Here is a 497,194-nt window from a genome sequence, read left to right as displayed (position 1 = left end):
TAAGTTTCCTAGTGTAATTTCTAATGTGGTAAATATCAGTAGGCACGATGGACTCACAAAAACATCTTTGAAGTCCTCAATAATTTTAAGTATGTAAAAGGGTCTTGAGACAAGAGTTTGAGAATCACCAATCAATCCAATTGCCAAGGAAACTTCCTACTCTTATCCTATCCCAAAAATTGTGCACGTGGATTTTTACTTAACGATTTTACTCGTTTTAATGACCTCAACTCCATTTCTAGTTCATGTGGCCCATGCCTCCTTCCTCTCCCCCACCTTCTAGATTCACTGCTAAATCAATTACCTTGGATCCTGAATTTTAGAGTCCTGAATACTTGTAGCAATTTGGTGACCTGAGAGGCAAATTCCTTGATAAGGTATGAGGAGATAAGAGTACAAAGAGTAAGCTTCAAAGACCTGAAGTTTTGTAACTGGTAACAGTTCTCCTGTAACTCCTGCATTCATGTAACCAGGACAACAAGAACTGACCAGGGCTAGAACCTTAGCATCTATGGGTGGTCTATAATACGTCAGACATTCTATTAGCTACTTTGTCTTTTGTTTTTAATCCTTACCGTTTAGAGCTATGCATAACTGACTTATTCATGGGTGAGGACCCGTGGGTTTGGAAATGATTTGTTCAAGACAAAGTTTGTAGAGTTGGGATTCCTGGCCCAGCCTCATTAGTGCACAGGCCAGGACTTTCAATTCTTTTTGTGATGTGTCTCCTTACATTTTACACTGAGGGAGGTCTGGACCATAATAGTCATTTAATAAATACATTTTTGTAGAATGGAGTAATGAATTTGACCCCACCTAAGAGTTAGGTTCTGCTTAGCAGTTTTAGGATTCCTTCTCTTTTCTCTCAGATCATTTCAGCTCTCTGATCAGAATCAGAAATTCTAAATGTTCCCTCTGCTCATCAAAGCATTGTAATCAGAGATCTTTTAGCAGCACGGAGAGTCACTGACCTTTCAAAGGCTGAAAAAATTAATGAATAAAGATGGGCCTGTTTCTTCCAGAATGTAAATTGGAATTAGTCTGAAAGGAGCTTAAAAATAAATTGCCACCGGGGTCTGAAGAGCTATTAGAAATAAAGACCCCTTCCCGCCCAAAAAAAGACTAAATGTCAAGTAGGACTTTTTTTTTACATAACATGTAATATCTATCTTGAAATATTTTCCCACACCCCCTCCTTTAAAGAAATTCTATCTTGTTTTCACTGTCTGTCTAGAACAGTTTGGTTGGTTCAATTCTGCTTTAACAATCGGCTTAAAGTACATGAACAGTTTCATGTCATTAACTTTCATCTCTATTTGCCATTATAACTTGAAATCTTAAAAAGTAATAGTTATGCTTCAAGAAAGTACTTTGTGTGACTTTCCTATATCTGAAAGATCACAAGGGAGAGAGTGAATAGTTCACAAAAATCCAAACTGATATATTTTACCTATCTACTTATTCACTTTATTTTCAACAGGATAGGACTTCAATTTAAACCAGTTACATCAATAGTAGCAGGTGAGTAACACCAGCCATGCTGCTCTAAAGAGTTTTGGCTGATTCAAAGTAAAAATTATTAAGATGGCATATGAAAATAAGTTAGGAGAAATCTAACTAAGAAAATTACTTTAAAATTAGCTTTTAGGATGCCTGGGCAGCTCAGTCAGTTAAGCATCTGCCTTCGTCTCAGGTCATGATCTCAGGGTCCTGAGATTGAACACCACCTCCAGCAGGGATTCTGCTTCTCCCTCTCCCTCTTCCCGCCATTCTCCCTGCTTGTGTGCACTCTTTCTCTCCATCAGATAAATAAATAAAATCTTTAAAAAAAAGAAAATAGCTTTTAAAATTATTTCTCTGATTTAATGCCAATTCCTTATTTATTTCCTTATTCAGAAATATTTTTATAGCTTTTATAATTATGAAAAATAAGACAATGAGTATCTATTTCCTCTGACCTCATCTTTAATTCTTTGCACATATTTTATGACATGCGTCACACTTAACCTCCTGTGCACATTTCCTCTCCCTCACTACAGTGCAAGCTCGAAAGACCAGAGAACCTACCGTTCATCTTTGCATCTCTCACTAAAAGCAGTATGGTATTTTGCATATTGTATACATCCAATAAATATTCATATGAATAAATTATTACTCATCACACGTGCTAATGTATCTCTCACATTAATTCTATATTGGATTCTTTAGAGAAACCTAGACTCTAGAGCCCCAAATTTAATTGAGTTTTGCTTAGATTTTGTTTATTTCTTTGTAGTCTTTAAGTGAGTGTTAACATAAAATGCAAGAATCTCCTAAGCAGTAATTGAAATTGGTCTTATTAGAATTGTCTTGGCCAGTTGCCCTTGCTGGAATAAAAGTTCTGTTCTTTGATCACACCCTGGAGATTGCATCTCCTTTGTCATATCTTTGACGGTGGCCTAGAATCACAAGACAGTGCAAGTGAACAGGTAATCTCAGACCAGTCTAGTACTGTTTGTCTTTTGGGCACAGGTTTAAAAGATAAGCACGCTTTCACTTTTAGAATGAAATAAGATATAACTAAAACTGGGCCGAGAGTGAACACAGTACTAGTGTCAGGAGAGACGTATTTCCTTTAATGAAAACTAATGAGGGTATGTATTCCATGGATAACTTTTTTTTTTTTTTTTTACTGGGAAAATTCTCCAGAACTAATTTGCCACATGTTGTATTTTGGAGACCGCTAAGTCATGAGAGTGAAGGTATCCCCTCAGCGCAGCCAACCTGAGTTAGCCACTAATTTTTGTTCTCGGGAAATGTGACTTCCTATAAAAGAACTTGTGTTGTTAAGAAGAGTGATAGGATGGTGATAAAGAAAAGTAGTTTTCCTCATGAGAAGAGAGAGTTGGAGAATAAAGTCTTGTCCCCCCTCCCCTTTTTAAGGAGAAACATGGAGCCAGCAGGACCAGCAGCCTGAGCACCATGATCAAGAGCAAGATCACAGGAGAACGAGACAGACTCCGATTTGAATCCCAGCCGTGCCCTTTCAATTAACAAAGCAATTAACCCCTTTCTTCCTCATCTGTGAAATAGTCATGTTTTGAGGATGATAAAAGGCCATGTTTTCAAAAAGCATGGTACATAATAAACATTTACGGATGTTAACAAAGGAAAAAAAAAACGTTCTTTCTACAGAAACATTCTTACAGCAGAGAGTGGTATTTCATCATGCTATTTTAGCTTAGTGGAAATATCTCGTAAGAGCCTATCACAGTCATCAAAAAGCACTCTGAGTAACCTCCTATGTTCTCTTGCTTTTTTGAAGATGAATTAACTCACCAGATAGCAAATATGATGCAATATAAAATCATACATCTGTATTCTTGATTTTAAATCAGTTACTTGTAAAAAAAAAAAAAACACTAGGACTTTATTATCCCCTCAGGGGACTGATAAGATCAATGTTCAGAAACTAAAAAAAAAAGTAAGAAAAATTCAGTTCTGAAATTTGGTATATTTACCAAAAGGCAGTACCTTGGCGGTGGTGGTGGTGGGGGCAGTGGTTTGCTGAAACAATCAGCAGATCATACTAATTTCCTTACGGGGAAAAGAAAGTGTGAATTGTCACCTGATGTGCAGAGTGGATAGTACAGAGTTTTTTCTGGTAGTGTTAGTTATCCTGCTGAATCCAATTCCTAGCCTGGTTTCCCTGGTGAAGGTTCAGGGTAAGAGCTGGAGCCTGAATATCCCCACTTACCCCTCTGTCCTCGAGTTATAACTAAAAAAGAATAATCGCAGACATTTGACTCAAGCAGGGATCAAGACAGCGACATTATTATTGATAAAGGGCTACACCAAGGATAGACATACAGCCTTTAATCCTTAAGAATAACTGAAATACCTTCCTGCCTGGTCCTCCTGTTGGTTGGTAAGTATTGCCGAGTGTCTGAAGAGGTTCCTTGGGAAGTAGAGGTCTCAGGGCCAAACACACTGTGTTCTCATGTTCTCCCACATGATATATTTAGAGATGAAATCAGCTTGAAATGAACAGTAAGAACAGCCTTAAAGGGGAGATGAAGTCATAGCCCAGCAGTTTTATCTCTTTGCTTTGGTAATGGGGTAGGTTATGTGCTCACTGTGTGCAAATGTCTCTTGGCTTTAAAAGGAAACATATTTTTACAGGATAAGCATAGACATAAAAAGGAATAGAGAAAGAAAAATTGTTCATCTATCCCCTGCCCCATTATGATGACACCCTTCTGGGTATCATTTAGTTTTTACAAATCTGTAAAAGTTTTGAAAAAAATTTTATTCTGTTCTTTCTGCTCGAGAATATAAATATAAATATAAATGTTAGTGTCATAGCATAATCCTTATAAATATATTTAATGATAGTGTAGTGTATAAATATTTCACTAAGTGGATTCAACATAAGTTATTTAACGAGTCACTTTAAGGTTATTTTCAGTTTTTAAACTTGTTTCCAGATTTCCCTTTGCTAATATAAAGAATGCTGGTGTATCACTCTGCATAAAACCTTTGCTGTTCTAGATTTTTTTTTACCTTACAATAGATTCTCAAGAGTTAGATTTTAAGGTCCTGGGTATATTTAGAGTATAGTGCCACAAGACATTCTTAGTAGGGGACAAAGGATCACTTTCTCCTAATAAAAATCCAATTAGATCTCTAAAACTTGGTGCCTGAAGGTTGTTCAGAGAAGCTGTATTTTGGGAATGGCATCAGGACGTACACGACAGGTATGTGAGAATTGCATTCTGTCTCAGATGATAACCACTTAGCAGCACTGTTTCTAGGAGGAAAAGCTGCCTTTGCCACTCTTCTGATGCATTAGAGTACTTTAACAGAAAATAACATATTTTCAACTTGATAAATTCTTTAAGCAGAAGAAGAGAAACTCGTATTTGTTGAGTGCCTACTTGGCTCCAAGCACAGTATTTCCATTTTCACATTTATTATTGTTGGAGCTACACAGTAGGGTTTGTTCCCTCAATTGTACCCTTCTTTTTTTCCCTCCACGGTTCTGGTCAACAGAGCATCAAAGACCTGAGTGTAATAGGACTCAAGATTTCAGTCATGTTACTGGTAAAGCTGGATTAAAAGGTGTGAAACACCTCCAAGTTCCTTCCAAACCTGGACTTTGGAATCCATACGTCTGTCATTTATTTACTTGCTGACAGGTGAGAAGCTGGAGTGGAGAAAGCAGGCCCTCTTGGTCTGCCTATTATGTAAAGATTAAAAGCACAGGTGCCCACTGGGTAAGAGAGCAGGACTCTGGAGGACAAGAGGCAGTCTCCAGTCTGAATGGTGATGTCGTCTTGCCTTTTGGTTATAACTGACCAACGAAGAGCTGCCTTCCTGTAAACCAATCAGATTACCCACTCCTCCCGTCCTGATGAGGGAGGGGTGTAGAAAAGACCTGCTCTCGTGGAAACATGGCTGAAGGAGGGTCTGGATCCCTTACTTTCCCAAATTATCACAAATAGTCTTCAAAAGAATACCATAAAGATTAGAATCCTATTTGTAGGTAAGGAGCCTGACGTTCAGATATGTTAAGCAATTCCTAAGTTCACATAGGTAGCAAGTGAGCCAACATTCAAACCGAGATGCGTCAGACTCCAAGGCCTGCAATCCTTTCATTGGACTGATGAGTACCATTGCCTTCACGACCCTCACCAACCACCGTCCCTCCATTCTTATTTTAATAGAGGCTTTTTAGAGACACAATCACTTACAGTGTAGGAGTGACTCTCATAGTGGGAATTTCAGGCATCTTGGTAGTCCAGAGGGATTGAGGTTTAGGGCAGTTTGACCTTTGACATTCTCAAATGACGAATCTCTCTGTAACTTTTGGAACAGCTATAGCAACACAACTCTATGTAAGACTTCCCCTTGTCTAGAGATGTCTCTCATCGTTTAGACCCAGACTGTAAGACCCTGATTGCTTACAGGGCACATTTCACCTGGCACATTTGCCAGGATTGTTTACATCAAATAGGTGAGACGATGAGATACGCTCTCCTCTGGACGAAGAGCAGACTTGCTCACTGCTTGCTGTAAAGGCTGTGTGTTCCCTGAACTAAGTGTCCTCCGAACACAACACAAGCCCACTACATGCACAGCATCCGTTTGAGCCCATTGTATCATTAAGATTTTTTTAAAAAATATTTTATTTATTTATTCATGAGAGACAGAGAGAGAGAGGCAGAGACACAGGCAGAGGGAGAAGCAGGCTCCATGCAGGGAGCCCGACGTGGGACTCGATCCCGGGTCTCCAGGATCACACCCCGGGCTGCAGGCGGCACTTAAACCGCTGAGCCACCAGGGCTGCCTGTATCATTAAGATTGTGTGACTACTGATTTTCAGGGTTGCTAGACAGTTTAACATTTGGAAATCTATTAATATAAATCCTTATTTTAGCAGATTAAAGAAGAAACACCAGGTCATTTTATTAATTGATGTTTTTCTCTTTCGGGTATTGTTGGCATATTTGGAGGGTGTATTTTAGGTCAGTTCTCACCTCAGTTTGCAGATACCTTCTGGAGTACTCAGCGAATTTTCCAGTCCATACACATGTATAGAGAAGAGCAAGGAAAGGAGGAGTATGGGGAATCTTTTATAGTTCCTCTAGAAAATCAGGTTGCTAAGGCCAGTTAAATCAGGTTCAGATCGGTTCAAATCAAGCTCATTATCTAGTACAGAATCATTATATGATATATGATGATTCAGATTGCTCCAGTGACTAATGGAATAGATTTTGTGTCTCATTAAAATGCAAATTGTCTTGGCAGGGGCAATATATTCAGCTTCATTTGTCAATTACAACAGAGGAGACGGTTAGGGAAGCGGAGAGGAGGAAAAATAAATTGGATACTTAGGATGGGGAGAAAAATGTACCATCAAGAAGGCAAAAGTACCTCAGGAGATCAATTTTACTGATGTAATACTTTGGCTTAGGTGAGTCCTGAGAGTGTAGGCCCTAAACACAGAGGCCTCCGTGAGAAAGGGAAGGGTAGATTCAGAGGATGGGCAGACGGGACACGGAGATTAGCATTCAAGAAGCGCCTTCCACGGTCCCGGCTTTTAACAGGCCTTTTAATAATAGCAAGCGCTATGATTGTTAACAATTTATAGATGAGGAGGCTGAAATCTGGGGACGTTATCATGCACAAGGTGACCCAGCTCTTAACACGTTAAGCCAAATTTTAATTCCAAGTTTGTCTCTAAAGTCAGTTTTGTTTCCATTGAAATAATTAAGGAAAGAAGAGTCCATGGAGGAATTGTCTTCAATAATGAGAACAGGAGAGGAGTATTACATAAGCATATTATACAAAGCATGTAAGTATCTCCTTGGCTGATTTACTAAAAACTTCAGTGAAATTCAGAAGCAAAAACTGTCCTTTTTGTCAAACACAAAGCAACAAAATCGTCAGTAGGGATTATTTTATTTCTCTAATATATGTCTCAGTAAACACTGAAACCTCTCTTTTTGATAGCCAAGGTTTTACAAAGTTAGTTTCTGGATATATATTCTCTCTCTCTCTCTGAGTTTTATGTGTACATAGGTGACACAGATATATCCTTTCTGATATGTCATTTAACAAATCATTATTTTAATATTTATATGGCTGATCAAAAATGACATGCTTTGCATTTTAAAAAATTAGAAAGATCCCTGCTTCAGGAAAGCCATCCTTGAAGTCCTTGACCTGATTACTTACATAAGAGTTTCCAGGTTGGGTTTGTAGTCTACTTTATTTTATTTTTATTTTTTAAAGATTGTATTTCTTTATTCATGAGTGACACAGCGAAAGGCAGAGACACAGACAGAGGGAGAAGCAAGATCCCTGTGGGGAGCCCGACGCGGGACTCAATTCCAGGACTCTGGGATCATGCCCTGAGCCGGAGGCAGACGCTCAACCACTGAGCCACCCAGGTGCCCCTGTAGTCTACTTTAAAGCAGAATAAAAAATAATGAGTTTTTCCTAGTTAGAATTGTTTAGCTTAAATCTCTAGATAGTTTATTTTTCTCATATATTTAATTAGTCTATATTGGTCAGAAAATAAAATATATAATATTTAATATGTAACATATATATTGCATATGAGTATATCAAACCATTTGCCTTAGTTTTTTGCCAGTTTATCTTTGTTTTTTTTTTTTGTTTTTTTTAAATTAATTTTTATTGGTGTTCATTTACCAACATACAGAAAAACACCCAGTGCTCATCCCATCAAGTGTCCACCTCAGTGCCCGTCACCCATTCCCCTCCAACACCCGCCCTCCTCCCCTTCCACCACTCCTAGTTCGTTTCTCCGAGTTAGGAGTCTTTATGTTCTGTTGCCAGTTTATCTTTGGAATGCAGTTTTAGAAATAGTTTTGGTTTGTCATATATGTGTGTGTCTGTGTGTGTGTGTGTGTGTATAAAACTTTTAAAAATATTGTAAATTGATTCTCTGTTGTACCATTTTGCATTGTCATCAGCCATTTGCTCATAGCCTTGCCAGTAGAAGGTGTTGTTATACTTTGGTCGCCAATCTGAGAGTTAGAGGTGGTGTCTTAATTGCATTTTTCTTGTTATGAATCAGGTCCAGCATATTCTTATATATTTAAGGGCCATTTGTGTTTCGTTCAGTTCACTTTTTCTATGCTGATTGTGTCTTTTGTCTGTTTTTTTATTTGGTTGTTTCTCTCTCTCTCTTTTTTTTTTTTTTTGGTTCTTCAGGTCTTTATCTAGAAAGTAGGTAAGCCCTTGGTCAGTGAAAAGTTGCAAGCCTTTTTCCCACTTTATTTTTTTTCATGGACTTAATTTTTGAGTCACAATTAAAAATTTGGATAACATAAGGGGTGTCTGGCTGGCTCAGTCTGCAGAGGATGCGACTTGACCTCTGAGCTGTGAGTTCAAGTCCCATGTTGGATGTAGGGCTTATTTTAAAAATTTGAATAATGTCAAACTTGTCAATTTTATTTTGTTTATTGTTTCTGGATTTTGAGTTAGTGTTATTAGAAAACTTCTCCACTCCTAGGATATATAGAAATTCTTCTGGTTTTTTACTTGTCTTCTTTGCGAAATTGTATAGTTCCATTTTTTTAACAGTAAGATGTTTGATCTATTTGGAGTTTATCTTTGTGGACTCAGTTTTTATTTATCCATATTTGGAAAGTGCAGCCAGTTCTACTGTAGCGCTTGTTTTGAAGACACAAGTTGTTCCAATGTAATTGATATATTAGGGAACGCTGTAAACAGCGTTTAACAGTAATTTTTAACAGTAATTTTTACATTTGCTAATGAACAGTTCTGTGTGCGGGCAATACTAAATGCATCTGGAAAATTACCTAGATGATCTGAACTACACTATTAAGGAATACATAATATGCATGTATACACACATACCCCTCAACTGTCTACCAGCTACCTCAGTTCACCACATTTTACCCTACAAGGTTGTGTTTTGGTACTACTTCACACATTTGTAAACTTTCTGTGTTACAAAAAAAACCAGAACCATTCATTCTACATCCCAAACATGTCTAAGCATCCCGGTTCCAAAATGTCAAGCAGTGTATAGAAGAGGAAAGCTATAAAACCTGAAATAGTAAAGATTTTCAAAGAAATGAGAAAGCATGTCATTCCTTCCAAGCAAAAGACATGAAGGAATTTACATTTCAGACAATCAGAGACTCTACAAACATAAAAGAAACACCTATGACCTGAACAACGTCAAGTGCTGTGAGGTCAATAACAATAACAGTTTAAAGAAATGGAAACAATGCAAAGACTATGGAATACAGATTGAAGACTAAACTGTGTTGCCGACAACTTTTCTCACAATCAAAGAAAAAAAGCATCATCTACAAATGAGGCCTTATGCAGACATTTCCAAATCCTGAAGAACTGATTTCTTCTTATTTAGGACTGCTAGTTTGGTGATTTGAAACATCACTACAGTTTCAAAGTCTTTTGCTGTCTGGCAAAGCCAAGGGTACAAAAAGGAAAGCCACAAAAGAATTTCCAGCAATGAAGCAGATATTAGCTGAAAGTAGGCTGTACGATGCATCACATTGCAGTTTTGATGAAACAGGTACCTATTAAAAATGCATGCCCATCTCAAAGGCAGAAAAAACAGGCTATTTAAGTATTTAAGGCTGTGAAATGGTACTACTATCATTGTCTATCTATTTCATAGTGGCTTATAGATGGCACCCCTTCCTACAACCCAACTCCAGGTCATTTTCAAGGTTGAGTGCCATTTTCATTACAGTATTTATATACTTCTTAACCATTAAGCATGTACAAAATTGTGCTATACTTTTAAAAATTAAATTCCTGTCTTTTTTATGTCACTGATGAAGTTTTTTGAGTGTTGAATTCTGTCATATTTTTTATTGTGTGATTTTGCATAATGGGGAGATTTTTAGGAACATGTACTTTCTGTTACAGCAGAACTGCTTACATATATTTTCTGATTATATGAAATACTGCCTTTTGATTTATTTTTATTTATTATTATTATTTTTTAAAAATATTTTATTTATTTATTCATGAGAGACACAGAGAGACAGAGAGAGAGAGAGAGAGAGAGAGAGAGAAAGGCAGAGACACAGGCAGAAGGAGAAACAGGTTCCATGCGCGGAGCAGGATGTGGGACTCGATCCCGGGTCTCCAGGATCATGCCCTGAGCCAAAGGCAGACGTTCAACTACTGAGCCACCCAGGCAACCCAAAATGCTTTATTTTTTTAAAAAATAAAATTTTATTTATTTATTTGAGAGAGAGAGAGAGAGAATGAACAGGGGAAGGGGCAGAGGAAAGGGACAAGCAGACTCCCTGCCAAGGGAGGAGCCCAACGCAGGGTTCAATGTGGGGCTTGATCCCAGGACCCTGAGATGATGACCTGAATGGAAGGCAGATACTTAACTGACCAAGCCATCAAGATGCACCTTGAAATGCTGCTTTTATGTTTAAATTTCTATGTGTACTTTTTCTATTTCTGGACATTCAATTCTGTTTCATGGTCAGTCTGACTATTCATATGCCAATACCATGTTATTTTAATTTTTGAGGCTTGATAATATTTTAAATCTAGTAGAGTTAGCTAGTCTTCATCCTTCTGCCCGCCTGCCCTGCCATAGGACCTATATTTTAGGATTTTCCTGTCCTATTTTTGCTTGCTTATTTTTTCATGTGGACTTTTGAATGAATTTCATGAGCTATAGGAAGAGAGATGTTGATCATTTAAATGGAATTAAATTCATGAATCAACACAGAAAAAACTGACATCTTTCTGATATTGAGTCTTCCTCTTCATGAAATATCTCCAGAACATGCCTTCCCTTTGTTCAAGTCTGTATTTGTTTATTTTGGAAGTGTTTTGATAATTTTTTCTTTATAGAGGCTTTTATATTTCTTAAGTATATTTCTACTACTTTATATTTTTAGTTGCTATGCTAAATGGGATTTTACTTTCCATTATGTTATTTAAATGGTGGTTGTTTTAATAAAGTCAATTGATTTCTGCGTGTTAATTGTATATTGTGTTACCTTACTAAGTTATCTTACTGTTTGTGCTTGTTTTCCCATTGATTTTCTTGGGATTTTCAGGTGTACATCATAAACATTGTGTAATACTTATGTTAGTAAGCAAGAGAAAGCATTGAGAAAATTTTCCAATTCATATGCCATAAGTGCCTTTTTTTTTTCTTAATGGAATTAACATTAATACTTCCAATAAGTTGTAAAATAGTAGTGATGGTGTTTATCCTCGTCTCATTAGCAATGGCCCCATATTTTCCTATTGTATGAGGTCCTGGCTTTTGGACTGTGATAGATTGAGCAAGTTTCTACTACCACCATTATAATTAGTGTTTTGTTGTTGTTGTTGTTTTGCAAGGAGAAGGAAATTTCTGGGCCTGAGCATCATTTGATAAAATAGGCTGTCAAGAATGCACAGAAGTAACACGGTAAGTAGAAAGTAGGCTTCTTGAGTTTTTTATATATCATTGTGAAAATAATACTTCTTTGAATATATGCCTTTGAATGTACCACTAAATTTGCTTCATGTTTCACTATGACGTGAAGTGGTAGTTCTGAATAGACTATGGACAAGTCTGTATGTGGGACTGGGTGGATGGGATATATATATATATATATACATATATATAACTTAATTATATATATAATATATATAAAACTTGATGATTAATAAATGTGATTAGATCCAGAACTGCATGTCAATTTTTATTTTGCCCTAGGCTCTGCATCCTAAGATTTCACATTAATAGAGATGATACTGGCTTTTTACTTGCCAATTCTACACACAGCTACCAGATTATTATAAATTAAGGTTAAGAGCATAGATTAAAGTAATAAGAATTTCAAAGGGATAATTAGGGGATGATTTATTGGATACCGGTACCCTGTTTCATTGTGTTTGTCTATATTTGTATAAAGAGATGAATCTGGGGGCAAATTTGAAAACAATACAATTGCATTTGTATTTCACAGTGGTTTAGTATACAAAGTAACATACTGTTTTAGTATATACTATTTAGTATGTTTGGTGGCAGACATTGTGGGTTTAATTCCTTGGCTATACCACTTACTAAGTCTGTGATTATGGTCAAATTCCATGTCTTAGCTTTCTTATTCGTAAATACAAGATAATAGTGTCTACCTCACAGGTTGTTGGTAGGTTTAAATCAGTTTGTATATAGAGAATTCAAAATATTGCCTAGCACATAATAAGTACTCTGTATTTTTATTGGATGGCAAATTTTAGCATTAGTAAGGCTAACTGCTCCTATTCATGAGTACTTTTTTTAGAGTGACAAATCTCGAAAATACAGGTCATTTGTTTTATTAACCAAGAAATTAGGATGTTTTTCTTATAGGATGTTTTTATTACAGTTAAGTTTTCTTATTATAATATTCTCAGTTTTTATTATATCAGAGAATGTGTCCTAGGGATTTGGGTTGAATAAGCAGCATATTTAAGGAAACGAAATCTAAAGAAGCCTGTGATTAATTGTCATATATAAAATGGAGTGCGTAAAACAAAATGAAAAACTAAATCTCAAATAGAATTAAATTTCAACATATTTACAAATTATTTATTTAAAATATTTAATAAAACTATATAGAAATGCTTCCCCATTGTGCTATTAAGATGAAATAATAGATAATTCCTAAAGAAAAAGTATTTTTTTAAGTGACACATTTTTCGACAAACTATTCTCATGATTTTTTGTCTAACTTTTCTTTGCATGCTCTAGTCTAGATCTAGATCTAGAGAAGGTACATCATGGTAAAAAGAAGTGGGGTCATATTATGTCTTTGGGCTTCATTACCTTTTCCTAAAAGTAGAAATTTATATTAGATATCTTTTATATCTTGCCCAATTCTAAAATTTCATGAATTTCTTATGAAGGAAATCTTTACCTTTAAAGTATATGGATATAGAAAAGGACTGAAATTTATTGATCATTTTAAGGTTGGCTATTTAGGTAAATAGCATGTGCGCACACTGTGTCTCTAAAGTAAATAAATAGATCTTAAAAGAAGTACTTTAAGGAAAAGCCTGCTTTCATTACAAATGACATATTTGGTAGCAACTGGTGGTGTGACTCCCCCTCTAGAAAAACGTAAATGATTCATTGTAACCTGGAATCCATATAGCAACTTCAACAGACTATTTCTTATTCTCAAGAAATTTTAAGGATTTGAAATTTCAGAAAATACAGGACTCCTAGATTCAAGATAAAGGACCACTTATTAGCCACAGCAATAGTGGTAGCCAGAAGATCGGCATTTTTAAGATAGGTTTCTTGAGCCACTATTCCCACAATATTATGTGGATAGGACTAGGTAATACCTGTTTACATAGAAGGCTGGTTTATAGGAGAGAAACCCTGAACTTAGGGAAATCACCACCTCTTATAATGGACAATAAGATACTTACCATTTGCAAGTGAGACATTATCTCTATTTACCACAGCTGTTCACTCTCCAAAATCCCTGACAAGATAGTCTGAACAATAGATATTCAGTGCTTCTGCTCACAAGAAGTGCAGAAATATGAGAGACCCTTAGAGAATGCTTAACACCTCTTGATAATAACTTTTACATTTTCTGACTTGTTTTTAGGTAACTCTTAAATGTTCAGATGAAGACATGTCAAAACTTGAAATTTTAAACTCAAATACATTTTCAATGTCATCAGTTTGGGATAATCAGAATTACAGAAGTTTCCATATTGGGTTAGACAATGATGTGTCTAAACTGGCATGGCTAATTATAAAATGATGTATCTTCATTAATATTTGGCAGCAACTGAATTCTGCTAACATTATGTGCATCGTTATAATTCTTTTCTGTCCTATTGTCATTCTTTTCAGTCTGGGGAAATTACTTTGATATTTTCTAAAAGTCAATCCTGGAGTGAAGTGAGTAGCAGAATGACAACTCCCCAAGTCAGCTGACTACTTGATATACACATAAGAAGATGAAATAGATGATGCTTTAGAATGAGGCTCCCAACCTGGGGCAGCAAGACGAGGGGCCATATAGTTATTACTACAAATCAGAATGAAGATCACAAGTTGCTTATAGAATTGAGAAATTTCTGAGGGGGCAAATGGTACAAGTTTAGCTTAAAGTAGGTATGTTTCTTTTTTAAAGATTCTATCTATCTATCTATCTATCTATCTATCTATCTATCTATCTTTCTATCTATCTATCATCTATCTATTTATTTAGAAAATGTGAGCAGGGGTAAGGTGCAGTGGGAGAAGAAGAGAATCCCAAGCAGACACTGAGCTGAGCACGGAGCCGAGCATAGAGCCTGATGTGGGCTTGATCTCATGATCCTGAATTCAGGACCACAGCTGAAATCAGGAGCTGGAGGCTCAATCGACTGAGCCACCCAGGCACCCCTAAAGTGGTCATGTTAACAGAACTCTGGCAGGCATCACAGAATAGTCTGTCATGAATACTGCTCAGCTAAACTCCTAAGGTCTCTCAAAGAACACAGAAGTCATTAGAATAGGTTTTACTAATGACTAATCAACCATACCCAGGGCAGGCAATTGATACCTGGTTGGTTCCTCTTCCACCACCCCTCAGGTGATCACCATAGCCTGCCTTCAGCAAAAATCCTGTTAGGTGGGTTTAGCCAGAATCCTCCTCTAGTCCTAATGTTTCCTTTCAGAAATCTTCCATCCACTGACCCCACTGACCCCCACCCTACTCTTTGACTAAAAATCCCATTTTCCCATGCTGTATATGGAGTTGAGCCCCACCTCTCTCCCCCACTGCCATTTTCCATCTCATGTCCTTATCTGGACTTTGAATAATATCTTCCTTATTGAGCTTTAGGGTGTCCTTGAATATTATTTTTTCTTTAAGATTACTCCAAGGGTGGCGCAGAGACCAGCAGCCTAGCCATTACCTGAGAGTGTATTAAAAATAGAGAATCCTCACACCAGACCCTGGATTAAACCTGCACTTTTAGAGGATTTCTCAGGTGATTCACATGCACATTAGAAACAGAGACACGTTCCTCTGTGACTGGTTTGCAATGCTTGTCACTAAACCAGGACCACTTTGGCTAGGTAAGAATGCGAGGAAACCTTTTTTAACATAGAAATTCTTAGCACCCTCCACCAGAGATTCTAATTCAGTAAATCTGAAGTCCAGGAACAAGCTCCCACAGCCTGTTTGATTGTGATACACCGTTGCCCTAGGCCTAGGACAGTACCTCCCAACTTTGGCTTGATCTGGTCCCAGATCATTGATTCTCAAACTTGACTGCACAATAGAGTCACTTGGGAAGCTCTTAAAAGAGATTGAAAGCTGAGCCCTACTCTGAGGGTCTTGATTTACCTGTTATTGTGAGACCGAGGAATGTGTATGTTTTTAAAGCTCCTCAGGTGATTTTAATGTGTGAGCCAGAATTTAGAAATACTAGTTCTTATAATTTAGTTAAATTATAAGAGTTAATACGAGAGGGACCTTTCAGAAAGATTATTTTCATGGTGGTATAAAAAATGGATTAAAATGAGAGAGAAAGAGTGCGAAAACCACCTGTAATGGTGCAGTTGGGAGCTGTTCTACAGAAGCCTGACAGTAAAAATTGAAAGAGAAATTTTGAAAAAAATATTTAGAATGAAGAATTATCAGGTCTTTGAGATGAACTCTTAATAAGGAGAGTGTTCAACAACATAACACTCTGTAGAGAGGTCAAAGTTGGATTGAATAGCGAGGAAGTTATGGAGATTTTTTGAGAGTATTATTCCAGGAAAGGGTGAGAAACACAATTTAAAATGCAAGGGATTGTAGAGAAATTAATGATGAAAAAATAGGGAATTAATGATGAACAAAATATGGTTCATACTTAACCGAGAAGATAAGAAAGACATAACATGCTTACTAATGAAAGGATAAAATAGCTTAGTGAAGGTGGTGGTTGTTTTAATAAATTGTGAGATCTACACAGAAGATGAAGTCAGAGGTTGAAAAAAGAAAGCAAAACAAAATAAATCTCTACTTTTTTTGTACAAACTATGGGAAAAAATTCAACAAATTTTACTTGACTGATGGGAATATTTGTCAGAAGGTGCTATAGGTTAAAAAAAAATAAAACCTTGAGAACACTCTTAGGTTTTGTCAAAACAAAGAATTCTCATCACTTTAATCCATGAAATAGCAATACCTGAGCCTACTGGGCCATTCATGCCTTACGGACACAACTGCCAGAAACAAATAATGTCCTTTCATTTTGAGAACTGATCTTTCCCTGGAATACTTGGAATGGTGGTGCTGGGGTGAGCTGAAGATCACCACACTTAATCGTGTCTAATATTAAAGACCATTTTCTGCCTATCAGAGCCTCTTTTGGGGAAATAGTCAACGAATTCAAAATTTAAACTTCCTAAAAGGCTCTTTTTCTTTCCTCTCTCAAAAGTCTCTCCTCTCTTTCCTCTATTTTAAGATTAGAGGTCTGTGTGTGGTGGCCGTAGCTTACATTTACTCATGACGACCTCTTGATTAGCCTGAGTTTTGCCCCTTCTTTGTCTCATACTGGTCTCCAACAAAATGAGGTGGTCCCATCTGATCTCCTCCCGCAGAGGCACGCTTATTTACCTATGTCTGATCTTTGTTATTTTCTTCCTTCTCCTAACTTTGGGCCTAGTTTGTTCCTCTTCTTCTTCTAGTTCCTTGAGGTGTAAAGTTAGGTTGGTTATTTGAGGTCTTTCCTTTCCAGAATTGTCTTTTATTGCTAGAAACTTCCCACTCTGCATTGCTTTTACTGTATCCCATAGGTTCTGGTTTGTTGTGTTTCTACTTTGATTTGCTTCAAGATACTCTGCTATTTTCCTTTTGATTTCTTCTTTGATCCATTTGGTCATTCTAGAGTATGTGGCTAAATTTCCATTATTTGTAAATTTTTCAATTTTCCTTCTGTCACTGATTTCTAGTTTTATACCATTATGGTCAGAAAAGATACTGGATATGATTTCCAAAGATCTGCTTTGTGGCCTTACATATAATCTATGTGGACAATGTTCTATATGTACTTGAGAAGGACGTGTATCCTGCTGATGTTGATGGGATGCTCTGTATATGTTTCTTTAGTCCATCTAGTGCATAGTGCTATTCCTGTCATACTGATTTTATGTCTGGATGATTTGGAGCCAAGTTCAGGATTCACAATCAGACCAAGGTTGTACCTGTGAGGGTAAAGATGGATATATCTCCTGCTGGGTCCCTATCTGAGGGTACTACTCCTGAACCACAGTGTGAGGGGCTGGAGCCAGGTCATGGCCTGCTTTCACAGTCCACAGCTGTGGCTGAGGTTGGGGGGGGGTCTGTTATCTAAGGCATGAGACAGTGTGACTTCTCCCAGGCTCTTTGGCAGATGGTGCTAGTGGCAGGAGCAAGACCAAGAAGGTTATAGCTAAGTCCACGGAGGGTGGGGCAGTTTCTGGGTCTGCAGTCAGGGTCATAGTGCCACGGGTGTGTGGCCCCACTGTCACAAATTGGCCCTTTTTAGTCTTGGGGTCCGCTGGAGTTTTGCAAACCCCTACCTGGATCCGAAAGCTCCCACAAAGTCTCTTTCTGGCAAATGGCTATCAAACTGTTGTTGCTATAGAGGGATATGAACAGTGGACCTTTTATTTTTCCATCTGACTCTGTCCATTTAAAAAAAAAAAAAGTGTAGTTATCTTTACTCCATTAAGCCAGATGTAAGGGTGCTGATTTATAGAAGTACGTAGGGTTTTTATGAAAAGAAAACTTAAACCTCTAAACCATAATATAATTAGTTATTATCATAATTATAATAATTATTTTGGAAAAAATAAGTTAAAGTGAAAATGGCAAAAGTTCATTGTAATAGTCTAACAATTTTTCTGAATGTTTGAAATTTTCATAATAAATAAATTGGGAAAAGAAAAAAGATTTGATTTGATTAAAATTTGTCAAGAAAGCAGTTTATATACTTCAAAAGATGTCTTGTAAGGAACAATTAACCTTACTAACAACTACTTTGTATTTTGAGTTTACCATTTCTTAGAAAAACTATAGTGCCATAAGCCATTATTAAAAGACTTTGTGGACCTAAAATATGCATTGTCTTAGCCTGAGAATGAAAAAGAAATGCAATCCACTGATTTATGTATCTCATTAGAATAATGTCAAAGAGTAAATTCACCCTGACATTATGAAGCATACAATATTGATTCAGAAGTTCCACTGATCCAAATGCATGAATTAATTAGAACTAATTTTAAGGTAGAGTTATTTCTTTCTGTCAGACACTAGGATATTTGGATAGGCAGTGGTGTCCTTATCTTAAATGTTGAATTCAATCATGTGTCCTCCTCCCTTTCTCTTCAAACCAAAAGATACATTTTTTTTGTATGTGATGTTTATCATTTCATGCATAATGAATTATATTTGTATTGAATACAAAACTACATTTGTGATCATCCCTAAACAATATATTGATGTTTCAAAACTATATAAATGTTAGGCTTTAGCTATCTTATTTTTCCATTTTAATGCATGTAGCTCTGTCATTCATTTTATAGCCATGTTTTTTTTTTTTTACAAATTATGAATATACTATAATTTACATATGATTCTAGCATACATGGGCACTTAGATTGTATTCAATTTTTTTTGCTCTTATAAGTAAGGCTTGTGTATGACTCCTTGGGCATATTTCAAAAAATTCTTCAGTAGTGGAACTACTGTGTTTATAGAGAATGTGTGTTTCTTCTGTAAATGGCCTGTTCAAAACTTTTGCCCATTAGTCTATGGGGCTGCTTTTCTTTTTCTCATAAGTTTTTCTTTATGTACTTGATATGCTAATCCTTTAACACTTATAAAAGTTGCAGAAAAATTTTCTCAGTCTATCTCTGGTCTTTTCACTTTTAAAAAGGGAACTTCAAATGCTCAAAAGTTTTAATATTTAATGCCTCATTTCCCTTAGAGTTTATCTTATTTTAGGAAAATCTTGCTTAAGAAGTTTTAAATTTTCTTGAGTTCTATATTTTCTTCTAAAAATGTTTAAATTTTAATTTTAATATGTAGGCTTTCAATTACCTTGAATTCATTTTTTTCTACCTTCCAGCATTAGTTTTTTTTGGCTGCTCTAACCTTTCCTCACTACGAAATATTTTTTTCCAATACATAATATGTTCCTCAGTTCTTTGTTCCATTATCTACTTTTGAGCTCATGTTATATCATCTAACTACACCTATATACTACATCTTTTTTTTTATATATATATACTACATTTTGATATTAGGTAGAGTAAGCCCTCCCCATATTTTTCATTTTTTTTTTCAAAAATGGTCTTGGGTATTTGTGGCTCTTTGGTTGTTCATATCAATTATTTTTAGAATCAGATTATCAAATTCACATATTTTGATTTTTGGTTGGAATTGTATAAGTATTACAAATTAAATTGAGAGAAGTCTCTGTCCTTATATTACTTATTTTTCTTTGGTGTCTTTTTATAAAGTTTATAAATGTAACATATCTTTTGCTACATTTATTCCTAGGTACCTTATGTTATTGTTGCATTACAAAAAATATCCTCAAAATGCTAGGTTTCAGTTATTTATTCATTGTTATAGGAATATATATGATACCATATATCCAATTAATTGTAATAATTTGTCAGCAGTTTCTTTTTTTTTTTTCCCTAAGAGTTATTTATGTATTTGAGAAAGAATGTGAGAGAATATGTGTGTAAGCTGGAGGAAGGACAGAGGGACTGGGAGAGGGGGAAGCAGACTCCCTGCTGAGTGTGGAGCCCACCAGAGGACTTGATCTCATAATGCTGAGATCATGACCTTAGCAGAAGTCAAGAGTTGATTGCTTAACCAACTGAGCCACCCACGTGCCCAATCAGTAGTTTCTTACAGGCCCCTTTGTAGACAGTAATGTTGTCTAATAATAACAATAATATCACCTTCCCCTACTTTCCCCAATACTTCCACCTTTTTAAAATCTTCTTGTCTTTCTTCAGAGGTAAGGACAAACTCTAGTACTATATCAAATAATGTAGTGATAGCCAGCATCCTTGTATCCAAGTTTAGTGGCAATTAACAATTCACCATTAACCATGAAGTCCCTGAATGCATGTTTGTAAATAATGGTTGGGAAAGTCTTTAATTCTAGTCCCTAACTTTGCCTCTGGTACACAATAGATACTTATTAAATAATTGTTGATTTAAATTTCTTATTCTTTCTAGTGTATGGACATATATTATGTAAGAGCATTTCTGTCAGGCATAAAAATCCTAGAAAATTATATGCTTAAGTGTAAAGTGATTATAGCTTACAATCTGGTAACATCTTAAATTACCCAGAGTAGGTGTCAACTTGAATATTTATAAGAAGCTTTCTAATCTCTGTGATAAACAGGAGGGAATTACTCTGGGACTAGAGAGAATTGATTTATGATAAAACTGCTGTTTTTAAACATCTGTTATTACCAACTCACCAGGCATAAACATTCAAATGTTAAAGATGTCATTCAGAAGCTATGTTTTTGTGCTTGCCTTCTTTTTAAAATTTTTTTTAAAGATTTTATTTATCTTCTCATGAGAGACACAGAGAGAGGCAGAGACACAGGCAGAGGGAGAAGCAGGCTCCCCACAAGGAGCCTGATGCAGGACTCAATCCCAGGACTCTGGGGCGTCCTGTGCTGGCCTTCTTTATAAACCAATAGTAAGCATTAGGGGAGAGAAAGCAGTTCTGCTGTTCTGCTACTGAATTAGTTTCTATTGTTTTGTAATGAATTATTAGAAATTTGGCAGCTTAAAACAACACTAATTTTATTATCTCAGGTTTCTGTGGGTCAGGAGTATGGGCATAGGTTAACTGGATTCTCTCTTCAGATCTTATAGGGCTGCAATCAAGATGCCAGCTATGTTATAGTTTTCTTCTAGGGTTTGGGTCTTCTCCTAAGTTCATTTAGGTCATTGGCAGAAATTCAGTTCCTTGCTGCTTTAGGACTGAAGTCCTTGTGTTCATGCTAGTTGTTGGATGGGAACCACTCTAAGCAACTAAAAGCTAATTCTGTAATCAATTCACAATATGGCAATTTGCTTTTTTTCTCCTAAGTCAACCAGAGAAAATTCTTGCTTCTATGGACTCACCTGATTAGAACATTTTCTTTTCATGGTATCATTGTAATAAGGTCTCAACAAAACTTTCTCTTTTCCAAACATTTGCACATGCCTTAAACTGCTATGTGCTTTAAGTTGATAGTTTGGTTTTAGCCTTATTTCTTAGGTAGGCCTAGGGATGCTTCATGTGACACTTAGTAGTTGGATAATTGATAGATTTTAATCTGGGAGTATGTCTGTGCTTCATTGGTTTTTAAGCTGCTATTTCAGCTACATTCAAAGCCACATGGACGGACACACACACACACACACACACACACACATACACACTTATGCATGAGAAGCCATATTTATAATATTTCTGATAATTTATCTGGAATTTTAATATTGTCTTGCTGTTAGTCAATAATTGGCCCTGGTATAATTTTATTCTCTTCCAGTTTGAATAGAGAATGTTTTAAAAATTATGAAAGCATTAGAGAATCCTAAAATGACAGAAAAAAAATATTGTTATGGCATTTTGTTTACTTTTGAGAGATGTGTACTTTATTAGCAGTACCTACATTTTAGCAGCATTTTAAGTTTACAAGATGCCATATCACATTTTATGTTATTATGCCCAGTAGCACTGTTATAGGAAGGAAAGTAAGGCCTAGGTCAACGATTTCCCTAAATACACACGCATGATTGGGTAGGATAGGGAATTTAACCCAGAACTTTTAATTTCAACCATAAACCTTTTTCATACATCTGCCTCATTACCTCATGAGTAGAGAGTTTATAAATATGCCTCTTATATTTGTATTAAATAATGGAGACAGAATTTTCTAAAATTGAAGGGGTATTCTTTTGTATAATCTTATTTTGTGTAACTCTGAACTGGTTTTGAGCGATGAATCTTTACTTTTCCTATAATTTATGTGCAATTCTTTTTGAATTGGTTTTATTTTATATTATGCTCTATCATTTATAATTTGGCATATGTTTCTTGTCTGCTTTATGCTCTCCTTGTATTTTTATGAGGTTGTATATCTTCTTTAAAAGAGGGAACAAATGGAAAACATGACTGTTAGATTTATTCAAGGACTTCCCAGCACTTCATACTTATGCTATTCCTTATCATCCACATTTCATTGTCTGATGGCAACTTTTCTAACTAAAGAAAGATAATAATATCCAGAATGGAGCTATTCATGAGGTGTGGAGATTTATGAGGAAATTCTACAATGCCACTGGCTTTTGTTAAGTAGATAAAACTTACAAATATGATTAAAGATGGTATAAATTCATAGATATTGGTGACTTTTTAAATTATATTCCTTTGTATATAATATAGACACATAATAAATGCAAATAGATTAAAAGAATGTGTGGTGAGAAGTGAATTTTTCTCCTGATCCCATGTTCCAGTCCTTGTCAGTAGTTTGGTGGCTTGTTGGGAGTCTCTGGTTAATACTTCCTCAAAATGGGAAAAAGGATTTGCTAATGTTTAAAAGTATAGAGGAATTTAACAATGAATGAAAAATGGCAGTAAAACACATTTGTATGTATAAGGGAGAAAACCTCTGGGTATGCAATTTCCAAAAGGATGTTGTCCTTAAAGTGACACACAGTTGAATGGTGGAGAGAACACACCACTATTTGTGCATGGTTCTGAATTCACTTATTTAGCTGCTTCTACCATTTTCTGGCTAAGCTTGTTAATAGGATCCATTCCTTCAGTTATCTTCTCTTGGACTAATCTCTTGGTTATGGTATGGAAGAAAGGGATGTTGTGGGTTGAATTGTGTACCTCAAAAAGATATGAAGTCCTAAACTATGATACCTGTAGTTGTGGACTCATTTGGAAGTAAGGTCTTTGCAGATAATCAGGTTAAGATGTGGTTACATTGGATTAGGGTAGGGTCTAAATCCAGTAACACGTGTCCTTATTAGAAAGCTGTGAGCAGATGCAGACACACACAGGGAGCTGTGAGCAGATGCAGACACACACAGGGAGCATACCACACGATGGTGGAAGCAGAGACTGGAGTGATTCAGTGGTGAGCTAAGGAATGGCAAGGTTTGCTGGCATCACCAGAATCTAGGAGAGAAGCATGGAACAGGGTGTCCTTCAGAACCTCCAGAAGTAACTAACCTTGGTGACACGTTGATTTTGGACTTCTCGCCTTCATAAGTGTAAGAGAATAAATTTTGTAGTCTTAAGTTGCCCAACTTTTTATGGCAACTCTATGAAACTAACACAGGAGAGAAGGCAGAAAGAACTTTTTCTTTAATGAGAAACTACTGACATGCTAATACCATTGCAATAAACACATTATCTCATTACTATTCTCCTCATAACAGCATTGCAAGGTAGATATTCTCTCCATTTTAAGGATGCAAAGACTCAGGCTCAGAAGTCTTAAGTAACTTTTCCAGAGTCACTTGGTCTCTGTCTGATAAAGAAGCCATTACAGCACACTCTTATTGATGATCACCCATTTATAAAGGGACAGCTAAACTTAGAAATGGTTTTATTCATCTAGGGCTGCCCCACATGGTCTGATTACAGGAGGATTGGAAGCAAAAATTACCTCTCCTACTGATGCCTGAAATTTCACTACTTTTAATAATTAATACTTCTTTTTAAAATGTAAATATTCCAGAAAGATTAACATATTATGCCAATGAAAATATAAATATGTAAGAATATTTTTTCTTTCTTGATATCATAGAAGACCTATTAGCTTAAGAATATTGTTTGCTGGGAAAAAAAAGAATATTGTTTGCTGGAAGTTGGAATATGGTAGCAGAGGAGGAGGATCCTAGGCTCACCTTGTCTCATGAATACAACTATATAGCTATCAAATCATCCTAAATACCTGGAAAATGACCAAAATACTGACAGAACAAACTCCACAACTAAAGGTAGAGAACACATTGAAGAAAGTAGGAAGTGCAGAAGTTGAAGTTTGGGAGAGAAAGGGATCATGGCCACTGTGGTAGGGAGGGAGCTGTGGTCACGCAGAAGAGTGAGAGACACAGTAGCACTCAGGAGAGTGCACAGGGCAAATGAATGTCCATAACAATTGGTTTGGGAAATGAGAGGTCCTGAATTTTGTATTCTTGTAACCAGCAGAGCTCAACGCCTAGAGCATTAAAGTTCGGTGGATTTGTCTGGGATAGAGCCCACATGGCATCCTGCTGCTCTTGGAAAAAGTTTTTGTGGGAAAACAAGCTGTGACATACAGCTTGGAAACAATGATCTGAAGAGCACCCAGGGCGCACAGTGGGAGGTTATCAGAGAATGTGCCAGAGAGATAGCATTCATAGAGACCCCTCGGAAAACAAAGCAACTCGCAGAACCATTTTCCTCCTCCTGCGCTCAGCATAAACACAGTACCACCTGCAAGAGCCAGCATGATGCCAACACTGGTTGGCACTTAACCTGCTTACGCCAAGCTGTAGTCCCCAAAGCTCCAGTGCAATTGCCTTTCCCAGTCACACTTGCCTCAGTCCCAGAGTGGTGGGTCCCCTTCCCCAGAAGACTGGCTGAAACCCCTTCTCACATCATCTCTCCCCATGTCAGTTTTGTGGAACCTTGGTTCCTGTGGCAATGGCAACAGGGCCTCCTTCCACAAGCAGACAAGAGCACACCTAAATGCATCACATTCAGGCCAGGGACCAAACACTACCCACAACAAGCAAAGAGAACCTCTGAAGATGACTGGCCTAAAGCATAAAGTAGCCAGGACACAACAGCAGAGCACACACAGCATACACTGGAGACACTCCAGAAGTACCAGGCCATAGGGAACAGAGGACTCCACACAGCAGGGCACTTTAGGATTTCTCCTCCATTAGGCCATTACCCTTAAAAACAGGAGACATAGCTTCTTTTCTAACACGGAGAAATAGGCACAGAGACTTAGACAAAATAAGAAGAGAGAGAAATTTATCTAAAATGAAAGAACAGGACAGGCCATGCCTGGAGATCTACACAAAACAGATGTAAGAACATGCCTGATAGAGAATTTAAAGTGATGATCCTAAGGATACTGCATGGACTTGCTAAAAGAGTGAAAAACATGAGTGGGGCCTTTAACATAGATAGAAGGTAAAACAGCAGAGATAATGTGCTCTATAAATGAAATGAGAAACACTTGATGGAATGAACAGCAGGCTGGAAGCAGCAGAGGCAAAATATAGTGATAAAGAAAAAAATCTTAAAAGCAGCAAGGCAAAAGAAGACAGTAACTTACAAGGCAAACCCATAAGGCTAGCAGGGGATTTCTTAGCAGAAACTTTCCAAGGCAGAAGGAAGTGGCAAATTATATTCAAAGTGCTGAATGGGAAAAACCTGCAGTGAAGAATACTCTATCCAGCAAAGTTATCTTTAAGAGTAAAAGGAGAGATAGTTTCCCAATACAGAACAAACTGATGGTGACCAGAAAGGAGAGGGGTAGGGGGATAGTTTAAATAGGTGATGGGGATTAAGAAGGGTACCTGTTGTGATGAGAACAGGGTGATGTATGGAAGTGTTGAATCACAATATTATACACCTGAAGCTAATATAACACTGTATGTTAACTACCTGGGATTAAAATAAAAGCTTTTAATTAATTAAAAAAAGAATTTCCCAGACAAATAAAAACTAAAGCAGTTCATGACCACTGAACCAGCCTGAAGAAATATTAAAGGGGACTCTGAGTGGAAAGGAGAGATTAAAGTAACAATATAAATATAGGAAACACACAAGTAGTAAAAATGAATATTTCTGTAAAAAAATCAGTCAAGGAACACATAAAATTAAAGGATGTGAAATATAACAACATACACATAAATGTGAGTAGAAGACTAGTAAATAGTGGGTTCAAACTTAAATGATCATCAACTTAATATAGACTGCTATAATGGAAGAGGCTATATACAAACCTAATGGTGATCACAAATCAAAAACCAGCAATATACAAAGAATAATGGGAAAAATAAATCCAAATATATCACTGAAGAAAATCAGCAAAATCACAAAAAAAGAGAAAGATTAAAAAAAAAGGAACAGAGAAAATTTCAGCAACAACCACAAAACAAGTAATAAAATGGCAATAAATATATATCTATCAATAATTACTTTGAATGTGAATGGACCAAATAATTCAATCAAAAGACTTAGAGTGACAGAATGGATAAAAAAACAAGACTCATCTGTATACTGCCTATATGGGACTCATTTCAGACCAAAAGACACCTGCAGATTGGAAGTAAAGGGACGGAGAAATAGCTATCATGCAAATGGATGTCAAAAGAAAGCCAAAGTAGCAATATTTATATTGGACAAAGTAGATATTAAAACAGATTATAACAGGAGACAAGGAAGGACCTATATAATGATAAGAGGGCAATCCAGTGAGAAGATACAACAGTTATAAAGATATGCACCCAACATAAGAGCACCCAAATACATAAAACAGTTAATAACAAACATAAAGGAACTAATTGATAATAATACAATAATAGTAGGTGACTTTAATACCCCACTCATATCAATGGACAGATCATCAAAACAGAACTCAGCAAAGAAACAATGGCTTTGAATGACACACTGGAATAGATGTATTTACAGATATATTCAGACTATTCCATCCTAAAACAGCAGAATACACATTCCTTTCAAGTTCTCATGGAAAATTATCCAAAAGTAGATCACATATGAGGTCAGAAACAGACCTCTACAAATACAAAAACTACAACTACAAATACTATGCAACTTTTCCGACCACAAAGGTATGAAACTAGAAGTCACCCAGAAGAAAAAATCTGGAAAGACCACAAACACATTGAGGTTAAGTAACATGCTACTAAACAAAGAATGGGTCAATAAGGAAACAAAATAAGAAATAAAAAAGTACATAGAAAACAAATGAAAATGAAAACATAATAGCCAAAACCTTTGGGATGCAACAAAAGCAGTTCTATGAAGGAGGTTTATAGCATTATAGGTCTTCCTCAAGAAGCTAGAAAAATCTCAAATAACCTAACCTTCCACCTACAGGACTGAGGAAAATAACAAACAAAATCTAAAACGAGCAGGAGGAAGGAAATAATAAAGATTACAGCAGAAATAAATGATGTAGAAACAAAAAAAGCCCCAATATAACAGATCAATGAAACCAATCAATAAGTGAAAAAAAAATCAATAAAATTGATAACTTTCTAAGCCAGATTCATCAAGAAAAAAGAAAAAGGACTCAAATAAATAAAATCAGAAATGAGAGAGGAGAAATAATAATCAGCACCACTGAAATACAAGAGAATATTATGTAAAACTATATGTTAACAAACTGGGCAACCTAGAAGAAATAGATAAATTCCTGGAAACATATAAACGATCGAAATTGAAACAGGAAGAAATAGGAAATTTCAACAGACTGATAACCAGCAAAGAAATTGAAACAGTAATAAAAAAACTCTCAACAAGTCAAAATCCAGGGCCAGATGGTTTCACAGGCAAATTCTAGCAAACATTTAAAGAGGAGTTAATACTTATTCTTCTTTATTCCAAAAATTAGAAAAAGAAGAAAAACTTCCAAATGCATTTTATGAGAATAAAAAAGAGAACCACAGGCCAATATCCCTGATGAACATAGATGCAAAAATTCTCAACAAAAACTAGTAAACTGAATCCAACAATACATTTTAAAAAAACCAAGATCTGGATTGCAAGAGTAGTTCAATATTCACAAATCAATCAATGTGATATATCACATCAATAAGAGTAAGGAGAAGAACTATAAGATCATCTCAATAGATGCAGAAAAAGGATTTAACAAAGTACAATATCCATTCATGATAAAAACCCTCAACAAAGTAGGTTTAGAGGTTCACATAATAGAGACCATATGTGAAAAGCCCACAGAAAACATCATCTTCAGTGGGAAAAACTGAGAGCCTTTCCCCCAAGGTCAGGAACAAGACAGGATGTCCACTCTCACCACTTTTATTCAACACGGTACTGGAAGTCCTAGCCACAGCAATCAGAAAACAAAAAGAAATAAAAGGCATCCAAAATGCTAAGGAAGGAATAAAACTTTCAGTACTTGCAGATGCAGATGATACTGTACACAGAAAACCCTAAAGACTCCCCTAAAAAACTGCTAGAACTGATAAATGAATTTGGTAGAGTCACAGGATACAGAATCAACACACAGAAATCTGTTGTATTTTTATACACCAATTATGAAGCAACAGAAAGAGAAATTTTAAAAAAATCTCATTTATAATTGTACCAAAAAGAATTAGATACTTAGGAATACACCTTCTAAGAGGTGAAGGACTTCTACTCTGAAAGCCATAAAACACTGATGAAAAAAATTGACAACATAAAGCAATGGAAAGATATTCCATGCTCATAGATTGGAACAACAAATACTGTTAAAATGTCTATACTATCCAAAGCACTGAACACATTTAATGCAATCTCTATCACAATATCAACATTTTTCACAGAACTAGAACAAACGATCCTAAAATTTGTATGGAACCATAAAGACCCAGTCTTGATAAAGAAAAGCGAAGCTGGAGACATCACAATTCCAAACTTCAAGTTACATTGCAAGGTTGTAGTGCTTAAAACAATATGGTACTGGCACAGAAATAGACATTAGATCAATAGAACAGAACAGAAAACCCAGAAATGAATCCACAACGATGTGGTGAATTAATCTTCGAAAAAGCAGGAAAGAATATTCAATGGAAAAAAATCTCTTCAACAAATGGTGTTGGGAATACTGTGCAGCAGATGCAGAAGAATGAAACTGGACCACTTTCTTACACCAGACACAAAAAGAAACTCAAAATGGATTAAGGTCCTAAATCTGGACATGAAACCACAAAAATCCCAGAAGAGAACACAGGCAGTAGCTTCTGTGACATCAGCCATAGCAACTTTTTTCTAGATATGTCTCCTGAAGCAAGGAAACAGAAGCAAATATAAACTATTGGAACTATACCAAAATAGAAAGCTTCTGTGTAGTGAAAGAAATAATCAACAAACCTAAAGGCAACCTTCAGAATGGGAGGAGATATTTGCCAATGACATGTCTGCTAAAGGGTTAGTATCCAAAATATATAACAATTTATCAAACTCAACACCCCCAAAAACAAATAATCTAATTAAAAGTGGGCAGAAGACATGATTAGACATTTTTCCAAAGGAGACATCCAGATGGCCAACAGACACATGAAAAGATGCTCCACATCACTCATCGTCAGGGAAATGCAAATCAAAACTGAGATATCACTGCACACCTGTCAGAATGGCTAAAACCAAAAACACAAGGATCAACAAGTGTTGGCAAGGATGTGGAGAAAAAGAAGCTCTTGTGTACTGTTGGTGAGAATGCAAACTGATGCAGCCGCTGTGGAAAATGGTATGGAGTTTCCTCAAAAAGTTAAAAATACAACTACTTTATCATCCAGCAATCACATGACTGGGTATTAACCCAAAAAACACAAAAACGCTAATTGAAAAACATGCATGCACCCCCAGATTTATAGCAGCATTGTTTTCAATAGCCAAGATATGTGGAAGCAGCCCAAGTGTCCATCAACTGATGAATGGATAAAGAAGATGTGGTATATTTATCTTTATGTTTCTATATATGGAATATTAGTGATAAAAATAATGAGATCTTGCCATTTTCAAAGACAAGGATGGAGCTAGAGAGTATTATGCTAAGTTAAATCAGTCAGAAATACAAATACCATATGATTTCTCTCACATGTGGAATTTTAGAAACAAAACAAGTGAACAAAGGGAGGGAAAGATGGAAGGACAGAGAGGGAGAGAGGGATAAACCAAGTAACAGATGCTTAAATATAGAGAAAAATCTTATGATTACTAGAGGGGAGAAAGGTGAGGGGATGGGTGAAATAGGTGAGGGGATTAAGGAGTGCACCTGTGATGAGCCCTAAGTGATATTTGGAATTGTTGGATCACTATGTTGTACACTTGAAATGAATATAATAGGGTTTGTTAACTAACTGGAATTTAAAATGTAAAAAAATTAATTAAAGAAGTTTTATGTTCAAATTAAAAAGATGAATATTGTTAGCCTGGTGATAAGGAGGAGAGTGGCATAGCGAACAGAGTACAGAAGGACTAAACAGAAGAGCAGCATAAATACATCTGTTCACTTTGGGATTTTGCTGAGTTCTGGCAAATTTTCTTACATATTTTCATCCTTGTTTTTTTTTTTTTTTTTTTTTTTTTTGCTGGGGATGACACTGTTTTTACTAAAGATTTATAGTTGTAAATGTGTGAAATATGAGGACTAAGTGGGAATATTTGGCCAAGATAGGATAGCAGAATACATATGATACATTACCTGTCTCAAGCAACTGTTTGACATCCTAAATCTAATCACAAAGTTTTTCATGTAATATAATTTTTTTTACGACACAGAATACATTTTTACTGTGAAAAATAAAAAGACCCCCACATATACAAGAGGAAAGAAGATAATGACAGTGATCCATAATCATAACATCCTAAGTCTAGCAATGCTATCTTTTGCTATATTTCCAGGACTTAATTGTATAAATATTTTTAAAATTATATGGATTGATACTAATACATATTTTTGAACTGTTTGCAATTTTTAAAAATAGAGTACGAATATTTAATGTAGGAATAGATGCAAAAAATCATTTGGGATCCCTAATACAGTCAAGAGATTATTTGAATTTCTATTCATAGACTAAGTATAAGGACATTTTAAAGATGCATTTTCATTTTCCACAGAAGTTAAAATATCAGCCAAGAACACAAAGAAGAGCCCGACTCACTTCATTTGCTGTGAATTTATTACCTTGATAAAGGCTGAACCCTGAATGGATAAATAATGATTTTATTGTGTTTTTCCCAGCTCAATTCCATTAAAATAGTTTCAAAGTGAAATTATCATAGAATTTGCCTGATAGATAAACCACAGGCTGGCTTATCTGACAAAAGCAAGATAAAGTAAAATAATTTGAAATTATTTGAATTATATGAAGATCAATTTTCAGGGGTTTTGAGTGTACTGGAGGTTGTTTTGTAAAATAGATATCATTTCTAGCTTAGCACTTAATATATCTCAGAGGTTTTTTGTTTGTTTGCTTGCTTGATTGTTTAGAAGAGAAGTAATGTGGTTAAGTAGAATGATGACTTCTGGGGAGATGTGTTCTCATGATGGCCAATAACCTTACCTGGGATGGATGTGATATGCAATAGCTAAGACGAGATAAAGGATAGTTCTACTAGTTGAATGATGCGGGGTGGGGGGGGGGTGGGGGTGGGTAATAAGGACTATATACTTGTCTGGCCTGCTTTGGAAGCCTTGAAGAAGAACCAGAGGCTCAGGGCAGCCAGTTATCAACTCAGGATGCACTGAAAGCCAGGAGGCAGTGCTTAAAGTGTCTCTTATCTCTTGCAGTCAGAGACTGGACTGGGACTGGAACTGAATTGTGAGGGTGGTCAAGCTACCGAGGAGATGGAGAGAGTAGCCTTGACAAGTCTCCTAAGTCAGCAGCAGGGCCCTGATAGTGGAAAATTGATAAATAGGATGAGGAAATGTGGTGGATGTGCCAGAGAAGTTGGAAGAATTCCCTGGGCTGGCAGAGGTAACCCTTACCTTTATGTTAGGGAAGAGCAGCGTCTTCTTGCCTGGGAATGAAAGACCCCGCATGAAAGACCTCCACAGGGCCAAATGCCCTGCGAAACAACGCTTGACTTCCTTAAGATATCCTCCTTCCTTCCCTCATTGCCTATAAAGCAGAAACAGGAGTCAAAGCAGCATAGCTTGAGAGGAAAAGCCTGGGGCCGGTGGGGTGGGGTGGCTCCTTACTTTCCAAAGAAATGCAGGAGCTGGACGAGGTATAGCAGCTGGAACTTGGGAATATGTGTGGGAATAAGTCTTGAGTACATTGGCCTGGGGCTTGTGCAGAAAGCAAGGCTGGGAAGTTGAGAGTTTATAGACTTGGGTTTATATGCCCACGATGTAAGATTTAAAGTGCTAGGGAGGACACCTGGAGCCGGTTTTAATACCCTGCTGACCTAGTAATACCTCTTTGAAGCTAGGAAGGGAAGCCAGAACTTCCTTGTCAGAATAGTGAGGAATGGAGCTAGAAGCTCAGGAGGTGGGCATGTTAGAATGGACTTATTATGTGAGTCTGGAGAACCCATCCCTGCCTCTCTTCCCTGGAAGAGCCCAGATGACACTTCCTACACTAGAGCAATAAGGAATGCACCATTGACAGAGAAATTGGCATATGTGAGAAGTTCTATAGGAGCTGTCCTCTATAGGCTACAGTTCACAGTTGGAGATTGCCTTATGTGGTTGCCTAGAGAAAATGGGAAATGATAGGATTTTAGAATATCTGAGGCCAAATGGTTGCACTTTTTAAAACAATATTTTATTTATTGGGGATCTGGATGGCTCAGTGGTTGAGCATCTGCCTTTAGCTCAGGTAGTGATCCTGAGGTCCTGGGATGAGTCTCACATTGAACTCCCCGCAGGGAACCTGCTTCTCCCTCTGTGTGTCTCTGCCTCTCTCTGTGTGTCTCTCATGAATAAATACATAAAATCTTTAAAAAATATTTTATTTATTTATTTGAGAGACAGAGAGAAAGAGGGAGAGAGAGAAAGGTAGCAGCAGAGAGCATAAGTGGGGAGGAGAGGGAGAAGCAGGCTCCCACTAAGCAGGGAGCCCCATGTGGGGCTCTATCCCAGGACAGTGGGATCATGACCTGAGCCAAAGGCAGAAGCTTAACTGACCAATCCACCCAGGTACCCCCAAATGGTTGCACTTTGGACATAATTACTATTATGTCCAACAAGGCCAGAGTGGCAACCAGGAAGCCTTGGCCCACTGGAATCTGTGCTAAGGGTTCATATATCATGCTGCTCAGAAAAAGAGAGATGGAATGCGCATCAGCGTATACCTTGTTAACTTCAATATGTGGAAAAATCAATTGTGGAGAGAAGATTGACATTAGAAGGAACAATGGAAAATGGATTCCAGAGCTGAGCTAGTTATCAGAGTGATCTGAGCAAGTTCACAGATGCAGAGCCCATTGATTGAAGGGAAGCCTGGGTTCCTTTGAGAAAGAGTCTTGAGAGGCTACTTCAAGTATATGCAATATCTATTTCTTCAATACTTACTCAAAAGGACTTATAGCCACTTATCAGGTAGTGGTTCATTGGGGAAAGACCTTTCAGGAGGTTTTGGATAAACAATCTGAGCTGGAACTCATGACAAAGGACCAGAAGTGTTATCATGAGCCTTGGTCAGGGTGAGACTTTGGGAGAGCAGGTGCTAAGCAGAGTCCTGGCCTAAATATGTCTTTTTTTCTTTTTTAGATATAATTATCTATTTGAGAGAGAGAGAAAGCACGAGCTGAGGGAGGAGTAGAGGGGGAGAGGGACAGACTCCCCACTGAGCATGGAGCCTGATGATATAAGGCTCAATCCTAGGACCCTGAGATCATGACCTGAACCAAGGCAGATGCTTAACTGATGGAGCCACCCAGGCGCCCCCTAAATCTTATAGTGAGTCAAACTCCCAGAACCAAGAAAAAAAAATCATAAATAAAACTGAAAACTAGGAGAAACTGCAGAGGTTAGTGTCATCCTCACAGTCTTAAAGGACACAGGTTTATTTCCAATGTATTTCCTTTCAATTCACCTCTGACTCATGTAACGACCATATATATTTTGGCAGATAACAGTAGACTACCACATACTTAACCAAATAGTGGACCCAATCACAGCCGTGCCAAATATTTTATCTCCCCTGGAACAAATCAATATTGCCTCTAGTACTTGGTATTGATCTAGCAAATGAGTTCTTTTCAATCCTTGTGAATCAAGAGTGTTTCAAAGTCAATTTACCTTTACGTTAGATGGACAGCGGTACACATTTACTATCTTGTCCCAGGACATGATTAATGCTACTTCTCTCTATAAAAATAAAGTCTGTAGAGAATTTGATTATCTTAACATTTAACAGATCATTACACTGTTCCACTATATTGATGCCACCTTGTTAACTGGATCTAATGTGTAAAAAGAAATTATACTAGTTGCCCATTCATGTCAGATGGGGGGAAAAAACTCTTTTAAGCTTTAGGGGGCTGCTTTATTGTCAATGTTTTTAGAGGTTCAATGACCTTAAATATTCTAGGACATTCTCTCCATGGTAAGGGCCAAGTTATTACATCTTATGCCCAGTACAACTAAGAAAACAGGCAGAGTACTAAGTGGGCTTCTTTGGATTTTGAAGGCGGCATTCTGGCAATTAAAAATACTGCAATTAAAATGATTGCTTTGACTCATTAATAGGGTGACTTTGATTGTTGCCAGTTTCAAGTTGGGCCCATAGCAAAAGAAGGCTGTGGTCCAGGCGAGCTGTTCTGTATCTCAGGTGGAGCCAACTATGCAAGAACCAGATAAGGATTCCATTTGGTGTATCTGGAAGCCCCAACAAGAAAATTGCAGCATCTAGGATTTTAACGCAAGATTATGTCTTCTGCAGAAGAGAATTATCTGGTGCACCGCTGAGCACTAGTAGACACTGAATACCTGCCCATTAGCTAGCTGCCTACCACAACCTGGATAGATCATGGAGTTGAAAAGTTTGGATAAGCATGGTGACAATTCATTATAAAATGATGCTGTGGGTCTGAATGTTTATGCCTCTCCTCCCCATTTATATGTTGAAATATAGCTCCCAAGGTGATAATATTAGGAGGTGAGGTCTTTGGGAAGTGATTAGGTGATGAGGGCAGAGCTTTCATGAATGGAATTAGTGCCCTTACAAAAGTGGCCCTAAAAAGCTCCCTTGCCTCTTCTGCCATGTAAGATTACCATAAAGAAGCTAGCCATCTATGAAGAAACAGATTCTCAACAGACGCTAAGTCTGCTGGCACCATGATCTTGGACTTCCCAGCCACCAGAATTGTGGGAAATAAATGTCTGTTGCTTATACGCCATCCAGTTTATGGTATTTTTGTTCCAGAATCCAAATGGACTAAGATAAATGGAAATCGTACTTTTGGGATTAGGCCCAAGTAGGTCACGAGGACAAATAAATTATATTAACAGGTGACCTAAATTCTGTTTTCCTATCTCTGTTATACTGACAGAGTTGTATCTCCCTCTCCTCACATATTGGCTCTAGTTCACACATAGGTTGACTCCATCTGTGGAACCAAATATGAGCTGTTCCCTCACTCTTGTGCTACTCAGGGGTGGTCCTAAAGGACAATTGGACACATCATGCTTTGTATAAAGGGCAAGTAGTCTGAGGTAAAGATATACCTCTGAAGAAGGTAGTGAATGACTTGGCTTGGTCAGGGGACTGGAATGGGCAAGATTAGATTAAGGACAAAAAGGTCTGAGTTAGAGGCATGAGCTGGCATGTGTGCGTCTCTTCTTCTCTGATGATATTATCCACTAGAATGCATCCAACACACAAGAAAGACTAAACAGCTGGGCGGTCAGAGTGACCCTTCTGGTGGATGTTGGTCAGCTTCTGCCTTGAGTCACCTCAATATTTGCACAATGGGCTCATAAACAGAATATCGCTGGTGGCAGAGAGGAGATTATATGTTGGCTCAATACCATGGCTACAAAAAAAAAAAAAAAAATACCATGGCTACTCTAGCTACTGCTGCTACTGAATGCTGGATTTCAGTGATAAGCTCCTGATACTTTATCATCCCTCAAGGAGATAAACCGCTTGCTTGATGGCAAGTTGATTACACCAATCCCTTTCCACCCTCAGGATGCCAGTGATTCTTCATTAATTGAATTGATATCTTCTCTAAATATGGATTTCCTTACCTGCTAGTGGTGCTTCTGCAACACCAGAATCACTCACACAGTGTATGACTTACTAAGGCAATACCATATAACATCCTCTCAGATCAAGGGACTCATTTCATATAGAAAGAGATGTAAAAGTGGGTACATAGCCAAGAGGTCCCCTGGTCCTACCACATACCAAATCAACCAAAAACAACCAGATGATTAAAATTACAGAGTGGTTCAGCCAACACCCTTCAAGACTGCCTTGAATTACTGGTTGATCTAAAATGAGGTGTCCTCATGGCTAAAATACACAGGTCCAGGGAGTAGGATGTGGAAATTGAACCGGTCCTTCTCAGCATCACCCCCTAATGTCTATTTGTTGAATTTGCAGTTCCTTTCCCTGATAATTCAGCTCTGCTAGTTTAGGGAAACACTTTCGCTGAGTAATAATACAGTGTGTTCACTGAACCTGAAGTTGTGACCTCACTTCAAAAGAGTGAAAGTAATTCCTGTCTTATTATGGGCTCCTCATGGCAGTGGACCAGCAGATAAGAAAGGAATTATTATATTCATGGGGGAAATGAGCCTCAGGATCTTGAAGAGCTAGGATTGCTACTGAATAGTGGAACTCAGGATAGGCATCGGTGTTTCTATGTCTGGTAACAAAGATGAGCCAGCAGTTGCAGTGATGATAGCACGGTAAGAACAAAGCAAGTAAGAACTCAGACTCTCAGGCTGAAGAGCTGTGTCACTCCACTAGGCGAGCAACTTAGATAAGTAGGGGGACTGATCAACCTGGAAGATGGAAGGAAGAAGAAAATATATAAAGAATGATAGACAAGTGAGATGATGGGCATAAATTTTGGTTTGGGTATCAGTGGCAGCATCTGTAGTTTGTGCCTCTAACCTTTGTGCATTAAGCTTTTGGGTACCTTAAACAATGATGGACTGCATTTAATGTAGGGCACAGGTGGGTCTGAATAGTCCCAGGGCTGGACAATATCAAGGTGCCTCTGGTGCCCTCCCATCCTCTTGGCCATTTCTCTGAGTCCAGCTGTGACTGGGGAGGACAGTTCTAAATATGTTTTGACTCATTTTTCACTGACAGCATCTTATCTCAAACATACTGCATGCATGTCTTTGATTTCAGCCCCAGGGCTTATCTAACGCTGTAGATGAAGGAGGTATAAAGTAGGCAGTTGGCCTGTAGATCTAGATGTTAGGAAGTAGACCTGTAGAGGCAAATTGAAGTGTTTCCAGACTGTAGGAAGTATTTGAAGGCATTGGAGGGAAAGAGATTCTCTAGAAGAATTTCAAGGGAAAAGTCATGGGAAAGATTCACAAAGAATATATAAAACATTTATATGTGAGGAACAGTTAAAATATGTGCAAAAAGGAAAAATTTGCAAAAAAAAAAAAAAAAAAAAAAAGCTTGAAGAGTGGCCAGGGATAATACCAGAGTGCGTAACATTTTTATTTAAGGATGACCTCATTTAGCCAAATTTAGCTAATCCTCTCAATTTTATATATAAAACAAATAATACCACCCATACACTTTTTTGTGGTTTATAAAGTCCTTCTATATGTTTTCACATTTGATACATAAAAAAATGACAAGCTCAGATGTCAAAATTATCCCTGTTCTAGAGATAAGGAAATTGGATCTTCGACTTTATTGGTAAAGAGCATCATGATAGCTAGGTATTAAAGCAAAGTCGACCTTCTGTTAAACTGCAGGAAGTAACTGTTCATCTTTCTAGACTTTGAATTTTAGTTTCTGATTCAAGGATGGAGCTTCAAAAAAAAAAAAAAAAAAAGAAAAAAAAAAAAAGGATGGAGCTTCAGACTTCACATATCATATAAACCTGTTCCTGTTAAGTGTATTGTTAGAGCCTAGGCCTGATCCATGTGTCTTAAACGTGGCAAATACTTATCTAGTTATGCCTTTATTTTAATCACCGTATGTTGATTTATCTGCTTGTAAAAGTATTTATGAATTACTCTTATGTGTGATCTCAGTTTAAGGCAGGAGCCTGATATGTTAGATTAACAAATATTGTTCCTCTTTTGGGGGAATTATAGACTTCGATGAAAGCAAAACATAAACAGATAACATGAACACATAAAAGACGAAAATAGCCTTACTGGTATTCGATTTGTTTCAAATATATAGGCTATAGAAAGAAAGTAAAATAAAAATGTAATATATATTAAATACAATCTAGTCTTTTTGGGTTCTGTTCAAAGAACAAATGTTCAAGATATTTCTCTTGGGGGAGAGAGAATTATACTAAATTTTTAAGAGACATACATTTTTGTAGCAGCAATAGAAAAATTTACCACATTTCTAAATTTTAATGAGCATGGCCAGCAAATGATTAAAATGAGATTTTCCCCTCAATTTGGCATTTAAAATATGTGTAGGACTCTAGAGGGCACTCTACTCCTGTTGTTTTCAGGAGGTGGTGAAATTCTTTTAAACGCAGGTATTTAAAATTCATCATGAGTACTTACAAAAAGGTTAGAGTTTTTTTTTTTAAAGATTTTATTTATTTATTCATGAAAGACACACAGAAAGAGAGAGAGAGAGAGGCAGAGACACAGGCAGAGGGAGAAGCAGGCTCCACACCAGGAGCCTGATGTGGGACTCAATCCCAGGACTCCAGGATCACACCCCGGGACAAAGGCAGGCACCAAACCACTGAGCCACCCAGGGATCCCAAGGTTAGGGTTCTTATGCAAGATCTTGAAGTCAGTGTGGATTAATGGGACTTTTGTGTTTTGTGTTACATGCCTTCACTTGGAATAGTTTATGTTCTTTAATGCCTGGGATGGTAATTAAGTTCTCAAGAGAACATACTTACATTATTTACAAGGTTAAATGTTCTAAAATGTGTAGGTCTAATAGTTTTCTTGGCATTACTCAATTATATTTTACTTTATTTCCTTATGTGATTCTTATTGTTAGCAACAAAATTATTATTACTATTACTCTTAAAACCCTTTACTCAGAGTTTTGAGATGTTTCACGGGAGTGGGATGATCATAACTTGGATTTTCCCCTAATTATATGCACGTTAAATATGTGTGGGAGGGCCTCATTCTGGTGCCTGGATTACAGTAGGTGTTAATTGAATGTTCCTCAAGTCTGAGTCCAAAGATTCAGAAAACTTTTAATATTAGTGAAGATACCACATTATCTGTATCTGTGCCCTCTTTCCTTGTCCCTTCATGGGCTAGGTGATGGTAAGAACCTGGTCCCTTGGTGTTTGATTTAGCCAAGAGACCATTTTTGTTTGTTAGTAGGTCTTTAAAAAATCAGAATCAGGCTGCATTTAAGCTATTGCTAAATTTGAACAATGCTCACATTCCCCTATTGTCCCATGTCCCATGCCTGCTGCATAAAATAAGCTTATGTGCACTTAAAACCTCTGGATACACCCAGGATCTTTTGCTGGCAGCAGATGTCTCTCTTGAACACCATTTTGTGCTTGAATAAACATTGTCTCAGTAATTTGGTTTATCGGCTTTTGTGCAAAAACCTCTTTCGTTCTCTGAATCTCCCCATTCTTTACAGCTAGGGTTTTATTTCCACTTGTAGGCTCAACTTTGCCAGACTTGACCAAGGGGAATTGGAAGCCTTAGGAATAGCTCACTCCTGCTTTTCCTTGTTGATTTTGCTTTCAGGGCTAATACCGTGTGTTACACAAAGCTCTCATCATGTACCCCATTTCCACGAAGTGGGCACTGAGTTTTCTCCCATAGGTCTGACTTGTATCTTGGTGACTTTTCAGCTACCCAATTCCTCCCCAAGTAATTTGAATCCTGTTTTTACTTCCCAGGTCCGGAGATGGCAATTGCAGGGAACTATTAGCCACTAGAGGGGACTAGGTTTCCTGCTGCCATTTAGCCACGTTCTCTCTATTACATTCTCTGTGTTCCCACTGCAGTTTCTCACACCTTGCTGGACTCTCCCGACACTAATGGTTGCCCTCATAGTCTTCACCTGGTAGGCATAATCCACTTGTGTGGACTTGTAAACACATTACTTAATTTACTTATCATACCAGCTCCGATAATAAAGCATTTATGAATTGGGTATCATCATTTCTTTCATATAGATAATAGAAATGTGACTGAAAACGTCAGGATTTGCAGCCATGTCTTCATATTGCAGCCATCCGTGTGCTTTTTGTTTGCTTGTTTAAAATAACTGCAACTGGTAATATGCTCGAGCTGCCTTCCCCGGACTTGTTATGACTATGTCTGGCTGAAGCTCTTTTCCCGCATTGTGAGGCCTTGTGATTTTTGTTCTGCTCATTTGAATTTGAGCTTCTATTCTGACTCCGACAAGTGGATTATCGTCTTATTAGGGATGAGATGCACTATTCCCAAGGCTCAGAATACCACAATAAGCACACGGAGGCATCTTCTCAGGTAACAACTTGACATTCTCTTTTCAAACAGTGCATCGCAAACTTATCCAGGAAGAGTCACCCGAGGCCCTGTTACAGGCACAGATTATCAGGTTACCAGGTTTTATCCCTGAGCTCACTGTGGTTTAGTGGGTCTGGGCTGAGATCTGAGAGTTTTTATTTATTCATAAGAGACACATAGAGAAAGAGGCAGACACAGAGGCAGAGGGAGAAGCAGGCTCCATGCAGGGAGCCTGATGCAGGACTCAATCCTGGGACCCCAGGATCATGCCTTGAGCTGAAGGCAGATGCTCAACTGCTGAGCCACTCAGTCGTCCTGAGATCGGAGAATTTTTTATTTTTTGTTATTTTATTTTATTTTAAAGATTTTATTTATTTATTCAAGAGAGAGAGAGGCAGGCAGAGACATAGGCAGAGGGAGAAGCAGGGCTTCCCTCCATGCAGGGAGCCCGATGTGGGACTCGATCTGGGGACGGTGGGATCATGCCCTGAGCCGAAGGCAGCTGCTCAACCGCTGAGCCACCCAGGCATCCCCAGAGAATTTTTTAAAAAGGGTTGTAGACAGTTCTTATCTTCAAGCAAATTTGAAAATCAACTTCCTAGAGCACAGTGTCTTAGAACAGTGTGAAATTAACCTGTTGCTCCTACTTATTTCCATTTCTATATCTTTTTTCTTGGTAGATGAATGCAACATCTTTCTTTCCTCTTGCCCTCCTCCACTGCCAAACTCCTGTAAATAACAGAATTTCATTTTGACAGCCTATCAGCTCACTGTATGATTTGGGTTTGGAAAGCCATTTGATCTACAGGTGCTCTTGGTGGTAAATTGAATTGGAGAGAATGATTCTGAAATTATATCGACCCAAGATGACTTATGCCATAGCATTTCTAAAAGTCACAGCTTAATGAAAGAGCTTTAGAACCAGATGGTGTTGGACCCTAAATCCTTTTCATATATTCTCAGAAGAAGGTGACATGTCTTTCCCTAAATGATCCCATTCTTTTCCTGCAGGAATAGCCAGATTATCTCAATAACTTTGAAGTTAAATCCTCAGCACATTACAAAAACTATGCCCACTTATAAATATTTCACAAGAAAAATGACAGATTATGGAATGGTTATTTGCGTCAAGAAATAGGATGTTCTGGAAAGACATGCAATCTAATGTAACCATCTGCCATTGGAAAGGGATTGGAAGTAAATACACATCTTGAAAGCTGATAAGCTATCCATTAATGATTCTGTATTGTTATGTTCTCACATAACTGTAACAGAGCGTGTGGAAAGTCACTAGGCCAAGAATGAAATTATACAGCTGCTGTCTCCCAGAGAAGATGCTCCTGGAGTGGAGGTACTTTGAAGGATTTGCTGTGGTCCTTAGCTGGATAGGCTTAAAATCCTCATTCAATCAGTTCCAGAGTGGTTCAATTTAAGAAAAGCAAAAACTCTTAAATCTAATGTTTAATACCAGAGTGCCAATTTATTACTTTGCCATCACATCTGTGATAGAAACTCCTATCAACATGGCCACAATCTGCTTTTTCTCGATGTAAAACTACGTGGAAATGAATTTTATTACCAGAAAAACTGATGGCTAAATTTCCTATATTTTTTCTTGACACAATCTGGATAGGCACTGCAATGTTTGAAAAAGATTATCTTACAATGTTGTAGCTGATCAATCTTTCCTTCTGACTAATACATACTTTCTTCAGCTATATCACAGCTTTTAATTGAGTTATACTTATTTTTCAATGACCTGGGAATTACACTTTTTTAGGTGACTTTAACTATTACTGTAATTATTCATGACCCATATGACTTATATTCTTATCAAACTAATTACACAGAGGAATAGGCTGAGGGTTTTTTTTTTTTTGAATACTACCTCTTTCATTTATGTATCTTTTAAATCCTTAAGTAACCTATCAGAAGTTATTTTTAACCAAAATATGATATTTTATTCCCCAAATAGGGAAGATATGAATCACTGATTTGGATATTTAAAAAGAAAGAAAATTCATTTTAGGCAAATGCTTTACTTCTGGATGACATTAAGATGAACAATAATTTAGCTTGTTAGGAGGATGATCATATTCGAAACATGGATTTCTTTTAACTATGGAATAAGAAGCAAACATAATGTTAACTATTTTACTGTCACATTATTGATTCTGATTACATTGTCCTTGGATTTAGCATATTTTTGTTCAGTACTGGCCACATACTATTTTTTTTTTCTTTTTCATTAGGAATTAAAGACTTACATAGGGTAATTTAAAAAAAAATCCATGTTTTATTTACTTTAGATAGCCATTGTTTTTGCCTTTTTTTCCCCCCTGAGCATAATGATTTTGATAAACATTGTTCCACTATTATTTGAATATCTGACAGGCTCTCCATTAACATTCTAAAAAGCAAAACAGTTGACTTTAGTTTGACAGAAAAAGATAAGTGTACCCTGGCCTCCAACATTATTGATGTGTTTTGAATAAGAAATACCAACCATGTTTGTGTAGCTTTACACAGATGTAGAAATTGTCAAAAGAAATAAATCAGCAGTGATGAATTCATGATAAGTGACAATTTTATTAGAAAAAGATCCCAAAGAAATAATATTTCATAAGGCAAAAGGAATATTTACATTAAAACAACAATCCACAACAGAAAGTATTTGCAAAAATGTAGCAGATGTGGCCATGCCTGAGGATGTAGGAAATCATTTATGCTATTTTGAGTTACTATGCTTTTGAAAATTGGAATAATTTAATGCTATTATTTTATCTTTCAAATTTATGTGTTCGTATACTTTTTCCTATTTTAGAATCCGTTTATATTCAAACATTTTGAAGAGTTTCACTGCCTTGCTTATATCTTAAATAGGATTGGGAAAGAAGAGGAAACCACGTACTAGTCACTCTGCTACTTATGCTCCCTCCCTTGTCACAGCTAATCCTCACCACAATCCTCTGAAGCAGGTTCTATCCTTCCCACTCAGAGACTTGAAAACGAGTCTCAGAGAGATTAAGTCATGCTGAAGATCACAGATGGAGTAATGCCAGCAAAACTGGTATTAGAGCTTCAATCTTTTGATTCAGTAACTCATTCCATACTATGTAGTATATTTTGTAAACTAAAAAACAATCTGCGCTTGTAAGAGTTATAATGATTACCTCATAGGGTAGAGTTTTGATAAGAGTCTTTTGCTGTACAGAAAGGCACTGCCTTTGATTCCAAGTCAGATGTATGTTTGAATTCAATTTGGCTTTGGTTTTTTCCCGAGGACATCAATGGATGTGCCAAGTGCTTTCTGTGCATTATATCATCAAACCCTCACATCCTCCCATTGTAGTAAATAACATTCATGTTACAAACGAGGAAACAGGTTCAAGGGGTTTAAGTAGCTTACTTAATGGTTAGTGTGGAGCCCATGTCCTTTCCTCTGAACCATGTCTTGTGTATCCATGATATGGCCCATTGTCAGTCAGTGGGCTGAATTTCTTATAAAGAATTACACATGCAGCTTTACATGGAGTCCAACTCCTTATTTCCTTAATCGTGATTTAGGCTTTCCCACAATCCATTACTCAATCAGGTTTTGATCCATTAGTTCTGGAAACCACTATTCCAAACTCCATGGTTTGGATCTAATAACAACTTTGGGTTTCACAGATGGTTATATATATATATGCAGAGAGAGAAAGAGAGAGAGAGAGATATTTAAGGTGACATAATAGGAGATATTTAAGGAGATACATTTACATAAGGATATACGTAAGAGCATATTTATAAGGACATACATATATCCTTATCATTCCAACCTTCAGAAATTAGGAGGAAAAGCCCACATGTAGGGATGATTATTTGGTGGTTAGTAAGTCCTCAGGTACAGAAGCTTGTTACAAGATTTTGTGTGTGTGTGTGTGTAATCACTGATTAGAGAAAAGGTATCTCTGACTTAACATAAATTAAATATGACCACTAGGTTTTTGAAGAGCATTGACTTACTCTCGGCAAGCTGTATGCTTCTGAGGAGTCAGATGAAAGGGAAAAATTGTAACATATCAGTCATCAGCATTTATTTATCATCCATTATGAGCTAACAAGGGAATTTCTGGGAGTATATGTCAACAGGAGTTGGCTAAATTCCAGTCACATTTAACAAGCAATCAACATAAGCAGCTTAAATATATAGCAAATAAGTTGTAATATCTTATTTTCCTATAGTTTCTCAGATGTGCCAAGGCAAGTACCCTTCATATCAACTCTATTTTTTAAACTATCTGCCCTTTACTGTAGTATCCCCTTGAACTGTCGCTATTGTTTCTGGGCTGCCATTTTCAAACCTTTTCTTCCCTTCCGTGAGATTGAGGAGGAATGCTGATGATTCTGAAGAGAGAGCTGTCTCTTTCACATTAATCATTTTTCTACTTCAACATTAATTGCTTAAAAAAAAACCCAAACCAAAAAACTTCACTACCAAAATAGTTTTGTTTGCTTTAGAACAAAAATATTGGGAAGAAAGTTAGGCGATGTATGAGGACTGAGGAAGAGTGTGTGGGTACAGGGGGGAAAAGCACATGACCTAGGCAGAAGACCTAGCTCAAAACTTTCCTGGGTCAGTCTGGGCAATTAATTAATTAATATCTCTGAGCAACAATTTTTAATCTCTATGAAAAATATACCCACTTCAGTGTGGATGGAATGTGTTCTAACTGTAATTACCATGTGAAATCTTTGGATGGAGCTGGAAAGGCAGCAACAAGTAGTCAGAAATTGAGGAGGACTTGGAATCTTGGATGGCCAGGACCCAGCAGTAGCCTACTTGCAGCTATGACAAAGAACAAGACTGTCTGGCCTGTGGGGCTGCAGGGAAAGGTGCATTCTCTAAGAGGAGGGTATGAGCAGAAAGAAATCTCAGAAAACAGCCCTCTTGAGACTTTTTGACCTTCCATGTTTGAGCATGTGCTTGTTCCTAGGACTGTGTTTAAGGTTTGCCAATCTGTATCATTTGATTCTGCTTATAGAAGTGGAAAGCGTTAGAGGGAGTAATGAATGCCATGATGAAGTCTAAAGTGCCATTTTAAGACCCAATTCCGGGAATTGAAATCAGATGATGTTCCCCTAAAATAACTCAGGGCTCTAACATTTGGATATGAAAGGCTTCAGAGAAACCATTTCAGAACTTCTAAAACTCATTCCCCTGGGCTGGATATTTTAGCATCAGATTAAGTAAGAAGAAAAATACATAGATAAACATCTTCAGCACTCTCTTTTAGGGAGCCACACCTTCTCCCATGTCATAAAGATTATGTAGGCCTGGCCAAGTCTTATGCTGCCTAATTCCTCTTCACTCACGGGCCAGGTCCAGGCCTGACCACTCAGGGCGTTGTATCTCCCTGACCTCAGTGGTTGTCATGGGGCTGGCCATGTAACTCAGACTGGGCGATTCAGAACTCTCCAGGTTTCTGACATTTATAATCCTTATGGTTTTCAGAATACTTGCAGCCATGCTGCTGTCACACAGATAAATCCTGTCTGATTTGAAGCAAAGCAGAAGCAAGCAAAACCAGTCAAGTAGGCAAGAAAACCATCCTAATGACATTGTTTAAACAGCTGGATTCAACAAGGGATGTACCTTTTGGCTTCTTGCTCACATTTTTCTGTCATTTGATCTTGAAAAGTGCACTGGCTTTGTACAGTTCCATAGTGTTAAGACACAAATATTTCTCATAGTGTTATATATTTTATAATTTGGCCAAGCAAAAATAAAAGAAATATGTTTTGGCTAAAAATAATTTAATACTGTAGGATTCCTTATCATATGTAGGCCCCGCTGAACTGTTTGCTATTGTTTTAGAAATAACAGATTCGTTTGCCCCATAAAGCCTATTAATATGAAAACTTTTCTCATATAGGTCTTTGTCTTTATCTGATTAAATTATTCAATTGCTTAGGAAAGAAGTAGTTTCTATAGTGATTTCAAACAATTGATCTCAGATGATTTTAGGAAGTATCTCATAGCAAATTAGGAAAATGGGTAGATATTCTTTCCTGGATACATCATTTGACAACTGAAGATAGTTTAAAATGTCAACTAGAAGATATATTATCTCATGTACCTTGAATAGTAGGTTACTAAAGTGCTAAAATTAAATTAAATTAAAATTAAAGTGATTATCATATCTAAGAAGAGTAAAATAAAAATGTTACTTGAAAACAAGAAAATTGTTTTCTTACTTCAGAAAAACTTTGCAAAGGTCTTTAGTCAGAGTAATAGAATTAAGTCATTATATGAGAATGTGAAAGAAGACTAATGGTATTCTCAGAATATAAAACTATAATAAATTGTGAGTTATAAATTCATATCTTCTACTTGTTCATCATAATGATTAACTTTTAAAATCTGGGATGAATAAGCCCAATTAACTCATTTTGATTAGGATTTTGCTCTTGGTTAAAATATTTCAATTCATATCTGCCTTCTTGGGAAAATATTGAGATGCCCAAAGTTTGTGGAACTATCTAATAAATAATCATTTAAATTTTATATTTTTTATAAAATATTGGCAATAGCTTAACTATGACAACAGAGAGAAAAATGGGCCCAGTTTTTAATAATTGAATATATTTTTATATTATATTTTATTTCATTTTTTTGATTAGGTAAACTTAAAATTATATTAACTAATTTTCTAAATTAAATTAATTAAATTTCTAAAAATACAGTGAAAAGTCTACACCATCTTGTTGCCCCATATATCCATTATCTGCCCTATATTCTCCCTCACATCACTACCCTCACATAGACACCACCTCTTCTGGTTTCTTATCTATCCTTTCAGAGTTTCTTTAGGCATATATAAGGAAACAAGTATATAAAGAATCTCAATGTTCCTCTATTTATTACATGTGTTTGAAAACTTTTACCATGCTGTTATTTTTGCTTTTGAAAAATGCCTTCTGTATAATTAAAATATCTTCTGGATAATTAAAAATGTCTTTTGGATAATTAAAAAAACTTTTGTCACCTAGTGATTGCCTTTATGAATATAACTGTATATTATACCATTAGCCCTACAGTATGAATCCTATTAAGAGAAAATAACAAAATAAGAATGTTTTCTCTTCTATCCTGTTGCCTTCTATTCTTCCACCATCTGATATTAGTATTTATCTTCACACTGTTAAAAATGTACATATTTCTATTAATTGATTTGTCAGCTTTAAATGTTACTGACTCCCAGCTATTAGAGACAAGATGATCAACAAATTTATTTACTCTCTATCTTTTTCTTTTATGCTTTCCTTGTTTGAATTAGTTGATCATTTGTACATTTTCAGAGCATATAATATTCACACTCTGACTGTTCACCTTTATCCTTACTTAGATTCAGTGTCACTTCTACAGGTGAATGTATCTCATCATTTCCAGCCTGATTTGGTATTTAATTAATGTTCCATTTTACTTCCAAAATTTTATATTGCATACCACATTACATTTAGTTTTTATTTCTCCTACATTTCCTCCAGTTTGTGACAATTATTTGATCCTTTCCTTTCTTTTATAATCTTGACATTTCAGAAGAATACTGATTATTTTGTAGAATGATCTTATTTTTATTAGTACAATGTTTACTTATGACTAAAATGAAGTTATATATCTCTGGCAAGAAAATTCAGACTCTTCTGCTAAAAGTTCACTTTTTCTATTTGGCATTTTTATACATTAGCCACTGCTATGGGAATGCCTTTTTCTTGATCAAATGGGTTCTTCAAGTTTCCATTTTATTAGTTTTTTTTGTTTTTCTTTTTTAGAATTTGAGGAATATTTGAAAATTTAGGAAAATTTGAAAATTATGCTAAGATTCTAACCTTCCTCATATTTGGCATTTGTATGTATCAGTCACTAATCAAATTAATTCTTCAAATTTCAGTTTCATTAACTTGTTTTCAAATGCGGGTTTTCTTATTTGCCAAATTATACTAGCTAATCAAAAGAACTGTGTCTTTGGTGAAATTTATCTTGTTGTGTCTCAGATGAAGGTAAATGCTGGACATATTTGGATCTGTTGGAAGAATAAAATATCTTTTGAAACTTCCATGCCCAAATACCAGATCTAAGAAGATACTGTATTAATGATAAAAGGAACTTTGCAGTTGTGATTAAGGTTACTGACCTTAAAACTAGGGAGATCATCATTGTAGACTCATGTGGTTAGACTGGGGAGCTCTTATGACCTGTAGCTCTCATTAAGGATCATATAGTTGTTAATGTCATGGACTCCAATAGCCTGAGTTGAGACAGAGTCACAAAACACTCCCACACTTGACACCCTGCACTACTACACCTAGTGATAAAGACCTTTCTTTACTGAAGTCAGTTGATAAAGTCTGGAAATGGGTCACTACTTCTTCAAATATGCAGACATCTATGCAACTCAGAAGAGATCATGAAGAATGAGGGAAATATGACATCACCAAAGAAAAATAATAAACTTCTAGTAAATGATACAAAGAAATGGAGGTACATAAAGTAACCAAGAATTCAAAATAGTTGTTCTAAAGATGCTCAGAGAACTCCAAGGAAAGATAGATAAAAAAATTTAAGGACTTTGGGAAAACAATACAAGAATGAAATGATAATTTCAAATACAACACAAAAAGACATTAAAAAAAAAAAAGGAAGCTTGAGAGCTGAAGAATACAATGACTAAACTAAGGAATAACAGAGAACTTCAACAGGAGACTTGACCAAGCAGAAGAAAGAATGTCAATTCAAATACAGATAATTTGAAATTATTCAGTCAGAGGAGCAAAAATAGATAAGGAATAAAAAGGAATGAAGAAATCCTATGGAGCTTCTAGGATACCCTTAAGAAAAACAATCTCCACATTACTGAGTCCTGAAAGGAGAAGAGAGAAAGGGGAAGGCAGATATTTAAAAAAATTATAGCTGGGAACTTCCTAAATCTATGGAGATATTTTGTTTTTTTGTTTTTCAGGTTTTTTTAAAAGCTAGTTAAGTGAAGCATGGGAGTGTAGATGGAACAAAAAAAGAATCTGTAACTGGCTGTGATCAATTAATTGTAAATACCACTAAAGTTGGACTAGCCACCGGGGGGAGATTTGGACAACCACGATCATAAGGTCATAGGTCCCCAAACAAATTCAACTTGATCTCCCAGATACATCATAATAAAGTTTCAAAAATCAAAGACAAAGTGAGAATCTTTAAACAAGCAAGGGAAAAGCTTTATCTCTTAGAAAGGAACTCCCATAAGGTTCTTACCAGATTTCTCAGCAAAAACTTCAGAGGCCATGAGGGAGTGGGATGATATATTCAAAATGCTACAAGAAAAAGAAGACCTGCCAACCAAAAATACTATATCCAACAAAGTTGTCCTTGATAAATGAAGGAGTGATAAGGACTTTCCCAGATACACAAAGCCTGAGGAAGTTCATCATTACTTGCCTTACAAGAAATGCTAAAAGGAGTTCTAGAAGCTGAAATAAAAGGACACTAATCAGTAACATAAAAACGTGAAAATATAAAACCCTGGAAGAGATATGCATATCATCAAATTCAGAATTCTCCAACGTTGTAATATGGTGATATATTTTTTTAAAGATTTATTTATTTATTTATTCATGATAGACAGAGAGAGAGAGAGAGAGAGGCAGACACACAGGCAGAGGGAGAAACAGGCTCTATGCCAGGAGCCTGACGTGGGACTCGATCCTGGGACTCCAGGATCGCACCCTGGGCCAAAGGCAGGCGCCAAACTGCTGAGCCACCCAGGGATCCCCTAATATGGTGATATTTTAAATACCCATACCCAACTCTAAAGGTTAAAGAACAGAAGTATTATAATGGCTATGGCTACAATAATTTGTTAGTGAATACACAATATAAAAATATGTAAATTGTGACATCAAAAACAAAATGTGGGGGCAGGGAGAAGTAAAAGAGTTTTTGTATGCAATCAAAGTTAAGATGTTATCAGCTTAAAATAGCCTGTAATAAGTTTTTTATGTAAGCATCAGGGTAACCACAGAACAAAAACTTCAAGTAGATTCACACAAGATAAAGAGAAAAGAATCAAAGTATACCACTATGGAAAATCATTAAGTCACAAAGAAGACAGCAAGAGAGGAAGAAAACAACAAAGGAGCTTGAAAATAGCAGAAAAAAATGTCATTAATAAGTCATGATCGATCAATAATTACTTTAAATGTAAATTGATTAAATTCTCTAATCAAAAGATATAGAGTGGCTAAACAGATTTAAAACAACAACAACAACAACAGCAAGACCCAATTATACGCTGCCTACAAAAGACTCACTGCAACTTTAAGGGCACCCAGGGGCTCATAGTGAAGGGATGGAAAAATATATTCCATGCAAATGGAAACCAGAAATGAACAGAATTAACTATACTTACATCAAATAAAATATACTTTAAGTCAAAAACTGTAAGAAGAGAAAAAGGAAGACATTATATATTGAAAAAGGGGTCAATTTATTAAGAAGAGATAACTGTAAATATATATGTACACAACATGCACCTAAATATATTAAGCAAATACTAAAAGATCTGAAGGGAGAGATAGACAACAATGCAATTAAAATAAGGGACCTTAATACTCCACCTATACCAATGGATAGATGACCAAGACAGAAAATCAATAAGTACACATTGAACTTGAACTATACTTTAGACCAAATAGACCTAACACATATATAGAACATCCTATCTAACAGGAGCAGAACACACATTTTTCTCAAGTGCATGTGGAACATCCTCCAGGATAGATAATATGTTAAGTAACAAAACAAGCCTTAGTGAATGTAAGAAGTCTGAAATTACACCATGGATCTTTTTTGACCACAATGAAATGAAACTAGAAGTCAATTACAGGAGGAAAACCAGAGATATTCACAAATACATGGAAATTGAACAGCACATACCTGAACAATCAATGAGACAAAGAAGGAATTAAAAGGGAAATAAAAAAAGAAATAAAAGGCATCCAAATGGGAAAGGAAAAAGTAAAATTATCTGTATTTGCAGATGACATAATATTATATATGGAAAACTATAATGACTCCACCAAGAAACTGTTAGAACTAATAAACAATTCTGTAAAGTTTCAGCATACAAAATTGATGTATGAAAATCAATAGTGTTTCTATACACTAACACTATCTGAAAACAAAAAATAAAGAAAACAATCTCATTTATAATAGCATAAAAAATACTTAGGAATAAATGTAACCAGGGAGCAAAAGATCTAAACTCTGAAAACTATAAGAAATTTATGAAAAAACTGAAGAAGACACAAATAAATGGGAAAATGTTCTATGTTCCTGGATCAGAAAAATTAATATTGTTAAAATATCCATACGATCCAAAGTGATCTGCAGATTCAATGCAATCCCTACCAAAACTGCAATGGTATTTTCAAAAAAAAAAAAAAATCCCAAGATTGTATTAGACTACAAAGGACTCCAAATAGCCAGAGCAATCTTGAGAAAGAACAAGACCACAGGTATCACACTTCCAGATTTCAAACTATATCACAAAGCTAAAGTGATCAAACAGTATGGTACTGGCATAAAAATAGACACATAGACCAATGGGTTAGAATCGAGAAACCCACACATATATGGTAAACTAATATTTGACATGGGAGCCAAGAATTTACAATGGGGAAGGGATAGTCACTTTAAATAATTTTATTAAAAATGGAAATTCACATATAAGAGTATGAAATTGAAACACTCACAAAAGTTGACTTGACATGGATTAAGGACTTAAACATAATACTTGAAACCATGAATTCCTAGAAGAAAACAGGGAAAAAATCTTTGGTCTTAACAGACCTTTGGTCTTAACAGGTCTTTTGGTCTTAACAGTAATTTTTTGGATATAACACCAAAAATACAAGAAACAAAACCAAAAATCAATAAGTGGGATTATATCAAACTAGTCTCTACACAAAGGAAATAATCAATAAAAGGAAAAGGCAACCTTTATAATATTTGTAAACCATCTCTCTGATAAGGAGTTAATGTACAAAATATACAAGGAATTCATACAACTCAAGAACAAAAAATCTAATAATATAATTGAAAAATAAGTAAAGGAAAACCAATATTATTAAAATGTCCATACTTCCCAAAGCAATCTACAGATTTATTGCAGTCCCTATTGAAACACCAACAGCACTTTAACAGAACTAGAAAAAGTAATACTAAAACTTGTATGGGACAACAAAAGATCCCCAATAGCCACAGCAATCTTGGGAAAGAAAAACAAAGCTGGAGATATCACAATCCCAGATTTCAAGATATACTATAAAACAGTACGGTACTGACAAAAATAGACACATAGTATCAATGAAACAGAATAGAAAGCCCAGCAATAAATCCATCCTTAAATGGTCAGTTAATGTTACAACAAAGAAGACAAGAACATACAATGAGAAAAGAGTCTTTACAACAAATGGTGCTGGGAGAACTGGTCAGCTACATGAAAAAGAATGAAACTGGACCACTTTCTTAAACCATACACAAAAATAAACTCAAAATGGATTAAAAATTTAAATGTGAGATCTGAAACCACAAAACTCCTAGAAGAGAACATAGGCATTTGTATATGTTTTCTCATGCAAGGAAAACAAGAGCAAAAATAAACTATTAAGATTACACCAAAATTAAAAGCTTTTTCCCAGCAAAGGAAGCCATCAACAAAATGAAAAGGCAATCTAGTGAGCGGGAGAAGATATTTTCAAATGATTTATCTGATAAGGGGCTAATACCTAAAATATATGAAAAACTTATACAACTCAACGCCTCCCCCCCCCCCCCAAAAAAAATCTGGTTAAAAATGGGCAGAGGACCTGAACAGACATCTTTCCAAAGAGGACATTACAGATGGCCAACAGACAAATGAAAAGATGCTCAACATCACTATTTGTCAGGGAAAAGTAAATCAATATCACAATGAGATATCTACCTTACACCTTTCAGAATAGCTAGAATCAAAAAGGCAAGAGATAACAAGTATTGGTGAGGATGAGGAGAAAAACAAACTTTTGGGTGCTGTTGGTGGGAATGCAAACTTGTGCAATTACTGTGGAGGTTTCTCAAAAAATTGAAAATAGAACTATCTCATGATCCAATAGCTCCAATCCTGAGTATTTACCTAAAGAAAACAAAAATATTAATTCAAAAAGATGTATGTGCTCCTATGTTTATAGCAGCATTGTTTACAATAGCCAAGATATGGAAGCAATTTTGGTGTCCATTGATAGATGAGTGGATAAAGAAGATGTGATCTATCTATCTATCTATCTATCATCTATCTAATGAAATACTCCACAGTCATGATAAAAATGAGATCTTGCCACTTGAAACAACATGGATGGACCTAGAAGGTACAAAACTAAGTGAAATAAGTCAGAGTAAGGCAAACACGGTATGATCTTACTTATATACAGAATCTAAAAAAACTTCAGTCATAGAAACAAAGAGGAGAATGATGGTTGCCAGGGCTAGGGCTTGGAAAACGAAGATATGTTGGTTAAAGGATAGAAACTTCCAATTATAAGATGAATAATCGGGTGGATCTAACCTACAGTATGGTGACTATAGCTGACGATACTGTATTGTATACTTTAAAGTTGCTACGAGACTAGCTCTTAAATGTTTCACCATAACACCACCACCACCAACATTAACAACAACAGAACAACAGCAACGAAATGGCAATTGTGGGAGGTGAAAGATGCATTAACTAACTTTATTGTGGTAAACATTTTACACTACATATGACATCATATTGTCCTGTTTAAATTTATAAAATATTTTATGTCAATTGTATCTTCATTAATCTGGAAAGAAAATGAACTGGCATTACATCAGTTTAAATGCTTATTTGACTAAAGGAAGAAAGGTCACTCAAACTTATTGACACACAAAACTTAGAAAACATTAATGCAGATCAGATGAAAACTGAGAAAAAACATTCTGCCATGAATTTGAAAACAAAGGCTTCGTAAGGCAACCACTTCTTTAAAGGAAAACCAAAAAGCAGAAACAAAAAAGTAAGGAAGATGGCAAGGTAAAATAAGATGGCCAGAAGAACTTAAGAAAAAGCAGAAATGAAAAACAAAGCCATCACAGAAATGCAAAGAACAGGAACAAGGGAAAATAGACATATGGTTTAGATGCATACAATTTAGAAATAACAAAACTGATCTAAAGAATTAGAGAAAGATGGTAATATTGAAGTGAGGCAAATAAAAATGTAACATTGCATAATTAGACTCCCAAGGAATAAAGATATAACTCAAGAAAATCTTGGTGAAATAAAAGATTTGAATCCATATAATGAAAGAAAACATTGTGTGCCAGGGGAAAGTAATCCAGATGGGACTTTATGGACAAAGAATGAATCTTTTGGATATCTAGTCAAAATGGTTAAGTTATATATATAAGGGAGAAAAATCAGGTTGACCTCAGATTTCTCAGGAAATTCAATTTTAGAAGGTAGTGGAACAAATCTTACAAGATCCTCAAATAATGTGTGACCCAATAATTTTCTTTTTCTTTCTTTTTTTTTTTTAATGATAGGAACACAGTGAGAGAGAGAGGCAGAGACACAGGCAGAGGGAGAGGCAGGCTCCATGCACCGGGAGCCCGACGTGGAATTGGATCCCGGATCTCCAGGATCGCGCCCTGGGCCAAAGGCAGGTGCCAAACCGCTGCACCACCCAGGGATCCCATGACCCAATAATTTTCTAACCAACAAAACTGTTCTTTAAGATTAAAGGCTAGAATGAACTGTTTTGAACATGAAAGAATTCCGAGTATATTTTTCTATCTACCCTCCTTTTTTTTTCTTTTTAAAATTTTCTTTAAATAAATTAATTTTTATTGGTGTTCAATTTACCAACATACAGAATAACACCCAGTGCTCATCCCGTCAAGTGTCCCCCTCAGTGCCCGTCATCCATTTCTCCCCATCCCCCGCCCTCCTCCCCTTCCACCACCCCTAGTTCGTTTCCCAGAGTTAGGAGTCTTTATGTTCTGTCTCCCTTCCTGATATTTCCCACACATTTCTTCTCCCTTCCTGCAGGAATCTACTAGGGAATAAATAAAAACATTGTTTGAAGACCATATGAATGTATAAAAAATACTATCAGTTGAAAACCTACCACATAAAAGAATATTCAGTAAAGGGGTGGGACGTAGAATTAATACAGAGAAATCAACAGTTTTTATTATACAAGAAACAACTATGAAATAATAGAACAAATCACTCCAGATATTATTTTAATACCCAGGAATAAACACATCAAGAAATATAAAACATATATTCAGAAAACTTCAGAATGCTTTTGAAGGTTATAAAAGAAGAACTGAAATAATGGAAAGTCACACCAAGGTTTTGACAGGAAAATTCAAAATCATAAAGTTATCAATTCTTCATAAATTATAAAGTAAAGCAATGTAAATTTCTTCAATTCTTCATGATGTAAATTTAAAATGATCCAATAAGAATACCAAGTGTTTTTAAACTATTGAAAAATTGATTAAAATGTTTATATAGAAAAAGTATACAAACAGGAATATTGAGAAAAACTGACAAAAGGAGCAATACTGGTAGCAGCTAGATTTCCTGGTAGTAAAACACTTTATGTCTCAATAACTCAAGAATGTATATGTCAAGGGGCACCTGGGTAGCTCAGTTGGTTGTGTGAGCCTTCAGCTCAGGTCATGATCCCAGACCCATATTGGGTTCCTTGCTCAGTGGGGAGCCTACTTCTCCCTCTCCCTCTGCCTGCCACTCCTCCTGCTTGTGCTCTCTCTCTGTCAAATAAATAAATAAAATATTTTTAAAAAAGGAATGTGTATATCAGTAAGTAAACAGCTATAAATAAATGATACTAAAATCTAGTGTGTTACAAAGGGCTCTCTCAAAACAGGAGGGTAAAAGTGGATTGCTTAATAAGTGGTCTTGGGACAACAGGTTGCTTTCTGGTACATATTATGATATATTCCAAATGCATCAAGAACTACCTATAAAAAAAGGACGCCCTTAAATTCCAGATGAAAATTCAGTTTTTAATAGGAAGGCTTTTCTAAGTTGGAATCAGAATCCAGAATTTACAATAAAAAAGATTAGTAAATTTAGAAACATAAGAAGAAAAAGAATTCTTCATGACAAAAAAAAAAACACACACACAGTAAATCAAAAGACAAATTGCAAACTTGGAAAAATTCTGCAATCCTTTATTACGAGCAATGAGTTAATCTCACCATGATACAGAAAACTCATGGAGCTCAGCAAAAGACTGATAATCCAAAATATAAGAAGCCAAAAAATATTAACAGATAGCTCACACTTAACAAAATACAAATAATTTAAAAACATATAAAAAAGTAGTAACTTCACTGAATATTAGAGACATGGATATAAAAACTACTCTAGGGCCATTTCTTCTGTCATACTGGCAAAGTTTTGAGCTTTATGTTATCTATTGGTAACAGGAAACAAGCACTACTATTCATTGCTCTTAGGGATATGGATAACTTTATATAAAGGGCAATTTGACAGCATTTGTCAAAATTATAAACATACATTTCCTTTTGAACCAGTAACTTTATTTCTCACAGATGAATCCTTACAGATGTGAAATGACAGATGTAGAAATCTGTAGGGTATATTGGTTAAATGTATGTGGTACATCCATAGAATGGAATATTTCTCATTTGTTAAAAACAGACAAGAAAGTGCTCTGTGTATTGACTTAGAAAGTTTTTAAAGAAATAGTGTTAACTGAAAAAGTAAGGTATGTTACTATTTGTGTAAATTGAGAAAATGAATATATGTATTCATTATATAAAACAGTTGTTACTGGGAAGGAAACAACTGGGAACTGAGTGGATGGAGATAATCTTGAAAGGAGTCTTCACTGTATATCTTTCAAACTGTAATTTTTTGATTATGTGAATTATCTATCATATATTTAAAAGTCCAAATTAAAAGAAATATTGATATAAAGTTCTCTTTTAAAAAACCCACAACATGATTTCATTCAATCTGAAATCATGCAGAAATGCAAATTTTTCACTAAGGTGAAAGCAATAGCAAAGACCACAGCTCCATCTCTTGTGAAAACTTCTCTCTGCCATCTCAAACTTCAACCATATTTCCCATCCCAAACCATTCTTTCTTAGCTTTTTCACATGTAAGCTGAAAGCAGCCTCTTTTACCAATCCGTGGGAAGTATCAAGAATGAAGCTAGGAAGCCACAAAGTCTCAGCTGGAGCTAAGAATCAATGAGGAAATACTGAAATTGTCTAGAAATACACATTCTGTGAAAAGTTGGTACAAAAGGAGAATGTGCTTTGTTGGGGTTTTGCTGGTTCAGTGATATTTGGTTTGGGAAGGCAGGTACACACGTAGTGCTAAGTATCATTGAGTCCCACGGTGAGAAGCTTGTGTTGAAGACCCTTTTCAGGTCTCTTTTAATTTTAGTTACATCAATGAGAAAGTCTTGGTTTGGTGTTAATGCATCTCTTATATTAGCCTTATAGCCTGTGATTTTTCTATAATTGTTTATTAATTCCAGGAGTGACTTTTTTGATTCTTTGGGATTTTCTATACAATCATGGCTCTGTGAACAAAGATTTCTTTCTTTCTTCCCAATCTGTATACATTTTATTTCCTTTTCTTGTCTTATTGCATTAGCTAGGACTTCAGAACAGTGTTGAGCAGGAGTAGTGAGAGGGGACATTCTTGGCTTATTTCTGACCTTAGAGGGGAAATTTCTAGTTTCTCACAATTACGCATGATGTTAGCTGGAGGTCTTTTGTAGATGTTCTTTGTGAAGTTAAGGAGGTTCTATTGTAGTTACCACTATATTCCTAGTTTGCTGAGATTGTGTGTGCGTGTATGTGTGTGTGTGTGTGTGTGTGTGTGTATGTTTTAGTCATAAATGGGTGTTGGATTTGGTCAAGTGCTTTTTTTGTGCATGTATTAATATGATCATATGATTTTTATTCTTGTTGATGTGATAGATTACATTAATTGATTTTTGAAGGTTGCAAACCTGGGATAAACTCCACTTGGGCATGGTATAGAAGATAAAAAATTCTAAAAAGAACAAAGGAATTTACTACTGATGAAATGAAAAAGTCTGTCTTTTTTTTTTTTTTCATTCAAGATGTTGTTATGTATCCCCTTCTCTTCTCCTCACAATCAGAATATGAGAACATGTTTTCAGAATGAAGGGTATCTATTTGATTTATTCTTCTAAATTTTTTTTTCTTCTAAATTTTAAAATTTAGATTATGCTATTAATGTCCTTTAAGTTCCATGGTTTGGTGCTACTTATAATAATTGTAACTGCCATTTACTTTCACATAGAGTGACATTTTATGCTTTTTTATTTTGCACCTGTTTTAAATATTTCTGGAACAGGTTCAAATCATATGATGAATGTAGTAATTAAGGGTGTACTAAAGATGAATCATCATCCATATATGCTACATGAATTTTGATCACTCTAATATGTCACTGCTGTTAAAACAATTCATTTCACTTCGTCAAGTATTTTGTAGACTTTTATTTTCTTTTAGTTCTCAGATTAGAAAGTTGTTTTTTTCTCCTCTGAATACCACAAAACATCACCCATGTGAGATGAGGATTTTACATGATAATGGTGACACCTGCAATTCTTAGTATCACAGAAAATGGTAATAGGATTACTTTCATGGCTATAAAAGTGACAGTTGAAAACCTCTTTCAGCAAAGCAGGGCTCTTCTGTTACTGCTTGATTTGTTTCAGTTGTTTATGCTCTTCAATCTACCCTGTTCCTGGAGTAATTTTCATTTCCTCCAATACTTATTATCTTAGTATTATGAACATATTGGAGATGGTCATAGTACATCCTCTGTTTTTGATCTCTTCTGCAGAGAAAGTCTCCTGAGAGAACTCTTTGGGATAACTGGATTTTCCTATGTCTGGTTCAAGCTTCATTGGAGTTATGTTGGTATGAGGTCACACTGTACCCAAATAGAGGCTCTGTACCTCAATTTATCTTCCATTTATCTAACTTGCCAGTTATACTTGTACTCTACATTCCCTCTGCAAAATAGAACCATGCTCAGAGCAAGCCGAATGTGGATAGCTGAGGATTGCGCAGTCATGCTCTGCTTCTCCTTGGATAGTCAAATACTTACCTTAAGTCAGGGAGCTTGTCCCCACATTTTACTTAGGACAGCTTTTTTGGTAACCACAATAACATAATTTTATTTAATTATCCCATAAGCTGACAAGAGTGAAAGGAAAGTGATGTCTCCATGACAACTAAACTGAATGCTTTGGAAAGACTCAGTTAAAAAGGTTACTTCAAAATCTTGTTAGGTTAAGTATTGGCAAGACAACAGTAAAAACATTAGAAAATAATTATACAATATTAAATGATTTCCTATTGAGATTATTCTGAAAGACTGCATTTCTGAGATTTCTCTTCATATTAAAAAAATAAAAATTGGAAATCCTAGACTGCATTAGGAGTGTGGTTCATGCAGGACATCATGCAAAACTACAGTCACTAGAGTGCCAGGTGGTGGATTTAGAGTTACAGAAGTTTGGGCTCTACATGAAAAATCTAGAAAATGAATGTATGTTTGTATATTTTAAATTCAGGTAAAATGTCTATAGTACATACATAATACTTTTTGATAATTCACTCTTTACATCAACTGGTTTTGATTAACTGACCAGCTACAAATGCTGACAGGTCAGATAAGATTTTTTTTTTTAACATTTTATTTATTCATGAGAGACACACAGAGAGAGGCAGAGACACAGGCAGAGGGAGAAGCAGGCTCCCTGCAGGGAGCCTGATGTGGGACTCGATCCCAGGACCCTGGGGTCATGCTGTGAGCCAAAGGCAGAGGCTCAACCACTGAGCCACCCAGGTGCCCCTGTCAGATAAGATTTTTACTGAACTTGAACTTGAATGGCTGTCTTTTTAATCCTTCCATGTGGACCTAAGGTTTTCGAGATAGGTAAATGTGTGTCTCTGGAATCAATATTTTGTTAATATTCAGGCAAACAGATTAGAAAGATTTAAGAGATAGCTACAATAAGGGCAGAATGGCATAGGAGTGGGAACAAAGTGAGAAAACCATGGATCTAGCAGTCCTGTTCTTCCTATTCCCTCCGGAAGAAATCCACGACTCAAGTCCAAAGTTAATAGTCTCCTCTTTCCTCCATAATGTCCTTTAATAAGGGACAAAGACTTTCATGTTAATATTAAGGATTTTCCAAATGCAAAGTACTAGACATCACATCAGATGTTTTTATTTTACCATGAATGAGTTTTTAGGTTTTGTATAGATGACTGACAGTGGTGGGGGGTCCAGGAAGTAAAGCACAAACATGAGGCTGGAGTAGGGTGGGACAGAGTGTACCTTCTTTTTTTTTTTTTCTTCAGAGTGTACCTTCTTAATCCAGTATGAGGTGAGGAAAATCTCCTTGACTACATGGATAAAGGTATTATTTTCAAAACTGTCCATGTAATCAATTGCATATTGTTGGCCTGAGCCACGAAAATCTTACTCATGTTGTAATATCTATCCATTTCATGCCGACCTGCTATCACACTGACATTTCAGTCTTAACTATGTTTGAGTAAGTCTATTCATCATGCCATTTTAATTTTAAGTTGTTTTGGTTGTAGCAAATGGAGCCAACATGACATTTATTTTTATTTGTAAGCTAGCATGATTGGAAAGTAAGTGGATACTAAGTGGAATACTTAGTAAGTGGAATACTACCAAGTCGCATGGTTTGATTTTACCATGATGTCATAAAATTATTTTCCTTTTTCTTTAGTTTCTGGAGAAAAAAATATGTCTTTTATTTAATAAAGTAAGAAATTTAGAAAGAAACAAAGCAGTATTGGTACTATATAGTAGTCATAATTTGAGATAGTTCTATATCATAAAATTGATCCTTTTACTTAAAATTGAGGGGACCTATGTAAACTTGTGTGTTTATAAGAGTAATACTCTTTTAAAGTGAAATTTGAATGGCTATAAACAATTTTTTGTTGTATTCTATTTGCTTTCAGTTATAGAGATACTTGAAAAAATTATTTAACTTTGCAAAACTGGGAAATTACTAAGTCAGTCTACAATCCAGTTGGGCAAAAGAGCTGTGGAAGAAAGAAGGCATAATTTTTCAAGGTAAAAGAATATTGCTTTTTGTGCTTTTTTTTTTTAACAGAGCTATCCTATCGCTAGAAGGAGAAAAAAGGCAACTAGAGCAACAGGGGCATAATTACAAATTAAAAGGGAAAAATAATTATGGTGATCTTTAAATTTGTTGTCAATTATTTAAAATGAAAGCTTTAAGCTTGAAGTTATTCTTCTATTAACTCAGGTGAATCATAAATCTTGCAAAGTTCATAGTAAAAATCTCAGATTTTGTATACTTGGCTCCTAGGATAAAAGTGGTCTGGTTAAAATATATTGGCAATTTAAAATTTTATTTTCAATGATGGTACAGTTGAAGAAAGCCAACTGTGTTTTTCTTTGACTTTAAGCCTGATAAAATATTTGTCTGGAAAAAAATACACCTGATTGTGTGTGCGCATGTTTGTGTGTGTGCATGCATTTCTGTGTTACCCTGAAGACTTTCTTCCTTTTCCTCACAACCCAGTCAACCCTCTCTCACATCTTATATACTTCAGTCTGGGAATGAACAAAATCCTCTGAAGGTTGTTTACAATTCGCATAGAACAGAAAAAAAGAAAGCAACAACCATAATTTAGTATCAATATATCTGATTCCACTGATTTGATTGATAATGCTTCCTATTTATGGGAATTACAAAAGCAAATGGTAACTCATGTCATTTCTCTTACACGCTTGAATTCAACTTATATATATATGTATATGTATATGTGTATGTGTGTGTGTGTGTGTGTGTGTGTGTGTCTTTTTAAAGATTTATTTCTTTATCTTAGAGAGAGAGAGCTTGAGCACAGGGTTGGGAAGGGCAGAGGGAGAAGAAGAGAGAATCTTAAGCAGAGCTGGTGCTGAGCTGGGAGCTCGGTATGGGGTTTAATTTCATGACCCTTGAGATTATGAATTAAGCTTTTACATAAAATTTGCTTTTACTAAGTTAACTTCTGTTTAAGCTAATCCCCAAATATATAGTACCTAATCACGTTTAAGTGTTTTGCAATTGTAAAGACCCAAATTCTCATTAAATGAATAAACACCAAAAAGAAAAGGGAAAGGAGGGAGAAAGGAGAAAAGAAGAAAATTTGCTGAGCTTATGATGTCTATGTTTTAGTGATTCCCTGGATCCTGGGAGAGTCCCAAGGAGAGAACTGATGCTGGACAAATCTTTATGTAGAAAACTACAGAGTTGTATGAAAGAACATAATGTGAGATGTAAATAAAGGGCTGGAATACGTTTTTGGATGAAAAGAACTAATAGCATTAAAATGTGAATCTTCTAAATGTCAATATAAAAATGAAACTCATTTTTAAAATTAGAACTCCCAACAAACTATTTTTTTTTCAGTTGGATGAAGTGTTTTAAAATTTTTGATGAAGGAATAAATGCTTAAGAGATGGTAAGATATTTTTGAAAAGAGAACTAGAGAAAGAGAACTTGCCTTACAGATGAGAACATGCTGTAATTTACTGTATTTAAATCAATATGGCATTGGATCAGACCAGACCAGTGGAAAAGAATAAAAAATCTGAAAATAGATCCTGGTGAGGATGAGAATTTAACATATGGCCAAGGTGGTATTTTAACTCATTGGGAAAATGATGGTTTTTGCACCATATGGTGCTAGCCTAACTGGCTACCCATTAGGAAATAAATAAGATAGTACCAGTACCTCATGCCATATAGACAAATTTTGGATGGATTAAAAATTAAATTTGACAAAAACAAAGTAACAAACACCTACAAGAAAATCTGGAAGAAGAACAGGGGTATAAACTGGAGGATGGGGGAGGATAACTTTTATTTTTCAAATTAGAAAAAATAATACATTTAGAAAATATATTTGCATGCAGAACACAGAATACTAATATCTATAATCTACAAAGAGTTCTTACAAGTGAACAATAAGATAATCCAAGAGAAGAATATGCAAAGGCTAAAAGTAGGCAAATCATAGAACAATGATTCAAACTCCTCATAGGCAGGCAAAAGTAGATTAAATTAACACCTTGTAACTCTCAGACTGGCCAAAATTAAAAAGAGAAAAAAATACCACTTTCTTCCCAAGAATGGAGAGGTGAGTGTATTTTCAGATTTCTGTAACAAAAATGTAAATTGTTGCATCCTTTTTGGAAAGTAATGTAGTACCCTCTATTAAAAGCAACAAATGCATAGTTGACTTTGATCTAGCAGTCTCTCTCTTAGGAATCTAGCCAGTAGAAATAATAGCACCCATGAAGATTGTATACAGAATATTGGTTGTAACATTATTCATAGTGGCAAAGAATTGGAAACAAAGTGAATGCCCATCATAGCATATTTATACCATGGACTATTTTGTAGCCATTAAAAAAAACTGTATAGAACCATATTAGGAAACTTGGAAGGATTTCCATGAGGTATTGTTGAGTGAGAAAAGCAAGGTGCTGCTGATATTGCATAATATCCAAGTTTTAAAGTAGAAGTAAGATTCCCCACGCTAAAAATATATATGTAGTTTGTAAATACTTATAATTTTATAATGTAAGAGTCTTTGTCACCTGGGTTACCTAGGTGGTGATGGTGGCAGTGATGCTGTGGGTAGACAGGAGAAAGAGAAAGGAGAAGGGTAGCATGTTAGTTTTCTGTGGTTGTGTTACAAGGTAACACAAATTTAGAAGCTTAAAACAACATACATGTATTTTCTCATAGTTTTTGTGGGTCAGGGGTCAGACCTGCTCAGCTGAATCCCCTGCTAAGCATCTATCTAGTAAGGCTGCAGTTAAAGTGTTGACAGGACTGAATTCCCTTCTGAAGCTCATGATGTTTTTCCAAGCTCACATGACTGCGGTGGTATTCATTTCTTCATGACTATATGGATGAGGGCCTTGTCACTCCAATGTCCTGGAGCCCACCCGCAGTTCCTTGTCACATGTCTTTTTCCATAGATAGTTCACAACATGGCTGTTTGCTTCTTCCAGGCCAGCAAGAGAGTGTCCTGTTGCTAAATCAGCTAAGACGGAGTCTTATAGAAAAGAATGCAACCAGAAGAGTGACATCCGATCCCGTCATCTTTGCTATATTCTATTGGTTAGGAGAAAGGTACCACCAAACACCCAAGGGCAAGGAATTATTACAAGGACATGGAGCACTGGAGGGGGTCAACATTAGAGTGCGTCCATAATACAGAGCCAAACAAACAATGAAAAGAAATAATAATTCAAAAAGACCAAAATAATAGAAAAGAGAAACTATTAATACTCTATGTAACTATGCATGTATATGAAATAATTTTTTACAAGAAAGACATTTTAAAAAAAGAAAATGACTGCCATGTCCACAGTATTGTGCATTCCCTTAGGTTATTCACAGACCATTAATAGGATATGCCGTACCATGCTACTTCTTTGGGTTCTTCATGAAGAATATGTCCTGTTGTTTTCTTCCATATTTCATCCATTCTGGTGTGCCCTCAGTTGTCAGAGGCCCACTGTTTTGTGCACCATAATGAAAGAAAATAGAATCCTAGTTAAACTAGGTTTTTCTAGCACTATTAATTAGGAGACACGTCAATATAAAAGATGTGAATATCTTAGATTCGATGAAAATTACTTGAAGGCATTTTCTCCTTGGGAAGGCTCTCTTTAGCTTCCTGTTGGAGGCCCTTAGAGCCCAATGGGTTGCCTCCTTCCTCTCAGATATTGCTTGCTGAGAGCCACTGCTTGCCTCCCATCCTTCTATTTTCTTAATGCAAATTAGGAATAACAATAATCAGATTTAGGCTAGGCAACGATAAATAAGATTCTTTTATAAGTACAAATTCCTCTGAAGTCATTCAATGGGTCTAGGGCACTGGGATTCCATTTCTGGGCAACTAATGCAAACTCTCTAAGGTTTTTTCTTTTTTTCCTAAAGTATATTTTTCTTTTTTGTAGAAAGAAGCACTATTAAGGTGAAAATAATATAAGAAAAATTTGAGGGCAGCCTGGGTGGCTCAGTGGTTTAGCGCCACCTTAAGGCCAGGGCGTGATCCTGGAGGCGCGGGATTGAGTCCCACGTCAGGCTCCTTGCATGGAGCCTGCTTCTCCCTCTGCCTGTGTCTGTGCTGCGCTCTTTCACACACACTCTCTCTCTCTCTCATTAATTAATAAATAAAATCTTTAAAAAAGAAAAAAGAAAAATTAGAATTAATTTTTAATTATCAGATGCAGATGTCTGGAAAATATTTCAGCTAAGCATGGCAAATAGAGGTAATTATGATATTGTGTATGAACAATGTTTTTCCTTAGATAAAATACATGCTAATCAAACTTGAAAAGCAATTTAAATGAACTATCTCTTAAAGCAATTTCAAATGTACTGAAAGTGACTTGTTTTGCTTGAAAGAGATTATAATTTTCAAAATGAAGGTGATTCACTCTTTGGCCATTTCTTGGCTCCAAGTCTCCTGTATATTAGAACACATTTTTCTTATGAGATCTACAGGTTGCTGCTAAATTTGTATATGATATCTATAGCATCCTCCAGAATGACCTCTATCATGATTTTTCCACGTCAGCACAAGGATTAATATTACAAGCTCTAAAATTAGTTTAATATATTTAAGAGGTCTTTGAAATTATTAGAATTTTCAAAAGGAACAGCCTAAATCCCTACCGTTAAAAAATTATAGATAGCATTATATTTATATTCTTAGGTTTTGAAAAAAGTGCAAGCATCCTTATTTCCGTTAAATATTTTGTAGATCTCAAAGCTTTTCTCTAAAGTCCTTCTGAAATTGAATTTCATGGTGTTATTCTAGTTTTCATCAATAAAAAGCCTTAACTAGAATGCCAGGAATTTATTTACATTTTCTGTTTCATAGTGACCTGAAGCTATCCGCTGTTGAAGTTTGCTTTTTTTTCCCAGAAATCAGTGACAACATATCAACTAAAGCTTCAAGCTGGAGTCTAATTTTCAGTCACCTTACATGTCTTCCCGATGAGGATACCTACCCTACAGATTTCAAAAGGCAATGGCAAGCATCAGGTGAGCAAGATTAGATCCCCTATTCATGCTTTGTCAGTATTACTATCTACCATTTTAAGAAGTAATTTTTCTTTCTGTCTTTGTCTCCGATCTCAGCCATTGCTTGAATTCTATCCTCAGTAAATCTTCCTAATTCCCTGTCTTCCCTTTGGCTTGTCTCACACATAAGTAACAACTGATGCCAGCACTATGGCACATGTTACCGAACATGAGGAAGAATGTTTTTATTAGTAAACATAAATGCTTGGATTTCTTTTCTTTCTTTCTTTCTTTTTTTCTTTTTGAGCTAGAAATACATGATGGCTTGACTTTTAGCCCTGGGCCCTTCAAAATTATATCTTGGGTTTATGATATTGTGTGGTATTGGTAAGTTAAAAGCAATGTAAGCTGGTCTCACATTTTCATGTCTTTCTGTTAAGTGTTTTCAGATGAAAGCTGGAAGACTCAGACCCTCCTAGAACTGGTGAGATGGCCCTGTCTCCAGCCAACCAGCCAGCCAAGAGTTATTTCTCAAACCCACTGTAAATTGGGGTCATCTAAATTCTGCTCCCTAAAACTGAGATCTCTTTTCATGGTGGTGTTCCCACATTTAGGCAGGTGCCTCAAACTCAATCTGACCTGTTAAAAGTCCAGAGGAGGTAACATATTTTGGAAGGAATAGTAAAAGAGAGTCAAGTTAACTACTTAATTCTCCAATCTCTGTACTTCCCTCAAGTCAGAGCATCAGAACATGTACTCCCAAAGAGCTACTTCACTTTGCCTTCATTTCATGGTATTTCTAAGATTTTGTCTAAGCCCCAGTTGCCATAATACCATCGACTAGATGGGTTAAACAACAAAAGTTTACTTCTCATGGTTCTGGAGGCTGGAAGTCTGAGATCAGGGTACCAGTATGATCGGGTTCTGGGGAGGACCCTCTTCCCGGCTTGCTAACATGTGCCTTCTTGCTGTATCCCTTTATGGTGAAGAGAGGGAGATCTGAAGTCTCTTTCCCTTCTCATAAGGGCATGAATCCCATCATGGAGGATCTACCCTCATGACCTCATGTAAAAGTAATTACCTCCCAGAGGCCCCATCTCCTCAGACAGTTGCTTTGAAGGTTAGTGCTTTAACATATGAATTTTTATGGAAACACAAATGTTCAGTCCATAACAGATTTAAAGAGTTCTGTTCTTTCATTTTTTTTTGTATTTTTTTTTTTTTAATCTCAGAACAGAAAAAACTGACACTGGATAGATGAGATAGGTTAAAGCTATGGCTCTTTGTTACTTAATGCTCCAAATGAGAAAAAGTTGTCACTCAGGGACATACAGGAGTGTATCCAAGGACAGGGCAACAGCAAGCTGGAACTGTAGGAGGCAACTTATGTATGGGATGCTCCCAAACATGTCTTTCCATATAGTATCTGATACCATAACATTGGGTTAGACAGGAATATGGTCACTGTGCTGTCACCTCCATCCTCATGTCTTCCTCTCACTAGATTCTCAGCTCAGTGCATGCACATGCCTACATACTCACATCTTCTCCTCCTTCTTCTTCTCAGACCCCAGAACTTTTTATGGATATCAATTCAAGCATATAGATAATGCCAGAGTTGCCCTATATAAAGAACATTTGTTTTTTCTTACATTGTGGATTACTGCAAGTCTTGTAACAACTAGGTTCAGGATAGTTTAATTTTATTCATTTGGGAAACTATCACTGTATAGTTTTCCTTCTCATGTTCAGCTGTCTCTGACTTAATAATATAGAACAGTGGTGCTCAGTCCTGGCTGCCCATTTTAAGTCATCTTGGATTTTTTTTTTTAAATGTCTCACTTGAGATCAGTTGAATCAGAATCTCTACAAATGGATATAAAACATAGGCACTTAAAAAAATCTCTCTCAGGTGTTTTTAATATGCAGTTAGGATTGAGAACCAACAGTGGTAGAAGAAGCTTTCAAAATAATCACTTGCTTTCTAATTTTAAATTGTAGTTCTATCTTATACTAATTATTCTCCTCTCCACCCCTCATCAATTCCTTTTAAAAATAGAAGTATTCAAAATATACTACCCCTTAATTCTTGCCTAAGATAGAACATTTACATATCTGGAAATGGGTTAACCATTCTGTAATATTTAATGGTTTATAAACTGAACCATTAATTAGATTTTCAAATCTCATCCTCCAAGGTCTTGAAAATATGCAATACTCTCCTGAGGCTATTTCCATTATTAAGTAAATGTGTTATAAATTAGCAAACCAAAAGAATATGCATGGAACTGTAATTCACATCTTGTAAATTTCACACTAAATCACAAACCTCATTTTTCTTCAGGATGTACTGCTATACTTTTCTTGTCTACCATCCTGAACTTATTTATCTAGAATTAAATACTTTGAAATCCTCCAGAATTTTAAAATGTTGGAAAAAACAACAAACATTTTGCTGTATTCACATAAAAATAAAACTTTTAAAATTCTTGTTGGAGATCTAAAAGCCTCACAACACACTCAAAGGAAGGGAGAAACAATGGATTATCTGTAAAACGACAATCAAAGATTGAAAGAAAAGTTGTCTTAAATGGTTGAAAATACTTGAAGGGTTTAGAAAATAACAATACTATTTTTTTTAAATTGATGTTTCTTCCTGATATTTCCCCTGAGGAGAGTGGTGTTTGGTGTTTGTAGGTTGGAGTGTAAAAGATTGGGGTCTCCAGCTATTGGGCTATTGTGTTTCAAAAGGCACACCAAACAGTGGAGATTACATTAGGTACTCTCTGAAGCAAAAACATCTGATAGAAAAAGAAGAGATTCTTCTACTCTCAAAACAAGATGAAGGGTGGAAGTTTCAAGTGGAGATAGCCAAATATTCTCCCAGAAGTGACAGAACTGGTGGTGTTTGGTCAATGAGAGGGGGATGTGTACCCCTGCATCTGAGATAGAATCTTCAATTTTCACACTTAGAGTTTTCCAATGTGGCAAAACTTCGGAGAGGGCATGACTGCTTGGTGCACTGGTGCAGAAAGAACAGAGAGCCCTATAGAGACGATTCCTGGGTCCTAAGTACTATCAACTGAATGTTCATATCTACCTTCTCCCAATTTATACGTTGAGACTTAATCCACATAATGATGACATTTGGAGGTGGGGCCGTTGATCGCTCACTAAGTCATACCGGTGGAGCCCTTATAAGTGGCTTTATAAAGCCACTATAAAGGGCCTTTATAAAGGGCCAGGCCTTTATAAAAGAGCCCCAGAGATGACTCAGCATGTGAGGTTCCTTCTGCCTCATGAGGATCCAGTGCAAAGTGAGCAACCTATAATGTGGAAGGGGGCCTCACCAGAACTTGACCATGCTGGCATTCTGATCTCAGACTTTCAGCTTCCAGAACTGTGAGAAATAAATGTCTGTAGTTTATAAGCCACCTAGTCTACAGTATTTTTGTTTAGCAGCCCTGAAGTCAAAACCACTGGGATTAATATCAAGGCAGTGGAGAGAACTTCTGGACCTGAACCCAGGCAAGAATGAAGATTGTTCTCAGAGTGTCATGTGAGGGCCAATAATTGGATGGGATGATAAACATCCTACTGAATGTCTAACGGAATCCTATCAGTTAAGGTCCAAATGTGCCCTACCCCATCCTCTGGCAGTCTGTAAACACCCAGGATTTAGAGCCCTAGAAAAATAAAAATTGGGAGCTCTAATTAGCTAAGATTAAGGTTTTTCATCCTGATGAGATAGATGTTCAAAATAGAAATGGAGTTTCAGGCAAGTAAAGAAAATTATATTTTTGTATATAAGTCTGTGAAACGAAATTCTTTAGGGATGTGAAAAAGATGAATGTTTATTACCATTCACATTCTTTTAATTGCATTAAACAATCCTGTAACTGTAAAAGGTTTCAATTTTATAGTGTGCTAGCCTCTATTTCCTGTTTTAAGAGCCTTGTAAATATTATTTAATAATTTTTAAATCCTTGATCTATTTATTCTGGTATAGGGGGTAAAAATAGAAGACAACTTTGCCACAAGAGAAGGTTACAATTTTACAATATTTTTGACAGAATAAGTTTCCATATACATCTTAATAAATTTATGGATGCTGTGATCAAAATTAAAAAATTGTGTGAAAAAATGGATTTCAATTAGATGTTTCAAACAATAAATGAAAATGAATATCTATTTGAAAAATCAAAAATAAAATAAAATTAATACTAATATAAAAACACATTAATAGTTGTATTCCCAGAGACTCGAATAGACTAATTTAATCACTATTATCATTGAATAAAAATATACATTAAAAAATTATATTTTATGGGACCCTGCATTTGGCTTAAATGCCACTAAAAATCCCAGCAAATCTCTGACAGCCCAGCGGCATTAAGTTCTCCTGAATTTACATGTGCTGTAACTCTAATACATCTGAAGGAAAATCTGATGAAAGGAACAAAAATATTTTTCATAACAGATTATTTACAGTGATGTAAAATCTTAGAATGTCAGTGTTTCACAAAGGATATTTCCCAATGTCAAAAACTTCTCTGAGGATTTTTTTTTTTTTCATGCAGGGATCATGTAGCCACTCTGTGTGTGACTCTGACGAAGTCTGCAGCATTTCCCTCTGTTGCTGTGGTTTGCTCACATGACTCTGCTCTTCTGGTCACTGGGGAGCATAACTGGCTGCCCATTTCTCTGTTTGTTTGAGTCACACAGTGTCTTCTCAGAGATTATTCATTCTCATTTTCTGAGGCATCTATAATACTTTCTGAACACATTTAGACTTTTGAACTTCACATATCAGTGGTACTTCCCTCAATTTTTGAGAATTATCGTAGTGTTTTGATTTTACTATTCAGCCAAATATGTTAATATTATGAACCAATTACTACTCATTTTTATTACAGTGGATAAATGAATGTTTTTGTAAGGGAAATAGGGAATTATAATGGCAGAAATTAAGAATGTAGAATTAATTTAGCTTTAGGTTAAATGTATTATTGTATTTTTTTTTTTTTTTTGGTAGAAAAATCAGTGACAACTTAATCACTGACTGGTGCTGGACAAAGGCCTAGAATGTGGGAGTCATTGCCCTAGATAATTCCCCCTTGTTATGGACAATTTCAATGGCACCCATAATTCTAACATGGTGTCAGAACAGGGGCTGTCTTTCTCTAAGGTTTATCTTCTCTTTGTAGGGCCTTCATTTATTTAACAAACACAATCCAGGCCTGTGCTTTGTGCCAGGGACATAGAGATAAAAGTCCTTCCTCCTGAAACTCACAGTCTGTTAATAGAAATTTTTTAGTTCACTCACGTTCCTGGAAATCGCCATGTTTACTGAAAATACATAAAAGAGAAATGTAATACGTATAGTCTTTTAAAGCAGTAAACTACTGCCAATATGCAGGAAAAAATTTTCAATTCTTTCTATCTTTATTAAATTTTCGTTTATGACTACTCATTTTTTTGTAAATGACCATCATTTTTATGATGATTTTTACTGTAAATTCTTTGGCTCCATCACTTTTTGACTATCATTATATTGTTTTCCTTATTCACCAAACTCTTCACCTGCCTCTACTTTTACTCAGAACTAGTAAGATATTTTGCAGTCTTTTTCTCTTTTCTAATTCCTTCTGTTGGTTGTACTTATTTTTATTTTTCCAGTGGTTTCTCACAAATAAAAAGCTCAAGCATAATAACACAATGTCCATGACCTTAAGACATTGAGCAGAGAGGACTGAAGAAATGAGAAAGAGAGTAAGATGGATATGAAATACTGAAGTTTCTCTGATATTAAAATTGGAGCTTGGTCAAAGTTCTATCAAAGATATATGAACTTGGAAGAAATCAAAAATACCAAGCTTCAGACATGTGTGTTACAATTTGATAAGTATATGCTAGATGTGAGTACAAGGTTCTATGAGAACATGAAGGGCTAACATGTAATCCAGATGGCTTGTGGAGATTTCTGGAAGCAAGTGACGAGACAATTTATGACAAATGAGAAGTGAGTCAGTGATGAAGATAAGTAAAGCCATTCTCACACAGGGAAAAGCTGATACAAAGACACGAAGATGTGAGAGGATTCCGCTGCCAAGGGAGAATGACACAGCATGGGTTGTTGGAGTCTTCACAGAGATCATCTGAGCTGAGTGAACTGGATAGGCCACACACAAAGTACAGGAAATTCCCAAGACCACTGCTGTTTCTGACATCTGTTGCAACTTTGAGTGTCCCCAAGACCATCCTCAGGTTCAGTAACTCACTAGGAGGACTCACAGCACTCAGCAAAACCATTATACTCATGGTGACAGTTCATTACAGCACAGGTTATAGATTAAAATGAAACAAAGGAAGATACGTGTGGCGTAGGGAGGATCCAAGAGGGTTCCAGGCACAAGCTTCCAGATATCCCTTCCCAGTGGAATTTTGAGGACAGTACTCACTTTTCCCAGCAACAATGTGTGACAACATTTGCAGAATATTGTCAAGCAGGAAAGTTTACTTGATGCTCAGAGTTTTTACTGGGGCTTGGGCATATGGACATGTTTGACCACCCACATGGCTGATCTCTGTCTCTAGCTCCCCCAAGAGGTCAAGCTGACACTCTGTGGCTCAACACTCCTCAACCATAAATGACATGGTTAGCACAGACTATCTGGCATGGCCCATTGTTTCCAAGAAAACAAATAAACAAAAATACTCTTATTAGGCAAGACATTCTAAGGGCATGACCTGAGAGGTTAGCTCTCAGGGCCTGAGGGCAAAGGCCAATCTCTTTGGGCAAGGTTAATACTTTATGTAATTAATTAATTAATTTAAGATATATTTATTTACTTGCGAGAGAGCCTGCACGTGCTCATGGGTGTGTGGGGAGAGGCAGAGGCGGAGAAGGGGACAAAAGGGACAGATTCTGTGCACTGAGCAGGGAGCCCAATGTGGCCCTTGATGTCATGAAACCAAGAGTCTGCTGCTTAAATGACCGAGCCACCCAGGTGCCCCATGGGCAAGATTGATACATTATTGCATACCAGAAAACTCTGAAATTCCAGCCATATTTCCTTCAGAGGATATCTTATATAAGGCAGCCTCAAAGGACCAGGGGTCAGCTCCTGGCTCAAAGGATTCACTGACCTCAGCCCTGGCTATACATTGGGTTCACTTACATACACTTAATATTGCTGATTCAAGTCTACATCCCCTGAACCCAGAGATTCAAATTTAATTTGTCTGGGCCAGATCCAGGATTGGTATGTTTTTAAAGTTCTCCAGGTGATTCTAATTTATGGGAACCACCCCATGAAATAGCTGGGAGAATTCAGCCTAGTAAAGATACTCTCGGGAGCATGATGCTCTCTATCACAACTCTGGCAGTGGATGTACACAAGGATGCAGCTTCAGGAGACACATAAGCAAAGACGCTGAATCAAGAGAATGATTTTCAACTGGAATTGCTGAGGAATCCAGAGTGACATGCCAGTTCTCACGAGGCCTTACTCTACTACTGCTGAGTTGGTTTCCTGTATGTACCTTACCTTTAGGGCAGACATCTATCATCAGAGGTAACCTATTTTGTGCGGGGCAATCTGAATGAATTTACCTAGTATGATAGCTGCTGCTCCTCACCTTCTGGCACAGGTTAGTTAATCTTTTGAGTCTCAGCTACCTCATTGATACAAAGGAGATAGTAGTGGATACCCCATAAGTTGTCCTAGGATTAAATAATGGAAACCTTATTCCAGCCATTGTGCCAAATTGTTTAGTTTAACACATAACACATAAATTAACTCATTTAATTTTTATAATATCCCTGTGAAGTAAGTGCCATTACAATTTTCGTTTGATAGCTGAGAAACTAAGACTTATTAAAGTTAAATAATATGTTCATAGCTTTTTCATTAATAATGTTATCAGGGATTCCTGGGTGGCTCAGTGGTTGAGCATCTGCCTTTGGCTCAGGGTGTGATCCCGATCTGGGGATGGAGTTCCGCATCAGGCTCCCTGTGAGGAGCTTGCTTCTCTCTCTGCCTGTGTCTCTGCTTCTTTCTCTGTGTCTCTCATGAAAAAATAAATAAAAATTATTAAAGAAAATAATGCTACCAGTTCACATTTTGTTTGCCTCCCTTACTGTTCTTGGAGGATGAGGGGAATTGATCCTGTCATTTTAGAGGGAACAAAATTGATACCTAGGGATATCAAATAATAGAAGTTACTCATTGAAAGGGGAGGAGAACCTCAATCTATTGGCTTTTGCTTAGAACGCTTTTACTGGGCCTTATTCCTGTGGAAATGGGTAAATAAATTTATTTAATAATTTATCACACTCTTGGGGAAGCCTGGGTGGCTCAGTGGTTTAGCGCTGCCTTCAGCCCAGGGCGTGATCCTGGAGACCCAGGATCAAGTCCCACGTCGGGCTCCCTGCATGGAGCCTGCTTCTCCCTCTGCCTGTGTCTCTGCCTCTCTCTCTCTGTGTCTCTCATGAATAAATAAATAAAATCTTTAGAAAAAAATAATAATAATTTATCACACTCTCAAATCATTTGTCTTAGCTACATGATTACAGGAAATAATGACAATGATCGAATTTGAACTCAATTACTAGTGAAATTTCAGGAAAACAGAGAATTCTAGTATATCAAATATTCTGCTTAACCAAGACTTTCTACATTTGTCATATAGGAATGATCTATTTTAAAAATCCCCTCCATATTAAAACTCTATGGGACATATTGTACTTGGTTTGCTAATTCATAAAACAGTTTCTTCCTATGGCCTAGAATCAGAATACCATCTCTTCGGGTATAACTGAATAGATAAACTAAATAATTTTAAATATTATACATTAAAGTGATACTTCAATAAAATATTCACATAATAATATTGCAAAAATCAAAAACTCAATGAGTCATTCAGGAGATTGGAGAATGAAAATTTGTAGAGTTTCTATGGTTATTCCTTTAGATACTTTTATATGCATTATGTAGTCTAACTTTCACAAATAAAATTAGTTTTATATTCATTTTACAGATAAAGAAAATACAGCTCAGAGGGATTAAGTCAGAGGTTCTTCAACTTCTTCAGTTCATAGTATCTTAACTCTTGTCTTTTAGTAATTATATACAAATTGAAAAAATATTTGAAAACCTTTATGTTTTTCTTTTCTCTTTCCATACTTGGATATGATCTGGCTGAAAATACGCAGGTTCCAGTTACATAGCCTAGGGTGCTCAAAATCTAAATAATTCTCATTGATACATTTGTGTATGGAAACACAAATATGTGGGATTTATGAGAGTTAAGTATTAAAGCTTGTTCATTTTTCACTTCAACTCTGTTTCTGAATAGTCTATAAAAAGTTATTTCAATCCATAAAATTCCTTCTCTGATATTTTCCTGTCCTGAATACCTATGAAATTGATGTTTCTGTGAAAGCGACCTGGTAACACAATTTATAAGGACTAAATTATTAAATATTAGCCATGTTCATTAAGAATATAGAATTCCTATAAGTGAGATTATTTTGACATTAATTTATAGCTTGTTCTGAACATTAAAATACTGCACATATTTCTTTAGGGGAAAATTAGTACTGGGTTGCAATCCTCCAGGAAGCAAAGTATTTTGAGTTGACTCTTTGTCATCTCATTATGAGAACCTGGAGAATATGGAGCTGTTGGTTTGACACAGAGGTCAGTGTTAAGGTTGAGATTTTTGTCAGTAGGGCATGCAAAGTGTCTGAGCAGCCTGACTAGCTATTTCTTGTTTTGAGTAAAGTAGTGGTTTGGCAAATACCATCATTCTTTAATGTTTAACTTTGTTAACTGAAGTCAATCATCAGTTTCAAATATTATAATTCGTAATATTTAGTTATTTTTGTACTTTGCAATTCTTTTGCTTTCACGTAGACCTGATTTTTTCCTCATTCTCTTCCCAATATATATTTCTTGATAGTATAAATTGTTAAATTTAAAAGTAATTACTAAGGGAAGCTAAAATATCACCATCTTTGTAAATTTTAATAGTAGGGTAGATTTTTCTGGGTTTTTTTAAGGCTGGAGTTTAAGGCCAAGGAATAAACGTACATATTTTCAGTGTCTACTGGCCCTACAGTTCTGGAATCCACTGCTATTTCAAGCAAAATGTTTGAAAATAAATGGAAATTTTAATTTGCTGACTGTTGATACTAGTTGAGAAGATTAGATTGATGAAAAGTGTAACAAAGGAATACTGTGCCTTGGGATTACTTTGTTTATGTCAAATCTATCGTTTGGCATATATATTTGAGACACATTTTTTGGGGGGAAGATGTTTCTTCTCTTTGAATCACTTTAATCTAGTGCTATTTTGAGAACTATTTTTCCTAGTTTCTGCCCACTTCTCAGCCCTCTCCCTCACACTCACATTGTAGGTGGTGAATAGTTTAGAATTCTGAGTGGCTTAGGTGATGAATAATTCTATGTTATATAGCACCCAGAATGGCAATACATGGAATTGGCAGTGGGCTAACTCAGTTAATTGTGTACTTCAAGTATAGAAGTCAGGGAGTTGGAGGTACAGGGAGACACAGGTTAGAGCCACATTTACTGCTTGAATTTTGCATGTCCCCTGGATGGAGTAAGGAAAGGAGTGACAGACAAGACAAAGGTCATCTCTGATAACCTCAGCTTTTGCTACTAATCTAAAGACTTTACTTGGAAATCTTTTCAAAGTGATGTGTATCTTCAGATGACAAGTAAATGGTCAAAAATAAAACAAAACAAAATAAAACCCTTGAGGGCAGCCCAGGTGGCTCAGCGGTTTGGTACCATCTTCAGCCCAGGGTGTGATCCTGGAGATCCAGGATCGAGTCCCACATGGGGCTCCCTGCATGGAGCCTGCTTCTCCCTCTGCCTGTGTCTCTGCCTTTCTCTCTCTCTCTCCCTCTCTGTGTGTGTCTCTCATGAATAAATAAATAAAATCTTAAAAAGAAAGAGTATATCTTTGCCTTCTACTTGTTTTTTAGATACTTCATTTTACTTTCACTTTTCAATTTCTCTTTTTGCTCTTTTTAAAGTAAGAATTTTATGATTTTCTTAGAATATATTTTAATCTAACAATATTAAATTTTGAACTGTTGGTGTTGTCTTAACATTTAAAAAAATTAGAACAATTTTTAAGTGGTTTTAGGTTCACAGGAAAATTGAAGGGAAGGTACAGAGATTTCCCATAAACTCCTTGCCCTGACACATGCATAGTCTTTCCTGTTATCAACATCACCCACCAGAATTGACCTAGGGAGGCTTTTGTGCTCCTGTAGAGAAGATAGGCAGATAGCCCAGGGGCAGAAGGCATGATCTGAGGATCTCCCAGGACTCACTGGGAGAGATGGTTCCCCCTACTTGGAGCACATCTGAGAGAGGTGGCATTGCCTCTCCTCCATCCCTCTGCATGGCACAGAGACACCTGCTAAGGACTGTTAACCTGGACACTGGCTCTTTACTGTGCTTTACCCCAAATCACATGCTACTGTGCTTTGGTGTAACTGCCCTTCTTGGTCGAACCTGCATCAATCCCAGCTCCACAAGACCCTCTCCCAGTGCAAGTCCCTGCCATACTAGGTCACTAACGTTTGGAGTTTTAAAACTCAGCTGGCCTGACTGGGATAGAACCCAAAGTGTACTGCTTTGATCCAGGCAGGCAAGCAACTCAGACACAGTGTGAAGGCAGTGATCTGAAGGACACCTGAGCTGCATGAGGGAAAACTGTTTGCTCTTCTGGGAGGGTTTCCCTGAAAGCAGCAAGCGTGAACTCCCCTCTCTGGGATGAAGGAGCTGACAAGTTCCATTTCCCTACCCTACCCCTCAGCATAAACTAACTTTAGTAAATAGCACAGTGCCAACACTGGCGGCCTAAGTTGTTTACACCAAGCCCTACTACCCAGCACACTGCTGCTGCTACTTTTCTTAGACAAGTGTGCCTGAGAACCAGAGCATCTGGCCCTTCCCCCAGAAGACCAGAACAAAGCCCTGCTTGCACCACATCTCCTGACCATAGAGTTCTGCAAAGCATAAGCTCTAGTGAAAATAGCATCAGGTCTCTTTTAACAAGCAGAACAGAGCACACCTAGCTAAAATTCACCACACTCCGGCCAAGGTCCAAACAACATCCACTGCAGGCAAGTAGAAACTCTGCAGAGGACTGACCTGAGAGATAGAGTAGCCAAAAGACAGTATTAGAGTGTATGCAGCATACACTAGAGCTATTTCCTGAGGCCCTAAAGGGTATATGACCTCTTTTTTCATAAAGCCATTACTCTCAAGGGCAGGAAACAACATGCTTTCAGAGGACAGAGACATAGGCAAAAAGCCAAGATGGGGGAATTCATCCCAAAATTAAGAACAAGAAAAGGTCATGGCCAGGGATCTAATTGAAATATATATAAATAATATGCCTGATCCAGAATTCAAAGCAATAGTCATAAGGATACTAGTCGGACTTGAGAAAAGCATAGAAGACACAAGGGAGTTCCTTACTGCAGAGATAAAGGAGCTAAGAGCTAATCAGGATTAAATGAAAAATGCAATAACTGAGACTCGAAACCAACTGGATGTAATGACCATAAAGATGGAAGAAGCAGAGGAATGAAAAATTTTTGCACATCCATTATTTATGGAAAATAATGAGGCTGCACAAAAGAGGGAAAGAAAATCTTGGATCATGAAAGTAGACTTACAACCCAGTCATTCCAAAAAACATAATAACATTCATATTATTGGAGTCCCAGAAAAAGAGGAGAGAGAAAAGGGTGCAGAAGACTAACTGAAAGAAAACTTCCCTAATCTGGGTATGAAGCAGATATCCATATCCAGGAGGTACAGAGAACTCTCATCAAAATCAACAAAAGCAGGCCAACACCAAATATACTGTAGTTAAATTTGCAGAAAATAGAAATAAAGAAAAAAATTCTAAAAGCAACAAGACAAATGAAGTCCCTAACTTACAAGAGAAGACAAATAAGGGTAGCAGCAGATCTATCCTCAGAAACTTTATAGGCAAGGAGAAATTGGCTGAATGGGGAAAATACGCAGCCAAGAATATGCTATCCAGCAAGGCTATCACTCAGAATAGAAAGAGAGATTGAGAGTTTCCCAGACACAGAAACTAAAGGAACTTATGACCACTAAAACCAACCTGCAAGAAATATTAAGGAGACTCTTTGAATAGAAAGACCCAAAGTGACAAAGACTAGAAAGGAACAGATAAAATCTCCAGAAACGACAAAACAAGGAATAAAATGGCACTGAATTAATATCTATCAATAATTACTTTGAATGTAAATGGACTAACTGCTCCAGTCAAGACATAAGGTGCCAGAATGGATACAAAATGTAGCAATATTTATATCAGACAGACAAGATTTTAAAGCAAAAATTGCAATAAGAGATGAAGGCACTACATCATAATAAAGGGATCTCTCCAACGAGATGATCTAATAATTATAAATATGCCCCCAAATTGGGAGCACCCAAATATATAAAACAATTAATAAAAATCATAAGGGAATTCATTTTTAAAAGATTTTATTTATTTACTGGACAGACAAAGAGAAAGAGCACAAGTAGGGGGAGAAGCAGGCAGAGGCAGAGGGAGAAGCAGGCTCCCCACTGAGCAGGTTGCTGGATGTGGGGCTCAATCCTAGGGCCCCAGGGTCATGACCTGAACTGAAGGAAGACACTTACCCGACTGAGCCACCCAAGCACCCCAAGGGAACTCATTGATAATAATACAATAATAGTAGGGAACTTTAACACCCCACTTATAGTAATGGACAGATGACCTAAGCAGAAAATCAACAAGGAAATAATGGCTTTGAATGACACATGGGACCAGATGGACTTAACAGATATATTCAGAACATTCCACCCCAAAGCAGCAGAACACACATTCTTTTCAAGTGCACATGGGACATGCTTCAGAATAGATCACATACTAAGTAACAAATCAGGCCTGAAAAAGCACAAAAAGAATGAGATCCTACCATGCATATTTTCTTACCACAACACTATGAAACTTGAAGTAAATCACAGGAAAAAACTTTGAAAGACCACAAATACATGGAAGATGAAGAGCATCCTACTACAGAATGAATGGGTCAACCAGGAAATTAAAGAAGAAAAAAATGTTAAATGTCTGTACTTCCCAAAGTAATCTGCATGTTTAATGCAATCCCAATCAAAATACCACCAGCATTTTTCACAGACCTAGAACAAACAATCTTAAAATTTGTATGGAACCAAAAAGACCTCAAATAGCCAAAGCAACTCTGAAAAAAAACAAACCAAAGCTGGAGGCATCACGATTCCAGACTTCAAGTTATACTACAAAGCTGTAGCATCAAGACAGTATGCTACTGGCACAAAAACAGACACATAGATCAATGGAACAAAATAGAAAACACAGAATGGACCCACAACTATATGTCAACTAATATTTAACAAAGCAGGAAAGAATATCCAATGGAAAAGAGACAGTCACTTCAGTAAATGGTAATGGGAAAATTGGATAGCATCATTCAAAAGATGGAAATGGGGCCCTTTCTTACACCATACACAAAAATAAACTCAGAATGGATTAAGGACCCAAATGTGAGACCTGAAACCATAAAAATCCTAGAATAAAACACAGGTGGGAGCTTCTTTGAAACTGACTGTAGAAACTTCTTTCTAGGGATCCCTGGGTGGTGCAGCGGTCTCGCGCCTGCCTTTGGCCCGGGGCACGATCCTGGAGACCCAGGATCGAATCCCACATCGGGCTCCCAGTGCATGGAGCCTACTTCTCCCTCTGCCTATGTCTCTGCCTCTCTCTCTCTCTCTCTGTGTGTGTGATTATCATAAACAAATAAAAATTTAAAAAAAATTTAAAAAAAAGAAACTTCTTTCTAGATATATCTCCTCAGGCAAGGGAAACAAAAATAAATGATTGGGACTTCATGGAGATAAATAGCATCTGCACAGCAAAGGGAATAACAAGACTAAAAGGCAAACTTCAGAATGGGAGGAAGTATTTGTAAATGACATTTCTGATAAAGGCTTGGTATCCAAAATATATAGAGAACTTATCAAACTCAACATCCAAAAATCAGTTAAAAAATGGGCAGAAGACATGAATAGATATTTTTCTAAAGAAGACGAACAGAAGGCTAACAGACACATGAAAAGATGCTCAACATCACTCATCATCAGGGAAATACAAATCAAAACTATAATGAGATGTCACCTCACACCTGTCAGATTGGCTGAAATTAACAACACCTGAAACGACAAGTATTGGTGAGGATGTGGAGAAAGGGGAACCCTCACACACTGTTGGTAGGAATGCAAGCTCTCGAGAACAGTATGGAGGTTTCTCAAAAAGTTAAAAGTAGAACTACTCTATGATCCAGCAATTGTGCTACTAGGTATTTACTCAAAATATACAAAAATACTAATTTGAAGGGATACATACACCCCAATGTTTATAGCAGCATTATCAATAATAACCAAATTATGGAAAGAGCCCATATGTCCGTCAGCAAATGAATGGTGAAAGAAGATGTAGTATATATACACAATGGAGTATTATTTAGCCATCATAAAGAATGAAATCTCAACATTTGCAATGACATGGATGGAGCTAGAGAGTATATTATGCTCAGCAAAATCAGAGAAAGACAAATGCCATATGATTTCACTCATATGTGGAATTTAAGAAACAAAACAGATGAACATCAGAGAAAAAAAGAAAGAAGCAAATCATAAAACAGACTTTGAACTATAGAGAACAAACAGGTTTGCTGAGGGGAGGTGGGTGGGGAATGGGTTAAATGGGTGATGGGGATCAAGGAGGGTACTTGTTGCTATGAGCACTGGGAGTTGTATGTAAGGGATGGATCCCTAAATACCTGAAACTAAAATTACACTGTATGTTAACTAATTGGAATTTAAATAAAAACTTGAAACTACAAATAAAAAAATAGGCTGGACTTCATTCATTAAAATTAAAAATCTCTGCTCTGTGAAAGACAATATCAAGGGAATGAGAAGAGAAGCCACAAGCTGCAAGGAAATATTTGCAAAAGACACATCTGATAGAGAACTGTTAGTCAAAATGTACCAAGAACACTTAAGACTTGACAATAAGAAAACAAGTAATCATATTTAAAAATAGGCCAAAGACTTTAGAAACACCTCACCAAAGAAGATGTCTAGATGGTAAATAAGCATATGAAAATATAACGCACATCATATGCCACCAGGAAAATGCAAATTAAAATGAGATACTGTGACACACACCTATTAGAATGTCCAAAATCCAGAACACTGACAACAATGAATGGTGCTGATGACATGGAAAAACAAAAACTCTCATATACTGCTAGTGAGAATGCAAAAAGGAACAGACATTTTGGAAAATCATGTGATGGTCTCTTACAAAATTAAACATACTTTTACCATATGATTCAGCAATCCCATTCTTTGGTATTTACCCAAAGGTGTTGAAAAGTTATGTTTACACAAAAACTATATGTGGATGTTTCTAGCAACTTTATTCATAATCACTAAACCTTGGAAGCAACCAAGATGTCCTTCAGTAGGTGAACGGATAAATAACTGTGATACATCCAGACACTGGAAGATTATTCAGTGCTCCAAGCAACTGAGCTATCCAGCCATGAAAACACACAGAGGAGGCTTACATGCATATGACTCAGTGCGAGAAGCCCATCTGACGAGGCTGCACACTATATGATCGCAACTATAAGAAATTCTGGATAATGCACAACTATGGAGACATAAGAAGATCAGTGGTTGCCAGGCATGAAGGGAGTGAAAAGGATGAATCAGTAGAGCACAGAGGATTTTTAGGGCAGTGAAAATACTCCGTGTGATTCTCTAATGTTGGATGTGTGTCATTATACATTTGTCCAAATCCATAGAATGTACAACACCACAGTTAATCCTAATGTGAGCTACGGGCTCTGGGGATAGACGTTCAGTGTGGGTCCATCAAATGCACCAAACACACCACTCTGATAGGGGTTGTTGATAACAGGGGAGGCTATGCAGGAGTGGAGGCAAGTGGTTATATAGGAAATCTCTGCATCTTCCCCCCAAGTCTGCCGTGAACCCAAAACTGTTCTAAAAAAAATAAAGTTAAATAAAACTTGGTTTTTAAAACCTACAACTTCTCTCATTGATTCTTTTTTCGTTAAAGTCCCCCTGGGTTCTCCATATTCTTGAGTTGAGCAAATGATTACTTTTGTCATTTTAAATGGTTCTTCATAGGAAATGCTTTTTTTCCCCTTTCCCCTGAATATAATGTTGTCTTCTCTGATAATTATGATGATTGACAGCATGTTTAAAATAAAGATCATTCAGTTAGTATTCTGGGAAATTTTCAAGAATTAGCAAATTTCCTCTTGAAGTTTCTTGGGTAATATCTTAAATTTGCTATTGCTAGTTTAGTAATGGCTTAAAAAGCTGATAACACTTTGAAATAATTAGACTAGTTATCCAAACACTGCTACATGTAAGCAGGATATCTACTGTAATGCATTGACACCACAGGTTAACCAAAAAGTATTTCAAATAAAAAATTAAGATAGATTTTGCTTATATTTCATTATGATTATTTTCAAATATGAATCTTCAATTTTTTTTCTGTAGTTTTCTTCCAAATTCTCCACAGTTTATAGGCACTTTATGTATAGTTCTAGTCATGTATTGTTTAGAAAAGGTGTGCCAAATATTTTATTTATGAAAACTATATTTTTAGGAATAATATGTAATTTATTCTAAAACATATCTAAAAAAACTGGTTTGCTTTTAACTCAATCAAGTATTAGTGGTTTGAAATATTTCAGAATGAAATGGGAATGTAGACATCACTTTGAAATTATAGAGGTTTAAGACGTGAGCAGAAGGCAGATGTTTAACTGGCTGAGCCACCCAGGTGTCCTCAATATTAACTTTAAATATTATTAATATTCTCTCTTTCTTGGTATAGAATTTACATTTCTTTTGGATAATGATTCTTGTTAACCTGAGTCTTGTCTTTAAAAACGAATTTAACGGAAGGCCACATCTTGTTGAACAAAATAAATCTTCAATGACTTACTTAATACAGACAAATTAACTCTTGATTGTGCTACTCTTGCAGTCTGCATTCTACCTAAGCATCTTACCTGCATTCTATAACTATTAACAAACTTCAACTCACCCCTCCTAGTTGGCCCTCCTTGGTTACCAGTGTGGTCAGAGTGAATACCATTTGCACAGAGTGAATATCAGCAAACTCAATGATAAATTCTTAAACAAATATTTACTGACAAAAAAGGTAAAAGAACTTCTAGAAGCAAGAAAAGACATCATGCATGTCAGTTACCGCCACGGATATAGTTGATCTTTAGTCTTGACCAGGTTGCCTTTCAAATTAATATCAAAGCTGAGTAGACAAAGAGAAAGTATTTTAGCTTCCTCATCATGTCTTTTTTTTTTTTTTTAAATATAACACCGTGTAAACATTAGATGCTCAATATGTCTACTGGGTTATCCTGTATTCTTTATCAATTTCTTGACTCCACCTTCTAATCCAGTGGCCTTTTTTATAGCTTCAGTTTCATGAAAGTGAGTTATTACTGGTATGAATTCTTGATCTTATTTTATCCTCTTTGTCTATCGTACTATTTAGTTTCTGCCTTATATTAATTCTTTCCCATACCATGTTGTCCAATTATTCTGTCTCTCACTATTGCCCAATTTTATTCTGCTTCCAAATTATCAACATAGTCTCTAAAAAATTTTTATTGGATATTTAGGACAAAAAAATATCACAGGAGAGCATACCATTTAAAATCAGATTATAGATATTTATATGCGAAAGATTTTGTTCCATGACAAATTGCCACAAAACTTTAAGATTTTATGTTTGAGTCTGGGGGCCGGGTGTTCTAGGATGGCCTTTCCCATCTACTGGGTAGTTGATGTTGGTTATTGACTGTGATCATGGGGATGACTGGACCCTGTGTTTTTATCATCCAGCAGACTAGCCTTGATTTTTAACATGATGGCAGCAACAGGATTCTGAAGAGTAGCAAGAGATAAGCCTTTAACGAAAAAGCACTTTCCAAATCTCTGCTTATATCAGGTTTGCCACTGACCAAAGCAAGATTTATAGCCAAGCCCAGAATTGGTGTGGGAGAGGAATACTCAAGGGCAAGGAAACAAGAAGGAGGATTATTAAGCCAATTTCTAAACAGCCTATGAAACATTGTTTAACTTCTATTTCTTTTTAAATTGGTCATCTTGTCTCAAAGGGCACATATATTTCATTGTACTGCTGGGCTAACTTCTCTTCCTATGACTTTCCCTGCCTCAGTAACTCAATCTTGCCCATGCCCTGTATCTTTATGTTACACCAAGTGCTTTCTCTTTTTTTAAACTCTTCCTGTGTCATTTATTTTGATTATTTTATTTTATTTTAATTCCAGTATAGTTAACATACAGTGTTATATTAGCTTCCAGTACACAATATGGTGATCTTCCTATGTCATCTAAATCTGACCTCCAAAGAACCTAATTTTTATTTTTATTATTTATTTTTTATTTTTTATTTTTTATTTTTTTTAAGAACCTAATTTTTATAAACAAACTTACTGATTACATATGTTTATTAATAAAATAGCTTTCTTCATGATAGGAGTTCAGTAGACAACTCTAATCTTTTTCTCGCAGCTAAACAAATATGAAGATGAAAATGTGAAATTTTAACAAAATACTCATAGCACTTTTATGTATTCAGTGTATAAATAAGGCTTAAGATTTATAAACAAGATAATTTTGGAGCCCCACTAAGGGTCCTCTATTGTTGAAAATTTTATAGTGCATTTGGAAAAAAAACTCAGGAAATGAATATTCTAAAACAGAAGAAAGACAATTGTTTGATGATGAGGAAAGCATGAACATTCTGAAATAGTGTTATTTTTTTTAGAACAAACTCTATATGAGTGGCCAATTTTATTTTAGAAACTTTTCTTTTTTTTAAGATTTTATTTATTTATTCATGAGAGAGAAAGAGACAGAGACACAGGCAGAGGGAGAAGCAGCCTCCATGCAAGGAGCCTGATGTGGTACTTGATCCCGGGTCTGCAGGATCAGGTCCTAGACTAAAGGTGGTGCTAAACCGCTGAGCCACCCGGGCTGCCCTTATTTTAGAAACTTAAGAGAACTCTGTTGTAGAGTTTTCAAATCTAATTTCCAGTTTCCAGTGATGACAACTCTAAAAAAAAAAAAAATCTGAAAAATTTTACTTAATGATTTATTTTATTCATGGATGTAAAGTGGGGTTGTGTACCCAGATCAGGCTGTGGGGGATTTCCCTGTAATGTGCTGATATAACAACCTGAAGATCTGGGTGTAGAAAGTGTGGTTTCACTTTATGATTCCCGTATAAGGAGTATGACTCCTATACAGGGATCTAGTGATCTGGTACATGTTGTTATTCAACAATGTAATCAAATATAATATTTGGATCAATAACAGGTATAACTGAGCCTCTCTGATACCCATGGCACTGAGGTATGCTTGAGTAGGATTATCTGATGAAATAAGAGACTATGCAGTTTAATTTGAATTTCAGATAAGCAACAAATAATTTTTTAGTATAAGTATGTCCTAAATATTGAAGATATCTACCTACATTAAAAAATTATTCACTTGAAATTCAAATTTAATGGGGAATTCCATATGATTTTAAAAGATTTATTTGAGAAAGAGAGACACAAGCTGTGTCTATCATGGCTTGATCCCATACTCATGGACCCATGAGATCATGCCCTAAGCCAAAACCAAGAGTCAGAGGCTCAACCAACCAAGCCACTTAGGCTCCCTGGGGAATTCCATATTTTTACTCGCTATTTCTGGCAACCCTATCAGCTTAGAACAAAATGAAGCCAGGACAGGTATATATATAAAGTAATAATGTAAAGAAATGCATTGTAGCAATTTAAAAACATAAACCCACAAATTATTTGGCACTCCATTGAGAGGTGGAGTATATATATCCCTTCCTTTGAATCTGATTATATTTAGGGATTTGCTTGTGACCAAGAAGATGCAGAGGAAATGCTACTGTGTGACTACAGAGGCTGGGACATGAAATGCACTGCAGTTCCTGCCTTGCTCACTATTAAAGCATGGAGTCTCCAGGGAGAAGACCACTGCTACCCCTAGGCTATCATGCTGTGAGGGAGCCTAGACCACACGGAGAGGGTCACGTTGGTGCTCCAGTTGACAGCCCCTGTTTAAGTCCCACAGAGGTAGCCACTGAGCCAATAGCAACCACCAGGCACGTGAGTGAAATCACCACCAGATGATTGTAACCCCCAGCCATTAAGTAACTCCCTGCTAAAATGCTGATGCTGCGGAACAGAGGTGAGCCATTCCCACTGTGGTATCTGAATTCTTGACTTTCACAGTCCTAGACCGTAACAAAGAGGTTGTTCTAAGCCAGTAAAGTTTGGGGTAATGTTGTTGTTATTGTTACGTAGTAATAGTAAGTGCTATACACACATGTTGAGAGCAAAGCAAATGTTTAACATAATCTGTGGTATAGGAGTTTTTTTTTTTTTTTTTTTTTTTTTGGTATAGGAGTTTAGAGGAGGAAGCAGTCACCAAAGTTTGGATAGAGGCGGGCTATCTTTTCTGCTCCCTTCCCTGTACTTTAAAAGCAGAGCTTGAAAGGCAATACAGGACATGGACAATGAGAAAGGAAAAACATGAATGCAGAGTTAACGGCAAAGATTCTTGTTCTATTTTCTTCAAAATTCTTTTTTAAAATAATCACAATTAAAAATAAATCAGCTTATAAAGCACTGACATAAAGAATAAGAGCTGGAGAAGAAATAAATTAAACTCCCATCTTAATTTCTGGGATGCACCTCCGAGCATTTAAAGATGAAGCTACTGTGGTTGTGCATAGTACTTAATGGTCTTCAGGGAGACTGATAAACTGAGAAACAGACTGCAATGATTTTGGATCGGTGATGCACCAGGATGACTTAGTTACTTACATTTCATATCTCTTTAAAATTATGAAGCAAGGGCATCCTAACACGTTCTTTTAGAAGAAAAGTTTCATGGGAGAACAAAGCAATTTGGTGAAAAGAGACTTCTTTATGCTTTAATGCCTCTGGAGAAGTCTCAAAACTAGCAAACAACTAAAAGCAAAAGAGAATATTTGGCCTTTATTTTGTGAAAGAATTTTTTTTGAGAGACACCAGGTGTAGATATTGTAGGGAAAGATATTGATGGTTGAATCCTTGAGGACTTTACAATGTCAGGAGATGTTTGCACTGTACAGGATGTTTGTGCGATACTCAAAGCTAAAATCTAGAGTATCTGTTTACATATACAGCAGCATACTATATACTTTCTATTTTAGAAGGGGCTACTGAAACAGCTTCCCTCCTCTCCTTCCTGTATGCTTTCTTCTCTTCCCTTCCCTTGCACCTCTTGGACCTCACCTGGACCCTTCAGTCCTCACGTTGTGTTTGGGTCTATCAGTTCCTCTTCCTCTGCTCCAGCACTGGCCTCTGAGTTTCCTTCAAGCTCTTCATTGAACCTACTGATGGCTCCTTCACGTCCAAATGTACTTCCCTTTAGTGAGGCATGGCAACCACATCTACTGGATTTTCCAAGACAGGCAGTATACAAACAATTTCGTTATCTTTGTGTATTTAAATTTTTCACAAGTCCCAAGATTTTGATATTTAACTACATCTCTCAGAACTTTATCCAAGTCTGAAAGGGACACCAATTCCCAGATCATATATTTAGATTCCTTATATGAAAAATTCTTACCCTCCATCCCTCAATTGCCTATTAATATTATTATTTAATTAGCTTTCTAGTTACACCGCAGTTTTCATTGCGACCTTTTTGCTTTTACTCTGTCTTTGCCCAAATGCTGGCATTTCCTCAGCTATCCATCCATCTGTCCATCCATCCATCCATCCATCCATCCATCCATCCATCCATCCAGTTATTATTCACGTGAATAGGTCATATTATAGGATAGCCTCATACTCACTTGTGGTTCTCAAGTTTTATATTTTTCTTTTCATTTTAGTTCCCTGGCATGTAGTGAACATTATGTTAAAGAAATAATACTTAAAATGCATATCAATTGTTAAAAAGTATCATCAGACTTTGGTAACAGATGGGATCATGTATCTACTACTAATAGCTCAAATTTCACTGTCCCTTGCTCTCCCCTTACCTTTAGAACTCCCTGAATGGGGTGCTGTCATATTTGTGCCTCAGAAAAGTATGCCAGGGTATTGTTTACCCTGTTTTGTTTTGTTTTTTTCTGTCACTCTGTGAGCTTCTCAATCCTCTTTGCCTGAGTGGCTATCAGTGTTCTATCTGCAGGTATCTGCAGTGAAAACATCCATGTCCATACCAAATGTTCACTTTCTCTGAACTTCCATAGCTGCCAAATCCCAAGGCAGGAAAGAATGCAGCCTACTTGATTAGACTTTTGTCTATGAGACTTAAATAACACCCCCTATATATTGTTGGTGAGAAGATGAAATGTTTAAGAAGACGAATGTTTAAGAAGATATGCATTCTTGTGTATGAATATATAAGAAGTGATCCTATAAAAAACCCAAGATTTTTTAGAAATTAATTTTGGAAATCTGTTTGGGGTCCATTTAATATTTTGTTTATATATGACTAAGAAAAGTCATGCTGTATAGAAACTAAATCTTAGGTTAGTCAAAAAGAACTTGAGGAATGCCTTAACAGAGCTTCAGCTTGCAACTAGGATGGTTCTTAAAATATATTGAAAGAAGGAAGCCAGCTGCTAACACAAAGGAGTACTACTCAATAGTCAGTGTGTAGGAGTTGTTATGAGGGCTAGAAAGGAGACAGTACAGATATTCAACAATTGCTTAAATCTTTACCAAGAAATACTTTGGGGAATGTGCCATACTTAAACTCTATCTAGAGATGATCCACGTTGTAAGTTTAGAGAGTTATAAGCGGATGGTATTCTCTGCATAATCTGGTAACCTCGAAATGAATAAATTACTTGGGTCTCAGATTTAATGTACATAAGTATTGAAAGTAAATGAAAAATGAATTTAAGACTAGGTTGTTTAAAAAACATAAGCTCAGGATGCCTTGGTGGCTCAATGGTTGAGCATCTCCCCTCGGCCCAGGACGCGATCCCGGAGTCCTGGGATCCCACATTGGGGTCCCTACATGGAGCCTGCTTCTCCCTCTGCCTGTGTCTCTGCCTCTCACTGTGTCTCTCATGAATACATAAATAAAATCTTTAAAAAATAAAAAAAAGGAAACATAAGCCACTTTGGAAATCAATCATAACATAACCTTTGAGAAGAATAACCCCACCTTACTATTTTCACAGATATTTTTATTTGTAACCTGAGAAGACTCTATGATGACACTGTATTTACAGATTCAAAGATGCTTTGATAAGTTTAATTTTTTAAAAGATTTCATTTGTTTATTTATTTAGAGGGCACACACATGCAGGGGTGGCACAGAGGGAGAGGGAGAAAGAGAATCTCAAGTGGACTCTGCGCTGAGCATGGAATCTGATACAGGGCTCTATCTCATGGCCCAGAAATCATGACCTGAGCTGAAATCAAGAGCTGGACACTTAACTGATTGAGCCACCAAGATGCGTCAAGTTTAATTTTAATAAACAGAAAAAAATAGGCAACAAGAGGTACAGAAGAAGGGTAGTTTTGGGTAGAAAGAGTGCTTCTCATGCGCTTTTAAGGCCGTTTCATTTAAAGTTACACAAACACCTGGAAGCACATGGGAATACTCAAATTTGCTGAAGCCATTCGTTTTTCTAAGTGAAGGCTCATCTACCTATTCAGCACTCAAAAAAATTTTATTGGATACTTAACATATTCCAGACATTGTATTAGATGACAGAGATGAAGGGATGAAGGCAATTGTGTCCCAAAGGGCACAGTCCAAAAGATGGAGACAAATTAGGTAAATATATAACACCTGTAATATAACATCTAAGAGATCTGCAGAAATGAATTAGTCACTCTATATAATTATATATCTTTTTAGTATAAGATGCTGCTTGGCAGAAACTCTAAAAGAGTTTTCAAACCCAACACAGAGTCTCTCCCACGAATGTGACTCATCCGGAGGGATTATTCTGTCCTGTGTTAAGTGGAACCATATCGTGCTGTTTTAGAGCCCAAATTCCTTGAGTACATGGTTGGTAAAACAGTACAGCGGTGGGCATTCTATTTGGTCTCTGTCAATCCCTCCCATTTTTCTGGTCTGGCTACAATGCTCTTCCGTTCACATTCCTGGGACAAGTAATATCTGCCTTCTGATCTTTTACTAATGAAAGGAACTTCAGCCATAATTTGATTCAAGTGCACACTTGCCCAGTTTAATTCCCAGATTTGATCCCAAGTTCCACCAGCAGGTGGTAGGGAAGTCAAACAGAGTTAGCCTGTTTATAGTTGTTTTGGGCTGAGACCACAAGCAGAGTAATCACTGCGATACTTCTGAGTAAATAACAAACCTTCTACATTTATAACAACACCTGTAGATATTGTTCTCACTTACTTTATTGTCTTATAAAATCTGTATATTTTTTGAGTCATGTTTTTAGTTTCCTAGATTTTCAAGCATTGGTGGTGTTATTATTGTTAAAAAATACCGTTTGTGAATGTGTACATGTGTGATTTGCCTTACTTGAAGCTTAACTAACGTAAACATATTCTTTATATCCAGAAAGAGTATGATTTAAAGGACTGGAAGCACAATTCATATGTGCGAATACTAATATGTAAGATTTTCTTTCTAGAATAAAAAAGTCTGAGAATGTAAGTAACGCATTTTCTATTTCATTTCTTATTCTGCAAATGAATCAAAAGGGATAGGGATTTATTGACCATTGTGATCGGCATATCCTTGGAGACATTCAACTGCTTTTGGTATCCATCACCCCAGGATCCCTGAGGTCCTTTAGCATCCTCTGTGACATGGAAACAAGTGAACAAACATCAGACACCTATGTTTTTTCCTCCATTCTTTATCCACATAATTTTACACAAGTCCCTCCATGTACAAGTTTAAGGTAATGGAAGCAAAGGTTAATTAGAAGCAGAAGATCAAGCTAATTTTCCTTAACTGGCAAACTTTGTATGGGCTGGTAAGACTACATTATTTTAAAAAGATTTATGTATTTATTAGAGACAGACAAGAGAGAAAGAAAACACAAGCAGGGTAGGGGTGGAGGGAGAGGGAGACAAGCAGACTCCCCGCTGAGCAGTGAGTCTGACTCGTTGCTCAATCCCAGGACCCTGGGATCATGACCTGAGCCAAAACCAAGAGTCAGACACTCAACTGACTTAGCCACCCAGGAGCCCCCATAAGACTACATTTTAAATATACTTTGTGGCAAATATCTCCATGAATTATTCTAAAAGGAAATTAATTTAATGAAGCACGTTTGTTTTAGAAGTTCTTTGTTTTTTAAGGAAGCATTTTGAGATAATGCATCGCTTTAAGTATATTTCTTAGTCAAGGAAAGTGTTGCTTTTCTTTTTGTTTCCTGGTTTTTTTGTTTGTTTGTTTGTTTTTTGTTTTTTTTTGTTTTGTACAACAAATATTTTCTTGACTTCAGTGGCAACTCTATTTCAAAGAAGTAAATGATCATGACAACTAATTCTTCTTGATAATGTTTTTAACTATCATAGGAATAAATGTCTGGCAAATAGAATGAGAAGTCACTTTTCTTTCTATAACATTTTAACACTAAAAAATTTAATGTTAGAAGCATATGGGTGGCTCAGTCAGTTAAGCATCTGCCTTTGCCTCAGGTCATGATCTCAGGGTCCTGGAATCAAGCCCCGCATCGAGCTCCCTGCACAGTGGGAAGTCTGCTTCTCCCCCTGACCTCTGCCTCTGTTCTCCACTCATGCTTGCTTTCTCTCTTTTTCTCAAATAAATAAAATCTTTAAAAAAATAAAAATTTAATGTTAGGAAATAAAGTTAACTTGCCTATACGTATTGCAATTAGTAGATCTGATACATGGACTAATGCCTATTGGCATTAGGCATGTAGTGTTAACTTGAAGTCTGAAATAATATTTCCTTTTTGAACTCTGATGATATGTCATCATAAATTATGTTGTTGAAAAATCATTTGATGGGAAGACAGAGATAGCTTTTAGATCTTCCCAATTCCCCACACAGAAATAACACAGTGACTAGACAGCAAAACCCAAAATATTCATGGACAACTTTTATAATAAAATTAGGTGGCATTTTGATCTCTCAAATTCCAAAAGTACAAATAGGTACAAACCATCAAGAGCAACAATACAAAAGATACTGCCTTATGTTCAGGAGAAAGCAGAGGAAAATAATGGTTAATCTGAAGGAACTGAGAACAGGAGATCCTAAAATAACCAACTAATCTTCACTGGCAAGTGTAGTGGGGGCAATCTGAGAACTGCAGCTGATACTAGGAGTGGGTTTTGCCTACTGTCAAGAGTGCAGGGGCCTTCAGTAAGGCCTGAAAGTGTTGGAGAAGTCTACGGCCCTTAGATTCTTAAAATTGATCAGCTAGGATTCCTTTCAAGACAGAATTCCACACCAAGGAGAAACTGTCTAGAGTGAATTAAAAACCTAGCCAACAGAGAGACAACCAGAGGACCAAAGAGCAATGTTTAGATAAGACTCCAGGAGGAGACAGAGACAGGAAACTCAGCAAGCTGCCTTATTACCTAGCACTATACAAACAGCAACCGAACATGAAAATTAAAAGAATAGCTGAATTCTAAAAACTTGCGAAAACCGTTTTACATAAAATACCTAGAAACTATTGAGGTTAAGTCCCAAAAAACTGTTACAAAAATAAAAGAGAATAAAAAAGAATAGGATGTTTACAGATGATATAAGCCTGCTAAAAAGACATGTCCATAAGAGGTGAAAGTCATAACCTACTAATTATAAATAAATTAATAGAGATTAAGAAAATGGCCCAAGTTATGAAAAATAACATAAGTAAGATTAGAAATTCTAAGAAGTGACAGAAAGCAAGAAAGAATTGGAAATTGAAGAAAAATCATTTTAGAAATGAAGATTAAATTGAAGTACTATAAGACTAAATAAACATAACAAATAATGCTCTAAGACAAATATAAGGCAAAAAAAGAGAAAAGAATTTTAAAATCAAAAAGAAATTCAAAATAAAAGATTTGAGAAAAAATGACAGATATTGAAGATAGACAAACAAAATCTAGTATAAGGATAATAGCAGTCCATTAAGAAAATTCAAAAGAAAGAAAAGAATAAATACCAAAATATGAAATTTAAGAAAAATTTCCTAAAATTACAAAATATATATTTGAAAGTAATTTTTTTTTTTTTTTAAAAAGACACATTTATTCAGCGTCATGATCAGACTATTACATTTAGCAATCAACAGCATGGGTGCAAAAAAAAAAAATCTACATTAAAACCCTTTGTTGGAATGCTTTACACTTTCCACAGAACAGAAACTAAAATAACCTGTTATACAATTAGTCACAAATACAGTCCTCAAGTTTTTTGCCCATACACATGAGTATTGTCTAAAACATGTCTTCTTTGTAGCAGGTAGGCCCTGCCACCACTGTGCTTGGCTGAGTTCACAAATCTGTTGTAACCTGTAGCTTCCCTGTCACTTCTCTGGCTCTCCTCTCCTGCTAAGCTTTGTTTCCTGGCAGTAATTAAAACCTTCTGCCACTGCCATAGCTGCTGCTGCTGCTGGAACCGCCATAGCCACCTTGGTTTCGTGGTTTGGCAAAGTATTGGCCTCCACCACCATAGGGGCCAGAGCTTCTGCCTCCAAAATTTCCTCCTTTCATGGGTCCAAAATTTGAGGATTGATTGTTGTAATTGCCAAAATCGTTATAGCTTCCGCCACCTCCAAAGTTGCTTCCACTACCACTGCCATAGCCGCCTCCGCCTCCTGCGTTGTTATAGCTGTCATAGCTGCCACTCCCGCCATAGCCACTGCCCTGGTTTCCATAACCCTGTCCACCACTTCCATAGCCTCTGCTTCCTCCAGAGTAACCAGGGCCGCCTCCTCCATAACCACCATCATTACCAAATCCGTTATAGCCATCCCCACTGCCACCATATCCACCACCACCTCGACTGCCACGGAAGCCCCCTCGACCACTGAAGTTCCCTCCATGACCAAAGTTGTCATTCCCACCAAAACCACCTCCACGACCACCACCAAAGTTTCCAGAACCACTTCGGCCTCTTTGGCTGGACCAAGCACTAGCCATCTCTTGCTTGGATAGGGCTTTCCTTACTTCACAGTTGTGGCCATTCACAGGATGGTATTTCTGAATGACAATCTTGTCTACAGAGTCGTGGTCGTCAAAGGTCACAAAAGCAAAACCTCTCTTTTTGCCACTGCCTCGGTCAGTCATGATCTCAATCACTTCAATTTTCCCACACTGTTCAAAATAATCTCTTAGATGATGTTCTTCAGTGTCTTCTTTAATGCCACCGACAAAAATCTTTTTCATAGTTAAGTGGGCACCGGGTCTTTGAGAATCCTCTCGGGAGACAGCCCTCTGGTTCCAGGACTCTTCCGTCCACCTCGTGCGGCCCAGCGTTCAGGGCCGCATCCACCTCCTCCACGGTGGCCTACGTGACCAACCCAAAGCCTCTGGAGCGCTTGGTGTTGGGGTCTCTCATTACCACACAGTCCGTAAGCGTCCCCCATTGCTCAGAATGGCTCCTCAGACTCTCATCGGTGGTTTCGAAGCTCAAACCTCCGATGAAGAGCTTCCGCAGCTGCTCGGGCTCTTTGGGAGACTCTGACTTAGACAGGACGGCGGTGGGAGGGGAGACTTTCACGATGCTTACTCGGCGGCGTCCAGGGGCAGAAAGCTGAAAGTAAATTTTGAAAGAGCTTAACAGGTACCTGAGAATATTGACCCAAATGACTGCCACTAAGACAAATCCTAGTTAAATTATTGAAAGAAGAGGAAATCCTGTATTTTCTAACTAACTGAACATTAGAAGCCAAGGAATGATACAATTTTTGTTTGATTGATCAAACTTACATTTGAACAAATAGAAGTATGTAAAGGTGTGAACGTGACAAATTAGTTTTTTTTTTTTTTAAAAGACTGCATTTATTTGAGAGACAGAGGATGAGAGACCGAGACAGCATGGGGGAGGTACAAAGGGAGAAGAGCTGCTGAGCAAGGAGCCCAATGCAGAGCTCAATCCCAGGACCTAGGGATAATGACCTGAGATGAAGGCAGACACTTAACCTACTGAGCCACCAGACACCTGAAGAACTTGTTCCTGAAGCTGAATCCAAAAACAGGAATGTTCCATTTATCTATCACTGCATAGCAGCATACCAAGCCACACCAAAACTTAGTGACTAAAAACATCAACTTCATTTATTTTGCTCATGGATCTGCAAATTTGTTGGGGCTGAGTTGGGTTGGCTCATCTTTATTCTACTTAGCATCACTTGGACAGCTAAAAGCAAAGGAATTGAAATCATTGAAGACTTGGTTGTTCATTCTTATGTCTTGGTAGTTGGTGCTGGCTGATTGTCCAAACAACTACACATCCTCTTTTCACGTGGCCTGGACTTCCTTCCAACATGGTGGTTGGGATTCTAAGAGTCACATTCCAAAAGGGAGAGATCCAGGTGGCAGCCCATTGTCTATTATGGTCCAGCCCTGGGCATCCTGCAGCATCATTTCTACTACCTTTGTATTTACAGAAGCATTCACAAAGGGAGTTCACCCAAGTTCACCCAGTTCTCAGAGTGAAACTGACTCTCCATCTTTTGGTGGGAAAGTGTCAAGGTGCTGGATATTTTTGTGTCCCTACAGATATTTTTGAGCTTTGTTTTACAATGTGGTAAAGTTACTTGAAACGAGTTTGCTTCTTTCTAATCCTACTTTTAAGATATGTTAACAGTACTCAGTCTAAGGCTATTCATTCTTTAATACTGAGGGAAGATCTTTTTGAATACTCTACCCAACGTCCTGTGAAACATGGAGTCTTCCACTCTGGCTGGTGGGAGCCAGCAATACTTCTGGTCCTGTGTGAATTTTGGACATAGGAACAACTCTTGGTAATTCTTTTCTTAGTCCCAGGTAGTTTCCTTACATTTCTGGTTGGTTGGTACTCGGGCAAATGCTGGACAGGGAGCCTCTCTTGTTTTCTAGAGTTCTTTCTCTTTATAACTCTTTTCCCTATGAAACTCTGCCCTTCAAAGCTGCCTTGGTCACCAGGGAGTCTGAGTTCTGCCTTCTCAAGTCAGTAAATCAGCTGGGCTCCTCCTGGATCTCCCCTCCTGTGCCTGGAAATCCTCAAAAGGTAGTAAGCTGAAGCAACAGTGTTTCCTAGCTCTTGGCATCCTTACTCTGACCCATCATTGTCTAATGTTCTGTGTCTTGAAGACCAGTATTTCATATATCTTGCCCATTTTTTGGGTATTTTAGGCAAGAGAATAAGTTATATTCCTGTCTCCATCTTGACTAGAAATGGAAGTCCTGCTTGGCTGCCTTTTAGTTATGCCTTAGTTTATCTTGCCTCCTGCAAAGACTTTTAAATCCATAAATATTTAGAGAATGTTTCTCAAAGCACAGTAAACACCTGTGTGCCTACCTAGTGTTTCCCTGATATTAAACCATTCATGCTTTGAGTGTCAAGTCACTAAATTGTCTCTTTTACTTTTTATTTCTGTTTCAAGATTTAAGGAATGTTAAATTATATTTCTACTGCTGCTGTAATACATTACTACAAACTTTGCAGCTTAAAACAACTCAAATTTATTCTCTTGCAGTCTATAGGCCAAAGGCCTGTTCTCCCAGAATGACTTGGCTGTTTCCTTTATTCCAAGTCTCACAAGGCTGAAATCAAAGTGTCAGCAGGCCTGTGTTCCCAGCTGAAGGCTCTGGGGGGAGAATCTGCTCCCAGGCTTATTTGCATTTTTGGCAGAATTCAACTCTATGGGCCAACCTGGGTATTCCAGAAAAATCTCCCTATTTTAAGGTTCATAATCTTAATTGTGTCTACAAAGTCCCTTTTGCCATGTAGCATAACGTATTTACACATTCTGGGGAGTAAGATGTGGGTATCTTAGAGGATGGACATTTTTATGCCACCACAGAAATAAGTTGTAATTGTTTTTATTATGGGTTCTAGTTCCCTAAAGTTTTAAAATTAGAAGTCACTCTACATATTTTTGGATGAGGATTTCCCTTGGAGGTCAGTTTGCTTTCTGAAGACTTGGGTCTCTTCCTCTGCCAGATTCTTAGGCCTCAGTCATGCTTTCTGATCTGGTAATAACTAATCATCTTTCCCTTTAGACATCTCCTCTTTGAGAGCAACTAGACCTGGGTCCATCACCTTTTCCCATTTACATACACTCGATATGATTTCTAAAATCTCCTTTTACTCCTAGGTCAATCTCTTGCTTGCTTCTTGTTCTTTCATTGTCATGCTTCTGTCTAAGCATATTTTTACCATCAATTCAATCTCTTCTTTTTCTGAGCAAATATGATTCTAGAGACAGATTGTTCCAGGAACAGTACTTTTAAATTGCCTACATAGCTCTTGTATTTCCGATAATTTTCTTGAGTTATTTATATATACCAACTGAGGAAGATGGCATATTTCCTATATAGTAAAGTCTCACAGTTCTGGATTATATAATTAATAAATTAGAGCCAATTTAAAACTATTATGTTGTATGGGTGCAAGTGTGTTTGTGTGTATTTGTGTGTGTGTGTATGGTGACTTCTAAGCTGTTGACAACCATAATGACCATAAGAGTTTAGCCTTTCATCTGTGGGTAAAGCTATAAAAAGCTGTTTGGACCCTACAATGTCAGAATCCCAACTCTTTTAAACTATTAAACTTTAGAGCCACCTACCCTGATCACATCAGGAACCTCAATATTCAAGTGTTGTTTTTGTCTTCATATACAAGTCCTTGTTCCTATTTCTCAAGGTTTCTTGTGTTTTTCTTACAGATGATTTGGCAAATATTTATTATTCTATTATTTTTCTGAATCTAGAGCTAACTTGAGGCATAGATCAGGGAGCAGACAGAAATGAAGATATCAGCTTCATAACAGGTGAAAATTGAAGATGGTAGTGTAGACGTACTACCATGATTTGTTTCTTAACGCATCACTCCTGACTTAACCATTCAGGAAGTGATGCATCTAGACAAAGGTAACTTAGCACCTAGGTTTCCCATAGGGTTGAGAGCAGCCCAGAGTGTTTTCTCTCTATTGGTAGGAAGGTTTTTTTTTTTTTTTTTTAATTTTTATTTATTTATGATAGTCACAGAGAGAGAGGCAGAGACACAGGCAGAGGGAGAAGCAGGCTCCACGCACCGGGAGCCCAACGCGGGATTCGATCCCGGGTCTCCAGGATCGCGCCCTGGGCCAAAGGCAGGCGCTAAACCCCTGCGCCACCCAGGGATCCCCTGGTAGGAAGGTTCTAAAGAGGAACAACCAAACATGCTAAGTCAAGCAAACTTTTTTTTTTCCCCAGATGCATTAATTAGGTAAGTCATTCCTCTTTTTACAGGGAGGAGGAGTGAGTAATGAGGGAATTGAAAGAGTCAGGAAAACATGAGATGAAATGAATAAGGTTTCACCCTCACCCCACCACTTTATATGGGTGTTTATCATACCCCCTCCACCATGTAAGTCAGTGAAAGTAGATACAGTGTCTTGTGTATAAGCCTAACTATTTGGTAGAATTTGCTCCAGTTTTTCTTAAGATGTTCAACTGGATCTCTTTCCAGGTGGGTGTTGTCCTTTGTGTTCATGGACTATTATATTCTCAGAGACAAGGCCTCTGGGTCACCTAGATCTTTAAATGCTTTTAGTTCTTCCCAGGTGGATCAGCAGGTCCAGGTGCTGTCCAGAGATGGAGAACAGTGTGTGTGAAAAGGGCATGTACCGTGACAAATGGATCAATTGTCCTCTTTTCCTTCTCTGACACATTTTCTGATTCTCCTTTTCTTTTTCTCAATGGGTCAGGCATGAAATCTCTGCTACCCTGCCTAGGGGCATAATTTATCTAAAATACCTCCATTGGACTGTGATTATTTAATTGGATTCACTTGATTTGGCCTGTCCTATTTTTGCCTGTATTTTGTACACAGAAAAGTGGGGACTGGCTGTCTTTTGTCAGCATCATCATCATTTTACTCAGCCCTGACTTACAACAAACACCAAAATTGAAATAACCTAAACTACATTACCTCCTAATTTTGACTCATTGAATCTGATGATGGGAAGATATTTATCAGTCCTTGGGTATGAAGATAGGCATCCTATCTACAGATACTTCTCACTATTCAAATCTCATTATCCAAACATTTACTCTATATCCTTGCAAGAATATTACCCACACTTCATTCTTTGAACTGAAAACCTGCTATAATGAGTATGTTTGTGCATCAGCAAAATCATTTTAATTGGGCAGGACTCAGGGAGAGAAGATGTAAAACACGCTACATCTCAGCTGTTCTCCCAACAGGATTACAGCATGTGTACTTGTGTTGTTCAATGCATTTGCACTATTGCTATCAACTTCATTACTTTTTCCTTCAGAGTTCAGCCTTTATGTTTTCCAGTGGTTGCCTCTGTAAAGTGCCTGTAAGTACTACCAATATGGGGTCTAAATTAGATACCAAGTGTTAATTTTATTTGAAGTCAGAGGAATGGTTAGTTAGCATTTGAAATACTTTAATCAGGCATACACTCAGACAGGCAGTTAGCATTTGAAAGAATCTAATCAGGAGAACATTCTCCAGAGGCACCTGCTACTAGGACTCCCATTATCTAGATCTGGATCAGTACTAGTAGGTGTCCTAATTACAACATATGGAACATTGAAATGAGTTTTCACTGGTGAATTGAGTGTTCAAGATATAGAGGTTGGTTAGAAATATTGTGTAGGAACCTGTGACTTACATAAAAAGAGACAGTGTTCAGTGGACCAAGCAGCCTAGACCAGTGGTTCTTGATTAGGGAGTGACTTTGCAATTTGGCAATGTCAACATTTTTGGTTTTCTCAATTGCTACTGCTACTGACATCTAGAGGATAGGTGCTAGGGATGTTGCTGAAAATTCTACAATGCGCAGAAACTTCCCATCCCTTAGCTAGCCCCCAACAAAGAATTATTGGCCCAAAATATTAGTAAATGTCAACATTAGAAACATAGCCTACACTCTTTAGAGTGGTGCCCTAGGTCTAGGATTCTATTTGTTTCTATGCATAGCCATTAACAGGTGAGTCTGTCTTCTGCCTCGGACTAGAAATTTAGTTGACACCTGCTACTAAAATATTGATGCAATTCCCTCCAGTGAACCTTTCATGGAAGGTGCTAGTTGGAGTTCCTATGAGATCAGAGAACTGGAACTTAACTATTTTTGTGCCTGCTTGGTAATGTATGTTTGAATGTTGTAGAATTCAGTCTGAGACCTGCTTTCATTGTAATAGAATTCCTGATGGATTGAGAGATCTTTAGAGCAAAGATCTATAGTGTTTACCAACCTCTTGTTATTAGATACTATTTATATTTATCAAAATAGGCTAATGATTGTGCATAACTAATTTTTCTTAGATTTGTTCCCAAAGGCAAGGTATATCTTCAACCTTCTGTGGCACTGACTACCCAGGATCTTGAGGAGATTTTACTATGCTTAAATATTTGTGCATACACCGAATAGGTTATATTGGGCATCTTTTATATACCAGGCATTGTTATAGTTCCTATGGATGTAATGGTAAACAAAATAGACATAGTGCTTGCTTTCCTGTGGATTATATTAGAAATATGTCTGAGTTCCAGTTGGGAACACAAATAAGTTCTTTTGCTAGAAGGCAAGTTATTTCCAAAGCAAACTGATAGATACAAATAAACATAAGAGTGAAGGTCACATGCTACTGCCAATTTTTCCAATATAAATTTTCCCCCAGAACAAGGTTTTCCCTAAATTCTAGTGAAAATCTTTGCTTATAAAATATCTAGGATAATTATTTATGTCAGAGAATCTACAAAATCTGCAAATTATTGGTACATGAGATGGAAAATGCAATAGAATATTTGATAAAGTCTCTTGGTTCTCCAGTTACTTCAATTTCACTTCTACATACTACCATCGTAGTGTTTTCACAGTCCATCACATTAATGCACATTTCTGTCTCATCTGCCAGGTTGTGCACTGTTTCAATGTTGGAATGGTCCATTTCCAGTACTTACCAAAGAACCTGACACAAAGAGGGAATTATGCTTAAAAGATGAATGAACTGGTATCATCACTTATTCCTTTAAAAAAATTTTTTTTTCATCACTTATTCCTACATCTAGAAAGGGCACATATTATTTGTATTTATGGTTTCTACAGATTGTTTAATGTCCAGAGTAAAAGGGTGAATGTTAGTTTTAGAAATTGCAAGTGGAAAGAACAAATAGCCAATATAATGGTCAAGGTGTCCACTTGAGAAAGACTGTCTGATTGCTGGCCAAGAGGACTCACAGGTGGCATTTATTATCTTGGTAAGTATATAATCTTAAATCTTACACAGTTAACTCTGAGAGTGGATGTTCTAATCACTGGTGTGATGAATTTCTATTAACAAGACTCATGAGATTGATATATGCATACGATTGTTATTATAACAATATTCACAAGTATTGGCATGATCAGAGTATTTTGACCTGTAGGCACATCCATTTGTAATCGAAATCAGAGCAGTGAGATTTAGATACAATTTTTTTTAGTCTGATGTATCCTTCTCCCTGAAAGGGAGGACATTTTTCATAGGGTTGTAGTATTCTAAGTGTAATTGGTTAGGATGCTTTCTTCCTTGGATGAAGCTTGTCTGGGCACCCCCAGGTTTTGCTCTTTCAATTTTCATTTCTAAGAATTTCATGACAGTACACTCCTGCTTTTCCATATCCTCCACCAATTTATGATGGAAACTTTCTTTCTTTAAGGAATATTATATTCACTCAGATTGAATTTTATCTTTTTGGCCAAGAATCTCTGCATTCATGCATTATTCATGGACTCTAAATCTCAGTGGAGATTGTCACACTGTAGCTTTTATGAATTACGACATAAACCATATTACCCTCCCTTTTTCTCTCATGTCCTCCCTCTCTCCCTCCCTTCCTTCCATTTTTCTTCCTTCTTTCCCTTCTCTCTTTCTTCTTACTATTGTATCCTTTCAATTTTTCTCTTTTTAAAAATCAAGTCCAATCCTGCTAAATTAAAAAAATTATAGTCGTGACAAAGATCATTTATATTTACTATTTTAAATTGTAACTTAACTTTTGTTGAATACCATTGAAAATTTAAATAAAGTTAGGAACAAAGAATTAAGTTCCAATCTTCCTCTGGTAGGTTTTATAATCTTAACTAGGTATTTAGATATAGCTACGTAGAAAGGATATGATCCTTTCTAAAACCCAGACAACAGATAGTATCATAAAAGGGTCATATGGATGTTCATTTTTTAAGGACTCTGCTGTGATACTTAAATTCATTTTTTAAAAAAGATTTTATTTATTTATTCAGGAGAGACACAGAGACATAGGTAGAGGGAGAAGCAGACTCCCTGATGCGGTACTCGATCCCAGGACCCCAGGATCATGACCTGAGCCAAAGACAAACGTTCAACTCCTGAGCCACCCAGGTGTCCCTTTAAATTCATTTCTTAAGAGAAAACTGGACAGAAATAAGAGTCTCAAGGAAGGTAAGGTTTCTAGCACTTGAAATGCTTTCTAAACATTTAGAATTAACAATGTAAGAGAAAGAATTTATGGGAAATTAAAACTTTAGGAACATTTTTTACCTCTGAGGGAAAAATCAATTGACAGGAATTGCTTTGAAGTATGGTAAGGTTCAAAGGTAGAGGTCGCTGACCCATGTCTCTACAAATAAAGGTGGTTCAAAAATAAATAAGTAAATAAATAAAAATTAAAAAAAAATAAAAAAAAGAAAGAAAGAAAGGTGGTTCCTTACAGAACTGGAAGGAAAGTTAATCCCTGCTGCATATTCCCCAGAGCTTTCTTTTCCCTGTTTTATGCTGTAGTGAACAGATGATAAGGAGGAAATGAATTCAAACTTATTTACTTGCAAATAGACATATTCTACAAAGCTTTGCTTTGAGTAAGAATACTAAATAGCAAAGCAACCCTACCATTTTTCATCTTTCAAATTCCAAACTGATTCTATCAAAAACAGATTCTGTTAAAACACAGTTGGTAAAAAAATAAATTCTCCCAATATGTTGAGCATTCATTTGACTTTCTTTATGTGACTCAGATATTACTCAAAGTTGCATCAAGTTGTTTTCTCATGCTAAATGTCTTCTTTAGTTGTGTGGTATATTGAACAAACATCACCTGCCTATTTAATGTTTTTAATTCACACAAAGAACAAATCTAGTGTTTATGTAATAGATACATTACATACTTAATGTAAAAAAGTCTTTATAATTCAGAAATTCCCAACTAAATTCTAGACAAATCTAGATAAACAAAACAAGATAAAATAACCTCAAGCCTTGGAGAGGAGGAAGTCGGTAGGCTTTGTCCAAACCTGACATGCCACTGATTTGCTTTTTTCTTAGTTTTGCATATAAATGGTAAGTTAACTATGCACTTGCTTTATCTTCTTAAGGAGCTTTTTTTCTGAGCACTAATTTAATTAGTACACAGAAAATTTGATACTCTGGTTCAAACACATGCAAACTTTAGAAATTAGAGTTATTTTTGTAATAGTGAAAAATTAAGGATAGCTTAGCTTTAATTAGAGAGATAATTTTACATTTTTTTAATGGACAGACTGGGAAGATTGATGGTTTGTTTTGTTCCTGGTAAAAGGTAGAGAAATTGGAGAAGTTTTGGGTTGGTGTACATGTACTCAAGACTGACTTATATTGGAAGAATTTATCTGAAGTTACAAAAGTCATCCAACCAGACTCACTGTCCTGAAGAGCAAGAGCATAGCTCACCACTATCCTTAGAATAAGGTCAAAATTCCTTAATATGAAACATAAAACCTCATATAACTCGGCCCTTGCTTATAGTTCTCAGTGCCTCAGTAATGTTGACCTGCTTTCTCACCTATAGGCTGTCACTTAATTGTTCCAACTTAATTGCCTGCAACACTCTTCCCCTTTTTAATTTTTCACTGAACTAATTCCCACTTATCTTCTTGGTGTCAGCTTAAGTGCCTCTTCTTTTGTGAAAAGCTGGACCTCCCCCCAACCACGACCCGCCAACTTGGTTAGGTGCCTTAGAAGTACTAGTGTTTTGTTCTTTATGCTCCAGTAGTACTTTGTTCCTACCTCTGTGATAATTTTTTTAAAAAAGATTTTATTTATTCATGAGAGACACAGAGAGAGAGGCAGAGACACAGAAGGAGAAGCAGGCTCCATGCAGGGAGCCCGATGTGGGACTCGATCCCTGGACCACGGGATCACGACACCAGCCAAAGGCAGATGCTCAACCACTGAGCCACCCAGGCGACCTTGTGATAATGTTTTATATACTAAGTTGTACTTAACAGTTTACTCATCCACACTTATAACTAGACTTCAGGAGAGGGCAAACACTACCACTTTCTTAACTGTTGTAGTCCAGTACTTCACACAAAGCATGCATCTGACAGACTTTTATTGAATGGATCAATCTGTAAATAAACAAATGTCAAATGGGAGTGACTGACTTTGCCTACTAGTGAATATCTGGCAATGTCTGGAGACATTTTGATTGACAAGATTTGGAATGAGTGGTGTTAATGGCATCTAGTGGGTAGAGGCCAGAGATGCTGCTAAAAATCATACAGCACACAGGGTCAGCACCCCCATAATAAAGTGTTATGTGGTCCAAAATGTCAAAAGTGTCAAGACTGAGAAACTCTGGTGTAAATAATGCTGTGTTTATTGTAACAGGTCATACAAAAGTATCCTCAGGGGAAAGTAGTGGGAAAAACACAAATACAAATGCAAATAACTGGGATGTTTGGAAGCAGTTCAAAGTGAAATACAAGGAGAGTGGTTCAGAACCAAGGTCATGGAGAGCAATGGGAGCCAATCTTCCTCTGTTGGTGGTGTGTGCTGGCGGAGTGAAGGAGTTCAAGAGGTTCAGGCTTAGATGTGCTCTCCAGCATATTTATTATTCTCTTCTTATTCCTTCTAGTAACTGCTCTTTAGTGTCACCTCAACGTGCTTCTACTGCCCATAAAATAATTGTCACTCAATTGTGGAGCTTAAATAAATATATTGTCTTTAATATACGCCGAGGAGGAAAACTGAAAATGAATAGCCCAAAATTTGCAAGAGAAAGATGGCGAGACAGAACGTGAAGTGATTCTAAAACAGGGATAGACAAAAACATCGTCTTTCTGGCCTGTCTTTTTAGAAACAGGAACACATTATTTCATATAATCTGTATCCATCTTTCTTTGATCATGTTTTATCTATTGTCAAGCATAGAAAGACCATTGTTTCTATATAAACATCTGAAATGCATCTAAATTTAAATCAAATTGGCTTTTAAAATCACATACAGTATTAAAAAATGGAACCAATTAGTAAATAAAATGTTTGGAGTATTAAGTAAGGACAGATGATATTTAACTGGCTTTGTAAATTATGGTCTATCATTCTGATTAATAATCAGATGTACTGTATCTATGGAAACGAAGAGAAAAATTATTTCTGCTTCCAACAAATGTACAAAGATGAGAAATATTGTGCTTCTCTGAATAATCAGCACAGATGTTGCCCTCCTTGTTAACCTTGTGCTATTATCTGTTTTACCATGAGAAGAGCCAAGTCATGTGGGTGGCAATCAAAAGGTGTAAAATTAAAAAAAAAACGGACGGATGTTGCCTTAAGGAAAGTTGTATGCTATCAACTGATTTGGAATTCTGAATTGTTTTTTGAATTAGGAAATAAAAATGTTCAAACTCACATGATTTCTAAGTAAATTCTGCAATTTGACTCATGAATATGGCCACTTTCTCAATTTTATAGGCAAAGTTTAATGGAAAATCTTTAAGATTAAGAACACAGAAGAAAAAAAGTTAACCAGGGGTGCCTGGGTGGTTTAGTTGGTTAAGTATCTGATTCTTGATTTGGGCTCAGATGATGATCTCTGGGTTGTGAGATTAAGCCCTGCAATGGGCTCTAGGCTGGGCTTCGTGCTGAGCATGGAGCCTACTTAAGATTCTTTTTCTCTCCCTCCCTCTGTGCCTCCCTCATCCCCCCTCACTCTTTTGCTCTCTCTACTCTCTCTTAAAAAAAAAAAAAACGAATAAAAATTAACCAAACACGGAAGAGACTCCTAAAATACATTTCATAAACATAATACATCATTAATTTTAAATGGGATGTCCTAAGGGCTATGTTGATATGAATTTGGTTTTCATCAGGATAACCTATAGCTATGTAGCTTGATGCGATTTCTTGGAAGATATCATTACTTTCCAGGTGATTTTCACCAGATATTAAGGACGAAATGGGACTTATATGAGAAATAGGGCTGAAATGCAATTCCTATTACCCTCATATCTGTCTTTTTACCCTTCACTGAAATTAAAAGATTGTTGTGTTCCTCTGTTTAGGTTTGGAAGTTTTAGAATCTATTTTATAGTTTTTCAAAAAATTAAGTTGAAGAAACTTCCTGTTTAGTTTTTTTTTTGTTTGATTTTGTTTTGTCTGTTTTTGTAGAACCAGCTAAAAAGGCAAAGCCTTTCTCATTTTACCATTTCCAGTAGACTGAATTTGTTCTGTTTGTGTAGTTAATGATTGGGCTTGGCTCTCCTCCTGTGCTCAAGAGGGTTTGAAGCATGCGTTCTCCTGGGTAGAAAGAGAGGAGAGCCAATACCAGCTACTGTTAGGCAGGTGCCCCAACCTGGCTCTTTGCTGAAAGGTGAACCTCAACTACAACCACCAACAGGATGCTGGCACAAGACTTCCATCCCTCTAGGCAGGCAGGGAGGTGATGAGGGAGGAGTTCACTATGGAGAAGTCTGACTCTGCCCTGGCACACCCTTTTAGAAGCATTGCACAGCTACCTAGGACATCGGTGGCTTGAGAAGTGGTAAAAGCCACCATTTGCCTCTCTAATACACATTTTCTCACACACAATTCACAATTCACCAGCTAAGCGAGTATTCTTATCTTCTTTTTTAAAGACAAGGAAGCAATTTGCCCAAAGTCACACAGATCATCAGTGATGAAGCTACAATTCAAACTGAAGTCTCTCCAACACCAACACTGCTGTGTTCTCTCTGGAAACTCCTTGTGGCTCCTGCAAGTTCTCTGAAGTTGCCTTCCTAACTAAAAGAAGAAGTGGCAACAATGCGCTTTCCTCACTGGATCACTTAGTACCTTTGTTTAATAACTCAAACAGAGGTTAAAGGATATAGTAATATTCTAGAATCTCTTAATTCAAATCTTGGCCCCATTCTATTGTTAACTTTAAAGTCTAAACATTTTTTTTTTAAGATTTTATTTATTTATTCATGAGAGACACACAGAGAGAGGCAGAGACACAGGCAGAGGGAGAAGCAGGCTCCATGCAGGGAGCCCGATGCAGGACTGATCCCCACTGAACTCAACTTTAAGGAAACAAAGGCCTAGAGAATTTGTAAGAACTGGGATGGGGGAAATCATAGACCATCTATCTGTATCAGTCAATTGGCCTAACCCAAAGGAAAAGTCAACTTTCTCCTATCTTCAAGACAGGAGGACGTTTTACAAGTTGGAGCAAGGCATCCATTGAAGTTAGGCTCCAACCCTTCCCCAGAAACTGGGAGACAGGGATGCTATCTTCCTTGATGAACACATCTGCATTATTGCACAAGCTGTTCCCCTGCCAAGATGGTATCATCTCATCTCTTTTGTCTGTGTATGCAACTCATCCTTGATCACTACTTAGTGTTCAGACCCCTGCAAAGTTGATTACTTTCCTGTTTCTGTAGTACTTTCAGTATTATTTTAAAATTTCATTCTTACTATGTTATTATTTGGTTCTGTATCTATCCCCTTTGTTAGACATGAGTTCCTTGGAGGCAGGATGACCAACTATATTTTGGATAGTAAAAAGCATGTAGCATGGGGATCCCTGGTGGCTCAGCAGTTTAGCGCCTGCCTTTGGCCCAGGGGGCAATCCTGGAGACCCGGGATCGAGTCCCACGTCGGGCTCCTGGCATGGAGCCTGCTTCTCCCTCCTATGTCTCTGCCCCTCTCTCTCTCTCTCTCTCTCTCTATCATAAATAAATAAATAAATAAATAAATCTTTTTTTAAAAAAGCAGGTACTCAGTAGCTTTTCTTTAAGTGATATTGACTGATATTCACATCCTTTTGAAGAGGGTACTCACATTTCCATGACAACTGACATAACTTTGAAGACTCTTGCCTAGTTCCTTGTTTTATATTTTTGACTCTGTAAAAAAGTCCATCTAACTGGACATTTGGATCTTTGCCACTAGGAAAGCCTATAAAGTGAAATCCTGGGGTGTGGATTTTTGGTTTGATTGAGTTGGCAGGGACAATCAGGTAATTTGATTTATTTTAATATTAGGCTAAACATCTTACAAATATTACTATTCACTTTGATACATAACTCAATATTTCCTCACTGTCATTTTTGGTTTTATGTGGAGCAACTGAAGAGCTTGCTTTAATATTGTTTTTAGAAAATAAATAGAATTAATACTCTTCTTAGCATCTCAAATCAGATAACACAACTTTCATCCTGCTTCTCCCAGGTGATCTAAAATGGGATGTAATATGGAAAGCACCGTGCACTGGATTCAGGAGACCTCGTTACAGTTATGGGTTAGCCTTGAGTTATCCCTAAAACCTCCCGACATGTTATTTCACTGCCCTGGGCCTCTTTTTCCTCATCTGGTTCTTTACAGATGAAACAGGCTAAGGTTCTCTAAGTATAGATATATTTTTCTGGATGTCCTATGTGGACTTGGTTCTGACTTCTCAATCTGGCCTTTTTAAAGATTTCTACATAATTGAAAACACTGAGCTCTCACAATGTGAGACACAGAGTTTTATAAGATAGAAGTATAGATTGGGTGAAGAAATGGTCACTACTTTAGGTAAAAAGAAAAAGTTTGCTGGAGATGTTCATACATAATGAAATTCCTATACAAAGGCTCTTCAGTTACACAACATGTTTGCTTAGTCAGCGCTGTCTACCTTTTGAACCCACAGAATCCTTCTGAGTACTAACTATATCTGTAGATGCTTTCCTTAGGAAGGGAGAGTTTCCATGAAGCTATGTGAGGTTTTCATCCCATTCTGTTCTTATCTGAGTCTACTATGTAAAAACTAAAACTTATGAGAATACTGTAACAATCCTTATTTTTCCTTTACCAGGTCTTTCTGGGGAGGATAGAATGGTCCTCATTCACTGAGTTTGTGTAACAACTGTTAAAATAAGTATTTTGCTCCAGGTCTAAAATTTGCTTCAATATAATTAATACTAGCTAGTGTGTACAGCTTTAAGTTACTGTGTTTTCTCTAATAATTTCTTTTTATTGTCATAAGACTCAATTTGTGAAGGAAAATGTGACTGCAAGTGTGGTCAACAGACATGGTTATCTTTTGGATATCATCTGACATTGTAAGCAATACTGAAAGCAGTAGGAACAGTAAGACCCTAGACTGGGAGAGTAAGATTGACAAAATATAGAGGTGATACATATAAATGTTATAATTGGGGGATTTTTTTTTTCCAAGGCATACACTTTACACAGAACAATGGGGAAAAAACAAGTTTAAATACTCTCTGAATAAATTCACTGAATGTTTAATTATTCCAAAAAGAGATAAACAGTGAAGTTATATAAGACTAAGGCTTTTGTTAAGCGGGTGTCAGGCAAAGAGTGTTTATAAAGGCTGCCAAAAAAGAAGTTTGCCTTTGTTATAGATCTCTTGGCTTATAGTAGTGACCGTTTACTAAAAATCTCACTATACATTATTCCTGGTGGTTACAATGGCACTACGTATACTGAAAACGAGTTGGCTGACAGCACGGTCTTTCATTACAGTTAGAGTAAAATCTTGTTTTTGATCTTGTTATGGGCTGCATTGTATCTCTCCACCTCCCCACCACCAAGCACATTAATATATTAAAGTCATAACACTTGGTACCATAGCATTTGACTGTATTTGTGAGAGGGTCTTTAAAGAGGTAATTAAGTTACATGAAGTAATTATGATGGGCCCTAGTCCAATAAGACTGGCATCCTCGTAAGAGGAAATCTGAACACAGACAGGCACAGGGGGAAGACCACAAGAAGGCCTACAGAGAAGATGGCCATCTGCAAGCCAAGAAGAAACCAAGCCTCAGAAGCAGCTAAGCCCATCAACACCTTGATCTCAGATTTCTTGCCTCCAGAACTTTGAGAACATAAATTCTGCTGTTCAAGCCATCCACCTAAAGTGTTATATCCAGAACGAAAATGGAATGTGTAGTTGTTTCATAGGTTTGCTGTAACAAGTAATAAACTGCAGCGTTAAACACCAGAAATCAATCATCTCATGGCTCTGGAGGCTGCAAGTCTAAAATTAAGGTGTCAGCAGGGCCATTCTCCCTCTGAAATCAATAGGGAAATCCTCCTTTACCTCTTCCTAGCTTCTGGTGGTTGGCTGGGAATCTCTGGAATCTTCTGGTTCCTTGACTTGAAGCAGCTGCCTAACTGCAGTCTCTGCCTCCCTCATCATATGGTGTTCTCCCTGTGTCTTTGTTTCTCCTCCTCTTGTAAAGACACCAGACATATTGGATTAAGGGTTGATCCTACTCAAAAAGGACCTTATTTTAACTTAATCAATTACATTTGTTATAACTCTATTTCTAAATAAGAACATATTTTGAGGTACTGGGAGTTAGCATGTCAATATACCTTTTTGGGCAATACAATTCAACCCATAAGGGATTCTTTGGAATATAGTGAATTCCTTGTCATCGGATGGGCAAACTTAGGAAATTCAAATGGTTGATATGTTTATTTATTGTTAGCAATTAAGGGAGTAGTCATAGTTGATTGGTTTCACAAATATTGTCACCCTGAATGGACTACACATAGGGCCTGGATATTTATCTGCATTTAATAAAATCATATTGCTTATAGTCAGCCATTAATGAAATAAAGTGCTGATGGCATCAGTAGGAATAAAAAGTTTTGCCAGACATTTCCTCATTACTTGATATTCTCATGGAATTAATGCCCAAAGTCACCTTCTTGTTATTCAAATCATACCAGTTTATATCAGTTTATTATAAAAATTTATGTGAAAGTAATTAAAAACTCTTTCCAAGTTCTAAAAAATTTTATTTGAATTCCAGTAGTTACCATTATAGTGTTATATTAGTTTCAGGTGTGCAATATAGTGATTCAGCAATTCTATACATTACTCAGGGCTTGTCACAAAAAGTGTACCTAATTCCCCTTATCTTTACCTCCCATCCCCCTAACCACCTCCCTTCTGGTAACCACTATTGTTCTCTATAGTTAAGAGTCTAATTTTGGTTTGCCTCTTTTTAGTTTGTTCCTTTATTTTGTTTCTTATATTCCACATATGAGAGAAATCATGTTGTATTTGTCTTTCTCTCACTTATTTCACTTAGCTTTATATCCCCTAGATTTATCCATGTTGTTGTAAATGATAAGATTTCATTTTTTTATGGCTGAGTAATATTCCACAGAATATAAACCACTTCTTTATCCATTCATCTATTGATGGACACTTGGATTGCTTCCACAATTTGGTTATTGCAAATAATGCTACAATAAGTATAGGGGTGCAAATATCTTTTCATATTAGTGTTTTGTATTCTTTGGGTAAATACCCAGTCGTGTGATTACTGGATTATATGGAATTTCTATTTTTAATTTTTTTGAGGAACCTCCCTACTGTTTTCCACAGTTGCTGTACCAATTTGCAATCCCACCAACAGAGCATGAGGCTTCCTTTTCCTCTACATCCTCACTGATACTTGTTTCTTGTGTTTTTGATTTTAGCCATTCTGACAGACATGAGGTGATATCTCATTTTAGTTTTGATTTGCATTTACTTGATAATGAGTGATTTTTTAAAGATTTATTTATTTATTTGAGAGAGACAGAGAAAGTGCACATGAGTGAGGGGAGGGGCAGGAGAGAATCTTCAAGCAGACTCCCCACTGAGCATGGAGCCTGACTTGGGGCTTGATCCCATGACCCATGAAATCATGATCTGAGCCAAAAGCAAGAGTCATACACTTAATCAACTGAGCCACGCAGGCACCCCAATGATGAGTGATGTTGAGCATCTTTTCATTTGTCTGTTGGCCATCTGTATTCCTTCTTTGGAGAAACGTCTGTTCATGTCTTCTGCCCATTTTTTAATTGGATTATCTGTGTTTTGGGCATTGAGTTCTGTAAGTTCTTTATATATCTTGGATACTAACCCTTTATTTGATATGTCATTTGCAAATATGTTTACTCATTCATTAGGTTCTGTTTTAGTTTTTTTTATTGCTTCCTCTCCTGTGCAGAAGCTTTTTACTTTATGTAGTCTCAATAGCTTATTTTTGCTTTTATTTCCTTGTCTTGGAAGACATATCTAGAAAAATGTTGCTATGGCTAATGTCACAGAAATTACTGCTATATTCTAGATTTTTATGGTTTTAGGTCTTACATTTAGGTCCTTAATCCATTTTGAGTTTATTTTTCTGTATGGTGTAAGAAAGTGGTCCTGTTCCATTCTTATGCATGTAGCTGTCCAGTTTTCCCAACACTATTTGTTGAAGGGATTGTCTTCTTCTCATTGCATATTCTTCCCAGTTTTGTTGGAGATTAATTGATCATATAATTGTATTATAACAAACTGGGATCTCTATTTTCTTCCATTGATCTATGTATCTGTTTTTGTGCCAGGAGCATACTGTTTTGATTATTTCAGTTTTGTAGTATAACTTGAAGTCTGGGATTGCGATACTTCCATTTTGTTATTTTTCCTGATTGTTTTAGCTATTTGGAGTCTTTTGTGATTCCCTATACATTTTAGGATTGCTTGTTCTAGTTCTGTGAAAAATGCTGTTGGTATTTTGATAGGGATTGCATTAAATCTGTAGATTGCTTTGAGTATTACCAACATTTTAATAGTATTTGCTCTTCCAATCCATGAGCATGGAGTATCTTTCCCTTTGTATTGTCTTCAATTTTTTTTCATCAAAGTTTTATAGTTTTCAGAGGACATGTCTTTTACCTCCTTGGTTAAGTTCATTCCTAAGTATTTTATTATTTTTAATGCAATTGTGAATGAGATTGTTTTCTTAATTTCTCTATTACTTCATTATTAGTGCATAGAAATGCAACAGATTTCTCTATTTTGATTTTTGTATCCTGAGACCTTACTGAATTCATTTCCAGTAATTTTTTTGGGGGGGGGCGTGTCTTGAGAGTTTTCTATATTTAATATCATGATAGTGAAAGTTTTACATCTACCTTACCAATGTGGATGCCTTATTTATTTATTTAGTCTGATGGCTGTGGCTAGGACTTCCAGTACTATGTTGAATAAAGGTAGTGAGAGTGGATGTCCTTATCTTGTTCCTGACCTTAGGGTCAGGTTTTTTGGATTTTTTTCTCAGATGGTGGTGAATGAATTTTTTAATGTTGTTGGATTTGGTTTGCTAATATTTTGTTGAGGATATTTGCGTCTATGTTCATCAGGGACTTTGCCCTGTAGTTCTTGTTTTTGGTAGTGTCTTTATCTGGTTTTATTATCAGGGTAATACTGGCTTCATAGAATGAATTTGGAAGTTTTTCTTTCTCTTCTAGGTTTTGGAATAGTTTGAAATAATAAGTATTAACTCTTTAAATGTTTGGTGAACACCTGTGAAGCTGTCTGGTCCTGGACTTTGTTGAGAGTTTTTTGATTACTGATTCAATATCATTGCTGGTAATCAGTCTGTTCAAATTTTCTATTTCTTCCTGATTCAGTTTTGGGAGATTATGTTTCCAGGAATTTATTAATTTTTTCTACATTGTCCAAATTGTTGACCTATAATTTTTCATAATATTTTCTTACAGTCCTTTGTATTTCTGTGGTGTTGGTTGCTATTTCTCCTCTTTCATTTCTGATTTTGAGTCCTCTCTCCCTCTCCCTTTCCTTCCCTTCTCTCTCTCTCTCTCTTTTGATAAGTCTGGCTAGAGGTTTATCAATATTGTTGATCTTTCAAATAATCGGCTCCTGGTTTCATAGATCTGTCCTGTTGGTATTTTTTGTTTTTGTGTTTTAGTTTCTATTTAATTTATTTATTTTTATTTTCATTTACTTCTGTTCTAATCTTTATGATTTCCTTCCTTCTACTGGTTTTGGGTTTTATTTGTTCTTTTATAGCTCCATTAGGTGTAAGGTTAGGTTGTTTGAGATTTTTCTTGCTTCTTGGAGTAGGCCTGTATTGCTGTAAACTTCCCTCTTAGAACAGCTTTTGCTGCATCCCAAGGATTTTAAACTATTGTGTTTTCATTTATACTTGTCTCCATGTACTTTTTGATTTCCTATTTAATTTATTGGCTAACTTATTGTTTAGTAGCATGTTATTTAACCTCCATATGTTTTCTTATGCTTGATTTCTAGTTTCATATTGTGGTCAGAAAAGATGTATGGTATGACTTCAATCTTTTAAAATTTGTTGAGACTTGTTTTGTGGCTTACCATATGATCTATTCTGGAGAATGTTCCATGTGCGTGTGTAAAGAATGTGTATTCTGCTATTTTAGGATGAAATGTTCTGAGTATATGTATTAAATATATCTGGTCCAGAGTGTCATTCAAAGCCACTGTTTCCTTATTGATAATCTGTGTAGATGATCTTTCTACTGATGTAACTGAAGTGTTCAAGTCCTCTACTATCAATTACTTCTGTGATGTTTGGTAAAAGCTGCTTTATAAATTTGGGTGCTCCCATATTAGGTGCATATATATTTACAATTATATCTTCTTATTGGATGTTCCCTTTATGATTATGCAGTATCTTTCTTTGTCTCTTATTATAGTCTTTGTTTTATAGTCTATTTTGTCTGATATAAGTATTGCTATCCTGGCTTTCTTTTCACTTCTATTTGCATGGTAAATGTTTTTCCTTCTCTCCACTTTATTTATTTATTTATTTATTTATTTATTTATTTATTTATAGATTCTTTTTATTTATTCATGAGAGAGAGAGAGAGAGAGAGAGAGAGAGAGAGAGAGAGAGGCAGAGACACAGGCAGAGGGAGAAGCAGGCTCCATGCAGGGAGCCCCACGTGGGATTCGATCCCAGGTGTCCAGGATACCCCTTGGGCTGCAGGCGGTGCTAAACCACTGCGCCACAGGGGCTGCCCCCTTCTCTTCACTTTCAATTTGCATATGTCTTTAGGTCTGGAATGGATCTTTTGTAGGCAGCATACAGATGGGTCTTACTTTTTTATCCATTCTGTCATCCTATGTCTTTTGTTTGGAGCCTTTAGTCCATTTACATTCAAAGTAATTATTGATAGGTATGTACTGTTTGCCATTTTGTTACTTGTCTTGTGGTTATTTCTGAGTTCTTCTCTATTACTTCTTTTGCTCTCTTTCCTCACAGTTTGCTGGCTTTCTTTAGTGATGTACTTGGATTCCTTTTGTTTTTTGCATCTCTATTAACTTTTTTTTTTTTTTTTGTGGTTACCATTGGTTTATACATAACATCTTATGGGTATAACAGTCTATATTAAGTTGATGTTGGGGGCTAAAAGTTTGCATCCATTCTTTATTCCTCTCTTCCCCATATTTTTTGAATATCTTGACTAATTTTTATAGATGTACTTAATGTTACCGCTTTTGTGATTTTTACTTTTCTTACTCCCATTTATGGTATTTAAAGAGTCTCTTTTGTCATTTCTTGTAGGGCTGGTTTACTGGTCATGAGTTTCTGTAACTTTTGTTTGTTTGGGAAACTCTATTTCTCCTTTAATTTTAATTGATAGCCTTGCTGGATACAGTTTTCTTGGTTGCAGGTTATTTTTCTTTCAGCACTTCAGATATATCATGCCAGTGCCTTTTGGTTTCTGCTAAAAAAATCAACTAATAGCCTTATGAGGTTTCCATTGTATATAACTATTTTCTCTTGCTGCTTTTAAAATTCCTTCTCTATCACTATTTTTTGCCATTTTAATTACTACATGTCTTGGTTTGGACCTCCTTGGGTTGATTTTGTTGGGTGCTCTCTGTGCCTTCTGGCTCTGGATTTCTGTTTCCTTCTCCCGTTTCAGGAAATTTTCAGTGATTATTTTTTCAAATAAATGTTCTGCCCACTTTTCTCTCTCTTCTTCTGGGCCCCCTATGATGCAAATGTTATTATGCTTGTTGGTGTCGCTAGAGTTTCTTTAATCTATATTCATTTATTATTATTTTTTTCTCTCTCCTATTCAGCTTGATTACTTTCCATTATTTTGTCTTCCAGGTTGCTAATCTATCTTCTGCTTCCTCTCATCTACAATTTGTTTCCTCTAGAGTATTATTAACTTCAATTATTGAGTTCTTCATCCACAATTAGCTCTTTTTATGTTTTAGGTCTCTTTGTTGAGGGTCTCACTGAGGTCTCTCATAGTTCTCTTGCTGTGATTTTGTCCTGTTATTTCATTTGGGACATATTTCTCTGCCTCCTCACTTTGTCTAACTCTATGAGTGTTTCTATATGTTTAGAAAGTCAGCTATGTCTTCTGCTCTTGAAAGCACTGGCCTTATGAGGAAAAGGTCCTGTACTGCCCTGCAGTGCAATGTGTCCTGTTCACCAGAAGTTGGTGCTTCATGAATGTTTCCTATAAGTGTGGTATTTGCCCTACTGTTGTGGCTCAGAAGTTTTTGCTTTCAGTCCAGTTGTCTGCAATGGCTCTCTTTGTTGTATGCAGGGTTTGGTCCCTGTACTGTTTTTTAGTGGGCCAGTCTGGGGTTTGAGTTGAGTCAGACCAGGCATTTGCCATAGATGCAGTAGCACTAAACTGCGGAGTGCTTTCCCTATGTTGTCCACCAAGAAGCTTTCATTGGTGGGCAAAGCCCACAGTCAGATCAGATATCTGCTCCAGCCCACTGCTGGGTCTGCAATCAATCAAGTTGCATGTGTCTTCTCCTGTCCCTGGGGCAGGAGTAACTTTATAGAGTAATGCTGGTCCCTGTTGGGGCTGCTTGCACACTGCCAAGCCTATGGCACTATTTTGGACGGGCTTCAGCCAAAGGCATATTAAAGGGGGCAAGGTATGTGGGGCCAGCAAAGTCCATGTTGCTCTGCTGCAGGACAGGACCTGCAGCTACTTGAGAAAACTCTTGGTGAGGCCTGCCAGGTTGGAGGGGGCAGGTCCACAGAAGAATGTGGGGTGGGGCACAGCATTAACAAGCTAGGTAGAGTGTTGGTACTGCACAGGTTCCTGCAGGTGTCTGTGTATCTAGGCTGGGAAGCAGGGACAGCAAATAGCACCTGCCAGCTCTTTTGTTCTTAGAGAAGTCTCCCAAAGAATCCTGTCCCTCCAGCACATGTTCTGAGATTAGTAAATAAATCTCCTTCCTATATACCCCAGGTATTTTTCAAACTGCTCCTTCTATGTTATATCTCAGTGAAGCTATTTGTTATTCTGCCTCTTTGAGGGCAGGGAATTGGTTTTCTCTCACCCTCCTGGCTCAGAGTTGAGTCTGATGATTTTAAGTTTCAGGTATTAATCCCCACTGATCATAAAAACTAGCAAAGTTAGGCCTTTCTGGTTTTGAAAGCCAAATGTTCTGGGGATTCATCTTCCCCATGCCTGGGATGCCTGGGGCATCTCTCCTCTCTATGCTCATCATGTCTTTCCTTCCTGTGGACAGTTCTGTGTGTCAATTTGACTCCAGACCAGGTCTCCACCCCTCCTACCCTCTTCAATGTGGCTCTTCTCTACATCTAGCTGTGGAGAGTCTGTTCTTCCTGTTTTGGGGTCATTTTCTGAGTTATTTACACTGATGTGGGTGTTATCTGGTTGTATCAGTGGGACAAACTGAGCTTAGGATCTTCCTACTCTGTCATCTGCTCAAGAAACCTCCCATTTCAACTTTTTAAAAAATATATGCTTGTTTCCAGGTATGAAAGAAAAGGGTCATCTTTTTCTTCTCAGATTTGCTCTCCTTTCAGACATATTCTAGCAATGACGTTCTAAGTAACTATATACATTGACAGTCCTTACCTGATCTCTAAGCTGCTACAAACCATGTCACTTGAGGGACAATTAAAAATGTTTGTGATCCTTTGCAAAGGAATCTTCATTAGCTAAGTTATTTGCTAATTTTTAGAACTTTGTCTCCCTGCCTCACTAAGATCTTCTTGAGGGCAATGACTGAATCCTATAGTAGAGTGACTAACTCATTTACTGAAAAATCATTATGTGCCTGGCACTATTCTAAGGGAATTATATCTCATTTTACAGATGAGAAGATGGAGGCTTATACAGAAGTTAAAGAGTCAAATATCCACATCAAGTGAGTGGCAGGTAGGATTTGAATACAGGCAGTGTGATCACAGGGTTGATGCTCCATTCAGAAGCTCCCTCTTCCTACATAGATGGCCAACCAAAAAACATTTATTAAATCCATGGTAGGATGTTTATTTTAATATACATTAGGCTCACCTGTTTCCATCTCATACTCAATCAATTTAGAATTAAGTGTCCATGATCTTGTAAAATGGTTTTCAGGTTATTTAGTTCATTCAAAGTAAAAAATTTCCCCCTTTTGTGTGATTAGATAACTAAATGCCTTTTAGGAAAAGGGAAATAATTCCATTGCCTAGAATTTGATTTTAGGAATTGTATTTTTTTTTTTTTGAGCCTGAGCCGAATTTTACATTCTTTTCTTTACTATATACAAAATTACAAAGTAGTATTTAGTTGCTGCAACAAAATGGCAATATGAAATTTAAAGACACTGGTCTTATCTCCTTCAACTCTTTCTCCAGTCCCAAAGTAACCCTTGTTAACATGCCACTGTCTATACCCTTCCTTTCTGAGCTCACAATAGGGTCAAAACATATACATTTCTATAATTTTCTGTTTTCATTGAACAGAAATATAATTTATTCAATTATACATACATACATAAAGATCTAATTTGCTTTTAAAATAGCAGTATAATTTTCCATTGTATAAATGCACTGATTCAAGTGTTCCCTTACTGATGAACATTAAGATTGTTTACAGCTCCTCTGGCCTCTTTGCTATTAAGTAATAAGCTTATGAAAAGTAAATCTGCTGGTCAAAGTACATGTATATTTTAAAATAGATTTGCCAGATCCTAATACCAAAATTATAGCTAAAACTGCAAATGTAGACTTTTCTTTTTGAATTCAGACAATACTGTCTTTCTGAGGTTGAAGTGTTTAAGTCTCCACTTAAATATTTTCTCTGTCTCCTATAATCATAATAAAATTCATAAGAAACTCAGATGATAAGCTTGATAGAAATGTAGGGTATAAAAGAGGATCCTTAAACTTGCTTTCACTTTCATTCCAAAGAGAAACGAGTTTAGAAGAAAATAGATCCAGGTTATGCTGTGTTATGAGGGGTTTGTGACAGGTTAGCTTATGATCCTCAGGCTCCTTCTAGACTAAAGCTCATGGCTCAGAAAATAGGGCAAAAAAAGTTTTCTTTATGGCCCTTGTGCAAAGATACTTTTTATTTTAACTAAATTATTCCTCACTCTTATCTACTGAGGTGAATACCCAACTCTCTTTAGCAATTCTATACATTGTTGTGTATGTTTTGAGACTATATCACACAATGGACCTGTTGTCACATTCAGACAATCCTTGTCATAATGCCTGATCCCTTGAACTCTCATCTTAGTTATTCCAAAAACTGTCTGCCAGAAGTCTTGTGTGACTATTTATCTTTTTCTGATTCTAAGTACTTCCCATGTCAAAGAAATAATATATGAGACATTTGGCTGTCCAAGCTCTGCCATCTGGGGAAGAGTTTCTCTTAATTTAACCAGACTCTATGTTTGTAGAACTGACAAATCTGCACATTCAGGATGGGACAGAAAGTTTATTCTAATTAATTCTTAATCTTGTAAAAATATAAATATTGAAACCAGTACTGCAGAATGGTGATATACAGAACTGAATTTGAAACTCAGCTTCTCCTTGTAGTAGTTGGCGGACTTGGCCAGGTTAATTGATTCCTCCAAGCTTTAGTTTATTCATGTATAACATTTGGCTATAATACCCATCTCTCAGAGTGATGAAAAACAGATCAGGTTGCAAAAAAAGAAAAAATAGATAAATTAAACTATATTAAAATTAAGAACTGTGCATCAAACTGCACAGTCAATAGTGTGAAAAAGCAACCTACAGATTGGAGAAAATATTTGCAAATCATATACCTGACAGAGAATTAATTACCAGAATATATAAAGAACTCTTATAACTCAACAATAAGACAATGCAATTAAAAATGAGCAAAGTACTTGAATAGACATTGCTTCAAAGAAGATATACAAATTGCCAACAGACACATGAAAAGGTCCTCATCACTAATCATTACAGAAATGCAAATCAAAACCACAAAACCACTGATGCCATCTCATACTTGTTAGGATGGCCAGTATGAAAAAAAAACCCCAGAAAATAGAAGATGTTGGTAAGAAAATGGAAAAATTGGAACCCTTGTGCACTATTTGTGGGAACTTAAAATGGTACGTATGCAATGAAAAAAAGTATAACAGTTCCTCGAAAAAATGTAAATTAGATGTACCATATGATTCAGCAACTATGCTCCTGGGTATATATTAAAAAGAGGTGAAAGCAGGATCTTGAGGAGATAATTCTTACACCCATATTCATAGTAACATTATTCATAATAGCCAAAAGGTGAAAATGATACAAGCATCCATCAATAGACGGATCAACAAATAAAATTTGGTATATATACACAATGGAATATTATTCAGCCTTGAAAAGGAAGGAAATTTTGACCCATGCTACAACATGGATGAATCTTGAAGAGATTTTGCTAAGTGAAGTTAGTTGGTCACAAAAAGACAAATACTATGTGATTCCACTTTATGAGGTATCTAGAGTAGTCAAATTCATATAAAATGTAGACTGGTGACAGTCAGGGGCTGGGGAAGAGGGAAAGGAAAGGAAGTTATTGTTTAATGGGTATAGGGTTTCCGTTTTCTGAAATGAAAAGAATTCTGTAGATGGACGGTGGTTAATTGTTACACAACAACATGAATGTACCTAATGCCACTTAACTGTACACATGAAATGGTTAAGATAGTAAATTTTGTGTTATGCATATTTTCCACAATTAAGAAAACACTTAAAAAAAGTATTTTACCACAATTATAAAAAAATGAATAATGTATATATCGCAACTAGTGTGGTTTCTAGTTATAGTAAATGATCAATAAATAGTTATTACTAACAACAGCGTTTAATCTCACTGGGTTTCTACTTTCCTCTAGCTTATTTTATCTTTAATTCATAAAAAATAAAAAACATTTTGTGTATGTCAGCTTTCAAACATACAGAAAAGGTGAAATAGTGCCACAGACATCTGTATATCCTTAACCAGGATTCAGTGAAATTAACATTTTCCCACATTTGATATGTGATGTGTGTGTGTGTGTGTGTGTGTGTGATGAGAAAATTTAATTAAGATCTAGCAAATTTAGTAAATTTCAAGTATGTAAGATGAAACATTTTTGGCGGGAATATTTCGCCAGTGTTGACTTTATATTAGCTCCCAAAAGGCACATAAGGCAGGTTGTCCTTCCAAGAGTTTGCTCAGAAAGCATAGTCAAATGTTTGTGCTGTAAAGGATATAACATAATTGCCAAGCAAACTGGAATAGCATCCGGGACAGAGCCTGCTCCTGACCAGCCTTAGTCCAAATGGCTTTAACATTATTTTATCTTTGACTAAATCAGTATTTCATTGGGAATTTAAAAATAGAGATGAATTAGACTTCCTCCAAAGAGGCAAGTTAGATATTTATCAATTTTCAGAGTGAAGATTGGATGTAGTTGTCTCCTCCCGTGGTGGCATATGAGATTTGTTATTCACTTCTAAAATAACATATAGAGTATATAAATGTTTAGCAATGATTTTAAAATGAAGTGAATTTCTTCGCAGATCCAAGGTTGATATCTTGCTATATTTTTCTAAATTGGGTTACAGTGATTACAATTTAAGGTAACAAAGTCTGAACCTGAAGAAAAGGAGGCTGGCTATTTAAACCAAGAGAGGTGTAAACCACCTTCTTCTCTTGCTTTTCTCCCTTACCAGATCCCTCCAGAGCTACAGGACTCAAGTATTCTCCTTGGCTGGAAGAACACCAAAGATGATTGTGTGAATCTCTCCTTCACTCTTTAGGGAATTCTCTTTCTTCCCCATTTCTTCCATCTCACCTGTCTGGACAAAGAGGGCTTCTTATAAGCACCTAAACATTCCTGGGAACACATCTTGCTGGTTGACGTTCTTTCAACAATAAAGAATTACTCACAGTTGCTGAACATCAGGCATAGTGTCGAGTCCTGAATCTATAGATAGATAAAAATACTGTTTCTGCCTTTCAGGAGCTTCTGGCACATTCCAAAATTATCTTTCCAAGAAGAGTCAGATAACAGCTCAGGTATAAGAAAAATGATGATCTGTGGATGATCATGAGGTCTTACTAAGACAACAATCAGCTTTTCTTAAGAAGTGAACATAGATAAAGGTCAATTTAAAAAAGGACCTTTTCTGGATAATGAGATAGGGTTGAGCTGTTGCTAGATTGTGGATTTAGAATTCTGCTGGCATAATGGAACCTGACTCCCTTCCCAATAAGTTGCTATTACATTGGAGACCTGAAGATTGCTCAAGCTTTAATGATACTCTCAAAATCAATTTTACTGAAATTTAAAACATTTTCTATGATATTACTTTAAAAAATATATATTTAAAATATATTTTATGTATATATATATATATATATATATATATATATATACTTTTATTGTACATTCTTTTGCTGTAACATAACAGGGAAGTATCATTGTATATTACCTTTGATCCCCTAATAAGCATTTCTTGCATTTTACTAGGATTTTCATTTTAACAATGACAGTGATTATCCTCCTTAAAGCTCATGACATTTGCCTTCACAGTTCCACATTCACTTTAGATGAAGAAATTGAAATAAGAGGCTAAATGAGTCCCTAATATCTCATAGTTCATAGATGACTATATGCCATTTTCTTAAGCTTTTCTTTGTCCTGTCATACCATCTCTTCTATGATTTGATATATTGGAAATGATATGTGCATTTTTAAAAAAGACTTTATTTATTTATTCACGAGAGACATAGGCAGAGGGAGAAGCAGGCTCCATGCAGGGAGACTGACGTGGGACTCCATCCCGGGATCCCAGGATCACTCACTGAGCCAAAGGCAGATGCTCAACTGCTGAGCTACCTAGGCGCCCCTGATATGTGCATTTTTGTTTTTTCATTCACTCTCACTTAGTAAGACTTCACTGACCCAGATTTTAAAAGAAAACACGTGAAAAACATGATCTGAAAATTGTGAATTACAAAGTAAAAGTTTCATCCATGTTAATACCTCTTGCCATCAGGAAGAAATGAACGAATGACTTGTGGTCATCCACTGAAATAAAAGCCCTGGTCTGCCTTCTCAATTTTTATGTAAATATTTCAACATTACTATCTACTTAAAATGAATGAACAACCACTTTTATAGCAGTTAGTATGTGCCAGCTCTTGTTCTAACAACATTATTAATACTACCATTGTAATGCTCGCATCAGCTCAATGAACTAGGGACTATTACTGTTCTCATTTTTTTATAGATAAATGAAAGCAAAGACAACTTAAGTGACTTGCCCAGTGTTCTACAGTCAATAAGAGGCAGAGCCTGTGTGCTTGTATCTTGTGTCATTTCCTCACACAGCTTCACACGTCAAATACGTGGCTGTCTATACTCTTGAACTCTCCACCATCTGGCCTAACTCAGAAGTGAGGTTGAGAGAGAATTAGGTGTTAGTGACAGTTTGAAATATATGCATTGCTCTAATTATTTTTATTCTTAGACCGAATTTCACACAAAAAAATGACTACTGAAAAAAAATTACTACTGAATCCTGACTCTATAAAATAACCTTCACTATTGTGTTTGATATCATGCCCATTATTTTTTTTAAAACATTTTATTTATTTATTTATTCATGATAGACAGAATGAGAGAGAGGCAGAGACACAGGCAGAGGGAGAAGCAGGCTCCATGCAGGAAGCCCGATGTAGGATCCGATCCCAGGTCTCCAGGATCAGGCCTGGGGTGAAGGTGGTGCTAAACCACTGAGTCACCCAGGTTGCCCTATCATGCCCATTATTGATGAGTGCTATAAGAAACAGCCTCATAGGGGCACCTGTGGGGCTCAGTGCTTGAGCCTCTGCCTTTGGCTTAGGTTGTAACCCTGGGGTCCTGGGATTGAGTCCCATATCGGACTACTCCCCGCAGGGAGCCTGCTGCTCCCTCTGCCTGTGTCTCTGCCTGTCTCTCTGTATCTCTCATGGATAAGTAAAAAAAAAAAAAAATCTTAAAAAAAAAAAAGAAAGAGCCTCATAAATCCATTATTGTATTTGACATGCAAATGCTACTAGGAACATCCTCCACTTGTATTTCTTAGTCCTGCCTTGTAAAATATGGAGTGAAAAATTTCTTTTAAAAGAAATGGATTTGCTTCCACTGAAAAAAATTTCCCATTTCAACAGTAATTTACAATTGGCCATATCTCTCTTTTCATTCATTCTGGTTACCAGGAATGGCATACATACCCTAGTCAAATATATATCTTAGAGTCAAATATATTGCTTAATGCTAAAAAATTTAAAAATAAATTCTTACAATCTGTATTTTTCTATTTTTTAACTTGTACTTCTCTCCTTGTTATGTGTGGCTTCCTAGTTCAGTTTATCCTTTCTGTACTCCAGAGTTTTATTGACACTTTACCACCCTTTTGGATGTTGTAGGTAAGCTACCTCAAATCTCTCACAGAATGAGACGGATAAAATCTCATGTCCTCCAAACTCCAGGGATGCAAAGAAACAAAGGGCATGGTGTCTGATCTCGTGAAGCTCAGACATGGCTGGGAATGTAGCACACACACAGGAACAAATTAGTAATGAAACTGAGCACACTGTGAGTTCCAAACAGGTGGTATAGATTGAAAATAAAATACTATTTTAGATTTGAACGAAGTCTCGGGCAGTTGGAAAAAATAAGAAGAAACAAACTAAATTGGACATTGAAGAAAGGATAGAACTTCCGTAAAAGTAGTATAGGAAGGGAGTAAGACTTTTAGGGAAGGCAAGGGTCCTGAACTGAGATATGGAAATGGAAATCTGGTTTATCCAAATGACAATGGACAGAAAAACATGGCAGGATATTGTCAATTGCCTGCTCTAACATCCATGTTCCTGCCCCATCTCAATTGCTGAACCCTAATTTTTATACCAGAGCAACGATATATTCCAGATAAAAATGGTTTTCTGTCTCCTCTCTTGAAACCAGGTTTATCTAAGTAATAAGTTGTTGGCAGTGACATGCAAGCAGAAGTGTTGTGTCAGAAGCTTTCAGAAAGCTTCAAAGAGAGGCAGTATGCCTTTTCTACTGCCTGGAAGGCCATAGGACAGATGGAGTGTGAGTGAGGACTGTAGACTCTGAGGACAAAGATCACACACAGGAATAGTGGAGCAGAGGGCAGCGAGTAGCCTGGGTCTCCAAGGCCTTTGTGTAGCTGCCCAACAGCCCTAGACAGAGACCATCTCCAGATTCCTTCACATGAGAGACCAAAACCTGGTGAGTTTAAAGGGCTATTTTCCATGTTGCTCTGACTCACATCTAAAAGTAGTTCCTCCTGGATAAAACCATTTGGCTCAATTAGAGAATTCTGAATTCTCTATTATGAATAATGGAAAACCGTGGATTAGATGATGTCCCATTGGACAGCACATTTTTTTATACCTACATGGAGAGATCACTGTGGTGTTCTCCATGTCTGCTAGCCATGTAGGTAAGAATAGGTCACTTTTAATTTAAATGACTTCTTGTACCATCTTGCCTAATGGACTAGATTGGACTATATCAACATTGATCTACTCTACTTTTTATGCCTTCCATTGTGAGGACGTCAAACACAGTGAGAGCCTTCAGTCATGCTTATGGGATTTAACTGTGTATCCTTGTTACTGTGTCATTTGTGGGGTACACTCCCTTTTTAAAATTAAATACAACTCATTCTTACTGTGGCTTGTAGCATTCCTCCTCTTCTGGCCTCCTAGACTCTTCAGCTTCATCTCTTTTACCCGTGCCCCCTCCACCCAGTCTTGGTGGTGGTATATTAAAAAAAGAAAGAATGAAAGCATGCAAAATGAGTCAGTTTGGGGTCAGTGGTAAAGGGGGTTTATGTTGCAAACACATGTTATAATAACAGTTGGCTGTAGTCACCTCTTGATGTGTCTGGCACCGAAAAATAAGGGAAAAAATACTACTACTGAATAAAAGTGACAAAGAATGGAAAAGAAAAACAAAAAGAAAAACCGTGGGTTAGAGCTAATACCCAGCAAACAAATATGGGCTTTGATTTATTACTAAATGAAATAAATTTGATTGTATATGAACTTTCAAGCAAAAGTTTCTAAGCTGTTATTTTTAGTTAACACTGGCATGAACTAGTTTTCTGAGTGAAATTACATTTTATACCAGTTACAAATGTAGAAATATATACCTCGTCTGTGTTTACTGTTACTATAAAAACACTTGATGAAAGGAGAGAAGACACATTTAGAATGATTTTTAAATGTGTTCAGTTTGGGTGTCTGGGGAGCTGTGTCAATTAGGCAGCAGACTCTTGATTTTGGCTCAGGTCATGATCTCAGGGTCCTGGGATCCAGCCTGTGTCAGGCTCCACCCTCAGCAGGGAGTCTGTTTCTCCCTCTCCTTCTGCCCACCTCCCTTACACCCCATTCATGTTCTCTCTCTCTCTCAAATAAATAAAATCATTAAAAAAATAGTATTAAATCTTGAATTGAAAAATCTAAATAAAGGTAATTATATCATCCTGCTATACAAAAAGTTGTTTATGAAACATAAGCATTACAATTTGTAACATATAAGGTACTGAAAACTCACAGGAAAATCTAGATTTTCTTTTAAACCAAGAATGTAAACTATATCTAGATAAATGTTATTTTTCCCTTTTCCAATTTTGCAAGCTGAGATTTATAATTAGTGTCTTAAAGCATTTTTTCTGGTCTCTGCATGCTTCAAACCTGTGAAAATTAAAGAATCACTTTATTAGGTTTAGAAACCCTATTAAAACAATTGTATTTACTGTGAAATGCTGGGAAGATGAGAAGATACATGCTTTTGAAATCTTCCAGTTTGGTGGTGTTTCATGTTTAAATGAATTAAAGATTTTATTTTTCAGAACTATTTGACCCTTAGTTTGAAAGGCAAGTTTATCACATCCCAGGTTTCTAATGCAGGCACCACAAAAGTAAAAGGATAGTACTCCTGCTGTAAAATTCCTTTCCCTTCTGGAAAATTACCCTAGAGCATCAGGTCACCAGCTGGCAGAGATATCAAGCACAAATATGTATTGGCTGCCAAGAAAATGAAATTTCTTAGTCATCCAATCAGATGATTCCAATTGGAACCAAACCAAATCTTTTGTGATAACCAGGTAAACTTGTCACTAATTTCATTTTTTTTTTTTAAGAGAGAGAGAGAGAGAACAAGAGAGAACACACGCGCAGGAGCACAAGCAGGGAAGGGAGGGGCAGAGGGCGAGGGAGAGACAGACTCTTAAGCAGGCTCCACATCCAGTGCAGAACCTGACCTAGGGCTAGATCTCACAACCCTGAGTTCATGAGCTGAGCCGAAATCAAGAGCTGGACATTTAACCAACTGAGCCACCCAGGCACCCCTCTAATTCCTAATTCTTGACTTCTCATGGTAACATTGCAGCAAATTGTTATGAAATGGCTTCAGTGGGAGTGATTCAGAATATCACGTAGCTAAATTTGGTTATGGTAGAAAAGAATGTTTCAGCATTTAAAAGAGAATAACTAATTACTAATTAATTAATTAACAAAGCTAGACTCCTCTTTAGCCCATCAAATTTATCCATTCTGAATTATGATTATGTAAAAAACAAACTGTATAAGGTTATGGTGGATTATCCATATATACTGCAAAGCAAGAATAAATGCTGAGTCAAATCTAGGGGCTCACAAAAAAGTACAAAACTTCGGTTGCTTGCCTGGTTGTGCAAAGGTCAAGCTCATAAAATATATTTACAAAGCAGTATTGTTATTTAGAGAAAATGGAAAGCAAAGTCATAACTGGTAGATGGTCTTAGACTGCTAGGAAGGAACGATTTGGCACATTTAGTATCAATCACTATAATCAGCTTCCCAGGTTCATAGACATTTCTGTTCAGACACAAACTTCAGAACTGAAACTGCTTAAAAGTATAAAGTTGAACAAAAATAAAAATGGCTGCACGAATGCTTTAGGGAAGCTCAATTTTAAAGCAACCTTTTCTCTCTCTTCCGCAAACCTCCCCTCCTCCCTTCTTAGCCTTCTGTTTTAGGAACCTGGTCCCACTCTAAAGAAATGAGGAAGGAGGCTGGCAGCACAGACTCAATTCCTGTCAAAACTGGCTAGCTCCTGAAAACCCCCAAAACTCCTTGCCCCCACCCCTCTCCTCCAGCCCCTTCCTCTGGGCCAGCTTGCAGGTTTGAAGATCATAGGTTGTTGCAAACTCCTCCGCCCTGCAAGGTAATAAAGCTATTGCTCCTCTTGATCCCAAACTCTGTCTTCCTATTATATTTTGGTTCCAAAGCACAGTGGTTGGTTTTTGACAAATAAAACTTTAAAGACATATTATCAAGATAAGGACCCACACTTGTCCAGTTCCATACTAGAATCATACCTTGAGGAACTAGAAAGGAATATTCAAAGTGTAATGCCCACAATTCACCTCTTCTATCCTATATCATTGCATTTACACATAGCATATAGCATACATACAACACATAGCATATATTATTATACAAAACAATGTATATTTAGAATGCAAGATAAAGTCTTTCTTGTTCTTTCTCCCTCCGTTATTTCCTATCTGGCTTCCTTCTTTTCTTTTTGATCTTGCGTTTAGAAGACGACCAGGAAGTTTCCTAGTTCCACATGAAATATAACTTCAAAATTTACATTATTAGAAGGTATAAGGGACAAAGTTGTGGTAGACATATCACTATAGGAAATGAATTGATATAAAACAGGAGAAATTTAACAAAAAGGTTCTGACCAAGATTTGTTATGGTTCAACGAAGGGAAAATGTAGGAGTGGGATATGAAGGAAAGTTTGTGGATGGGAGAGAATGAATGACTTGTCTGAAAAAAAGTCAATGTTTATAAACTTTAAGAATGTCAACAGATGATCTGGAAGTTACCTTGAACCATCCTTATAATGCTGTTGCAGCTCACTCAAATTATTGTACTCGCAGTTCCACATTTTGTGTAACCTGCTTTGGCAGGGCTGACCCAACTTTCTCCTACTTTCTTCCTTAAAGAGAATAACCAGAATAACAAGTCAGATTCTGACTATTATAAATAAAATTTAAACCATTAGGTTGTTTCAACAAAAAATTAGTCTTCTTGGGTGCCCGAATGGCTCAGTTACATCTCCTTTTGCTCCCGTCAAGGTCCCAGGGTCCTTGGATCGAGCCCTGGGTCAGGCTCCCTGCTCAGGGCAGCCTGTTTCTCCTTCTCCCTCTGCCATTCCCCCTTCTTGTGCTCTCTGGCTCTCTCTCTCCCTCTGTCAAATAAATAAATAAATAAATATTTTTAAAAACCATAATTTTTTTAAATTAAAAAAATCTTTTAAAATTAAAAATATTTTTAAAATCTTTTTTAAAAAACCATAAAAACTCATAATTTATAAAAGTCATAATAATTTTATAAATTATGAGTTTCTCATCCCCAGGAGTGGTTACGCTAGACATTCAGAAAGTAGACTGTACATTGTACTAAGGCAGACAGCTACTATGTATGAGTCTTCAACACTGTGCTTTTATGTATGTATCACCAGTCAATATAAGAATCTCATCATTTCTTCATCATTCCTCTTTGCCACCAAGCTGTGGTCTCAGTGCTAAACTGTTTACTACTTTTCTCCCCCTACATATTACCGTCCAGTCCTGATCACCCCCTACAAGCAGCAAGAGTAACCGCTATTCTATCCTTTAAAAATAATAGATTAGGGATCCCTGGGTGGCGCAGCGGTTTGGTGCCTGCCTTTGGCCCAGGGCGCGATCTTGGAGACCTGGGATCGAATCCCATGTTGGGCTTCCGGTGCATGGAGCCTGCTTCTCCCTCTGCCTATGTCTCTGCCTCTCTCTCTCTCTGTGACTATCATAAATAAAAAAATTAAAAAAATAAAAATAAAATAAAAATAATAGATTAGCTTTAACTTTTTTTTTTTTTTTTGCAACGTCTAATTGGAATTACTCAATATGTACTCTCTTGTCTGGCTTTTGCCCAATGATATCTGTGAGATTCATTCATATTGTTTTGTGCAGTTGTAGATTACTCATTTCTAATTGCTACATAGGGTTTCATTGTATGAATGCCCTGAGCCAAGGGCAGACGTTCAACCGCTGAGCCCCCCAGGCATCCCATGAATGCATTTCTATTGCAAATACACCTAGGGGTAGCTTACTGGGCCATGGATCATACATGTGTTCAATTTACCAAACACTATAAAATATTTTTCCAAAGTGCTTGTATTCACTTTACGTTCTCCCCAGCAATGTCTGAGAATTCTAGTTGCTTCGTATCTTTGCCAACATTTACTAGTCAGTACTTGTAATTTTAACGATATTATGGTTGTTTTATAGTCATAGTGACCTTTCAAAAAATATAAATAAGATTACCTCTCTCCCTTCCTAAACAGCCCTCCAATAGCTTCTAATTTCATCTAAAATAAAATCCAAAATTCTTAGATTTTATTTATTTACTCATGAGGGACACACACACACACACACACACACACAGAGGCAGAGACACAGGCAGAGGGAGAAGCAGGCTCCATGCAGGGAGCCCAACGTGGGACTTGATCCTGGGTCTCCAGGATCACACCCTGGGCTGAAGGCGGCACTAAACCACTGAGCCACCTGGGCCACCCAATCCAAACTTTTTATAATGGCTTACGGACCTCTGCATTGTCTAGCCTAGCCTCTCTCTGATGTCATTTTATATCACCATCTTCCCTATTCTCTAGATTCTAGTTCCATGGTCTTTATTTCTATCTTTTGAAAACTACAAACCCTTTCTCACTTCAGAAATTTTATACTAGGTTTTTTTAGATCTCAGATTATTCAGCTTATTGAGATTTTAATTCTAATATTATAATGCTTTTGTAAAAAGCTGATCATTTAGGTAGTAATAAGGAGACAAGACATGACTTGAAAGCTCATCTTGATTGGTATAAGCATCAAAGTTTAGAAACAGTGAGACTTAAAATCACTATTTTGTTTTCCCTCTGGATTTGGGTTAGGCTTTGCTTTTGGCAAAAAATCACTGAAAGCGTATTGCCCAAGCAAGGAGGAGAGAAAACTCTCTTCAATAGCCTTTTGGAGTTGACTCAAGTCCAATTTCTGATCTGCAGAAATTTCTTTTCCAATCAGACTGAGGAGGAAGAGTGCCTTTTTCTTTGTGGAAGATGCATAGTTTGAGCACTAACAGTTTAAATACTGTACATTGTGATTTATTGAGAAATGAAAAGCACATTTATCATTTTTGGAAATCCTTTCTCTTCAGCGTGGTTTTTATAAATCATTCTTGTCACACACTATGAAGGAACAATTGCTGTTTCGCTTTCACTATTTGTTTTGTCAGCGTTATAACATTTTAGATGATTATATATTTATTGATAGGAAAAGACTGACTGACATATCTGGTACTTTTCACTTCTTATAACTGTCCTGATTTTACATGGATTCAGTATAATTATGACTGCAATATTATTTCTTATGCCAGAATATAATAACTAATGATGATTATAAAAGTTTTGACTTTTGTTATTTTGTGTTATTAGAATTGGTAAAGAGTTAAATAGAAAAATAGAGTGGCAGGCCATGTAAATATCAAAGAAGCATGTTAGGTAGACAAATTTGAAAAGATCCATATATTCTTTTTGAGGTAATAATTAATATATATAATTTTTTTTTAATATATATAATTTTAATTTTATTTATTTATTCATGAGAGACACACAGAGAGGCAGAGACATAGGCAGAGGGAGAAGCAGGCTCTCTACGGGGAGCCCGATGCAGGACTCGATCCCAGGGCCCTGGGATCATGACCTGAGCCAAAGGCTCAGGTTCAACCACTAAGCCTCTCAGGTGCCTCAAGGCAATAAATATTAACAAAATCTAAATCATAAAACAATAATAGATATTAGATTATATAATTCTATTATTTGTAGATTCATTTGGTGTATTTGTTTCATAAAAAAAATAGTTGCCATACTGTTTCATGTTTCTTTGAAAATTCTTCACATCTGGTGAGAATAGATTAACAGAAAGATACCCACCTTGTCCCTTTGAAATTTATGAGGAAGAAAAATCCTACAAAATTATATAAACACCTATGACAAATGATTTTCAAGTCAAACATAAAAAGGAACATAAAAATATAATGAAGAGTGTTACATAAAAATAAGGTATCCAGAGCACATTTTGTACTCACTAATCAAACTTCAAAACACAGATTTTATAACACCAATTCTAAAAAGAAAAGCTTCTAAAATTTTGTGCCTATGGCAGTTAAGAATTTTCAATAGAATCTTGTTGAAGTGATTTCTACAGACTGCCAGCCATTTTCAGTACTTGATAATGAGGGCTTTTTAAGATTAGCTTAAGCTATGGATGTTGGTATAAAATTCTCCCTGAGAAATAGGCTGCTAGAAAACTGTTTCCAGAATTATATTCTTCAATGCATAGAAGAGTTTAGACATATTATTAAGTGGACCAGTTAAAGTAAGAATTTATGTCTAGTGCCTGCAGAACAATTTAGAGATGATAGTGCTGAGAGAGATGATTATTCTCAGGCAATAATAAAAAAACTTAAAAAGGCAGTTACTAGAATCTTTAATAATCTGAAGTAATATATGTTTTTGATAAAATTTTGTTTATTCTTATATACCAGATGTTATTTCCATGATGGTGATATTTGGCTTTGAGTGAATACTAATTCTAATGCTCAGCTCAGTGAAAATGTATATTTACTGCATCACTAGTATTTATTTATTCATTAGTATACCCGTGTACTAACAGTCCTAGCATTTTAAATATAAGGCAGACTACATTAAGTACTTAGTAAATTAAGTATATTACAAAATGAACAGAAAAAATGGAAATTGGAAAAGGCTGAAATAAAGATGATATAAACAATACTTTAAAATGTCAGGTCGCTAATTATCATGACTTCCTAAAACCATTAGATAATATTTTAAGAAGTAAAATTAGGGCAATGCATTCATCATAAGTGAAAGTTAATGTAAATCCATTTTATAAATATTCTTTATAATCTTAAATTTTTCAAAGGCCTAATTAGATTGTCATTGTCTTTCTAGCTGTGAAAACCAAGAGTACTTCCTGATGGAAGAAGTGTAAGCTTCCTCTATTTCCTGTTGTATGTTTGTGCTTGGCATTATTATTACACTGTCTTTAATCTTTAATTTATTTACAGGAATATTTTTAAGCCACTTGTGCATCTTCTGAGGATAAATTTAGTTAAAACTATATAGAATAATCTACAAATCAATTTAACTACTTGCAAGCGAACTGTGAGGAACCACAACATCCTGGCTGCTTGAGGCTCTTTTCATCTCAACACCCGACAGCCAGATTATCTTTTAGACCTCAGCCTAGAACATTGCCATGTTTTTTCTGGCTGGTCTTTGGCAGGAAACTTTAATACAGTTTAAATTGATATTTCTTTCCAGAAGTTCCTCTTAGCGTCATGTGTGTAGCTACCATCTCAAATAATTTTAATGCAGTCAGCTCTGATTTTCTTTTATTTTTATTCATATTTTATTTAAACTATAAAGAAATAACAACTTTATAGTTTGGAAAGGATTTTAGAGCTAACGTATGTCAATCCTCCTATTTTTATTGTTAATTTCTTTCCAATAAGTTAACTTTTTCCCCGCCATCAACTTAACCATTCTTTTGTCTTCCAGTTGTAGACTGCCTTATTTTTAAGTCAAAACAATGCTATAATCAAAGAATATTACTTAAAAACGATTCCTGATAACTAATAATGATGTATCAGACATTTTTCTCAGAATATATTTTGACAAAGATTTTCTCAGTGCAAAGTATATGCATTCTCAATACATGTTCTTAAATGGTGAAGAAAGGGTTAAATGATTTTTACGACAATTTTTTCCACTGTACTATAACACAGAAAACATGATTTTAAAGAACTGGATAATTTGCATGAAAAAAGTTCATTTACATGTATCAGAATTTACTAGTTATGCCAAGTGTCATCCCCATGAATTAGAAATAATTTTGTTTTTTGCAGTTCTTGAAATTTTGATCCTATTATCTTACTTCTACTATCAAACACTCCAAACTTCCTGACAAAAGCATTCACCAGCAACACCTTTGAATGATGTAATGAACTCAGGTAGCATGGCAATTTGTTTTCTGTGAATTTTTAAGAGAAGCTTCACAGAAAGCTTCTTTTGGAAAGGTTCTGTTTATTATCTGGAGTACCTTATGTCAACCAAGAGCTCTAAAGTCAGGGGAATGATTACTGTGAGCGCTACTGAAATTAAATTTGCCCTATGAGTCATTGCCCAGTTGTGATGTCAGGTAACAGATTATGTTTGTTCACATCTCTTCATTTTACATGAGTGTTATGAGCCACATAGCATTGACAAAGCTTTAAAGATTTAATATTTCAAGGGTTTCTCTGTTTATATTTTTGAAAAGATATCTTGAAATCTTAACAGGGTATTTTGTAAGATTATGCACACTTTTTGGAAGGAATTTAATTCAGGTTTTATGATGACTTATGGCTAATGGGATACTGACTTTATTTTGCCAAATTATATTCTGAAACCAGCTTTTTCTGCAAAGTGGCACACAGGAGAAAAGTCTAAGGTAGCTATCCAACATTAAAGATGATGCCTTGGAAAGTAATAATAAATAACAACTCAATAAAAATAATAAGGATAGTATTATTAAAATTTTTTGAGGTCTTCATTATATGTGGGACATTGTGCTGAGTGAGACCCATGTATTGTTTCATTTGTAGAACTCTGAGTTAGGAAGCGATATTATCTCTATTTTACAGATGAAAATTCTGAAGCTCTGAGAAAAGTTAACTTGCCAAAGTTCACATGAGTGTAAGTGATAGAATAGGAATTCAAATCTAGGTCTGCTTAATTCTTGAGCCCACGCTCTTACCCACCTCACTAGATACATCATCCATGGAGATGTTCAAGCCTAGTTCAGAAGATGGGTTGGCAAGAATATGCAAGAAAGACTTCCAAAATCAGCTGGATGGTTGAACCAAGTGAATTAAAACTTTCAAACCCCGAGAATCTGTGATTCTATGTTTATATCAGTAAGAAATGTATTTTTATGTACCTTTAGACTTTAGAAGGAGAATCGTGACTAGAGTTTCATCAAAGATGGATTTAAAATCAGTTTTAATTTAAAACACTAAAAAGGAATATGAAATAGTTTAGAAAATTTGGTTCCAAAACAAATGTTCTCTTCATATTGTGGGTTAAATTTAGTCAGAGAAAATGGTGCAACTTCTTTGAGAGATGCCTTGCTTCGGGCCCTTGTATCTCATCTAAATATTGAAATACCTCCTCCACGGATCTCCCTGCCTGAGACTCATCTCAATATGCCATTTGTCCCAGTTCTTGTCCGTCACCATATAAAGCCCCAGGTTTCTTGGCAACTTCATCATCAACAAAATCCTGATTATCTTTGACCTTCTGAATGGTCCCTCTACCTTCTTGCTCTTGTGGAACTGGCCTCTCCCACGAGGTCATTCCTTCCCTGCACCCTTCTCAGGTGGTGGCTGCTTTTTATTCTATAGCTTTTTTATAGCCAGACCTGAAGGTGGGGGCGGACATTTTCTTGTCCCTCACTGCTGCTTTCAGATAATTCATTTTCTATCCTCTCTAAAACCTTGAATTCCCCGCCAAATTTCCCACGACTTCTCCTGATTGCTGTAATCAACTCACTCAGGGGACACCCTCAACTCCTGTTTCTCTATGATTTTAGCTCCTGGCTCACCATCACTTTCTCTAACATCATGCTATTACTGGTAAAGATGAAGCCTTTGATAATTGGCCTCCAATTTTTCAGATCTTCTCTTCCACCATGATCTACGTCACGGTGGAAGGCTTCTCTTCCTCCATTCTACGTCAGTCACCTACAGCCATTGTCAAAAGACTCTTCTTCCTCTTACCCTGCTCTGTAATTTCTTTCCCCTTCCATACCACCTCCAGCTGCAACTGTGTTATCACTCTATAATAGAGTGATAGATATTTATCACTCTATAATAGACTGTATAATTTATAATTTATTATGCTTGCTGTAAATTGTTTGTTTCCCCCAGATAGGGTGCAAATTCCTCAAGATCAGAGATCTGTTTGTTTACTGATTATAGGACATGTTGGTTAGTTACTTTTCCAATCTGTTTCGTTCTTCCCTGTGCACCCAGGTGTCCTATATTTCCCAGATACCCTTACTGTTTGGTGTATCCTTGTGACTTCTTTCTGGCCAATGGAAGGTGCATGCTGTGACGTGCACCATTTTGAGGCCTGGCCTCAATGTTCTCTTTTTTCCCCGCTTCTGCTATACGGACACAAAAGACCCAACCATTGACTGATGCTCTGTAGGATAATGGAACCACAAGATAGAAACAACCTGGGCTCCTGAATCACCTCCTGATGGCTGCCCACCAAACATACTCATTAATCTCTTACCTGATACAGAAGTAAAATTCTGTTGGGTTAAGCCTTGAAAATTGTTATTGCAGTTAGCCCATCCTAAATCATATAAAGATGTATCCTGAGCCCTTGAACTGCAGCTGAAACATGATAATTGCTTCTTAACAGATATGTTTTTCCTTTTCTCTTCAATATGATGGAATAAAAGACTTTAAAATCACCAGTACCTGCTTAACCAGTATTTCAGAACTAGTAATAGATTAAGGCTAATAGAGAATATGGCCTGGCTTGAATTTCCCTGAATTCTTATCATCTATGCCAGAAAAGTAGTTTCTCAGAGCCTGATTTCTCTGGAGAACAGGGTCCTATTCTAGCTATAACAATAGAATAGAAAGGCTAATGAAATACTCTGTGAATTGATCTATTCCAGATTAAGACCACAAATTAGTTTGTTATTTAACTTCATGATGTTTAAAACTTCTGTATAGAACTCAGGAAATTTTTGCTGGACTGGGAACAGACAAAGTGAATTGGATATTTATAATTCTCTTATTTCTTTATTTATAGTAAGAGTTCTATAATAGGTGGGACAGAGGTAAAGCCCTTATTTTAGTATTTATTATTAACTTGAATATTTGAGGTCAGAAATATACTTTTTGTCTAGGAATCCTCAAGATTTACCAACATTTATCAAAAATGTTTATTTTTTCAGCTCAGTGGTTGAGCAACTACCTTTGGCTCAGGTCATGATCTGGGGTCCAGGGATCGTGTCTCTGCCTGTGTCTCTGCCTCTCTCTGTGTGTTTCTCATGAATAAATAAGATCTTTAAAAATTTTTATTTTTCTTCATAGATGGATTAAAAAAATCTAATGACTTTGACTATGAATGTACAAATAATAAATTTCCCTGGAAAAGCTAAGTAAGATATAAAGATGATACCTAAATTCAGAATAATCAGGCTTTCTGTTTGGTTTCATGTGTATATCAGTTTTCCTTAACCGAATGTTCTATTTGCACAAATGAAATTATGTAACACAGACAGCACAAAGTACTTAATGATTCTGTATATAAGTAGCATGAATACACATACAAATATGACAAGAAACACTACACTATCTTATTTAAAGAACCCTAATAATTTGGTGAAGGAAGGAAAATACTATATGCTAGGAACACTGCTGTTGCTGCCCTTTCCTGTATTATATGTCTATTTAGATTGGAACAGAATTCTTCAGTTTTGCCCTTACCTACAGTGAATGATTGGTAGCAATAATATAATGTAGACTGAAAAAGGCATTTGTTTTTCTATTTAAACAATTTGATCACATTTAGAGACATTTGCCAGAGATCTGCAAATCATATTTTGATTTCCTAATTCACTCTTTTCTTCTGCCACATGCTATACATTCTATGTATAATGTAATACCATGTTGTGATTATATTACCAGTGTAACATGGTATTGTAATTATATTACCATTAATTCCTGATTTATGTGTAACACATGACTTTTCAATGCCCTGTGTTCTTTCAGAATTAATTAGTTTTGTGTCTCTTTGCATTATTAGTAATATGTGTAACTTTAAAGAGGCAAAATCTGGGCAGCCCGGGTGGCTCAGAGGTTTAGTGCCGCCTTCAGCCCAGGGCCTGATCCTGGAGACTCGGGATCGATCCCACGTCAGGCTCCCTGCGTGGAGCCTGCTTCTCCCTCTGCCTGTGTCTCTGCCTCTCTCTGTCTCTCTCTCTCTCTCTTTCTCTCTGTGTCTCTCATGAATAAATAAATAAAATCTTTAAAAAAAAATAAAGAGGCAAATCTGAGTTAATAGAAACATAGTTCTGGCTTGCAAATTAAAGTTGAAGATTGTCCTAAGAAAAGCTTCAATAAGAATTTATTGTGTTTGATGTTTGTTACATTTTCTTAAAGATTTTTTTTTTGAAAAGGCTATTCAAATATACTTCTAACACTTTTTGAAATACTTTTTCCATAAGGATAGCTTTTTCAAAGTATTCTGAAACCTTGATGATTTAAAGAGTCAATGCTTCTATAATCCAAAGTTTTACTATATTTGAGAACTTCAAAGTAGTTTATAAATATTTTTATAATGTAATCTAGTATACAGGTATCCTCACTTCATGTATATGTTGTATAAACTGGGTTTAAAATCTTAAACACATTCTCTGTTTCCTGTTAGCCTTATAAATAGTGATTTCAGGAAATGTTTAGTTGGCTATCCGTATGGAACCTTCTTCCAGGAGTGGTCTGCAAACATTTAGAGAATATGTACTGGTCAGTTTTTCCACCGTAGAGTTGCTGTTTGACCTTAGCGTGACCTGAGGGAACCCAGAACCACAAATGAAATCTGGTTCCAAATGGGGAAAATATATTAGTGTTGCATGATCAAGGTCTAACCCTACCACAGATGGAAGTTTAGTCACTGGGAGAAAGAACATCATCCACACAGGACGGAGGAAATCCTTAATTTCAGGGAAACATTCTAGCATGACTTATTAAAAAAAAAAAAATCCCTCAAGTCCAAGAAGCAGCATCTGCCTCCTTGGTCGGTATGTGTGTTTGAATCAACTCCCAAGTGTATCTTTGACCTCAGCAGTTTATTGAGAGCAGTTGGCAGGCACAGATTTGGGCCCACATTCCCCTAATCTGCCTTCCAAATTCCTTCTTGCATTTTGCTTAGTTGTATCCTGTGTATTTCCACTTGGCATTTCGGCATTTGTCACCGATCCTATTTTTAAAAATCAAGCTTGTCGTTGTTTTGGCTCAGGTGGTTTAAAAACAACAGTTAAAGGGCGAAGAACTATTCAGAAGGTCTTGGCAAAGAAGGCAATGCCAGCTATTTCCTGTTAATAAGAGTTGAATCTGGAATATAGGTTTCTTCAGCTCTGGTCTTGACTTCTGTCCACGACTCTTCTTCTGGTGTCTCAGCAAATATACATCAATTGATTCAAGATGAGAATCAAAGCCAATTCTTTTTCCAAATTTCAGCGAAGTTCTTTGGGAAAAACATGAAGCTGGGAAAGGAGATGTTTTTGTAAACTTGTGATGGTAATGAAATGGTATGGCAGCCTGATCCTCAGAGAAGTTTTGGCAAGTGTTTTAGGGCAAGCCATTCCCATTTCTACATCCCTCTCTTAATTCCTACTTCCCTGACTCTCAGAGACTGCTGCAATAAGCGTTGTTAACTTTCTTGAAGATCCCTCTTCTTCAGAACTTACTTGTCTGATGCACTCACCACTCAGAGAACTAGAACTCATTAGTTGGTTAACTATGTCATGTGAAGGTGTTGAAGAATAACTAACGAATACATTAGCTTTTAAATATAAGTAGGTGTCCTCTAAATGCCTTTATTCCAATCATAGAAATTTCTGGTTTTGTGATAGGACATTTCTTAGGGTTTATCTGGGTCAGAGTGGGCCTTCTAGTAGCTGCCAAAGCATATCACCTAGGGAAGAGCTTAATCTACTTACATGCAAATGAATGTAGTTTTTTTGTCCCCCTGGATGTTTCTCTATGTACACGTCCCATGCAATCTGAGGAATATGCCAAATGCCTGTAGGGACTAAGCATTTTAACTAGCATTTGGTGGATACTATTGGTTAAGTAGGCCTGATTGATAAAAAAGAGTTTATGTGAAAAAAACTGATGTTCTGGATTAGTTCTTGCCTGGAATCCTTTCATTAAGCAGATATCCTATGCTCATCGTTAAAGGCAGGAAGGCAAAAGATCTAGGGTTAAATCACATCAACCTCAGTTGGTTTCCCGTGGCTTTGCTTTTCTCCTTTTTTTTTTTTTTTTTTTTAGAAGAGAGATTCATTTTAGGAGATGAAATCCTACTAGGCAGACATGAACAGCAAGAAGGTGACAGCTTCAATTCCAGGGTATGCTGGAATTATAAAACGGGAGCTCTACAGTGGGATGGAAACACAACTCAGGAAGTACAAATGTCTCTGTATTTTGTAAATGCAATAACTGACCAGGGCTGTCTATAAGGACTTTTTTTTTTTGTTAAATTCTATTTTATATCTATTTACACCTAATAATCACTGGTAATACAATTTCAGTTTATTTTTTGTTCTTGTTGTTGTTTTTTGGTTTACAATGTGAGTTCATCTACAGAAGCGGCCCTGGGGGCAGTTCGTTGGAGTCAGTTTCCTGGTTAAGATAGAATCACAAAAATAATTTGAAAATAACCATATTGGTGAAATTTCAGCCTGGGGGTAAAAACATGAAATGGATTAAATTTTCAATACTTTTACTACTCCTTCAGTAGCAGTTCTTTGAAGTTACCCATCTTTCCTGCTCAGTGGTGGGCTTCCTTAATATCAGTTAAATTACGTAGTATTTCATCATTTATAGTTAAAAAAAAAAAAACGCATCGTTTTGGTTACTGACACTCCTTTCTTCTCCACACTTGTTCCTGTGGCATTGGTTTTGCAAGTGGGGAAAGAACAAGATTTTTCCTGCTTCTTCTCTATACCCTAGCTGGATCAGGCATTTTGCTTATCAGGTGCTTAGTCACTTTCAGATAAGAGAGAATTACTAGCTCTTGCTTTAGTAGCAAGGGGAGACAGTTTGGATAATACTTTCTTGTTGGGAGGATGGAGCCAGAGGACCAATTCAAATGATTTTCCTCAGCCACAGGAAGGATGAGGGGAAGAATGGTTGCTCTCTATGGACTCTGTGGTGCTCTAAAATGTCACTCCTGATTTGCTTCCAGTCCTTCTCTTAAATCTCTCTATGGTACAAGTCATCAAACCAATTTGGCTCTGTTACTCACTAATTATGTAAACACACAAACAACTGGCACAGACAGGTCTTGGAATAAATACAACCAACTCCTGGTTGTATTGGAGTGTGGGTAGAGAAGTGTAGACCCCTGGCCAGAGGACCGCCAGCTGTGAACTTTCACTGTGACATGGACATCAGTATGTTTTATGAAGGAATGGAGAGTTGTTACGGAACTGACAAGTCTATTATTGGAGGTCAACTTTCACTGTAAACTATGATATTTGAACCATAAAGCAATTTTATGAACCCAAGGTTGAAAGACCTGACCCAGACTTTCCAGCTAATTAGTCACACTTAGGACATGAAATCAGGTCTTCTGATTTTATTTATGGGGCTCTTCCCACTATATACTTTTTGTATCCATCAGTCAGGAAAATTGAAACTATTCAACATATCAAGGGGAATAGATATATTAGAAAGAACTAGCTACATTAGTCATGGAAGAACACTGACAGCGTAGAAGGAAGAGTGAACACCGCTCGGAAGATACCGACTGCAGGGAGCTGCTATCACTCCTGGGTTAACACTCCTGGGTTATCCTGAGGATAACACTCCTCAGTGTTATCACCGGAGCCCATAAGTTGAGGGCTGGCACCAAGGTAAGAGCTGTTGGCATAGATCGTGATGACAGAGGTTGGGGTTTTCTGGCAACAGGAAGAAATATCTGGCTTCTTCCTTCATCCTGTGCCCTTGTTTCCCCCCAAGAAAACTTATATATACTTTACAATTGGAAGTTTGTACCCTTTGGTACATTCTTGTACCTGTGCCTTTCTTCCCTTTTCCAATTCTTACTTTTGGGGAATAGATATGAAGTAATCCCTACAGTATTACTTAGGGAAATATGTAGCTGTGGACTAGGGAACAACATGCCATGTCTAATAACTTAGCTCAAAAAGGAGCATATTTGAAGGATAAAAAGAAGCAATCTCCCAGTAATATGGTACTTAATTATTATAAAAATAATAAACATTACATTTTTCACAATAGCCAAGACATGGAAACAGCCTGAGTCTCAATGGATGAATGGGTAATGTGGTGTGGGTGTGTGTGTATGAAGGGATAACGTGGTGTCTGTATATATATAAATCTATATATATGGTGACTGTGTATGGGTGGATAACGTGGTGTATGTGTGCGTATATATAAATATACATGGACTATTATTCAACCATAAAAGGAAGAAAATTCCTCCATTTGTGACAATATGGATGGACCTTGAGGATATTATGCTAAGTGAGATAAGTCAAACAGGAAGATAAATATAGTATGGGATCACTTACATATGGAATCTAAAAAAGCTCAACTCCTAGAAAGAGAAACTAGAGTAGTGGTTGACAGGGGCTGGGGAATGAGGGAAATAAGGAGATGTTTGCCAAAGGGTACAAACTTTTAAGCGTAAAATATATAGGAATTCTGGGGAGAAAACAAATATTACACAAATAGCAAACGATAAAATTAAACATGGCCATTTTATCACTTATTCCTATCTTCATCATACCTTTTACTATCCTTACATCCCTTTCTCGTTCCCCATCACAGGAAAAGAAGAAAGGTAAAGAATAATTAGAAAGATGAGAAGAGCGGGTGGGGGTTGTCAGGGAAACAAAATGTGGAGAGAATCAAAAGAATCAATAACTGCAATTATAAATCAAGACGTTGAGACAATATTATGTATTCAGAATGTTAATGGACGTTCTCCCCATTTAAGTAAAGCGAAGGAGGAGAAGGATTAGGAAGGTGAATAGGGAAGATTACACCAAACAAATCCTCCCCCTACTGCATTATTTTCCCTTAGGCTCATTTTGATGTCTTGCCACCAGAACAGGTGCTACAGATGTTTAATCCTCTGAGTTGGTGGTATGTCCCCAATCTCATATTTTTATGATTATTTTTAACTTCTTTCTTATGATTTAAGTGTATTTAGACTCAAGGGTTTACATGTAGACAGCAGAAGGAAGCATAAACAGAAAAAGGAAGCATCTATTTTCTTACAGAAGAGAATTTTTTAAAAAAGAGAAAAAAAAGAAGAGAATACTTAAAACTTGCCCACAGACAGGGGAGAGAAACCAGACAACTGTGTTGTGCTTCAATTCTCTTTCTCTTGGGCATGCACTTTTTTTTTTTTTCACCTAGCACCTGTCGGGGCTAGTATAATTGCTGCTCTGAGTAATTAGCTGCGCCTTAATTTTGTCAATGTCTGTCCATCACCTAGCCCTGGTCTCTAATTGTGGTCAGATAATTGTTTGTCACCTCTTATCCCCCTTTGAAAAAGTTTATACATTGATAGTCCTGTAACTTGAAAGAGGTCACTGATTTTTTTATAAAGTTATAGTTCTTTTTTGTCTTCTGCTTGTCACGGTTAAAAGAAATTCATTGAGAATCACAGAAACCACCATGTAAGTGATTTATATCAAAGGCACCCAACATCATGACAGGATCCAGGATGTGCTGGGAGACTGGCAGGTGGGGAAGGGAAGACAGAGAGGAGTAGTTGGCAAGACCCGTGTGTATCATTTTCTTAGTTTAGAAGCACATATGGTGCTTCATAATGCTCTGCTCAATTGCTATATACTTTTAGTCTACATCCTATTAAAAATAAGCTCTATTAAGAAGACTATTTCAGAGAAGTCATGAATCTCATACTATAATTCACGGAATTTTTCAGGAGGAGTGTTTGAGTTTAATACAGACTAACCCTGAAAGATAAATTGAGGCATCCAAACTTTTTTAATGAAAAAATATACTTATTTCTAAAAGATGTTTCCACTTTTTAAAAATTACTAATGGAACATTACAAATTACATGCCTTTGACTGAAGTAAAATTTTAATGTGAACAGTAGAAAATAAAAGAAAATATAGCAAATGCCTCCCTACCCTCGCCCAACCCCCCAAAGCCACCCATCATCCATAATAAGTCATGTCCCCTTCCTTTTGTAGCTTCATGTATACAGGTCTAAATCCTAATTCTAAACCCTGAGGAGGAACTACCCAAAAGAAATCACAAGCCCCGACCTTCAGAATCTTGTCATCTGAATTATATGGTGAGATAGAAGAGCAAGTTGTAATGACTTACTACAGTGTTTATTGATATCCTAGGGACTAATCTTACAGTTAGACTAGTGTGCTATTGGGAATTAATCATACCTATCTGTAAGTTCTATTTAGGTTCAGGATGATTTTTGGAAAATGTAAATAAATAAAGGAGTCTAGAGTTTCTTTCTATAATTGCATGAATATATCAATATCTGAGCTATTTATACACTCAACGTTTCATATTATAGTTTTGTCACAAAGTATGATTGAAGTGGTCTTCAATATTGACACTGTCAGTGTTAAGGGGCCACCCTCTCTGCTGATAGCTATCCTCCCTAATGCCCACTGCTTCCTGGATTTTCAGCTTAAAAGAAACAGAGCGGCTTTTTTCTTAAGACAACCAGACTCACTCAGAGCACACTCACAAGAACAGACTCCTACCAAGGGCAAAGGGAAAAAGAGATATGGGAGCAAAGCATATCAGTGATAATCCTCACAAATGTACTCACCCTCTGATTTCTTTTATCATTGCCCTGTAAGTTCTGGCTTTTGGATCTGGAGACATATGCTTATTTCCATTAACATGATTTCCCCTGGAAGATAAATATATGACTTTGGCAGAGAATTCAAAACAAATGTGAAAATTGAGAAACATCCAAGTTATTATCTTGACAATTGGCTTTTATACACTAGTTAGACATCTTCAAGAAACAAAGATTTATCATCCATTGACGTAAATCCATGGTGTGGAAATTCTAAAGATGTGCCATGAAACCAAGAGATTTCTATTCCCAAAATAGGTATTAGTATTTTATCGCCTAGTAGACAGATAGAACATGCTATATAGGATAAAAGTATGAAAATCTTACATTCTAAAAATCCAAATAATAAAATAATTAATCGAGACATTTAGAATATATCAGACGTATATGTAATTTAGTTCATCCTGTTTGAGCAAAATAACAAAATGAAACTGACAAATCAAATATTCTAGTTAATTGATAGTAAGAATAGCACATTATCTTAGCAGTCTTTTAATGAGGTCATCACTATAAGCAAACAAGTTACAAAATTTGAAAAAACTGGCATATAACAAATAAACTATATTTAGTTTTTCCTTTCTGACTCCAGAGTTATGTCAGTGTCATTATTTGGACCATAAATTAGTTCCATCTAGCAACTAACTAGCATGGCTCTCAGTAAACATGTATTAAAGAATAAGTAAGTACAAACACATACTAATATGATTCTGGTTGACAGAGTAAACGGCCAACATTACATAATATACGTAACATTTACATTGACCTTAAAAAAGTTTAACCTACACAGAATGTTATTTTCATACATTGCCAATGCTTTTTTTTTTTTTAAACTCCAAATATACCCGGTAAATCTACTTTGTTCAGAAAGTTTGGCATTTTCCTTAGTGTTATACACTAGATACATCTGTCGAATAAAAGACCAAAAGGTTAAAAAAAAAAAAGAGAGACCAAAAGGTATCCATATTTTGGTTAAATTGAGCATAGTTTTAAAAAGAATAGCAGAATATATGTTAACATATTTTGAAAATTTTTTTTAATTTTTTATTTATTTATGATAGTCACAGAGAGAGAGAGAGAGGCAGAGACACAGGCGGAGGGAGAAGCAGGCTCCATGCACCGGGAGCCCGACGTGGGATTCGATCCCGGGTCTCCAGGATCGCGCCCTGGGCCAAAGGCAGGCGCCAAACCGCTGCGCCACCCAGGGATCCCGTTAACATATTTTGAAATATTCAAGGTTGGGTTTTTAACTTAAATGACATACTTCTCCTGAAGCCACACATAGGCTTAGATGTTATAAAATGATAAAGGAATTTGGAAAGGCATGCTTGATTTAAAAATGATCTAATAAAAGCAACATATTTTATTTATTCATTTATTTTTTAAAAGATTTTATTTATTCATGAGAGACACAGAGAGAGGCAGAGACACAAGCAGAGGGAGAAGCAGGCTCTCTGTGGGGAGGCCGATGTGGGACTTGATCCCAGAACCCTGAGATCACACCCTGGGCTGAAGGCATAAGCTCAACTGCTGAGCCACCCAGGTGCCCCCAAAGCAATATATTTTATAACTACATGAAATTATTAAAGTAAGTTAGGAAATTTTTGGCAAATGTTTATAAATTCCTGACATAAAACTCAAATTGATTTTAATTTTTTTGTGTGTTTTGGACTTGTAATTGATAGGTTTATTAGTGGGAGAAGGAATTTTAATATCTAGGCATAGCCTTAAGCCAGTGATTTCCTGCTCTTAGTCACATAAAGCTTCATTTCCAATCGTTGATTTGGGATTCTAAAACCCAATTAATATTTCCTTTTCTAACATGTGAAGGTAATTAAATCAGAAGCAGATTTGCCTATCAATATTAGTCATGACTAAGTAACAAAACACTGCAATTTTCTTCTGTGTTCATTGCATTAATACTCCATTATCAGTTAAATTAATTAAATATGTGCAAATGTATATCTAATGGTGAACCTGGAATAGTTTTAAAAATAATTTAGATGTGTAATAGTTTTTCATAAACATTATTAGAAGTTGAACTTCCCAAGAACAGTCTATTTAGGCTGGTAGGGCAGCTTTTATTACACTCCTTCAATAGTGTAATGATAGCTCCCCTTTATCAATGTGTCTTTCAACCAAGGATCCTGGTGACTAAGTTACATGCGTTCATTATCTCTCTGAAACTTCATGACAACCCAGTGAAGTAAGTTCTATGATTAGTGATACTTTATGGCTGAGGAATCTAGAAATATTGGTTTCCCCAGGGTCTCTGAGTTGGTAAGTGGTGAGGCTGGGAATGGATCCAGGCTTATCTTTACCTCTTTTGTCTTCTTATGTTCAGATGAAGAAACTGAAATAGAAAAAGCTCATGTTTAAGATCACTAGCAAGGAGCAGAGCCAGAAGCTGAACCAGTTACCATGAATACAAATCTAGCACTTGTTCTACTCTACCACCATGCTCTGCCAATTTTTTGTAGTCTTTATAAAACTAATTTGTCCTTTTAAATCATGTGAGGATAGGGGTGCCTGGGTGGCTCAGTCAATTAAGTGTCTGCCTTCCGCTCATGTCATGCCCCTAAGGTCCTGGGATCAAGCCCTGCATCAGACTCCCTGCTCAGCGAAGAGTCAGCTTCTCCCTCCACCCCTACCCCTTCTCATGCTCTCTCTCAAATAAATAAGTAAAATCTTTCAAAATCAATCAATCATGTGAGGTTAGCAATGGCTTTCAGTAGGTCTAGATGACATGTTTATATACTTTGAACTGTATTTCTACCCTTAGACATAAATATATCTTATTTCTGCAATTTCTATTACAGTCAATTGGCCTTTCTTGCCTTCCTTACTTTTCCTTTTTATTAATTAGATGATTACTATAATTATATTAGGGGTTTTGGGTAATGGTAACAAGGAAAACAGTTGGGCTTTCTTGCATAAACTAATCATAAATATGTAATTAGATAATGAATATTAAGTATTTTATACAGCTTATGGGAGGAAAGAGGTCTTGTGCATGTATATTAACACAGTACTGCAAGTATGTAGTCATGTATTTTTTGTTGATGTGAATTAAGAACAACACAAGTATATATATATGCACATTCATTATGTTTTGCAATGACTTAAGTGGATAAAGAATCCTATACTTTGACAAAAATCTGCACACATGTGAAAAAATGTAAATCTGTAGATTACATTTCATTATTTTTGAATATTAAGAACATGACCTTTTTAAGAATATATATTTTTAATTTTAAAAATACAGAGAATGTGGTTAACCCAGAGACTTTAAAAAAAAATTATTTATTATACAGCAGTGTGGCCAATTTAATTTGGCAAGGTTTTGAAGTAAGAGAAATTAGTCCTTTGGGAAAGAACCTTCCTTTTCTGTGGTTATTTCATCTTCTTCATGTACCAAAGCCCTCATGCTCTCTTCTCTTTGGCTTTTTAAGAAATGATTTGATGTCAGTAATTTATGTCTTTGTGGACCTTTGGGTCAATGTCTTACTTTTCCAAGAGTTATTTGCATGTTATTTTTTTAAAAATTTTTATTTATTTATTTGAGAGAGAGAGAGAGAGAAAGACCCAACATGGGGTGGGCAGGGGGAGAAGCAGACTCCCCCCTGAGCAGGGAACCCGATGCAGGGCCCCATCCGAGGACCCTGGAATCATGACCTGAGCTGAAGGCAGACGTTTAAATGACTGAGCCACCAGGCACCCCTGATGTTAACATTTTAAAGTAATGCCACAATAAAGTCTTTCTTCTCAACATAGTTTTAGGGATTATCTGGAACATGAGGTGACATATTTGGAGGGAGGGAAATTACTTCTTGAACAAAGCTAGGGGACTTTCTACTCCACCTCTACATAAAACTGATGATGAAACCAACAGATCATTTGATAGATATTTTCACATGTGTTTATTAAAAATGCATGTCAGTGTCATTAAATGTCCATTGCATTGTAACTATAGTTAGGCTATTGATGTTACACTGTATGATAAACTCAGCACTTTAGGTCAATGTGATCAATGTGTTCATAATGTGCTCAATAATGGAGTAACAAAATGTCTTTATTTTTCTTAACAAATAATCAAATATTCTCATAGATAGCTTGATCTTAAGTGGAAAAAATATTTGTTTTTATTTTATTGCTTTAGGAGCTAGCAGAATTATGCTAAACAAATGTTTCTTTTGGAGTAGAAATGCTCAGAACGTTGGTCTGAAACTCTTGGAGGGCTCCCCTAAGCTCACTGCTCCAGGAACTCAAAATAAAAGTAATATAAGTATATTGTTTGACCTAGCATTTTGCAAAAGGAGGGAGAAAATCTTGAAAGCTCCTAAATACTTGTGATGGCTCTGGAGACTCTTCTGCTTCTATTGTTATGGGATGTAATATATGTTACATATGTAACATAACATAGATTTTAAATTTGATCCAGATAACTCAGTAATTCACCATGAGTAAAATCAATCCCTTTTGTGGGACCTATCTTTGTTCAGTGATCTTGCTAATGAGATCCTATAAAAATGGTGCAGATACTCTGGCCATTCCTAATACTATAGATTGCTTTCAACATTACTTTAGGTATAGGATTAGAGTAGAGATGACTGGAGACATGAATGTTGGGTTTATCCATGACTCACTACTACTGCAGGCTTAGATCTTAGCTTATATAATGTTAATGTTTGATTTTACTGAATTACTTTTTACTACTTAAAAGTAGTTTTATAAAATTCAATCCCACATAAACTTGATTCAACCAGATTTAACAAACTTTGTAAGTAGTACAGGAGTACTAGACCTAAACTATTGTCAGAGGTATTTAGATTGTAAAATTTCTTTTCACACTTACAGAAATTTTTCTCTTATCCGGATAACTATTGGATTAATTCTGAATTAAAAGCAAAACACCTTGGGGCCCCTGAGTGGCTCAGTCAGTTGAGTGTCCAACTCTTGATTTCAGCTCAAGTCATGATCTCAGACTCGTGTGATTGAGCATCTTGTCAGGTTTTATGTTCAGTAGAGAGACTACTTGAGATTCTCTCTCCCTCTGCCCTCCCCCTACACTTGCTCATACATACCTTCTTTCTCTATAAAATAAATAAATCTTAAAAAAAATAAAATTAGAGCGAAACACTTCAAAGGAGCCAAATCTGAAGATATTCTCCTTACACTGCATGAAGCAAGTAAGAATAGAGATGGAGTTTAGTTAAAAAGAAGTGAAAAATATTGGGAAAGAAAAAAAAATTTAACTTTCTAAATTAACAATTCATAAACAAACTGCATGCCAATATCTTTTCCTACATTTTATGTCTTAGTCTTTATAATATCTATAGAAGATATGATTGTTTACACATTTATTTAACAAATATTGGTGGAACACTTATTTTATTTCAAGCACTGTTCGAGGTGCTGTGGATATATCAGTAAAGCAAGAGCGACATGGCCCCTGTTCTCACAGAGCTTACATATGAGACACAAACACACACACAGGGTGATATGATTGGAAGTGTCACTTGAATTAGACTGGTATTTTTGGTTGGATGGACACACCAAGTATCCTGGCAGCAACATACAATGAGGATATGAAGAGAAGGTGCTGAAGGAGGATACGAATCTCAAAGGTCCTAAGTCAGGAAAGGCTTCTGTATGTTTAAAGAATAGAAAAAAGTGCAATATGGCTGGAGTAAAATCAGTGAGAGAGAATATCGGGGGAAAAACTAACCCAGAGGGTGATTTTAATATATAAATCAGAGCCCATCACTCTTACTCAAAATGCTCTACAAGCTTCTCATTACACATAGAATAAAACCCCCAAACTTGTAAGGGGCTTCCAGGTTTTTACACAGATATGAATCCTGCCATCTATCTACCCACATGTCCTCTAGTTTACATCCCACTGGCAGCACTCCTCCTTGCTGACTGGTCAGTATGCTAAGCATCCCCAACCTCAGGATGCTTTTGTTTGCTGTCCCCACTGCATGAAATTCTCTTTCTGTAGATAAGTGTATCACCTCCCCATTTTTTTCATTCATTTCATTTTCATTCTCAGCTCAAATGTTACAATCTTAAAGAAGCTTTCTCTGAATATCCTTGTAAAATCTCACCTCCTCTTATCCCTTTCTTTTCCTTTACCCTGTTCTTGCAGTTCCTATGGATGCATAAATAATTACATCAAAACTTAGTTCCTTAAAACAGCAAGAATCATTTACTATCTCTCATCATTTCTGTGGTCAGGAGTTTGAGAGTGGTTCAGCTGTGCATTTTTGGCTTGGGGTCTTTTATGAGGTTGTAGTCAGACGGTGGCCTGTGACAGAGGTCATCTCCCAGGCTTCATTCACAGATCTGTCACCTGGTCTGGGAAGACTCAAAGAACTGGAGACTAGAATAGCTAGGGCTCCTTGATCACCTTTCTTTTTCTCTACTGGGTCTCTGCAGCATGGTGGCTTAAGAGTAGTAAGAATTCATACATGTGGCTCAAGGATGGAAAGATCCAGGCAGAAGCCATATCATCATTTATGATCTAGCCTTGGAAAGTCAGGCAATGTTACTTCTGCTGCATTCTACTGGGGTTGAGACCATTGCAAAAGTTTACCCAGTTTCAAGGGAGAAGGGGGGATGTAGGCATTGCTTCTTGAAGGAGAAATGCTGGTACAATATTACGTTATAAGAACATGTTGGGATGGTATATGTGTAAATAATATATATATTCTCCAATGCTTGGAAAATAAAATGTCACACTGCTTTCTTTATTCTTTCTCCAAAGCAGTTTCTATTCTGATTATTCCCTGTCTCCCTCACTAGAATATAAGCCCTATAATGGTAGGACTCTTGTCTTTCTCCTTTCCCGCTGGTCAATCTTCTTTACTATTGGAATCAATGATTAGCATAGAGTAGGCACTCGACATTTTCTGTTCTTGAACGAATAAACAATTCCTGAATCAACTACCTATGAAGCAATGGGAGTATCATGAAAATCATCATTTTAGAGATGGAAGAAAATTTTATAATATTCTATAAGTGGTCTCAGAAATCTACCAGGATCATGGAATATACTAAAATTATCTTAAAAGTGAGCTGGTTTTCACAATGTGTGCCTAAAAAGAAAAAGAAAAAAAAATGTGTCTTCTAATATTTTGGAAAAACTATGACTCTTTTTTTTTTTTAAACTATGACTCTTTTTATGACATTATATTAACTAAATTCTCAGTGGCTTAAATTGTAAGAGATGAGGGGTGGCAAGCCTAGTTCATAATCTGCTCTCACACAGAGATTATAACTTTGCAAGTAGGCACATCAATCTTCCAGTCGCAGCTACACAAATGCAGTCAGTCGTTCAGCTCATAACCATATCCACCAAGATGAGCTGTATGCTACAGGGGCTTTCACTCCCTGTTTTTGATTGCTTACTTTGTCATTTTCAATGGGCCTCCATTTTTGCTTCTTTTAAGGCGGATTGTTGACACACAGAGGGAAACTATTGCTTGGATTTTTACTGTCGCCAAGAGATGGTCTTTTGAAACTCATTCTCCGAAACGGTGAATGTCGTGGTTTGTGACACAAACATGGGAATGAGCCTTGAAGTTGTCCTCTTAAAAATAAGCCTCAAGGGCTTAAGAATTCATTGCACCGACAGGCAAAAGGGGTGATTTTTCATGCGAACTGGAAAACAACCTAAACGCTCACAAAAAACAGCTGAGAAATTAATGACATACCAGCGAAGGTACAAGCACTTAGAAAGGTGTTGCAAAAGAGAGAAGGCAAAAAATAATTTTTCATAGCTAACAGGAATACCTAAAAACTCCAAGACGATTAACTAAAAAATCAGAAATGATATAAAATTGCACAAGCTATCTGGACAGAACATATTATGAAGACATCAATAGTTTTCATATAAAACCGCTGCGAGGAGAAGACCCCAATGGTCAAGTAAAGAAGCATGATGCCAACAAAACACAAAACATTTAGCATTGGTGACAAGATAGGAAGGAAAGGACTAAACTGAGAAATGATGTGGTAAAGAATTCAAGGAGCAAGACCCAAACCAGCTCCCCCGACGTCTTGGCAGGCTGGCGGAATGGGTCTGCAAACTTTAAGTAACCAAGTTGTCCCGGTGCAAAAGTACAGAACATCGTGGCTTCTGTTTTTCTAGAACTTACCAGAAGGTCATCTGTTCTTTGTTGCAGAGAGAAAATGTGTCACCCAAGGCGTGAAGGTGGCTTTTCAGTCACTTTTGTGGGATCCAGGGCAGCGCAGGATTTCGAGTCCCAGCAGGAACAACAAACCTGAGGCTTGTTTTGCTCTGGCTGACACCCTTGGGTTAAAAATTCTCCCCCAATCTGGGGAACACCTGGGTGGCTCAGGGGTGGAGCACCTGCCTTCGGCCCAGGGTGTGACCCTGGAGACCCGGGGTCGAGTCCCCCGTCGGGCTCCCTGCATGGAGCCTGCTTCTCCCTCTGCCTGTGTCTCTGCTTCTCTCTCTGTCTCATGAATAAATAAAATCCTTAAAAAAAAATTCTCCCCAAATCTGGCTCCAGGAAGAGAACCAAGAGTCCACCAAGGAAGCGGGTGTCAATGAGCAGTGGAGTTCCCCTCCGGGGGCCTGAAGCCGGCCTCCCCAGGGAGGTGCCCGGAGAGTCGGGCGTGGGCTCCTGGCCTGGCCTGGGCTCCTCGACCTCCCCGCTCGGACGCCGCAGGGCATCTGCAGGAGGAGGGATGCGTGCTTCCCGCCCCTGAGACCAAGGCCTCCCGGACCGCTTCAGGGACCGCGCCCCAAGCCGGCGGCGCTCGAGGCCACGGGAGGCAGAGGGCGCCCCATGCTCCTGGCTGCCCCGCCCCCCGCGAGCCCGTGCACCTGGGCCGTGCACCTGCCAGGCACCTGGGCCCAGCAGCTCCCTCCTGCAGCCGCGCCTTCCGGGTCCTGAGAACGCTGCCCAGATGGACGGCGAGGCCGGAGAGCGCCCCCAGGAGGCGCGTGAGGGTCCTACTGCGCCGCCCCGGGTTGGGGGTTTAAAACGCGGGCGACCAGAGCCACCCGGGCTCGCAGCAACTCGCAGGCTGCAGGAGTGGAGGGGAGGCCCCAGAATGCCCCGGGCGCTAAGCAGCCCAGCGCAGGCGCAGTCCCTCCCGCCCTCCGGCCCCTGTGCGTGTGCGTGGGGGGCGGATGGCCCTTGCCACTCTTGGGCCTCTGTGCGCGTGCGCAAGGGGGGGGTCCTTGCAGCGGTCGCTCCCGCCCTCGGACCCCTGCATGTGCGCGTGCGCGGCGTGTGGGGGGAGCGCCTGCAGCGGCCCCTCCCGCCCTCGGGCCCCTGCATGTGCGCGTGCGCGATGGGGGGGCATCCAGCAGCCCCTCCCGCCCTTGGGTCCCTGTGCGCGTGCGCAGTGTGTGGGGGGAGCGCCTGCAGCGGCCCCTCCCGCTCTCAGACCCCTGCGTGTGCGTGTGCGCGTGCGCGGTGGGGGGGGTGCCTGGAGCGGCCCCTTCCGCGCTCATATCAGGAGCCGGGCCTGAGGCAGCGGGTCTCGGCGCCCGAGGTCCGCCCTGTCCGGAAGCGCCGTCCTCAGAGCCCCCGCCCCCACGCGGGCGCGGAAACCATCAGCACCCACGAAGCAGGTGCGCGGTGGTCGGGGAGCCCCCGCGGCCGCCTTCGGAGCTGCGCCTGCCGCGGCCTCGGGTCGGGCCCGTGCCCTCGGGCCGGGAGGTGCCTGGTGGCCCCGGTTCCCATCATGGACGCGCCGCGGCACAACCAGAGGAGCCTGGCTCGGCCCTGGAAGGGTCCAGAGGGACAAGCTGTTGGTGAGGAGCAGGTATGAGAGCTGTCCGCAAAGAAGCTGCGGCTAGAGAGGGTCGGGGACGGACCTGGCGGGTGGTGTGCGGGTGGTGGAGGCGGCTCGGGCACAGGCCAGCTTGCTGCAGGCCTGGGCTCCCTCGGAAGGGAAGTCTCTGACCTCCTCTGACCTCCTCCTGGCGCCCGAGGGCTGCCCCACGAAGACCCGGACTGCACGAGAAAGAACTGAAAAGGAAGGCCAGAGAGAGCGAGCCCTGAAGACTCCCGTGGGAGAGACCCTGAAGCCGCCAAACGAGATCAGCCAGGTCTGGGGCAAGCCCAGGTGGAGGCCGCGGCCATCCACGTGAGCTCGAGCAAGGAGCGGATGTGGAGAAGACCGCTGCGCCGAAGACTGCAGCAAATGACGAGCGCATCGTCATCGGAATCCATGACCTCATTTCCAAGATAGAAAACAGTAAATGACGAGCGCATCGTCATCAGAATCCATGACCTCATTTCCAAGATAGAAAACAGTAAATGAGGAGCGCATCGTCATCAGAATCCATGACCTCAGTTCCAAGATAGAAAAAGTAAATGAGGAGCGCATCGTCATCAGAATCCATGACCTCATTTCCAAGATAGAAAAATGTAAATGACGAGCTCATCATCAGCAGAATCCATGACCTCATTTCTAAGATAGAAAAATGTAAATGACGAGCTCATCGTCATCAGAATCCATGACCTCATTTCCAAGATAGAAAACAGTAAATGACGAGCTCATCGTCATCAGAATCCATGACCTCATTTCCAAGATAGAAAAATGTAAATGACGAGCTCATCGTCGTCAGAATCCATGACCTCATTTCCAAGATAGAAAAATGTAAATGACGAGCTCATCGTCATCAGAATCCATGACCTCATTTCCAAGATAGAAAACAGTAAATGACGAGCTCATCGGCATCAGAATCCATAACCTCAGTTCCAAGATAGAAAAGATCTGATCTGACGTGGAAGTTCCTGACAAATGTCTGTCTCCCTTGTCTGTCTGTCTATGACTATTCAAAGGTCTCATGCTCTTGATTCTTTAACTTGTTTTTAAACTGGGTTGCTTTGAAAAGAAAACTACATAGTTTTCCTTTAGTCAATAAGAAGAAGAAGAAGAAGGAAGAGGAGGAGGAGGAGGAAGAAAAAGAAAAGAAAAAGAAGAGGAGGAAGGAGAGAAGAGGATAATTTTATAGTACAGGCTTTGGAATGACACAAATGATTTAAATGTAGGTTTACATTCTGATTGTGTCGTGTACTAACTGGTAGCCTTAATCTCGTTGAGTTCAATTTCCTTATCTATAAAATGGTTGCAATAATTGAAATACTGGTGTGAGATTAACAATGTATGCCTGGAAAAAGCACTTGAGAATAATATCTATTAAACAATTGAAAGTCCATCAAAATATTATTAGTAAAACTGTGGGACTTACGTAATAGACAGATGGAGCAATAAGAGCACAGATGCTTCAGGGACACATACTAGTATATATAAAAATATACTGGTTGATAAAGGCCACAATACAAATCCACGAGGGCAGAAGAAAAATTTCAATAAATAGTTCTGAACTCTGGGTGAAATCTTTGGAAAGAATATAGTTAGATGTGTAGTTTTCACATGAACAGATAAATTCCAAAAAAGTTACAGCACTAAAGAAAATGAAACTTTTATTTCATTTTATTTATGATTTCATTCTATATCAATTAGAATAAAATCAAAGTCAGGAAATACTGGATATTGACATAGAGAATAAACTTCAAAGGCAAAAAAGCAATAGCAGAATCACAGAGAAGAGGTGGACAGATTTGACTATATGGAAAATTAGATCTTGGGAGTGCCAGGGTGGCTCAGTTGATGGAGCATCCAACTCTTGATCTCTGGGTTGTGAGTTCGAACACACAGTGTAGAGGTTACTTAAAAAAGTTTTTTTTTTTTTTTTAATCTTAAAAAAAGTTAGGTCTAAATGACACCAAAAAAAGTAACGAAGTATTTCAATCACTTATGATAGGCCAAAGGTTAGTACAAATATCTAAAGAACATTTACAAATCAATAATAAAAATGTAAACCCAATTAGAGAAAAGTGAACAAAAGGTAGAGCAAGATATTAAGCGGTACAAAGATCCCCCGAAAATTAATACAAGAAATTTCAATAACAAACTTAAATTCACTTTTTTTTTTACCTATCATATTGGTAACTTATTTTAAAGAAAAATACATAAGATACATTATTAGTGTTCCCTGAGTTTAGAACATTCATGTATTGCAGAAAGGGAATAAATTGGAGTAAATGTTAAGGAAATTATACTAGATTTATAATTCTTGACACAATATTTCTCCTATATAAATTTGTCCATAAAAACTAGAGATGCAGAAATCACTTATGTGCAAAAATATATTTATTAGAGGATTATTTACCATAAAGGAAAATTGGAAAAAATAGGGATGGATAAATAATGGCACAATCAAATGATAGTATACTACGCAGTAGCTAGATGAACAATTTTGAAGTTAAGGGAATGGAAAAATGTTCATAGTAAAATTTTAAAAGGATGAAGGAATATGCAATTTTATAAACCTCTGCAGGTTTTTAGTGGATGTTTTCTCTCATTTTTAGTGGTTGTTTTCTCTCAGGGAAAATAGGTAACTTCCATTTTTTACTTTGCATTTTGCAGTATTATTTCAAATTCTCTATAATAATTATATATATCTTAATACTCAGGAAATGTGCAAAATGCTGCTCTTCACATTGTATTAAGTACACCAAACTATAAAATGCATATGCAGATGGTCTCAACTATATAAATACAAGTGTTTATTTTTAAATCACTTTAAAGTTTTTTGGAAAAGCCTGAGGAAAAGGGGTTTTATGTCGATTTGGCAAGCAGTGGACAACCCAAGCAAGTTCACGGGCAGGGCACCATGTGATCAGAGCAGCAGTTAGGAGGAATCGCCTAGGAGGGTGCTAACAGCTGGTGCGGAAAGGTGACTCAGATCAGGCTGTGGTAGACAGAAGGACAAGAAGGGGTTGATACTGAGCTACAACCGGGAGCAGAACTGAAAGTACTTGGAGCCTGGGAGTGGGACATGAAGGACAAACAGGAGCCAAGAACTTAAAAAAGGCATACAATTATTGTAAAAAAAAATTTGAAACGATAAAGGAAAATACCAGATAAAGCAAGATAAAAATAAAAGTGCCATTTTATAGAAACAAGGAAATTTGGAGGAGAAGCTGGTTTGAAAAAGATAAGTGAATTTTTAAACCTGTGAGAAGTTTGTGGCTAGTAAGAGAATATCAAAGACGTATTTAAATATCTCCCTTAGTTTTTATTATGTAAATATAAACAGTAAAAAAAAATCAAACAGGAGAGAAAGGAACACATTAATATCAAATCTCCTACTGAATTTCCTACAATTACCCACAGGCCTACTCTTCGCCATAACTGCTTTCAATTATTTTCATTTTTATTTCCTCTGGTGATCAATTTCATATCTGCTCAGACTTCAATATCTTATCTATCACCACCAAACATCCTTTGATCAATGTCTCCATACTCTGAAAGATGAGGAACTTCTCTGTTCCTAATTTTTTTAAGATAAATTATTATTTTGGCATTCCTTTGGTAACTGTTGTACCAAATTACACTTCTGTAAGAAGTTTAGGCTTAAACTTTTTATATCTTGATCAATCAACTTCAAACAGTGTATCATTGAATTCCCCACAATATAAACGGAGAATACCAGTGATTATAAACTTCTTCCACCTCTTATCCCCCCGTTTTTCTCCCAATATCTGGCAGCTATATAATCACTTTCATTAAAAAGTTCGGGACATTTGTATTTTTTTCTGTAACTATAATAAAATAACTCATGTTATATCTCGTGGTTGAATTCTAAAAACTGAAAACATATATACACAACATTTGATAATATAATTATGTAAATACTATTGATGTAGAAAATACTGCTTATCTGGGGACCTGCTGAGAAAGAAATGGAATTCTTTTTTTTTTCTGTGTTTTTTAAACAACTTTATTGAGTGTAATTTATACACTACACAATTCATCCCTTTTAAGTAGACAATTCCAAGGTTTTTAGCAAACTTACCAAGTGGTGCAATCTTCACCATAATCCAGCTTTAGAACATTTCATCACTCCAATAAAATACCTCATGTCCATTTACAGTCAATTCCCTTTCCTACCCCCAGCCCCAGGTAGCCACTAATTTACTTTCTGATTCTATAGATTTGCCTGTTCTGGTTTCTTCCACTCAGGAAAACAGTTTTAAGATTTATATATGTTGTAGCATGTGTCAGTATTTCATGCCTCTTTACTGTAGATGGGGTTCCATTGTTTTGATTTACATCTTGTTCATCATTCATCAGTTGATGGACATTTGAGTTGTTTTCACTTTTTGTCTATTATAGATAATTCTGCTATGGACATTTGTGTGCAAATCTTTGTGTGGACTTATGCTTTTTATTACTCTTGGATAGATACCTAGGAAATTTAATTCTATATTTTCCTAACCAGTCTACTCAAAGAAAAATGTCCCAATTATCAAGAGCATCTGGAATTTATTTTTCTTATATGTCATCAATTACTTTAAATCATTCCATATTTTAGTTTGGTTTGCAATCTGACCGCGGCTTTTATGCTTATATTTTTCACCCTAGAGATTTAAAACAATTTTTAAATTACGTATTTCATAAATACTAAAAGGTATAAAGGTATTATCTGTCAAACTATATATTCACATCCTATTTAAGAAATAAAACACTTGTAAGTGCTCCTGGGTGGCTCAGTCGGTTAAATGTCTGCCTTCAGCTCAGGTCACGATCTCAGGGTCCTGGGATTGGGCCCACATTGGATTCCCTGCTCAGAAAGGAGTCTGTTTCTCCCTCCCTCTCCCTCTGTCCCTTCCAGCCCCCTGCTTTTGTGTTCACTCCTCTCTCTCTCTCTTTCTCGAATAAAGAAATTTTTAAAAATCTTAAAAAAAAAAAAAGAAAACGCCTCTAAAACAGTTGAAGAGGCTTATATGGAGTTCACTTCGAAGCATCCTCCTCTCTCTTTCCAGAGATTATCTAGAGTTTAGTGTTTATCATTCCTATGCATTTCTTTAAACATTTACTAATTATATATGTATTTACTAATTAGCAAAAAATAAAATTATGCTGTCTAAATTCTTACTGGACTTCGTCTTTGTTCTCAATATTATTTTCATGAAATTTATCCTCGTGTATAGTTTTTACTCCAAGATATACATTTTCACAACCATATTATATTCCATTTTGTGAATATGTCAACATTTATACATTTTTCCAGTTAATGGGAAGTTAACTGATTTTAAAAAAAACTTTTTTTTTGCTACTAGAAACATTCTTGTATACGTCTCCTTCAACCCACTGAGTCCCCCAAACTTCGTATGTTGAGACCTAATCCCGAATGCAAGTATTAAGAAGTGGGGCATTTGAGGGGATGATTAGGTCATGACAGTGGAGCCCTCATGAATGGGATTAGTGCTTTTATGAAAGAAACTCCAGAGAGTTCCCATGTTCCTCCTCCCTCGTGAGAACACAGCTAGGGAGAGGGCTGTCAACAAACCAGGAGGTAGGCTCTCATCAGACACCAAATCTGCAAGCATCTTGCTCTGGGACTCCCCTGCTTCCAGACTAGTGAAATAAATTTCTGTTGTTCATGAGCCACCCAATCTCTGGTATTTTTTAATAGTAGCCTGAATGGGCTAAAATGTCTCCTTTATGCATGTAGGAAAGTATTTTAGAGTACATCCATTTTCAACCTTTCTAGACATTGGCATATTGCTTTCCAAAATGATTTTGCTAATACTTACACCAACAAAACATGAAGTTCCTCTATTGCTACACATCCTTCCCAATATCTGGTGTGGCCAGATAGTTCTTCTCTCAAATTATTGAGTGTGCAAAGGTATATATCTATGTAGCCACTTCTGTTTCACTGAATACAGTAATTTTTAACGCCTTCTATTATGCCTATTGTGCATTTATGTTTCTGCTTCAGTGACTTTCTTGCTCCTATTTTTATATATTTTTTTAAAATACTAACTTGCTTGTGCTTATATTATGGCTTTCCAGAAATTATTTGTGTGTTTTTGGTATGAGACTTTTGTTGGTTATATTATATGCACCACAAATAATTTCTGAATCTTCTTTTGGAGATTTTAGTACTCTCTGGAGTAAATGACAGGTAAATTTACCATTCAGTTTAATAAAGATAATCAGGTTTCCTTCTGGAGAAATGGTTTGGCATGTTTACTGCCCGCTGTAAAAGATCCAAAGTCTCTAAGTCTCTTACAGTGTCAGTCACTGTGTGTGCAGGTATCATCTGGCCGTCTTCATGCCACCTTGTGGGAATCAGAGCTCAGATAACCTGTACCAAAATGCCAATACTGTGGCCACTACTTCTGGTGTGAAGAGTGAATACAATTCTTTGTTCCTGACCCAAGGATAGGCTGGTAGACTGATCTGATAGCTTGTGTGAATGGTAAAATTTCAGAATCTTCACAGTTCTTGACATCTTTTTCTATCTATTAATAAAATAAGGTATATCAATTTTATTGATGTTTTCAAAGAGACAACTTTTTATTTTGTTGATTATTATTTTTTTCTGATTATTGTTTTATTTCATTGATTTCTGCTCTGATATTTATTTATTTATTTATTTATTTTTACCTGTTTCACTTGACCTTTTAAGATTCTTAGTGTGGAGGCATCCGGGTAGCTCAGTTAAGTAAGTGTCTGACTCTTGATTTTGGCTCAGGTCGTGATCTTAGGGTCGTGGGATCCAGTCTGCTTATCATTACTCTGCTTCTCCTCTTCCCCTCTGCCCCGCCCCCAGCATTCTCTCTTTCTGTTTCTCATTCTCAAATAAAATAAATACATAAATAACATTAAAAAATTTCTTACTGTGGATCCTGAGATCATTGATTTGAGATCTTTTTCCATTTCTAATAGAGCTATATGGTGCAACAAATTTCTCCCTAGTTACTGCTTCAGCTGTATTTCACAGATTTTGGTATATTATGTGTTTCACCCTTATTCGGTTCAAAAATACATTCTAATTTACTTTCCAATTTCTTGTTTGGCCCATAGGTTATTTAAAAGTGTATTATTTAGTTTGCAAATATTGGGAGTTTTCCAAAGATATTTCTGTTACTGATTTCTAATTTAATTCCACTGGGGTCAGAGAATATACTTCGTATTGTTTGACTCCTTTTAAATTATGGAGACTCGTTTTATCATCCAGAATGTGATTTCTTTTGGTAAATATTCAATGCCTGCACTTTAAAATAATGAGTATTTTGCTGTTTTTGAGTGGAGCGTACTATAAATGTCAATTAGTTCATGTCTCTTACATACTTACTGGATTTCTCTCTACTTATCAATTTTTATAGTGAGGAGTATAAAATATCTGACTATATGACTATAATTATAAATGTGTCTACTCCTCCTTAGAGTTGTATTATTTTTGCTTTCATGTATTTTGAAGCTCTGTTATTATGTGCATCTACATTTTGACACCTTCACTTTTTAGAAGCCCATCTGTGCATTCAAAAGTATGTTTATTATAATTTTTCCGATATTTGTAGATGCTTTTTGGCCTAGAAATTTTTGGAATATCTAGTCTGCTATACCATTAAAACTTCACAAATTTCTGGGGGTCTTTTCTTATCAATAAAGAAGTAATGTGCTCTCATTTAATCAAGAAAATCATCTTTTTAGTTTAAGATTGTTTTAAAATTTAATCCATTTTTTTCTTGAAGCCATCTTTTGGATCCCCTTAGTTTTTTTTTTCTATTTTGAACTAATTTTCTCCTAACATTTCTTCACAGAAATAAATCTGGGATTTTGTTTTTAATCTCCATGGCTAGTTAGGTACATGTCTCTGATTTTAGTCACTGATTACTTTTTTGTTTTTCGGGTATACTGACTCATGTAATTATTTTATTTATTGCTTAAATATAATTATTTTAGAAGAATATTTGAGTGGTATGCTTTCCAAATTTGATGCCTCTGAATGTTATCATTTATCTTTGTCATTTGCTGGGTGTGGACTCATAACTCTAAAACTATTTTCCCTTTAATTTACTACATGGTGCTAGTATAACCTTATTATGATAATAAAATTAGTGTCGCAATTATTTCGAACATTTCACACGTGAGCAAGGATGTAAGGTTTCTAAACTGAACACTGGCAATGCATAAAAACAATAATGTTCTATGACAAATTATTTGGGAAATAGTTCATGATGAGTAAACCTACTGAGATAAATGATTACACTACAATCCAAAGGAGAAAAGTCATGCAATAATATCAATAATAATAAATACTAACAATTTAATAGAGCAGTTACTATGTACCTAATACTGTTTTAATTTTTTTTGTATATTAAATCATTTAGTCCTTACATCAACTGTATGAGAAGGATGATATTATTATGTTTCTTTATACATGAGGAAACAGACATGTGGTAGTAACTTGCAAAGTTACCACATAATTCTTTAAGTGAAAGAACAGGGATTCAAACTCAGGTAGTCTGGATCCAGTCTATGCTGGGGATCAGTAGATCCCGAAAAATCACTGTATAAATTTTAGTCAACATTCCAGTAAAATATTAGGTAATAAGAATGAAGGAACTACGAGCTACTTATTATAATAATTTACCTGAACATAGAACTAAAGCAAAAGAGATGGAACATATAAGAGATAAGAGACAAATTAGGTCAATTTTTACTCTATGTTTAAGAGTATTTTCTCAGCTTCTTCCCAGAACTTGTATAGAACATCTTGTTTTAGCAAGCGTATTTTAATTTCTTAGAATACTTTCATGTTATCTTATTTCTTTGTCTTATGTCAGAATTTTTTTTGGCTTAGTTTAATTTCATGAATGCAACATCTCAAATTTTTCTCAACAGATTAATTAGGGAAAAAAAAGTTGAATGCTGTTCCCCTAAGTTCTATTCTATTCTCTCCAATGTGATTTATTTTATTTTTACTCTATTAATACATCTTGGAGACGTTAGTTATAAACTAGAAAAGAAAAATGCTTTGAATTCTCTACATTAACAGAAATAGCTTCTTGATGGTGCCTAACTCTGAAGATTACATTGGTCAAGGATTTAAGTAACAAGCTGTTCTGCATAGCTTATTGTTCACATTTGAATTTTATTTTATGAAACATTTAATGCAATAATTAAACCTTTTTGTGTACTGAGTGTGTAATCAGTATACTGTGAGATCTTACATATCAATACATGACAGAAGTGAGATCATGAAAAGGCAAATAAATTTTAATGACAAAATTCACCCACGATGGGGTAAGAGTCCTCATTTTTTTTACATTGCAATATTATTGGTAAGGTAGCCAGTGTGAGGGCTTGAAATATCTTGGCATAATTAGAAAATCATCTGTGACTCGAAACCTCAATTACTGTGCGGTTTGACTCACAAAATAGTGATGGTGGAGTACTTGTATTTTAGAGAGTTTTTTACTGTGATTCATCTTTGTGGGCAGAATTCAGATACTGGCTATCGCATTAAAGGAAAATCAGGTAAGTGCTTATTAAATGAATATCTCCAGAAGGATAAACGAAGGCGCAGGGAAGGTAAAATCAGTATTTTCAGAGCAAGACTAACTTATCTCTGACAATTCCGGTAAGTGCTCGCAGGGGTCAGCGGCGATTACGTGGAGCTCCCTGCGCGCTAGAGGCCTTCCCTGCAGCTGGAGGTCAGGAACAGAAGTGAAGCTGCACTTCATTTAACTTCTTTTTTGGAAACTTTATTTTCGGCCAGTCTTTCCATCTCCTGCTCCCCAGCGTGCGGGAGCGCGGGGAGGCGGGGTGGGGGCCCCAGGCTGCAGGCGGGAGCCTCTGAGCAGGCGCACAGCGCCCCTGCACCTGCGGCTCCCCGAGCTTCCCTGCTGGGAAGGAGGCCCTGGCCTGGCTGGGCTGCGGGGCGGGGGGGGGGGTGGCGGGCTCGGGGCCTGCCCCCTCGGCCGCCCCCCCACGGGAGACCCCGGGGCGAGCCCCCTCACCGGTGCTCGGGGTGGCAGGGCCCCCGGGGTGCAGACCCGGGTTCGTGGGGAGCAAGAGGGACCTCAGGGAGAGGTTGCTGGTCGGCCCCGGGTCAGGACCCGGGCCGGTTGCAGCTCCCACCAGGCTGCCTCCGTCTGCTCAGAGAAGGTTCCAGAGCCGAGAGGCCTGCGGCCTGCGGCCTGCGTGCAATAGGAGTGGCTGCAGGGCCGCAGCAAACTTCAGCTCAGCTCGCTGCCCACAGCTCTGGAGAGGCGGGTGCTGGGGTCTGCAGGGGTTCCGGGGAGGTGCTGGGTTCTGCGGGGGCTGGGGGGGGGTGCTGGGGGCTGCGGGGGCTCCGGGGAGGTGCTGGGGTCTGTGGGGGCTCCGGGGGGGAGTGCTGGGGTCTGTGGGGGCCCCGGGGAGGGTGCTGGGGGCTGCGGGGGCTCCGGGGAGGGGGTGCTGGGGGGCCCTGGGCTCTGGGGAGGGGGTGCTGAGGGCTGCGGGGGCTCCAGGGGGTTGTTGGGGGCTGGGGGCCTCCGGGGATGGGGTGCTGGGGGGTGTAGGGACTCCGGGGAAGGGTGCAAGGGGCCACTGGGCTCGGGGGAGGGTGCTGGGGGTGCGGGGCTCCGGGGAGGGGGTAGGGGGCGCTGCTGGGCTCCAGGAAGGGGGTGCTGGGGACCAATGGGCTCCGGGGACGGGGTGCTGGGGGGTGCGGGGGCTCCGGGGAGGGGTGCTGGGGGCCAGTGGGCTCCGGGGAGGGGTGCTGGAGGCCAATGGGCTCCGGGGAGGGGGTGCTGGCAGCGTCGTGGGCTCGACGGCAACGAGGGCTCGAGCCGCCCAAAGAACCCACGCCCCCTCAGACTGGGGAGGTCATGACGTCCCTTCTGCTCTTCTGTGGCTCTTGCACCTGCAGTCAAGGTTGGCCCGCGTGGGTGCAGGTGGGTTCCTGCTGCAAGGACTTGGGGGGCGTCCTGCTCCTTTATTCGCCGACGCGGGGGAGTGGCCTGTCATGACGGGAGGCTCTGCCCCAGTCGTGCAGCAAAGCTCACCTCTTCTCATTCGTGAATCAGAAGGCACTTTCTATAAAATTTGGCAGACCCGCTCTTTACATACTACGATGATTTTACTCCTTGGTGCATTGGGTGCCTAGATACACATGGTAACTTTGTGTTGGGAGACGGTCGGTCAAATCCTAGCGCCCATTGGAAAGGACCGGCTCTGGGGGCCCCTGGGTGGCTCCGTTGGTTGAGCCTCCGATTCTGATGTCTGCTCAGGTCCTGATCTCAGGGTCACGGGCTCAAGCCCAACAATCTCTGCTTGAGGTTCTCGCTCTTCCTCTCTCTCTGCCCCTCTCCCACCCCATTCACTGTCTCTCTCTGTCTCTCAAACAAACACATAACCCTAAACACACACACACACACACACACACAAATGAAGGACTGGCTTTAAATCTGGGAAATACCTTTCTCGGTTTCTTCAGCTGTTAAATGGGAATATTGCCTACGTCATAGTCTTTCTGTAAGAATTTTTAAAAGGTACCCTGTTAAGTACTGGCAGCAGTGTCTGACATATGATAAGTACCTAATAAATTCAAGACATCACCATCGCTCTACTACCCCTGAATATCCCTACCTTGAACTTCAAGGTAACAGGCAAGGTTTCTCGCAGGGAGGATAAAACTACACCTGGGTTTTCAAACAAACAAGAAGAGAGATTGCTTTTAAGTGTATTTTTCTTAGCAGCTTGCGGATAGTGATCGCTGCTGTGGAGCTCATACTCAGGGTCTGTGCTTGTTTCAAAGAAAGCTCACCATGTGTTGTGAGCTTGGCAGATGACTCAGTTCTGATTCCTTTTATGTTCACTTTCTCTCATTTTTCTTCTCAAATGCACAAACAGCACAGCATCACTTTCTCTCCCTCTCTCCCTTTCTTCCCACCCCCCACCTTCACACACTCCCTTTCCTTCAACACACAGATACACACACACACACACACACACACACACACAAGCATCCACACTAGTTTCATTTTATTTATCTTTTAATCCCCAAAGGATTCACGGAGCAGGCTGTGTGCAGCTGCCGTGTTTTCTTCTGGGTAAATTGGCGGTTACCTACTGTGTGGAGTTGCTAGGAGAAGGTGAATAAGCATGATTACAGCATCATTGATGTACATAGTCTCTCAACAACAACCTGTGGAGCTCTGTGGTCTGTCTTCTGTATGGCTCTATGTGTTATCTCCTCATTGTTGTCATTAATATCTGTTGCATTTATTGCTGGAGCATGCTACATCTTTTCACTGTTGGTTCCAGATCAATTAAGAGACAAAAACCTTGGCATTTAAAACAGGCACTTTTTTCTCAGGGTGGTGCTGCTGACACTGGTTCCTACCATCTGCTTCCTTATTACATCCCGCCCTCCTTCCATTGGTAGAGAGGAATTCAGCTTCTTCTGATGCGCTAAAGTCATTCACGTTTCTCTTGTGCATAATAGATCTTGTAAACTGTAGGAATTCTGATGTGCTTCAGTGCACGGAGCAGTAACAAATGAGCTGCTTTTGGGGAGAGCTGGAGCGCTCAGTCGGTCAGTAGTACAGTAGCAGGCTCACATGTGCCGATTGTTCCTGTGAGGTCAGAGGATCTGCTTATACTGCTGTCTGCTTGGGGGGGGGGGGGTGAGGAGCAGTGGATATGCCTGTCAAAGTCAATAGCAATTCTGCCAGAGGCTGCCCTTAGCTTTGTAAATCTGCAGTATTTTGATAGATGAGAGATGCTACTGTCTAACTGTTTGAGATTTGTAGTGGACTGAGGAATGCTTGTTCTAGCTGCTGAGACTGACTGTAACTATATTGCCCTAGGAGTATCATCATGGGGTCAACTGCTACAGAAATTGAAGAATTGGAAAACACCACTTTTAAGTATCTCATAGGAGAACACACTGAAAAAATGTGGCAACGCCTGAAAGGAATGTGAGTAAGCTCTTTGCTTGGTTCTGTGTTTGATTTCCCCCCACCCCACCCAGAATTTGACTATTAACATGACTAATTTTTCCTATTATCTGACTTGGTGGACCAGTGTTTCCTTTAGAAAGATTTTTCTCTTAGAAAATAACATGTGTCAGCCTCAGATCAACTTGCTTGATTTATTATCTTTTTTGCACCTGTATGTTTAACGTAAAGTAACTCCCTGAGAATTCACTTCACTGTAATAACACATGGCTTCTTCTATACATTCTCTGTGTATTCTTTAGATACGTCATTTAGATACACAGAAAAGTAGCTAGGAATGCTGCTTGCCAAGATACTTGCAAAAATAAAATTTCCTTCAGAAAAACGGAAAGGTTACTACTGGTACTTATTTCTCTGTGATTAGATTTTGAAAAAGCAAGGGCGAATTTAATGTGGTACTGAATATATATATACTCCGTTGTGCTTATTCTTTGTCTTAGTTGATATTTCTTTAAGAAAAAATGTGGTGAAAACACTAGTGGGATTCCAAACTTATTGGAGAGTTTTGGCTTGAAATTAACCAATTCACTTCTTCTGAGAGTACAGAATAGCTCATGGTATAAAATAGACCTTACTAAGGTGGGTCAAGAGATGTGCTTATGTCAAACATGAACTGTAAGTACCTGAGTCAAACTTTAATTGCATTGCTATTCACTCTGCTATTGAAACAACATTTAAGTTTTTTCTTGTGTATGCTGCTAAATTCTGTTTAGTTCTCCAGAACACTGTATTTATGTGCTTTATTTTAATTATGTCATAATTTATTTTTTTTTATTTTTTTTCTTCTTTTTTTTTAAATTATGTCATAATTTAAAAATTGGCTTTAACATTTCAATAAAAATGTGCAATATGAATATTTACAGGCCATTGCAATTGCTTAGCATGTCTGCAGATCTCAAATGAAAATATATTTTCTTTTCTATAATGATAGCTGAAGGAATACTATACTAGGCAAAATAGAGATTTTCTAGGATTCCTATTTCTAATGATTCATTTACATATTATTATATAAAATGCAATATCTAAGTAAATTTAATGTTATTGTTTTGATATCTATGATTTTTTAAAAGAAAAATTATGTCAAACTTTGTTTAGAGGACAATTCCCTTCTACTTTCCTCTATTTGAATGCATTTAATGATGTTTATATATTTAAATAGCATTGTCTGTGTGTTTTCTTACACTTGAAGTAATACACGGCTTTGCAGTAGGCTAGTATAAGAGCACACTAATAATGCAAACAGCATTTAACAGAGAATAACTTTTTAAAAAGGAAGCCATCTTACAGTATTTGAATGAATTAGAGAAATATGTTTTTAAGATCCATTGAAGATTTAAGATTATAGTTTTTTGATGAATTTGTTCTCTAGGGAAACAAATAATCCTGTAAAAGCAAATAACAGCTCACAAAATTAATTAGCATAGATGAAAATTAAACATTGGCAGTCATCAGATGATTTGTGTCCTAACCTAATTAGTAAGTGAACATCTGTACCGGAAAAATTTTAGATCATATTATAACCTATTTTAGAATTTCTTCCCTTTATCAGGAGAGGATGTTTTTGCTTGTTGGTTTTGTTTGTATTTGTTTTATTTTTCTGTAGTTACTTAAATGTATGAATATATGTAGTTATTTAAATGTATGTATGTATGGTAGTGAATTTGTGCATAGGTCTTTAAGAAATTTGGAAAGAGACTTTGTGTTTACCTAACATTTTAGAGCAAAGTTATCTGGCTTCTTCTTTATCAGTTGATCTCAAAGATCAATCTCATTTTATTTCAGTAGAGAGTGATAGAGTCATTCAACAGTAGACTTTTGTGATTTGATATTCCGTGTTGAGGTAGGATATAATCGTACATGTATGTACTAAGTAAATATGGTGTGTGTCCGCATAGAGCCACTGAATGACCATTTAGGGAAAAAAATTACTGAAACTAGTTTTTTAAAAAAAAAGAATCATTATTACTGAACTGATTGAAATGACTGATTGCCTTTGCATCAAAAAAAGAAGGAATTTGCCTTTTGGTACTACTACTTTAACTTGTACTTTGAGTTAAGACATTTCCAGTATTCTAGGTTTAGAATCGTCAAAACAAGAAGCTCTAAATCTAAAATCTGCATGACTAATGACAGCCAAATTGTTTAATTATGGTCTTTTGTGTAGTCTGCATTCATAGCGGTGATATGAGGGTCTCTTTATTCCATTGCTGGAATTGTCTTGCCTATTTAAAATGTAATATTGACTCAAACAGAAATTTTAGCTTATCAAAATCTCTACTGCTAGAATTTCACTATTTAAGTGGTGCCAAATAAAATTATGCTACTCACAAAAACTATCAAACAATTTTGTAATAGTTTTCTTGGTTTGTTAAAGAAGACTCAAAGAAGACCTTTCGATATTTGGAAAGTAATTTTTTTTACTTTTACTGTATCTAACTCCAGGAATACATTGATTTATTTCAACAGGACATTCTGTTTTTTTAGTAGGTTTATAATACATACACTTTTGAGGTTAGATAAAAATAGAGACAAGGGTTAAAATAAATTAACACTTATTCAACTATCTTTAAATATGGAAACATGAACTATTACAGGTAGATATTTTATTTTTTATTTATTTTTTAGGTAGATATTTTATAAGGAATATCATATAAAATAATATTATAAATCACTTTTTTAGCACACAGAAATAGTTATTAAATTTTGTAACACGTGTGAAAACATCGGTAAGCTAAATTAAATTATCAGTCATTCTCTACCATTTTGTTGATTTTTTTCTTTGAGTTCCTTTTAAATCTCCTTCATATAATATTTAATTGAGACACCATGTTCAGTGATGTGTCAAGAAATCTCTTATTTCTTTGTGGAAACAAGGGTAAAATACTTTCCTCTTCTGATTCCTGATGTAGATTTGCATGATTATTCTATTAATTTTATTTTACAGTTATGGCTTTTTTCTTTGGCTTTCTTTGTCTATCACTTCTTCCATCAATCCATCTTCTCCCATTAACCTGTCTCTCAATATGACAATTTGGATTCTACACTGTGACTCATCATCCATGATGGGGGAAATGTTAGCAAGTGAGTATGACATCATGCCCTTCATAAATGACATTTTGAAAGAATCATATACTTGTTCATAAGGTATCTGTTGTTTAGGACCTGGAAAACACTTCCTATTTCTTCCGTCACCTCAACACCTGATGAAATTTCTGGTTCAGAAGTTTTCTGTGACTCTGGGACCTATACTACTTCCTACATACTAAGGAGATTTTTCTGACTCTAATCTTTGCTAGATCATTAAGTTTATCGGCTCCCATGAGGAGAGTTGATTTGAAGATTTTGTATGTGTTTTCGTGTATGCAGGGGTTTTTTCCCCAAATTTTAGAAATAATTCTTTTTTCTGTGTCATGGTACTGTTTTGTTTATTTTTATTAAGATTTTTATTTATTTATTCATGAGAGACCCAGAGAGAGAGGCAGAGACACAGGCAGAGGGAGAAGCAGGCTCCTTGCAGGGAGCTCAATGTGGGTCTTGATCCCAGGACCCTGGGATCACAACCTGAGTGAGCCACCGTGGCTCCCCCTTTTTTCTTTTTTAAATGTAAAAATTGCTCCACAGCTGTGGATTAAAAAAATTAACATATTTTAAAACATCGGTGCTGCTCTTTCCAGTCAATACCCCTGTTCTAAGAGTTTGAACTAAGGGGTGACAGCATTTCCAGAAAAGTGTGGTCAAGTAGGAATTGCAGTGAACATGGCATTATAGCAAAAACTAAATCAGAGTGTTATCTTATTCAGTTGTTCAATAGAAGGGAGGAAAATTTAAGCTATAAACTATAGACAAAAATCTGAGACGTGTACTTTATAGTAGTTACTTATTGCCAATTCTTTCAGTTTTTATTAATGTAGAACTAGAACCTATGAGAACCTATGAGAATTTTACAGATACCAACTTAATTATATGAAAATTGATTTTGCACATACAGATGCTTACCTCCTTATCTCTTCATATCTAGACAAACATCTAATGTCTGGATATGAAGACCTAGAATTGGGAATGCAACAGTTGAAAGACGTAAGCTCCTTTTTTTCTTTTTTTCTCTGACTGGTGGTGAACATGATCATCAGTAATGGAAGAATAAAATATAGAGAAGCAGAAAGTGAAGGAGAAAGGAAGAAGTGTTTAATTACTATATGACAAATTTAAAGTAACTGTTGCTGAAGAGGGTGGTGTGTTGAGCAGCTCTCAGATGGAGTTTCCCAAACCCTCATCACCAAGAAGATGTAGCAGAAATACATATTTTGAACACGAATGGGCAAAAACCGGTAAAATGACAGGAGCTATTAGCACATATTCCCAAACTGACATTGTACTTCAGAAGGAAGCAGCATCACAGATTAGCAAATCTGATCCTTTTACTGTCCTGCCCTCTACCCTCCCTTCAAGGTTCAGCGTCCTGCACAGGATGAGGGTGTCCCTATACATTTGAAACCTCCTCTCATGCCTCTCCGGCTTGTGGCCCCCTCTCAGTTAGGCACAAGATTGCCCCAAAGAAATGCTGCTTACTGCCCATCTGCCTTTGCTCATTTTGTTCTCTCTTCCCAAGGGAACCACTCCTTCGTCCTCTCTCAGCCAGGGCTGCTCGTGTTCCCTGTGATGCTTTTAGAGATATGTGGGGATGTTTCTGGTTATTGCAGTGCCTGAGGGTGTTTCTGTACTCAGTGGGCAGCAGGGTCCAGGCATGATAAATGTCCTCCAGAGCTTGGGAGATTCCTTTGTCAGGAAGAATTGTCCTACTCAAAATGCTAATAGGGACTCACTATTAAGTAATGTTCAAAGATCTCATTAAATTTCACTTGCAAAGGAAATCCTTCTTGACCTTCCATATTAGGTTAGTTTCCTATATTTGGCTCATAAAGTAACCTGGACTTCCCTTTTCATAACGAAATCTACCTTCACTGCTGGGCCACAAGTTCCTGAGGGTAAGAATCATGTTCATTGCGTTTGTTTTTGGATCCCCAGCACCTAGCACAATACCTGGCACATAGAAGATCATGCAATAAATCTTTTTCAATCAGTTAATGAGTAAATAAAATTTAGTGGTGGTAACTTCAGAATTAGAGAATCAGTTAGGCTACCAAAGTAGGGCCTAAAGCCAGGTTGGAGGAATGGAGATAGATGCACAGATAGAGTAGGAATGGAGAAGATGGAAAGAAGTAATATTTGCTTATCATCTACTGGTTGTCAGAACTTTCCAAATATAACATATCTGTATTCTTGTTTACTTTTCCAATGATTTAAAAAAGTAAGTATCCTAAGTTCATTAAATAGCTATTATCTGGTGAAACTTGCATTTAAATACAGATCTACCTACCTCTAAAGCTCTTTTTCTTTTTTAAATGATTTTATTCATTTATTAGAAAGAGAGAGGGAGCATGAGCAGGAGTGGGGTGGGAAGAGCAGAGGGAGAAGGAGAAACAGATTCTTCATTGAGGGAGGAGCTTGATCCCAGGACCTTGAGATCAGGACCTGAGCTGAAGTCACATGTTAACTGACTGAGCCACCCGGGTGCCATCTAAAGCTCTTATTCATCTTACTTTCAAAACAAGAAAAGAAAACATTCTCAGAATGGTTACCCGGAATGATCACAGAAAAGGATGAAGATCTTTAAAACTTAGTCAATGGGCATTGTGGTGGGCAGACTAATTGCCTCCCAAACATGTCCATATCCTAATCCCTAGAATCTCTGATGACATTTACCCTACATGTCAAAGGGGAATTAAGGTAGCAGATGGAATTAAGGTTGCTAATCAGCAGACTTTGAATTGTGAAGATCAGTCTGGATTTTCCAAGGGGGCCCATTGTAATCACACAGGTTCTTAAAAGTGAAAGAGTGAGGCAGAAGAAGAGGTCACAGTGCTGGATGTGAGAAAGAAAGGCTCAATTTGTCTTTGTCAATGTTGAAGACGGAGGAAACAGGCTGGGAGGCAAGGTATGTGGGTCACCTCTAGAAGCTTGCAAAGGCAAGAAGCAGATACTTCTCTAAAGTCTCCAAAAAAAATGCAGCCCTGCCAAAACCTTGATTTTAGCGCCATGAAACTTGCATCAAATTTTTGACCTACAGAACTAGCAATAATCCATTTATGTTGTTTCAAGCTACTAAGTTTGTGGTAGATTTGATGCAGCAGCACTAAGAAACTAATACATTCCTCCCATAACAGAATAACTTCATCAACATGACTATTTTTATATTCTTACCCTTTCCGCCCCCCCCCCCCCCACTGCTCCCCAGCACACGTTTTCTCGTACAGATAGGACGCCTAGGGGTGGAGCCAGTCTTGGCTGCTCCATGGAGAAGTAGAGTAGATACCCTTTATCTTTAGCCATAAAATAACCCACTGTCTTCCATCTAAACCTGGTTTACGTGCCTAGACCAATTTTCTTATCAAGCTGTGATATTGAGAGCTTATAGTGGATTCATTTCAAATGCCAAGGAAGAATGTTAATGCTCTTTTTTTTTGGAATTGTTGATACATCTCAGTCTTTATTCTCACATTGTTGAGTATATGATGGTTTTGATGGATTGATCAGAAAAATCAGTTTAAAAACTATCCTTTCAAAAAAAAATAAAAAATAAAAATAAAAATAAAAACTATCCTTTCATCATAAAACTAAAGAAAACCACTTCACAAAATCTGTTCTGGCATATAAATACAATCTTAAAGTAGGTCTTAGTCCTTATATAACATTATGTTTTGTTTGTAGAATACACATGGTTAAAATAAAGTACCCTATAAGATTAGAGACCTGAACTCTGAAATCAGCCAGGTATTTTCTAATATCATCTGTCCTTTAGCTCTGTGATCATGGAAGATCTATTAACTTTTCTAAACTTCACTTTCTTTATTTGTAAAATCCAATTATTTTATTCATCATTCATTCACTCATTTAGTAAATACCATTGGTCATGTGCTATATAAGGCATAAATTTAGGCACGGGAACTCAAGTTTTAGCAGAGGAAACAAATATCAACAACAATAAAGAAATAAAGTTAATATAGAGCAAGAAGTGACCTGAAGAAAATGCACTGGGTGATGTGACCAAGAGCTGCTTGGGAAGTATCCAAGAGTACTTCAGATAGGAATGACTTATTTCAGCTGAGGCAGACAAAAATTGATACTTACCTCATGAGATCTTGGGCACTCCAAGTTCAGAAGTAAACGAGGGATAGATTTAGGAGTCCAAGTTCAGGATTAAGTGTGGCATAGATTTAGAGTCCAGCTGATGAAGATCATTATGTCAGCTTTATTGCAGACTAAATTTCTGTTGGAGGATAAGATTTTGCAGCTAAATAAGCCAGAACACCCTTGAATTCAATTTTTCCACCCAAAAGGCAGACCTCCCCAGCAGGAGCAAAGTCTCACCTCCTAAATGTGCCTCGTGACCTCTAACAGATGAGACTACACTTTCTACAAGCAAAATATCCTTTCCTCACTCCCTGAAAAGGATATTTTACACCCTAGGTGTAATTCTTTTTCCACATTCCCCAACCAAATGTTGCTCCTCCTCCTCTGTGAAAGAATATGAAAAGTGGCAAAGGGCAGCCTGGGAGGCTTTTCCAGTCGAAAATCCTTCCACTTAAAAGGGAAGGATTAGGATCAAAGAATTGCAATAGTGCCCAAATCAAGGTAGTGAAAATTAAATAAAATAATGTATATAAGAAATACAGCATAGTATCTGGCATACAGTAATCTCTTAAAATACTGTAATTATTAATATTTCTGTAATTTTATCTATTCTTATGTTTATATCAACTCTATTTAACAAGCTATATAATCTTCTCCAAGTTGCTGATTTTTTGATATCTTAGGTTTTTTTATCTGTAAAATGGAATGATATCATTACCTATCTCCTAGATACTGAGAAGATTAAATAAGTCTTGTGAACTTCTTAGAACAGTGTCCAGAATTCAAACAATTCTAGCCGTGATCATTATTATTGCTAATATTATATGCAAATGCAGAATTCTGTTTTTTTCAAGTAATTTTCTTATCAGAATCAGTGGAGAGAGTTGTCAAGATGAGAAAGGAAGCTCTGTTAGGTCAGTGGAAGTGCTGTCACGGAGATTCCCAGATTTTTATATCAAGGATTTACATTTCCTTGGGGCAGGAGTGATGGGCATGTAAATAAGGAGAGAGCTGAGGAAGAGAAGTGGGCTGACCTTGAATTTCACTGGTAAGAATTTCCTTGACGAATTTAGCACCCTTAATTCAGCATCTTGTGGTGGCCGTAGAGTGGATTTGAGGGCTCTGTAATCATGTGTAACCCAGGGCTAGTCTGATTTCTTGAGTCACTCTGACTTGAACATCATTCTTAGGTCTTTCCTTATCCCAGTCTAGGTCTGGTTCACAATGGAATTGACTTCCAAGAAATTACTGTCTTGTCCCGTAGTCCTTCCTTTTGCTGATTCATTTTAGAAAATACCAAATTACCATTATATTATTAGATTTTGTCCCTTATTCTAACATATTTCAATCAGCTAATCAAATGTAAATATTTGAGCAAGTCTGATTCCCCTCTGAAAGGTCTGTGCTGTAAGCCCTTTGGATATGAAAGGAACTGTTCACTAACATCATTAAACAGATGATAATGTTAAAGGCTCATGAGAATCACAGTATTCCAAATATCTGGTCTGAGCTAGTATTAGGCATGAATAACCATCTATTGTTAAGGAAGGACATAAAAGTGGTAATAGGTCATGAGAGGCATATAAATGAAATGTTATATCCCTTCTGGTTTCTTCTTTTAAAGCTACACTTTCTTGAAATTGTTTAAAGAGATTGTATTTTATGAAATGTTTAAAAACACATTTTTATTAACTAGGCCCAGAAAATGCTGGATGCAGGTAATTTCTGCTAGGTAAAATTTTGATGTTTATAGCTACTCAAACACACTTCTAATTAGTCCTGAAGAAAATAGTAAAGTCCTAAGTACAGTGTCCAAAGGGCAAGGAAACAGAGGTCAACCTTAATTAAGCTCTGCATAAGAATGAATGGAAGATCAAAGGATTCTTGGAATTTTGTACATGAATTAAGTACTTGATGACTTAGAAGAAAATAAAAACAGACTTCTTAATAGAAAAGTAATAGTATGCTGACTCTTAAAAGTGGACTTTCTAAGACTTGTTTCAAAATAAACAGCATTTGGAGCAAGGTAGGAAAACACTGAACAACTTGTGCATCAATCCTATTTTTAGTTAGCTTAAACTTATAAATGAATCATAGTAGAAATCATATTTTATAATTTTTTGTGCTTTATAATTTCTAAAAGATTTTTGTTTTGATCTGTGTGGTTCAGCCCCATTATCCCATTTTTCTGAAAACTGAGCCTCAAAGACATTAACTGACTTGACCAATGTTTCCTAGGTAGTAAGTGGAAGGCCAGATTCATAGGCTCATATCTTTCTTTTCCAATCAACACTGACTTAGATAATTCTATTTAATACTCACTTTAAAGACTCACTGTAAAACCTGACACTTTAGGAATTAAAAACTATTCTCTTGTTTTGATTTTTCTACAATCCTGCCATCTGTTTGCCTAGTTTTGCATACTCCAAGGGGAGTTATCACTTGGCAAATGCTTTAGATGTCAGAAACTCCCTGGTTCTATTTCTCCCCTTCTCCTAGATTTGCACTACCATTACCCCTTTAATCAACTTATTTTAACAGTGATCCTAGCAGTATTTTCAAAGGTGCTTGGCTTTTCCTAACCCCTCTCACCTCTTCGGAGTTTGGATTCTTACAAAATTATTTTAATTTATTTGGCCTTTAGTATCCCAAACAAAATGAGAAAAAAAAATACCTCAAACTCTGCACGGTAGAGACATCTGGGTGTCTGTCCCTGAAGATTTTATTTACCAGTAAGAATAAAGACAGGTGTTCTATTGATTAAAACTAGGTATTTTCTTCCTGCTATGCTGCTGCTTCTTGTTATAAAGGATTTTATGCATGCAGTAAAGTTCTTTCCTGAAGTAGAGTGAGAAGAATCTTTTCTCTTTTTGTTTTAGGAAAATCATTTAAATGGAGTTTATTCTGCTTTATTTCCCACAGAGAACATAAACTATGTAAAGGTACACAGCGTTTTTCTCATCCATTTTTAGACTGCGTTTGGAGGTGGTTATTAGATGAGTTAAGGAGTTCCTTTCGAACTTTTAGAGCTCACAAAATCTGCAGTACCTCCTACTGGTACCAACTGAAAACAGTGTCTTTGTTAAGTGTGACCCTCTTGACATTTTATCCTCCAGCAAATCTCTGCCTTAATATCTCAGGTTTGCCAAAGAGCTCTCTGTTTCCCAGAAATTCTTTCATGCTGTTGTTCACTGTTGCAATATGGCCCAATTTGTGGTTTCCAATATCCACTCTTGGGTAATCCCTCCCAGGTTGACTCTGAGCTTGGCAATGCAACTTGCTTTGGCCAATGGGCTCTTAGCAAATGGGACACAAGTGAAGGGTTGGAAAGGGCTTATACATTGTAGTTTACTCTCTCCTGCTGCTCTTTGTAACTCTCATACCAGCATGGGAAGAAGCCTGGTCAAACCTACTGAAGGAGGAGCATGTGAAGCAGATATAAACCATTCCAGCTGAGTCCCCTTTAGACCAGCCAAACCATTAACCACCAGATATGTGAGTGAAGTCATCTGGGACTATCTAACTTCCTCAAAGTCATAAGGAAATAATAAGTGTTTATTGTTTTTGGCCACTAGTTGCAAGATGGTTTGTTGCACACAAAAAAGTCAACAATATACACTCAAAATCAGTCTGTTAGCTTCTAACATTTTCAGATAATTCTTCTCTGGCTTTCAAGGTTTTTTTTTCCTACTACCACTCTTCTTTTTTCCCCCTCTCACCATCATCTTTCATTTTCTTCTTTGATCCAGTCAAACAATTATTAAAATAAAGAGCAATTTTCAGAAAATCAGTAAGATTCTCTTCCACTTATTTCCACTAGCAACTGTATCAACTGCATGTCCCTACTTACAATATTTTTTTCAATATGTGATTTCTCAAAGGGCTTTGTGTTGAAGTGTGCCACTCTTAGGTTTCTGTGAAAAAATATAATTTCCCACCAAATAGAAGAGAAACATAAAATAAGGCAGGGAAACTGCATGGTTGCATAAGGAAAGATGGTTCATATCCTGTTACCCTGGCAACAGGCACTGGGAAGGCCAGGGCTCCCCACACATCCTGTTGCCCTGACAACAGGTCATGCAGGGCATGGGAAGGCCCAGTTTCCACTCTTCTAGGCCTCTTCTTTGCAACCACAAAGAAAAAGGAGAAAGTGATTTTCTATCTTGTTCCTCCTTACCTACATATTTCTTCTATTATCTGAGTCACCCCAGTATAAGTTATCACTACCAGATGTAGGAGAGGGTAAGAAAAACGTGACCTCAATTTTTACATTCATAAGCTTTGAAACTTTTGCTAATTTTTGATGGGGTAAAAGGAGTGAGTGATCGGAAAAAATAAGAGAGGAAGGGTATCAAAGCAGTAGGGGGAATAAATTGTGGAAACCAAATAAGTGGTATATGAATAATGTAGCAGCCAAGAGCTGATTTGGGATATGTATCAATTAGCTTCATTGCATAGGCTTAGCTAATTTTTAGGGTGTTTATCTGAAATAGTCACATATATGAAATAGTTATTTATTTTGTTACTCCTACTGTGAACAGACATTGTATAACCAAATGTCATATTATGTTACAAAATTTTTTGTAAACTTAACTTGCAATTCTGTATACATTTTCTCCTTTTAGTTTTCATGCAGCTTTTCTTTCATTACTTATCCTTTTTTGCCACATAGAGTTGATAAGGAAGCAATCTGGTCAAATTCTTTTTTTCCTTCCTTCTCCCTTTGTTCCTTCAGCAATTGTTTTGGTTATATTAAAGAAAAACCCTATACATTTATTTTTGGAGCTCTATCTTGCTTTGTCTTCACAATTTATGGTTTATATAAAGTAGTTGTCTATTCAAAACTGACATACACCATTAGTTCTGCTATTACCAATCTCTATCAGTTTTTCTGTGATCTAAAATAAAATTTTAGCTGACTCTTTTGCTTTTAAAGATGGAATAACAACATTAAGTGCTGTAAAACAGAAGTCTTTAATTTTCGCAACCCAGAGTCTTCTTGGTGAAGACAAAGTTGTCTGGAAAAATCTTCTCTTAAAAAACTGGACAAAGGGATTTGTGGAGAAAAGATTTTTAAGTTAAACGGAGTGAAAAAGGAAGTACAGGCTGGTGAAAAGGCAGTGTCTTCGTGAGACCACAAGCATGTTGAAATGGAATTTCTGAAAGACCAGGTGGGAAAGTTGGGGCCTAATCAGAATATCATAACAGTCAGAGAAAAATCACTCATGATTATCTGAGACTAAGTTAGGTGACCCTTCTAGGTACTCTGTTTGCACTTCATGTATTATTATTACTGACAACCTGATTGTTCTGCATTTTAGGCAGTCCTTCTCTTTGTCTTCTGAAGATAACAAGAGGAAAGAAGTGGAATCCATCTCATTATTATTGTATCGTCAGTGCCCCACATAGCACATTGCAAGAAGTGAAAACTTAAAAATGTTTCAGTATAAAAAACAAAAACAAAAACACAGTAGGCCATATGCAACAACCTTACATTTGAAAGATGTAGCTAGTAAATATTGAAATTTGAAAGATATAGCTAGTAAATATTGTCCAGCAGCAACATTAACTCAATCTGGAAGACCAAGAAACTTTTTTTGGAGGGTGTTTAAAAAGCTTCTAAGAAAGGAAGAGAATGAGGTGTCAGGACCTGACCAGGGGAAATTGTTGAGGATGTGACTGTGTCACAAACACAAACAAAAATGACAAAAGATAAACCTTATAATATGGAACTTAGACTCTCAGAGCATTGTTGTGGGGGATGAAAATAATGCAAGGTGTACAGACCCTGCAGAAGCATCTACAAATGGTAGCGGTTATTGTAAATTACTTATGTGGTTCAACTATGTATGAGACACTATGTTTGTTTTTGCCTATTCCTCTGCCAAATACGAGATTAAAGTTGACTCTGGGTAACTATATGGTGGGTGGAAGGCAGAGGAGATTCAAACACTGAATAACTGAATGACTACTCCAAGACTATGATTTCCTAAGATCTATATACTACTAGCATCCTAGTAAAACTCAAATTTCTGTTCGATTATGTAATTGAATAGCTAGGATTATGCTGAGAATATCTTTTAGTCATCAGTGAATATTTTGGCCTCACGTGATCTTGTAGCCCAGGGAATTCATGGTGAGTGAAGACGGCTGTGTATCGTGTGAGAGTTATTGCCTGCTGAAGTTTTCCTAACTGTAGTGAGTCAAGCAGAAGGAGAGAAGCTGACCAACTTGGAGGCCATCAGGCTAAAAACTTTATATTTGCCTCCAGGCTCCAGTTACTTGTCCACAACTGAGTTGAAGACTAACTAATCCTCTTTTTGCACAGTCTTTACAGAGACACATACAAAGAAAGATAGTCTTGAGATTTCACAATGTGATTGTACAGTTTTCATGATTCTTGAGTTTTATTTTTACCAGAAATCAACTCCAAGGTGTTTGATGAAGTTTGAACTAAAGTCATAATTTTCAAACCGTCATTTAATAACTTTGTTCTGATGTCATCCTATCATGTGAATCATATTTTGATTAGAGAGAAATATTTGCAAAATGTGTATCAAAAGATGCCTCTGTAAAGAGAACCCATCTATCCATAATGAAGTCATGGGTTAAGGAGAGATCACATATGCTTATAGACTGAGAATGTTGTGGAATGAAATTTACAACCAAAATAATTAATATCTAGTTTAAAGATAGATATTTTTGGCATTAGTCCCCAAGTGACTTTATTATATAGACTTTCCCTCAATTTTATGAAGGCATTCTTTACCACAAATTGTTTTATTTTTTCTAAAAAAGAACCAAATGCAGTGCTAAAAAGTATTTACCTTTATTCTTATATTTCTTTGATTTCTTTTTTTAAAATTTCTGATTCTATACTAAAATAACTGATGTCTACTATGTGTTATTAGACGGCTTGGTTAATTTACTGATAGCTACAGCACCTGAAAGATAAGATATGATGGAATGAATTTAGAACACTTTGGAATTACAAGCATGTTACCAAATAATCTTAAATTCCCTAGAAAGGGGAAGTGTTTAGGTTCAGAAATAAGAAAATAAAAACAAAATACTCTCCTTAATAAGTTCAGTGTTTAAGAATATGTCTTATTAGTATAAAAGTAAACATTATAGTGTGAGTCAAATAAAAAGGATGTAAATGAGGTTAAAACTATTTAAAAATGAGAGTCTTTCAGAAATAAAGTTGTAGTTTAAGTTTAATACAGACACTTGTTAAAATATTGAGGTACTTTGGAAAGTAGGACTAATATTATTTGATTTACCCAATTCAGCTGACTTATTAATACAATATAATTTGTTCATTCAATGAATATTCATCACTTAGGGAGCTCCAGCATTATTCCGTGCACCAGGGATACAATGATAAGCAGTATGGTCATGATCCCTACCTTCCCAGAGTTACATTTTGATGGAGAGGATGGGTAATAAAGAAACAAATAAATATGCAATGTAATTTTAATAAAAGCAAACAAGGTAAGACAGCAAAGTGTCTGGGAGATTCAGAAGTGGCTATTTTAGAAGAGTTGTCAGGCAAGGGCTTTCTATGATAGCAACCGGTAGAGAAGGACATTAATGAAGTGAGGTCTGACCTATGCCACGGCCTGAAGCAATGTCATCCCAGACGGGGGCAAGAGGAGCACAGCCCTGTGAGGCAGGTGCATGTGACATATTTGAGGAAGATAAGACCAGGAAGGGCTGGAGCACAGTGGGTGAAGGAAAGAGTGAAAGAACTGAAGGTGGAAAGAAAAGCAAAAGTCATATCATCTAAGATCGATAGACTGTGATAAGAAATTAGGATTTTATTTTCAGCCTGGTAGGAAGCCTTTGGAGCTTTGGAACAGCACAGTGGAGGATCCGGCTTATGTTTTAACAAGGCTTTTCTGAATAGAGTAGAATGATGCTTACCAGGGATTGCGGAGTGGGGGAAATGTGGAGATGTTGGTCAAAGGACACAAAATTCCAGTTATGAGATTAAGAAGTTTTGGGACCTAATGCACAGCATGGTAATTATGGCTAATAATACTGTATCGTATACTTGAATGGTGCTAAGAGAGTAGATCTTAAATGTTCTCACTACAAAATGAGATGGTAACTATGTGAAGAAATGGAGGTGGTGGCTAATACTGTGGTGGTAATCATTTATACATAATTTATTTTTTTAAGATTTTATTTATTTATTCATGAGAGACACAGAGAAAGGCAGAGACAAAGGTAGAGGGAGAAGCAGGCTCCATGCTGGGAACCCGATGTGGGACTCGATCCCAGGACTCCAGGATCATGTCCTGGGCTGAAGGCAGGTGCTAAACTGCTGAGCCACCCAGGGATCCCCATTTATACATAATTTAAAATTTATAATTATAAATGCATTTTATAAATGTATCAAATCAATAGGTTGTATACCTTAAACTTATAAAAAGAAGGCTTCTCTGCTTATTTTGTGGAAGCTAACACAGACAAGGGGGGAAGCAGGGAAGGATAAGATAGGAGGAAATAGGAAGATGTATTAGAGGGCTATGGCAGTTGTCCGTGGCAACATGGGTCCTTACGAAGATGATAAATATTCAGGTTTAGGACATATTTAAAATTAAATCTGTAAGACTCACTCATGAATTGAATGTGGGAATGTAAGGATTGAAATGAGGTGTAATGTCTTGTTTTAGTGTGTGTGTGTGTGTGTATGTGTCTGTGTGTGTGTGTGTGTGTGAGAGAGAGAGACAGACAGACAGAGAGAGAGGCAGAGACTAAGAGAGAGAGACATCCTGAACAAATGGGTCATGTATAGTCCCTTCTCTGAAGTCCTTCGGTTAAAATGTGACCCAAATTCATAATTTTCAGATTTCAGAAAGGTAATGAGGTGCCTATCCTCCAAATCAATAAATGTTCCCAGTGGGGTCTGGAGTGGCTCCCAATGGATATTTCTGCGACAGAACGTGTTAGTATTTACTTAAATAGGGACAATAAATGGCTTGTACTAATTCAAGTCAGGTTTTGGTGCCAAATGAGTTCAGGTCAAATCAGATTTTATTGAGAAATAAAAATGTTTGGTGTTTAGATCTTTCAGATTTTCATAGCTGTGGATAAGGGATTATTATAATACCCTTACCATTTCCTGAAATGGGGAAGATGGCACTAAAAACAAAAAAGCTCTTTTGGATCTATGGGTTTTGAGAAGCCTCTTAGATATTCAAGTGGCCTTACAAATAAATAGACAGCTGGACATATGAGAGGTCAAGGCAGAAGACAGAAATTTGTGAGTTATCAATATGCAAATATATTTAAAATCATGGAACTAGATGAGATCCTCTGGGGAGTTAAAAGGTATAAATTAGAAGAGAGTCAGGGCTGAGCCCTCAAATACCCCAACATTTAGTGCTTGGGAGGAGGAGTCTGGAAAGGAGAAGAGTGGCTGGTGCGCTGAGGCATCCTGGAAGCCAAAGAGGACTACTTTTCAAGAACAGCAAATATCAAGGGTCAGATGTTGCTGAGAGGTCATGTACAGGGATCGTGCATTGACCATTGGTCTTTGCACTATGGAGGCCTTCAGCAATCTTGGCTAAATACTCCCAAAGAAGTAATGGGACAGAAATCCACACGGGAAGTGGATAGAAGAGAGGACTAATGTAAAGAAGTGGGAGCAGTATGCACAGCTAGCTCTTTAAATAAGTCTCTATAAAGGAGATCATAGAGAGACAGTGATAGCTCCGTTACGCTCTGAGAGTAAATGTGGGGACATCACAGGAGAGGTCTGATGGGGACGATGGTAAGGATGATTCGTGGGGAGTGAAAAAAATCAATGCAGAGAGTGACAGAGAGAGAGAGAGAGAGAGATGGAAAAAGAGAGAGGAAGATGTCCATCTCCTTCAATAGGTGAGAGGTCAGGACTGCTGAAGTGCAGAGATTGGATCCAGGAGCAAGGGTGGCTCACCCACGGTAGCAGGAGGGACGCAGACTATTTGGGAACATGTGCAAGTAGGTAGGTGAAAACTTGGTGATGGTCCCCTCTGGTTACTTTTATGTTCTCAGTGAAATAAGAGGCTATTTGTAGAGAGTGAGCAGGGGAGAGAGGGAGTGGAGATTTGAGGAGAAGGCGTGAAACAGTCAGCTCAGCAAGGAGTGTGACTAAGGAAATGCGCTGGAACGGGTGGGCAGTGCTGAGCATGCACCTCGACCACAGATTTCAAGTGTGATCGGTTTGCACGCCCTGGGATTTTATTCCCTGTTACATTTGGCTCAGCTGCTTCCGTGCAGGCTCAGAGCAGAGCAGAACTGGGTGCATGGGGTTCACATTTTTTCCAGAAAATACAAGTGCCATGGATGAAGGAGGGCTGAGGGCTGAGGGAAGAGGTGAGAATAGGAGGGAATGAGGGACAGGGAAAAAGTGGATAAAGACAACAGATTAAAAAAAGAAAAGCAACAGATTCGAGGTAGAGGAGGAAATAATGAACTTCTGGGATGAGATACCAGGATTTAGTGATCTTTTTTGTTCTTTTCAAAGGCACGGAATGAAAATATAGATATGTATTATGTGTAGACGAACTTACACAAGAAATATAATTTGGTGAAAACAATAAATGGTGGGTAATTTTATTCTTCCCCTGTTTATAGAAGCCCCCTGTGAAAGCTTTACCTTTCACTACTAGGCTCTCTCTTCAAAACAGAAGAGGCTGTTAGGAGTGTGGCCACTCCTGCAAAGAAAACAAAGCTGGCCGATCTAATTTTAGGATGCTTTTCCTTGACAACAGCCTTTTAAATATTGCCTGTACAGTAATAAAAATTGGCTTCAGAAAATAATGACACTGTGTTTCGTTAACAAAATGCAGTCACTTCTTACACCTGAGCCTTGCGAAGTGTCATGAGGACACATATGAGGGCTTTTCCTTCACCTTTCATCAGTGAGTGAAATGTTACCCATTTGTAGTATTTATGGCAAATTTCCATGCATTTCATCAGTTGCAACAGGCCAAGCGTGTAACAGGGACTGCTGTGAAATATGGTTTTAAGCACAAGGATATGGAAAGTATTTTACTACGTAAAGAGTTGTTGTTTCTCTGTTTACGAGTAGCTTTAGTTGGGATGCCGGGGTGGCTCAGTGGTTGAGCGTCTGCCTTCAGCCCAGGGCCTGCCTGATCCTAGAGACCTGGGGTCGAGTCCCACATCGGGCTCCCTGCATGGAGCCTGCTTCTCCCCCTGCCTGTGTCTCTGCCTCTCTCTCTCTCTGTGTCTGTCATGAATAAATAAATAAAATCTTAAAAAAAAAAAGTAGCTTTAGTTGATCTAAATAATGTAGGTTTTCAGTTCCTTCTTGAGAGCCAAACCATTGTATAAGTTTGCACACACTAAGCAAGCAATTATTCCTTTCTTTGACGATGATTTTAATGCAAGGAGTGAAGTTTGCCTTGGTTGAAATTTTATAAAACAGTCACACACACACACACACACACACACACACATACATACACTCACATTCACATTCACACAAAATAATGGTACTTAGTCATGCGCTTTGACATACCTGCAGCTGCCATTCAGTAACTATATATAATATGGTGCTGATGAGGCATAAAGAGAACAAAAAGTCATTGTTTCCTTTGATTTTTATCACAGTGTTATTATACATAGAATTTCATGGGTCATAATATTAAAGAATTATGAAACTTCAATGTAAAGGTCACTTATAGATAGATTTTATATCTACTTTTTCCAGGAAATTGAACCTTCTGTTTTGTGCAATAAACTAATTTGGGGATAGTTATATATGAGTTATGTGAATATTTAAAAATTACTCTTCTGACATGTTTGTTGAATTTCCTATTTAGCATTGCATGGTTAATCTTATTTGAAGTTGGTACTAGGTTGTTTACTCCCAAATACTCTTTGCATCTTTAGATCCTTGGTGGGATGTTTCCTGGGTAATGCTGTGCATTTTATTGTTGGCAAATTGGATTTCCTTTCTAGCTCCTAGAGATGTCTCTTGATTTCCCTTCTTTTTTTTTTTTTTTTTCTGTTATTTCCCTTCTTTTAAGGATTGGCCTGAATATGATGTGAGGCTGCATGATTCCTGTTTATTCTATCATCAAAGATATACTTGAATGTTGGAGACCGCCAGTTATCTGCCTTGACTGGCTCTTTAAAGAAATATAAATTTGGCTTCCCATGCATTGTTATAACACTTTTACTTTCAAAAATTAATTCTTATTTTTATGAAAGTGATAAAATAGCATAAGAATGCCAATAGCTCCCCACCCCCCTCCTCGGTACTGCCTAGGTCTGCTTCCTGAGACCTCAACTTTCATCTTTTAGTTCTTCCTTCCTGTAAATTATCTGTATTTCAGAATAACAACTCTGTGTAGTTGTTTCTTGATTTATTTATGTTAAGCATGTCTATTGCTTTCATAGAGCCCCTGCTGAAAATTTAGCACGTAGACCAAGCTCTACCGATGGCCCTCTTGCGTTACCCTCCCCCGTTCTCCCAATGTAGGTCTATTACCTTTCCTGCACATCCATATTTGGTGTTTAGAGTCTCACCACTAAATTGTCTTCACTTCTGAGCCAAGAAATAAAATAAAATGTGGATGCTTCCTGTAGAGTACAACCCCCTTGTTTTTACTGGAATTAACAAATGTCTCATTTTAATTGTTAGCTTTGATTACTGTGCATACATATCACTAATTCTTTCCAAATTCAGAAAAAGAATTGTAGAACACTCTTTAACATTATCCCCACATTTCCAAGCACATCGTGTGCTTTTTCTATCTTACTCTTTTCCTTGGAGACCTTGCCCTTCCAGTGTCTGTCCCCAGCTCCTTCTGGGGTTCACCAAGCCGGAGACACAGCTGAGATTGGGGGTTGCCCTTTGCTTTCATCCTGGGAAATCCCTTCAACTTCCTCAGGAGTTGGGTGTGTTGTTTCCTGGATCCTGTGCTTTCTCCGTTTACTCTTGTTTAGGGGATGAGCTTCTCTAATAGCTTCCTGAAATAGGGCACTTGAGAAATACATTCATTTACAGTACATTTAAATATGAAAATACATTTATTCTATTTTGATAATAGCTTGAGAGGCTCTGAAATCATAAGTAAAATAATTTTTTTTTCTCAGAATTAAAAAAAAAATCCTGCTTTATTGACTCTTAACATTAGTACTGCTACCGAGAGGTTTGGTGCCAGGTAGCCCTGATCTTGGGATGTGTTCTTCCCAACACTCATGAGTCAGGAATTTCTCCTGATACCTCTTTCCTCTGAAATTTTGTGATAATGGCATTGGCGTGAGAATTTTGTACTGAGAAGTTCGTTGGTCCTTTTAATCTAGAAATGCATGCCTCCTTTTTTTTTTTTTTTTTTTGGAAAACCTCTCCATTTTTTAATTTGATAATTTTCTTCCTTCCATTTTCTTCATCTATTCTTTCTAGGATTTTTATGTTGCTCTTTCTAGATTGAGTCAAATTTTATTACTTTCCCACTCCTCTCATCTATTTTTACTCAAAAAAAAAAAACACACACACAAAAAAAACTTGAATATCTATTTATCAACCCCTCCAATACTTTTCAAGATCTGACCTCATGCTTGTTTTGGTTGATTCGTCTTTGTAGCACTCTATTCTTTCATGGTGCATGCAACACTTTTTATAGCTCTGAAGCTCATTTTTGTTAATTAACAAATTTTTCTTCTACTTGAATAAGCTCTTTCTACTGAGTTACTGTTTTCTCTGTGTTTGTTTCAATTTGTCTGTTAAAAACTTTCCTCAAGGGGGCTATCTGCTCACTTTTAAAAGAGAAAACACTAAAAAAGCTAATTGATGTCAGTGTGTATGGATAATGTTCCTTGACTTGTGGGTTTCATAATATGGTGGGAGGTACTCAACCCATCCAATTAGGTACAAGTGTTAGTATCTGAAGGTTCTCTGGAACCATTTATTTTCTATTGGAAAATGACCTAACCTCTTGTCTAGGATCATAAAACTTTGTTGCTTCCATTCTAGAACTGAGTGAGGAAAGGAGTTGGGGCCATACCATTTATTATGTAGTTTTCTTTTTCAACTTAGTTCACTGTTTTTTAAATACAGAAACCCACATTTCTCATCTCTGTGTCTTAATTTCACTGGAAAATAAATATCTAGTTTTCCATAATGATGTGGGAGCAGTAGTTGCTTAGCACTTCTCTATATATTGACTTTCAAATAAAATCATACTTTGAGTCCCACTTTGATTCTCTGAATTCTGCAACACTGGGTGCCTCTAATTTCTGCATCTTTCATGGTTCTTCAGGGTGAAGCTTCTATTTCTAGCTGGCATTCTTCACTAAGATTTCTACTCCTCCATCTATTTTTCAAACTTCTGAAATATGATTATTCTCTTGTGCCATGTTATATTTTTTCCAATTCAGTTTGTTTTTCCAGGGGATTTATAATATCTTTATATCTTTACTATCATGTTAGGCGATAACAATGATAAATACATGTTCAGTTAGCCATGATTAAAAAATCATGCACTTAAATTTTCCAACATTTTAAAAAATTAATTCAAATTTTATTTTGTGCTTTAATTTTCTTGAAAACCTTGAACAGTAAAACCATGTACTAACTGCATTATCATATAAGGAAGCAAAAAAGATAATTTTCTTTTCTTTTTTTGCAGATTTATTTATTTATTGATATTAGCGAGAGAGAAAGCGAGTGAAGATGGTGTGTAAATATGCATGTGCAAGCAGTGGGAGGGGCCCAGGGCGAGAGACTCCCCCAGCAAACTCCTCAGTGAGCGTGGAGCCCTTTGCAGGAGCTCAATCCTAGGACCCTGAGATCATGACCTGAGCCTAAATCAAGAGTCAGCCGCTCAATCGACTGAGCCACCCAGGTGCCCCATAAAGAGATGCTTTTCTTAAAGTAATTATATCATTCAGTTCAATGCAGAAAACAGGAACCAGGCTGTTATTTGTTGTTTTTTTTTTTAATTTTTTTTTAAATTTATTTATGATAGTCACAGAGAGAGAGAGAGAGAGAGAGGCAGAGACACAGGCAGAGGGAGAAGCAGGCTCCATGCACCGGGAGCCCGATGTGGGATTCGATCCCGGGTCTCCAGGATCGCGCCCTGGGCCAAAGGCAGGCGCCAAACCGCTGCCCAACCCAGGGATCCCCAGGCTGTTATTTGAAACAAAAAGGGATTCAATATGGATTCAATAGATGTTTGTAGGAGCTGGAAATCAGGGGCCACCACTAAACTGGCAAGTTAAAAGATCAACACTACAGCTGTGATTCAGAAGCAGGAAGCAGCTGGGCTGCCATCACTAGTGCTACTACCCCAATGCCAACAGCTATCCATTGGAGCCAGTGGCTGGATATGAAAAGGTGGAATCCAGCCAACACCACCGGCTCATGGCCTTGTTTGTCAGCCAAAACGGCTTCTCCTAACTTTGCCTTCCAAATATTCCAAACACTTTGAGACTGCTTATCATTGGTATCACCTAATTCGTATCTAGAGCCTTAGCTAAAATGGTCTGATTATAGATTTTAGCTTTCAGATCTCTTCAAATAGAATGTGTCAGTCTGAAGCATCTGCGATAGTAATACAGGTGGTTTGGACAGAGTTACAATTGGACCCCAGTTTTTGTGACTTTGAGCATTTTCCTTTGTACTGTTTCATTTTAAAAATACAAAATAATAGAAAAGAATATAATAAAATAGAATATTTAAATATTAGAGAATATAAAAATCACATTAAAATTTGTCAAGCCTTACTGGTCAGGTGGAGGACTAGCATGGCCTGCCTTAGGAATTGTAGTCAGAAGACCCCAGAGAGAAGATTTCCAAACATCCTGTGTTTGGCCTAGAGAAAAGGCCAACATCTAGAAGGAACCAACACAGGAAAGCAATCATATATGCTGCACCCTTCCCCCTAATTCCCTTTCTTCCCTGGCCTCATAAATTACAGAGGAGAGGGAAGGAAACTCTAAACTGAAGCAGGTCCCAACCCTAGGAGTTGGGAGAGTGAGGCTGGAAAATGCTTCACTTTGGAAGAATATGGAGTGCTAATTATTACATTGGGTGTTGGCATTTTGACTTCTGAAACGAAAGTCACACTATGACTGAAAGGGTCCAGAACATCAGAAACAAAGAAATCAAGAGGATGGGTATGGAAGAGCGATGAGGGAAAAAAGTAAGACCCTTCTTGACTGCAGTATGTTCCTTAAACATGTGTCTACAAGACACGTGTCTATAAGCCAAAACTGTGTGTTCTCCATTTGCAATCTCTGGGATAGGGAAAGATGGTTGGGGGTGGGGGAGTATGGGTGAGCACTGGATGGATAAAGCATGGTCAGGAACACTAAGTAATGAAAGATATACAACTTTCTCTACAAATAGTCTGCTTTCTGTTTTGCCTTTTAATTTCTTCACTGTAGAATCCGGATGACCTCGTAAGGCCTTTACTACACATTTAGATGAATTAACAAAACGGATGGTGCTAAGGCTTTTAAACATGTACATGGGAAAAGGTTACCCTGGCTTAGGAAATAGCCCCATAAAGACCATTAAACTTTCTTCAAATGGGAATACATGACACATTGACGACTCAGTAAATAATTTTGTAGGCTCCTTGGAAGCCCACTGCAATTGATTTCTTTAAATGTACTTTTCTCTGGCAGCCCCAGTGGCCCAGCAGTTTAGCGCCGCCTTCAGCCCAGGGTGTGATCCTGGAGTCCTGGGATCGAGTCTCACGTCGGGCTCCCTGCATGGAGCCTGCTTCTGCCTCTGCCTGTGTCTCTGCCTCTCTCTCTCTCTCTTTCTGTCTGTCATGAATAAATAAATAAAATCTTAAAAAAAAATAAATGCATTTTTCTCAAGGATTTAAGAAAATCACCAAATTAAGGGACATTATGATTCCCTGATTACGTAAGTACTACAGTGCTGTCATCTGGAATTTGGAATTTGTTCACATACTGGTGTAGAATGGGTTGCAAAAGTTAGTCCAGGAAGTCCTCCTGCTGATTGAAAGTTTATAAGTTAAGGGAGAATTTTTGTAATATATGGCAAGGAATGCTTTGGCCAGTTGTTAAGGTTTTTGTTCTCTGAATTCCTGGCAGTGTTCGGTTGTTTGGGGCTCTTGTAGCTGCTGCAGTGATTAGGATGAAGTTAGCACAGAGTAGATGTTTTGCACGATACAATAAGCATGGCTGAAAAGGCTGCTGGTCCTCTGCCCAGTTGCTGTCACCCTAATAGAACCCGTGGGCATTGCACTGTCTGACACTCATTCTGAGCCTGGAAATCGTTTGTGTAATTCCCACACCGTTAAGTTTGTGGGTAACAAAGGCAGCACTAATGACTTTTTGGCTTGTGGATATCTCTTGTCATAGAATCTCTTTGAAAATCAGACTTTCTCTAAAAACATGTTCTACCAGATCAAAAATAAAATTCATTTACCATTGTTTTGACGTATAACAATAAACAATCATTTGTAGTTCACTGAGGGATAGGAAAATTGATTCTCCTTAAGTGAAACTAATTCACAAGGTGAATATTTTTCTCTTGATCCATGGTCGATTTTAAGATCATATATAGATAAGGTCTCTAAATTATGTGATGGTTTTGTAACCTTAAACCATTCACATTAATAGATCAGACAGGTAAACTCAGAATTCCAGGAAGTTTGATAGAATCTTGGAATTAGACATTGTATGTGAAGTTTAGATATGAGAATCAAAGAGTAGACACAGATCTTCATTATCCATTCGTCATCCCTCCATCCATTCGCTCACGAAGTCACTCACTCAATAAAATGTACTGAACTTCTCCCATGTGTAGAGCTTGATGCTTGCTTTTTAGATGGATAAAAAGAATACTCGTAAACCTTAGTAAGTGGGACACTTAAAAGCTAGCAAGAAAGACATTGGCACAAATAACCACATAAATAATTAGATATATCTATATATTTGAACAAATGTTACATATTTATGTATGTAAACACATAAATATGTGTATGTGTATATATGTCTGGACCCATAATCATTGGATGCGTACAACTTGGTATCTGATTTCTTTGTTTTGTTACATTTTATTAATTGCTGCTCTATTTTCTTTATATATTATGTTTTACATGGTAACATGGAGTTTACCTCAGTGTTTCTATCACTGAACAATTATGTTGCTTCTAATTTATGGTGGTCATATTGATAACACTAGGAAACGTCTTTCTCATAATCTATATTTGTCCTTTGGACAGATTTCCAGAAGTCAGTTTGCTGGGGTAAATCTAAAGTCTGAATGACCAAATTTCCAGTCACCTGTTTTTTTTTGTTTTTGTTTTTGTTTTTGTTTTTTTATCTTCAAGTCCATTCCTTCTAGCACCTCACCTCTGGGACTTTTTCCATCCTACTGGGACCTCCAACTTCTTATCCCTTTACACTGTCTCTCTCATTTCCCTTTGTTCCCCTCAGGTGCTCATATTCCCTCAACATGCTTCAGATACAATGGTCCATTATTATACCCCTTGCTGGTATGCTTATTAATGCCCCTGTTCCTCTCATGTATATATTTCCAGAAAATTCCTACTCCTGGTTAAAACATGCTCTCAGATCATTTCATGCCTGCACTCATGCGAGCTGAACGTGTCTGGAGAAAACCGCACCCCTGTGCTGACTGCTTTTACTTTAAATGCATGACTAGGAACCTCAGGTTCACCCTGTTGTGCACAAACCCACTGCATTCCTTACAACCATGAATGGCTATTCTAGGCCTCTCTTGTCTCCCCAAGCCTCAAATGCTTCTTTTCCTCTTGCTTCCTACTTCATTGAGCAGAGGGACCCCTCAAAGAGCCTTCCCCATCCATGTCTACAACCCCACAGGTTTCTCCACACCTATACTTTGCCTTCCCTTCTGTTACAGTGAATGAATGGTCAGGGCTCCTAAGGCCACCTCCCTACTTGTGCTTTAAGTGTGCCACTCAACAATATATTCCTACAATTAAGCCTGCTGTAGCTTGCATTTTATTTCTTTCAGCTGTATAATTCTGATCAGCATAGAAGTGTATCATAGTATTTCCAACTTAAATAAATAAAACTCTTTGAAACTTATGTCATCCTCCCTGTAAGTCAAATAAATAAATAAATAAATAAAACTCTTTTAAACTTGTGTCATCCTCCCTGTAAGTCAAATTTCCCCATTATCCTATGGTAAAACTTCTCAAAGAGTTGGCTACATATATTGTTTCCACTTGCCCCCCTTCCATTTGTTCTTGAATCCAATAATAATTTTTTATATCTCCCTTTTCCAATAAAATTGCTCTTGTTAAAAATCATTAGTGGCCTCCATATCACTAAATCAACTGTTTATGCTCAGTCTTCAAATCTCTTGGTCCATTAGCATGTATTACATTTGGTTTAATGTTCCTATTTGAAACACTCTTCGCTGCTCCTAGAAAAATACTCTCTCGATTTTCTTTGCTGGATTTCTCCTCATTTTCCAGTATTTGAATTTTGGGGTACCCTTGGATTCAGTTCTCAGCTTAGTTGTCTTCTCTATGTTTCCATTCTATTGATAACATCCAGTGTCATGGTGTAACAGTCTATTACCAATTGGTGCCAAATGTATGTCCCCAAACCTGACCTCATCAAACTTTAAAACCCATATTCTACCCAATATCTCTTGTTGTTCAGACTTAACATTTCCAAAACCAAATTTGGTTCTCTACTTGTATCTCCCTATAAAACTGTCTGTTTCCATAAACTTATGGAAGACATAAAAAATAAGTAAAAGATTTACTTATGAGAAATGACAAATACAAATAGTAGTGTATTCAGATCTTGACATATGAATTGAATAATTGATATCTTTTCTGATGTTAATTTTGGGAAACCCCTTTGAGCATATTATTCGTGAGACTTTCTGATACAGAATCTTTTCATTATAAACTTTCTTAAGAAGTCAGCTTCAAATAAAAGTTTTTGGTTTAATACAGATAGCTTTGAACAGTCTTATTTAGGTATAATTTACATATCATAAAACTCATCCATTTTAAGTATACAATTCAATGATTTTTAAAGCAAATTTATAGCATTATGCAGCCCTCACCATGATCCAGTTCTAAAACATTTCCATTGCTTCAAAAAAATTTCCTTGGTCAGTTTGGGGTCATTCTCCACTCCCACCTACTCCCAGCCCCAGGCAAAGGTTGCTTTATTTTCTCTCTATAGATTTACTCTTTTTTTGAAATGTCGTGTAAATAGAATCATGCAATATATAGTCTTTAATATTTTTATAGTGGATATCAAAAGTCCATTCCTTTTTCTTGCTGAATAGCATTTAATTTTATGGATATGCCACATTTTGTTTATTCATCCACCAATTGATGGACAGGTTTGGCTATCACAAATGATGTTGCTGTAACATCCCTGAACAAGACTTGGTGCAAACATGAGTTTTTGATTCTCTTGCAATTGTTAGATCCAATGTTAAGTCTACTTTTAATCCTTTAATAAACTGCGAAACTTCCAAAGTGGCTGTATGAAATTCCCACCAGCAGAGTTTAAGAGTTAAAGCCTCTCCACATTTTCTCTAGCACCTGGTACGGCAGGCAGTGTTTTTGATTAGAATTACTCTGGTGGGAGTGTAATTGTATTTCATTGTGGTATTAATTTGCATTTCTCTAAGGACTGATGATGGTGAACATCTTTTCATGTGCTTATTAGTCATTTGTATAGCTTCTTTGATAGAATGTCTATTCAAGTCTTTTGCCTATTTTTAAAAAGGTTTAACTTCTTATTTTAAATTTTAAGAGTTCTTTATTGATTCTGGTTACAAGTTATTTATCAGAGTTATGACCTACAAATACTTTTTTTCTCTGTTGCTTATCTTTCATTTTCTTAAAGGTGTCTTTTGAAGAGCAAATTTTCTAATTTTATGGAATTCCAATTTATCATTTAAGTGTCATATCTAAGAAAATTTTGCCTAATATAAAGTCACAGGATTTGCTCATTTTCTACCAGAAGTTTTTGTAGTTTTCATCTTTACATTTAGGTCTATCTCTTTAAGTAAATTTCTGTATGTGGGTTGAAATAAGCATCTCAGTTCATGTTTTTGCATATGGATAACCAAATGACCAGGCAACATTTATTGAAAAGCCCACCTGGTACCTTTATTAAAAATAAATTGTTAAAAATGTAAGGATTTATTTCTGGCCTTTCTATGCTTTTTATCTATATGTCAATTTATAATAATATCAACTATCTTGATTACTATAGCTTTAGAGTTAAGTTCAAAATCACATGGTGTAAATCTTTCAACTTTGATCTTTTTAAAAAAAAATGTTTTGGCTATTCTATATTCTTTGTAATTCCATATTAATTTTAGAATCAGTTTTCCAATTGTGACCAAAAAAGCCTGGTGGGATTTTTGATAGGGATATTATTGAAGCTGTAGATCCATCCAAGTAATTACCATGTTACAATATCAAGTCATCAGCTCATGAACGTGGAAAGTCCCATTTATTTTAATCTTTTTAATTTCTCTTAGTAATATTTTTATAATTATCAATGTATAAGTCTTATACTCATTTTATTAAATTTATTCCTGAGTATTTTGTTCTTTTTTTTTCAATGGAAGTTATTTTTATTTTATTTTATTTTATTTTTTTAAAGAGTTTTTTTTTTTTTAATTTTTATTTATTTATGATAGTCACAGAGAGAGAGAGAGAGAGAGGCAGAGACACAGGCAGAGGGAGAAGCAGGCTCCATGCACCGGGAGCCCGATGTGGGATTCGATCCCGGGTCTCCAGGATCGCGCCCTGGGCCAAAGGCAGGCGCCAAACCGCTGCGCCACCCAGGGATCCCGTTATTTTTATATTTTATTTCAAATTGTTAGTTGCTGTTATAAAGAAATACAGTTGAATGTTAACTAAACTTATGGTGTAATCATTCCATAATACATGTACATGAAGTTACTATGTTGTACACCTTAAGCTTATGCAGTACTCTATGTTGATTATATATCAATAAAATTAGAAAAAAGAATTTGTATTACAAAATGTAGAACAATTAGAAATGGAAAGTTACAATAAAAGATAAATAAAACTTAAAAAAATACAAGTGAAATTTTTATATTGATCATATATCCCCCCCAAACTGGCTAAACTCATTTATTACCTTCTGGCAAATTTTTCTCTTATAGATTTTTTTAGAATTTTATACATACATGAGTCGTATGAGTTGTATATTACTCATGTAATTTCTTTACTTGTTATAGATCTTTTCAGAATTTCTATTTCTTCATTAGTCAGTTCTAGCTATTAATATCTTTCTATGAATTTGTCCATTTTACCCATTTTATCTAATTTTTTGGCATAGAATTGTTAAAAATATTCCTCTGCAATCCTTTAATTTCTGAAGTGTTGACAGTAGTCTATGCTTTCATTATTTTATTGTTGATATTTTCAAAGAGTGAATTTTTGGTTTCATTGATGTTCTTATAGTTTTATGTTATCTGTATCACTGATTTCTGAATCTTTAATCTTCCTGTGCTTGCTTAGGATATAGGTTGCTTTTTCTTTTCTAGCCTGTTATAGTGGAAGCTTGGACTATTTATTTGAAATCTTTCCTTTTTTTTTTTGATAGAAGAATTAAAAGCTATATATTTACTTTTAAACAATGCTTTAGGTGCATCTGATACTCTTTGATGTGTCGTATTTTCATTTTTATAAAGTTCAAAATATGTGCCCTGACTTCTAGTATAGTTATATCTATCCATGACTTATTTAGAGTATATTATTTTCTGTATTTGTGGATTTTTCTAATTTCTTTCTGTTGTTAACTTCTAATTTAATATAGTCGTGGTTGGTGGGAGACCATACTTGAATGATTCCAATCATTTTAAATTTATTGAGAATTATGGGTTAACAAGTGGTCAATTTTGGAGAATATTGTTTGTGCACTTCAAAAGGATGTATAACCTGTTGTTGTCAGTTAGAATATTCTCTAAATGTCAGGTCTAATTGATTGATTGTGTTGTTGAAGTCTTCTGTATCCCTCTATATTTTCTGTCCAGTTTATCAATCATTGAAAGTATACTGAAATCCACAACTATAATTGCTTAATTTTCCATTTCATCTTTCAGTTTGGTCATTTTTTGTTTCAGATTTGTGGGACCTCTGGTAGGTATACATTTATAATAGTTACATCTTCCAGTTGTATTGACCCTTTTATCATTATGATTGTTCTCTGTCTATAGTTACATTTATTGTCTAAAAGTTTATTTTATATGACATTAATATGGCCACTTTAGCTCTCTTAAGATTGTATGGCTTCTTTTCCTATCCTCTTATTTTCAAACTATTTATATCTTTGTATTATAGTGTGTCTCTTATAGACATATATGGTTGGGTCTTGCCTTTTTGTTTAGTCCAACAATCTCTAGCTTTTGATTGGAATGTCTAATCAAATCCATTTATTGTAATTATTGATCTGGTCAGATTTACATCTGTCATTTTCCTGTTTATTTTGTCCATGTCATATGCTTTCTGACCTCTATACTCTGCTCCAGATCAAGTCAGCCACTTCTAGCAATGAAGTTCCTGGTTTCAAAGGCCAGACTCACTGTGATAAAACTATCATTTTGACCTAGCTGGAATGGTGGATGGGGGTAGCTCCAGGTCAGAATACCATAGATTTCCATTGCTAACTGATGTTTAGTAGTTTCTGGTCAATATATGCTTTTCAATTTGTAGTTTGCCTTTAGTTAATGTCTGGAGCGTATTTGATCATTTTTGTCTGGTTGTATCACTGGTTTTTGATGAAGAATATTGTTTCAAGTTTCTATTTTAATTCCAGTTAGATAATACAGTGTAGATAACATTCAGGTGTATAACATAGTGATTCAGCGATTCCATATGTCACCCAGTGCTTATTACAAGTGCATTCCTTGATCCCCATTATCTATTTAACCCATCCCTCCCATTCACCTACCCTCTGGTAACCATTAGTTTGTTCTCTATAGTTAAGAGTTTGTTTCTTGGTTTGACTCTCTCTCTCTCTCTCTCTCTCTTTCTTTCTCTCCTTCTGCTGGTGGTTCTGCTTCTTAAATCCCACATATAAGTGAAGTCATATGGTATTTGTCTTCCTCTGGTTGTCTTATTTATCTTAGCATTATACTCTGTAGCTCCATCCATGTTGTTGCAAATGGCAAGATCTCCTTCCTTTTTTTTTGGCTGAGTAGCAGTCCATTTTATTTTATTTTTTATTTTTATTTTTTTAAAGATTTTATTTATTCACGAGAGACACAGAGAGAGAGAGAGAGACAGAGACAGAGACATAGGGAGAGAGAGAAGCAGCAGGGAGCCTGATGTGGGACTTGATCCCAGGACCCCAGGATCATGACCTGAGCCAAAGGCAGACCCTCAACCACTGAGCCACCCAGTTGCCCTTACATTCCATTTTATATATATCACTTCTTTATCTATTCATCAATCATTGGAGACTTGGGCTGCTTCCATATCTTGAATATTGTAAATAATGCTGCTATAAATATAGAGATGCATATATTCTTTTGAGCTAGTGTTTTTGTATTTTGGGGGGTAAATACCCAGTAGTATGATTGCTAGATTGTAGGATAGTTCTATTTTTTTTTTTGGATAGTTCTATTTTTTAACTTTTTGAGGAACCTCCATACTCTTTCCCACAGTAGCTGCACCATGTGAAGAATATTTTTAATTTTTTTACTACTCCATAGCCAGAAATCCCCAACATTTTGGATTTGATGAAACATTTTGATGAAACATGTGAGCTTTATTTTTTCCAATAAATGAAAATGGTAACTTTAAAAACCTACATTTAAACTATTTAAACTTTTTTTTTTTTTTTAACAATTAGATTATATTGGTCAAATTGAGATAAAGTTCTTTGGAATTAAAAGCTCTCCTCAGTACCGATCTATGGTTTGATCTTACAGCAGACTAAAGAGCAGATATTGACCTAAAAGTTATGTGAATTTTATAAACCCTAAGGGTTTATTTTTTAAATCTATACTTTTAGCTTTCTGCAGTTAGTAGAGTGACTATTTTGTTATTGTACCTTGTTGGTTTTGCCAGACTGGAAGTTGTAGTTAATGGTATAGAGTGTTAATAAGAAAATGTAGTAACTGTGTGTAAATTCCACTTTATTGTGAATAGGTAGGGAAGGCAAGCAAGACAGAGACTATTTCTTGGATTTTAGGGGGCCTCAGGATAGAAAGATCCTACATCTCTTGGGGGGCCTCAGGATCGAAAAATCCTACATTTCTAGTTCTGTAGCGGAGATAGGAATGCCTAATTGAGCATCTCTATCATCCAACTTCTGCTTAAATACCTCACATTTGTGAGGAGCTCACTAGCATCCTGATGGAGTCCATTTTGTTTTGGTAGCTCTAATATTTGACTCTCAAATCTGAAATGAACTAGATAAAAAAGAAACCTAAATGCCGAAGAGTGAAAAAAAAAAAAAAGGAAAACACCTCCCAAATGCTGAAAATGTTTCATTCTAACTATAGAAAAAAAGGAAAGAATTTTCACTAACTCAAAATGGTTAAACACTTATTTGATCATTGTGGAGAAACACAGAGGAATTTATGGTACAGAAATTTTCATCCTTGCAAAGGAAGGGCCTGACTCAAAGCAAGCACCACAGATTGTGGAAATAGCTAGTGTCTGAGGGGGATCCTAAAACACAGGAGATGTATGTGGGAGAAGTCACGGAAAAGCACTCACATTGCCTATTGATCCAATCCCTTCTCTATTCTTTTAGATCTTGCCCCCACAGCAGGTAGCACATGGCCCCAATGTGTGCTTTGGTAAGTGAGGGTGAATCAGAACGAAAAAAATCGCATACTCCTGGCCAGAGGGATCCATTTGGTGTCTAAGAGCATGGACTTTAGGATCAGATGGACCTGAGTGTGAAGCATGCTACCCCTTGATGGAACTAAGTGGCCAAGAAAAGATAATTTATCCCTGGTCTTCGTTTCCTTATCTATTAAATGGGGCTAATGATAACAGCATTTTTTACAAGCAATAAAAAAAACAGCATATGACAAGTGCTTAAAAAACTACTTTGACAATTACTGAATATTTGAACAAATGGTGGTTATATTTATTTATCAAATTAATCGAATAGGTATTTACTGACTACCTACTACATGCCAGATACTGCACTAGATGCTGAGAATATAAACAGTAACACACATAAAAAGACATTTGAATCTGTAAACACACAAATTTTGGCTTTCATGGATCTTATATTCTAGTGGAAAAAGTTTAGATGGATAGATGTACATATATAACTAAACATATGAGAGACCATGATATTATTATTTATTATTATAATTTTAGTAATAAAGGAACATGTATTTCTTGAGGTCTAAACAGAACATTTTGTTCTATTATTAGAATATTATATTATTATAATTATATTATTAACACCTCTTTTTTCACTCAAGGTTATGGCCCCTTCTCAAAATATTAGCCTCATTTCAAAATTTCTCAGTCACTCTGGTGATTGAATTAATATTTTTGTGTTTTTTAAGATGTGATCTTGTGTATTTAAAATTGTTAGTCTTATATTCAATTTAAAAGTATTTTCCCTCAACTCCAAGGGCACAAGTTAGAAGGAATGACTGTTTCTACTTAAGCAACTGCTCACCCCATCTCCCTAACTGACATCAAATGCTCTGGTGTTGAATCTTGGGGAAAGGACAGGACAGGACAGTTGTCCCCAAGTTACTGCAAAGTACAGGTGATGGCTGTTATCAGGGAAAGAAAAGAAGGCATATCCTCTCCATGAATACAGATTTCCCTAAAAAGTGACTTCCTTCTTCCCATCAACCATTTTTTTATATTAGGAAATGTGCGTGGGCTTGCACCCGCGAGAGAAAGTATTTCTGGTTCTGCTAACTGACTCTTTTTCAGGAGGCCCTACATGAAGGTGGCTAGCTCTAATAGGTCTTTTGCTTTTGCTCTCGGGCTGTGGACTTGAATTGCCATGTGCAGCTTCAAGGTGCAGCAACTGGCACCATTCTGTCTTATGTGTTGAATAGAATAACTATTGCTCAACCTCACACGTTATAGTAGATTTTTGCTGTTGCAGTGGGGATGTGTGCGTGGATATGATATTAGATTCTCTTTGATGGAAAGTTATTAGTTTTTTGATGAACTTTTCTTTGCCTTAGCTGTCATACATGTAAATGCTATTGATGGTCAAGCCAGTAGAGGTCTTTTTTTGTTTTCTAGTTATTATTCTTCAGCATAATGGTGCTGAATGTTTAATTGCAATAGTTCCTTGTAACTGAGAGGGAAAAATAATTTATACTCTGATTTTTAAGAAGTTATGGTCTCTGTATGAAACAGATGTAATAGAATCATTTTAGCCAGCTTACCAATGACAATAGGACAGAATTCATATTTAGGCAACACTGTTAATTTTATATAGAAGGTTACATTGCCTTTCTTCCCTAAGTACATAAAGAAATCAAAAGACGTGGCTCAGCGGTTTAGTGCCTGCCTTCAGCCCGGGGCATGATCCTGGAGGCCCGGGATCGAGTCCCACATCAGGCTCCCTGCATGGAGCCTGCTTCTCTCTCTGCCTGTGTCTCTGCCTCTTTCTCTCTGTGTCTCTCATGAATGAATAAATAAAATCCTTAAAAAAAAAGACTTCTGTGATAAAAGCTTATTTCAAGGACCTCTGATGGTGTAATAAATACAAACAAGAAATAATGCTGCAAAATATTATATATATATATCACAACAATGATTATTTCTAGCTTATTATGTGTGCAATGAATATTTATTTAAAAATTCAAAGTATGATAAACACTGAAATGCAACGTATATTTATCTTTTCTTTGTATTCTTTTCAGTCTCTAGTGTTCTGCCAGTCTGTAAAGTTGTGCCAGGATGTACATTTCATCCTTTGAGGACAGATCTAAATCAGTCATATGTCCTAAGTCGGTCTGTCTTCTTTCTTTCTTTCTTTCTTTCTTTCTTTCTTTCTTTCTTTCTTTCTTTCTTTCTTCTTTCTTTCTTTCTTTCTTTCTTTCTTCTCTCTTTCTTTCTTTATTGTTCCTTTTTATGAAGAAAAGTGTAAAATTACATCTGCAAATTTGACACTAATGATTCTGTCAATTAGGCTGTCAATTAGAGCTTTCACATTTCAATATCACTTGTAAAGCCCAAATTTATCTAAGAATTGTTATGATTGCTAGCGTGGTAAGCTGTCAACATAACTACCTTTTGGATAAATGTTCAAGTAGGAGTAATGTAAAGACAGGAATATTGCTTTCGTGCATCCTTTAAATTGCCTACAATTGCTAATTTTTTTTTTTTTTTTTACAAAAGTGGAGTTCACCCTTCATGCTTTGAGTTTGTCTAAGAAAATTCTAACACTTCCTCTATAGACTATCCTGTAAACATCTGAAAGGATTATCCTTTACTAGAATTAACACTGACATCTTTTTGAGTTTGAAGTACTTAAGGCTTTCATTTTTCATCCTCTTTCCTAACTAAAAGGCATCAGTAGGAAGTAATAAATATGTGTGGATTCAGTAACTTCAAGTTAAAGGAAGCCTCATCAGTCAAAACCGCTGTGTTTTGGAGTAAGATGGCACATATTCTCTGTTATAAAATAACACAACAGGAAAGGAGTCGTTTATCAGACATTGTGACATTGTAATTTTAGTTTGAACAAGAAAATGTTGTGGTAGTCAAGTTGGCAAAGGCCAGACCCGGGGCCAATAACTTTTGAAAAGTGCTAAGCTAAATTCATGGCTCCTTTATTTCTTGTAGGAGGAGAGATGTGATGTGTTCGCTTTAGTAGCCTCTACATGAGAACCAAGACATGAGACGTTATGTAGGAAAAGGCCAACTTTTCCAAACTAAGAAAAGGCCGAGGAATTGCACTAATTTTTCCAAACAGTGCGACAAGTGCACTAGCAATTGCATCCAGACATAATGAGTCCAGGTACCATATTTGGACCTGTGTTGTGATTTTCCCATTTTCACTTGGTTTTGAGAAAAAGGAATTTGTAGAGATAAATGACTTGGGGTAATAACAGGACACACAGGAATGCCCCTGAAATGGGAGTTGTATACATGTCGCATGCACAGAGACTTTCTCTTTCTCACCGCATTTCAGACGTCGTTAATCTGTCCTATCACCCTTTCCCACTGAGGCTGGGCATGATCTGTACTGCTCCAGGCATCCACTGCCAATCTGTCATAATTAGACGAACTTGTTTGTGTGTGTGTGTGTGTGTGTGTGTGAAAGGAGAGTAATTAACCCAGTGCTTGACTCATAGTAGTACCCAATGGATATTTGTTTCATTAATGAATTGAACAAGTTTGTCCAGAATTTATAAAATGCCCTTGATGTTTTGCGAATTGTAGCAAGTATAGACCAACAAGGAAATTTCTCTTTAAAGTTGTTTGTTTTATTTTCTAGAAGTCAAAAGAAACAGGAATTTAGTAAAGAATTATTTTTAGGCTTCACTTATATTGGTTTGAACAGCTTCTTTTTGAGATTAATTTCAACCCTGCTGGCAGGTGTTCTTTAGTCCTCCACGTTGAAGGGAAGCTGTCCTTTGTCATGGCAAAAATATGAGTCAAGCTCCATGGCTTCTGCAACAAAACCTCATCTTTTCCTTCTATGTACCTGGTACTTAGAGAAGAGAGACTTTACTTCACCACAGAGGACACGTGCATTGACTGGATGATTTTTTTTGTGACTGGAGTTTGAACTATGCCGTATAGCTTCTGTCAAAAGCATGGATGGGCTTTGGATTTCTAAGTCTTGAATAAGTCTTTATTCATTTCACAGTAAATATGCAACCTTGGGCTTTATGGGGCTATGATTCTCTTATCTGTAAATTGGACATTACTCTAATAGTGCTCTCTACTTCTAGGAGTAGTTCTGTGAAATGAAACTACATGTTTGAAATGCCCATAAAGTTTTAAGCAAGTGTTAGTTAATGTTCAGCCCTGTGCACTGTCTTCTAGAATGTGGCAATTACCAGATGGGGAGGCAGGATGATGTGGGTTGAATGGTCTTTGAAATGAAAAACATTGGGATTCATATCTCAATTTCACTATTTACTGTGAGTCAAGGTATATCCCTTGACCCTTTTGAGTCTTATTTTCTCAACTGTCTGGAGGAAAATGGATTTTATGAGAATTAAATTGTCACATATTTAAAGCAGCTGGCCCTGTCACTGGTGCCCAGCAGTCAATTAATGACAGCTATTATAATCAATAAATGCTAGTGGATATAATAAAAATTACAATCGGAGAAATGCTAACCGCTTTACATTTTTTATCCTCAATCCTCGGCATGTGTCAGATTATCAGAAAGCTACACATATGAATCGGTTTGAATTATCCTGAAGTGCAATTACTACTACAGAATCTCAACATTCTATGATTTGCTTTTTATTGATGTTCTTTTAAAGTGATGGAAATAGATTCATGCCTTTGAATTATTATGCCATTTATTTTGTTCTTTGCTGTCTTTATATAATAACCCATGTGACAAATTCCTAACAGAATTTAAATATGTATCTCCTTTTATGAGATGAAATGAGTTGTGCAAAATGCATAATATCTCCCTCTTTACCTCAGCTGGAAGCTTAGAGCTATGTTTTGTTCACAAAGCTTTAGCCATATTAGGAATTGAAACTTCCCTATGTAATCCCTACTTCTTGATCATTTTTATTATTGGCATTCTCATTTTCATGTTAAAATATTCTGATCCTAGATCTTCATTCTTTTGGTAAGTTGGCCCAAGTCTCTTTTGAAATAATTGGATCGCTGAAAATTAGAAAAATATAAGCTACTCAGTTCTGGTGTTTCATTTCACCTTTGCTACGTTGCAATATTCTGAATTAATTTTATTAAATTAGGGTTAACTTTGAAACTTAGTAAAATAAGATGCCCTAGTCAGCATAACAGTGTGCTACGTATTAGTCAAAATAATGTACACCTTATGAATGCAGCCTTAAAATGGGTAACACTAATTGTAACAAATATAATTCATGCTAATTAATAGTTCATCAACCTGTAGATATAGAACTTACACGTTTGTTGTCCAATATTTTGCCTTTAAAAGAAAATTTGTCACAATATTAGAATAGCCTATTCAATATTAGTGTTTCTGTTGAGCTCATGAATGAAATTTAACTTTTACTGTGCTCTTTTGATGACAAAATAAGAAAATTGGTTCTTTTATCTTGCGACCTTAAATACACCAAGTGGTAGAGCATCCTACCTCTTTAGTACTTTTACATGTTATCTAAAGTGAATTAACACTGTTAAAACTGAATTAACAGAAATATTATTATATAACATTTTAGGAAGCAACCATTTAAGAATTTGAAAAAGCGTTACTTCCATTCATAATACTCTTTACTAAATATATAGTCTGAGGAAGCTCATAAAACACTTTTAGTAAGTTAAACAAAATGGAATTTTACCCTAACTTCATTAAGTTAAGAAAAGGATCTAGTACATTTGGGAAAGCATTTTGTGGTACTTGTAAAATAATAGAAGAAAAAGTGACTAGCCAGTATTTTTTTTCTAAAGGATATAAAATAATTTCAGCCACAAAAAACATGTAACTTTAGCTTTCCTAGGATGTGTTGGTAATACAAAATATCCAAGTTATCATGGAAATGATAAAACAATATAGCCTGACCCCAATTTCCAGCCCTTTGGAGTTTCTTGGTTTACAAATCCCGTCTCAGTTTACATGTTCTCCTGCCCTGTCTTGTCTTGCTCAGTGGTACTAATCAAGGTTCAGGCACCTAATGGCCTCCATCTACATTTTTTGCTGCTTATCTTGATCTTTTTTCTGGGATGTCACCTTGGCATTGATGATGTGGAAGTCATTCCATTCCTGGAACCAACTGTCATGCTTATTGAAGTAGGAGAAGGTTCTATATTCTCATTTGGCTTCTTCTTCTTCTTCTTCTTCTTTTTAAAGATTTCCTTCTTAAATAATCTCTACACTCGATGTAGGGCTCCAATCCCAAAATCAAGAGTCACATGCTCTACTAACTGAGTCAGCGAGGCAACCCTCTTTTAGCTTCTTAAAGAATCTAAACTTTCAGTTTCCCTTTTGAGAAGCTATAGACAAGTCCTTGGGGCTGGAGAAGAAGCCATCCGAGGGCTGTTTTAAGAGTACTCCAGAGTGATGGCCACCAATACTGACCCTTTTCTATAAGATATTGTCCATTTCTAGTTGGACATGGGAGAAATTGCAGAGGTACATATCTTCCCCTTTATGAGGGAATCTATTTCTGTATGCCTGAACCCAGTTGTCCACATCACTGTCTTTTATTTTTCTCTTGGAATTCCATGTTGTCATCATGTAAATAAGACACAATAGCATCACTTTGGGCAATTCCTGGTCATCCTCTTCCATTTTTTTTTAATAATAAGCAAACCAAAGAATCTCATTACGGTATATGTATATGTAATTGTTCTCATATTCTGTAATTTCCTTTTTCTGTCTTATTGAGGAAAAGCAGTAACTTTATACATCCTTCCTATGTCACCAAAAGAACTAACCTAATGAAGCAACTGCTTTGTGCTTCATAATAATCTCATTGAATTTTCATAAGATCCTTCAAAAGAGGATGTACATTTTATAAATAATAAGGCCAGGATTCAGAAAGTTAAGTAGCTTGCTTAAGATCAAATGATTAATTATGAATGGAATAAAAATTCAATTCTAGTGCATTTTGTTGGACCCCAAAGTCTGGGCACTATCATGTCTAGGGCAACATTTGGCTCCTTCAGCAAATTACTTTCCCAACCTTTAGAGAATTGAGTAAGTTACCTTGCTGTGTACATTATGTGAAACATTCCTATTGGTCCTTTTCTTTGATAGAAATGTTTACAAAGACATTTTTCCCCATTCAGGAAAGAGCCTCTCCTAAGCAAAGTGAAAGAATAAAATTTTCATGATAGTAAAATATATAGATCCAAGTAAATATATGTCTATATTCTTATTTATCACTTTGCACAAAATAGGTATACAATATTAATGCATTAATCAATTGCTTGCATTGAGGAAGCTTATAGATCTGGATACTAAAGATAAGTTTTTATGTTAAAGAAGTCTTTCTAAGTTCTAAAATAGATTTTAAGATAAGTTTGAGAAGAGTGTCTCATGAAACTCTTTTTGCAATCACATTGCTGAGCCATTGACTTTCTTATTGATATTCACTAAAGAGTTGGAACACTGAACAGTGTGATAATTTCTTTCCTGTTGAAAAAATTTTTCAACAAAAAAAGTATTCTTAAAAAAGAAGCAAATGGCAACTTAAAAAGTTCTTTTCTCAGAGTACAGTACAACTTAGTAGGGAACAGTACATAACATCTTTATGTGTATGAAGAATTAGGTTGGCATATCTTGGAGAAGAAAACACTTTCTATCCTATACTCAAAGGCTAGTCTCATTTTAGTCCAGATCTGAAAAGTCACGATTCAGATTAAAGGGAGCTCTTTCTTTTGTTTTATTTCAGTTCTTCTTCCTGGATAACAGCCAATAATTATACTGTGGAATTAAAAGAGTTCTGGGGACTTCTGATGGTTCTAGGACTAGATGAGGTCATTTCTGTAAGCTTAGACAAAGTTTCTTGCTCATGTTTTCTCATCTGCCTGACATGTATTACCTTTGTGGCATGTTATCTCTTTTCTTCAGTGAATAATTACTGAAAGGCATTTCTTCATTATAATTTTTATCATTGTTCCAAACCCCATGACTGTGGATTATAGCTGGTGGTTTTAGAGAATATTTTTGCTCTGAATCCAAATGTATTGGTCTAGAAAGCAAGTTGATTTCCATGAAACCGCTTAGAAAATTTAGTTCACTAAATTGTGAAGATTGTCATTTGCCTACCTTCTGTTTTTTAGATAAGTGTATATATAATTTTAACTGAAATGTTATTCCACCTACATGCAGCACTCAAGAACAAAAATCACTTGGAAATCAGACAAGGTAATTCATGAAAAACAAATCGCTGTATCAAAATAGTCATAGTATCTCTATAAAAATGTGCAGTCAAATGTCATCTTCCACTGGATTGAGCCTAATCTGCCATGTGCAAAAACCTTTTATTCTAAGTGCTTTATAACACAATAGAGACTCTCTTCACTTCGTGAATGTATCTATCTATATTTCCTACTTGCTGTTTTGTGGACACTTTTCTCTTTCACTAAACTTTTAAGTTTCCAGAAAGAAGGACTGTCTTCTTGTTAATTGTTAAATAGCTATTCCTGTAATAACCCCAGACAGAGAGTAACTAACTGTTCAATGATATGTGGAGAATTGAGTTAAACTGAACATTGAAAATTAGGTATTGAGAGAATTATTACTGTGACACAGTCCTCACATTCAGAATCTTTGGGGGAAAAAAAGTATAAGTGGGTAAGGTCTTGAAAGAGTCTTGTAAGACCCATTTAAATTGTGTAGAGAATGGATGGGGGGGTCCCTGCCTTTTTATTCCTGGTATGTATAAATGGCACTTCCTTGTGGAGAAGAGAGGCCATGACTGGGACCTGTGACACAATATAGTGATATTTGCCTTAGTATAGAGACTTTTTCCTCTGTTTTGTTTACTTATAATAAATTCCACCAATTTTAAGTGTATAGTTTGTTGAAATTTTGTAATGTCTCCAATTATGAAATCACCATGACATCAAGATGTACCAATAGTTCTCTCAACTTAAAAAATTTTCTTGTGCCTTGTTACACTTGAACAGGGCCAACAAACTTGTTCTCTCTCCACCCTGGCCACAGGTAAAATCAGATCTGCTTTCTGTTCTTACCATTTTTCATTTTCTAGAACCTTATGTAAATGGAATTATGCAGTACGTAGTCTCCTGATTTTACTTCTTTTACTAAGCAAATGTTTTTAAATTCATCCATGTTGCATGTATTCATATTTGATTCTTTTTTATTGGTGTGTGTATGTCATGCTATGTGTATAAGAAACTTTTCTTATCCATCCAGAAGTTGACAGACATTTGGATTGCTTCCACTTTTTAGCTATTATGAATAATACTTCTGTAACATTTGCATATAGCTTGTGTGTGGACACATGTCTTCATTTTCCTTGAGTAAAAACCTAGGAGTAAAATTACTAGGTTGCATGGTTAATATTTATCCAGCTTTATAAGAAACCGATATATAGCTTTCCAAAGTGGCTGTATGATTTTATATTTCTATTAGCAATGCGTGAGAGTTCCACTTACTCCGTATTTTTGTTACACTTATTTCAACCTTTTCAATTTTAACCATTCTGGTGGGTATGTAGTAGTATCACATTGTGGTTTTAATTTATGCTTTCCTAATGACTAGTGATCATTCAACATCTTTTCATATGCTTATTAGCCATTCATATGTTTTCTTTTGTGAAGTGCCTGTTTAAATATTTTCTCCAGTTTTGATTATTTTTTATTATTATTACAAAATTGTAAGAATTCTTTATGCAGTCTGGATAAAAGCTGTTAGTTAGATACGTGGATTCCGGAATAAAATTTTTTGTAGTTGTGGCTAGCTTTTTGTTTTATAAACTGTCTTTTAAGAAACAGAAGTTTCTGCTCTTGATGAAATCTATTTTACCAATTGTTTTCTTTTATAGTTTGTGTTTTGGGACTCACCCAATATCACAAAATTTTTCTCTTAATTTTTAAGTAGAAGTTTAATAGTTTTAGCTCTTATGTTTAGGAACAGTTACCTGAGCTTTCTTGTGTGCAATGTGAGGTAATGATTGGTATTTATTCCTCCCCCCACCCCCATATAGTCAGTTTTCCCATCACCTTTTCTTGAAAAGACAGTCATTTTCCTATTAAATTATCTTGGTAACTTTGCCAAAGCCAATTAAAGTATGAGTTTGTCTCTGAAGTTTCTATTCTGCTCCATTAACCTATGCATCTATCTTTATGTCAGTATCTCACTGTCTTGATTATTGTAGCTTTATACTAAAATTTGAAAGGAAGTAGTTTAAGTACTATAATTTTATTCTTTTTTCAGGATTGCTTTAGCTATTCTAGTCCTTTGAATTTTGATATAAATATTTAATTTATATTGTTAGTTTTCTTTAAAAGTCCTAGTTAGGATTATGATTAGGATTGTATTAAATCTAGAGATTAATTTGGAGAGAATTGGTATCTTAACAGTTTTGAGAAGAATGGTGTAACTCTTCATTTATTTAGGTCTAGCTTAATTTCTTTCAATAGTATTTTGTAAATTTTAGTGTAAAATCTTAACAATTGTCTTCACCAAAATTTTTCCCATATTTATTTTTATGCTTTTTGAATGTGGCTTTTTCTAAATTTCATTTCACATTTTTATTCCCCCCAAAACTGAAATACACTTGATTTTTTAATAATGACCTTAGTTATTGGAAACCTGCTGGATTCACTTATTAGTTTTCATAGTTTTCTTATGGATTTCTTAGGATTTTCTACATACACTATCTTGTCTATAATTAAAGTATCTCTACTTCTTGTGTATTCTATATACTTTTTATTTTTTTTCCTTACCTTATTGCACTGGTTTGGATTTAAAGTGTAATGTTAAATAAAATAATGAAAGCACAGATCCTTTTCTCTGATCTTATCTAGGAAGCATTGAGACTTTTATTACTGAGTTTGATATTAAATGGAGTTTTCCATAGGAGCTCTTAATTGGGTTAAGGACATTCTCTTTTAGTTCTAGTTTTCTGGGAGCTTTTAATCATGAAATAGTGATCAATTTTGTCAAATACTTTCACTGTATGTACTAAAATAATCATATGCTTTTTTCCCTTTATTAAATTAATATGGTCAATTATGTTGACTGATTTTCAGATATTAAATCAACCTTGCCTTCCTGGGATAAACACCTGTTAATTATTATATATTATCTTTTTTTTTTACATAATGCTCAATTTGATTGATAATATTTTAACATAATTTTTGTGTCTATATTTGTGAGAGGTATTTGTCTACATTTCTCTTTGCTTGTGTTATCTTTGCCTCATTTTGGAATCAAGGTAATTTTGTCTTAATAAAATAAATTGGGAAATTTTTTCTTTGAAATAGTTTGTGAGAGATAACTACTAGTTTTTCCTTAAATGTCTGATAGAATTCATCATTAAAGTCATCTGGATTCAGAGTTATCTTTTGGAGGAGGTTTTTATTTACAAAGTAAGCTTATTAATTAATAATGGTTGTGAATTTTTTTTAAATGTGGGTTTTTTTTTTTTTAGGATTTTTCCTCTTTCACTTAGGTTGCCAAATTTATGAGCACAAATGTGTTCATAATATCCCCCTTATTGTTTTTGTTTTGCAATTCCCCTATTATCCTTTTAGTGTTTGTAGAATCTGTAGAGTCCTCTTTTTCATATTTGATATTGGTAACTTTCCTTCTATCTCTCCCCATCCTTCACTTTTCCTTCTTCCTTTTCTTTTCCTTCGCCTCTCCCTCTCAGTTTAATCTCTAGCTGCCCTTTTAGCCTGGTGAGCCTAACAGTTGAATAGACAAACCCTGAGAAGTCTTCTTTTGTAGAGTCAGGGCATGGTTCAAAAATAAGGATTCTCATGAGCAGAAAGAAGAAACCAGGGTAGAGTCTGGGCATGGTTCAAAAATAGGATTCTCATGAGCAGAAAGAAGAAACTAGTTAGGAGGAAGAATAGTACTTCAGTTTATGACAGAGTAGAGTCAGGGCATGGTTCTGGCCAGGGTAGAGTCAGGGCATGGTTCAAAATAAGGATTCTCATGAGCAGAAAGAAGAAACTAGTTAGGAGGAAGAATAGTACTTCAATTTATGACAGAAAAAGCTATAAAACCTTATGGAGGATATATAGCATGGGAATAAGTAGCAAAATCAGCTTCTTACTTCTAAAGAATTTTGCGGATCCATGGCAGGACTTCTGAGACCTGTGCATAGGAGACCCAATGTGAAACCTTTATCCAATTGTGTCCTCCCTTTTTCCTTTCTCATTTTGAAGTTAGATTTACAACTCTAAATAAATAATAAATAAATGACAGTACATAAATTGATTACATAACAAAATTAAATTTAAAAATTAACTGATTTGTCTACAACTCATAAATTGACTTGATTTACAACTCTAAACATTGTACCTCCTGTACCAATTGTGCATACTTTTCAGATGCTTTATTCTAGAACTCCTTCCTGAAAATTGAATAATAGCACTTACCTCTTCCTCAAAAATATTCAGTGACTTCCTACCGTTTGATAAAACGAAGTGCATAGCTATCTGTGTAATATTTTAAGCCTTCTTTCTCATTTTTCCAAGTTTCCAACTTCCCATTGTGTTGCATTTTCATCCTTACCTCTCCCACCAATCAAGATGGTTCACTGATTATTTTGCTGACGCACTTGGTAGATTTCCAACTTTTGTGCTTTCACTGTTGTAGGACTGACTTGTTCCTTAATATCTCTCAGTTGTCTGTGAGAACTGAGGTTTAGAGAAGTGGCATAAATTTATCAATGTCAAACACTTTACTTAGGAGAGAATGGAAATAAGAACTCAGATCAGAATTTATCTATCTTAATATGAAGGATTTGGATTTTATCTGTTAAGAAATGGGGAGCCTTTTTGGTTTCTAGGAAGGTAACTCTTGAGAAATGTGTTCTAAGAAAGATAAACTTGACATCTTTAAGTAGAAGGGAGGAAGACAAAACTGTGACAGGTATAAAATCTAAGAGGCTGAGGTATCCCTGAGGACACAGGTCAGGCCAGAGATTATAGGACAAACAGAAAGTTAGTGATTTAATGCTACTATGAAGAAAACAGTGACAATACATTTCAAGACCATGGAAAGAAGGAATTGTCAGGATACAAAAGAAATAAGGTTTGGAAAACACCTTAAAACTCTTTCTTTAGCTAACCATAAACCTCATCATAAATTCTTCGGTACAATAGATATTTATGCTACTTTTATTTATTTTATAATTTTCCAAATTGCTTTTGCCATATGCTTTTTCTAAGCATTGTTCTAGACACTGGAGACACAAGAGTGAACCACTGAATGAATGAATGAATATAATCTCACTATCAAAATGCGTATGCCAAGTGGGTGGGGGTGGGGATGACTGGGTGATGGGCACTGAGGTGGGCACTTGATGGGATGAGCACTGGGTGTTATTCTATATGTTGGCAAATTGAACACCAATAAAAAATAAATTTACCAAAAACAACAATAACAACAACAACAACAAAAACAAAATGCATATGCCAAAATGTTATTAGGGCCATTGAAAAAATTTTGATTCTACAAATTTATTGTTTATTTATTTATTTTTTAAGTTTTAATATTTTTTTTGAGGGAGATAGTGTGAGAGATGGGGGAGTGACAGACGAGGAGGGAGAAGGAAAGAACCTCAAGCAGACTCCCCACTGAGTACAGAGCCTGGCATGGGCTTGATCTCATAACCCTGAGATCAGACCTGAGCTGAAATCATGAGTAGTACAGTTAACTGACTGAGCTACTCAGGGCCCTAAATTTACTTTTTTTTAAAGAGAATAATAATCTTAATTTTGGGAATAGTTAGGAATAGCTTCTGTATTTGCCTGTGGATAACACCATTCAGGAAACATGAAACCAGAATATATGTATGTGTTTAATGAGGATAAAAATTATTGTTTTAAATTGCATAAAACTGGTTTTAAGGTTAATGTTCATGAAGTAATTTAGGTGATGCTATTCCCAACCATCATACTGACAAAAGATAGAATGAAAGAAATGCTTTCTCAACTGAAGAGGATCTATTTTCAACTTTAAAAAAAATACTTGTAATTCCTGTGATTTCTTAGGAATTACACACCTTCTCAATGTATCATATAAGCAATTAAAAGTTTTAAATGTTATTTATTTATTTGAGAGAGAGAGCTAGAGCAAGCCAGAGAACACAAGTGGGGGAAATTGCAGAGGGAGCTGGAGAAGCTGACTCCCCTCTGAGCAGGGAGCCTGATGTGGGGCTTGATCCTGGCACTCCAGGATCATGACCTGAGCTGAAGGCAGGTACTTAACTGACTGAGCCACCCAAGCACCCCAAAAGTTTTTGAGACCCTGCTTCAAATTTTTAAATCAAAATATACTTTAGTTACTCGAATTCCAATTCTATAGCATTTTATTGGAAAGGAAAGATGAAAAGATTCTTAGATACAGACATTTACAGTGTATTTGGCTAAATGCAAAACTGGTCACTCTACTAGGATTTGATGAATAAACTTTAGGCTAAATTTGAAATATCTGATGGGGCCAAGTTCCTGATAACTTATTACTAGTGGAATCTTTATGAACTAAAGGCACTATCCCTTCCTGTAGCTATCATTTATTATTACTGTCTTAAATTAATCCAAAGAAACTGAGGTCATGCCAAATTAAGCAATCCAAGGTAATTCTCAAAGAAAAATGAAACAAAAATAAGAAGTAGAATCAAAGTACACACATTTACTATTTTTTTTTTTTTTTAGTAATCCTTCAGTCTCACTCTTTAATTAAAGATTTAGTCATGGTATTTTCCAAGTGCTCTCCCGTATCAGTTTTTGTGCTTAGTAGGAGGAATGCACAGGTGAAGGCAGAAGGTTCCATGTAAAATGGTGCTTTCTTTCTGGTTGGTGAAGAGAGGTATTAGAAAACTAGCAAGTAATCAGAATGATTCCCTAAAACGGTAAGTGACTTGAAGGAAATAAAGAATAGAATGGGAAATACCTATAAGATAGGAAGTAAGCTGATGGGTCTGCTTTACATAAAATGGCCAAAAAAAGGCCCTACTGAGAGATATTACTTCAGGTGTTGAAGAATTAGAATTTAACTGGTTCACAACACTGGATGCAGGAGAAAGAACTTGGCCTTATAGCTTCCTCAAAATAAATTAACCTTTTCTGAAAGCCTAGGATATGAAAGCAAATAGCTTTTCCTTTATATCCAGAATGCCATTTCAGTTCTTTCAGTACCTGTATGAAGATTCAAAAGACAATAACAAACTAGAAAAATGGAGAAGAGCTTGATATTTTTGGAGGTTAATAAAGTTTGGTCTTTACATTGTTTTCCTTTTAAGTGTCATTTTTACGAAAAAAAAAACTTGTTATACTCTGAATGCGAAGAGTGATTCTGAATATGGTATTTCTGTATCATTAAATTATTTTTAAGTTTAGCTTTAAAAATAATTGGCTCCTTTTGCTTCATATCCTACCTAGTTGTTTTGAACATTGTGCATCTTTTGAACTGAATGGAAATTTGTTGTTTCTTTAATAACTGACTATGACTCGAAGGAAGTCATATCTGTGGAAAATAGGAGTATTCACCTTTACAAGCATCTTTGCTATTTGATTAAAAGGGAAGTGAGCAAACTCAAAAGTATTCTTAAATACTTAATGGATTTAAAAGCTCAAGTGGCTTCACAATAACTAAGTGATTTGTCACAACTTTCTCCTTCCTCCCAACTCTCTCTCTCCAGAATTTCTTAGATTCTCTCTGTTCAAGGAAGCCCTATAAGTCTTCTACTAAATACAATCTTCAGTCTCAATACTGTTCTTAAACTGTTCCAGGTAGAGGCTCATTGTCTTCTGTTTTTTTTCTTTTAAATCACTGAAAATGAAAATGATAGGTTCTCCTCTAATGGTGCATTTCTAACACGAGAGCCTTTCTTTGTAAAAGCAAATAGAAAATTTAGTTTTATAACTTTAGTTTTGGAATAACCACTCAAAGTTCAAAGGGGTGAGAAATTCTTTCAGTATCTGTGATCCCAGCAGCCTTAAGAAAACCCTAACAAGTCTTGGGAGTTCTGGCTTTTGTTGGTCTTGTGTGGTATAGGTAGATCAGGAATGGAGAAGGAACTTTGGTAGAGGCAGCCTAGCCATCACCATGGCTCTGAACTCCTATTCACATACCAAACAGATAAAGTGAGAGGTTGGGCTGGCATAGAAGCAGTTCTTTCCTCGTCATCACTAGCTTGGTGTCCTTGCCACGGGTTTCCTTGCCAGGAGATAGCTCAGTTACCATGAGCTCCTTGAAGTGTTCCTTGGCAGTCCTGAGTGAATCTGAAGTGTGATTTCATGCCTTTGCTTTTCTTCAGCTTGTGCTTGGCTGTGATTTTGAAAATTAACTATGAATTTTTAATAGATTGTTCATATTTTGCATATTATTTGAACTCTATAGGGACTAGGACATTATCTTTTACATATTCCTTAATATTAACAAAACAAAATTTTTGCCTTATGAAATGTACTTTTTCTTCCTTATATAGAGCAGTATGTGAGTGGGAAGATGCTTGAATTGTTCCTGCTTCTCCTTGCCAGAAGAAAATAAAAGTATGTCTTCTACAATCCCTTTCTTATGTTATTTGAGGCTATCAAAATGCCAGCTGGTGGCTTCTTTTCTTGTTGAATACAATGCAACCTAAATATCCTCTTCTTTCACAAAAAGGAGCTAAATCAGAGTGGATTTGGTTCTTGTATCTAAAGGTTAAAGGCCAAGGGATAAAATGTGCATAGCATTTTGTGTGTGTGTGCTGTGACTGCTAGAGGATTTATAGGGATGAAATATAGGTTAGTTTTATAATTTCCTTTTTTTAAATGAATATTTTTTGAGATACTGAGATTATTAGATTTTGGGTTATTGTATTAATAAGATCCAGAAAATTAGTTATAGGAAAAACATACTTAACAACTTATTTGAAGCTCACAGATATTAAATATATTGTAGAAAAATGGTTGAATGGATAAAGCGTAGTACATCCAAATAATGAAATATTGTTCATCCCTAAAAAGATATGAGCTATTAAGCCATGAAAAAACATGGAGAAATCTCATATGCCTATTACAAAATGAAAGAAACCCATATGAAAGGCCGAATACTCTATTATTCCAATTATATGACATTCTAGAAAAAGTAAAACTATGGGAAAAGTAGAAAGATCAGTGGTTGTTAGAAGTTGAGAGGGAGGGATGGGTAGGCAGAGAATAGAGGACTTTTGTGGCAGTGAAAATACTGTTATCAGACCTTAAGGATGGATACAAATTATACATTTAGCCAAACCCATAGGATGAACAACACCAAGAGTGAACCCTAATGTAAACTATGGTTCATCAATTATAAGAAAATCATCCGGGGATCCCTGGGGGGCTCAGCGGTTTGGCGCCTGCCTTTGGCCCAGGGCGCTATCCTGGAGTACTGGGATCAAGTCCCACATCCGGCTTCTGGCATGGAGTCTGCTTCTCCCTCTGCCTCTGTCTCTGCTTCTCTCTCTCTGTGTATCATAAATAAATAAATAAATAAATAAATAAATAAATAAATCTTTAAAAAAAAAAGAAAATGACCCACTTTAGTGGGGGATATTGACAATGGGGGAGGCCGTGTATACATAGGTGCAGGGAATATTTGGGAAATATCTGTGCCTTCTAAATTTTACTTGAATTTAAAATTGAATTTTAAATTGCTATAAAATATAAAGTCTTGATTAAAGAAAACATGATAATCTATTATTCTTTTTATCTAAAAATTTTAACAAATTAAAAATATTTCAAAATCCTGGTATTTTAATTTTTAATTTAAAAAAATCAGAGAAAAATAATCCAAAAATTTTGTGCTGGGAAGGGTAAATGTTTGTCCCACTCTCCACTCCTGCCTGTACAACTCCCTGTCTCTTTTCCCTCCTCCTCCCCCTAGATTAGTCAGTGTCTGGGAAAATTTGGCAGAAGTACTAATCCTAAAAGGTAAGAGCTATGCCCTACTACCCCTTGTTCTCCTCCTCATGCACAGATTGATTAGGTTAAGTCTGGCTGAGGGCACTTCTTGTCAATTGTCACTCTCCATATTCAAGCCTAACCCTGATAGAATGCTAAACCCCAAGATTTTGGGTTTCAAGTTGCCAGAGTGCAATTTCTTTCTTTTAATAAGAGGCGCAAATTTCTTTTGAAAGCCGCCCTCCTCCATTATCATTGGTTGATGGAACTGATCTTATTCCCAACATTGGACAGCGAGGTAAGGGGAGCCTCTATGGGCTTAATCCAATAAATAGTCTACCTTTCCAGTCACGGGACTGGTTCAGAGATGGGCATGTGACCCAGTTAGAAGTATAAGATACAAGAGACTATTTTTGGAGCTTCTGGGAAAAACTAGATGGGGTCTTCCTTCTGCTGAATGTGGGAGTGCAAAAACAAAGGGTCAGAGCCATGCTGCCTTTTTGCTAGCCAAGAGATCCACCCTGAGGAAGAAGTTTACTCCCAGAGGAAAGCACAGCTGAGACACGCAGAGAAACCAACTCTTGATGACATTATTTCAATAACTGCATCCAATCACAGCTGAAGGAAGCACTAGCACTGAATCTTCATGTTATTGGCCTGCACATTTCCTATTTTTCTCTAAGTCATTTGAGCCCAGTTTTGTTCCTTGCAACACACAGTGTACTGAAGGTCTGTGGAGCCCTTGTAGCTAATAGCTAATCTCTGGCTCGTCCAGTGCCCTCTGCTCCCACCATTTGAACAGTATGCTTGCCAAGAATCTGCTGTGATTCTTCCCAAACTTGTTTAAGGCAGTTGTAATTTTATGTAGTAATTACACAAGCTAATTAAATATTAAATAAACCAATAAAATATGAGTATGAAAAGAAAGTTATCATATATACAAAAACTAAGTTTAATATTTTGAGAAGCCTCATAAAAAGTCATATAAAAAAGGTATCTAATTTAAAATGAATAAGAACAAGAGTTTGTAAGAAAACTAAATGAAACTAGTAAGATTTTGAGCTTAGTTTGTTTTGCAGATGTCTTAAATTCTCATTCCATGTCAAAGAATCACAGACAGCCTATAAAGGTGAACCCACTGGGGCTGGCTGGGGGAAAGGAGGAAGCTTGCTCCTCAGAAGAGTTCCTCAGAAAGAACTGTCTGAGGGATCATAAGAGATTTCTAAATGTGGGAAAAGGGAATAAATCATTTGGTGAAGTCAAGTGTACATACTTCTTTGTAGGTCTAAAGAAAGAACAAAGCTTTTATATAACAGGAATCCAGTTCTTCAGGGATATCAAAAGAAAATTTTTATTTATTTATTTTAAAAGGAATTTTTTTGAAGGCTTTTATTTATTCATGAGAGACTTGGGGGGGAGGGGCGGCAGAGACAGGCAGAGAGCGGGGAAGAAGCAGGCTCCATGCAGGGACCCTGATGCGGGACTCAATCCCAGAACTCCAGGATTACACCGTGGGCCGAAGGCAGGCACTAAACTGCTGAGCCACCCAGGGATCCCCCCAAAAGGAAATTTTTAAGTCATTTTTGGTGCAACCTAGCTGGAAATTAGCATGTAATTGTTTGAGCCTTGCTGAATAAAAGTTTAACCTTCAAAAAAAAAAAAAAAAAGAATCACAGAGAGGCATTTTGAATTTGGTTAGTTCTAGAAAGGTGAATTGAAGCTCCTCCAATCAGCAGACTCCTATGTAAAGAAAAAGCTTTGTTCCTACATCAACTGCTTGGCCAATGAATGCATTTTCATAAACTTTAAGTTAAAAAGTTAATTATTACTTAATGCTTTCATACTTTAGCCAGTATTTTTGGCTAATTGACTACTACAGGTTTTAAAATTCTATGAGATCAGAGGAATTTTACTGTTCTTAAGTGGAAGATGAGACAGGGTGTGTATGGGAAAGTGACATTAATTAAGAAAGTGAAGCTTAGGGCAGCCCTGGTGGTTTAGGGGTTTAGAGCAGCCTGCAGCCTGGAGTGCGATCCTGGAGACCCGGGATCGAGTCCCACATTGGGCTCCCTGCATGGAGCCTGCTTCTCCCTCTGCCTGTGTCTATGCATCTCTCTCTCTCTGTGTCTCATAAATAATAAATAAAATCTTTAAAAAAAATAAAGTGAAGCTTAAACTCAGGAGATGAATGTGCACATGTCACAGGCAAGGCCGATGGGATTGTGGGAAGGAAGAGCTGTGAGTTAAAACATCAAGTGTGAGATATCATCTTGTGTCTTTGATATAGGCAATCTTTAGTAGTTAGTAGCTATTTATGATGGATTTTAGGCAGATTTTTATTTTAGGAAGATCACTCTGGTGGTAGGTTGGGAGATGGACTGGAATGGGGAGGAAGAATGTTAAAGGAAAACATGTCAATGGATGTGGTCACCAACTAAATAATCAGAGTGAAGAAGAAGAAGGAATAAAAGATGACTTGGTACTTGTCAGTGAATGGAGAATGAGGAGACTTAGCATTTAGTTCTTTGACATTAAAGTTGAAGAGTGTGCTGAGACCAAGTATTTATTGAGCACTTTTTGTGTCACATATGGTTCTAGGCACAATGGGGAAGACTTGTTCTCTAGAAGCTCAGAGTTTTGAGCAAAAATATATGCTACAGTAGGTATTTGCTAGGATTTATAAAGTTTTTAATTGTTCTGCTTACATCCAACCTCTTTTGTAGAATTTCCCATAGAATTTTAGTAAAAGAGTTGTATCTCCCATTATGCAAGCCAAAGTTAGCCAAACAGTCTATCTCTCTTCTCCCCAAAAGCATTATTTCTTTAGGGACCCAAGATGAGCCAAATGGATATTTTTGGCCAAGTTCAATTTTTGGAGTTTTTGACAGTATTGGATAGTTAGAGATGAGTTGTAGGGTGAGTCCAGCTACCTAGGATCCTTCTAGTAAATTCCTTTTCTGATCAAATTTGACTTGACATAAATAAACAGGAAATATAAGACAAAACAAAAAAAAAAAACATGATTTGATAGAATAAGAAGGGGAGAGACCTTTAGAGTGTGCCATCGGTAACGAAGGAAATTTTCATGGTCTACCTTCCTTCCAATGTGCACTGGGAAGTATCTTTCCAAGGGGAAATGATTATAACATTCCCTTCTCTGAGAGATTATCTTACAGAGGATCTTTCAGCTCTTTTCTTAGGAAGTTAAGGATTTAGTATAGTACTAGGACTTTTGTCCTTGGTTTTGTGATTTCAAACTTCCATTAACTATATATTGAGAATTTACATAGGTAACCTCCACATGTTTGTTGGGGTTAATTTAATAGCAAATATAAGTGAAATAAGCCAGATGGGAAAGACAAATGCTGCATGGTATCACTCATTTATAGAAGTAAAAAAAAAATCAAATTCTTAGAAACAGAGTAGAAAAATGGTTTCCAGGATCTGGAGGGTAAGGGCGGGAGGGAAAAATAGGGAGAGGTTGGTAAAAGGTTATAAATTTTCAGTTATATGCTGAATAAGGTCTGAGGATCTAATGTATAACTTGGTGACCATAGAGAGAAACATTACGTATTATAATTAAAATTTTGTAAGAGAGGAGAACTTAAATATTTTCACCACCTCTCCCCATCAAAAGGTAAAACATATGACGTGATAAATGTGGTAATTGACTTGATAGGAGGAATGCTTTCATAGTATATACATATATCAAATCATTGCATTGCAAACTTTAAATATCTTACAATTTTACTTGCCAACTATGCCTCGATAAAGCTGGGAAAAATAATTTAATAGCAAATAATAGGTATATGTATTGTTCAATTTACGGATGAATAAAAATATTGAAAAACCAAATGTATTAAAAACAAAAGAGTTCAGGGAAAAGATTGCAAACATATTTATGTTTATGTGAAGTGTTTTTTTACTAGATTGTATAAAAGCAGAAAAAGAGGGAAGATATCAAGTGTAAAGAGTGATCTTTAGAATATGATAGCTCAGACTTTGGACCATGACTGAATAGGAAAGTGGGCTAGCACACTTGTCTGTGCGATGAGAACACTTAGCATCATTTTAATTAGTGCAAATTTATGATGTTGTTTTTGCTTTCTAGTGTTTTTAGAAAGTGCTTGCCTACACTTCAGTTCTGGCTTCCCCCACATTTGCTTTGTTAAGAAAAGCTCTTTAAGCATAATTTCTCAGGATTGGAGTCGGATGGGGAAATAAAATGAGTACAAAACTGAGTTGGGAATTTTAAGACTTTTCCTGAATTTATTACTTCCTGTTATTCTCTCTGAGCCTAAATTTTCTCATTTTAATGTAAGACTCTGAACCCCCTTTATTTGTTTAGAGCGCACTTATAAAGGTTAAATTAGTGTCAGATATAAAATACCACCCATCACTCTATCGCCTTATACTGCTGCTTTATTTTTACGATTCTTATTTTATACCTGTTGTGTAATATTCAGGGTACGCACTGAATAAAATTTGGTTGACTAAACGAAGTGAATAAAAATATTCCTATTTTTAATTGTTGAAAGCCTTTCTTGGGAAGCTTGCCTCTAACTGGGGGATTAGACCCAAAATCTTTGATTCAGCGAAGTCTTTCCATACTTGATTGATGATCTTGTCTGTTCATCTTCCATTGTACCAGTACTACTACACATTATTTCAAGGTAAGATAGACAGCATCCCCCTTAGGTTTTCATGCAAGCCATTTGTTGTAACTAGTATTTAAAAAAATATCAAAATCACGTACTCCTAGGTTGTGTTTATTTGTTAATACTGGTGCTTTATAGATGAGTGTTTTCTTTATCAGTAGGGAAATGTATGAGAATTTTGGCTTGAACTTAATGGAGCCTAAATTTTACTTTGCCCAACCAAATCATAAATAAATTTTTAAATAGAAATATCACATTTTTAGAATCACACTTGCTAGAAGTTAACCTGGAGAATCATTAAAAAAAAATAACACCACAAAACTCCAAGAACATATGCAAAAGAGGCAGGAATTTAATCTTTGTAAGGGCTGATATGTCTTTGTAATTAGGGCCCAGCAGAGGTTCTAGCTCACAGTTGGCACTGAATGTTGAATGAGAGAAAGAGAAATACTTGAAGGAAAGCAGTACAGAGGACAAGTAGTAAGGATGATAAGGCAATGAAGAGGTCAGGAGAGAGTAAATATTCTGCGTGTGGTTAAAAAAAATAATAAGGTAGCTTTGAGGGGGCAGTGGAGACAGCAGCACCACATTACTCTATTATCCTTGATCTCTTTCTGTATTTTTTGTACTATCAGGAGTTTAAGCAACCAGAGGATAGACTCTATACTGAGTTCACATTGTCAGGTGACCTCAGTCCTTGATCATGTCTTGAAAGAAGAGCAAAATGCCCACTAATGATTCCTTTTGTAAGGCGAAGAGTGCACAATACATTTCAGAATGATTTTTTTTTAAATGGTTAAACATTTTTAAGGAATCAAGCCTCAGTGACTTGAAGAAATAAGGTATACTCTTCTCTGATGGTGCCAGTTAATAACAAAAATATATTTGGGAAGAGTATGTATTTATGCCTTTGCACATACATATTTCTGTATATATGCTAATATATTTCTCTATATTTCTAAATTTAAAATACTTTTTATAAAGAGAAAAAGATCTTTCGAGCACATATTTATATAATATTGATCGTTTGAATGTGATTAGGGATCCAACTTTTATTAACTTCAGTGTGAATTACAGAATACAAGCATAAGTTATTTGTGAATAATTTGTCAGAGCAAAAGCACTAGCATATGGTAATTCTTATACTTTTGACATTCTCTATTGTTTTCAGAAACTGGTACATGAAACAGTGCCAGCTGCAGATATCTATTTTTCCTCCTTTTATAGTTAAGATGCAGAAGTTTTTACAAATGTAAGCAATTTTTATTTTTTGTGTTTTGCATTTTTTATACATAATGAAAAGCTATTGGTTCACATACTGTAATGTTAATGTAACATCTCTTTGATGAATAAATTATAATTTCCGAAGTGAGGATCCTTGGAAATTTGAAAAACAAAACAATAGCCTTAAAAGGAATGAGCCTGAATTGATCTTAACCAGTTTTTGATTTAATCATAGTGCAGGGGATTTTCATGTCCCTAGTAATGTTGTTTATTTTATTTTAAAACATTTTTTTGAGAGCTAACCTGATGTCATTGGTATATTGTTTCATGCCATGAGCCAGTATCTTCACTTATGTGGGTAAATGCTCTGGTTTTGGCCCCTAATAGAGGCATAGGAACTGAGGTGGAGTCATAAATTGGCCAGTCTTGAATTCCATTCAAGGAAGATTTCCTAGCTTGTTTCTCCAACTGGAAACTTTCTGATCCAGTTTCTCACTTTATGTCCCCATTTCTGCTATTTTTTTCCTTTGTCCATTCCATCATTTTCTCTAGTTACTAAATTTTTGTGAGTGCCACTGTCTTTTGAAGACATGATATCTGCTTGAGGATGTTCTCATTTCCTTTGATGGGGGAAAAGAGAAGAGAAGGCAGTTGGCAGTAGGAGTAATTAAAAGTAATGTCAATGATAATAATAAGGATGCTAATGGAAAGCCACTATTTATTGAGGTCTTATTATGTGCCAGGTAACTGTGCTCAGAAATTTGTATATTTATATTATCTTATTAATCTTGACAACAGCCCTATGAGGTAAACAGAATTTTAGCTAACATGTTTTATTTGGGAATTCGTATTATAAATGCTTTAAATGGATCATCTAAATTGGTTTACTTTAGAGTTATTTAATGGCTGAAATGTAAACATTTTTAAAAACCGTAAATGTGGGGGATCCCTGGGTGGCGCAGTGGTTTGGCGCCTGCCTTTGGCCCAGGGCGCGATCCTGGAGACCCGGGATCGAATCCCACATCGGGCTCCCGGTGCATGGAGCCTGCTTCTCCCTCTGCCTGTGTCTCTGCCTCTCTCTCTCTCTCTCTCTCTGTGACTATCATAAAAACAAAACAAAACAAAAAAAAAAAAACCAAAAAACGTAAATGCTACATATACTATAGAGTTGTCAATATCTACTATGATTCCACTTACTAGGACAATCCCATAAAGGAGTTATTATTCTGAAGTCTCTTTTATACATGTGGAAACTGAAGCATAGAGATAAGAAGATTATCCAAGATCAAATAGCTAACAAGTGGCAAAACCATATTCAAACCCAGGTCTTCTTCACATTAGATTTTATGAATATTTGTGCTTTATGATTCTGCTTAGGAATAGAGATGAAGATTTCAAAGAGTGAGTTTTGAGTGCCCCTAAGCGAGTGTAGAAAACAAATCTGGATGGTATAAAACTAGAACAGGTACACTTTCTTTTTTCAACTTACATTACTGTTGGCAATATTTAAACCTTAAAGACCCTTCTTTGCTGAAGGGAGTAAAGTAGACATAATACAAGGAGGAAGGTGTTCTTTTTTTTCCTATTCTCTTCACTATTAATGGTATTGAATGCATTTTTCATTTAATTTGTGTGTGTGGTGGGGCTAAAGTTAAGTTGATGATCTTTTATTTGCTTTTTTTTTTTTTTTTTTTTTTTGGTTAAGGGTTATGTTTTTTCTGACTCAACCTAAATATTTGGCAAGGGCGCTTCCTTTTTTGGGTATATTGTCACAGAGTGACACTTTTTATCCACAGTTTTATTATAAGGGCTGACGATGCTAGTATCTTAAGAAGATCTTAAAATTCCTGGTGTGTGTGTGTATGTATGTATGTATGTGTGTGTGTGTGTATTCCTATGGATAGTATAATCTATCAACCTCCAAATGTTATTTATTTTATTTTATTTTAGAAAATATTTTGTTTATTTGAGAGAAGGAGCAGGTAGAGGGGCAGAAGGAGAGGGAGAAGACCCCCAGTTCAGGAGGGAGCCTAACATGGTGCTTGATCCCTGGACCCCAGAATCATGACCTGAGCAGAAGGCAGACTCTTAACGAACTGAGCCACCAAGGAGCCCCGATAGTTATTTATTTTAAATTTTAAAGTATATGTAAAAATACAGAGAAAAATTAACTTCAGATTTGTGGATGAGAGGGAAAGAGTACTATTTTATTCAGTTTTGTGGCCTCAGTTTCCCCAGACGAAAATACAGGGTCTGACCTAGATGATCTCTAAAGTACCTTTCCATACTACCACCGTAATTCATGTTTGTACCTGCCATTGAATGGAATCAGAGTAGATTATGCAACTCTGTAGGGCAAACTGCTTCCAAGTAAAAAAGTCATTTTGACTTCAGCCATTAAACCACACTAAATTAGACTTAGAACTCTGTTGAAAGGAACTGTAAGTGAATACATTTGCTGGTAGATGAAAATTGGCTGGCATGCACAGTCATTAGCAGTGGGTGATAGTTTTTTTGGATGTTATGTGAAAAGAACAGAGAGCTGTTTTGGAATGCCTTTGAAGTTTTTTCTTTCAGTTCTAAATATCTGAGATTCTTTACAATTTTCACAGCAGAATGGTCCATAATTTTTGCTGGGTCTTAAAAAGTCACATGTGCTTAACAATTGTAGAGTTTCAGGGTGCCTATAAATCAGACTTCAATGAGGGAAATTCTTAAGTTGGAAAGAATAATTCGAAGGTAACTCTAAATTTTCTGTCTTAAATGAAAACAATCTAAATGATAGAATTAGAGAAATCATGTAGTTTTATAATTTTTATTTGAAACATATGTTCCAACATGGTTCAAATGGTTTAAAATAAGAAAGGAAGGAAGAATATCAAAAGTTACTGGGCATACCCAATGTGCCAAGCATGAGTGTTAGGAGCTTGAAATGTTAGGAAAGCAAAGGATTTGCATAATTAGAAGAGTCACTGAGCTCTTACTCTAGTGTGAAAATGCTAAAATGCAACTTCAGGTCATATGGTGGTATGCCTGGGATCTTGGAAAACAGCAGTGACAACCAGGGACATGGAACAAGAGCTTCATAGCAAAGGAGATAAAGCCAGAACTCCAAGACAAGCTTGTGTTCTAGCCCCATAATATCAAAAATTGTCCAGTGTCAATGCCTCATCAGCAAACGTCTTTATAATGGAATATGGACAAAGATCCGAAGCACAAGGTAGTCTAGCAGTTTAGACCTGATTCAAAGGTTGATCATTGATATTCATTCATTTATTTATCCATCTATTCATCAACCACTTATTATCAACAATCCACAAAAGTCTGGTAGGGAAGATCTCATGACCTTAAGAACTATGATACGTAGTAGTTAGTCATGCCATAAGAAAGTATAGGTAAGGTATGTGGTAAGTATGAGGCACCAGGGAAAACATCATTGAACAGATGGCCTATAAGCTGACCCTTACAGGGTAGGTTTTGGGTGCCTCATAGAATCTGTCCTTTAGTCTCAGGCCTGCACAGATTACTAGTCTTTGGGAAGTATGAGAACACTTATGTGGTGATGGTCTTCAGCATGCATCTTCTCTTCTTCTCTGCTTGTGGTATACACTTCTATTAATAAAGAGGACTTTTTGTGAACTGAACTGGGGCTAAGGAGGGTCGGTGAGAGTTGTGGAATCTGATGGGAACAAGAAGAAGCCTGTGGCGGGGGTGGGGTGGAAGGTGGGAGTAGGGAGGCAGGTGTATGTCTGCAGTCTCTAAAAGGTCCAGGCTGAATCTGATAGTCTCCTTAGATGGCTATGTCTCTCTTTCACTCACTTGGAAATTATCACTCGTAGGTGACATGAGATATTAGGACATCAAACCTAAGTGCAACATTATTTAGGAATATTTGGTAATGAAGAATACTAAAATTTATGAGGGGGAGGCACCTTGTAATAAAAAGCGATACATAAAATATGAACAAAGCATATCCATGTGTATGTACTGTAGGGGCAGAAAGACACCTTCTACCCTCCTAGGTTCCATAGCTGGGTCTCTGAAATAAACTCACAGCAAGCAGATTAATAGGAGAAAAGATATATAACTTCATTAATTTTTATTACTTGTGTAGGGGGAAAAAAGCAATGCTCAATAAAGCAGTGGATGTGAGGGCTTGATGAGGGGTGGCGTATGCACGTGTGCACAGGTGTATCCATGAAAATCATGATTCATTCAGCAATTAGGAGCTACAGTGAAAAATCCTTAAGGTAGTAAGCATTTTTCCAAAGGTTGTCCTGAACCTAACCAATTATAAGTGTAATCCTAAAGGTTAGTGTGCAGATTAAAGTTAAAAACAAAATATTTGGGGTGCCTGGGTGGCTCAGTTGGTCAAGCGTTTGCCTTATGCTCAGGTCATGATCTCAAGGTCCTGGGATCCAGGCTCCCTACTGAGTGGGGAGTCTGCTCCTTCCTCTCCCTCTCCCTCTTCCCCTGCTCATGCTCTCTCTCTCAAATATATAAAAATCTTAAAACAAAACAAAACAAAACAAAACATTTTGCGCAGATTTACCATGAATCAGGTATTTGTCTGAATGTTCTCTATATATTGCCTCATTTAAAAAACACAAAAATTACATGAATTGGTCATAACTATTAGCCCTTCTTTACAGATGAGGAAATTGGAGCCTAAATATTTTAAGTAACTTTCCAAAGACCACACTCCTTGTTAGAAGAGGAACTAGCTTTCTAACCAGATTCGGCCATTTCAGAGATTTCATGCTCTTTGATACCAAAGAAGGTTATGATTTAAGGATACATAGAAGTAATATTTAATTATCTGAACTAAACATTTCACAGGTATTATGTAGACCAGTGAATACCCAAATGACAAAATGAGTAAATTTTAAAATTCTCATTTTCTCTTACTTTTCCATTTGCAAAGTGAATTGTCAATCTGAATAATTACTCTGCATTGCAGCAAATAATCTGTCGTCAGTTCTTAAATCTGATGTTTCAGACTTACTAGTCTCATTTAAGGTATGTTGTAGTAACCATACCTGACCCAAACAGGCGACTGGGCTTAATTTCATAAATGCTTGATGACAATAACATTTCCCTCCACCCTCCGACTTGATTTCATTGTATTAAACAGCATGCCTTTGTGTGATCAATGGCTAAGACAAATTCATCTTTGTCCTGTGTGAATTGAATCTTGAGTTTTCACTTCACTGGTACACTGTTTAACCCAGTGGGATGGTCCACATCTTCCTCCAGGCAGGGTTAGGAACATGCCTTTCACTCAGTATGTTAAGATACCATAAAATATTCCTGAGAAATCATTGCTATTTTACTTTTTAATGAATTTATTCTATCATATTTAAAATATTTATCATATTTAAAATAAAATATTAAATATTCTATCATATTTAAAATATAGTAAAAAAAAGCTGAGATGATGTAAACATGATGCCATAACTATCATTTAAACTGAAATGGATTGAAAAAAATATTTGTACTTTTATCTAGCATATTAGCATTTTAAGTAGGGTCACACTTGTACTTTTATCTTGCATATTAGCATTTTAAATGGTGATAAATATTGAATATTCATGTCCCAGCATGCTATCATTTCCATCATAACTAATTTCCTAATAAGGTTCCATGAAATTTGTTTTGATGCTAGAGGCCCTTGACCATATTGAATTTTAAAATACTAAGTCATGATTGAGGGTTAAAGAAAATATTCTTAAAAGGCATGTGCAGTTTCATGCCAACACACTAATCTTTAAAACAGCCCAAGTATTTTTGAGCTGCAATAATGGAAAAAACAACAATACTGGGCAGGAATGAAACAGGAAATGTTTAAATTGTTATTGCCTTAGGCAGAAACTGATCTAAGTAATGGTATTAAGAGCTATACAATATTTAGGATCTTAATATTGACTACAGGATTGAAATATATTCTTGTGCTATAGATTTTCCTCTTTTGTATAGCTTTTCCTCTTTTGTATAGCTTTCACATTGAAGCTAATTTGATTCTTATTGGCATAAAATATTTTCCCTTAAACTCCAAGATCAGCTTCCTAAAACAATATTTATAGGTTTCATCTCTCCTGAAGGGAATCACCAACATTCATGGATCCTAGAAAAAATAATCCTGTTTAGAAGCAAAACAATGTCATTTGATTCTTTGTCAGATGGGAAATGGAATGTTTGTTTTGAGGAGATAGCTCAAGGCATAAACTATTTACTCTAAGAGATTTCCTTTACTGTTGTTTTTATACCAATAAAAAGCTGACTTTAGCCCATTCTGTGAATCCTGTTGAGATCTTAATACTTATATTTAGAAGTAGGCTTCTTTATTTTTCCTCATTGTCTTTGGCAAATATCTATATCTTCTATATCTTCAGTAAATGGTCTTAAATTAACTGCATTGTCATTTGTCTGCATTAGCTTTAAGTGCTGAAAAAAATACAACACTTTCCAGCACGCACAGTCTTTTAATCATGCTGAATGCTCCCCATCACATTATGCATTTCCAAACACAATTATAGTATGGCCCAACATAGTCTAAAATTCCATCTTCCACGGCCAATAAAAACAATTTTTTGGTCCAGATCCAAAGTATGCCAACTTTAACTTGTGTATCTCAGAACTTTTTTAGCACACTAAACCCCAAAGGGTTAGGTATCTTTTCCATTCTTTTTCCCTTGTTTTATTCAAGAAAGAGGCTGAGTGTTAAGTACTGAAAACATTCTCTAGGAAAAAATTAGTTATATAATTGCATGAGCGTGCATGGATACATGATGGATTAAATAAATTCCTTTTAGTAGAGAATGGTATATAGAAGCCAAGATCTTGATGCTAGGTTTGCCCACTTCAAATGAATTGTCATTGCTTGCAGGCTTTCTCAGTGGACAGAAGGAGGAAATAGATTTCTCCTCAAACTTGAAATCCATAGGTAGCATTTTGCAAAAGTATAATATAGATAGGCATTTAATCACTGCCAATCTAATTTATGCATGGTAATATTAAAGAAATGTATGGAATACAATGATGAGTTATTTCCTCAACACAAATAAAGCAAAAAAAAAAGTTAGAGTTAGTGGTGGTCCAAAAGAAGTACAAGAATTATTGCAATTATGCTGTAACAAATAAAGCAAAAAAAAAAAAAAAAGTTAGAGTTAATGGTGGTCCAAAAGAAGTACAAGAATTATTGCAATTATGCCTTAGTAGTGAAAGGAAGGATGTTCGACAGCTAGACAAGGGACATCTATTTCAGACTCAGTTTCCAACAAAGGCTTCCAGAAGCAAAACATACTCACGCTGATTGGATAGTAAGCCGGAAATAGAGGGGGGAAGAATTTGAAGGAAGTATTTCTAGGCAGAAGCACTTAGAAACTATAAATTTCTGGAGAAAGAAAATAATAGCAGGTTTTATATGTCCCAGGAAAGTTAGAGAAACAGTGGTATAAGAATTAAGAGTTGGAAGATTATTTCTACTCAAATAGCTGAGAGAAATTTGTCTGAAGGGAAACATTTTGATTGGGCTTAAAACTCATTCGGGGTTATAGATTACTCATTTTATTTAATACTGGTGTTTTGTCTTTAAATCACTATGAACATAAAAAATATGCAGTTGTTATCCTCCAAAAGTTTTTTTACCTTACTTCTGAAAAATGATTTGAGGTTTTGATGTAGCAAATTATATTATAAAGTTTATTGTAAGATATAAAGTTTAAAGGCAATGTGGGTTATATTTTATAATTAAAAGCCAATTATACGTTGACTTTTCAATGTCTAAGATTTCAATACAATGTAAAAGTTACAGTTTGAACTGTAATTTTAAAAAAATATTTCATATAATTTTGAAGTTGCAGTAATAGTGCAAGGAACTCCATGAACAATTATTTATTTTGTTCCATTTATTATTCTCTCACTCTTTCTATACATATATATGATTAAATATGCATATAAATATTAAGTTTTATTATGTAAGTACAGTAGTGAAATGTGTATTGTATAATGCACACACTTTTTAATCTGTCACTTGCACATCTACAGTACTATTATTAAAATCAAGAAATTTAATATTGATAAAATATTAATCTAATCCTCAGTTCATATTCAAATTTTGGCCTTGTTCTGATAATGTCTTTGAAAGTTATATTATTCCTAGTCCAGGATCAAATCTAAAATGACATATTGTGTGTAGTCATCCTGTCTCCTTAGTCTTTTCATCTGAAACAGTTCTTTAACCTTTCCATGTGCTTTTTGACCTTGACACTTTTAGAGCACAGGCCAATTATTTTGTAAACCCTCCCTCAGTTTGGTTATGTGTAATATTTCCTCATGAGTAGATTCATACAGGAACAGGACATAAGTGGTGTTGTGTCAAGAGAGACATGCTGCTGGTTTATCTTAATATGGATGAAGTAATAGTAAAGTGCTTAGACTTTATCTTTAAATTAATAAGCAATTTGTTGAAAGATACTTTGAGACAATATAAATACCCTGCCCTATCTTTTTCTTTAAAAACAAGTTTATTGAGGTGTATGTATTTTTATATGAAAAAAACTGCATGTATTTAATGTATAAAATGTGATGAATTTGGGTATATGCATACATCCATGAACCTATCATCAAAATCGAGGTAATAAACTTACGTACCACCTTCACAAGTTTCCTCTTGTCCTGTTGTGTGTGTGTATGTGATAATATTTAACAGGAGATCCATTCTCTTAACCAAATTTTTAAGTGCACGATACTGTATTGTTAACTATAATTATAATTTTGTGCAACATTCATTTTGGAAAACTAAAACTTATCCAACTTGCATAACTGAAACTTTGCACTCACTGAAAATAACTCCCCATTACCCTCTCCCTCCAGTCCCTGGCAACCACCATCATACTCTCTGATTCCGAGCCTGACTATTTTAGATACCTCATGTAAGTGGAATCATGCAGTATTCGTCCTATGACAGGCTTATGTCATTTAGCTTAACATCATCCAGGTGTGTCCATGTTGTTACATATAGCAGAATTTCCCTCTTTTTAAAGGCTGAGTACTATTCCATTATGTGTTTACCACATTGTTTTCATCCATTCATCCATTGGTGGAGATTTAGGTCCTTTCCATGTCTTGGCTGTTGTGAATAGTGCTGCAGTGAACACAGGATTGCAGATACTGTTTCAAGATTCTGATTTCAATTCTTTTGGATATGTACCCAGAAGTGGGGATTATTGAATTGTATGGTGTTTCCAGTTTTAATTTTTAAAGAAGCCTCCATAGAGTTTTCCATAGTGGCCAAACCATTTTATATTCCTACTGACAGTGCACAAGGATTCCAATGTCTTTACATCCTTGCTAATACTTGTTAATCTTTTGTTTTTTTGATGATTGTCATCCTTACAGATATGAGGTAATATCTCATCGTGGGTTTGATTCACATTTCCCTAATGATTAGTGATATTGAGTACCCTTTTATATACCTAGTGGCTATTTGTATGTCTTTGGAAAAATGTCTATTCTTTTTTTTTTTTTTTTTTAAGTAGGCTTTATGCCCAGCATGGAGCCCAGTGCAGGGCTCGAACTCATGACCGTGAGATCAAGACCTGAGCTGACATCGGGATCTGGACCCTCAACTGACTGAGTCCCTAAGGCACCCATATTCATTTTTTTTTAATTGGGCTATTTATTTTTTGCTATTGAGTTAAAAGAATTCTTTGTGTATTTGGAGATTAACCCCCTTATCAGATATTTGGTTTGCTAATATTTTCTCTCATTTTTTTAGGTTACTTTTTAATTTTGTTGGTTGTCTCCTTTTTGGTAAAGAAGCTTTCTAGTTTGATATAGTACCAATTGTTTATTTTTTCTTTTGCTGTGCTGCTTTGATGTCATATCTAATAAATCATCGTTAAGAACAGTGTGTCAAAGAGTTTTTTCCTAATATTTTGTTCTAGGAGTTTTACAGTTTTAGGTCTCCCATGGTCAATTAAGTCTTTAAACCATTTTGAATTGATTTTGCTGTGTAGTGTAAGATAAGGATCCAATTTCATTCTTTTGCATATAGATATTCAGTTTTCCTGACACCATTTGTTGAAGATTATCCTTTTCCTGTTGTATATTTTTGGCACCCCTGTCAAAGAACAATTGAGTTATATGTGTGGACTTATATTTGGACTTCCTGTTTTTGTTCCATTGTTCTGCATGTCTGTCTTCATGTCAGCACCATACTGTTTTATTTTTTTTTTTAATTTTTTTTCACCATACTGTTTTAATTACTGCAGCTTTGTAAGATATTTTATAATCAGAAAGTGTGGTAGTTCCAGCTTTGTTCTTCTTTCTCAAGATTGCTTTGGCTATTTGAGGACTTTTGTAGTTCAGCATGGATTTTAGGATTGTTTTTTCTATTTCTGTGAAAAGTGTCATGAGGATTCTTAAAGCCAAAAACCACTGGTGAATGAATTAAATAAAACACAAATAAATAGATATCCTTTTTTTTTTAAATGAAAGTGAAAGACTTTATTCACTACTATTGCAACAGGGGAGAGAGAATCCAGCAGAAACAGCTGGGCTGCTGCCAGGAAGCAGAGTGGGGTCCGTGGACGGGAAGTCACTAGGGGTAGACACTGAGGAGGGAATATCCTTGCTAACACTGGGTGAGGCCCCGTGGAGCAGCCTGGCTGCCACTGGGTCAAGAAGGTGCCCTATGTCTGCATTTGGAGATGAGGGGCTCCATGGGGGCCAGAGCAGAGCGTGCGGACCAGACTGGGGCAGGCAGAGGCCGTGGGGACCTGACATTCTCCGAGGAGGGAAGGAGGCTCACTGGGAGTAGAACCAGTCCTTGTGGCATGTCGGGAAGATAGCAAAATTAAATAAAACACAAGTAAATAGATATCCTATGTTTAAGACTTAATATTTAAAAAATGTCCATACTGCCTAAAGTCATCTGGATTCAACACAATCTTTATCAGTATCCTGTTTCTTTTTCATTATACTTTTACCCACTGTTTTAATATTCATTGATTAAAAAAAAAATTCATTGATTTTATAACTCCATCATTCTTTTGATATTTATTAGTTAATATTTTACTCTAAGGAAGAGCTTTCTTCCCAATTTATTCAGTCAATTTTTATATGAATAATGATTCAGTGATTTTTATTTTATTTAATGAGTAGCAATATGTGATCATCAGTATTTAATTTAATGCTCAAATTGTCCCACATTTGACCAATAGAGCCTCTTTAGGCTGTATTTTTTTTTGATATGTTCCCATCATTCTTTGAATGCTTCCTTATTTTTTATCATAAGAGTCTAGGTTGATCTTGTACTTTCCCTCCTCAATCCTGAATCAACCTATTTTATAAGGAATACTGATTTTTTTTAATTTTTAAAATTTTTTATAATTTTTTAATTTTGAGTGGTATATAGAGACCAAAATTTGGGTGTTTGGTGTACTAATTACTATTGGTGTCTCATTGCTTCTCGGCTTCTCAATGGACATAGCTAGAATTATATATAGTATACACATAAACTATAGTTTATATCAGTACCACCAAGTCCAAAGGATATATTCTAGTCTTACTCTTTTCCATACGTGGAATTCCCTTCTCCAATCATGAGAAATCTGGCTCCTGTTATCCCTAATGATCCTTTGCTCAAGATCATAGACTTTTTATATTCGACAAAATGATTGTGTAGAAGAATAAATTTTTGCAGAAGAGTAACTATGCACTAGTATGGAAAAAAATTTATTGGGAGGAGAACTAAACTGAGGGAAGTCTATTTAAACATTATCCAGGGATCCCTGGGTGGTGCAGCGGTTTGGCGCCTGCCTTTGGCCCGGGGCGTGATCCTGGAGACCCGGGATCGAATCCCACATCGGGCTCCCGGTGCATGGAGCCTGCTTCTCCCTCTGCCTGTGTCTCTGCCTCTCTCTCTCTCTGTGACTATCATAAGTAAATAAAAAAATAAAATTAAATTAAAAAAAATAAAAAAAAACATTATCCAATGTTTTAGTATACTAAAAGGTATAATAACTAAACCAGTGTGGTATTTGTATAGAAAAATGAGCAGAATAGAAGAGAGACCAAGCCAAATAAACGTGAAAGTTAAATGTATGTATGATAAAAGTGGCATTTTAAACTAAAGAGGAAAATAAGATGTTTTGAAGAAATAATGTTGGGATAATAGGCAGTTTGAGTAATTTGGAAAAATTAAATTACGTCATATTGAGAGTAAATCTTAAATTTTAGATACCATTAATTCATTTCCCAAAAGAGCACTATTTCTATTATCTTTTTAAAATGATACAGAAAATATGTAAAGTGTTTATTATTTTTTTTGCACAAATGAAGACACAATAGGCATTTATTAGAATTGGATGTGAATATATGCCTGTGTATAATTAGGAAGAACCAATAGCTGACTATGTGGTATTATTTTAAAGGTACCTAAAACTGAATAGCATCCAATCTACCATAATTCCTTAACTTTAGAATTCTTGATTATTATGTTCTGGAATGTGATAGCAGGTTTTTATCATCTGCTAATACATTGGCAGATACTTTTTGTTGTTGTTGTTGTTAGATCATCTGGTTTACATTTGAGAGAGCAAAACACAGAACACAGTTAAGTTTTTATAGAAATCTAGATGAGAAAAAAATACATAGAATATTGATTCTAGATGGTTGCTGTAGGTCAAGACTTAAACACCCAGGATCAAAATAGGAGCAGTGGGATCCTGGAAGTAAATCCTGAAAGACAAAGAGACATAGGAGACTGACTGTGGCTACTTAAATTGTATGCCAAGGACCAGCAGAGTCACTCTTTCTTTCTGTAAAATAACCACACGCGAGCACACACGCACACAGATACACACAGACAGAGGTTATCTGAGGGAATGTCAAGCTGAAGAAGACACAGGGCAACTTTGTCCTGATCTTTTCTTGGATCCATATCTCTTGTTGAGTTAGTACACATGTCCTCCCAAAAGAAAACAATACTTGGAGATTTAAAATGAAGGATTAAAGTAGAAAAAAAAAAAAGAAAGAAACCTAAAAACACTTTCTTGAAGCAAACTGTTATCATGCAAACAGATGGTCATATTTCTTTATTCTTAATGCCAAATATTTGTAAAGTTAGCTCATATCTTTTTTTCATGTTTATTTCCATAAGCAGCATTAATTGAAGTAAGTTTGATATATACCCAGTTAGAAAAATCCCCCAACTTTCACGATTTTCTTGGTTTCAGAACTTTTGTCTTACTGAATATATGATTGTTCCAGCACAGATATTGCTTTCATTAAAGCGCACTGGTGGCTTCCTTATTGCCAACTATAATGAAAACATTTCTATTCTTTCTCTTTTTATTTGCTCTGCACCTTTGATGCCAGTAACATCTTTCTTCCACTTGAAGCTCCTTCCACTTTTATTGTAGGAAAAACTTTCTCTCCTGACTTTTCAGTCTTTTTTTTTTTTTTAATCTTATTTATTTATTTATGAGAGACAGAGAAAGAGTGAGAAGCAGACACAGGCAGAGGAAGAAGAGAGACTGATGCAGGACTCGATCCCGGGAATCCAGGATCCTGCCCTGGGCAGAAGGCAGGTGCTAAACCGCTGAGCCACCCAGGGATCCCCTTCAGTCTTTCTAACATCACCTGAATACTCTTCACTGGCCATCCCTTCAGTTGGTGCAGTTTTATTCTTGGGCGTTTACTTCTCAAACCTATGTGTTCCCTCTGAGCAATACCATCCACATTCATCGTTTTATATATATGTAGCAATACCTCCACCTCCCCCCCACACACACATTTTCCCTCTGTAACTGACTCCTTTACTCCTTCGATAATTTCAGTACATAGTCACCCCTGAAACATCACTTTGGCCATCCCTTAATGTTGCAATTCACTGTGTCCCACCGATAAACTCTGATCGTACTTCTTGCTTTGTATTTCATCATCATTCTTTTTATGATCTGAGTCTTCCTATACCATCCACTCAAATTAACAAACCAGAAATGAATGTACTGCCTTAGAATCCTTTTCTTTCTCATTCAGCATACCCAATTATTCACTAAGCCCTATGCTTTACATCCTGTTAGTATCTTAGAGTCTCTCTTGTCCAATGGCTTTGCCTCACTTTATACCACTACCATCTTTGATCTTTCGCCAAGACTCTAGTAGACTATTTACTGATATCCCTGCATTTAGACTCATTCTTTTCAAAAGTATTTTCCATATTTGAATCAGTGAGATCTTTTAAAGCTGCAAAACTGAAGGTGCCATTTTCCCTGACTAGCCAATCAGTGGCTACTCATTGCTCATTGCCTACTCTATATAGTCTAAGCTCCCCATATGGCACATATGATTTGGCCTCTGTCTAATCTTCCAACTTTATCTCCTGCCACTCCCCATCATACTTTTACCCTTGCTCATACCAAGATAACTATCAGGTCCTGAATACTATGGTTTTTCATGCTGCTTTGTTATTTTCACCTTCCTTTTACTTGACTTTCTCCATTTTATCCTTCTAGTAAACAGTTCTGCCGTCGTGAATTTCTAATCGCTGGCTAACCCTTAATAAAACAGAATAATTTCCCCTATGAGGCTTTCTTTCTCTCCCTTCTGAGCTTCTTTTGTCTGTTTTATGAACCCACTCACCGAATTGTTGCGGAACTACCTTTAAACGTGGGTATTTTTTTCCTTTTTATCTTTAGCTCTTGAGGACAATGCCCATGTTTTAGTAATCATTGTTCTCCTAACGCCTGGTAAATCTTTGTCACATTAGCCAGTGAAGTTAAGCCATGTTATTTATTATTATTATTATATTGTTATTTTAGATTTTTGTTTTTTTTTTTTTTGAGAGAGAGAGAGAGAAAGCACGTGCACAAGTAGGGGTGAGAGGGATAAGCAGACTACCCTGCTAAGCAGGGAGCCCTGAGATCATGATCTGAGCTGAAGGCAGACTATTAACCAACTGAACCACCCAGGTACCCCTAAGCTGTTTTATTTTTAAAGGTGAGGTTTAAAGCAAAAATCAACCTAAAATTAAAATTTACCATTTCAATTGCTACATTGGAAACCAAATACCTACCATCCCTTGGTAGGACCAACCCAGCTAGTTTTCTCTTCATTGCTGGAAAAGGTGGTTATTTCTTTGATTGTATACAAGGTAAAGAAGTTAGTCTAAAAAAAGCCGCTATCTTTACACATAAGTAACATTGAACAAGATGAAATACTTAGGTTGTAAAATGTTTTTGGAATGGAGATCAAGGGAATAATGTATTCACTTCTTCTACCGCAGGGGCACTTGGGAGTAAGCCCTCTCTGAAAGGAAAAGCAAGAGAAATTCTGCAATGGTTGAGAGGGTGAATAACTTGACCTTGAAGGTCCTCTTAGATTCAAGGGGCCTACTCTTCTATTTATAGCAAATAACTCATTAACTCAAGGTAAAAAAAAAAAAAATCAATGTCCACGAGCTTCTATACTGAAACAATGTGTACATCCAAAACAGCAGCAGTGTTTTTTATTTACAGAACAATTGAGAAAAGTGAGTACAGAATTCCCACAAATTTAAGAAAGTTAGAATCAATAATGATACTTGCAGCTTGTATCTGCAAAGAAAAGAAAATTGTTAATTCACCAGGAGCAGAAGAAGAGAGTGAGGATAAAAATGCAAAATGGGGGGGGGGGGGGCGGTACCTGGGTGGCTCAGTGGTTGTGTGTCTGCCTTTGGCTCAGGTCATGTTCCCGGAGTCCCGGGATCAAGTCCCACGTCGGGCTCCCTGCGTGGAGCCTGCTTCTCCCTCTGCTGTCTCTGCCTCTCTCTCTCCCTGTGTCTCTCATGAAAAAGTAAATAAAATTTCAAAAAAGAAAAGAAAAGCAAAATGGCTGTGAGGAGCAGAGCAAGGGAATCAAAGCAAATCATATTAGATGGCCACATTCAGGGTGCATACTAGTAGGTAATGCATTAACTAGGGAAGAAAGGTGTCCTGAGCTCAAATACCTGCTTTGCCAGTCCCATTTGTACAATATTACCTCTAAAATAGGGACACTAATTCCTATCCCAGGAGAATTCAGTGTTTATAGGGTTTGTAGAACACTCAGCAGAGCTGGGTACATAATATATGTTCAATAAATGGCAGCAGTGATCCATATTTTCCTTGTGGAATATAGGGTCTAGGCAATCTCAGGCAACTCTGAGCTTTACAAGTCTACAAATGGAGCCCATCCAGCTTCTTCTTCTTCTTCTTCTTCTTCTTTTTCTTCTTCATCTTCTTCTTCTTCTTCTTCTTCTTCTTCTTCTTCTTCTTCTTCTTCTTCTTTTGTGCAGGTGAAATATCTAATAATGTGATTTTGAAAGAAGATAGAGAATTTAATTAATGAATTAATTTTTTTAATGATACCAGATCAGTTGCTAAGAGCATGATTTTAGAAAGAACTTCATTACACGCACCTCAGTATTGGAGAGCCAGTCTGTATGTTGAGAGTAGAACCACAACTTCATTTATCTATTTACTCCAGCTTGCTTTATTTTCTGGGGTTTCTCAGTGATGCTTGACTGAACATTTATCCACTTTTGTTCAGGAAGATTATACACCAAACATATGCTAAAATTTAAACTTTAAAATTTAAACTGCATATGTAGTCTTCTGGTTTTTTTTTATTTTTTTATTCATTTTTTTTGTTCACTGATCCATATATATGTGAGAATCCATATATAGCATTCATATATATTGTGAAAATGATGCAAACCAAAATAATGTGTCTCTAAATCATGTCTGAGTCATTGTTGGGGTTCAGTCTCATTAAAATGATTAAAGAATTATATTTTTAAGGTATGGTTAGCCAAAGGGTCTCGGGGTGGCTCAGGGTGTTAAGGGTCTGCCTTCCGTTTGGGTCGTGGTCCCAAGGTCCTGGGATGGAGCCCTGCTTCCGGCTCCCTGCTATGTGAGGAGCCTGCTTCTGCCTCTCCCTCTTCCTGCCACTCTCCTTGCTTGTGCTCTCTCTGTCAAATAGATAAATAAAAACCTTTATATATATATAAAAAAAGATATGGTCGGCCCAGATGCCTTTTTCTTTAAGGATACTATTGAAACTAAGAATGTGATTATTGAGAGGCAGGGTTAGTAAGAACAAAGCTGTTGGCATCAGATAGAACTGGATTCAAATCTTATTACTGTAACATATAAATTCTATAGCATTTGGCAAATAATGTAACTTTTCTAAACTCTGTTTCCTTGGATGTGACTTCAAGATAAGAGAATCTATCTTCTAGGTGTGTTATGTAGAATTAACTGAAATGGTGTATAGAAAAGTATTGTGTAAATGACTAAAAGATAGGTCAACTCACTTGCTCCCATGCTTTCTGTTGGGCCAGGTGGAGAAAAAGAGCAGATGAAGGAAGATTGACATTTTGAGGGACCACAGAGCAAAACGAAGCTTCATAATTAAAAAAAAAAAAAAAAAGATGCAGAATTTCTAAAATAGACTTGATTTCCAATATTTTGTCAGGTATTGGGGTTTGATGTTCACTGACTAGTTTAAACCCTATGGAATTTAAGTTTAGAAATTAATTAAATGAATGTACAAATAAGTTATATCATAGAAAAATTGATAGAAATAATACATTGATAAGAGAAGATAGCAATTCCAGAGATGAGATTTGCTAGGATGGATCATTCCAAAGAATATTACATGAGGGAAAGTGAGTAGAAATGGAGCAAAAATCTAAAGCTGGAATGAGTTTTTTTGAGAAGGGAATGGATGTGAGGGTACAAATATATGTGGTCTGTATTCTCTCTGCGAACTATTTTTGTTTTAAAAAGTTAATAGGGGTTAGTGACCTATTTCTATACATTTGAGTTATTTTCATAGAACCTACCACATAACTATTAAAATCTTGGCAAATTGAGTGGCTGCTTCTATTCAAAGTCAGTGTGAGTCACGATTATCTCTCCTGCTGTCTAATTCTAAAAGCTTGGAGAGTCAATAGGTTAGCATTTAGGAATTTTCCATTTACTGACATTGACTCAATTCATTCTTGGTGGTAGTTCTGCATATTTATTCATAGGCATTACTGGAAGCTTAAGATGGACTTAAAATACAACCACCACCAACTACGAATTGAATCTAAAGTCATATTGAAACCAAACTTAAAATATGGAGGAAACCTGGTAATGATGACTCAGTACTGAAGCTAAGTCAATGATTTCGTGATGGGTTTCAGAGCTGCAGAGAAACAGAACATGTCTCAGCATGCAAGTACCTTTGGACAATTTTCCACTGCCTGAAGAACTGCAGATAACAACATTTTTGGCATGTTTGGGGAGTAATGGAAACTTCTGAATCACATGCTTTTAAACTGTGATATCACATTGATTATTTTTCTCATTACAACTCTGCTCTTACGTGATGGCGTGAGCCTCTTGAACTCTGCAGGCCACATTAGCCTGAACCACAGCGTGCTGCTGCAGCCACAACCTGTCCTCCCAATCAACTGTTGTTGCCTAGTGCTAGTGGCTGATGAAACACTTTGCTTGCCCTTCATCTTAGCCTGGTTACTGAATATCTATTCCTCATTCAAGCCCCTGTTCAATCATCTCTTTCTTAGTCCTCTGACTCAAAAGGAATTTTATATTAAGGAGGCCTCTTTCTCTAATGTTTATTTAACTACCCGCTATGCATAAGTCATTTCCTTTTACAGTGAATTACATAGTGAGCTGTGGGTGGGTGGTTGGCTATGAGATTCTGCTTTAAATGATTTCCTTTGTTGTTGTTGTTGTTGATGTTTTCACAGAATGTCACACTCATTTAAAAGAAGTTGTCCTACCGCCAGCACTAAGGCTGTCAGAACTTGTGGGAGTGCTAATTGGAGCCAATCAAACTCTAACTGACCTGCTTCCACACTTAAATGACAAAGGAGTTTTTCATCCTTTGTGAAGTAGGAGGGCTCCACTCTGATACCTGGCCAAAGAGTCAGCCAAATCAGGGAACAGTTTTTCCTTGCCCCTTGAAGCTATGTACTTGGGCTTCCTTATTAATTCATTGAAGAAAATAACAATTCTGATCTATTTTATTATTGAATAAGTGGCTAATAAGCTCATTCTGACTGACAAGTCAGGAGCATTGAGTTTAAAACAATTAATGGGGTAGAGTCTGCTCTTTGCCCAATAAGGTAGAAAATAGTTTTGGTGAAATTGAGAACCATTTCCAAAGTGATTCATCAGCTGCACTGTCAGTTTTAATATTCAATGCATTTATTCTCAGATAGGTAGAGTTCCTCATGTGAAGAAGTGTAACAACAAATTTTTCAAGATGAAATACATACACGTATTAGTGTTTTGAAGCATTGCAAGAGATCAGTAAGAGTCTACTTATATACATAGAGGTGGAAACGTTTTCTCCTTTTCTACGTTCTTTGGCTGATCTAATAATTAAATTGATGTAAGATAGATGGACAGGAGAAAAGTAAACAAAATTTGGTAACATGGATACGTGGGAGAGACCCAGAAAAACTTAAGTAACTCCCAAATGGCCAACGTCATCAACTTAAACATGGTTTTCAGCTAAAGACAGATGTTGGGGGTGGGAAGTCAGGAAAAGCATAGTAAACAAAAGTAAGGCTGTTTTTCAGGTTTAAGTCAAAGGTTTCTCTGATAGGTGTCTAGAGATTTAGATATCCTCCTCTTCCCAGTACAGCCAGGGAGACAACCTTAGAATTGCAGATTTCCCTAACAAATGTGTTTCTTACAAAAGGGTAACTTCTACTCAGTTTTCTGAGCCTCATCAGGGTCTTCGTTTCTTAAAAATAATGAGCTTAGGATAATCAATGTGCCAAAGCGATATATTTTGGAGTTGTTTTGATCCCCTTCAAAGACATGTATATAAGAAAAAATATGTATTTTTGTATAACTTGACTAGGTTTATGTTTAAGGTAGTTAGGAACAGTTAGATGTTCTGATTTTTCCCTTACTTTCTGTATCCTGAAGAGTGGGTTTATTCATCACTTAAACAGATGAATTTGTGAATAAATAATTAACATGACATACACAGATTATGAAGCGTGCTAATAAGGGGACAAAGACAGGACTGCAGGTATATAAATTCAGATAGGGTTGTCAGAAGAGTCACCTCTTGGAGGTGAAAGTGCAGCTGAAATCTGAGCAGTGGACAGAAGGAACAGCATCCTAGACCGCAGGGACACTACATTCAAAGAGTCCGAAAGAGTGTGGAGTGTTCAAGGAACAAAATGCCGGCGTGGTAGTGAGCAAAGAGCAAATGAGATGGGGATAGATAGGTCAGGGCAGTGTTAACATTGTGCTATAATTTACTCACTATGCACCCCCTGAAATGAATAAGAAAGCCGCATAAAATAATGCGAATAATGTGTTTCTCTCTCTTCCACTTAATAAATATGATCTTATCTTCTTCCAGTTAGCCAGAGGCACCAATGCAGTGTGGGGAGTGGGATTATTTTTATCACAGATGAAAGTAAAAACAAGTAAGAAGCCAGACTTTAATATACCTTGGAGTTATTTCGAGTTCTGTTCCAGAATACTGCAATAAAGTGAATATTCTATTAAAGCAAGTCAAATTAATATTTTGGTTTCTCAGTGCATAATCAAGTTATATTTATACTATTCTATATAATTAAGTATGCAATAGCATTGTGTCTAAAAACACAATGTACATACCTTAATTAAAATATACTTTATTGCTAAAGAAGCTAAACTTTTTTTTTTTTTTAGCAATTTAAACTTTTTAAGCATCACCTAAACTTTCAGCAAGTTGTTAAGAAACAAAATTTAACGGGTAAATTTGAAGATCTAATTAGCTTTATAAGGGATTCATGCATGAGGCATCATCCCTTCAAGCACGTAGAGGGGAGCTCTAAGGAGTTGTACAAAATGAAAGTTTTTTGGATATTGAGTTTGTTAACTCCTTTATAGATTTTGGGTAAGTTGGGTGATGGGCATTGAGGAAGGCACTTGATGTAATGAGCACTGGATGTTATATGCAACTGATGAATCACTAAATTTTACCTCAGAAACTAATTTAAAAAAAAAAATGGAAGGTTTTTGTAGGAAGGAGAGTGGGGTAAAGAAGTTATTAGCAAAACAAAAGAAAGGATTGTTTCAGGAACTTTCCCTTAAGGGAAAGAGCAGGGGTTCTTTATCCTGCAGATTACCTCATCTTCCTTGGGGCATAGAGAAGAACCCCGTGACAGATTGCCTCCTTTGTGCTGATAAGAAAGTTTCTGATCAATCTGTTAAGACTACATTTCTGGGGGCTTTTGAAGCTGTAATTAGGTTAGGTATTAAACCCTGTTTTGAAAACCAAAAACCAAAACCCCTGTTTTGATGGCTTGTATAGAATAAGTGACTCCATCTCAGGCCTGTGGTGAGAGAGTAGTAATTTTTCTGCTGATGGAGGGTCTTGCCTTGGTGTTGATGGCTTCTGATGGATTACATGGTGGCAGTTCAGCTAAAGTTTTGGGGTAGCTGTGGCAATTTCTTAAAATAGGACAACAATGAAGTTTGCTGCATTGATTGACTCTTCCTTTTGCAAATGTTTTCTCTGTAGCATGTGACGCTATTTGATAGCATTTTACCCAAGGTAGATCTTTCAGAATTGGAGTCAATCTGTCACTGTTTTATCATCCAAGTTTACCTAATGTTTAAAATCCTCTGTTGTCATTTCAACAATGTACAGCATTCTCACCAGGAGTAGGTTGTATCTCACGAAGCTGCTTTCTTGATTCATCCTTAAGAAGCAACTGCTCATTTATTAAAGTTTTATCATGAAATGATGACAATTCAGTCACATCCTCAGGCTCTACTTTTAATTCTTGTTCTCAAGGAATATGGAGGCAGAAGGAGAGGGACAGAGTAAGGGGAATGGCCAGTCAGTGGAGCACTCAAAACACACACGACATTTATCGATTAAGCTTAGAGTGTGGAGCATGAGCGCTTAGAGTGAAAGCTTACAGCAGGGAATTTTCCCATGTCTTGGTGAGTTTAGCTACAACAGAATAAAGATGGTGGAATGGCTTGTCCAATTCCAAGCCTTCCCTCTGGGTGGGATGAAGGGCCCAGGAAGTCCTGCTGTGCTGAGAAGAGTTTATCTATGCTATGAGCCTGCCATGCCCATTTAAGAGGTCAGGGAATCCTACACAGAAACCAAAGGATTAAGAACTTCATCAGGGATCCAGATGAAGGATATAATGTACATTTGAGGGTCCTGTACCACCAGCGAAGGGTGAGATTGGGTTTAAGGAGAAAGGAATGGCCATAGTGCCCAGACTGAGCCTACTGAACAAAACAGCCATAGATTTCAGCAATAGATGTCTTCAGGGAGCCAAGTGACCAGACAGAAAAGGGATATGGTTCCAGAGACCAGAGAAAACAGAGAGGTTCAGGGACTTGCAGGTTTGCATTTGAGGCCACCTTTTTTCTGACAGTACAGGGTCATAGAAACCCATGTCCCTCTAAGGTCAGATGCCTCCTTGAAGGAAAACAGTGGGTTGGAGGAAATATGAAAGTCTGAACATTTACCGGATATGACTAAGTTTTTAGGAAAAGAATATACAAAAAGATGATGAGATAGTACTAATAGTCACTTTGTTCATGTGATCATTCATTCAGTAAATAGCCACTGAATGTATTAGGAACAAGACAGACACTAATCCCTGTCTTCCTCTAGTTTACATTCCAGTCATGGTAGTTCCAAAGTGAAGCTATAGGAAAAAAAAAAAAGGAAAAAAAGAAAACCGCTTAAATAGAAAAAAAAACTAGAGATACTACAATTTATTTTCACATTTGAATAGCAATGTATTATATTTTTCAATCCACAACAATGGGGATGAAAAGTATTCTGGTGGTATGCATAGACTCGTTGTGGTTAAGAAAAGCTAAAAATAAATACAGAGCTTATTCTTGTTTGGACACCAAGTTTAAATAACTTGACATGTTATCACAGGGTCAGTCATGGAGTCACAAAAATTTGGAGCTGGAAAGGCTCTTCGAGGTCACGAGGCCTGACTTCTTAGTTTGACTGCTAAGGAAACAGATGTGTAGGGAGTTGAGAAAATCACTGCTAGAGCTGGGATTTAAAAATACGGGCCTTGACATTAGTCCAGGGCTCTTTATAATAGAACACAGCTTCCATTTGAATCATAGGAGAACATACTCATTGATTATTTCGCCTTGATATCAGTAGGCCTTCTCTGGGGCTGGCTCTTGTACGTAATGCGAACACAATGAACAATGCAATGATCTTGCAGTAGGGTAGAGGATTAAGAAAGTAGACACTCATCAGAGTGATTAATTTCTCCTTCTCTTTCTCCATAGAGTGAGAAATATAGCCCAGAAAGAACACAGGCAACCTCAGTGTCAGAGTCTCCACAAAGGTGACAATTTAACTCAGTAGGGGTAAAAGCCTGGGCTCAAGAATAAGACATTTGAATTTAAATCCCAGCTCTACTACTTATGAACTAGCTTTGTAGCCAGTCAAGAGACATGTAGTAGGAAATTTGTCATGAAATATGGATGAAATGCTGAAGAGATTGCAAATGACTTACCTTGAAAGGGTACATTAGATTCAGAGTTATCTGTAAACGAAGCCAGTCTCATGCACTTATAGGCAGTAGCTTTTTGCTCAGTGGTACAGGGGCTGTGTGTGATTGGTACATTAGTCATAGTTTACACCCTTCTATTTATCTCAAGGTAGCAAATGGTGCTCCACTTTACTGATGCCATATTTATACATCAAATGAAAATTATGGCAGTGCTTGTATTTTATTTTTCTTGGTTTTATCAAAATATAGGCACTTTTCTGGGAGAGTATCATATATGTGTTTTTCTTTCACATATGTTGTATCAAAAAAAATAAGATTGAGCACTCTGGAACTGGAGATTAGGTATAGGAGACACTCTAATCATACACAAGACTAGCACTAACCTTGATGGAAAGTAGAGAGGCAAGAGGGAAAGAAATTTTTTAAAAATTTTTATTTATTTAAAAAAATAATTTATTTATTTAAGAGGGAGAGAGATTGAGAGAGCACAAGCAGAGGGAGGAGCAGAGGGAGAGAGAGAAGCAGGCTCCCCACTGAGCAGCAAGTCCAATGTAGGGCTGCATCCCAGGACCCTGAGATCATGACCTGAGCCAGAGGCAGATGTTTAACCAACTGAGCCACCCAGGTGCCCCAAAACGTGTTTTTTAATTGAAATATCATATGTATATAGTAGTAAAACCTAAAATGCCATTTGTTCTTCTCTTTCTTGCATTTCCTTCCCATTTCTCTACTAAGTTTAAAACTCATTTAAATACATAACTTGTGACCTTGTGTTTAATTAGACTTTGTGAAAAAAACAATTTTTGTCTCAGGCTGATATTTGACTAGACTTACCTGGTAAAGTGATACTTTATAGATAAGTTCATAACCCAGTTCTTGGGCTGTCATTGCATGATTTTTCATCCATTGCATACTTTTTGGCACTTATGCATAACAGAGCTATAGAACAAAGTATTTCAATAGAAAAAAAAGAAAGAAAAGAAAAATAAGAGAAAGTAAAGCTCACCTCTTTTCCAAGATGCTAAAAACAAAACACCATGACACGCCTAGTCTCCACTTGGTTGGGAATGTTATGGAGCTAATCTATGTTTTTTGTCACACACCATGAGTTATGTTGGATACATTGGTGTGTTTCAGCTGAGTATTTTAACAAATTAATTTAAGGAATATTTATTAAGCACCCGTTTTGGCAGTCTCTAACAATGCTGAGTGGGGGGAAGGTGTGTGTGTGTGTGTGTGTGTGTGTATGTGAGAGAGAGAGAGAGAGAGAGAGAGAGAGAGGGACAGAGTAAGCACATGCCATGAGCAGGGGTTGCTGGTGAAAGTGTTAGACAAGGTCTACTGAAAGAGAGTTTACCATAACAGAAAAAATATAAACACCATTTCTGATTCCCACTCCCAGGAAGAAACTATGCATAATAAATTGTATTTGGTTTATTTTATAGGAGAGTTGGCCTGGTTGGTTATTTATACAATATATTTTAGTTCTTTACACAGTACAATTGTGTTAATTTAAGGAATATATTTTTGTAATTTAAGCAACAATAGTGGAGTCCTTTTATCTTATTGAATAATTCTGCAATAAGTTGAGTAAGTTAATAAAGGAAACTTTCTTCCGAATGTTACATAGAAATACTTTTTGATAAAAAGTTTTACGAAAACATTTAAGAAATACATATTTTCCTTTGTGCCAGATGAATAAATTTAACTTATTGGTATTTTCTCATGGCTTTTTAGGCTTTAAGATTGGGTTTAAATATGGTGCTTGAAATAAATGGGAATCTAAGCTTTCTACCCTAACTAAAGAACACAAAGAATATAAAATTAATCACGACAAAAATATTATTTTTCTATAATTAATTTAACAAGTTTAAGATTCTGCAGTTGATAGTCAAGTCTTCGAGCTTCAAGTTAGATTTTATACTTGACTTGCCATTTGAGCTGTACCTTGGCTAGAAGTTTACTAGTATTTATGTTGAGTTCCTTCCATCCTGTAAATGAAGAAATCATCTCACCTTTCTAATTCAAAAGTAGACAAAATGAAAGTTAATTTTTAAAAGTTGATGAGCTTATTCTCTAGGGTTATCTCTCAGGAGTATTTGTGCTAAATTAATAGTAATATAGATGAACCATGAGTACAGAAATTGACTGCCACCCATAAATGCCAAAATCCTTCCAGAAGACCTGTATATCATGGTATTTCTTATGTGCCTTCCTATACAAAGAAACAGAATATGATAATTAGTTTAAATTAAAACAAATTATTTGACTCATTAGATTATGATTAAAGTAATAATTAGGGATCCCTAGGTGGCTCAGCGGTTTAGTGCCTGCCTTTGGTCTGGGGCATGATCCTGGAAGCCCTGGGATCAAGTCCCACATCCAGCTCCCTGGATGGATGCCTGCTCCTCCCTCTGCCTGTGTCTCTGCCTCTCTCTCTCTATGTCTCTCATGAATAAATAAATAAATTCTTAAAGTCATAATTAGCCAAAGCATATGGTTACAATAATGCATTTATTCCAAAGGTCTGCATATCAGTTTGCATGTAGATGGTCTCCAGATTTAACTGCAGTGTCGCACACGTGTCAGGTTGTGATTGGATGCCTATTGATGGTGACGAGAACACTGATTTAGATGTCATTAAGTAGATATGTAATATCTACAGAGATACATACAATATAAAATTTCTTTTTATTTATTATTTTTAAAATTTCTTTTTATTTATGACTTCTTTACTTAAAGCTTACATAATAAATGTGTATTTTTGGAGTATTGGGCCTCATAACTTCTATGCTAGTTCCTTTGCAAGAAGCAAAGTAATCATATTGAGAAATAGCATGATAGTACCATTAAAACTGGAAGAGAACATAGAATTCAATTGATGTTATTACTTCATTTTATAAATACAAGAACAGGGGCTCAGATAGGTCAAGAATTTTCCAATAGTGGCCCTGCATTTTCATGATAGACCTAGGACTAGAACCCATTTATTATTTTTAGTTCAATCCTGTCTCAGAATGATTAAAAAAATAAGGTATGGATTAGAACCATGCTCTACAAAATCAGTGATTTCTCTGAAATTCTCTTCTTCTTTGTCTTTCCACTAAGAGGAAAATAAAAGGGTGTAATTGCTCCCGTGGAGGTATTTGGAGAGTGCTAAGAACTACAGATTGCAACCATGTAGGTCATATCCTCCTCTGTGTCATTTGACCCTTGTTTGATCATTCGGGAGCATCTCAATTTCCCTGGCCTTTATTTCACGTATATTTTTAAAACATTTTAATCATGCTTTGAAATGGTTTATTTTATTGCATACCAAACTTCTGGCCTGGAATCTCATGCCACTATTGATTGAGTAGGAATTTTGTTAGTGATTCAGATAGAAGAATGTCTCCAAAATATGTTACATTAAAATGTGAGGGTTCACCTTATCTCTATCTAGAACTAGAGCTCCTGCAGTGTGAGTCTAAGTCTTCCAAGTAAAACAGTTTTTAATGTCATTTATTTTCAGCTGTTTACAACTTCCCTCAAATATCTACATTTCTTTCTTTTTATTTTTGAAATTCAAATTTGATCATATAAAATATAAAAACCTTAGGTTCCAAGGAAGTTTGGGGAACTTAAAAAAAAAAAGTGTGTGTCTATGTATATGTGTGTTTCCATAGCATTTTTTTTTCCCCAGTCTCCAGGTAGTTGGAAAGTCACTCTGGGTACAGACATCTGGGCACAATGTCACACTGATAGAATTGAGCAATTTTTGTTTTTCTAACTTTTGTAGCTCTGGCCAGCTTCACATGGGCTTCTAAAGGTTGAAATGATATCTTTGACTTTAACCAAGTGTAGGTTATTGAGTTATGAGTGCCAAAAACCATGAGTGGCCTCCACAGTCCATCCAGTGTGAATAAAAGCAATATTGTAAAATAATTATAATCTTTTGAAGCAGAGCCAGGCATGCAGCCTGAGCCCATCTTCCTTCGTTAATCTGTATACAGCTCTTCTTTTAAGGGAACAAACTTTCAGAGGGTACTCACATGGGACTGCTGAACCAGCTGTACAACTTTTATTTTGAAGAAAAAAAGTTGAGCCTCAGAACAGGCTGTTTTAAAGACAGGGAGGGACTTAGCTTTTCAGAGCTTGACCAGCATGTGGAAGGAGTGCTCTCATGGCTGCAATAACTCAGGGAGCTCCTACCTGGGTGCCACTAGGGTAGGAAGTTTTCTGTTTGTTTTGTTCTGTTTCCGAGGGTCCTGTGCACTTCTCTTGCCTGTATCAACGTGACTGTTGGTGGTTTTTGCACACCCTGCTCTGTGGGGGAGTGCCCCAACGTGCCTGTCTTATGTGGCCTCTATGGACACACTGTTCAGCTGGCAGAGAGCAGGGAAGTTTTCTCCCAGCACCCAAAAAGAGAAAGAGGAAACTACTTTTTCCTTCTGGGCTCCTTGCAGCACGATAGACCAGGATAAGCTTCTACATTCTCTCCCTGGATTTCTGGAGTGGTTTCCAGGAAGAAGTTAAACTTTTACCTTTAAATGGATGACCATGTCACAATCAGGAAGAAACATCTCCAAAGACCCATCTTTAGGTAAGTAATGCTACATCCCAGTTGGCTCCAGGGCTCTCAGGAAAAATCACTTCTTACCCTTAACTTGGGAATTTTGGCACTAAGCTACAGCAAAGCAGTAGAGTGTGTCTCAAGTTTAGCTTCATGCATACCTAAGGAGTCCTTTTATTTTCTATTTTCTGAAACTCTGTGCACAAGCTCTTATCAACTCCTCAAAAGATATTTTAAAAGCAAATTAGCTATTCAAGCACATGAATGACACAGCACTGGAAAAACTTCTAAAACATTATGCAATCCCTCGCTGTTTGCAATGGTTGCACAGCCCTCTAAATTGGAAATACTGTGCTTGGTTATTTCAACTGATTATACTCAGAGATAATGTTTCGGTGCAGCAAATGCTATACCTTTTTGCAGTAATGTGTGAAAAGACAAATGTGAACTTGATGGCTGTACGGTAAAGTATATACCTCTACAGCTCGTTCAGGGGTATCTTTCTGCAGTTTAGGAAACAACAGGGCAACAGTAAAATTAAGTTTTTGTGGTGAAATCTATGGCCAGAAAAAATGTAGATACAGTATAATAAATTGAGCTAAGATTTTATTTTCTATGTGTGTGGGGGGGCTTACCCTTTCTCTAGAGAACAGCAATTTCTTCATTGACTCTTTAACCCTTGATTCTTAAGTCACTTATGTACTTTAGAATTCAGAATTAGGAATTTAACATTTTAAAGAGGCTAGAAAGTCAACACGATTTCTGCCTTGTAAGACAGAAGATTTTTTTTTTTGACAGAAGATTTTTTAAAAAGAAGCTGATTACATATAAATTTTGGGCTTCCCCCAAAATAATGTCCTAAACAAAGCCGAGATATTACATGTTAGCAAAATGAGACATTAAAGTCAAGTTGCAGTCACAGTTGTTGATCTAGGGTTAACTACAGGATAGTAGAAGTTTATGGATGGAATTCCTGGCATTTTGTGATTGTCACATAATGAATAAGAGTGGGCCTCAAGGCATATGTTTTATGTATTGATTAAGCGTTATTATAGTGTTATTAGTAGCTACTAATATATATTTTTGTAATGCTTAAAATGCTAGCTTAAATATGTTTCACAACCTTTTTAAAAATAAATCGTATTGGGGCGCCTGGGTGGTTCAGTTGGCTAAGTGTCTGCCTTCAGCGCAGGTCATCATCCCAGGGTGCTGGGATGAAGCTCCGAGCCTGGCATTGGGCTCCCTGCTGAGCGGGGAGCCTGCTTCTCCCTCTCCTTCTGACCCCCCACACCTGCTTGTGCTCTGTCTCCCTCTCAAATAAATAAATAAATAAATAATCTTAAAAAAATCATATTTACATCTACACATGTGGATTTAATATCATAACCTCTGCCTACATTTTATGCAGTAATGGCAATAAATAACCAAAAATCCAAAATGACCGTAGAATGTGTATTCACCTGCCATAATTCCTGTGTAACTAATTTGTATTTTCCCCCAAGTGCATGTATGACTTCAAGAAGATGTGACAGTAGCACAGATGATTCCAAACTCAATCCCATTGAGAGCACCATGAGAAGAGGGCATCTGCGGAAATTCAAGAAGGCGAGATTGTGTTGGATAAAGTCAGATCCACTTAGCCAGTAGCATTAGCGTGTTACCCCGTTGGGAAGCTGTTGGATTGAAGCGGGTGGTCTTTCACCACTGCTTTATGGTGAATCCATATCCCCTTCTGCTGCATTGTGTGCTGAAGTGCCACTCACGGGGAAATTGAGACTCATCTGTGCTTCAGTTCTTTTTCATGTAAAGTAACTGAGATGCTTTGCCCCCAAAATAGAATACAATTTGGCAAATTCGAATGATTGCCTCATGATCCTAGTGACCTAGGAGAGAAAACATAGCTGCCAAGGAGAACATACTTTCACTTAGGCAACTGTTTCGAGCAAGTGTACAAATAAATGGTCCCTGGCTAAAAACAGGTTATTAAGGCTAGATTTTGGGGTTGGGATTGATTGGTCAATTGGCATGTTGACAGATGGCTTTGCTTTTATCAGGATATGATTGTCATGAGGAAAAAGGGAGGTGGAGAGTATCTTAATAAAGCATACAAATGAGTAGAAAATTTTGGGTGATTTTTCAGTAAAACACAGCACTGGCTTTCTGGTACCTAGTTGTACTTTTGGGCAAGTTAGGAAGTGGTTTCAGACTGCTTTTGGTATCTTATGCCCTTATTCCATGCCTCACTTCATTTTCTTTTTTGGTCTCCTTTCTCTGGTCCCTTGTCTTCTTGGGCTAGTATTGGACTGTCCACCTCTCACATTGGAACATCTTTCTCAAGCCTGCCTTTCTGGGTCAGAGACCCATGTACCACACCTTTCCTTCTCAATATGTACTTGTTCACAACCTATTTCCTAAAGGGTTTGCAATACTAGTTCTCAATCCACTTGGTGAGCAAATTAATGCTAGACTGTTTGTGTGTGTCAGTCACAAATTTGACAGGAGTTTTGTGAAAATAGTATTTTAACTGTTTATAAATAATTCACTTAAAATATTAGTCATTAAGAGAGGTCAGTCCAGGATTTTGGGGAAAATATCTGACATATTGGCACCATTCAAATTTTTATACACAGACTACTTTCTCCTGCAGATGAACCCACAGGTTAAATTCAGTTCACCTGGCCTTGTCTGATTGATTATAAGTCTCCAGAATCTGGGCTACTGCATTGAAGAGGTCAGACATGATAAAGAAAAACACATCTTTTTTTTTTTTTTTTTTTTAAGAAAAACACATCTTATCTGCCTTCACATGGCATATCGTCTAGTATATACCTAGATAACTATGGCACAGGAACCTGATGGGTGCCAAAAAGGAGGTGACAAAGTCCTGGGAAATTATAATGAGACAGATTTCAATGATGACTAATTCTGACACCTAAGTGAATTGAGAGAGATGAGCAAGATTTTATTTTTTTAACTTAATTTTTGAAACTGAATAAGCATCAATTTTTAATTAGCATAATCTCCCTAATTTCAGGCAAAAAAAGTCATCCATCAAGTGCAAAAAGTTAGTTGAGAGGCTTTAGAGCAGACAGTAGATGTTGAAATTCCATATCCATGGCTGGGTGTGATTCTGGGAACACTGTGAGAAATCTTACGTATTCTTTAGATTTTGCCTCTAAGAATGTCTGTGTCTCCTATGATGGTGATTCTTGAATCATCTCACATAGTAAGGTTAGCAAGTCTATGTTTTAAAAGTCTTTTGTAGGGACACTTGGGGGGCTCAGTGGTTGAGTGTCTGCTTTGGGCTCAAGTCGAGATCCCGGGGTCCTGGGATCAAGTCCCATGTCAGGCTCCCCGCATGGAGCCTGCTTCTCCCTCTGCCTGTGTCTCTGCCTCTCTCTGTGTGTCTCTCATGAATAAATACATAAAATCTTTAAAAAAGGTCTTTTGTGAATATTTCAGGTACATATTCTCACACCAGGTCTATGAGGCAAGGAAAAGGCAAAGTTTTTTTTTTTTTTTTTTTTTTTTATGGCCAAGGTGGAAGTTTATATGGTCTCTATTATGCATATCATGTGGAACTTGGATCAGTGAGTCTGGCCAGTCAGCCCTGAGAATATATAAACGATGCATCTCAAACATACCTCGTCGTTCTGACTGTAGGCATCAGTGCAGCTCAGAATTGTATATAAAAATGATGATTCTCTCTTTATTCAAGAGAAATTCTTTAGGTTTTATAATTTTCCAGGAAGGAAACACTATCACAATATGTATATTAATATATTTTAAATTAATAACACTAAGTTTGCTCCTCAACACATAGAAAATAAAATTACATAGAACCTTAAAATCCAAGATGTGAATAAACACTTGATATTAAAGATTTCCCATAGAAAAGGGAACATTTTTTTCTTTTAGACTTTTAAAAACTTCTTTTTCTGTGTTACCAGAGTTTTATCTCTGGTAATCCTAATCGATCACTTGATAGAAATAGGTTCATCAATTTATTATCCGTTTCAAATGAATTACCTTTCTATGACTCCAGTAAAACTGTTGGTGAAGATACTTCCATCTTCTTGCATACTCATATTGTTTAGTGAACTTTTCTATATTCTCATGGGATTAAATAAACATTTAACTTTGATATCAAGAAAAATCTGTTTCTCCTAACAAAGCTACATCAGCGGGAATATTTCTTATCCAAATTTCATTGCGATGAAGTTTAAGTCTGGGTTTCTGTTTTGTTTTTTTTTTTTAAGGATTTTATTTATTTATTCATGAGAGACACAGAGACACAGGCAGAAGCATAGGCAGAGGGAGAAGCAGGCTCCGTACGGGGAGCCCGATGCGGGACCTGATCCCAGGACCCCGGAATCATGATCTGAGCCAAGTCAGACCCTCAACCACTGAGCCACAAACGAAATCATGCAAATAGTTGTTCATCAGCCCCAGATTTGAGAACTGGTCTATGCATCCAGAATCTGAGACATTAAAGTGCAAGTCAGATCGCTGCCAGGCCCTAAGACTAATGAAAATCATGTTGAGATCTTCACAGCATTTAGAACATGCTGTTTCTTCCCTTTATGCCTTTTCAAAAGTCTTATTTTTACAAGTATCTGTTAGCAGAGGAATTCTGAGTGTGCTTTTGGCAGGCACATTCTCTTCACATGGAGATGGAGAAAGCAGGCGGATGAAATAAGAAAGCACAGCAAAAGAAAGGCAGATCCTAATTTTCTTTGTGGACCTAATAGGCATGGTTAGTAACCTATTGCTGTGACTGGTTTTTAAATTTCAAGGATGTGATCTATGCTTTATAGAAGAATCACATAAAATATCTGTTACATATTTAAAATCATACACCTTTTGGAATGTAATCATTTTTACTTATTTCCACATTTAAGCTCAGTGTATGAACATCAGTGTTACAGCTAATACAGAAGTTGCTGGTATGCAGGGGCCCGCACTGCATTTCAGAGTATTACACGTTAATAAGGGAACACCTGACCGACTGCTTATTTATGGTAGTTTTCTAGGTAAAATGTCTAGATAGTATTCAGTTATTCAGATATTTCAAACCCATATCCTTCAGTGTTTTGGGAACAACAAAAAGCCTGAACAAATACAAAATACAAAGTCACTTCAGAATTTAAAGAAATTGTAATACATTTGTGGACATTGGGATTTTTGTCTTGTAAATATTTAAGTATTTATGATATTCTGTGATTTGATCCACTTTTTAACACCTCCCTCTCACCAGAAACACATATTGTAGACAGGAATACATTTAGCACAAGTCATCAGAGTGAAAAGTAATTACATAGAAAAAAACTAAGTGTGAGCTGATGAAGTAGTATAATATGTAAAATATCATTTTTATGTGATGAATTTCCTCATAGGAAAAAGCTCCATGTAAATGGAATATAATAAAATTCTGTATTTATGAAAATGTTTTAACAGTTTTTGGCTCTAAGACAAAAGTAATTATGAATTTTTTTTTTTTTTAAAGAATTTTCCTGCAGTGGTTACATAGTTACATACTGGAATTTTAGTTTCATTGTTTTTTTTTTTTTTTAAATAAATGATGATGTTTATGTGACAGTTAATTGACTGAACAAAACAGTTGTGTTTAAGTTATTTTCTCCTCGCTATGAAAGTGAAAAATACTTCTGGAAAATAGGCATAGTGAAATGAATTTAATGTTTATGATGCTATCAGGCGCAATGTTAGTTAATAGACGAACAATTATATTTTATAACAGACGTGTCCATTAAAAATTAGTTTTTCGGGATCCCTGGGTGGCGCAGCGGTTTGGCGCCTGCCTTTGGCCCAGGGCGCGATCCTGGAGACCCGGGATCGAGTCCCACGTTGGGCTCCCGGTGCATTGAGCCTGCTTCTCCTCCCTCTGCCTGTGTCTCTGCCTCTCTCTCTCTCTATCATAAATAAATTAAAATAAAAAAATTCTTTAAAAAAATTAGTTTTTCATCATTTAGGCCAGGATGTTATTGCTGCTGGTCAGAGGTCTTTGTATGACTTATAAGGGAAGGAACAGACTCAAACTGATCTTTAAAATGTACTACAAAGATCAAAGCAAAATACAAACACCTATGAATGTAAGACATAGGGTGATGTTTATCATGCAAAAGTTATCAGACATAACTGTGCCTTTTTTTTCCAGCTGTGATAAAAGTAACTAATTTTTAAGTGGTCATCACAAATATATAAGCTGTAATTTGTCATACACTTTAAAGTCAAGCAGTAAGTAATTTACTCCTGGTGGTATTATTTCATCCACAAATAAACAAATTTATTTCCAATAAACTTACCATCACCAGCAGCAGTAAGTAGCAGCAGTAGGTAGTAATGCTAATATTAAGAGCTGCTGCTTACTGAATTCCTAATTGTATTTTTCATCATTTACAAGCATATAAGTCCTTAAATTAGTAATAAATCCACAATTAATAATTCTGAGTATAGATCCAGGAATAGATGGTAGATTAAAACAAAAGGAAATGTCTCTCTCTCAGGCATTACACAAATCTTGTTTTCTAAGCCAGAGAAGCTTGGTGATGATTGTGTTTATCTTGGACATTGGCATGAAGTAGAAATGGCTTTTGTAGTGTTTGAAATGAGGAAAATCAAGGTAATGAAGGTAAAATGATTTATTGGATAATTTAATGGTTTTATACCATTTGGAAACTTATATATTTGGAATGATCAGTCTGTTACATATAGTGTTTAGGTAAAAAGCAATGAAAAAGAGTAAGATTAAGGTGATCCCTAGGTTTGTAGAGATTGAATGAGTTTAAGGAGGCCTGCAGTACTTATAAACCCTATCTCTCCAGTTCTGTGACTGGATATGACATAATTTTGATAGTTCTCATGGGAAAGCTTCTGTTTATTTATGTATTTGATTAAAGCCACTTGGACATGAGCTCTAATTGAGGAAAATCCAACATTTCCTGAATTGGAGCTGCTGCAAGTGAATAGGGCAAGTCACGGTGCATTTGAAGAAAGGAAAATAAAATTTTCAAATTTGTTATCTTCACAATATCCCAAGCCTGCTCTATTAAAGCTATATTTTTTATTATGGAGAAACACTAATTTTGAGTCAAATTGGTGACCATTTTTAGTGTTTTGGACACTTCCAGCCTTTAACATGTCATTTTTAGAAGAGTTGTTTGTTTAAAGAGCTATTTAAATATTAATTCTAAATGTATTAATCAGTTGTTTATAGGCATTGAATGTCAATGGCCTTTATAATGAAAATCACCACTTCAACTTTAAAAATATTAATATTTAATTTGACATTTTCAAAGATCAAAGAGCTTGGAACAAATTGTAGAGACCAACGTAATGAAAAACAGCATGTCTGTAGCTTTAACATACAAACGTGGCAATTTTTGAGTCCTAATTGAGGAAGAAAAGGAAAATCCCATTAGATCAAAGTCATTTTAATTAATTAATTATATCATTAAATTAAAATTTGGGTGAAAGCAGGGATCTGTGACAATCTGCGGCCACCTGTTTGTTAGCTATCTCCTTCCTCTAATGAAGATTCCAAATGCTTAACGCTCTTCCAGTGGTGATGTCGTTGTGAAATAACATGAAACAGAAAAAAAGAGACTCTTGCCAGTTCTGTGCCCACTAATTAAGCATGTGCTGCTCAGTTCAGCTACATCTAATTTTTTCTTGACTCTGAGATCCTATGTCATTTTATCTGGATTTCTTTTACTGCACATATCACTTCAGTCTATTATAATTACTCGAGTAAGATCAACCCTTCTAAAATTTTTTTAAGATTTCTGAGGCTGAATCAATATTGAATACACTTGTGTATTTCCCATAACTTTTGATAGAATGTGTGACACAAGTAAGTACTTACATAGTCTTCAAGAAGAGACTAAGTCAGTATTGTAAATACTGTAAATAGGAGGTATTGGGAACTATGTAGATGGGAAATGAAACCATTTAGTTTCACATTATTAAAAACAGTGCACGACTGGGAGGCCTGGGTGGCTCAATTGGTTGGATGTCACTCCAGGTTTTGACTTAGGTCGTGATCTTATGGGTCGTGGGATGGGCCCCAAGAGGCCTGAGATTGGCTCCACACTTAGCCAGCAGTGAGTCTGCTTGAAAGATTCCCTCCCTCTGCCTCTCCTCCCACTCAGGCATGCCACACGCGCTCTCTCTCCCTTTCTCTAAAATCAATCAATCAATAAATATTTATTTAAAAAAAAGTAGTGAAGGACTAAACAAAATCCAGCTACAGACTGCTAGCTGGTGACCCTTGAAATGAATGAATGATAGGTGGATTAATTTGTTTAGTTAGGTATACATAATGGTAATCCATTTGCAGAGTGAATGGTGGCCAGTAAGTCTTGGGTTAAAATTTTGGCAGCCATATCACAGAGGATTACTAGAGGGATGGGTATTTTTTTCTTGTTTCCACTACCAGTTAAGATGAGAAAACCAAACTCTACAACACACTTGTACTGATTATATACAGATTATATACTGATATATACAGATACTGTGTATACGGATTATATAATTTTGTAGCATTAAAGGAAAAGAGTAAGAAACATATTTGTTGAACGAATAAAATGCATTCCTGTTAGCCCCAACTTGAATTATTCCAGAATCGGTGAATTCACTGCCTTTAGCCCATTCCTCCTTTGAACAACCGTGACTTGTTAGAAAGTACTTTCTTAAATGGAAATCTGTTTTTCAATCAATACAAACTTTTTTTCTTTCTTAGCAGAACTAAGAATGAGAAGGATCCAAACTGTCTTTCACAGGACAGCCTTTCAAATGCTGAAGACAATTGTATTAGCAATTGCTGTTTATAAATTTCCTTAAAACATAGTTATTGCTGTTTACAAATCTCCCTAAAACATAGTGGCTTAAAACAATGAGTCTACAGATCAGCTGCCTGTTTCTGTCGTCCCAGTGGACTTTCTCATGCATCTGTGGCCAGATCATAGGTTTGTGGTGAACTGGCTGGCTAGGAAGACCTTGGTTACATGACTTGAGTTTCTTCCATGTGTCTCTCATATCCCTCCAGCAGGCCAGCCTGGATATTTTCTCACGGTAATCGCAGGAATCCATTGAGGAAGCAGAAACTCACAAATATTTTTTTCAAGGCTCTGACTGAGTCTGAAATGAGTCAAGTTCCTTCTATCCCATTGGAAAAATCAAAAAGTCACATGGCCAAACCCAGAATTGGCAAATGTGGCAAATATAATTGAGTCAATTAATGGAATTAATGCTCTCTAAAAACTCTTATGCTTTTTCTGATTCTTCTTTCCTTTATTCCATCCATAGTCCATCTTCATTCAGCCAATGAAGAGATAGCATATAATCTGAATTTTTATTTCATGTTTTGAAGTTTTCTGAGACCAGTGAGGATAGGAAAGCAAAATAGTGAAGTCCTATTGACTCTCATGTGACTAATGAGTCAAATATTGCTCACCTGACTCCAGAGTTACAGCGTGCCTGAGATTCCTGGTTAAAAAAAGTTTTAAAAAGTTAAACATTAAAGAAATTTCACTAATTTCTTAAAACATGAGCTATTAAGCCCATAATGATGGCCTATCTTTTCTCAGTTCCTTTTCAAGAATTGATTTTTACTAAGTGTCATGCTAACAGGCTTGAGACAATTCATTGTTTTAATACAAACTGAATATAATTAATTTTCAGCAATTCAATACCAATTCCACTAAAATGTGGCATGGAAAGGAGGCATTGTAAATCCTGAAATTAAAAAAATAAATAAATCCTGAAATAAAATAATGCCGCCTTATGCATTTTGAACCATATGTGAATCTCATCCATAATGTGTATTCTCTAGGTATTTATGATTGTTATTTTAAAAAATTATTTATTCTTTATAGTGTAGATTTATGACACTATTTTCTATTAATGAACCCTTCTGAATACCACTATAACAAGTAGATGTTTTCACAAAAGCCAAATTACATAGTTCTTCTTTTAAATCAGTGATTCAGAAAATAAATGCGTTTGCTATTGACATTAGAATTGTAGCTTACAAAACAGAACAAAACAAAAACAAAACAAACTTCTGAAGCTCTTAGATATGCTTTGGTGGGTCAGGGAATAGAAAGCTTTGATATATGTATTTCCACATGCTCCCAGTTTATGTTGATTCATAGCTAGATTTGGGAGCCACTTAATGATATAATTTACATGAATAGGAATGGAAAAACAGAGTAGTTTGGAAGACTTTTTTTTTGTTTTTATTTTTGTTTTAAGATTTTATTTATTCATGGGAGACACAGAGAGAGAATGGCAGAGACATAGGCAGAGGGAGAAGCAGGCTCTATGCAGGAAGCCTGCTGCAGGACTTGATCCCAGGACTCCAGGATCACACCCTGAGCCAAAGGCAGATGCTCAACCGCTGAGCCACCCAGGCATCCCTGGAAAACATTTTGATAAGATTAGCATCATTATTGGAAATAGAAGCCAAAGTTTTCTTTTAGTGTTGTTTTTTTTTTTAAGATTTATTTTTATTTATTTATTTGAGAGAGAAAGAGCATTGGTTGGGGTTTGGGGGTCAGAGGGAGAGGGAAAGAGAAACCCAAGCAGACTTTGTATTCAACGTAGAGCCAGTCCTAGGGCTTGATCTTATGACTCCGAGATCATACTTGAGCCGAAACCAAGAGTCTGATGCTTAACCAACTGGGTCACCCAGGCACCCCTTTTCTTTTAGTGTTTTATTAAAAAATGTCTATGGGTACAAGCGACCTATGAAAATGAAGGGTGTTATGCTGCTTCTCTAAAAATCTTAAACCATTTTTTAGAATGTAGGTTTAAAAAGTACGGAGACAAACTACCATGAACTCCAAATCAATGGTTTTCAACGTTGCCTGTATCTTAACAATCACTGAGAAATTTTCTAATTCAAACACCCAAGTTGTATCTCAGACCTATGTATCTCCTGGATGAGACCCAGGAATCAGTGTTTTTAAAAAACTCTTTAGATATCTCTAATATGCAGCCAAGTTTGAGAACTACTGTCCTAAAGTGAAGCACATTTGAAGTACTGAGACGGAGAAACATTGAAGGTTGAACATTGAAGATTCGTTCGATTTCGATGGGCAAGTAGAAGAAGAGAAGGATATCAAGAAGGTCGTATAACTTGAGTAGAGGCATGGGACTGCACAAGTGCTTGACGTGTTTGGGAGAGTTTTGGCCATACGGAGAATTCCTCATTAGCCAGCATAGAGCTGAGCTTTGGCACAGGGAGCAATACACGGCTTTAAGTGGTTAGGGCTAGTGAGTCAAGGTCCATACGCCATTTATTTTGTGAATATGTGCTGCCCCCCCATCTGGTTCGTTGTTAAAACTGACAAATCTGATGAACTGAACTCCTAAACTTCTGAGCTCAGTGTTTCCAAAATGCTGTTTCGTCATAGAACACCATTCCCTGAAAATACTCTGAACAAAAGCATGGAATATGTTTGAGAAATACTGCCTGTCACACTCTCCTCTTAGAAATTTATAAGGCCTATTAGATTTTTTTTGCAGTAAAATTTAAGTTTCTTTACTCCATTATTTTCCCAAATATATTCTATTGATATATAAGGCTTATTAGTAGGTCCAGATATTAGTGTTCTAAGGTACACATTTCTGTTTCTCTAAGTTTTCCCAAAATATTCCTCCCTTTATTTTTCTGTGATTCACTTTACTTCAGCTAGTCCTTTTTCTTCCTTTACTGCTTTCCTTGCTTATGTTTTCCAGAAGATAGTCTGATCCCAAGAACCTTCCCCATAGTTAATATTTTTCATCTACTTTTAGAGAAGCTAGGGAAACAAAGTTGCCTACTTGAGAGAATAGTTAATGTTCAATTACATAACTGCAATGGTGTGAGTTTAAAAATGGAAGAAGAAATATTTTGAAAAGATTGAAAAATGATGAACAATATCACATTATTGAAACAGCTGAGGGTAAATTAAGAAATAACAGATGGGAGTTATCTGTGGATTATCACACCCAGGTATCATGTACACACAAGTTTGGCAGCATTTTACCTAGCCTTGTGCCTTTTTCCTCATTTCTTCCTGAAGAGAGTTTTTTTAAAAGCATTGCTTTTAAATTCACACTTAGCAAAAAGCAGATGATACAAAATCTGCAAATAATACCATTTTGAATAATGATGGCTTATGTTTGTATAGAATCCCATAATAAGAATTTTGAAAAACATTTTTTAACATCTTTTATAGTAATTTGTCCATACAATATCCTTATGAGGTAGAAAGGAAACTACGTAGATCTACATTTTATTGGTGAAGAAACTGAAGCTCAAGGAGTCACAACCGACTAGATGGGGAAACACTGAAGAGTACTGATACTAAGAACAAACAGATTGAGTGTGGCTTGCCATTACACATGGTATCTTCGAAACAGCGTTAGGAGGCCTTCATGAGTATGCCAGGTTGGCCAAACAATCCTTCGGTGAGGTATAACCCATTCTCGCTAGCCAAGGAAATGATTTGAATCCCCTTCAAAAATTATTTTGAGCTACTCAGAATTATTTAAGAGTCATTATATTCATGAAAATTTTCTGTTCCAGAGGTGGAGCAAGAAAAATACAAGGAGCAAGAGTACATTATCATATGTTCTCTGGATCATATGATTTATGGTGATGATTATACAAACACAAACACAGATTTAGAGACGCGTCACATACGAGGCACTTACTGGAACTTTAGGACATGAAATACTGTCTCCAGGAGGAGTAAAGAAAGAGGAGGGAAAAGGAAGATAAAGTTCAGGCATTTGCTTTGAAAGTATATCTCTGCAGAAGGGATTTGTTGCTACATAATGTAAACAGCATTTTCTTAGGCAGTGGAAGGACCCTTTTAGGACCCTTTTAGCCACTGAAGGACGTGGCTTCTAGGTTGTGCAAGACTAGAGCGAGATTTCATTATGACTTCATTATGATTTCGTTAATAGACATGAATAAAATATAATTTGACAGCCGCCATCCTATTAATCTCTTTTTTTTTTAGGCTTTGCTTTTTGTAAATTTCCTCATACTCAAATTGCTTGAAATTTACTGTTCAGATGCTATTTTGTTTTAATGTACTTTAGACCATTCTAGAGTGACATAAAACTTCCATATTTTGTTATTTTAAAATATTTTACTTGTAATTTTTTCTGAAATATCATAGTAAGAATCTGTTTTTTTAAAATATTTTATTTATTCATGAGACACACACACACACACACACACACACACACACACACAGAGGCAGAGACACAGGCAGAGGGAGAAGCAGGCTCCATGCAGGGAGCCCGATGTGGGACTTGATCCTGGCCTCCAGGATCAGGCCCTGGGCTGAAGGCGGTGGTGCCCAAGAATCTATTTTCTAAAGGGAAACTAAATCCTATGTTTTGTTAGGCAAAACAATATAATAACCTTAAGAATGCTATTTTTTCTCTCTCAAGAATCAAATATTTAAAAAATATTTACTAAAGTATATATTTGTGGTACAGGGTAGCAAAGACAATTTATTTAAAATACATTTCATTCCTAGAGTAGATCCATTATTTCTTGATCTTTGCTCATTTAAAAAATGGAAAATCCTTTCTGACTACATTCTGAGGAGCCAAACAGCTATACCAAATGACCATTGACCTAAATTTTATATAAAAGTTCTTAATTCTGTATACCAGCTTTTAGACAAACCCATGTGGAAGTTGAGGAGCTAAAGTTGAATAATTTTGATCAGTATATAAAATCTGGATCATCTATTCTGCTTTATGCTTCTCTTTACCTAACAACACATTGTTTCCCCCTCTCTTAGTAGCTCAGCTGACAAGTTAGCCTCATTTATCTATTTAATGGAGGCTATGCCAACTTTGTGCTGGTAAAGGACCTTAACTTTCATCTAGTTTTTAAAATCTTTACGGATATCTAGATAAAAATATGATTTTTGCTCCTTCCCACTCCCTGCTTTTTTCTTTCTCTCTCCTCTCCTGACAGACCCCAGAGTGCTTAGCTTAGTTACCTGTGTGAGAAGAACTGGCCCCATTCTCAGAAAACCAGTGGCCATGCCAATTAGTGTGTTATCCTAAGGAGTTCAGTCTACAAGTGTAAACATTAGAACACCGAAGGCCACTTAGAACTATGAGTTTAAATCTCAACTGACACAGGTCTTATGACTTCCAGCCTTTTTGTTCTGGGTTTTCCCATAAGATTGATTGGGATGCCAAGGGAATGGTCTAGGATTCCACATTTCAGACTTGTCTTAGATTAAAATGCTTAGGTGATATCTCTCTATATAACTCATTAACTTGGAGATGCTCACTCTGAAATAATTTTCTCTTAGGTTTTCTACTCTGCAAGTTAACAATTTAATCTCCCTCCCTTCTATTTATTATATTTCAAAATGTAGATTTTCTACAGCTTCCACATCCTCTCATTAACTTCTCCAGTCCTTTGCAAAACCACCTCTTCTCATAATCTCGACGACCTTCTCTGTTAGGTGAGGTCTACATTTATATTTGCAGATCTCATCTCTGTCCTGAGTGACAATTTGCATCTCTTTCTATCTCTTAAGCATGTCTACCTGCATGACTTCCTGATGCCTGGTATTGATCCATTCCAAAGAGATTTATTATAACACCTACTTTCTCTGTAAGAGTAAGTTCAGGAGAATACGTATGCTCATCTCTCTAAACTTTGTCCTTTGCAGCACTAGTGTCCTGTGAGATTTAATATTTTACACACACACACACACACACACACATACACACACACATTACTACACAATTTCCTGGAACTTTATTATGTTTATGTTAAATATAAATATTTAAAAGGAAGATAAGATATTTAGTGTGTCCTAAATTGACAGTGAAACCCTCTTTGTGTTGAATATTTATAAACATATCAAAGTCTCCAGTAAACAGTTGTTTGAAAAATATTGCTTAGACGAATGGCCTAAGCTGTTTGTTGATAGCTACGAAAGAAAGCATAAAATGTACTTCCACTCCCCTATGTCATTTCAGCTGAAATCTATTATTTTTGATGCCTCTTTAACTTACTGTCTTCCATAACAAAATGAATATCAAATCCTTTCTGTTCTGTTTTCAAAAATTTACTTATTTCTCTCCGCTTTGTGCCTTTTCACTTCAAAACCTTTTCCCTTTTTAATCTAAAATTTTATATTTTTCAGATTAATCTTCTAATCTTCAGCCCTCCTTTCACAGTTCCTTGTTTCTAGAGTAATTAGATCAGTCTTTAGAGCTTTGTCATGGTTATGTCCCTCCCTTCTCCCTGTAATTTGTAATGACCCTTCATTTTCGACTAAGTAAAATACTGACTCTTCTGTCATTTGAAGGACTTTATACCCACTTTCCACTTACCTCACCTCCTTCCTCCTTTCCCAGATCCTATGCTACGCTCATTCTGGATGCCTCCTTGTCCTCCAGGACCTGTCCCATGCCTCCCTTCCTGAGCCTATGTCCATTCTGCTTCCTCTGCTTCAATGCTTCCCCTCTACTTCCTATTTAAACTTCCTGTTTTTGTTCATGCTTCAAATCCTAATTCCAGCACTACTACTGTCTTCATGAAGTGTTCCCTGATTCATTCAGTGAAAATAAGCTTCTCTTCTCTTGGGCATTAGTGGTGGTAGGTTTTTTGGTTGTTTTGTTGTCTGTTAATTTTATGTAACACTATGTTCCTGAGTATATTTGCCTGAGTACGTACCAGAGTAGCTACCAGAAATTGGTATGATCATTTATTATTTTTATTTTTTAAAAAAGATTTTATTTATTTATTCATGATAGACACAGAGAGAGGAGAGAGAGAGAGAAAGAGAGAGAGAGAGAGGCAGAGACCCAGGCAGAGGGAGAAGCAGGCTCCATGCAGGGAGCCTGACGTGGGACTCATCCTGGGTCTCCAAGATCACACCCTGGGCTGAAGGCAGGCGCTTAAACCGCTGAGCCACCCGGGCTGCCCATGATCATTTATTATTTAGTGCATATTCTATCTTCCCTCCTTCTTTAAAAAATATTTTATTTATTTGACAGAGAGAGAGAAAGAGAGAGAGCAATCACAAGCAGGGGGGATGGCAGAGGGAGAGGGAGAAGCAAGCTCCCTGCTGAGCAGGGAGGCTGATGTGTGCTCCATCTCAGGACCTGGGATCATGACCTGAACAGAAGGTACACAGGACGTTCATTATCTCCTGTCCTCGCTGTACACACTTAACTGACTGTGCCACCCAGGTGCCCCTATATTTCCTTCTTAGTATGAACTTATTGATGATTGTCAAATAAATAAATAAATGTAGAGGACAATGAGTAGCTGATGAGTGTACATTTAACTTTTAAATTCTCTGTGTTTGCCACATACCTTTCATGTTTTATTATTCTACTTTGTTAATGAGAGTGATTATACATCTTCATGAAGTAAAGTTTGAGAAATGGAAATGCTTTACACAGAATGATATAGGCCATGTGAGCCCAGCTATATTATTGTATTATTGAGCCGTGTATTAGTTGTATTACAATTTTTATATATTCATTAGAGGGTATTCCCACATTCATATTTACACTGCTAATCATCATTGTTATAGTTGGAAACAATTCATATCAATATATAGGCTTTCTAAAAAAAAAAAATATATATATATATATGCTTTCTTTAGGGCTCCTGGGTGACTCAGTTAAGTGTCTGACACTTGATTTTGGCTCAGGTCATGATCTCAGGGTCATGAGATTGAGTCTTGCATTGAGCTCCATGCTCAGTGTGGAGCCTGCTTAAAATTCTCTCTCCTTCTCCCTCTTCAAAAAGAAAAAAGAAAAAAGAAAAAAAGAAAAAAAGATATAGGCTTTCTTTAAAGTAAATTACACTCTAACAAAGGTTTATTCATAGTCTTAAACTGTGGGCATATTTTAAAATAGTAAATTAGTTCAATTGTTCATTATAAAATTTTGATTTTTTTTCACGAACTTATTCTTCTAAAGTATAAATTTAGAACCCGTTCATTAGGAGATACCTTATGGAATATCTACTCTGAAAATGGGAGAAAGCAGAAAAACATATTCGTTATTTTGAACTCCTTATAATGAATACTATTATTATTTTTTATTGTGTTTTGACTTTTTAACAACCTGATTCAAAAGTGTCTATCATGAAGAGACACCATATTTAATTTATATTAATATTTTTACTGGCAGGCCATATGGCACATACAAGGTAAAGAATTCTGACCACAAAAAAAAAAAAAAAAAAAAAAAAAGAAGAATTCTGACCACAGCAGTTAAATAAGATCAGGAAGTCTGGAGGTTCATCAATATAAAGAGATTTTTACTTCTCCTATCCCCATGATATACACAGCAATCCTCCTATTAATTCTGTCGTCATGAATGGAAGGATAAATGAAGATGCTTCCATAGACCTATTAAGAAATGAGAACAAAGGATTATTTCCTAGCGCCTGTAACTTCCATTGGAAATATTTATCACGGTTTATGTATACACTTACATTTATGATTTGCTTTGTGTCTGTCTCTTCCATTGGAATGGAAGAGAATGAGACCTAGACACAGACTCCAGAGACCCTGCTCTGGAGCAGAGCTAGGCAGTAAAAGGCAAACATGGGAAAGGCTCAGGTTTTGCACTGGGGGATCCTGGAAAATTTTAGGTTGGCACCTGCCCCCAGGCTTGGCTACTGTTCTAGGTGTCCCAGCATGTCTGCTCGAAGTCTGTTGCATGTGAGCCCAGGATCCCTTTGCCATGAGGACCTGTCACCAGGCTCCATGTCCTGCTTTTGGGTAGTGTAACGAAGGCCAGAACTGTAGCCATCGTGGACGCAATAGGATTGTAGTTCATGCTGGCTCCAGCAGTCAGATCATTGCCTTTGGTGTAAACAGCCATGAACTTCAGCTCCTTCAGATATTCCAGGATGATGATGTCATTGAAGCCTTTTTCATACCCCATGGACCTGGCAGGCTAGGGGCACCATGTGACCTGTCTGAATGGAGGGGGTTTTATGGTACTCAGGCCCTGTGGCCTCCTAACTCTGCCCTGGACTTGCCACCCTGGAATGTATGTTCTGAGTCTACTAAATTGGGATTGAGTTTGTACACGTCACGTCTCCAGTGCCAGCACAGTGCCTCCTACATAAAAGATGTGAGAAAAGTATTTGCCCAATGAATGAACAATGTCAGAGAATTCTTTTTTTTTTAAGACCTCTGGGCTTATCTTACTGGTTATCTAATTAAGCTTAACCCCAGTATTTTTTTTTAAGATTTTATTTATTTATTCATAGAGATGCAGAGAGAGAGAGAGAGAGAGAGAGAGAGAGAGGCAGAGACACAGGCAGAGGGAGAAGCAGGCTTCATGCAGGGAGCCTGATGTGGGACTCGATCCAGGGTCTCCAGATCACGCCCTGGGCTGCAGGCGGCACTAAAACGCTGCGCCACCGGGGCTGCCCTTAACCCCATATTTGAGATTAATCATTAAAGGTAGAAATTAATCATTCCAGGTGGGAATTTCTAGCAGATTATTCATAATCTAGGAAAGAACCTGGAGCTAGATTTAGGAGATACTTTAAGAAAGGTGCTAGTTGAAGGAGGAGAAAAATATTAGATTTCAAGAAAGGGAAGGTACAAAGTTAAGGGAAGAGGGCTGAAGAAAGAAATTAGAGAAATGGCCCATGTTAGGAGAGAGAATTAGAGAAGAATTAGGAGGAAGTCAACACAGAGTTGCAGAATGGCAGCTGATCAGGATCCAAGATGGAGCTAGGAAGCAGCAGAGCCAAGATTCAAGCTCACATCTGTCAAACTACAAAATCCATACAAAGTTTAGTTTCAATGTATTGTCTCAAATACCTGGGAGTAATAATGTGGGGGAATAAAAGATGGCAGGAGGATTTGTTTGTTTAACAGAACACCACGTAGATATACTTTTTGTTTTCCTTTATACAAACAAAAGAAATTAATTTAAAAAATCCCTTGCCTTTTCAATTTTTAGAAATATATTTAATGTTTATTTTATTATTTATGTTTTTATACTGGCATACCAGCACAAGTTCAGCTAGATAAAATGTTTACTATTTTTCTTTTCTAGCCATTATTATTATTTGTCTCATTGCATGAATATATCTGAGAACAATTTTTTCATACGTATGAGAGAAGTGTTAAAAATGATCCACGCTTTGTGTCCAACATGCTAGGTATGCCACCAGCTAAAACTCAGGGTTATTTTAAAAATTCTTCTTGGATGATTGTGGGAAATAGCTTTTCATTTTTTTGTATCCACCAGAGTTCTGAGCAGTTGATAATACATACTTATTGAATGAAAAGACACATGATAAATGAATAATAAACAACTGCTTAAAATAAGCCATGTTTGGTCTTCTAGCATTACTGGAAATCTACATTTTTACTGTGAGCCTAAGAACCTAAAAATAATCTGACTGCGAATCAAAACTTCTTCTTTAGGTTTTGGCTGAAAGATGAAAACTACTAAATAAATGCAGTGAACTTTAGGATGTTTAAAGCCTGATCCCCTAAAAATATTCCGTAAAGGATTTTGGGATTTCAGGCCCAGCTTGACTTTTTGTTTTTTCTTATAAAATGGGGATAATAATACTAGAACCATATAGGGTTGAAGTGACAGTGAAATGAGGTAACATATACAAAGTACTTAACAGTGCTCAAAATCATCTAAACATTTGATAAATGATAACTATTGTGATCATATAGAAATTTGAATTTTTTGGATACAATTACTTTGATCTCATATGGGTCCATAAATCTTTCCATTTGGGGATTACATATTTGTAGGCTAATTTTTTTTTCCTTTAAAAAAATTTAGGACACAAAGGCTTTGGTGCCTTTAGCTTTTGACAGAAATAAGTGAAAGCAGAAAATGGAATAAAAAAACAGCGAGAGGAGATCCCTGGGTGGCTCAGTGGCTTAGCGTCTGCCTTTGGCCCAGGGTGTGATCCTGGAGTCCCGGGATTGAGTCCCATGTCAGGCTCCCTGCATGGAGCCTGCTTCTCCCTCTGCCTGTGTCTCTGCCTCTCTCTCTCTCTCTCTCTCTCTCTCTGTCTCTCTCTGTGTGTGTGTCTATCATGAATAAATAGATAAAATCTTAAAAAAAAACAGCAAGAGAAAAGAATCAAGTCTCTCAGAGGGCATATTCATGATTTCCTACAAGCCAAGCTTATGTCAGGACCACTTGACAAAATCCTATCTAGAACTCAGGCTCATGAAATATCAGATTTCATTGACCCTAGTTGCATCATGTAGTCAAGCAGCAATAGGCTCCCTTTCAATATCAGCTATGTATTCTTGGTCTCTTTGTATAAATGATATCAGAGCAGCAGAAGGGTAACAGTTCATTTACGTGTTTCATTTCATGTGTACTCCTCATTCTATCCTAGGGAAGGGCTGTACCAGTGAATTTTATATATATACATATTTATATTATATATATTTATATTTATATAAATATATATTTATATATATTTATAAATTTATATATATATATATATTCATGTACTTTTAAATCTCTTTTCTCTGTCATGTTGATGCTATCACCCAACATGGCTATGGTGTGCCTTGACTATGACCAAGTATACACCAGTTTTGTGTGATTCAGTCTGTTGTCATTTGGATAATAAACAACTGCTTATTTAGTAAAAACAATGGTCCTCTCTCACATTTTTAGTTTGGGCTATAATAGAAATAATAAACCTAATAACCTAGGATATTTCTATACATTCTTCTTCTATTGTTTTAAATTTAAATCTGACACGAATCCTGAGGAAGGGGCAGCATGTATTATTATTCCTACACATATTGAAATGAGACAGTTATCTAAGTACAGAGTCATGGGGTTACATGGTAAGTCATGAAGTCCTACCTCTTTTGTCTGTCTAGAGCACTTTCTACTTTATGATAAAAGTTTGTGGTGAAAATGCTGTTCATAGCTAAGAAAGCATTGGATTGAGAAGTTGTTATATACAATTGATAAAAGTTAACTAGAAATTTGCATTTCATTTTGAGACTAAGCCTGGATTTCCATATTTGCCTTTTCAAAATTCCTGTTGAACAAATAATCATGTTAAGGGTGTAGTTTTTATTGTTGTTATGATAGTGATTCCAGAAGTGGTTAGTAAGCAACTCTGAAAGAACAATCTTGTGGTACACGTTTTCCAGATATATTTTAATTTGGGGGATAAGGGATGAGTTGGCCAGTAAAGCAGCAATCAGTAGTGACTTAGGCCCCAAACTAGATCTTGACAACCAGTCTTCTGTTATTTCCATTAATAAACATTGTGAGACTAAACAATTCACTTTCTCTTGGCACTTCTGTCCCTGACCACTCACATAAACTTCTTATAATGCTCCTTTATTATGTGATGCATGCAATCCAAACTTCCCTACTGCTTGCTACTGATGGGACCTCATTTATTTTCTTAAAAAGAGCTAGATGGAGTGGTGTACTGGTAGATCGCCTTTATGAAAAGACATTAAAATGCCTTGATTTGTAGAATTGACCAATTTCCCTAGTATAAATATTTCCATCATGGACTTGGAGTTGGAAAGACCATGAGCACAATGAGCTCTCAAGAGCTGGCAGGAGCTGGCTCCATCCAGCACAGTACTGGGGAGGGGATCCAATATCACCACACTGTGACCTCTAGAGTCACAGAGGAGAAAAGTGAGGCCCAATCCAAAGCAAATATGCAGCTTTTCTAGCTTTTGCTCTAACTGCGGGTACTTAATTTAGTACTTTACCATGTCAGCTACCTGAGGAGTGAGTGATTTATCCACAAGCGGAGGTAGTGATGAGCAGAGGGCAGAATGTTACTATAAAGTATCTGTGGGAGATGAGATAAAGTGAACATGTGTTGATATTCAGAAGCCAAAACAGATTAACAGGAGAATGCTATTCCTACCTACACACGTTATGCTATAACCAAGACAGTTTAGAGAGACGATTTAAAAATCATTGTGCATTGGACTGGAGAGATAATCTGTAGCTTCCAAGAGTCTGTTACAATTCAATTTTTTATTTTCCTATCTTAATAAAAAGCAAAGTCACAGAGTGATCTTCCTAATGGTCCAATTAGATGCTGGCCCAGAAGTTTCTGGTCAAGAAATTCACCTTTCTGGAAGTAAACACAATATATAAAAGAGAGTATCTTCTATTATTAATCAGTAAAAAGTAATCTGATTGCCAGATTTTTTTTTTCATTTTCTCACTTTCTTTTCAAATTTAATCATGCAATTTATATACTCCGTTAATTGTAGTAATTATATTTTCTGGATTTGAATTAAACACCAGTCATCAATTTTTACCACCTAAATTTAAATTCCCTAAGTTAATTAGATTCCATTATAAAATGCTAATGCCAAGGTTTTTTTTTTGCCTGTGGAGAAACAGTCATGAAATGGAAAGTGCAAATGGTATTGTAATCTTATGTTTAAAAATAGGAATGATTAGTTGAGTAACTGAATCGTATTTGAAATTGCGGTATATAATCAGATTTATTATATTTTAGACTTAGAAAACATGCTAGATGTTCAGTAGTATTCATTCTCTTAATTATATTATGCTTAAGTGATACTTCGGTGAGGGTGACTCAAATAGAATCTAAAAGAAGAATTTAAAGGCTAACGGTGTTTTGTACCATATTCTCATACCTGTTTGCCAGCTTCAATTCATTATGTAAATGGTGTTGCTTTATAGTAGTCAAAGGCCATGTGGCCAGTCTCTTATAATACCAAGAATAATAAATCTTTAATTTTTCTCAAGATACAGTAGATACTAGATTAAGATACCAGATTGAGATAAGTTAGAGAACCTTTTAAATTTTTACATGTTTCTAGCTACAAATCTAGTTACACACAGAACATTAAAAAACACTTGAACTTACAAATTGAAACAGATTTATTCGTATTGATTGTTCTTCATGTTTTAGCTAAGCTGTCTGGCTGTGACCTGTGCACAACTTCATATATTTTAATGAACACCTTAATTGTATTTGCAGACAGATTTCCAGGCTTCAGTAAGGCTTTAGTTCTATTATATTAGTCTCGTGAATGGATTGCATAGAATCCAGACACTGTATGAAGAAACCATTCTCAAGCAGCATGACTATGCTATCTCCTAAAGATAGTCTGAACCTATCTAAATCCTCAAATAATAAGAATAATACAAGATACCAAGATGGGAAGCATCACAAATTAATAGGTGACTCTTGACCAATAAGTGATACTGGAAGATTCCTGTGAATTTATTGGGGGATAAAGGACTGAGTGGAAGAGTCAAGGAAGGCTTCGTGGTGGGGGTGGAAAGTACCTGCACTCCGGAGGAGGACAGGAGCCGGGAGGTGGAGGGGAAGGCAGTTGGGCTTCTCAGAGGCAAGAAACAGCAGGCAGTTTATGGAGAACAGACCCGGAGTTTTTCAGGATGGTGAGCTGGCTGTTGTGGCTGAAGCTACAGGTTGGTTTGATGGGACTACAGTAGTGTTTCTCAGGTGGTCGTTGGCAGCAGTTCACCCGGAGACCTCAATACAAGGCGGATTCGGAACCAGCAGGTCTGGGTGAGGCGCCAGGTGGTGCAGGGCCAAGGGTCTGAAGCGCTCCTGTTGCTGCTGCCCTCCACCCCCGCCCCGACCCACACTGGCCTGACTGGCCTGTTCCATTTGATCTCTGTCTCTCCCCCCTCACTTGGCATTTTCACTTGGAGAAGTTAATTAGAACTTATGCATAGATGAGACTTCATGGATTTCATCTACTTGTACCTGTAATGACTGGGCTGAAGTGACTTGGAAGTAGTTCATCTCCTTCTAGAAGTTTTCCTGGTTTCAGAATGTTCTGGTCCTGGTTTCTGTCAGCTTGCGTCTCTAATGCAGTTTCTGGCATCGGTCAGGCTTGATTTCATCCTCTCACTCCCTGTTTGTTTCTCCCTACTGGTTTTGGAATCACTTCTAGACTAGTCTGTGCCTCCTATGGGATTGCCCACCTTTTAGCGCTCTCACTCTGTCTTCCCGATGCCTTCCAGGAATATCCACCTGTTACCTCTCCTTTAGCACCTCACCTTGAATCTCCTCATCTCTGCTCCACCTCAGGTCTCCCTCATCCACCATGTCCATGTGGAACTGGCCAGAACAAAAGGTCAAAAAGCAAAGGCACTAACTTTTTTGTCTGATAACTTGGCTTATTGTTAATTATAATTTTATGAATGATTGATATTAATTTAATTAAGACCTCGAAAACCTAATGATTTTAAGCCAGACTGAACAACGGCAATCAAAAATGATGTGTTCCATCCCATAGTTGAATTTTTTCTTGATATAGGGAACTCAAAAAACTCACTATAAAGTGAGTTGAAAAATTAAAGTTGTCAGGTGAGAGAAAAAGTTGAGCTTCTTCTTTTTGATATAGAAGGATTTTTCTAGGGATATCATTTTGTGAGCCAAAGAATGAGTCATCTCTCTTAAAACTTGATCTATGGAATATAAAAAATTTCATGCATTTCTCACAGCGATTTCCCTTCCGCTTTTCTCATGGGCCATTAGGCAAAAAGTATCCAAGAGAGAAAAAGGTGGGGCTATCAGATTTGGGGGTTGGATGAACTTCTCGTCTATCTGCAGCATGAAACTTCTTTTTGGCTTATTTTGTATTTACCAGGGTCATTTTCAGAGCATACGTTTATTGGATTTTTTAAAAATGTTATAATTATTATTAAAAAAATTACATGTAACACCCAGAATTAAAACTGTCCTTTGTCTCACTCTGTGGACAAAGGTCTTGGAGGATATACAGGGTTTTTTTTTTAGTTTTAGTTTTATTTCCTTTTTAATTTTAATTCAATATAGTTAACATACAGTGTAATATTCAAGTATGCGATACAGAAAGTGGTTCAACAATTCCATACATCACCCAGTAATCATCACAAGTGTATTCCTTAATCCCCATCGTATTTCACCCATCCTCCCATCCACCATCTCCTGGTAGCCATCAGTTTGTTCTCTGTAGTTGAGAGTCTGTTTCTTGATTTTTCTCTTTTTCCCCTTTGATTTCGTGTTTTTGTATTTTGGGGGCAGAGAGCCAATAGTAAGATTACTGGATCATACAGTAGTTCTATTTTTAACCTTTTGAGGAACCTCCATGCTGCTTTCCACAGTGGCTGCACAAGTTTGCATTCCCACCAACAGAACACCAGGGTTCCTTTTTCTCTATAATCCTCTAAAACACTTGTTGTTTCTTGTGTAGTTGACTTTAGCCTTTCTCAGGGTGTGAAGTGATACCTCATTGTGGTTTTGATTTGCATTTTCCTGATAATGTGTGATGTTGAGCATCTTTTCATGTGTCTGTTGGCCATCTGGATATGTTTTGTGGAGAAATGTCTGTTCACATCTTTGGTCCACTTTTGATCGGATTATTTGCTTTTTGGGTGTTGAGTTGTAAGCTCTTTAAATATTTTGGATATTAATCCTTTATCAGAGATATCATTTGCAAGTATCTTCTCCCATTTAGTAGGTTGCCTTTGAGTTTTGCTGATTATTTGCCTCATTGTGCAGAAGCTTTTTATTTTGATGTAGTCCCAATAATTTATTTTTTCTTTTATTTCCCTTCCCTCAGGAGATATGTCTAGAAAATTCTCAGAGACATTACTGCCTGTGCTCTCTTCTAGGATTTTTATGGTTTCATGTCTCACATTTAGGTCTTTAATCCATTTTGGGTTTATAAGTTTTTTAAAAATATACATTTATGATTCACAAGTAAGGACTTATAGCAAAAACTGAACACTGATGGAATAGTAAAAACTCCCCTCTGGTAGAAGTTATTAATGTTTTGCACTGGACTGGTAGGTCACAGATGCTCTGACATTTTTGGCAAAGGTGGTATTGTCTACTAGGCTTTGTGAAAAAAACAGAGAAAGAAAAAGAACTTTGTGACAGGTTTAGAGCAGATCAATTAAGATAATGCCCACTATTATTCACCCCAGCAAGTGGTCCTTCTCCTGCTTGCTGTTTTGGCCTCAATTTCCTAGACTTTTCCCTCACCGGTCTTTCTCTCCATTGTAGTTAAACTCAAGATATAATTTCACTTTCTCCTCTTGCCAAAATAGAATGATTCTTTTGAATAAAGACATTGCTATACTTAGTTCTTTAGTGGCTTAATTGGAAATCTGCCCTCAGGGTTGCTGTTGAGACTCATCTGGGTGGCTAATTAAGGCTACAGAATCTAAAGAGACGTTGAGAGACTCCTGTGAGCAAAGCTGTAAATAGGAAGGAGATAACGAACATATTTGTGTGCCGGAAGCTCTTTCTGCTGCCATAAACAAAGGCACATCATCTTGGAGCATTATTCCTAAAGGGTTTGTGTAGAAATTAGCAAATGTTTCTCACTTTGTAGAAGTATAGTCTAAAATGTGCAAATCTCTTGCCACCGTGTCAGAGAGGTTGCTAACTTGAGACGATGCTTGGGAAAGAAAAAAGAAAAAAAAAAAAACTAGTTTGCTCAGTATCTGCTGTATGTCAAGGACACAGTCTCCATTTAGTCATGGGAAAAGCACAAATCAGCACAAAGCCTGATACAAATGTGTTCAATGACATGACAAGGAATTAAAGATAAAAGTCAATTATTACTAATCATTGTGCATCATCTGATCAAGCTGTGGAATATTCAGCAACTATTAAAAGGAAAGAAATAGATCTCTATAGAAATCTGAAAGTATTCCCAAAATTGATTAATATTGAAAAAGTAAGCGGTAAAACCTGTATTAGAATGGTTTCAATAAAAAGAAAAAGAAATGGGACTTTATAAGTTTTAAGTATATGTATAAATGCCTTTGTAAATTGAGTATTGACAAAGTTGTCGAATGATATATAACCATAGTATTAATGCTGATTAGCTTAAAGGTATAGATTAATAAAAGGAATGGGAGCATACTAGCTTTTAAATGTATATATATTTTAACTGTTTAAAATAAGCATGTATTAATTTCATTATTAAAATTTCATAAAATTGAGAGCATATTAGTAGTTTCTGGTGATTAGGATGTAGGGGGGAAATTTGACTCAAAAGGGCAACATAAGGGAATAGTTTTGGCTCATGGAACACTTCTGTATTCTGAGAGTGATAGTGAGTGATGATACATGAATCTATATATATGCCAAAATTCATAGAATTTCTCACACCAAAAAAACACACTTAATTGACTGTGAGTTTGTAAGAAACTGTAAAAGTCAGTGAAGAAAAAACAATGATTTAAAAAAAATACTGAGAAATGGGTAATAAAAAATAGTCCTTCAAAATCTACCAATTATAGACCAGACTGAAAGTCCACATTCTTTCCAAGAGAAAACTATGCCATAATGTTGAAAGCATCAGCGTTATTTTCCAATTTGAGACCACTTAGTCATTGATGGTCAAGAGAGTAAGTCAGTAAGTCGATAGGACAGGTCAATAGGTATTCACCCTGTTTTACAAATAGGTAAACTAAAGCTTAGGATAGTTTAGTAACTTTCCACAGTTACATAGTTAATAAGACTCTAAGTTGAAATCCAAACTGTGGAAAAAAAGAGGTCAAGATTTCTATATGTAAAAAATATATAGGATACAAACTATTTGTGTGCATTAGCTGTAATAAGGTAGTAATGAAAAGCTAGCAAGATTTGGGACAGCAATATATTCCTCTACACTAAAAGTAATAAGACGGACTTGAGACATAAGTAGTTGCTTGTAGCCCACACCTATTCAGGCGTTCCTGGAGGCTCTGGGGAGAGTGATCACAAATTACTGTAATCATCTCAGTGTGCAGTTCAGTCCAGGATGCTGAAAATAAAGCAATATACTATTTTTGTAAAGAACCCTAATTCAACTCTGCCAAAGAACTTGACCTCCATACTTGCAAAAGGGCTTTTCATGATATAATAGGCAGCAAAGAGCCAATGTTAATGATTTAACATGGGGCCATTGTAGTATAAAAAAAGTATAATAAATTTGAAGCCTATTTGGTGGTGTTACATTCGCATCTTATCACAACGCCGGACTCTGTGTTTTTGTGTCAATAGGAGTTAAGTGGCAAAATAGATCAAATTTTTATAGTTGTGGTTGACAGTTTACATTATAATTCATGCTTATGTCCATTTTCAGTAATAACAGTATTACACATCTTTCTTTTAAGTGGTCATAATTCAAAACAGCATATTTTAAATATAAACTGTTCTACAAGAGTAGAATAGGAATTTCCTCACTGACTTCATCCAATTTTTAAAAAATTTTTTTATAATTCCATGTATCTTTATTATTTTTTCAGTGTCAAATACAATTTTTCAGTTTTTCATGTTAGCTTCATCTGTTTAAACCACTTCCATCCTTTCTGAACTCAGTTGAAATTCCATGTTTTTCATGTAAACCTCTTTGGAAGTAATGCTCCTTATTTTCTGAAATCTTACTATTCTTAGAATATGACTTTTTTTTTTGTCCTATGCAAGTTGGTTTTATCTCTAAACAAATTGTATGTGCAGAGTCTGTATCATACTCCTTTGACATTTACTTAGTATCCATTCATTCAATCAAGTAGGTACTGATCACCTTTTCTGTTCATGGCACCATGTTAGCTGGGGAAAGAGATACAAAGGTGACCTAAAACTCATCCCTGATCTTAAAGAATTTACTATCCAGTAGAAGACATAATAAGACTTTTACATGTGACTCCAATACTAGACATTGTATCATTTGATGAGAAAAAAGGACAAAAAGACACTGGAGTGTTGATACACAGGTAGAGGATATTTTTTCCCATTGATTTTTGAACTAGTCTGTGAAACAACTTTTCTAATGTGGTTTCTTTCTTCCTTTACCTTTTAAATTAGATTATTTTTTTTTCCATCTTGATAAGTGTACTCTTTAATCCTCATCACCTATTTTACCCATATCCCGCCCCCCATCTCCTCTCTGGTAACCATCAATTTGTTGTCTATAGTTAAGAGTCTGTTTCTTGCTTTCTTTCTCTCTCTCTCTTTCCCCTCTTTATTCATTTGTTTTGTTTCTTAAATTCCACATATGAGTGAAATCATTTGTCTTTCTCTGGCTGACTTATTTTGCTTAACATTATATTCTCTGCTCTATCCATGTTGTTGCAAATGGCAAAATCCTAATCTGGTTTGGTATTCTAGAAATTTTCTCTTATGTCTTACACTAACACTAATAATTCTTAAAATCACATATAACATTTTTTTTCTGGTAAAGAGTTTATTGAAAAATACTTTTTTCCTAATTCATGCGTTTTCCCCCTATATTATAATGTCCCTGAAATCAGACTTTTTAAAAAATTGGGTCTTAAAATGCCTTTTAGAGAGATGACAACCATGACACACTAGGTTAAACAATATGAAATTACTGTTGAAAATACTGTATGAATAATTTTTGACCTACAAAACCAGCAATTTTATTTGACATAATTGCCAGCCCATTTATAATTTTTTCCATTTCTGTTCATCTTATCATCATCTCAGTTGTGTCAGGTGCATTATTCTTACTACACATGTTGAGTTTGCTGCTCCTCAAAATACCATACTCAAGATGACATTGAAATGAAAAGTAATTGTTCACACAAAAAAGGCACAGAAATGCACAGAAATATAGGCCCCAGTGCACACAAAAAGCACTGGGGCCTATATTTGACATTGGAGCAAACATTTATTATGGAATAAGTGACCTTAAGTATCTGTTTTCTTGCAAAGCAGTAATAAAATGTGTAGAGATTTCTACGGGGATATTCACAAGTAGGTAAAGCTGTGTTATGCTGTTCCTTAGGCATATAAACAAACATTACTTCTCATTCCCCAGGCAATGGTAAGAGTAGTTGCCAAATCACCTGGTCTGATAAAATAAATGCCAAAGTGATGAGAAGTTATTTTGTTACAGTGGAAATGGCAATTTTTGTTTCTTTTTAGTGATATAAAAATAAGAGTGTGTCTTACACTGATGATGTTTTAGATTCAGTGCAAGGAAATAATGTAGATATTTGCTTTTTCTTGAAAAGCTGTTTAAAAGTTGTTCACATGAAGTACACTGTAAAGAAACACAGACTTTTTAAATGAGTATAAACTTTTGGAGAACACTCAATCAGCTTTTTGCTTTTTCTTCCAGTCATGGCTAAAATGTGATTTCATTTACTTCTTTGTGTTTTATTAGATGTAAGTTCTAAATATTATTAAAGTTTCTTTATATTTGTAAAAAAAAATCAAACTGTCAAATACTAATTATTTCCTATTTTTATGATATGATCTCAGCCTTCAGTGGGTATACAGTCCATACAGAGAGATAATATGAAATGAATAATAGTTCAAGATGGCATTTGAGATAAATGAAATAAATATGATGGCAAGATAACTGGGCACAGATAAGAAGTACTGAGAAATTCAGAAAAGGAAGAGAGTTTGAGGGCAGGAGAAGGTTATCAGGAAGGACTTCAAGTCTTGAAATTTGGGTGAAAAAAATTTTATTCAGGTCCTTTGCTTATTTTTAAATAGAGTTGCTTGCTTTTTTGCTTTTTAGTTCTTTATATATTTTGGTTTTTAATTCTTTTGGAAATTAATCTGATAAATATGTGGCTTGCAAATATATTCTGCCATTTCTTAGGCTGCCTTTTCATTTTGTGATTGTTTTCTTTGCTCTGAAGAAGCTTTTTAGTTTGATGTTCTTCTAATGGTTTATTTTTTTTTCTTCTGTTGCCTCTACTTTGTGTGTCATATCCAAGAAATCATTGCCAAGATCAATGTCAAAGAGTTTTTCCCCTATATTTTCTTCTAGGAGTTTTATAATGTTAGGTCTTACATTTAAGCCTTTAATCCATTTGCATTAAGGATCCTATTTTATTCTTTTGCATATAGATACTGAGTTTTTCCAATACCATTTGTTGAAAAGACTCTTCTTTTCTTATTGTATATTCTTGGGACTCTTGTCAAGGATCAGTTGACTGTATATGCATGGGTTTATTTCTGGGCCTTTTATTCTGTTCTACTGGTCTATGTACTGGTTTTTATGCCCTTACCATATATTTTGATTACTATAGCTTTGTAAATAGTTTGAAATCAAGAAATGTGATGCCTCCAGGTTTGTTCTTTTTCCCCAAGATTGCTTTGTCTATCTAGGGTCTTTTGTGGTTCCATACTAATGGCCAATAGGTACATGAAAAGGTGCTCAGCATCGCCAGTCATCAGAGAAATGCGAATCAAAACCACAATGAAATATCACCTCATAGGATGTCTAGTATTAAAAAGACAAGAAATAACAAATGTTAGGGTGTGGAGAAAAGGGAATCTTCACTGTTAATGGAATGTAAATTGATACAGCCATTATGGAAACTAACATAGTGGTTTACCAAAATACTAAAAATACAATTACCACATGATCCAGCATTCTTACCTCTGGGTGTATCTAAAGGAAATGAAGTCAATATCTCCAAGGGATAATTGCACTTCTATGTTTATTGCAGTGTTATTTGCAATACCCAAGGTATGGAAATAAGCTAAATATCTTTCAGTGGATGAATGGATGTATATCCAGGCAGATTTAAACCAAAGGGCACGAACATTCAGTTAGTAGAAGAATAACTTCTGAGGATCTAATGTACAACATGATGGCATTAGTTCATAAGGTGGTATCGTATACTTGAAAGTTGCTGAGAGTAGATCTTAAACTTTCTTATCCCACACACAAGAAGAATTATGTGACATCTGGTGGCATTAATTATATCTTGATCTCAGTAGTCGTTGCACCATGTATACGTATGTCAAATAATAATGTTCTCTTTACATATATACAATTATATTTGTAAATCATTCCTTAATAAAGTTGAAAAAAAAAAAAAGAAAGAAGGGTGGAAATTAGATAGGAAGAGTGGATGAAAAGGGAGCCCAGATATCGATGAAAGGAATAGTAAAAGACTGTGAGAAAACCAAAGAGATTTTCAGAGTATGGAGAGGCTCTGAGAAGAGGATTAATTGTAAATGAGGTGGGTAGAAGATTTAGGACCAGAATGAGGTTCCAGATGCAGATTCTGGATTTTATTATGTTGGTGGTGAGGAGTACCTAGTGATTATCTTGCCTGTGAGTTGCAGTAATTAAGCTGTGAACACTTTTAATTTACCAAATGTAATCTTCTATTAAAATTTTTTTCCCAAATGTTTTTCCCAAAATATTAATTTTCAGACTTTTAATTATTAAATTATGCAAGATGTTGTCGTTCATATTTTAGGAAATGTCTGGTTAAACTTCCTAGGAGTAACGGTATGAGTTCCAGAACAGAAAAGTTAGATGTTCGATGAATAACAACATGTTCTTGAAATATTCTGTGCAAAAAGAAAATATCCCTAAAACTGAGCTCTTTTCTCTAGATAGTAAACCAAGCTTGCATGTTTCATGGTTTTAGATGCTGTATTAGCTAAGGAACAAATCACCACAGACGACGGCTCAAAACAATACCTTTTATGAGCTCAGAATTCTGTAGGTCAGAAATTTGAGCACATAAGGCTGGGTTTTATGCTCAGAGTATCGTAAGAGTGAAATCAAGGTGTGGGCCAGGCAGGGCTCTTGTTTAGAGACTCTAGGAAAGAGTATGCTTCTAAGTTCGTTCTTAATTGGGCAGAATTTCCTGTTTCCTCAGTGGCGGTTAGCCAGGAGCCTCACGTCAACCTCTAGGACTGTTCTTGGTCCTTGCACGTGGCCCCTCCATCTTCGAATGATGAATCAAATCTTTCTCTTGCTTTGAATTTCTCTAACCTCTCTTCTGCCTTCCTTATATGCTCCCATCCAAGGAAAACTCTCTACTTTTAAAGGACTTGGGTGATTAGATTAGGACACCTGGATTATGTCCTTCTGTGAAGGTTAACTTTTCCATGTAACATCATCATCACTGCAGGAATCACAGCTACGTCGTCATACTCACAGGTTCTACTCATTTTCAAAGAAACGAGGTTACAAAAGAATAATGATCATTGGAGATTATTCTTAGAATTCTGCCTACCACAGATACGTATTTGATTATTGCTAAAACCTACTTTTAATATTATGCAAGGTGGAAATAGTGTAAACAATAATTGTTACAGAAATAAATATTGAGTAGGTACTAGTGGACAAAAACCCCATGTAGTCCAGAAACAATGAATATCTCTATGCAAGAATAAAATGAGTTAAAGATTAAAATGACATAAAATTATTCTTTGGTAGCAAAATTGAACAAAGTTAATACAGGTCTTATGAGCAATCCCTATGTTATGTGTAACATATGCCCTCACGCTGACAGATTCAATAAGGACCTTTATGAAAGCAGTTGCAACCATCCAGAACCATATAAAGGGACTTTTCACTGATCTCTCTGGCAATCATTCAAAATCATATTTTGACGTCATATGATGTCCTAATAACAAATTCAGAAGTTTGTGTCTAGTCTGGAAAGGGCATGATGGGAGGTGGGAAAAATCCTCTTTTTTCCCAGCATACTAGGTGAAAAACAACTTCATGAGTGCCTAAAATCTATCAGAACTCCATGGGTTCTCTTTCTTCTGAGAAATGTAACAAAACAAAACCAACTCCCCACAAAACTACTCATGATTAATGAAGAAAATCTATCACATCATATCAAACTAATCATATAATTTATTACCTACATACCTTTTGTGATCACCTGCTGATCCTTAAATGCTCTGAGTTCATTACAACTTCTCAATGCAATCATTGTTTTATTCAAATACAACCATGACTCCTGGCTAGTAATCTTGACTGTGAATCGATGGGCATTCTTTTCTATTCTCACACTAACATGCGCCATGTCTGACTTTTTACTCTAGGATGTGGTATATTCTCAGGTGATCTTCAGTGCACTTGGAACAGCTTGGTCATGGGCCTTGGTCATGGGCCTGCTGAGATTTACTCAGGGGTATTATCATTGCTTTATGCAATGACCATAATTCTTATTAGCTTATGACTTGGATTTTATACGTTCCCATCAGTATCTTATAATTATCCCAAAGATGAAGAAATACTTTTCCCAATTAAAAAGCCTGTAAATGATTATTAAAAATCAATAAGAGGAAAACAACATAAGGTTGCTTAAAACATAAATTTCAAAAAAAAAAAAGGATTTTTCAAAATGACCCTTTAAATGATCCTGTTTAAGATAACTTGTAAATCTGGTATGAAGCCTTGCATGCATGTCATTGTTCTAAATGACCTAGGCAATGTATCAAAATGGGCAGGGGGAATGGTTTATTCCAACTGGACAGGAAACAGAAAACTTGGAAAGTTTAAAGAGGAGCTGAATCTTCTGAGGTCAACCGGCGTCGGGTGGAGAGGACTAGAGAGAACATGAATAAGGGCAGAGAGGCATGACAGGGCAAGGTACTCATGGAGAACGTAAAGCAGGGGGTGTAGGAAGAGAAGAGAACTTAAAAAGAATAAGATTTTGGCGGATTTAAAAAAAAGATTTTAGTCATTTATTTACTTATTCGTGAGAGATGCAGAGAGAGAGGCAGAGACAGGGGCAGAGGGAGAAGCAGACTCCCTGCAGGGAGGGAGCCTGGTGGGGACTCGATCCTGGGACCCCAGGATCATGACCTGAGCCAGAGGCAGATGCTCACTAACTGAGCCACCCAGGCATCCTAAGATTTTGGTGGATCTTATCTGCTGTGCTTCAAAGTGTGTCATAATGATGGTGGTCCAGAATCTCCAGGCTTGCTTATGAGTCGGCATGAAGTAAGGTGCTCATTCAAGTCTCTGGATCATCATGGATGAATAGAAAAGATCTTCATCCAGACAGAGTCCACACCCGGTGCTTTTGACCAAGTAAGATGATCCTGACACATATCCACTTTTGGAAAGAAAAGATATTTCATAAATATCACATGAGCATCTCTGTCTCAAAATTAAGAACAGCCGTATTAACACTTTATGCTTAAATTCTTATATTATGTTACTGTGCATTTTTTTCCACTTAACCTTTACAGAATGATGCATTTTTATTTCCTCCATTTGCAGGATTATTTACTTTTATAAAATCCTTGCCTGTGAGCATTGCTTTATTCCTGTTTGTGCTGTTAAAGTTCAGCCAGATGGAACTCTTCCAAGCCCTTATTTCTGTCAGACATTTGAACAGCTGGGATTGTGTAGTTTCTGAGCTTGAAGGAAAGGATCTGTAGAGCTCATGTCAGCAAGGGCCATGAGCTCTCATGATCTCTCTCAGTAGCTTTATAGTTACACAGATTCACTTGGAAAAAAACTAACATTTGTAATCGGTGCCAAGATGGGAGAGAGAATGAGAAGGAATTGCATCTAATATTTGGCTTTTAACATTCCGGGACATTTGTAACTGTTTTATTAAACCTATTTCAGAAAATCATAATCATGTCATTTTTCTATCTTATGAAATTTGGCGTGAAGCATGGATATAAGTAGTTTAAGAGTGATTTATTTATTTTTTATTTTTGGAAATGGTTGCGATTCAGCATGTTCAATTTAGATTGCTAAGTGGAAGATAATTAAAAAGGGCTGGTGTTAATGTAGCATGTGAGAATTATCTCAAAGATTAAGTAGGTTTCAAAAATTGTGCTTTGTGCTACTAAAAAGGGAATTTATTATTTAAGTTTTGAGAGTAGTCATAGAAGGGGTTTAAACAAAACAATCTCTTCCCTTTTCTCCTTTGCAATGGCTTAATATTCATAAAAATGAATTTTAAAGATTTTTGTCAGAAATGATTCTCAAATTGTTGTATGTGCCTTTGTGGATACATTTTGAAAGTCTAAGCAAATGCTATGTTCAGATTAGAGACTACCCAGTTTTGATTTGGATACAACTATGCTAACATGGTAAGACCTTTAAAAATATGAAAATATCAGTAATAAAAAGACTTCATAGTAAGAGTCGTAATAGCAAAAAAGCAGGATTTTCATAGTTTAATTCTGAAGATAAGTGGGAAGATTTGAAGATGGAGAATGACATCTGAGTTACATGTGGTAACATTTTATTTGAGCAATTCATTAGTTGCAATTGGAAGCTCATTAAAAAGCTACAGAATGTTAAACTTTAAGATAGTAACATGCAAATGGCTCCAAGTATAATGTATAGTTTTCCTTCAACAGTTATTTTTTTCAATAGTTATTTTTTATGGAAGCTAATACTTAGAAAATTGTTGCAGTCCTTTTTTTTTTTTTTTTATAAATTGTTGCAGTCTTGACAAAAATATTACAATAGGAAGAGACTCCTAGGAATCTATTGGTCCAATTTCAGTTATTTTTATTAACCGAGGCATAATTTATATACAGTAATACACAGATTATGGATATTTAGTTCAGTGGAAGCTTTTAGTTACGCATACAGGTGACCATAACTCCAATTAAAATACTGAATATCTTCATCTCTCCAAAAAGTATTTCTCAATCTTGAAAACCCAGGACCCTGGAATCATGTCCTTAGGGGAAGGCAGAGGCTTAACCAACTGAGCGCCCCAGGCGCCCTAGGAAACCTTCTAATTTCCATCATCTTATCTTGGTTTTCCCTACTTTAGAACTTCATGTTAGTGGAATCACTTGCTACGCACTCTTCTGTGTTTGGCTATTGTAGCTCAACATAATACTTTCGAGGTTCATCTATGTTGTTTTGGGTATCGGTACATGATTATTTTTTTAGAGCTTATTTCTAAATGTTATTATTTCATTGTGTAAGAACACCACAGTTTGTTCATCAGCTTTCCTGTTGTGGACATGTGGGTTATTTCCACTGGGGGCATTGCGAATAAAAGGTACTATGAACGTTCTTGTACAAATCTTTCTGTGGACACATGTTTTCATTTTTCTTGGGTAAATACCAAGGAGCAGGCTGGCTGGGTCATAAAGAGGTTGTATATTTAACTTTATGAAAACTGTCAAATTAATTTCCAAAGTAGTAATAAAATTTTACTTCCATCGGCAATGTAGGAGAGTTCTACTTGCTTCACTTTCTTATCAACGTTTGATAAGAAAATTTTATTCTATTCTAGGAGGTTCAAAGTGGTAACTCATTGGATTTAATTTGCATTTCCTCGATGACTATAATTATGTTGAATATCTTTTTATTTGATTATTGACCATTTGTGTATCTTTTGTGAAGCATTTTATACATTTGTCCTTTTTTTAGGTTGTTTTCTGTTTATTATGGATTTGTAGAGCTCTTTATATATTCTGTGTGTAAGTCTTTTGTAGATATATGTCTGATGAATAATTTTGTATAGCTTGTGACTTGCCTTTATGTTTATTTGATGGAATTTTTAATGGTCTCTTTTGAAGAACAGAAGTTTAATTTTGGTGAGATTAACTTTATGAATTTTTTCTCCTAATAGTTCGTGCTTTTGGTGTCCCAAGAAATTTTGTCTGCACTGATGTCATAAAAATACTTTACCATTTTCTTCTGTAAGCTTTATAATCTTATCATTTATGTGTAGGCCTCTGATTTATCCTGAAATTAATTTTTGTGAGGTCGAGGTTACAGTTTATCCTTTCTATATGGATATCCAAGTATTTGTGCTGATATTCATTATAGAGCCTATCATATAAATCTTTGAGAGTTATTCATTTTAATTTGATGCATGAATGAATGCACATACAAATTTTTAAACATCACATACAAAAAAATAATACTAAGTATACGCTACAAGGAATTACTCATTAATCTTTTACATGGATTTATCTACCTAACTAAATTTTAAATTTTGAACACATTTGTACACATCTGGCTCATATTTCTCCTCCATCATTTCCGAAATGCTTAGTCAATATTTATTGATTGAGTGGACGATTAAGACAGAGGATCCATTAGTATTTATTAGTTTCGGTCCTTTTACATATCTATTTGGTACCTTTAAGTAATAGTACATGATTTGCTAACTTGAGGTAGTCATTAAGTGAAAGTCTAATTTCTTTTCCTGTGCTACAAGCATTTCCTCTTGCTTTTTTTTCCTCTTGCTTTGCTAAATCATGTTTCTCCCCCAGATATTACATTGATAAACTATTTATAAACTCTGTCTCTCCCTTAATTTCTTCTTCACTGCCTTCAAATAAGCTCAAGTATGAAAAAAAAGAAACTACCTAGTTTTCAATTTTGCTATTCCCAGGTACCATTCTTTACCTTTCTTTATTCCTTTACTTCTACATTTCCCTGATGGAATGCTATCGTATATTGCAAGGGTCTGTGGTTTTCACTTTAAGGAAAATCTATGAAATAGCCTTCTTATTCTTATTCATCCAGGGGATCATCTTCAAGTTTTACCACAGCTTTTGAACTGCCCTTGGCATTTGTGTTTATAATTCCACCATCTCCAAAAATGATACGTTTGAATTCTCAAACAAGGAGTTTCGCTCTACTAGTAGATTATAGAAGAAGTAATTTACACTGTTGCCCTCTTTTTCCCTCCTTCCTCTACCGACCCTTGTCATTTGGTTTTGCCTTCCATTACTTTGTTAACATTGGAAATTGCTCTCTTAATAGTATTTGTATCAGACTAGGCCACTCTCAGTCCCTCGAAAAGGCAAGTGTTAGATAGTAATTTTGCTCCCATTCCATTACTGCTATAATGCAGTGTCTGATGCTCCACACTCAAACTCAGGATACTTGATCCAAGTAAATCAGCCAGGCTCCCCTGATGCCTTTTTCCTTCTAGTCTTCTTCACTGACTACCACAGGTAAGGCCTGGTGTCCTGTGACGTCATGAAGTTGCCGAGCCTCAACAATTCCTCCTGTCATTACATGGTGTCCTAGTCCACAGTATTTGGGCCTTTTCCTAAGTCTCCTTTCATTACTAATGACTCGTACACTATCTGGCCTGTACTGGCCTGTACACTATCCCCATCCTGAATCCCTATCCTTAGGAAACCTCTGCTTCTGGGCTGTCATATCCAGGAAATGGAGTCTTATCTTATGCTTCAGGTTGGTGTTTGAGCATTGTCTTCTTATGGGAATGCTCCCCGGGTGGTAACATTGGTCTAGTCTACCTTACTCTCTTTTTTTTTTTAAAGATTTTTTAAATTTATTCATGAGAGACACACAGAGAGAGGAAGAGACACAGGCAGAGCTCCATGCAGGAAGCCCCATGTGGGACTTGATCCAGGGACCGGGACCTCACCCTGAGCCAAAGGCAGATGCTCAACTGCTGAACTACCCAGGCGTCCCTGGTCTACCTTACTCTTAAGCATTCTGCATGTTCTTGAATTTTTCTGTGCTCTGACCTACCATGCAGATTGGTTCTCCAAGTATAAAGAGCTTCTGAATTTGTATTTGAGGTTGTGGCATTGCACCCTCTTAGATATTGCACTTTCTTACTTTACAGAGCCAGACCCTGGGGTGGGGTGTGTGTCTCCTACCTCTTTCCTTCCTGGTCCTGAATTGCTTGGTGATTCACAAAGGTGTACTTCTTTTATGCTTAAGGAATTGCTATGATACTGGCTTGTACAATGTTGCCTGTTTAATTCTTTGTCATCACCATTTCAAACATTTCATACTGTCTGCTGAGATACAATGGGGAGAATTTGCTCATATTTTTATTTGCAGCTGTTGACACCTTGTCTCTGTGCAGTCCTCTCCCTTTGTTTAGGTCCCTCAGTCGAGTCAATGACAAACTTTTGTCAGAGTAAGTTTTCATCTCAGGAGATCTGATGGCCATATTTAAAAATAACATTTCAAATAAAATGTTGCTTGGAGAAGTTTCTTCTGGATTTCTTCTCTTAACAAAACAAAATTTGGCAGGATCTTGACCTTAAATAGGAACTGATGCTTGTAGGTATTAAAAGAATAATTTAATATGGAAGAAATCTATATTTGAGAAATGTTTATAATGCACATTTTATAACCACTTTTTCCATAATCTTTTTTTGGGAACTGTTGCTCTAATGTTTTTCAGTGATTTTGGAGTCAGGTGACATTAAGTTGTGATTCCACCCAGCTGCTGCTTTGGATAGGCAAATACTTTCTGCTTAGTCTGTACCCCTGGGAAGTTTTCTTTTTTTTCTTTTTTTCTTTTTTTAAAGATTCATTTATTCATTCATAAGACAGACAGAGAGAGAGAGACAGAGACACAGGCAGAGGGAGAAGCAGGCTCCACTCAGGGAGCCCGATGTGGGACTCGATCCCAAGACCCCAGGATCACGCCCTGGGCCGAAGGCAGACACTTAAACTGCTGAGCCACCCAGGGATCCCCTTGGGAAGTTTTCTTTCTGTATTTCTTACACATGTAAATTCATCTTGTTTGAGTCATTTCCCCCCTCTTCTCCATCTCATGGGAAGTCTTATAAGGCCTCTCTTTGCAGTTTTTTTTTTTTTCCCTCTTTCTTCTTTTCTTTGTCTTTGTTGGAAGGTCTCTGAAAGCTCCTGGTGTATCATAACTTTAGTATCTTCAATGATAATCCATTTAACAAACTCTTAACCTCCTCTAATCCAATGACTTCACTATTTCAGGTACATACTCCCAAGATCCTTCTCTAAGATCTTGAATTTTGAAAAAGCCCTTTCTGACCACAGTCTTTTTCTCATCCTACCGTAGCCTCCTACCTCATCATAGTCCTTCTTCTTAGATGGTTGCTCACTCTTAGCTTTTTCTTCCTACCTTGGTTGGAGCTCCTCTTAAGTCTCTTTAACAGCAGATCTTACCATAATGCTGTCTTGTCACATTCTTTGGGTCTTTCCTTGTTTACTCTCAGCTCGATCATCAACTTACTCCATGCTTGCTCCTGGTCCATTGTGGTGCTCAAGAAAGACTGCTTAACAGTATTGCCCTTCATCCTTAAAGACAATTTCCAATCACAATCAGCCCTTCATGATTCCAAATCAGTTTCATGCAGATCCACTCACCAACTCCTAGAAATCTTTATATTTTCCTCAAGAAACTCAACTCAGCACTCAACCAACTGTCCTTTATTATATTTTCAAGAAATGAGAGTCCATCTGGCATGGACCCATCTCCATCTCAAAGTTTATCTCCTTAATCAGCCACTCTTTTCTCCTCTTATCTGAAAGGAAGAAAATGAACTTTCTTTCCAAGGCCAATTTCATACTCAAATAATGAACCTCTCTCTATCATTTGCTTCCAAATTTAATTTAAATTCATTGTTTCTAATTCATTCTTTATGCCACTGCAATTTTAGCCTTGGTTCCTACCATATCAATAGAACTGCTCCAAAATCGTGAGGCATTACCTGATGTTAAAGTTTGGTTTCTGGGTCTCCTGTTCTTGTTTTCCTTGACCATGCTCCAGGATTTATCACTGCAGTCTACTCCACTGAATGCATCCTTCATTTTTATAACATTCTAGAGACCTGAAATCTACTTTAGTTAATCTTGGTAAAGACGTAACAACCTCATGGCATCCCTCCCTTTTTCCAATAAATGCTTTATTTAACTGGAAAGAGATCACTGAGGCTTATTACAGTAGCTACATTTTAATCAATTAAGTGATTCTATTTCAAATAAACTCAACTTAATTTTATGTCCTTCAAATGTGAATAGATTTTAATAAAAAAGAAACAATATTAAATGTGTGATAAGAATCTATTGTATAAAAACAATGCATCAAGAAGATTAACTTAATAATGACATATACTCTTCTGGGTTGTGAAAAGAGAAAATGGTGTCATTGATTTATGCACACCAGCTAGATGACTTTTGAGGGTGTACATTAGGGTAGAGACAGAATACAGAGTTAGAGAGGAATTCTAAACATTTTACAAATCAGGCTTTATACCATGAATCATACCTGGGATAGAATGATGGGAGAGAACTAAAGTGCTTGATTTGATATTAAAAAGGATTTAGCAACTATTAACAATACATCATCCAATTCTAACTGTACCATCAGGCCTATAGTGGTTCCAAAAAATGGTACTGTTTTTGCTCAAAACCAACCTGGTGTTTTCCAAAAAGACAAAAAAGAAGTATAACTTAAAATAATAATGTAAAAGTAGCTAGCATTTAATAAGTATTTTATGAGCAAGGAAGGAATTTTTCATTCTTATTTTTCATTATGTGGAAAATGTGGCTTAGAGAGTCTAGGTGACATGTTTAAGGTCACTCAGCTACTAAATGGATCTAAGCACCTCGTCCAAGGTGTCAACCTCCAAACTTCTCGCTCTTTTTCTTTCCTATACTATATAAGTCTATAGATTCAACAGCAGAGATTTGAGTTCCACTCCTACACTCCTATTATCTCATCCTGTAACAACAGATGTCATTGAATCTCTTTCAGTCCCAGTACCTTCTTCCATAAAAAAAGAGGTACTAAGAAGGGTGAGAGGGAGGAAATCAGCCAAATCTGAAATGTGGGAATTTTATAGGATAAATGACATGAATAAAATGGAGTGGGGAGTGGCAGCTGAGACTTAATAGACATATCAACCAAATAAAACGATGCCAGGTCTTCTTGGCAGTGAGTGTGGTGGTAGAGGCTGTCTTGATTTAAACAACAAACTGAAAAAATATGTATGAGCAAATCACAGAATTCGAACATGAATGAAATATTTGGTGATATTAAGGTATTCTTAGGAATATTGTAAAATGGGATAATAATATTTGTAAATGTTATAGGAAAAAAGCGTTACCTGCTAATGATACATACCAAAAGGTAAACAAGTGAAGTGATATTAAGTGTGACATTTGCATTAAAATATTCTCATAAATATAAGTGAGGAAAAGATAGATGAGAAAGACTGGCAAACTGTTAATAATTGTTAAAGCTGAGTGGTGGGTGCATGGGAGCTCATTTTACTGACATTACTTTAGAATGTGTTTTAAAGTTTCCATAATAAAGAAGTAAAAAAAAAAAGTAAAGAAATAAAAATGGTGAGACAGATATTTCCAAGTTCTCTTTCAGAAGTAAGACTGAGTTATGAAGAAATCAGATATAATTTTTTTATTCTGTATTATGACATTCGTGCATGACAAAGTATAATTTTATTTTTTTAATTAATTTTTAAGGTATTCAAGAATAATTGGATTTTTAAAAGTCCCCTGACTAACCCATAAATGCTGCTTATCTCCACCACATGCAGTTTCACACCTGAATTGGCTTTGCTAAATTAATCTGTCAGGCTCTTTTATCAAGAAGTTAAGTACCCAGAGTTCAGGAATGTTCTTTAGTTCCATCTCATTGATTTTGTTGGGAAAACAATGTCTCACCATGAGAATTTAAAATTAAAATTAAAGTGTCTTTCTAATGTTTAGTACAGATTCTAAAATTGTAACACATATTTGAAATAGAAATATAGGGAGATAAAAGTATTGCAGAAACTATGGTGAGCAAATTTGCTAGTTGTGTCATGTAATATGTATATCAGACCCTTATGTAAAAAGGGGCCAATTATTTTATCCAATTTTAGTTATAAGAGATGAAATGGTTAAAAGGATTAATAATAAATCAGTAAGAGATGGTTCTTATCTTAAAGAGCCTTAATATTTACACTCAGCTGGCATATACCTTTTTTCATCTTTTCCATGTGATTTTCAAATCACCAGAATCAATGAAAGAGGATTCTGTATTTTTTCTAAATTGCAAATTTTATAAATCATTAAATATTTTGACCAAAAGAAGCAGACTATTTTTTGCCATAGTGACTAGTGATAATTTGAATAAAGATGCTCAACAAGTACTTGAAACTCACTTTTATTGTTCATGGCATTTTGTCAGTTTTATGGTTATCTTGTCAAATAATAAGGCCTGTGACAATTTAACATGAGCTTGTGACAATGATGTGTTCCTCTGTTTATTTCTGTATGACTCTGGTTGCTCAAGGAGCTGCTTTCTTTGTCTCACATTGGCAATGACTGCCAAGTCTGCTAGTCAAAACAATTTCACAATTGAACATTAATGGACTCAAGAAGATTAGCAGAAGAAAATATAAGCAAGATACCATAGTAACCCATGGAGTCTGAGGAAATGATGTTCTATTAAAGGGAAAGATTATGTCCCAAAATAAAGCTTTACATAAACAAATTGGCTTCTCATACTTAACGGGCCTCTTAATGTGAAGTGAATTTCCAATTTCATACTGTCCATATTTGCCACTACAAAAATTTCTGTTAATATTGAATACATTTTATTTTTTTTAAAGATTTTATTTATTTATTCATGAGAGACATAGGGAGAGAGAGAGAGAGGCAGAGACACAGGTAGAGGGAGAAGCAGGCCCCATGCAGGGAGCCCAATGGGGGACTCAATCCCATCCCGGGTATCCAGGATCACACCTTGGGATGAAGGCGGCACTAAATCACTGAGCCACCTGGGCTGCCCCATTGAGTACATTTTAAAAATTTAAGAACAATATCAAAGTAATGGGGAAGAGAGATAAAATTATTTTATATGGAGGTAGGTAGTTTAGGATTTTTAAGGTCATATGATAAATTTTAAGAGAGGCAATAGGCAAGTATGGGCAATAAATCAATATGGTTTCAGTTTCAGCACTAACAGAAATGTCACTCACCCAGAAAGGAACATAGGAAACATACCCTTCATTCTCTTTTTTCTTTTTTTTTACTTTTATTGGCCAATCAGCATTCTTCAAATAAATGTATATTATAGTGTATCTCAAACTTTTCTTGTTTGAGGCAAACTCTTTAGCAGTAGAAGTTTTGGAGTCACTCTTGAAGGGATTAATCAATCAATTAATTAATTGAAGGGATTAGTGCTATTGCACTAGACGCAGAAAAAATAACTTTTAAAAACTGCTCTAGTAGACAAACTTCTCACCGGGTCTGTTCCTATAAAAATAACCACAATTTCAAAGATTTCACATCATCACCTTTCAACATTGTATCACTGCCAGATATAACTGTTTACTGCCAGACAGACATCTCTTGATACATAGGAGGCAAATTCCTGCACATTGTAGTCACTTAGCATCTTTTGACATTTGACTACATACCAAGGAAGAATATGGTAAATAGCAGAGGTGAGAACCACTGATGTATTGAGTGTCTCCTGGGTACAAAGCTTTGTAAAAGTGCCATGCACTCTTTCCATCTCAGTTTGATTTCAATTACACAGAGGACAGTACAAAATGAGAAATAGATTTCTACACAGGATGCTAGTAGGTGGATACTGGAATCTATATTCAGTCACATGGATTCTAGGACAGGTCAGCGCATTTTTAGTGATGAGGAAAAAGGCAAGTAAGTCTAAACAATATCAATTCTGTCAATGCAGGCCCAAGATAATAATAAGAGAAGGGGGGAAATAAGGAGAAGAATGTAGGCTGAAGAGGAAGAAGGAAAGATGGATCCAAATGAGGAAGCCAGAATGTATAACCAAGAATTAACTTAGGGACATTTACCAGTTCCCTAATTTGTCCCTTTTGTGATTGAGAAGCTTTAGCTTATAATTCAGGTTAGTTTGATTCCTCTTCCTTTGTAATACATATTTAATATATTTAAAGTAAACCAAGTTAAATGTATAGAGTTCAAAGTTCTGCCAGCAGAGGAATGATCCAAGAAAATGGAGTCATGTTTAACTTCATGAAAATGAAAGTAAACAACAATAGTAGAAATTATCAGTTATTTTAAAGGGTAGCTTGCCAAAGAGGAATCGCGTATATTCATTGTGAAACATACATAGGGTGGTTGTACTTGTTTATGTGCCCAGTATTATCTCAGGTTACACTTGCTGTCCCATCATGGTTACTAAGAGTGTTCTGGCTTGCGTGATAGGGAATATAACCACCTGACTCATAAACTGAAGTTATAGCAATACAGATTTTTATTTGTAATTAGAAAGAAATTTCCATAAGTTAAAATTGTCCAAAATGAGAGAAATTGCGTTAAGAGCCAATAGAAACATTAGAAGTTCTCAATCAGGTGATGAAATATTATTGAGTGTTTTAGGGGGTCTAAACTAGAGAATGGTTAGAGGAGCAGATTTGTTTCAGTTATATAAAAGTGCCAATATCTGGCTGTTATCTGACTTAAAAAATGTGAGTTATTTTTTTTTTTTACTTACAATATCTGACTTACAAAAATGTGAGTTTAATATAGTTCAACCTAATATAATGTCTAGGAGTCTATTTTATGTTTACAGTCTTATAAAGGCATGTTATATATTTGCAAGAAACTTAAAAACTTTTACTTTAAAATCTTAAACGTTTTTCATCAGGAAGAGTGAAAATTAAGACAGCTCTTTATTGGAATACGTCATTAATAGAATGTCAAGGCATGTAAGTCAGAGGCATTAAGTCAGAGGGCTAGAATTGAAAGTGAAGAAAGTTGGATGTATTTTGATGCCAAAGTGTAATGAAATGTCAGAGCTCTACACCAGCATTTCCTGTAAGGGATAAGATTCCTAGAAAAGAATTCAGAATACGTTTTTTAAAAACAAAGTGTTCTAATATAGTCTGGGAATGCTATAAAAGCCTGTTAGATTAAACCATGATTGATTAACAGTTAAGATTAATGAAAGGCTTACAAAAGTAGGCTACCACTAATTGATTTGTAAGATTGCCTTATATCCATGTTTTCCAAACAGATGACAGTCTCGGGGACCCCTTTCATGTGGTTAATTACATTGAAGCAATGGTAGTGTCCAAGCATATTAACCGACAGACATTCCTAAGATTCAAGGGACTCACAGACCCAAACTAGGGTGCTTGATTCCCATAGTTTATTGAACCAAATGAGAACACACAGCAAGAAGCAAGAAGAAAAAGATGCATATGTGTTAACATACTTGCAATAGGTGCAGGAGGGGTTAAAGGACTATCCTACTGGAATCCTGTGTTGCACAACACTTATATATTCTCTCTCTCTCTCTCCACCCCTCCTGACTGCCACATTGGCCTTTATTATTGAAGATGTAGTTACAAGATACATTGAACAAGGAGGTTATTAGTGAAGGAAGGCAGTTGGAACCAATATATTCTTGTTCCACTAGGGGTATACAGGGGCAGCACCTGGTCAGTTGCTCTCACTTTCACTGATCTGCTGAATAGCCTTGCCTTTTCTCTGCGCATGTCAGATAGAACATACATGGGACCCAAATGGATCTGTGATGTGTGTCACAGATAAGGACCTGACTTAGCAGTAGTACACCTTTCAATCTGGAGGTGACATGATTTGTATCTTGTGACTTGGTCTTTTGTATCTGTTTCCATCTCTGAGTGATACTTCTGTTTAATCCATTTACTTTTTTTTTTTATCATATATTTCACTTATTCTATCTGTAGGAGATAGATATCCATATCTTACAAGTTACTGATTTACTTTCTAATTATACTTTTCTAATTATACTTACCACTTGGTATAAATAGTACTGATGTTTTAGACACTAACTGAATTGTTCACCATCTACATACTTAATATGCCTTGTCAGTTTCATCCACCACATTTTGTTTTCTGTTTTTTTTTATTTTTTTATTTAACAGATATTGGATATTCTTAAATAATTCAGCAAGCACACAATGCAGACCCACAGGAGGAAAGTGGGAGAGGAAAGTAAGGGTGAAGGCTGGGTATCCCCAATTCAGCTTCAACCTGAATGGCTATGGTTTCTGCTTCTACTATTTTGTATATTCTGTATGAGATCTTGTGTGACAAGGTCTTCAGTGCTACTAATAAAAGAACCTGAAAACCAATGCTGCATCAGGTTACCTTACTATTTACTATTAGGTTTGATCAGTAATTCCATAATTATAAATGAAATTTAAAAATACATAATTGCCACATGGTTAGGGGTTGAAAAGAAAACGCTATAGGAATTGCAGATAATATATGAGCCTATTACTTCAAACCCTCTAACATAGGCATTTATCCCTAAAGCAAATGCTAATGGCTGAAATTTGTTGAAAATCAGATTTCATGTTTAAAGTGAATGATAGCAAAATAAAAATATCATTTTAGATGAAAACTGTGATTTAAAGTTGCACAACATAATAATCCTTATTTTATTCATTTATCCAACTATTCATTCTCCGATCTTTCTTTTTTTAAGATTTTATTTATTTACTTGAGAGAGAGAGCACAAGTGGGGGGGGGGACAGCAGAGGGAGAGGGAGAGGCAGGCTCCCCATTGAGCAGGGAGCCTGACATGGGGCTTGATCCTAGGACCCCAGGGATCATGACCTAAGCTGAAGGCAGATGCTTAACCAACTGAGCCATTCAGGCATACCTCATTCTTTCACCTTTTAAACACATATCACTTAGATGCTAGACATTTTTCTAAGAGCTAGTGATACAAAGATGAGTAAGTCTCTGCTCCCATGCTTAAATAATTCAGCCTGATGGAAAAGACAGAGAAGTAAAGCATCTGTTGAAATCCAGTGTGGTAACTCTTTTGAAGAGTCTGCTTTGGAGACACAGAAGAGGAGTAGGGAGGGGAGGTGCTATAAAGGAAAGCTTCATAAAGGAGTTGAATACTGAGCAAGAATTAATGGAAGTAAGGAAATAATTGAGATGAGGGAGAAAAAACACAAATTGTAGAGAGAAGAAATAGCATTAGTGGGGGTACAAAAGGGAAAACAGATGTAGATTCCGCGTGGAGAATTATCAGGAAATGAGACCTTGACAAATCTGGTCATGAATGGCTTTTATGCTGCAAATTGAAGATTAGAATTTATTCTGAAGTTGAAGAAGAGTGCTTGGAGAATTTTAAATAAGAGGATAGTATGATTGTGTCATCATGTTTACAGCTGGAAAGATAACTTTGGGAGAGGAATGGAGAGGAGCTAGAGTAGATTGATTAATAGTCCATAGTCCAAAACCACCATCCAAGAAGTGGAGGAGGAGACTGTCAAGTCATTAGAGAGCTACTGAGAATTAGATCACATTTTCCAACTTCGGGATAGTCCAGTAGTACTTCCAGCTCTTCACACCACCGTGGTCATAGACCAGACACTGGCTAATACCATATATATCTGCAAAATATCTTTTGGCTTACACCTGAATTCTGGAAGGTACATGTTGACTCTGTAGTCACTTTACTTGTTGTATCAGAAATGTTTTCCTCAGGTTTGGCTCCCTGTTACGAAATTTAAGACTGAGGAAATTCACACATATTTGTGAAACGGAGTTAGTTTTTTTTCTTTTTATTAATATCAATGTAATTAATCTCACTATTGCCTCTTATTAAAAAGCAAAGAAAATTATTAGTAAATATAAAATGACATTACTAATGTTTTGTAGATTATTTTCCAAAGTGATTTATCTATGTTTGTTTTTAAACATGAAAGATACTGACTCTCTCTTTCCTCAATCTATAAAACTCATGAGATGTGAGTATAGTATAATTATGGCACATGTCCATCAGCGCTCTAAGCCTCTCAGACCTTATCTGTAGTTCGTGGTAAGCATCTTTTACTGGGACCATTGCCTTGCTAGCCTCTAGAGATAATTAGTTTCCAGTTCCTCCTGATAAAACCATTCTGTGGTTTACTTTAAATGTCTTTGGCAGTCCACCTTTCTTACTCTGCTTCCCATGATGTGGCTAAACAGGCTTGGAGAATCTGAATTTTCTGTCTGGTTTCATCTACCCTGCCCTCAGCCCATAGTGGACTTCCCTTCACTCCTCTTTGAACACATAAAGCTGGCTTTCTGCTTAGAGTCCTTGTATGTGTTGTTCTCTCTGCCAGGAACATAATTCTCCCCAGTAATCTATGTGGCTCACTCTTTTGCCTTTTTCAAGTCTATGTTCAAATGTCACCTTCTTGGGGGAGGTCCTTCCCTGACTATCGTACTAAAAAAGTTGCTGTCCTAGATCAATTCTCCTTCTCTGTTCTATTTTTTTCCATAGCACTTAGAATGTTGAACACGCTACATACTTCATTTATTTGTTGTGTTTATTTTTTATCTCTCTTCCCCCATTAGAACAGGTCTTTGAGGCAGGGATTTGTATCTTGTTTTCTTCTCTTTGTACTGTATAGGAAGGTGTGCGCATATATTTGTATGGCTGTTAAATATCAACAATGGTTCTCAACAGGCAAATTTGAAAATAAAAGGAAAAAAGAAATGTGAATTGAAAATGTAAAGAAAAACAACGTCTTGGCATCTTGTTCAGGTTTTCGTGGAGCATTCTCAGTTTTAGTACTGAAAATCCTGTGTCTTGGGAGCCCTCCCAACCCTGTGCACATGAGAGTTGGTCAACTTTCATTCTTGTGATTGTCATTGTTTGATGATTTTATCACCTCTTTCTGTCTTGGTGGGAGATGGCATTGCTACATTATGTTTCCAATAATTCGTAGTAAGATTGCTCATGTTCACCCCACACAAACGCATTGGGGGCTTTCCCTGTTTACTAAGAAGTCTCTAAATTGTCATCTCTTTGGTCTTCTGGCTTGGTTTGCAGAACGAACACATATTCCTTCCACTAATACTTCTCATGTTATGATGCGGGAAGTCCTGGACTAGCAAACTTGGTTCTGCCACAGATTTGCTCAAAATCATCTCACCAGTCTGGCCTCAGTATTTTTCTTCCATAAAATGAGGAAACAACAGATGTTAATTATGTTCTTTTCACCACTAGCATTCTAGGGTTCTATCGTGTGGTATTTCTTCTGACCTGCAAATGGAAACTGTTCCTCTCGCCCAGGAGATGGCTTAGTCCCTTCAGTGAGAGGATCTGGCACTTGGGAAGAAGCATGGGCCTTCTCAAACCATGAAAAGTAGAAGGACTTTAATTTTCTTCTCTGAGTTAAAGCCTCACATGCCTTTTTTCCTAGTAAGATTTCCACATGGAGAAAAGTGTGGTTTGCATTTTGCTTCTAAAGTGGCTACATTTCCTATTTAATAAAGTTATTTTTTTAAAGACCTCAACTATCATTTGAACAATTTAAAACTTAATTTGAATTTAATAATTGGTCACCAGTTTCCTCATAATTTATACATATGCATGACTAAAATAATACATATTATACATACATACACACATATTAATTAAACTAGGTTTATGTTACCATTTCATGACTTTGAAGAAAACCTAGATGACCAACAAGGAGTTTCATCTACATGTAGCTCTCATACGGGAATCAAAAAATGCTTTGGGGAGAAAATGTAAGCGAAAGCAAATGCCATCATTTGCAATTAGCTACTTTGCATTTAAATGATACTTAGGTGTTTAAAAATCATTTCTTTTATCTACAGATCCTCACAGTGACTCTGGAAAGAAATCAGATTGGGTTCAGATTTTTGCTCTAGTATTCACTAATTGTGGATACTTGGAGGAATCAGGTCAGCCCTCTGATACTCAGCTTAGGCAGGTGTATAATGGTGATTATAGTGCCTGCCTCATTTAGCTCCATCCTTTTCCAAGTTATGGTAGGACTAAATGAGTTCATACTTGAACCTAGGAGATGCCAAATACATAAGCCACTAATATTATTATTCCTGTTTATAGATAAAGAAATTGAGAGTAGAGGAGGTTAAGTGATTTGTCCACTTGACAAAACTCATAACTTGTGCACCCAGGACTTGTTTATTAGTCTAGGGCTTTTTCTCTGAGAACCACAGTAATATGTTAAAGCCTGTCAAGGATCCACTCAGCAAAAAGATCAACTAAGATCAGGGCTGCATTATGACAAACCAAGCCATGAGCACTGTTGCCATTTTGGGATCCCTTCACCAAAGAAAAAAATAAGCCCAGGTGGGATTCATTGAGACATATGCATTACTATTCACTTTTTCTTCATATTTTAGAACATTTCTATGAGTCTCTAAATATAGCATGGGCAGTAGGCCCTGTGCCCACTGTGCCTAAATGGTTAAATCAACCTTAAGTTAGAAAAAAACACCTGCTTCATACTTAGACAAACAATAAAATTAAGAGATCTTCTGTCCCTATGTTTGGTCTTGCAGTTGAGAGAGTGTTCTAGTGAGATCTTTCAGCTGCCCCCACAGTGCCTTACAAAGCGTACTATAGTTAGCTTCTAAACCAAGTTAGATAAAACCGGGACACCTGCCAGATCCTATTGCCTCACCCTCTGAATGATGGATGGGATTATACAAATTTAAAAGTTGATGATAAAGAAGTTAATATTTTAAGACATGTAAAATATGACTCTTCCATGTCAGATAATGAAATCTAAGATTAATCACAAACAAATTTGTACTAGGACATGTTATAGTAATTCATCATGTCTTCTCCAGAAGTGGTATCTATGTTGAGTGTTCCCAAACAGTGTCAAAGTCAGTGTCTGGAGCAGATGTAATCAGGAAGGAAAAAGAGCCCAGAGTCATACGTTTAAAATGTGTAGGCTTTATATGATAATCACTATGAGGGAAAGGAATGCGACGTTGAAACTTCTGTAGCACTTCTTTCATGGTATTTAGGTTCCATTTTGAAAGAATCTATACAACTTAGGAATTCAAGTCTTGACCTGTATAAAATCATTGGACAGTATTCAAGAAATAAGGCTAAATAAACACGTCATTGCCTGGCAATCCTAGGATAAGCCTACCCTTCTCTGCTGGGTAATTTTTGGTGTGCGTGACCATGTGAGTTTCCTCAGACAGGAAGGTTTATGAATGCAGGGAATAAAAGCTCATGGGAAAATGCCTTCTCTAACCTTTTCCCTGTTACTTTTCTTGATTGCTGAGAGTTTTATTCTCAGCAGCATGAAGTGTGTGTATGACAGACAATCCTATACAGATTTTAGCTACTCAGTTATTATACTGACATGGACATTGTACAAACAAAAAAATACCTAAAGTGACACCAGTAATCTTTCTGATGCATAAAAACGATGTTCCAAACTGAGGGAAATGTATTAGTACAGATATAAACTTAGGTGTCTGAATGAATTCTTAGAGCTAGAAACTGATTTTAAGCTGAAAAAGTCATTTACATTAATCATTGATGTGTCAGCTTGAAAGCTTGTAAATTTGTCATCTCTAAAAGCAGTTTTATGTTATGAAGTCACTCAAAAAACCCTTCAAGTATAAGACAGAGGGGTTTATTGCCATTATTTATTACATGTTTTAACATGCTTATTTTTGTTTTGCCTTTTTAAAAAAATACCAATTAAATGAATTAGTGTGTTCTGAAAGAGTGTACTTAAATTTTGCTTCAAATGGATTCTGGTTACCATCAGTTTCAAACTAAGGAAACAGAGTTGTTTATGTATAATTTAACTTAGATTTATTAAGCTTTTTAAGAGTTGTTTGGGAAGATGCTGTGCCTACCTCTTTCTAAGACTTACTCATACATGTTATTCAAAACAACGTTAATTTGCTGGAGAAACATGTACAGCTACATGGTTAGGAAATATAGGCATTGAAAAAGTTGGCAGGCAAGTTGGAGGAGGAAGAAAGAAAAAAGGAAGGAAGGAAGGAAGGAAGGAAGGAAGGAAGGATGGAAGGAAGGAAGGAAGGAAAGAAGGGAGGGAAGAGGTAGTATAGGAAATTGACTAGGAACAAGGGTTATGGAGTCAGAGGGCCTGAATATGAATGTAGTCTCTTCCAATAGCAAGATAAAAAGCTCTGAAGAAATTACTTCTCTCCGCTTTAGTTTCCTTATTTGTAACACTGGGATGAGAGTCCAACCTCCTAGAGTTTTTATGAGGATCAAGTGGGTTTATGCATGTTAAGTACTTAGAATCATGCCTTGCACTTGGTAAGGCCTCAATAAATGTTAGCTATTAACTGAATATCCCTGCTGCCAAGAAACTCAGTGTATGAGGAAAAGGAAAAAATACAAATGCAGATACACTGTAGTACACTGCAGTGAATACTGTTATAAAATAGCTAAAGGAAGTTCTAGAGGAGGCACAGAGATGATACCAGATAGAAAAATATCCTGGTGATTAGGAAATGGTGATGATGGACATCACTGTAGGGTGACATAAAGGAGGAGAGGAATTCTGGTCAGATGAGTTAGACCAAATTTCCAACAGGAGGTTACTTGGAAGCATGTTGAGATTTTAGAAAGCACGCAGATGAAAGCATATGAACAAAAGATTGAGGGTATGAAAATAGAGATTAAAAAAAAAAAAGAAGAAAGAAAATAAAGATTTAAGAAATGGTAATCGGTTAGGTGTCCTGAAGGGAGGGAGAATCACAGTTGAGGGAGAGGAGTCTGGAAAGGAAGGTTGGGATCAGGCTGTCCATAGCTTCTTTTCTTTTTTTTTTTTTTTTTTAAGATTTTATTTATTTATTCATGAGAGACACAGAGAGTAGAGAGAGAGGCAGATACACACACAGGCAGAGGCTCCATGCAGGGAGCCCGACGTGGGACTCAATCCTGGGTCTCCAAGATCACGCCCTGGGATAAAGGTGGTGCTAAACTGCTGAGCCACCGGGCTGCCCCTGTCCATAGCTTCTCGTGAACATACATACAAGTACTGGGAAGCCATTGAAAGATTTACGTGAAAAGGTGACATCATTGAGTCTGTCTTGAAAAGATAACTCTGAATATGAAAGAGTGGAATCTTGTACACCAAAATCACAGAACTGGGAAATTCATGCAATTGTCAGGAAAAGGGAAGGTGGCTAAGAAATGGTTGAGAGGCACCCAATAAAGGTCTGCCTACTAGAGGTAAGACTTACAGCAGTGTTCAATCATCGTCAAAGGGGGACCACTGCTTGGCCCACCTCCACCTCCCTTAATCTATAATTCTAGAGTTCAGGCCTCAGTGAGGCCAAATGCTGCCTTGGGACAAACTGCTTGGAAATCGAATACTGTATATTTCATGATTTACTGATAACAGTCAATTTATGCCTTTGAGGCATGTCAGTGGAACTATCTTGGAAATGCAAAATGGAGCAATTTAAAATCAAATCTGGAATCTAACATTACTTAGAGAAAGCAGAGTTATAAAGCTAGTTTCTTCTAGAATCCATCCAAAGCAATTTAGTAACTAAGATACAAAAAAAAAGGCACTGTAATAATGTCTTAGGGATTGTATTTTTTTGTTTAGACTTTGAGTGAAACATTACTATGAGGCTCTATTGAAAAGAGTGATTTCTGTGGTTTTCTTAAGTATTTATCATCTTTTCAAATGCGAAATGTTTTGAAGAGCTCACAGATAGTACAGGAACGTGTTGAAAAGTCCTGCAGCTTTTCTTTGGAGTTAAGTGTCTTGATGGAATTGGGTGTTTAGCATGAATTTGAGAGTAATATTATTTCATACTTTTGTTTTTTTTACTTTGAATTATTTAAATTAAAAAAAATTATTTAAATTTCAGAAAACACTAAGAGCTATTTTGCACAAACATCCAAATTTCTCATAAGTCTTTTCACCAGTGTGTTATGAATCTTAATTTCTTCTGCTGCAAGTTGATAGTGATATTTTTTATTTGAATCATGATGATCCTAACAGCCAAAGAAATAAACAAACTTTGTGCAACTCTCCAAAGCTTGTTGGCAGTGTAATTCAGTATCATTTAGTCTTTTAATATTGTAGGTTGACTTCCTGTTCTAAAGAAAGGTCAGTGAACTTGTAATAATTCATGTAATATTGTTTTGTAAGCTTTCCCCCATATACTCTATGATGATATAAGACAATGAACTGATTTCAAGGATGATAGAAAGTATTGATGTCACCTAAGTATTTAGACCGAGTTTTCTTCTCTTCTCTGGCCTTCCTCTTCTCAATTCTCTCTTTCTCTTTTTAACTTTCCTTCTTGCTTTTTCTTTCTCTCTCAGTAGCTCACTGAACTATCACTTCATAAGAACTATTGATCAGAAAATGATTATTACATGATAGGAGGTCAATGAGAAATTTCTATTTTAGTGTTAATAAATTAATGATTCTTAATTAGTGTTAATAAAAATTCACAAGATATTGTTTTCAAACAGATATGGGAAGGTATTTAACATAGTATATATCCCCAAGGCATATAATCTATTGTTTTTGGTTTTGGATCTGCAGCTTATTGTGTTACCAAAGCATTCTTTAATCATATTAAAATCTTCTGTTTCTGGGATTCCAGCAATTTTGTAAAATATCTTCATATTTTTGTATGGTTCAACTGTGTATTTATATCAACACTTAGCAAGGTAGTTTAAACGTCTTGTTACAATCAAATTCACCTTGAGCTGTTTTCAAATTGTGCAACTCTTATATGTTAGATATTACTTGACTCAGACTTTCCCATCCTGGAATATGAGCAACTCTTATAAAATTGATGGTAAACTCGGTTTCCTTCAAAATCCCTATAACTCAAAGCAACTTGAAAATATTACAAACATTTTCATTTTAAAGGAAGAGTTATTTGAAATTAAAAGCCTAAAATTTCATTAAATGTGTCCTCAATTAGAATTGTTCACTTTGAATTCTGCATTGAAGGAACTACACTGAAATCATGAGTTGTCATAGAAACAGCATTGCTGCCAAACTCGACCTTAATTAAAACCTTTTTTAAAAAAATTACCATGAAATGAGCTTTAAGAAATAAATGCCTTAGGCAGTTTCAATTTGATAGCAATGATTTTAGTATTAATGGATACATGTAAAATTCCGATGATGATATATGCTTGTAAAAAAAACCATGTAGACATGAAATGCAGTCACTCAGAAATGATTGAAATGTTTCTAATACGTGTCTTTGTTTTACAATTTTATTTTCAGAGCTAGATTTATTTTATAAGAGCAAGAAATATCAGAATAAAATTTACTTTTTAAAGTGACAGTCATTTTGGGCCGACGTTTTATAATATACACATTTAGTAGGGATGCCTGGGTGGCTCAGTCAGTTAAGCATCTGACTCTGTGATCTCATCTCAGGTCTTGATCTCATCTCAGGTCTTAATCTCAGAGTTGTGAGTTCAAGCCCTGTGCTGGGCTCTGTGCTTGGCAGGGAGCATACTTAAAAACAAAATGAAACAAAACAGAAACCAAAATGGCTTTACAATATACATAAATACTTCAACTTATCTTTCCTGTAGTAAGAGTACCAACACAAATTCAGAAATTAATTCATTTTTAACAGTTAATGAGGATAAACTGCTAAGTTCTAAAGATAAGAATATCCATATTTATTTAAGTGTAATTCAGCTACTGATATAACTGGCAATAGAGTACTCACACACATATTTCATTTGCATTTTATTATTTTTCTTGTGTGTATGAGAAAGATTGGCTCATACTAAATATTCATTTGAGTTAAAACATAAGGCCTCTACTTATTCCCCTTCTTCTCGATGTTTGGTTTGTGTATTTCTTTTACCAGATGCATTAGCAAGTTACTCAACTGTATTTTTAATTTATTTTTTGTTTATTTATTGCCAGAAAGGTGAGCATTAGAACATATATGTTCAGATGTAGAGCAACCAGCCGGTAAGCCTGTATTTGCATTCCATAAGTATATTTTATTTTCATACTGTGCATTTCACACCAAAGGATTCTGGATTTAGCAAATGCAGTTAAGCTGCTGCCATTGACAAATCCTGACAGTGTAAATAATTAACTGATTAATTTTTAGAAAACAGATGAAATCAAGACATCATTGAATTCAATATGCATGTCTCCTATGACCACTAGAGTTAGTTTTTTAGATTTCAACTATAAAATACACATGGCTTCCATATGTAATCGGGGTAGCAGTTGTCAAGGTACATTTTCACCTATTCAGATGTTCATGTTTCACTAACATTACTTTATAGTTATCTCATTGGAACTCTCAGGTGCAGCCCACCTGCAATGGGAAATGTCCTATTAAAATATATTGAATTTTGATTTACGTGTGCCTCACATATTTGAGATTTACAAGGTCAAATTGCTGATTTTTAAAAAGGTGATTAAAGTTCTCACTCTAAAAAAAAATAAGTTTTCACTCTAGAAGGAGGATGGCTAATGGTTTCCTTGACTCAGGATGAAACGTATTCACTGCTTAACTGAATGTCACAGCTATGTTTTGTTTACAGAGTTTTATCTAAAATAAATGTTTTCTGCCATTTATCAAGTCAACTCTCGTAGGCAACTCCTTTAAATCCAGCTGGCAATTGGGTAGAACACGGACACAATTAACCATTGTTTTTAGGGGAGGAACATTATTTTATAGCCAGTGGCATGTTCTTGTCTTAATGCCTATGAAGTAGTTTTTTTCCTGCTTAGTTTATTTCTTTTTTTCCATTTTCCTTGGAAATGAAATGTAAAGCTAGACTATTTGGATATTCCATTTTAATTTTGTTCTAGTATTTTATATTTGAGTCCTTTTGTCTTGGAATAAATTTAACCCTCCTCAGAAGCTAATAAATTAGCCTATTGCTACCTCAGAGATGCTGTCAGAAGACATGAGATTCCTGAGTCAGAAGCAAGATGCTTTATTCTTCAGGGCATCAGTATCCACCTGTGCATCTACCAGCCTTGCTCACATGTTCCACAGGAGCAAACACAAAATGGGCTCAGACACACACGCTACTGCATCATACCTGAGGAATGCTGAGCTTGGGGGATCCATGTTTTATAGCTAGCAGTAGGCAAGCCTGCTCTTTGTCCCAAAGGGAAACATTATCTCAACTGTGAAGGTTGCTTACTGCAAACACAAATTGAGAGATGGCTGGTTTGTTTCTCTCTCTGATTTCATCTTATTTTATTTTTCCTTGTCTTCCACTGTGTTCATCTGTTTTGTTTCTTTAATTCCACAAATAAGTGAAATCATATGTTTGTCTTTCTCTGACTGACTGATTTTGCTTAGCATAATAACCTCTAGTTCCATCCAGGTCATTGCAAATGGCAAGATTTCATTCTTTTTGATGGCTGCATAATATTCCACTATATATTTTATATATATATGGTTTTTAGGTTTTTATAGTTTATAGTTTTTATAAGTTTTTTAAGAAGCATTGATCAATTTGGACTTGGAAAAGGAGAGTGACACACCCCTCCAGCAAGTGTCTATTGAAGAAATCCTAGAAGAATAAAGGGTAGAACAGCAGACCAAGCTGGAAGCTGAGAAGCTGAAAGTTCAAGCTCTGAAGGATCGGGGTCTCTCCATTCCTCGGGCAGATACCCTTGACGAGTATTAATCATTTGCTCAGAGGCTGTTGCTTTTGGGGAGCAAGGCTGTCACTGAATGAAAGTGACATCCTGATCACCTCACTCATTTGACTAGAGACTGTAGAGTATTGAAAAGTCCTTTTTGAGTTCTTTCACATGAACAACATGAAATAACTTTCCCCCCCCTTTTTAATGACAAAAATCATTGTTAAAAAAAAAAAAACAGAGGCAAGGATCCTTTGACACATCATTTTGATCACTGTGGAGCTGGCAACCCTGCTTTATGTTGCCTTTCTTTAGTGTTCACAGGAGACATTCTCTGTTTACTTGTAAATAAAATAATCTGAAAACTCATGTTATTTCCTAAAAATAAATAAATAAATAAATAAATAAATAAATAAATAAATAAGAAAAAATAAATATATATATAAATATATATTTATATATATATTATATATATAATATATATGTATTCCCCATCTCTTTCTTATCCATTATCTGTCAGTGGGCATCTGGGCTCTTTCCATAGTTTGGCTATTGTGGACACTGCTGCTATGAACATTGGAGTGCATGTGCCCCTTGGAGTCACTGTGTTTGTATTCTTTGGGCAAACACTTAATACTGCAATTGCTGGGTCATAGGGTAGCTTTCTTTGTAACTTTTGGAGGAACCCCCATACTGTTTTTTTCAGAGTGGCTGCACCAGTTCACCTTCTTAATCCAGATTATTTCCTAGAACATCAGCATCAAGTAAATTATTAATATTAACTAATTATGGTTCAGATTCATTTCCTTCAATAAGTTTACATGCACACAACACATCAGGGGAGATTTTACCTTTAGAAGCTAGAACAGACTGCTTTGACTGATGATTAAATGTCAATGTAAGGTGCCAACACTGACACTTAACACACCCTGAATGAAATTGTTTGTGACATGCATGGAAAAGCTTCCCAAATTTGTGAAGTAAAATGATTTATTCTCTGATATCACCTTGTCAGATATTTTTAACTCACATCCACTATTTTCTTTAGTTTTTATACCCTAAACTATTGATTTTCCCTCACTTGATAATCAGGTCCTAAAAGATATCTTCCAATTGCAGCCAATCACCCAACAGCTTTCAAAGTTATTCTCTAGGAAATTGGATTTCTTCAATTTGATACATTTAGAGAAAAACAAGCATCTGGAAACTACTCCTAACTATGGCTGTTATTAATGTATTACAAGATTTAAGCACTTACCTGCATTTACAGCTATTGAAAACATGGAAATTTTGATGAATACTTTGAGAAACAGCAGGTTAAACTGTAGAAACATTGAACTAAGGGCAAAATCATCTGTAGTTGTTCAAGTGATGAAATTGTTTCCAGAGTCTCTGGACTACAGAGTCTGCCTATTTCAAATGCATTTTTTTTCTTCAGATTATCAGAAGAAGAACATGTTCTATTGGTCATGTGCTTTTTGTTAATATTGCTGAAGCAAGGAAAAGCAAAATGGCCATCTTTCACTATAAACTAACCTTGAATTTGTCATAATACATAAAGATAAAAAGAACTTCAGTTATAACCACCACAGTCATTCCTTGGGATGAGGAAGATCAGGGATGAGAATATTATAGGGCAGGGAGTAAAGACTGATTGGAGAGAGGCAGCTGGTGGTTGTGGGGGGGCATCAGTACCGCCCTAGCTGAGTACTGGGGCCTTTACCCTGCTCCCTGCTCTGACTCTCCTCTGGCCTTGCCCACCTCACAGACAGAGATTCTAGAAATGTGCTCTTAGAGTCTGTGTATTCCTCTCTTCTTGACCACATTTGAGAAGCCCGAAATATCAGAATTCTATGCCCATCTGGTTTAGAATCTGCTTTCTAGGCCCTGCATGAACTTTTCCCCCAGGTTTGTCTTTCTGAGGGTGGACTGGCCTACTGGTGATAGTGGTAGCTACCATTTACTTCCTCTGCTGGAATGTGTTTTCCTTCACAAATACTTTACTTCAGTTGATACATATTCTCCGAAATTCTCCCTTAAGCCCACCCTTAGGTGGCACCTAGTTTGTCGTGGAGGCAGATTTCATCTAAATGTCTTAAAACTCTGGAGCTGTAGTGAATATCCATTGGTCTAACTTCACCTACCTGCAATCAGCAAGCAATATAAACAGTCGTATTGCAATTGGCCTCATTTGAGAGCTCACCAGTCTTACTTTCAGGCATTTCTTTTGGCTGAATCTCTGACTTCTAGAACTTTAGTTCACAAACATGTGTTGTGTGTTTTCTCTCTAAGGTCATGTTTGACTTATAAGAGCTTTGGAACTTTTCTGCTCCCTCTTACCTTAGCTGACCTCTTTGAACCTGAAACCTTACTTGCTTGCTTTTGCTATTTTTCAGCTCTCTCCTTTTCAGAAAGGTTCCTGTCCTCATCTCTTTCTGGTCAAGCCATGATATTTTCTTTCTTTTCACTATCATTACATTTTTTCTAGATACTATCTTTTACAACACATTTTTCTCATCAAAGATGCTTTTGTTTTTGATATATATAATAATTCAAATACATTCAAATAATTAAAATATAACTGCAAATGTTGCTGAAGGGTATAAGGAGATAGAGGAGATCTACCATAAGGGTTCTACCACTTTCTTTTTTTTTTTTTCCTGCCACCGTCTTTTATAGGAATCTCCTTGTGGTCAATGGCCATTTTTTAATGTTTCTCAGGATGGCTTCATGGGTATGTGATTTCTGTGTATGACTAGACATGCTGCTGGGCTCAGAAGGGCTTCACATTTAATTTAAAACCATACTGTTGCCATTTTAATAGCGCTACAAAATGGATTTTTCAATTCCTAATTTTGTAAGTGAAGCTCCATGGGACAATGGTTTATGTACCAGAGGTTTGGAGCCTTGGTTTATTTATGATGACACCTAGCATCACCCTCCTGGTTACCACTCTCTGTTCCCTGAGCCCAGATCCTGCCTGACTTTCCCGTTCTGTCTCCTCCCTGTACCATGACACTGCTGTCCTTTTTTTTAATTTTAAGATTCTATTTATTTATTCATGAGAGACAGAGAGAGAGAGAAAGAGAGAGAGAGAGAGAGAGACAGGCAGAGGGACAAGAAGGCTCCATGCGGGGAGCCTGATGTGGGACTCGATCCTGGCACTCCAGGATCACGCCCTGGCCCAAAGGCAGGTGCTCAATCGCTGAGCCACCCAGGCGTCCCAACACTGCTGCCTTTTGAAGGGTGAAGGTAGATGCCCATTGTGTCCACTGAGTGGGATTAAAAGAAAAGGAAGATCCGAATTCAGCTCACTGCCTCTAACACCAGCAGAGGTTTGGGCAGGAGCATGGGGTTGAGGAGGATTGTAGTGGCACTGGGGAAATCACAGGGTAGGACTGGTAGCAACTGTCTCCATTATAGTCTGGCAGCAAAACTGCCCATTTTTAAAGAAAGTTGAGGGTCACCTGTACACTATAGACTGGGGCAGTGGGCTCGTGGAAAGAGGAGATACTGGCTTCAGTTTCTCCAGAGCCCATCCACAGGTGGGCTTTGTGTACTGCCCCAGCAGCTGGTGGAAAGAAGAACCTGTCATTCATCAGACCTGAGCATGCACCTGACCTATCCATGGGTGGCCTCCAGGTTGCTTGTAAGGTCTGCATGCAACTCTGAGAATTCTGTGCCCTAGATAGACTCATTGGCTGGCTCTGTGCCTGGGGGGCTATATCTTTCTTCTTCCAATCTTCTGAGTCTAACTTGTGCTTGTTCTGGCCAGCTCAAAGCTCCCTCTGAAATAAGAATTATGCAAATTTGGTGATTCTTCATGAGAATTGAATGCTTTTATATTTGCATTTAATACTGACATTGTATATCATTGATGTAAAGGGTAAAATCCATGCTGATAATTCAATTAATTTTTTTTACTTAGAATCCGATTATACACCAAGTTAAGAGAAAGATCATAGAAAAGGGGAAAAATACTTATACATCTAACTGCACTTCTTGCTTTTTAAAAAAGAGACGAGTATTTTTAGTTTTCACTGTGCCCTGCAAATTATATAGTGAGCCCTATATGTAAGTGTTCTTTTGGAGAAGCCATTTTTCCTTAGCCTCAAATAAATATAAAACAGCTAGCCTATTAAAGCTGGACCACAAGCATTTTTTTTTATAACCCAGCAACTCAAATCCTAGGGAAACACCTAATAAAAATGCATGTGAATATTCATCTAAAGACATGAACAAGAATGTTTGTAGAAGCACTACCTAAGTGGCCCTAAGCTGAAAACTACCCAAATACCCCAAAATTTGTGGAAGTAGATTCTAACTACAAGAAACTATAGCTTGAAGTCAGACATTGTGATGCCCACAGCTTTGGTTTTCTTTGTCAACATTCTTCTGGCTATTCGGGGTCTTTTCTGGTTCCATACAAATGAATCTCACAAAGATAATGGGGAATGAAAGAAGCCAGATATATAAACATGCATACAGTATAATTCTATTTACATAAATTAAAAAATAGGCAAGACTAACCTATGGTATTAGAAGTCAGGACAGTGGTTACTCTTTGTCAAAGGGGTTGGGTAAGTACTGAAAGAAGGTATAAGTGGAACTTGTGCAGTCTTGATAATGTCCTGTTTGTCTTTCTTGGTCTTGGTGCCAATGATATGTTCATTTGTGAAAGTTTATCAAATTGCAATTTAACATTTGTGCTCTTTTCTGTATGTATGTTATACTTAATAAAAAATTAAATATAGACTAAGTATGAAAAATCCCCTATTATTTCAATTCCTGTAAAATAAGACCTGATTCAGTTATTGTGCAGTTCATTGGAAAGCAATGACATAACCAAAGAAATTTATTTTCTTTTTTATGCTAGGGTTGTAGGCTATGTAGATGAAGAAGAAGAAACCATTGTTTTTGACCAAAACTTTAAAAAAATAAGGAGTGACAAGAGGCAAAATATATTATTATTACAGATATCTCCCTAAGATAGCCACTGGCAATGGCTTGGAAGAGGTGTCATTTTAAGAGCTGTTCTATAGAGTGTAGTTCAGGAGTTAGAATCAACCTTGGTAGGTTAAAGCAATGTATTTTCTTTCTTTCTTTTTTTTTTTTTTAATGTTTCTTTTTTTTTTAAATTAATTTTTATTGGTGTTCAATTTACCAACATACAGAAAAACACCCAGTGCTCATCCCGTCAAGTGTCCACCTCAGTGCCCGTCACCCATTCCCCTCCAACACCCGCCCTCCTCCCCTTCCACCACCCTTAGTTCGTTTCCCCGAGTTAGGAGTCTTTATGTTCTGTCTCCCTTCCTGATATTTCCCACCATTTCTTTTCCCTTCCTTTATATTCCCTTTCACTATTATTTATATTCCCCAAATGAATGAGAACATACACTGTTTGTCCTTCTCCGATTGACTTATTTCACTCAGCATAATACCCTCCAGTTCCATCCACGTAGAAGCAAATGGTGGGTATTTGTCGTTTCTAATTGCTGAGTAATATCCCATTGTATACATAGACCACATCTTCTTTATCCATTCATCTTTCGATGGACACCGAGGCTCCTTCCACAGTTTGGCTATTGCAGCCATTGCTGATAGAAACATCGGGGTGCAGGTGTCCCGACGTTTCATTGCATCTGAATCTTTGGGGTAAATCCCCAACAGTGCAATTGCTGGGTCGTAGGGCAGGTCTATTTTTAACTCTTTGAGGAACCTCCACACAGTTTCCCAGAGTGGCTGCACCAGTTCACATTCCCACCAACAGTGTAAGAGGGTTCCCTTTTCTCCGCATCCTCTCCAACATTTGTTGTTTCCTGCCTTGTTAATTTTCCCCATTCTCACTGGTGTGAGGTGGTATCTCATTGTGGTTTTGATTTGTATTTCCCTGATGGCAAGTGATGCAGAGCATTTTCTCATGTGCATGTTGGCCATGTCTATGTCTTCCTCTGTGAGATTTCTCTTCATGTCTTTTGCCCATTTCATGATTGGATTGTTTGCTTCTTTGGTGTTGAGTTTAATAAGTTCTTTATAGATTTTGGAAACTAGCCCTTTATCTGATATGTCATTTGCAAATATCTTCTCCCATTCTGTAGGTTGTCTTTTAGTTTTGTTGACTGTATCCTTTGCTGTGCAAAAGCTTCTTATCTTAATGAAGTCCCAATAGTTCATTTTTGCTTTTGGTTCTTTTGCCTTTGTGGATGTATCTTGCAAGAAGTTACTGTGGCCGAGCTCAAAAAGGGTGTTGCCTGTGTTCTCTTCTATGATTTTCATAATTAAGCAACAAATGGGTGTGTAAGAGGAATGTACTCCTGTTCATTTAGTCTGGTTGAATTCTTTTTTCCTTTTTTATCCTTAGTTGTCAGTATTGACTTAGGGGCATTCATTTGGGGGCAGTTTTTAAATATCCTCAAATAGTTTCTTCATAGAAGCAGTGAAAACTGTATAACCTTTGGTAAATTGGAGAGGATCAGCCAAATGCAATTTCCTACAAAATGTATGAACTGTAGAAAATTTAAAGTAAATGATATTCTCTGAATTTCCATCATTTGTCAAATAATTTCAAATCCATGAAGGATGGAAAGTAACAGAAAAATACATGTCTAATGATAAAATATTTAGTGATTTTATGATCTGTCCCTACCACATTACAGGTTCCTATATGGTGGTTCTGTCGATTGTTGCTGTGGATTAGTTCACCTTCCTTACTATCACGAGTTAACTTCCTCAAAATGAAATCTGATGATATTAAATCTATACTTAGAAGGTTCAGTTGACTTTCTATTATCTATTGAATGAGATCCGGTTTACTTAACCTGTCCTACAATGCCACACTTTGCAACCTGATCCCAGACTCTTCCTCTCATCTTGCCTTCCGCCAGTTCTCTCCATCCTTCCTCTCCATCTTTCTCTCCATCCTGAACCTCGTGTGATTTCAGATTATGTCATGACCTCTCATATGCCTGCTGTTCTACTTTGCCTAGAGGGATTTTACTTCCTTTTGTCTTCTGGGCCCATCCAGAGTTAATACTCCCCATCCTGGTCACTTCATGGAATTTTGTTCACACCTCTGTAATAGTTCTTAGCTCAAAATATTATCATATACTTGATTGCATGTCACTAAACTATGAGAATGTGAAGTGAATTTAATCCTCATATTCTAAGGGTTTAGGTTAGTGCCTGGCTCATAGTTAGTGCTCAACTATGTCGCTTAAATAAGTGATTATTTAAAAATTAGGAACCAGATGGAACCCAATGAACTGTCAAAAGGAATTTCTACTATCACTTGATTTTAGGAAAAAGATTTTTTATTCTCCTACAGAGTTTCAGTTATGCAAGATGAACTAGTCCTAGAGATCTACTGTGAAGTATAGCGCCTACATTGTATATTTAAAAATTTACTGAGAGGACAGGATTCGCAACACAAAATAATGATAATAACTATTACTAATAAAAAGAGAATGCAGGAGGAAACTTTTGGTGCTTATGGCATAAGCAGTGGCGATGGTTTCGCAGAAGTATACTTATCTCCAAACTCATCAGGTTGTATACAGTAAATACGCAGAACATTTCATATATCTATCATGCCTCCATAAAATGGTTAAAAAATATTTTGTGTTAGCCTGAACATTAGTTTAACATTCTCTCAGCATTTTGGATAGTTGAGGCAGTTCTGGGATGAGGCAATTAACTGTCTGAAGTTCCAGTCTGCTCCCATTATATAATCCTGGCATGACAAAATATTCCCCTAGTGTTACCCTCCAGAGACTTTAAATACCTTTTCTTTGGGCAGCCCTGGTGGCTCAGCGGTTTAGTGCCACCTTCAGCCCAGGGCCTGATCCTGGAGACCAGGGATCAAGTCCCACCTCAGGCTCCCCGCTTGGAGCCTGCCTCTCCCTCTGTTGTCTCTGCCTCTCTCTCTCTGTGTCTCCCATGAATAAATAAATAAAATCTTAAAAAAAAAATAAAGATAACAATTTTATTTAAAAAAAAATAAATAAATACCTTTTCTTTGATTGTCTGGGTGTGTGTATTTGTGCTTGTGTTTTAATTTTCAGATTAAGTACCATGCCTAGAAGTCCATGGCTTTGGAAAGGAAGGCAGTTTGACAAATCTTAATCTTCCTCACCAGAAGACTGATGGTTTTCAGAAATTTCAAGTACCTTTCAATGTCATAAACACTACTAAAAATTCTACCAAGCTAGTCTCTGACCAAGAAAAACAAAACAAAGGACAGAAATCTAAGCATAAATGCCTGTAACTGAAAAGCTTTCCATTCAACTTGTTGTTATAGTTAAGATCCCATAGACTCAATGACCATATTACTTTACTTACTTGTACTGGCTCAGTCGGAGGCCAGTATGTGACTTTGGCAAAGAGAAATGGAAAGTGTGTCTTTTTCAGACATAGTCTATGTTTATCCTGTTTACTTGTGATATTTAAAAAAAAAATTAAATTGTTCACACACAGAGGCTACTCTTTTCCTCGGTGAGCTCCATTTTGTAATCTGAACTTTAGTATATTGAAATACTACTCGTAGCCTCCACAGCAAAAAGCTTTCTAACTAAATAAACTTAGCAGTCAAAGGTCTGGCCTGTACACTCACATGGGTTATTTTCAATTCTCCTGAGACTAAAATCACCATAGCAATGACATTTTAGTCTACCTACCTCCTTATTGGAGATGTCTATTAATATACCATTTATCAGAACAGATTAGTTTATTTTGGTGTTATAATAACACTTTTTTACAGGAATTTAAACTATCCCACCTCCTTTGCACAGCCTTTTCTATCTTAGGTTCCTTCCTCTATTCACAGAATCATGAGGATCAATCTATTTTAGTAGGGAAAAGTATAGGACAATTTGAACTTAAAATTTAGAATAAGGTTTAATAACCCTTCCAGGCATGGAGTAGCCCAAAGCTCTGGCACAAGGTAAAATTTTGAGATCCAGGGCAACAACTAAGAATGCAGACAGACAGAAAGCGAAGCGGGAACTAAGGTCTGTTTTTTGGATTTTAAAAAATGGAACAGAGTGAAATGGACAGGATGATGTGGAGTCCAAAGAGTCAGTTGGATAGATGTGATCTATACACCTCAGTAAAATGTGCCAAAAAGAGGAAAAATAATCAATTCATGTGAGAAGAATGAGAAACTCCCCCTAAACCATGTGAAAACACAGCAGGAGACCTTTTCTATGGAACATGTGGTCCTATTTTTGGGTGGTCTGAGACAAGTCATATGGGTAATGCATGCCTCCAAAGCCAGAGACCACAGAATACTGAAATATTCTATACATATTTATTGGCCCCTTTCACCTTTCCTGTCTACTCCTATTCTCTTTGACCCCTCTTGCTAGATGGGTCTAACAACCTGTCTGAGTTCATGAAGATTTCTATCGACATTAGCAGAATGGAGAAATGATCTCTTCCTGCTTTTTCCCATACTGGCTTCTTCAAGCCTATTAATATAAAGCCAGTCTTCAACTCAATAGGTGCATTATTTTTCTTAAAGATTGGGATGTACAGCTAAGTAGTAGATCCCCCGTAAATGACAGACATACCGGTTAGTTTTACATCAGCTTAGTATGAGGTAGTTTGATTTTAGTAATGTCTTCAAATCTCCAGGAATAGTAAGCAACTTAAACATATCATTTCATCTGTGGCTGGCATGAGCCGTCTTTTCCCCATAAAAGTACTTCTGGTTGCTTTGAAGATGCCCATGTTCCACCATAACTCTCTGGCTTTTACTTATGATTTCCCCTCATCTGGCATACACCTCTTTTAATTTTCAGCTATCTTGCCCCTCTTTCATGAAGCTATTTCTGAACCTGTTAAACTCCAAAATCTTTCCTTTGTGCTCTCATTGTGCTTTGTTTATATACCTTTATAATGGCTTTGCATTATGATTATTTATGTGCATTCCTGTCTTTCTCACTGGACTATAATCTCTTTGAGAATAGAGAACATACCCTGTCCTTTCTTATTGTACAGTATCTAACGTGGTACCTATTTTTTAAAACATTTTTATTTATTTACTCATAAGAGACAGAGACAGAGGGAGAGAGAGAGAGAGAGAGAGCGAGAGAGAGAGGCAGAGACACAAGCAGAGGGAGAAGCAGGCACCCCCCGCAGGAGCCGATGTGAGACTCGATCCTGGGACTCTGGGATCACACCCTGAGTCAAAGGCAGACGCTCAATCACTGAGCCACCCAGGCACCCCACATGGCAACTGTCTTAAATTAGACACTTAGTATGTATTGGGGAGTTTCACTACATGATGAAAAAAAGCAATTTTCCAAGGGCTGAATGCAGGCTGCAGTTGGCAAGGATTTCAATCTGTGATTGTATCAGAAGCAAAGGAAGTAATAAGTTATTAATGGAGATCATGAGGGAGACATAATTTAAACAAAATGAAATGGATATGTGAGTACCTTAATATTGAAACTGAATATATGAGTTAAACAGAAGCATAGCACAAATTAGCTATTAGACTGCAGGATCCAAAGGTTTTATTATTAGTTTCTGAGTTTATAGCTTTAAATTAGGTTAATAGTCAAAATGAGGGAGACTGCTTTCTTTGTAGTGATGTCTGTTCATACCCCCTTCCCCCTGGATTATTAACACGAGATAGGGCCAATTATTTATCAAAGGGATGTCTGGAGTTTTAAGCAAAAATAATATTTAAAAATTCTTTATTGAGATTTAAATCAAACATTTTCTAACCAAATGGTTTTTACATTTAGGCTAAAGGGAAAAGCAAGCTCAGCTTGTTTGTTGCTACTTTTTTTTTTTTTTTTTCTGACATAGATGAAGACTTCACCACTCATAGTCAGATCTGCCTTTACAGACCTTTATCTCAGACTTCGCTTGAGAAAGGTTCCCAGAAAAGAACAGAGAATCCTAATAGTTTTCTTCTCTGCTAGCTGCCCAATGAAGGAGAAGTGTTTTTATGGAGGATAAGTCAATTTTCTCAGAGGTCTTGGGGTGAAATACTTGGGATTTTTCTTGATGTGGGCTTTAAGATCAAATACACAAGCGATGCAGGCTCGGACGTTTATTCTCCGAGTGATCATGGGATGGCCATTTAAATACTCTGAGTTGTTTTTCTCATTTTTAAAGCAGGGATGAACTACCATTGTGTAAAGATATATCAATAAGCATACGTTTTTATGTGCATAGATCACCTCTAAAAGGTTGTAGAAGAAATGGTTATAATTTTTCCCTCCAGGTGGAGGAATTGGGTGCCTTCCAGTTATCACAGATGGGAGAGAAACTTACTTTTTATGGTCTACCACTTTACACCTTTAGAACATTCTACTATTACGTGTATTACCCTTTCAAAAGTAAAATGTCTGATTTACAAATTAAAACATAATAAAATATGAAATAAAATTTCCAACACAATTGCTGACCTGATATTCAATAAATACTGTTCCCTCCAGCTTCTCTATTTCTATTCCCCAGTTTATCCTCTTTGATCTGGTATCTGTAGGAAAATATACCCACCCTTTCGTAGAAGTTTTAGTTCTACCATATTTTAGAAAGTTAAGTCTTTTAGATTATTAACAACTAAAATGAGTAAATGCAAAAGATAATGATGTTTTGGGGAAATGCAAACTTTGATGACTTAGCTTGTCATTCTTTTGGAAAAGACATATGGATCTAAAAACCTGAAAATAGCATGTTCATTCCTCTAAGATATTTTCTTTTTCTGCTGTGGGCTTGTCAGACACTATTCTAGATTTGAACAAGGCAGAAAAATATCCTTCTCCTTGTAGAGGGCTAGCTTTCAGAAGACAGCAATAAACAATAAACGTGATGCATAAGTAAATTAGTACGTTAGAAGGTAGACTAAATTAATTTAGTGCAGTAGAATGTAGAGTACTCCATGGAAATAAAACAAGACGGGGAAAAGGAGGAAAAAGAGAGCTGGGATAGCTGTGGACTTGAACCGTGGTCAGTGTGGTCTTCTTGAGAGAGGCTTGAACTGAGACTCCAGATAGGGATGAAGCCACACAGATATGTGGGGGAGAGCATTCCAGGCAGAGAGAACAACAATTCCAGAGTCTAAACAGAGGCGTGCCCATGTGTCCAAGGGGTAGCAAGGCCGTGGCCAGGGGAGGTGCAATTCAGAGGAAGTGTGGCAGGAGAGGAGACGTAGAAGGACATAGGTTAAGATCATGGAAAGCCTGTAAGCCACATTAAAGAGGTCAGCTTTTGCTCCCAGTGAGAAAGGGGGCACGGGGGATTTTAGGCAGAGGTATGACAAGTGCTGACTTCTTTCTCAAAAAAAAAAAAAATCCTTCTGGTTGCTTTGTTCAGAATAACCTTATAGGAAGGCAAAAAGAAAAGCAAGAGATAGTATTTATTGGTGTAATATGGGCAAGAAATTGCTGTTCAGAGCAGTGGTACTGGGTTGGTTATAGGGTTGTGAGTGAAAGATAAAGCCAAAGATACTTAAAGTTATGTGAGCTGAGCTTCTGGAGGAATGACATCTCCATTACCTGAGGTGGTGACAACTGAGGAAGGATCTGAACTGGAAAGACAAGTATTGGCAGTTCATTTTTTGAATACATTAAGTGTGAGATGCTTATTAATTACCCAAGTGGAGATGGCGATGAAGCAGAGAGGTTCAGGCTGAATATATGAATGTGCTAGTCATCAGCCTAAATGTAGTGGTCCCCTGTTTGCCCGCGTTTTTGCTTTCCACAGTTCTGGTGACCCGTGGTCAACCATGGTCTGGAAGCAAATGATCCTCCTCCTGATGTATTGTCAGAAGGTCAGAAGTAGGCTGATGCTACATCACAGTGCCTACATCATTCACCTCCCTTCCTCTCATCACGCAGGCATTTAGTCATCTCACATCCTCACAAGAAGGGGAGTGAGGACAGTACAGGAAGATATTTTGAGAAAGACCACAATTATTTAACTTTTATTGTGGTATATTGCTATAATTATTCTATTATTGTTGTTAATCTCGTACTGTGCCTACTTCATAAATTAGACTTTGTTATAGGTATGCATGCATAGGGGAAGAGGTAGAGATGCAGGTTGGTACTATTCAAGGTTTCAGGCACCCAGTGGGAGTCTTGGAAGTATTCCCCTCGGATAAAGCGGGACTATTGTAATGTCTCTTTGAAAGCAGTCGCTTCTTTCCAGCCCCAAAACCACCTTCAGAGATATTATCAACATTTAAATGATATCCTGGTTGACTCTTAAGAGCAGAGAGGGCAGTCTTAAGAGAAAGCCAAGGAGAAAGGCAGGTATCATCAAATTGGGGTGTAAAAGATGTACAGTTTTTTTTTCTATGATTATTTCAGGATGAGGTTCTCATTTCCATATCTTGTGTTTGCAACAAACTTTTTTTCTGCAGGGGTTCTGGATAACATACATGCTCTCTTGTGATTTTTAAACAATTTTTTAAAAATATTTTATTTATTTATTCATGAGAGACACACAGAGAGAGAGAGAGAGAGAGAGAGAGAGAGAGGCAGAGACACAGGCAGAGGGAGAAGCAGGCTCCATGCAGGGAGCCTGACGTGGGACTTGATCCTGGGACTCCAGGATCACAACCTGGGCTGAAGGTGGTGCTAAACTGCTGAGCCACCTGGGCTGCCCTCTCGTGATTTTTGAAGTCTTGTGTGTGTGTGTGTGTGTGAGAGAGAGAGAGAAAAAGAGGGAGAAGAAATGAGAAAAACAAAGAAAATGCAACACACAATTACAAACACTATTACTTTAGAGATGCATGTAGTTTTTTATCTTGCGAAGGTGAAGATATGATTATATCTTGGGTGCCAAATATTTCTTTGTTCAGAGAAAAATCATGAAAGTGATGACATCATTGTAAAGCAGAGTCCATGACTGGAGGTGGAACTGTTTAAGAAGTAGAGGCGGCAATGGGCTGTTTTGAGTGTTTATATGTATACCACACTATGGATTTGGGGATGCTTTTATCACTATAGACCAGTTTCACTTATAAAGTAGGTACTTGCAAATTACTAATTTATTTCAGTTTTGGTTTTTTTTTTTATCTTTAGCAGAAGTTGATTTAATATTAAAGCTTGAACTCAGTTGTGTTGTAAGATTTATTAGGGAAAAATTGTTGTCTGCATTGCAGCCATTGAGGCTGCCATCTGAGAGGAATAGGCATCTAGTTTCAAGAGCCCAGAACAACAGCAAGTGAGCTGCAATGGGTAGCCTGAAGGAAATAATACAACGATGCTTGTCAGAATTGGAAAGATAATAGACTTACAGCTTCCAGACACACTGACGGAGGAAATGCCCAAAGGAAGCGCAGGATGCTCTAAGAAGCTCCTTAGGTGGAGGCCAAAGCAATAGAATGTCGGCATATGCACGAATGTGATTTCATTCATACATTCAGGATGGTGCAGTCTGGAGACAATTAAATTATGTATAATTAAGTTACAATAGTAGGAAGGTTGAAGCCAATTTGTAGTCATTGCTAAGAATAGTACAAGTAAGCATGCAATGTGTTTGTGTGCGCTGATCTTTCTGTTTTGTTTTTTGTTCTTTTCTCTTCGTAAATATTTTATTACAGATTTGAAAGCTTCCTCATATTCATATTTTTTGTAGCACTATGCAAGGTGTAAATAATGGTTTTCATTAAATTTCAATGATGGCATCAAAAACATTGATTAAATGACTACTATGTCTTAAATGTTATAATATAATTCAGAAAAGGTACTCAATATAGTTTTTAGGTATTTTTTTAATCGAAGATGGCATTTAATATTTTAATTCCTGAAAGTGAGAAGTCATAAGTGGTGATATACTAATTCTCCCACTCTGATACTCAATTTAATCATGATTTTGATATGTATATTACAAAAACACCTCAATAGCCTGAAGGTGTAAATCTGTGTAAAATGCCAGCCCATCAATCAGTCTGTACACGTTTTTCAAGAGTAAGAATGTTTGAAGGTTGGGGCAATTGTAATGACAAATTTTCTAGTTTTCTATCTTAGAAGAAGCATATTGCACTGTAGTTTCTGAAAGGATAAAATTCAAGAAGATGATGTAGTTAGGTCTGCTGCCTATGCTGTTATACTGAACACCTTTGGAACTCTGTCATATTTAAAAAATATATAGATACATCATAAAGTGATTGACTGACATAGTGTCACGCATCCATCCAATTAAAAAATTTGTCAAATGAATACCATATGCTTGTACAACAGGCCCTGAATAGATTAATTTATAAACCAGGGTATATTTTCTGATTTTGTTTCTCATGCTATGGTCATATAAAGATGTTTACTGTATTAAAAATTTGACTTTCAAACTGTAAGCCGTATGAAAAAAGCAATTGTTAGTGTTCTCTTTCTAATTTCTTAAGATGAATGTTTAGCTGATTAATTACTAATCTTTCTTCATTCCCAATATCTATATTTCACACTGTGCATTTCCCTCTGTTTTGTTTTATCTGCATCTAATGCTTTGATATGATGCATTTCATTTATCAATCAGCTCAAAATTATCTTGTATAATATCTTCTTTGATCCATGGACTAATCACAAATGTTTTAATTTCCCAGCATCTGGGGGATTTTCTAGTTGATTTCTGTCACAATTACATTGCAAACAGAGAACACAGTCCGTGTTTTAAAGTCTTTGAGATTTTTTGTGATTGGCTTTACCTAATTTGGTATTTTGTCACCTTCATAAATGCTTCCTGTAGACTTGAAAAGAATATGCCTTCCATAGTTTTAGGTACAGTGTTGGATGCAGTTTAGTGCAGGCCTATACCCATTGGGTCAAATTTATTAAAAGATTTGTTCGAGTCTTCAGTGAATTTACTTTTTATTTCTTACCTTTTTTCAGTTGCTAAGAGAGGTCTACTAAACTAACCCGCTATGACTGTTGGTTTCTCTATTTCTGCTCGTAGTTTGGTCACTTCAGTTTATATATATTAAGGTTATACTATTAAAAGCACACATTAAAGAGATTTCTGAATTGAATTTTTGACATCTATCTAGTGATTCTCCATATCTCTAGCAGTAATTTTTGCTTTTAAATTCACTTTGTCTGGTATTAATATAGTGACACCAGTTTTTTCTTGGTTAATATTGTATGATAGTTCTCTTTCTGTTGTTTTATCCTTAATCTTTCTATTTACTTATATTTTATATATACGTCTTTTAAGAGAATTTAAATTTTAGTATACTTGGTCTGTCTACATTTAATATAATTATTAATAGAGTTTTGGTTTAAATCAGCCAACCTACAATTTGCCTATTTTTGTCTTAACTGTTATGTTGCCCTTAATTCTATCATTTTACTTTTTCAATCCTTGTATTAGTTTAAAAGATATACATTTCCTTTCCAGTCTTTTTAGTATTCCCTAAAAATTATAACATTCATGCTTGACTTATTAAAATCTAATGCAACTTATACTTTTAGCCTTCTAAGAAATGTAAGCATTAGGCTTCTTGAACTCTACTTATTCTCCTTTTAATTTGTTTTTTTTTAATATTTTATTCTACATACTATAAATCCTACAAGATGTTATTATTATTTATAAAGTTAGTGTTCACTTAGGTTTATCACATTTTTACTATCATGATACTCTTCATTTTTCCCGCATCTTTGACCTTCTTTAATTTTCTAATTCATAACATAATCTCCCCAAATATAAGCTTTAACCCCTTTTCTCCCTAACATGTTAGATATTTACGCAGTGCTCTTTATGTCTCTTCTCTTTTGTCTCTTTTTGTCTCTCTCTACTTCGCTCTGGAAAGTCTTTTTTATTTTTTCACTCTGGAAAGTCTTTTGATTTAATTTCTAATTTATTCATTCTCTCATTGCTAGCATCCATTCTGCTGTTAAACCAATTTATTGATTTCTTAATTATAAATATTGTACTTTTACTTCTAGAATTTCTATTTAATAATTTTAAAAATCTTTCATGTTACATATTATAGGTTACTGATGTTATTTTCAATTTGGTTTTATCTACTTGGTTGTTTAGTAGTTTGTGTTTGCTATTTCCTGTATCTGGAGTATCTGTGATTGTTTTTGTTGTTTGTGCTAGTTTTTACTCCTGGGGTCTTGTGTCCCTATGTATTGATTGAATATCTGCTAAACACAGAATTTGAAAGGTTAATTTGGAAGTAATTTGAGACTTAGGCTTGTTTTATTTTCTTCCAAAAGTATTTTAAACTATGCTTTCCAAGCTTCTGAATTTCTAGCAATTGCCTTAAATAAGTTTATTGTTTAAGCTTATCTAGGCCACTTAGATAACTCAAAACGGGGCATAATTCAGTTTTTGTTCCTCTAGAATGAAGCCCTTTCAGAATCCTAGCAGAAAGTTGGTGAAGACGGTCATAGTGACTTACCAAGGCCTCAGCTGTAATAGACCATAAATTCAAACTTTTGTGTCCTTACCCATGTAAAGTTCAACTTCTTAGCTACCTTTTTCATATTAGCCTCTGGAGTAAAAGTGGTATTGTCTTTTCTTTTCTTTTCTTTTCTTTTCTTTTCTTTTCTTTTCTTTTCTTTTTTTCTTTTCTTTTCCTTTATTTATATTACAGAGAGAGCATGCAAAGCAGGGGAAAGGCAGAGGGAGAAGGAGAGAGTCTTAAGCTGGCTCCACATTCAGCATGAAGTCGGATCTTGGGGTCAATCTCATGACCCTGAGATCATGACCTGAACTGAAATCAAGAGTCAGATACTCACCTGATTGAGCCACCCAAGCACCTCAGAAAGGGGTATTTTAGGAAAACAAGCCCACATTTCTTGATTCCCATCCTTTCCCAGATCTTGTTCCTATAATTTTTTATTGTATCTATAATGATTTTTGTAAAGGTTTTAAAATTCTTTTCAGAAGCAGTATTCTTAATTGCCTAGTCCTTCATTATAGAAAGATGAATTGATCAACAGCTCTTATTACAGTCACAGGTATAGCTCTATTCACTAACATACTAAAGAGAACATTTTAACTATATAGAGAACCTTACTCCCTGTTGTAATGCTTATATTCTATCTATTGTATATGCCAAAATGTGAAGTCCAAAAGAGATTTCTGTGCTACTCTCACTCTCTAACCAGTAGTTTCATAGGCCATTTCTGAATTCCTTCCCCTACTGTCTTTCCACTCACTCAATATGTGATCATGCATTCAAAAATAAAATATCTTTAATGCATAGGGCATTCTAATAGTTGCTATGGAAAATAGAAAGTCAAATGTTATAGTCCTGGTCCCTGAAATTTAAGGTCTACTTGATGGTTCAAAATCAAAATATACTTGCAAACTATTGTTGAAATACAAAGAAAATATCAAGAACACTAAGCGTTCATTAGCTACATGATAGTTCAGTATCAATCTGGGTGCCAAAGAAAGCAGGATGGCTTGTAAGGATTGTACTGTATTGGATGAGAGGCTAAGAACGAAGATTGAGAGAGATTATAATTTAAGGAAACTGTTCATCTCAGTCAGAATTAGAAGTTGGCCAGGGATTAAGTAGGTTAAATATTAACTCTAATTTATAATGAATGGGCAGGAGTTAGAGCTACCACTCTATTGTTAAATGACCACCAAAATACCGAGATAAAGCAGTGTGAGCTGTGCCTATACCGGTGACTGTATCCTTCCAGGCAACGGCATCGTATATTGACTTATGCATACTCTAAGTAGATGAACTGATTCACACAGAACATTCAGGTGATCAACCAATGAGGATATGGTCTATTTGTGTGTAAAACAATGTGTCAGTCTCATAGTCTAATTATAAAAAAATAGTTGCATTCACTCTTAATGTGCAATTTGCCTGTGTATATACATAAACATATGCATATATGTACATATACATATAATATATACTCACCGTATCCTGTGTAAGATTCTAAAGAACAGGGAAAGTGTCTTAGTTGCTATTGAATGCCTCTTTGATACAACACACAAGTCTCTAGTCATAAGTACTAAAGAGTCTGTTGATTTTATACTAATGCAAGTGTGTTCCACACTAAATTATTATATATAATTCCATTTCAGTGATGATTATCATGTATTTTAAATGGAAAATTCAGCATAATTCTACTTAGTGTTTAAGTGATATTTTCTACTTCTGAATCTTTGAAAAAAATTCCTGATTTGGCTACCAAGATTGATCCAGATGTAATAAGAAAGAAGTGGAATGTTCTCAGCCAAATCATAAAAGCTCATTTAACAGTTATAAAACAAACATTAAACACCAAATTCACATTACCAAATGTGAATAATTCCCAGCACCCAATGTGAGCAATTTCTGCTAATACATAGCAGAAAACTAAAGAATATCCCAAATCTGGAGTTTCTTCAAAGAAAATGTCCCCTATAAACACAATAAAACAATAAAATAAGAACAACTTTCTTCCTGTTAGTTGCTCATTCAGTGATTACAAAGGAAATTTTATAACTAAGGACTTATGGTATGCTTATCTAAAGGCTAAGACAAAGTTATACTTTTTTCTCATATATTAATTATTTGACTAGGTCAGGATAGAGTTTCTGGAGCTGCTGAATCTCGAGGGAGGGGAATTAGAAGGTAGATTGTAGAGTTCTCAAGTGAGTGCACCGTGAGTGCACACTGATAAATAGAAATGAGAACATCTACAAAGATGTCATTAAAAGGTAGACATATGCAAGAGTTATAGCCACAAATATTTCTATATCTTTTACATCTAGAAATTTGAATTAGATTACATAAAATAGGGGCATAGTTTCATCAGATAATATTATTTATATCTCAAAAATCTAATAATTTATATGGTAGAGGCTATGGGAGGAGTCTGCTCTTGTTGAAAAGTGAGTTACTAACTTCATTTTGGATACTTGTTAACCTTTTATGGTAACATTTGGTATATATTTAAGAATGGTATTTTGGGGTGTGAGGAGACGGAAAATTTATCTTTTAGGATTTGTTAAATCTTAGAGAGCTGGCAAGCTGGGGGAAGAGGAAAGGGAGAGGGAGAGAGAATTCTCAGGCAGACCCCTCACTGAGCACAGGGCCTGAGGGCAGGGCTCGGTCCCAGGACCCTGAGAACATTACCTGAGCCATAATCAAGAGTAGTCCCCCTAACTGCCTGAGGGACCCAGGCACCCAAGAAAATTTATCTTTTAAACATTTTATTTAAAAAAATATTTTTTCTTGTGATTTTTACAAAAAGAAAAAAAACCCCGAAGAACATGAATCTGTGCCCTTTTTCTTCAAGGGAAGTCCACTTTCTACTATGTGTTATGCCTGATTCAAGGAAATATAATCTTTATGCTATTCCAAAAGACATCTAAATTAGAAGTAAACAAACAGTTTTCTGCAATTAATCTGTTTGACATGTGAAAATATGCAACATCAATAAGTTATTTTCAGTACCTGGATTTTAGTTAATTTCCTCCTATTTTAACAACAGGACCATGGAAAAGCTAGCTATTATCCCTGTCAATCTAGGTATTTTAATGATATATAGCATAACCATATAATTTTCAGGGTAAACTTCCTTAACTACTTTTCCTGCTTGAAAATCTAAAGATGCTAGATCTAGTCAAGGGGTTGCTTGTTTTGTTTCTTTTAGTTTTGTGTGTTCTGTTTCTAATTTCAAAGTTTCCATTTTCTTCTGTTTTACAAGAGATATTTTATGAAGTGAGTTTTATAAGACTAGGTGCTTTTGGCTTAGATTAATAGTAAAAAACAAAACAAAACAAAAAAAAAAAACGGTGGGGAATGAAGGACCAAAATAGGTTTCAGAAATTTTGTTCATCAGAATTCATTCCACCTGGAGTCTCTCTGAAAGTTTTGACAGCAAACTAGTCTTTATTGTTGAGAGCAAACATTAGCCATGCAGAAATGATGGTGGGGCATTTTACTGGACAGACTTTCTGAAGAATAACATTTAAATTTGATGTAACTTGCCTGAAAGCAAATGAAAACACAAGTTGCATATTTTACAAATCGCCTTAAGGGCATCCATTTGCTTATTTTGAAACTCCTTTTGACAATTCTGTAAATCCTACAGGCTGCGTATATTTCATTTTGCTATTTAATTGGCCCTATTTAATTCAACAATTCCCATAAATTGTTCTTCAATAAAAGTTGCATTTTATAGCATAATCTCAATGATCTATGCCCAAACTACACAATAGGAGCTCTATCAGGGTCACTTGGTGGCAGGTTTATATCTCTGCAGTGAAGTAGGATAATGAATGTATGGTTATCACCCTCTCTACCTCAAGTAAATTCGGTTTAGGACTTTAGAAAATGAAACACCTTTCCTTCTTTCATAAAACATAAGCATAATTGTATTTGTGAAGAGTGTTATGAAACCCACATGAAGTAGATCGGCTCAGACAAAATCTCGCAGAGAGTTAATATTTTTAAAAGGTCCTGCAAGTGATTATGATTCAACAATTTTGGGAAAATTTGTCATAGATACAAGTAGAATATTTACTTTTTCCTGAAAGAGGAATCAGCCCTTGCCTTATAATTTCTGATTGTTCAAGACTTAGAAATGCACAAGATTCTCCTAGGCTGAACAGAGCTTGTAGAACTTGAGGGTATTTTTATGTGAACATTTTGACCCAGAAAATTGGATTGAGGCACTCTTCAAAACAATTACATTCTAATGATTACTCAAGATTACATATTCTTAATTAAAATATCTTATTCCAATTAAATAATCTTAATTGTAATGAATCTAGATTGTGTTTGAATTTGATCATTCTTTTAAAAGTGCTTTTTTAAGGACTAGATTTTTTTTCTTTTACTGCCATGTTTTCATTTATAAAATGGAAATTCAACAGTATTTTATGGATAAAAACATCTAGTTTATCCTAAATATTTCCTCAGATGACTTAAGACATAAAAAGGTAATATGAAATGGAGCATGGTAAGATAAGTGCATCTTTGAAAATACAAATTACCCTGGAAGATTCCACAATCTATTAGGCAAGTAGAAAAGGCTGTTTCTTGTGTCTCCTTTACTTTTACCAAAGAAGGCCTCATTCCTACAACCTATAAAAGTTTCTTTAGTCCAATAATTCAAAGAAAAGGAAATATGGTTTTGAGATTAAAGCAAAGTTATTCTTTCTTAGATATATGGAAAATAATAATGTCTTCAGTACAAATCCATGAGGAAGACTAAATTAAAATTTATGTTCTTCAGCAGGACACTAATAAGCATCAAATAAAAACAAGGGTAAGAGATTCAAACAGTGCATTAAATGCAGTCTGGCTATCACTGAAGTGTTGTTTACTACCATTGGTGCAGTCATGCAAGAAAAAACAGGTAACTTACCTGCCTGTCATCTCAGACCCTTGCCTCCTGGTTATAAAGAAACTCTGCATTTAGCAGAAAGGTAGGATGGTGACAGGGACTGCTGTGATGAGTAAAGTGGTTTTGATTGCATAGGTGCTTATGCCAGTTAACATTTTTTTTAATATTTTATTTATTGATTTGAGAGAGAGAGAAAAAAAGAGAGAGAAAGAGAGAAAGAGAGAGAGAGAGAAGCAGACTCCGCACTGAACGGGGAGCCCTATGTAGAGCTTGATCCCAGGACCCCAGGATCATTACCTGAGCCGAAGACAAATGCTTACCCGACCAAACCACCCAGGTGCCTGCCAGTTAACAGTCTAGGTGGTAAATCACCAAGAAAGGAACTCTCAGGCTAGCTCAAGTGAACATGCTCATTTCCTTAATTCCTTATAAGCTAAGTGCTATTTTCCCTATTTCACAGTTGAGGCCTGACAGGCCCAAGTAATCAAGTAACCACGCATCAAACACTGGGTGGTAGAGTCAGAGTTCAAGAGCAGGTGTTTCTGCCTCCAGTACCCTCACTTCCACCCATGCCCCATTTGAGACAGAAAGCGAGTGAACTCCGTAGGTCCAGCGGTCCTGTCTTTGAGTGGCTATCTCCTGTCTGCAGTCTTGTTTCTAAAATGATGGTATTAGAATACTTCAATCAGTCCCAACTGTGCTGACGTTGTGTAGCTACCGCGGAAGGCCATAACCAAACAGGGGACCCAGGGGGACAGGTAATTATGACTAAGACTCAAATATAATAATGACATAAAGGCTCTAGAACCTCAATGGGCAGGTAACTGTTTGAGGACCAACATTGATGAGGAAGGCTTTGGTGAGTGTGGTATTTTACCATAGGTATTACCGATGATAGTGGGTTATCATACTTTACTTTTTTGAGGGAAGAAAGCCATATGTATCTTTAGCGCACTGAAATGGACCTTCCTGCTTTTGTCCAAAAGGTAGCAACCATGCATTTAGTCAGTTTGACAAAACTCTATCCTGTAATGATTATCAGAATAGGTGGCCTGTCAAGACATATCATGTTTGGTGGAAGGAAATCAGGAGCTCATTTTGATGAGCTTCTGTTTGGTTTTGCTTCTGGGCTCTTTCAGCATCACTCTCTCCCATCCTCTGCTTTTCATTCGTCACCACCCAGGTTGGCAGGCCCTTTCCCTTGCCCCATAAGTCCTGCCGTTGATAATTTCACTCCGTGAAATCAGCGCTCTTCATGGAGGTCCCATTTACTCTCAGGGCTTCCCTGGGTGCTGTATGTGGCTGTTTCCAGACTCTGTGCTCTGCTATGCCTCTTAAACTCCAGAGGAAGACATACCAGCAAAAAGCACATTGGTTTTAGCAAAGTCACTTTCTCTTAAGGGGATGGTGAGGGTCTAGGAAACTACCTTGCTAGTGCTGATCAGGTGATTCCTGATTGGCTTAAGATTCCATTTCTGGGAGAGGCAGAAACTGTAATTAAGTGTCAGTTTGGTGATGTTGGGTTTAGCATAAGGGACTCTATTTTGGGCCTGTTGTCTTGTTTTAAAAAGTGGAAACACCAGTGAAAGCTAATTTCTAGACACCAAAAGCTAATTTTTACAGTTGAGGAGATAAAATGACATGTTATTTACCAAAAGCTTCAAGTTATTAATAATTTTATGACTTTGAAAATGACAGAATTATTCATTACTCTGTCAGGGATTCCGTGTACACTCTTCCGTTTAGATGGTAAATTTAATGGAACTCAGTATTATGATGTGATGAACTAAATATATCTCAAACACGATTTAAGTGAAATTAACTGTGAAGCTCTTAACATGTAGATTTTCTTTCTTTCCATGCAGTATACTACTGTATTTTTTCTTTAGGATTTTTTTCAAGTAGAAGTTCACAGTCTTTCTTTCTTTCTCTGCTTTGGAGGTCTTGCTCCTTCCACTATAGGATATAACACAAAGGGAACAGATTCAGTCCCCAGGTAAGAAAATAACACCTACTATATGCTATTTACTATGTAGTCTTCTAAGAACTTCATACTTTTATTTCATTTTAATTCTCACAGCCAACTTATGACAAAGGGACTTTTTTTTTTTTTTAATTCCCTTTTGTAAATGAGAGAACAAGGCCCAGAACAGTTAAGTAATTGTTCCTAGTCCCAAGATTCTAACCCTAAACTGTGATGCTTTCGGCTAATCTGCTCCGTAATGGGATGATCTCAGCTAAATTACTAAGCCTCTCTGTGTGTCCATCTGCTCATCTGTAAAGGGGGGCACTGAGGACACAAAATAAATAGATAAGCTACAAAGAATTCAATCATCTTAGTAGCCATGTTAAGCGGGCGGGTAAAAAAAACGTGACAAATTCAAGAGGCAAAGTAGAGCAGGAAAGTCTGGAGACCAGCCACATAGAGCACCAGGGAAGCCCTGAGAGTAGGGACCTCCGGCAAGAGCACCGAGTGCGATCACCAAGGGTGAGACCCTGTGCGGCAGGGGACGGGCCACCTGACTTGGATTCTAAGGGATGCAAAGGAGAGTGTGAAGCAGAGTAGGGGCTGGAGTAGCACCGGGAGCCTGATGCCAGAGGAGCCAAGAAACTGGCCGACGAACCCCAACTTAACTTTTTATATTTTGGGAACTGGCCATGTCATTTTGTTTGCTGATGAAGTCACCACTGACCTTTTGAGAGACTTCTTCCTAGAGCTGTTGCGGTGAAAGCGGGGTTGCAGCAGATTTTAAGGTGTGAGGCAGGAGGGGGAGGTGAGTGGAGGGCGAATGTCCTCCCCGTTTGGTGTGAAGCAGGCTGCAGAAGGAGAGAGCGGTGCTGAGAGATGGGCTTGTGGATGGGGGACATCTAAGTGTGTTTCTACTTAACATTTAGGGCTCTACATAACATGAGGGAGAGATGGAGACGGGGAGGGGTGGTAAGACATGGAAAGAAATAGGCCAATAGCCCTTCTGAAATCACTTGCTCTTTAATAATTTCTTCAGCACTATTATGCAAGAAATAACTGGTGATCATTTGAGACTTGAAGTTTCAACCGCTCCAATTTATTAGGTGGCTGTATATGTCAGACACCATTTTGAGTGCGGGGAATATAACAACAGTTGCTACTAAATAAGACAGGCAAAATTTCTGCTCATGTGGCATTTGCATTGGAGAGTTTGCCTAAATTAAATGATAAACATGCAAATGAATGGAGAGAAAACATGTCCAGTGGAGGTAAGGGGAAGGAAGAAAACCAAATTGGGAGTAAAAAAGGTAGAGGTGGCCTCTAGAGGGATGGTGGTGCTGTTGTAGCTGGGGAGTAGGAAGCCCTATTTATTTGGAGATGTTTTAGGGGAAACTAAAGCAATAAGAGGCTGAATTTTATGAATATATGGTGGAAAAAATGAGTGCAGCAGTCCACAAGTACAAAGATTTAGATTCAAGGACTAGTTGAGAGGCCACTATGGCTAGAGTGGAATGAGTGAGGAGAGAGCAGGAGAGCTTGACACCTTAAATTGCCTGACCCCATAAACAGTGGTTAGCTGTGCCTAGAGGTAAAGACAGCTCTAGGAATGGATTACATTCAAATTATTATTTTATTTTTACTATATATGTTTTTTTTATGCCTTAGTAGTAATTTTGATGTTTTGAGGACATTAGGCTCTTCTGAGAACCAGAGGAAAGCTATGGATTCTCTTCTTAGAAAAAAAAAATCATGTATTTACCCAAAGAACAGAAGTCGCTTACAATTTCAGAGGATTCTGGGAACTCAGCAATCCTTTCTATAGACCCCAGCTTAAAAACTCTTTCTGTGGAAGATGAGATGTTTTCTAACATAGTCCTTCAGTGTTACTTTGATTCTAAATAACAGGTGAGACCCTTGCTCACCTGTTCCTGATGAGTTTATCATCCGGCTGTCACTATAATCATACTTCATAGTGATTCCACAAAGAATTCTGGAATCTCAGTTCCTTGATCCACTTCTGTTCTCCCCACTGTCTCCATCATCCATTGCTGTGGTCACAGTTGAGGCCTAATAACACTACCCCTTCCACAAGCTCAGTTTTTAGCATCTTCAGTCTCTAACTACTGCCTCCTATCTTTCCAGTTTATTCTTTTTAGTGTCCCAACTCCAAAAATTCTTTATTCAAATGGAACCTACCATCCATTAATCCTGCCACCTTTTTACTGTGCCCTTATCCCTGAATTGTGTCCTTATTTCTCTCCTCACACAGCTCATTTATTTAATGATCCATTGTGCATTAATGACCTTCCTTACACTCTCAGTGTCCTTGTTTTCATTACATTCTTCTGGCAAACCCCCAACATTGTTAAATTCAACTTTCAAGCTGTTCACACCACCACTTGGGCAATGTGGTTGAATAAAAACATGGCCATACTTAATATTCTGTTTAAATTCATGACCACAAACCTCAAAGAATCCCTTAATAATATGTGCCTTCAATCATACTGTTTCCTTACTAGCTTTAGGCTCAAATACGCTCCTAGAAACAATTTCACACCTTGGCCTCTTCTCTCCTACCACCTGTCCCCTGGCGTTCAGATGGAGTCTTTGTGACTTTGTTTTCTATCTCATTGAGAAAAAAGAAATCAGAAGAAAACGTGCAACTTTTGTGGCACATTTACCCACCTCACTGTACCCATGCTTACATATCCTGCCTTCATGCCTCCACCTGTTACACTCGTCACTAAATCACATTCTTTTTTACCTTCTCAAAGACTTTAGCTTTGCTTCCTTTCTCCACCACATCAGTTTGTCCTATTGGATCAGTGCTTTCAGCATAAAAACATGCTTTTATTTTTTCATTTAGAAAAAAACCCTTCCTCAACCCATGTTTCTTTCCCATGTTTTCAACCATCACTGCTATTCCACTCCCAGAAATTTCATATCATCTCAGACTAAAACCCTGTACCCAGAGAGCAACAGCTACTTATACCCTGGTAACTACTGTTCTACTTTCTGTTTCTATGAATTTGAATGTCCTAGGTATCTCATAGAAGTGGAATCACATAGTATTTGTCTTTTTGCATTTAGTTTATATTACTTAGAATAACATTTTCAAAGTTCATTCATACTATATTATGTACTGGAATTTCTTTTCTTTTAAAGTTAAGTAATATTCCATCATATGCATGTGTCACATTTTGTTTATTCATTCATCAGTGAATATTTGGATTGCTTCTACCTTTTGGCTGTTGTGAATAATAATTCTATAAACACTGGTGTACAAATATTTGTTTGTGTTCCTGATTTTAATCCTTTTGGGTATTTACCCAGACGTCAAATTGCTAGGTCATATGGTAATTCTGCTTAATTTTTTTGAGGCATTGCTGTAATGTCTTCCCTCGTGACTGCACTATTTTACATTCCCATCAGCAAAACACAAGGGTTCCAATTCCTCCATACCCTGGCCAACACATATTTTCTGTTTCTTTCTCTTTTTTTGTTTGATACTAATCATCTTTAAGAGTGTTTATTGATACCTCATTGTGATTTTGATTTGCACTTTCCTAATGATTAGTGATATTGAGTGTCTTTTAATATGTTATTGACCATTTGTATATCTTCTTTGGAGAATGGTCTGTTCAAGATCTTTGCCCATTCTTTAGTTGGGTTATTTGGGTTTTTGGTTGTTGTTGTAGAGTTGTAGAAGTTCTTTATATATTCTAGGTATTAATCTGTTATCAGATATATGATTTGCACATACTTTTCCCATTTTTCCTAACTCACATGAGTTGCCTTTTCGCTATTGATAGCGTCCTTCGGTGCACAAAATTTTTAATTTTGACAATGTCAAATTTTCCTATTTTTTCTTTTGTTGCCTATACTTTGGTATATGATTATTATGATTATTATACTTTAGATATGATTATTTAAGAAATTATTGCCAAATTCAATGTCATGAAGCTTTTATTTATGTTTTCTTCTGAGATATTCATAGTGTAACCTTTTCCATTAGATCTTTGATCCATTTTGAGTTAGTTTGGGTATATAGTATAAGATAAGGACACAGATATACTTTCCAGTCACATTTGGTGCTGTAGGTGAGCATAATATCTATGCATCACTAAACATAACTGAAGATTTTCCAGTTATTATCATACTTAGGATTTCTGTCTTCCAATTTCTGATTGTGCAGCTTGATCTTCATTTATTACACTTTCTGCTCCTGTTGACTTATTGAATCAACTTATCATTCATAACCTGAGATTTTAGCCAGGATGTGTTGTTGGTATAAAAAAAAAATAAATGAATTCAAAATCCAAAGCTTGGCTTGAATCCCAGCAATAACTAATTCCATGACCTTGAGCAAGTTCTTAAAACTTCCAGAGATTCATGAGTAATAGTACCTACCTCACTTTGTTGTGATAACCTCAGTGAAAACAACTGACATATAATAAACACTTAAATATTTGCTGAATCTATTGCCCAAGACAACCACTGATTTTTTCTGAATGACTAATTTAGCTGACTTGGTCTTGCATCTAGGGCAGTCAACCATACAGTACATAGAGGGTGGAGAGGGCAAATCACCCATGCTGAAAAAAAAAAAAAAGAACAAAGATATCACAAAAGAGTATAGGTGTGGAGTGAGCACACTTTCTGCAATAGGTACCCACAGAGCAATGATCTTGTTTCCTTGTAGATTAGGGGTAAAACATACAGTTTAAGCAAAAAGTAATGGCAGGAACAAATCTGACCTCCAAAATAGAATATGCTTCATCTAAAATGCTTGGAAATTAGGTAGAAACTCTAAATTTTAAAGAGTATATAGGAACCCCACTGATTTCCATCTATTTTTAATTTTCTCACATATATGTAATTTTAACAAAGTTGCTATATATTGAAATTCCCTAAATTTAGGCATTAAAATTATTTTATGCATATCATTTTCACATTTAGGATGATTATAACTTGAAAATATGACTAAAATTATACATATTGAGGATCTCATATGCATGACCCCAAAATGGGAATTTTAGCAGTTTGATGTGAAGGAGTCAAGATTCTGGTGAGAGAATTGTGGTTCAAAAAATTCTGTTTCCTGTTCCTTAAATACTGAGACATAGAACTTTTAGTGTTATTTCCTCTATAGTAAAACTGAAATAATATTTCTTATCCTATCTCCCTCACAGTGATAACATGAGGTTTAATGAAATGAAACATATAATCTTTAATGAATAATTTTTCCAGGGACTAGTCTAGAAAATGGACAGTAAAAATTAATAAAACCACTGATATTTATGGCTCTGTCTTCCACTCTCCTACAATGTCTCAAAACAGAGATGTCTTCTTTCCTGGCTATGGTGTCTGATTGACTCTTTGGCCTCCTAAGAAGGTGCTCAAGAAATCTGCAGAGCATCACTTCAATGCCCGACCCTATAGCTTGCACAGGATGGTGGGACTACACATTGGCCTACTGCATTAGGATAGGGAAGCCCCTGGAAATTGGGAGAGCCTCTCACTTCTGGAAGAAATGGGGTGTCTTAGATCGTTGCTCCTGGAGCTCTTGAGTTGCCATATTTGCAGTACCATCCTTCTTGTGGTCCATGAGGTTTTCCTGGTCCTGTTCACTAATGACATTGGACCTACCTCCCAAACAACTACTCTCTCTACAAGCAGTGTTCACATTGGAGATGTGTTTTTCTTGTGCTTCTCTGACAGGCACAAGAATTTTCCAAAGAATTCCCTCTTCCTCCATAGAGCTGGAAGAAATTTTTAGCTCCAACTACTAGACATTAGGACAGGGGTAAAAATATTTTCAAAAATTCTCTCTCTCTCTCTCTCTTTTTTTTTTTTTTTTGGCCTGGCTTCAGCCTGTATTCAACTTCCTAATTATCTCTAACTTCCTTAGAAAAAATGCTCATTATTTTAGTTATTGCTTCCCTAGTAGAGAACTTCTTTTTATAATTTTTGCGATTGAATCTTTACCAAGGAGAAAAATAGCTAATTTCTTATTTGGGGAGGAAAAATGGGAGGTTTTTTTTTCTGCATAGAATCATAAGATATATTTACCAGCATTGACAATAAATGAATATTTTTAACTGGTCACAAAAAAGGGAGAAACTAGGTATGTTTTTCTATCCTTTACTTATATGTAACTTCTTAGAATGTCTTTATTTTCCACTGCTTTAACTTGTTTACAGTTCTGAAGGCTTTTACAAAGCTGTTTATTCTAGATTTGTTTGTTAAAACTCATCAGGTTAAAATAATATTTGCCTGATTTTGTAATAAATCAGGAAAGACTCTCAACTGTTTGTGAGCCTTACAAAATGTCACAAAAATTGTATTATAAACAAAACTCAGAATATTGAGAACTCTTTGACATTCAACGAGAATTCATTTTGTGGAATCTAAATATAAAATTTTATTAGCTCACGTAATTATGATATTATTTTCATGGAATGTGGTCTTTGACTTGATTTCTGGATCTAAAGCTGATTATTTACTGATTTCTGAGAAACCATTTATCTACTTTATTATTTTTTTCTAAAATAAAAAGAATAATTAAAAAATAATACAGGTTCACCTGTTTCACTTAACTGTTCTACAAATGTTTCCACTTAGCTTATAAAGTATTGAGTATCTCCAAGGAAAATTCCATCAATATGAAAATGAAAACTATTGATGAGTCACATAACTTTTTATTTATGTAGTAGAGATCCTGCATCATGAGCAATGAATTCAGCTTCTAATATCCAGGAAACTGCAGACTCTGGGCTTGATTCTGTGACTTACTTTGTGCCCAATACCAAATTAAGAAATTTCTTTTTTTTTTTCAAATTAAGAAATTTCTACAGTAATGAATTCTACCCTAGTGAAGTAGATTCTACTTTAATCTCGTTTTATAAAAGTGAAGACTAACGTTTAAGTACAATGTGCCCAAGATCATTACCAATGTTAGTGACAGACCAGTACACTTTTCTTCTAAACATAATTACTTCAAAATTATAAAACCAGAGTAAAATATTTCCTAGACTCATTGAATGATGAAACTGCAAGAGAACTTAAAAGACTAGCCTAGTGACTTACACATTGGTTCTTGGCCTTGAAAATTCCTTCAAATAAAAATTTAACTGGCAGCTCAAATAGGCAAACAATACAGTTTAAAAAGCTCTTTCGAAGAAAGCAGGGGCAGAGGGTCGACTTGCACAGTTCTTAGTTTGAGATGCTTTTCAAGGGAGCACCAAAGAATCTTCCCAGAATCAGATCCTAGGGGAGTAATTTGTAAAATGATTGTAAAGTCCAATATCTTCATTTCATAAATGAAAAAAAAAAAACAGATTTTTAGTAATGTAGGTAAAGTAAAAGAACTATCAAAGTCATAAAGACTCCCTTCTTTGTGCCTTTTCTTTCATTGTAGATCCAGACAATTGGAGGCTGACTAAAGTTTTTCCCCTTTCTTTTAATCACTGAGATCCATTTATCAGCACAGTGCTTGGTACCTAATATGAAATCAACATTTTTTATGTGAATGAATCAAATAATTGATGAATTTGCTAACTTTCTTAAAAGTGTGTGTGTGTGTGTATGCACGTGTGCATGCTAAGATTTGGGAAGGAAAAGTAATTTTTATAGCAACATGTTGATTTGTAACTAAATCTTCATGCTCACTCTAACATATTGCCTTTGGGAGACCTAGTGAACTGTTAAAAATAGGACACCATGTCCTTTCAGCAAAAAGTGGAGAAATACGCCAATTGGAACTACAAGAGAGCTTGGCAATTCTGGCTGTGATCTCATGAATTGGAATCCAGTCAGAGGGTATCAGTAAATGCTCTTACTGGAAAATGCCATTACTGCTGTTTTTAATGACCATCTTGATTTTATATCTCATTCAACATGCAAAACATCTATCTGCTTTAGATTATAGTCATACAGAAGTCATTAGCAGTCATTTGCCCTAAATACTATTTATTGCTTCTCATTGAAACCAGATTAGTTTTTCTGTAGGTAATTTATTACAACCTATTGAAGAGATCGAATATATAAACTTTAGATAAATCAGGATTTAATTATTACTGATTGTATACCTGCTAGTGATGTAAAACAAAATATTTTGCAGATGTGTAATCATTTATACATGTGGGATATTTTTGGTTTAGGGTAGTATCTTAGAGATCAGAGTCCATGGAGACAAAGCAGTCACAAAATCAGTAACAACGAATTTGCTATTATAAACTCAAGTTCTCTATGAAATGATATGCATAACTTTATATTTAACATAGTCTTTTATAAGAAGTAGCCCATTTCCAAATTGTTCAATTGAAGTTAGCTAAGAACATAGCAAAGGTGATTTGATACTAAAAATAAGTTAATTTTTAAAAAGCAAGTTTTATTGAGACCCCAAAAGAGCAAATCCAAAACAGATTCCTGCTTGTGGTTAATATCTGTTTACTGAGGTAACAGAGATAAATATGAATTTTAAAAACTGTTTCTTAAATTCCAGAAAAATAGTTATTTTATTCTTAGTTTGATTTATAATATACTTTAAAATATAATTGTTACTTAAAATATTTATTAAGCCCATGCAAGGCTGTATGTGTCTTTCAAGTTCCATTTTCCCACATTCCTCCTGGTCAGTGTGACATGCTGGAAGTCAACAATGCTATGTCCCAGCTCAGAGGACCTGGAATACTACAGCAGGTCTGCCCTGCGGGAGTCCACATGTACTGTGGTCTCCACCCCATAGCCACACAGAGCCAACTAAACCATCTAGCATGTTCTTGGCTCTCAGGGTGCAATAACAAAAACACGGACAAGAGGCTTCCATATTGAGCTTATGTTATCACATCAGTGTTATACAAAGACTTAGTTGTGACTTTGAATATTTATTAATTAAACAATTTACCATGTTTGTCCAGTCCTCACTATGATCCAAGAAAACTTGTGTATCTTCCAGCTGACCCTTATTTTACAGGTCTTGATGAATAAAAGACACTGACACTGCAGGCAATACTGAGTCTACCAGTTGTTCAGTCTACCAAGAGAATGCAGACCACTAGCATCACATACTCTTCTGTAGAAGAAAAAAAAATTGAAATTTGAAAGCTGCTTTTTCATTTGGCATAACCTCAGACTCCAGTAGAGACTAAATATACGCTCATAATCTTAAGATTTAACACCGAAGAAAATAATCCCATTGCATGCTAATTAAGTAATGTGTATCATATTTATCCACTTTGTCATGCCAATTTTTGGAGGAACCACGTCATTTTGTGTTCCTTGCTGGGTTACTATGCTTGGTAGCAGGAGCTGACGTCGTTTTGTAGATTCTAAAAAACAGCTGTACAGGATGGTTGGCACAGCGAAAAGAAGAAAGAAGAGGGCTTAAGCATACTTCTTACCTTTTATGTTGTCCCTTTGAGCCATCAGAAAATCTGCTTGAGGAAAATTATTCCTTAGTTTGGTTGCCCTGGGAGTAAATGAAGTCTATATAATATCACCCTTTTAATGAATTTTAAACTAATTGTTTAAGCAAAGTAGCTTTGATTTATAAGTAGAGGAGTAAATAAAGACACAATTGCCACTAAATACGAGTATACTTAAGATGCAAAATTAAGGGCAGAACCATAGTGAGCATTTTTAAATTTGTTGATTAGCTTAAGGTCAGAAAGGAAGAGTTGAACTAGGATTTAGGATTAATTTATTGTAGGACCTCTTTAAACAATTTTCTTTAACAAGTAAGACTTTTATCATCCATGTCATAGATAATAGTGTTTGTTTAATAATATCAAGATCTCATAGAATATGTTTAAGTTATATAAAGATAAGGTGGCACCGGTTTTTCTCCTAAATTCATATAATTCTATTAAGATTTTGAGCCAGCAAATCCCCTTACAGTAAGAAACATATTTCAAGATTTTTTTTTTTTGGACAAAACCAAAAATTACCAAAGCAAGAAAATCAATCCATGATGAGGAATAACGTTGTTCTTTCAAGTCTTGTTTCAAGTTCTTTCAAGCCACAAAGGGCAAAATGAAAGAGGCGGTGATAGAGTGAAAAGAAAATATTCATTCTTAAAGGCAGTTTATAACACACTTGGATATACATGGGAGGAATGACTAAGAAGATAGGTTAATGAGTAATTCATACTGACAATGCTAAGACCTACTGAAGTAAATGTGGGCTGAAGAGAGCCTTCTTAAAGGTTATAAACATTAAGGGGCTATAGAAGAGCCCATACTGTAGAGAAGGAATGGGTGGCTCCAGAGGAAATTAGAACTGTTGAACTGAAAAAAAAAAAAAAAAAAAAAAAAAAAGAACTATAGAACTGTTAGTGTTCTGCAAAACTTTAGAAACCACAGAGAATCATCATGTTTCTACAAAGATATTGCTTTCCCCTGGGATCTCTATGACACTGGCGTCAGCCTCTGATGGCCGCCTTGGTCCTGTGGGTGAAGTTCTTTTCATTCACGTTGTTTTCATAAGGGCATCAAATGAGGGAGAGTGTGAATCAAGCATGCTGCTACTGTAGCATTGGGTTTTCTGGGAAAGTACCTTCTTACCTCTAATCAAAGCTTTCTTTAAAAAAAGATGTTTCTTGTTTATGTAGACTTATGCATAGAATATGGTCAGTCGGACAAAGTGGAGAATACTAAAAGTGGCAAATGGCAGGGATCATTTCTCTGTAGGAAGCGACATTAGGACAGGTAAGGCCAGGAGAGAGCTTGGGGTGTTGGGGTTTTCAGGAGGTGACTCTTGAGGTAGGGCACATGTGTAGGTTGAAAAAGAAAACACAGTTGGCATTTTAATTTTATATTTGGAAATTAAAAAATATTATTTGATTTACATTACACATATAGGGATTAACATTCTTGGCTAGTGAAAATATCCAGATTATAGTGGTTTATACTGAGGGGACATATTATTAGATCAGCAGGAGTGTGGGGGTGAGATTTTCATGTTTGTCAAAAAGGCAGAGGGAAGTTTTCAAAATTTGGGAAACGGTGTAATTAAAAGAAAATGTGAATTGTAGTTGGAAAATCTTGTATTTGTATTCCAGCCCTGCTTGTTGTGTAGCCAGGGCATCTGATTTGTGCTCTTTCAGTCTTATTTCGTAGATAATCACATCCACACATAGGGTTAGATAATTATATCTATTCATTAAATTTGTTTCCTATTCATTAAATTTTTAAAACCATTATAGGCTGGCACAGTATTTTTTTTTAAATTTTTTTTAATTTTATTTATTTATGATAGTCATACAGAGAGAAAGAGAGAGAGGCAGAGACACAGGCAGAGGGAGAAGCAGGCTCCATGCGCCGGGAGCCTGATGTGGGATTCGATCCCGGGTCTCCAGGATCGCGCCCTCGGCCAAAGGCAGGCGCCAAACCGCTGCGCCACCCAGGGATCCCAGGCTGGCACAGTATTAATTCAATATATACACCTCTGTTTTATTAATCCCTGTCCCTCTTGCTCTTATTTTCTTTCTCTCTTCCCCAATCCCCCCCCCACCCCCTCTAAAATGGGATAAACATCTCCATAAGACTTTAGAAAGAGAGAAGGAAAGGATATTAAAGATGGAACCATGAAAATGACAATAGTTAAAGAATGGGCAAGAGAAGATGAATATTGTCTTTAAGCATTTAAGCATACTCAAGAGAACTGATTAAAAACTTAAAAGGGAATCTCTGTTGTTCTTAGGTCCCGACCTTGTTACCCCACTGGCTCTCTTTTTCCTTTCACGATAAAAATTCTTGGTCTGCATTCACTGTCCTGACCTTCCTGTTGTCCAGTCCTGTCCTTCACCCTTTGCACCAGGTTTTGACCTCCATCTGTCCATGGAACCTGGTCTTACTAAGTTTCTCAGTTTCCTCAGTCATCAAGTTTAATCAGTAATTTTCAGGATTTTCTTTCTGGCCCTAATCATCAGAAACACTACTGTTAGAATTATTCAGATGCAAACTTCCTTGATATTTTCTCCCACGGCTTCCTTGTTGTTGGTTCTTTTCGCTCTCTCCGTAACAATATTTATTCATCTTCTCTTGCCCATTCTTTAACTATTGTCATTTTCATGTTTCCATCTTTAATATCCTTTCCTTCTTTCTTTCTAAAGTCTTATGGAGGTGTTTATCCCATTTTAGAGTCAGCTACTCTTGATTACTGCCTATGTGGTCTCTGAACAACCTGCTTTGGAATCACAAACACTTAGCAGAAGTGCAGATTTGGGGCTCGACTCTAGACCCTCTTCTGCCCTGCGCTCTGATGAATTTCAAGTATGTGTCACCATCACTGAACAGAACCTGTCACTTCTCTCAGCCCAACTTGTGCCTTCTCTTCCCATGGCCACTCTCCTGTGTTGCTCACAAGTCTTCCCCAGTTTTGTAAGCCCACATTTCTCCCTCTCTTTTACCACTGCAGCCTCTCAGTCATTAAGCTCCTTCTTTCCACCCTCACTGCCTTCTCTTATTTCTCATAGGTAACAAAACAGTGTCCATTTCCCTGCCATAGTCTCACCCCTCTTAGATTTATCCTCCACCCTACTGCCATCCTGCAGGAGTGATATTTCCTACTTTAAATTGGTTGCTGCCTCCCTCATGAGTCTTTGAATATATTCCAAACTTCTTAAGGTATGGATGGCCCCTGCCTGCCTTCCAGGTTTATCAACAGAAGCCCTTCAGCAGAAACTCTATAAGATCCTTTCTTTTTTTTTTTTTTTTTTAATTAATTTTTATTGGTGTTCAATTTACCAACATACAGAAAAACACCCAGTGCTCATCCCGTCAAGTGTCCACCTCAGTGCCCGTAACCCATTCCCCTCCAACACCCGCCCTCCTCCCCCCTTCCACCACCCCTAGTTCGTTTCCCCGAGTTAGGAGTCTTTATGTTCTGTCTCCCTTCCTGATATTTCCCAACATTTCTTCTCCCTTCCTTTATATTCCCTTTCTAATGGTTTGTAGTTTCCTGCAGGCTTCCTGACTTGCTTGTCTCCAAGCCTTTGCACGTATTGTTTTTTATGCCTGAGATTCCATTCTTCACTTAACTCCTATAACTTCAGTTATTTCAAGGATAATCCCCGAAGATTCCCTTAGGAAACTCTCTACCTCATCTGGATTGAAAGATCTACTTTTGTTTTTCTTAATAGCATTCCGTACTTTCCTTTATCACAGCATTAATCATCCCATATGGTGATCATCAGAGCACTTGTCTGTCTGCACTTCTAGTTGTGAGAATGAGAACTGCAGCTTTCATTTTAAAATCTGCAACACCATGCACAATACTGAGTACACAGTAGATACTCAATATATGTTTAACATATTGGTTTGTGAACTAATGGTCCCTTCCTGTGGATGATGCTGGTATTGTGAGTGGAGAGAAAGATACTTTTAAGAATATCTTAGTGCAATGAATTATTGTTATATTGATAAATCATATAATACTCTTATTTTTAAAAAGGTTATGAGAAATGTTCAAAAAAGATCTGTTTTCTTAAAAAAATTAAGCATAAATATTTAAAACTTAACTCTGGAGCCACATATCACTATCATTGTCATAGGCTTAAATGCACAAGAGTGTTAACATCTGGTTAGCCTGGAAATATGTTTAAGTGTGGGTATTAAGATGCATTGCATAACTAAACTTGTCTAAACTCCAAACCAGAAATTTATTATTTGGAAGCAAGATAAAACCAAAACATAAGCCTTTTAAACCTAAACACAGGCTGGCCAGAGGAAGAACAATGAAAACATGTCCATCCTTAATGTCTTGCAAAAGGATATAAGTAATTTTTCACTTTTTAAAATGAGTGCTGCAATCCAACAGCAATTTGGCAGACTTTCCTCACTTAATATTTAGACAAAATGTATCAGAAATGAGAGAAATGACCATGTTCTTACCTCTGATTTTAAATAATAATACCCAACTCAGATAACTTCAAAATGCTCTAATGTACGAAGTCTATATACTACCAATTGAAAGTAAAGGTACGAAATATAATAATCTATTGTAATTCAGTTTTATTTTTATTTTTAAAAGATTTTATTTATTAGAGAGAGAGAGAGAGAGAGGCACATAGGCAGAGGGAGAAGCAGGCTCCATGTAGGGAACCTGATGTGGGACTCGATCCTGAGTCCCCAGGATCAGGCCCCTGGGCTGAAGGCAGCGCTAAACCGCTGAGCCACCCGGGCTGCCCTGTAATTCAGTTTTAAAAGGTAAATGAAAATTAAAAATAAACTCTATATTCCCAATTATCTAAATATATTCTTTTTAATCTCCAACCCAAACTGAAGACTCCAGAAATATTGTCACAAATATTGTTAGCTATTAATAAAATGGGCATTGCAAATACATTCTTAATGAGATGAGGTTAGTAGAATGGAAAGAATTTTCGATTAGAATTCAAAAGACCCAGTCTTTTCTGGGCCACTTACCAAATGTATGGTCTTGAGCAACTCACTCATCCCCTTTGAATCTCAGCTCACGCCTTTGTAAAATAGAAATAATAATTCCTATTTGTTCCACTTGTCATTTATGTAATGAAACGACAAAAATATATGATCTCTCTTTGCATAACTTTAAATGCATGTAAACTGATACATCAATATAAACAATGAATTGCAATTTTATAAAACATTACATTTCTTGCAAAATTTGACCACATACATTACTCCATATTTATATGAGGGTCTTCTGTTGCCCTATTTTTCATGAGGATGAATTAGCATAATCTCATATTGCATTTTTGTTTCTTGAAAACCTAGGTATTATATCATGGACTCTTAGATGCACCTCCGTAGTATAAGTCCTCCAGCTTACATTCAGAGACTCACTTAGTCACTGCTGGGAAACACGAGGATGTCACCTCTGAGCTTAGGAACAACTCTATTTTTCTAGCCCCTGACTGCTTGGTCATTTTTTACTGCTTGTGAAGTTACTTGGAGGAAGAGCTTTGCCAGGCTTCCCTATTGCCAGTGTCCTTTGTTAGTAGATATGATGCCGTATTTGCTGGGAGGTGCTTTCTCTTGGTGCTACCAACATTGTATTTCCCAGAATCCTCTCTGCTGAAACCACATGTAGTGCCCTTAAAACTGTGGGATGAATACTACACCCCCTACTCTGTGCCGTTGTGAATTGTCTGGCACTAAAGCATCCTGCATATGCTCTAGAGTCCCATAAAATTCCTCATGAAAATAGTTTCATGAGGCCCAGATGTGTGATCTTTTCATCTAATGCAATCAATTTTTGAAATTGGGCTCAGGGAGCATTACTTCATAAGAAAGTCCTGAACTGTTTTCTACAGTGACTGTATCATTTTGTAGCCCCATTTTATATGAATTTGAAATCTGTTATACATCATTAACAGCACTAGATATTGTCTTTAGATGAGTTAGCTTTTAATATTTGATTAATTATATATGTATATAATTACTAAAATGGTTTTTTAAGTAGACTGCTCCGTATCTCCTCTTCATAACCTACTAATATTTCATCCTATATATATAAAAACTATAATCAATAATGAAATAATGTTCACTATTAGATATTATTAGTAGTAAAAGCCATTCACTTCCTACCCATCTTCAACATGTTTGTCAATAAAGATCAATACAGGTGAAATACAAAAGTGTACAAAAAAGCAAAATACAGAAAGAAAATAAACTATCAACAAGATAAGATGTCTACTCTTACTGCGCCGATTCAGTGTCATACTGGAAATTCCAGCAAATGCAATAAGATGAGAAAAAGAAAGGAAACATATATAGATTGCAAAGAAAGAAGTAAAACTATTATTTGCAGAACACATAATAATCAGTGTATAAACTCTAATAAAATTTTCTTTTAGACTCCTAGAACTCATGAATGAATTTAGCAAGGTGGTAGGATGTATAGTATTCACAACAAATAGCAGCAAAAAATTATAAAATACTTAGGATAAATCTGATAACTAAGTGTGTAAGATTTATATATTAAAAACTATAACATGTAACAGAGAAATTTAAAAAATCATAAATAAGTGGAGACATAGACCATGTCTGTAGGTATATCATGTTTACTGTCAGAAGATTGTTATAATGTCAATTCATTGTCATACGTATACAATACAACCTCAGTAGTAATTCTAGCAGCCCTTATTTTGTAAAACATAAGAAGTTCATTCTAAAATTCATACAGAAATATGAAGGACCTATAAATGCTTTTCACAAGAATAGTTTTGGAGAATTAATACTGCCTGATTATAGGACTTATTATTATTTTTAAAGATTTTATTTATTCATGAGAGACACAGATAGAGATAGAGACAGAGACAGAGAGGGAGAGAGAGAGAGAGAGAGAGAGAGAGAGAGAGAGAGGGAGGCAGAGACAGTAGCAGGCTCCATACAGGGAGCCCAATGTGGGACTCAATTCCAGGACTCCAGGATCATGCCCTGGGCCAGGGGCAGGCGCTAAACCACTGAGCCACCCAGGGATCCCTAGGACTTATTATTAAAAGCTATAGTAATCAAGACAATGTGATATTGGTGTTCAGTAGAAAAATAGAAAAACTGATTAGAATATAGCCCATAAATTGACCACACGTACATATGTGGCAAGAAGTGCAAAGTCAGTGGAGAAATAATAGCCCTTTCAATAACGACGTTCCCCAAGATTGGATATTTATATATAAAAATAAAATAAACTCTTACCTATAACTCACATAATTCAAAATGAATCATAGATCTAAATGCAAGACCTAGAGAAGTCTGGGTGGTTCATCAGTTGAGCGGCTGCCTTCGGCCTGGGGCATGATCCAGGAGTCATGGGATGGAGTCCCACATCGGGCTCCCTGCAGGGAGCCTGCTTTTCCCTCTGCCTGTGTCTCTGCCTCTCTCTCTGTGTGTCTCATGAATAAATAAATAAATAAAATCTTTAAAAAAAATGCAAAACCTAAAACTAAAAAATATTTTAGCAGAAATCATAGAAAAGCTTAGTCATCTTGAATTAGGGAAACGTTTTTAACTGTGGTAGAAAACATACAATCCACAAAATAAAAGAATCGATAAATTGGATATCACCAAATCTTAAAATAAAAAAAAAAGCTTCAAAAGTTTGCTCTTTGAAAAACACTATTAGGAAATAAAAAGATACCATGACCAGGGATAAAATAGTTGCAAATTATATATGTGAAAAGTAGCATATCTGGAATATATAAAGAACTCTTAATCTTCTATTTAAAAAAAAGAAAAAAATAACAATTAAAATAAGATTGATTTTCACCAAAGAAGATATATGAATGGCAAAATAGGCACATGAAGAAATACTCATAGCAGTAGAAACATTAATCATTAGCAATGCAAATTAATCATTTGATATCATGATACAACTATCAAAATGGCTAAAATTAAAAGAAATGACTATATTAAGTGTTGATGATGTTCTTAAGGTGCCAGAACCCATACAGTGATGTTTGGATTACAAAATAGTACAGCCGCTTTGAAAAAGCTTAGCAGTTTCTTGAAAATTTAAACTTACACCTATATATATTCCAACCATTCCATCCCTAGTCATTTATATGAGAAAAATGAAATCATACAACCATACATAGACTTTAGGTGAGTATTCCTTTGCTGAGGAATGAATAAAAAAATTGTGGTTTACCCATACAATGAAATATTATCGAATATGGGTCTTGAACTCATACCCTGAGATCAAAAGTTGCATGCTCCACTAACTGAGGCAGCCAGGCACCCCAATTTATTTGACATTTTAGAATAGGAAAATCATAGGAACCGAAAACACACCAGCAGTTGCCAATGACTAATTTGTAGGAAGGGAGCTGATGGGAAAGGGCAATGATGCAACTCCTAGGGGTAATGAAAATGGTCAGATCTTTATTATAGTCGTTGTTACATGACCATATGCATTTATGAAAACTCAGAAATCTGTACACATAAGAATGATTTCTTTGAATTAGGTAAGTTTAAAATGGCATTAAATGCACTAAATAATAACAAGAATTATAGGAAAATTAATTATAGGAAAAGTTCAGGAAGTGCTGAAGTGGTCAAAAAAGTTTTCCTGAAGAAGGGTAACTTGAACTTGGTTGGAAAATGCAGTTTCTATCTGAATAGGTAAACAGAGTAAAATTTAATACTAGAGCAAACTTACTGTTACAAGAGTAATCCCTAATAAATACACCATAGCAGTGATGTCTTTCCTGCTCACTGGTGGTATACTTCAATATTCGGGAGGTGCTCTTCCAAGGGGTGATGCAGAAACCCAGGTCCCGGAAAGTCTATGTCCTTACAGTCCTCCACTCCTTTTTCTGTATCAGGAATAGGAAGATAAGGAAGTAGAGCACTTGCATGGCAGGTTGAGTGGGAGATTTTAGAAAACAGGCATGGAAGTTGTGTGTATGATTTCCTCTGGTACTTTATTAGCCAGAACATGGTCCCATGGCCTCATCTATCAGCAAAAACTCTGGGTTCTCAGGTGGAAAAGGAATGAGTTTGGTGAGTACATAGGAGGGTCTTTGCCACAGGTATGGACATGAAAAAGTGAGATACGCAGTCATAGAGTGTGGAGGAGTCTGTTTGGATGTAGGGAGCCGGTGAATGTCCTAAAGAAATGTGGGAAGAATTAGAAATAAAAAACAAAAAAACATTGAATACCAAGATTAAAGGGTTTATATTGTCTTTGGGGCAATAACTGGCCAACGATACCTTTGTAAAATAGGATGATACTTGCCAACCACTCAAAGGATTGCTGAGGATGGAATGAGATCATATGCTGAAGCTGTCTTTCAAGGCTTTCAAAGCACTAACTGCGTCTATGATACCTACTTAACATGTTATTAACTATAAAAGGAACAGAAACCACAGGACTTCTTAGAACACTTCTCTTCTTTGCAGTACTGCTGCGTTGTGGTTAAGGATATAGTATGACCATCTGTGCTGATAAAACTAACAATAGTGTGCACAAATAATGTTGAAATGTAGAATGATAAAGGATTATTTCAGAAAATGAGAATTAGTTCTGTTTTGTTTCTTTCTGCAGAGTTCAATTTTTCCTTATCCATCTATTTTTCTTTTATCATTAGTATGTTCACTGTGTCTTTGCCTCAATTACGCTGATAACTCTGCTTCCCTCCTTAGGGCTGATCACTTCTAAAACCAATTTCCTTCATTGCATTGGCATTCTCTTCCTCTTTTCTTTTTATATTACAGTACCTTTGAATCCAATTTTAACTATTTTATTGAGTTACAGAAAAGTTTTTCTACAATTCTTGAGCTGTTCACATCCATCACATGTAGATATTTCACCTCTCCATATCTTTATGTGAGCCTCACTCTTAAAATTGTCCTTTTGTTATTTTTCCCAACTGTATTTCCTTGCATATTTTTCTCTGACTGCATGTCTGCAAAATAAGTTTTTCTTCATAAATGTACTCTTCTCAGATTTCAAACAACCACTCTTTTTTCCAATGAGATTTTAACTGAAATGATTGATTTGATATTTAAATTGAATAAACTTTCCTTTCTCATCTTTGATATTTTCAGATAGAATCCATCAAATGTGGATACAGTAAAGTCTTCATAATCTTTGAGAATAACTGTGGTTTCATCACTTGACACTGACCCTCTATCTTTCTCCTATGACTTTGGGTACATTTTTTTTTTACTTTTTAGACCCCACATTTCATTACTAGAAATGGAAGTGTTTTAAGTTTTGATTTGGTGGAAGAGTAATAAATTGCTTTTCATTGTGATTACCCATAATTATGGAATTATAATAATGGTATTATGTCCAATATTATTCTCTACACAACAAATCTCAATATAAACACAAAATACTGATTTTTCTCTACCTAATTTTACAGCATGTGAAGTAAAAACATGGTCATAGAAAATAAAGGGGTAGTTCATCAGTCTTGTCTTTTTTCAGAAATAATAGCAAATTGATTCTCTTAAATAAACAAAAAGCATATCCAACATTTTACCTTGAAGGAAAATACAAAGCTCTTAGCTCTTATCGATTAATTTGCAAACCCTCTGTTTTCTCCCCATGTGAACCTCCTCCTCATTTATTTTTTAAAAAAGCAAGACTAGGGGCCCCTGGGTGGCTCAGTAGTTGAACATCTGTTTTTGACTCAGGTTGTGGTCCCAGGATCCTGGGATCAAGTCCCACATCGGGTTCCCTGCAGGGAGCCTGCTTCTCCCTCTGCCTGTGTCTCTGCCTTTCTCTCTCTGTGTCTCTCATAAATAAATAAATAAAATCTTTTTAAAAAAAGCAAGATTAAAGCCTAAATTATAAACTTAAAAAGAAATGTTTATATGATACGGTAAATTGTAAAGGTAAGTGAGGATAAAGGGAACACTTTTTTTTTTTTTAAGATTTTATTTATTTATTCATGAGAGACAGAAAGAGGCAGAGACACAGGCAGAGGGAGAAGCAGGCTCCATGCAGCAAGGAGCCTGATATGGGATTTGATCCCGGGTCTTGGGAATCACACCCTGAGCCAAAGGCTCAGGCTCAACCACTGAGCCACCCAGGCTCCAAGTGTTCCAAGGGAACACTTTCAATTTAAAAAGGAAAAACAAAAATGGCAACTTTCTCAGCATGTATGTATGTTTTGTGAATAAATTATACCACTAAGTGAATTTTAGTAAATTCTATAGAATTTTATTGGATACACACTACTTTATAACTATAGACAAAAAACATACACTCTGCCTCCAAATGAATAAAGTAAATTACTTGGGATGTTTCATATACTTTTAACTCTATAATGTAACTCATCTTATGTCTGGGAAAAAAGATGCACAAACACACAATTGGATGAAAGTGAAAATTTTCTGTTAAACAACTTATGGATATAAGAAGTGAGGAGGCAGCCATTCCAAGGACTATGTATTTCCTTCCTCCCACCAATTCAACTTACATTATCAATATTGTTTAAAGTTTTAAAAAGTGCACTTGGCCAAATTTCACTTTTTATTATAATCAATTTGTTCAGTAGCTATATCTGTTAATTTCTAGATTGCTCCATTGTATTTCATCCTTTTAAATATTCTGCTTGGTTAAAAATTAAAGGGGGAGGGAAGATGATACACATAGAGATTTTGTTAATCTATAGTAGCTTATTATGCAGAGACTTGCTTTTTAAAGTTCTCAGGACCTGAACATATGTTTGTTTCATCTTCTTTATTAAAGATTTATGGCTATATATTTTATTTGGCACTCTAAACTGGAAGTGATTTCATTTTGATTCAGGCAGTAATTATGAAGCTTGAACAGACTAATATTGTCAACAAGTCATGCCATTTGAAAAAAAAAAAAAGAATAATTTTCCCAGTGGACATTGTTTTTCAAATTGCTTTCAACATAATTGTCAATTCCTTAATACTACATGTTCAAAAATAATTATATTCATTTTTAAAGGTAGTCTAAATTGTTACAAATACATTATTTTTACTACTGGAGACTTAAATCTGAAATACTAAGTCTTAGCAATAATTTTAGATTATGTATGATTTTTATCAACTTTCTAATATCCTTATAGAGATATTGCTAATCTCCTGTGACTTGAAGGACTTTTCAGAATGTTACCTGAATATAGAGGCCTACAATATAGAATTTTATACCACTAAGGAAATTTAGGAATAATTTACTGCAGTGATTGGAAAACTATAGCCCATGGGCTAAATCTGGCCAGCAATTTGTTTTTGCAAATAAAATTTATTGTAATACAGTCACCATCCTATAATTCACCTCACGCTGCATCCTGGGAATCAGTAGCTCTTATGCAGCAAAGTTGAAAGCTGAGTATGGAAAGCATAAATCACTCGAGTGGGTCACTAGGAGGGATAATAAAAGGGGCTATTCTAGATCTACAGAGTCATGTATTCTAGCTATTAGACAAATAGCATCATAGAACAGCCAATGATATTTAAGGGATAGGACCACAATCCCACAGAGATTGTCATCCACAAACCTGTGGTTTATTTGTGCCTTTAGGAGATGAATCCAACATTTCATAAGGCCACCAGATTTGGAATCATGCAATATATTATAAAATAAGTGATACCTCATAGTCATGTACTTCTGGTCACCTTTCTTTGCTATAATATGGGTCCTTTCATTCAAGAATATGTTATACAAGATCCCATGATTATAAATTGCCCATTCTCTGAGGCCTGGATAGTATTACTACATAAGAAACTAAGGCTTATTGTCCTTTTGGGGGAGGAAAGGGTCAGATATTACCAACTTGCAACCAAATGGTTGGTTGGTTTCCTCAAAGGATTGCATTATATCAAGTGATTGATCACTGTTGGTCTTTGATTTTGACAAATCAGTCAAGAGAGGCGGTAGCTAGATCAGCCTATTAAGAGAAAGCCTGTGCGTACCCTACATATGTACTCCAATACCTTCTTCTCTCATGGGCTAGTGGGTATGTACTCCAATACCTTCTTCTCTCATGGGCTAGTGGGAAAGATAAACTTTACCCACTAGACAAGAAATTTTGCCCATTTGGTAGTTCAGTGTCTTTACTGTAGAGGACATTTAGATACGAAACAACTTTGTGCCTACTGCTATAATTCCTTCCACTTGTTCTTCTCTAGACACTATTATCTCCAGTCTTCCAATCCTGTTTTTTCTAAGGCCCCCTAATCACAGAGTCAAGTCATTTGCCATATGTATCCTTACCTTGGGCCAACTCTGTCTCCACAGGGTTGATAGATGCAATGCTCAAAGCCCTGCCCACTGGAAGGATCTCCCCATACTATGGACTTTCAGGGCAATTACTGAGTAAGGAGGTAGTGTGGCATTTTCAGCTCCCAGTATTTTATTGCAATGGCCAGTCAGTGAACCATGGCCAGATTTTTCTTCAGCTCCACCCTACAGAAGCCCCCATGAGGCCATAGGTGTGAGCTGAGAGGGAGGTGTCAGTGCAACATGGAAGTTGTTCCATGTTCCTGAAACTAGACTTAATTCCAAATATAACATTTCTAAATGTGGAATGAACAAAATGTCTTCAAAATCTAAAGAGACTATTAAATTCTGTATTTATTTCTTAGTGTTTGAGGTGTAAAATACAATGACTTTACCTTGGAGTTTATGTTCTGGCATGTGCCAGGCAACTGGACTCCTACAAACCTCACCAGTGTGGTATACCCTTGAATCTTTGTAGAATTTACCTCCCACTGTCTGTCACAGAAGGCACAGTGTGGGTTTCCTTATCGTTTGCTGCTGTTTGCATAGCATGCTGTCATCAGTATAGTGGCCCAGTGTAATGCTCTGCAGAATGTCCCAGTGGTCAAGGTCCTTCCATGTTGTATTGTGTCAGAAAGCAGGAGAACCAACAGTCCCTAGGGCATGATCATGAACAGATGCTACTATCCAACCACATGAATCTGAACTGCTGATCTTCCTTTCTGATGGGTGTTGAAATGAAAACACCTGCCAGTTCAAGAGTTGTACACCATGTCTTAGAGGCTTTGTTAATGTGCTATAGAAAAAACGCCACATTTAGCACAGCAAATGGAGATATTACTTAATTTTGTGGTCAGTGGCTGTCATCCGCCATGATCTAGCCTATTTCTGCAAAACCAGGATGTTGAGTTAGTTGAGGGTATGGTAGACATGATCCTCTCTGAACCATTAAGGCTTTGATGGTGACACTAACCTTTGCCATTCCACCCAAGTTGCTGTATTACATGTGATGTGCATTCTTGGCCCAGGGGAATGAAGCCGTTTTAAGGGCTTATAGTAGGCTTTCTCGACCATATGGTTCTTATTATAAAGATTTGGAAATCAATTCAAGGTTCTGCTAATTGCTAAGTGTATCTATCCATTTTCTGCATTTAAGGACTTGGGAAATAATCATAGGATGGGTCCATAGACACAGTGGATCCACTACAAAATAGACTTGGGCCAGCATTCTGCGTATTACCTGGCATCTGTATATCCTAAGAAAGTCAGGATATGATGATATTTTTGGTCCCCTGGCATCCAACATACCTCAAAAATGCTAGTGTTTTTTCCCATTGTACAGAGGCCCTAGTATTTAGAGGGAAATATTGGGAAATTGCTATTTAATGTATTTGCTATGCATAGCAGGGTCCTTCTATAAGGCTACTCAACTTTCGTAATTGATGATTTGGGGTCTTGAACTGGTTCTGCTCTGAAAGCTGGCTGAGAACTTTTAAATTTCCATAATAGCAGCACATATCCGCCTCCCACTTACCTAATCTTGATCTTTTTATGTGTGGTACGTGTGTGTGTATGTAGCCAACCTTATTTTCTGCTCCTTATATTTCAGTAACCTCAAACTGACTCTTAGGCATATCTTCCCAGTTATGGCTGGTATATAATATCAAATTCCTATAGCTCTTTTGGTGAATAATCTCTTTTATAAAAGGGACAGTACTTCTCTAAGCAAGTCATACTGAGACTCGACCCTACTACTAGAAGTAGTAGGCACCTCAGGATTCAAATGAATTTGGGGGTTTAGTGTTACCAACGCATCCATCCATATGTCCCCACCACATATCCTATGATCACATTTTTTTTCTTTTTTTTTTTTCTTTTTTCTTTTTTTTATTTATTTATGATAGTCACAGAGAGAGAGAGAGGCAGAGACACAGGCGGAGGGAGAAGCAGGCTCCATGCACCGGGAGCCTGATATGGGATTCGATCCCGGGTCTCCAGGATCGCGCCCCGGGCCAAAGGCAGGCGCCAAACCGCTGCGCCACCCAGGGATCCCGATCACATTTTTTTCTTAACAGGGCCTTTAGCATAAATGACTTCCCAGTTCTGTGTTTTAGTCTTAACAATAAGACTTAATTTACAACATATTCTTCTAGTTATAGAAAATACGTGTCTATTTAAATGCCACATGAAGAATTTTGGCCTTCACACCCTCTCCTGAATTGAGACTAGGCTCAAGTGACACAGTCATTCTTTCTTTAAGTGCTACAATGGCCAAACAATAACCATTCAACTCCATAGCTCTTATAATTACCATTGTCCCCATAGCTGTTGAATAGTATGCAGAAATACATTCTTCTATCTATATATTATCTCAAATCTTCACAAGTGAGTTAGCAGTTGTGCTAGAGGACACTAAGGATTATCACCACTGCAGTTACAACTAGCAGCGGGATTCTTCTTGCCATCTGGCTGGCAAGTTATCTAATTCCACTGGCTTGTATATTTACTTTTTCATGTAGCAAAAGACTGTCTTTGTTTATACTCTCCCAAAAGCAGGCCAGCTGATCTCTGGAAACATTAATAAAGAAATGGGGAAGTGATACACAAGCAAATTACCAGTGTGGGAAACTGTACCTTACTGGGGGCCTCCGGGAAATGGTGGAACACGTGCTTTGGAGTGTGCCATGCAAGGGGGGAGGAAGAGAAGGCATTGTCAGAGCAACCACTTCTGTTGTCAGGAACTGGTTGAAGCAGCTTCCAGAGTCAGGTGTGATACAGAGTGGGCACTGGCATCCAGAGAAAGTCTCAGGTAAAGGAATGTAGGTGCTGGATATTGGAAGTGGGAGAGGCATGGGCTAAAGTGGTGAAGACACAGTACTGATAGCATCTGCTCTAAGTGACTGGCCTAACATCCAAGGCTATTCAAGGTAGAATGGAAGGAAGACCATGGGCTTTCTGACTCCTGTTTGTGACCCTGTACTAAGCTGTTTCACATTTATCCTCCAAGAATGTTGTCTAGTTTATACTTAAAGGTGGCATATATAGAAATGACTCCCAACCCAATTTAATGAGCAAATCTCTTTGTTTTCAACGTGAGGATAAAAGAAAAATAGCTCTCATCTTTTCTCCTTTGAGCTCAGGAAATCAAGTTTACTGAGCAAAGACGATGCTCTTATGTGAGTGGGCGAAGGAGAGAGGAAAGAGGATAAGTAGGATTTTTTTTTTTTCCCACCGATGGAAAAGATCAAAATAAACAAGAAAAAAAGGACAGTGGAAGCTTTGTGCAATAGGCAGTAGTTTTTGTAAACCCCAGGACAGCCCAAAGTTACTTTACAGTTAACCAAGGCTATGGCCGAATAAGAATCTTAGGGACGCCTCGGTGGCTCAGAGGTTGGGTGTCTGCCTTCGGCCCAGGGCGTGATCCTGGAGTCCCAAGATCGAGTCCCACATTGGGCTCCCTGCATGGAGCCTGCTTCTCCCTCTGCCTGTGCCTCTGCCTGCCTCTCTCTCTCTCTCTCTCTCTCTGTGTGTGCGTGTGCGTGTGTGTGTGTGTGTCTCTCATGAATAAATAAATAAAATCTTAAAAAAAAAAAAGAATCTTAGCATACCCACTCGCTTGCGGATTACACTTTAGAGCCTCCCAAGGCCTTTTGCCAGGTGTTCCTTGCTCGAAGATGAGTGTCCTTTTCACTCCTTGGCCTCATTTCTCTTGGGCAAGTGGTCCTGGACCACACACTAGGTCTTTCCCTTTAGGGAAAGGACAGATAGATAGATTCAGTGACCCAATCATTTATGGAGTTTTTGACATCTTAACATGGAAACTGAGCATTATTGCAACTTCCCTGTACAGCTAAAGGCTGCAGATGGAAGCCCAGTATTATGCAATGGCAAAGGTCCAGAGCTCTTCCTCTCTCTAGCAACATTCCGGTAAACTAAAAGGGATTTTCTCAAATCTGTTGGAGACACGTGGCATGCCTTGTTTTCCAACTGTGGCCATGGATAAATGAAAATATCTGAGGCTACTTGTTTTACCTATTAGCTGGTGGCAAGAGGGAGCTGGGTAATTCTAAGGAGTGATCCAGAATGAGTGGGATGTTTCAGATGGAAGTTGTCAAGAAGGAGGTCATTTCAGTAATCTCAGTAATCCTGGTTGAGGAGTCAGGGGGGCAGAAAGTGGATGGGGGTATTCTTGGTCAGAAAGCAGCATGGACTATAGGAATTTTTCCCCAGGAGCAGCCATGGACACACTGCTTGCAACAACAAAGGTGCCTTCTTCCTTCAGGTACTTTGATCGATAAGCAAGCACATGTGTGCTTTGACCTCACCCCCACTTACCTGTGTATATGGAGGGGAGGGTAGCAAGTCTAAGCGGAAATCTATGTGATGGGATTGGGCACAGCCTCCCAGAGACATTGTGTGAGTATTTCAAAGCAATCCCAAAGCCCAAGTGAAGGCAATTTAGTTAGTGGTTTTTGGCTTAATTCCATGGACTCTAGTGTGTCACATATACTTTTATTTCAGCTCACCCTGGATATATTTTTAGTTTCTGTGTTCTGACTGGTACTGAATTCGAAACCTTGAAAGCATTACCCTGCTTGAAATATTCAACCAGTTATGAACTTAGAGTTTTAAGTCTCATCTGATCTCCCAAGTTAATTAACTAGTAAGACAAATTTGTATGACTAGACTTGGTGGGTCTCTTGCTAATGCACACAGCACGTTGCATACATGTAACCAGAAAATTACAATTTCTTTTCCTCATAAGGAATCATTAATTAGCAGCATCCAGGATTCTGCATTTTTATAATACTTGTTCAATAATATTAAATCCCACATTTTCTTTTCTCTTTCCATATATATGTCATTCAGAAATAACTTTTAGCTAATTCTAAAGGAGACAAATTTGAAAAGTTTAAGTTCCGTTAAAAGTAGACATTTTGATCCTCATTCTGAATGACCATCACAATAGTATTGAGAAACTTAGTGAAAATCCTGAAACTAAGCCATAGCCATATATTCAGCACTTCCTGGCAGGGCCTGGACTCTGCATATTGAGAAAATTCTCTAGATGATTCTGATGACACTCTAAATTTAAGATACAATGGTGAAGAAAACACTTTATTTGGCTTTAAAGGGTTTGGGTTCCACTACCAACTGAAACACTTAATGGCCACATGAAAATAGATATGTGACTTCGAATATAAAGTCGGGTTAAATGTACCTATTGTTTTGATTGATCTCCTTTAGTTCCAGTAAACACTTTTATAACAAAAAAAACTGTGCTTATGTACATGGATATTTGCAGGTATGAACATTGTTATAACCGTGGGTAAAAATTTGGAATGAGAGCATCAAGCTTTTAATTGAAAGAGGCAATGTTTTACCTCTTTATATTCTTTTAAATTATGTAGTGAGAGTATGTGTGGTTTCTACTTACTTTTTTGTGTTTCTTGCATTATAAAAAATTAAAAATAAAATGCTACATTTTTTATTCTTATTCAATAATACGGAGCTGTAGATGAGAATATACTCTATACTAGAATGAGAATATACTATCAATATTGAGTATTCTTACTGTTGTGAAATATGTATTTTAAAAAGAAATCATAAATTTTATGGTACAGATAACCTTAACAGAACTTAGAGCTAAAAATGTTAAAATTTTAATTTTAATTAAAATTTAATTAAAATTTTAAGTAAAAATTAATAAAAGTATGAAAACTTAGGAAAAAAGTAAAAAGCTAGTAAAATAATTATTTATAAATGTCATAGAAAACTATTAGATCTGTAGATGCTAGGTTTTCAGATGGTCAACTGTTGAAAATTTAGGCATAAAAATCAGATTATTACAAGTGATGAAGGAAAAAGCTCTCCAAAATATCTGCAATCTTATTTGATAATAAGATTATTAGAGAGAAAAAAAAGATTATTAGAGAGAGAGTTTCTGGTAGTTTAGAAGTTTATACAGATAGTGTTTATAAAGTTACTTCTATACACAAAGCATATCCCACAACATGAGAATGTTAAAAAAGAGAGAATACTTCCACCTTTTATTGTAAGATATTTATTTCCAAATTACTGATACTTTTTCATAGATCATACTGTACTATTAGTCTTATTTTTAGAAATCAAGAAGTATGTCCTTTTTGAAACCACAAGTAACACGATCTGTTTTCCTGAGCATCTGTGTTGCACAGCAGTGATTCAAAGGAGTATTTGAAGAAGGGAGAACACAATAAATATATTTGCTCTTTAAATCGAATACAAAAATGTGATTAAAAGAGATTTTTTAAAAACTTCTGAATGTCAGAATTTAAATTCTATGAATAGAAAAATAATCATTTCCTTCCAAATTGAACAGTGCCCTTTCTACAGACCCCCAGCGCGGTTTTTATTTAGGACTTTGTCATTTCTTCTGTGCCTGTCCTATCGCAATCATTTTCTTCCTTGTTTCCTGGTCAACATTTTCTACCCATTCCAATTTATGCTCTACATTAGTGTTGGGTCATATTCCAAATTAAACAAATTCTATTATTCCTCCATATTCCCAATGAATTAATATATTTTTATGCCAAAAAGTTATGTTCAGTCTCCTCAAAAATAAAAAGCCACAACCCAAGGCCTCAAAGAGCTTAAAATCCAGAGGCAGTACATTTATGTAAACATACAATAGTGTGGTAAATATAAAAACAGAAATGCATAGTACAAGCAATTATGCTACCAGAGGAGGTGATTCATTCTGCCTCATTATGTCAAGAATCTCACGAAGAAGAAAACATCTGATCTAACTCTTGAAGATTGACTAGTAGTTTGTCAGAGTCTTCCTGGCGTGGATATGCTGAGGAATTTCCTTTCTGAATTCCAGCAAGCAATAGGGATCCTGAAGAGTTTTTACCTTGCTTAAATATGTGGCTTATTGAGATCACCTCAATAGTAGTGTAAATGAAGGATTGCCTCTGCAAAACAAGAGGATTAGGGGAAGATCTAGATGTAGGCACAGCGGTAGGTAGACTGAATTGACAATCCAAGCAAGAGATCAATATCTGAACTAAAGTCGTGGCTATAGGGCAGCCCGGGTGGCTCAGCGGTTTAACGCCGCCTTCAGCCCAGGGCCTGATCCTGGAGACCTGGGATCGAGTCCTGATCCTGGAGACCTGGGATCGAGTCCCACGTCAGGCTCCCTGCATGGAGCCTGCTTCTCCCTCTGCCTGTGTCTCTGCCTCTCTCTCTCTCTCTCTCTGTCATGAATAATTAAATAAAATCTTTTAAAAAAAGAAAATAAGTCATGGCTGTAGAAAAGAATAAAGGTTAAATATAGAGATATGATGGAGAATCAGAGGTATTTAATAAATACGGGGTCTGATGGGTTAGTGTCAAGCATGAAATCTAAGAATAGGCTAATAAGCCACATTTCTTGCTTGCAAGACTGGGTGAGTGTGCATGGCATTATCAAAATATAGTGTATAGGAAAGAGCAGGTTTGGGGGGAAGGTTAGTGAGCTCCAATTTAGGGTTTTGGAGATTGAAGTTTCTGGGGGCATCTATATGGAGAACACAGTAGGAAGTGCTGTATAGGTTAGAATCTTGAGGAGGGGCAGGAAATGTTGATTTATGCCACCAGCCAAGAGGTGGCAGTACAATTCGGGGGCATATAGACTATAATGAGAAGAGAAGGAAGGATAGAACTATGGGCAACATTAACAATTAAGCAGCAGGATGAGAAAGGAAATAGAAAAAGCTTGTAAGAAGAGACCAGACTGGAGGGAAATGAGAAGTCAGTGAGCGTCATAGAAGCTGTAGGCATACAGAGTATCAACGAGGAGATCATGGTAAGGATCCTCAAGGGAGGCAGGGGAGCCTGGACTCTACTCTTTATATGTAGGGTAGAGACTCATCTGGAATCATTTTTTTATGTTTTAAGATTGAAGTTACTACTAACTTTACCCTTGTTCCTCTCATTTTATCCCTAGTTTGTGTTGCTAGAGAATAGTCTTAAGCTTTGGGGAAATTAATAAAGATCTAGCCAAACACTTTTTTTAAAAAAATGGTGGACTATAAGTTACTCTAATCTTTCCACCAAGAGATTTGGATATTTTTGAACATTTTCTTTTGTTTGAATGTTGAATATTCTGTATTCTCAACTTATTAAAAAAAATGCTTACCCACAGATTGCATGCTGATATACTAGTACATATATATTCTGTATACTTTTTCCCCTCAAATTTTGGTATTAATGTAAATTAAAAATAATAATAGAATCAGAAGTGAATATGAGAATTTTTTTTTTGAAGATGAGAATTTTAGAATCAAGTACATTTGCCTTTGCTAGACATAAGGCAATAGTAAATTTCAGATCTGGAAATTAAGTTGAAAAAGAAGGTAGAACTGTTAAAATTTAAAAAGTAACTGTAGAAAATGCCCTTATTGTTAAATGTCAAAGTGTCTTCTCTTGACTTATGCTTTCTCTTGAAACCAGAAGAGAAAACTAAACAAAGAATAGTTTGTGATTAGAGAAGAGACACAAATACTAAAACACAGGGAGTGATGTCTACCCCTACTTTAAATATTTATTCACATGTTTATTTAGCTTGTTCTGGCTGTTACACTATCACTGCTTCTCTGGCTCTGTGTCCCTCTATATGAAGCTATCTCTGTGCCCCACGTGATTTGAAGGGCTGTGAAAAATAACTGCCCGAAATACCTTTCCTTTTGTTCTGCTATTTTTCCCCAAATCCCAATTATTGGAGACTTCAGAAGGTATGTTTTCAACAAACAAATTTTTTTGCTAAGAAAGGGAAAAGAAGTATTTCAGGCTTTGGCCTCCATTAATATTTTATTTTTCTACTTTTATAATATCTAAGTAAACAGAAAGAGCATTAAGAATAAGGATAATAGGTCTGGTAAATATTGATGATGTAAAGCGTGAGAAGAGAATAAGAAAGTAGCAAAATCAGAGAAGGAAGCAAGCATTGTTACGGATAACCAGAAGTAGTGAGATGAGGAAGCATGAGAGTCACCACACAGGAAGACCATGAATCCAGGAGCAGAGGCTGGAATCATGGTCTTCACAGCCCGTAATGGCAAATTTATCTGAACTGATTTGATTCATTGACAAAAGGAAGATCTTAAGCCAGGTTACTGTAAAAAAAAAAAAAAAAAAAAAACTTTCAAAATTTGAATTATGAAACTTGACTTTCCAGGTAGCCTCCAACTCTCATAGTCTATGGTACTGAAGCAGGAGTGGTGTTGGGGGAGTGATGGAGGGGCAAGTTGGAACAGGAAGCAGTCACTGTGGTTGAAGCCTATAAATACCAGGAGCAAAATTTAACAATTCTGTGTAGAGAACAGATCTGGTGCTGATACCACATCAGTGCTGTTGGTTTCAGACTTTTTTGAAAGCCAAGAACATTCGCCTCTCTGGACAGTTCCATGTAGAAACCAACAGAGTACGTAGCCCTTGGGACATGGGTTGACTTGCTGGCCAGGAAAGTGATTCTGAAAGAATCGACGGACTCTGGTGTGCAATCCAGCAGTAGGTCCTGCAGGACAGTGGCACAGCCAACAGCAGAGCCCCAGTGGGATGGTGGTGTTCAGAATTCAGGTCGCACGACGGATGGCTGGCACACCAAGCACGGTGGCCGCTGGTTTTCGATGGCCCAGGCCATGGCCATTACATTGTGATGGGTAAATTATATTGGTAGTGTGCACAGTGCTTACCCTCGATAGCTTCTGACTCCAGGAAGGTACTGTAACCTCAGTAGGCCTCGGTTTCTTAAGCTTATCCTTGTAAAGTATGCATATGCACTGCCTGCCAAATCAGAGGTTCTCAGCAACTATTAATCATTATGATTCTATCTGTATCACTGCAAACATCCTATTGGAGAGGAAACAAAGTTAAGTCCCCCTTCCACATTTAACCAAACTAAATCATATTAGTACGACTTTAAAAATATTTAAAAATGCCTCAGCTTGTTTTAAGTATTGAGAATTTGGCTTTCTTTAACTACTGTGTTTTTTAACTTTTAAATATCACATTAGGGGGCACCTAGGTGGCTCAGTGGTTGAGCGTCTGCCTTTGGCTCAGGTTGTGATCCCGGAGTCCTGGGATTGAGTCCGCATCAGGCTCACTGCAGGGAGCCTGCTCTTCCCTCTGCCTGTGTCTCTACCTGTCTCTCTGTGTCTCTCATGGATAAATAAATAAAAATTAAAAAAAAAAACAGTAATAAATATCATATTAGAAGTTTGTTCTTCTTTTGCACTAAGATTTCTTGATACAAGTGGGAAGAGAAATTTAATTCATCACATTGAAGAAGATACTTTGTTGCAGACTTAAAACTTCAGTAGTTTCACTGAATGCAAAAATAAAACATCTTTGGGGAAAAAAAGTCCTGACTAAGTAGTGAAAAACATGTTTCTACCCCTTTGAGATTCCTTTTAGATTTTTAGGCTTGTTGGAAAGAAAAAAGGACATAATTAAACTGGTCAGCTAAGTGGTTTTTTAGGCATAATTTGACCAGTTGGTTTTTTAGTAAGTCTGGTTTTCAGCCACATGTACCTTTTATAATATTAATGTAAGAAACAAACTTGTTTTGTCTTTTTCAGGTCAGTAGAGTTGGTTGGAGTCCTAGCACAGTGCAGAGAAAGTTTAACACACTTCATTAATGAGTCAAGTTTACTGAACACTAACCATGTGTCAAACAGTGCTAGCATTCCACGTTGTAGAGGTCAGGGTGAATAAAACATCTAAGAATTTCTGACTACTTACATTACTGTCAGAAGAATAGAGGGGTGAAGAGTTAGATAGGCATAATAAGTAGACACCTGAGAGAAAGAAACATTTAAAATTGCTGTGAATTCTATGAAAAAATGTTAAAATAGATTGACATGCTAGAAGGTGACTGGTGACTATTTTAGATTGGATTGTCAGGGATGGCGTCTCTGAAAAGGTGTCATTTAAGCTGGAAGCTGGTCTTGGTGGGAGGAAGGTAACAAACATGTAAAGATTATAGAAGAGTGTTCTAGGAAAGAAAAGAGTGGATACAAAGGATAGGAAGAAATGTGTGTGAGTGGTTCTGGAACAGAAAGTAAATTGAGTAGACCATAGTACCTGATAAAGAAATTGGCATGAGGCAAGCTCAGAAAGGTAAAAACAAGGGCAAAATTACAAAGAACTCTGTAAGTCAAGGCAGTAGTTTGAGTTTTAGTCAAAGTACTACATGGAAGACAATGGAGAATTTAAACATCGGAGTGAGATGATCCAATTTATGTTTAACAAAAATATCCCTCTGGATCCTGCCAGGAATTGTGTTATAGGAGAACCAGTCCTGGAGACATGGAAGACAGCAAGGGGACTGGAGCAATGCATGGCCAGCTGCTCGTTAGACCCATTACCTCTCACTTCTTGGCACACAGTTGGATTGGCCTCTCCCCACCTTCCTTAAAGTAAGATGTGGCCATATCACTGATTTCTTCTCGATGTAAGATGAGTGGAGGTTATGAGCCACTTCCATCTCTCAACCAAAAAGCCTTCTACATGCAACAACCCATGCTCTTTTCTACTTCACTGGCTTACTCCACTGATATGAGTGAGTCAGTGATCATGGAAGGCATGTACTGAAAATGGTACCATATGAAGGAAGGAATTTAAATCCTAAATCATTTACTAACCAGGAACTCACAACTTGGCCTTTTTATAAGTTGAAAATAACCTTCGATTGTGTTAAGCTATTAGGTTTAGAGTTTTATCTCTTAGAGTGGCTAGCAGAGCCTTAACTAAATTAGGGATGCTGCAGTAAAATAAGTGAATTAGGTGGTAGCAGTAAGGAGAAAAGGTTATGGAAGGTTGACATATAGAAGATAAAATTGGAAAACTTTGCAGATCAAACAAAAAAAGCAAGGAAGAAGCCAGAGAGGACCTCTAGGTTGCTTGTTTATGAGCCATGTGAAACCTATTGCCATTTTGAATGTTAGGTGCATAGGAAGGGAAATATAATGAGCTCATTATTGCAGGAGTTGAGTGTAAGGTCTTTAAGTGACCTCCAGCTTCTTAGCATATTTGAGCCTGGAGATCAGGAGAATAATAACAATAATAATAGCAAGCATTAATTGGGTTCATATTATATGTCAGTCATTGTGCTAAGAATTTCACTTGGATTATTTCATTGCTTAATTTTTTCAACAACCAAAAAAATTTTTTTTTCTCAACAACCCAAGTAAAGCAGACATTTTTCCATTTTTCCAACTTTATAAATGAGAACACTAAGGCTCATATGTATGTTAACTTATGTGCCCCTTATCAAAGTCCCATTAGTAGTGGAGCTGAACTTTTAACTTCCCAGTGGTTTATAACATTTTGTTTTAAATATTTGATTTCACATTCATGGTTCTGCAAGTGTGCTGTTTTTCTGTTGAACTCATCTGGGATCAGCTCAGCATGACTACAGGTTGGAGATTAAATTTAGGTCTGCGGTCTGTGTTTCCTCATTGTCCTTAGCAAGCTATTTTTTGGGGTATGTTCTTTTCCTGGTGGATCACAGGAACTCAAGAGACCAAGCCAAAATGTGCAAATACATTTAAGACCACTGCTTGTTTGAAGACCCACATGCCGGGCAGCCCCGGTGCCTCAGTGGTTTAGCGCCGCCTTCAGCCCAGGGCGTGATCCTGGAGACCCGGGATCAAGTCCCACGTCAGGCTCCCTGCATGGAGCCTGCTTCTCCCTCTGCTTATGACTCTACCTTCTTCTCTCTCTGTATCTTATTAATAAATAAATTTTTAAAAAAATTATATAAAAAATAGACCCACATGCCACTGGCCCAAGCAACTCACATGGGCAAGGTTGACAACAATGTGGGAAAGGGGAGAGTTATACTCTACTCTTGTACTGCAAGCACACTTAGAAAGAGGGAAAATTCAGAAAAAAACAAAGCCAACTTTGGCACATCAAAGAAAGATAAGATGATGGTAGAGAAGACAAGAATATTCCAGAGAGTTCGGAAGTGAAAAAAAAATGCTGAAAGTTTGGGAAGCGTAAGAATCAGAGTATTCTCCAAATGTGGCCATGAAGAAGTCATGATGGTATAGACAATTATGATCGTGGTGCTATAGTAGAGGTAGAAGGCAGCTCTTCAGGAGTGAATCAGAGGTAAGAATGTGCCTATTTGGGGAGAAAGTTTAGTAAAAAGGGAGGGCAAAAGAATACAAGAATGGTAGCTAGAAGGGAGGGAGACTAGCATGGTAATTAGTATAATAGCGAAGACTGCATGGCTACCTGACAAACTAATTAGTAGTTATATGACCTTGAGTGAGCTACTTACCCTCCTGGTATCTCAGTGTCCTCATTATAGAATCAAGACAAATGTAAATTACTTTGCAGAACTGATTTAAGATTAAATAAGTTGGTATATGTGAAGCACTTAAAACAATTTCTAACACAATGTAAGACATACTAAGTGTTAGCAATTATTTTTTTTCCAGAATGGGAAAACATTCAACATGTTTACATACTGATGACAAGGAATTTTTACAAAGGAATGATTAAAAAGCTAGGAAAGAGTAGATTGTATGTCTTTATTTTAAAAAATCACCACTCATTTATATGTTCTATGGACTTAGGTAGATGAGAGAAATCCAATTCTTTCTTTTCTTCTGATTAATTTGCCAACATGCCCCCTTAAAGCAATATTAATTTCTTATATATCTGATCATTGATAACATTATAATGAAATTCCATTATATTCATATCCCTTCAAAATATATTTTATATACATTGTGGCAAAGATAGTAAGAGGGACAAATTAGCCAATGATTCTTAAAATTTATGACTTTGTTCAATTTGATTTTTATGTTCTGATTTTGTATTATAATTCTCAGTTATCTAATTAAACTCTTGGTCAGTAAAATCCTCTACTGCAGCTATTTACTTATAAGTATAAATATTATTTTGGATTTAAGATTCTCTCTATCTAAAAATTAAGCCAAATAAACCTACCAAAAACTGCTTTCATCATGACCATTTCCTAAAATCCCTCATGTAGTATAAGACCCAGACTCCTCAAACTGGAATCTAAAATCATAGACATTGGGGCTTCCATGGGGTTTCAACCCCTCTTGCCAGTAGCTACATCCCTGTGTTCTTCCAGAAGGCATCTCCTTACCTTACAGCCTTTTGAAATCCCAAGCTTCTGCTTATGCTTTCCTGTAATAGGACAGGTTAAGTTTCTCAGGTCACCAGCTACTTGAAAGCTAGGACCTAATTCATCTGCACCAGGGAGAAAAAGAGGGCATGTGCTTGATCATAGGAAGTTTACGATTACAGAACCACCTCCTTGAGCTTCTAATGCCCCAGGAATCCTAAGTGTTATTAGGTCTCAGGTGTCATTGACATTTTGCTTCATCCTTAGAACAAGATGTTAAGATGGGGTTTGATAATGTACGATCTTTAAAGAACCATGATCCTTTCACAAGTGTGGGTGCGTTGCCATGGAATTTTAGCTAACCACTAATTTCTTCCTTGTCTGACTTCCACTTTATAATCTTTAGAATTTCGCAAGAAAAAAAAGCCAAGTAATAGTAATGCTCCATTGTGTGTTTTGTTTTGGGGTCAAGACTTCAGTTTCTAAAAATGATTTATTTTCTCCTTGATGGATATGTCTTTTGTTTCCTTCCAGAAAAACTTTAATCTGTGTCTTCCCTTGTTAGACTAATGGTCATTAATGATTTGTTCTGAATTAACAGTTGAAAAGATTTTTTTTAAAGTTCAGAAATAAGTAATATTTCAAAAGCCCAAACAGAGCCTTATATTGTTTTGCCATTTTCTCAAATCTAAAAATTTGTATTGAATACCATTTAATGAAGGCTGTCATGAGTTATAAAGTGTGTGTGTTTGTGTGTGTGTAAAACTTCATACTAAAACCATGTTCTCATATTTATAAGATAGACTCCTCAACAGACAACAGTTTAAGCAATGTGTTGTATTATTCTTGGAAACATTTGCTGATTGGGTAATTCCATCAGAATCACTGTAATTATACCATATATGGGACCATTTACTACTAAAGATCGGACTTACGTGGCTGTACATATGTGGACACAGAACAGATGTCTGGTGTTTTCTACTTTTCTATTAGGTTTGCTAATCCTTAAAAATTATTACATCAAAAGTTGACATTTTAAACTTCAAGGATTTAAGAAGAAAATAGCTCCCCCCTGTTGTATATTGATCAGTATTTAAATATTTTTAGTCATATTACCTGCTTGCTATAGAAGGAAAAAGAATGGATTTCTGAGAAATACAGATTTGGTTTAGATATGTCTATTCTACTAATCCACTGTATAGACGTGGGCAAGTTAGTTAAAACTCTGAGCCTCAGTGTTGTCATTTTTAAATTGAGAGTATTTCATTAGGGGTTTTGTGTGGATTACATAAGATTTATGATCTTTAGATAGATCTTCAACAGTTTATCAGATGAATGGGACTGTCTATGGAAACTTAGGACAAAGAGATTTATTATGCCAGAAGACATGCATGCAGACGATATATTCATATATTGAATTAATCATTTGTAAAGTACAATAAATCTAATTCAATTCTTGGTATATGTGGGGAAATAATGCTGATTTTTGGAATTGTGTGTCCACAAATATACACGCACACACACACACATACACACACCTACATACATGTACGCATTGCACAAACTTCAATATTAGGATATGTTAGGATATGAGATATGATATGAATGTAAGAGGACATCAGTGTTAGGATCCTTCAGGGGGTTGTGTACAGCAGAAGTGAGAGCTGAAATTTGGTGAGAATGGATTCTTTTGTGCCAAGGTTTTGTAATCTTGAGTTAAGCTGCATATAACAGGGATAAGGACACCTATGAACTTAATTAGTTCAGAGCAGTGAATTACATTCACACAGAAAGTTTTTCTTAGGAAAGAAGATTGATAGCTAGAATCAGGGCTATTATATACCTAAAATTTCCTGAAAGATTAGATCTTAAAATAGCCCCCTGTACACATGGTAACTATGTAAAGATGATGGGTAAGTTATTTAGCTCAATTATGGTGATCTTTTCACAATGCATATAGATATCAAAACATAAAGATGTGTACCTTAAATATATACAATTTTTATATGTCAAAGATATCTTAATAAGGTTGTTTTTAGAAAGGCATGCAGTGACTTCTCCTGACAGTGACTATCTCCTCCAGGAGCAGAGGAACAGCCAAGACCAAGTTGAATTAGGTAATGAAGGAAAGGCTCAAACAGGGAACGATCAGAGGGGACGAATCAAGAAAGAAGGGGATGAGGACACATGATGGGAGTGATGGTGGAGACATTGAGATTATGGCTAAAAGTCTTTGGTATTGGTGATGGAGGTGAGTGAGTTGAGCCACCAGAGTTAATTGGACAGGCCTATTCTCATTTTAATATTGAAATAAGTGATACTAACATCCATCTGCAATAACAGCATCACTGCATTGAACATGACATTGTTTCAGATGCAGAAAGTCACAGGTACTGTGGGAATAATTTAGGTGATCAATAATAAGTATAGAAAATTATATCAATAATGCACTGATTTCTACATTTTAGTCTAAGTTTTACTTCTCTAAATTCTGTCAACTATATTTAATATTAAACTCAGAAGCATTTGGCTGTAGTATTAGAAACTGAATTGGCCAAATGGTTATTCACTGCACGGAAAAAAAAAAAAAAAAAAACATTGTGCCTTTTCAATCAGTATTCTCTTGTTGAATCAGATTGAGAGCACAACAGTCTAAGGGAGCCCACTAAAAGAGGTAGTTCAAAAAAATAACATTTTCCCAACCTCATCTTTTGGATATACTGACATTTGTCACACTCCACTGATTTCTTCAGTTCTCTGGCTTTAAAAGCACAAGGTGAATATAAAGTGCATTGAGGTGCATAGTCCTTTTCTCTTTCTTAGCAGCAGGGGCAGCATCTGCTCAGCAGCTGGCTCCTTCATGGGACACTTGATTACTAGAATTCACATTGTGTCTTCTAGTCCATGTGGTTAGCACTCAGATGGGTTTCTTGGCATCACTTAACTACTTTATTGGTATCATTGCATGGCCATTTGTTCCACAGGCTGGTTTTAAGTAGTTTCTCTGAGAAGCAAATTGCAGTAGAAAAACCAACATCACACAAGTGAGAGACTATCCCACTTTCAAATAGAAATGCTGAAGTAACTGATGAAGCCAGAAAACTAATGGTAAAATTAGCAAACAAAAATGACTCGTGGATTTGGAGCACAGAGATTCCCTTAGAGTATGTCTCTTTGAGCCTTTACAGTTTTAGAGGGAGTAATGAAATGGAAAAAGTATAGAGCGAATCAAGAGACTGAATTTCTAGTTTCTAGAATAAACTCAATTCTCTCTACTACTTCCAGCAATAATTCTTTATTCCTTGTTTTCCCAGTCATTTTTTTCTGCCCTAGGAAAAGATAATCTTTTACTTGTGAAAAATACTCCATGATTTTTCCAGTACCAAATAGGTAATGCCCACTTGTACTAGCCCTGGAAATTTTCTGCTTCATTATTGTTATTTTGTTCAGTAATTTAGGAACTTCATCAAAAAGAAGTTTTCATCTTAGCTACACCTTATTATCTTCTTTTTGCTAATTTAGTCAGGCAGCAAGAAAAGAACATTCTTACTTTTGAATATAGATGGTGGATTGTCACATGTATTTATTTCCTTTCAACCTAGAACCTTCTCCAAAATGACAGAAGAAGAGTAAAAATTGATAAACCTACAACGTCAAAGACAAAAAAGAGAAGGCATTAGAGAATAGAACATTTTAATAAAATTTTGAAATATGTAAATAGGAGAAGTAGTTAATGTTAGAACAGAACAGAGTGACCAAGCACGTGTCTCTCCTTGGCAGAAGTAAAGGCAAGTTTTCAAATGTTGAGAGAAAATGCTTCTCAATCTTAAATATACTGTCAAACTACCAATCAAATGGGAAGAAAGAACAAAGACTTTTAAGATTCAGAGATTCAAAGATTTATGTCACATGCACATTTCCTTAGGAACTACTGGAGAATATGCTCTTTTCAGTAAAACGGGGAGAATTCAGAAGAGAAGTCATTGAATCCAGAAACAGGGGATCCATACCATAAGGAGTGTGGCCAAGGCAGGCCTCAGGATGATAGCTATGTTTCAGATTTGGAGATCAGCCCCTCCAGATTTGAGCCAGAATATAAAGAGCTATAAGACAGAAGTCTCCAGAATAAAAAGAGAAAATTGTTGATCGATATTTGGTAGATGTAAGTAGGATTTGGGGGAAAAATTTGGAATAGACATAGAGAAAATAATGATATTAAAAATGAGGTATTTAATAACATCAGGAAATTTTTTTAAATCCACGGATGGAAATGTGACCTTTATACACTTTTTGACCATGTAATGAGCATTATGTATGTGATGTGATCATAAAAATATAAATATTGATTATTGGTTAAGAGTAGTATAGACCAGTAGTGGGAATTTAGGGTAATAAAATACAGTCAGCCAGAAATATAAAGACCTAAGTCCTCATCTACCATAACAGGAAGCCAATAGGCATTATCCAATATTGATGTCAAGAAATAAAAGAATAAATAATAAAAGAAATAAAATAATAAATATACCATTTAAAGATATGGAGAAAAATCCCAGAAGAGATAGCCAAAATATTTTAAAGTAGATGTCTCTGGTGAACAGAACACAGAGTAGGACTGAGAGGGTGAAAAAATACTAATTTTTATGAAAGGATATATAGATATATATCCTTTCAATAAGTATCCTTGACTTACCCTGACAAAAATACTTTAAAAGTAAAGGCCAAAGAATAAGAAAAAATTAAAACCTTCATATTTTAGATCTTATAAGAATCTTCTTAAGTAGTTACTCTAAATTTGAAGCCCAAAAGGGTACAGGTAGGAAACCAGGATTGATACTCTTTTTTTTTTAAGATAGTATTTATTTATTTGACAGAGTGAGAGAGAGACAGAGACAGAGAGCACAAGCAGGGGGAGCAGCACAGGGAGAGAGAGAAACAGGCTCTCTGCTGAGCAGGGAGCCCAATGCAGCGCTCCATCTCAAGACCATTGGATCATGACCTGGGCCAAAGGCAGCCACTCAACCAGATGAGCCACCCAGGCGCCCCCAGGATCAATACTCTCATATATGCATTCACTATGGCGGCAACTGGGTGGCTCAGTCAGTTGAGCGTCAGACTCATGATCTTGACTCAGGTCATGAACTCAGGGTGGTGAAATTGAACCCTGCATTGGGCTCCGTGCTCATTGGGGTGTCTGCTTGAGATTCTCTCTTTCCCTCTCTCTCTGTCCATCCCCACTTGTGTGCTCTCTTTCTCCTTCTCAAAATAAGTAAACGAATCTTTAAAAAAATGCATTCACTATGGAAAGAAGAGGAAAGCAAGTTTTTTAAGCAGGTTCATAAATATAATAGTCTACAAGGAGGGTTTTCTTTTCCCAGTAACCAAACTTCTCTGTTTTGATTGATCATTAGCTTGCCAGGGAACCAACCCTAGAGAAGACGAAGAGCAAATGGGTCTTTGATCTTTGCTATTGAGCTATTATTGCTTTCTAATTCTGGGAACAGAAAAGGCAGATGAAATTTCTGTACAGTTTATCCTGGGAGCTGAAAAACAGGTATAGCTATTAAGCCAAAGGGATATGGACCTTAAATAAATAAGGAAGAAAGAGAGAATAACCTTTCTACCTTGTTAAATATGTTAAGAGAGCCCTCTGGTTCTACGGTGGTGGCATGCTTTGTGAGTTCTTATCTATCACAATAATGTTGTAACTTGCTAAGAATTATAGAATGGTATTTTTTCTCCTGCTATAGACTGTTGAAAATTTGCTCATCCTCTGCTTATAGTGAATACTTATTGCCTTTCTAATAATATAAATAATAAATATAATTTATATAATAAAAACCATGCTAAAGAATGAAAATTAAGGATTCTGCCTCCCTACCCTATTTTCATTATGACCTAGTCATTGTTTACTGGAAGATAACGTATGGAGAGTCTCTAAGAAAATGTAAACTCTTCCATTATTTGCCAATATAAGGAGTTTGAGTTGGAAAAAAAAAAAAGAGAGAGAGAGAGATGAAGTTGAATATTGGAATTCAACTTTAAGCTTTTACACTAATTCTCAAATTTTTACCACTCCGTACAAATCTATTTAAACCGTATTTGGGACGCCGGGTGGCTCAGCGGTTGAGCGTCTGCCCTCGGCCCAGGGTGTGATCCTGGAGTCCCAGGATCGAGTCCCACATTGGGCTCCTGCATGGAGCCTACTTCTCCCTCTGCTTGTGTCTCTGCCTCTCTCTCTGTGTCTCTCATGACTAAATAAATAAAATCTTTAAAAAAATAAAAAATAAACTGTATTTGGCCTACTTTTAAAAGTTAAAAAAAAAAGAACTTCAGATCTTCTTGGGTTATTCAATTTTACCAGATTTCTCTCTCTCCACCCCCAAAATTAAACCATTGCTGAACTACTATAGAGAACAGGATTGAACTTACCAGGTGAGGACTTTTTCTGTAATGTCAAGCAGATAATTGAGCCTGTTCGTACATTTGGATCTGCATAAATTGCTGTTTCATGTTGATTTTAGCATTGACAAGTATCTCTATGATCTTGAAATATTGTCCATAATGCATGAAAAATGTCTCCACTACCGTGTATGCCAGATCGACCTATCTGCTAAAGAATCAAAGTAATTCATAAATCCCTCTGACATGGTAGAAATGTCAATTTTACTGATCACTGCTTCTTTTTAAAAAATACTTTAAAAATTTATTGAGAGAATGAGAAGGAGAGAGAGAGGGTGAACAGGGGAGGAGCAGAGGGAGAGGGATAAGAAGACTCCACACCAAGCGTGGAGCCTGATGTGTGGTGGATCCCATGACCCAAATCAAGAGTCAGACGCTCAACCACCTGAGCCACCCCCACGCCCCCTGATCCCTGTCTCTTTGAGAGCTCTGTTCTAATACTAAATCTACTCTTTACCTAAGGCTATCAAAACACAGAGTTGAAATCTTTCATTCGGCATTTATGCTTAAAGATCTCGAAAACATTGTCAAAAGTTATGTCCTGGGTTATCTGCCCCAGCAAATGGTTGAGTGTTTGTGCCATAACCACCAGAAACCTTGAAATGAGAAGGCTTGATTTGGCTCAATTGTGTAAGCATGTTAAATCCCATTTTCAGCTGTGCCCACTTCCAGATGAGCCCTTGTTTTGATAGGAGTTGGAGTCTTTGTAGGGATAAAGGAAAGGGATAGGGATTGAAGATTTTTCCCAGGAAATTGTCCTGTTTAATCATCATCATATTAAATAATTAAATATGTTTTATAAGTAAATCTTGACCTTCCAGAAAGAAGTCATCATGTTCTCTTGGCCAGATCATATATGGTTAATATGTCATGGAGCTGGTGTCTCTCTAGTACTGTGGACTGATTGTCTTTAATAGATTGTGACTGAGGCTGGTACTTGCCAGGCACTCACTGTAACCGAGTCATGGCTTAGACTCAAGAATGTTGGATAAGGACCCTAATTGATTTTGTGAACCATTCCAAGAGCCTCCTGGATAGGGTTTCACCTCCCATTATTGTCTTACAGTGAAGTTGAATTCCTGCAGAAACACTGTAGCAGTGCATCTCCAGACAAATGGGATTGCTTTTATCTCAGTCAAATTGAAGGAATTTGCAGAAAAGCACCTAATATGAGATTTCACTGTAGCATCCAACAGCTCTGAAGGAATAAAACCCAGACCACTGAAGATTCCCTGAAAATAAGTCATGAGAAAAATTGGCCAAAGGTAGTTTTCTTATTGTTTAGCATGTAATTCCATGCTTAAAAATCAGGAATCTATCTTGCTGAATTACTTGCCTTGTTTGCCTCGAGTAGCAAATAAGGACTTAGAAGCAAAAATATGTCGAAAACTTCTGTGATTGTGCAGTGATATTATGATAGGCTCTTGGGACAGATTCAGTGCTTGAGCTATATTTTCAATCATCGGAAATCAAATGAGAATCACTATATTGTACACTAAAACTAATAATGTCAGTATGTCAAAAAAAATTTTAAAAATCAAGTGAGTGAGCATAGCACTACTGCTCTGTGGATCTGCTAGGAAGCTGCTCTTTCCCAAACAAGTTACTATTTTTAGGGCCAATTTTTGTTGATTTTTAAATCTACATTCTAGGAACTCACAAGGCCATGTCTTTATTTGTTCTGAAAGAAAGGGAAAAAAAGAAATAGAAAGGAAAGGAGGACATATTTTCTGGTTGTTATTTGTGTATCTATTATATCCTTCTCTGGAGTTGGTGGCATTACATATTATTATACATGCTGAATTGGGATAAATTGTACAGACATTTTTTGTACTCATTTTATTTTATTTTTTTAAAGATTTTGTTTATTCATGAGAAATATATATAGAGAGAGACAGAGACACAGGTAGAGGGAGAAGCAGGCTCCATGCAAGGAGCCCAACGTGGGACTCGACCCCGGGTCTCTAGGATCACACCCTGGGCTGAAGGCCATACTAAACCGCTGAGCCACCCAGGCTGTTCTGTTGTACTTATTTTAAAATATGCTTTTAAAAAGATAAAGTCATGACGTGCAAATGCAAACTGAACATGTGCCAAGTTTTTGTTTAAATCACTAATAATGAGGGAATCAGTGGGAAGTTATAACTAATTGAAAATGTGTTTAAGGAGGTATGTGTACATGGGCAATGGTACAGTAAGATTGCTGGTTTAGATGCACAACTGGCTAATGTCCAACAAGGTCTTAAACTTGTCAAGTTGTCTATTCCACCAGATAAAATTGTTTTCTTTTCATTTCTACCAGACACAAATCTGCAAGTACACTGAACAAGTGGCTTCACCAAATCTAGATTTTTTAAATCAGTAGTAATATGTGAAGAAAACTAAATACATCCCTCCCAAATAGTCCTGGTTAGCATAGCCCCAACATGACAGAGGAGACATGTCACCCACCTTTCTGCCTTATTTCCAAATCTCAGAAAAAAATTTTTTTACACTTTCTGGGTACTGTGTTTTATGTTTTGGGGCCTAATTGCCCCTAGGTCTATCCCTTGCCTTATTCCTGCTCTGCTCTGTATCATCACAGCTGAATTTCCTAGGTTCCTGTGTGAACTGGCACCTGCCTAGATTTGGCCAGTGGCAGATAATTGCCAGGAGATTGCAGGATGGATCGATGAGGAGGATGAGAAAAGCCAGGCTAATTCTTTCTCCCTCTCTGCTTCTAGGAAGCCCTCCTGTGTCAGCTGTGCAGTGGGCCTGTACTTTCTTTCCATATATTTTTTTTAAAATGTGTCTTTCTTTAAAAGTCTATTTTAATAGGATCTATTTTCCTTCTCTGCTAGTGTATTTCTAAAGCCTGTTGTTACGTGGCACTCTATTAAGAATAAATGTCCTAAACGTGCCTTTGTTATTTTTGGTGGAATTGGCGCTGAGGTTGCTTTGCTCAGCTAACACAGTACTCAACTTTGCTGGTTTTCAACCGCTAATTGCTTTAGGAACATTCCAGCTTCATAGTACTTTTTGCATGTGCAACCTCTTCATTCTTTCTCAACCATGTTTTAATTTGACTTTTGTAGCACCTCAGTGTACCTTTCTCTGATTTTTCACAAAACTATGTAACCTGTAATAAATTATATATTTAATACATAAATAAAATATGTAATAAATTAATCCATTATAGTTCAGTCTGCGCTCATAGTTTATGCTATTTCCCCATACCTCTCTTTCACTTTTTCACATAATATATGTATATTTTCCTGTGTGTGTCTACCTCAAATCTGAAACACTGGTGCCTGTTTTCTGTTATTTTAGTCCATGAGCATGGAACATGCGATGAACTAGTGTACATTTATCATGTGTAATTCTCTTTCCCTTGGCTTCACTGTGTGTCTAAAACGCCTAGAACAACTGGAATTCAACATTAATCATCAACTCATAATTAGAATGCTTTGTACCCTTTCAGTCTTTCTTTGCTTTAATTCAAGATGAATTTTGACATCTTGTTATTTTTCAGTCATTTAAATTTTTCATGGTCAGTGATTCCAAAACTACCAAGTAAAGTACCTGACTTCTAAGTTAAGTCACTTGTGTTGTTGACAATATATTGAATATTCTACTTTAATAGGGGATTATGTCATTAAAATTACTTTTATTATTATCAAGATCAGCAGCCAGTTTTCCAGAAGTAAGTAATTTCAGTGGTTTAACTCTTTTTAGTTCTTTCTTCTTTAGAATATTTCCAAATCATATGCTTTTATTATTTCTTAATTTATCAATTTTAGCCTTTATCAGTGGACATCCATATTAATAATAGAGGAAATAGCTCTCATACATTTATTGCATCAGCTTCCTTACCCTCATCTTTTCAAAAGTGTCATATTGTACCTTATTTCATTTTTAAGTCACTTGTGTTTGTAAGCAGGTGATTTCTAAATATGATTCACTTGTCAGTCAAAAATGTCAATCAAATGCCTTCTATATCTTATATAACTTTCTTCTTTCTCCTTGATTTCATAATTATTTTATTTTTCATATATATTTTATAATTTTATAAACTGATCTGCCAACTGATCTGCCAAAACAAAGCTGATCTGCTCAACTGATTTGCCAAAACAAAGCTCCAAATATCCTATTGGTTCCATTGTTCTTCAGTTCCGTTTTTTTCCCTAGAGACTTCTTCCTACATCCTTTCCTCTGTGCTCCTACTTCATTTAGACTAGTTGATTTCCAGGATGGTCACATATCTCTTATTCAGACACTTCCCATCTTCACCTATCTGCATTAGATTCAAGTTATGTCCTTGCTTTGGTCAAATGCGTCTCTCAGTGGCTTCCTGAAAAAAGAGTGCATGGGAAGGCAAATGTTGGGAGTCACTGAATATCTGAAAAAGCCTTTATTCTTCAAATTTGATTGAAAATTTGGCTGAGTATAGGATTCTAGGTCAACCCCTGACCAGCTACATAACATACAGAGCTTGATGCAAAATGAAAATGTGAGGCTTCTTGTTCAAAAATTATTAAGAATTTCAGGATGGTGACAGCAGAGCACTACACTACGAGTGCTTTTAAGCACGAGGTCCTATACGATTATCAGATCACATGCCCATGAACCTGACCCCAGTGGGTCCTTTCAATATGGAGATTCTTAGTTCTGGGTAATTGACTTTCTTCTGTGGTAATTTTCTTTATCCTCGATTTCTAGAACTTTAGTTCACTACATATTAGATTGCCTGAATTGGCCCTCTAATTTTCTTATCTTTATTGTGCTATTATCCCTCTCGCTGTCTTTTTGTCCACTTTATAGGATATTAGAATTTTTTCTCTACTCTGTCTGTTGAGATTTTTATGTAAATAATTAGGATTCATCTCTAAGAGTTTCTTCAATACTACTTACTCCATTTATAAGAAGTAGCATTATATTCTTGTTGCATGGATGAATCTCTTATTTTTCTTAGAAAAATCTCTTATTTTTTTAAGTGTTTATCTTTGGCTTTTGTATTATTTCTGTTTTCCCCAAGTTTTTAAAAAATTTTGCTTACATTTGTCTATGTAAAAAACATTGTTTTTTTATGTTGGAGATTTTCCCTCCATGCTTGCTCACTGTTGATAGGCCATTAATACTAAAGAGTGTGGCTCTAAGAAGTGATTAGAATCTCTTTGTGCATAGGTGGTGCTTGTCACCTGCTGAGCTTCACCAAAGGGTGAGCAAGCTGTGAACTGTTTCCAAAATTTCATTTCTCTTTTATAGGCTTTATAGTCTCTCCCACAATGAGTACTCCAGTCTTCATTCTCTTAATAGGTGGGAGAAAAAAAACCTGGGTTGTCATCATTCAGCATACTTTCATTTAAACCTCCTATTTTCAATCTGGCAGTCTTGCCTCATTTCCATGTTTGCTGTAAGTATAGGTAAGGATAGTTTTCCACTAGTTGGGTGGAGAAAGAAATCTGAAAGCTCTAAAGAAATTCCACCCTCCTGTTTTGAACTTGAAGCCAGATCCCTACATTGTAAGATCTTTGGTATCCCTACCTGCTAAGCTATTCTGAGGTTCTGTGAGGAATAATGGTCTTGTTTCTCTCTGTTATTATCCTTTGAAAGCACTTTGGTTTGTTTTTCTTTCTTGGTATCTGTTAAATCAGTCCTCAAATCTCACTGTTTAACTTTCCCAAAAATGTATTGTGAACTTCTCTGCCATTATCTTCTTTCCTATCCCTTTGTCTTGTAGCTTTTTTACCTTTTCAGTCCCTCTATGTGATGCTAGTGATGTTTCAGGGCTGAAAGGTAGTAAAGGCATTTTTTTTTAATCCACCAGGCTTAAATATAAACCATGAATCTATTTTTGTCTACTTTTTTCTTTAAATTTGAAAAATTGTACCACATACTCTCTGACCCAGCAAGCATCAGTTATCCCCCCAAAACCCCCCTTTCAAGTGTCAGGTTGCTCCAGTGTGAAAGTGGCACTTTGGTCTTGTGGCTCGCCTACATTTCCCCAGCATTGTGTGCAGTTTCCATGAGCCAGAGCTCACTCTAATGCTGATCGTTCTAGAAAGCTGAAGTAGCTGTCCTCCCAGTGTGTTGCGCCTCTCCATGAATGTCAGGAAAAAGGTGAATGTAAGTAGAGTGAATCCTCACTGACTTTAAAGCCCTGTCTCTACAGTCTTTTCAACACACTCAGAGGACTGTACTGAAAATCTCTGAGTCTCTGATTTGAGAGGATGGCGTTATAGGAGGTGTGATGGAAGTAAAGCAAAATAGATGGTATGGTCAAAATGGTAATTTGAGGAGAAATTAGTATTAGAGAGGATTTATAGTTCTGGGATGAGTGTAGAAACCACCGGGACAGACAGAGAGACAGAAAGAGAACTCTGTGAAGACGGAGAGCACAGCCTAACAAGTGACTTTCTGTGGGGAGTGACCATCCAGGGAGAAGAAGAGAATAATAATACTCTGACTTCATTCTTCTCTCTCCCCCCTATCTCCTGTGATGCTTTCTATTTGTGAAACTCAAATGGTTACCTGATGTAGTTCTTATAACTCCCTCTCAGGGCAAGGAGTAGGGTACAGTGCAGTAAAGTGGATTAGGAGGAGGGACAAGCTAAGGATATTTAGCACAGTGTGGCTATCTGAGCTCAGTGCTAAATATGTGTTTTCCAAAACATATGTGTTTTATATTAATATATAAAAAGCTAAAATATATATAAAGCTATATAAACACAAATATAGTTATTAAATATATAATAATAACTATTTTATAAGCATGTTTTTGCATTTTATGGTTTTATCAATACAAATAAATAAGACAATAAACATATTTAAATCTGTAATATATATAGATTTAAATGTGTCTAAATATGTGTATTTAAATATATATTTAATATACATATTTATCTAAATATATAACCTTTAAAGAAAATCCTGGAGTTCACACAGCCGAAAGTATTTCAGAGAAGGAACAATAGCCAGGCACAAATGATTGCTTCCCTCTGTATAGTCAACATGATCTTACTGTTCTTTGGCTTCTAAATAGGAAAAAAATTGATCTTGAAAGTGTTTCTAACTGTTTGAATGGTTTAAAAAAATATTTTATTGATTTATGAGAGACAGAGAGGGGGGGGGACAGACATAGGCAGAGGGAGAAGCAGGCTCCATGCAGGGAGCCCGATGTGGAACTTGATCATGGGACTCCAGGATCACATCCTGGGCTGAAGGCAGACACTCAACTACTGAGCCACCCAGGTGTCCCTGTTTGAGTGTTTTTATGTCTCTACTTAGAAGGAATTTTTCCACATGCTGGGAATTATGCCTGCCCATTTCTGTAATAAAAAGTTTACTTAAAGGGCACCTGGATGGCTCAGTTGGTTGAGTGTCTGACTTTGGCTTGATTGTGATCTCAGGGTCCTGGGATCAAGCCCTGCATTGGGCTCCCTACTGAGCAGGGAATCTGCTTCTCCTTCTCCCTCTACCCCTCCTCCTCCTCCTGCTCATGCTCTGTCTCTCTCTCAAATAAATGAATAAAAAGTTTACTTGCAGTAAAGTGATAGTTTTACCTAAATTGTGATTTTGGGAGAAGAGAGAGAATAATGATATATCCCTTTGTACTTAAAAAAATACTTTTTCAAAAAAGAATACTTTTCCCTCATATATTCTCCACCTCAGTGGGATTATTTTGCTCCTTAAATGTAGAATGTAAACTTATTTTAAAGGCAATTAATATTTGCCATACAGTTGTTCCCATTGTTTTTAATAATATCAATTTTTTTTTTTTAGGAATCATTTACCTCATAAAATAAATGTAACAGGAGCTTTACAATTATAATATTTTCTTAGGTGAAAGAAAAATGTCCTAAAAATTCATTAAATCTATAAGCCTTGCTGCTTAGGCCAAGGTTAGGACTTACTTTCCTAAGCATTGACCTGCAGCGTAGACAAGAGAATGTCACTATTTAACAGCTTCTAATTATCATTTTTATTACCAAGTTGGAATCAGAGGCAATAGGACTTACTGAAAACTACATAGCAGCTTCTTTGTTGACAGTCCCTATTTGTGTGTTTTTGTGCCCTCCTGTGTAAGGCCGTCTCTCCGTGTTAATGTTAATATCTGCTATAGATACTCTTCTAGCTTTACCTTTCTGCTTCTCAGTATGGTGTTCTTAGAACCATGTCTTTCTCACTTTTGTATTTCAATCAGATCACAAACGGGGATGTTAATAGGAATTTAATGATTATCAATTCTCTTTTAAATTACATTTATTAATTTATTATTCAGGCTCCATAACGTTAGGAATGTCCTGGGCATTTTATATCCTAGAATTAATAAAGAGTTGCATAGATACAGAAGATTTTTCAACATGAGAATATCCTTAGTTAGGCAGGTCATCATTTTGCAAGGTTGGGTCATGGTAGTAGTATCTTAGAAGGTAACCTTATAGTATTTGAAGTACTTGATTATGAAAACTACACCAGTTTATATTGGGTATTTTTTGATTTGGAAAGTTGCAGCTCTATATTTGCATAAAAGATACTCAGTCGTTTTCTACAGCTAAGTATTTTTTGCTCGAAGGTAGAAATTGTTTCTCCTCTGTAACTACTTATTGAATCACAAAGCCAGTCAGTTATTTTCAAAGATGGCGTTTCTAGTTTCATTTCTGTCTTCTTTTATGTGTTCTGATCATTAGAAGGTAAGGAAGCCCTTCCAAAAAGCTAAGAAGATCAAAACCTGTTTGTAATATTCAGACTGATGTTAAAAGTCTTAGGAATTATCAAAGATTAGCATCATTCTCTTTGGGAAGATATCATTAATATAATGCTGGTTCAGATTTTTTTTCATGTCTCTAATAGTATATGTTAGAATTTTGGTATTTTAATAAAATTGATGAAAATGACGATATGTAAGAAGCATCTATTTTGCATATGTCCTTTTTCTATCTGATACATAAATTACATATTTCAGTTTTAACTTATAATTTGGTAAGTATTGACATATGTATACACCTAAGAAACCATGACCACAATTAAGAAAATTAACATTTCTCTTTATTTCAAAAGTTTCCTTGAGCTCCTTTGTAATCCCTCCCTTTCCTTCTTCATCCCTACTTCCACCATTCCCAGGCAACCATTGATCTGTTCCTGTCACTCTAAGAATCATTTGCATTTTCTATAGCTTTGTAGAAAATGAGTCAGACTGTATGCACATATCTTATTTTACTCAGTATAAGTATTTGGCACCTACTCATGTCAGTAGTTCATTCCTTCTATTGCTGAGTAGAACTTCTTTGGATGGATATGTCCTAGTTTGTTTTTCTGTTTACTGTTAATGAACATTTGGGTTGTTTGCAGTTTGGGGCTCTTACAAATAAAGCTTCTATTTTGTGTACAAGTCTTTGAAAGGACGTATATTTCTTGTTCTCTCCACCAAAGAATGGAATGGCTGATTTGTATGGTAGATACATGTTTCACCTTTAAGAAACTATTTTCAAAATGATTGTATGTATTTATATTCCCAACAATTGTGTACGGTAGTTTTTGTTGCTTTATATCTTTGGCAATACTTGATATGCCCAGTTATTTTAGTTTTGGCTATTGTAATAAGTGTTTGATTATATCTCATTATTGTTTCAATTTGTTTTCTAATGATTAGTAACTTTGAGCATCCTTTCATATTTGCCATGAATACATCTTTTTTAGTGAAGAGTTTGTTCAAATCATTTGCAAATTTTGTATTGGGTTGTTTATCTTGTTATATTGAGTTTGCAAGATCTTTATGCTTTAGATATGCATCCTTTATCAGATATATGATTTGCAAATATTTTCTCCCAGTCTTTGGTTTTTCTTTTCATTCTTTTAATAACATTTCTGAAAACAGAAGTTCTTAATATTAATGAAATTCAACTTATTTATGTTTTTCATAGACAGTGCTTTAGGTGTTATATATAAGACATCTTTGGCTGAGTCAGGAGGACAAAATTTTCTCCTGTTTTCTTCTAGGTTTATAGTTCTAGGATATACATTTGGATCTGTGATGCATGTATGGATCAAAGTTCCTTTCACACATAGATATTTCTATTTATTCAGCACCATTTATTGTGAAGACTATCCTTTTTCCACTAAATTATCTTTGCACCTTTTTCCAAAATCAATTATATATATAAGCAGATATCTTTCTAGACTATATTCTGTTTCATTGATCTATCAACCTATCCTGATGCTAATAATATACCATGTTATGTTATTTTTACTGTACTGATTACTGTAGCTTTAAAATAAGTCTTGAAAGGGCACCTGGGTGGCTCCGTGGGTTATGGCTGCCTTCAGCTCAGGTCCTGGGGTCCGGGGTCAAGCCCCTTGTCGGGAATCCCTGCCCAGTGGGGAGTCTGCTTCTCCTCCTCCCTCTGCCCCTTCTCCCTACTTATGCTCTCTCTCTCAAATAAATAACTAAAATCTTTAGAGAAAATAAAATAAGTCTTGAAGTTTTATAAGTATTAAAATACAATAAGTCCTCCAAATTATTCTTTTTATTACATTTGTTTTGAATCAGCATGTTAATATATACAACAATATCAAAAGCCTCCATGGACATTTACTAGGACTGCATTGAATCTATAGTTAAATTTTGGGGAAATTATGTGTTAATAAGATTGAGTCTTTCAATCCATGAATACATGCATCTCATTTATTTAGGTCTACTTTAATTCCTTTCAGCAATGTTCTGTAGTTTTCAGTGCATTGGGCTTCCATGTTATTTTGCCAGACTTATGTCCTTTTTGGTACTATTTTAGATGATACTGCTTTTCGTTTGAATTTCAAATTGTCCATTACTATCATACAGAAAGGATACTGGCTTTTTATCTGCTTTTCTTTATTGCACACTTGTTAAAATCATACCCCTGGGAACAACTGCAGGCTGTCATGATTTGAAAGTGCACCTGAGGGTAGCTTCCCAGGGACATCCCCATTCATTTTCTATGATGATTTTGCTATTCTTGGGTTCTTTATTTTGAGTCATTTCTTACTCATTTCACTTATCAGTTAGGATTGGGTTCAGCTGCACATAAAAGTCCCAAAATAATAGTAGGTTAAATACAACATTTTTTTGTTTTCTCATATGAAATAACTTCAGAGGCAGGTGACCTCATTTGGGTAGGTTCACAGCATGGGACTTGGGCCACTGGCATCTTCCTTCTCTGCCATTCATAGTGGGTAACTTCCTATTGCCAGGTTGCCTCATGATCCTAAATGGGTGCTTGACCTTGAGACAATTCCACTGCATTTGGGCAGCAAGGAACTGGCAAGGATGAAACAGAATTCCTTCCAGCTGAGTTCAAGCCCTCTTCAAGATAATTGTTCTGAATGTCTTCACTCAACAGCCTATTACGCTACTTGGCCAGAACGCACTTGAATGACTATACCTAGCTTTAAGAGAATGTGAAAAATGTAGTTTTTGGGGGGATGCCTGGGTGGCTCAGCAGTTGAGCGTCTGCCTTTGGCTCAGGGTGTGATCCTGGAGTTCCGGGATCGAGTCCCACACCAGGCTTCTCGCATGGAGTCTGCTTCTCCCTCTGCCTCTCTCTCTCTTATTCTCTCATGAATAAATAAATAAATTCTTTAGAAAGAAAAGAAAAATGTAGTTTTTTAGGAGAGAAAATTGCTAACTCAAATAAGAAGAGTTTATTCAGAAGATAAGCCAATCAGCTGAAGTACTTACTGCTTTTAAAAGTACACGATACAACCCCAAATACAACCAAGCCGCACCAAGTAATTTTCGCAAGAAGGATACACGAGTGGTATATTTTTAAGTCATTGTGGACTGTGAGACTCTTTTGCTGTCACACATAAAAGGTAGTTCACTAAGTATAACATGCTTGAGTCATAAGCATTACAAAAATCTCAGAACACTCAATGTGTTACTCCATTATCATCATAATCGGACAAGCCTAGCTTTTCCTTTCTAAGTAACTTGTTTTAGTTGTTACTTTGCTTTGTTTTAGTTTGCTGACTGTATGAATAAGATTCTTTTTTTATTAACACATAGATTTTATTTTGCAATGTGTTATCTGCTAATATTTTATCATACAAAAATGTATGGCACACAAAATAATTGTTTGTAGGTTCCTGAATAAGAACTTTTAGTCTAAGTGTGGCTTTTTTCCCATGGAGAGAGAAAGTATTTGTGAAAACTCTTGCTGAAATTTTTAACTTGTCTTTACACCCTTAGTCTTAGTATTAGAAATCATCCAAAGTAAATTTTCAGAAAATCTGCTACACTACCTCTAAGGTGGTGCCTAAGAGCAGATGTACTTCATTCTCTCTAAAATACCTTTGTTCAGGAATGGAATTAGATTCTGTCTACCGATTTAGGAAAATGGACAAATTGTCTTCACATTGTTTATCAATAGTACGTAGAGAGTAAGGAATATGTTTTCCTTTTCTGCTGAGGATAGAGTAGCATCTTCAGAAACACTTGGTTTATAAAATTAAAGCACAGAATTTTTTTTAAATGTCAGGAAACATATAGAGATATCCGTATTTACATTATCTTACTGCATGAGATATCTATTGCTGCATAAAAAATTATTCCTCAAATTTTAATGGCTTCAAACAATAACATTAATTATCTCACAGTTCCTGTGAGTCAGGAATCCAGACATGGCTTAGTTGATCCCTATGCTTCAAATTTCCTTGGGGAGTTGGGACACATTGTATGTGCAAAAGCAAAAGAAAATATTGTACAGATTTGTCTCAGGTGAAAAATCACTTCGGTAAAAATACTAAGCATACATACATATATTTTTTCTCATCATAATTATATTTTCCCAGATCTTTTGCCTTTCGTTTTGTTTGTATTGCTATATACAGTGAATAGTTGCTACAGTGGTGATATTAAGAGTACTCTTTAAATAATATTTTAGTGCCAGCTCTGAAAAAAGAGAACAACCACAGAATAAATTCTAATGTTAGAAATATACTTTTATGGAAATATTTATATTGTTTTGAATTTTCAGAAAGACTATCCTTGAAATAATACCTAAAATAGCTATCTATCGCCCTAATATTATTATATTTTCAAGAGTTGTTTAAGTGACAAAAACTGAACTTAATTATATAAAAAAAATTCCTGAAAATATTTCTATTTCATGACCTAGAAAGATATGTTACTAGTTTAACTTGATTTGTGTATTTAATACTGGACTATTTTCCATGTAGTTATAATAAATCCTCTTTTTATTTCTCTTTCTTATTACTTTTTTGAAACAGACTAAGATGCTTAGTGAAGCAGCTGGAGAGAGGTGATGTTAACGTCGTAGACTTAAAGAAGAATATTGAATATGCAGCATCTGTATTGGAAGCTGTTTACATTGATGAAACAAGGTATGCTTTAGCCCCCTTCCCTTGTGTCTTCTTTGCCTCTCTCCCTTTCTCCTCTTTCTTGGCCTTCATTTATCTCAAACATGAATTAAGCACATCTTAGTCATGAAATCAAAATCTTATAAAATTTAAAGGGTTTTTCTATATGTAGCTATTTAACTGGACTATGACCCTTTCCAAAAAAAAAAAAAAATACACATTTAAATCTGAAGAGCTGAATATGAAAAAAAATAGCCAAACAATTAAGTCATAAAATGAACAAATTAAAGTCTCCTCGCCCCTACCCTCATTATCTTTAGGCGCAGATTTGTAAACATCAGAGACAGATATACAGGCTTATATCAATTTTCACTAATATACAGATTTTCCTATTATCCCAAGATTTCAGAGTTCCTGCTAAGAAAATGGGCGTTACATGCTCACACATTCCCCTAAGATGTACCCATCAGACTCTCTGTGCAGGGCTTGCTAAGAGACAGTCCCAAGTGCATCACCTAGACCTTATCACCTAGCCTCATATTTAGCAGAGTGGTTAGACAATTAGGAAATGGGGATTTATTTGAAGAGCATTCTTAGCCTCCTGCTGTGGCTCTTGACCAGGTGATTGGCTTTCCATTGGTCATTTGACACTATTTGGAGACATTTTTGGTTTGGTTGATGGAAGTGTGCTACTGTTATGTGATGGGGAGAAGCTAGAGATGCAACTACAAATCCTACAATGCACAAGAAAATCCCTCACAACAAAGAATTATCCTGCCCCAAATGTTGATAATATGGAGACTAGGAAACCCTGGCCTTAAGAGAGAACTGTTCATTTTCTCTTTTTCTTCCAAGGAAGTACTTACCTCAGAACCTCAAGAGGGGATGCTGAGGATCCTAATGCTAATAGAAGACTCAGTGGAGTATGATATGACAGATTGTAAGAGACTTGACCACTACCTCTTGGAGTTTAGAGGGTACTGAAACTGGTTTCTTTACCTCAGCAGAGATAAAGGTGGCAGGCTGATTCAAACTACCTTGAATTAACAGGTAAAAGGGACACTGTATGGCAGCCCAGGTGGCTCAGCGGTTTAGCGCCACCTTCGGCCCAGGGCCTGATCCCAGAGACCCGGGTTCAAGTCCCACATCGGGCTCCCTGCATGGAGCCTGCTTCTCCCTCTGCCTGTGTCTCTGCCTTTCTCTCTCTGTGTCTCTCGTGAATAAATAAATAAAATCTTTTTTTTAAAAAAAAGGGGGACACTATAGAGGGAGGGACATGTCCCTCCAGAGTTTAGCCTAGAAAAGGCACTAAGTTTTTCAAAGTCATAAAGCAAGTGGAGTAGGAGTCCTTTGAAGGGATTCACCCATAATGAAAGAAAACTGACTTCAGAAGACGAAAAAGAGGCTGGCTGCATGGGATGATAGTTGAATGAACCAGGGAAAAATCATAAAGATCCAGTCCAAATATCAGAGAACACATAACACCCAGGAGGGTGTAGCAAGTTCTCTGAAGGACACACAAAAGCTCCCAATAAGAGAAAAATAAGCAGCATTTGGGCATTTGTCACATAGATGACAACACACACAAACACCGGTCTTGTAACACCCTTTGACTCCTATAATTTCCTGCCACTACCCCCCCCCCCCCCGCCCATATCATCAAGTGATGAGAAACAGCAGAGTGAGTGGAACAGATGATGGGACAAGGAGAGTGTAGACTTCCATCATGCCCCTTCGCTTCTGCAGGTGTCCAAGCATGAGTCAGGCCTAAGCTTGGCAGAGGTGACAACTGTTAAGCCAGATGTGAGACTGAAGTTCGTACATATCCATGTGTTCTGGGCATAAACACACACACACACACACAGCTGTTTCAGTTAAAAATTCACATGATTTGAAAATCAAGAGAATGTATAAAGATGCCTCATGAAGGTCTTGCCTTATCCCATCCCAATATACTTATGTTTCCAACTCATAAATTTCTTATATATATTTCCAATGATTTATTACAAATTTTTATTCCATATTTTTCTCTTCTCCTTTTATGGAAGGTAGCGCACTGTATACACAGTGTTTCATGTTGCTTTCTTTCCCATAACTAAGGAAACTTGGAGGACTTTCTATGTCATATACTGACCTTTTTAATATCAAACCATGAGAATTTTCACTAATAACAGACAATAGAGGGCATGGTGCAGGCTGTGTTGCACAGGTGATTTTTTTCCTTCTCCGCAGACAGAACTCTTCTGTTAAAACATGATTTAGAGCCATAGATTGGGGGGTGGGGATCATAGGCACACTTTTAGATTACAAACCTTATGCAGAATTGTTTTCCTGGTTAACGTTCACTGAGTGTATATAATGTGTGTACTTCTAGGCAAACAGAGATTCGAAGTGTAAATTAAAAAAAAATCCAATGTTCCTGTAATTTCCTTGCTCCTTCATTTTCATGTATGCTTTTCACAAATTATTCACAAATTGAGTGAATGTCATATGTTTAAGATTTCTTCAATCTGTCCTTGACATTTTTATTTATTATTTTTATTTATAAAACTAAGGAAATTTTATCTTAAAGAATTATTTGGAGATTTACATTATTTATAACATTAAGATGGCATAATGCTGATGATCTCATTTCCCTAAATATATCTTGTCTTTCATTTGATAGATTATTATATGCTATGTTTATTAAGTTTCCCAGAAAATTATGATTCTGTGGAAATTTTGTTAACTTAGTTCTCCATGATCCCTAACTCATTTACACATATGTTACATTTCTAAGTATAGTTCCTTTTCATTTGAAAATTACTTTTTTAGAAAATTGCTTTTTTGTGGGAAGAAAAAAAGTACTTAACTGCTTCACAGTAGAACTTAGTGTGTGTGTGTGTGTGTGTGTGTTCTCTTTAAAAAAAAATCCCTGCTTTTAACACTGTCACTCTCATTTTTTACTCAGATGACACAAAACTTTTCACTTTTATTTTAATGCTTCCATGCTTCCATGGCATCTTGATTTCTAAATTGGATTAATAATACTACCCCACCTTTGGACCATTGTCCAAGGGCTTATCATAGGCTCCCCACAATCCTATGCAGCTGACAGGGTGACCATTATTTTCTGCACTTTACTAATGATGGATAGAACTAAAGCTCTTAGAAGTAAGCAGATTTGCCAGGGGTCACAGACTTAGGCTATGGCAAAACTAGGGACAGAAACTAAGGTATGACTTCTCTCTCTTAGTGCTCTTCTCTCTGTAACTGGCATCTTCTCGGGATGTTTTTTTTCTTTTTATTCATTCATGAGGGACATAGAGAGAGAGAGATGCAGAGACACAGGCAGAGGGAAAAGCAGTCTCCATGCAAGGAGCCTGACATGGGACTTAATCCCGGGACTCCAGGATCACGCCTTGGGCTGAAGGCGGCACTAAACCGCTGAGCCACCCTAGCTGCCCAAGGATGGTTTTTAATGACCTCTGAAAGATTAAGGTGACAATGGACAATAAAACATTCTGACAGTTGGATTTGTAGATCCTAGAAAAACAATACCTAACATTTATTACTAAAAGCCTCTTCTTACCATACATTGCCTGCTGTGTGCCAGGAACTCTTCAAAGCATTTTCATGCACTATTTCATTGAACCATCACAGTAATCCTATGAGCCAGAAACTTTTTTTATCACCATTTTACATACCTAATACAGAGGAGGAAATGAATTGACAGAAAAGCTTACCCAAGCATCTCTTCTGCATCTCCTCACTAACATCAGACTCTGGAGACTTTGGAGACTTACTGGAAATTTTGATGAAAGCTCACATGCTGTCAGGGTTGTCAGCCTCAGTGGTGTGCGGATTGTGTTTGCATCACTGCCAACTCTGCCTTCAGTGATGCCACGTTGGTAGCTTGAAGTTGGCTGCAGTGTGAGTATTTATTTACACCATGGAAACTGGGAAATGCAACGAGTCAGGATTTGTTTTTTTCTGGAGAGCCTGTGGTTAAACATTTACCAGTATGCCACTGGTTAGGCCTAAGATGATTTCTTATGTATATTCTAAGGCGGCGTTTTTATGATCAAAATACCAGCTAGAAATTTTAGGGCAATAATACTTGATGTGATTTGATTTCCAATGGACTTAGTAAGACCCAGCAGGAAACTGAGAATGTTTTTGTTGAGATGCATTTACGATTATTAGGATTGCATTTGCCTTTGGAATATTAGTAAAACAGATGAGTTAGGAGGAGAGATGAAGAAGCACTTAGTTGATTTTAAACTTTAAATAAAAAACTTACTGGCTTTTGAGATGTTTTTTAATGGAAAATTTTTTCTCTAGAAAAAAGTGGTTTAGTGAGTATTCCAGAGAGGCACTTTTTTTCATTTTGGGCTGGACCAAAGAAAAAGGTCAACACATGATAAAAGCAAGACAAAACAAATTACCAATTGGTTTAGAACCCATACACATACACACACACACACACACACACACACACACACGCACACACGCACACGTTTTCCTGCTAAGGGTTAGTAACTTCAGGGTTTCAGTTAAGAAAACAAATCAAAACAAACAGACAAAAAAAATCTCTCTGGAAGGATGAGAAAGATAAGTGAGAAAAATGAAAACAGAGTTTCTGACAGAATTTGAATAATAACCCTCTTTGAAGTATTATAGCATAATTTCCTAATGAATACAACTGTTTGTTGTTTTTTTTTAACAAGACATTTTACAAATGTAAATGCCAATATTTTATGAGCCCTGTTTTGGGCATATCCCTAGAGGCTATGGTTTTTCAAAGCTGCATGGTTGTAAGCCAGAAACATGTGGCCTTAAGGGGGAAACAAACAAACAACTGTCCGATTATCCTTATTTAGACTGGGATATTGCCAGGCAATGTAGCATCCTCGACCTCATGGATTGCTGCTGTTCATGAGAGGAGGCAGATGGCTGGCAGGTATCCTTTCAGAGATGGATATTATGCTTTCTAATACCACCTAATAACACAATCAGTAGCCTCATCTTGTTATATGGATCAATCCAAGCCTTAGGATTACCGTGGAGCACAGACTCTGGATTCAGAAAGAATGGACTGTTCAAAGCCTCAATCCTCCACTCAATACTTCCTTTCTTTAAGCAACTTACTTAACTTCTCTATTTCCTACCTTTATCATCTATGAAACAAGAATAATGAAAATGCTGACCTCATAGGGTTTATCTGAGGATTAAATGTAGCACAATACCAGATGGAGTAAAAGTTAAATAATAACCACTACTTTTATTTTACTAATAAAAATGCAGATACCTCTAGGATACATATCATATTAAGATATAGTTTTTGTTTCCTAGTGAAACAAATAATTTCCTGAGTGTGGTTTTTGATCCTGAAAAGAAAAACTGAAGACAGGTGGGCTATAGTTACCTGGAAATGAAAGCAAAGCCCAACTGATAGAAAGGAATCTCGAAAGGAAACATGTCTTGATAGAAACATTTTCAGTTGACTTCATGAGAGATTGATTTGAGCAAGAACAGGTTGATGTCAATCAGGACTTTTGGAAGTTATGCTGGTAGAAATAGAGTGAAGTTTGGGGCACCTGAAAACCTATCCCCCTTGAAATCATCGAGTACAGGAATTTACCAACAAATATTCACTCATGAAGCAAATTGTTATTGAGCATCTGAAGTGAATACACGACCCAGGTCAGTAGAGTTAGGAGTACAACTGTGCACATAGCTGGTGTCTAGAACTGGGTCAAGAGCTGTGAAGACAAACCTAGGCACAGGAACAAGTGCTGCAAGCAAGAAACAGAGAAGGTTTGAGTTAAAGAGAGAAACCCAAGCATCCTGACATTTTACAGGAGGAAACACTAAAGAGCTGCACTCGGTCATAATCAGAGAGAATAACAGGCAGTAAGAATTGTATGTAGTCAAGATTCCAAACTAGATAGAATCGGACTTGAAGGTATTCCTTAAAGTTCATGGGTTTTGTTCTCTGGCAAAACTCCTCATGGTTATTCTTAAATAGATGGCTTCTAACAAAAGTAATTTTTAAAAAATGTCTGGAACATGCCAGATATCTGAGTATTTAGAGTTCAGAATTATAGTGTCAGAGATGTGAAGTTGGGGATTGTAACACAGGAGTCTCAGATATTTTTATGCTTTAATTTTATTTCAATAATTGAAACTCCTTTGCTATTTCAACATGCTCCCCATCCTAAAGCTTTTGAGAATGCCCAGTGAGTGTTTACCTTGCTTTACCCATCTTCCCCGCTGTCACTTTCCTCTGCTGGCAGCTCTCTGGCTTCAAACTGCTGAACTGTTCCTCTGCAGATCACCTACTTTCCCCTGAAATCCAGCAGTCCATAGGTGGGCCCTACTCCCAAGCATGAGCTCAACATCTTCCTCCAGTTCCCCAAACTGATGCTAGAGCTGTAACTGCTGTAGGACCGTCCTGATGGATGCTCTCAGAGTCCACAAACAACCCCTTCCACAGAGGTCCTCTACCAGGCATTTATCTGCATCCTCTAAAGTCTAAGCCCATCTTCCAGAAGTCAGCTTATCATCACCTATGGGAGTGCTTTTCAACATATTTCCTATCCTGACTTCAGGACCTCAAGCTCCAAGGCCAGGAGATAGGAAGGGGCTCTCAAAATTAACATCAGTTTGCGCATTCATCTCATCTCAACAACAACTATGTTCAAAGATTATGCAGTCTAAATCTCTATTTAGAAAAAAAAAAAGTCACTTTTTTCCTAAAGGACACTGAATCCTTAGTGATGCAGCTGTGCTTCCAAAGAGGACAACTGTGTACATTACTGTTCAGAGATAATTAGCCTCTTGCAGTCACATTGTCTCAATTTTCTGTATGGTAGAGTAGGGCATTCGCTTTAATTTTATGTAGCTAGTGGACCTATTCAAAAGAATTTTCATAGAACAAAAAAGCAAACTTTCTCTGAAAGTAAAATAAAACCTCTAAGAAAAAAAAAACCACCCAAATTATTTTTTGACTTTTCAAATGTGCATTTTTCTTCTAACCATTAAGGTTTCAAAACCTTGTGGAGTTCCATCTCAAGCAGGGTCTCCGTGCAACCCTAGTAACTGAAGTCAGGGGACAGGATGCAATGTAGAATAGAGGGTGGAGTGGGAAGGTAGAAATGTCAAGGGAAGATATGGGAAAGACAAGCATTGAAAGGTAGGCATGCAGCTACTGGACAGGAGACGTAGGAAGAATAGATACAGATGCAGGAGGCAGATCTGCAGATCCGAAGCATGAAAAGCCAGTGGAGAGTAGGGTTACTGAAAAGGGTAAATCAAATGCCACAAGGAAAAGTACTGGCTACAGGTAGGATATCCCTGATGCCTCCGAGAGGAGTTTCAGGAAAGATTAGGGCAGTATGAAGAATTAATATGGAACAGGACAAGAAGAAATTAGATTACTTTTCAAGAATTTGCAAGCATAGGAAAAAGCAAAAACAGAACAGTCTATTAGTAGGGACCTTTACTTGATTGTGTTTGTCTGTTTATTTGTTTCATAGTTTTTATAGAATGGAAGGCTTCCCGTAGCCTGGACACAAAGAGTGAAAAAGATATTTGGGTTAAAGAGAAATAATATTTATAGGTAGTTTAGGTGAGAAGTTACCCTGAGGAAGTTACCTAGGAAAAGAGACCAACAGCCAAGCATAAGTGGAAAATATAAGGATGGAGCTAACCAGTGCACAGGCAAGGCCTTTCAAATAGGCAAAACTTAAGTAGCACTGTGAAATCAGAAAGGTTAGTTACGATTTATTTTAACTCAGTTGTTCAGCATTGGCCAGAGCGTGACAATAATTATGGCCAAAATATAGACCGTGGGCTATAAAACTATGGGCTCAGTGTGACAATGGAGAGCAAACTCTTTGTGATTAATCACTACAAGCTGCATATCACGATGACACCGACCCATGTGTACTCCGTGGACACCTAGAGCCAGCATGGGCAAAGGGGAAAAGAAGGGCAGGACTAATGAACACCTTTTACAAATATTTTAATTATAAGTGACAGGAAGCGCAACCAAACCACCTTCCAGAAACTCTCACTGCCAAAACATTGATGGCTAGTGTGGAGTCTAAGCATAGGTGACACCAGGCAAAAATGATGTCAAGGGACTCACCTCTGTGTTTCACTGGCTCTGAAATAGCCTCCTTTTGATCCTTTGAGTGGTAGCAGGATGGCGATGGTTATTTTCAAGCTTTATAGCCTCACATCTTCAAATCCAGCAGGAATGAGAAAGGGTTTCTTTTTCAGAGGCTCCAGCAAACATAACCTTTATGTTTCATTGATTCTGGTCAGGTAACACATGTGTATCCCTCAAACAATATGACCAGGGGAGTTGGATATGTAAGTGCAGTGGTCAGGTATCTCCCGAGGCAGGTAAGAGATCAATTTTATTTAAATCACATGCCACGCAGTTGAGACTGGAGGAGAGCACTTTGCCAAACAACAACAACTTTGTCCTCTCTGGAGTAAAAATTAAAATGTCTAGGTCAGTACCACATGCAGGGGGCCTGGATCAGGATTTGTGTGGGACGTTGAACAAATCCTATCCAGGCTTCTCTCCTACTAAGGATAAGCCTCTGGGCAAGAGTTTTTTCTTTTTTCCCTAGTCATTGGTTATTTTTTACATGGAAGATGAAGTCTCCAGCCCCTTTCTGTTCTGGATTTCTGTGGCTTTATCCATAGTTGCAAATTCCTTTGTAGAGACCTGCTCATGTCTAACCTATCCTGGTCACCAGCAGGGTGACAGAGGGAGCTGCTTATCATTTGCTTAGTGAGGAAGCATTTATAGATATGGGCTCTTGTATATTTTAGGTTGCTTTTATTTGGAGGAGTCCCTGAGGGAAATCAATTTGAAGGGTAGGTGCTAAGACCCTATTGGAGCTCAGTGAACCACTAAAAAGCAAATTATGATTTTTTATGGACTCCCATTTTTATGGTGTGAGTTGAAGGGAGGGGTGGTTGTTTGGAGTGCTGTGTTTGTAGGCTGTTCTCACCCTGTGGATGGAGTGTGAAAACCAGGCTTAGAAAAAGTGGCAGTACATTTCGGTTGATTTTCATATTTTCTGTCCATCTGTGGTATGTTACTTTCTACAAACTTTCAAAAACAGCCTCACTAGTGAAAAAGGGAAAAAAAAAATCTGACCAGATCTTTTGAGAGATGACTAACAAGAAAAAGCTTCATGGATTATATAAGATCTTACTGTTCGTGAAATTTGAGGTCAGTAAAATATAAATGATTATTTACTAGATTTGCAAAAGATATAAATTTAGGGGCACCTGAGTGGCTCAGTGGGTGAAGCATCTGCTTTTAGCTCAGGTCATGATCTCAGGGTCCTGGGATAGAGCCCCACATCAGGCTCCCTGCTTAGTCCCTTAGACCCCTTAGGGGTCTGCGTCTCTTCTCCCTTTGCCTCCTCCTCACCCCCACTTGTGCACACTCTCTCTCTCTCAAATAAATAAATAAAATCTTTAAGAAAGGAAAAATGTATCAATTTAAATATTCTTTTCCAATAATGATATTAGGAACAATTAACATTATCTGACGATTAATTATACCCAAAGCAACATATTATGCATGTTGTATATGTGATTGTATATAATTTTCAAGAGAACTTAGGAATTAGATATTTATATTATTTCCACTATAAAGTTAAGAAACTTGAGGCATAAAGAAACTAAATGGACTTGCTCAGGATCATATAATTATTAAGTGTCAAAGACAAATTCAAACTTAAATCCAGCATTAACTATTCTCTTCTTCCTTGCCAACAGAACCCATTTTTTTTCTCAATTATTCACTCTCCTCTGCAAAGACAAGTGATTCAGGGAAGACGAATCCCAGGCCCAGGGTCACAATGAGTGAAATCCTAATTGATTTAAATCAGTAATTAGCCTCCAATTCCCTGATCAATGAGTTTATATACAGATGCATGATGCAATTCTGGCATCAGAATTTTATGTTCTGGAACATAAAAGGAAGACTGATGGGAGTGTTGCACAAAAGCTTTCTGCTCCCTAAAATGGGGGTCTGGAAAACCTATGCATCCGAGTCTTGTATTTGGGTATGATGCAGGAAACTGATACAACAATCTCGCTATAAGCGTAACACTAAATCTAACATTAAAGGTGGTGTTATAGAAAGATGGAGGAAATCTGAGTCCTTGATGTTATCGACCTGCTGATTTTAAAGAAGCCCTTCCTGGAGCCAACCTACCTCTAGTTTTCTTTTTAAGGAAAACACTAACTCTCTGTATTAGTTAAGCCACTTGAGATTAGGGTTGATGTCACATGCAGTTGAGAGCATCCTAACAACCGCACAGGTCGCCTGTTTCAGAGCTCAAATTCTTAATCTCTAATCTATCCAGGGAGTCAATTTACCCAAATAAGAAGTCCTAACACAAAAGGCTGATTTCTAAGTTAGCTACTTAGAATTCACATCCTATTTTCCTGTCAAATAAAAAGGTTGATTCAGTTTCCAAGGTAGCCCACAAAACCTATTGATTCCATGATACAGCTAAACAATAATAGATGGTCCTTGGGCAAGTATTGAGTACTGGAAAGTCAGATACTTAAGACTTTTCTCATTAAATGCAAGGTTTTTCCTCGTTCTTTGCCATATTTTATCAACAAGCCTACCTCCAAAGTATATTTTGCCTCTGTCTACTGTCCCCCACTTTTCTCTCAATTCAGTCTCCGTCAGTCTGAGTCACTGTCGTCTTTGATGCTGTCTGTCTAGACACAGCTCTGCACCGGGAGCTTGCTGTCCTTCTGTTCCACTTGGAAATGGGGGCTGAAGGTAGGGTGGAGCATCCAGCTCTCTTCTGTTCCAGGATCCTGGGAATTTATTTGGGGTGTATTGTCGCTCTCTTCAAGATTTTTCTTAGTTTGGAGAAGGTCAGGCAGGATTCAGGGTCTCTTCTCAAGATCCCTTCTGTCTTCCTTTCTGACTCCTCTTGTTAAACTGAGGGCATGTGTGCACAAAGGAATGAAAACTCTGCTCTGACTCATGTATTCTTCTGTTGTCTTTTCCTGGGCCTTTCCTCCTTTCACGGGATCTAGACTTTGAAAAGTCGAGTCCAGGAACAGGAGTTTTCTCCCTTTCGGTAATTGTGTTTCACGTATAACTTGAATCAGTGAATGAAATCATGGCTGACTATATGGACAAAGAGCCACAGGATTAGAGCAAATATTTTTAAAAATATTTTGGGATAGCATATTTTCATACATGAAGCAGGGCCTGACTAAAAATGTTAACATAAATAACATGCATTGAAATATACAAAAAATGACTGTTTAACAACCACTAAGACTAGAGATTCTCTTTTTATACATCTATGCCTTTATTCAACAAGTATTTATGCAGGGCACTTTATATACAATGATAATTATTTTGCTATTCTGTTTGGCTCTTGTTAACTCCCTCTTATCATTCTGGTCATATTTTGGCCTCATAGGTTTAGAAAGAAATATAGTCATTGTCTTCCCTCATACTCCTGTCTTCCAGATATATCTCAACTCCTCTAAGTAGGTTCTGCCCCTGCTCCGATGAGAAACTGACTTTTCTATTTTGCAATTAAGTAACATACAGATAATTCTCATTTGTAACATCAATATGAAATCTTCATTAATTAAGATACCTTCGTGGAGATTGTCCTGCTGGTACCTTCTCAGTAGTTCACCAACACTCTTCATTGCTAAGTTCGTGTAATGCACAGTCGAATCTTGTTTTCTTGGCGGAGAATCCATGAATTGGCAAGCCGTGAATGGATGAGAGCAGTTCTCAAACTTTAGGATTCATGAGAGTCACCTGGAGGACTTGTTAAAGCGGAGTGCTGGTCTCCACCCCCCAAAGTTTCTAATTTAATAGGTCTGGAGTAGAGCCTTAAAGTTCCCAGGTACTGCTGATTCTGCTGGTCTAGGAACCACATTTTGAGAACTCCTGCATTAGGGAATGTCAAAATGAGGCTACAGAAAAGAGAGATAGAATGTTAGAAATGTAGTGGTTAGAATTTTAAGGTCTTATTAAGAGTGTAGCCCAAGTATTATTATGAGATGATCTTGTGCTGAAATGCCTCCTTCAGCCAGGAAATTCCATCATTGAACAGGAGCAAAAAGTAAGAGGTGCTGAATTGGAGATTAGCCGTGCCTCATAGCAGTGAGTCTTGGGCCAAAGGGGAAGGCCCCTCCTTTGATTTGTGATGTGGTCACGTCTCCCAGATCTGAGAAACTGTAGGCCCTTAGGCTTCATTTCTGGCCTGCAGGCCACCCTTTTCCTTCACCCTAGCACTCTTAGTAGGCCTTGGAAGGATGCACAATTGGATGAAGAACAGAATCCCCTTCTCTTACTTCTCCAATTAGAAGAGGTAACATATCTATTCCCTGAAAAATGGAGCAGGAATACCAATACTAGGTAGATATTATGTTGTGATAATACGTACATAACATGAAAGCTACCATTTTAGCTATTTTAAAGGGTATAGTTCAGTGGAACTAAGTACAGTGTTGCACTACTATCTCTACTCTCTATTTCCAGAACTTTTTTATCATCCCAAAATAACTCTGTACCCATTAAACAATAATTCCCATGCTCTTCCTCCTCTCAGCCCCTGGAAACCTCTGTCCTATTTTTTGTCTTTACAAATTTGCCTATTTTCCTAGGTAAAATTTTAAAGTGGGTAAAAGTTATTCTTGGAGATTCCTCCCACTGCCTCGTTATGATCCTTGGAAACTTTACATTGTTCTTTGGCTCTCCAAACTCACTTTGACCGACTTCTTACTATAAAATGTCTCAAACACCTCCATCCCCATGAGAGGATACCCTCCTTTTCCTTCATGTCAGAAGTGAAGATCTGTGTAGACGAACTCACGCAGATGTGTAAATAACTGGGGTTCTTTGAGGACTTTCTTTGTGACAGACACTTTTCTAAGTGCTTCCTTAGACAATTCCATCTTCACAACCCCACCATTAGGGATACTATTATTATCACTTCTCTTTAACAGACAAAGAAACTGAGACTCAGGTAGGATGAAGCACATTTCCCAAGACCACACAGCAAATATGTGGTGAAGTCAGGAGTTTGACTCCAGAGGCAGTTCTCCTAACCATGGAGGATGCTTATTAATCAGAAAATTCGGTAATTAATGGAATGTGAAGCTTTGCGCCTAATGGCATGTATTCAAAGATATTTTTGAGCTAAAAGAGCACTTTCTGGTGGGAAGCCAAGAGTCATCAGCCAGGCCTAGGGCAGTTTGCTGCTTCACCCATTCCCTCCATTTCAATCTCCCAGCTGACTCCAAAAATACAGTCTGAATCCCAACTGTCCAAGCAACTTGACTCCTTCTCAGACTCCTCCTGCAACATTCCCTTGGCCCTTTCTGCCTATACTTGGGGACGGAACCTCCTCTGGCTAGGCCTCTGCTTCCTTGGGTGAGTACAGAGGGGGCATAGAGCCCTCCTTAGGCCTTAACATGAAGAAAGCTCCATCTGACTTTAACATTCTCCTTAGCTGGTCTTGTTTTAGCCAAGATTTGCCTCTTGAGGATTAAGCTAAGGTCAGCATAACTAACATGTCTCCCCACACCTGTACCCCACAAGTGTGCAGTCTTAATAGTAATGTAATGGTCATTTTTTCACAGTTCAAAAAAAAGCTAATAAAACCAAAAGAACAAAGTTATCATCACATAGACAGAAAAAGGAAAGAAAACTGACAACAACAACAATAAAACTGTTGAAACAAGTTTGTGAGCCTGCCATCTTAAATCCTTTTTGGAACAAGACAAGGAATAAATAATAAATAAGTGTGCTCAGGTGTAGACTGGAAGAATTAATTCAAGAGTATCTCACACTCAGGAAGCAGGTTACTGGCAACTCACTATGGCATTTTGAATGTATCACCTTTTCTCATCCTGACATTTAATTTATTGTACTTCAAAGTACCCTGAAATTCTACGACCATCCAGATAGATCTCTCTATGAGAGAATGATTCAACGTACCAGTCTTGGAAAATAATTTTGAACATCCTCTGACCAAAAAATTCCCTGGTAGGCCAAATTCCCTTAATTTTTTTTAAGATCAATTATTTTTTTAAAATATTTTATTTATTCATGAGAGACACAGGCAGAGGGAGAAGGAGAAGCAGGCTGATGCGGGACTCGATCCCAGGACCCTGGGATCACGCCCTGAGCCAAAGGCAGATGCTCAACCACTGAGCCACCCAGGTGCCCCAAGCTCAATTATTTTTGGTCCTAAATTTCAAGCTAGAAATGGGTTAGATAATAGTGATTATTCACATCAATATTGCCTGAAAGTGAAGGTAGTCTGGGTACTAATAAGAAAACATACGTTTGAGGTAAAGGAGAGCTGAGCAGTTAAAAACTCAAACTCCATCGAAAGATGAATGGATAAAGAAGATGTGGTTTATGTATACAATGGAATATTCCATTGTATCAGCCATTAGAAACGACAAATACCCACCATTTGCTTCAACGTGGATGGAACGGGAGGGTATTATGCTGAGTGAAATGAGTCAATCAGAGAAGGACAAACATATGTTCTCATTCATTTGGAGAATATAAATAATAGTGAAAGGGAATAGAAGGGAAGGGAGAAGAAATGTGTGGGAAATATCAGAAAGGGAGACAGAACATGAAGACTCCTAACCCTGGGAAACGAACTAGGGGTGGTGGAAGGGGAGGAGGGCGGGGGGTGGGGATGAATGGGCACTGAGGGGGGCACTTGATGGGATGAGCACCGGGTGTTATTCTGTATGTTGGCAAATTGAATACCAATAAAAATAAATTTATTATTAAACAAAATAAATAATAACTCAAACTCTGAGATCAGACTTGAGCTCAAAAGTGGCATGGCCACTACTGGTTGTGTGGCTTGGAGCAAATCACTGAAGGTGTCTGTGCCTCAGCTTATTCATCAGTAGAATAAGGGTACTGATAATCATCGTATTCTCCTCATAGTGGAATTGTGAGGATTAGAGCGTGGCTCCTGGACTGATTCATTGAAACTAATAGAGTCAGCAGCATTAGCATCTCTGAGTAAAGCTTTAGTATTACTCTTAGGGTTTTGGTTTGTTATTTGTTTTTGTTTTTTGATGGGAGGCTACAGTCAGCTCAGAGCACAGGTATGTGCTCATCAAAGAAATAACACTAATGGATTAACCTATGTGGGAGCTACTTACCCCCAAAATATCCATACTGCAAAATGATCAACTTCTGTTAATTCTCCCAGCCATCCCTGGAGGGCTCACTTGGAACATATTTACCATATTAGTTCAATACCATCCTGAGCCCAGGGCCAATATAACTGCCTCCCTCGACACTGCCCCTCATTTCAGAGTGCTCACCAATAGCTCATTTTTGGAGTGCCCCTCCCCATGGGGTGATAAATCTTCAAGCCAAGAAGTACTTGAAACTCATGCCCCTCTTCTCTCTTTTTGGGTCCATGGACTATAGCACCCCCTCCCGTGCCCATTGTGCTCCTCTCTCATATTCTGGACACTGAGACCCCAGAATTCTCTGCCCAAAGGACCCCTAGCCTGTCTCCTAAGTTTTAAGGGGCTTCTTTCATAGGTCTTTCCTCCTGAGATGGCCAGACCACTTAGGTCTGTGGTATGTGTACCTCTCCACCCCTACAAGAGTGGCCAACAAACAGCTACTTTCAAAGCTGGGCAAGTTGATGAGAGTGAGGAGGGAGGCTGCAGTATCCACCTGCTTATGCAGTGAGGCCTGAGCCGGAGGTTAGGTAGGTGCAGAAGGACAGCGGCCGCCAGCTGGCCCAGCCTTGTCATGTAAGGAGTTGAGAATTCTCAAGTCAAACTCAACTTGCCAGGCTTTTGTGAAACTTATTAAAAGGTAGGGGGATAGAACACATTTATCATTTGATATTTAACTCTAAAATATTTAATTATTTGATATTTGAGAGAAATGTGCTCCTGCCCTGGGACCAGCAAATGTTAGGGGTAGAACTGGATGACTTGGTGGCTTATTGAAATGTATCCTTTACAAGAAGAGTAAATCAAGAAAAAGAAAATTTCAACCCTAGGAAGCCAGTTTCTAATTACATCCAGCACTTGAATCTTAATGCTCAGTAGGTGTAAATGTGGGCACCGATTGCCTGGAAATAGCTGTGTGGGTACACTGATATAACCGTTTTCCAAGAGTCCACTATGGACAGAAATATTTTCACTGATATAATTGTAAAAGTCAAAATCTCATGACCTCTCTTTCCGTGGCCGCCTCCTTTATTCCCTTCCCCTTGAAAATCTTCTAGTTCAAAATATAAGCCCTTTGGGAGTTGTGTCATCTGATTTCAAGAGAAAATTTGGGGTATAAATAGCTTCAAGGATCAGTTGAGCAGTGATTGGACGGAGGATCAGTTTTTACAGCTCCCCGGACCCCCATCTATCCATAGCTCATTTTCAGGTACTCTTAACTTTGTTTTATTGACACTCTTAAAACAAACAAAAAAAAAAAAGAAAGAAAGAAAGAAAGAAAGAAAGAAAGAAAGAAAGTCACATCACACAGAAGAAGTATTTCTCAGAGGTTAACAGTGATAACATTTTACACACTTATTTTCTATAGAGTGCATTATTAGAATTCCTAAGAAAAATGCACCAGTGACTATGTTTTCATGTTGTAAGATGTTTAAACCCAAAGTCTTTATTTTTTTAAGAGCACTCATGATGTAAAGCAGTATGCTTACTCTGCCATCTAACATTAGGATGAAGAGTAATTTAGCTCTTAGAGATTTTGAAAGCAAAATTAAAGACAGTATTCCAGATCCCATTTTATCAACCCTACATGCACAAATTTATTTCAAAAATGAAATGAGGGCAAAACGTAGTCTTATGTGTTTTCCATGTGACATAATCTTAGGTGAATATTCAGATATTTTCACTTGTCTCACATAGATGGATAGGAAAACTGTTTATGTTTATGATAATTCTCTAACAAAACCCCAGGATTGCCCTTCCACATTATACTGTAGTTTTTGCTTCTGCCCAGTGAAACCTGAAGAGTCCTTGTGCTCAGAGGCAGGAAGGCAGAGATATAAGGCAGGTGGCCAGGAGAGGGAGAACAAAAGGGAGAAGAGGGAGACGGAGAGGAGTGGGGAGAAATATGTATCATTAGGTGTGTTGGTTTTTTAAAAATTTATTTATATTTAGGTTTTATTCACTTGTCTATCAAGTTTCTTCTCTCCAAACCAGAATAATTATTTTAATGAATCTGCTACAACTTATTTATTACTTCCTTAAGAGTGTCTTAGTACTTTGCCTGTAATTCAAAATACCATAAAATTGTTTAATGTGTTTTCCACACCAAATATACATGTTGCCCCATAATTTGCTTCAAAAACTGTAAAGGGGTTATTCAAATGCAAATTATCCTAAAGACAATGAAGGAGATGATTGACAACGGTGAAGTCACTCCCAGGCTGCTGCTGCTGATTACCGATCAAATAATATAGGACTTCTAAAGACCAAAATTTCTCCTCTACCATCCCCATTCTCACTCCACTCCTCAAAGGTAATCATTTATAATAGTTTAGTGTAAATATCTCTGGATGTTTTCTAGACACTCAGTAGATACACATTCATCTTCTACTCTGTGTCATGCACTGTTGTAGGTGCTGGTGATACAATAATGCACAAAAACAGACCAACTCTCCGCTCTCTTTATAGTTTAGTGGATTAAACATGAAATGAATAAACAATCCAGTAAACATACAACATTATATCAAGTAGCGGTAAGTGCTAGGAAGGCAATAATAGAACAAAAAGACAGAGGTGTTTCCCAGTTGAGTAGGGGGGTCAGGGAAACCCTCTTTACCTGAATACAGTGAGAAAATGACCCCTTTCAAAACTGGTAAGAGAGTCAAAGCAAAGCAAACAACAAGTGCAAAGACTCTGAAGCAGAAGCAAGGCTGGCAAGGTGGAGCACAGCAAGGAGGCCAGTGTTGCTGGAAGAAAATGAGTAAGGGGAAACTGATGAAAAGATGAAGGTAGAGGTAGCACTTGTGACGAGCTGTGTAGGACCTTATGAATTAGTTCTTGACAAGGTCTGACTCATACTTTAAAAGAGCCTTCTGGCCCCAGGAGAAAGAGACTGAGGGCATCAGGACAAGAACTGGGAGACCAGTAGGAGGCTCCTGCAGTAGGCCAGGAGAGAGAAGATAGTGGCTTGGCCTCTCTCTCATTCATTGCCGGTCAGGATGCAAAACGGTACAGCCACTTTGGGAGACAGTTGGGAAGTTTCTTTAGAAAACTCAACATTCTCTCTCTCTCTCTCTCTCTCTTTTCTTTCTTTCTTTCTTTCCTTTTTTTTTTTTTTTACTCAACATACTCTTACCATTTGATCCAACCATTGTGGTCTTTGGTATTTACTCAAATGAACTAGATAAGTCTGCATACAGTCATTTGTAACTGCTTTATTGTAATTGTGAGAATCGGAAGCAACCAAGATGGCCATTGTTGAATATAAACACAAACTAGTATATCCATACAATACGTTATGATTCAGCAATTTAAAAAAAAAGAGCTATTAATACACGAGAAGACAGTTTGGTGCCTAGATCCATAATAGCTAAAAGGGCATTTTAGTTCCTTGCAACTGATTTTTGTGTTTCAAAACCAGAGGTATAACTGATGTGCTCTATTAAGTGAACATTAATATAATGGAGTTATATTAATGTGCCTTTGTCATCTATTGGGTTTTTAATCCATGCAGTAGTTACTACGTAGTATTCACGAATGATAGAAATAGTCTTTCTTAGCCTTTATATAGTATATGTTATATATGTATGGCTTTTATATATATGAAAACCTCTATCTCTTTAGCCTTTATATTATTAGAAAGAATGAGAGAGAGATAGAGATTGAAATGGATTAATTGCAAGGAATTGGTTCATGTGATTGTGGGGGCTATAGGCTGGAAATCTGCAGGACACGCTGACCCTGGCTGGAAAATCTGGCAGGAGCCAATGTTGCAGTCGTTGGTCGGAAGGCAGTCTGAAGGCGGAATTCCTTCCTCGTGAAAGAATCTTTGTCTTGAGGCCAACTCACAGTATGTAAGATAATCTACTTTACCCAGTCTACTGATTTAAAGGTTAATCACCTCCAAAAAAAACACCTTGACAGCAACATGTACACTTAGGCTAAGGTTTGACCAAATAACAGGCACCACACCCTAGCTATGTGTAACGTATAAAATTAACCATCAAAGAGGTAGGTGTTGCTTTTTCAAAATTTTCTTTTAGTTACAGGCTGTCATATCTCATGCTTTCCTCTATACACACTCTTCCTTTATGTCTGTATCCACAAATGAATTCACATTACTCTTTCTCCAAGATTATATATGCTCTTTCCTTCTTCATGAATGACATCATGCATCATGATTAAGAATTACCAAAGTACCAGACTCCTAAGTCTCATATCTCCATTCGAAATCTTATTTCCATATGCTGATTTTGTCATGTTTGATGATCGGTCTTGGGCAATTTATGAGTTTAGGACATACAGCTGTAAAGTCATCCACATCAAATTTGCAAAGAATCAATGGGCCACCGTTACAGTGTGTCTGTCATTCTACTTTGAGTAGCTGATAAAACGAGGCAGCAGTAGAATTCTTGGAGCTCAGTGACATCACAGGATTACACCACAATGAATTCCCATGCCACCTGTTCTGTTCTGTGGTTTTACTTATCACTGAATAAGAAATAAGAGAAATGGCATAAGCCCTTGAATTTTCAAACCACGTAGTGTAGTGTCTTGCTGCCATGGGCTAAACAATCCAATTTAAAATGGACAAAATGCTAAAAAAAACATTTTGCCTTGAATTACAATGTTGGTGTATTAAGAGTAAATCAAAACCACTCAAACATAAGTTCCAAAAGAAAGTTAAAAATGAATCAAAGTAAGTATTAATCAGTACTAACTTCCAGTTATGTAAGGCTTTTTTTAATCTTCATATGCATACATGTAGTTTTGTAATTCCAGAATTTATATATTTTGTCATAAGGTAATTTCATAAATGCATTTGTGCATAGTGGCAAATGACTGCACTATGAATGTTTATAAAGAGCAGCATGTAGAGGTCTTCATGTAACCTTTTGTGACTCTTTGAGATAGCATTGGGTGCTGTGGGTGGGCTATTTTTTTTTCCCCTTCCCTTGGTTCCTGCCCTCTCAAAGATGACTTGTTCTGGATGTTCTAGCACACACACTGTCATTCTGCTTTCCATCAGCTTATGATCCATAGGCTTCACTCTGTACAAAGAGCTTTACCTAAGCACATGGAACCCCAAAGCCAAAACTCAAGTGTGCTAAAAATAGCTCTGAGTTATCAAATTGGTGCAGACACAGAATTAAGGAAGTCAGGAGGCAGACAGGTGGCCTGTGTTCTTCCCAGAGGCAAACTCAGTCGCTCTGTAGAGTGTTTTTGTCATTTGTGGGGAGCCTTTCACACCATCTTCTCAGTTCAGACTTTTGGGAAGTTCTGGATCACTGGAGCTGACCAGCCTTACTGGCAGGTATTACCACCCATCAGTCCTGACAGTGTTGTCTAACCTGGAGCTTAGAGAGGACAGGGACCCTCGGCCAGCAGTTCTCAGCATGCCCTCAAGACAGCATCCGCACTTAACTGGAGGTGTTTCTCTTCCTCTTCCTCTGGCATTGTCACCTAAAATGAGCTTTCAAAATAATCCATCTTTTTTTCTTCACATTTTAATCTGTGATGTTGATCTCAGAATGAGTATCTTTTAGAGTCCTTGATGTATCATTTTCCTAAAACTTAGAGATACCACTCAAATGAAATAACACATGTGAATGACTTTTGTAGACTCCAAGGACTTAAGCAAGCAGCATGTGCTATCTGTACTATATACACAGGATCGTTACGTATAAGGCGACTTCCATAGCTTCTATTCCCCTGTTGTCTTTCCACTCCAGTTACCTTCCTTAATAACAGACATCTGTTGATGAACTCTCTAATTTAGTTTTATTTATGACTAGGATAGTACATTAGTTGATATATTCTCTAGACTGGTATCACGGTACTGCGTTTGGGAAGCTGCAAATGCTCAAGACCATTGCTTGCCTTCAGAAGACCATCAGTTTGAGAAATTCAGAGCTTCCCAAATGTGAACCCAATCATTTTTCTTTTTTAGGTACCTCATATTAAAGGATGATCAGAGAGTGATTGCTGTATTTTAAATCCTATTGCAATGTTTGTTTGGTTATCAGTTTTCCTTCACTTGTTCCTAAAGTTTAAATATCGGTATAAATTTTTACAGAAGACTGCTGGATACTGAAGATGAGCTCAGTGACATTCAGACAGACTCAGTCCCATCAGAAGTACGGGACTGGTTGGCGTCCACCTTCACGCGGAAAATGGGGATGATGAAAAAGAAATCTGAGGAAAAACCAAAATTTCGAAGCATTGTGCATGCTGTTCAAGCTGGAATTTTTGTGGAAAGGTAAGTGAAATTGTTAGTATCTCAAGACAATAAAATTTGGAAGGCAAGAGATATACTTACCATATCAAAATTACACAAGTCAAATATTTTACCTATTGAAGAAAACCTCAGTTATAAGTATACCCAGAATGAGCAAAAGTAGAACTTTATTATGAGCTTGCCTTAACAAAAATGTTTTGTCCCGGATTTATTACTTTTATTTCTTTTAAATTGATGTTAAATGCTAAAAGCAAAGACTTTTGAATGACCAGTGCCCTCAAATGTACTTCTGTAAGTAATTGTCTAAAAAATTGCAACGCATTCGTGTTACACAACTAGTTTCACCTGAATAAAATGTCACATTTCATAAAACAAATTCTATACTACATGCTCAAATCCAACAGGCCTTTCTCTGCATTAAAACAAAAAGAGCATTCCCTCTCCATCATGGAAGAAAAGCTTCTTATGCCTGCTTTCTAAGAGTTTTTTTTTCTTTTTTTTTTTTTTTTTTAACATTTCTGTCGCGGAAACAAGGAATACTTGATGGCCCCTAGAAGCACCAGATCAAATCACCATAGGTTCTGATGTAAAATACATGTTAATGTGGCATGATTTTACATTTGGTTAGTCCTTAGGAATACAGTCGATTTTTCTGTGTAGGAAACAAGTGTTCCAGCATAAAACTAAAGAAAAGACTTGAAGTAAACACATGACATCTGACAATTTTGAAAACTAGTTATTAGAAACCCCTTAGATGAAGAAAAAATTGTACACCCCTAGTAAGGTGCATAAACTGGTCCCTTGCCAGGTAGGACCAGAAGCCTCCAATAGGGAGGCAGGGCTGGAGAGAAAGAGTATCTATAACCATATTGCCCTTTTCCAAAGACAATTTAGGAAAGTGTGTGACAGTTGCTGATTTTCATTAACATCAAATCGAAAATATCCCCATAGTACTTCAGAAAGTCAGTGAGAGAATCACAGATAAGAGAAAATATGTGTGATTTGCCAAAAGAATGTATATTTTGTCTTTTTAAAGAAAATATTATAGAACTTGGCAGGCTAAAAAGGATACAAACTGAGGAAGTAAATTTCTGTTTCCATTCAATAAAAGATTAAGATTCCTGTAAAGTGTATTGATATGGTAAATTCTCATTCTTTTCATATGCTACATAAAATATTTGGTTTAACAGAGTATGGAAATATCAAAGACACGTAAGGTAACTAAACTAGCAAGCCGTCTTGAAGAACTTGGTATGTTACAAACATGTGGAAATGAAATCTCTTTTATTACTCTTGTATCCCCATTAGGAGGTGCATTAAAAATCGGGCCATATGTTTATCTTTCATTTTCAAAGATAATCGCCTTCAATTTTGGAAATTAGGAAGCCCTCCTGAGTATCTCTCAAGTCTTCCCTCCCAAGACCCAGTGCCTCTGCAGCTCCCCTAGCAATTCACTTCCCCAGATAGACCTCGAATCTGCTCACTTTCCCACCTCTGCTCCTGCAACCCCAGTATCCAGCTCTGGGATCTGCCATCTGCTTTCCAGTTAGGTCTCTTAACTTCCCCAGCTGCCCTCTCCAAACAAGTCACTCTAACAGTGACGGCATGAAATATAAATTAGTCCCTGTCACTCCTAAGCTTAAAAACATCTGATGGTTTTCCATTTCACTTGGTATTAATGGCGACTTCCGTATCATGGTTTTTGCAGGATTAGACACCTTATTACTTTCTCGCCTCATCAAATGGCACCTTCATTTCTGACTGAATATCTATATTCTGATTTCAACCCCATGAACACCCCTAACTCTTTCTCCCCTTGAGACCATTCATCCTGTTATTCCCTCTACCAAAAGTGATTTGCCCTCCCCTTTTCCCTGGCTGGCCCTTCCTGTCTTTCCAGAGGCCTTCCCTGATGGCTCTGTACACAGTTCATCACTCTGTCTACCCTAACCAGTGGTTTACATCATAGCACTGAGTGCCGTCTATAATCGTCTAATTTTTATTTATTGCCCGCCTTCACTCTTCAGTAAGCCCCAGGAAAGCAGCAACTGTCATTTTCTTGCTTGCCGTTGGTCTCTTACCTAACCCAGTGTCTCACATAAGATAGTTTTTGGTTTGGGGGGACTTCTTTTGAGTTTTTGAATCACACATTGCAAGTACAGTCAAAACTTCCCAAGGCCATCCATCATATTTACAGTTGGACTTTCACCACTTGCAGGAGCCCAGGAAATTCCTGGTTCTATCATGTATCAGCTACTTGCTCAATGTGAGGCAGCTCTGGTAAGGTTCCCCCCCACACTGATTCTGATCCCAGTCACCCTCCCTTTTTGTTCTAATGTTCTGTTAGGGATTGTGGGATTAGAACCTGATTATTGGAGAGTTCCTCTATCTCCTCAGAAGGATAATCTTCTTGGTCTCGCCTTACATTCCTTGTAAGGAGAACACACGTGGACATTCCTTCCTCAACCTCCTCCAGACCTAAGAGATCAGCACCAGAGTCCCCACAGAAGCCAGGGAGCCCTGAAGACCAGAGCACTGGCTGCCGAGGAGTGAAACAGGGAGATTAATAATAATAATGGCTTTCTTGTACTGAGTCCTTATTATATTATGGTACACATTGGTATCATTTACTATTCACAAAAACCTTATAATTATCCTCATTTTACAGATGAGAGGCATTAAATCGTTTTGTAAAGGTCCTATAGCCAGTGAGTGGCTAGTCTGTGATTTAAGGCATGTCTTCTCTTTGCTGCATCCTATCACTGTTCTCTACCATCAAGTCCCACAGGTTGAAAGTTACTTAATTTTTTGAATTTCTTACACCTGGTTATTATATTGACCTTATTTTCCTAGTCCATTATCCTTTTATTTCCCATGTCCTTCCATTGTTTAGTAATAATGACTAGAAAAAGATAGAAAAAGACTGTTGTCTGCAAAACAAAAACAAAAACAACCCACAAGACAACTAAATATCATTATTGACCATCATCATTTTCTGGATCTGTTTTAGTGCAATTACTAATTTCCTTGCCCTGCAAGACTGGAATAATTATGCCTAGCTCAATGGAGTAGTTAATAGAAGTATTCTTATCTATAAACTGAAATCTTCCAAGAGAGATAGAGAATAAGGATAATTTTTTATTATAATCAATTACCACATTCAAAAATTTAGAGTCTTTTAAATGGAAATAGTGAAATAAATAAGGTCTCTATGATAAAATGGGGAAATACTTTATCAGGAGGCCTAGGCTAGAGATAAACATAAATGCAATATTTTAATTCTGAACTTTCAAGAAATCAAGATTAAAAAGAGAACCATGAGGGGCGCCTGAGTAGCTCAGTTGGTTAAGCGACTGACTCTTGGTTTCCGTCAAGTCATGATCTCAGGGTCCTGGGATCGAGCCCTGCACCAGGATTCCTGCTCAAAGAGAAGTCTGCTTCACCCTCTCCCCCTGCCCCTACACCCACTGGACTTCTCTATTTATATATAAAATAAATAAATAAATCTTTAAAAAAGAGAGAGAGAAACATGAATTATTTGGCATTTATTTTCTTTAAAAAAGAAAGATTTTACATAGAAACCAAGTAATATGTTTTATGGATTTTTAATATAAGGTACATTGAATCAAAAAGTTAGTGTCTGGGGTACCTGAGTGGCTCAATCAGTTAAACATCTGACTCTTGGTTTTGCTCAGGTCATGATCTCAGGGTCGTGTGATGGAGTCCTGCATCCAGCTCTGCACTCAATGTGGGGTCTGGTTGAGATTCTTTCTCCCTCTCCTTCTGCCCCTCCCACTCGTGCTCTCTCTCTCTCTCTAAAATAAATAAATTACAAAAACCTTTTAAACCAAAAAGGATTAGTGTTTTCTGTAGTGGTTTTATGAAATTGCAAATTATTTTCCAAATGACTGTTTCTTATTATTGACCTCCTTCATACAAATTAATGATATAGTCATTAAATTATTATTTTATTCAGGCATTTTTGGAGAAGTTAAAACAGTATAGTCTAGGAATGCAGCTTGCCAATGGACTAACAATAGGAAAATGAAGGGACACGATTCATAGTTATATTCTTTCTTCCCAGGACTTTGTGGATGAACCATGCATCTTCCAGTTCTGAACAGAAGTCTATGCCATTCCTACACATTAGGGTATCACACAGATTCTCTTGTCAAATGAACTAATGGAAGAGTTGTATATATTTGGTCTATGTCATTTTGGTTGCTCATCAGAAGATCCAACAAATGACTAATTAATAATATTTTTATTGATGTTATTATAAAAATGGAAATAACTTTCTTCTGCATAAGGTTTCTTAATTTTTATTAAATGATAATTCAAACAGCCTTCAGCCATTTTTGTCAATATGGTCTGCCATAGTATTTTTAAATTTAAAAAAAGGAAGCTGTGGAAATTCTGGTGATACTACATGTTCTTTCTCTCATGATTTCCATTTTATATATATAAAAAAAGAAACAAACCCATAAAAGAAATATTTTAATGACATTAGGCTTCCAGCCTGAAAATTTTGGCACATAAATGAACACAAAACAAGAATAACTCTTCTGTCATTGATGTAGTGGCATGCCAAAAAGCGTTGTTGCACATACAAAGACAATCTCTTTTAATAGGATGAAGTGAAGAGAAAGATGTCAATTATATTGACTTAGTAGGGTGCTTGTGTGTAGGCAAATTCATATTAGCATATGCCACATTGTAGATTCTCAATAAATGGTGACCATAGTTATCATTGTTGCCACAAAGACAGCCTGAAAGTAATGATACAAGGTGAACAAGTCAAAAGTAATCTCTTCCCTTATATTTAAAAAATAGTTGAAAACTGCAAGTATATGAGTCATATAAATACTTATTTTTCTTTTTTCAGGATGTACAGAAAGTCCTATCACATGGTTGGTTTGGTATATCCAGAAGCTGTCATAGTAACGTTAAAGGTGAAATAATTTCAATTATTTTAATTTTTCAAATAGTCATTTTTTTCAAATCTTATTAAAATGGCTGGGAGAAAATAAGAATGGGTCTTTGCTGCAGCTTGTGTATTGGTACATAAAAAATACTGTAGCCATTTACAACATGTCTTGTGTTCCAAGTCATGACTCATTGTAGACTTACATGAGGATTGATTTGCACTAACAAATTATATCCATGCATATGCATATGTGTGCACACACATATGTGATTTTTTTTCTTCTTCATGCTTTATTTAGGTAGATCTTGAATTCGGTGTTAAGAAGGCACTAGGACTTGTCAGAATATACATGTTTTTTGTATATATTACAGGAAAGTTGCATGCGTTAAAAAAAGATGTTCCAGGACAAAACTTATATGAAAGAAATTTGTTTAGAATTTTAGGTCTGGGAAAATATAAAAAGATAAAATTAAGAAAAGAAAAAGAAATGTGTCTCTCTTATCTCTGCTTTTCTGTGGCCAAGACCCAAATGCAGTATGAAATATGTTAGAAATAGCTGGAGTCGAAACTCTGAAGTGGTGACAGTTTTGGGTCCAGTTGTCCCACTGCTTGTGTACCCATGAGCTCTGTTCCTATTTCTAGAGGCATTTTGCAGGCTCACCATTCAACATCTCTTATTTCTTTCTATCATTTAATTTGGGTGGAGAAATTCAACTTTGTCTCCTCTAACAATTTCATGGTGGTTTTCTTATATCACCAAAGAATTTAAAGGACACTGGCAACGGACCATCCTGAGTTGCTTTATTTTTGATTTATTAAACTCCTTTTCTAGTTTAAATTTATATTGCTACTTATATTCTTTGGTTAATTTCCTTTTAAGCATCCTCTTTGCATATTTTCTCCTCTGCTGCATATTAGACTTTAATCTTATTAATTTTAGTTTTTCTTGGATACTTTTTTATATGTTTCTAAAGCTATAATAAAGACAAATATATAAGTGAGATGTCACATTATAGGATATTAATTACTCCTTGTATCTTGTGAGATTTTGATTTCCCCAACTGTGGGCAAGAATATAACTTTTTAATTTTTTTTATTTTAATAACCTTTATGTGGAAACCAACACAATATTTTAGTATGAGAGAAAGTAAACACCTTTCTAAAATACAAGATAGAAAAAAATGTAAAAACAAACAGGTGGAAGGAGGAAATATTACCATTAAGGAATATTTTTAAATAGGTCTTGCTTCCTGAGGTATTTCTTGTCTTGTTTGTTCTCAATGAAGCATCTGCACTAGTTTATAAATGTAAATCATCATTGTTGATAAAAATCCCCCACAGTGGAAAACTAACTTTTATTCAGTGGGAAACCCCTAGCAGGAACTATAAACAGCAGCTTCCTAACAATCTGAACTAATTCTTCTGTGTTAGCTTTGGAATTTGATCAAAGATTTGTTGGCCTTATTTGAGATTTACTGATGGTAAGATGCCTTCTAACGCAACCTTCAGAGATTTTAAATTCACAAGCACATAAAGCAAGTGTTTGGGGGATCAAACCAGGGCCAAATGGAAGGAATTTAACAAAGGCATACAAGCAAATAAAAAAATATCTCATTGGTGTTTTCAAGTGATTAAAAATACCATTTGAACCTGTTATTGCTATTTTCAAAAGCAGTATTTTTAAAAAAGACTGTTTGAATACTTTTTATCAGATTCTCAGTTTAGTTTCAACGTGTTACAGTACAGATAATTGGCCTCTGTAAACATTTGTTAAATGAACGAAGTTCTAAATAATCTCAGCTCCAATTAAAAATTAATGCACAGTCTTAAGGTTGCCTACCCGGTACTAAACCTGCTGTGTGTATGTAAACATACACTTTGCTAGTAGTTTCTAATAATCCTTACAATTTACTGTTGTTATTTCTTTAAATTTTTAAAATTTTAGTAATTAAAATTTTATATTAAAACCTCCTTAGTATATAGGGTTGATATCACTGTTACAAGTCCATTTTATGAACCTCTCTGCAAGGTTTCATCCTGGCCTTACCTAAAGCAAAAAGTCATGAGGTAGCTGGAATGGTTTGGCACACTTGCTCGTTGCTTTTTCTCCTCCCACTGTCAGTGGAGTTTTTCCAAGGGTATGTACTCCTTTCCCTACAGACCTGCCCACTTCCCTAAGGAATCGCCTGAAATGCTGTAATTACTTTCTTCCTCCCTCTCCTCAGTCAAAGGCCTCACTTTCTTTCCCTTTCCCTCTGTCCCTGGAGGAAAGTATAAATGAATCAGCCAAGGTTAGAGTGAGGAATAAGGTAGTCCTCTATCTTTCTAGGGTAATTGCATCTTAAAAGAAGACATAAAATATCAAAGCTTTAAATCCAAAGACTAACTCTTAGAGTAGAATTTCAAGCCATGTAGAAGGTGGTGGTTGGGAAAAAAGAAACTGGAACTACTTTCCCCTATAGCTCCATTGACATTGACATCACCTGCATATCTGTAATTCTACCTCAAAATGAAGCCCACTCTGGGAAAGTGATTTTTGGGGTGGATTTGAAGAGAGATGGAGAATGAGATCAATATTACAGTGTTATGGGGTTTATTACATCCAGTTTGATAACTCTGGGATTAAGGGGAAGATTTTAGTACTTACAGCACATGTTATGGCCTCACTTTTGTAAACCCAGGGATACTAAGTGCCTCTTGTCATCGCAGACACTGGGGAAAATATAGCCTGATGTTCTAAATTGAAATGTGTCCTGCTGAATCTACAATGCTTGATCTTTCCAAGAATTTTTTATAGAAAGAAACAACTCTATAGTATTGTCATCTAGGGGGATCCCTGGGTGGCGCAGTGGTTTGGCGCCTGCCTTTGGCCCAGGGCGCGATCCTGGAGACCCGGGATCGAGTCCCACGTCGGGCTCCTGGTGCATGGAGCCTGCTTCTCCCTCTGCCTGTGTCTCTGCCTCTCTCTCTCTCTCTGTGTGACTATCATAAATTAATAAAGAAAAAAAATATTTAAAAAAATGTTGTCATCTAAAGTATTTACTCCTTTTTTCTTCTTACAGGACGTTGATAAATGGTCTTTTGACGTATTTGCCTTAAATGAAGCAAGTGGAGAACACAGTCTGAAGTTTATGATTTATGAACTGTTTACCAGATATGATCTTATCAATCGTTTCAAGGTCAGAAATATGGAACAAAAGTAAAATGCTCCTAGAATTAGTTATCTGAGTAAGAATTAAAATGCAGAGCCATCAAGTCATCAATCAGTGCATTTCATGTTTCTAGTCGGCAGGTCCCAGGCCTAGGGGGATGAGTTCACCACGCGGTGTAGCTATTTTCCATGACCCATTGACATATTTCCACATGGATATCATGGGGCCATGGTAGCCCCATTCCAACAAGATACAACATCCCCTTGAATTACTCACAAAACAGTCATGTAGAGATTGGGAGCTGTGTTTTTGTTTTTGTTTTAATATAATCTCTGTTTCCCAAACACAGAATGAACCTTTATTGGTAGCTTTTCTTAAACTGAGATGAAAGGACTTCTAATTAATTTCATTTAAAGCCACTTAAGCAACCAGATTTTTGAGCACTCTGTAAGCTGTACCTTTCCTCATTACCAGTAGGATCATGGACTTTTTGAGCTAGAAGGTACTGGGAGATCATTTATTTTAATCCCTTGTATTACAGATAGAAAAACTAAACTTCCCAACTGTAATTGGGAACTTTACCCTTTTAATAACTAGCCTTCTGTCTTGGCTCTGGAAAATATAAATATTTAAAGACGACAGTATGGATAATATTTTTTTTTTTTATGGGTAAGATTGTTATTTCATCTATCTTAGTCAAAGACCCGGAGGTTGCAATCTTTCTCAGGATTAAAAGCTAACAAGTTAATAAAACAGTTTTTCAGAACAACCTACATTTAACCTCAAGAACCTACTGCTCACATCTGACTCATATTTGTGTCCTACCCCAAACATTGTTGTGCTCATGTTGATTTAGTGCTTCTATTTTGGTCAAAATATAATCATAATTATTACTTTTCGCAGATTCCTGTTTCTTGCCTAATTTCCTTTGCAGAAGCTTTAGAAGTTGGTTACAGCAAGTACAAAAATCCTTATCACAATTTGATTCATGCAGCTGATGTCACGCAAACTGTGCACTACATAATGCTTCATACAGGTATCATGGTAAGAAAGTTTTTGTAACTGAAGTCTGTTGGTTTGGAATAGTTTGGAATATCAAATTCCTTTCTTTTACATTGCCATTGTCCCTTTAATGCCCACTGAAGTATTGTAAGAAATGATCTTTTGGATTTATGAGGGTTAATGAGTTGTTCATAATATACATTTTCCAAAAAAATATTTTAACTCTGTGAAAAGATATCCAGAGGCAAATGCAAATATACTGCAAAATTCCCAAAATTTGAACTCTAGAATATTTTTGTTCATAACCTATTTTTCCTGTAGGGATCAGCCAAAAAAAATGACCTACATAAAAAGTCTTGGGATAAAAGTTACAGTGCTCTTTCTTCATATTATCATGTTCTCCCAAGCTGACCTCTGTGGCTTTTTCTCCTTTAGTTGCATTGCTAATCACAATCAAATCCTAGTAGGGATTTCAGAAATTATTTCTATGAATTTTCCCAAATTCTCCTTCCTCTTCTTTCCACATGAATGAATCAGTGACTAACTCAGCAATGCAATCTGGTGACAACCTGAGTAGATGTTAGGAATTCTGACACTGCCTGGAATTTCTGTAAGGTCTCAGAGTTGAGACCTTGTAAGGGTGACTCCCAGAAAGTGAAAAGGAAGGAGCAACTCTTCCTTCTAAAAATTCCACACTGAGGTAGGTTCAAAGGGTAAGGCCATGTGAGATGCCCAAATCTTGGTACCTTCTTGATTCTTTTATGCGTCAGCCTATGCTGAAGCAGTGCCATAAACTGCATGTAAATAGAATGCTCCACCAAATCCCACAATATGCACTAACTATTTTGATTTTAGAAGTCACACACATGTTCTGTTGGATCACTGGCACTCTGATCTATGTAACTAATACTCTCTGGGGCCCAGAGATCCTCAATACCTCATCTGTCCACACCAGAGACCGTTCCTAATCTGGTCCCAAGCAATGCCCCAGGGCCACAGTATGTCATCCTGAAGATCTTGAAAATATACAACAGTTGCATGATTCTTCAACTTTATCATACATAGAAAATTTTCATAATAATTTTATTTTCCCCCAAGAAACAATAGTGTGTTGTTTACTACACATACAGTCCATTTTCTGTGGTTGGTCCAATAGTGTCTCATATCATGATTGAAGAAATTACCTACTCCTCTTCATCTTTCTTTGCCTCCAAAACGTTGCACATCAACCAATGCCTTGGGCCCAGATCCCACTTCTAACCTGTGTTTCAATTATCTGTTTGTCCAAAACAAACTGCTCTAAAACTAGTGGCTTAAAACAACAACTCATCAATATCTCCCAAGGGTCTGTAGTTAGAAGGGTCCCAACTAGCAGGTTCTCACTTGAGGTTGTTGATGGGCTTACAATTAGCCAGCTTCATGGCTGAAGACATTTGGGGACATCAGCGGGCAGGACATCCATGGAGCTTCACTTACATAGCTGGCAGTTATAATGGCTAATGGCTAGCAGATCAATTTTTAATAAAGGCTTTCAATAAAGGATTTTCTTGGAGTCTTACCACCAATCCAATAGACATATACATTCTACCCCAAAATTACAAAGTAATGTAACCTGCTCTGGAGTTAAGTCCCATTTAGGGGAGAAAGAAATCTCAAAAATTTAACTGATGAAATAGCATGGCCCCCTTGTGGCCTTGTAGAAGGCTGAATGAACTGTGTGTGTTGTCACCCTCAGGGCTTGTTTTTCTATTGTAAGATACATGTACGGGCATCACAGACTTACGGTGTAACTGTGCCCCTCGGCTGAGATCAGATGCAATCATGGCGGGACTTCCTTGGTCCTGGGTTGAAGCTTACTCACTCATCTTCCCAGGAGTCTGGTTTGACAGGTAAAGGGAAGTAGAAGTTAACAATAATAAGTAGAAAATAAGGGCAGCCCGGGTGGCTCAGCGGTTTAGCACCACCTTCAGCCTAGGGCGTGATCCTGGAGACCCGGGATCGAGTCCCGCATCAGGCCCGCATCAGGCTCCCTGCATGGAGCCTGCTTCTCCCTCTGCCTGTGTCTCTGCCTCTCTCTCTCTCTCTCTCTCTATGTCTCTCATAAATAAATAAATAAAATCTTAAAAAAAAGTAGAAAATCAAGCATTCAAAGCCATAGCTTTAAGAATGATAAGCTTTTAGAAAGTAGTTACATAGCCTTCTTTATAACTATTTCTAGCACGTGAGCACACACACACACACACACAGAAATTCTTTTAAAGTTCCTTTGGTTTTATAAGACTTGACTTTCACAGCTATTTCTTGAACTCTTTGCCTCCTGATAGCCACAAATGCTGTTACACTTGAAAAAAGCCGCTTCCACATCTTCCTGGTGCGAGCTACTTGCTCTTTCCTTTCTAAGGCCTTGCTCCCGAATCCAATAGTGAGATGGTTTTCATTTTAAGTGTGGCATGTCCTCTTTCCTAAATTCTGTGGCTTTGAAAAAGTTAACTGAGAAATGAAATATTTAAGTGCCGCTCTGAAAAGTAATGCCTCCTTCAGGATAATCAAATATCTACTTTAATTATGAAATGCAATGAGGAGATATGTACCATTTTATGAGGGGTGGTAATAAAAATTCCATCATTTAGAAATATGTTTCTGCTTAAGTAAATTTTTTTTTTGCCGTCAGTGTAAAGACAGACAAATAAAAGCCTATTTCAGCTTCAGAACTTCTCTTATGAAGTTGACATCGAAGAGATGAGGGTTGCTGTATTATTGGTAAAAGGAGAAATTCATATCCACCGTGTGACTTGCCTCCAGCTTGTGAGGAGGACTCTTTCCCGGGAATAACAAGCCATCCTAACTTCTCTGGAAAACTAGGGAAATCTGGCCTGGCCTGGCCTGACTGCTAGAAAGTTGACATTAGTAAAGATCACATAGTCCGTAACTTACCAATCATAAGCATAACTTCACTCTACTTTAGCAGGTTCCATGGGGGGGACTGGTTTCTAACTGATTCATCCTTCAGCAACGTGTCAGTGGGCTCTTTACTCATCTATTAATGTGGCCTTTACAAAAAATTCTCTAGTGGAAGACTGTCATTGTCCCACATCAGGAAAATATATTTAAACTACAGGGAGTAATGAGAAATTTTATGATAGATGGTAAGAAGAAAGGCAAAATGAATTATGAATTTATTGACGATGTTGCCAAAACTAAATTACACAGCCAGCTTGGTAGCTTTAGGGAAGTTATTTTAACAAGCTTTACTTCAGATGAAAAAAGCAGTGGTAGGTTAGTATTAATTTCCCCACAGATGAATGTGTTGGTTCTTTGAAACCACAAAAATGTATTATAGAAATATTCATTTAGCTGAAACCCCTCGGATTTGATAACAGGGAAGACTGGATCACTGGCTTTCGTGTTTTAGTTGATGCCCTGTCATTTCACGACGGTCTTATCCGTGTGACATTTATGGAGTAGTCCGGTGGCAGCCCCAAACTGTGACTAATGCAGCCTGCCACCTGCAAAATGTGCTGAGGAGCAGTGCCTGAAAGGGACTGTGATGGAGCTCTTGCCCTTCAGTCTGTTAATGTCACACGGATGCCCTCAGCCTGGGACTAGACTGCAGAGGAAACTTGATCCCAGTCTGTCTCTCTCTCTGTCCTTTGACACTTAATTAACTTGTAGCCCTGTGCCAAGGTGACAGTGGTGTGTGGTACCTCAATCCATTTGCTAAGGAGCAAATTGCTTCACCAGATGCTACGAAGCCACCTCCAAATGTCTCTCCGAATTTGAAATCATCCTAGGGCCTTGGTAAGGGAACACTTGTGTTTAAGGGCTCCTGGCACTGTGTTCTAATATCAGGAGTAGAAGAAAAAAATGATGACGTGAGATCTATTTCCTTTGGAAATTGTAAGTCTACTGACTATACCCAGAAATAGCCTCCCACGCTCTGGAATGACTCAGGTTTTCTCCAATCAATCTGCAGAGAATATGCCAATATGTTTCTATTCTACAAACTATGTGGAAATTCTGGTCTTGCAAATGGCTTTCCAGACAACAATGTTTAGAAGGGTGGAAAGAGTGCAGGCTTTCCAGGCAGTCAGACATAGGGTTGAAACTCTGCTCTACCATGACCTAGCTCACTCGCTCTCTACCTTGGTTTTCTTGTCATTAATATGTAGTTAATAATACTGACCACCATGTAGGATGACAGTGAAGAGTCAATGATACCATATATGGATGCACCTACCCTAGTTCCTGAAACATAACAGGCATGAACAGACATCTTAATTATTAACTTATTTTTATTCTATATTATTTTATATGTATTATATATTAATATTATTATAACACTTTCTACACTGGATAAGTTATAGCAAACTATGTCATCCTGTTCAAAGGGATAGAGAAAAAGGTGTCCAACCCTACAATTTAGCTAAAAGAGTTGTTAATTATGCTGTTTTAGACACACGAGGAACTAATAGGTCAATGTTGTTTTCTGACCTGAAACTCTCCCAACATTATATACGCACATACACTTTCTCTCTCTCTCTCTCTCTCTCTCTCTCTCTCTCTCACTGAATAATTCAGATATGAAAATTTACATCATAAGTCTTAAAGGCTCTACCCATCAATATACCAAGTTAAATCATCTAGAAATTCTGCTTCTGAAACCTTAGAAAACTGTGTTCTGCATATTGTCTCCCTCAAGTACTGGATGCTGTTGTCATCAGTAGAGAGAATACTGTGGTTGCCGGAGGGAGGAGAAACACTGGAAGCAGATTTTGGGTTGCACTCCTGCTCTGCCTCTTGATAATTATGTGACCTTTGGCAGGTTGATTCAATTCTTTAGGATTCAGCTTTGTTATCTGCCAAGTAAAGATAAAAACATTTACCCCGTAAGTGGAAAATAGGGGGTTATACAAACGAACAGCAACCATGCTCACTAACATGTTCAGTCCGGGTCAGCTTCTTCTCCTTTCTTTCCGCCAGTCCTTGTACAAACTACCTATGGCAGCCAGCAGGTCCCTCTGATGTAATTCGAGGACCGCTCACTTTAGGGTTAGTGTGCCTGGGTGTCTCTCTAGACAAAATGCAAACTGCAGTTCAGATGAAGAACAGTGTCTGCACTGATCATGACTCCTCATTTTAACCCTTTATGTCACCCATGAGGAATCAGAAGTAGATGACGTACTGACCACTGTGCTATCTGGGAAGAGGAACAGGGCTCAGCCTTGTTCTCTCTGGCGTGTTCTCATGATTCACACAAAATCCATGAATGTAAACATCCATTTTCTGAGTTAGAATTCTCTATTTGACACTCATGTAAAACGAGTAAACAACCAAGGAACTAAAAATCAGCCCCAAATTCTACTTTCACTAATACGAAATAGATGTGCTTTTAGAATTCGGTGTGAGAGGTCAACATTTTACTCTCTTCAGACTATTTTATAATTTAAGCTTAATTCCTAGGGCTCTCGTGTGGCAATATATAAGTGGGATTCATGGAGGAAGTGGTATTTATGGGAAACAGAGAATAATGAGACTAAAAACAGGAAATAAGTATAATCAGTTTTGACAGCTAAGAAGATACTTGTAAATACTTATGAGATAATCTATTATTAAAATCCATCTCTGTTGCCCTAATTTTTTTTTAGAATTGCAACTTCATATTCTATGTTATTGCAGATATTGAATGTTGCAGGGATTTTTTAAATCACAGTGAAATCTCTAAATCTTAAATATAATCAATAGGAAATACATACGGGGCACTGTGTGGCACAGTCTGTGAAGTGTCCAACTCGTGGTTTTGGCTCAAGTCATAATCTCAGGGTCCTGGGGTTGAGCCCTACTTTGAGGTCCATGCTTAGTATGGAGTCTGCTTAAGATTCTCTTCTCCCTCTGCCCCATCCCTAAATGGACTCTCTCTCCAATAAATAAAATCTTTAGAAAAAATAGGAAATATGTAAGAAAACTGGTGACTTGTTTCTAGGATCAATTTTTTTTATATAAAACAATGAGTCTCTGGGGGTACAAAACCTGGTTTGACTTTAATTGCTATTCATTTCATGGTGTTTAATTCCCAGTCTCACTGGGGACATTGGAGGCTCAGTCCCACTTTAGTCTATAATACAGGCCATTCTTCCTTTAAATGACTCACAATTAAATGCACCCATAAACACAAAATAGCTAGTTATATCAACTCCCATTGGTTCTGAAAATCATTTCTTCTCAGTCTTCCAGCTGTGAGACATTTATTCTTGAATTGCAATCACTAAAGATATGTTAGCTCACTATTATTTTCCAGACTCAGTGCCTTCTACAGTGCACTTAAGGTAATAAGTTCAGTAAAATGACATTTTTTTCTGTATTTACTGTATGACAAGATTTGTGAAAGGCACGCCGAATACATTAACTTAAAAACTTCTTTTAAAATTCCACAGGGAATGATCACAAATTCTTTCATGGGAACTTGTGGCTGAGAGGGTAAATAACTTATTTGCCTAAGGATCAACAAAGATTTAAAACCAGAATTGTCTGATTATCCATGGTAGAGATTATTTACTACTCCGTACTACTTCCTCCTAAAGCAAACCCAGTGAAATTCAAGTCAGCAGACAAATGTTAAGTTCCGACTATGTGCTGATGACCATGATAGGTTATGTGAAGAGGAGCAAAGATTAATAAGATAATGGCTTCGTCAATTATGAAATTTAACAGTTGTTGCCTCTCATTTTTGACTCATTGGACCTACTACAGTGGCTCCCTCTTGCATTTCATACAAAATCCAAATTCATCAGCTTTAATCAAAGTAGTCTATCAACTCTTCCCATAATCTGATCTGCACTCTCTTTCCACTCTCATTCCTCTCGATTCTCTAAAACAACTGTACTATTGGCAGCTCAACTTCCATATTGGCCTCTATAGTATCATTCTGCATTTGCTCTTACTATTTAGAATCTCTCTGTTCCTAATACTGCACACAGAATGGGCAATCTAATCTTTGCTCATTCTTCCAAGATCCCTGCCACCAAATAGACATTCTATCTGCCCTTCAGTTGTACCTTGTGTGACCTTTTATGAAGTATGCATGTAGTTTACATTATATTTTTCTGTTGCTTTGTATGAGTTCATTGTTTAAATACATGGAAATGAGACTCCTAAGAGCAAGCTCTGTATCATTTGAATCCTCCATTTCCCACCATCAAGTACCACCTACTTGTACTTCTATCTAATAGAACTTTCTGTGAGATGGAAATACTGCATCTGCATGGTTTCATATGGTAACTACTTGCTATATGTGACTATTGAACAGTTGAAATGTAGCTTCTGTGCCTGGGAAAATGAACTCAATCTTACTTAATTTTATTTATTTTCAATTTAAGTGGTCACGTGGTTACCATAATGGACAGTATAACAAAACTGTTATGCAAAATTGCGGTGATGAATAAACTACCAAATTACCTAAGTAGACTTAAAATAGAGAAAATTTGTTAAACCATCTAATTGATAACAGAAAGATCAATGGATATGAAGCAAGTGGTCTGGATTTTATATGAAAACACTTGTTCTATCTTTATTATTAAGTTTACTTGCAGGGATGCCTGGTGGCTCAGTGGTTGAGCGTCTGCCTTTGGCTCAGAGTGTGATCCCAAGATCTGGGATCGAGTCCCGCATGGGGCTGTCTGCGGGGAGCCTGCTTCTCCCTCTGCCTATGTCTCTGCCTCTCTCTCTGAGTGTCTCCCATGAGTAAATAAATAAATAAATCTTTAAAAAAAAGTTTAATTGCACAGTTTATGTGTGTTATGAAGAAGAAATTTGGTAAAGTCTTAGAAACTCTTACAAATATTTAAATATAAAAGTGAAGTTCAGTTCTCTAACGAGCAAAGTGAGTATTTGCAACTCTTAGGTGTAAAATTTTCTCATAGAAGAGTTTTCTACAAAAGTCTAGCTAGAGACATCTTAATGGTATATGGACCCTTATGCCAAAAATTATTAAAATTACTGAGCTGTAATTGATTTTATGAGAGCCCAAATTCATAAGTCTGTGAATTCAAAATTCCACTCAGGGCTTACCTTTTAAATCATAGAAAATTAGTCCTTTTCTGATTGGCAAGGAACATTATAATGTCTGTATTTTGAATTTACAAGCCATGAAACAATCACTGATCTCATGAAACATTCATTATGCACAATCAATGGATGTGAAATGGGAAGAAAAAATGTATTTAAAAATCAATAAAAATATGGGGCACCTGGGGTGGCTCAGTGGGTGAGTATTTGCCTTTGGCTCAGGTCATGATCCCAGGGTCGTGGGATTGAGTCCCACATTGTGCTCCCTGCCGGGATCCTGTTTCTCCCTCTGCCTGTGTCTCTGCCTCTCTCTGTTTGTCTTTCATGAATAAGTAAATAAAATCTTAAAAAATAATCATTAAAATAAAATCAATAAAAATAATTTAATGTATTTATATGATTATTTATACTGGGTGCACTGGAAATCTCTTGTAGAAATACAAAATGGCTTCTGCTTTCTAAATATGATAGTATCTTTCTTTAATTTACTAGCACTGGCTCACTGAACTGGAAATTTTAGCAATGGTCTTTGCCGCTGCCATTCATGATTATGAGCATACAGGAACCACAAACAACTTTCATATTCAGACAAGGTAAGCTATATAAAATACTAACTTTTCTAAGCTAAAACTTGAAATCTATTTTTCTACATATTACGTATTTTTAAGAAAATTTAAAAATAACTGTGAAGATGTCTAATAACAATTTTAATGGATTCTAGAAAAATTTCTTAAGCTACAATCAATTATTTATCAAGAAAATTCTATGAGCATTTGGTGACATATTTAGCAATTTAAAGAATGTAAAAATGTGTCAGATATTTCTCTCTGCCCAGAACATAAGTTTGAACCAGCACACAAGTCAGACATCTACTGACTGAGATGAATCTTACAACATATTATTTAAAGCATCAGTTTAGTATCATTATGTATTTGAAAGTAATAAAATTGTGCTACTGGGAAAAAAATCAAAGAAACTTTATTTCCAAGTTAGTGTGAAGTGCTAAATTGAAAATAATTAGAAAATGAGGTTTGTTTTTTGTTTTTTTTTAAATGATGGTAATAATGGCAGGTATTAGAATCCAAATACCAGACTGGAGATGTATCTGTCTGCTAGGGCTCTTTTCCCAAAATCACAGATGAGTGGTGTAAATAACAGAAATGTTCTCACAGTTCTGAAGTCTAGAAGTCCAAGAAGTGTCAGCAGGTTTGGTTCCTGCAGAGGGCCACCTTCTCACTGTCTTCACATGGCCTTTTCCCTGTAGGTACACATTCCTGGTATTGCTCCCTCTTCTTAAGAGAACATCAGCCATATTGGATTAGGCTACACCCTTATGACCTTGTTTAACTTTAATTACCTCTTTTAAAAGCCATATCTCCAAATACGGTCATCTTCGAAGGTACAAGGCATGAGGACCTCAACATATGAATTTTGGGGAGACATAATTCATTTCATAAGAGAAAGCTGCTCTGTGCTCTTTTTGGTTGCACAGAGATCTCAGGGCCTGGGAGGCAGAATGTGTCTGGGACTCATCATGATCTGACTTTCTATACATAGGATCCTGGCATTTCTCTCAGTCTTTCACGAGTCAGAGATGCTTGAGATGGAGATGTAAGTTTCTCTGGATGTAATGTTTCTCTGGAGCTACTGTAGAACTCTCTAGTCCTATTAAGAGAAAACTAATTTTTTTCTTTTTTTAATTACTAGACTTCATTTCTTAGAGAAGTTTTAGATTTATAGAAAAACTGAACATGAAGTACATAGTTCCCATGTTCTTTCTTTCCCCACCCCTACAGTTGCCCCTGTTAACATCTTGCATCAGTATGGTTACCTTTGTTATAATTAATGAACCACTATTGACACATTATTAACTAAAGCCCATCTACACATGAGGGTCTAGTCTTTGTGGTACACATTGCATGGATTTTATAAATGTATAATGCCATATATCCACCGTTATATATCATACATAATAGGTTCACTTCCCTAAAATCCCCTGTGCTTCACGTGTTCATCCCTTCCTCCCTCCCCACCCCTTTACACCTGACAACCACTGGTCTTGTTAGTGTCTTTTGTTTTACCTTTTCTAAAATGTCATATAGTTGAAATTATACAATAGGAAGCCTTCTCAGACTGGCTCCTTTCACTTAATAATATGCATTTAAGGTTCCTTGATGTCTTTTCATGGCTTGATAGCTCATTCGTTTTCATTGGTGAATGTATTCCATTGTATGGAAGGGACAGAGTTTGTTTCCTTGTTCATGTATGAAGGATATCTTAGTTACTTCAAATTTTGGAATAAAGGTTACGAATAAAGGGGCTAGAAACATTCATGTGCAGGTTTTCGTATGGTCTGTTCATTTGCTTTTTAATAGCAATGTTTCCAACAACTGATTTTGCAGCTGTGGGAAAATACTTTACATTTTAAAATGTGGGGCACGTAAGAATATTTTATTAAAAGATTAGACGTTTTTAGAGCTTTTAGTGACTGAAGTGACAGAGAGCCACATTATGTATGGATCATCTAGTCAAGACCTCACAGCCTAAGTAGAGAAAACAAAGACCTCAAGAGGCGAAACAACCTCTCTGTATGCACACAGCCAGCTGATGGCAGTGCAGAATTGAGAAGCTGAGAAGAGGGACAGTCTCAATCCAGTCTGCTCATACAACTCTAACCTCATGACCAAGGCAGATGCTGGAGAGTTCTAGTCTTCTATAGCCTGAAATGGGATGGGCTTAGATAATATGGCCCCTTGATGGAGACAGAAGAAGAGTTGAAATTCCAGCAGTGAAGTATTGAGGAAGGCATCTGTCTGTCCTGGAGTTCCCAAGATTGACAGACCATGAAGGGAAAAGGCAGACCTGGAGGTCTGGTCATGTGGAAGGGAATGTTATTAGCCTATACATTTGGAGAGTAGAGGGACTTGTTCCACTTTTTGTGTCAAACATTGTAGCAAAGGTAGACCGTATAGATCAATTTTGCTTGTTGGAGACTCTTCTACATCCACTGAATCCATACTGAGTGAGATTTTAATTAAAGACTGCTCATTACCGAGCTGGGCCCTGTATAGGACAACAGTTTTAGGAGGTGGAGAGGGGAGCAAGTGATTTGGAACCAAAGAACACTTCTTGTTGTTTCTACTTTGCAAAGTGAAGGCAATGGACTGGCCTTCTCCTGCAGTGAAGGAGAAGGAAATGGAGAAAAAAGGGAAAGGTGGAAGAAGAGAAAGTAAAGGAGGAGGAGAGGAAAGAGGAAGAATTCATTTCTCCCCCAATTTTACATTAAGAAACTGTGTATAGAAAGTGAAGAAAAAGTCTAGTATTTTATTTATTTTCTTCTAAATTGCCTACCAGGATCAACTTAAAGGATTAATTATACAAGAATTTGAAAATTCTGTGAACAAAAATGTTGTACTGACCACAAATGTAAGAATGTAATGTGCTTTTAAAACTCTATCACCTTTACATTTTGTCCAAGAAAAAAATTAGGTCTTATGTTACTAGTATCAAAAATTCTATTGTATGTTTTGTTATTTGCTGTTTCTGGGATTTAGAATGCCTTTCTAATGTGGGAGACTATATACTGGAGAATGCAGACTAAAAAAATAATTTAGAACCCAGTGCAATGCTAGATTGCAGTTTAATACAGATATTATAATTTATGAAATCCTTGAAAGTGTAAATAAATGGAAATATTTTTTTGTGAAAAGACTGAGCTACGTGTTACCATGGATACTGAATGTTGGTTTGAGTTTTATTCTTTTCTTAGCAGTCAAAGACCATCTCGAACATTAAGACCATGCTATATTCTCAGAATCTTATTGGATTTATGAAACAAAATCATAATAGTTGGCTACAATTAAATCTGGTTCCAAGAGATGCATCTTTGCTGGCTGCTGATAGTAAAAGACAGTGATACTTGTAGCCATGTCATGTGATTATGCTGCCATGGGTGGATTTGAGGCCATATGAAACAAATGATATGTGATTTTCAAATTAGTTTTTCCACAATATGAATGAACTTCTGGAGATACTTGAGCAAGATATGTTCAGTTCTCTCTTAAGACAAGGTTTGCAGGTGTACTTTTCTGTAAACTGAGTTATGATTATTGGTTAAAGAATTTTTAGGTCATGGTTGAGGTTAAAAGAAAATCTATTTTGGAATTATATACCGTTAGCTAACTACATATGTTTTTCTGCTTTTATGATAGTTCTAGAAACAAAAGATGAAGTAATTGTTCTGTCTGCTAGGTCATTTTCCCTATGTTGGATGAACAATAAAGTTCGGATTATTTGGTAGATTATTAGATACAGATCTAAAATAGGTTGCTTGCAACAGAAAGCGGATTTCTTTGGCTCTTTCTTTTATTTATCCTTGCCTATTCTTTGGTAAAACATTCAGAGTAAAGTCAGTTCTATAACTAGTGCCACTGACTGTAAAGCCCTAAAACAGAACCTCTTCACAAGGTGGTTTTAGTGCTGACAGAGTATACATCTACCACAAGGAAGGAATAATGAAGAGTCTAGACATTGGGGCAAGTGGAAGCAAAGTTGCACAGGTTTTAACTTGACTTTCCTTTTGCTATTTTTGCAGTCTACCTCCAACCTGGCAACTTACATGGGTAGATTTATCATTATAATACATTAAACATAAAGATCCTGCTTCCATTCCACACTTGCAAAATCATCTGGTCCTAAAACGACAGAGGAAGAAGCCAGGGCTCCATTATACACATCTGAGAATGCTTGGCATAGTTCATACTTTATGCTAGAATACCAAGTTCAACAATACTACTTGAAATAGTTTATTTGATCAAATGATGTGAAAATATGGACAGGTGAAAAACAAAATCTTCTCTTGACGAATCCATCACTTTAAAATATAATGTTCATTATAAATTGGTGGTAAAACACATATTTTAAATTTTGTGGGTTTTTTTTAAGGTTTTCTGAGTTAATTTAATGCTGCAAGATCTAAATATTCAAATTGAATCATAGCATTATAAGGGAGAAAAAAACCCTAAAATCATAAATAGATTAAATGATTTTCATCATTCCCTCCACCCTCCATTGAAAGTAATTTTAGTCCAAGGGAATAAGAAATAGTTGGTAATCAGCTATCTGGATGGGTTGATTCATCCACAGAGGGGTTGATTCATTCAGTAATTGAATGAGGGTATCAGGTAATTTTGTTTTCTCTGTTGGGCATATCTAGATTATCTCACAGTTACTGGGATTACAAATTATAAGGAAAAGGCCTAAGTATATTCAAACTATGATACTGAAAAGGAAACTAAACACTATGACCAAATGGGATTTATCCCCAAGGTCAACATTCAAAATCAATTAAGGAAATCATCATATTGACATGCTAAGGAAGAAAAAAAACACACGATCATATAAAAATGCAGAAAAGACATTTGACAAAATTTAACACCGTTCATGATAAAAATGTTCAGCAAACTAAGAATAAAGGAGACCTTTCTCAACTTGATAAAGATCTATGAAAAACTGACAACTAGCATCACCCTGAACAGTGAGAAACTTGAGGCTTTTCCACTAACGTCAGGAACAAGGCAAGGATGTTCTCTCTCACCACGTTTTTATTTTAACATCATAGTGAAAGTCTTAGTGCAATAAGACAAGGAAAGGAAATAAAAGGTGTAGAGATTGGGAAAGAAAGCATAAAACTGTCTTTGTTCACAGGTTATCTGATAGTCTATATAAAAAATCCAAAAGAATTGACAAAAAGCTTCTAGAACTAATAAGCAACTATATAGCAAGTTTGCAGGCTATAAGGTTAGCACACAAAATTTAGTCACTTTCGTATATGCCAGTAAGGGACAAGTAGAATTTGAAATTAAAATCACAATGTCATTTACATTAGCATCAAAAAAACTGAGAAGCTTAGGTATAAATCTAACAAAATATGTATGAGATGTTTATCGGGAATACTATAAAAATCTGATGATGGAATTCAAAGAACTAAATCAATGGAGGGATATTCTATGTTCATGGTAGGGAGATTGAGTATTGTCAATATGTTCAGTTCTTTTTAACTTGATCTACAGATTCAGTGCCACCCCAGTCAAACTCCCAGCAAATTATTTTTTGGATATTGACAAGTGGATTTAAAATTTACATGGAAAGGCAAAAGAGCCGGAACAGCCAACACATTACAGAAAGAGAAGAACAGAGTTGGAGAATTGATACTAACTTCTAGACTCAGTATAAAGCTACAGTAGTCAAGATAATGTGGTATTAGTAAAAGAATAGGCAAATAGATCAATGGAACAGAGCCCAGAAATAGACACATAAAAAATATACTCAACTGATCTTTGATAAAGGTGCAAAGGCAATGCAATAGACCAAAGATAATCTAGTTTCTTCAACAAATGGATTTGAAACTACTGAATATGAAAAAAAAAAAAATCTAGACACAGACCTTATTCTCCTCACAAAAACTCAAAATGGATAGACCTAAATATAAAATGCAAAACTGTGGCGGCCCGGGTGGCTCAGCGGTTTAGCGCTGCCTTCAGCCCAGGGCCTGGTACTGGAGACCCGGGATCGAGTCCCACGTTGGGCTTCCTGCATGGAGCCTGCTTCTCCCTCTGCCTCTCTCTCTCTCTCACTCTCTCTCTCTCTCTCTGTCTCTCATTAATAAATGAGTAAAATCTTAAATAAAATAAAATAAAATAAAATGCGAAACTATCAAACTCCTAGAAATTAACCTAAGAGAAAACCTAGATGATCTTGAATGTGGCAATGACTTCTTAGATACAACACTAAAGGAAAAATTCACAAAAAAATAATTGATAAGCTGGATTTCATTAAAATTAAAAATTTATGCTCTACAAAAGACAGTATCAGGACAATGAGTCCATCCACAAGATGGGAGAAAATATTTGCAGAAGATCTATCTGATAAGGGACTGTTATGCAAAATATACAAAAAGCTCTTTAATCTCCACAATAATAAGTGACCCCACTTAAAAATGTGCCTCAACAGACACTTCACCACTGAAGATATACAGATTTCATATAGCATATGAAATAATGTTCCACATTATATATCTTCAGGGAAATGCACATTAAAACAATGAGATACCACTACACATCTATTAGAATGGCTAAGACACCAATTGTTGATGAGGATGTGTAGCCATTGAAACTCTCCTGCATTGTAATGGGGATGCAAAATGGTACAGCCATTTAGAAAGACAGTTGGGCAGTTTCTCGGAAAACTAAACATACTCTTACCATACAGTCCAGCAATTGCATGTCTTGCTATTTATCTAAAGGAGCTGAAAAATTATGTCCACACAAAAACCTGAATATGGATATCTGTAGCAGCTTTATTTGTAATGGCCAAAACACGGAAGCAACTGAGGTGTCCTTCAGTAGGTGAAAGGGCAAATTGTGAGAGAGACAGACAATAGAATATTACTCAGTGTTCAAAAGAATTGAGCTATTGAGCCATAAAAACGCATGGAGGAATCTTACGTGCATATTAGTAAGTGTAAGAAGTCAGTCTGAAAGGGTTACACACTATATGATTTTAAATATATGATGTTCTGCAAAAGCTGAAACTATGGAGACAAAAAGTAGTGGTTGCCAGGGGTTACAGGCATGGGAGGGATGAACAGACAGCACAGATTTATGTGGCAGTGAAAATATTCTGTGTAATGCCATAATGGTGGGTGCATAATGGTGGGTGCATAATGGTGGGTGCGTAATGGTGGGTGTGTAATGGTGGGTGCATAATGGTGGGTGCATAATGGTGGGTGCATAATGGCAGTGCTAATGTCATTTGTACATTTGCCTGATTTCAAGAATATGCACAGAGTGTCCAAGAATGAATCCTAATGGAAACTATGGACTTTGGGTGATAATGATGTTCAATGTACACCTATAAATTATAACCAAGTACTACCCTAGTGGGAGATGTCAGTAATGAGGGGGGCAGTTTTACATGTCTGGGGTGAGGGCGTACATGGCAAATTTCTGTACTTTCCTGTCAGTTTTGCTGTGAACTACAACTGTGCTAAAAAAAAAATGTCTATTTTTAAGTTATCATATGGTTAAAAAAAAAGACACTAAGTACTTCCATAAATGTAGGTGTTCAACTATAAAATTCTTATTGATAAGATGTCTTGTGACATGAATATTTTTAGTAAATACTCGTGAAGTCTAAAGAAATCCTCTACTGGACATTGTGTTTTTAATTCTTAGGTCAGATGTTGCCCTTTTGTATAATGATCGCTCTGTCCTAGAGAATCACCATGTGAGTGCAGCTTATCGACTTATGCAAGAAGAAGAAATGAATGTTTTGATAAATTTATCCAAAGATGACTGGAGGTGAGTTTCAAAGGAAGCCTGGAGGAAATTCAATTTTGGGGTAAAAGTTAAATTATGTAATTTAAAGTGAAGAAAACAGAAGAAAGTCAATCCCTTACTCACATTATAAAAATTCCCCTTGACTGGATGATTCTGAGGATTAGTACCTAGAAGATGTTCAGGAGCCAGGCTCGGCTGGTTGGAGTTGAGCTATTTCCCAGGCTAATTCCACATCTGTATACATCATAGCCAGTCCATAAGACTGCACACCGCACAATGAATACTTAGGGTACATAATGATGTGCTCTCGGGAATGGAGCTCTGCTTAATTGTACCAATATGTGCTCCTAAAAAATTCAAAATCTTAGTGAATATGGATTCCTTCATATATTACTTTTCTCTATGTGGAATTTAGCTTTTTTTTTTTTTTTTTGGAATTTAGCTTTTTTAAAAAAAATTTTAAAAATTCACTGTTGGAGGAAAAAAATTACAAATATGCTAAAATGACCCAGAAGCAGAGGGAAATCTTAACTTGTTTCTCCAAGGCATCTGTCTGCCTAAAAAAAAAAAAAAAAAAAAAAAAAAAAAATCATGGATTGATGATACTTATTGTCATGTAGAGGGAAATAACAAGATGTACCCCTACCACTTAGCATAACTTCCTTCTTGATCCTTTGGTCATCATCAGCTGGTTCATCTGATGAAAAAAATCTGGCCTGCCAGATTTAGCAAATAAAAATAAGGGATCTCCAGTTAAGTATGGATTTCTGATAAACATAGAAATTTTTAGTGCAAATATATCTACATATCCCTACTAGTCAATGAGACCTACTTATACTTAAAAAATATATATATCCCTATCTTTAACAAAGATTTTGTTAAAAGTTAGGTAATGAGCCAGAAAGTTTCCTACTTAAATATCAGGGGGTTTTCATTTTTTTTCCTTAAATTGAGGTAGAAGAAAAGATGTGCCTTAGGATCAAGAACTGCCTGAAAATAAATGAAGAATAAAGAATAAATAGTTAATTCAAGGTTTAAATCAAGCTCTAATTTCTGATGGTTACTTGTCCCAGTACTCAAGCTTTCTGGTTTTTCAAGGCCATTTTTGAAGCTGTGTAAAAAATATGGGCTCCCTGTTGCAACTGTGGAAGCAGATCTAATGTCAGTGGAAGGAAGCACTTAGTTTTGGGAAGCTGGTTTGGGCCTTTCATTTTATTCTGCAAGAAATGATATCCCAGTTGGGTTTCCAGCTAAGAAAGCGAGCATCTAATTGCAAAAGAATTTTAAAGCTACGGCTACTGGGCTACGTAGAGAATAGAAGGGCAAAGGTAGGAGTAGGGAGATAAGTTTGGAAGCATTTCCTATGGTTCAAAAGATGATTATTTACATTTTGAGTATTAATTTTTCACCAGTGATTAGTATTCCCAGAGGTAACATTTATATTACTAATTTTTATGGATATTCCTTTCAGTTAACCTCTTTCCTTCTCAAAGTTGATTCTGCTGCTATTTCAATGTGATTTTTTTCCTACTACCTTTTTGTTCTTTAACATCTTTACTAATAATTTATTCCTGTAATATTTTATAGATTTTAAGATTTGTAAGATTTTATAGATTTCTGTACAGTAACTTCTCAGAATCATCCTAATTGTATGTTTTTATAGAATTGTTTTTAACAAATACTATACTACCATATAGATTGTAGAATTTAATTGATCCAATATTGTTTCTAAAAAGCTACCAAAGATGCATTTGCTAGTATCAACTTGATAATATTTTACCACAAATTAAAATATGAATAGCTTTTTAAAGACTTGTTGGTTGTCTGTTTGCATACCTATTTATTTCTTAATGTAACTTAAACAATAAATGCAACAATTAAAAATTTTGATAAGGAAGACTCATAAATAAGTAACATTTCCCTTATGCACTATTTTGCTTAGTTTATTGATACATTATTAGTTGATTATTGATAATATCTAGCATTTACTCATCACTTATTTGGAAAGTACAATGCACCAATTTTATAGATTTCATAACACTTTCATCTCATTTTTCCTTAGTTAGAATGAATATTTTGATTCAGTTGCTATTGTAATATGGGTCTCTTCATAATTCCAGAGAAAAAATGTAATTAAGAATAATTTTATTAACTATCTTTAGTTTCCTTTCCTTTAATATTTGGGTAAAAGTATTCTGTATGCAAGCTATCCAGTATCGTCAACAGTAACCGGAGCATTGATATCTCACGGTGCCCATCTAAAAATTCAGTTGAATTGAGCACTCATAATTTTCAGCAAGCACCTCTAATATGTGATTGTTTTAAAAACAAATCATTCAATCATACAAACTTTAGGTTAAATATCTTTGACACAAGGTTATAATTCAACTTGACCACATACCTTTTATTTAGCTTACTCTATTAGCCATGCCACAGAATGAAATATGAAATATGAATGAAAATATGAATGAAAATGAATGATTTCCAGTGTAAGTGACCTTTTTATCCTTCCGTAGTGAGCAAGCAATGAATTGTAGAACATGCAAGCCTTTGCTGAGCTAATTTCCTACATAGTGTGAGAATGAGTTATTCATGCACAAGTTTTGTGATATGGTCCCTGTATTTATAGCTCAGATTAAAATTTGATTAAAATTTCAATAGTACCAATAGCACCAATAGCTCTGTCTACAATAGATTATAGAGTCAGGGTACCAAAAGCTGAAATAGGGAATCCCCACTCCCTTTAGCATCTTGGCTTCCTTGGGGGTCTTATGATGTAAGTGGTACAAGTGTCAGCTTTAAGGAGTGTGAACTCTTGGGGTTGAATCTTATCTCTGCCATCTACCTGTGTGACTGGGCAAAACTCTTATCCCCTCTAGTGTGCAATAATAATAATACCTCATCATTTAAAGCACGTAGGACACTGCTTGGACTGGATAAATCCTGAATGAATAGTGGTGGTTTTAATAATAGCAGATACTGCATTTATTTTTAATTAAAAAATTATTTTTTTCTATCCCTTCAGATAGAAAAACAGTATTTGGGAATTATGGGTAGGCGAGGGTTGTGAATGTGTGTGGGGAAAGCATCCAGTTCTTTAAGGAGACATGTTAAACAGCATCATTCACAGATCACTCTCCTGGCAACTTCCTAAAGCCATAAGAATTAAAGGGTGAAATAAAGTCAACGTTTATGAGCTCTTTTACATTTAAAGTAGCATCTTTTGTGCTCATATCCATTAAGAAAAATAAAATTTAATTAGCAATATTTAAGGAAATGTTTTACTTGGGAATCATCAAGGGCCAAATGAACATTTCTTCTTTTGATGACTCCACAGGGATCTTCGGAACCTAGTGATTGAAATGGTTTTATCTACAGACATGTCAGGTCACTTCCAGCAAATTAAAAATATAAGAAACAGTTTGCAGCAGCCTGAAGGGTAGGTTATTTTCTTCTGTCATGTTAAAGTTCCATGGGCTTAGACTCAGAAAAGACTGTAATTGGTTACTTTGTTCTGATCATTTGAACATGTCCTTGGTTTGACAGGATTGACAAAGCCAAAACTATGTCCCTGATTCTTCATGCAGCAGACATCAGCCACCCGGCCAAGTCCTGGCAGCTGCACTACCGGTGGACCATGGCCCTGATGGAGGAGTTTTTCCTACAGGTGCCTCTTTCACAATATGTACAAATGTTTTTGGAAATAGTGACTATGCATATTGGCATACTTTCTATACAGAATCCAGGACTTGTGACTTACTCTTATCAACTGGCCACAACACATTCTTTAGACTTTAAGCAGAATTTATTAATCTTTCAGATAAATGTATTTCATAATCCTGTGTGGCACAATATATGTTTTGAAGAGAGTCAAGTCTTGGATCTCAGATGCCACCGAAGGAAGGAAGGAAGGAAGGAAGGAAGGAAGGAAGGAAGGGAGGGAGGGAGGAAGGAATGGAGGGGGGGGGAGGGAGGGAGGAAGGAGGGAAGAAAGAAAGAAGAAAAAATTAGCATCATTGTCTACTGTTAAGAGGTAAAGTGCTAGAGATAGCAAATATCTTTTTTTTTCTTTTTTAAAGTTATTTAAAAGATTTTACTTATCCATTCATGAGAGACACAGAGAGAGAGGCAGAGACACAGGCAGAGGGAGAAGCAGGCTCCATCCAGGGAGCTGTATGTGGGACTCCATCCAGGGACCCTGAGATCACAACCAGAACCAAAGGCAGACACTCCCTCAACCACTGAGCCACCCAGGCACCCAGCAGATACCTTTCATCATAAATGGGAAAGGAGAGGATATATAGCACTGCTGTATACACCTTGTTGGTTAAAATTTAGTTATATATGCATTGTTGCAAGGGAGGCTGAGAAATGTAGTTTTTTGTTAGATGGGTACATGCCTGAGTAAAAACTAAATTATTATATGAAAAAGCAAGCTTGGACATGGGGAATGGCTAGCGGTCTCTACCACAAGTGTATTTTTTAAAAATAGTATCCCTGTTCTGTTTCCACTCCCACCTGAGGTACCACAATACAATTATGTTAATTACCCAGAATTAGTATCAGTTCCCAAAGTTAAAGGCTCAGTTTTCCCTAAGAGTGGCTTCACTTCAAGATGCCAACCTCAAGAGGGGCCCTAGGACATCAGCCCTTCTGACCACTGGTTATAAATTCAAGGTTTCCCTTGACCTTCCTCAAGTTTGATAATTTGTTACAGTGACTCAACTCCAGAAAGCCCTATACTTCTGGTTATAGTTTAATTATAAATAATATAATAAGGAATGGCCAGTTGATATTATATCTATTCTTAAGACATGAAGACTGAATATATTATTATATTTGTAATGTAATTGTCAATGGCTATGATAACATGGTTTCACTTTAAAATAGCCTTGCATAGTCCTAGAGAAAACTACTGGGTAGCATCTTCCAAATTTAAGTATTTAAATACTAAAAACAGTTTTTAAATATTTGAATACATTTTGTGGTTAAAAAAAACAGACCACAAATGTTAAAACCTATCCAGCTCTATAGGCCAACTGTATACTATGGTCAAATAAAAATTATAATTTCATGTACTCAACCAAATACTTAACTAGAAAATTGTAAATCTAATGAGAACTTAGAGATCTTTAAGAATAATTTTATCATATGAGAGAGAAGAAAAATAGAAATATGAAAAGACAGAATGACGTTGTTCAGGTTAAGAAAAAAAATTTAAATATTTTAAATGATCATGAAAACACAACCTATGAAATTTTGTCAGATACAGCTAAAGCAATGCTTAGAGGAAATCTTATAGCTTTAAATACCATATTAGAAAAGAAAAAAGTATGTATCAATTGCCTACTCGTCCACCTAAATAAGCTAGGAGAAGTTAGGAAAATTAAACCAAAATAAATTGAGGGAAGGAAGTAACAAATATAAAAGTGGAAATCAATGAAATAGAACAAAGACAAACAATAGCAAAAATTAACAAAGAAAGCAATTGGTTCTCTGAAAAGCATAATAAAATTATCAGCAAGTTTAAAAAGAGAAAAAAACCATAAAAGAGAAGTTATCATTATGGACCCTACATATAGCAAAAGGATAAGGAACATTATGCACAATTTATGCCAATGCATTTGACAACTTAGAAGAAATTGTCAAATTCTTTGAAAGATATAAATTACCAAAACAAACACAATAAAAGTTGTTATTTGTATATCCATATATCTATTTATAATCATTGAATTTGTAATTTAAACTCTTTCCATGAAGAAAGATTCAGGCAGTTCTTAATTCTCATTTCAGTTCTCAATTCAGTTGAGAGATGGTGAGTTCTTCAAGCTTTTCAAAAAGAAATAATGCCAGTTTTACACAAATTATTTCATAACACAGAGTGAGAGGGAAAATTATCAGTATAATCCTGACAAAACTTGACAAAGATTTTGCAAGTAAAGAAAATTAATCATCCATCTATGTCACAAACCTAGGTGAAATATTCCTTTAATATTAGCAAATCCAATCCAGCAATAGAGTAAAAAAGTACAAATTGTGACCTGGGTTGTTTTAATATTACAAATCATTCAAAGTAATTTACTGTACTAAGAGAAAAAAAATCCTACAATCATCTCAATAGATGCAGAAAAGACCTTTGACAAAATTCAAAAGACATTAATTACAAAAACTTTCTGCAAACTAGAAATAAGGGACCTCTCTAAACATGGTAAAAAGCGTCTATAGCTTACATAATACTTCCTGGTGAAATATTGAACAGTTTCATGCTAAGTTCAAGATATCTGCTCTTACCACTTCCTTTCAAAATGGCATTTGAAGCTCTAGCCATTACAGTAAATAGAAGAAAATAAAGTAGATTGGATAGAAATCAAAAGAACTGACTTTATTTGCAGAAACGTGAGCATCTACATAGAAATTTTTTTTCTTCAAGATTTTGTTTATTTATTCATGATATAGAGAGAGGGAGGGAGGCAGGGAGAGAGGGAGAGAGAGAGAGAGGCAGAGACACAGGCAGAGAGAGAAGCAGGCTCTATGCACGGAGCCCAACTTGGGACTCGATCCTGGGACTTCAGGATCACACCTGGGGTCAAAGGCAGACACTAAACCGCTGGGCCACCCAGGGATCCCTTACATAGAAAGTTTTAAGGAATCTATAAATAGTGACCAGAACTGATAAGTTTAATAGAGTTGTAGGATCAACTGTAGTCTGTATGCTGGCAATAAACAACTTGAAAATGAAAATTTAAAGACAGTATGACTTATAATAGCATAATAATAAAAATATTTGGGAATATATTTAATTAAATGCATATAAAACCTAAACACTGAAAAACCATAGGATATTGTTGAGAGAAGATTTTTAAAGACCTATCTATGCAGATTGAAAGGTATACCATGTTAATGGATTAACATATTAATGTCAATTCTTCCAAAATTGATTAATATACTTAGCATAATCCTTATCAAAAGTTGTAATTGACTTCTTTGTAGCAGTTGAAAGAAAAGCTAATCCTAAATTGACACAGAAATTAAGAACCTAAAAGTAACCAAGACAATTTTGAAAAAGAGGAGAAAGTTGGAGAATTTACCCTTGTATTACATGACTTAGAAAGCTAGAGTCATCAAGGCAGTGTATTATTAACATGGAGAGTGGCAAATAGATCAATAAAATAGAATAGTGATCCCAACTCTGTTGATCAAAGGGTGATAGATGTCAAAAAAAAAAAAAAAGAATAGTGATCCCGTACTTGTATGGTCATTTGATTTTCTACAAAGGCAATGAAACAGTTAAGTGGAGAAAGGAAAGTCTGTAAATACTAATGGAATACTAAATATATGGGAGAAAAGGAATCTTGTCCCTTAACTATATCATATATAAATAGCAATTCAAGATTGACCCCATCCTTGGGACACTGGGATGACTCAGTGGTTGAGCATTTATCTATCTGCCTTTGGCTCAGGTCATGGTCTCAGAGTTCTGGGATCGAGTCCCACATCAGACTCACTGTAAGGAGCCTGCTTATCCTTCTACCTATGTCTCTGCCTCTCTCTCTGTGTCTCTCATGAATAAATAAATAAAATCTTTGGAAGCAAAAAAAAAAAAAAGATTGACTCCAGCCTTAATACAAAACCTAAAACTATAAAGTTTCTGGAGGAAAACTTAGGAGAAAATCTCTCTCATTGTGAGAGTAGCCATACATTTTTTAGAGAAGACACATAAAGCACTGACCAAAAAAGAAAAAAAAAATTGGTAAAGTGGACAAGAGCAAAATTTAAATCTTCTTTTCTTCCAAAAATACCATTAAGGCAAAACATAGAGTAAGAGAAAATATTTGTACTACAAATATCTGTCCAAGGACTTGCTCACAGATTGCATAAAGAACTCCTACAAATCAGTAATTTAAAAAATCAGTCTAATTTGATCAGACACCTCATAAAAGAAAATACAGAAATGGGTAGTATGCCCATTACCATTGCTTATCAAAGAATTATACATAAAAATCACAATCAGATACCTCTTCATCCTCATCCTATAGCCAAAATTAAAAGGACAGAAAATATTAAGTGTTATTGACAATGCAGAGCAACTGGAAATATCAGGCAATTGTTGGTGGAAGTATAAATCATTGCAACCCACCTGAAAACTACTGGCTAGTATTCACTAAAGTGAAACTTAATATCCTCTATGACCCAGTGTGTCCACCCATAAGTGTGTAAGAGAAAAATTGGTGCTTGTGCCCACCAAATGTGGAGTAGTCATAACCATATTACTTACGATAGCCCAACACTAGACACAGTCCAAATTTGCATCAAAAATAAAAACGAATAAATAAATCATAGTATAGTCATACAATGGAATACCATGCAACAACAAAAAATGGACTAGTAATACAAACAAGGATAAATCTCAAAAAATACATTCTACATGATTCCATTTATATGAAGTTCAAAACTGGCAAAATTAATCTATGGTAATTGAAATCTGGACAGTGAGTGCCTATAGGAGGTGAGAGTCATTGGAAAGTGTTCAGGGATTGGAAGTGATGGAAATGTTTTTTTATATTAGTTGAGTGTTAACTACACAAGTGTGTTCATAATCTATGCTTTTAATATTTGTACATTGTTTTCCTTTGGTTTAAAATAGAACATCTCAGAATAAGGCTACTTCATTGATGACTTGAAATCTAAAAACAAAACAAAAAACCAGTGTTAAGAAAAGTTCTAATATATTCTGGACTCTTGAAAATTACTGTTAGATACCCAAGGAATATCATGACTTCTATTATCCCTGTTTTTATTGATTTAAAACCAAAGAATACCTTATAGAATCATGAGAGTAATGAATTTAATGATATGGAGTCCAGATGTTTTTGAAGTTCACTATCATATTCTTGAATTTCTAGAAAGGTGACTGATAGTAATAATGAAGCTGCTTCCAGCATGCAGTGATTTTTGTCACCTGAAATCCAGGGTGGAGAAAAACTCTTCTATATGGCTACTTAGCAACTCTGTCATTCTCAATGCCTGATGAACAGTGACTCAGATATCTAAATATCTACATAGAAGTTAAAATGCACACAACACAAAAGGTCAAGTCTTGAAATAGGTGTAGTAGCATCATGATGTTTGGAATGTTTTTGTAATCTCATTTTCAGATTGTGTTAGAGAAAGAAAGTGTCAGGTTTTTGTTTTTTGACAGGATTGTTGATGGGCAATAATAGGCATTTGTATCATCCTAAAATGTTCAGAAATTGACCACCTTTGCTTCAATGACCTTAACATATAAGGTACTTAGGGCTCGAAGGAGACGAAAACATATGTGTTTATATGGAATATTATAAAATCAAATTGTCTCATTCCTTCTTCTCTTCATTTATGAAATTCCTTTCAGAGCATAATAAGTTGATTTAGGCCTTGAGTTTTTAATAATGGAATATTGTATTTCTCAGTCTCTGGACTTTAAACGTAAGTGACTTTCAAATCCCCTTCAGAAAAATATAGAGCAAAACAGGTGAAGGTCAAAACAAGTAAGTTTGTACTACCAACAAACATGTTTACAAGCAAAACAAGTTTATGAGTCTCTTTAAGTTAAGTGTACCTTCTAAAACCATGAGAAACTGTAGCCTGAAGAGATCAGAATTGTATCCAGAATTTGCAGCCTTGAGAAACTCTTATTTCTGTCTCTAGTAAGCAGCTGATGGTAAAGCATATCCTCATCTTCAAAGCAGGTTTCACAGCACAATTGTGACATTCATCAGTAGAGTTCATGGCCTTTCCTCAAGTGTTTGTGCAGGTCAACACAGTTGCCTCTGCCCTCTGGCTGTAATGTGTGGATTCAGAAAATGCTCCCCTCATTTCAAATATGACTGATAGGACAGATCAGAGATAGAGGGACCAGCAGAGGAATGCATGAGTACAGGAACACAGGGTTTCGCTTTTTTTTTCTCTCCTTGAACAGACATATTAGGTTGGCAGGATAATAAGTTTCTGCAAATAATAAAAGATAAAATAATAAAGTTAAAAGAAATACTTCCTGTCATTAAAACTTGTTCATGCTTCCCACTGCATAAGCCCTATAAGTAAGTGAATTTTCCCCTTTTTCGTCTAGCTGTTTTGTGACATAAAATGACATTTAGGTAAAATCTACACTTACCAATAAGAATTACCTTGTCAAATAAGGAAGAACAAATTATTGGGAATGCAATTTTTGGGGGGAGGGAAGAGCCAAATAATTACTTTATCCTAAATTGTATACCATCAGGCCCCTTTGTGTTCAACATTGCTAGAAGCAGTATGAAGTGCGTTATTTCAAAATAGATTGCATTTCCCATAGTAATAAAAACGTATTTAGTTGGTGCATTCTCAGCCAAGGACCTGGCATCAAAAATTGAGACACAACCAAAAAAAAAAAAAATCCTCAATATAAAGAACCATAGCTATGAGTCAGGATAATAACATGTAAGAATCAAAGTTCATAGTTTTAAGAGGCTTGTAAGTATTGTACAGGGGGTACTAATGTTCTATGAAATATAACTCACAAAAACACAACTGTATCATAAATTTTGCTGAAAGTGAATATGTTAGCTCTAATAATCATTAAGCTTTTAGACAGTTTTGGGGGCTTTCTAGAATTTAGAAGGGCCATTTTTAGAAGGAAGGAAGAAAAGGGGGTACTCGGGTGACCTAAATCCTTTGAGTTGTCCCAAGAAGGCTAAACTATTGCTTCTTTCCCTTCTCCTCAGTTAAATTCCCCTGCAGAACTAGTGGCCCCTCAAACTCACCCTTCACCTTGTAGTGGCCCCCAGGTCTGTGGTCAGGAGCTTCCTGTGTGTTTGTTGTTGGTGTGGCTTCTATGATTAGAACTTGGGTTTCAATGCCAAAGGTTCCTCAGGATTTCTATACTTCCCCCTTTTCTATCCTCTCCAATTCTTGAAAGCTATAGAAATTGCTTTGGCTTCAGATAAAATGTAAAAACGAAAAACCAATATGCCAGTAAGTCACTAGATTGGACACCCTGTTGACATCAATTGGAGCATTTCACACTGTTAGGAAAACATAAAAATAACTTCTGGTCTCTATTGTGGCCTTTCAGAGAAGGAACCTCAACGACCTCCAGGGGAATTCCCAAGACAGGCATGAGCCTAAGCACAGCAGACTACCTTGTGTTTCCATGTGGCGGGGGTAACCTTCTCCCCTTCCCTGCCTGCAGGCTCATTCCCAAGAACAGATGCAGAGATCTAGGATCAGAATTGAGTTGTGTTGGCTAATGAATTGAGTTTGACAGCCTTAGGATGCTATATTTTTGCTCCAACCACTGTACGAGTCAATGCACTAGAATATATATGTATATTCGGTATTTTACTAATTTCTGAAAGTACATTTTTGGCCTCCAGAAGGTGGCACCCTCTAATGAAAATATATCCTCCAAGAAAAACTAGTTGACTTATACAATGTCTATTGCCTTGACCCCTGATTTCATCTTGATGGAAAGTGAATGTTCCCTGTGCCAGGACACAGTAAGGAAAGTTATAAAATTTGTCAAATTTATACTCAGGAAATCCAACTTTCTCTTTACACAGTTTTCTCTCTCCTTTAGTAACACCCGCTTTGTCCAATTGGGTTTATGAAGTCCTCAGTCTGGCTATAGGGCCCTCTACTAATCTTGAATTCATGGCCTTAATTCACCCTGAAGAATAACACTTTAAATATTTACAAATAAATTAAATAATTAATGTGCTTAACATTCAGTGTGCTTTAGCAGTGGAAATTTAATATCCCAATTCCATTGTGGGATACAAGAAGCAAATAGAATTTAAAATTTCTAATTCCAAATATAGGAAGGTGGACCCTACATGTATCTGTCAAATGCCTGAATCCTATATGAAAATGTTACTATCTAGCATTGTATAAAATTTAGGTCATGGAAGGTCAGTCATCACAAAGCCTTCTTCAGGCCCAAATTATCATTTTTAGGTCAAAGGAAGTCTGTTATATAGTATAAAAATATAGCTTATAAAATACCAGACAACAGCCCCTACCTACATCAATATAACCAATCAGCTGTATCTCCAATATCACATTTCCCATGATGTATATGAGGAGATTTATTCCTATTTTAACAATAGCAATATTCTTATTATTTTAGCATAAGCCGTGATAATTCTTGCACTTTATTCTCAATATCTTAAATCCATAATAGTCTTCAAATTCTCATTTTTTAATTTTAATTTTTAATTTTTATTTTTTTATTGGAGTTCAATTTGCCAACATATAGCATAACACCCGGTGTTTATCCCGCCAAGTGCCCCCCCTCAGTGTCCATCACCCAGTCATCCCAACCCCCCACCCACTGCCCTTTCCACTACTCCTTATTCATTTCTCAGAGTTGGGAGTCTCTCATGTTTTGTCACCCTCACTGATATTTTCACTCATTTTCTCTCCTTTCCCTTTATTCCCTTTCACTAATTTTTATATTCCCCAAATGAATGAGACCATGTAATGTTTGTCGTTTTTCAATTGACTTATTTCACTCAGCATAATACCCTCAAGGTCCCTCCACGTCGAAGCAAATAGTGGGTATTTGTCATTTCTAATGGCTGAGGAATATCCCAGTGTATACATAGACCACATCTTCTTCATCCATTCATCTTTCGATGGACACCGAGGCTCCTTCCACAGTTTGGCTATTGTGGACATGGCTGCTATAAACATCGGGGTGCAGCTGTCCCGGCATTTCACTGCATCTGAATCTTTGGGGTAAATCCCCAGCAGTGCAATTGCTGGGTCGTAGGGCAGGTCTATTTTTAACTCTTTGAGGAACCTCCACACAGTTTTCCAGAGTGGCTGCACCAGTTCACATTCCCACCAACAGTGCAGGAGGGTTCCCCTTTCTCCACATCCTCTCCAACATTTGTGATTTCCTGTCTTAATTTTCCCCATTCTCACTGGTGTGAGGTGGTATCTCACTGTGGTTTTGGTTTGTATTTCCCTGATGGCCAGCGATGCAGAGCATTTCCTCATATGCTTGTTGGCCATGTCTATGTCTTCCTCTGTGAGATTTCTCTTCATGTCTTTTGCCCATTTCATGATTGGATTGTTTGTTTCTTGGGTGTTGAGTTTAGTAAGTTATTTATAGATCTTGGATACTAGCCCTTTATCTGATATGTCATTTGCAAATATCTTCTCCCATTCTGTAGGTTGTCTTTTAGTTTTGTTGACTGTTTCTTTTGCTGTGCAAAAGCTTCTTATCTGGATGAAGTCCCAATAATTCATTTTTGCTTTTGTTTCTCTTGCCTTAGTGGATGTATCTTGCAAAAAATTACTGTGGCCAAGTTCAAAAAGGATGTTGCCTGTGTTCTTCTCTAGGATTCTGATGGAATCTTGCCTCACATTTAGATCTTTCATCCATTTTGAGTTTGTCTTTGTGTCTGGTGTAAGAGAGTGGTCCAGTTTCATTCTTCTGCATGTGGATGTCCAATTTCCCCAGCACCATTTATTGAAGAGACTGTCTTTCTTCCAGTGGAGAGTCTTTCCTGCTTTGTCGAATATTAGTTGACCATAAAGTTCAGGGTCCACTTCTGGATTCGCTACTCTGTTCCATTGATCTATGTGTCTGTTTTTGCGCCAGTACCACACTGTCTTGATGACCACAGCTTTGTAGTACAACCTGAAATCTGGCATTGTGATGCCCCCAGCTCTGGTTTTCTTTTTCAATATTCCCCTGGCTATTCGAGGTCTTTTCTGATTCCACACAAATCTTAAGATGATTTGTTCCAACTCTCTGAAGTAAGTCCATGGTATTTTGATAGGGATTGCATTGAATGTGTACATTGCCCTGGGTAGCATGGACATTTTCACAATATTAATTCTGCCAATCCATGAGCATGGAATATTTTTCCATCTCTTTGTGTCTTCCTCAATTTCTTTCAGAAGTGTTCTATAGTTTTTAGGGTATAGATCCTTTACCTCTTTGGTTAGGTTTATTCCTAGGTATCTTATGCTTTTGGGTGCAATTGTAAATGGGATTGACTCCTTAATTTCTCTTTCTTCAGTCTCATTGTTAGTGTATAGAAATGCCACTGACTTCTGGGCATTGATTTTGTATCCTGCCACGCTACCAAATTGCTGTATGAGTTCTAGCAATCTTGGGGTGGAGGCTTTTGGGTTTTCTGTGTTACAGTATCATGTCATCTGCAAAGAGGGAGATTTTGACTTCTTCTTCGCCAATTTGAATGCCTTTTATTTCTTTTTGTTGTCTGATTGCTGAGGCGAGGACTTCCAGTACTATGTTGAATAGCAGTGGTGAGAGTGGACATCCCTGTCTTGTTCCTGATCTTAGGGGAAAGGCTCCCAGTGTTTCCCTATTGAGAATGATATTTGCTGTGGGCTTTTCATAGATGGCTTTTAAGATGCTAAGGAATGTTCCCTCTATCCCTACACTCAAGAGTTTTGATCAGGAATGGATGCTGTATTTTGTCAAATGCTTTCTCTGCATCTATTGAGAGGATCATATGGTCCTTGTTTTTTCTCTTGCTGATATGATCAATCACATTGATTGCTTTACGAGTGTTGAACCAGCCTTGCATCCCGGGGATAAATCCCACTTGGTCATGGTGAATAACATTCTTAATGTACTATGGGGTCCTATTGGCTAGTATCTTGTTGAGAATTTTTGCATCCATGTTCATCAGGGATATTAGTCTATAATTCTCCTTTTTGGTGGGGTCTTTGGTTTTGGAATTAAGGTGATGCTGGCCTCATAGAACAAGTTTGGAAGTACTCCACCTCTTTCTATCTTTCTGAACAGCTTTAGTAAAATAGGTACGGTTTCTTCTTTAAACGTTTGATAGAATTCCCCAGGGAAGCCATCTGGCCCTGGACTTTTGTATCTTGGGAGGTTTTTGATGACTGCTTCAATTTCCTCCCTGGTTATCGGCCTGTTCAGGTTTTCTGTTTCTTCTTGTTCCAGTTTTGGTAGTTTGTTGTTTTCCAGAAATGCGTCCATTTCTTCTAGATTGCCTAATTTATTGGCGTATAGCTGCTCATAATAAGTTTTTAAAATCGTTTGTATTTCCTTGGTGTGGGTGGTGATCTCTCCTTTCTCATTCATGATTTTATTAATTTGAGTCTTTTTTCTCTTATTTTTAATAAGGCTGGCTAATGGTTTATCTATCTTATTAATTCTTTTAAAGAACCAAATCCTGGTTTTGTTAATCTCAAATTCTCGTTCAGATTGTCTTATTTCTATCAGTGGCACGAAAGACTCCTACTTATTCAGAGGTGAAGCCCAAGGGTCATCTTTAATTCACTTCAAGTCATCCACCACACTGCTGACAAATCAATCCTTCAACATGTAATTCCTCTCATGTCAATTCCCCGCTAGAAAATGGGGGGTGGGGATAGTTAGGCGTGGGGGCAATGCCACTCCATCACATGCTCAATTAAGTACCTGTCCTTTTTCCTGTACCATCCAAGATATGCATTAGACATCATCAATACCTCACAGCTTTGTATTTTTGTTATTGTGAAGTAGGGTTCTTCTTTTTTAAAAAATTTTAACTCCAGTATAGTTAACATACAATGTTCTGTTAGCTTCTAGGGCCCAATGTAGTGATTCAGCACTTCTGCACACTACTCCGTGTAAATGCACTCTTAATCTTCTTCACCTATAGAAATACGGTTTTATTAGCTAACATTCAGTGACCGTTTACCAAATATTTGGCAATGGAGGCTTCACATAAACTCTCTTAGATAACCTCAGGATAATCCTACAAGGAGATACCATTGGATCTTTATTCCCAATATGAGTTAGCCGTAATTACCAAGTGATGTAACATATGAGGGGAGTTCAGAGAGATCCAGCCGAACAGCGGGGATTGTAACTCCAAGGCTAATAAATCCCTTTCCTCTGCCCCTTAAGCTGGATGTAAATATTAATTCCCAAAGGAGTGGGTGTTGTTATCCTACAAGGAAAGAGCACGGCTGCTGGAAGAGCTCATGGAAATTCTACTCACTATTTTCTCTAAGTCATGACATAGTAAAATATACCTGTTTGCAGCTACTTTGCCTACTTGTCCAGTGACCATATCTAGATGGCCCCCCAAACAATTTTGATCTTAAACTTTCTGCTCCTGGTAATCAGGCTTATAAGGAAGGCTTAGAGGAAGTGTGCCAGAAAACATCATCAATGAAAGATTGTAAAGCCAATAAAACATATTGACATGATGTTGTAAAGATCACGACCAAAAGGTATTCAAGGAAAAAAAAAAAAAAAAAAAAAAAAGGTATTCAAGGAAGCAGAGTGAGTGGAAATGCCAAAGTCCTCAGACAGGTCCTACATTGTTGCATGATATGCTCCACAACAAAGCAAAAGTGAGAGGCTCTTCCTTTTGTTTTCCAATTTCAGAACCTGACCATGTGTCCCAAATTGTGGCCTTGCATAAGGCCGGTGTATGAAGATATACAACCAACACCTTGGGAGAAAAATAGAGCCCGAGGCATTCTTTCAATTAGCCAGAAATTTGAAGGAAAGAGAAGTGAAGTAGCTTCTCTTTCTTTTGTAAGGTCATGCCCTTGAATGGAAAGGAAAGAGTCTATGTTTGATATTTTATTAAACTTTGTGAAGATAAAGTTTTGCCCAGAGCAGCCACCTTTATTTTAGGAGATGAAACCAGATTAGTCTTGTGATGTTGCACCCAAAGATAAATGGAATTCTTTAACATATGGGCTCAATTAACCTACTATAGATAAGACCAAATAATAAAAACCGTTGATGTTTCAATTTTCTGAGAGTATGTTAAAACAAAATTATGCACACAGAATGTAAGAATGTTGATACTCCACATGATTTGCTGTGGAAGATTCAGGTGAAATGGTTAATAAGTGGAAACATGTTTCAAAATGTTTATGTGCTTTTAATTTTAAAAAGCAGTACAATCATGAAGTTTTGATACTGAAGATCTGTGATGTACTTGGCAGGGGGGTTAAAAAGAGGATAAAAATCCACGAGCTTGATTGTTAATTAAATGCCAAATGACACAGTGAGATGACTATTTTATGGCAGCTGCAGAAAATTCCAAAGAGCAAAGGTTTGTCTCTCTCTCTTTTTTTTTTTAAGATTTTATTTATTTATTCATGACAGAGAGAGAGAGAAAGAGAGAGAGAGAGAGAGAGAGAGAGGCAGAGACACAGGCAGAGGGAGAAGCAGGCTCCATGCAGGGAGCCTGACATGGGACTCGACCCCAGGTCTCCAGAATCACACCCCGTGCTGAGGGCGGCACTAACCCGCTGGGCCACAGGGGCTGCCCAAGTTTTGTCTCTTTAAGGGGTTTATCTCTTCACAGGAAAGAGGGTGTCATCCCAAAGCAGTCTCCAGGTGCTGAAAATGTTTTTTTTTTCTTCAGCAACAAACACATCCTCAAAAGGAGACTAAGTAAAATCACACCAGCTTGGACTGTACCTTTGGTTTTGTAAAAATTAAATAAATAATGGCACAGTGCCCATTAAGGAGATAAAGATGTGACTTTCTTTGTTTTTAGACTTTGTATCTGGACTGCTCGTTATCCAAGCGTCTCCAACCCAAGTCTGTACTAATAAGCTTTCCTTTCCACAGGGAGATAAAGAAGCCGAATTAGGACTTCCATTTTCTCCACTTTGTGATCGGAAGTCAACGATGGTGGCTCAGTCACAAATAGGTACTACTCGAGAATGGTGGTTGTGGAGGGTGGGATGTGCTCGCCGGTTTTCAGGTGGATAAACCAACCGTGTTGGTCATGAGGGCAACACCCATGAAAACCTCCCTTCATACGCACAATAAATTTAATGATAAGAATTTCAAAACATTCTCACAAAACACATTCAATCGAGCAGTATTAGTAAACGCGTTACTTGCTGTGTAACCCTTGAATAAATAATGGGCCTTTTCTCGTGTAAGAGCCTTTTCTGTACTTTGTTGCTCATGACTAATCTGTAATCCCATCCTTCGTGTGTAGGACCATCCATGAAAACATTAATATGTCTGTTTTGTTGTCACTGAGCTTGCATTGTGTATTTAATCCGGTAGCTTATATTCCTCCAGAAACAAAACTCTTCTAGGTAGATGAGCCAACAAGTTCAGCCCCTTATTAAACACATTGTGGCTGTGCTGCGTGGTCCAGATGTTTGTACTGGTTATTCCCTGAGGCAGCGTCCTCGTTGAACTCTAAAATGAATAAACATGAGGATTGCCACCTGCCCCGGGCACGTCCTACCAAGCCCTAACCTTTGCTCTGACCTTTGCCCCTTCCCATCCAAGTGCCAACCGATTGTGTTTCAAGCTCCCATGACACAGGTGCTCTCTGTTGTTTAGCACGTGTCAGTGTGGCAGGCTGGGATCCTCCTCAAGCGAGCTGGAAAGAAGGGAATCTTCTGAGACTGTTGCTGTCATATAAATTGCCGCCCCGTTAGTGGAGGTGACCCCTCATTTGGCGGTCTCTATGTCCCAGGTATTTGAAACCATGGACAGAATTCGAAGGAGCAGTGCACTGGAGGCCAATTAACATTGCTTTTGAGTTGAGGGCGTCAATTAAAACATAAAGCTATTGGTGTTTTCTTGTGTTAAGAATGTCCCTGAGGGGTGCCTGGTGGCTCAGTTGGTTAAGCTTCGACTCAGGTGGTGATGTCAGGGCCCAGGGATCGAGCCCCGGCATGGGCTCCATGCCAAGTGTGGAGCATGCCTGGGATTGTGTCTCCCCCTCTGCCCCTTCCCTCCTCTCTCTCCCTCTCTTTAAAAAAAAAAAAGGCACCCTAATTTATAATAATATGTCTAACCCCATTACTTGGAATGTGCATTATTTTTATCTGATGGATGGAATACTCTTCAAATGTGGATATTTCTGGGTACGGTACCACTTAACAAGCCTCCCTCCCATGTTGTCTTATATTCAGGTGGTTGCCCGTAGCCCTCAGGGGTGTGTAAGGCCACAAGCACTTGATTTCTAGGGGCACAGCTCTGCAGGGGTACATAGTGCTGAAGTGTGGCTGGAGTGTGCAAGAGGCTGGCTCTTCCTCCACCTAAACAAGGGGTGGGAGTGCCCCCAGGAGGACAGTGCACCCTTCTCCCTGTGTGTCGTCTTCTACCTTGAGGAGTACTTTAAGGTCTCACTCATCCTGACCTCTCAAGGTGGGGGGAATGGTGCTGTCCCCCAGAGACGTTACTTTTCACTGATTTTTATACAACACGCCCACGTGTTGTGAACGTTCCCTTTACATCCAGAGAATAATAAACAGCACCTTGAAATATTAACACCTCGCAGAAAGCTCTCACTGACCCACTAAGAGGGAAAAACACGGCTGCCTTCCTGTGGCCTGAGGACAAAACGTCAGTTATTCCGGTTTTTTTGGAGCTTTAGAGATATCATTCTTTGTTGGTCAGTAGTAAATTCAACCAGCAAGGGGAGACCTTTCAGAAAAGCAATGATCCCTCTCAGTGAGAGAGGAAAATATATTCACTCTGGGTAGATTTGAATTTATTGTTTATTTATTTTAAAGTAATCTCTACACCCAGCATGGGGCTCAAACTCACAACCCCAAGAAAAGAGTCACAAGTTCTTCCAACTGAGCCAGCCAGGAACTCCTTCATTTGAATCTATTGTTAACGGGAGTCTAAGACTGAATATTAAGTAGCAAAGCCAATATACTTGAGTTATCCAACTTAAATAGTATCACTTCCACTGCTGAGGAGATTATTGTATAGAGCTATAGAGCCATTAAGTTATCCCGAAAGATCACATTACTGGACGCAGAATAACTGCAAGGGGTAAACTGAGTCAGGGTTATAGCCGATACTTACCATCCGGTGCGTCAGACTCTTTGTTATTACAGGTTTTAGAATTCAAGAAATTCTAATGCTTCAATTTATCTTTTTTTTTTTTTTTTTTTTTTTTGCTTTTGGTTTTGTAGGTTTCATTGATTTCATAGTAGAGCCAACATTTTCTCTTCTGACAGACTCGACAGAGAAAATTATTACTCCTCTTATAGAGGAAGCCTCAAAAACAGACACTTCTTCCTATGGGGCAAGCAGGTTTGATATGTTCTTCCTTTCTGCATCCTTTTTTTTTTTTTTTTTTAATCTTTGTGCTGTTTAATAACCTTTTCCTTACGATTATCTTTCCATCTTACTGGAGGGCAGGAAATGCTTAAAAGAATTATTAGGTAGTATTGCCACCTGGTGGCTACATGTGATTTTTGCATCTGCCTTTGAAAGTCACTTGCTGTCCCCTGCAAAACATATGCAGGTACTAACTCATGCGTATAATATGAAAGCATTCAGTACTCAGGAGAATGAAACTATTGGGATTTGCGTGGAAATGTATGTGTTATGCTTTGGATACTAACATACCTAGCCGTGTCCGTTTGCTCACAAATAAACCGATTACAACCCACTGGTACCTCTGGAGAGACACCTGTACCAAAATGAGGCTTGTAGCTGAGGTGGGTTCCACAGGTGTAGAACATGTAACAGTAACACCTTGATTTATACGATCACTTACAGTATTTCCAGCTATAAACACTTTCCATTGATAAATTTGTTAAGGGATTTTAAAGCTTCCAGTTGCAAACTAATCATGCCCGACTCTTGTGCCTCTGAACACACAGCCTTTCCTGATAGCACACAACAGGCTCCCTGCGTGCTGGCCCAGGGAGGGAGGGCAGGAGGAAATGTTCTCCGTGAGAAGAATGCAGGTTACCCCCCCTTCGGGCCCAGAGTCCTGACGCCCCTTTGGTGATTCACTAAGGGACTCGCCTCAAGTCTCCGCTGGTCTAATCAGGCCTGGCCACCCCATAAGGCAAGGGTGCTCCAATCTGTGCTCTGGGAGCCCTTGCCCCACCCGGGCCTTCCAGCCAGAGTCCCAGCCCCCCTCGCTGGGAGGAGAAAGGAGGGACATGAGCAGCCCCGACACATGCTCAAAACTGGGCCCGAGCACCTGCCATCCTGTTTCTGCAGTCGGTTTTGTAAAGTGTTTCAGGCTCTGCTCCCTTATTTCATATCTTGAGCTTCGTGTTTTCTGGGCTTTTTGTTTTGTTTTGTTTTGGTTGTTACTATTAGCTTGAGCACCTTTCTTGTGTAACCATTGTTGATTTGTCTAGACGATCAAATATGAAAGGCACGATGAACGATGGAACCTATTCCCCAGACTACTCCCTTGCAAGCGTGGACCTAAAGAGCTTCAAAAACAACCTGGTGGACATCATCCAGCAGAACAAAGAGAGGTGGAAAGAGTTGGCTGCTCAAGGTACCGTTGTTTATGCAGCCTTACGGCCATCTCTATCTGTCTCAACTCTTCCTCTGGGATTTGGGGGTTTCTTTTCCTCCTAGGTTACTCCTCTTATGAAGCATGCAAGCCTGTGGTGGTATCTGGAACTTTGCTACCCTTTAATTATTCATAACAGAGTTGGTTTATCCCTTAAATAGATGAGGTCACATGGACTGTAGAAGCAGGTATCGGTGGGTGGCAGTGACGTGAACACGAAGGATGGAACAATAACATGGTGACACAACCTTACATGGCAAAGAACCTCTTGTTCATCTCTAGAAGTGCTCTCGAGCCTGAGTTTTAGGCTTTACCAGTGGCTTTTGTGTTGCATTGGGAATGTCACATAGACCTGCGTGTGGTTTTTTTTTTTCAGTTTTACTAAATTATTTCTTTTGGTGACAACTTCACTCATGCATTGAAAAAGATCATTTGTGGGCACCTGGGTGGCTCAGTAGGTTAAGCACCTGCCTTTGGCTCAGGTCATGATCCCAGGCCAATCCTGGAATCGAGTCCAGCCTGAGGCTCCCTGCTCACTGGGGAGCCTGCTTCTCTCTCTCCCTTTGCCCCTCCACCCTGCCCGTGCAATCTCTTCGCACTCTTTCAAATAAATAAATGAAATATTTTTTTAAAAAATGATTTGTAATCAGCCATTAAAGGAAACAAATGGGAAGCTAGCTTTAGCTATTTCTGGTATGTTGTCCGATTCAAATAGATTAGTCAATTTGGTTTACAGTGTATGTGAATTAGTATCAGTTATTATCTTTGGTGCAGGAAATTAGCTTTCTAATTCCAAATCTGGCTCCTGCCTCCCTCACACTCCATTCCATTGCCCTGGGTCTCTCATGTGCTTTGCTCCCTGCAGAGCAGCCTCTGGCAGGTTCTTGAAATACGCCAGAGCCTTTGCAATGATTATTTCTTCAGCTGGGGGTTCTCCTCTTAGAGCTCTCTGCAAGGCCATTTCCTCCTTGGCTGGCAAGGCTGTTGTTCATTTTTAGCTGAAAAAACAGTTAATTGTAATTAACTCAATTTAATTTTCACATGGACCTTATAAGGTATATACTATTGTTATCCCCATTTGACAGATAAGGAAACTGAGGCAGAAGAGAGCTATATGACTTTGCCCCAAATCCCATAACTAGTAAGTGAAGAATTCACTGTTTCTCTCCAACTGCAGCAGCCCCACAAGGAGGCCGTCCTTGACCTCGACAAATAATACCCTCTGTCCTGTCTTTCCCAGTGAGGGCCCAGTTTAGTCATTTCAGTGTAGTACCACTAATCTATAATCAATGACATTTACTTATTCCTTTTTAAATGTATCGTCTGTTTTCCGCATGGGTAACACACAGTCCACAGATGTTAGGACGTGGTCTGTTGTGTTTTCCGGTATATCCTTAGCTCCTAGCACAGGGCTGGGCATAGAAGAGGCACTCGGTAAATATTTGTTTAATGAAGTAACTACTTAATGGTGTCCACACCTTATTTCCCCTCCTTCTGATGTTTTCATCTGACTCTGTAACTCACATTTTCCTATAAGCCTGATCTTAGTTGAAAAGAAATAGGGTTTCCCAGGCTTAGGTGGTTCTCTACAGCCATGACAAGGGCCACTTCCTGTCGTCACGCAGCCTCCCACATTCAGAATGGCCCTGGGCTTCATTAAAACCTCTACTATCATCATCTTGAGCTTCTTAGACATTTTTGAACCAGGGACCCCATTTCTATTTTGGACGGGGCCGTGCGGTCATGTAGCTAGTCCTGGCCAGTACAGAGGGTCGGTCTTTGTGATACATTATTGTCACTGGATAAAGAACATAGCACAACACAAGACCCAGATGGCCATACTGAAATATTGTCAAACCCATCAAACTGAGGACTTCAAATGACTCGAATTACTTTTCTCTAGGGACAAATTATATTCAAGATTTTGGCCCTGAAGCAGTATAAGGATATAAATCCCTAAACTATATGCTCTTGAAAATAGGAACAATATCTCTTATTGCCATTATTTTCTCAGAGCTAGTATGTCCCTGGCATAGTGTAGGGGCTTTAAAATTACTTAGTGAGTTTAGTTTTGAATGAATGAATAAATGAATACTTAAACTCCACTTTGCATGTATTTATTCAGAAAGGAAAATAGATAGATATATAATATTTTCAGCGATGGAAGGAAGGGAGGAGGAAGCAAGATTTCTGAAAACTCTCCTGTGTGCCGGGTGTCTCCTCCTGCAACAACTTTCCTAACTAGAAATGACTGCCCTCGTTTGATACGTACAGAAATTGAAGATCACACAGCTTCTCAGCACTAGAGTCCAAACTGTTCTGATTCTTTACCCAAAGTTTTTCCCACTGCGCCCTAGCACTTCCTATTATACTCTTTCAAGAAAAGTATTTTGAAAAAATTAACCTGAAGTATTCATCCTTAATAAACCCAAAAATCCAATGGGCCAAAATAAACTCTCTCCTAGGAAAGTTTTAACTAAAATAAACAATAAGCCCCCAAACATCAACCTATTGCCTGGAACCTATTTGCCATAAATCTGTGAGGGAAAACTCTTCAGAATTGGATTAGGGACTGCAATTGTTTCCTTTCTAATAAACTTTCTGGCACTGTGCTCTACTGAATATTTTGTTGCACATGTGCAGTAAACTTTAGATGTGTCTAAAGTTCTCGATTTATATTTCTGGAATTGAGTAATAATATCTGAGTCCCATAGTTAGAAAAGGTAGAAGCAATATTTGGACACAGGCAGCCTGCCTGGCTTTAGCAAATTAAAACTATAGATCAGGGATCCCTGGGTGGCTCAGTGGTTAAGTGTCTGCCTTTGGTCCAGGGCGTGACCCCGGGGTCTTAGGTTTTCATCCTTTGATCCTTAATATGGTGAGTTGCATTTACAAAATTTTTGTACATTACAGAACATAGAATCAAATTTTCACTGTGGCATAAACCTAGTGTGAGTGATATCACTCACTCATTTGGAATCTTAATCTGATTCAGTCTCCAAATCAGGATTCTGGTAGAGATAAGCAGATGCCCTCCAGAGAGATTCTAGCTCCAAAGTTTCCTTGTTTTTCTGAATTTCTGTTCCATCTTTATTTAGACAAGTTCTGAGAGTATCAGCTTCTTTCTCTTTCTTTTTCTTTCTTTCTTTCTTTCTCTTTCTTTCTTTCTTTCTTTCTCTTTCTCTTCTTTCTTTTTCTTTTTTTCTTTCTCTCTCTTCCTTCCTTCCTTCCTTCCTTCCTTCCTTCCTTCCTTCCTTCCTTCCTTCCTTCTTTCTTTCTTTCTTTCTTTCTTTCTTTCTTTCTTTCTTTCTTTTTCTTTCTTTCTTTTTTCTTTCTTTCTTTTTTCTTTCTTTCTTTCTTTTCTCTTTTTTTCCTTCCTTCCTTTCCTCCTTTCTTGCTGAGAACAACATACTTTTTAATATTTGTTGCAAGCAAGGAGACAGGGAGACAGTTCTCCAAGTGCTGTCTCCGTCAATTTCTTGTTAGCAGTATTTCATCCCACATTTTTAGTTGTTTTTACCATGGGATTTTTCTTTAAGTGTATCTAGTTCACCATTGAATTGGAAATAGAAACCAAACATGCGATGTTATAAATAAAATAAATTTGGCAGTATTTGCTTTACTCAAAGTGTGTATACTCTACACACCGACTCCTTGGAAACTATATTATCAAAATGATCTATGGTTTTATTTTTTTTTAATTTTATTTATTCATGAGAGAGACAGAGAGAGAGAGGCAGAGACACAGGCAGAGAGAGAAGCAGGCTCCATGCAGGGAGCCCGATGAGGGACTGGATCCTGGGACTCCAGGATCTCGCGCTGACTGAAGGGCTCCCTGCATGGAGCCTGCTAAGCGTCTATAACCACTGAGCCACCCAGGTACCCCTAGGGGAACCTTCTTAATCTACTTTTTTTTTTTTCCGACTTTCCTTGCTTTCATTTTTACTGATAGAGTTGTTTCTTTTTTCCATTGCAATTCATCTCCTTGATGGTTTGAAATATTTACAGTCTATTTCTATTATCTTTGTGATTAAGTAGAAAAATTTAAATGCATAATCAATAGTAGATAACAATGAAGTTAATAACTTCACCCTTCCACCAAATAACACAAAGCCCTTGGAAAACTTAGTCTCTGATAACATGATGTCACATCATTGGTTTTGACCCAAGAGAGATAGGAAGCCAAATGTAGTTTTTCGAAAAAGAAAAATAAAATGGTCTAAAGTTTTATAAGTATCACTGTGGCTACCGAATGGAAAATGTCGTTTGGGAGACAAAGAGGTGGAAACAAAGAGGTGGGAAAGGAGGCTCTCGTTTTTATAACACAGGAAAAAGATGGGGGCTTAGACCAGGTGGTAGTGATGTCTAAATTCTGGATGCATAAAGATGGTGACTTGAATGAGTAGGCATGAGCAGGAAGGGATAGCAACAGGAGATCAGATTCTGGATATATTTTGAAAGTAGAACTAATGGGATTTGTTAACAGATGTGGAATATGAAATCAAGAAAAGAGTCAAGAATAAAGCCAGGGCCTTTGGTTTTCTTACACATTAACTGTACATATGTATTCATAGAATCGTTCTGCAGAAAAACTTGGTGTTCTCTAGCAAAGCTGAAGACACTTCTGCCGTGTTTCCAATAATTTGATTTCCATATTTTCACCCTAGAGACACTTTTTCTCATGTGCATCAGAAGATTTGAACAAAACATCCACTCTAGCATTGTTCTTGAGAGCAAAAAAACCTGAAAACAACAGTAAAATGATTCACAAGCTGTGCTGTATTCACATTATGGAAAAGCATATGACTGTAAAGATACACAAATTTTAATTGCGAGTCCCAACAGAGATGGGAGACACAAATAACACTGAGCAAGCACTGAGCAAAATACACAAGCTACTGCAGTAAAGCAAGATGCCATTTATGCAGAAATTTTTTAAACCTATAAGCTAATCGAAAAGTTTTAGAATACACTTAGCTTCATGCCTAGAACTGTTAAAGAAGCTCTTTAGAGCTAGCGCCCAAATGGCAAACACAAATATTGGTTCCCCTTCAAGGCAAATGAGTTACGTTGGTAAGCCACGTGATGGTTTGGTTTGTGTTTAGACACAATAACTATCAATTGAACCAGATCTACTAAGTCCACCTTGATTGGAAAAAAAAAAAAAAGTTTTTCTCAATGGAATCGGGGCGTGGGGGTAGAGGCAAGTCAGACTGAAATGAAATGCAATATGATTCTTACTGTACTGGGTAACTTTCTGATTTCTTGTGATATTGATTCAAACCCCAAAATACTAGGCTCAAAGGCAAGAAACAAGTGAGGAAAGGAGGCAGCGTGGGAACCGAGGCACCACCAGATTTGCCCATTGGGTACCAGTAACAGCTGTTTAGAAGCAGAAGGAAACCTAGTGCTAGTTGAAGGCAAGCTTGACATTTTAAAATATGCATTAAAATTGTCAAACACATGAGTGTTTTCTAGTCTCTTTTGGGAACTTATTTCCTACATAACTGCTCTGGAGTTATAGATGCTCAGTATGGTATCACTCACTCATTTGGAATCTTAAGCCCTGCTTTAGTCTTCAGTAGCTCATAAGGTCCACCCAAAGAAGGAAAACAAATTAGGATTTTGGTTAGAATTACTTTCATATCGATTTGGAGCAAATTATCTTTATGAATTTGAGTCTTCCTATTCATATATATCTAATATATATCTTTTTTCATGTTTCTCAGGAAGTTTACTTTTACTTCATAGTAATAATAATAATGTGATGGAAAATACGTAGTGTTATTAGATGCTTGGCATCACATTAAGCATATTGTATACCATGTAATCAGTATTTATACTTAATAATTTATTTCAAGATTCTGAGTATATTTTGTTGGATTTTTCCATCAGTATTTTATATTTTTTGTTATTTTTGCAAATGGCTGTTTCTCGCTGGTGTAGAGAAATACAATTTGCTTTTGAATACTGATCTTCTGCAAATAATGTCAGCTTTTTTCTTTCCCAAATGTGTACCTTTAATGATTGTTTTTCTTGAATCAACTGCATTAGCAAGTTTATCCAGAATCATCTGAAATGGTGATAGCTTTTGACTTTTCTCTAAATATAAAAGGAAGGTGTTTCATGTTTCATCATTAAGTGTGATATGTCTTAATTTTCTTTGATCTGCTCTTTATGAGGTTACATTTCCATCAACAATTTGTTAAGAAAAAGTATTTTAAAAAATTTTAAATTTAAATTCAAGTTAGTTAACAGATAATAGTAATATTGGTTTCAGAGAAAATGTACTTTAAATGGAACATTTAGTTTTATCAAATGTCTTCCCTGTGGCTTTTTAAATAATTCATATGATTTTTCTTTTTGATTAGTTTATATAATGCATTATATTAATAGATTTTCTAATGTTGAACCAGCTTATCTTCCTTATTAGGCCCAACTAATTGTGATGTATTAACTTCCCAAAATGTAGGTGGTACTTGTGCTGACTTAAAAACTGTATCTTTATGAGTGAGATTAGCCTGCATTTTCCTTTCTCATGCTCATAGCTCTGGTATTCAGGTTACCCCAGCCTCAGAAAATGAGTTGGAATTTTTAAATTCTTGAGAGTTTGTGAGGCTGAAATTGGCATTGAATTTGGCAGAATTTACTTTTAAAAACATGTGAACCTGCTGTTTTCTTTGTGAGGTAATTTTCATCTGCTGATTCAATTTTCTTAATAGTCATAGAGGACGAATTAAGTTGTTTACTTTTTTGGTTTTAAAAATATATATTGTGAAATATACTGCAAAATAATATATAAAAACATAAATGTGCTACTTATAGGTAAATAATTCAGCATATATTCTTACAATGGACAATCTCGGCAGCGGCCTATAAGCAATAACGTGCTGGCAAGCGTAACAACTGGCTCAAAACAAGTGTATACACACACACATATATGCAGTTTTCTCAGATCTCTTACTGATAGACAGGCTATCTAACACATAATTGAAAAGTGATAATCAAATATACCAGTAGCCTTTGTTGTAAATTCTATATGGGCTATTGGTTCTCACAGAATGCTTTCACTGATTTTTGCCAAATTCTGTCTATGGTCCACTTATGGTGGCAACTGACAAATGTAAGTTGTTCAGATATGAACATTGATATTTTCATTTATATCAAGGAATAAGACCAAAGTATAAAAAAGCATATGTCAGAACATAGAAAATATAGAAGAGACATGTGTCCGCTTCACTTGTTCATCAAAAGTGCAAATGTCTTCTTGGTAATTTAATGATTTTTGAATACTGGAAAAAAAATTTCCTCAAATCTCTTTGCTATTTACAATGTGTAGCAATTGTAGACACGACACATTTTTAAATTTAATCTCTATCTTTGTCATTATCTCCACCACTTTAGGTAACAATGAAACAGTAAATCAAGCTGCAATTCATAAAGTTTGATGCCATCCATGGTTCAAATATTCCCACATGGCCAGTTTCAAGCTATCAGTATGAAGTCTCTGAACATGGGAGTTGGGAAAGAGATGTGCACATAAGATATTTATATCATACAGATTTGGTGGATGTAATTAACCTCGAGACATAGATAGTGAAAATATGGGTCAAAATAATTAGGAAATACTTTTAAAAATATTTATCACCTTTGCTTTAAATGCAGTCTATTTCATTGTAGCTTCTATAATTTTATTTTTAAGAATGACTAGATTTAGGGACACCTGGGTGGCTCAGAAGTTGAGCGTCTGCCTTTGGCTCAGGGTGTGATCCCGGTTGGGGGATCGAGCCCCACATTGGGCTTCCTGTGAGGAACCTCCTTCTCCCTCTATGTCTTTGCTTCTCTCTGTGTCTCTCAGGAATAAATAAATAAAATCTTTAAAAAAAAAAGAATTACTAGATTTAACAACCAACTTATAAAATACCTAAAATGTAACAATCAGGTCCCAAGACCCTTTACAGGGCAGACGTAGCATATTGTTGCCCATAAGGCTTTATATGGCCCAAGTCTGTGCTACCTCCTTTATCTTGCAGATTCAATTCCCATTTTCCTTCCTCTCACTCGCTTGCTCTAGGCCAGCTATGCTAAACTCCACATTGTCCTTTTGTTTTCTTTCTTTAAGCACATCAGATTTGTTCCTGCTTTAAGGGCTTTGAACCAGCATCTCTTTGTTAGAAGTACTCTTCCTCCAAGCAACGCGGCTGTCTCCTCTCTGCTTTCCAATCTAGCAACAGTTGTCCCCTGTCAGTGAGGTTGCACATCACTGTCTAACCTTTAAATAATTGGCTTGCTACACTTAATTTTTAGTGTCTGTCTTCCCCCATTCAGAATAAGGCTCATGAGAACAAGGATGTCCGTTTAATCACTGATGTTTCTGGAGCTCCTAGGACAGTGACCGCCACAAAGTAGAGAGAGAGAAATGAGAGAAATGAGAGAAAGGAAAGAAAGAGAAAAGAGGGGAGAGAGAGAAAAACCTATCATCTAGGCCAAGAAATATATTATCAGCCCTGGAAGTTCCAAGTGTTTCCCTAATTGTTTCTTTCCTCCCCTAATTGTTTCTTTCCTCTTTCCCTCTCATGATCTAATCACTACTATGAATTTCATGATCTTTTTTTGTTTGTTTGCTTCCTAGCTGTTATTCCTGTTTGTATAACTGCAGACAATACATAGTTTGGCATATTTGGGTGTAAATGATATCATGCAGTACATATTCTTTAATGAACACCTTTCTACTCAATGGCATATTTTCTGAGCTTTATCCACAATGAGGCAAATAGCTGTTATCTGTCTCAGCAGGGAATTTGGGGATCTTGATAGAAAACATGAGACCAAAAAATGTATCCAAATATCGTACAGATTTTTTTTCTAAAAATCACTAAGTACAAAAACATTAAGTAGTTAAGTCTTTTAAATAGCATATGTATAATACATATCAATTTCCTAGCCCATAAATCAGGTGCACAAATAAAATAACTTGTGTTGTTTTTCTATGACAAAACATCATGTCTAGCTGAAGGCCCCCTGCTACAGTTTGAAGAAAACAGAAGCTCGTAATTCAGATGTTTTCTCTGAAGCAGAGTAAGCCTATTCCAGTTAGAGTTCTTGACCTCCTTTTTTCTTCTTTAAATGCCATCGAGGTTCATAATGTGATGTTACCCTTGGGATAACCACCTTGCTTGACTCCTGTTCTCTCCCTCTCATCTCCCTAGATATACCCTGTCCCATCTGCTTCTTGCTATTATCACCGGCTGCCTCTGACACTTGACCTCCTGTTTTGGCCGCTTGTAGGCCATCAGAGCTTTGCCGTCCCCCTTTTGCTTGATCTCTCATTCTCCTTTTGTCCTAATGCGTCTGAGACCTGATTGTTAAGCATCCCACCCAAACCAACTACATGGCAGGACTTTCCCTCCCAAGTGCCCGTCTAACTCTGGGGTCTGTCTCTGTGCTTTTATCCCATAGATTTCACGTTCTGGACCCATTTTTTTTCCTTCTTTGCCAGCAATCCCTACCAGTCCCTAACAGTGCTCCTAACGATTCTACATCTGCTGCTTAGAGAAAATAAAAACACTGTTTTTAAACAACAAAAACATGTCCACATTACTTTGTATTGAATTACTTTAAAAGATTATGTTTTAAAATATCTGTTCATAAAATGTTTTAGTTATTCCTTCCCATTATCTTTTTAATGAGTCAAAACTCACCATGTAAACAAAATTATAACTTTTAAGCTCCCAGGACTAAATCTTAAGCATCTTTTTGATGAAAATATATGCATACTGTTTAGATTTCAGAAGGGACATTTAAACAGAGGGAAGCAAAGTCTTTCAGTAAAAACTAGAGTTCATTCTTGGGGCATGTGGGTGGCTTAGCCAGTTAAACATCTGCCTTAGGCCCAGGTCATGATCCTAGGGTCCTGGGATCGAGCCTGGCTTCCACTCCATGCTCAGTGGGGAGTCTGCTTGTTCCTCTCCCTCTACCCCTCATCCTACTCATGTTCTCTCTCTCTCTCCCCTAAATAGAATCTTAAAAAGAAAAGAAAAAAACTAGTGTCCACTCTCATTTTCTCTCTAATGCAATTAACAGCTTAAATGAGATCTTACTAGTAATTTTTATGTTGTATATTTCAAACTATTACTAAATTACATATTATGCATTTAGTTTATTCCCATTTCCAATTTCATCTCTTTAGCTGACATTCTATATTATCAGTATATTAGATCAGGGGCATGGTAGATAGAATGGAAACATTTGGAAGATCAGAATTATGAAGTTTTAAGATGTGGTATTCACCGAAGTCACTTAAACCTAGGAGAGCTTACATACAGTTTGAACAGTGAGTATGTGCTTATTCATTCATTTATTGTAAAAGCAGAACTCAATAGTTTTCAACTCTGGCAGCATATTAGCACCTTGGGGGCTATTTTATTTTTTAAAAGTTCAATATGGCTTATCTCCAGTTTACAGAGGTAGTTCAAAATAGAACACTCTTGTGCATTGAAATGAATGCAGCAGACATGGAGGGAGAGAGCAGGAAATTAGTCAGTTTATGGTCAAGACAAGCCAAGTACAGTTTAGAATCTGAGCCAGCTCCACCCTGGCAAGCTGTACTCAAGAAACAGCAGAGTGTACCTTGGTAACGATATCCCTTAAAATATCTGTGTCTCGGGTCACACATTTCCTCTGGAATGTTTACCTTCTACTCCTACGGAAAGGCAGTGGATTTTCTCTGCCTTAATCCTTGTTCTTTCTTCCTCATGGAATGTACTTCTTAGGTCCCCTCCTCTACTCTGCTTTAAAATCTTACCTATCTTCCCAAACTCCATTAACCTGCTTTCTCCAAAAAGGCTACCCTTTAGTTATATAAGCACAGCTGTCTTATTCATACTCCAGTTGGGATATTTATCACATTCTGACTTGCATTCTCAAAATGGGAAGAGAAAAAATGCGTTCAAAAGGGGCCTACCAAAAGCAGTGTAGGAATGAGTGGAAATGGCGAGGAATTTTAGGCTATGTTTCCAGTTGCACATTGTCTGTTGGAGATTCCAGCCTTCCCTTCTGGAGGTGTGCATCACCTCTCCACCTAGCAAGAACCACTGTATGTCATGAGATACTGTGATTGGAGTGTGTTGCACTTAATAAAGCCGTGGAGCCTGACAAAAAATTGAGAACTATAACGAAGTCACTACAAAAATACTTACAGAGGCCTTCTACGTGCCAAACAAAAAGCTGATAGGATTTTTGAAGAGCAGAATTCATGGAATATTTATTCCTCTTCAGATCCCTAAGCCAGATTAGAAATTGGTCAGTATTGGGTAGAGGAGAATTGACTCCCATTTTATGGGGGTCTTTATTTTATGAAGGTCTCAATTTAGTGGTGAGCCCTATAAATGAAATTTATGTTACCCACTATGTTTTATCATATATTTTTGGTTAGCGAAAAGATCTAACAAGAGAAAAGAAACATCTGATATGTAGAAAAAGGGAAAACTAAATGTGGAGGATGTTCCCCCAAAGCCTCTTCTCTTGTACAATATCTATACTTTCCGTGTTTTCAGACACCCAAAACCTACTCACTTGCTCTCATTTTGCTTTGTGCAATATGAGAAATCACTGCAAGGGTTCACAGGAGTTCTGTAGCCTCTGAAAACTCTGCGGGGAACACTGTGACAGTGGAACTTTGGGGAGTAAACGATGGTGGGGAAGAAAGGAGCAGATTGGAGGTAGTAGCTGTTGAGCAGAGGTGATGGGAGCAGAATGAGACTGAAGACCTAGGCAGGAAGTAGGGACCAGCTCTCGGAGACAGTTCTCTCTCTCAGGTGCTACTCTTCTCTGACAAATGTAACCAGAATTTCAGGGTAACACACTGCTAACACTAGCCTAGGTTCAAGACTTTGTCATATTCCCCCAATAATTCCAAATTCCAAGGACATTGAAAGCTTTGTTGTCTTAACAATACACCTCCGAGCAAAAGGAAAATTTCTTTGTCACCACTCACCTCTGTTCTTTCTCTAAAGCCTTTTAGTCTCATATTCCTCTTGATTCACGAACTTAACTCCTCTCTTTTCCCTCTCAGCCAGTAAAAATCCCCTCATTTGTACAGCACGATTTAGCTCTGGCCTCAAATTTAACCCATTCAACAAAGCAAAAGCCTGATTATTTGTCTAAAATGATATCTCTAGTCCTTCATCCATGCTTACGCGTGTCTGGGATGATTGTGGTTGGCTTTTAGCATTTTCAACTTCATTAGAATCCCTACAAAAAGCTTTGCTTCCTATTGCCATCAGGACATTTTTTTAAAAAAAAATCACTGTACCTACGACCTACCTTCGTAATCAGAAAATCATCATATGAATTACAAATAAGTTACTTTACTTTTTCACATTTTATAATTTATTTGAAGTGTATTGAATACCTAATATTTTAGCCAAACTAGTTTATGTAAATCATATTTTGCTAGAAAACATCATAGGCTCTCTCAACAGGAAACAAAAAGTTTGTAAAAATAGGTCTTGTATCATTGCTTGAAAAATTAAAACACAAAACCACTAGAAATAAAGGAAATATTTGAAACTGATGGGGAAGTATTAAAATATTTAAAAGATCAAATTTACATTATGATTAGCATGACATTTTAATAGACTGCGATAGGTTCACTAATTAAACTTTATATATTGTTATTTATATTTGAACTATCTTAAAATGCAGTATTGACTATTACAGTGTGTATAAGTGATTTTTGAAATCACGTTTGTGTTAATGCTAAATAGGATGCAGAAACCTTTTCTACTAAAGACACGTTTACTTGCCAGGTGATAGACCGAGCTCTGCCATGGTCTCTATCCTATTGAATCAGGCAACCAAGCCTATGATGCAGGTATTATCACCATTTTACCAATGTGAAAACTGAGGTCTGCGGGGGCAAGTTAGTTACCCAAATCACAGGTTTGCACACATATTGCAAATGAATCTTCCATATTCATTTTCACCGTTTAGTATAATACCCAGAAAATAGCGTCACGGTAGTAGTAAATCCAAAAAGAGAAGACAACTTTGTCCCAAAACTTATCTCAGAGAGCAGTATAATTGCTTCATCAAATCTACTTCTGTTTAATCTCAACACAACTTGATCCCTTGAGCTTTCATATGTGTACGTTATATCCCATAGACATTTTTATTTTAAAATGTTGAAAACTATGAATTTGGGAGTGAAATTTTACATTGTTTATGTATCTTCCCGTGGATCATTTATACAAACATATATTACAGCAACCTCACAAGGTAGGAATTATAGCCCTGATAAAACTGCAGATTAGAGAATCAAAATTGTCTAAATCCATACAAGCGGTCTTTGAAAAAGGCAGAGATTTGTACTTGGTTTATCTAAATTCAAATAGTGCTCTGGATAGTTTCTAGATCTGGATAGTTTCTAGATCATCTTCTAGAAGTTAGTTGTGAGAAGTTGGTTTATTTACATTTTCTAAATTTTCTCACAGAAGTCTTGTCCAAACTGTTGATGGAGGAACTGTAACAGCAGCAGAATTCAGGGGCAGCTGGGTGGCACAGTCAGTTCAGTTTCTGACTCTTGGTTTGGCTCCAGTTGTAATCTCAGGTTTGTGAGATTGAGCCCCGTCGGGCTCTGTGCTCAGCGCCGAGTCTACTTGTCCCTCTCCCTACCCCTCTGCTCCTCTCCCTACTCTCTCTAAATAAATGAATAAAGTCTTTAAAAAAAAAAAGTAGGGGCATTTTAAGTGACACTATTCAAGTGTGTGTGAACTCCCCACTTGTATTTACGTGAACAATAAAAGTTGGAAGGAAGGTAGAAGGAGCAGGTTTGCATTCCCTTGTGATTACGGGCTACTTAGTGATGATGAAAAAATGGTTTCCCCGCAGGTCCTGGGACAAGGACAAGAAGAGATCTGTGGTGGTAGGAACACAACTAGGAAGATGTGCTCCTTTCTCAATTTGGAAATGAAGCCGATTTATTCTGGGGCAACTTTGAGATTTTATCCATAGTTGTACATAGTCAGAATATAAGTTATTCCCAGAATTTCCAATGATCCTCTTCCTCCAAGGCATGCCTCTTGTTCTTTCTAATTGGTCAAGGGTATTCTGACAGGTGGTCCTTATTGAGTATTACAAATCATTTTTTTTTCTTTCTTGAGCACTATTTTATTGTTATGCTTAACAATTTTAGCTGATTTTGTCTTTACCATCATTTAGTTGGATCACTCAGAATTTATAACATATATTGGTTCATACATAAAGTTTATGCTACATTTATATACAAATGAGTAAGTATAAGTAATTCCTGTGGTAAAATTTTCAGTATATATATATTTTAGTATGTTTTTTCAGTGTACAATGTTGTTTTCCTTAAAAATGTATGTCTATAACTCTCCTAAACTGAAGATTTAGTCAATATAAAAGTCTTATAACAGTAAAGAAAAGAAATTTAACTTCCAATCAGTTAATAGTTGCTCTGAAACCCAGAGTCAGCCAAAATGTCCTCCTATACTCTACCATAATGTTTATGAGCTTACCAAATGCTTATGAGTTAAATTACTTATATATATTAAATTATAAAAAGTAGGATGTACTGTGCATGACTATAACTCATGAGATACACACATAAGAAGAAAAGCTTAATGGTTTTTTTGATGCTTTTTCAGTAGATTAAGGAATGATAGAGTGCAGTTGTACCTGAAAGTCAAGTCATAACCTACATAAGGGCATTGATCCTTCTAACTCTGTATTTCTACAAAGAATTCGATATTTTGTTAAGATTATTAAAATACATTAGTAGGAAAAAGACAAAAGAACAGGAAGTATGATTATATTTTTATTTTTGAAATAAGTCATAGATTCCATATTATTGCTTTATATAATATGGTCCTACATCCTAATACTTCTATACTGTTTGTTAGTAGACAATATTAATATCCTTCAAGATAGCTTCTTACTAGATTCTGAGAGTTCCTACTCTAGTTGAAATCAACTAGAAGTCAGCTTCCTGGGCTCATTTAGGCAATCTGGGCTTTTTAGGAAACAAATCAAATGGTGAAAAAATAAGTTAAATTCCAAAAAAAAGGGGGGGGGTCATTTCGTGATCATTACTAATGAACACAAAAATCACAAAGAAGTTTTAGGAGCAAAAGTAACATATATTGAAAATTAAGAAAAATATCAATTATATTTATCTTTATAATTTCCACAATAATTCCTATAAACATGGATCATTATAAATTTTAAGTACAATTTAGTATTTTGTAACTTTTAAATAATTTTGTCTCGATATTTTTTAAATAAGCACCTTTTTTTTTCAGAAGCAAAAGCCAGTTCATGCAAACGTTAAGTTTTCCTGATCAGTAAACAGCCTTAGGTAAAACTGCATGCATGGTGGCAGCTCCAATGTGACAAAAAAACTTGAAGATTTCAGTTTACTCACTGGAAATCTACCTGGCTCCATGAGAGAAAGGGAACCCATTTTTGCAGATTGCACAATTGGCATCACTGACCACAAAGGCTACAAATTCCTTGGTTGACCTGATTCAACTGCTGTCGCTACATCAGCATCTTTATTCTTTCAAATATCTGTTTAAATGGCATTTTGTAGCATTTCTCTTTACTGAAATAATATGTTGAGTGTCAATAAATTTTCTTTGAGCATCTTATCACTGTGCATTTCTGCAATAAAGCTTACAGTTTCACGTTGGATGTCCCTTTTCTAAAACATCAAAAAGGCAATGCGACTTTCATAAACTTACTTTCTCCTTTACACTAATTCTACCATTTTTTTTGAACAACTACTGTAATAGTTCTCAGCCATTAAAAAAAAAATAAAAAAGGATTGATAAAAATTCTAAGGGACAGATATCCCTGAAAAATTATTTCTATTATAGTAGAAGTAGAGGGCTGGAGAAAAAATGGCTTCATATACTGTTCAATTGTTGGATTTGAGAATGACTTGTCCCATATATAATTCAGTTTATCAGATTAGCCAAGTTATTTTCCCCCTGAAAAACCTGATTTTTTAAGAGCTGCTCTTATATACCTTCTTTACTGTGATTCCCTAACAGTTGTCTTAATGGTTAATTATAGTGTACTAGTAGGAACACCCCAATAATTAACTAGCTGAGAGTGGCTTGGTGTCTGATACCAAAGAACACATTTTCACAAATGTGTTTTTACTTATTCTTACTCTCTGTCTCCACCTTAGGAAAAATGGCTATCGTTTACCATCGGATTTAACTTCAAAGATAAGGCATAATCTTTCATAGGATAGCTCCCTCATACTAGGGAAAGACAGAAACATAGCAGCTATTAAATAAACTATACCACAGACGGTTGCACAGTGTAGAATTAGGATCTAGAACCCTGGACCTAGACTACCTGTTTAATCCCGGTCCCACCACTTACTTGCTGTGTAACATGGAGCAAGTTATTTAATCTCTCAGTTTCAGTTTGCGGAGTTCTAAAGTGAGGATCATAAAAATTGTGTCTATCTCAAGGGCTGTTGTGAAGATTAGATGAGTCAATACATAAGAAGTATTTAGAATTTAGTGTTTTCCACGGTAATTCTTATTACTCTTCTGGGCTCACATATGTGCCCCCAAACTACATGGAGATCTTCCTTACGGGGTTATATTATGGAAAAACACTGCTTGGTCACGACAATTTTGGTATGAGATAAAGCAATGGAATATTTCATGAGAAAATGGATTCCATTGATCAAGTGGGCAGATGTATGATGAATGGGTCTTGGCTCTCCTGTCACCTTTCCATTCTTAATGAGTCCAACAGAATTACCTCTAGAGTATCTCTCCAAAAGACATTTTGGATTTTCTCTCAAATCCATCCAGTTTTCTGCAGGAGTGAGTGAAGGAATGGAAGTGGCTTATTCTGAATGACGGGATATAGCTGCTCAATTGGTTGAGCTGAAAATGAAGTGTGCTCCTAAATTCTTTCTGTTGAGGATTCCGCCGCTTAATATACTTGCCTTTATTTTTTCTTGGCATAGAACCCTTGAGGAAAAAAACCAAATTTTTAGAAAGCATTCTGCAGACCTAAATGCTCTTAAAAAGAAAAGATTTTAGCTCACCCAGTTAGCTTAGTTTATGACAATCCTACTTATTTTCCAAAAGAATATTTTACCGTCTTAGTTTTCATCCCTTAACGTATGCCTAAATTTAGACCAATTACAATCCAAACTCTTGAGTTCTGACTTTACTCCCTCTGAGACTCTTGTTCAGGCTTTAGCTAATATAATGTTCCCTTGTTAACTATAGAAATCTAGGAAATTTGCAGAAATAATGCAATAAAAAAGATTTATAGATGAAATCTTTTCCTTTCTTTCATATATTTCATTTCTATGAAAAAAAATGAAAGTGAATAAAAAATGATTCGAAAGATACCTTCAAGTAGGATTTAATATGTAAGCCTTCAAGAAGAAATGGTGAAAATTGTCAAGAATCTGATGTTCAAACTTCATTTCCATAACCTCTTCGAAGCCCAGTGTAGCCCTATTCTTTGGTAAGACAACTGGTAGCCAGTGATCTTGGAAGTCGACTAGTTTTGATTTGTATCAGGAAACTTTTGTGGAAGTAAGGAGGTATTCAGCAAAAAGACCTACTTAATCGTGTTAACTCATCACTCTAAACAGATTCATTCTGTGTTCCCATATCACCCATCCAGAGCTATGCTTCTATAAAATATGCTGAGCAAGTCTGATGATTAAAGAAAACCCAGAGACTGGTAAGAAATAGAAATCTCATTAAATAAAAGAAGTTCAACAAGAATAAGATAATAGTTTTGATGTTAGTAACGTAGAAATAATAGAGAACTCATGATTTATTTTAAGTAAACTCACCTCCATCATGAGAGTCATCCTGTTATATGAGTATTGATAGATTAGAGACTGTGCCACTCCCCACAATCTTGGCTGAATGTTGTAGATCAATAAAGTGCTGTGTGGCTAATTGCTTAAAGTGCTTTTATTTTAAAGCATGGATTTACCATTTATAAGTGTACTGCAATTGAACAACTTGCATTACGACCAAAAGAAGCAATTTATTCCATTATAACTTTTAAAAACTCTTAAATAGGACCTCTCCGCACATCCCTCAAATAGCCTCTCCTCACAGCCAGCCTAAGCTAGCTAGGGGCATGTACATAGGAGAGAAAATAGCATGGAAGGCATTTTTAGAGAACACTAGCCCTTCCCATCCCAGGTTAAAGGACAGCTAGTTATGTGAGATTGATTTCTATTTTGGCTGAGTTTTGAACTTTAATCAAGATAGCTACCTACTAAGTCCTCTGAGATTTGTGGCCTAAAGCCAAATAAGATGGAAGAAACAATTATTTGTTTGGGGTTTAGTTTTCCCCAATTCAACCAATCTACAAATTTGTCAAACAATCTTTACAGTCTACATCTAAAGGCCCAAATTTTGGATTCTGCATACCATCAATATTTGCCAAATCTGCTTTCCATAGCAGGTACCTACCTGCTGAAAATTATGTATTCAGCTTGATGAAGATTGTAAGTAGTTTTTGTCTCCCTGGGGAAAATGAAAACCAAAAATCAAAGGAGACATACTCTCCTGACTCTTTCTTCTGTAGATGGAAACTCATACAGAAATAAGTCTCTCCCCTGAAGAATTTTATCATAAACACTAATAATTAGGGAACTTGTGATGTGTGTGGTCTCTAGAAACAATGCATTGTCCTTGTTGTGGATGAATATGCAAGGAAAACAGAGCAATCTGAGATTCCTAACATCTATGGTGCAGTGTTGGCTGTGGTGCTGCAGGGTGGAGAGTCAGAAATCACTGCGACTCCTGGAGTCACAAATCCCTATTATTTCTCCTCCCTGGCATTAGCAAGAAAGCATTTGATTCCTTCTTGCAACCTTTTGCATTGAAATCCCCCTGAGTGTAGGATTTGTGTGGACCTTAGTATCTGAATCCTTCTTAGCCTGTCTGTTTGCTGCCATTCTGTGTAGTAAAACCTACAGTAGAGAGTAGAGTTTTGTTTCTTAGAAAATGCTTCCTACAGTTCTTACTATGAAACCATTCATTCTACTCTGAAGAACTGAATTTTGAATCCTAGTAGCTAGCCAGAGCAGGGAAGATGAAAAATGAAAAATGTCATGTTTACTCTACACTTCTCAAGTTGAAACTTTGCAATCATTTCTCTCCAAGCAACAAGGAATGCTTTCAGCCTTTCAAATCTAATAGAAACTTGCCCCTTTGGGTCAGGGAGTTAGCTCTGGGTGACCAAACTCTTTGGTTTAGTAGTAAAGTGCATGGCTCCAGGGTTGAAGGGCCAGCTCTGCTCCTTAGATGGCATATGACCTTGGGCAATAAAAATTGTTCGAAGGATTAAATGATAAAATATATGAAGCACTTAGCATAGTGTAAGCATTCTCTAAATGTTAACTACTATTTTTGCTGTTGCTGCTAATAGGGATAATATAAAATTTGTTATTCTGATGCATTAATTTGTATTCTTTCTTACTCAGATCATTCACTACTCATTATTGGTTCAATAAACCAATATATAACAACATGTTCATGTTAGAATACATAATACATATAGACAGTTTTAACAAGAATTGTAAATTGTAATGGCTGTATTATTACAACTTGATGATTTTGTTTCTATTCCACTCTTGTTACTGGTGAGTTCTTTATCAGTATTTTTGCCCACTGTAAAAGTTTCTCTCAAAAATTTTAAGAACCAGTGAATTACTCTTATTCCTCTTTTAGTGAAGTCTATTCTTTTTGCTCTGTTCTGTTCTAATCTAGTCCTAAGTAACAGAATATTAAATCAGAGGTTTAAGCTAAGAGTCTAAGATTTTAGAAAAAAATCCTGTGAGTCAGGAATTTCAAAGAAGATTCAAAGCCAAGTATGAGATGCTTATGATCGTTACCCAACTCAAACAAATGAAAGGGTCAGGTTATTAATGGTTGAAAAAGGATCCACAAGGAGAATTTCTTTAATGAGCTATCTGCTGTTGGGGAAGGTGTAGAAATGTTTCCCTCTTTACCCCAAATCAAGAGAAGAGAACTGCATCGGGACCCTCAGGGATATTAGGAATGGAGTGTAATTATTACACGAGATGCAAAAGATTAGCTGGTGACAGATGAGCCACATGAGAGGAGGCTATGTAAGTTTCAATCTTTCCTCAAGTAATTTATGGGAACAACAGCCTCATGAGTGTTTTGTGTAAACCAAATGGGCCCCACCCATATTTGGAAGAATGAAAGAACCTCAGCAGACAGAAGCTGAAGATGCAAGAGTAAATTTCGAGGGGGCTTTGAATATCGTAAAGGAACCAGAGTTTCGTGTGTGCATAACAAGATGGCTCTAGCCATGGCCTCTGGCAAGAAGTCCCTGAAGAGCCCATGAATGTGTCCACCGAAGAATTAGCTCTAAACACCTGCCAGGTCTAGTGAGTATGAAGCCATCCTACCATGGTGTAGGGACTTGGCTTCTACACTCAGCCCTTTCCCTCCTTTGCTCCAGCTCAGGAGTCAAGGTAGCCAGTTGGGGGAGAGTGAAACAGAAAGAAGCATCAACCATGCCTCACCATCACACACCATTTCTGGGGTCCATCACAAACTCAAGGTTGGAAAGGAATCTTCTATGATCTTTAAGATTGATGTGTAATGTATGTGACCAGACTATCTAATATCAGAATGGAGACTTTGGCAACTTAATGTGATCACATAATGTTTTTATTATCTAAGGATGATTGCAAAAGTCATGATACTACCTGAGAACTTCATGCTGGGATAAAAGAGAATTTTCCCTTTTTGAATATATTTTAAAGAGAAAGCAGGAGACAAAATAATTTTGCTTCATAGTAACACCCCATAAGGTTTAATATGCTCACTAATTTTATAACCTCAATAAAAGATCTGTTGCAACTGAGACAACACAATCTTACAATATATGTTAAAGGAATGATCTCAGAGATAACTGGTGTTATCTACTGGTGTAGCTTATCTACCTACCTATATATTTTGAGAGAGAGAGAGAGAGAAAGAGTGAGAGAGTGGGGGCAGGGAGGGGGAGAGAGGGAGAGGGAGAGAAAATCTTAGGCAGACTCCACACTGAGTGCAGAGCCCCACTTGGGACTCGATCTCACAGCCCTGAGATCATGACCTGAGCCTAAACCAAGAGTAAGATGCTTAACCAACTGTGCCACTCTGGTGCCCTTTAAGTGTTATTATATTTTTGACCAAAGTTCAAACAGAAAGAACGTGCCATCATCTATGACCATTTCCTGAAATATCAAAGTATTTTGAGTAATTGCTTCAAAAATAAATTTCTGCTAAATTTGTTTACTTTCTTTTTCACATAAGACTCTTTTATCTATACATTTTGCTTTATATTTTTATTTTTGATAGATTCTCTTCAACTTCTCTAGAAATATTGGCACATTTTTCATGTTCATTTTTTTCTTCATGGTTTATATAGAAGATGAGTTATTCTCGGATTATAAATTTCATTAGTATGTTTGGCAAATTATGTCTTATCTTAAAGATCAGTAATCTAATTAGACATTTGTTTAAATTCATAGCAACTAAAGGGTATGTGGTAAAAGGCACTGATCATTACAGAGTTTGTTTAAAACAATTTGTTTTGATTAAAAAATTCAAGAAAGGGGCACCTCGGTGGCTCAGTCGGTTAAACATCTACTCTTGATTTCGGATCAGGTCATGATCTCAGGGTCGTGAGAATCAAGCCTGACTTCCAGCTCACATGAAACATGGAGCCTCCCCCCACTCCCTCTGCCCTAAATCCCCCCCAAAAGTAAAAAAAAAGCATGCATAGTTTTTATGTTTGATTTAGTAGGTGTCATCTATTTCAGTTTTGTATTACCAGCTTAAATTGCAACTTCACAATGTTGTACAACCCCCAGGAGATGACTTGTACTCTTTAAATCCACAGTCTGAAAAGACGATATTTGATATCTTTGGAGAAATGTGCCACAGAATCCATTGTATAACTGAATCTTCAACATTTGACTAAATTGCTTCAGATTCCTGACCTTATTAGGTTTTTTCCACAGGCTTATTTTGTTTATTTGTCTGCTTGTGTTTTAGGTGAACCAGATCTTCATAAGAACTCAGAAGATCTAGTAAACGCTGAAGAAAAACATGTGGATACACATTCATAGGTTTGAAATACCTTACAGGCTTCTGTCATTTTAAACATGAGAGGTAACTTTATTTTTTAGACAAGAAACCTAATTTCTGAAGTGAATGGTTCATAGAATATCATTAGAGACAAAGCTATCTCATTGCAGTGTCCTCCTGGAATCTTAAAAAAAAAAAAATCTCTCCTATTTTCTAAAGCAAAATCTTAAATATTTACTTTTTCAAAGAGCTTAGTTTGCTCATTGATAAAAATTATCCTCGGCGAGACATGTTAGTCCTTTAAAAATAATAATAATCTGTAGGCTGTGGAGAGATTTAATCACGATCCCCTTTCTACTTCATGTAGGAAATATGAATGTTAACACTAGGTGACAATAACAAAGCAAGGACATATTAGGAAACAAATAATCAGTGTTTGCTCAAATCTGTAGACATTTGTTTGCATCAGTGGTTCTCTTTTTAAAAGCTCAGCTTCTAAGGCTTGCCCTAGACCTATAAAATTACTAATTCTGGGAATCATGCCTTGGAAATCTTAATTTTTAATAATTCTGTCTGTGGTATTTCTGTACACTAGAGTTAAGGACCGTGGTCTTGGGTCTGCCTACAGGGGAAGTGCCAGCTGTTAGAAGGGAAGGATGTGTATTTATAGTGGAGATGTTGTAGGGTCTCCCTGCTCTTGGGGTGATGGTGGGGGGCGGGGAAGAAAATGCTGAGGAATCCTATACCAAGACTTTGAGATGCTGTCAGTAGCTCCTCACATATTGCTTTAGATATGAAAGAGTTAAACTGTGGTTAGCTTTTAGGATGACTCATCTCCGTATTCGTGAGTTGGTTATAAGACTTTTATTGATAAATAAATAATAGCAACTATCAAGTGTCAGAGCAGTGAACATCTCACAATCTCATGTGCATTAATCTCATTTAGTCCTCTCAACAATTTCAGAGTTGGTGATTGTGAAATCATATCTAAAATCTTTACATATGAAGCTTGGGTGGAAATCAAGCCCACAGAGTGGCTGTTCAGCAATTAAAACCCATGTATGTCTATATTTAACAATTTTAACATATTGTCTCATATTAGCTATAGCAATTTGTCTTCATACCCTCCATCCAAACTGTAAATTTATTACCTTTAGAGCCCATGGCTGTTTCTGAAGAGTTCTTTTTTTTTTTTTAAGATTTTATTTATTTATTCATGACAGAGTGAGAGCGAGAGAGAGGGGCAGAGACACAGGCAGAGGGAGAAGCAGGCTCCATGCAGGGAGCCCGATGTGGGACTCGATCCTGGGTCTCCAGGGTCACACCCCAGCTGAAGGCGGTGCTAAACCTCTGCACCACCAGGGCTGCCCTGTTTCTGAAGAGTTCTTAGGTTCTGATGATATAGGATGGACCCTCAAAGCATATTTTAGGGAAAACTAGATTCAGTGGAGTATTTATAGATGCTTTAAGTACAAAAAAATTTTTTTGTGTCAAATAAATACCATTTGAAAACTGAGTTGAACAAAATTAAGCAAGTCTTTCCTACTGGGTATCTTCAAGCCAGTGCACACTATGAAGCTTCAAAAAGATAAAAGTTTACAATCAGCATTTCTTACATGTTTATGATATGGAACTGGAATATTTATGAACATTTTCCAAAAACTGCGTGCAGGGGACACGGGTCGCCAGTACCTAAGTAAAAATGACTGTCCGATCTATGAAGAAGTCTATGGCAAAGTGTATATTATATATATTTACAGATAAAATGTCTGTAAAATTCTGGCATCCCATCAGTAAGGTGTTTCAGTGGGATTCAACTGGCAGTTAATGAAGTCTCTTTTATCTTTTTTTTTTCAACTAAAAAGACCCCAAAGCTGGAAAGATTTGAGACCCACTCAAACAGCAGTGTGCACACTGAAGCAGGCTATTAGACCATTGTTTTTTCCGTCCACACTAGCCAAATGCTGTTGTTTTCTTTTCAATCTGAGAAAGCTCTGCCTTCAGTCCACAGTCTTCCAGAAATCATGACCTGCAGTAGGTGAGATTTATACACCTTCAAGAAGGGATCCCTGGGTGGTGCAGCGGTTTGGCGCCTGCCTTTGGCCCAGGGCGCGATCCTGGAGACCCGGGATCGCGCCCAGGGCGCGATCCTGGAGACCTGGGATCGAATCCCACATCGGGCTCCCGGTGCATGGAGCCTGCTTCTCCCTCTGCCTGTGTCTCTGCCTCTCTCTCTCTCTCTCTGGGACTATCATAAATAAATAAAAATTAAAAAAAAAAAAAACATTTATACACCTTCAAGAAATAGGCAGGTCTCTTAAATAAGGGAAGTAGAAAACCAAAAGGAGTGGTGACATTTGGGAACAGTGACTCAGGCCCAGCATCTGGGAGACAAGAGCGGTGGTCAGCCTTTGGAAACAGGAAGGACACAGTGCACCTGACCTGAAGGCTGCAGCCAGCCAGTCTTTGCCTCCAGCATATTTTCACCATGTACAAATTAGGGACCAGTGTTTCCAGGTGTTTCCATTGGCTAAGAGACCTTTTTTTTTTTTTTTTGTAAAACCTTTCCATTTTTCATGTTGGCTCAAAGTGTTTTGAAACACCGTGTAGACCAAACAAAATGTATGTGAAGGTCAGATTTTGCCTCCAGGCTCCCAGGTTGCATATTAACCACACTTTCTTTGTGACCTCTAGCTGTTTCCCTGGCTGCCGTTGGGGAAAGTATAGACCTTATGGCAGCCTGGCTGTATCTCTGAGAGCCATTGCCTGTTTCATTCTCGGTGTGTGGGCCCCAGTATGAGATATTTTCCCACGAAACACTGAGGTCTAATTCAATGTGCCCCATGAGAAAACCTCATAAATCAACACTACACTTAGGGCAAGAAACCAACCTTTGAAATCTACTTTTCACATTGTTGAATAACTTCACTATTATTTCTGAGAGATTTCCATCCACAAAACTCTTTGGTTTTGCTTACTTTTCAAAACCGTTTTTGTTAATTAGAGTGAATGAGATTGGAAGTGGATGTACAATGCCATGCTGCTTTATCATTTACAAAGATGCTAGAATATAATTTATCATATTGTCTTCCTTGAAGGACACGCCAGAGACTGCTGGCGCTCCAAAAGCAAACCGATATCAGAGGGGCACTCACGGGGAAGGACATGTTCCCTCTTCCTACCAACACCTGCTCTTTGGTGTTGAGTGCACCGTCCAAGGAGAGGTCAAAGCCTAACGGAGTGCGGGCTGGATGTCGTCGGTGCATTTGCTTTATTTGACTTACTGATTTAAAATCTCTTTGAATGTCGTCACACAGGACTTGTTCTCTCTAGTTCACTACAGTCCTCGTGACTCCACTGGTTTTACACTCACACAGGCCCACTTACCCCATTTATACTGCCTTCTTGGCTTGTATAGCTACTTGGGTTTGGACTTCTGATCCAGACAAACCAAAGTTTTAGTAGAATTAAAATATACAGACAGACACATACACAGAGAGACGAAAAGAAGAAGACGACTCCCAGCTGGTAGAAAGCCATTATCTTTTCTGTACTGACAAAACCCTTATTTTTTTTATTATTATTTTTTAAAACCCTTATTTCTGACAAGGTATATAAAGTCCAAGGTGATACCGCCACACAGTAATCGATGCGTGTGTATGACTGAAACATGATCCTCATTTTTGTTCGGATTTTATTTCAGGATGATGAGAACAGGACCAGAACATCTTAAATCCTCAACTTTCCACACAGCTATGTTCTCCTTTTTCAACACACATCTGGATCGGGCCATTTTAATGGACTCTTAGGAGGAACTCGTAAGAAGAAGAACATAAATTCTGAGCTAGTAACTCCAGCCAACCAAGTACATCCAAAGTTGCCATCAGATTTTTTGGCCAGTGCTTCTGCCATTGTCCTTCCCCCAACAAACAGTCTTGGAGGAGATGTTTTGATTGTTTTGACCCAGCTTTTTCAAGCAAGTCTGAGAAATTTTGAAGACAAAAGTTGGATAGGTTAAAATTGTCATCGCTCTGAGCCCAGGTATAGCATAGGGGACTTGGTGACACATGTACAAAAGATGAAGCATTTTAAAAATTTACTTCCTTATATCCTTTTATGCAGAGTTCTGTAATTACAAATATTTCAAGGTTTTAAGTAAAAGCAAAGCAAAATTATGGGGGAATTTTTTTTTTTTTTTGCCTCTCTGAAGAATGGGCTATTTAGATTGTCTTTATTTTAAATACACGGAAGCAACATGAGAGGTGGGGCTGCTCAGAAGCTGTGGTTGACGTCCTGTGACAATCATAGAGCTTTACCCCGGCTCTACGACCTGATGACCAACCACTTCATTGTAACTCTCAAGCTGGGAAACTGCAGTGAGACCCATCCCTGAAACCAGTGGACCAAGTGGCATCCATGCCTGTGGTTTCAAAGCACTAAGACATCACCCACCTGAGCGTCATCACGATGCAAGTCCCATGTTCCCTACACTCCAGGATCAGAAGAACCCTCAGCCATTGTTGGAGACAGCTGTGAGGACTGAGAATGAAATTTGCCTTCTGGGGTGTTGATGCCATCAGGACATGACAAAATATATCACAGGCCCAGGGATAAGTGACAAGAAGTATGTGTGTGTATTGAAAAATATCTATGAAATGGAAACCCATCCTTTTCTGTACAGATAATATCATTTGGCGTGACTTGATAGTTTTACTACACAGAAACAGACTGCAGCTCTTGGAGACTCTGCTTGCTTGTCATGTCTTGCCTGAGCATGTGCAGAGCCTTTCCTTTGCCCCCAACTGAAGAACAACTTTTGTTTGTTATTAGCTGACAGGAAGGGTCAAGCACAATGAGGGGTTGTAACTTTTCACCGTGCAAACACGTCCATGATTCTGAAACGAATCTGTGTGGTGGGAGGTAGGAACTGGATGGAAAAAATCAAGAGTAGCCATCAGTTAAAGAATAACGTGAAGGAGGGTCCATCCATCCTATCAGTTTTCTGTTGCACCTGCTTTTTCCTTGGGTTCCACAATGCTAAGCAATATTTTAGAAATCGATATAATCAGAAGCTTTTAAGTCTGAGTGGTGGGATTTTACGATCCACAACTTAGATCTCCTTTAATGTGTAAGCCATATTCTAAATGCATATTAGGTATGCATCATTCTAATTTAAGATATATTTGTGCAGAGACTGTGTATAAAATGCCTTTAAATGTTCTGTGAATAAGGTCCTTAGTTTTTGGTTCACCTGAAACTTGTGTAGAACTCAGCTAAATAATTGAATTGTATCATAGACATTATAACGCAATTGATATTTTAAATGTAAGCAGTACGGATTGATCTCTGATGATGCGGTGGGGGGAGATTTATAGATATGTACATCATGGTGACTTTTTGTCTTTTAACTATGGACTTTTTATTTCTATTTATGAAGAAATGAGAACTACTGCTTTCAGTGTCTTTTTAAAAGTAGCTATTTACCAGCTAGAAAATATTCTGCATTTAAAATAGAATCTGACTCTCTGGGAAGCGTAATTACTTTTGTTCTTATTCCAGCCAGTCGTCTTTTGGAAAAGCTAGAGAACCTCTCCGGGGAGAAGTAACTTGGAACATTGCTTCTCAAGGATCATAGGAAACTTGTCCACTTTGTTCCTATTGATATTTTAGGACCTATAGACTTTGTTAACTAAAGAGAGAGAGAGAGAGAAATATAATGAATTCATCAGTTTCTGTATATGGCCTCTCACCTAATTTTCCAGGTTATTTAACTTATAAAGCACCGTGACTGAATTTCCAGAGGGAGTGGAGAAATAGGGTCTACTTCTTTAGAATCCGCACGCTGTCAGTGCGCTTTTTCTTTGCCTCGCCCCCCTTCCTCTCTGCATACCCTCCTCCCCCCCCCCCTCCACTTGTCTCCTTTCCATCTCCCTTATTCTCTCTTCCTTCCAGGGTAGCTACTAATTAGCGCCAACGGGAGGGAGTCAGGGTGGAGGTGGGCAGGGCCCACCTTTCTGCAAACACCAATGCTGGGTGGGCCCTGCGGAGGGCGGGTGAGTCAGGCTGCTGCATCTCGCCTTCCTGCTTTGCATTTCGATCCTCAGCTACAGGACACATACCTAACAATTCCACACGTCTCTTTATTTAACCAGCAGCCCTTTTATTTCATTTTTATCATGCCAAGCTACAATTCCTGTGTTTTTATTCTGCTGTAATTCTCTGTATTTCCTATTACATATGATTGTTAAATAAATCATACTTGAGGGAAAATAATTGTGAAACACTTGGTGTCTGATATCATTCCATTTGGTGGGGCGCGGACAAGTTGGAGAAATCGGAAAATCAGGCAGATTGCCAGCTTTGATATGAGTCCTCTCAGAAAATAATTTTCATTCTATTAAGGAAATACCCTTTGGACATCTGTTATTGGGCTGTTATCCGCAGGCTCATGGCCAGATGCGTGTTGCAGACGGGAATCGGAAAAGCTGAATCTTAGCTCCATAAATGTCGTATCTCATTGTGGAGATCGTTCCTACACATAATAACCAAAATGCCGCATAGAAAAGTAACCAGGGGCAAATAACATGCACCTCCGAGTATTAAGGAGGGTAAAATCTTCAGGGCCTTTAAGGCTTCTTTGAGTCAACTGCACATGAGTTGACACTTTCTTTACAAATAATAAAGAAGCTCATACTCATTGCCTATTTTCCACGTACGGCCTCTGTATTAACCCTCAACGTGTATCAGCTCTAATCCCCAATACTCCAGCAAAGTAGGTATCGATATGAGCAAGGAAACCAAGACTGAGGGAAAGAGCATAAGGCCAGGTCCCACGTGGAAGGAAGCCCGATCCGACCCAGACTGCATTTGCTTCTAGGTCTCTCTTGGCACCAAAGACCCCTTTTTCTTTCTCCTCTATCTGCGTAGGGTGGAGCAGAAGCACAGTGGACAGGAAAGCTCTGTGAAGAACAATGCGACCAAGGTAACAGCAGAGAATGTTAAAGAAGCAAAGTGGGGGATCCCTGGGTGGCTCAGCAGTTTGGCGCCTGCCTTTGGCCCAGGGCGCGATCCTGGAGACCCGGGATCGAGTCCCGCGTCAGGCTCCTGGCATGGAGCCTGCTTCTCCCTCTGCCTGTGTCTCTGCCTCTCTCTCTCTCTCTATGTCTATCATAAATAAATATTTAAAAAAAATAAATAAAGAAGCAAAGTGTATCAATCAAGGTGAAGACCTAAAGAGTTTCAGCTAATTGAATTAAGAATAATTGGTTCTCTGTGTGTCCCTTCTCAGACTCCGCCTCCCGGGCTGCGAAGCACTCCATCAAAATATAGAAATGCATCTATTCATCAGATACATGACATTTAACTGAAATTTTTACCTTATGTGTGATTCCATGATAAATTTCCACAAGGAGCAAAAAGCTCCCAAAGGCCATATTTTAATTCTGAAATACGATTTAGATATAAAACACCTATTTCCTTTGGAAGCTATATTAAGCCTTCTGTCCTCCGATTGCTTTTCTAAATATCGCAAATCCTATCCACCACCTAGAACAAGCCTTAAACCATAAAGACCATATATATTTTATTTTATTTTATTTTTTATTATTTTTTTTAAGACCATATATATTTTAGAGTCAAAAACAATCACCTTCTAATGTCCTCCATTACATATACGGCATTTCTTCGGAGGGAATCCCAAATATTTCAGATACAGCCCTTCTGGATCAACATGTATATCGAAAGCTCTGTTTGGGGCCACTGGTCTTTTAGTGACGTTAGTCAATGTCTAGGTTATTTGCTTACAATTTGTGGTGTTTCGGGAGCTTCCTTTGCATCTCAAGCTGATGCATTTTCTATCCCTGATAATTGAAGATCACAGTTATTTAGGGGTTCTTATAGGTTCTTACAGTCCTGCAATGGCATTAACATCCCGTTCTGACGTTGTCTCTCCCACTTCCTATCAGTGCCCTCCGAGGACTCGCTGTCCCCGTGTGTGGGTGAGGAGTCGTGGCAGAGGGGGCACTAACTTGTGGCAGGTGGCACGGCTGCTCCGCGCAAGAGCCGGCTTTGCAGCTGAGCGACGGCTCCTGGTGGCTGTGGGAGGCCCTCGCGTGCCTTCTCCGCGCTCCAGATCCCTCTCCTGCCTTTCTCCCCTGCGTTCCACACCCGACGTTAGTCTCTAGAGGTGGCCCCGAGGGGCCCGAGGGCCAGGGCCCGGCTCTTCGCAGGACGCTGCAGCGGGCCCAGCGCCTTTGATTCCTGGGGACAGAATGGTTTTGCACGTTTAACATGTGACCTCAAAGTGTGTGTTTCAAGCAACCCCACCCAGAGTTCAGTGTGGACCTTCGGAGGTGAAGGGTGGCCGCCCCCCAGGGCACCTGCAGGCCCCGACCAGCCCCCAGCTGCAGCTGGCCAGGAAGGCAGCTGGCGGCTCGAGCCCATCGCTGTGCAGGGCCTAGCAGGTGCTGGGGGACCCCCAAACCCCACCACCGCCCCACGGGAGGCGGCTTCTCTCCACACCGGACAAGAGGCTCCACGTTCCCGCTTTCAGCGTGGCTCTAGTCCCAGAAGGACTGGGAAGCGAGCCCGCGGGCCCCACGCAGAGGGCCTGGTGCTCGAGGCCTTATGCAGCCTCCTGCCCGCCGCGGCCCACATCTCATTCCTTCTGGAAGCCCGCGGGCCACTCCTGTCCGCAATAGAGCTCAGTGGCAGCGTGCACCACCAGGTCCCGCCGGCCTGCGGGCCCCACCGGGCTGCTCGCCTCCGGCTCGGCTCTGCCTCCTTTCCCCGGCCTCCGTGCATCAGCCTCCCCTCGCAGGCGGGGCCCTCTCCCGGCTGCTGCACAGGAGTCTACACGGGCGAAGCCTGTCCTGCGGGGTCAGCGACCTCGGGCCCCAGCCTGAGGCGGCAAGTCCTCGGCTGCGCCTCCCGCCTTGCCCTGCTGCCCCCTTCCCTCCTCCTCCTCCTCCTTCCTCCTCGTCTTTGTTCTCCTTCCTCCTCTTCCCTTGCAGCTTCTGTGACCCTCCCAAGATGTGAAAGTCCTGCTCAGCCCAGAGGGCCGGGGGCGTCACTGGCACCTGCCCCGGGAGGGCCGCTGGGCGGAGAGCCCGGGAGCCCTGGGGCACAGCCTGCAGGTGGCCCTTCCCCTCCTTAGCCTCACACTCGAAGGGTGGACACACGTGCGCACACACACACACACACACACGTCTAAGCCCAGGCTGTGTTGGGCCGCAGCTCTCCCTCGCTCACGGTTCCCTGGTCCTCTCCCTGCAAGGGCCTTTGGCACCTTGGCCTGTCACACGCCCCCTGTCCCCGCCGCCCGCATCTGGGCACAGGTCAGCCCTCCCAGAAAGCCTCCTCTGCCGCAGTCCTCTGCCCAGGGGCCCGGGCCCTCCGCTGCGGAACACCGTGCAGGAACTCGGTGGCTTGCCAGGGCGCACACCTGCTGCCAGACTTGCAGGTAAGGAAGCACTGAGCCCTACACATGGGGGCTGTTTAGGAAATGTTTATGGATTAAGTAAAAATGAATTCATGAAGGAAGGCAGGCAGGAAAAGTTTTCATTTGTCTGAAGTGTCTGGTAGGTGGTTGAGTTAATCCTTTTCAGATGACATCTCTAGTTAATTCAATCAAAATGAGACTCACTTTTCAAGCCCTTTAGATCTAAGTAATGCCAAAAAGCCATTTGTGTTTTTTTTTTCTCAGAGCAGACACATGGGAGTGCATTAATTCTTAATTAATACTTAATAGCTACTAAAAGCAAACCTGAATTATAAGAGAGAACCATTAAGATCTCCCCATCTGTCTCTTGTCTACCCTTGGGGAGATGGGGCTGCTGGTGCAGAGGTATATTAATTGTAGCTGATCTTACCAAATTTGCTAAGGAGAAAAGCTAACATTTCTGGGGTGATTTCTTATAGACTTGATGATTAATAGTGGGAACCACATAAGCTTAGGAACAGGAATGACCTCAATTCACAGTATGTTTTTTGGTGGTTGATAAGCTGTTGACCTTAACGTTTCCTAACCTCTTACCATGAAGGCTTTGAGAGAATGGCAAAATAATGAGGAATATTTAAAGGATCTGGACAGTACCTGACACACTGTTGGTTCTCAATGAACGTAAATTCGTGTTATTATTTTGTATTAATAATACCATTATTTCTTGTTGAATTTTATGTGGAAGACCTGAGGCAAGAAATATTTTATCCAAGGGACTGAATTTGACGCTCAGTTCAATCTCAGACTTCGTCGTGGTCTCTGTGATCTTGGACAAGCCTCCATTTCCCCCTCTGTGAGGTGGAGACCTAAGAGTCCCTAGTCTACAGAATTACTAGAATGATAAGAAATGGCCCATGTAAGATGCTGACAATAATGCCCGGCACAGTGTCTTCTAAACGGAGATAGTATGAGCTGTAAAAATTCCCCTTTAAAGGAATCATCCTCTTCTTATCAAATGAATTCCTGAGTGTAGTTGCAAGAACACAGCACGGCTTTCACTTCAGTAGCAATATCCTAAGAGTCCACAGGATGGGGAAATTTCTCCGTGTTAGGAGTAGGCTGGCGCTTCTACAGGAGACAGCACATTAGCATCAACTGCACAATTTATGTCCTTGCTGGAGGAGAGGAAAGGCACAATTACAGACATGCCAGAGAGAGAGACGTGGAGGTACAGTAGACTGAGGTATAGACTTGTGTACATATTTATAGACAAGACTCCTCTATTGATATGTATGTCGATATACGTCCTGTAGACATTGGATTCTGGGGGAAATTGTTTAATGCAAATGTCAGGAAGAAAACTATCAGCATAAAGATAAAATAACAATGACTTTTAGACTTCCAGGATGGCTTGTTAAATAAAACATATTAGACATCCAGGTGCACTTAGAAGCAACAATAGCAGTTTCTCAAAAGGAAAACTACAGGCACACACTCCAGCAAACTCCACGGGTTTCAGAGAGCCTTCATTAGCAACACAAAAAGGTCTTTCTTTGGAGGAAACAAAAAAAAAAAAAAGGAGAGGACCTTTCATAATGAGGAAATTGCCCATAAACAGACGCGTCCACTAAATGTGGTAAATCAGATGCAATCTAGAAGCCAAGTGGGTCAACACTGAAACCAGGATCTTTAAACCCACCCGGGAGAAAGGAGACTGCGAGAAATAGGCGGCGTGCAAAAGGCGCATTCAGATGGAGATGGCCTGGCAGCCTGGGCCAGGGCCACTAGGCCCTGGGTGGCCGGGGACAGGAGGCCGCAGGGCTGGCCTTCCCGCCCGGCCTCACTCTCCCCTGGGTCTGCTCTCCTCCGTTGCTCTCCCTCCTTCTCACCTCCCCTTCCCTAGCCGAACCCCCTGGAAGTGATAACTAGGGAAGTATTGATTGCCTGAGGCTTTGGTCTCTGTGCTTTATAGCGAAGGGGTTAAAACTGTTTTCTCTTTTTAAAGTTTCCTTTTTTGGGACCCCTCGGGGGC

The 497,194-nt window shown here is 36.9% G+C and overlaps 1 protein-coding gene, 1 long non-coding RNA gene and 2 pseudogenes across 10 annotated transcripts; 3 read left to right on the top strand and 1 right to left on the bottom strand.

Moving 5' to 3' along the window:
• The first annotated feature begins 7,776 nt into the window (after positions 1–7,776).
• LOC140598192 (uncharacterized) lies at positions 7,777–56,826 on the top strand. The gene is made up of 3 exons (XR_012000347.1): positions 7,777–7,934; positions 11,890–11,959; positions 55,554–56,826. It is a non-coding gene; the product is annotated as an uncharacterized lncRNA (long non-coding RNA).
• A 38,850-nt stretch (positions 56,827–95,676) lies between these two features.
• Positions 95,677–103,532, bottom strand: LOC112934877 (heterogeneous nuclear ribonucleoprotein A1 pseudogene; annotated as a pseudogene).
• A 65,855-nt stretch (positions 103,533–169,387) lies between these two features.
• On the top strand, positions 169,388–492,004 carry PDE1A (phosphodiesterase 1A). Of its 9 annotated transcripts, none has more exons than XM_072752106.1 (16): positions 169,388–169,787; positions 170,505–170,615; positions 395,237–395,350; positions 416,649–416,831; positions 421,696–421,762; positions 424,800–424,916; positions 425,793–425,933; positions 434,445–434,545; positions 442,187–442,312; positions 445,629–445,730; positions 445,838–445,958; positions 459,903–459,984; positions 462,230–462,350; positions 463,418–463,563; positions 485,691–485,764; positions 489,427–492,004. In XM_072752106.1, the coding sequence occupies exons 2-15, from the start codon at positions 170,515–170,517 to the stop codon at positions 485,762–485,764; spliced, it is 1,596 nt and encodes a 531-aa protein (XP_072608207.1). In that variant the 5' UTR covers positions 169,388–169,787; positions 170,505–170,514; the 3' UTR covers positions 489,427–492,004. The 9 variants fall into 9 exon arrangements, with proteins under 9 accessions (XP_072608207.1, XP_072608204.1, XP_025874165.1 ...); XM_072752103.1 differs by having other exon boundaries at positions 485,691–485,807; XM_026018380.2 differs by lacking the exon at positions 169,388–169,787 and adding an exon at positions 169,853–170,277 and having other exon boundaries at positions 485,691–485,807.
• Positions 222,632–222,770, top strand: LOC112934892 (small nucleolar RNA SNORD22; annotated as a pseudogene).
• Positions 492,005–497,194: the final 5,190 nt, after the last annotated feature.

This window comes from Vulpes vulpes, chromosome 3, assembly GCF_048418805.1.
Source record: "Vulpes vulpes isolate BD-2025 chromosome 3, VulVul3, whole genome shotgun sequence".
NCBI classification, from domain to species: Eukaryota; Metazoa; Chordata; class Mammalia; order Carnivora; family Canidae; genus Vulpes; species Vulpes vulpes.
The sequence above is the reverse complement of the archived record's forward strand: the minus strand, read 5'-3'. Positions and strand labels throughout refer to the sequence as shown.

Bases quoted from the DNA above. Each gene is read 5' to 3' on its own strand.
- PDE1A (XM_072752106.1), top strand. From the start codon at position 170,515: ATGGGGTCAACTGCTACAGAAATTGAAGAATTGGAAAACACCACTTTT. The intron at 170,616-395,236 runs GTGAGTAAGCTC...TTTTTGAAACAG, and splicing joins TGGCAACGCCTGAAAGGAAT to ACTAAGATGCTTAGTGAAGC. The intron at 416,832-421,695 runs GTAAGTGAAATT...TTCTTTTTTCAG, and splicing joins GCTGGAATTTTTGTGGAAAG to GATGTACAGAAAGTCCTATC.